This window comes from Erythranthe guttata, chromosome 2 (genome assembly GCF_056151865.1).
Source record: "Erythranthe guttata isolate IM_541 chromosome 2, IM_541, whole genome shotgun sequence".
In the NCBI taxonomy this organism is placed as follows: Eukaryota; Viridiplantae; Streptophyta; class Magnoliopsida; order Lamiales; family Phrymaceae; genus Erythranthe; species Erythranthe guttata.
In genome coordinates, this window is record NC_142534.1 from 17,262,758 (window position 1) to 17,792,039 (window position 529,282).

Here is a 529,282-nt window from a genome sequence, read left to right on the forward strand (position 1 = left end):
ACCGGGACCATCGATAAAGAATACACCATGCCCTCCAATATCAAGCTGGGCGATGATCTGGGAAAATGCGCTTTGCTGATCGGTATTCAGACATCCAATAGAGATCATATCCTCTGCGGAAACACCTATGGAGCATTCGTATTTATAGTCCATACTTAATCGATCGTCAGCAAGTGGACATTCACAAGAAAAACGGATTGGAAAATCAGTAATAGATCTATTCATAGAGTTCAACACGAAATCAATATCAGAGACAGTCTTCCTAATAACCTGAGCAGTTGTCAGTAGTCCACTATGAGCAAAATCTCCAGACAACGAAGAGAAATATTTATCCCATAAAATTTGAACATCACCGGTGACGCCATAAACAAGAAGTAACGCAAACAGTAAACGCAAAGAGGAAGAAGTCTGGAACAAACAGGCCTCGGCCAAGCAGGTATCTATATATTCATCGGATTGTAGAAGACCTCTTGCAGTAGCAGCCTCACGAAACGTAAAATATGTATGACCATTGAAAGTTAATAGGTCTTCAAAAGAAGTAGGGCATCGCACATTAAGCAGGAGCAAACGCTCAAAATATCGCTCACCTTCCAACGGGTTAACCGTACAAAGGCGACCAACCACATGTTGTTTTTGACGAATCTTCCATTTTCGCTTCCCTGCCTCCCACACAAAATATTCAGGAAACTCTTTGTAGAGAAGCCTGAGACGCATAGCCGATTCGTCACATCTGTTGGCGTTAAAAAATTCAGTAAGCATAGTTTTGCACGAGAAAGGATTACGCAAAACCTGTTGTAATGATTGATGCACGCCAAAACGCAAAGGCTGGTGATTTGGTAAATGCACAGGCATTACTACAACCGGGGGTGACATTTCACCCATCAAGAAACCGTATATCCTCCAATAGGCCTCAGGAGCACATATCCAACGGCCGTTCTGATACGCCTGTATTTCATCTCGAACATCGAACGATGCATCTGGGACAACATTATATGCAATTTTATCATGGCCTTTGTGAATATACTTATACAAGTATTTAACCAATTTGATGTCAGCACATATTTCCACATTAATATGGCAATCGAACTTTGCTAGAAGGTAGGGGCAGTAAGGCACCACATTTCTATTATCAAGAAGCACCTTTCTAACAAGAACTCTTTCGCCGTCATCTCTTCTCCTGTATAGAGCATAACCATTTGGACCGTTTATTGTTTCAGCAGAAAAATCTTTTGGATAATGATTTTTGCATTGACCATCGCGCATGCACACATTTTTAGGATTCGACTGACCACACGGTCCATGCATCATGTGCCTGATTACATACTCTCGCAAGAACGGATTTGAAGCATTCGGAAGTTCTGCGGAGATAATTTGATCATACATCTCTGGAGAAGTAATATGATGCCCGTCTTGTAAAATAATAACCCAATGACAATGTGGAAGACCACGTTTTTGCTGCTCAATAGCATACACATATGCTGCCACTGGACCAAATATTTTTTTTTTAACAATATCGTCCTTCAGCTCTTGTAGCTTTGCGTGAAAAACTCGAGCAACCAAGTCCGGCCGATCATCAGCTTTTTGGCCAGGCAATAATAAATCAGTAATTTCTTTCCACGCAGGATTGCACGTCATGGTTATAAACAAATCAGGTTTTCCGAATTTCTGGACAAGCGCCATAGCATTAACATATCGTTTTCGCATATCTCTTGGACCACCAATAAAAGAAGATGGAAGCACGAGCCTTTGGCCAATATCAGAGGGGCCTATGTCACCATCAATGTGGAGGCTGTCAACAATACCTTGAAATGATTCAGTCCGTAATTCCTTTTGAACTTGCTCCGATCTGTAGTAATCCAACCGTGAAGTTTCCACTTTAATATACATATCAATCACATATTGTTGGCCTAACCTACCAGCATGAAGTAAGCACGAGTAATCACCGTCACGCATTTGGGCTTTATAACAATAGTATTGTCTACACGAAACATTTGAACGGTTTCTTTTATTCTGCTGAAGCACTAGAAAACAGAAAGAAACAGTAAGAATAAGGTAAGTGTAAGACAAGGGCATATAACAATAAACCAACAACATCAGAGTAAAATAAGTAACAACTAACCTTCATCCTCAAGGAGTAGCAAATGGTCAGCAGAATTCACATCAGTCGCAGCAGCAACATTGAGTCCATCACATACAGGCCGACAGGCTCCTGCAGAATATTTGTGGGGCAAATGCAATTTTTCAATCCCTGCATGCCATCCAGGCTCCCCCTTAGTAAACAATAATGGGTATTGCAATGGATCATAGCAACCGTAATAGTAACTGATTTTACGACTCAAACCAGCCTGGGTAAAAACCCGTATATCACGTTCTAATCCACCACAACTCTCATCCCCATCTTTCCAAACAGCTGCGACCTGATCAGTAGTAGGAAGGTTATAATTTCTCTGATCTAGAACCGAGTTAGATCTAAGAACAATATAGGCATCAGAAAGATCTTCCCATGTACGCAAACGCTTGAAGAACGACGCATATGGATTTGTAGCTAAAACATCAATAATAAGTGTCATAATATCCCGGCGGAAATCCTTTTTCTGCAACGATGTCTCAGGCAAATTATCGGCCGTGTCGAGGAAAAAAAGTTGAAGCATTTTCGACAAGTCTGGAAAACCATCGACATGATTCATGGAATGGTGAACCTGCCCCACAACTTTGAGTGCATATATACCATCCCGCGCCCACCATGAATTCTCGTCGATCTTCATACCAATAGAAGTAAAAGCAAAGGCTCCATTGTATGATCTAACTCTGCGTCTAAACTCAATCGCTAGCTCCGATACTGCATCAGTGAACAAGAACCACATAATAGGACAAATCACCGTCTTGGGAAGGAACACCTGACCACTCCCACAACAGAAACCAGCAGACTCTCCGTAAAAACGATATGCACCGCAGTGGTTACAAGGTTCCTGTGCAGGTAAATACCATGGAGCTTGATAAATATGTTTGAGCCGGTCGAATTGGCCCAGGAAAGGAGACACCCCTAAAATGTTAAAAGAATAGAGCGTGAAAACTGCTGCACATAAAGAACGAGCCAATATTGCAAAAAAATAAATATTGTACTATGTAACCTTGTACTGGAAAAATTTTTTTGGCACGCGAGAGAGCGCTACGCTCACGATTTCGAGCTAGAAGCGCGCTCTTTTTTCCAGGATCCATTGAAGCATAGCGTGCACGAGCAGTGGCATTACGCGACGAATGGGCCCCATGGACACCTGGACAGAAAATAATGGAAAGCTTGAAGAATATGAAGGAAGAAAAAAACAAAAAAAAAATTGTCCTATTTGAATTTACCATCTAACTCTTTCTGAATTAGTAAATTTAATAATTTGGAGCACAAACATAGGTATTCCGCCCGACATACATAATAAAGAGGTGCGATGTACAGTGAATAGTGAGTAGCAACAAACCGCGGGAAAATACTGTAGAAGAAGTGTGAGCAATGGTCCGAGCAGTATCACATCGTAACGAAATAGGCAGCAACGACCGTAAACGTACAGCCGCATGCCTCATAATAAGAGCAGATCAAATAACCAGTACAATCCAGCGGCGTACACGAATGAGGCACGGTGTTGTAGAACACGGAAGAGCTAACACGAAGAATCCCCAAAGGAAACACCTAATAATCGTAAAAACAAATGAATAGGAAGAATCGTCTCTCCACAAATAAATTTAAAGAAACTCAAATACACTTTGCTAGGGGTGTAAAGAATTTTTACAGGAAGACGGGATAATGTTTCGTAAGCAAATTGTTGGGGACGTACAAACTGTAAAACCAAAAGAAAATTCATAAAAAAAAATGAAAGACAATTTGTAAAAAATCAGAAACATTATTGGATGAAACACTAAAAAACTTTTGAGGCCAAAACCCACAACACCTCATTTCGCCACCACCAATGTAATAAAAAAAATAAGAAGATGATACTAAAGCAAAAGGAAGCTCATAAGAAAGAGAAGACATACTGTACAAAGTATGAAAAAATATTAGAAAAAACATGAAAAACTCTCAAATATAAACAAAGGACAGTGGTAATGGCGGACGAGTCTGGGAAGAAATTAAATTAATACAAAGAACAGTGTAAGCGTTCCAACCGAGAGTTGTGGTTGGTTGAGCAAGCGTTGCTTGTAAAATAAAATCGATCGAATCAATACCAAAACATAAAAATTGGGAGAACTGGAGAAGAAGAAGATGATGAGAACGAATATATATATACGTAAAAACACGAAATGAATATTAATTTAATAGCACGTAATCATAAAATGCTTACGCTGATTTGTTCGTGGAGAAATTTGATGTATTCGATAGCATCGGAAAGCACAGAAGCCGTATCGGTCTGTGGAAAATAGTCGAAGAATTCAATCTTATAACATATGATATATCATCAAAATAGGTTGCTAATTAATTAATAATTAGCATACATATCGGAAAAATATAATCGTATATCATATATGTATATATAATTCGGCCACTTGTTGAATTGAATAAAATTAGAATTATACCTTTCCAAAAGGTGAGACTAATTGTTGAAGTGCAGTTATTCTGTCTCCCATCTTCTCTTTCCTCACCTAATAATAATCAAGAACAATAAACCCGATCGACATGCTCGTAATTATCGTCGTGTATCACACGAATAAAGTAAATTAAATTAAATAGGCTATTTAGGATAAGTACCATGACTGAGATTGAGTTGGAGGAAAGGGGTGGGCACCGACAATTCCTTAGGATGAGTACCATGAGTGAGATTGGGTTGGAGAAAAGGTGAGATTGGGTTGGGGAAAAGGGGTGGGCACCGACAATACCTGAGTAGGCGGATGTGATCGAGAAGGGGCAGTGGTCTGCAATTGGGCGAAAAACGCGGTGCGAAGTGATATTGACAGCTGGGGCGGCGGCCTCGAAGGAAGCGGCGGCGGCGGCGGCGAAGACCTGTTTGAGGGCGGCAGCGGAGGGCGGCGGCCGGAGTCAACAATTGTAGGCCCGTGCACAATCGTTCAACACCTGGACGCACGGCGTTCAACACCGGCAGAGAAAACTACAGAGAAGAAGTCGTCGATTGCGGCGGCGGCAGATTTTGGGGGAAAAAAAAAGAAAAAAAAAAAAAAAAAAAAAAGGAAAACACGAAGCACAGAGGTCGATCGTGCATCCGCGAGAAAAAAAGGGAAAAGAAAAGAATTGTGCAACGTGATTGGGCAGTAATAATAGAACGACGCCGTTTCAAAGCAGAATTTGGAAAAAAAAAAGTGAAAATAAATAGGGGGGCGAGAAAGGGGGTTATCAACATATATATATACTTAATATATATATATATATATATATATATATATATATATGAGGAAAACAAGAAAGGCTTTTGGTTGCATGAAGGGTTGCAGCTGACCATTACATGAATCTCTCAACTAACCTAGAGTCATTTGTTATTCAACCAAGACATTATTTAATACATACATAATGTGTTTCATTGTGTTCTAACTACTAGAAAATTGTGTACTAATAATATTTACTTGTCAAGAAAATAATTAATTGTTTAGTGTTTTAATAAATAATGAATATTAATAAATGACTTGTTTACGCAGTGCACTTATATGGTGGATGCGGATTTATTTATTAGAAAAACTAATTCATAGGAATATAAATTATATAACACTTTGCATACATAAAACAACAAATCAATATATATATGCATGTCCCAATCATTATAAAGAAATTAAAACACAAAAAAAAAAAAATGTGCAAAAGGGCTTTCCTTTATCAAAACAAGAGGTACTTTCTTCACACTACTACAGACTCCACACAAACTATGCATGATTATATGATTATAAGAATTACAACAAATAATTAATTATCACAGCATATAAACTCAAAAATCAAATCAAGGAAAAAAAAAAATCAAATAAACTCAGCAACTTCAATATGCAAATAAAATAAAAAAATAAAATAAACTATAGAAAAAAAAAAAGACCCGAAAAAAAAAAACGTTATTTATCGACAGTTATTTTATTCATCTTAAGACTGTTCTTGTGGCTTGTCGGAATCTTGATCAGAATCTGCCTTTGCCTCAGCTTCAGCCTCGGCCTCAGCCTTCCCCTCCGAGTGCTCGGATTTGTCGTCTGCAGGTTCACCGGACTCCGGTGCACCCTTCTTGTGATTGGCTGAATCAAGAACATGCTGATAGTTTCCCTTCTCCATGAAAAGCTGCTGAAAATGAACCTTGCAGTATAATATCCCATCAAGAGCAGCATAGGATGAGTGTGTGAGTGGGCAGCCCCCGTGCGCACATTTGAAGCATGATTTGTGGAATGATTCTCCCTCCATCGTCACCTTTTTTATTTCGATTTTCCAAAAAAAAATATTAATATTTTTATAATTAAAAAATATATATATTTATGAATTTGAAAAAATAATTTAATTATTACCTTCTCCAATGGATACACAGTTTTGTTGCAAGCAGGGCATTTGTCTTGAGTTCCACAGAACATGGCAGAGTGTTTGCTTGGTCCTCTTGCTTGCTTTTATATTATATTTTTTTAATTTGCATTAAAATTTAAATCATTTAGGAAAGTATTCAAAATCAAGCACCCCTTCATTGGTGATTTTAAAATAAAAATAAAAAAAAAATTGCAGTACAACAAGGCACATACCAGATTATTATTATGATCCCTCTCTTGCTTTGCTGCATGAAATTTCATCAGAATCAAGAAAAATAATAACCAATGTGGGAAGATGAGAAAAATATATGTAAAAAAAAAAAAAAAAATTAGAAATGTAATATTTTTATTTTTTGTCGGGGAATTCGATGTCTTACAAGCTTGAAAATTCTTGCTAAAATTTCCCGACTCTTTGAAAAGTTGTTCGAAATGCGGCTTGCAGTACAGAACTCCATCCATGGAAGAGTAGCTGCTCATCTGTTAGACAAACAACAACAACAACAACAACAACAACAACAACAACAATAATAATTACTATTAATTAAAAAAAAAATAATAATAATAACAATATAATCAAGAAATTTAAAATTAAAAAAGAAAAAAACCTAACCACAAGGGTTCCTTTGCAGTGGCTACATTTGAAGCATGATTTATGGAAAGTGGAACCATCAGCAGACAACAAATCGACGAAATAAACGGTTTTGTCGCAAGCTTTGCATTTGTCCAATGTTCCTGTGAATGATGCCATCTTCTTTTTCTTTTCTTTGTTTTTTTTTATGAAAAACACTTGTCCAAATTAAATCATACAAGTATAAGTTGAAAGAATCACAAAAAAAAAATCAAAGTTTATGAGGTTGTGTTGTTTTAATTTTATTGATGTCAGCTCAACAATAGGATTAATTTATCTGGGCTGTTGTTTTAATCCTATGGTTGAACCGACACGTGATTGGATATCCCATTGTTCTGAAGCAATGGAGGATTATTAATGCTGCTGAATTTTTTTTATGGAGTCCGTTTAAAATGGAGGGAAAATAGGGTGATGTTTCTTGACTCCTTCCTTTGCTAATTATTTGAGGAGCACAATTATTATTATTATTATTATTATTATTATTATTATTATTATTATTATTATTATAATATTTTATTTTTAACTGATTAATTTTTTCCATGCCTCTTTTTGCTGCATGAGAAATGGTCTTCCTTTGGAAAATTACACAATACAGGAAACTAAAGGGTGGAAAAATAGTCACTTAAACTTATTTATGGGCTTTGGAGTATGCTAATTAACGTCTCGTTTGGTTACTAAGATACTATTAGTTAGTCAAAATAAAATTAAATAATGTAACGAAAACCTAATTATTTTACGACCCGATACATCTAACTAAAAATCTCCCTAAATTTGACAAAATTGAGAAAAGTGCAATTAGTGCATCATTGTAATTTCAATTTGACAACTAATTTGTTTTTTTTTTCTTTTCTAAATGGGCAAATATTTTGGCGCGAGAGTAATTAGCTAGTTAAACTAGGAAGTAACTTCTACAAGTCTCGAGGTTATTGAGATGATATATACGATGAAATACACCGTGATGAGATAACTTCTCACTAAACAAATACACACATGTGTGTGTGTTTGTATGATTATGTACAGATCAAAGGTTAATAATCATCGGTGTGACATCGAATAAACCTAAGTCTCGGTCTTTGCATGATTTGACATATATTTTCCCTCATTTGTATTTTTTTGGTTAATAATAGAGTGTAAGATGAATCAAATAGAATTTTAGTGGTATAAATTAAGTTAAACATGGATGAAATTCAAATAACATACGCTTTTCGTGCAATAAAATTCTTGACGCATGCGGACAAAAAAAGAAAAAAAAAAAAAAAAAAACTCTATACATACACCTATTTAACCTAAAAGCTTACAAAATATATATTCTCTTTTCATAAAGCACAAAACAGTAATTCTTCTGCAACAGTCAAACAACATAAAAGCAATTCAATGATGAAGCCCAATTGCCTCTAATCTCAAGTGATTAACCAAATAATTACTTGCAAAACAGCGTCGTTTTCAACGTGCCTTCCCCTTCTTTACATGGTGACATTGTTATTAGTGCCGTCAATGGCAAACTGTTTTACATTTATTATATATATCTAAATAAATAAATATATATAAACAGTGTGTCCTAATGTAACACCATTTATTTATGGCTGCGGCTATATGCAAGACTAGTTCCACTTGTGCAAGACCAAATTAAAATGTTCAATGTATAAATACTATAATACCCTTATTTATTAAAAAAATAAAAAATTCCAAATATGTAAGACCAAAAATTGAAAAACACAAAAAATTCTATCACAAGACCACAAAACCACAAGACCAACTCTCATCTTCTCCATCTTCCAAAATCTACAAGACCTTTCTCCTTCCTCCTCCATTAACCCACAAAACCTAGAAATTCAAAATCATCAAAACTCAACAAATCTTACAAAAATGGCAAGTATGGAGTCAGAAGACATCACAATAGAAGATTCTACGATGGAAGAACCCAAGAATGTATGCATTTATGGGGTTTTTAGCTGGAATATTGATTTTCCAAAAAAAATCCAGCGCAAACGAATTCGACATGTACAGGTCGAATTTTACAGGTAAAAATCGACATTTAGATGTCGATTTTGAGGTATAAAATTCGACATGTAGATGTCGATTTTGAGGTATAAAATTCGACATTTGAATTTGTGCTATAAATTCGACATGTCAATGTCGATTTTTACCTATGAAATTCGACGCTTAAGTGTCGATTTGTAGCATAGCTTTTCGACACCTTGGTGTCGATTTTTGTTTTTTTCTCATTATTTGTATTTGGTCTTACATGAGAAAAAAAAGGCAATTTAATTTATGGGCATACTTGTCATTCCATCTTAATAAAATAGAATCTTTTGGAATCTTTCTTTAATTTGGTCTTGCATAAGTGTAATGAGTATTACATATAGCTGCAGCCTTTATTTATTTATTTAGGACAAAATGCACTTCATCATTTTGGCACTTTCCCCCTTAAAAATTCAGAAAGGAGATAACTCCCCCTAGAAATATAGATTTAGTTGCATTTTTGCCCCAAAAGCCAATTTTCGGTGGGTGTTGTGCAACAAATATAACATTTTAAAGAAGCAATGTGTAGAAAAATAGTATTTTTAAGAGAAAATGTGCAACAAAAATAGCATTATAAAGGAGCAACGTGCAAAAAAAAAAAAAAAAACACTCAATTCCAATTAAGAATCCATTGGAATTTCGCTATCGGGACAATGTGCAACAAGTATAACATTTTGAAGGGGTACATTCCTTTTTTAAAATTTGAGGGGTAAAGTAAGGATTAAAAATTTATAAGGGGTGACATGCAATTTTCCCATTTATTTATTTAAATTTCTCAATGAAAATATCCAAAAAGAAGACAACAAAATAACATCCTATGATGTTGTAAAAATAAATAAATAAAGGAGAACATTCAATCATGGCTCTGAAAAAAAATTAAAAAAAATTAAAAAAAAAAATTAAAAAGAAAAATACAATACCTAGAAAATGCAGCAGCGTAGAATTCCAGTATTTTTGCCTGTCATGCGCTGCCAAAGAGCAAAAGTATTCATAAATTCTGCTGTAAACTCTAGAAAAAAGACAGCACACGAGACAACAACTACAATAGTTTATACAATTATAGGATCTCAACAGAATATGATCTTTGTCAATAGTCCCTACCCCAAGAAGAAATACAGCACATGCACACATATTCACACACTGCCACAGTACCAAAACACCTATTATTATTATAAGTAGAGCTTTACTCAAACAAGAAGTTCTTAACAACAATGAGTAAAAACGAAAACATGGAGGAAGATGGGATACGAGCAAGAAGTTTCCGCGACGAAGATTACAATACAAGAAGAGTTTTCTTGAGGAGTTATCCACTTCACTGGGGAGCTGAAGCAGAATCTGAAGCCGAAGAAGAAATAACTCGAGTACCTGTTGAAACCACAAAGAGAACAAACGGAAAGAAGCCGATTAAGAAGGTGATTCTTGCGGTTGTCCGATGGGGAGAGGAGAGGGTCTTGGTTTTCAGAAGGTTCAAGCATACGATTACGGTTTTTATCGTTAATTGTGTGCCTGTTAGTTTCAAAGTTTCTACTGCCTTGATTTCAGTTAAGTGATGAATCTTTGTTGTACTCAAACAGCTCCCTGCTTTATATAAGATGATGAACCTCTTGTCTGAATGTGAGAATAGAGAACATGCAAACGACTTTGTGGAAACAAATTATTTACTCGTAAATGAGTGTTTTCCACCAGACTTAAGCCAGAAACACCACTTCCCTATCAGAGAATTTTTTTTTTTTTTTTTTTTTTTGTATATGATATTTATGATCGTTCTCGTCGTAAAAGGGAAACTCTCTTCTAGCAGGAATCCATAAATTTTCTTTTACGTCCAAAACAAATCTCACATGACCTAGGTTCGTATATTCAACTGGAGAACTTTTAGAAAATAAAATAGTACCTGACTGTTGGAAAAATTACGGTTTACAGGAGGCATTAAAAAAAGCTCCGAACAAGTATCAAACAGAAAAGAATTGTGAAGAACTCGTATCAGAAGTACAGAAGCCATCATCAAATGTAGCACGAGTGACTTTCAAATAAATCTTTAACTTTCAACTACATGATAAGAGTTCATGAATTACAAACCTAATATGGTCGTTGGAGCTCAGTTCTCACGTATGTATATTCCTATTCAGAAGAAGATTATTGAGACGCCCATTGCGAAGCACCCCAAAGCCACCCAAGGACTCAGTCTCTCTCCTGTTACAGGGAGCATTCAACGTTGTCATTAGGTCGTAGTTTGAAAGTTTGCAAGAAATTTTGAAAACAAGAAAAATAAAATATGAAGCATCACTAAATGTTCGTTTATAGCAGATAGCAAAATAAACCTAGTCAGAAAATCTTAGTCAGCGGATTAGAAACTTTGAGGAGCAAAGGATCAGAAAATCCTCATTGTTTTGCCACTTCGAACATTATCACATTATCCCCCCCCCCCCCCCCCCCCCCGAAGGAGAGATATTTAAGAGGCTGAGAAACATCAAATCCTGGTAAAGCTGTCGCGTCACTGAAAATTGCTTAACATGCATCAAAACCCAAAACCCAAGGCCCTTTTTACATGATCTCAGGTTCTAAAAAAATGAAGAGGAAGGCTTTTGTAATTAAGAAAGGTCTAGCAATTAACCAGCTCATAAGTCTACAGAACACGATACATTTCTATCTTAAAAAACTTGAGCGGATATATTTGCAAAAGTCATGCGGGATTCTATAAATAATGGATTATGTTGTGAACAACCAGTCCTGCAACTCGTCGTACATGTAAGCAATTTAGTATATTTTACCTATTCTAGCAGCCTTCCAGAAAACACCTCGAAACCTGCAATGACAGTACCATATCAGAATTTTAAAAGCAGGTTTACTGATAAAAAAGTCATAAACAATGACGAAAATAAATATTATAGATGCATATATTGTACATAAGATATCAAGTACACGGGAGCAGATTTAAAAGAGTACAATGGCAATTTTCTCTATCACCATTTGACTACATCAAAATTACAGAATTTTAACTGTAGAAGGTATAGAAAATTACAACCACAACTGATAACAAAAAAAAATATATATTTATACATGGGCCCAAGGAAGAAGGTATACAGAAATAACCAAATCAAGTTTCCATGTATTCAAGTCACTTATCTGCAAACGTTGATGAACCTAAACCAGCCTATTTGTTTGGCATAACTTTATTTAGATATCAGAACCACTAAACCCCTTCCAAAGTTTTATTTAAGAGAGTATCCTTGAAGGTGATATCCACAGTAACCAATATCCTACAAAATATTAAAGTCTAGTTCGAAAAACAGCTGAATTGGAACATTATTTAATGTATTATCAGCTCTTAAAGAATAAGAGAGCATGCTCTCGAGAACCATAAGAACAGGTTGAACAAGAGGCAATACTACTACTTATGTAAGAAAAACATGGTGCCGATGTGAGTCAAGTTTGCCTGATGGAAACTGATTCTTCAAAAAAACAGGACAGCATTTTGAAAAAAAGGTGCTATGTTAATCAGGGGATGACGGGCTGTCTTCACTTCAATTTGATCGAACGAGGAAGTGTAAACATCTCATCTACAAACAAAAGCGAAAAAAGATCTTGGAAGGAGAATTCAACACTCTTTTTTTAAGAAGCTTCTATAGTTTAATCATTCAGGATCAGTGAAGTTATCGTGCAGGCATGCACTAAGGTAAGGGAAGAGTTGATTGAATCTATGTCAGTTATAATAGGTGTAGCAAATTGTAGAAAAACAATTGGAAATTGTTAAGTGAAGTGGTACGATCAGCAATATCTCTGTTTGCAAATTACGCCATAGCCAAATATATTCACTTGGCTCCCCCAATCCTCTAGAGGAATTTTCTATTAAATAATGATATAAGCGATCCTATAGTCCAAGGATATTACAAGTCCGAGAACTAATTCACCGTTTTCTGATGAGATTGACGTTATAAAAATCTAAATAACTAATTAAGAGAAGACAATCATATTCACTGGTCAATACCTCATTCTACGATCAAGTGATCAACAAAACTTTGAATTCGAGAATTACCAATATATCTTACAAAAACACTCACCCAGTTCTTTGTTCGAGAAGTGCTGGAAAATGTATCTTCACATACGTACAAGCACAGATGCCCAACAACACCACTGTCAAGAATGAATGGAAATTGAAGAGTGCGGACTGAAAACCATTCGGAATAATATCAGTACCTACTATCCTTATGCAGCTCAAATAAAAATAATAATAAGTTAAATCATCTTACCATGTTTAAATTATCCTCGTTCAGTTATTTGACCGCCTCCCAGTACGTCTACAAAAGCATACGACACTCTCGTTTACTCATTCGCATCAATAAATAAAAGACGTCGGATCTCGATGCTAAAACACTATAGGTGCTCAAAATAAGTATCAATTTCAGAATTAAAAAATTGATAATCTATGCTAAAGTAACATGTATATAACCTAATTATGCTCGTGAAACCATTCTATTTCTTCCAGATTTTCTACAAAAAACAAACAGTTTTTTTCTTGATTGTTATTCACACACTGGAATTCTGCGTCCAAATTGGCAGTGATATCAATTGAAGGAACCTTCAATGAGTTTTGAATTTTACCAACAGCAAATTTGTAACGAAATTCAAAACAAAATTAATTAATTAAATTCTTCGAATGTAAATGATCGACATAAACCCAAACAAAACAATAATTATCTCAAAAATGCGATATGACACCATAAGAAGAAGAAGGAAAAAAAATTAAATCTAATAATAATAAGAAAAAATTAAGCAGGTTTCTGAAATCGAATCATGAAAAGTATCAGTTGAAATGAAGATCGATTACCTCCGGTGCCGATATTTCCAGTTACGAGTCCACGACGATGGATCGCAGCCCTCTCCAGTTCAGCATGGAAAAGGTTTTTTGTGCGTGTGTGTGTGTGTGTGAGAGAGATGCAACATTAGAGAGAGAAGGAAAGTTTGTCAGTTAGCAAATCATATTTTGCCACGTCATGAATGCATGCATTTCTATGTTATGCGAGAAGCACAGGATTTTTACCTCAACGCAAAATAAAACTTCTTGTTGGGCTTCGTGTATATTAATTTGGATGAATAAATGGGCTTAGACCCAATCTTCAAGCCGAGTTCAAAGATGACTTGCCCCAATTAGCATTTGACTATTTGTTAATTCCAATTTAATTAGGAAAATTACCCAAGAATTGCGGAAGATATAGAAGTTACGTAACATGAAAACTTCAACTTTTTAATGTTTTCATTTTTCATACACATTTTGTTTCCGACATTCGACAATATCTTTCGGACACATTACGGGCTATTTTTTTAATTTTTAAACAGTTAGAAACATGTTTGAATAACAAATTATACAAATGTTATTGTTGCTAACCTGATTATTTACATGATTTAATGATCAATTACAAATCGATAGTTGATAATAATATTTGTATCCAAATATATAAAATGAATTTACATATAAAAAAAACTCATATAACTATATATCATATTTATAAATATAACCATATGCTTTTAATTTTTACACATTTCCCCCAAATTTATGTACCTCATTTTTGGAACACGTCGTTTTCCCATGTCTGTTTCTCTATATTGCCGTTTCCATGGCCGTACTACATGATATAAAAATGTGATGCGTGCAAAATACCATCAAAATTATTTATAGTGTAAAGTGGCAAGATGCTAATTTTGATGGAGCAAGCTGGAATTAAGTGGTAAAAATTAAAATAGTCGAATTTGATCAAAAAAAAAATAGATGGTCGAATTTTATCACTTGAAATATCCAAATATAGTGTACTTTATATGTTCCGTATTATTTATCTTTTGAAGTTTTTGTTTCGAATTATTTCCCACTTTAGAATTTCAAGAAAACATTAATTGCATTTTTTTTTATTTTACCCTTTATTACTCCTAATTAGTTAGTCAAAAAACAACTAATGACAAGGGTTTTATAGTATTGAACATATTGTTTTATTAAAAATCCAGATAGATATGCAAGATCTTAGCTGCATCATCATCACTTGAGCACAGTCAGCTCACTAAACAAAAGTTTTATCTTTAAATTCCCTCTCCAAATTAGTGGGAGAAGAAACTAAAAGCCTCTAAATAATGGCCAAGTAGGAAAGAGGTATATATCTCATTAAATCTATATGTAATTGTATCTCATAAAAAAGACAAGGTACAACTCCTCAACTTTATCCAGAAACAAACACTCAATCATCACCAACATATATTTTACACACATTTTTTTTATTTTTCTTCTGCCCTTTTTGCAGTTCATCCCATCCTAACCGTTGGCTTCTTGGTTCTGAAACTACCCTCCACCCCCCACCCCTAGTTTTGCTTTGGATTTTGGTGGGAGAAAAAAAAAAAAAACAAGAACCCAAATCTTGCATTTCTTGATTCACTCAGGTAAATGTGCTTTACACTTCCTTCAAATTCTGTTATACTTGTTTGTTGGATTCTTGTTTTTCTTCTTTCTCCATGTTTATAAGGTTAATATTTCAAAATTCAAACATATGTGTCTATTTGCTGAGCTGGCAGTTTTGTTGAGTTTCTTGAATTATGTTTTGTGTAACATGAACTATGATGTCAAAATTCAGACAAAAGAAAACAATACTCTAAACTAGCAATCTGGTTCAGAGCTCAATGATAGATAAGTTTAATTAATATTTGTTCCCTTTTTAGAGAATCTGGGCTATATGAAAGTCAATAGTACTAAATTTATTTACTTTTTGTCGAAATTCCGACAAAAAAAAATAATAATAATAATCAAGAATTCAGAGCTGTATATTGTATAGTGTATATCTTTCTTGCATTATTATTGAATGAAATTATGGGGCCTAAATCAGTTTCATTAATAGCTTGTTCCCTTTTAGAGAATCTGGGCTATACGAAAGTCAATAGTACTAAATATTTCTTTTGTCGAAATTCCGACCAAAAATAAATAAAAAATCAAGAAATCAGAGCTGTTTGGTGTATATCTTTCTTGCATTATCAGTGAATGAAATTTTGGGGTCTAAATGACTGAACCAGTTTAAGCAAATAGTTGTTCCTTTTAGAAAAACGGGCTATACGGAAGTCGTTTGCTTTGTTCTCCGAACTAACAATACTAAATATTTCTTTTGTTATCTGCAGAAGATGTGAACTATATCATTTGAATGGTAATTATTAAAGGTTAATAAAAAATGACTACTCTATCTTTAGTATCCGGAAACTGTGGGAGAGGAAAGGGAGACGATTCGAATTTCGCAAACGAGTTTTTGGGCAGTGATTCTCACAGAAAGCTATCGCGGAATCTAACCACTATCCAGTTCAAGGATACGGAAGCTTCTAGAAGAAGTTTCCGCGTTTCCGCGGGAGTTAAAAAGGGGAAGAAGCACGATTATCCATGGCCGGATGATATTGATCCGAATAACAAGGCACCGTTAAATTATCTCTCCTACTTTAAGCCACTCGAAGACAAACCTAAACCTGTCACACTCGCTTTCGAGAAGCCGCTCGTTGATTTGGAGAAGAAAATCGTCGAGGTACTTGTTTATTTATTACTTACCTAGAAAATTAACCTTAAACTACTCTGTCTTAATCCGTAAATTTTTATATTATTTATTTATTTTATTATTATGTGTGCAGGTTCAGAATATGGCTGATGATACTGGATTGGATTTCACTGATCAAATTAATGCTTTGGAGCTCAAGTATCAACAGGTGAAATTCGATAAAAAAATTATCGAACGTGGACGTATGTACACTAACACTACACATTAAATCGAATAACTTGATTATTAAAAAAAAAACAATTTCAGGCTCTTAAGGATTTATACAAACATTTGACTCCAATCCAACGGTTAAACATCGCTCGACATCCAAACAGGCCTACTGTGCTTGATCATATATTAAACATCACTGACAAGGTACATCTTAGAATTTTCTAAAATTATGGGCTTTTAGGTATTATAGTGATTATTTTTATTTTATTTTAGTTTTAAATTTTTAAATTTTTTTTTTTTTTTGTAAGTGGGTAGAACTGCACGGAGATCGAGCGGGTTATGATGATCCAGCAATTGTAACGGGTATAGGGAGTATCGAGGGTCGAAGCTACATGTTCATAGGCCATCAAAAAGGAAGGAACACGAAAGAAAATATCATGCGCAATTTTGGAATGCCAACTCCGCATGGGTAACTAACTTTCTCGAAAAGTTATTATTATTTATTATTTTTTTTTTCGAGCTCGTGGTAAATTTTATTGAATTGAATTTTCGTATAATCGATATATTTTCCATTTGTTTTTGGTTTATTTGCAGCTATAGAAAGGCTTTGAGAATGATGAAATATGCGGACCATCACGGATTTCCAATCGTTACGTTTGTGGACACACCTGGCGCATTTGCTGATCTGAAATCCGAGGAATTGGGACAGGTGAATTAATTGATAAACGGGCTTAACTAGGATTTTTAAATTTTTGTGACAACATTTGACCGCAGTTTAAGAATTAATCATTGCAGGGTGAAGCAATAGCGTACAATTTGAGGACAATGTTTGGTCTAAAAGTTCCGATTATCACAATAGTAACCGGTGAAGGTGGCTCGGGTGGCGCTCTTGCAATCGCTTGTGCCAACAAACTGTTGATGCTCGAAAATGCTGCTTTCTACGTCGCAAGGTGAAATTTTTCTTACTAGTATATTTTATTTATTAATTTAGTAGAGCTATGAACTTAAGAATGGTAAATTATTCTCTCTCTCTCTCTCTCTCTCAGTCCAGAAGCTTGTGCTGCTATATTGTGGAAGTCATCGCAGGCGGCTCCGAAGGTATACATACGACTTGTGACGATATAAACGGCAATATATATATTTCTCGAAACGAAAAAATATTTAACAAAGTTTATATAAATGCCATTGATTAATTAGGCTGCCGAGAAACTGAGGATTACGGCTCAAGAGCATTACAAGCTGAAGATAGCAGATGGCATTATTCCTGTAAGAAAACTGATCCTATTATATATACTGATGTTAGTTGCATTGTAAAAAAATCGAGCCAATAGCAATTATAATTTATTTATTTATTTTCGTTTTTTCGTTTTTCAGGAACCACTTGGAGGTGCACATGCTGACCCTCTATGGAGTTCTCTCAGGATTAAAGATGCCATTATTACGCAAATGGAGGTAAATTCGAAATTACGAAGTTTACCTTAAATAATCGGAATTTATAGTTGCGTATATTGATCACATAAATTCTGTATATTAGTAAACATTAAATCTATTTTCGCCGAGTTTTCGCTTGATTTAGGAATTAGCAAGGATGAGTACAGAAGAGCTACTCGAACACAGAAGGCTCAAATTCCGGTCAATGGGATTAACCGGGGTCAAAGAAGGTGCTGAGGTGGCGCCCGAAAGAAAACGCAACATGAAACCGTCCGAGCTAAACGCACCAAAGTTTGCCGACTTAGAATCCGAAATCGAAGATCTCAAGAAAACGATACTCGAGGCAAAGGTGCCGTGGGACCCACTCACCAGCCAAAAGCTCGAGAAGCTCGAAGATGATCTCGAGCAAGAAATGACCAAAGCATTTATTTCAATGGGCTTAATCGAACAAATCGAATCTCTCAACTTAGAGCTCGCTAAATCAGCCAATCCCGATCAAGCCTTGAACGGAGGTCTGAAGGAAAAAGCTGATAAGTTGTTACACGAGTTCAAGAAAAAGCTGTCGAGACCAGGTGCTTATCTCGGATTAAAGCAGAAGCTTCAAAAGCTGGAAATAGTGAGCACGCTTATCGAGATGAAAGAGAAAAGTGAGAAGGTGAAGAGTGAACTTAATCAGAAGCTTTCTTCGGACGTAAAAGCTAAAATGGAGTTTCTAAATACGGCTAGAGAGAAATTGTCCGAAGGGAATGAAATTGACGAAAAGCTTGTTCTAGAAGTTGAAGTTGCTAAGGAAAAGCTGGAGGAAGTTCTGAAAGCAGCTAACTTGCAGCTTTTGGGTACGAAAAAACGGGAGAAATTAACTAACGTGGATAATGAATTTAGAGACGAAATCGCGAAGGTGAATAAAGAGATTAAGGAGGAAATCGAGAAGGTTATTGAAGAAAAGGGACTCGGTTGGAAAATCGAAGAGTTGAAAGAAGAAGCTATGAGAGATTCGACTTCTGAGAAAGTTAAAAAGCTGGAAGCTGAAGTTAAGGAAGTGATTTCCGACGCGCTTAAGGACAGTCCGCTTAAAGAGAGGCTCGAGAGTTTACGGGCGAAACGGAGCGAGGAAGTTTTGGAAGAAGGAAATGTTCCTGTCGATAACGGCAGATGGTGAAATATACGATGTGTACGTATACGTATAACTGTGTGTAACAACACTTGTGTTGTATTCATGTTGAGGTTTGGTTCGTGTATTTGTTGTCTGGTTTTTGAATGTTCTGTTTTTTTTTTGAAAATTCTGTTTCAATATTATATTAATGTATTTATTTTTCAAATGATTCCGAATTAATTATATTTCAAATCCATCATATTAACCATAAAAAAATATAGAAGAAAAAAAAGAAGCTATACATTAATTTAGAGAGAGAGAATTTAAATTTATTGTAAAATTGATTCATCCAAACAAATTTATTATAATGGTTTTGAAATATTTAAATCCAATTCAATACTTAAATACTATTCAAATATTGTTTAAATAAACAATAGATTTAATAGGCTAAAATTCTTTTTCAACTCCCTGGTTTTTTTAGGGAATTCAGTTAAATATTATTAAAAAAAATCTTTGAATAAACCATTAATTTAGTATGCTAATATTAATTTCCAGCTCAATTAATATTTTTCGATGTAGCACGGACATAGAAACAACGATACGATGAAACGAGGAAACGGACGGGGAAACGACATGTACAAAAATTGGGGACACGGGAACTTGGGGGAAAGTTGTAAATATTAAAAGTATAGGGCTATACTTATAAATATGCTACATAAACATATATAAGATTTTATTTATACATTTCTATACAAATATATTCAAAATATATATTATTTTCTTTTTCAAAAAAAAAATATATATATATATTATTTTCAACTATCAATTTGCAATTGATAAAATAATTGAGGATTTTTTTTTTTTGAAAATTCGTTTTTCAAACATCTTTTTGACTTTTCACAAATTGCAAAATGACCATAAGTTTGAGATATTTAGAAAGTTGAAGTTTATTTTTTAAGTGTATGTTGGAAATTTAATTTAGTAAATATAAAGAGTAAACTATAACCAACCCCTGAAATAAGGTCTATTGAAGAAAAAACCCCTCATTGACTTTTTAACTATTATTTTAATGATCATTAACAAAATTCACTCGATAGTTTTTTTTTTTTTCAATAAAACTCCATGGATTTTCCTAAAATTCTAAGAATTGTTTTTTCCCACTCTATTCGATTATGTGCCATAATATAACACAACATTCTTTACTATATTCACCGTGCAACGCACGAGTGTAGGGGTGGTTTCGGTACGGTTACCGAACATTTTGTTCAATACCGTGTACCTACCGTATCTTTCGGTATTGAAAAATTCTATACCGTTACCGTACCAACAATTGCGGTATACCGTTATTCGGTATACCGTTAGTTTCAGTACGGTATGATCGGTACGTGGTAATCTACCGTACGTCATTTTGTTGATGAACTCGGATGATACAATAATTAAGATGAATACTAATTAAATGCATAAATACAACAAATTAAGCAAATGAATATGGTAATCAAACAATTTACATGAATATACATTATACGACCGTAATAGCGTATGTTGCTTCAATTAACTAATGATTACTAAGATATGTATAGAAAAATTGTAGAAATTAATGAGCAAAAAGTTTCATGGTTTAAGTAAGATAATTAAAAAAAATATGTTGTAATAATGCAAATGAAACAAAAGGGTGAGAAATTAGGGGGGAAAGAAAGGGAGAAGAAAATTATGGCAAAAAATATTCCACCAATAAGAGATTAGTTGGACTTTGAAACTAAAGAAATACGTGAAATAAACAACTTTAACGAGAACCAAATTAAATATTGAGTTTGCATAAATATATGAAAATAATAAAAAAATAGAATTATGTATATATAATATATATAGGATGTATCATATCTTTATTCTTGTTTTTTATTTTTATTTTATAATATTTGTTGACTATATTTTTTATATTTACAATATAAAGGGTAAAATATATTAACTAATTTTTAAAATACAAAGTTACGGTACGGTACGGTATTACCATGGTATTGAAGATACAATACCGCTACCGTACCGTAAGATAATGGTACGGTACCGATACCGTACCAAATGTAGTGGTAACCGATAGTTCGGTATTTATTCGGTAATTGTTGGTAGGTATACCGTGGTAATCGGTATTTGGTAATTTTTGCCCAGCCCTACACGGGTGTATTACTAGTTTGTAATTTATTTAAGAAACTTACACACTGCAAGTGCAAGGGGTGGATGTAATTTCTCAAAAGTGATGGGTTTTTTCGTAAATAGAGTTACCTCAAGGAGGTAGTTGTAATTTACGGAGAAATAAAAGGGCTTTTGATTAATAATTGGAAGCCCCATTTAGCAAAATTGATAAATTCTCTATCTGACGCCCTAAAGATAGTCGGACCTTCGTAAGACTTGCCATCACTCTGTTCTAAACGTTTCACTTTTCCCTTTCTTCACAATTCACAATTTTTCTTCACAATTTTGCTTTTTATATCGTTTAGGAAATTTCTGTAGAAGAAATCAATCAGTAGCTTCAGTTTTCTGTAAAAAAACAATTGGTAAATAGGTACATATACACGTAAATAGTTGCGCGGTTTGTTGCTGTCTGGGTTAATTTTTTATCAAACAGTAACAATTCGAGGATGAATTCGAGAGCGAGATACCCGCCGCCGGGGATGGGCGCTGGCCGAGGCGGCGGCGGCGGAGGCGGAGGTGGAGGCGGCGGCGGAATGAACCCGCACGCCGGACCAAACCCTAATTTTCAACCAAGATACGCAAATCAACAATACGTACAGAGAAGTCCGGCGCGGAACAATCAGAATCAGGAATTATTACAAAACCCTCAACCGCAACAATGGCTGCGAAGAAATCAGCTTCCGCCGGTTGATTCCGCCGTCGATGAGGTCGAAAAGACTGTACAATCAGAAGCCGTCGATTCTAGGTCAATATACTAACTACTATTGCTCACTTTATTAGTACCATTTGATTTGATTTGTTTGTTCTTTGTCTATATTTATATTTAGATTTAATAAAATGGGATTCAATTTTTTTTGAGTAATTCTGCAAATTGGTCTCAGTACCTCGATTATACGCGTATCAGAACTTTCGAAAGAAGGAAATTGTAGACTAGGTATATGGGAAACTTTAGATTTTAAAGACGATTGAATGAGGAGTTCTGGGAGTGAGAGTTGAGAAGAGATTGTAGAGACTATTTAGCTGCAATTTTGCTTTTCCTAAAGGATGTGGTTGGTCTCAAATGTTTTTATTTTTTTTCGGTTTCATTCTCTTATTTAGATCTTCCGTGTTTGACGCTCGAGTGCTTTAGTTCTATAAGTTTGCCTTGGGTTTGTTTATGTTCGAATACACGTTGAAATAATATAAAATTGAGAATATTAAAATAAGTATCTTTAATAACAAAACATTGAAATCTTCAATAACAAGAGGGTATTAAAACATTGAAATCTTCAATAACAAGAGGGCAGATGAGTATAACGTCTTCAATAACATGAGGGCAGATTGTCACATGCAGAGGTTGTCAATGTTTGCAACGGAGGATGTGCGTGTTTGCAACGGAGAATGTGCATGTTTGCAACGGAGGATGTGACGCCAAACACGATTGAAGATGAAAACACTTCCTCCCGGCGAACACGATTGAAGATGAAAACACTTCCTCCCGGCAAACACTTGAAGATGAAAACACTCTCTCCACTCTAAGGGGTGTTGTGCTTAGAAATAGTGTATAAATTGAAAATTTTAAAAGTTGAGGCACAATTTATTTTATACAACTGGTTGAGACTCGTATAACTAATTTTTATGGTTCAGACTTGTGCTGATCTAATTATTATTTATTTACACATTTGTGATTCAAACTATTTATATTGGCTTTTCTTTTCAATTAGTTCGCAAGATTGGAAAGGAAGATTGAATTTGCCACCGGTAGACACCCGATACAGAACTGAGGTAATCTATTCCATGACTCCATTTTCAAAAATGTTATGTCAATATTCATTGTGTTTTGTTGTAATATGTTTGTGTAAGAATGAACTTGATTATTATTTGATGGTATATCAATGAAGTTCATACTCCTATTTATTGAACTTTAGACCTCAATGGGAATGTGGTTATGAACTTGATCCTACGGTTGGAAGTTGTTATACTCAAAAAAATTCCTACACAATATCTAAAAGGAGAAACTTCTAGTAAGTATCTAGTAGCTGCTAGTAAGTTTATATCATCCTCCAAAAGTTTCTACAAGTTTCCTTCTGTACAGATAGGTTTTCTCGGGCAATTTTCTTGGACTAAGTCATGACTTCTTGGATCGTACTAAATCTTTTGGCTCCAAAGAAAGAAAAATGGTTAAGTGTTAGCCTAAAAAATGATGGGATGTGACATTGTGATGTCATACACATTCTACTTCTAAATTGATTCTTTAATCCTTTTTTCCTTCCCTTTTTTTTTACCCCTGTGCACTCGTAAATTCTTGAATTGTTGTGGTTTCTATGTTCTCAATGCTCGACAAGTTAGAAATTTGAAAACTCGTGTTACCAGCAAAATGCTGCAGCTAATTATTTGTAGTTTGTGAATTACGACAGAACTGTTAGATTATAGATATAACTCGAGCTACTGTCTTCCTTATTTAACCAATACCATCAACTGATTGACTCCAGTTTTCTATTCAACGTATCTGAATTTTCGGTTGAAGATTCTCACCGGTAAATTTATTGACTGTAAAGTATTAACGGGCCTGCACTCCCCAACTTTATATTCTTGGGGTGTTTGTAGTGTGATAAAAAAAATTCAGTAAGTAGCAATTTGTACAAACTAGTGTATCTCTCTGTCTTTCAGGATGTTACAGCGACCAAAGGAAATGAGTTCGAAGACTACTTTTTGAAGCGCGAGCTTCTGATGGGAATATACGAGAAGGGCTTTGAGAGGCCGTCTCCAATCCAAGAAGAAAGCATTCCAATCGCTCTTACCGGAAGCGATATTTTGGCTAGAGCAAAAAATGGAACTGGGAAAACTGCTGCCTTTTGCATCCCCGCCTTAGAGAAAATTGATCAAGACAAAAACGTTATTCAAGGTGAAATTTCTAACCATCTGACTGTTCATTTAAGTTTAGAATCCGAGGCATGGCAAACATAACATTAGAGATGTACGAAACCAATGACTCTTTGGCAAGTAGCTCATTGATATGCATATGCAGTAGACTCTCGATAAATTAATACTCAATAATTTAATAAATAATTTCTCTCGGTCCTGACTCGGTGACAACGTACTAAATTGTTAATTCAATAATTTAATATTCCGCTAAATTGATTGAATTTTTGTTAGTCCTAACTGTATTAATTTTTAGAGGTTTGTATTTATTTATGACAATATCTATCTATTGCAAGCTTGCTTTTTTTATGCACAAATTCAGTCGTATTGCTCGCGTGTTTTGTAGCTACGGTTATTTGCGCAATATTCAATGCTTATTGAGTTCTCGTACATGTTTGCTTCTTTGCAGCTGTTATTCTTGTCCCGACAAGAGAGTTGGCTCTTCAAACATCGCAAGTTTGTAAAGAACTTGCTAAGCACTTACAAATTCAAGTCATGGTTACTACCGGTGGAACTAGCTTAAGGGATGACATAATGCGTCTCCATCAACCCGTTCATTTACTCGTCGGGACACCTGGCAGAATTCTGGATCTTGCTAGAAAGGGAATTTGCATCTTAAACGAGTGCAATATGCTTGTGATGGACGAGGTATGAATTTCTGGTTTTATTATATTGTTTTGCTTCGTTTCAACTTACGAAACATGTTGTTGAAATATTACACAGCGGATTATTATTCTTGACCTTGTTTGGCTAAATATTTTTTCAGGCTGATAAACTTTTGTCGCCAGAGTTTCAACCTTCGATCGAGCAATTAATTCGTTTTTTATCTGCAAACCGTCAGATACTTATGTTCTCTGCCACGTTCCCTGTTACTGTAAAAGATTTCAAAGATCGATACCTGCGAAAGCCCTATGTCATCAACCTTATGGACGAACTTACCCTCAAGGGTATAACCCAGTTTTACGCTTTTGTTGAAGAAAGACAAAAAGTTCATTGCCTAAACACGCTCTTTTCGAAGGTTCGTATAAATCCCGATCAACACTTTTTAGGCTGTTTCGTAGAATATGTTTTTTTTTACCATCTTGGATGTTTTAAAAAAAACTTGATATGTATATATTTTCTCTTTTCACTACAGCTTCAAATTAACCAATCAATTATTTTCTGCAATTCCGTGAATCGAGTTGAACTTCTTGCAAAGAAAATCACAGAGCTTGGCTATTCTTGCTTCTATATTCATGCTAAAATGCTCCAAGATCATCGTAACAGAGTGTTTCACGACTTCCGCAACGGTGCCTGCAGGAATCTTGTGTGCACTGGTATATTCTTTTCTCTTCTAATCATTGCTGAATTTTTGGATTTTTCATTTGCCCAAAAAAAAATTGTAATAAGGAAAAAAAAAAAAAAAGAAAACCGTCGTAGACATTCACAACTTTTTCTAATCTCATATCATCTCGGAAATTAATTCTTCTTGTTATGTTGTTTCTTGTGCTATAATGCAGACTTATTTACAAGGGGTATAGATATTCAATCTGTAAACGTTGTAATCAATTTTGACTTCCCCAAGAATGCAGAAACATATTTACACAGGGTACGGTCCTTATATACATATATATGTATATGTCAATTTACTGGTGATGTTTCCTCTGATTTTCTTGTAACTCTTCCTGCTAATACGCAGGTCGGTCGATCCGGGAGATTTGGACATCTTGGCTTAGCCGTGAATTTGATCACTTACGAGGACCGCTTCAATTTGTACGTGCATCATTTTTTAGGTTTTGTTGTATTAAATAATGTAGTTAATCGGGTCTTGTTTTTAGAGATGTTATTTACCTCCGTGTTACGTCGTATTTCAGGTATAGGATTGAACAAGAATTAGGGACAGAAATCAAGCAAATCCCTCCGCAGATAGATCAAGCTATTTACTGCCAATGATCTACGGTCGCTGCCATTGGGTTTATGGTTGGAGGTGGCGACACTGGTGAGTAATGAAATTTATGATATTTTTTTTAATGATATATTCTTTTAAATATATTTACGGGTTTTCTCTTAGTTTGTCTATGTATCGATTATTTGCTGCAAAGCCCTTAATTTATATCCTGTGTCGTATGTTGGATTACGTAATTACTTGATGATTTAATGCAGTGTTAAAAGTGTCGTTTGATAAATATTCCCCGTTCAATTTTGTTTCATCTAGTCGATTATGTCATTTCGAAAAGCAGTCAAGGCAAAACTGTATTCAATTTACGTACTACCGAATGATTGCTCCTTCGATTTTAATCACATGACTTGTTTTTCTGTGACAGAGAAATGGTTGACTGTTGGAAAGTGACATGATTGGTTGTCGGGGATATTGGTCGGTGAAAAAAAAGGTACTTGAATTTACTACACGAGGCATGTGATGCAAGAATTTCTCGGATAGTGGCATATGAAGGATTTGAAATTTATATCGACATTTAAGGTGTTGTTCATTAGCTAAGCGGCTGCCCGTCACACCTTTGAGCCGTGTTATTTTCTGTTTAATTAAGTTAGATCTATATAAGTCGATCGGTTTGATGCAAAAAAAGTTTTCTATTTGAGCAAAGTGAGATTTTGTACCTTTTCAAGAAGTTGGTCTTGGAAGTGTGAATTTTATTTTGTTTCGTTCGGGATTTTATTATTACGACGTTTGTTTGTCTACCAAATTCGCAAATAAGGTGAGATAAGTATTTGCATTTTGCTTGTCTAAACCATAGTCGGGACTAGCAAAATTTTGTTAATGTAACGAAATATTAAATTATCGAACTCACAGTTAATATGTTACTACGAGTCGGGGCCGGGAGAAATTATTATTCAAACAAAATTATTACTTGATCGAGGTTTAATTGTATCAACAGAATATATATAAAGTTAGTTATTCATGATCTTTTGAATTGTAAGTCTATAACAAGGGGTGGAAATCGGAACAAAATTTTCGGTGAATCTAATTCGAAAATTTTTGATTTTGGAATGACAAGACTATGACACATCATTTTGCAAGTGCATGAGGCAAATGTAAGCAATGCTTGTCTCAAAATACAAATTTCTCTTTCCAAAGGAGTCATCCTCTTTTTTTTTTCCAATGAAAATCGAAAATTTTCGGATCTGAATTGACTTCGCCAATCAGGAATTGCAGAATTCGGTGAAAAAAATATTGTCCCAAAATCGAAAATTTTCTATACAATGGAATTCGGAAATTCCGTTGCAATTTCCACCCGCAGATCGATCTCATGATCCTTATTTCATATTTCCCTCTCACTTTCTTCCCTTTATTATTTTCTATTTTTCCTATTTTTCTTCTTCACTCTCATCATTTACATAGAGAGAAGTGCATCCCCCACTTTCACTCCTCTCTCCCACCTTTTCTTTTCCGTTTTCCTTCACTCCTTAGATCCGGCCACCACGACCCGGATCCGGTAACCCACGACCCGGATCCGCCAAACTCCGGCCAATTCCAATGGCAAACGTCTGGAAAAGAAACCCGCCGCCGACGAAGATATTAAGCCCTAGAAGCCTCCTCCTCTTCGTCTTCACCTCCCTTCTGCTACTCACCTTCCTCTACCTCTCTACCCAAACCCCCAAAAATCCCCAATTCAACAACAACCCTTCGCTAACATCAACCACCACCGCCGCCAACAGACCAATCCACCCATTCGATTGCTACAATGCGCCGCAGGCGTACCCTATCTTCGCCAACACCGTCGAAGGCCTCAAATTCCCCTTCGTGTATTCGCTCTCCGACTTCGGTAATCTACCGGAGAAGCCGCACAAGAACATTGTACGGACGCTGAAGGGGAAGCCGTTCAGAAGGCCCGATATTTCCGCCACCGTGCAGGATTTGTTGGGGAAGATGAGATCGGAGAATCGAAATGGAATATTCGTCGATGTTGGTGCTAATGTCGGAATGGCGAGCTTTGCTGCTGCTGTGATGGGGTTCAAGGTTTTGGCCTTCGAGCCGGTTTTCGAGAATTTGCAGAGGATCTGCGATGGGATTCATTTCAATAAAGCTGCCGAGCTGGTCGAGGTTTTCGAAGCTGCCGCTTCCGATCGCGCCGGCAACATCACTTTCCACAAGGTATTTTGTCTCTGTGTGTGTGTGTGTGTGTGTGTGTGTGTGTGTGTTTTAATGTTTATGTTTTCATTGTTGTTGTGTTGTATGAAAATTAATTAGGCATTCCTGTGTATGTAATTTTGTAGGTATCTAACGAGCGTATTTGATTGGTTCGACTAATATGGTTTTCCAGCATTTTCGACTCGATCCTTTACTGCTAAGATTCATTAGTTATGTTATTTACAATTTATCGATGATCATAGACTTAGGTGTCGATTTATGTCTCTTTTTACTATTGCCCTATTTCCGACTTAAATATGTAATTTGTAGTTATCTAATGAGCATATTTGATTAGTTCGACTACTATGGTTTTCCAGCATCTTTGACTAGATTCTTTACTGCTAAGATTCATTAGTTATGTTATATATAATTTATCGATGATCATAGACTTAGGTGTCGATTTACTTCTCTTTTTACTATTCCCCTATTTCCGACTTAAATATGTAATTTCTAGTTATCTAACGAGCATATATGATTGGTTCGACTAATATGGTTTCCAGCATTTTCGACTCGATTCTTTACTGGTAATATTCATAAGTTATGTCTATTGATAATGTTATTTACAAATTATCGATGATCACAGAATTAGGTGTCGATTCACGTCTCTTTTTTACTATTGCCCTATTTCCGACTTAAATATGTAATTTGTAGTTATCTAACGAGCATATTTGATTGGTTCGACTAATATGTTTTTTCCGGCATTTTCGACTAGATTTTTTACTCCTAAGATTCATTAGTTATGTCTATTTGATAATGCTATTTACAATTTATCGATGATCATAGATAGACTTAGGTGTTGATTTACGTCTCTTTTTACTATCGCCCTATTTCCATCTTAAAAATAATGACAATCGATTGTTTTGCATGTGAAAACTTTAGTTGGTCGGTCGGCTTGACAACAGTGCGGTCTCGGCCAGTGGGGCGAAGTTGGCTTTCAAGTCGAACGAAGAGATTGCGATTCAAGTTAAGACGATTCCTTTGGATGATGTAATAGGAGAATCCGAGGCGGTGCTTCTACTTAAAATAGACGTACAGGGCTGGGAGTATCACGTCCTGAAAGGCGCAGAAAAACTGCTGTCTAGGAAAAAGAGCGAAGCGCCGTATTTGATATACGAAGAAGACGAGCGTTTGTTACAAGCGAGCAATAGCAGTGCCAAAGAGATACGAGAGTTTCTTCGGAGAATGGGTTACGGCCAATGCGAACAACATGGAACTGATGCCCATTGCACTAAAACAGATTGAAACTTGACTAACAAAATTCTCCCTAACGAATTTTCCGAGGTATATACGGCCATTGGTCTATGGTGGATGCTATTGAATTCATGGTTCGTGGTGGTAACACTGGTAAGTAATAACATCTATGCATTTCTTTTTTAATATATTTATGGGTTTTCTATTATTTTATTCGTATTTCCGCTATTTGATGAATTCGTCAGATTTCTTGCTGCAAGACTTGTTAGGTTTTTCGAACGTCTGTTAATTGGGAAATCTCCATAGTGATAGAAACTGGATAACTGTAGAAATGTGAATATTCCCTTTTTACATAGATCAAATGATTGTTCCTTCCGTTTTAATAGCAAGTCTTCTTTTCCATGGCAGAGAAACGGTAGACTGTTGGAGAAGTTGACATGACTTTGTCGGGGATTATTAGATATCTTGTTATTTGTTCGATGAAAAACCAAACTTGAGAATTGGCCTCGTGAGACACATTGCAAGAATTTCCCAGGCTGGCATATAAAAAGATTTCAAATTACGTTGGCATGTAATCTGTTTATTTGCTGAGCACACACATCTTTGAGCCCTTTGAGCCGTGGATCTTTGTTATTTTCCTTTAAAATTAAGTTAGAACTATAGGTCCATCGGTATGTTCAAGAAGTTGGTCGGTGTGAATTTGTTTGTTTCGTTCAGGATTATTAGCATGTTTTTCTACCGAATTCGCAAATAAGGTGAGATGAGTTTTTGCATTTTGCTCTTCGGCTTAGTCGTGATATGATTCTATGAAGTTTAAAATATCTTTCGATACGACCTATTTTTTGAAAATAAAAATTATATCATTTTTTGAATAGATTCATGCTCTTCTTCTATCACATTTTCAACAGTTCTGAAGCAGATATGCATGCATACATACAAATTACACATCAATATTGATGTTTGTATTTGTTCACTCATCACGCATTAATTATGAAAGCATATTTTTGTGAATGAATGAATGATTTTCATTTGTTTTATGGCATGGAATATACCCTACTTTACAGATCATGTACTATTTCATTCAATTTATATCTGATTTTGTTACGTAATTTAATGTATTACTTGTATTCATATGGCAAATCACGTCCACCCCTGTGTTCATGTTAAATTACGGAAAAACTCCTATGATTGGATAATTATAACTACTTCATCAATTATAAATCTTCTCACTCATCCACCACCGTGGTGTTAAATTTAGTGCAATTTTTTAGATTATGTGGAATATTTTTTAGTTTGTACCCGTTTTATTCTATTTGAGCTGTATATTTTGAATTAAAACGACCACAAGACATGTTTCTTTTCTTGTGGATATCTGATTGTGTTGATCAGGAATTGGAATTTTTCCGCAAAATAAGAACAAATAAGAGAACATTGTAATCTTGAAGATTCCAGCATAAATTAGATTATAAAAGGTAAAAGGTAAATTATACAAAAGTCAAAAAAGTCAAAACTAACATAGTACATTAAAAACATTAAATTACTACTTCTCTCACAGAGTCCAAGAAACAAGATTTTGAAAAATGTAATTTAGTAATTTCTTGTTTTCTTCACAACAATCTAAAAAAAAATTTGAAAAAAAAAGAAAAGAAAGAAAGAAAGAAGAACAGGGGAAGGAAGAAATGAGGTATTCATTGAAGCAGCAATTCAGTGGAAATGGGGAATAGTGTGTGTTGAACAAAGTTTGAAAGTTGAAAGCTGTGTGATTAGATTTAATATTTAAGACCAATCACAAGAAAAACTCTAAAAGGGATGTCCCATTATTGCATTTTTCTTTGCAGTCCATCGTCGTCCGTACTCTCTCTCTTGCTGCATCAATACCCTCCCATTAATTCTCTCTCTCTCTCTACATTCATTGTAGTGAGAGAAAGAGAAGGAGACTTGTCATTGAATGCAGCAGGGTATGTCCTTTCACCATTGAAGAAACCACATTTAATGCTTTCCTTCTTCAATGCCTCTCTCTCCTCTTCTTCTTGTTTGGTATCTCTCTCTCTCTCTCTCTCTCTCTCTCACACACACACACACACACACACGCATATATACCATTTGCACTATTTAGCATTTACTCCTCACATTCACACAGTCTACACACACACCACACAGTGAAAAACAGTACTCCGTGACTGTGTTGGCACGAATCTTGAAATTTTCATATCCTTATCAGCTTACTAAACCATTTGACCCCAAAAGTCTTGCTGCATTTCTTTTCCCTCTTTATGTCATATCATTTTTTTCATTTTTTTTATTTTATTTTTTGAATTATGAATTTGTTGTTTATTTATGAAAATGAAGTTAGCTGTACTTAACATTCTTGATTAAGTGAATATCAATCTTGAAATTTGGTTCAATTATCTTTCCTATGTGAAAAAACTTGAGCTCCAATTTGGGTGCACTATTTTAATCTTTACTCTTTAGTTACTGGAGGTTAAAACATGTCGTTTATTGCAGTCGACACCCTTATATGTTTCACTACAGGCCAAATTACAACCAACCCGAGATAAGACAAAATTATGAAAAAAAATAATTACGACCGGCCGCCGAACTATGCATTTTCTTACAAAAAAACCCTTCATTTAGTAGGTGAATTTGACACCGTAAGTGGAAGTGTTAGACAATACATAGTTAATGGTGTAGTTGTAATTACTCAAACATGATGGATGTTTTCGTAATCTGACATTACCTTAGGGGGTTTGGCCGTAATTTGCCCTTGTATAATTGATAAAAAAAAGAAAAAAAAAAAAAAAAGCTCCCCATACTATTTTGTTAGTAATAACTAATAATCCTCTTATAATTCAAATTGTTGCTAGCAAATTACCCCTGAAACTCACTCTTTAGAGGTTGTGTGCTAAAAAAAATGCCCTCGCTTTTTCGTTGCTAATACTTATAACACGAGGAGTTTTTCTTTTATAGTAATTCGGCATACCACATGAGTAACACATGTAAATAAACTCTTAAAAACATGTCTAATTCGATAAAAAAACAAAGTGTTGTTAAATAAAGCTAACAATAGTGTATATATATATATGTATACATACATGAAAATTATAATTTAATATCTGAGGTCAGGGGAACAACAGCAGAGGGGGCTGCAATAAATAAAAAGAATTATACTTATAAGTTCCATTGAATCAATCATTTAATATCCTAGTCCAATTACACTCAACATTATTCAACCATTTATAGATTAAAATTAAAATAGAGAGAGAGAGAGAGAGAGAGAGAGAGAAAAAATGTGGTAATTTAATACTTTAATAGCAGAAAATCTAGTATCTGCACATCTATATATCAGACTGAATGGTGGCAGCATTGAATACACACACACATATATAGCTACAAGTACTGTATCGAAATTTATCTTTGATCAAGAATTTCAAGATTTTGCATTTATCTTCTGCCCTTTTGGCCTTATTTTGTTTTACTTCTTCTTCCTTTGCTGCTGTGTGTGTGTGTGTGTGTGTGTTTTCTTGATGGGGAGAGCACCATGCTGTGATAAGAAGGGGTTGAAGAAGGGGCCTTGGACCCCGGAGGAAGACGACAAATTGGTGGAGTACATCAAGAACCATGGTCAAGGAAACTGGCGTAATCTACCCAAGCTTGCAGGTTATTTCTTAGCTCTCTGTGTGTGTGTGTGTGTGTGTTTTAGTGAGCATTGTGAAAAAAAAATTAAAAATTTAGAAGTTTTGATGAGTGCAAGGATTTGAGTTTGAAGCAGAGTTAGGTAAATGGTTAGATGTCTCTGTGATGTATTGTAAGAATACAGACATTACAGCTTAGGAATTATAAAGATTTTTCCCTTGTAATAGAACAAAAAGATATGAGAATTTAATATGCTCTGTTTATTTATTTATTTAATTTTTTTGCAATTTTTTATTTATTTTTTGTATGGTTTTTTAGTTCATTCAATTCCAAGTTTCATCAATACTGCCTATTTTGCATGTACATTAATCTTCATGGAGTTATGTTGAATTTATGCTTGCAAGTTGTTCTTAGAAGTTAGAACAGATCTTTTTGAAATAATAATAGAATGAGTTTAAACATTGTGGTTATTATTTTCGATTTTTTTTTTTGCAGGTCTTCTTCGTTGCGGAAAGAGTTGCCGACTGAGGTGGACGAACTATCTTCGGCCGGACATCAAACGGGGCCCGTTCACCCCCGAAGAAGAGAAGCTCGTCGTACAATTGCACGCCATTCTTGGAAACAGGTTCCCCTCCTTTTTTATATCTCATTTCTTAGATCACTAAATTGCGTTTTTTCGGATAATGAATTGTGTGAGAGTTTGTGTGTGTGTGTTTTAATGTGTGTGTGTTGTTAAATCACTAAATTGTGATTTTTTTTTTGGTTTGTTTTCTGCTAAATTATCCCATTTCACAATGTGTTTTATCAGTTAATGAAAAGTGAGGGAATTTGTATGTGTGCGCGCGCGCGCGTTTATGTGTGCGCGTGTGCGCGCGTGTTTTCCCCAGGTGATTTTAGATCACTAAATTGTGATTTTGTTTAATTTCTTCAGGTGGGCTGCAATATCATCGCAGCTACCGGGCAGAACCGACAACGAAATCAAGAACCTATGGAACACACATCTGAAGAAGCGTCTACTCCAAATGGGGTTCAACCCGCTAACCCACGAACCCGTTACTCTACAAAACGGGTCGCTGACTAGACCGCCCTCTTCCCCATCGACCCGCCACATGACCCAATGGGAGAGCGCCAGGCTGGAAGCCGAAGCCCGCCTCTCCAAAGAGTCTCTTCTCACTCTCCCACCATCAATTGCTAAATACTCATCAGAAAACGATTTCTTCCTGCGTTTGTGGAATTCCGAAGTCGGAGAAACCTTCCGGAACCTTCACAAAGAAAAAAACCCCGCTCCATTCTCGTCGTCTTCATCAGAAGCAACTATCGAAACGGGGTCCGCATCGGTTGCAGTAAAAGACGAGAAAGAGTGCAAGAGCAGCAAATCTTGCATGGATTATTACATTTGCTGTAATAGCTCAAATGAAGTTGAAGACGAATCCGAGTCAACTTTGGAGATGCTTTTCGATTTCCCGAGTAACGACAACGATATGAGCTTCTTAGAACATAGTACCGATTTCTTTACCTTGTACCCTTAACTAGGTAGTTAAATTATAAAAAAAAAAATCACTTGTTCTGATGTGGCATTAACATCTAATCTACTTCACATTTGTTAATGGAACATGTTTTTGAGTGATGTAATTTCTTCGAAACCGACGAATGGAGATTTCTTCTCATGTAATGTAATGTAATAGCAGATCTTTTCGTTGCTCGTCCGAAATGACGAAAGCATGGCCAAGGTTTTACGTTACATTATACAAAACATAAGTGTACATACTACTACACAGACGAAAACTCAATCACAATCACACAGAGGGACGCAGAATAACAAAACAAACGCGAAAATTTACGACGAAAAAATATACACGTTTTTTTTTTAACCGAGGCAACCGAAAGCCTTCTTAGGAACCTGGCCAGTAACGCGGTACTTTGCAGCTAATTCCTCGGCTTTGAGAAGATCTTCGCCTCGTTTGGCTTCAACCATTGCTCTCTTCTCTTCTGCCTGTTTGTGAATTAGTGCTATCTTGTTTTTCATTTTCTCTGCATATTCGGCTTTCTTCTTCTCCACTTGTTCCTGCAAGTGTATACAGATTAGTATTACGTCGATTACATAAAACATCGAGATTTTTTTTTTTTACGAATGTAACCTCGATTTTCTTTAGATCACTTTCGAGCGATGCCTTCTTGCTGTTTTCCCATGCGGAAACTTCCGAGAGCTTCTTTTGAGCTCTGTTATGTCATTAACAGAAAAAAATCGTAAAATAACTTATAAGCTTATTATCCGAACATTTGACAAATTAATTCTAAAAGTAAGACGTAACGGTTTATCCGTTCTTAAAACAACTTATCAGAAGAAGCTGTTTAAAACAAGCTTAGTCAAAAAACGGGGCTCAAAATCAAAACACGAAGAGAAAGAGATTAATTATAAGCCTTACTTGTTCTCGACTTTGGTTTTTTCGCTTTCTTCCCATGCTTTCACGAACGACAACCTCTTATCATCCTCAAGCTTCGCAAAAGCAACATCTGAAACGCGATATCCACATTACTGAATTAATTCACACAATGAATATATATACATACACACACACACACACACACACACACACATATAATACATATATATCTACAATAAGAGCAGTAATTAAGTTCAATTTATTCCAACTTCTAACATAGTTAACTTAAATTAATATACATATATAAATAAACAAGATACAAAATCAACTTAAAATGAATTCAATTAACTGCTAAGACAATCAGACTATATATATTTATAAACTGAAATTTAATTATAATAATAAAAAATATGTGGTTATATATCTAAATTATTACCTCTATCAAGAGACCCCTGCTTTGAGCTTTTCTTTGCAGCCTCTGCATCATATTAAAAACAACAGTAATTAAAGAATTTCATATTTACTTTTTCACCAAATTAAAAAATGTTTCTGATTAATTCATATCCATGCATATGTAGAGAGAGAGAGAGAGAGAGAGAGAGAGAGAGAGAGAGAGTTACTAGCGACGTCGTGAGGTGGAGGGACGACGACCGGCTTATTCTCCATCACCGCCGAGAGTGGTGGCTCCTCCTCCTCCGCCTCGGGTTTATGCGAAACGACAACTTCCTCCGCCGCTGCTGATGTTGCCATTTGTATAGATATATATATATGTATGTATATATAGAGAGAGGGCGGCTCAGCTTCCTCCTCTTCAATTCAACGGCGAAGATGAAACCACAAAAGAAAGAAAAAAAAAAATAGTAAGTAAAAGAGAAAAGGCAGAGAGGATTCCCCACTAAGAGAAAACAACAGAAAAACGAAGTTCCTAAGTATAGAAATGGCGAAATATTTACTATATTTGTCTCTGCGGCCCTTTCAAACTAACCAACAACGATGATTATTACTACATCACTGCGCGTATCAAGCGCGTGTGTCTGCAAGTCTCTGTAATCCTCTGCTTCGGCGGTGCATGGGAGTACACAGCACCGCCCATTTCTAACCGTCGGATTCACTGGAGCCTGGAGGTATCGTACTTGATAATAATAAATTAATAATAGTATAATACAATTAAAAAGTTGTAATATTTCATTGTTATTATTTATGCGGATACAGTAGAATCTCGATAAATTAATAATCTCGATTAAATAATAGTTTTTTCTAATTCCGACTCAGTAAAAATATATTAAATTATTAACTCGATAATTTAATAATTCACTAAATTAATAGAATTTTTTTGGTCCCAACTATATTAATTTAATTTATAGAAGTGTAACAGTAGAGTGCTCTGTAGTTTCATAAATCACTATTTTAAGAGACTACTTATGTGTGAAGTACGTAACTTAAAACAGTTCATGTATATTAAATTATCATGAATAATATAATTAATTAATTAGATTTAAGTTTATATTCTCAAATAACTAAGTGAAGAAGTATGAAGTTATAAGGGTGCAAGAAAATGTATGTGGGTGAGATGTAGAGTGGAGTTTCCTACTTGCCGACAGATTAAAACTTAAGTCGGTGGTTGTCCGGTGCAGCTTTGGTTTAATATTAGGGGCGGATTTACAATTATTGAATTTTATCTCATGGTTTTTAAGTTTTACGTTTTAACATATTTCCCCCTCACACTTTTTTTTTTTTTTTTCTCTTAATTTAATATCTTTTATTTAATATCATGATTTTTGCAATCACCCCGACAAATTTTTTGAAGCGTTACAATTTTAATCTTGAACGGCTCCACACGGCAACTTTGGCAATTTCAATTACCAAATTAATGATGGAGATTAATAGATGCTTTCAACTTGCCATTTTTTCTCGACCATGGAATCATATAATCTTTATTTTATTTTTTTGACTTAATAAAATCACATAATAAAAAAGAAATAGGGTTTTTTTGGCCCACATAATTATTTTTTCTTAAATTCTTTACTATTAATAACATAATTTTTTTTCTTTTCATTTTACACATAAGGACCCTTTGGTCTTTTCAAAACTCCACCCGAGCTTGTAACTTCTGAGCTCGAGCCCGACAAATTTGACTCGAATTTGAGAACGAGGACAATTTATCGAACTTGTTACACTCGGTTCGACAATTTTATCACCAATTATACGTACCAACGCTTTCATGATAAGAATAGGTTACACAATATACGGTAGAAACTCGATAAATTAATCTTCGATGAATCAATAACTTCGCTTAAATAATAGTTTATTCTGGTCCCGACTCGGTAAAAACCCACTAAGTTATTAGTTTGATAATTTAATATTTCACTAAATTAATACATTTTACTAATCTCAATTGTATTAATTTATAAAAGTTTAAGTGTATTAGAGCAACTCCAATGGGGAGATATCAAAATGAAGCATTAAATATTCATTTGATGCTTGATATAATACTTTGATACTTCTTGAAAAAAAATTCACTCCAACCACGAGTATCAAATAGATTATCAAATTTTAAATATATGAATAATTATTTTTTTAAATGCCACGTGTCAAATTGTGATAGGTTAATCGAGTGGTTATATTTTTGATACCTCATTTTCCAGGGAGTATTTTTGCACCTCGGGGTAGTTGAGTATCAAAATAATTCTCCATTTAATGCCCCGAGAAGGATTTTTTAATTTTAGAGCATCAAAATGGTAGTTTTTTAGTTTAATGCCTCATTTAATGCCTCCATTGGAGTTGCTCTTATGTACTTATAAATGAATAATAAATACATTGGATTCGCAAAAGAAAGAGAAGTAATTGATAGATGAGTGAACGTGACATAGTGGTGAGAACCGGTGTCCCATGACTAAGAGAAGTGCATGACATGATATTTAAGATATTTATGATTGACTTCAATTAAATATCTTTTTTCGTGACATTACATACATACATGTTTTATAATGGATATACTTTACTATATTTTATTTATTGAATTTATACTACTATATTATCAAGAAAATCATTCGTTATTTCAATTTTTATTTATTATTATTTCATTATTTTGTGTGTGTTTTAATGGCAAAATAGGGCTGTGAATGATTTGTCGGCTTTATTGGAAATGTGGTAGCATTTCTTGGTCGTATTCAATCAATGAGTAGGGGTGCAAGTTGGAACGGAAATTCCGATTTCCGCCGGTTTCGATCCGAAAAGTTCCGATTTTGGAACAACTTTTTTCATTCCGATTTCCGAAATTCCGATTTCCGATTTTTTCCGATTTTTTTGGATTGGAATTGGAATTATATAAAAAAAAATTGGAATTTCCGATTTCCGATCCGATTATTTCCGAAATTAATTCCGAAAAAATTCCGATTTTTTTCCGAAAAAAAACCGATTTTTTTTCCAAAAAATACATCTCTTATATATATATATATATATATATATATATATATATATATATATATATATATATATATATATATATATATATATACTTATTTTACATTATTTAGTTGTATTTATTCTTTATAGGTCATGTCACCTAAAAAAATCCTAATTTATTTTATGTAAAACTTTACGTTTATTATTTCTTGTGCAAAGCCAAAGAGTTTATTTAATTTTTGCTAGAACTTTTATTGGATATTATGATGTGGTTTATTTTTATTTATTTTTTGAATTGAAATTTAGTAGTTATTTTTATCGACGTGAATGTTTTTATTTTTAACAAATTATGAAATTTTCAGCGAAGTTTCGAAATTTTAATACTTATGTCATTTCCGAAAAATTTCCGAAATTCCGAAATTTCCGGGCCTTTTGGAATTGGAATGAATTTTTAGATTCCGAAATTTTTGGAATTGGAATTGGAATTGATTTTGTACTTCCGAATTTTTTTGGAAATATTCCGAAAAGGCTAATTCCGATCCGATCCTTCCGACTTTCAGCCCTATCAATGAGTGTAGCTTTGGGACCCCTCTTACTTCTATATCCATCTAAAATTTTATTATTTATTTATTTCTTTTATAATTATTGAATACGAATTATACCAACACTATTCGTCTCAAATCGATGTACACGGTTTGGTAGATGCTACATCAGTGAACCATGTTCAATTAAAATCGATCATATACGTGAATTTAATTGCCATAAGAATTAGTTGTAACTTTCAAAATAAACTATATGTTTGAGAACATCGAATAGATTCACACTCACATTATTCATATATATTTTTCTCAATAGAATATGATAAAGTCCCACTTAAATCTTTTATTCTTTATTCTTAATTTATTTTTTTAATAATTATTATGACTCCAACAATTACGCCAAAATTGAAGTGGGGGGGGGGGGGGGGGGGGGGGGGGGGGGGGGGGGGGGGGGACACAAATTATTAGACAGCTTGTAGTATCATTAATTATTATCTGGTACTCCCTCCTTCCCTCAATAGTTGTCACTTTGGTTAGTTGCACACATATTAAGAAATTCAATAAATATGTATAGATAGTAACAAAAAGTATAGTAAATTACTAAAATGCCCATGCCATTAATTAATTTTTAAATAATTACATTTCAATTAATTATGAGTGAGAAAGGGCAAAATTGAAAAATTGCAATTAATTATTCATTGGAATAGTAAAATGACAAATAATTTGAAATATGAAAAAATGGCAAAAGTGACAAGTATTAAGGGAAGGAGGGAGTAATATCTAACTTTTATGGTGGGGGGTGGGGGTCTATACCTAAGTCTTTGCATCAATTTATTGACCATTGCAAGATTATCTATCACTTATTCAGTTTTTGATGCTCATAATCCAAATTTTTCATTTTTCATTTTTCTTTTTAAGATTTGGATTCGAAATTCATATAATAAGGATATAATATATTCCATCTCATATTTTAATTGATAGAGTGAAATATTTTCTTATTTTAATTGAATATGAATTAATTTGAAATTTTCTCACATTTATGCCTTTCATATGGCCTATGTAGCACGGACACGGAAACGACGATACATGGAAACAACATGTCCGAAAAAATTGGAGTTACGGGAACTTGGGGGAAATATATAAATATTAAAAGTACAGGGGTATATTTATAAATATGATATATAGAAATATATAAGATTTTATTTCTATATAAGTTCTTTTTATACGTTTCCGTATAAATATATTTAAAATATAAATCATGTAAATAATTGGGGAAATAAAAATAGTAAATTAGATTAAAATGTATACCCCAGAAAAATATGGGCCGGGTTGTTATATTAATGGGCTTGAGTGGCCCGTTATGGGTGTAAATTCGAAACCAAGGCGATATTCGTATCAGGGCCCAATGAAAAAACCCCAATTCAAATGTTACCGTATCGATTTTGCTCCCGAAATGGATTCCCGCTCGGCCACTATTCCTCCGCCGGAGAGTACGTCGTGCTCGCCGGAGAATGTGGCGGAGCAGCCATGGGGGGAGAAGGTTTCAGCAGCGGTAGCGTCAATTTACAGTTCTCTCCCGAAGAAAGGAAAGCCACAAGGCCGAGAAGTCACTGTTTTAGCTGCGTTTCTCCTCTCCAATCATTCACAAGGTCGGTAACTTCAAATTAAAATACCCTAGATTCATAATTTCCCAATTAATTTGCTTGATTTTTCACTTTTGGTTTAAGCTTTTGTGATTCGTGTTGTGTGTTAGATTTGAAAGTGGTGGCTATGGGCACGGGGACGAAATGCATAGGGCATTCGAGGAGGAGTTGCAGAGGCGACGTTTTGAACGATTCGCATGCTGAAGTTATCGCCAGGAGATCTCTTCTTAGGTTTGGGATTTTTGTTTCTGGAATTATTCGTTTTGATTGAATTTCACATGTTGAAATCAAATTTCAGGCCAATTAATTAATAAGTCAGCTTCATATTTAATCTATCAGGTACTTTTATGCAGAGATTGACTGCATTACGAAAAAGTGTGTCGATCGTAGCCGTAGTAATGGAAGCTTGGCATTGCAGAGTGACGTCACGAATAACTCGATCTTCTGTTTGTGCTCGGATAAGCTTGGCCAAGGAAAATTCAAATTGAAACCTGGCTGGCAGTTGCATTTATACGTGTCGCAATTGCCATGTAGGTAGTAGCTTTTCACATGGACTTTGTCTTTACATGATTTCACTTTGTGCATTGACCATTTATGCTTCTCTCTGGTTTCGATAGGTGGAGACGCATCACTTAATTCGCAGCTGTTCACTTCTTTAAGCAGCAGTTCTTCTGAGAAATGGAGCACAGGATGTGTCTCTCCGGAAGATTCTGCATCTCAGAATGGTAATTCTGGGTATTTTATGTAACGTATGCTTGAACATGTTTTCCGGAATGTTTGCCACAAGTTTGCCCAAGTATACTGGCAGTTTGACTTCGTTATTGCAATTTAATTTTGAAGATTTGTCACTAGGTGCTTGTTTTCAAGTTACTGGTACAGTTCAAAAGAAGCCTGGTCGAGGAGATACAACTTTGTCTGTAAGCTGCTCTGACAAGATTGCTCGATGGAATGTCGTTGGAGTTCAAGGTTCACATTTTGTTTATTATAAATTATTCGATGTGTTTTTCATTGTTAAGCTAGGCCCCTTGCCAATGTGAGACACTTTTATATACCAGCTTTATATTGCCTCCTGGCAACTCAGCTCGAACCATAAAGATATTGAAGATCATATCATGTTACTTAAATCTTTATCTGGTTACTAAGAGCAGCAAATCAATGAATATAAACCTACATAACGTTTCTGTGGAACAATGAAGTCTGAAGCTGGCTAATTATTGTATATTCATGAGTATTATTCCCATTTGTACTAGTTCCGTTTGTCACAAAAGTTGCCGTAGTTGTTAACTATATACGCAAGATGCGGTCAGTAGAACCATTTGTTACTGTAAGTAATTTGATTGAATTCTTTCTTTTTGTACAGGAGCTCTACTTTCTTGCTTTCTGGAACCAGTTTCTATTTCCTCTATAACAGTGGGCGCGTCGCAGTTCGATTCTGGAAATTCGGTGTCCGATCACCTAAGAAGATCCTTACACGTGCGGATCACACCGGTGTCTGACAAACTGATGGAACCCTTTCAAGTGAATAAGGTCATAAAACGTGACTTATTCCCTCCTTTTTTGGCCCTTTGGCATTGTACTAAATGCTATATTCATCTTTGACAGCCGCTCTTTTGGGTAGCTCCAGTGCCACCTAAGGAATTTCAACATTCCGAGACTGCTCTTGAAACCTTAACTTGTGGGTACGCCTGTTCAACTGATATATTGATATGTGATTTTTCAATTCAGAAACCACTCGTTTGTTTTTTCTTTTTTGGCCATTTGTTTATGTTCTCCAAATCTCCTTGACTTGCAGGTATTCAATATGCTGGAATAATGCTGGTTTGCATGAAGTCATTCTTGGAACAACGGGTAGAAAGCAGGGAACGTCTGCAAAAGGTGCAATGTCTCCATCTACAGAGTCATCTTTATGCAAGTAAGAGTGTTAGAATCTTGAATTTACCAACAAAAAGCTAGTGCAATGTTTGCTTAATGTTAAAAACAGTAAGTATGAGTCTTTTACTATTTGCACGAAATGTTGGATTTGGCCTTCCTCGCTCCATGTTCTTCGCTTCATGAATTATTTCTCTCCCTCTCCAATATTGTTCTCCGGGTTTTTAGCAGAGCTAATTTAACTCCAGTCAATCTTTTGTGCTTAGGAAGCGCTTGTTAGAGTTATTTGTAGCACTCAAGCAAGATTATTCATCAGACTGCTCCATCTCTGAGATCACTTATCGAGAACTCAAGGTACATATAAGCACGTATGTTTCAGTGCTGTGCATAACTTCTGGTTGTATGAGTAACTGTAGATTTGTGCAGGTATTGAATAAATAATGATATCTTTGCATGATACTCGTATCATTTGAAATTGTTTCATCATAGGTGCTGTATGAAACAACTGAAACGAGAGCTATCGATTTGAAATTTCTTATTAAATGAATTACCCCGAACAAGCTTATCAGATTTGTTATTATGGATTTCAAATCACTCCCATCCAAATTCACCCTCAAACAATTTTGTTCGGTACGATTCTCAACTCACCATGCTATATAATTGACTTAAAAGTCGACGATTTCTCTATTGCAGGAAAAGGCTGAGGAATACAATGCAGCTTCAAAGGCCTTTAAAGCAAGCCCCCATTTCATAAACTGGCTTTTGAAACCCCAAAATTTCGAGTCCTTTTCAGGCTAGAGATGTTAAAGCTTGAGCGCACGAAGAATGGAAGATATTATACACCATGTAAAATGTGACTAGCCCTTCTATTCTTCCTTTAATTTAATATTATATACAAACATTTATGCATACGTATGCATTTAAAATTATATCGTAACCTCTCTCACGTTTTATTTTTGTTGATGGAACAGCGTGCACGAAGAATGGAAGATAAATGGTTATTATAACGTGTGGTGTCGCTTTTCCAGGTTATGCACCTATGGCTTATTTTATACAGCAGCACTTAGCATATGATTTTGATATGAAGCAACAACACACAGTCGACCCCAGGAATTGAGGTTAATTCACATGTTAAATCTCTGCCGTATCACACTTTTCATTTGCTTCACTTTTACTTGACTGCCTCCTTTATGTACTCATTTTTAAAATTTATATTTTTGTTAAAGTGAAAACTAATTCCAATTCCTTCAAAAGGGAAAAGGCAAAAAATCAGATTTAGGATGAATTATTTTTTTCTTCCAAAATTGGAAACTCGAATGGGAAGAAAATTTGAACTTCCATATTTGTTATTCATCTATACTATAAAATACATAATAATATTTATATATCAGTCTAGTTTTCGAAATAAATGTATTTTTTTCATAAATTAAATATGGATTTAGAAAGAAAATTATTGTTCGAAAATTATATGTTCAAATATGTATGTGTGTGTGTGTGTGTGTGTGTGTGTGTGTATATATATATATATATATATATATATATATATATATTCATCATAGCATGACTAAAATTCTTGAAATTTGAAGAACTACATAATAGAAAAAAACTACCTTATAGAGAGGTCAAAGGGAACTACTAACTCAACATATTAAGGAAATCGCAATAATAAAATAGAAAATTCTTTAGTAGAGTCAATTGTAAAGTCGTGCGTTATCAATCAGGAAACAACGTGAATAGCCCCTTTAGAGAGAAGACACGTTTTCTAAGAGGTGCAATTACGCCTTTAACCCCTCAGGTTAAGTATAATTGCAGTTAGACTCTTTTAAATTTGAATAATTATACAATTCTCTTTTTAATATTTGTTCAATTAACCCAAATATCCCCATTTGACTGTTCCATTTACTGAAAATTATACTTTTACCCAATACTAAATATTGAGCAAGTTATATTGTCTAAGTACACATAGCCCCCTTTTGTTTGAAAACATTCAAAAAAAATTCCTTAATAATAATTTTAAAAGGGGGAGGTTTATTTAATATTTCAAAATTGAGGAGGGTTTAACAGTAATTACGTATAATAAAGAGGGGAGTAGATGTAAATTCCCCTACATAATAATATAGTATTGAATTTTACACCATGAACATTTGGCACATAATCCTCCCTTATTTAAAATGACAGACAGCAAAGAGTGTTTCGTACTTATATGTTCCTATTCTTTGTCATTTCACAATTCTTCTTCAGACAAAACCTCTCTCTCTCCCCCCTAAAACTTCACCTCTCTCTCACACACACTAACACACACACACAAACACACAAAAACACACATCACAGAGAGAGAGAGAGAGAGAGAGAGAGAGAGAGAGAGAGTCATGAGAGATAAATGACAGTATTGAAGATCATAAAAAGTTGGTGAGTAGAAGAAGGTGAAGAAGAAAAAATGACGAAAGGGCACGAAGAGAAGTTGATGAACATATATTGGGTGAAAAAGCACAACTCTCTCATATCAAAGTGGTTCAGATCATTGAACAAGAGAGCTTCTCTTTTAACATATATTTTTCTTCTTCTTTTCTTCTTTTCTTTCCTCTTAATTTCCCTACTCTTCTTCGCCGGCTGGATTCCTCCCGTAAGTCTTCTTCGATCTTCTTAATTCCTTTTCGAACGATGTTTCATTCTCTGTGTTTTTTGTGTGTGTGTTTGTGTGTGTAATTATAACTCATGAGAAGACTTTGAAGATCTTCTCCACTATTTTTGTATAAAGAAGCCAAATTCATATAATTAATTAATGCACATATTTAATTTATTTTTTATTTTTTGGGATTACGATGCATTACCATTGACTTGCATTAATTAATGGAGGATTTTTTATTTATTTATTTTAAATCACAAAAATTTGGAGACTGTAATCTGATTTTTCTCATTTAATTTGTGCCTTTAACATTTTTTTGTTGTATATGCTCAAAATCCTAGTCTTGATTACGCAAAAGAATATCAAATTATAGGCAAATATAGTTAATAATCTCCACCTAATTATTGAAATATTATTTTTGCCTTGTTTGGAACAAGTCATTATATAGATGTTGACTAAAATCTTACAATACGTTATCATTTGTTGAATTATTAAAATATTAAGAAAATAATTAAATGCACGACTTTTCCATTTTCAATAATTTAACTAGGATGTAGAATATTGTAGATTAATCTCCCCTATTCATTTTTTTTTCCCCATCAAAGACGATAGTTATTGGTTTCCCAATCCTGGGTGAGTCGAACATGCTATTTTATTTTGTCGATTTTGCATAATTACTCACTCATTTGCGACAAAAAATCAACTAGTATTAAATAGTCTGATGAGTGAATTCTAGGAAAATCTCGTTATTATTTTGAATTACGAAAAGACTCTCATTATTATTAGTATTGGCAAAAAAAAATTAAAATATTTTTTAGAACAAGTATTAATTTGTTATAAAAAATGGATTATATAAAAAAAATTAGCACCTAGGTATACATTTTACCAATTATAATAAATCTTGATCCGATTATCAAACACAATGCTTAGAAAAAAAAACTATTTAAACTATTCCTTTAAGAATCTTGTGTTTGGAGCCGAAATTAAGAAGAAATTAGTCAACGAAAATTAATATAATCATGCTAATTTACTATCAACGAGCAATTAACTAATTTATTTATTTTTTAATCCTTTTTTCTTTTTCCAGGCTAAATATGTAGGGCACTCTTCTTCTTCTTCTTCTTCTTCCCAAAAGGCCCTCAAAGTTTTCACCAAAAAACCCGTAATTACCCCTGAGTACCCCCTCGACTGCAACGCATGGAATCTCACAAACACCTGCCCCAAAAACTACCCCAATTCAACCAAACCTTCTGCAAACACTTCGCCGGAATCAACCTGCCCGGAGTATTTCCGATGGATTCACGAGGACCTGAGGCACTGGAAGAAAACCGGAGTGACGAGAGAAATGGTGGAGAAAGCGCGCGCGACTGCGCATTTCAGGCTGACGATTGTAGACGGGAAGATGTACGTGGAGAAGTTCAAGGAGTCGATTCAGACGCGCGCTTTGTTCACGATGTGGGGGATCGCGCAGCTGATGAGGTGGTACCCTGGGAAATTGCCTGATTTGGAGCTGATGTTTGACGCCGACGATAGGCCTGTTGTACCGGCGAATGACTTCCGGCAGCCTGGATCTGATCCGCCGCCGCTGTTCCGGTACTGTTCGGATTGGAATAGCTTGGATATCGTCTTCCCCGATTGGTCGTTTTGGGGCTGGTAATTACTTGTTCTTAAAAAATATATATATGTATCGTTTTTTTTTTTTTTTTGTTTCAAATGTATATGTTTTATTCTGTGCTTCCGTGAAATTCACTGAGTAGAATCCAATTGTGTATTTGCATCTAATACACATTGTGTGTGTGTGTGTGAATCTACTGTATTATTCTAGCCACCACAGTTCATTTATTCTTTGCTTAGGTGAAATTCATCAAGTAAAATCCAATTGTGGATATGCATCTGATACACATTTTGTACGTGTGGAAGTACGTGTCGATTTTCGTTTATATTCTAGCCGATGCAGTTCATTTATTCTCTGCTTCGGTGAATTTCACCCAGTAAACTCCAATTACGTACGCATATCTGATACACATTTTGTATGTATGTGTTTTGTATGTGAATCTATGGTTATATTCTAGCCGATGTAGGTCATTTATTCTCTGCTTCGGTGAAATTCACCAAGTAAAATCCAATTATGTATGTATATCTGATACACATTTTGTATGTATGTGTCTGTGTGTGAATTTGCAGTAATATTCACATGGATACATACATGTGTGTTGTGTGTGTATGCATATATATTTGAATCAGAAAACACACATATCTTTAGTCTTTTTGTTGAATGTTGATTTTATTTGGTGTAGGGCAGAGACGAATATAAGGCCATGGAGATATGTGCTGAAGGATATAAAAGAAGGGAACAAGAGAACAAAATGGGAGGATAGAGTTCCATATGCTTACTGGAAGGGAAACCCACACGTTTGCCCTTGGAGAGCTGATCTTATGAAGTGCAATGCCACCGATCAAAATGACTGGAACACTCGCCTTTATGTTCAAGTAAGTCCCGAAAAAACGTTAATTTTCCGAAGAAAAATAAATAAATTCTATTTTCATGTCAAATAATTTTGTGCGACTTGGAACTTGTGTGCATTGACGAACTCCGAAAGTATTATTATTTTTTTATATTTTTTTATATTTTCGAGTTACTAAGATATTGTATCATGTCTTCTGTTCTTATGCATATTGCTGCCAGTGTACTCTTACGAATTCATATGAGCAAACACTTGAAAATGTATTTATATCCTCTATTTGCATATCAGGATTGGATCGCAGAGTCACAAAAAGGATACAAGCAATCAAATCTTGGAGATCAATGCACCCACAGGTGAGAAATTCGATATGAAATAGTTAGAAACCACTCATCAAGTATCTAGTTGTTTGCTTTTGTAGTCAGCTTATTCAAGATTTAAGTCGTTCGACGCTAAATGAATCAAATGTACTTGTTCATATATAATGTAATTCATTGTGCAATTTTTTTGGTTTTATTCGTTTTTAGGTACAAAATTTACATAGAAGGATGGGCGTGGTCAGTGAGCGAAAAGTATATCTTAGCCTGCAACTCTCCGACTTTGCTGATGACTCAGCGTTGGTACGATTTCTTCATAAGAGGAATGATCCCTCAGCAACATTATTGGCCAGTTAGGGACAGTGACAAATGCAGGTCTCTAAAATACGCCGTCGAATGGGGAAACAATCATACAGAAAAGGTGAAACTTTCTTTCATTTATTAAGACGACAATCTTGAATTCATAATGATTGAAAATGAGTAATAAACTGTCGGAACTGTATGGTTTTGGTAGGCAAAGGCAATTGGAGAAGCTGGAAGCCGTTTCATCCACGAGGATATGAAGATGGAGTACGTTTACGATTATATATTTCATCTGCTAAACGAATACGCAAAGCTCTTAAAGTATAAGCCCACAGTTCCTATAAACGCAATCGAGCTTTGTTCGGAATCGATGGCTTGCCCTGCAGACGGGATTTGGAGGAAATTCATGGAAGAATCACTGGAGAAAACTCCTAGCGTTTCACCTCCATGCAAAATGCCTCCGCCTTATCAGCCTCATGAACTTATGGCTTTTGTTGATGGAAGTGGGAAAGCAACTAGAGAAGTCGAATCATGGGAGAATGAATATTGGGACAAAGAAAATAACAAGAACTAATTTTTTAGCTGATGTGGAGATAAGATAATTACAGACGAAAGTTTAATTTATTTTTCGATACTTTATGTAGAACCCCGTATGGAAACTCGAATTGTTTTGAAGATTGAGAGGATAGCTTTGAGGAGATGTCTGAAGGGCAAACAAGACAAGAGAAAATATAGTTCATTGTGGTACAACTTTAGTCCTTTGATTACAATACATAACCTTTTATTTCATAAATATTAATTAGTATGAGTGAGCTAAATTATGTGTTCTATGAGCAAAACTTTAAATTGGTTACATCATTTCAAATATTTATTTGATACAAGTTTTTTTTTATCGGAAAATACTTTTTCGTAATGAAAATTATTAATCATTCGTTGCTGCTCGACTCCGACTTATCTCCACACTCCTTAGGTTGTAACTACATGCTATCAGGAGTTCAGAAAAAAAAAATTATAACTAAATTTGCTCTGTAAGTTGCAATTATTAATTAGAAAAATAGAACTGTGATTATATAGTTATATTTAGATATATGAACAAATAATTAAGAAACCAAAAAATATTTTTTTCGAAGAAATAAAGTCACTCAAAAAATAAATAAAAACATCAAAATAATGAATTAAATATATTATTGTGATCTTCTAATTATTACATCAAAGAAGAAAAAAAAAACTCCTGATCTATTACAGTTATACGTCAACTGTCAAGAAGAACGATGGAACGGCATCGGACAAAGGCCAAATCTCAATCGACCTTTGTCTTCTTTCTTGCCACCCTAATCACCATTGCCTTTTTCACTCAATGGCTCGACATCGTAAATATTTTTCGATCTTTCATATCATATTTTTGTCTGTAACAATCCCATTTTCTTAATTTTTCTTTTTTGTTTTTTTGCAGTCAATAATTACAGGATCGTTACAAAGGACGTTTTTATCCCAAACATACTCGGAAGAATTCGATTGCTCCATCAACTGTTCACAAACTTCACAACCGATCACGACAAACGCAGTAATCAATCCATCAAAACAAACGTGTCCGGAATATTTCCGATGGATTCACGAAGATTTACGTGCATGGAGAGATACGGGAATCACAAAGGAAATGGTCGAAAAAGCCAAAAACGTGGCGCATATCAGAATCATCATAGTGAATGGCAGACTGTACACGCAAAAGTACAAGGACGTTTATCAGACGAGAGACGTTGTCACGGTGTGGGGCCTACTGCAGCTTCTTAGGTTGTACCCTGGTCGTTTACCGGATTTAGATCTCATGCTCGAATGCGCCGACAAGCCCGTTATCAAGAAACGCAACTACGTGGGGCCCGATTCTTCGGTTCCTCCATTGTTTCATTACTGTGGAGACGATTCGAGTTACGATATCGTCTTTCCTGATTGGTCCTTTTGGGGTTGGTAAAATATTCTCTCTTTCTCATAATTTTTTTTTTCTTTAATTAGGAGACGATTTAATTTGTTTGATTCTTTTGAATGTGAAAGAGATTGATTTATCGAGTTTCTTTTATAGGCCGGAGGTAAATATAAAGCCGTGGGAAGAATTGAAAGAGGATATAAAAGAAGGTTCTAGAAGGATCGAGTGGAAGGATAAAGAGCCTTACGCTTATTGGAAAGGAAACGCTAAGCTCGGCGCTGCACGACGAGAGCTGCTAAAATGCAATATATCCGATCGAAAAGATACTAAAACTCGAATCTTTGCCATGGTAATGTATCAAAATTTACAATTTTCATTTTATTTATTTCAATCATGATTATATAAAAGTTTTATATATATACACATTTGTGTAGGAGTGGAAAGAAGAGAAAAAACAGAACTTCAGAAACACTGATTTAGCAAGTCAGTGTAATTATAGGTATATACATGCACTAATTTTCACATAATCATCATAATGCAATTTTTATTTATTAGTTATATTTAATTTATCACTCATTTTCTCATTATGTTTTCGGATTTTATATTAAGGCAGGTACAAGATTTACGTGGAAGGAGTTTCGTGGTCCGTTAGTCAAAAGTATATACTAGCTTGCGATTCGATGGCCTTGGTAATAAAACCTCGTTACTACGATTTCTTCACGAGAAGTTTACTGCCTTCGATTCACTACTGGCCAATCGACGAAAAAAACATGTGTAAATCCATCGAATATGCTGTCGAATGGGGTAACAAATACACGGACAAGGTACATTAATAACAAATATAGAACTTTTTTTAAATTTGTCCGAAAAGTATATATTGCGATTTTATTGTTTTTTTTTTCGGAACTTAGGCAGAGGAGATAGGAAAAGATGGGAGCAAATTTGTGCAAGAAAATCTTGCAATGGAATATATATATGACTATGCATTTCACCTATTGAATGAATATGCGAAGCTGCTGAAATATAAACCGAGGGTCCCACATGGGGCGGTCGAGACGTGCTCGGAGAATCTGATTTGCTCTGTCAAAGGGCAAAAAAGGAGATTTAGGAAACATTCTATGGTGAAAAATCCGTCGGATTCGCTTCCGTGTGATTTGCCTCCTGCATACGATTTTGCAGCTCTTCGTGCTTTGTTCGAGCGAAAAGAGAGCCTAGAAAACCGAGTTTTCCAACGGGATTTTTAGTCGATTTATTTTTTTGTTCATGTTGTAATAATGTTTTTAAGTTCATTTGTGTAGTAATACAATGATGACATCACTTTAAACTCTACTTTTTTTTTCATCAGAATCTTTTATATTTCGTGGAATGTTCTATAGTTTGTACTTGTTTTGTGCAAAAATGCAGTTTCTGACGTACCACAATTTGATATTTACAAGCGAAAAGACACAACTTATGATCAGCTTGTTTTAAAATGTACGTGGAACTCGAATGGGGGTAAAACGGGTACAAACTGGAGAGTATTCCACATAATCAAGAAGATTGTGTTGAATTTGACACCATAAATTTGGACGTATAAGAAGACTGGTTGATTGTAATTACCCAAACATGAGTTTTTTTTGTTTTTTTTTCATAATTTGACCTTACATTAGAGGTGTGGCCGTAATTTACCCTATATTTTATTTATTACCAGATAAACACAGATATTGCCACAGAAACAAAATGCAGCTAGTTTAATTCATTACACATTCTGTCAAAACACACCAAAAATATATAAATTAACAGGAACGAAACATAGTCGTTTATCGTTCTCAACACAAGCTACGTACGAATTCTCAACACTCCGACGAAACCGCAAAAAAAAAAAAAAAAAAAAAACAGAAACAGACCCCTCTTTCAATAATTCATTAGAAAGAGGATGCAAAAAGTACTAAAAACCAACAATCATAAAATCCCCAACAAAAAAAAATCAAATATGGAATATGAATTGATCAATAAGCTCTTGCTTTGAGTGTGTCCCAGCTCATCTCACTCGGATCGGTTGCTTGCAACTCGACTTGAATCCCGTCCAACTCTCTCTTGAACCTATCCTTCGAACTCGCATACAGCATCTTTGTTCTCACCTTTGCAATATCTGGTGACCTGCATTAATCAACACAATATCCAACATAATAATAATAATTATTAATAAATAAAAATATAGATCTTTTATTACGAATTTACGACGACGAAAGCATAATTAAAATGATCGTGTTTTCTATTAGTACATATATATACTTACCATGCAATGAAAAAGATCTTGCTCTTGCGGCAGTTTTCATCAGTGGTGAAGTCGTAATCGAACACAGCGTACCTACAGTCGTTATCGGGCAAGCTGTTTGCGAAATCCTCGTAGGTTTCGGCTTGTGTCCCGACTTTCTCGACCATCACCTGCTGCACGGTGTCGTCGATCTTGAAAACAATGTATCTGTGGTTTCTTTTCGCTTTCAGCTCCAAGAATTTCAGCTTGCACTCGTCACTCACCGCGATCCCGGATGCCGAATTAGCCTGTCAAAAAAATAAAAAATTACGTACACACAATCGGCAGAAACTCGAAAAAATCAAGAAAATCATCATGCAAAAGATGCAAACTTAATTCCATGCATGAGTGCATGTAATATATAACACATTATATTACCATGATTTCTAACTCCAATTAAAAAAATTGGCCTTGAAAAAAAAAAGCTGGTGAAAAATTGGAGAAAGTGATGATTAAAGGGAAAGAAGAAAGGAGAATAGAGAAAAATGCAAAGGGATCCTTGTTTTTTGGTGGAGTTTGAAGAAATTTTCAAGGGTTGAGAGATTTTTTAGGGTGTTTAATTTATAGGAAATAAAACTAATGGCACATATCTTTTTTTGCCTTTTCAGGGCTTATAATTAATCACATTTTTTAATTAATTAAAATGCACAACTATGGGAATTAAAAAGTATGATAAATTACGACCACCCCTAAGTTAAGATCAAATTACGAAAAAACCCCTTATGTTTGGGTAATTATAACGATTCCTTTAATTATGAATTTTCTTACACGTCCACTCTTACGGTATCGAATTTAGTGAAATCTTCTAGAGTATATATGTGGAATATTCTCCAATTTGTACCCGTTTTACCCCATTCGAGCTCCACATTTGGAAACAAGATTATCATAAGATGTGTTTATTGGCTTGCAAATATCAGATTGTGGTGCATCAAAGATTGCATTTTTGCACAAAACGAGTACAAACTAGACAACATCAACGAAATCTAGAAGATTATGTTGAATTTGACACCATAAGGGTGAACACGTGTAAGAAGATTCATAATTGATGGATGATTGTAATTATCTAAACATAAGGGGATTTTTTTGTAATTTGACCTTACTTCAGGGGTGGCCGTAATTTACCCTAAAAAATAAAATAAAAAAGTTAATTTTTCTGGAAATGTTAAATTGGTTAATGATTTTACCTCATGTGTTCATAGTTAATACACAATTTCTTTATTATGTGATTTTCTTTCTTTCAAATGATCAAGGAAATAATCCACATTAATTAAAGAATAATATCTCCTTTCCACACATACTATTTTTAAATTCAATAAATACTTTTAATTCACATTTTAAATGACTTTTAAGTTAACTCTTAGAATTCAATATTGCTTAAATCATATATCATAAAGTAAAGGATTATGATTCATGAAAAAAAGGAAAAAAAAATAAAATAAATAAATAAAGAGAGGTAATTTGACGTTACATATGCTAGGACTCTCTCTCGTCTTTCCCGTCCGGTTCTCTCCAGTTCGTACTATACTCGGACTTCAGAATTGTGAGGCGTTTCCTCTTCTTATTCGAATATATGTCGACAGCTGGATGCTACTCCCGCCCCGTCATAGCTTCTGAACTTCCAGTCGAAGGCAATGGCGAAGCGAAAGCACCATGAACTCGCGGCGGAAGAGGCCGACGACGTCGTTTCTGATATTTCCGGTGAGCATCAATTTTTTTTGTCCTACTTTTTGTTGCTTCTGTTGATGATTTAAAACATCAATTTTTTACTTCGTAACCCGAAGCTAATTCAATTCTGGGGTTTGGTTAGGGTTTTTGCTGATCGTAAATAAGTTTTGCCATATCGACTATATATATATAGATTAATTGAATAAATCATCGTTTTCATACATTTTTTTTCCTTGTGAATTCATGTTTTATGCTGTGTTTATGACCCGAAATTGTGTATGTATATGTACATATATACACTACAATATCTCGAGTGTATTGTATATTGTAGTACTTGTCTCTGTAGATTGTGCTCTGGATAATAATAGATTTATTCTTTGCCCTAGGGTTTGGGGGTTTTGAATTATTCAGGGATTGTTATCATGCACATCCAATTTGGAAGACGATCCAGTTAGCTGCAGCAAAAGGTTGTTCTAATCGAGCTTCGTTATTATCGCAGTTTCCTCAAGGCCATAGGTCAAAAGAGATTTCGAGGGATGGAAATATGGCAACACTGCAAAATGGTGGTATGTGACTCGATACTACTTTGTAGCTTCCATCTTACTTCAGTGATTATCCCGTATTTATTAACATCGTTGACATGAGGTAGTGAGTAAATCGGAGATTGTATTTGTATATTTACAGGAAGCTGCAGAGCAAGCACTGTGGAGGAGAACACAAGTCAATGCTTCTTTACTACATATCCACGCAAACCTAGGAATACGAGAAGCAAAAGAAAAGCAAAGCCAAGTGATTGTGAAGTTATTAGCGAACTTCCTCTCTGTTACGGTAAACAATCGAGGAGGCTGCGTTGTAGCACCACGGGTATTCAGAAATTGGGGAAGTTGGGCTCGGAAAAGTTCGAATCCTATATGGAGTAAGATAAATATACATTTATTTTGATATCTATGGATTACGAACCATATCTATATCTTGATATTCTATTATCTTGACCTTTCATTATGAATTAATGCAGGACTGTGTGGAGAAGATTTCCGGAAGAGAAAAGAAACGCGTTTACTTGTCTTGACTCATTGTGGTTTTCTTTGTACTCAAAAGAACCTCTTAAAGCAAAGGTGTTGAGTTGGATCAAGAAAAAAGACGTATTCTCGAAGAAATATGTTTTCGTTCCAATTGTTCAGTGGTATGTGTTGCTATTGTTGTGAAAATAACACCATTATCATTATTATAATCTCGTCAACATATATTTCTACTGTTTTGATCCATCTTCATATCGGGATTTAGTTACTGATTCAGCTTCCACTTTGCTAGGGGTCACTGGTTTCTTTTAATCTTTTGTCACTTTGGTGAAAGTCAACAACCGAAAACCAAAAGTCGTTGCATGTTGCTGTTAGATTCGCTGCGAAAAGCCAACTCTACGCAGCTAGAACCTGGAATTAGAAGGTCTTTTCAGAAATAACCACTTATTTTGTTCTTGTTTTAAGTTGAATTAATTCTTTATTACGGAGTATTTCATATAGTAACTTATATTTTATCTTTGTTTTCTCCCCGCAGATTTGTCCTTGACATATTTAAAACAGAAGAAAGGCCAGAAAAGAAAGGGCTAATCAATAAAATTCCTCTTCTAATCCCCAAGGTAACAACAAAAATAATAACCTACCGTAATTTCCATCAAATTTATTTGTAAGACTTACTTGGATAAACCTCCACGATTCCAGGTGCCACAACAGAGAAATGGCGAGGAATGCGGGTTTTACGTTCTACACTACATAAATAAATTCTTAGAGAGCAATCCTGATAATTTTACCTTCTCCAAAGGAAATCCGCACTTCGTAAGTTCTCTTTGTTCAATTGTCACTATTCCTGTACAACTGACACTTACTTTCGCGTTGTCATGCATGGCTAAGTTTTTTATGCTTCGAATGATGTAATACATTTTAGATGAAAGAAGATTGGTTCACTCCCGAAGATGTTGAATGCTTTGTTCAAAAACTGGATTCCATGAACACAACTTCCGAGTGCTCAGATTAAATCTTTTTCAACAGTTACTACATACGACATATAAGAAGTCAGTGAGTTTTAGCAGTAAAAAGGTAAATGTTTTTACAACGAATCAGTAATATTATCGGTAACATGTCTATCCTAGCAGTAAAAATAGGATGATAGTATCTTTCTTTCTTCCTACTTGCTTTAGTAATTAAGTAGATTGTATATAAGACTGACGCAAGAACTTCTTCAGTATCTGGGAAACTAGATGCAGCATCTATCATTTTATTTTATTTTATTATTTTATTTTATTTTTTTGGTAATGAGTCTTATATATTATAGTTATTACAAACCAGGTAACTAAAAGAATTCGAACCCTGGATCTCTCAAAAGCCCTTTGTATGACATTTTGTTTAATAATTGTTTAATTTTATTTGTCACGATTCATGTGTTGTCCTTGTCATAAGCTTAGCACAAACCAAAATAAATAAACATTTAAGTTAGAAAGGTGGAAAAAAGAATTTGTTTATTTTCTTATTTGTCATTGGAATCAAACCTCTCATCGTGGGACCCACTGAGGATTTCATTAGCAATTTGCAAAAATAGATGGTTTTTTATTTTTTATTTTTTTATATATATTATTTTAATTATTAGGTTGATAAGGCTTTCTTCATGAAAGTAGTGGTCCTCCATTACATTTCTGTATTGAAGAAAAAAACTTGGTAACAGTTTAATCCAACGGTTGGTAATTGATGTGGTGGAATGCACTTGCTTCACTGTAGAAAAACTCAAAAATATTTCCTTTACAGTTTTTTTCACTCGTCTATATTATTTCTTTATTGAACGAAAAAAAGGTGTGGTGAAGGGAAATTGATATTTGACAGATGAACCAATGCTTATGAACCACTTTATATCCTTACTGTTAGAGAATATTGAGAATATTATATTATAGAACTCTTGTAATATTAGGATTATAGTATGATTCGGTTACCTAGATTAGTTAGGATTTAGTTACCTAGTCAAACTCTATTACCTTGCAATATTTCTCTATATATATTCCATATAATCAACCCATAACACAATGGGGGTTTCTATTCTACGTATTATTATTTCTCTCTTTCTCCTATTCTATTCTTCCTATATGGTATCAGAGCTCCAGGTTTAGGTTTTTTAACCTAGCCGCCTTTCTTCTCCATGGCGGTGAAAACCTAGCCGCCTTTCTTCTCCATGGCGGTGACCACCCAATTTTCTCCCTCCCCCGGTGGTGGTACTCTAATATTTTTCTTTATTTTTTTTTCTTTTCTATCTATCTTTTTATGAACACCACCCGAATTTTCTCCCTCCCCCGGTGGTGCTTCTCTATCTTTTTCTATCTTATTCTTCTTCTTTTTCTATCTTCTTCTTCTTCTTCTTCTTCTCCATGGCCTAAAACCTAGCCGCCGCTTCTCTTCTTCTCAATGGTCGGCGACCACCAAACCGAATTTTCTCCCTCTCTCGGTGGTGTATCTTCTCTATCTTTTTCTTCTTCTTCTTCTCCATGGCCTAAAACCTAGCCGCTGCCTCTCTTCTTCTCCATGGCCGGCGACCCCTCTCTCATCTCTTCTCTCTATCTCGATTAAAAAAAAAAAAAAAAAAAAAAAAAAAAAAAAAAAGTTCTTATTTTTCTCTCTCCCGTTATTATTTTTATTATTATTTTTAAAATTTGGCAGATATTTCAACAGAGGAATTCTCTAGCGATGTGTTTCGCGGTTTCTCTCCAGTCTTCACGTTTGAAGTTTCCAGTCTTCACGTTTGAAGTTTATTCGTTTTGAAGTTTATTCGTTCCGACTGCGGGAGCGTGCTAGCAAGTGAATGTCCAGTCTTCACGTTCGTCACGTTTCGACTGCGGGGGCGTGTTAGAGAATATTGAGAATATTATATTATAGAACTCTTGTAATATTAGGATTCTAGTATGATTCGGTTACCTAGATTAGTTAGGATTTAGTTACCTAGTCAAACTCTATTACCTTGCAATATTTCTCTATATATATTCCATGTAATCAACGCATAACACAATGGGGGTTTCTATTCTACGTATTATTATTTCTCTCTTTCTCCTATTCTATTCTTCCTATACTTACGGATAAACAATCGTGGAGCCATCATAGAGTCAGAGGGGGTCGTGGCCTCCCGAATATTTCTCAAATTTCTATTATTTTATATAAAAATATAAAATAAATTGTGTACAAGTATTAGTAGCCCCTCTTCAAATATTTTTTTTATGCATTCGATTTCGGACTTAAAATCCTGGTTCAGCTAATGCCTAATATAGATACGATTGTTAACTCTCAGTTGGAGTAAAAAAGGAAAAAAAAAAAGAATAGAGTTGATTTGAAGAAAAAATGATTTTCCAAATTATTGTTATGAACTTTAAGAAGTTAGCAAGAAAATTCTCAATATTTGTTGCAACTGACAAAAGTCCGAACGTGTTGAACTTTATTCAAACCCAAAAAACACGTTTTTGTTGTGGAAAATCAGTCAACATGTTTAATGATTTAATGCTCTTAATTTATATATACTTTATTAATGCTCTTTTAATTTGGCTGGAAACCTTGAAACCACTGTATTCATACTAAGTTTATAGATTATGTTTCACATATGTAAGAGAATATAAGATATGTGTTGATTTGAAATATACTAGTTATCAATATGTCTGGTTTACAAGGTACGAGTTTATGGCTATAAAGAAAATAGTATTTTTAAAACATAAAAAAAAATAAAATATTAAAAAAGTTGAAAACTCATTTGAACCAATTTGACCCTGGAGAACCAAAACCGAAATGATCGTCTGATATCATTATGCGGTCCGGTTCTGACAATATTGATTTCAATATTAGACTAATACAATAAATCATACATTTTACTAGCTAAATAATTAGTTAATCAATAAAGAATTAGAGTTTCATATATGGAACTGAAATTCTTTTTTTAATTTTAAAAAGTATTGAGATAAAAAATTAATATAAAGGTAATTATTTTGTGGACATGGTTGAGTGTGTGTGCTGACCAAATTGAATTAGAATATGTGTGGTTGGTTTTGGACTTAATTGGACTTATTTTTTTTTTCCTTTAAATTAAATAAATAAGTAAAATAAATAAAAAAAGAAATCTTAAACAACACACGTAAACTCTCGAACCGACATCATACTTCTGTGTCTGTCCAAAGACATTTTCACCAGCTTTCTCTCTCTTCGTCCTCTTCTTCTTCCTCGACTTTTCCTCTCTCTATTAATTCTCAGCTGCTTATTTATTTCGTGCATTTATTGTGTTCTTCGTTACTATTATTGAACGCTTCCTTCTATTTATTTTAATTCCCCCACGTTTTTTGAAACTGTTCTTCTCCGCTTCTTTTTGTCTGTTTCAAATTCAAACTGGGGCTCAGATTTCAATTTAATTTTTTTTTTTTTATAAAAAATAAAAATAAAATTCAAGGGTTTGGGGAGCCAAGAGAAGACCAGAAACCAGGTACCCTTTTCATTTTCTCTTACACTGCTCATGTGATTTATGTCGTGTCTTGTTTTTTTTGTGATTTTTTTTCATGTTTGTGGTTGTCAATGGTGGGTTTTCTGCCCTTCTAAAGTTTTACAGTAAAAGGACTCTAGTTTTGAGGTGTGATTTTTTTTTTTAAATGTTATTTTCAAGAATATTCTATTCATCTGGGCTTTTTCATCAGTTTCTTGTTTAGGTCATCCTTCAGTCATATTACAAATAAACCTTATAAAGTTGGAATCTCTGTATGTGTAATAATAAATTGGTTGATTGAGAAAGGAAGGCATCAATCTTGATCACTTATTCCTGGGATAAAGTACGGAATAGAACCTTTTTTTTTTTTTTTTTTTTTTTTGTTAAATAAAATTGGATTTGGGGCTTCAATCTCCTAGTTGACTTTGTCAGATTATCATTGACTTTATGGTTTAAGTACTCTTAATGTTAATGAGAACAGAGGAAATGTGTGAGTAATTTCATGAAACAATAAAGCAATTGTGATGCCTCCAATTACTTCAATCAAGAATTCGATTTTGACTCAGAAACTGAAGATAATAACAAATGGGATACACAAGAGAAATAGAAGAAAAGATTCGATTTTGAAAGTCGAACAAGGTAGACGGTTAAAAAAATTTGCTGCCTCTGAGAAAGATTATTCTTGAATCCATTTGCATTCAGCATATCGCTAGATGATAATTAGGATATTTCGTTGTCTTCGTACGAGTATGAAGTTTATGATTTTTAACTAAAATTCCGATCAATGCTCAATTTTCATCTCTCTTTCTTACAAACAGGTAACTAACTTTCGTGGCGTTATAACTCAATGACCAATCTCAAGCTAGCAGTGGAAGTTGTGAGGGCCCACAACTTAATGCCCAGAGACGGGCAGGGCTCGTCCAACGCTTTCGTCGAGCTTCAATTTGACGGTCAGAAATTCCGCACCACCGTTAAAGAAAAAGACCTCGACCCGTTCTGGAACGAGAGTTTCTATTTCAACGTATCGAACCCGAACGAACTGCACAGTCTCACACTCGATGCTCATATCTACAACATCAATCAAGCCATCAATTCAAAAACTTCACTTGGAAAGGTTCGATTAACCGCCACGTCATTTGTTCCCCACTCAGATGCCGTTGTATTTAACTACCCTTTGGAAAAAGGGAGCATGTTTTCACGTGCAAGAGGCGAGCTTGGCTTGAAAGTATATGTAACAGATGACCCCTCTATCAAGTCTTCTATCCCTCTTCCAGATATTGCTTCTTCTTCTTCTTCGTCGCATTCCAGTTTGCAGTCAAACCAAGGTGAGTTGACTTCTAGAAAGATCGAAGAGTCAGCTTCGGCCATATCAACAAATGGAAAAAAGGGTATGATACGCTCGTTTTTCCATCTCCCTAGATCGAATAATCAGGTACAACCGCCTTCCCCTGCACCCTCGCAGCAGCCAATCGTGTACAGGGGTGATGAAACGAGGTCCGAAAATCATGCACCGCAAATTTTCAACATGTTTGCGAATTCGTACACGCAGTCGAGTAGTTTTGGACTTAGAGAGACGAACCCTATTCTCGGAGTGGGCCTTGTCGAGCAAATGCAGTTCCTCTTTGTTAGGGTTGTCAAAGCTAACGACCTTCCCTCAAAGGATCTCACAGGGAGTCTTGACCCTTACGTGGAAGTCAAACTCGGTAACTACAAAGGAGTCACGAAGCATCTCGAGAAGAATCAAAGCCCTGAGTGGAACACTGTTTTCACCTTTTCGAAAGATAGAATGCAGTCCTCTCTTTTGGAAGTTCTAGTGAAAGATAAGCATATCTTGAAAGATGAGTTTGTTGGTGTTGTTCGATTCGATCTCCACGAGATTCCGACGCGGGTCCCGCCTGACAGTCCATTAGCCCCGCAGTGGTACCGCCTTGAGAACAAGAAGGGCGAAAAGGGAAAAGGCGAATTGATGCTGGCTGTCTGGATAGGCACGCAAGCCGATGAAGCTTTCTCCGATGCCTGGCATTCGGACGAAGCTACCTCTGTCGATAGCTCCACACCTTCGAATCACATCCGTTCGAAAGTGTACCATTCTCCGAGGCTGTGGTACGTACGTGTGAACGTGATCGAGGCTCAAGACTTGGTTTTTTTGTCGGAAAAAAATCGTGGATTATCAAATGTGCATATTAAAGCTCAGATAGGTAACCAAGTGTTGAAAACGAAATCGATGCAGTCGCAGAATACGAATGTTTTGTGGAATGAAGATTTGATGTTCGTTGCTTCCGAGCCTTTTGATGACCATTTGATTCTCACGGTTGAGGATCGAGTGGGCCCGAATAAAGACGAGATTCTTGGTAGGACATTTATACCCTTAGCCACTGTCGAAAGGCGTGCGGATGATCGAATCGTTCACTCTCGATGGTTTAATTTGCAAACACCGAGCAGTTCCGATATTGAGGAGCCGAAGAAAGATAAATTCTCGAGTAGGATCCATCTTCGTGTTTGCCTTGATGGTGGTTACCATGTTCTTGATGAATCTACGCATTATAGTAGCGATCTTCGACCGACGGCTAAGCAGCTATGGAAGCCACCAATTGGAATTCTTGAACTGGGCATTTTAAATGCTGACGCTCTTACACCGATGAAGACGAGAAACAATCGCGGCACTTCGGATACTTACTGCGTTGCAAAGTACGGTCAGAAATGGGTTAGGACAAGAACAATCACAGACAGTTTAAACCCAAAGTACAACGAGCAGTACACTTGGGAAGTTTTCGATCCAGCCACTGTCCTAACTGTTGGTGTTTTCGATAACGGCCAAATTACCGATAAGGGTTCGAACGGAAATAGAGACACGAAAATCGGGAAAGTGAGGATTCGAATTTCGACACTCGAAACCGGAAGAGTCTACACTCATTCTTACCCGTTGCTAGTTCTCCATCCGTCTGGCGTAAAGACGATGGGTGAGCTGCATTTAGCAATTCGGTTTTCGTGCACTTCAATGCCGAACATGATGCTGCTGTACTCGAAACCCTTGTTGCCCAAAATGCACTATAAGATGCCTTTGACCATGGTGCAGTTAGACATGCTGCGTCACCAAGCTGTCGCTATAGTGGCGGCACGCCTGAGCAGGGCTGAGCCGCCCCTCGGAAAAGAAGTCGTCGAGTACATGACGGACGCTGACTCACACCTATGGAGCATGAGGAGAAGCAAGGCGAATTTTTTCAGGCTGATGTCAGTTTTTAACGGAGTATTTGCAGTTGGGAAATGGTTTAAAGAAGTTTGTGCGTGGACTAACCCTATAACTACAGTGCTAGTGCATGTCCTCTTCTTAATGCTGATTTTTTTCCCGGAGTTGATTCTTCCGACGCTTTTTATGTACAACTTTTTAATCGGGCTTTGGAACTATAGATACAGGCCGAAGTATCCTCCGCATATGAACCCACGGTTGTCCTGTGCGGACTCGGTTCATTCTGATGAGCTGGATGAGGAGTTCGATACTTTTCCTACTTCTAAAAGCTCGGATCTTGTAAGAATGAGGTACGATCGGTTGAGGAGTGTGGCGGGGAGAATTCAGACAGTGGTGGGGGATGTTGCTTCTCAGGGGGAGAGGATTCAGGCACTGCAGAGCTGGCGGGACCCGCGCGCAACTGTGATATTTATGTTGTTCTGTGTTGTGGCTTCGGCTGTGTTGTACGCTGTGCCTTTGCGGTTGTTGATTGTGACGGGTGGACTGTATGTTATGAGGCATCCTAAGTTTCGTCACAAGCTGCCGCCTGCGCCGCTCAACTTCTTCCGGCGTCTTCCGGCAAGGACCGATAGTATGTTGTGAGTTGTTAAATCTTTATTCTTGCAACTGTTTTTTTTTCCGAGATTTTTATGTAATTCTGGATTTTCGTAAAGCTCTTTGCATCAGTTGCCTTTGTCTTGTTTGTTCAATTTGGAGATGTGTATAGTGATGTTACTCAACTATTGCTCCTGTGCATGATTATGTATATTTTCTTCCTAGGCAAATTGTTCAATAGTTTTTGGGCCGGGCCGGGCCCGCAGTTGCGAAACCATAGTAATAATATTTTTCTTTGAACATGATAGAATATGTTACACAATATTTTTACATAATTTAAACAAGTACAACTCGAATAATTATAAACTTAAAATAAATACAAGAACTAAGAATCAGACCAAGAGATATCCAAGTCTCCCCAGTTATCTTCAGGTACACCCAAAGCTTTCCAGACAGCCTTCGAAGCATCGACGATGTTGTTAGGACAAGGTGGTTGATAATCGTGTTCGTTGTCGCACCCCATAGTAGAATCACATTCGTCGACCACCATAGCTATCACGGTCCTGCCATTAGCACTTATAGTCACGTTTTTTAGACATCTCGACCCTCCACTGTACCAGCCAGTCGATAGAGCGACAACTGGCGTTTCATCGGAGTGGTAATTACCGTCACACTCGGAGGGCCCACCTCCATCACCCCCCTTCTGGAAGCTGTTGAGCGTCAGAACTGCACCCGTGCTACCAGAAACGGGAGGTGAACATGTGTAAGTGGTGTAGTAATCCCCTGCTTTGCAGCAGTCGGAGTCGTTTTCTTGGTTGCATTGTCCCGGAGGGGGGTTTTCGCCCCTTATTCTGCCGCTGGGGTTGCAAGAAGATCGAAATCTTGCCCCGTACGAATAAGAAACAAGGATCAATAGGAAGACAAGAGTGGCTCCTTTTCTAAGGTGGTTCATCTTTTGCAATGTAAGTCTCTCTCTCTCTCTCTCAGAGTGAATTTTGGATGTGAAAATTAGGATGAGAGAATGTGTTTATATAAGCTTTTTTACATGGTAAAAAAGCCAAGAAAGTGCTCAAAGCATTATTATATATAATATTATTTAGGTATAATTATAATATTATTGATTTTCAGTCATATAAAAATTAATTATATCAACCATACACACATTCTTCAATATTTTGCTTAAATGTGCCGTAGCAGTTGATTCTTCATCACCATTGCCAAAAACTAATAATATATTGCCTTATCTACAAAATAGCAGTCAACCATTATTTTGATTATAGTTTATATTATACAAGTACATTTAAACACGATTTTTTTTAAAAATAATTTCTTGGGGTAAATTACGGCCACCCGTGGTAAGGTCAAATTACGAAAAAAATCCTAATATTTTTTGGTAATAACAACGAACCCCATTATTTATGAATCTTCTTACACGTCCACTCTTATGGTATCAAATTAAACAGAATCTTCTAAATTCTTAGGAATGTTCTCTAGTTTGTACTCGTTTTATGCATAAAGATAGTTTCTGATGCATCGCAATCTGATATTTACAAGTTACGACACAGATCTTACGATCATCTTGTTTTAAAATAGGGTGTTGGAATGGCGTAAAACGAGTACAAACCGGAGAATATTCCACATAATTTAAAAAATTATGTTAAGTTTGACACAAGCAGGGTGGACGTGTAAGAAGATTCAAACATAAGGGATTTTTTCGTAATTTAACATTACTTCAGAGGTGGCCATAATTTAAAACATATATATATATATATATATATATTATCTAAGTTTTAAGCAGTAAATATACAGTCCCACAGTAGCATACTAGCATCATTCTTGCAGTAAAGAGATCTATATAAAAAAATACTAGTATATATATATATATATATATATATATATATATATATATATATATATATATATATATATATATGAACAAGGAGATTAATTACATCATTAATATACATAATTCAAATACATTTACACAATTTAATTACAATACATAACACATTAGAAAACAAAGAAACATAAGAGAATTAAGTGCATTATGCATCAGACCAAGTAATATCCAAGTCTCCCCAGTTATCTTCAGGCACCCCCAAGGCCTTCCAGACAGCCTTCGAAGCATCGACAATGTTGTTCGGACAAGGCGGCTGATAATCATGGTCTTCGTCGCACCCCATTGTAGAATCACACTCGTCGACCACCGTAGCTGTCACGGTCCTGCCGTTAGCACTTATGACGACGTTGTTTAGGCACCTCGACCCTCCACTGTACCAGCCGGTCGATAGAGCGACAACTGGCGTTTCGTCGGAGTGGTACTTACCGTCACACTCGGAGGGGCCGCCCCCATCGCCCCCCTTCTGGAAGCTGTTGAGCGTCAGAACTGCTTTCGTGCTTCCAGAAACGGGAGGCGAACATGTGTAAGTGGTGTAGTAATCCCCTGCTTTGCAGCAGTCGGAGTCGTTTTCTTGGTTGCATTGCCCCGGTGGGGGGTTTTCGCCCCTTATTTTGCCGCTGGGGTTGCAAGATTGGAGTCTGGCTTGTGAAGAATAAGCAGCAAAAGTGAACAGAAGAAGTAGAAACGCTTCGACTGTGAAGGTCTTCATATTGTATATCGAATGTTGCTTTTTTCGGATTAGTTATGTTTGGATGGAAAAATACGATGCAAGAATATGCGTATATAAGCTTTTTACAGAGTGAAAAATGCCGAAAAAGTACTCAAACTTATTGCTACCTTACTTGCCGTGTTGGTTAAGCTACTCCACACTCTACAAAGGCCAAATCTAAGTTCTTTTGCATGGCATTTGCATGGAACTCGGGCCTCGAATTTTTTTCGTAATAATTCGAACTAGTCGATAGCTACAGCGCTTAGCTTTCGTTTAAGTTGAAACAAATTTACTATTAAACAATGCTTTTTTTTCGTTTTATTGTTGCCGGTTAAAGATACTTACGACAGCCGTTTAAACTTGTAATAGATTCTGTAAGATGCAAAAGACAAAACATCTCCATCATCATCATCTTTAACTCTTAAACACAGTTCTTCTCTTGGAGTGATCTAGTGATTGATAAAATTCCAACCGGTTTGTAACGACAGCGTTTTACTTCGTGTACATTTGAAACGAGAAATATTATTTCTTAGCCGATAAATCCCATTTGAAAATACGTAAGATGCAAAAAAATTAAACGCTTTCGACCCCGTTCAGATTTCGATCAACTCTGTATATGATGAATGATGATAAACTCTTTATGTAGTATTATTGCCCTTTTGCACTAATGATGGCTCAAGTTTAAGAAGTTCTTGTCTTTATTTATATATAACACGGTCGTAAATAACACTACGAACAGAATACGTAACGCAGAAATTCAACAAAAAAAGAAAAAAACCAAATATTATTGGAAGCATCACATGTCGTTTTCACTAGGCATCCGACCACGTAATATCGAGTTCACCCCAATCACTTACAGGCACCCCCAAACCTTTCCACACAGCCCTCGAGGCACCGACAACGTTGTTATCGCACGGGGGCATATAATCGTGGGCCTCATCGCACCCCACAGAAGAATCGCACTCGTCGATCACCATAGCTACCACGCGCCTCCCGTTATTACCACTTATCGTGATATTATTTAAGCACCGCTTTCCACCATTGTACCATCCAGTCGATAGAGCTACAAAGGGCGTATCGTCCGAATGGTACTTTTTATCGCATTTCGACGGTAGATTTCCGTCTCCGCCTGTATCGAAACCGTTTAGATTTAGAACTGCCTTTGTGGATTTAGAAACCGAGGGCGAACATTTGTATGTAGTGTAGTATTTCCCTTCTGTGCAGCAGAAAGAGTCGTCGTCTTCGTTACACTGGTCGGGAGGCGGTTTCTTGCCCTTTACTCGACCGCTTGGCTTGCAATTTTGACGTTCATTAGCTTCTAATAAATACGGAGAAAAGATTAATACGAGAAGAGATGATGCGAAGATCAGTTTAATTATATCCATCAGATAGTGAATTAAGCTTTCTTGATAATTGGTTTAAATATAGTTTATTTCAAGAAAAGGTCGAAACAACAAAACAAGTTACACCATTATTTTGATCGCCAAAACGGGGTTTTTCGAGTAGTGATTTTTTAGCCAATAAATAATTTTCGGAAGATACGACGAAAGCATCTCCAGCATGCACGTCGGCCGAATGTAATTATACAGCTGTTTTTTTAATTTTTTTTATTAGATGTTCAATTAAAGAAGTAAATACCAGTAAGATGGTTTAAGAGTTTAAGATGATGATGATGGAGATGTTTCGTCTTTTGCATCTTTCGTAAGTATCTTTAACCGGCAACAATAGATCAAAAAAAGCATTGTTTAATAGTAAATTTGTTTCAACTTAATCGAAGTGAATCGCTGTAGCTATCGATCGACTAGTTCGAATTATTACGAAAAGATTCGAGGCCCGAGTTCCATGCAAATGCCATGCAAAAGAACTTAGATTTGGCCTTTTGTAGAGTGTGGAGTAGCTTAACCAACACGGCAAGTAAGGTAGCAATAAGTTTGAGTACTTTTTCGGCATTTTTCACTGTGTAAAAAGCTTATATACGCATATTCTTGCATCGTATTTTTCCATCCAAACATAACTAATCCGAAAAAAGCAACATTCGATATACAATATGAAGACCTTCACAGTCGAAGCATTTCTACTTGTTATGTTCACTTTTGCTGCTTATTCCTCACAAGCCAGACTTCAATCTTGCAACCCCAGCGGCAAAATAAGGGGCGAAAACCCCCCTCCGGGGCAATGCAACCAAGAAAACGACTCCGACTGCTGCAAAGCAGGGGATTACTACACCACTTACACATGTTCGCCTCCCGTTTCCGGTACCACAAAAGCAGTTCTGACGCTCAACAGCTTCCAGAAGGGAGGCGATGGGGGCGGCCCCTCCGAGTGTGACGGTAAGTACCACTCTGACGAAACGCCAGTTGTCGCACTATCGACTGGCTGGTACAGCGGAGGATCAAGATGCCTTAACAACGTTGTCATAAGTGCTAATGGCAGAACCGTGACTGCTATGGTGGTCGACGAGTGTGATTCGACAATGGGGTGCGACGAAGACCACGATTATCAACCACCTTGTCCTAACAACATTGTTGATGCTTCGAAGGCTGTCTGGAAAGCTTTGGGCGTACCGGAAAATAACTGGGGAGACTTGGATATTACTTGGTCCGATGCTTAGTTGTCGTATCGGTTTATGTTTTTGATTAATGGTGTAAAAATATGTAACCTATGTTTATCATGTGAAACATATACTATGTTAAATCCTTGCATATTATATATAAAAGTTTTTAAAATGTTAGTTTTCTTATTAATGCTGAATTAGACAGTAAGAAACATTAAATAAGAACAAACCGATATTTGAATCGGTACTCAATTCGTTCGACATATATTCTTTATCTGCCGTCTGATGATAGCAAGGACATGCAATAATATCCGAAACAAAAAATAAACAAATCGAAATTTAAAAAAAAAATGATTTGAAATTCACAAGGATTCCTTGTCTATGTGAATTAACAATGCACCAAGTTAAATCAATAAAGAAAATTTACTATGCATGCATCACAAAACTGCTGCATATCCCATTTCTAACAAGTTGACAAAATGTATATTCTTTTTTTTAACTGTATGTATACCCAACACTATAAATATGTTTATAACCTGATGCAAGTTTACTCCACACAAGCCATCAAACTTCAAAAAATCAAGAAGAAGAAGAATAAAAAAAATGACGAATCGAAAAGCAATCTCATTCTTTCTATTTCTCCTCTTCTCCATTTTCGTCATCGCGAAAACCGAAGCACAATCCTGCCAGCCGAGCGGCAAGATCAAGGGCAAGAAACCACCCAAAGACCAATGCAACAAAAACAACGACTCGGAATGTTGCGAACAAGGCAAATACTACACCACCTACAAATGCTCCCCCACCGTCGGGGCCCACACTAAGGCCGTCCTAACATTGAACAGCTTCGAGAAAGGCAAAGACGGTGGGGGCCCGTCCGAGTGCGACAGCAAGTACCACTCTGACGATATTCCGATCGTGGCACTGTCTACAGGGTGGTTCAACAATATGAAGAGGTGCTTCAGGAATGTTACTATTTACGGAAATGGGAATAGTGTGAGCGCGATGGTGGTGGACGAGTGTGATTCGACTATGGGGTGTGATCTGGATCACGATTATCAGCCGCCGTGTAATAACAACATTGTGGATGCTTCTAGAGCTGTCTGGAAAGCTCTGGGTGTGCCTAAAAGTCAATGGGGTGAAATGGATATCACTTGGTCTGATGATAATGCTTGATTTTATTCAAGAAACATGGTCTTCATTAAGGTGCTTTTTTTTTCTTTTTTCAGGAATAAGAATCTGGTGGCAACTTCGATTGCCTTGATCGAGTCGAGTGTGCTTTCGTTTCAGAAAAATAAATTGAAGTGTTTGATATGTATGTAACTATGTATGATATGAAATAAAGGAAATCTATTTCATATAACTATTTACCATTATCTTTTTTTTTTTTCGGTTTTATTACGAAAAAAAATTATGAAAAAACCCCTCATATTTGAGTTATTACAACCACCCCTCAACTATGAATCTTCTTATACGCCTACTCTTACGGTGTCAGATTCAACATAATATTCTAGATTCCGTGGAATGTTCTCTACTTCGTAGTCGTTTTGTGCAGAAATGCAATTTCTGATGCACCACGATATGATATTTACTAGCCAAGAGACACATCTTATGATCATCTTGTTTAAAAAACACGGTACTCCAAGGGGGTAAAACATGTACAAAATTGGAGAATATTCCACATAATCTAGAAGATTCCACTAAATTTGACACCGCAAGGATGGACGTGTAAATATTGGGATATACCGAAACAGACATTCTTGATTTCTGCTGTCATTCACATATAGTGCAGAACTGAAATTGTTTTTGTCAATTAAGAGATGTACATTTGTTTTTGACAACCTAAGTAAGGTAAAAGAAAATGCAAATGTATGCAGTGAGCCAAAAGTGCTCTTTCTCCTTTAGCAATTATGGAACAAATAATTTCAATGTAGTTTCATCCAGCTAACCTATATACCTGGAATTTATAGTATAACTCAAGCATCGGTTAAAATGTACACATTCTCTTATCTCGAACTCGACCACATGCCCATCGGGTTGAGATTCTGCTGACTAGGCTGAATAATGTTAGCTTGAGCTACCGAGTTTCCAAGTGTACTTCTGTCAGGGTTTCCCGAAGCTTCCGGATCGTTCAACGCCTTGTTTTTCGACTTTGAAGCGAATGCCATCATGCTTCCAGCAATTACCTGAACCAATTCATCGTTAAAACGGAGCTTTATATATAATGAATATATATACGTTTCTCGATTATTAAAACACAAATATTAATCATAATATACACATTGATTAAAATTGAAATCCGATTTTTTTTTTAAGCATATAAGCAGTACCTGAACAGGGCTGGCAGCGATGAGAACTCCATCGACTGGGCCCCCTATTAGACGACCATCGGGCCCCGCAAAAGTAACAGTTAATGCACCAGTTGGACCATTATGCCCATCAACCTCGTTCATATAGGAACCCGATAAATTTACCATATCAAAATGACCCTAAATAAAATTCAAAAAAATTAAAATAAGAAATTATCATTTGTTATATTTGAAGTCATTGATGTATAATTTGTATCAATAAGAGGTGTAATAATAATAAGAAGAATATTTCCGAGGTTACACCTCGTACGTGACAGAGCCATTCGAGCTTGAGATTTTAATGTTTGCAGCTGAAATAGAACCAATGCCCGACAAAACAACTATGCCTCGTCTTCCATGTAAAAGCGACAGTATCTTTCTCTTGATGTCCTGCACGAAAAATATTATTACAAAACACCATTAAAATATTCCAATTAAATTAAAAGCCAACCAAAAGCTACTCAACGCTCAACTCGAGTTCAATATCCATCAATATTCTAGTCGATTATGTCTCGTTCAAAGTCAACCGATTTCATAATCGAATCAAACTCAAAGCACATTTTTTTCTTTTTTTCTAATTTTTTTTAGAATGTCCTGTTTCACATTTGGTAGCAAATCATTACCGATTTCAAACCCGAAAAAATGCTGAAACATACTGAATTCGAAAAATTTCACCAAACTTAAAGACAAGAAGCACAAAACGGGTTGAATTTAGTGTAATTATATCGATTTGTAAGAGATTTGTACATACTTCTCCAGCTGCAATGTTGATGACATGTGGAGTCATTGTCCCAGCTCCGCTAAAAACCGATCCACCTGACAATTTTAATTAGTTCTTCAAAAAATCAGTTTCACATAATTTGCAATCCAATTTCCAACAATATTTTACATGAGAGAGAGAGAGAGAGAGAGACCTGGAGAAGACATTAGTGGCTTACGACCACTACCCGAAGGCCTTCCTTTCCATTTTTGAGGCTGTCTTAATATCGATGCAGGATTAGACACAGAGGGTGTTAATGACAACGAAACCCCACCATCGTGTCCGTATTTACGAGGCCTACCCCTCTTTCTACGAACAACAGGTTCACCTTGCTGCATAGCAGGTGGGCCCCCGCCAACTCCATGAGCAGACATTGCAGACGAAGAATCCAAATGTACGTTTAAGCTGCCACCAATGTTGGATTGAAAGTGTAAGGCGGCGTTCGATAAAGGGCTCATGTTCGGTGAACTTTGCAGTCCTGTGACAGACTCGGCTGTGCCCGGATGCATGTAATACGAAGCCGAGCCTGTTAATGACATAGCCTCCCTTTGATCCATGCATTTACTTTTCACACCCCTAGATTTGGGGTCACTGCAAAAATTAATGAAAACGTAATTAATTTAAATCGAATCTAGTTTAGATCTTTGCAAAAGGTTTTTCGGCGCTTATAAGGACTCCAAAATTTACAGAGCTCGATTAATAGATGATTTGGTTTTTTTTTTTTTTTTTTATGGAATTACACTAGCTAGAGAGAATATCTGGATAGTAGGATAGAAAATTGAGAAAGTCCCCCACAACTCATTTAGTTATAGCATCTATAAAATCGGAAAAAAAAAATAATACACAGAAAGAAGCTAAAAATCTAGTTCATGAAAATCGAAGATTCTACAAAGCAAGGGTGAAAGATTTCAATCATAAAACCCACAAATTTTAAGCAAAAAAATCAATAGAATTTCAAGTTATAAATGAAGAACGACGACAAGAAACAGATTTGAATTACAGCAAAAAGAAAGCTAGAATTCAAGAGAATTTACAACTTCACCTAATCAAGAAAGAGACAGTAAGAAAAGGGCTTGATGATGAAGATACAAAACCACACACACAAAAAAAACACACACACACACAAACACACACTATACTAAGTAAGTACACGTTTTATTAATCCACTCCTAATCACACCCCAATCCTATAAAAACACTGAATTATCTGAGCCCTTCAAAAAAAAAAAAAAAAAAAAAAAAAAAAAACCCATCTCAGTTCTTATAAACAGAACGTCATTACCCAATAAAAAAGGCAACCATGCACAGAGGTATCAAGAAAACAAGAAAGCTCGAATCTTTATGAATGCAAACAAGCCCTACTCTGTGAAAAAATGAAAGGGGGTTGACAAATAGCAAAAAGGGGGCTGGCAAATAGCAGAAGTTAAAGAAGAGAATAAGATATCGAGTCACTCACCATAACTTTGAAAAGCTTTCTTATCTGAAAATGTATAGTGCTTCTTTTCTTGCACAGATATTTATTTCTTGTCCAGAGTTAGCAAATAGCAACAAACTAAAGGATTGGGAAAACACTTTGCTCATGCGGTGGTGGAAGCTAAGGGTTTTATTATCTGTCGATGATGTGAAAATTAAAGTCCTCCTCTATTTGTGGATGATCCTATGAAATCCATTACGCACGTATAGTTGTAATTAGTTTTTATTGTTTTAATTTAGTGATAATTAGATAATAGCCCCTCGTTAGATGGCTAATTAGAGGTTGGGACGAAGGCTATTTTTTTCGTTTCGATTGGATTTTTTTCTAAGTTTCGATTTAAGTCCCTCGTGTATTTTAAATTAAGAAGGGTCCGTTTGACTAAGCTTATTTTAAACAACGGATAAGCTCACTCTTACATCTGATAAACTGTTTTAAGAGGTAATAAATACGCTGTTACGTCTTGATAATGAGTTGATAAACCATTTTTACTAATTATAAGATTTTAGATAAAAAAAGTTGGATGAAAGTACTTCTTAATATTTTAGTTGGCTTAATAACATCATTATTCATATTTGAGTTTTCTGTAATTTCCCACATAATGAAATTATATTAAAAATAAATAAATAAATTAAACATAAAGAAAAAGGAAGAAGAATCATGAAAAGCCATGACGTCATAATAGCTTTTGTACGCGGCCATTAGATATATTGGCCAAAGGAAAGATGACAGCTGGCATAGACGAGGTGACCTCATTGGGGATCCGGGTTCGGGGCCCCACTGAACCGGATATGATAACTTCCGTGACCACACGCCCCCACAAAATTAAATTAAAAAAAATATATATAAAAACACCAAAAAAAAAAAAATAAATAAATAAATAAAAATAGAAGTATCCATGTGTGCAACTGAATACTCATCCTCTGTTATATGTACCAAGTGCATATCCCACCATTTTCTTTCTCTATTAAGCTTCGTCTGACTAATTCGAGACAGCGTTTATATATGTATAAATACATACAAGAGTTATAATATCTATCGCGCAAGTAACTATTGAGTCGAATGTTTCACCCGATGAATTCAGCTTCGGGCAAATCAAATGCAACAAACAATCTTCATAAGATACACAATTTCCCAGTAATAATCGATAAACGACCCCAGATATGTAAGGATTTCAACAGTAATAATACCAAGTCAGCAATTTAAAAGCACAAACTCCCTAACTTTGCAAAGGGAAAGATGAAACTACGGCTACTGTAAATGCTCGATAATTGAACCAAAACAACAAGGAAATCTCACAATATGCACCAAATAAGTTGATCTCAATGGCTAACGGAATGTTTCAGAGCATAAACATAGGAAAATGAAATCGATGGGAAAAAAACAGCAACCAAATACTTTTTATCCAAACGAAAAATGACTGGGACAGCATTCACGGGATATGAACAAGAATTACGAAATTGTTTATCTGGGAGAAAGATAACGGAACAAATTCTGCTTTGCACACGTTATGGTTAAGACAGAACAACATTACCTAATAACTAATGTAGACCTTACACCATTTGGTTTTTGAGGTCTCGAATTTAGGTGATGAACTTATATTTTGCTTACAAGAAGATGGCAACACGACAAATACAGGCAACACTAAAAGAAAGAACAAACTCAAGCTTGGGAGATATCTCGACCTTGATGAAATAACCGCTATACCCTTGTGCCTGTATATACAAATTTAATCATATTCAGGCTCTACTTTACGGAAACCAACGATCACCGCTTCAAATTTTGCCCAACACGGCCAAAACTGAACTTTAATTGAGTTAAAAATCAACGACAAGTACATATGTTTAAGCAGATTTAAAAACGGTAAATCATAAATGTCAATGTCGGGGGCGAATAAGCTACACTGACAACAAAAAAGTGACAATGAACATATTTTCGATTCTCGGTTACGTTTTTGTCAAAAAGTAACCTCATTTGTCGAGCTCCATTGCCTGGGCAGCTTTAGCTTTTGCTAGCGCCGTCATCTTCGTTTTCAACTTCTTTTTTCCTACTTGAAATCCACTACCACCCTTCTTCTTCTTACTGCTGCTTCCATCAACCTGATCATTACATATATATAAATTAAAGTATTTTCACCACATATCATATATAAAAAAAAGAACGATAATCCAGTTATAACAACCATGATTAGCAGAAGCACTAATACAGAACTTAAGCTAAACCTTATTATACCCCAAAACGCAATCGAAACGAAACAACATCGCTACTCGAAAATAATACAATTAATTCGAGCAAAAAAAATAAAAAAATTGAATTGAGAATGAATTACTTTCATCTTGTTCTTCTTCGCCTGGAGCTTCTTTTCCTTCTTTTCATTTGCTTCCTTTTCTCCTGTTTTTCGCATCAAATTAGAGGCGAATATTCGGCGCAAATTCAAAATTAAATGTATATAAACTGAGAAGAAAATTTGAAGTTACCATACTTCTTAAATCATAATCGTGTAGCCTTTTCCGGCGACCTAAATCGTTCTTCTTCGACATGTCTGCTCTTTTCGCTCAATTGAAGCCTGAACCGCGACCAACACTAAAAAACCCTAGCGGAGCTCTAATTTATGCGGTGACAGAAATCTTTTTGCCATGGAGGGCCCAATACTTGTAGTATTTGTATTTATCACCACAAATATCTAAAATTACTGATTATGCATCCTTTAATTTTGGGGGAAATACCAAAAATAACCAAAATGAATTTTTACATAAAATAATATTTTAACTAAATGTGGATTTTGAAGGAATATCGAAGTTTATGACCGTTATCGTGTATCAGTCGTAATTTTGGTATTATAGTGGTGATTTTCGATTGATATACTATTAAAGAGGTATTTATGCTTTTCTCCACCTCTCCCGAAAACAATTTGCAGTGAAGAAAGATGGTCAAGTATTCTAAATAATTTATCTCAAAAAATAAAAATAAAAATAAAAATAAATTTTAAATTTCAACACTTCATCTAAATGGCAAATTTGCAAATATATGAATATTAAAGGGGCACACTAGATATTTACTATGTGCTTATTTTCATACTATAATTCTATAAGGGGTTAAGTAAAAATAGATAAAACTACAAGGGGCTATGTTCTATTTATGAAAAAAAGGAAAGACGCAAAAATAATAGCGGCATAAATATATATATGAAAAAAATAGTTAAATAAAATAAATTAATCCCAAACCCCAACCCCAACCCAACCCCAACCCCAAATCGGCTGTAGTACCGAAAAGCTTCGTCGCAACCCTCACCGTATCTCCGCCGTGCCTCCGCCGTGAACCCTGTCTGCCAGTATACGGATGCCGGGGGCGACGATGGATTCCGAGATACCTGTAGAGCCACAGTCGCTGAAGAAGCTCAGCTTCAAATCAGTGAAGCGAGCCCTCGATCTGTTCTCTCCTACACACGGTCAATTTCCCCCACCCGACCCGGAAAGGTTTGGGAAACCCTCAATTTTAATTATTCTAATTACCATCATTTGTTGAGTTATAGTGTATTTGGATAATTCCTATTGAGTTCGTTATACGATTTAGTGATTATATGCATTGTATTTAGATATCAATTTTTATTAATTTATTTTGGTTTTTGTCTGTTTTGCAGCAAGAAGATTCGAGTAAATTATAAGGTTGGTGCTAAATAATGCCTAGCCGTGGAGAAGTATGTTAATTATTATTTTTATTGGATTATTATTGTGGCGTGTAATTATGCATGCCTTGAATTTAGAGTATTCCCTTTTGAATTATGTGTGTTTTTGGTTGATGTTTTAGCTTAATAACGAGTATGGAGGAGTGAAAAACGTGTCTACGGAACCTTCTACTCAAACAGGATCTGCAAAAAATCGATCGCAACTAACATCTACCCCCAACAATGTCCTTGCACTTCCAGGTATTTCAACTCTGGCCAAGTTCGAACCTTTAGAGATGTGAGTTTGCTGTATGCAAAGATTTTGTGGTCATTCATATTAAGTAAATCAAAAAATTCTTGGATGTTGAAACTTAACAAAGCCAGTTAACATTAGTAGATGTTTATTTGGGAGATATAAACCTTGATGTGAGGCGCATATGAACTTTTACCTGTACATAATATGTTACATTTAACTGAGTGCATATCAAGATTGCCGATCTGAATTTTTGTGTCAGTTGATAGTTGGAGTGTATTCTTCGTGCAGGCCCTGAACGATCAAATGATATGCAAAAGGGAGGGTCACAGATTAGTACAACAGGGCAACCTAGCGGCAGTAGCAATGTTGGTGTTCAAGGCAGGAGCACAACTATTATACCCGCATCTGGTTTACCTGAAAGGTCTTCTGTTCTTGACACTAGTGTTTCTTTCTGGAACTGTATATTATAATATCTATTGAAACACTCACTTGCCATGCGGGCTAGCTAACAGTTATTCTTGGAAATAGTATTACATTTTAAAAAATCTCAAGCTTCTGAATGACAAGTGAATATGATATTCTCTTCTAGTTGTGATTCTTTCATCAGTCTTTGTTGAACTAAATTAAAATGTATTATAGCACATCGGTGGTTGGAAACATGTTTTATTTGATAATTTTGAAAATTACACATGATTCCATTATCCTTTTGTTGCTTTCTGTCATTTTCCTTTCATTACATGATTATTTATACTATGGATGATGATAGACATTAACAGCATTGTGATTATTGTTCTTTTGTGATGCTCAGGAATCTTTCAACTTCTGCCATCATGGAAAGAATTCCAAGTAGATGGCCTCGTCCTATATGGCATGCCCCGTGGAAGAATTACAGGGTAAGAAACTTTTCTTAACTTGTTCAGGAAGTTTCCTGAACCGAAATGATAAATGTATAAGTATAAATGATCTTTGATGCGTCTGCTTGTTTAGGCCCTTAGGACTACTGCTTAACCTCAGTTTTCCAGTTCAGTCTGGCCTTCACTGTCTTTCTGATAGACTCTATGGGCTGTGAATCACAATTTCAAGGTTTTCTCTACAACATGCCATCGCCTATACTGGAGTTTATACCACCATATCTTTGTGATATGGTATACCGTAAAGATGCATCTATGAATTCCACATATAAGATTAGCAGAAGTATCTCAAATCTTTGTTAGCTCCTGTAAATTTGTATGTTACAAATGCTATCTAAAAGTATAGCTTGAAAAAAACTTTAGAATCCTTATATAGGTTTCACGACTTAATGGATCTTCTGCACCTATTCAAAAGTATAAAAAAGTTATTATAGACTGTATGCATTCTGAATTTGCTGGAGTCAGCCTAACCATTGAGGAGAGGTATTTGTCTGCATGCATTTTGTATGCAGGCCAGTTTCGAACTCCTAAAATCTCTTTATAGCATATGAAATTATTTGAAAATAAACATATATGCTATTGACTACACTACTTCATACGATTTTGTATCTTGTGTTTTCATGCACATCATCAGATTTTGGGATCTCTGGTGTCATTCCATGGAAACTTGTTATATCTGTAATCTGTTGAAAGAAATTACATCAATCTCACCCAATTGGTCATATAGCATGTAAGAAAGATTTTACTTGTACCTTATTGGCACCTATCCTTGTTTTGATAGAAAAGCTTCACACTACCACTTGCATGTGACGTTTGTTATCTTTTACATGAATGCTACTGATTTTCTTTGTTTGGTCCTACTGATGTATGTGGTATTGTCTTTTCTGCCCTTTTTATTGATTCTTACCTTGCAAGTTGATCCATGTAGGTCATTAGTGGCCATTTGGGATGGGTGCGGTCAGTTGCTCTTGACCCCAGTAATAATTGGTTTTGCACGGGATCTGCTGATCGAACAATCAAGGTTAGAAACTTACACTCCCCCCCCCCCCCAAAAAAAAAAAAAAAAGTGTATTATTTGGAAAGACTGGATTAGAAAGTGAATGTGGTGTAACTTTATCTGATTTGCTAGTTTATTTTTAGTGTATCTGGTACAAGCAATTAGTTTCGGAAGTTGTGGGTCTAGAAACGCTTCATCTGTTTCCGTCGAGTTGGATGAGTTAGTTGTAAATGGATTTATCTAGACTTTTCTCACTGTATTAGCTAATGTTCTTATGAAAAGCATTCACATTAAAAGTAGCTATGGATATGGAATTTAATAGGAGAACTATTTTATAACTGGTTGAATAAACAGAGATTAATCTCGATTTGTTAAAAATGATCAATGCCTTCAGTTCCAGCACTGAGATTATGTAATGAGTAGATATCTTTTACAGCTACTGATCTCTGTGATGAATCATTTAATCTTAAGCTTATGAATACCCTTTTAGTGTTGTAAACTTCACTAAATTATGTTGTTCCCTGTAGCATATAGTTTTCTTGTCAGTCAGGCGCTTAGTTTCCTTCAGTTGTGTTCTTTTTCTTATTCAATTTTCTTATTTATATGGTGGCCAGATATGGGACTTAGCAAGTGGCCGGCTGAAACTCACACTTACCGGTCACATTGACCAAGTACGAGGTAGTTCATTTCTTATTTCTGGATAACACTCATTTCCTGAAAATTCACAGGATTATATATTAAGAAATAATTAATTTTCTTGCAGGTCTGGCTGTTAGTAAGAAGCACACATACATGTTTTCTGCTGGGGATGACAAATTAGTTAAATGTTGGGACCTAGAGCAGAATAAGGTTGGTAGCCATTTTCAACAGTTGTTTCAGGCTTTCAGCTGAAGTAATATTTGGCGTTTAATAAATACACCCTTTCTGTTTTCAGGCCATTCGCTCTTATCATGGCCATCTTAGTGGTGTGTATTGCCTGGCACTTCATCCTACTATTGACATTTTGTGTACTGGAGGTCGGGATTCCGTGTGTCGGGTACGGATTATTGGTTATATTATATCTGATAAAATATGTATTTTCAATATCTGAGAAATCTATAAAGTACCAGTAGAGAATAGAGATTTGTACTAATTTAGGTTATAATATGATTTTAGGTCTGGGATATTCGTAGCAAGATGCAAATTTTTGCACTTACTGGACATGATAATACCGTTTGTTCAGTCTTCACACGACCTACGGTTAGTGCTCACCTTGTGGCTCCCAAGTACTTTTAGTATTTAATATATCTCTTTATGTGTACCTATCTGCCTCAAATTTATGAATGAAATTTAGGGATTTGGTTATTTTCTGTTTTGCTCTTTTAGTCTGACCTCATGGCATGACTTGAACATGCAGGATCCACAAATCATAACAGGTTCTCATGATTCAACTATAAAGTTCTGGGACCTCAGATATGGTAATAGTTATAACAAATTATCTTGTGGTTCTTAATTATATCTTGATCTCTCTTTATTGAAGTGCATGTGTTTGTGCCTGGCAGGTAAAGCAATGGCAACTCTCACACACCATAAAAAATCTGTGCGAGCTATGGCTCAGCATCCTAAGGAGTAAGCATTTTCATTATGTGTTGTACATCTTAATTTTTGGTTTGAATTTTACATGATCTCATTTTTCAGTATTTGCCTAATTTCATATTTCCAATTTTGCAGAGACGCTTTTGTGTCTGCATCAGCTGAGAATATTAAAAAGTTTCAACTTCCTAGAGGAGAATTTATGCACAACATGCTGTAAGTGTTAATGAATAGCCATACAACTTCCTCCATGTTTCTTTTTTGTTCCCTGAAAAAGTTGATTAGGCTTGCAGGCTCTTCTAATTTTGATCGGCATAAATGCAGGCACTCATTTTTCTTCTTACATTGGTGTATAATATTTAGCATTTACTGACTGAGATCGTGAGAACAGACTTTATCATTGCGTAATTGGTTTGCCTTGGCGGGGTCAGAGCAACCTGTCTTAGGATAGTTCCTCTTTCCCTAAAAATATAATGATGATATTAATAATGGAAAGAATAAGAATAAATGAATAACTGGATTACTGGAAGTTTCAGATCTTTGTACCTTTTCACGAATAAACTATTATTTAGGAGTGCTATTTATGTTTAATGTCTACTCGAATACAGTTTAGTGAACGCTATAAATTAATGAGCTGCAGACATTTTTATCCACTCCGTGGACTATATAATTTAATTGTTACCTATAAAGAATATTTTCTCTTCAATAGACAGTCTTCTTTGCCACTTAAATACTTTAGAATACTTCGTTTTCTATTTGCTTGATATAGCTACTCAGCCTACTGTACTGAGATTTGATTTTCAGTTCTTTGAATAATGTCAACCCGAACACCTGGCGACAAAGCTAATTTCATGTTTCTTTTTTCCAGCTCTCAGCAGAAGACTATAATTAATGCAGCTGCAGTCAACGAGGAGGGAGTAATGGCCACAGCAGGTGAGTTTCACCAAATATTTTTCTTGACAGAATTTCATCTTGTTTCCAAGAATATTATAGCTTTGTGTTTGTGTTGGAGGACATCATACATGGTTTTAATTTTAATATCATTTAATTTATCATAGGTGATAATGGAAGTTTATGGTTTTGGGACTGGAAAAGCGGCCACAATTTCCAGCAATCCCAAACAATTGTTCAACCCGGTATGTATATATCAAGCAACATAATTTTGTTTTCTTTTTGTTTCTACTTATAGCATCAACCTTTTGGACATTAAATTAATTTTGTAAATTAATTATGTCAGGTTCGCTGGATAGTGAAGCTGGTATATACGCTATCACGTATGATTTAACTGGTTCGAGGCTGATCACTTGTGAGGCGGACAAGACTATAAAGATGTGGAAAGAAGACGAAACGGCAACCCCAGAATCTCATCCCGTTCATTTCAAGCCACCCAAAGATATTCGCCGCTTCTAATATTTCTGCTTTAGACATTTGGATTTACTTTTTGCTCTTTCATTACGTGTTAAATTTAAAAAAAAAAAGCTCGAGAAAGAGTTATTGAAGTACGTAAAACTGTAAAATTGTAGTATTGCTGAGCTGATATGTTTATTGCGAGTCCTTTAAACGAGGATTGAAATATTCAGTTGTCGTGTTAGGTGTATTATTTATTATCCTGTTTATCAAGATTTATCGAAGCAAGCATCTATGTAATTTGAGATTGCAAGTTCGTGTATTAATATTTGCCTGAATTCATTTTCGACCCCAATTAATTCTAGGTTTTTCGTTATCGTGCCTGCCAGGCTCATATGGCCTACTGGGCCTATATTGAAATCCATATATTCCGTTATTTGGCCCACCATTAAATCAACAATTTCCGTTATTTGGCCTACCGTTAAATCCATATTTCCGTTATTTGGCCACCGTTAAATCCACATTTTCCGTTATTTGGCCACCGTTAAATCCACATTTTCCGTTATTGGGCCTACCGTTAAATCCACATTTTCCGTTATATGGCTCACCCTTAAATCCATATATTCCGTTATTGGGCCTCACTTAGCCTATATTTAAATTGATAAAATAAAAAACATATAAATTTGAAATCCTATATTTAAATTGATAAAATTAAAAACATATAAATTTGAAATTTAAATTGGCCTACCGTTAAATCCATATTTCCGTTATTTGGCCACCGTTAAATCCATATTTTCCGTTATTGGGCCTGACTCAGCCTATATCCTATTTAAATTGATAAAATTAAAAACATATAAATTTGAAATTTAAATTTAAAAAATAAACATAAAAAGTTTGAAGGGCCCAACCGGGTTCGAACCGGTGACCTATTGATCTGCAGTCAATTGCTCTACCACTGAGCTATGGACCCTTAGATGTTCGTTTAATGCACCAAAAGTTAAATACACCATACACTCGATGTGTGCAATGAATAATAAAGCAAAGTTTACAAATGAAAAGAGTATGTAAATCGCATTGGGCTACAAGAACCGAACCCAGATCATTAACCGAAATGCCCTCGTAATCCACCAACTAGGGCACTTTTGCAAGTTAATCCACCACAATTAATTTACTATTATGATGATAATTATTGTCATATCAAGAAAATATAAATACTCGACACTCACTATTCATAGGGTATGATTACTCTCAACCTGATCAAATAATCAACTCTCTCGTACTCTACCTAATCTACACCAACAAAGTGATTAATCATAGGGAGAATTACAACTGCAGCTAATCATAGGGTATAATTGGAATTAATGCCAAATCTAGAAATACAATGGTGCAACTTCAGTCCAAACTAAGAATATACTGATCTAGTAAGTCTCCTTTAACCTTGAGACGAGAAATTGAACAGTTTTTCAGAAGCTCGTTCACACCCACATTTTGTTTTCACTAAAATACACATAAAACGAAGAAAAAAAGAAAGAAAGAAGGAGAAAGAATCCTTCCCGAAAAATCCGAACCCATTATACACGATCATCTACTTCAATCTCGTCGCATGAACTCTGCGAAACAAGAATGGTGAGAGAGTGGAGTTGTAAATTTCCCCTAATTTGAATCGTCTTTGGCATTCTTGGCTCGAAAATCCTCTTTTGTTTGACCATAATAGTCAGCTTTGCTGCCATGGGAAGTGACGAAGTTCCAACCAAAAGCAGAACCCCCAACAATAAATGTGTCGGTGGCATGATCGCCCAAAGGTTCAGCAGAAGCTTCATCAACATCATGGAGAAGATTCTCTCCGGGTTTCAAATCTTCTTGTTGTTCATGATGCTTCACACGCTTTTGTCCATTTTCAATGTTACCGTTACTGCATTTCTCCAGCTTACCGGTTTCTGCTGTCATCTCTCGGTACAGCTCCATCACAAGCTTCATCCCTGCAGAGTTTTATTTTACACCGTTGTAAGTCTTATATTTTGTCTTTCTGAATTCATGAATATTTATATCAAGGATATTATAAATAATATGGAATTTTTCATGCATGACTGCGGTTCAGTTGGAAAAGGAAGTTAATTAGGAAAACAGCAATATATGAAAAAGAAAAACAAAATTGATGGTTTTCAAACTAAACAACCATTTGATATATATTCAAGAAGTGATAATAGAACCAATTAAGCTTTCATTCTTCAGATTAAATCATTCATCGGAGTATATAGACATGCCACATCAAAACTACCTTAAATCATAATGCTGCTTCACTCTAAACAGTTCTATTTCAATAAAGTTGATGGATTCTGAAACCGTACGTACAGAAACATAACATAACAAATGGAATATTTTCAAGTATTTCTTTAAAAAGAAGGATTAGAAAATGATGGAGACGTATGATCTTGGAAAAATAAGGATATACGAGTTCGGACTTAATTATATTAGTATTGACAATAATGTGGTCAGAATGCAGAACATGAAGGTTCCTAATAAGGGTCGAAAACTTGAAATTAGTAGTAAAGCTAATTACGTAGAGAAGGGAAAGTAGATTAATAAAGGTCCACCGACCAATTCAGAAGTCTAGTAAATCAAATTCCACTTCCAAACATACTCTCATTCTTTTCCGCCACTTCGCAATGGCCAAGCTGGATTTTCCAACAACATAATATTATCGGGATACACAAAACCCTAGAATTTTTATGTAAGAGGTAATCCAGATATTGAATGGAAACATAAAAATATGTCTGCCCGAGTTTAAACACGGAAGAAAGTACGAACACTAGTGGGAAATAGAAGTTACGTGTGAATGGCTATAAACAGTATAAACCACACCCTCACCTTCACGGATATCATCAGCTGCCTTGCAATTTCGAAAATCAGGGGTCTTGAGCACCTAAAAAAGATTACAAAAGAACATGTTAGGGTTAAATACTTTAATTTTATTAAGATAATTAGAAAGTATCATTAACCAAATCTTCTAGACTTGCTTCACTAACAAAAACGATTGATCGATGCTTGCCTGTGTTGTTTTACAGCAAAATTAAATATCACCACAGATGCCAAATTGTTTGTATCACTTTAATAATCATTACCATAACTTTTCGATCCCAAAGTACGCGAGTGAACGTGTTAGTATTTAAAGAGACAGATGCTGAACCCAATAGATAAATTAATCGAGCGAATTTCAGCAGTAGGAAATTGAATTACCAAAATTTCATACCCTAGATCAAAGTTTACTGATACAAAGGGCCACCACATTCATATCTATAGCCACATAAAACTGCATAAATTTTAATTAATTAATTAAAATCCCCAAATCCAATACTATCACTCATACATGCACAGATGTCAGTAGAAACTCATACAAATTTGATCATGAACAGAAAAAAAAAATGAGCGGAAACACACTTCCGGTTATTTTGGGAGTTCTTTCCAGACCTAAAAACGAGAAAATTTGAAAATTCTGATACTTCAAATTCGTTGGAGAAGACAACATAATTTCAAATCCTATCACATAATTCACGAAAAGAAAACGACTACTAGAAGAAAAAATCAGAGAAACACCGACGAAAATACCCACATAAAATCAATCAATTCGCATTCGTAAAAATTACAAGAGAAATCTCAAACCTCGATGAAATGTGGCCGAAGGTCTCTCAGAACGGCGCGTATTTTGTAGTAAGGAGTATTCTGAATGTCGACGGCGTCGTTTTCGAGAGGCCTCTTTCTGCTTTCCGGAAGGGTTTTTGTCTCTTCCATTTTTCCGCGCTCTCTTTCTCTCTCTTCCGCAGGAGAAGAATGGGGGGAGAAGAAGGAGAAGGGGGCTTAATTAGTAAAATTACATGTTAAAAAGGGGCACTTCTGCAAAATAACATATTTACACTTTACGCCTTACAAATTGTTCAATTGAAGTTTTAAGCCCTCAAGGCTTAAAAAGTAACCAAATGGTTTTTTTTTTTTGGGACCATCCTAAAAATTAATTGGATTAACCATGTACTAATAAAATTTAGTTGTTTAATTGAATGATTATAAGCTATAACTTATCTTAATAATTAAACATGGGCAATTGGCATAAGAATTAATATTCAATTGAGATTGTTGATTTTCTTGATAATACATGCTACTTATATATCTCATATCATTGGGACAATTACTTATAATTTTTGATCATTAGGGCGAGCATGTAACACGTAGTTAGCCTAATGTGATTTACGTCTCTCGTATAGTTTGCAAGTTATTATAGAGAGTATAGATTTACCCAGTACACCTGTATTGTTGGCTGCGTATTTCATTATTACCAAAAACATAAAAAATTATTCAATAAATTACACCTTTGTTCTTGTCTCTATTACATCCTCGTACAGTCATCTTCAACAACACAAAAAAAGAAAAAAAAAAAGAAAAAAAAAAGGACCTTCATTTGTTCTTCACCGATCTTCGTGCAATTTATTCGACACAAATTTAGTCAGAAATACCCCTCTAGTATAACACTCTTACCAGACGCAAACGATGTCATCTTTTTCACCTTCGCTTTTACATCCATACCCTTCAACACTCTCCTTTCACCACCACCACCGAAAAACGGCAAAACCTCCACCACAACCTTCTGGAACAAGTTCAACTCGAGACCCTCTTTAATTACGCCCTCAAAATCCACGTCATCACCCCTCAAATCCACTAAGACACTACACATTCCTCGATTCTTGCAGTGTTCGAGAATTTCAGACAAACTTGTTCCTTCTTGAACTATATCTCCCTCAGATATTATCGATAATTTCGAAGCAGAATCTTTCTTAAGTACGATCTTAAGAGGTTGGTTTGCCCCGGGTTCATTCGAAATAGGAAACGAAGACTTGTCGACCAATCCCGTAGAAGAAAGTACAATAGCATCGTATTCTTGCAAAAGTTTCGAATAATATCCACCACACTCCATAGCTTCTTCACTGAGCTCATTCAGTAGATAGCCATCAAGTGTAATCGAATACCTGATTAACCAAACGAATGTCAAATTACGAATAGATCCCCTAAGGTTTGGAAAATTACATATAACTCCCTTGAGGTTTGGTTGCAGTCAACAATTTAGCCCCATCTGGCCATTGGCTAACCGAAAAATGAAGATGTGCAAAACAAAAATTAATTGCAATTTTTTTTTACCCTTTAACCAAATATTTGTAAATTTTTATTGTCATTTTCACCCTTTCAAGTTTGATTTAGATGAAAAGTAAGGGTTTTGACGTACTTTTTGATCGAAAAATACAAACTCAAACCAACCGAAACTGAAATCAAATTATTCGTGCAAATAGAAAAAACCGAGTAGACAATGCAAGTACCTGAGAGTAAGGTACGGTGTTCGTGAGAGCATATAATGGATATAGGCTTCATTGAGCCTTTTGCACATATCTTCTTCGACTCCAATAGTAACTTTAATACCCGATTCTTGCAATTTTTTGACTCCAGTTGAAGCCACAATGGGGTTCGGATCGACCATACCAATCACTACATTCTTCACTTTGGCTTTGATTAGTGCTTCCGTGCAGGGCGGCGTTCTTCCGTAATGGTTGCACGGCTCTAAACTGACGTATGCTGTCCCGTTTTCGGCTAAATCACCAGCATCTCTTAGTGCAAAAACCTGTAGTTCTTTTCTTTTGAAAGGTCAAATTCTCTGTATATATGTATTAACATAATTCTCAGAAATTTCAGTTTAAAAGATCTTCAATTAGATTAGGCCTACTATGAACTACAGCAAAGAACTAACCTCACTCTCTCTCTCTCTCTCTAAAAGATCTTCATTCAGATTAGCCCTACTACTATGAACTACAGCAAAGAATTAACCTCTCTCTCTCTCTCACACACACAGAGACTCTCTCTCTCTCCCTCTCACACACACACACACACAGAGAAACACTCTCTCGCACACACACAGCAAAGATTTGTATTCAATCAAGACATAAAAATGCAGCAGAGGAAGAGGAAATTGTGAAATAACCTCAGCGTGAGGTTGCCCAGCTTTAGGGTGAAATCCTTGGCCGACAATTTTACCATCATTCACAATTACACAACCAACCATTGGATTAGGACTGGTGCAACCAATGGCCTTCTTCGCAAGCTCAACACACCTCCTCATGTAATACCCATCATCTACAACTTCTTGCTTATCCTGCGACCCACCACACACGATCATAGCCAAATGGGCACTTTTTCTCGAACTGATTCCTGATACAGAAACCCTTTTCGCTGAATTTGAAAACCCAAGTTGCGAATTCGGTGGAAACGCCGGAATCTGTCGCTTTGTTGGTGGATTGTGGATAATGTGCTTAGAAAATGGAAGCGTTTGAGCGTACATAATGGAAGCTGGAAGTATTTATTTCCTTGAGAAATTGAAACTTTATAACAATGGAGAAAGTAAAATTAACTGTAGAGAGAGAAAAAAAAATTGAGAATTAATTTCGAAGGGAGCTTTGGTGAAAAAGGTGGGGATGCAAACAACTGAGAGCAAAAATAAAAGAAAGTGTCTGAGCCCGGGTTCGAACCGGGGACCTCTAGTGTGTGAGACTAGCGTGATAACCGACTACACCACCCAGACTTTGATGTCAGTCTTTAACTTACACATTAATTAAACATATCAAAAGCCAATGTTTTTCAAAAAAAAATATGAACAGATGTCTTAATCAAATTGCTTATTATGATAATCATGTTATGTTTTTGTATATTTATGGAAAGCATAATATTTTTTAAATCTTATTACAAGATCAAACAGCTGCAGCATGTCCCTCTGCCCTTTTCTTGAAGGTTTTCTTGGATAATCTCCAGGTGCATTATAATTTCTTCGAATGTAGGCCTTCGATCGGGGATCTTATGCCAACAATCTTGTAGAAGCCTAAAATCAAGATCAGCAATTTTCAATTGGAGCAGTCTAAATTCAAATAGTTTGATGAATATTCCTTCTTTTTTTTTTATTCAACTCACTTTCTGATTGGTTCAGGGTACATCATTGAAGGGAGGTGGGGTCGTGAATCTTCGTACGCTCGTTTGTCTGCCAATTTTTCTGCGTCTTCTCCCCTATTTGACGGTCCTCCTTGAAACATCTAATTTCCAGATAACAAGAGTAAAAAATCAACAATTTCCCCAACTTTATTTAGCAAGAATTATGATAATACGAAGTGAGTTTAATATAATTACCTCATGGACAATCATCGCAAAAGAAAATACATCGACGCTTTTTCCGTAAGATTCTCGACGGTAGACTTCTGGAGCCATGTAGCGGTCTGGAAAAAAAATCAGAATATAATCTTGTAAAATTTTCTAAAATCATTTTATTTTTTATTTTTTCGTAATTAAGGGATAATAGTACATGATCCAGTTCCGCCAGTCATTTTATAGCCGACATCTCTCCCTTGCGAAATCTTGCTCAATCCAAAGTCGGTGACTTTTAGGCGCCCTGCGTCACTCTGCAAAACATTTCTGCAAGAAATGTTCAATCATGTAATGGCTCGCAAAAATATGTAATAACGCAAGTTGAAGAGGGGGCAAATCAATTAAAATTATTACTAGGTACCTCGGTGTTAAATCTCTATGGATAATGGCGTGAGGTTTATGTTGATGTAGATAATTCATACCTCTGCAAAAACACACCATAAAAATATTGATTTCAGTATATATAAATGGTTAAGCAATCAATACAAGACTCGGTTAATTATTTTTCCATTTTTTTCCTCTTATCTAATGTTATTAGCAAACTACCCCCTAAAAACTCACCATTTAGGGGGTTGTTTGCTCAAAAAAATGCATCACAGGGGGGATTTTGCTAATTTTAACAACACGGGGAGTTTCGTAACAATTCGATATAACACAGGGGTACTGGAGGCAAAAATTTCAGTTTTAATAGAACTCAATAAAGTCTCCATTCCAATCTGAACTAAGTTTGGTAATTTCAGTTTGAACATGTACCTTGCTATATCCAAAGCATATGCAACTGCAGTCAGTGAATCGAGCCGTCCTTTCTTTCTCAGTATATCATATAAACTTCCCTACCATTTTCATTAACCGAAACATTAAAAAATATATTCAAAATTCAAATACTATCCCAAATTACTAACACACTTACATTTCGTAGGTACTCAGTGAGGAAGATCAAACGGTCAGGGTGCTTTAGAACACCAAGAAATTGCACTATATTAGGGTGACGCAATTTTTGCCACAGGGCTAATTCCTTTAGAAAGTTTTCCCTGTAAAGTCAACAGCCAATAAGCCGCATATATTCATTACTGGTCAACATGTACGCAAATTTTCTCTTTGTTAGTCATATATAGTATCAGAAAAGAAGCTGCACCGCTTAATAAAAAGAACTCACTTTACTGTTTTATTTGAAGCAATGGAAGAACGAATTGTTTTTGCAGCAACTTCTGTACCACGCCACTTGACTGAGTAAACTTCCCCAAAAGAACCCTGCAATTATTGATTTATAATATGCATGGATCTTAGAATATTCAACGGAAATCGGATAATGAAGAAGGAGAAGAATCTTCAATTTGTTCGGCGTAAGGACAAAAAATTAAAAGATGTGCATGTGGAGAAATTACTTCACCGATGAGAGTTGCTTCGTTCATGTCCACCTCAATTGAATCAATTTCAAAACATGGAGTTTGAGAGTCAAGTCCCATCTGTAAAAATCAAAAATTGAAACGAGACTTCTCAATTACTCATAAAGCGAAATAGACTCCGACTATGCTTTTTCATGGTTTTAAGGAAAAATATCCGAATTTAGTGGAAAAACTACAACAGCACACTGCTGAAAAGTATATACCGGATCAGTTCCACCATGCGCCTCCAAAACTTTGCAAACTTCGTGATGGCGAAAGCTACGAGCATCAGAGAGTGGCTGCACAGTATTTCAGTAACATAACGTATTAAAAATATTCTTAGGGGAAATCTCCTAGCTTTATTAAGTGTGTGGAAAGACTACAGAATGATTATCATAGTAGGAAAAAACGTCGACACAATTATACACTAACATTGACAAATTAGATAAAAAATTCTGGCACACATCATATGTAAGAATTTTATGGATTGAACTACTTACAGTTCGACCCCAGCGATCCATGGAGTTAACATCGGCTCCTTTCTCGAGAAGTAGAACAACTATTTCCATGCACCCTTCACATGATGCTAAGTGAAGTGCGGTTCTCTTATCATAGTCAGCCAAATTGGGGCTTACGCCTTTTACGAGTTCCTGCATAACACCAGCTTTATCGCCCTTACTCGAACAAAAAAGAAGGCGGTATGGACCTTCTCCTTCCTGGTCAATTTCAGATGGCATCTGTTGCTGAAAAGACCGAAGATGGAAAATGATTGAGAAGGGTGGTAGAAAACAGCACGCACAATTATCTCCATTTTCAGTATAAACAGAGCTATTTCTAGATTAATAACAACTATAATTTCAAAACATAATCAGAAACATGCTCAACATAAAAAACAAGATTGGTATAATATGTTTTCCAGTTAAAGGATATATTGATTTTTCCAAAGCTGTGAATACCAGCTCGTACACGAAGAATAGAAGAAGAAGACTTACCTTTGTTGAAGTTGATTGATGCCTATGATCATCCATGAGAAAGAGAGGAATAAAAGTTCAGCAGTATCACAGAGACAATTCAACAAACACTTGGTGTGCTGGAGGAAAACACAACACAAAGATAACAACAAGGTATGTAATCACTATGGCTCAAGCCACCACGTAACAGTTACCGTTACGGATTATCGGAAACTCCAAAAGAGTCGTCGTCGAGGTCGGAGTATCCGAGGAAAAAAAGAAAAAGGAAAACGGAAATGGGTATTCTTTTTGCTTGTGTTTTGGGTTGAAATTCCAACTGCCAAAATTGAAAGCTTTGTACTCTTCGTCCATGCTAACTGGTCGGGAAATACGGGAAAAAGAGAAATGGGGTTTCTCACAGCGTAAAACGATGTCGTTTCTCCGCGGGTTTCTGGGACAATTTGGGATTTTAATTCTTGCAGCAAATATATGAAACAGGAAATTGTTTCCCATAACAGAAACATTTGAGTCAGTTCTTCGCGTAAAAGTGAGATTAATTTATTAAATTAAAAATTATATAATTTCTAAATGACAACATTAGCCCTCATTTTTTTATATAATCACAAAGTAGCCCCTTTTTTGTTTTATTTCAAATTTTCAAATATTCTCAAACCCCTAATTCCCTCATAAAATGTCCATTCAGCCCTGTAACAACGTTGCATTGAACCTCATAGAATCCACAGAAGAAGAGTTGCAACAAAGACCCGTTTTGCCGACCCGTTTACTCGAAGAAGGACCCGAATTCGAAACCAGTATGCTTCCCGGGTCGGATATCGAAGCTGGCATCATCAAAGGCCCGTACATTTCTGAGTTTTTTTCAATTTATACATATTGTTTCTGTTGAAATATGGGGGGTTTTACTTTTTAGCTTTTGGGACTGGGGAATAATCTCTTCTTTTTACGTGCTATAGAACCGAATATACCAAATTTTATGTGCTTGCATTTCTGATGTATCTGCATGAAATTTCAAACATGCGATTTCTTGATGTTAGATTGTCAGGCATCTTCGAACTATAGCGCTGAATCATTGATTCGACAAAGAATGTAGAGCTGGAGTCGATAATGGAAGCTGAGAAAATTCAACTTGTCAAACAGAAGGTTCCGAGTAAAGCTTCGATGATGTTTCTTGTCTTGAAGACGATGCAAGAATGTATGGCAATGATCGATAAATTAGAACAAATAAATAAATTTCTGAAAAAAATTAAAGATAAAAATAAAGCAATCTCAGAAATTCCAACATAGTATCAAGACAACAACATCAAATTGTGTTTTTTTTTTGGGATCAAATTACTAAGTATGTATATATATTTTACAAACCACAAAGGAAATTCACATTTAGTTACAAAAAAGAAGCTCAAATAGCAAGAGACTTACAGCTTATTACATCATCGTCAGAAGTCAATTTCGGAACAGAAGTCGTCACCAGAACACCATCCACACAGCCAGCGTTTTCAACGTCAAACATCACAGTGCTAAGTCCCTTCCCGATAACGAATATTCTCTTACCGATTCCCACAAGCCGACACGGTGGACTTATGAGGTGAGTCGAAAGTCTCCTTACAGCCACCCACTCTCTAACATCTTTCTTCCACATCATCAACCTCACGCCCGAAGTTTGGTCCAACACATACAAGACACCATCTATCACAACCGATGGGCCCCGCCACCCGCATGCCATGTCAGCATCCGCGTGCTGCCACATGCCACTTGACGGCTCGTACACAACGGCGTACACGTGAGGAGATACAGATGAATTACCGCACCGAATGTAAATTTTCCCATCAAATACCATTGAGTCTTCGATATCGGGAAGAATATTTGGGTCTGCATGAGAACTCCAACAATTTGTACGGCTTTCGTAAATGTCCCATAGATGTGGATTGCTTGAATTCCTTCCAAGCCCTCCAATAGCATAAAGTTTACCATCTAAAGCTTCGAACGCGAAGAAGCACCTAATAGAATCGATGACACAGAACAACATCAAATCAGCACAAATCTTTTGTAACAGTTTGACAAAAAAATGAAAATGTTTATCGCTGCATACATTCATATAAATGCGCATACATTCGAAAAGATCCTACGTCCGAGAAAAATACGAGAATAGGAGTTCTTTCAAGTTCAAAAAGTAAGAATGTGATAGGCTTCACAGGATTAGGTGTTCGACAAATATTGTCATTGTCAAACGAAAAATATTCACAGGTTCTTTAAGTAATGTGAAGTAAAAAGCAAAACATAATACTGAAATAAAAAATACATATATTTATTGATTAGTTTCTTCAAGCAACCATGGGCTATATTTACTCCCTCCGTTTCATATTATCTGTACTTCAAGGTTTCGGCACAAGTAATAAGAAAACTAATAAATATGCATGAATCCGAGCGAAATGGACTAAAACATTATGTCCCTCTAATAATTCTCTCTCCATGAATTAGCTCCATTAATTCGGAGCATGAGGGGAAATTTGAGAAAAAAAGGTAATAAATGCCCCATTCGAATTCTAAATCAAATACCTGGGAGTGGATAAAGAACCATCTCTAGTCCAAGTATTCACCGAAGCATCATAACGATAAACTTCATCAGTAGCATCTTCAATCCAACCACATCCTCCAAACAGGTAAATGTTCTTACCCAACACTTCAAATCCGACGCCTTTTCTCTTCAAACAATGTCCTGGAAGGCTATGAATCTGTTTCCAACCCCTTTTCAATTGGTCGGGATCCAACGCGTACATGCAAAGCTGCTCGGATTTATCTCTGCATAAAGCATAAATCCAAGTCTCATCCAGTTTATGCTTCACCCTATACGAAAGCCATTCTTGAGAGCCAATCAAATCTCTCCATCTCTTCGAAACACAGTTGAGAATCGGATGATACTTTCGGGGAACTCTCGCTAAGCAGCAAAGGGCTATATCATCTGGAATTCCAGGTATTAAGGATGGCTTCTCCGATTCAATTTCGGTACTGGAGGATCGACTTTCCCCGAATTCCATGCTTTCGGCTACCAATAACTGAAATTTTCAGCATAAAGGAAATAGCAAAAGTCAGAAGAAGAGTAACTTCTAACACATATCCCACAAGCATTTCATTTCATTTTCTGTAGCTGATGCAAAAAATTACCATTTTTTTTACTGAAAAATCAAATTAAATTTCTAGCAGAACGCAACCAATCACTCGAATTTGCGATTAAAGTAAAAAAAAAAAAAAAAAGCCAGTAATATTTGTATACAAATGTTATTAATTATTCAATTTTTAATCGGTTTCTCTGATCTATCAACCAATAAAAAAAACCTAGAAAAAATTGAGAATATATGGAATTGTGGAAAAAATCGTGTTCATTAGAACCAGAAAAGAAAAATGCCATAGACTCGTACAGAAATGTACAGATCACATTACGGAATAAGCAGTAAACTAAATTAATTAAGGAATTTACCTTTTGAGGAGTTGGATTCTGCGATGTAGCTGTGTCTTTCAGCAGAAGATTACAAAGCGCCGAAGAATTGGGAGAGAAGCCAAAGTTTGATGCTGAAACTACATTTTCACGTCTTTTGTGGTTACTTTTCTAATATATAAATTCCCCAAGGGGGTAAAAGTTAATAAGTAAATTTTAGTTGGGCCATCCGTACAAGAAGAAACTTGTAGGATTTATTTGGGCTTTAATTCTTGCCGAACTCTTTATACACAATTTTGAAATTTCTGAAAAGTTAGAAACCTGTTTGAAATGTGAATTTTCAAAAAGAATTTTTTATTTCCCTAATTATTTACATGATTTGATTATCAATTACAAAATACTAGTTTATAATAATATTTATTTTCAATATATTTTTATATGGAAACATATAAAAATAAAATCTAATATATGTTTATATAACATATTTATAAACATACCTCTATACTTTTAATATTTATATATTTCCCTCAAGTTCTCATATTCCTATTTTTGGGACATCCGTTTCCCTGTATCGTCGTTTTCGTGCTCGTGCTACACTGAGAGTGACTAACAAAATGACGTCATTAATAATAATAATAATAACAAAAAAAAAAACATCCTAATACAACATAGAACTATAACACAAGTCAAAATGTTAACATAAATTTAAAGGAAAATCTTTCAAGTCTTAAAAAATAAAACAAACAGTCATTTGTTTGCAAAAGGCCACTGACTGAAGACCATCAATCCAATCTCTCAATAAATTTAAAGGAAATTCATTGATGTCTAGCAATAATAATAATTATTAAAAAAAAAAAAAAAAAAAAAAAAAAAACTGTCGATTTTAATTGGAAAGCCGACTACTGAAGATCATCAATCCAATCTCCATATATCTTGCTAATTTTTTCGGGACCGCTCCATTTCCGAGAAGGTATCTCTCCAGTCTTGTGAATCAAGTTCGGCACCCTTCTTCTTGCAGAAGCCTTGGCAGCAAGTACAGGGGAATCATTAACTGCTCCGTACACTGGTCCTCCACCATAGCGTTGAAGCTCTGTTCACAAAGATTTCCAATTCAATAATGTAACTCACACATCAATCAGACATAAGAAGTAAGATAATATAAAATTTAATTTTTAAAAATTTAGTCGGAAATTTTCTTTTCAAGAAATATAAGTCTTTTGTTTTGCGAGGTGGGGTTCGGTTTCGATGATTATGAGGCGAAGTTTTCAGATGGAATAACTTCGATATATTGATGTATTGATCCTGATAAAGATCACTCAAAGGGAAAAGTATAGATACAAAACAATTTAATACGGTATTTGGTCATTGAAAGACAAAGAACCAGTCCAACAAACAACTTGTGTAAACAATTCGAGAAGCATACGCATAAGGAAAAAGTGCACCTAGAAACAGAATCCAAGAAAGTTATTCTTCGGCTGACTCTGAGTAAATGTTTTTTCCGGGTTGTCCCTTTCTAGTTTCACAAAGACCGATTTCTACAACCAATCAACACGAACATGCAATATACAACTTTAATTAAAACTTAATGTTGATCTTAAGAGATCACGATATATTTTTATCCATCCCCTTTAATTAGAACTTTTAACAATAAAATCTAAATAGAATGAGATGGTGATGCTAAGTTATTAGTCATATTGTGAACAAAGTGCAGTTATGCTGGAAGGTTATGTTTGAAGGTGGTATTAGCTTTACATGTAAATAAGGAAAATGACAACGGTATACAGAAAAGCCAACTATTATATTGAATACTCCATGGTAAGTTTACGAAGCTAGAGCAGATAAAGGTAACATTTCCTTAGACAACTGACAGATATATCTAGCTTATAGCATGAGTCACTGGCACATTAGGCGAACAAAATATCGAACAATAAATGCTGTCCAAACCACAAAACAGAACTGAAGCTGCATTAACTAGAACTAAAAACAAGTCCGGAAAAAACATCATGCAACGCTAATAAATGCAACTCAGACAAGTTCAAAAACAGACTCAGATATAATTTCATTCTTTTTTATTGAAAATGCTATATAAATTATACCTGCAGTTCCATGAGCAAAATGGCACTCGCTGCCGAAGGTACAGCACCCTGTCCGCTCCCACTTCGTGCAAAGCCTTGTTCTCCAATTAGCAAACCTCACAATTGGTTTACTCACATTGCCCTCCTCAGATACACAATCATTGCCAGGAAGCAAACATATCGCCACAGATTCTCGATCATGCTCTTCGTGAATGAAATTACAATTTTCACCATACAAACAACCATCTTCAGTATAGTAATTTTGGCAATACTGCCTCATAGAAATTCCCTGTGTCTCGCCACTTAACTCCACAACTGGTATCGGGAACACCTCCCTCGTCTCTGATAATTCGAGATCTTCCTCCTTTGGTGGTTCAGCAAAAATTTCCTGCCATTTAGGTGGTTCCCTAAGTTCCTCAGAACTGTGTGCGTAATTACAGTTCTTGGCTAAACAATTGCCATTTCGGAATTTGCAGAGTTTTGTCTTGTAGAGCATCTTTATAACCTTTGAGCGATCAGAAGCCATTAAATCCACCATGAGGGAACTTCTAGGCCTTTTATTCTGCGGCTCACTTCCCACTTCAAACTGGGATAGGGTTCCCTCCTGATTTGACATTGGATTAATGTCGACAGAGGTTTCTCTGTTCTGAATACCATCCTCAATGGCTGAGACTACTCGATCAATGGATCCGAGACAGGGGTTTTCATTGACATCATTTTCTAGGTTTCCAGATTCAAACTGAACCACATTTCCATCAGCAAAACCACTTCCTTGATTACAATCCATCATAACACAACCTCACCAATTCCAATTAATTTACAGTTTAAGTCGATTAAAAATACAAATTTACCCTAGATTTAAAGAATTTTCGTAACGGTTTTCTTGCCAAGGAAGAGATCAGAAAAACTCAAACCTCAAACTCACTCATCAAAGTATAATTGGCAATAAATTGGTTGGGTCGGCAACTTTTCCTTCTCAACAGACAGGAAAAGAAAGCAATTCAATGAGCAATCTATGTCTTAGATTTCATACCTAGTGCAACAGAGCCAAGCAGCCAGTCGTGATTCATAAAATAATGCAGGGTTGATTGTTTAGACTTAATAAAGAGATTGGTAAGATGTCTTACACCGGCTCGTGCTCTGGTTAAGGATCCAGGGGGGCTTGATTTTCCATCTTTCTCAGGCAGCCGCGAATCATTAATGGAATCAAAGCTAAACAGGAAAACCTAATCCCTCTATCAATGGCAAGAAACTTAGGATATTTATAGAGAGAGGGAGAGCGGGGAGGAGGGTTTAAGGAATGCGAAATTGAAACAAGAAGACGATATTGCCCTTACCAACTCACATAATTGCTCTCCGTGCCCTTCCTCCATATGGCTAACTCATTATACACATTTCACTTAGGGAAACTAAATTGCCTTTATTAAATTATTCTCTTCTCTTATTTTTTTTTGATCCCATTATGAAGAAACTTAAAATGGAAAAAGAAAAAAAAAGGCACAATCATAGTCCGTCGTTGTAAAAAGAGTATTTATTGCGCTAATAAATGTGGCATCGTGGAAAAACCATGCACTCTTCAGTCCCTCTAAACACGCATTGAGTATATGCAAAAGATAACTATTTGACACCAAAAAAAATAATTCCATTACCATGAAGTATAATAGATGATAATACAAAAAAGTCACAGAATTTGCTTCACACTAACCAACTTACCTTAACTGTTAGTTTCAAATTTACGGGCCCATGAAGGTTAAGTAATCATATTCAAAATGTACCAATGGAGTTGGCTGAAACGAGTAGTACAAAGAAGAACTGTGTGCATTATAAAGGGACAATACTTTATCTTTCTTCTGAAATCTCTTCAAAAATTTCCTGAATTCGTAAAGCTGATAATGCATATTACCTCATTTTAACACATCAGCTTGTTCCAGTGAGAACCTCAGTGCAACTCTTACGCGTTCAGTTAGCTAAACTAATTACAAGGTTCTTCACGAGCTGTGTACGTGCGGGATCTACTTATTGCCTTGTACTTATATCTGTACAAACCTAGAGGGGGGCAAGTGCCAAGTTGAACTAAATCAAAAAGGATGAAAGGAAAATTGGAATATGATTTGAGCAGACTTCGAAACTATCAGAAAAAGAAAATCATTCCCGTAACAACTAAGCCCGAACTGAAAGCAGCATGGCTCCCATATCAACATTAAATGAAGACTACTTCTCTTAACCACAATTAGACAACCTGAGCCAAGACTTTACCTATCACCAACTTCAACCCTTAAAATTGAACACATACTATGAACTTAATTTTCTCGTTAGGGAAAACACCATTCTTCATTACTCGTCACATGCTTTAGCTACCTACTTGTGAGGTGATTATACATTTTCGGGACCATGTGATGTTCTAAACTTCTAATATACTGAGTTTTAAAGAAGAAGAATATATTGAATACCAGAAATAACTTCTGAACAGAGAAAGATGCAGTCCCAATAATTCCCCCAGATGCTCCAATTCTTCAAGTAAATAGAAAGTCGCATTATATTTTCTTCAAAAATTGTAACAGCAATGTACTTACTTGGTAACGAAGAATCTCAACACCAATCATATAACCAGCACTTTAACATTGCTAAGTCTGTTCCACACACCATACTTATTTCCAATGTCCACAGAGAGGTACCAGCTTCTTTCTGCCAAATCATTAGCCTAACACCTAAAGTTCCGCGAGACGTAGAACACGTATTCCTTCAAAAAAGAAACACGAAACGAGAGGGACAATCAACACTATGCCAACTGACAAAAGGGCAACATAATTTATTTCTAGTTCAATTTCAAAATGACAAGCTCCTAGGTAAGGATAGGGCAATATCTAATCTCCAACAACAAAACCTAAAAAACACAATCGGCCTATCATTCTGTAAGGGCTAACACACAATATGATCACGGCAGAATATCATCGTCAACTAACGAAAATCTAAAATCACCGCCATAATCAAAAGTAGTTTCGCTTACCAATTTTGCCTGATCGAATTCAGTTCCACCGGAAGAAACTTCCGCTTCAACCGACTCCATACTTCTAACCTACATAATTCAGAAGTATAAAAATGCGGATGTGATCGAAAAGTCTGCAATTGGAGGAAAAATGCGGTGGGAAGTGACGTTGGCGGCTGGCGCGGCGGCGGCGGCGGAAGCGGACGGCGGCCACGAACGCCATTTTAAAGGCTGAGGCAGGGACTTACCATGGCGATGGCGGTTAATCCGAAAAAAATGCGCGACGGAGTGACGCCGTTACGAAAATTGCATAATTGCGCACTACGGCGTCACTAATGGAGCGTCCCGTCGGAGAATACCTCATTGTCGCCGTCGGTAGCTAGCTCCACAGCTCTACGTCTCTGTTCTTTTCTCCTTTCTTCAGTTCTCGCTCTCTCTTCTCTCTCTACTCGTATTACTTATAGTTAGCTCATTTTGTTGATATATATATGTGATCCGGCCCGGGCCGGGCCCTTTTCCAAGCAAATGGGCTTAGTACTTTTCTAAGCTTTATGGCCCAATACTCTCAATACGAATAAAATGGGGCTAGCAAATACTTTTTTCAGAATTTTTTTTTTAATATATATAATTAATTCAGAAATTTCTATTTTTTTAAATTACATTAACTATATCAATACTATTACTTATTTGTACCCATACAAATAAGTAATAATATTATTACTTATTTACTTATACCATAGGAGAATCAAAAATAAAATTGCAAAATTTCAAAATTCACTATAATATTCACTATGCACGTATATGTACATGTTAATAATGATTATATGTAAACTTACAATAATATAAATGATATTCGAAGTATTTGATTTTGGTGTAGTCTTTATAAAATCAATATTAGGCTTGTTGTGCTAAATTCTAGCAATTGTTAAATTTATAACATACGCAAATTTACGTAATTTACAACTTTACATGTATATGTCTGTGTAGGGTTGGGTACAGGTCGGTTTTATCGGAACCGACTCTCTTTCGGCCCACTTTTCTTGACCGATAATCAATAATTAACCAATCCATATAGCTGGATCGATAACTTTAATTAACCTATATATATGGGTCGGTCGGTGATTTTCAGTTTATTCAAAAGTCAGTTGATCGGATAATTTCGACAACCGAATCAACCAACTGACTAATTATATATCACCACGAAGCCAGCTCAACTATTACTCAAACCATAAATCACAATAATTGGATCGATAATGATTTTTCAATATTCAACAGAATTAATTAATCGCGTTAGATAGGTAACCGGCAGATAATTATCCGACCCGACAAATGCCGAGCCGCCTATGTCAAAACTTCTCGACATCACAATCATTGCGTTAAAAGACAATTGGGTGGGGCCTTAAACAATGCGACATACATAGGGCCAAAAATAACATAAATAAAGTAAAGGGCCATATTTGACCATACTTGGATAATTGATAATGTAATGAAGTGACAATTTAATAATTTTAATTTTAATTTTAATTTTTCATATAAATATGACCGACCACCCACTCTTAACTGCTCCCACCACTTAGGTCATATGGTGTATACTAAGTCCACACTAATCGTAATTCCTACATCTTTACAATGATTAAAATATTGTAACAATTATTTGTGACGTCATTTTATATTAAAAAAAAACCATATTTCGCACCAGCAGAACCTAGATTTTAAGTCTGAGGTCGCATGCATTAAAAAAATTCTAGGGACCGTAAATTTTATCATACACGAATTTTTTATATTTCTTTCTATATTAAATATATAAAATAATAGGGATTCAAGAAATGTTGGGGGCCATGGCCCCGACCCTATACTGGCTGCGCAAGTGATCTTTTGCATTATATATATAGTTTGTCTTTTAATGTTCTTTTAGCCATGTTTATGTTGTCATATTATATTTTATTATGTCTGCTATATAAAGTTTTAAGGTAGATTTGTTTATACTAATTTTATCTTCTATCATTAGTGAGTATTATATTTAGATTAAAAAAAAATATTATTAAGTAATTTTCTTAATCAATATAAGACTATTTTTGATCAATTCCCATTAAAAAAAATAAAAATTGGAACTAGTTAAATATAATTTTTTAATTTAAATAAACCCAATCGGAGATTAGAACTTGCAGCGAAAAAGCGCGTTTACAAAACACGATTTACTCATTTGATAAAATGAAGCAAGCAAGAAAAACGAGGGAATCTAAAAGGAATAAAATGGCAGTACATTCTGGAGCTTCATCTCAACTATGCCTTTGAGTTTGACTTAGCAATTCCCCATAGTTGCAGGTAGATTTTTTTACAATACGCCTTTGCACGATTTCTCATTTCGACTTTATTTATTTAATTTAATTTTTTTTTTATTTTTTTTGTGTGTGTGTGTGTGTTCACTACTTTTCACACACTTTTACTGAACTTACTTTCTCGGATCTTGTTTCCCATTTTCGAGCAAAGAATCATGCTTCCTGGGTTTCTAGTTACTAATTGATTATATCTAAATTCACTTTCTTTGGAATTTGATCTTTTGATTTTGTTGCAGCTACTTTTGATTTGGGTTTTCTTTTCCCCAATTAAAAAGGCTGAATTTGATGCTAATCAATCGATTGTTCTGATGCTTATGCTGCTGGCTGCCTGGTAATCAACTAACTTTATTTTCCAATTTCACCTGTCTTAATTTCTTGAAAAAAAAAAATATTTCAAGAAAATGGTAGATTAGATTAGATTAAAAAAAAATACCCTTTTGGGTTTTATTGAATTTGAGTTATATATTTACCACCCATCTTGATTTCTTGAAAAAAAAAAATGGAAAATTCAAGATTAGATTAAAAATAAAATCCATGTTGTTTCTTGATTAGTACAAAATTAACTTCTTACAGGCATCAATGTCTGTTGCCTGCTGCATTCCACTAGTCGAATGTGTGTCCTGCCTAGCGTGCGTCCGTTGGGTGTGGAAGAAATTCCTCTACACCGCGGGGCAAGAGAGCGAGAATTGGGGGGCAGCCACCCCCGAAGAGTTCGAACCGATCCCCCGCCTCTGCCGCTACATCCTCTCCGTTTACGAGGACGACCTCCGGAACCCCATGTGGGCCCCGCCCGAAGGCTACGGAATGAACCCCGATTGGGTCCTACTCAAAAAGGAATACACCGACACGCAGGGGAAAGTGTCCCCTTACATGATATATCTCGACCACGAGAATTCGGATATAGTTTTGGCGATAAGGGGCCTCGATATGGGGAAAGAGAGTGATATTCTGATGTTGCTCGATAATAAGTTAGGGCAGACGACTTACGACGGTGGTTATGTGCATAACGGGCTTTTGAAGGCGGCTCAGTATGTTTTGGAAGAAGAGTGCGGGGTTTTGAGGGGGCTCGTCGAGAAGTTTAGTGGGTATAGTTTGACTTTTGCGGGGCATTCGCTTGGTGCGGGGGTTGTGACTCTGTTGACTTTGTTGGCGGTCAATAACAGGGAGAAATTGGGAGGGATCGAGAGGAAGAGGATTAGGTGTTTTGCTATTGCTCCTGCGAGGTGTATATCGTTGAACTTGGCGGTTAGGTATGCGGACGTGATTAACTCGGTTGTACTGCAGGTATTGATTGTTGTACCTTCCGGTGATTCCGTCTCTTGATTTAGTAGCTTGAACTACGGATTAACTCGGGTTTTTTTTTTTGGTGTTGAATAGGATGATTTCTTACCACGGACGACAGTAGCACTCGAACACGCCTTCAAATCACTTTTATGGTAAAAAGATTGCAGGTCTTGCCACCTATTTAGTATTTATTTAATTTATTTTTTTCGCTTTTTCGTTTTCAGTGACGATTATTACTGACTACTATAGTGGCATTAATTATCAGTATACTTGTGATTCACTTGCTCGAACAAGTAATAACTTCTTAATCGATTAACAGCCTCACATTTGTAATTCTATGAAGCCTCGTTTCATTTGTGTAAGGCCTCGTTTGGTTGGTAAAGTTAGCAACGATTGATAAAAATTGTTGGCCAATCCGATTTTGGCAACCAAACGAGGCTTAAGAGTATATGATCATATATGTAAATATATATACGAGATTTTGCTTTTGATATGATGTGGCATGATAAATTAATCACTCGTTACACAAAAAATTGCAATCGACTTGATACTAACACTAGTACACATTCTTTGATAGTTTCCCTTGCTTGATGTGCATAATGTGCTTAAAAGATACTTGCACACTCGAAGAAAAGATGCTTCAAGATCCGAGGCGGTTGTACGCACCTGGTCGACTCTATCACATAATCGTCAGAAAACCTTTCAGGTAATATTTTATTTTTTTTTACAAATTTTGTACTATTTTTGGAAGACGACCCCAAAAATCGAGTTGAGTGTATTTGTAGGTTTAAAAAAATTACACCACTTGTAAGAACAGCGGTACCCGTGGATGGAAGATTCGAGCATATTGTACTATCTTGCAACATAATATCGGACCATGCTATTATTTGGATACTACAGGAATCTCAAAGAACACTTACCGTAAGTTTTCCTCATTTGTGATTGGTCGAAATAATTGCTATAGAAAAACACTAAAAAGAGCCCGTTTATCTATATTAAAGTGTCGTTACGATTTTTTTTTTCTTTCTAGTGTATGCTGGAAAAAGAGCCAATTATGAAAATTCCGGTTGCGCAAAGAATGGAAAGGCAAGCCTCGATTGCGAAAGAACACATGCAAGAGCATAGGGCCGCTATAAAGAGGGCGGTTGCATTGGATGTTCCGCATGCAAATTCACCACCTTCGTATGGAACTTTCCAAGAATCGGAATCGGAGGAAGGTGAAAATTCGAATGTGTAGACGGTTTTTTTCGTAAATTAAAAGGAATTTTTGGAGAATATGGGGTAGAGTTTAGAAAGAAGATATTGTATAAACCTATGAGTAGCAGAAATTGTGTTAGAGAAAATGATGATTCATTATTTGATTGGTATGCATTGAAATGTAACTAGACATTTACCACGGTGAAAATAAGATGATGTAGTTCGTTGTTTTATGCAATAACTAACATTTTTCCACGTGCGATGCACTTGATAACTTTTCAAAATAAAAATAATGATTTGTTTAATATATGATAATAATAATTATAATGAAATTTATTAGTGATACCGTTAACAATATCAGTATGTATACAAATTTAATAACACAATTCATTTATGAAAAAAAAAAACCTATATCAATTATATTTTCATAATATGAAATTGATCATCAAATAAATGAAACAAAGAAGAAATAGAGAAAATAAACTGCAAAAAAAAACTATATAAATTAAAATTTTCATAATATAAAATCGATCATCAAATAAATGAAGCAGAGAAGAAATAGAGAAAATTAACTGCAAAATAGAAGAATAAAAACATGTGAACAACAATAACAATTAATAAGATTTAGAGAAACTAAATAACAATAACAATTTCTCTCTCTCTCTCTCTTCCCTTTTTGTTACCCTTCCCCTTTTACGGACCTGTCTATATATATATCTATGTTTTTTAATTGATTTTATTTCTCTTTGTTTTTGAAATCTGTTGTTACATGTTCTGGTGCTTCAATTGATAATGAACGCAACAGCTTTGTTTCGCCGCCACAGGTTCCGTTTTTTGTGATGCTTCCGGTCAGTGTCTTCACCTTCATTAATTACCCACATGCCCACATGTATGTATATACATGTTAGTTACATACTAATTAATATATTTTTCTCTTCTGAAATAGCTTGGAACTAATATATTTTTTTCTTCTGAAGCAGCTTGGAACCATGACCCTTGATGTCAATGATGTGATACCTGGTGTGGTATCACCGAACCGAATACACCGTGGGAGCACAACCTGCAAGAATATGACAAGTTGTTTACAATCATCAGAAACATTGGATTGAAGATACAAATGAGTTAACAATATTTACAATTAATCATCATTTTTTAAACTCTTTACTTTCTTTTGAAAGAATTCGGAATTCGTTCTAATTAATTTTTTACCTATTTTTTTTACTTAATTATTATTTTTAATTAATATAGGCCGTGTTGTTTTTCATGAATGTGAAGGTAATGTGGGTGACGACATCAACATTCCATTACCTAGATGGGTAATGAATATTGGAAAAACGAATCCCGATATATTCTTCGCAAAGATGGATGAAAGAATGCCGAGTTTCTTTCGTTCGGAGTGGACGAGGAACAGGTTCTTCATGGCAGGACACTTATTCAGGTATATATATTTACACTATATTTGTTTTATTATTAAGTTAACTCTATATTCTTGAAAGATAATATAAATTATGAAGGAATAATCATATGCATAGATGAAAATATGATTAATTTCAAGTCTCCTTCATTTTCATAACAAAAATCGCAAATTCATCTAAATTGGCTTTTTCCATCAAAACGTATGTAAAAGTATTTAATTGCCGCCCATCCGGATGTTTGATGATTCCGGAGCGTTAAGCATTTTGAATTATCCTGTTGTACGAATCCCAGTCGTAACAGGGGAGCGCGTTTTCTCGAGCTACGTTCAATCCGGCCTCTCAACCGGTGTTTAACACCTACATTTGTATTTACATTTAAATAAATCAATCACTCAATTTTCACAAACACATAAACACTTCTTATATAAATAACTAACAAATAATATTACCTGGCTACCTGCCAGACAAGGGATTCCGGATCGGAGGCTGCTTCGCCATCTTTATCCACTGTCGCGAGTTCGACGCATGTAAAATTTAACAACGTTCGATTCTTCTTGAACACATCCACAATAGGGGCGTATCGTCTCCGCCCAAAAATGTTGTAGTAGCCCGCCGCGAGCTCCGCTGCGCGACTTGCATGGTTGTAATACCAATGAATACCAGCAACCTGCCCATTAATTCCACAAAAAGTTGCATTAAAAAGTAGTAATAGTATGTATATATAATAATAATATAAAAGTAATAACATGTTGATGTAAGTTTAGTGATTACCTTTGTCGTCGATATATGGTGTGCATAAAAAACGGAGTTGGCGCTCGCCAATATCATATATGCATGGTGAGTGTACCAGAATACCAGTCTAAGAAAAACCGTGCATAGTATCCGTCGTACCCCTTTTTGTCCCAGAAGAAAAGGCAGTCATTCGGAAATGAATTGTAGGTCCCGGCATCACTGGGACCCGTACCCTTAATGAGGTATTTATCATAGCACAAGCAAAAAACATAATTTAATTATAAGCAAATAATAAATTTGAAAATTAAATTCTCGTAATACAAACGAAACGTATGACATGAAATTAGAAATACTTATTTTTGTTTTACATGGAATTCGCCTACCCCTGGATATACCCAACCATTCCTAGCTGGATATGACGGGAATCGAAGTTCCCCACAGGGGCCGAGTCCTATTTGCAGTTCGCAAATAGTACCATCAAGTAGAAAACCAGCAAACTCAGTTTTAAACGCCCAACATGAACTGCTCGTATGCCTTCAATATATATTTATACTATATATATAAGTGTGAATGCTAGGTGGTTTTTTCCATTTTATGTATGGACAAAAATACCCCGTAAAATAATTAAAATTGTAATCACGAAAGCTTAAAAGGTCAATTAAGTAAAATAGATAATAATTAAATAGTTCATTAATGCATGTTAAATACAATAATTAATAATATCTGATTCATTGAAAAATTGTAATCACGAAAGCTTAAATCTGTCGGCAATCGTTGGTTGAACGAACACTCGATTTGTGAAATTGCATTTTAGAATCATAATCAAACTCTTAACTTGGGTTGGTTAATGGTCTAGGATTTTTTAATTTGAACCCCGGACGATTCTGACTCGTGAACCGTTGGTTCACGACAATAATCAAGTCTCCATTTAATTTTTCATTTATGTTTAATTTTTCATTAATATTCATTTGTCCTTTGTACTATATATAAAAAAAATTATAATCAAACTCTTAATCTTAACTATATATAAAAAAATTATAATCAAACTCTTAATCTTAATATTGGTTAATGGTCTTGTACTTTTGAATTGTAAACCCAGGTTGATTCTCACTCGTGAACCGTGGGTTCACGACAATGATCATGTCTCCATTCAATTTTTCATTTATGTTTAATTTCATTAATATTTATTTGTCATTTGTTCTAAAAGAAATAATAAACAATCAAGATTAAATGAGACAACTCGAAATGAAAGTAATCACATGATCGAAAATGTTCTAATTAAAAAGAAAAAAAAAATCACTACACATATGATATTCAAGAAGATGATAGTAATTACTGAAATAACCTAGGAAGAAATAGATATTGTAACATAAATACATAGTTTATATATACGCACATCACACCTTTCTAGTGTTAAATAAAAAGTAAAAGCATGAAAGAATATAGAATTTATTTAGTAAGAAAACAAATATAGTGTAAATATATATACCTGAACTGGTGTCCTGTTGTGAAGAACCTTCTCCTCGTCTACTCCGAACGAGAGATATTCCGCATTCTTTCTCCCATATCTGTCGGTGAAGAATATACCGGGATTTGTTTTCCCGATATCCATTACCCATTAGGTAATGGAATGTTGATGTCGTCACCGACATTACCGCACATTCGTGGAATGATAATACGGCCTATATATTGAAGTAAAAAAAAAAGTAAAATATTAATTATCACGAATTTTGAATTCTTCAAAAGAAAGTAAAAAACAAAAAATGAAATGATGAATTAATTAACTTACTTGAATCTTCAATCCCGTTCCTGTGGTGTATCTGGTTCGGTTATACCCCATCAGGTATTGACCATCACACCTTCTACACCAATCGCCTTCAGCTTCTGGAGGCTGTTGATAAGCTCCTCCGGATGGCTCACGTCATTGCCATCAAGGTTCATGGTTCCAAGCTGTTTCAGAAACGAAAAAGAAATAAATATATATTAATATATATATATAACTTATTATAGTACATACATATATGTGATTAATTAATGGGATTGGAGAATGATGGTGAACAAACTCACCGGGAGCATCACGAATACGGGAACCTTTGGCGGCGAAACGGAGCTGCTGCGTTTATGATCACTTGAAGCACCAGATGTAACAATAGACTTCTTCTAAAACAAACAGAAATTAGCCATTTCATATGCAGAAATTTCCGTAGCCAGAGAGAGAGACATCGGCTTCAACATGGGCTTCATCTTGTGGGTGAATGGTGGAGGGGGGAGAATGAGAGCAAAGACGACATAGCTTCTTTGAAGCTTTGGTTTCTCTCTCTATCACAGTCTTTCTCTCTCTTGTCTTTGTATAATTTCTTTTTTTTTTTGTTGTGTACCCCCTCTCTCTCTATCTCACTCACTCACTAACCGTATATATATGTGCACAGTTTGTTTTATCTGAAACACGCTAGCTGCATGTATGTGTAATGTGTGTGGGACTATGTTTCAGTACTTGCTGGCTAAATGGGTCAAGTAAGTAAACGGGTCATCTTTTGTTTGAGATAAATGAAGGTGATGGAAGCAGGTCGGTAAATGGGTCATAGTATCCATCAAAATCTTTCTATAAGGCGTGTATGTGTGTTTACCTTTGTACTGCAACACTCACTGCACAAAAGTTATTTCATATTCGAATGATTCCAAATCCGGATTTGAAATCCATTTAATTCAATTTGGAATCTCTTATTTCGATGCGGAATTTTTTTTTGAAATCCATTTATTCAAACACACAAGTTTTGGACAACACATATAGTAGAACAAGATTAACTCTAAATCCAATAGTTGCTACATACAATATAAATTAACCATCACAAAATGTGCAATTTAAATAAATTATTCTCCAAGTATAATTTACTGATTTTATTTTATTTTAAATGTAGGCGAAATCCATTCAATTTTGAAGAGGATTTGAAATCCCCCGGACTTACTTCTCAATCCAATACAGAGATTGGATTTGGCCGCCAATGGATATAAAATCCAATCCAAACGGGCCCTAACATTTATTTCGACATCAATCGACTACCATTGGTCCGTTGTAGATTGGGATCCAATGACATCATTAGCCGGCTTCTTTGGTCCGTAATCATGTTTATTCGTCGACAGTTCGAGCCTCCTCTTCTAGGCAATGCTCCAAGTCCGGTACTGAGTCCCCTGCAAATTCGATAAAATAATTGCATTAAGTAGTGGATAAATCAGTAAAATTCATCCCAGAAAAAGAAAAAGAAAAAAGAGGATTTTTTTTTACCATGCATGCGTTTTACAAATTGTTCAAACTCCACAAAATTGCGTTCCTCTATAAGGTCTGGGCTTAGCCTGAGATAGGTAAAAGCCGATAAATGTCTTCCATCGGGATCATTAAAGGGTTTGGCATTTTCGAGTATTTTATTATAACCTTCTCTATCATAGCATGGAAGAGCATTCTCACTTGCCACAGGTATTCCAACATCCCATGCAGCATTTAGCACCTAAAAATTTGTGCACAAGTAAGTTCAGTCCAAAATCTAGAAAAAAAAGAGAGAGAGAGAGAGAGAGAGAGAGAGAGAGAGAGAGAGAGAGAGAGAGAGGGAGGGAGGGAGGGAGGGAGGGAGGGAGGGAGGGAGGGAGGGAGGGAGGGAGGGAGGGAGGGAGGGAGGGAGGGAGGGAGGGAGGGAGGGAGGGAGGGAGGGAGGGAGGAGAGAGAGAGAGAGAGAGAGAGAGAGAGAGAGAGAGAGAGAGAGAGAGAGAGAGAGAGAGAGAGAGAGAGAGAGAGAGAGAGAGAGAGAGGGAGGGAGTAATGGTAACCTGCCAAACCAATCCTTCAGGATCAGCTAATGCTTCCGGAAAGTCCTCATGCTGATCCATCGTTCGCAACTCAACGCATGTGAAGTTGAGAGCAGTCTCGTGTTTTTTCAATACCGATGCTATTGGAGCATAACCATCCCGATTGGCTGGATTATAGAACCCCGCAGTTAACTCTGCAGCGTGGCTAGCTGTCTTGTACCACCAATGAATGCCCGACAGCTGGCTCATCCATCAAAACAAAATAGCGGAATGAAAATACATAGTGAAAAGAGAGGAAAATGGCATGTCGAAAATTTTGAAATTTTTAGTTCTTCAATACCTTAGCAGCAATGGGGGTACCTTCGAAGGCAAGATTTGCAAAGGTGAGTACACGGTCACCGTGGTCAATGAGGACTTGAGAGTACCAGTTCAAGAAGAATCGGCCGTAATAGCTATCGTAATCACCTCCATCGGAAAAGAACTTGGTTTCTTGTGGTTTGCAATTATAGGTTCCTGCATTTTCAGGCCCTTCACCCCAAAATGAGTGGCCCCTCACTTCTGATGCTTTCTTCAAACTTTTCATCAAGTATTTGTCATAACACTGCGAAAGAAAAAAGAAGGGTTTATTTTTCGTAAATGCATAAAAATCATTGTAAATATCACGGATTAAATAGACTGATTATAAATATTTACCTGAAATTCCCCGATACCAGGATATTTCCAGCCATGTTTGGCAGGATAAGATGGATAACGTAACTCCCCACATGGACCAAGTCCAATTTCAATCTCAGTGATGACTCCATCTTCAAAGAACTCATCAAACTCTACACGGAAGCTTCTCATATAATCAAAGTAAACCTACATCATGTTGTTGAATACTAAGAATTTGAACCAAGACAATATCAATAATATCAACAGGAGAAGCATTGCGACTTCGAGGCTGATATTCAATCCGAAATTTGCAGCGATAATTTAATGTAAATACAAGAGCCAAAAAGTGACACATGCAACTAAGCAAGAACACAGACAATTACTTGGTGAACTGATGGAGCATTTGCATATATGGAAACATAAAAACTTGAACAAACATACCTACCTTAGCAATATACTAAAACATGGTTATACCTCAAGAGCTGTTCGACCTCTCAAAACTCGTTCCTTGTCAATTCCCCAAGTGAGACATTCACGGTTTTGTCTTCTGTCTCTATCCATGAAAAAGATGTCGGGATTTTTGCTCCCAATTTCTATCACCCATTCTGGAAGGGGAATATGCACATCGTCACCGACATTGCCTCCACATTCATGAAAAGACATAACTACCTATTTCAAAAATTAAATTAAATGAAAAAACAAAGCAACACGAAGTTCAACAAAAACTAAAAGAAAATCTAACAAACGACATCCATCTACAATAATCTATGAATTGCTTAATATTTCAGGCAACTCACCTGCAGCTTGAGATTAAGGTCTCGCACAATTTGAAAAAGCTTTCTATAGCCACTCCAGTTATATTGTTGAGGAGCATTTGCTTCCACTATGCCCCACCAACAATCCACCATGACACCATCAACGTTAATTGACTTAAGTACCCTCAAATGATTTATCAATTCATCGGGATCAACCAACTGACAATCCATATTGATGATCCCCAACTGTTTCCGTCAGAAACTACGTTAGCTCAGATCTCTTAATGTGTAGATTACAAAATAGATGAAGTTATATCAAAAAGGGAATGTTGCAAACTCACCGGTAGCATCACATAAATCGGAACATAAGGAGTGCCCGTAAAATCTCGCTCCTGAACCTCCGGAATAATTTCGTCAACCTTAATTTAATAAACAACAGTTTATTAAACAGGAACTCGATTATCAAGGAAACGACATAATATAATTACGGCTAAAGTACTTTGAGCATGAAAGAAACTGCTATAACTCCATACACCATATATACCCTTCTTCGATCGAATCAAACAACGTAAATTCCGACACCTCGTGCATCAGAATTATATGTGTTTTTTTTCTAACAAAATTCTATTAATTCACTGGAGAGATTAATTTATTTGACAGTATTAAACGATTTTAATATAATTTTTTTCCCTCTTACTTGTGTAAAATCCTCGATCCTAAAGCCTAACAAAAATCATGGAGCAAATCAATGGAAGAATATCAAACAGGAAATCATCACATGCATATAAAATCACTGCAATATTCATAATTCAAAAAAAAAAATTGAAGAGAAACAGAATTTAAAAAAATCACCGGTTTATGTACGGAAGACGCCTCAGCTGAATCGTCGTCCCCTAGCAAAGAAGCGTCCTCTTCGTCGATTTTCAATTCGGTATCTCCAACAATGGCTCGAGATCGAACACCAGATTCCCTCAATTTACAGAGTTTGCGTATGCTCCGGCAATTGCGATTGACGGAGAGGAGCGGCGCGGCCACTGAAAAAGCGGGGGAAGCATAATTGCGAGTGCTGAGTGTCGTGAATCTGCGGAGCAACTCAGGCGATGAAACGTTAATCGCCATTTTTTGTGTTCTTCGCACATACGCAGAAACTGTCGCTGTGTGAGAGTGGAGAGAGAGAAGATGGCGGGTAAGAAATCCGTGAACGGTGGGTTCGGGTTGAGGGATCCGAGTAATTCTCAGGCTATTTTAAACAGCACTAATTTCGACTCCCAATCGGGTCGGGTCGGGTCGGATTATGCCCGCAGCATGGAATAAGGATCACGAGGAATTTCGACTTTGGAAAGATATTTTTCTTTTTATAACTTTAATAGTACAAAGATATTTTTCGACATAATAATAGTGATAATATGTAAATAATTTAGTATTTCACTAGGCTAGGGGTGGGAATCGGACGGAATGGATCGTAAATAGTTTTTTCGGAAGTAAAAAATGGGTTCCAATTTGTGTTCCAAAAAAATCGGAATGCAAAAATTCATTCCGATTTCGGAATGCCTCGGAATCGGCGGAATTTCGGAAATTTCGGAAATTACATTAATTTATAATTTATTGTTCCAAAATTCGGAAATTACATTAATTTTCACAATATTTTTCTATCTTTTTTGAAATTTTGCAAGAAAATGCAAGAAATCCAAAAGAGAATTCGACAAAACGCTATAAATAAAAATAAATGAAGGAACAACAAATTGAAAATTTGAAACATAGATTTTCTTATAAGTAAAAATGCAACACAAAGTTTCTAATAGCAATTAAGTTTTTAATATAATGTTTTAATTTACTTGATCCTTCGTTATTTATATTTTCCATATACAATATAACACAAGTTATCTATATAATATATTATATAAAAGTTGAATTACACCCTTAATTTCTTGACATTTGGCAATTTCAATTGATGACATGTATTCAATTTTATCTTATGTGGCAAATTGATTTGTGAAAATAAATCATCAAAAAACATGTCATCATTTCCAAAATCAAAGGTAATTAGATATATTTTATTATTTTATTAATATATTTATATCATACCATTTATAAAATCTCTAAATATATCAACTTTCTTGGAAACTATAAATGGATTTATTTATTAATATAATTTTAATAGTAATTAATTTAATTTAAATTTAGTTAAATTCAATTTAGAGTCTTCCCTTATTATAGTTGCATGATTGGTGATGTTACGGAAAAATTGTATCTTAATTAATAAATTTGGATTTATATTAAAAAAATACGCAGAATAAATTATTTGATATTAATATATTATAAATTTTACATGAACATAACCAGGGAATATGTTTTTTTTCGTACTAATTTAATATTATATATTAACATTATCTGTATAAAAGAAAGAAACATGTTTGAATTTACTATATTGCGGAAATTGACACTATTTTTTTTCCACCTATGTGTGCAGTAATATTATCCCAATTATTTACCATATTGAAAATTATACTATATGAATTTCATGTTATTGTTTTAACTTTTTTTTTTCTTCACCGAATCCAGTGATAATAAATTTTATGGTTGATTTAATTTTTTGTAATTATATACTAATTAAATTACAACTTTCTGATAATTATTCTAATAAATTGAAGAACATAGGTTTAAGCCTAATCAATTGATAACAAAATATTGATTTTATATATTTCCAAATATAACAATGTTATTCTAACTTTAGTTTTAAATTCGTCTATTCACTTTATTTAATACTAAAAATTAAGAATAACAATTGTCTTGTTTAAAATGTATAATGATCCTATATATTATATATTGTATTCACTAATAAGTATTTCGCTATAACTTTGATAAATATAATTAAGTATATATCTAGAGCAACTCCAACTCAAAAGTATCAAAATGGTTTTGCAAATATTTACGTGATATTTAATATGCTCCAACCGTAGGTATTAAATGGTTGTTAATTAAAAATCATTAAATTGATTTATATATCTAATTGCCATATGTCATTTTCTAAATGGACACTGAGATGGTTAAATTCATAACCCATGTTTGATATTTTATTCCGCATGAAGTATTTTTACATTTCGAAAGATGAAATATCAAAATACAACCCTTATTTCATAACTCTTTTGGAATTAAAATTACTATTTTTTAGTAAGAAAATGGAGGTTAAAGGTTTTGAAAGCGCATTTAATAACCCCACTCGAGGTGTTGTTACATTAAATAGTTTACTTTAACAAATACAATATCAATCGGCAAATCGGTAATTTCTACGATCCATTTTTAGTTACAAACTCAATAAGATATTTATATATTATATAAAAGACTACAATTATATAAGAAGTAATTGCATAATTATGTTTTTGTCTTTCCAAATTGAGAAAGTTTCATGCAATATTGTTGCTATGGAAAAAGTTATGAAATTTCAAGTATCATACTATATCAATAAAAATTTATCTAACAAATATCAAATTAGTGGTTATCCTTTGATTTGGTAAGAAAAACACCCTCACATATTCGTAATTACCAAAATTCTCCTGATGTTTGTTTCCGTCTTTGATACGCGTTTTCCTCACGTATAAATTATCGCAAGTATACAGTATCGCATTTTGCAGAACAGTGGTTCCGGATATCGATCCACAAGGAATTAAGTTCCTAAATCTACCAAGTACCGTAATTATACTATCCTATGTTGGGTTTCGGGCACGTGTACGCAGTGGAAAACAAAAATTTAATGCGATTTAAACGACTTTAAAGCACACAAGCACATGCCCGATTAATTTAAATCAATTAATTGCGTACCTTTGCGCTTCCAGCGAAATTAAAAACAACATACATGCTAAATAATTTAACCGAATTTAAATCAATTAACATGCTCGCGTTTAAACCAATAATCATGCTTGCAAAGATTAAAACGATTACACATAATCACATAAAATCATACAATAGCAAACATGAATTCACAGTTTAAACGTAGACGAATCGAAACTAGGGTTTCGTGTATTTATCTCTTGAAGCGTGAGGTAGAAGCGTTTAGCAAGTCGAGATTGCTACGGAAACCAATCCGTACAATCGGGGCAGCAGCGGTGCAGCAGCAGCAACGGCGAATCGGCCACGGCGGCGCGTGAGGTACACGCGCGGTCTTCCGGGGCGGCGCGTGGGGCAGCGTGCGGCTTCGGCTCGTGCGCTGCTCTTCGATTCCTCGATCTTCGATCTTCCTCCTCTCGGATTTCACCTCGTATACTTCGATCTACTAAACACGTGGCACTAGACACGTAATAGTTAGAAAAATGGAAGAAAAAAGAGAAGGAAAGAAGCTACCAAACCAATCGGCCGATGGACGGCCGATTCCGGCGAAACGGCGGGGAGGACGGCGGTGGTGGCCGCGGAAAGAGAGGCCGAGAGAGAGAGAGGTGGACGGCTGCTAGGGTTAGGGTTTCACTTGTTTTTGCAAGACCTATAAATCTTGTATTTATAGTGTCTTGCATAAAACCCTAGCGGGCTTAAGTTGGACCGGGCCCAACAGCTTAAGTTCGTTAGTTCCTTTAATTGCTCGTCTCTCTTAATTCAATGATCGGAAAATTGCAACAATTACATTTTCGGAATCATTATAATATCCTCGTCATTACGAGTGGCATCTTTCATTTTCCAACTTTCCAAAAGTGGAAACCCTAGTTCAGTGCACTTTCTAAATTTGGAAACTTCCCGATTTAGAAAGTTCACTAACACGTTCGCCTATTCTTTTCCTTTTCTCATTCTCATTCATAATTCCAAATTACGAATGTTGGATCCAATCATATTGACTTCTAATCATGCAAAGATAAATTATTTTATCTTTGACCGTTTATTCAAAGATCTCATGTGCACGAGCAGTGTGACCCTCGATGGTTCAGGTGTAAGCTAGCCGTGGGCCCACAACTCTTTGTGGTCAAAACTTGTCCCTTAGAGTTACGATTAAGAAGAAGCTCGTTTCACCTTAATCACCCAACGAATCAAGATTGGCGTCTAGCAACTACGCGTCATGATTCCCTAGATACAAATGAAGTGCCTGCAAGAACCTCAGATATAGTTAACGTACAGTACGGTCCATTCGATTTATATGTCCCGATCGCACTAGAGGCATTGGTTCATCGAGACCTCTTTATATGTTCGATGACGGTGCGATCGTTCCAAGTGTTGTAATCCTTACGTGCATGACTTAGAGAATCGAATTCTCTAATCATCACTTAGTCAGCTCTGGCCAGAGACTTAGAATGATTACAAACTTTCAGAACACACAGGACATCCAAGACTATTCTAGCGATCGAATCCCCGACTACAATGCACAGACCTCCCACTAGATTTCGGACTGCACGAACACTGGCCCTTGGGATGGTCCTCGGTGGAACTCAGGGACAGGTCACGATACAGCTGGTCCTCTAGTGAAGTCACGGTGATGTCTAGGTCATAAGGACTAATGGTGTACAACTATACCATAGATATCTCTACTCGATTATTGGGAACCACTTAGAGATTTCTAGGGTGAGGGAGTTCAGTGAACTCGTCAACTTACGAGCACCCACTTATGCATGCCGATATCACAATACCGTTTACTGATGAGATGCAGTACACATACACTAAGTGATAGTCTTAATGGGAAAGGCCGATATCCTCATTAGTGGCGTAACCCTTCGACTAGGAACACGTTTAACAGTTATAATACTTGAGTAAATATCTCACGATCCTAACGATCAATTACTAGTACTTGTAATAACTGTAAGGACTATATCTATGCTTGTGACAAAGGGACAAAGATATAGAATGCCAAGGTGTTTTATCATTAATACGAATAAAGGTTCGTTTATTACAATAATAAATACGAAAGACCACAGCCACATGTTGGCTTGTTGGTCACCTACTCTAACATCCTAAACTTTATATAAACGATCAAGAATAGAGGGGAGCAATAAACCAAAAAAGAAACAATAAACAATAAATAATAAAAACAACGGTCCGCCAGTATAAGCGAGGAATTCCGATGTGTGATGGCTTCTAGGGCAAAACCCACCAGTGTACTATCGATAAAGATCTACAAATCCGAATCTAATGTCATTTCAATATTTGCTAACCCAGACACTAAAATACCCTAACCCCCGTCTCCAGTGTAGTTAGAGTCTACCCACATGTCCGACGTCTCCGTTCATAACCTGATATTAAGAGAGCATTTAGGTCAAGTTCTTAAGGACTACCCGAGGTGCATCACGTCTCCGTTTCGACAACCCGAGCTATGTTTTTCTAAAATCAAACGAGAAATCCTCTCTCGAGTTTATTCCCATTTACAATCAATTCAATAGTTGGCCAAACAATCGAAAGCATTTAATACATGAAAACATAAACATAATCAAAGAACGACAAATAGATCACAGATCTGGAAATCAAAATCAATATATACAAGGTTTCATTTCCCCTAAAAGAAAATGTTCAATTCATTACAAACATAGCATCAAAATGAAGAACACGAGAAATCATAAACTAAACGTAAAGAAAAGCTAATGAAAAACTCGAGTCGAAACCCTCGTCGAAGCTTCCCGCGAAGAACTGGCGAGAACCGAAGAAAAAGTTGAGAGATGGTCGAGAGGTTGAAAAATGAAAAAGAGACCTTCTATTTATAGTGAGAAATCAAAGAAAAATATCTAGTCTCGATTTATGTACCCAGATCGCGATCTAGGCTTCTTGGATCGCGATCTGGCAGCCTCGAAAACTGTGCACCGCCTTCCGAGATTGCGATCTGCCCCAATTACTGGGATTTGCCACCAAATCGCGATCCGGTGATTCTCGATCGCGATCTGGCCTCTACATCAACTTCAAACACTTTTTTCACCCTTCTTCAGCCCGAATTTGACAATTATGCATTTCACGAAAGTTGTAGCCCTTAAAGTTGGCTTTCTAAATCCACTTGAATCAGCTCAATCATAGGTTGTATGCGAGAGTTATACTTCAAATACCAAACACTGCTATAATCCGCGAAAATGCATTTTTGCACGTGTTTGGTTTAATTCTCGGTTTCGCTTCCAAAATCGTCTCGAATCGGCAAAAATAGCTTCTCTTTACCTAAAATAGAAATAAAACAAAAACAACATAATATATACAAATAAAGCCGAAAACTCGGACGAACGAAGACCAAAACTCGAAGAATTGATAAGTGAAAATCATGCAAAATGAACACTTATCAGTCTTACAACGGCCCCCTTACAGTATGACTTTTCACGGATTTTTTTTATTACTTGGAATATTCCCTAAAAAATGCTGATTCTACCCTACACACGCGACATTTCGTTATGGTACTTTTTAAAGACAAAAATTACCCTCAGGGGAACTTTACACGAAATCTTAATTTATTCTTATTAAGTAACATCTTCACAACTTTTTAATATTACCTTTACCTCCCCTAATGAATTTTTTTTAATTTAAAAAGTATGACAAAAGAAATGACACGTCTGCAAGGGTAGAACCCATATTTTTTGGGATATTACATGGAATAAAAAATATTCCGTATAATATCACACCATAAGGGGGTCGTGTAAGACAGAAACAAACATCAAGTAGATTTTGGTAATCACCAATAACTGGGGGTGTTTTCTGTAATTTAGCCTAAGTTCAGTAGAATTTTCATAATTTATCTTTTTAACAACGATTATTGTTCTTTTTCGTCTTAACGTTTGCTTACACCCTTATAATATTTTAAATAATTTAATGTCAGTTTGATAATATAATTAAATATTAATTTCAAATATATTTAATATGCATTTTTTGATGCTTCAGCACATACGAAATTTGATATAAAGGTTCGAGATTGAATATAATTTTTTTTTCTATAAAGAATAATAGATCATTGCCAAAAAAATATTGATGCAAAATCAAAATTTGTAATTAATATTAGCATTAAAATTAGAATTATAATTAATATTTTTTGAATTAGTATTAGTATTAATACTAGAAATAAGATTCGGATTGTAATTAGGATTAACATAATATTATAATTAATATTGGATTATGACTAATATTAGTATTAGAATTATAACAAGATTATGATTATGCATAGTACGATAATTAGTGACATATATTAGTATTAGGATTATGGTTAACATTAGGATTGTGATTAGAATTATAATTAAAATTAGAATCAGAATTAGCATTAGCATTAGCATTTGCATTTGCATTATTAGTATTAAAATTATTAGGCTTATGATTAGTGTTGGGAATAGGATTATGATTATGATTGGGATTAGAATTATGATTAGTGTTATGAATAGTATTAAGAATAGGATAAGGATTTGAATAATATTAGAATTACAGTTATAATTAGCATTATCATAATAATTAGCATATCCAGATTAGAATTAGCATTAAACTTAGTATTAACATTAACATATTAGTATCAGTATTAGTATTAATAATAGTATTAGTATTAATATTAGTATTGATATTAGTATTAGTATTAGTATTAGTATTAGATATTAGTATTAGTATTAGATATTAGTATTAGTATTAGTATTAGTATTAGTATTAGTATTAGTATTAGTATTAGTATTAGTGTTAGTGTTAGTATTAATATTAGTATTAGTATTAGTATTACATTTAGTAATAGTATTAGTATTAATACAAATATTAGTATTTATATCAGTATAAGTATCCATATCAACATTAGTATCGGTATGAGTATCAGTACCAATATTAGTATCAATACCAGTATCAATATCAGTATCAGTATTAGTATCGGTATCAATATCAATATCAGTATATGTATCATTAGCATTAGTACATTAGCATTAGTACATTAGCATTAATATTAGTTTTAGCATTAATATTAGTATTATTAATAGTATTAGTATTGTTATTAGTATCAATATTACTATTAGTAATAATATTAGTATTAGTACTAATATTAGTATTAATATCAATATAAGTATACGTATCAGTATAAATATCGGTATCAGTACCAGTATCAATTTAAGTATCAATGTTGGTATCAGTTTGAGTATCAGTATTAGTATAAGTATCAATTTCAGTATCAATTTTAGTATAAGCTAAGTATCAGTATTAGTATCAATATCAGTATTAATATTAGTATCAGTATTATTAGTATTAGTATTAGTGTCAACATCAATATCAGTATCAATATCAATATTAGTATCAGTATCAATATGAGTATCAACATGATTGTGAGTATCAATATTAGTATGAGTATGAATATTAGTATTAGTATTTATATTAATATTACTATGAGTATCAATAAACATCAGTATCAGTATCAATATCAGTGTCAGTATCAGTATTAGTATCAGTATCAGTATCAATATCAGTATCAATATCAGTATCAGTAAGTATCAGTATTAGTATTAGTATTAGTATTAGTATTTGTATTAGTATTAGTATTAGTATTAGTATTAGTATTAGTATTAGTATTAGTATTAGTATTAGTATTAGTATTAGTATTAGTATTAGTATTAGTATTAGTATTAGTATTAGTATTAGTATTAGTATTAGTATTAGTATTAGTATTAGTATTAGTATTAGTATTAGTATTAGTATTAGTATTAGTATTAGTATTAGTATTAGTATTAGTATTAGTATTAGTATTAGTATTAGTATTAATATTAATATTGGTATTGGTATTGATATTGGTATTAGTATTAGTATTAGTATTAGTATTAGTATTAGTATTAGTATTAGTATTAGTATTAATATTAATATTAATATTAGTATCAGTATCAGTATTAGTATTAGAGTATCAATATTAGTATTAGTGTTGATATCAGTATTGGTTGTGGCGTATACATTGTATCTCTTTTGCAACATTTATAAGTTGTGTTGTTGTTTGAGTAATGTGCATCACTAATTGAATATTGTCAGTGATAAACTTCCAGGTTATTTGAATATCTATTGTGTTACTATGTTTGTTGTTAAATTAGTTATTTTGCATAAGATTCACATGGTGTAGTAATTGTATTCCATGAAATAGAATTATACCATATGTTTTAAATGATTTCACATAATCTTCATATCGTGTTTTGCGCGCTTCACATATTATTCTTTGTAATATATAAATGATTTCATATGTTACAACTCTGAATTAAGAGATAATTTTTTTTATTTACTTCAATTTTATTTTACTTGAATTGGTGTTGTTATAGAGAGCTAATCGTTTAAATATTTTTATTTTTCTCATTTTGAAACTGACATCCGTGCAACGCACGGGTGAAGTACTAGTATTATGGAATTATAAAATAAATTACATTATATGATTCGAAAAACCATAGAAATATTCGGAACTAAAATCGGATCGGAAATCGAAATTTCCGAAAATTTTAAGTACCATTCCAATTCCGTTCCAATTAAATTCGGAAAAATCGGAAATCAGAACTTCGGAAATCGGAATGAAAAATACGGTTCCAAATTCGGATATTTTCGGATCGGAATTGGCGGAATTCGGAAATTCCATTTCAATTTCCACCCCTACACTAGGCATAACCAAGACCGACAAAAGCAAAATAATCATTTTTCTTTTATTCATTTTTATCAAACTAGGAAAATAATGATTTAAACAAGGGACTATTGGTATAGTTGAAAAAAATGTTAAGAGAGCATCCATCCATAATATAAAGGGAACAAAATAAAATAAATTAATTATAAAGATGCAATTAAGGTTGCTCATCGTTTACGTAGAGAAAAATTCTAAAAAATAATTATAAATATGCCATTAACAAATATAACTAGGGGTGAACATAACCCGCCAAACCCGACCCGCCCGCCCGACCCGAGCCGACCCGCCCGTTACCCGCCAGTTTTGCATATTAAAATTTTGTTGGCAGTTTGGAATTATGGTAACCCGCATGGTATGGGTCGGGTTGCGGGTTTGACAATTAAAACCCGTGACCCGCCCGCATCTATCACATAAATTATCATATATTTATATTAAATAACATGGAAATCAAGGTTTTAGTGTTCAACTGCCCCTTCTTCCCCTATTCCTCATATGTTTTGAGCTAGACCAAAAATAAAACACAGAGAAACACCAAAGGCCTTTCATTCTCAATCACTCAAAATCAAATTCTTGAATTTTTCCTTTGAATTGGAGAAATGATACGCCTTTGAATTGGGTTTTTGAAATGTAGGATTTGTTCCCACCAAAACGAATTGACACACACTTATACACACACACACACACACACACACACACACACATATATATATATATATATATATATATATATATATATATATATATATATATATATATATATATATATATATATATATATATATATATATATCAATGCACAATGCAGTAGAATGCGGGAATTCATGGGATAAAATTCTTATCGATTTAAGTGAATATTATTTTCCTCTGTTAAAACATTGTAGGGAATGCTCTTATTTTTTTCTCGAAGAATTGCAGCCTGCAAGGGATGTTTTAATGAGATTTCCTTTAATTTTTTCAATGCTATTGTTGCTATTGAATATTTTTTTGACCCGCTAACCCGCCCGCCACCCGCCCGTAACCCGCTACACCCGAACCGTGCGGGTTGTGGCTTTAAATAAGCAGGTGCAGTTGGCAGAACTGGTAACCCGCCAGTGTCGGGTCGGGTTGACTTTTTACGAAAACCCGCCCAAACCCGCCCGCGTTCACCCCTAAATATAACTAGAATAACAAGTAAAGTGGTTTTTTTTTTTCGTTTTGCATTGAGGTAAGGAAGAAAATATTAATTAAAATATTAGTAAATAATTTATTTTTTAAGTTAGCCTAACATTAACTTCGTTTATATGGCTACTATATCGCTCAATGAAATTGTATTTGTTACACTTGTAACTAAGTTTTTTCTCCAATTATGAATATTCAAACATTCATAACATTCCAATTATAACTTATGAGTGTTTATTATCTACCAATTTTGCTGATTAATTGCATTTCTAAAACTAATCGGAAAGGATTAAGGATGGAAGCCCATTAGCGGCTAATGTTGTGCATTGGGCTCACAAAGATAAGCACTATCCCTTTTAATGTAATTTTATTTATTTATTTATACTAATGTTTTGCCTCGTGCGTTGCACGGACGGATATTGAAAACAAAATATAAGATAAACAAAATTAGAAATTAGTAAACATATACGACATGTACAACAACAAAACAATGGAACACCGAAAATGTAAAAAAATCACTAATTACAATCATAATCTATAAATCTATTTTAACAATAAAATTTAATACACACACGTGCTATAAAAAAGGAGAGAAAAGTTAGTGCTGGAAGAGGAAAAAAGAAGAAAAAAAAGAAAAAGAAATAATTACAAAGAAAAAACAAACGTGAATTTTTTTTCAAAGTTGACCGTGTTTAGTGGGAAGGGGGAAAAAGAAGAAAAAAGGGAAAACAAAAATAATTAAAAAAAACGTGTCCTATAAAAAAAGAGATAAAATTTAGTGCTTGAATAGAAAAAAAAAAAAGAAAAAAAAAATTGAAAAAAAAAAAAATTGACCGTGTTTAGTGGATAAGAGAAAAAAAAGGAAAAAGAAAAAAAAACAATTAAAAAAACCAAAACAAAAAAAGGAAGAAGAAACAAATGATTTTGAATGTGCGATAAATAAAGAGAAAATAATGGAAACAAATATCTGACAACAGTATTTTAAAAACAAATTATTTTTAGGGTATCGGATCAAACTTTTCTTTTATATATAAAGATGTGCGTATATATGTGAATCGAGCTTGAATATTTTCCCTATTGAATTTTTTATTTAATTATTCATGTGTGTGTATGTATGTAAAATCATAACCCTATTGAAGATTAATTTAATCTAAACATTAAAAGTGAACACCACAACGAAAGCAACTTGATGATGGTTGACTATGATGACAAATTGCGATGAAAATATGATTTTTTTAAGAAAATTGCACTATTCGTCCCTCAAGTTTATCTCAGCTTTACATTTGCTCCCCATGTTAACAAAATAATAAATTTAGTCCCTCATGTTTTAATAAATTAATATTTTTGGTCGTTATTGACGTCAATTTCTCGCTGGTACTAACGGAATCAAACATGTGCTGTCCATCACTCTCTTAACGGACGGACTAACAGTAAATTAACGAAAATTACCAAAAGTTTAAAATTGTTGAAACATGAGGAACCGAATGTATTTTTTTTGTAAATATGGAGGACCAAATGTGAAACTTATGCAAACTTGATGGACAAAAACTGTAATTTTTACGATATGAATATGTGCATTTTGCCCGCAACTACAAAACAATTGGCCAAATAAAGGTGTCCAAAAAACAAAAAATAAAAATAAAAAATGGTGATTTTTTTTTCTATATTTCTGGACCCATATTGATTGCATTATAGATCATGCACTAAATGAAAATCAAATCCCACAAACAAAATTGTCAATGGTGATTAAACAATCACTATCAAGGGGTACCAAAATACTTACACGCATTTGTCTCTATAATGCTTCTATAATTGAAAAAAATAAATAAACCCACAAGAACACACAAATTGCATTCACATTTAAAAAATAAAATTAAATAAAAAATAAATAACCATATACTACTAATTTCTCTTACACAAATCATTCTCAATCTCAACAAATTTGAACAATAACACACACAAATTAAATTAATACAATACATATAAAATACTTTCCACATACCAAATTCTTGGAAATAACTAAACTCCATTTTCCGACTTTACAACCCCTGCGAAATCTCTAACCGTAAAACCGACTTTCTCGAACCCCTCCTTCACAACATTCTCCCGGAACTTCACATAATCCGAACAAACAAACGCCTCGTAAATTCTCGTAACTTCCGGCGGCCCCACCACCTCATCGGGTGACAAGACAACCTTATCATCCTCAAAGCAATAAAAGAAAGCCATAGAGAATCGGTCCACGAGCTTCCTCAACACCACCCTGTGCTCGGACGATCTCAGCCGTTCGTTGCTCCACGCCTGCATCATGTCTCCGATATTCACGATTAGGGTTTCCTCACACGGGACGATGTTCATCCATTTCCCGTCCCTCGATTTCACTTGTAGCCCTCCTATTTCGTCTTGATACACGATCGTTATACAGCTCATATCCGTGTGCATTCCTAGCCCCTCGGTTTCTCCTTCTTCGAAGTTATTAGGAGGGGTGTAATTGTTTATCCTCAAGTAGCCGTGGCAGTTATTGAATTCCGAATCGTAAAATTTCGTATCGAATCCATCTCCGAGGGTTTTCAAGACAACCTTAACGATTGTCTTGGATAATTCCGTCATTTTACTCCCATATTCTTGCATCACTTCACTATATTACGGAAAAGAAGATCATTCAATCAGATTACGATGGAAACGAAAAAAAACGATAGAGGGTTTATTGCATTCGCCACCCCTGTATTTATTTCCTAATTGCTAAAAGACCCCTCATGTTATTTTATTGGCCAAAACCCCCCATGATTCAACTTTTTTTTTCGCAAAATACCCCATAATAAAGCTCACTATTTTTTGGCAATTCGATATAACAAAGGAGTACTAAATGCAGAGTAATACCTGAACCGAGAATCTCGTTCACCGAGGGCGTCGACGGAGCTCTGAGCAGAGGCGGCAAAAGCGGGGCCCGCAACTCTAATGCTCTCGAAGAACGGAGAGGCAATGAAACGAGGGGTGTAAGTTTTGATCGACGAAGAGGGGCCTAGTTTGAGTTTGGAATCGGAAGGGAGAGAGAAAATCTCGTTCGACAGAGAGTAGATTTTGGCGAAGAGATCTTTCGAGATGCCATGATTGACGATTTGGAAGAAACCCCATTCTTTGCAGGCTGCAGCTAGAGAAGACAGAGACGAAGAATCCAACGGCTGCGAAACATCTAGAACAGCGAGCTGTAACGGATTTTCAGATTGATTATAAATCATATTTTTTTTTCTTCGAAAGATAAAACAAAAGTAGGTACTCGATTTTTTCTTTCACTCAGCGATCAAATGCTAACACATGCAGCTCCCTGTATTTTTCTTACACATACATATATGCAAATAAAAACACACACAAACGCACTATTACTATTAGAAAATAGTTCTTATATATATACATATATAGATACATAAGAAAAGTATAGCATTTTAAGTAATTAATGTCAACATAAGAAAAGTTTGCCAACTTGGACTCTTCTGATAGTGACTTTCACTAGGCTACATTTTTTGTTAGGTAAATCTGAAGATCTTATTACATTCGAATTTTCGATGCCAACCGATGTTTTACCTGCATCGTTTGAAACACGATAAGCTATAGTAGCCAACGTCGTAACACTAGGTTGCTTTCGACTACACCGTCGAACAAAAGAAACGAATCCTAAATCAAAGAAGCCTCCTTCAAAACAGGATTTCGAACATCGGAGATTTTTCTCACCGTACACGATCTTTGCAACTGAGGCGGAATAAACAACCAATACCAAATAAATAATATGCAGTTAAAGTCGTTTTACGACACTTAAGCTACATGGTGAGTGTTAAGTGTATATTTTTACACTTTATCGTATCTTTTTATTTGAGCTTTTGGTGTGTTTTAACGATAATTGGTGCTTAAAAAGTTGATTTATTGTATTTTAGGTACAAATTGAAGAATTGGAAAAGTATGGGGTCAAAACTGCAATTTTGGAGAAAATATGGGCCAAAAGTGAAAAAAGCAGAATTCTGGAGAACAGACCGCGCGGCCGTGCGGATTTTAGGCATAAATCTCACACGGCCGTCCGGATGGGCGAGTTGGCGCAGTGAAGGAATCTTAATTGTACAAGGAAACTGCCTTCTTCCCCAAGTTTTTCACCCTATATAAGACCAAGCCAAGCACACAATTAGGGATCCATCTTTTGACGCAATTTCAAGAGCAACAAAGCAATAACGAAGAATTCGAAGACTCCAAGCAAAGATTTATCGTCTATGATTTATTTTATTTGCGTTTTTGATTTAATTATGAGTAGCTAAACTACTTATTTCTAGGATTTTATTTGGAACCCTATGTGGGATTTATGAACCCTTTTCTATGATTTTATGCAAGTTTTAATTCCGGATTATTTCTTCTACTTGTTTTATTAAGTTCATGAAACTGGCCACTTTATGCGCTTTTATGTTATTGTTAATCGCATGAATCGGAAGATCGGGTTAATAATTAGAACTGTGGTAGAAGAGCCTTTGTGGTATTAACATAGGAATATAGTTAATCTCTTAGGTAGCCATTATTGAGATTTGTGCTTCATGCTGTGTTCTAGAATTAATTGCATAGGAATATAGTAATTGAATCTAGAGTATTAGAATCGTAATACACGCGGAAGCGGGTTATGATTATTTTAGCATCTCAGGTTAATAATCCGGGTTAATTGCTTGCATAATTGAAGGAATTGGGGGAGTAATAATCACATAGGGGGAAGAATAAAATCCTAGGCTTGTCTACTTTGATTAATCTTCGTATTTTTAATTGCTTTCTTGTTTTTGTGTTTTTAATTGTTTTAGTTTAATTTAGTTTATTAATCCTTTTTCGACTGTGTAGGGTGGGCTTGATAACAATTGGTAGAATTTAGCGTCTAGGATTAGATAATTAAATATTCCCTGTGGGTTCGATATCCGGACTTAATAGTCCACTATATTACTTGTACGATACGTGCACTTGCGTGTAGGTTTTCGACCAACAAGTTTTTGGCGCCGTTGCCGGGGATTATTTTAATTATTTATTTTATTCTAGCTCTAGATTTGAACAATTTTCACGATTCACCCATTTAATTTTCGTTTTATTTTATTTTTGTTTTAGGTACGTTGTATGCGCAGGAGACTCGATCTTGCTAGAGAACCGTTTGATCCCGAAATCGAACGAACTTTTCGAGCCGCTAGGAGACTTCAACGCGAAAATAATAGAATGGAGGACGAAGAACGCATACGTGCAGAGGGTAATTTACTCAATGCCAACGGGAACCAAGTCCAAGACCCACCCCTTCAACTTCCATTACAGCCAGCAGCTAGGCCACGGGCACTTCAAGATTACATAATCCCGACTCATGACGGATTCCGGCCGAGCATCCAATATCCACCTATTGAGGCGCACAATTTTGAGATCAAGCAAGGCCTTTTGACGATGCTCCAAAATAACGGGCTATTTAGTGGGTTGGCAGGTGAAGATCCCCATCTTCACATTGTCAATTTTCTAGATACCTGTAATTCCCACCGTCAAAACGGCGTTTCCCAAGAGGCGCTTCAATTAATTCTTTTCAAGCACTCCCTACAAGGAAGAGCTCGCCAGTGGTTGATGTCCCAAGCCCCCCACTCTATCTCGTCGTGGCCTCAACTCCTCAACCTTTTCATGAAAGTCTATAGCTCACCCGAGAAGGACGAGAGAATCCGACGAGAAATTCACAATTTTGTCCAAGAGCAAGGCGAGCAATTATACGAGGCATGGGAGAGATTTAAAACTCTTTTGCGGCAGTGTCCAACACATGGAGTCGAACAATGGCGGCAAATCCACATCTTCTACCAAGGGATCAACGAGAATGCACGAACCGTTTTAGATGCCTCAACCGGAGGTAATTTTATGAGTCAATCGATACCGGATGCATTTATCATGTTGGATCAAATTGCACAAAATCGGTTTGCCAAGTCAAGCGAGAGGACGGTTAGTGGAGCCAAGAAAGTTCCCGGAGTGTTGGAGTTAGATGCAATTACGGCCCTTCAAGCCCAAGTGACCCAAATTGCTCAACAAAATCAACTCCTTCTACAGCACATCAAAGCAAGTCCACCACAACAAGTCCAAGCAATGGATTCTCCATGTTGTGAAATTTGCGGTGGAAATCACTACACGCTCCAATGCCAACAAGATGTGGAGTCGCTGAACTACGTCAACAACGCGCCTCGCCAATTTCAAAATCAAGGGTGGAGATCACAAGGGCAATATGGAGGAAATCAACAAGGCCAAGGATATCAAAGACCTCAAGGCCAATTCCAAAATCAAGCCCCTCCTCAACAAAGCTATCAAGGCAACAATCCACCGGCCCAAAAATCAAGCACGGATGAGATATTGGCCCAATTCATGACCGCTACCCAAGCCTCGCTGCGAAATTTGGAGAATCAACTCGCTCAATTAGCTTTGAATCAAGAGAACCGTCCGCAAGGAGCATTGCCATCGAATACGGAAGATCCTCGAAAGCAAAAGTTCGAGACGTGCCAAGCTATCGATTTCAAAATCGAGAAAAAGAAAGAAATTCAAGTCAAGCCGCAAGTCACTGTAGCCGAATGGGTTGAGCCAATCCCATATCCACAAAGATTGCTAACAAAAAAAATCGAGGTTGGGACGTGCCAAGCAGTCACCTTGAAGAACGGGAAGCAATTGGAGGAAGCCCCACGAAAAGAGAAGAGAAACACGGTAATCGAGAAGCCGAAAGTAAATGAGGAAAAAGAATCAACTCATGAAGAGCCACCATCAACGGTGCCTTCACAAGTCCCTCCAATTCCTTATCCTCAAAAGTTTATAATGAAGAAGCTCGATGCCGAATATCAAAGATTTTTGGACAAATTGAAGGAAATTCGCATAAATATTCCTTTCATTGAAGCACTACAAAAGATGCCAAAGTGGGTGAAGTTCCTCAAGGACCTCGTGAAGAAAAGTAAGAAATTGCAAGGGAACGAGATGATCCAACTCACGGAGCAAATTAGTGCAATTCTTACTCGGCCTCTTCCACAAAAACTCGGCGATCCAGGTAAGTTTACTATTCCTTGTACTATAGGAGGTAAAAATTTTAGATCGCTCATTGATTTAGGCGCTAGCATTAATCTTATGCCGTACTCTACTTTTAAAAATCTTGGGTTAGGAGAAATTGAACCGACGGCTATAACTCTTCAATTAGCCGATAGATCTTTAGTTTACCCAAAAGGTATTTTAGAGAATGTGCTAGTGAAAGTCAATAAATTTATCTTCCCTGTTGATTTCGTGATACTAGATATAGATGAGGATAGGGAGATACCTCTTATCGTAGGGAGACCGTTTTTAGCCACGTCGAAAACTCTCATTGATTGTGCTAGTGGTGATCTTACAATGACTGTGCATGATCAAACAATCAAATTCAATGTTTTTAGTGCTAATAAAAATCCATGTGATAATAATGATTGTTTTGCTATTGAGCTTATGGATTTTACAAATAATGAAAAATTTGATGTTTTGCACTTGGACAATGGGAAAGCATCTTTGAGTGCAGGAGATGATGGCGGAAACGGGAATCGGAAGGAGCAAGTTTACTTTATGGACTCAATTTTAAATCCTCCGAGAGAAAATCATACGAGTCGAGGTCTTAACGACGAGGAGAATGCAAGGAAGATGTTGCCACCCAAAGACTCGAGCAAGTCACGAGAGAAGGATGAGTTAAGCTATTTTGGTCGTAAGGAGAAATTCAAAAAGGAATTGCACAAAGGACAATTGGTGTTATTGTGCAAATCCCGTCTTTGGTTATTTCCAAGGAAGCACAAATCAAAGTGGTCTCGGCCGTGTATTATCCAAGAAATTCTTCCTCACGAGGTGGTTAAAATAAAGGAGCGCGATTCAAATCGTACGTTCAACGTGAAGCGGAGCCGGCTCAAACCGTATTGGGAAGCGAGTGAAGAATGCCAAGTGACCTCGGTCACTTTTGCTTGAAAATAAAGAAGCAATGTCCGGCTGAAGACTTTAAACTTAGCGCTTCTCGGGAGGCAACCCGAGCTTTATTGTCTTTCGTATTTTTTATTTAATTTTTCGTTTCGTTTTTAAAATCATAAGCATGCATTCTAATTTATTATTTAAATTTTATTTTTCAGGGTCGAAAAAAGTGATCGAGGGTCGAGTCGGCCGTCTGCGAGAAAAAAAAAAAAAAAAAGTTTCAGGGGCACTAATAAGAAGTTTTAATTTTGCAGGGACCCAATTGCAATTCTTCACACGGCCGTGCAAGAAAATGGCATGAATCTCACACGGCCGTGTGCGATTTTGGAGCAGCTACTGGACAAAATTGCAGTTTGGCGCGGCCGTGCGGAATGAGGGTTAAAATCTCGGACGGCCGTCCGAGTTTCGGAGCAGCTTCTGCCCAATTTCGGGAAACGGTGCGGCCGTCCGAGAAAGAGGGCAAAACGCGGGACGGCCGTCCGAGGCTATTACTGGTCGTTTTAAATTCTAAAAATTCGATTTTGTCCCCATTTCTTCCTAAACCCTTCTCTTTCATCCTCACAACCTCCCACACACAATTTTCGAATGGAGGCTAGAGCATCGAGCCAACTTCTTCAAAATCTCATCTTTCAAGGCACGCCCGAGTGCATCGAGCCGGCATCCGCCGGCACCCATTCTTGAGCCCGTGTCCGAGCCGCCGATGAAGATGAGCGTGAGAGAGCGAGGGAGGAGCACCCCGATCACATCGACCCCGACTAAATCAGGTGTTTTCTATCCTTAAACTTTGTGCTAATTTCGTTGAGGGCAACGAAAATTATAAGTTTGGGGGTGAAAAACATGTTATTTTTGTGCTTAATTGTTTTAGTTTGCATGCATTAGGTTTTATTCGTTTTTATTGTTTTTCTCGTTTTTCCGGAATATAAAAAAAAAAAAAAAAAAAAAAAATAATTTGCTTGAGTTGAATGCATCGATGATTTGTGATGATGAGAGATGATCAATGTTTGATGATGAAATTGCTTGTTTTGTGTGATAAGGATTTGATGTTTGTTTAGCTTTCGATTCAACGGGACTTAGAAGCAAATTATTGCTAGGAATCACATTTTGTGCATTGATTTGGTTGAATGTTTTGTATTTTAAATTTGGAATTAATTTGTGCTATATCATGCTATGTTCGGTTTTATAACTCACCCTAGGAAATTTATGATACGAAGTATTGAGTAGTGAGTGATTTGGGATATGATTTGGGCCTTCTTTGAACCGTTTGAGCCTTTCAAGCCGACCTTTTTATCGAAATTATCCTTAGAACCTTGATTTGAGCCTCGGAGAAAAGGTGTTCTTTCTTTTAGCCAATGTGTAAGGTAGAATAGGTGGAGATTCTTGAAAATTACCCCTTGGAAGTTCAGTCGAAATTTTTCTTAAGGTCCTTCTTCTTCTTCGAAAAAAAAAAAAAAAAAAAAAAAAATTAAATTAAAAAAAAAAAAGAAGACAAATATCTATGCTTCTATATATATATATATAAAAAATAAAAAAAAAAAAAAAAAAAAAAAAAAAAAAAAAAAAAAAGAAGAAGAAGAAGAAGAAGAGACTAGAAGGGAGAAATAAGGACTAGTTGTTGAATTATTTTTGAAAACTCGATCCATTGCCTCAAAAGCAAAAGTGGAGACTTTTGAACTTTTGAGAATCGAGTTTATTAAAGTCCGTATAGGTGAATTCATTGTTTCAAACGCCTGTCTTTCAAATTTTGGCGTAATCACCTAAATTCAAGAAGAATAGCCACACATACCCATATTTCCTACGTACCTCGAACCAAAGAGCCTAACAATTGAAAGCCACAAAGCCCCAATGATCCCAATAGCTTAATGTTCGATATTAGTAGAGTAGAATAATTTGGTGAGTATTTGGAGTCAAGCATATGCATGTAAGTATAAATTTTCTCTATTTTTAACTTGCAAATATGGGATACTTGAAGCAATTGTATGATTTGTGGTTTTTTGTAATGGTGAGTGACTAAGTGTTGTTGAATTTTGAGCTTGCGAATGTCTAAGGAATTGTCATTATAATTACAAGTTCTGAAAACGTGAAGTTGATCATTGATCTATGTGATGAGATGTTATCGTTGAGTATATTTGCTTATTGGTAGATTTTTGCTTGAGGACAAGCAAAAGTTCGAGTTTGGGGGTGTGTTAAGTGTATATTTTTACACTTTATCGTATCTTTTTATTTGAGCTTTTGGTGTGTTTTAACGATAATTGGTGCTTAAAAAGTTGATTTATTGTATTTTAGGTACAAATTGAAGAATTGGAAAAGTATGGGGTCAAAACTGCAATTTTGGAGAAAATATGGGCCAAAAGTGAAAAAAGCAGAATTCTGGAGAACAGACCGCGCGGCCGTGCGGATTTTAGGCATAAATCTCACACGGCCGTCCGGATGGGCGAGTTGGCGCAGTGAAGGAATCTTAATTGTACAAGGAAACTGCCTTCTTCCCCAAGTTTTTCACCCTATATAAGACCAAGCCAAGCACACAATTAGGGATCCATCTTTTGACGCAATTTCAAGAGCAACAAAGCAATAACGAAGAATTCGAAGACTCCAAGCAAAGATTTATCGTCTATGATTTATTTTATTTGCGTTTTTGATTTAATTATGAGTAGCTAAACTACTTATTTCTAGGATTTTATTTGGAACCCTATGTGGGATTTATGAACCCTTTTCTATGATTTTATGCAAGTTTTAATTCCGGATTATTTCTTCTACTTGTTTTATTAAGTTCATGAAACTGGCCACTTTATGCGCTTTTATGTTATTGTTAATCGCATGAATCGGAAGATCGGGTTAATAATTAGAACTGTGGTAGAAGAGCCTTTGTGGTATTAACATAGGAATATAGTTAATCTCTTAGGTAGCCATTATTGAGATTTGTGCTTCATGCTGTGTTCTAGAATTAATTGCATAGGAATATAGTAATTGAATCTAGAGTATTAGAATCGTAATACACGCGGAAGCGGGTTATGATTATTTTAGCATCTCAGGTTAATAATCCGGGTTAATTGCTTGCATAATTGAAGGAATTGGGGGAGTAATAATCACATAGGGGGAAGAATAAAATCCTAGGCTTGTCTACTTTGATTAATCTTCGTATTTTTAATTGCTTTCTTGTTTTTGTGTTTTTAATTGTTTTAGTTTAATTTAGTTTATTAATCCTTTTTCGACTGTGTAGGGTGGGCTTGATAACAATTGGTAGAATTTAGCGTCTAGGATTAGATAATTAAATATTCCCTGTGGGTTCGATATCCGGACTTAATAGTCCACTATATTACTTGTACGATACGTGCACTTGCGTGTAGGTTTTCGACCAACAGTGAGCATACGAGTTTTACGCAGGCAGCTACTGAATAAATCAATACAATATAGAATCGTAATTTATAGATACCGTAATTTCCTTAAAAAAATCGTTTTTTTTTTTTCTTTCCGAGAGCTACTACATCGGTTATGCAGACATCTTAGCCACATTCAACATTGCCACTTGGATAAAAATATATCCACATTACATTATCAAGTGGATTAAGCAAAATAATTTAAAAACAATCACATGAAATGCTAATGTAATTAACAAGTGACTGTATTAAATATTTAGGAATTTCAGGCAACTATATGAGATCAAATTAAAAACACGATTAGCTTAAACGAAAAACGAAAAACGAAAACTTGATTTGCATACGATAACCCTAACTATACAAAATGCAGAAAAGAATACGCCTAATTGAAACCTAAAACAGTTCAATATTTCAATTTTCAACCCAAACACCGAAAAATTCAATTTATTTCCACCAAATGCTGAAATAAATTCAAATTTCATGTTGCAATTTAATTAATTCTGCAACTGCCAACAACCAGTGAATGATTGTTAATAAATAAGGTAATAAATTCTAACACAGAATTCACAATAATATACAAACAAACATAAGGTTGACTCTTCTAACATTAGCTCGTGTAAGCAACTACATCACCAATCCAAAATAAAAAATTAATTAATAACAATAAAATAAGATTAATTTTCCAATCGCGAAGTGAGGAAATTAGACATAAATAAATACGGATAAATCCCGTTAATTGTTATTGAATATTGAACAGAAAAAAGAATCACGAAATTAGGGTAAAAATATAATGCAGTGTAAATTACAACCATCCTGAGGTACGGTCAAATTATAAAGATACTGTCAAATTATGAAGACAAAAGAAACCTTTTGTTTGGATAATTGCAGCCACCCTTCAACCATAAATAAATCTTTCTTATACGTCCACTTTTGCGATGTTAAATTTAGTAAAATCTTCTAGATTATATTAAATATTCTCAATTTTGTACAGGTCTCCGCATTTTGAAGCAAGATGATCATAAAATGTGTTTTTCGGCTTGTAAATATCAAATTGTAGTGCATTAGAAACTGTATTTTTGCACAAAACTAGTACAAACTAGAGAACATAACACAGAATCAGAAAAATTATGTTAAATTTAACACCATAAAGGTGGAAGTGTAAAAAACTTTATAATTGAAGAATGAATATAATTATCCAAATATAAAATCACTATATGAAAACAGAAGTTTCTTATAGAAAATAAAAGAAAAAGAAAAAATATCATTATTAATTACTCTTTTTTATTATTATTATTATTTTTTTTTTCTTTTTCTTTTTTATTATTAAATAATTACTTGACACTATAAGAATAAATTTTGGTTTATTAGTAATCGTCAATAAATTCAATTTTTTTTCTTGAACTCATTTCTTGTCCTCCCCATTTTAAATTTCACCCGCCGTAGGATTCTCCGAACTGGAGCACCGCCGCCAGTAGCAACGCCTCTCTTCTCTCTTCGGTGAACTGATTATCGCGGCTGGATTGCAAGAAACAAAGATTCGTAGTACGATTAACCAATCTCCATGACCAATGCGGTTCGCTCTGGAATCTCTGCCCACAAACTGTTCGATAAAATCACCAAGAGACACACAGCCTCACCAAACTGCAAACCCCTCATTGCTTCGCGTAGAAAGCGCCTGAATATGGTAGACCCTGTTGAATATTTTAAACAGAACGATATTCCAAGATCATGGTCGTTTAGAATATCCAGTTTGGTGACGGAAAACCGGTCCGAGGAGGCCATAGCCTTGTTCAAATCAATGCTCGTCTCGGGAGATAGGCCAAATTTTGTGACGGTATTAAGTGTGGTAAAGGCTGTCGGTTCACTAGGCTCGAAAGATTTGGCATGTGGGATTCATGGATATTCGATAAAGACGGGGTTAATTGATTCGCAGGTGGCAATAGTGACTGCACTTGTCGGTGTTTACTCTTGTTGGGATATGAGGAGTGTGTGGAAATTATTTAATCGGACACGCAATAAAGACGTGGTTATGTGCAGTGCAATGGTTTTTGCATGTGTGAGCAATGGCGAGTATTTGGAAGCCTTGAAATTATTTAAAAAAATGTTGCTTTGTGGCGTTCTGCCGAATCATGTGACACTTTCGAGTATACTTCCTGTTTGTGCTGGTCTTGTTAAACCGAATCTCGGGAGAGAAATTCATGGTTATTCTATCAAAAGGTCACTCTATTGTCACACGATTTTGTGGAATTCGATTCTCGATATGTACTCCAAATGCAGGGATTTAGAGGCAGCACTTCGGGTTTTCAAACATATGCAGAACAAAGATATGGTTTCGTGGAGGATCATGATACGTGGTTGTGTAGTAAATAATAAGCCGAAGAAAGCCTTGGAGATCTTTCGCGAGTTACGAGCTTACAGTGCGGAAAAATTAGATGAATATATCGTGCAAGAAGTAATCGGAGCGTATTCACAATTTGATGAGAATTATATCAGGCACGGATTTCACAGTCTTATACTTAAAATGGGATTCGCTGCATTTGTTCCTGTGATGACTGATCTTCTTCAACTATACGCGAAATTCGGTGATATCGAGTCCGCTAGGAATATGTTCGATGTTCTAAAACGGAAAGATCTTATTGCATGGAGTGTGATGATTGCAGTTTATGCTCAAAGCACGCAGCCAAATAACGCATTTGATATATTAAGACAGATGCAATTGGCTGACCAGAGACCTAATGAATTCACTTTCGTTAGTTTATTATTAGCTTGCACTTCACTCGATGCTATAGAATTAGGCGAAAGCGTACACTCTCAGATAACGAAAAATGGATATTCAACCAATACATTTTTGACATCTGCACTGATCGATATGTACTGCAAATTCGGAAGAACGAGGCAAGGGAAGTCCGTTTTCGATGAAAACACCACCAAAGATTTTGTATGTTGGAGCTCGATGATAAACGGCTACGCGATAAATGGCTGTGGAAACGAGGTTCTTGAGTGTTTCTCAGACATGCTGTCTCATGGGATAGAGCCGAACGATGTTATTTTTGTATCAGTTCTTTCTGCATGTAGCCACTGTGGGCTGGAGTACGAGGGTTGGAGGTGGTTTCTTGCGATGGAAGCGAAGTTTTGTATTAAGCCAAAGCTTGCACATTATGCATGCATGGTGGATATGCTTAGCAGACAAGGAAATGTCGAAGAAGCTCTTGAGTTTGTGAATAAAATGCCGATGGAACCTGATAAGAGGATATGGGGTGCGATTCTTGCTGGATGCAGAAGCAGTTATGGATGTAATGAACTTCTCGAATTTGTTGCGAAGAAACTGATTAGTTTGGTCCCGGAAAATGCGAACTACTATGTGGTTCTTTCTAATATGTATGCAGAACAGGGTCGATGGGAAGAAGCTGAGAAGCTGAGGAATATGATCGACACGAAATCGTTGAAGAAAGTTGTGGGCTACAGCTTGATTTGAGGTAAATTATAAATGGCATTCTTGTTGAAGTCATGTTTTTCGAGGTGTCTGGTTTTGTATACATCTTGATTTGGTGGTTAGAATAAGATTTACGAAGGATATCAGATTTAGTTAACGCAAAAAAAAAAAAATTGTTGGGGTTAACAAGGATTAGTTTGTACCATCTTTTTAATATATTTTTTTTAATGCAAATTTTCTGAAAATCTTGATATTTTTTTATTTATTTAATAATTTTCGCTTCATTTATAGCAGTTATAACTGACCATAAGTGTGTATTTATTAGAAGTCTACATGTAAATCTATTGCTTCATTAAAAGGGTTTGTAACTTCCCTAATTAACGGGCATTTAATTTGCAATTTAGATAAAACTACGGCTCTCTTTTTATTTACAAATGCAAAAGAAAATAAGAAAGACGAGATAAAATGAAAGGTGCAGTCCTCGAAGTAGTTCTCGTTAGTGCAAAAGGCATTCAACGCGCAAGTTTCGTTGGTAACACAATTTGCGGAATATATTTGAATTTTTCGTTTCATTTTTCTCTTACATGTCAAGTATTTTATTCTGCTGAAAAACTACTAACATTTTGTTGTAATAAAATGACAGGCGATTCGGGTTATCATGTTATTATTCAGTGCGGTAATCAAATCTGCAGAAGCAAGACTTCGTCAGGTGAATATTGAAAAAAAAATCTCGGTTTTATTGACATTTTTGTTAACAGTATTTCACTCGTGCAGGAAGTTTCGATAAAATATACTGGAACGAGAAATTTATATTCGAATTTCCAGTATCCGAGTTAGACTCTTTGAGCCACCTTAACCTCAAAATTGTGAAAGAGGGACATTTCAGTGATCGAAAATTTGTCGGTGAAACCATGTAATAGTTTCGCAAAGAACCTTTTACTATTTTTATGTTTTATAATTATGCGACGTTATATAATCTTTTTTTTTTCTTTTTTTTTTCTTTTTCGGGACAGAATATTCCTCCGAAGAATAATGGTGGAGGGAAATTACAAAGGGTTGATAGATATGAATCCATGTGCATTTAATGTGGTGCTCGAAGACGACACTTACAAAGGGCAGATAACGATTGGATTGAAATTCATTCCAAACGTAAGTTCGTTTGTTTTCAGTACTCTTTTTCACGTTTGATTTGAACACAATCACAAGCGTATTTTTTTTTATATATTTTTTATTTGCAGACTGTTTTACCGATGGAAATAAACGAATTCGTGCACGAGGAGAATGATATAGGTGAATCGATTTTCAAGATAATTACAAGTGTTTGGCAAATGCAGTGGTGGAGGCTTTTCTTTGCTTATAGGAATAAGAATTTTATCGATAAACATAAAGATAATTAGGAAGCTAATTAACGACGAAGCGAACAAATATTTTGGAATCGAAGATTGAAGTTATTTTGATCGGTATGAAATGATCATCGATGATATTATACCTCATTAATCGATGATCATCCAACGATTATTAATTAATTAAACAAATAAATATGTTGATAATATTTCATTCGTGTTCGAGATTTTGTCGCAATATTTGATGAGTGTTGACAATTAATTAATTAATTAAACAAATAAATATGTAAATAATATTTCATTCGTGTTCGAGATTTTGTCGCAATATTTGTTAAGTAGTTGACTAATTCACTTTTGAGATTGACTTTCATTTTTTAAATGTGGCTAAGGGAAAGTCAATTACCATAACTTTGATTCAAGTTACATTAATAAGTCTTAATCCCATTTTTTAATTTTCTCAATTTCCTCTTGTTTTTCATATTGTGGCTGACTAAAATAACTCTTTAATCATATCAAGAATCAAATTTGAATTATTCTTCAATTATTGAGTAAATAATGAAAAACACCTAAACTTAGGCTAAATTACGAAAGCACCCCCACCTATCCATAATTACCAAAACTCCCCTGGCGATTGTTTCCATTTTACACCGACTCTCATGTAGTATGATTTTTCACGGAATCTTTTTTATTCCAGGGAATACTTCACGAAAAATGTAGATTATATCCCTACAGGCGTGATTATCATTCACGGAAACTTTTAGTATTATCATTACCCAGTTGAGGGTAATTTTTTTCTTTAAAAAGTATCATAAAGAAATGTCACGTTTGCAGGGATAGAATTGACATTTTTCGAGAAATATTACGTATAATCAAAAAGACTCCGTGAACACTCACACCGTGTAAGAGGGTCGGTGCAAGATTACAACAAATGTCAGGGGAGTTTTTATAATTACAAATAGATGATGACATTTTTCATAATTTAATCTAAGTTCAGAGAAATTTTCGTAATTTAGCCTCGATTATTTTGTAACGCATTTTGTTTGACTCATGCCCCACTCAATTGCACGTTCACTAGCTATGTGTGAACCAAAAAATATGATGGTATGCACGTCTATAAGTTGGACCTAAAACATTTGGTGAAAAATCGTCCTTGTTTATTATCTTATATTATTTATGTTTTGCGTTAATAATTGAATTAATAAATTAAATTGTATGGCTTTGTAAATACATATTCTAACCACATACATAAACTTAAAAAAAAGATTAGTATTAATTAAATCACAATCACAAGATTTTTATTAATTAAATCACAACGCGTCGCAAAAATTAAGTGGGCTAATACGTTTTAAAGCAAGTAGAGACAATTGTTTTTACTTTAATCAAATCAAATATCAAATGGAAATAGATAATATACTAATTATTTTTTTTATGCGTGTGTTCTTCATTTATACGTGTGTGTTGTAGTGGTTAATGATAAGATTAACTTTTTTCTTTCCGTAAATAGCACTTAACCCCCTGTACTTCGAATTTTGTGCACATGACAACCTTGTACTTTCAAAATAAGCACATAACCTCCTTATTGGGAAGATTTTTTTTTGTAAGTATATGCTTATAATAAAATACAAGGGGGTAATGTGCTTATATTGAAAGTACAGGAAGTCATGTGCATAAAAGTTCAAACCATAGGGAGTAAAGTGTTATTTACCTTTTCCTTTTGAATTTTTTTCTTATATAATTTATTTTCTTAATTACAGACCGACCAAATAAAATAATTTCATTATAGGACTAAATGGAAATTAACAACTTTTTTTTTATAAATTATCTCATATTCTTCAACACATAGCAACTAGCATGAACCATGATTAGCTGCCGGTGGGTTCATGGAGAAATTAATTAATTAAAAAAAAACAACAATTAATTAGTATTAAAATAATATAATTATTACTTTAATCAAATTGTACTAACATAACCACCATATATATAATTATTTCTCAACTAACATACATTACAGCACGCCTTCATATTATTAGAGTACTTTTTCAGCCAAGCACCACTTCATATATTTGTCTTTCATCACAACTCAAAAAATATTCAAGAAAATTTCTGATAAACAACTTTTCTTGATTTAACGGCTTCTATTTCAAGATTCATAAAAAAAGGGTTTCTTGACGGAAAAAGAGATGTTTCTAACGGCAGCTTTCAATTCCCACTGTTCAAATTCAAAATTCTGTCACCATTAAAAGGTATCTAAAGCAGTATACCGTTGCTTTCCTTTCTAACGGCCGTTATGCCTTTTTTCTTTCCATTTTTTTTTTATTTTAATAATTCAGTTCACTATCTCTAGAAACTTTGCTGCACATGCATCAGAGAATTATTCATATAAAACAGTGACATTTGCTTCTTTTTCTTGAAAAAAGAAGAAAAAAAAAAGATCGAATATTTTCCGATTTGCCATTTCCCGGTAGTATTGCATTCAAACATTCAATTTAAAAGAAACCCTTTTCCTGTATTCAAATTTTGTTCAAGATTCTTGAATCTGTGTACTAATAAGTAAAAATTCTTCGGCAGGTCGATTATATTTCAAACTTACGAAAAAACTTCAAAATAGTGGAACAAATATTTAATTATCATCAGAGAAATGGACAGCAGCACATCAACTTCAGACGAGAAATACGAGATGGGATATCAGCCATCGCCTTCATCGGTTGACCAAACAGACAATTCAACGGCGGGGTATTCGGTTATGAGTGTCGAATCTTTTGCTTACTACAGGTCTAATTCCGGGGCTTCGGCTTTCTCGGAGCACACAGACGATAATAGCTGCTCCGAGATAGCATCTCCCATTAGCTGGCAAGGACTTAAATCTCCAACGCGTATCGCGCTTTCGAGATTAGGTATGAGGCAGCTTAATCACGGAATGGATGAAGAGGTTATGGATTTAGGTGAGACTTTTTTTTTTTTTTTTTTATTTGATCATCAAGATTCCATGTAACAAGATTCCTTTTTTTTATTTTTTTATTTTATTTTTATTTTTTAAATTATTACAGAGCTGGAGTTGATGAAGGAGAGGTTTTCGAAGCTGTTACTAGGGCAAGACATGTCTGGAGGTGGGAAAGGTGTCTCGTCTGCTGTCACAATCTCGAATGCCATAACAAATCTCTACGGTAAATTTCCAATACACACGTATACATGAGGATGTGTGTAAAATATGTATCGTAAACGATAATTTGTTACATTTTTCTATCTCTTTCTCGTCTGATTGATGTTTTACGACACGGCAGCTTCAATATTTGGTCAACACCAGAGATTAGAGCCTCTGCAATTTGACAAGAAAATGATGTGGAAGAGAGAAATGAACTGCCTTTTATCTGTATGCGATTACATCGTCGAATTCAGTCCATCGTTACAGCATCTAAAAGACGGGACTACTATAGAGGTAAAAAAAACTCTTCCCTTCAAATATATATATATATATATATATATATATATATATACATACACACACACACACACACACATATAACAGTGTAAGTAAAACATCCCCCCCACAATTGCAGGTTATGTCAAGTAGGCCAAGATCAGATATTTACATCAATCTGCCTGCCTTACGAAAACTCGACGCAATTCTCCTGGTAATTAAAAATAAAAAATAAAAAAATCTTTTTTTTTTGCGACAAAAAAGGAAGCTAATTAAATATGGTGTTTTGTAACTGCAACAGGATATATTGGAGAGCTTTCAAGAGACGGAGTTTTGGTACGCAGAACAAGGGAGCATATCAGCAAAATCGACTCGTTCGGGATCGTTCAGAAAGATTGTTCAGCCACAGCCTCAGCGCAAAGAGGAGAAATGGTGGTTGCCGGTTCCTTGTCTCTCTCCCGACGGACTGTCTGAAAAGTCGAAAAAACATTTAAGACAAAAACGAGACCGTGCGAACCAAATCCACAAGGCTGCAATGGCTATAAACAGTAGCATTCTCGCCGAAATGCAGATTCCAGAATCATACATGGCATCACTTCCTAAGGTACTTTTTCATAACAAACACGGAAAAATACACGACTCGAAACATAGGATAATTTTTAATTTTTTTTTTTTTAGAGTGGAAAAGCGAGTGTGGGAGACACAATCTACCGCCACATGTATAGTGCGGAAAAATTCTCACCTGATCATCTGCTCGACTCTCTCAACTTAAGCTCTGATCTTGAAGCGCTCGAGCTTGCGGATAAGGTTGAAGCCTCGATGTACACGTGGCGCCGTAAGATGGGGATGACGCATTCGAAATCCTCGTGGGACATGGTTAAGGATCTCATGTCTGATATCGACAGGACCGACAAGAATCATATACTTGCAGAAAGAGCAGAGACTCTCTTGTTCTGCTTGAAGCAAAGATATCCTGAACTTTCGCAAACTACATTGGATACAAGCAAAATCCACTACAACAAGGCAAGTTTCGTATCTAAATTACAAGCATAAAACAAAAAACAAAAAACAAAAAAAAATATAACATATTTATATAAACTGAACTTGTTCGTACAATGTTGTTTGCAGGATGTAGGACAGGCAGTGCTGGAGAGCTATTCCCGAGTATTGGAAGGTTTGGCATTTAACATCGTTGCTTGGATCGATGATGTACTCTTTGTAGATAAAACCCTGAAAAATCAAGAATAGGAAGTACGAGACGACAAAAAATTGACGTCGGCATTCGTAACTATTTATCGAATGGATGGCCAACTTTATCAATGTAATATCCCCACTTTTGCCTTTTTCAAAGACTCGTCCCTTTTTTTTTGTACAAGAGACAGTAATTATCTCGAACTGCATATACATTATCTGACATTTTTTTACTAAATCTATTCTTTGGAAATCATATATTCGGATTTCACTATATATAAATGCAGCTCAATCGTTTCTATATAAATGTTACTTCCTACGTCCATGTTAACGTTGCATGCATTTCTTTGGATCTTCAATAATGCTACGTCAGTCGTTATTACAAAAAACACTACCGATCCTTATATCAGCTCTAATGTAATGCTAATAGCGTCTTAAATATTACAAAAACGGCAGTGGCTTGACGGGAAACGGAAAACGGATGAAAAAACCATAAAACTCCAGTAATATTCCTTAATGGGTCAAATTCAAATCTATAGGAAATGCGGAATCGCCAAAATAACTGCTCTAGAAACTGAAGCGGTATCATTTTACATTTTACAAAGTGCATCATGAAATGTCGATTTTCGGATTTAATGAGGAAAAAAAATAACTGTCACTTCCAATTCTAGCATGCGTACCATCTCCAGCATGATGGTACGCATGCTAGCATGCTGTAACATCTCCAGCATTGTGTTTGGTTAGTAAAAAACTATGCCTTTTGACAATTAAAAAATGGTTCGCTTAAGCCAAAATAACTAGACGAGCATTAAGAGCTCAAATAGAAGAAAGATCGATATCGTAAAAATAGGATTGATCATAAATGCTAACAAGAAGAAGAACGAACTAAAGAATGCAAATCTTAAAAAGACGACTGCGGTCATAATAAACTCTAGGTTAATTTGAAAAGCGGATTAGAAAATTATGAATCAAAATGTTACGAGTACTCATGCAACAACCTTTTTATCGTCACCACATGAAACTAAGACCAACAGCATATCCTCAAAATATTTTACAGCAAGGTAGAAGTTTTCGGCTTTGTAGACTCCAAAAGTTCAAGAACTTTTCCTCCGTCACAAGTGAAATAGATAGATCAGGCCGGATTTCTTAGGCAAAACTTCCCAATGTTGGCTACGATCTAGATGAAGTAAAGAAAATAGAGTAATTGGATTCGAACTCCGCGTAGCCATTTGTTTGGTCAAAGATGTTATACAGGACATAGCTTATCGGCAATTTGCAAAAGTTGCTTTATTTAGCTACAAAGCAACTCTGACAATATCCGCTATGTAACATCTTTGGAGTCAAACACTTAACTAATGGTAATCCATTTACAACTATTGAATTCTATAATATACTTCATCTAAATTTTACCCAACATCGTAACTTTTGCCCAAGAAGTCCGTCCCGATCTAACGTATTATTCATTTATGAGCACAGATAAGTTCGTGAACATTTAGAGCATTATTAATGCTTGATGCAGCCAATAAAAAAGTTAAGTCAAATTTCGCTAGACACGTGTAGCAATCTTGACCAGAAAGGAAACCAGAGATACTACGTACATGCACATGAAAAAACGTGAAACCTTAGTGTGTCGTGATACCATGACACTCCGTATAGTTCAAAATTAACGGGTCATAATATATAATTCAATGCATGATAAGCAATGAAAATTCGATGTTGAAAAAAATTATAAGGTGGTTGAAAATGAAAAATGAAAATTCATTTGCACGTCGTAAAGTGGGAAACTTATGAATCCAAAACAAAAGAACCCTAGTTGGTGTAAAGACTAATCGAAGCATTGACTCTCCATCATTATTCACAAAGAACTCATCTTGAAAACCTGCATGATCAAAATAGCAGCTACGTTACGACAAAATGTTCCCCGTGGGGGGACAAGAACAAGATCGAGATCCTATAAGTTACACAGAATTACAACTCCGATCATCTCAGAGATGATCGGAATCCGATCCCATTTAAGAACATAGAAGATCAAATTCAATAATACATTTGAAAACAGAATAGATCTCTGCCTGTTTTCGATACAAATCATAGTGTATATCACTCCAACAATGAATCAATCCTAAACAAATTTTGCAAGAACAAAAGCAGCTGAAATCATAGGAAAAAATCTTAATTCAATCAATAAATCAGAACAATAACCCTAAAAAAATTGGGAAAAAACAGAAGAAAACTTAGTGTGTGTGTGTGTGTGTGTGGAGATGTACACAGAATTACGCGTCTATATATACACAGCAAACCCTAGTGGATTTACTGCCGCGGGTTACAGAGAATCCACAGCTAATGAATGGAAAATCATCGAAATTAGGGTTTTTCATAATCTGTCGAGATTTTATTGCAGCGCTTACTAATTAATGGAAAATGATCGAAATTAGGTTTTCATAATCTGTGATGGGTTTGTTACCTTCTATATGCTCTGGATAAGAACGACGTCGTAGCCGAATTCAATTCCAACGGATATCCAAGTGTTGTGATTTGCAATTTCACCCTCAGAGATTATATTAATTGAGTTTGCCCTCTTTTATTTTCTCTTTCGACTTTAAAATCTTCGTGGGCCTGGCCCAATAAATTGATTCGAATTTTATTTTAAAATGAATTGTATTTGGGTTTGAGTCCATCAAACATTACATTTATAAATTTTAATAAAAGAATTACTAAAATATTCTTGACATTAATTAATTTATAAATAATTAATTAGGAGTGATAAATAGTAAAATTAAAAATAATACGACTAATACTTCATTAAAAAATTAAAACTATTATTATTATTATTATTATTATTATTATTATTATTATTATTATTAGTAGAAGAAGAAGAAGATTTGTTGAAAGCTTGAAGAATAGATTTGCATGTAGCCATGGCCGAATTGTCTGTCACCTTTCTTTTCCTGCAAACACTTATTGCACCTTGAGTGTGTGTGATATATGTTTAATATTTATAGATGGAAAAAAGGAAAATAATGTGAGGGATATGGACTAGAGAAGACACAAAAGTGGCATGAATATATATTTGTTCATGGTCTTTTCACTTTTGTACTTGCTATAATTTTTACGGTAAATTACGATCACCTCCCTGAAGTAAATTGTAATTATAAAAAATCTATTCTTCTACAAAAATTATTTATGCCCCCTGCAATTTTTAAATTTCTTACATCCACACCCTATAAAAGGGTGTTAATGTAAGAAAGCTATAAATTTCAAGGGGTGGATGCAATTATGAGAAAATAAGGAGTTTTTTTCCTGAACAGTCCTTACCTTAAGGGTGAAATTAGGTGACCCTATCTCAATTGACTGAGATCTGAATTCAATTGCCAACAATTGTTGGTTCGGACATGTCATATATGGTTAGTCTAGTGTAATTTACGTCTATCGTATAGTTTACAAGCTATTATACGAGCGTGTATGTTTATCAATTAATTTATATAATTAGCTGTGAATTCCTTCATTGAAAAAACAAAAAAAAATCTTAAATGAAAATAAAATAACCGAGGAGGACTTAAGTTTGACCTTTATCCACAATTTCCATTTAACAAAAAGAAAACCCTCTCTTAAAATCAACTGCAATAATAATTAATTACTTTGTCTAAAAATTTCACATATAAAATATTATTTTTTAATATTTACATTTTCTATAATCCACGAATAAGAAAGAACACTCACCAATTTATTTATTTCTCCGCCCTTCCTTCCTATTATCTGCTGAATAAAGCTTCAACCTTTTACCATAATAATCAATTCACCAAATTTTTTTTGTTGGTCACTAAATTTGAAATTAATTACTATTTTCAAGCAAGTTTCTTGAAATTGGTAGTAGCGCCACCCACTTTGAGATCTGGAAACTACTCTCAGTTTGGTAAGAAATCTCAGTTTTCATCTTATTTTCTTGATTCTCAGTTTGTTAATTGCTATATTTCTTGATAAAGATTGGATTTTTATTTGCCCTTATTTATTCAGAGGGGTTTGCTGCCGTTGAGCCAGCTGCTTTAATCGGGTTAATGTATGGTAATTTGCAAAAGCAGTTTCTTGGGTTTTGTTTGGCTGTTGCCTAATTGAAATTTTCAGTTGAAAAAATTGTTTAAATCGGACTAAATTGTTTGCCCTAATTTGCTAAAGTTTGCCCCTTTTCCCCTATTTACCACAAGTTCTTGGGGGCTTTTACTTTAGTTAGCTAAATTCTCCTTTTTTCTTGATTGGATTAGGTTTTAAGGCTTCAATAATTCCCAATTGTAGTGTGTGTGTGTGTGTGTGTGTGTGTGTGTGTGTGTGTGTGTGTGTGTGTGTGTGTGTGTGTGTGTTTATTTTTTTAATTTTTTTTATTTTATAAACTTAAGAAAATTGGGGATTTTTTAACTTAGAATTTGGAAATGGATTATCCATGGGAAAACGGGTTCTCGAGTGGCAATGTAGTGCAAGTTCTTTCGGGCAACCCTACGAATACTGGAAACGAGAACATGGGTCCCACGTTCGAGGATCAAGCAATGTGGGCCACAGAGGATGACTACGGTTTGTGGAATGCAGAAGACGCGAGGCAATCTCAATCCCGTTTGGAAAGCGATCAGCCACCGAACAAAAGGTCTAGAACCTTCCAATCGGTGGATCTAGAATCTTCCAACCGGTCAAAGGCAATCGGGAAAATGTTCTACAAGACGAAACTATGCTGCAAATTCCGAATCGGGACTTGTCCTTACATCACCAACTGCAATTTCGCACACAACATGGAGGAGCTCCGAAAGCCGCCGCCCAACTGGCAAGAAATCGTTGCCGCCGCCGCCGCCCACGAGGAGGAGCAAGGAGGTGGAGGAGGTTTGACCTCCGGTCAAAGGGAGGAGTATCAGATACCGATTCTTGGGGTTGGTGACGAGGCGCAGAGGAATTACAAAGGGCGCCACTGTAAAAAGTTCTATACCGAAGAGGGGTGCCCGTACGGGGAGAGTTGCACTTTCCTGCACGATGAGCAGTCGAAAACAAGAGAGAGTGTGGCGATAAGTTTGGGCCCCGGTAGTGGTGGTGGTGGTGGATATAGCAATGGCGGCGGTGGATATAGCAGTGGCGGTGGTGGAGGATCGGTATTGAAGCCGTCGAATTGGAAAACGAGGATTTGTAACAAGTGGGAGCTCACGGGGTATTGTCCCTTTGGCGCCAAGTGTCATTTTGCTCATGGAGCTGCAGGTATATTATATATAACATCTATTTCTATTCCAATTGTGCTTGCAAATTCAAATACGGTTTTCGAAGTTTTTCTTGTGGCATTTATAAGTTTGCATGAGTTTTATGTGAAATATTAGATAGAATACAATTAATACTATTCTCGATACACTCGTATAGTGGTGGAAGTCGGACGGATCGGATCGGAATTAGCATTTCCGAAAAGAAAAAAAAATTGATTTTTTTGCAAGTGAAAAACTAATTCCGATTCCGTTCGGGAAAAAAAAATCGAAAAATGGAATGAAAATACTTTTTAATCAAAAAATTTCGTATCGGAAAATTCCAATTTTTAGTAACCTAAAATATAAAATGCATAAATTGTAATTCGGAATGAAAAATTCTGTTCGAAAATCATGCATGTCTTTTTTCCCTTATTAATTCCATTCGAAAATTACTTACTAATTTACGACAAGTTAAAAAAAAAATCTTCGTGAAAAAAATAAACAGAACTGAGCCGTTATGGTGGAGGACAAATGGAACCAGAAGTTCAAGATTCTTCGAATCTTGATGCCAAGCAAGGGACGGGGCCCACTGCAGCTTCGGTAGATACGGTTCTTCGTTCGGAGGGTTATCATATTGGAGTTCAATCGCAGAGATTAATGTCGAACGCGATACAGAAGATCGGGCAGAGATCATCCACACAGAAATGGAAGGGGCCAGACAAAATTAGCAAGATATATGGCGATTGGATCGATGATCTTTGACTACTTGACAAGTTAATTATTGCTAATCGGGTTTTTGTATTAGGATAAATGTGCTCGATTATTCGTTCGGTTTTTGTTGCTGTTGCTGTTGTTGTTGTTGTTGTTGTAATATAGTTTTATTATAAACCCTTCTGTATGGAATGATTGTTTTGTTGTTCAGTGTGTATTAAAACTCCTGGTAAATTACGAAACCCCCCTGAACTTCGGTCAAATTATGAAAAACATCCCACTTATCCGTAATTAAATACTAAAAGTCAATATATATTTACTTTTAAATATTTTTACATAAAATTTATGTAATTCGATTATTTACCAACCAAGTTGTATATTTAGTTCGGTAAACCGTATGAAATGTTGGCGTATCGAAATTTCGGTTCAATTTTTACCGAATTAACATCCCTATATTTTACCTTCGGAGGGGTCTTTTCGTAAAATAATACATAGTTGAGGAGGGTTTTTGTAGGTTGATCATAACTTAGGGGTTATTTGCATATATATATATATATATGTATATATATATATATATATATATATATATATATATATATATATATATATATATATATATATATGTATAAAATATTTTTTTAAACGGTCAAAAGTCAAAACACTCAAAATCCAGCCCTAATATTTCCCAACCCGGTCGCCACTTTTAATCTCCGCCGCTCGCCGCACGCCGCCGGCAACAGGGCCCAGTCTGCTCAAGTCCGCCGCCGTCAACACCAGCGCTCCATCGCCCCACCGCCGTCAGCTGACGACAGGTCAGTCTTTTGTATATCAATATGGAAATAATAATAAGGGTCTTTGCTAATATTCTGATTCTTCGATTTTGATTTTGCTATATTGAGATTTGATATACTTTTTTTTCCAAAGAAATCGATTCATGTGCAATGTGAAAGAAAAAATGTGGCTAAGTTAACATAAATTAGAATTCTCTGTCGGAAGTTGTATAGTGGGGATTATGGAATATTTACACAACTTGAAGAATGTTAAACATTCTCTCAAGCCAGACTACAACATTTATTTAGTAAAAAGAAGGAGTTTTTGTGTGTGTATGCGTGTGTGTTTGTTGGAGTGGGTGAAAAGTGTGTGTGTGTGTGTGTGTGTGTGTTGGAGTGAGTGTGTGAAAAGGGTGTGTTTGAGTGTGTGTGTGTGTGAAAAGGGTGTGTGTATTCGTGTGGTGTGGGTGTGAAAAGTGTGTGTGTGTGTGTGTGTGTGTGTGTGTGTGTGTGTTTGTGTGTGTGTGATTATAATGGTTCAATCGTTTCGAATTTTACTCATATGATGTATAATTTCTTGTATTCGAATGAATCGAAAGCGCAGAGTCGGGAACATATTAGCGTTCTTGAAGTCAATAGAATGAACAATTTGCGATCCCTTTTCCTTTTATCTTCGTCTTTTTCTCGTTGATATGTATGTTGAGTAAATTTTTGGTTATGATTTATCTAATACGATAATCAGGTGTTGCGAAATGGCAACTAATAAAGGAGACGAATCGAGGAACAAACCACAACCCCAATTAATAAAGTTGGACAGGAATTCCAAATTGGTAAACCGGGTTTTTTTAACTCCGTTTTATAGTTCCGAAACATGTTTTTTTTTTTTTTTTTTTTTTATTTATTTATTTATTTAATTATTTCTCGACAGGCTGAACAAGTGCTTAATAAAATGAGTAAACCTAAATCCTCAGCGAACGATAAACCACCGGTACAATTGGAAGCACGCTCTCCTTGGTCAGTTAGCTCCATCGACTTTGCATATAATGATGCAGAATTTTTATGTGTAGTTTTATTTAATTGAGTTTTTTTTTTTTTGATTATTTTTTCTTTCCCTAGGCTTGGTTTAGGTGCAACTCTTCCGACCGAGTCGAAATTTACTCATTCGGATAATCCCGTAGAAAGAAAATTGTTTTCCATGCTGAACGATGGCAAAAGAAAAGCCCGTTTAGTAGAGGAAGATTTGGCGACGTCGGCGAAGAAAGATGAAAAAGACGATGAAAAAAGTAGTGACGATGATGATGAGATGGAAAGTAGAACCCGAACATTTTCCAAGAGCAAACCTCGGATTTTTAATCCACTTCTACATGCGACAAAAACGAAGCATTGATAGTTTGCATACGTGATCTTTTTATTTGTTGTTGTAAATGGATTTCTTGTGTTTGGCAAATTAGGTACACTGTTACGTATATCCGACTCCGTTTGAATCATTTACTACTGTTTTGCTCTTCAAGAATCAACACATAATGAGGGTGTAAACGAATCGAGTCGAGCTGAATTCATGCTCGAAAGAAAAATTGAGCTGCATGGCATAGGATTACATGAATACTTCAGTAATAGTTGGGGGCGGAAAAAAACCCGATTTCTTTACAAACCAAACCGAGAAAATCGAAAAAAAAAATATAAATAAAGATAGTTTTATTTGCACAAACTTACGTCTTCCTCTAAATTACAAAGCTCTAAGTGAAAGCCACACCGATGCCGAATTTAAAAAAAAAAAAAAAAAAAAAAAAAAAAAAAAAAAAAACGATGCAAAGATTTCACTCATCTTCCGATTGGTCATAAACGAAAATACACGTTTTTTCGACCTAATTTATCAACTAGGAAACTCACGACACGATATTAGCTCGAAACAAGTCGGTTATTACACTCTACAAACTGATGTCCACCTCTGCAAAGTTCATTACAACATCCTCGATTATTTCATCGAAAATGGTCTCCCCCATTTCGAAAACAATAACCTCAATATCCGATAAAAGATTCATCCAATCTCCGGATTTTGTCAAGTCCCTTTTGACAAGCTTGTCCAAAGAATGAGGCTGAGGGTGTTGAAACAAACACCATTCAATTCTTTTCCATATCTCTTGAATAAGATCCATCCCTTTAGGAACCGGTCGAATATTTTGTGATTTACCAAAATACCCCTGGCACAGTTCCTTTAGAGCTACGTTAGCACAGTCGAAGAGCAGTTTCTGATCATGGCGGGGCCTGCTCGAGAATAATTCCACCTCGTCGAATAGCGAGTCTTCGAGGATTTCAGATGAAGAGTGCCACCTCAGCATAAATTCGTCCATGTTCAAACCCGAGCCTAACAATACTGCTTCGACGTATTCGAATGCTGACTCGACTTCTTCGAGAGAAATTCTTGTACAGATTAATCCTTGGTCGGCGGTTGAAGATTGTTCCTCGAAGTGGATTTGCCGAGGCTGAATTTCTTTTCCAACTGAATTTTGTCACAAAAGGAAGTTGTGTTATTTTTCAGTTTGAAAAAAAGATGGGTTTATTGCATTCAGCACCATTTGTTTACTCTAATTGTTAAAAAAGTCCCCGTGTTATTAATATTAGCAAAAAAACCCAATAATGCAATTTGTTTGGCAAAATACCCCTAAAAATGCATTACACGGGGACTTTTTTTAACAATTAGAGTAAACACAAGGTGCTAAAATGTAATAAACTCGAAGAATGAAAAAGGTAGATAGGAAACAAAAATACATATGTGAGAGTTTTGTTAGTTCTTTATTCAGAATTTTAACCTGGTTGAGATATGGTGCTTGCAGGACTGACATCATCATCCGTGAATAATGGATCGAGAACGGATACGGGGCTGGGTCGACCCGTTTTGTCGATTGCACAATCTGGATCTTCTATGTTGATGCTTACTGTATGGTGTGATGGAGAAGAAAAAAATTGATCTTCTCCAATTAAATGCTGGGAAAAAAAAAATGAACCAAGAATGAGAAAAATGAAATAAACCCGCAACACAACAAAATTCAATTCGAATTGGAATTTTTACCGATTTGAAGCCCGGAGAAACACTTTCTTCATCATCTCCTTTCTTGATATCTCCATCAATTGAATTACTAAATGACTCGGATGAAATATTAATCGTCTTTTGTTCCTCTTCTTCAAGCCTTGATTCAGCCATTTCTTCAATTTCCACAACTATCGAAGATGAACTTTGGTCTGTTGGATTAGAAGAAAAAGAAAAATCTCAGCTGTATTAAATAGTTAGACACCTTCACAATTATCTTTAAAGAAACGATGGAATTTATTTTACCTTCAGAAACTATAGCATCTTTGCTAAAGGATTGAACTTCTAAAGAACATTCCTCCAAAGACTCTACTTTATCCATATTCTCCGCTCGTGGGCTTAAAAGATCGGTTTTTTCTTGCGAAAGTCCACTCACATTCTTACCTACGCCACGTGGCGATAATCTCATCTGGGCTGTAATAAAAATCTCATCACTGTGTTTTCTCGGGCTCAAGCAAGGCGAAAAGCCACTATACTCGGGCAGAGAAAGAATCCTACCAAGTGACTTAGGCAACTTCCCACCCACCGACTCCGTATTTTCTTCTCCATTCTCCATCATCTCCAACAGATGTTTCTTAGCCTCAACATAAATATTCGATCCACCAACTTTCGGATATTGATAAGTCTTATTCACCACTGGCGAAAGTGGCGAACCATTTTCTTTTAATACTGCAAATTTTTCGGTATAGAAATGGTTCCTATTCGGAGAACTCCACCCGATATTTTCTCCGGTGGGGCCCACTTTATCGCCGTTGCTCCAATTCTGAGCCTTTGGAGGAATTTTGAGAACCAGTCTATCAAGAGATATACCCTGTCTCTCTTTTCCCATTGCATGCCTTAGCTTTCTTTTGATTTCGGTGAAAGAGAACTGAGATGCCTTATTATCCATGTTTTCGGTTTCTGGGCCAGGCTTTAAAATGACGATTTTATCCCGAGATTGAAAATCCTTGTCTTCTTCACCCAAGGGATTGCTATCCACTGATTTGCTCCTTCTTCGGAAGAAATTTCGCTGTTTTGGGGTGCTTATTACATCATCGGATTTCGAGTTTAGTGGCTTTTCTTCGGACAAATTAGCAGGCGAAGAATCAGGTGTTTGGTCTTTACTTAATCTGGCATCGATTATTGTCTGAATGCGCTTAACCAAATCGGAATCTTGATCCTGTAATAGTTTCAAGAACAAACCTTTATTTAAACTCAGTGCTTGCAGAGCATCGGTGAAATCGTCTTCCTCAAAACATTTACTGTTGTTGCTCAGTCTCTGTTCGATGAACAGTTTTAAGGCTTCGACTAACTTTTCTTCACCGGGTGGTATTTCAAGATTGATTTGTTTCTGATGAATGTGAGCCAACTCTTCCATTATAATTTCCAGATCAAGATTATCTGAAGGTTTCGTGTTGTTTCTCTTCTGATCCTTTTTCGTATGATTTAAATATTTCGAATCGTTTTTTTGTGAACCATTTTCGTAATCATTTAGCTGGTTTAATGTTGACCCTTGCTCGTTGAACATCTCTTCTTCCATGAGTTCCTTAACACTTGTCTTACCAACTTCAGACATAAGCATCTTACTTTCTTCAGCATCCTAATTTTACGAAATAAAATAAAAAATCGATATAATCAAGAAAATACACAGAAAAAATTAACAATTCGGGCAAAGATATTGTGCAGCATACATACCGCTAGAGTTTCGTGTTTTTCAGTCAAACCTAATAGAATTGTTTGGTTACTCGAATGTCCACCACCTGCTAAACACATAGTCGTAAATTCGAAATTTTGTTCTGAGCGAACATAACTAAAATTCTTGCAATAAGAAAATCTACTTAATAGATCATACCGACGATAGCTTCCTTGCTTAATCGTCTTCTATCTCCAAGCAATCTTTTGGTGGATCTACCATTACGGAAGTCAAATATGCTAATTAAACCCCACATACAACCTGCATTGTCTCTTTCATGCCGTGAAGGGCGTTTCTGTAATTTTTTCTTTGCCATAGCGAAGTGATCTTCCGGCCTTCAATTCTTCAATTTCGTTCAGTTAACTCTCCTGTCACTGCAATTAGCTACCACAAAAAGGTAAGTCGAAAACCAAAATGAAATTCACAAGTCAATTGCACATATAATCTTCGTGCTTTATGAATCACTCAATACACAGGTTAATGTAAGTAACTTGTAACGAAACCTAACTATCGACAAGAGGACTTATCACATGAAAATATTTTCCAAAAAAAAAAAACCCTGAAATTTATTTAGATATATATCCCAATTGAGAGAGGATTTATTACCTGAAACCTGATACAAACATGCAGTTCAATATGCTTCCTCAAATGTTGTCCGAGTAAAAAGGCTAAATGCCAAGTGAGTGTAGCCCTCTCTGTTTGGGCAAGGAATCAACCTTTTTCGACTTTTATCTTCGCTTACGAAACAAGCTTTGTAATAATTGTTTGTGCCAATGCTAATTTGATCTTCCCTTCAACCAAACAGTTATTAACACAAAGTCTCCTAAAAGATTTTTTTTTTACAAGTCTTTGATCCCCTTGAAAGATCAAAATTCTCTTACAGGGTAGGTAGGTAGGTTATAACTAATCTCACACAATCAATCTTCAATTCATCTTAACACAAATTTTCAACAGATTCTCGAAAGACCTTTCCAGATTAAAAAAAAAAAAGACCAATCAAAATCGGAAAAAAGAAGATCGAAGCAAAATCAGAAACTGAAAAAAAAAATCAAGACAATCCCACAAAAAAAAGAGAGGTTTTTTTTATTTTTTCTTCTTCAGAGAATCTCAGACAAAACCGACAGCTCAAAATTGGAAAAAAGAAACTAATAAAAAAATCCAATCTCTGACAGGTATTTCTACAAACACTTAGCGCGCACAAGCAAAAGGTGGAGAAGAATAAAAGAAATGAACAAGGAAGAAGAAAAGAGAAAGTTTAGAACTCCGGTGGAGGAGTATCTAATTCAAAACCGACCAAAAAGAGAGAGGCCCCGATGAGGAAATTACCAACCCACTGATTAAAATGGAGCCAAGAAATTGTGTGTGGGGGCAGCCATTAAAGACTGATGAAACACAACACGGATTATAAGAAAATAAAGTTTTGGAAAGTGCTGTGTGTGTTTGTGCGCTTTTTCATTTGAGAGAGAGACAATTTTTGTAATTAAAAAGAGGAAGAAGAAGAAGTAAGAAATAGTATTTACAGAAATACAGCATCATGTGTGCGCAAATGTGGGACCCATCAAATGCAGAAATATATGTATTTTTTTATTACAATTGTGTAATTACGAAAAAGCCCCTCATGTTCAGGTAATTACAACTACACCCCTCAACTATGAATCTTCTTACACGTCCATCATTGCAGTGTCAAAATTAGTGGAATTTTCTAAATTATGTGGAAATTACCCCATTCGAGCTCCATATTTTGAAACAAGATGGTTATAAGATGTGTTTCTTGACTTGTAAATATCAGATTGTGGTGCTTTAGAAACTGATTTTTTGCACAAAACGAATACAAACTAGAGAAGGTTCTGTTGAATTTGACACCATAAGGGTGTATGTGTAAGAAGATTCATAGTTGAAAGGGGTGATTGCAATTACCCAAATATGAGAGGTTTTTTTCGTAATTTTACCTTACCTCAGGGTGTGGCGTGGCCGTAGAATACCCTAAAATATTTGAATTTAATGGGATGATGATATATTCGGAGTGCAGTTAATTTTATGTTAAAAATGAAATATTGTTTTTCCATAAATGCAGTTAGACATTATTTTACCTCCTAATTTTGGTCTAGAACTAGATTTTGTGTATTTGTTTTCAAGATTTGTTTCTCACAAAATAACAAAAATAAATTAAAATAATAATAATAATATTAATAAATATATAACGAAAACATATCACTGTTGAGTGTTTTCTTGTTCTTTGCTTAAGATTTATACACTGACATGAAAAGAGATATATTATAAGACAAAATAAATTATAATATATGGTCTGTTTGTTGTCTACTTGCCTGTGCCTGTAGTAAAATAGATAATTGCTGTAAAAAAAATATAATCCACCTAATTATATAGTGAAAATATTGAAATTAAAAATTAAAAAAAAATACAATTAATATGGACTAAAAACTTGTCAAATTATTTATGATGGAAGCAAATTTATTGACAAAAGCTAATATTTATTTACTATGTTGGTCTAGATTTGTCGTCGAATTACGAATGGTCGACATAGTCGATTATTTACTTTCAGAAATTCCTTTTTTTTTCTTTTAAATAAATGCATAATGGTTAATGTTTGTCCTTATCATATAAATAATTTGAATTTTAATTTTGTTTGCCTCCATGAAAAACAATGTAACCACTCAAGAATATTTGAATTTGTCTTTTTATTTAATTATTGTTTAGCAATCATTAAGGATTTGGCCCTCTTCTTGATAATGATATTTGCTTTTTTAATACTAAGTCAATCTCTTACTTATAGAACAATTAATACATATTGTTTTATTGTGAATTTATCATCTAGCAAAAGTTGTACACAGTATTAAATGAATATATAATATTATTTGTTATAATAAGCAAAAATAAAATAAAAAATGAAAAATGAAAAATGTAGATACCCCTCGTGAAAGGCATCATAATTAAATAAAACAAAAAATAATAAAACTCTGAAAAGAGCATAAATTTTCTAGTTGTTTGGAGTTACCAATTAGGTGCCAGGTTGTGCAGGTCTGCTGCACTTTGGTCTGAATACTATGCAATTTATAACCTATAGTCAATAATATATATACATGCATTAATTTTATTTTATGGGTAAATTACAACCAACTCCCTGAGATATGGTCAAATTACGAAAAAATCCTTCATGTTTGGATAATTACAACTACCCCTCAACTATGAATCTTTTTACGCGTCCACCCTTATGGTGTCAAATTCAACATAATCTTTTAGATTCAGTGGAATGTTCTCTAGTTTGTACTCATTTTGTGCAAAAATGCAGTTTCTGATTCACCACAATCTGATATATACAATCCAAAAAACACATCTTATGATCATCTTGCTTCAAAATGTGGAGTTCGAATGGGATAAAACAGGTACAAAATTGAGAATATTCCAAAAAAATCTAGAAGGTTCCACTAAATTTGACACCGCAAGGGTTGACGTGTAAGAAGATTTATAGTTGAGGGGTGATTGTAATTACTCAAACATCATGGGATTTTTTTGTAATTTGACCGTACATCAGGGGGTTGGTTGTAATTTGCCCATAATTTATTTTGTTACTTCGTCTACCTCATATTAAATATTAATAAACAAATTGAGTTTGAGGGGCCATTGTTTCTCCAACTCCAACACTGATATTTTGTCCAATTAAATTGAAAGCTCCCCCTACAAGACATATGCCTAGCCCCCCACCCCCTTTATTTTTTTTTTTAAATTTTACCACACACATACAAATTAAATAGTTGGTTGAAAATGTTTAAAAAAAAAAAAAGATAGTCTTCGAAGTTAGAAAGTATTGGCAAGAAAAATCGAATTCAAATAGTTAGAAATATTGCAGTATATTTATTCCACCAACTAGTTCATATTATCGAGCAATTTAATTATGTGGTGGATGGGGACAAATTTATGTTGTTGTAACACCAAAATAAAATAAAAAATAAAAATAATAAATAAATAAAATAAAATAAAAAAGTTGGAAACAATTTTATGTTAAGATTGTGATGGGTTTCAAAGATGCCACGATTCATCTCACTTCACTGTCTTCGTGTGTTGTTTCACTGTCCAGCAAAATCAACTTGCAGGAGGAATTAATTATTTTTCTTTTTTTCTTTTTTGGATATTATTCAAGGTTGCTTTTTCTTATATCCAATATGCATAAATTGTTTGTTAAAGCATAAAATTTAGATGGTATTTAATGTGTATGTTATAATTCTTGTTGTATTTTGGTACGGACCTGTCGCTAGTTGAAACGATTATTCGACATACGGTACCATTATTTTCGCAATATTGCAGTAGAAAGCGAAATCTCTTGCCCCAAGGTTCCCATCCACTGACTAGACAATTTTTTTTTTGTGGAGGAACATAAATCATGGTGACTCAACAACTCGTTACTCGATCCTACGACTGAAATTTCCATTGGAGTAGATAATTTCCACACTATGGTCGTCGGTACTCGATTATAGGACCTTGCACCGACTTACCATCTCCGAAACAGTTGGGTTGTACCCATGCAGACTTAATTTTCGTAATCGACAAACACTCTAGCTTGATCTTATTGTAAAAAAATATATTTTTAAAAATAAAAATAGTTATCACTCTAATCTCTTTTCCTTCTAAACAAAACCTAACCTAACCCCACTTCCTCCTTTTTCCCTTTGCTTATCTCAAAAGAGAAGTGGGGAATTTAAAAAAAGTTAGGGGGAGATGGTGAAAAAATGATGCCCACAACCAACAAGCATTCATTCTATGTCTCAAAATTCAATCATGCCCACCACCAACTTTTTATCTCAACACACACACACACATGGTGCCCAATATTTGTTCACATTTACCAATTACTACTATTTACTCTTACAAATGAATAAGCTTAAATTCTATGTTAAGTTAATGGTAAATAATTATATGAACGAAAATTGAGAATTTTATCAAGGGAATATTCGTTTCACCAATAGAAAAAAAAAAAAAAAAGAAGTTACAGTCCTTTAAATAAAATAAATATTAATATTTATTTTGCACAAAAATAGCTGTTACCATGATTCAAAACAAAACAAAAAATGAGAACAATTTACTCTAAACAACAAAGAAATTATAATTTTTTATAAAGTTTGATTAAGATAATCAAAAGTATTTTGTGACGAAACCAACCCTTTTTTGGTACAACTCTCATTTCAACGATCTTACATAAGCATAGGATGCTGCCTTGTTTGGACAGTCTTGTCTTGAAAATGAAGTTCAAATTAAATAATGAAAGAAAAGCTATTAGTTTTTGAGTTAAATCACAATCGGCTATTATAATAACATAGTCTATGTAAATCAATCTTTATTTAAATAGTAAATGTATATAATTATGAGTTGGATTATTAGGTAAACAATAGAATGATGAGTCATGGACCATAGTAATTTAATTGATAACGATAATGAAAATCAACCTACCTTGGCCGACAGTTCAAAGTATCAATTGGGATATATCATATATCTCTACTCAAATGTTGAGGAGAAACAATAATTGAAATATGGTACAAATGACTTTATTTTCAAATGTTAATAATCACTTTGAGATTATTAGATTCCGAAATTGAGAAGTTGGGCGATTTGGATTAAAAAGGAGTAATATAACCAATTAGGGAAAATTGCATCCAGCCCGCAAAGATAAGGTTAAATTACAAAAAAACCCTAATGTTTGGGTAATTACAACAACTTCCGCAACTATGTATTTTCGTACAAACCCCACCCACATTTAGTAAGTAAATTTGAAAACGTAATGGTGGACGTGTAAGACAATACGTAGTCGAGAGGTTGTTGTAAATATCCAAATATGAGGAATTTTTTCGTAATTTAGTCTTACCTTAGGGGTGTGATTGTAATTTGCTCTAATTTAAAACAATATTTTCTTGGGCAGAAATATTGTAAAACATTATGTGCTATCCAATACTATTGAGGTCTAGATTACAACCGTGTGGTCCCTAAATATAATCGCAACCAAATCATTTGATCATTTCTAAGACAACTTTTTTTGTATTATCACAAGGAATAAAATCAGATTAAGGCATAAAAGAGACAAGGTTTTTTATTTATTTATATATTTTATAGTCATAATCATTGAACTCAAAAAGACTTCGTATATGTATTCATTCTCAAGTACGACAAATTCATGTTGTGATTCGAGAGGGAAAAAAAACAAGGCTTTGGTACAAACTAACCCGACAATTAATCATATGAACCATGCGTAATAACCATGGTTAAGTTAAAAAATTAATCCCTTAAGATTAGGCATTTTTTTCTTTAGATGCCTTGAAACAGATGAGAAGCATTAATGCTTTCCCACAAAAAGTGAAATCAATCATCTCACGGGTAATTGACAGACTGTTTCTAGAGGACAACCTTTAGCTTTTCATCCCAGCACTACTAATATAGTACTACATTAAGGCCTCGTTTGGTTGGGGAGATTAGCCATGATTAATCTATTGGATTATTGAAGGTCCAATAATATAATTGAGTTTCATTATATTATTTAATCTTATCCTGGCTAATCTTATCTTGGCAACCAAACGTGACCTAATAATACCCAATAGATGTCCAATATTCTGTAAGAACCTTTGGCCTCAATCATTTAGGAAAGATATTATTTTGAATCATTTTCATCTTCCTACATGTAATGTAACACCAAAGTATTTTTTATTACACGTATGTGGTGGAGATTTTGATTATAGTGGCAAATTACAAATATACAGAAACTTTTTTTTCCTAAGTTTCGAGATATAAAAATGAATTAATAAGAGTGACGCGTGGGGAAGGACTAGTTAGCAGGCGAAGAATTAGGTTTAGGAGTTTGTTTGATATATAATTCTAACAGATACGTTTATCTGATGTGATGAGATTTACCTTGTGACATGTGGCGACATATTTGAGCTCCGTTTATGTTCTTTCCTGAAGCAGTCACACTACCTAAAAACGAAGATGTAAATTTGGGTTATCGCTCCGTGTAAATTGCACGAGTAAACAAACACGAGATTGTGATGTTAATTGGCAGTTTTTAGGCAAATCAAAATGTGGCGAAGCATATTATAATTTTTAATGAAGTGTTATATCAATAGGCTACCTTCAGTTAATGATGATGGTATTGCAGAGTTTTCTCTTTCTCCTCCTTGCTTTCCTTAGGATACGAGCAGTTTCTTCCTCGGCTTGCTCTTTCGAATATTCATTTATTTCTAACAAAAATAACATCCATACTTAGAATTACAAATAAATCTCGACCCAGTGCAGGAAACAAGTCACGGGAATATTACCTGTTCCTTTTTCCTTCAACAAGCAGGAAAAACCTGCATCAGTTTCGTCATCTGATTCGATGAGAACTCTACAGTCCTGTGCCAATGTCAATGTACATATATTATTGACCATCTAGGAGTTTCTACTGCTACGAATTAGTACGTATTTTTGCAAATCAAACATAAATGTTCAAATATAAATGCTAATTATGAAAAAAAACATATGGAGATAACAGCCACTTATCTCGTCCCAATTAAAAACTCGCGTATATCAAGACATCATAACAAGTAACATGGAGAGTAAAAGAAGAAAGGGAAACAAGAGCAACCATTTGATTGGGTGATGGTTTTATCGGGTTGCTCCTCTTATCAAGATTTCCAACTTTAGACGTTGCTCGTTCTTGTTTTACTGATGTCCAGCCTCCCGTTTCAGCCTTCGGTAGTACACTTGTTTGCTGTGCTTTAAAACGTCTTGTTGCACTACATGCAAAAAAAATCTTAAATTCAATAGGGAAAGATGAGGGCAAGATTGGTAGAATAGAAAAGAAAACTCAAGCTGAAGATGAGATAACAAAAATTGTGAACAAAAATTATGCAGCCATTCTGTATAATGACTAATTTGTGAGGTCCTTGATGTAGTGGGGTGCATGCAAAGAGGGAAAGTGGCCTAAAATACCTCTATAAGATTGAAAAGACCTATGGAGAGGCAAAGAAGGAACAAGGCCCGCTTCTTCTACCTTAGAAATATATTATGGAGCATTTCTTCAAACTGTTTATATTGGAATCTAGGATTCAGTTGTGCGCTCATATTTACTACTTATTTGTTCCGATGACACTGCTTTCACACATAGAACACTGTTATATGGACGGAAAAACTAAATGAAATAGTTCAAAGCAACAATACAGCTACTTTCTTCCATCGGATCCCTATAACCTAATAATTCTTGAAGTCGGGGACTTGGGGGACAACACATAAAGTATTTAGGATATCATTTGATAGGGTAAAAAACTCGAGCCTGTTGTGGATCAAAATGTAAAAGTTGGAAACTGGTATGCAGGATATCCAATGATCGACCGACAAAGCCTTTTAAACTTGAGCTATCAATCAAAATAATGAATAGAATGAACTCCAAGAAGCTTGTGCATTTTCACAGAACAAACAACAGACATTCGAATTTGGCTTTCACCTCTATGAAACACTTAAATAAATTCCTTTTAGTTTACTATAGCCTTAATGCCATCCAGAGGAACTCAAACAACCACAACAACTTAAACCATATTTCATAAGTTACCCAAGATAACCCCATATACTAGAAAGAATACAGATCATCTTTGATTACGTGATAGGGTGTATGCAAGATTCATATACAATGCAAGTTATGGGAAAGCCTGGAGTACGTACTTGTTTGGAAACTGAACTTCCAGTGGAGGAGCATAGCAGCTAACAGCCTATAGAAAAGTAAACATGTATAAGTTCTCGAGAAGTTCTTCAAGATAACTAGTACAATTAATAATCAAGCTGTTTTCTATGTCTTATAGTTGCACAGAAGAGTACCTTAGGCCCGCGTATTGAAGGGCTTGTTTGCCGTTGTATGGATGTCTTCATGCTGGATGACATTGCCTACAAGTATTTGAATTTGAAGACAAACTGTGATCAAGTAATTCTACTGGAAATGCATACAACCCGTGACTCATTATCAACCTTAGTGATCCAATAATAAAGATGTTACACAAAACATACCTGTATTTCTTGGCAGAAATCCTTGTGGATGTCATTTTGTAATTTCACCATTTGCGAGTCAATTTTCTCTGTTAGAGCTGAAAGCATTGAGATTATCTCCCTCGGACTCTCTTGGTCGATCATCTGCTTGACTTGATCAGACAGAGATTTCAAGCCCATCTCCAAGCAAGTTCTGATGTCTTCTTGACCTTTTTTCTGGTCAATAACAACTTAACGGACTTTAATTTCAACAGCCAATTAGCTTCGGTGACACAAGCACGTCAAGAGAGTAAAGACATGAGAGAGCTGGGTAAGAAACTTTTACCATTGATTGCAGTGATTCATCATGAACAATCAATTTCTGCCACACGCCTTTAGCTGAAGAAAAATTAGAAAATTTGTCATGTACTATATAACGTGCTACTCGTTTGATGTCAATCTTTTTCATTATATCTCTTTGTGTTTAGCATAGCCCTGACAGTCAACTTAAAAACATAAATACTCGGGCATTTAAAAGACACGATTAACTGGATACTTCTCTATTAGGTAAGTGTCTTAGTAACTATAAGGTTAAATTCACATAATCACTAGGAGGCATTCCTGAATTTAGTGAAAAAGGCAGATAGAGGTGCAGTTTCTCTGGGAATGAAAATGTAAGTTACTTTAAATTCTCATTAAAAGATGAAGCTATGGTATACTCACTCTCTAATAATACTTCTTTTGTACCCTTGTTTACTTGCATGATGTCGCTCTGAACGGAGTCTAAAATCATTCCAAGCCTGCTTAATGAAGTTTCGATCATTCCCATTCTGTGCTCAAGTTCTTCACTAATCTGACCTGCTTGTGAAAATCCAAAAATAACAAGATGAGGACTGTTGTCAGTGTTGAGTTTATTGGTTCCAATCAAACACGTGATCACATTATTTTTCACATAGAAGTCTGATCTCATAATCAGAATCACAACACAAACTTCCAAATTTCTTAGAGTTTTTCTAATTTCCATGTTAAACTTCTTACTCCTGGGAAACTACTTAATATAAGAAAGACTAAGCCATTAAAGAATAATTATGGCTGTTAAACGCTTCCTAACTTCATGCTGCAATAAACAAGCAAACCAAGGCAGTTATAATGCGTAATCTGTAAAATGTGAATCTTACATTTGACTTCTTGACCAGGCCACTTGCGTACCAAATTGTTGGAATTTCTAGATACCATCATCTGACTCTCTTCTCGTGAGTAACTAACTGGAGGCAAGCAAGATGTCCTCCTTGCTGAGTTCTCTCTTTCTTGAGATCCTATTTTCTGCAAATAATTTTTGGAAATTAAACATGTTTTAAGCAAGTATGCTGTAAGCATTAAAACACGAAGAATATTAAATTCTATTGATTCTTTTATTTTCATCCTGTTGAGAACACTAAAAATCTGATAACATCACTTTCTATATCAGAAATCACTAGTTGATAACAATATTAAAATCACTAATCTACTTTTATTTCAACAATATTCGAGATCCAATAAATCCTCTAATTGAGTACACTGTAAATACATGTGTATGTTATATGTGTGTATACATGCAAATAAACACATAATATTATATACATACCCACCTCGTTAGTGAGGATATCATCTTGAGAATTCTGTGAAAACTGCGAGAAGAGACCGTGCTGTGATGAAACTCCCTGCGAAAGTGTCAACTGTGATTGTTGCGGCTGCTGTGGCCGAAGCTGTGATGCTGTTTGGCTTCTCCCAAATATCGAAGAAGAAGACTCTAATCCACTCGAAACCGCACTCGTCTTCCTAATTAAATGCGCAAAACACACAGATCTTCAATATCAGAGCCAAACTTGCTCACAAATGTTCAAATAATTACAAAAAAAAATGATTGAATCAGTTTTCTACACGTAAGTTGGTAATTTAAAATATATTACTGCATTTCTCTCATTACTCTTGTATCAATATACACATCGACCAAACTAATTAGGGCATCTCTGTAGATCTCAGATTATTCTCGTAAATTGAACATGTGTATATTTAAATCAGCAGAACGTTCAAAATCATTCGAACTAATCAGTGCATCTCTGTCAATCTCACATTATTCTACTAAATTAAACATACATATATTTAAACAGCAGAACGTTCAAAACCATTCGAATTAACCGGTGTATCTCTGTCAATCTCAGATTATTCTCGTAAATTACAGATATGTGCATTTGAATCAGTAGAAATTTAAAACCGTAGTTCTAGTGCATACGAACAGAAACAAAAAAAAAAACGAAAAATAGAAGAAATATAACCTAGATTGCGGAGGGAGAACAGAGATAGAGCTGAGATCGCAGGCTTTGTTGATCTTCAGCTTCATTTCTGATCGCAGATCCAACTTCGTGCGAGAAACTGTTACGCTTCGAGAAATAGCGTTTTCTGAGTGAATCGATCAATTCGAACTTTCAAATCTGTAACAGACGTTTGATTCTTCTGTTTCTCCGGTGCCTTTTCCTGCAGTGTTTGATGATTTTCCTCTGAGAGTAGTGTGTGGAAATGGAGCGAGAAATTGGTGTTTGAACTTTGTAGGGTATTTATGGAGGAAAGTTTGGACAAGGAAGTATACAGTAGCAGTCGGAAACGGGTCAGGGGAATATTCGGGTCAAATACTATTCAACCCGTGCTCGCCTAGTCCAGGCCCAGAACCGCTCCGCCTTTATAATAGGCCCACATTACCTTCTTTTTCCCTCTTGGGCGAACCGGCCCATTTCCCTCAGGGCCCGGTCCGGGAAACTTTAGGCCTCCGAGCAAAGCTTTACATAGGCCGCGGCTATTCGAAATGTTAATCTTATATATAAAAGAAAGAAACGCTGGCCAACCCTAAAAAACCCTAATGGTAATATTACTGTCTATTATTGTAATATTACTGTAAACACAATAATATTACTGTGATTGACGGTAATATTACTGTTTTTATAGTAATATTCCTGTCAACCACATCAATATTATTATTTTGTTTGGATTTTTTGTTTGTTTGAGTTATTCACGAAGTAACGTAATAATATTACTGTCTACTATTGTAATATTACTGTTGCTATAGTAATATTACTGTTGCTGTAGTAATATTATTGTCACTATATGAATAATACTGTATTATTATATTAGGCCCCGTTTGGTTGGCAAGATAAGATTAGCCAAGATAAGATTAAATAATCTAATGAGACCCAATTATTTTATTGTAGCTTGAAAGGTCCAAAAAAAAAAACTCATTAAAAGGCAAGATAAGCCAAGATAGGGCAAGATAAGCCATGATTATATAATTTTGGCGGGTCGACCCGGCAAGTTATTGAAGATACCAAACATCAAATTAAGTCCAACTATTTAGTTAATCATGGCTTATCTTAGCAACCAAACGGGGCCTTAGTGTACTATATTTTCTTATTATGTATTAAATTAATTATTATTTTTCAATATTTAAATAATATGCCGTGCATCGCACGGGGGAAAATGCTACTTCGACTAAAGGGAAAATAAAGAAATATTAAATAAACCCATTAATTATATGTCCCCTCTTTTGTTTTTGCAAGACAAAAAAAAAGGATTTTTATGCAAAAGTCCCCAACCAAGCATGTTTATTATTCTAGGTTTAGGGGACATATCTCTTTCACCAATAAGCTCATCCCTTTAATATTTATTATAACTAAAGGAAACATTCATGTATATCCCAATATTACCCTCAACCATTTATACCCAATTCTTAATTGTAACCCCAATTTATCAATTTTGTCCACAAAAGTCCAATTTTGACCACAAAAATTCAATTTTGACTTTTTTTTGAAGTATAATTTAATATGCTCCAATTTCATCTTTAACTTAATTTAATCTCAATTTGACCCCAAATTTCACAAATTATTAAATTTTGACCCAAAACTTTTTTTTTTTTTCAAAAAAAAAAAAAATTCAAAAACTTTTTTTGCCGCCGGATTCCGGCGTTGACTTTTCATTTTTTTTTCTTTCTTCCGGATTTTTTCGCCGGTTTCCAGCGTTGACTTTTTTTTTTTTGCTTTTTCCTTTTTTTTTTCTTTTCTTTTCTTCCGGATTTTTTCGTCGGTTTCCGGCGTTGACTTTTTTTAGTGTTTTTTTAAGTTTTTTTTTTTTTTTGGTTTGGTTTGTTTGGTTTTTCCACGTCCGCCGCTAAACGTTGACCGTAATTGTGCTGTCACTGACAGTAAATTAACGTAATTATACTGTCAATGATAGTTAATTAACGTAATTGTACTGCCGTTGACATTACATTTATGTAATTGTGCTGCCGTTGACAGAAAATTAATGCAATATTATTATTTTTTATTTATTATTATTTTTTTTTATTTTTTTTTATTTGTTGACAAGTCAACGTAATTATATTACTGTCGTTGACAGTAAAATAACTGTAAACACAATAATATTATTGTCAACAACATCAATATTATTATTTTTTTTTTGGGTTTTTGTTTTGTTTGAGTTATTCACGGAGTAACGTATTAATATTACTGTCTATTATTGTAATATTACTGTAAACACAATAATATTACTGTGGTTGACGGTAATATTACTGTTGTTATAGTAATATTCCTGTCAACCACATCAATATTATTATTTTGTTTGGATTTTTTGTTTGTTTGAGTTATTCACGGAGTAACGTAATAATATTACTGTCTACTATTGTAATATTACTGTTGCTATAGTAATATTACTGTTGCTATAGTAATATTATTGTCACTCACAGTAATATTAATTCTTTTGGTTTTTTTTATTATGTTTACATTTGTTGAACGGACAACATAGTAATATTACTTTATTATACAATAATAATGAGTTTTGTTGTGTTAATATTAATGTGCTAGAGATTAATATAGCAATATCACTGTGTTAAACTATAGATTAGTTAATTTTACTGTGTTTAACAGTAATATAGTTAATATTACTGTCATTCACAGCAATATTGCTGTTTAAACGGAAAAAAAAAGTTACAGAAAAAAAAAAAAAAAAAAAAAAAAAAAAAAAAAAAAAGTCGACCGCCGTTGACCGCCGGTCAACGCCGGAATCCGGAAAAAAAATCCGGAAGAAAGAAAAAAAAAAAAAATTTTGAAAAGTCAACGCCGGAATCCGGCGGGAAAAAAAAAGTTTTTGAAAAAAAAAATTTTGTGAAAAAAAAAAGTTTTGGGTCAAAATTGAATAATTTGTGAAATTTGGGGTCAAATTGAAATTAAATTAAGTTAAGGATGAAATTGGAGCATATTAAAGTAAGAGGGGTTATTTTAGTCATTTACAAAAATCTAGACCATGTGTGGACTTATTGGTAAAGGAGATTATTGTTTGGATCTCTTTATGAACAAGTACCCACTGATGGGCTTATTTGTAATATGACCAAAAAAAAATTAAAAAAATTCGAGCAATCTTTAGCAAACTATCCAACACCAACGCCCAAGCAAAACCTTCAACAATAATGTTCTAAGAAAATGGTACAAATCGAATGTGTTTTGTCAAAATCGATCGTATCCGATAATTTTTTTATTGTGAAAAAACTATTAAGAAGTCTCCATGAGCACATATTTGTGTTATTATGTTGAAAAATCGATGATTTATGGATACAATGGATGATTTTTTGTGATAATTTTGGAAAACCGAAAAATCGACCTGCAAATGTTGATAAGTCCGATTAATATACACTTTAAAATCTAAACTAGTGAAAACTTGTTTCCAAATCATCGTGGATATAGATCACTTTTGTGTCCAAATCATATTAATATTGTGTTATTCATTCTGCTTTTAGTAGTTGTAATTTGTGTTCATACAAGAATTATAATTACAACATACTAATGTCCTAACAAGTAAATTGTTACAACTAAATAAGATTGATTTTATAGTCATATAAATCATCAATATATATATATATATTCTATAAATATTTTGGTGGTTGAAAGTGTATATATCTAATTTCAAAGTAATTTGCATGATTATAAAAAAGAAAAAATATCATAGGGAAGTAATTGGCATTTGGCGCGCAGGAATTGAATACTTATGTCTAGTTGATTAAGGATAGTTTAGCGCGGAAGAAAGATAATTTTATTTCAAGTTGACAAATAATTAATTAAACAAATAATCGGTGACAAGGCAATGGCATAAGCTGACGACTTCATAGACGGAATATGCTATGGGCACCAGAATATACCTTCATTCACTGTGGAGTGTGGACTAACAAAATTGACACATTCATTCCTATAGTTTTGACTTTTATTGTGGATTTGAAGAAATCTCTTTTTTTTTTTTTTTTTTTTATTAAAATTATTTGTTGGTTTAAGTTTCTAAATGATGCATTAATTGTATTTTTCTCATTTTCAACAAGAATATTCGGATTAAAATTAAATAGGTAATGTTTGTTTCGATTTTAATCACATTTTTATTCTTTCCCGAAAACGAGTTTATGTTTAATAAGATTTTTCCTTTTTTTTAAAGAAATTCATAAACAATTTAAAAAATATCTCTCTCATCGGATACAATTTAACTGCTACATAAAAGATATATTCATCACCAAAATTATTTTAATTCTCAAAGTATTCCCTCAAACCAAATCCAAACATTGCCTAATATTCCGCTGTCTTGCTCCATCAACTACGTTACACGCTACGTTGTTGCGGAGCACAGCTCAAAAAATTAACTAACATAATTTAGATGTTCTCTTTCAATATTACAAAATTGCCATTGTTTAATTAACTATATATTCTTTAAGTTAGTTTGGATGATGACGTGGCTAATTATTGTAGGATGATTTGCTTCCATCTAGACTAATTTGGTCGGAATGTTAAAATTCTCCAAAGTTATTGGGCCATATTTGCATACTATCTAAATAAAATCCAATTCAATATATAAGTATTTTCACTTAAAATTCCCCAAAGTTATTGGGCCATGTTTGCCTATCATATTGTGTTTAAATCAAATCGGAATAACTATTCACTTATTTAATTTTTTATTTATTAAATTAAAAAAAAAAAAAAAAAAAACTATGTTTAAGAGTTGAAATCTGGTTTTTCCAACGATCATAAATTGATCTTCTTTTTAAATTTTTTTTAATCAAATTTCATTTTTTTTAAGAGCAATAAACAAATTTGCTCCCTAAATTATATATATAAATATATACATGTAATTTTATATTGATTGTTTATTAGTTTATTAATAAAGTCAACCGTAGAAGAAGCTACACTTGGTCTTTTGATATAGTGCTTGCTGCAAGCAAAGAGCCAAAACTAATTAGTTGACCTCTGAATCATCTCCACAACATTTTCCCAACAATTTCATCAAACTTTGTTTTCTTCCCCAATTTCATATACACTATATATATACATATATCTATATATATGTATATGTATATGTATATATATATCACAAACAAAAATGGCCAACAACAAGCAAAGCTCCAAGCCAGAAAAAAAAAAAAGTCTACTTCTGAAATATAATTTCTGAGCAGTTTTTTATTTATTTAATTTATTCAAGTTATTTGATGGCAATGGTGGAAATTCAGCAGCAGAATAACAGAATCAGGTATCCGGAAATTGATACGTCGAATTTGAATTTGAGCAGCAGCGGCAGCACGAGGAGCCAAATTATGGGGGAATTGGAGGTGCCGAAAACGACGCCGTATCTTGCTCTACAGGATGACGTAATGTTTGTTGCCTTGGGGAAGGATGTTAAGGAAGGTGCCACTGTTTTAATGTGGGCTCTGCATAACTCCAGAGGGAAGAAGATTTTCATACTACATGTTCATCAACCTGCTCAGAAAATGCCCATGAGTTAGTGCTTTTATTTTGTTATCAGTAATTTCTAGGGTTCTATTGTGTGTGTGTGTGTGTGTGTGTGTGTGTGTGTGTGTGTGTGTGTGTGTGTGTGTGTGTGTGTGTAATTTCAGAATTTCATTGCGGTTAGTTCGTTGGATTTTTGAATTGGCTTGATCATTGATTGATTGATTGATTGATCATATTAGTTTTGCTATTGTTCAGAATTGTTTATTCTTCTCTGTTCTTCTCCAGTAGTTCTTACTGATCGCAAAACCCTAATCATAGCCTTCTGAAATCATCTTTGGTATTGGATGATTACATGTTGTTTCGTATACGTTTTTTTGCTTCAATTTGCATTTGGATGACGATTTTCAAGAGAAAGTAAATGCAACCACAGCCCGAACTAGTCTAGGGATTTGTTGTTTGATTTTGTTTTGGGGCGAATCAATTTCGCGTATCTCCTTCTCTGCTATTACACTCGCTTCACTAGAATAAATTGCTGAATTATGTTTTGCTTCTGGATTTGCAGTGGGCGGTAAAGTTTCAATTAGCCTACTGGATGAAGATCAAGTTAAAGCATATCATGCGAAGGAGAGGTTGGAGATGCACAAGATTCTTGACAAGTATACTCGAACTTGTGACCGAGCAGGGGTATTGACCGTTTCTTGTTTTCTCAAAGATTTTAGTTACAGAACATACTTAAAAGTTTTAGTTATCAAGACTTAATAATGCAACTTTTTGCTTAGTGTTTCGATTGTATGTGCTCGCTATATAGGTACGAGCAGAGAAGCTATACATAGAAATGGACTCTATTGAGAAGGGCATAGTGCGGCTCATAACCGAGCAAGGTATTAAATGGCTTGTCATGGGAGCGGCAGCTAATAAGCATTATTCAAGGTATATTGCTAAAATATCCTGTTTCAGACAAACAAAAATCTTAACTCAAAATTTATTTGACTTCATTTATAACCCGTTCGAATGGCGAAGTTGGTCAGATTCTTAACTGATTACTAGCATTCTCTGTTTGTGATTGCTAAAATGGATTGGACCCCCAAAAATCTGATCACAGTTTCTCCTTACGTACTGTTTATTGAGTTAATAGAAGTTCCTTAAAGAAGAGGATTCTTCTTCAGTAGCTTTTTAACACTTCTTGATTTACCATTTTCTCCTCATATAAATAGCAGCTCTGTTTGTATAAGCTCGAAAGTACCGCTAGTTTTGATCATTATAACGTTTATTTTCTTTGGCTTCATGTTTCTTCACTTCCTGTCATAAAATATCGACTCCATTGTCTAAGTTTGTAGCTTACTATTGGTTTGCTCAAAATTGCAGAAAAATGAAGGATCCCAGGTCTAAGAAAGCAACTCATGTGTGTGCAGAAGCACCTAGTTCCTGTCACATTTGGTTTATATGCAAAGGGAGCCTTATACATACGAGGTATTCATATAGAGTGGCACTTAAATTACATTATCAGTCACTCAATTCCTAAACAATCATTCCTTGATATGTTAAGTCTAATGCTGTGGGTCAAATCTATGTAGGGAAAGTAAAGTACAAGAAAGTCCAAATACCAAAGAAGTTGCACATTCCTTGAGATCCCGATCAGGGGCAGAAGGGGAAAGCAATCAAATGGGGCTTCGAAGCACAGGATTTAATAACCGTATGTTCAGTTCTGAAGAACCGCCCAATGGCTTTGCATGGATGTCACCCGAGAGCAGTTTGAATCGAGAAGGGAACTCTGACTGGGACAGCCTATCGAGGGGAAGTCCTTCAGTAAATTCACGTATTTCAACATGTTCTTCAAGTGAAATAATCGAGAATTCGTCGGCCTTAATCACTGTTCCATGTACTCAGGAAAATGAAATCGGGTCTGGTTCACCTATAGCTTCCACTGCTATAGTAAGTACATCAATGTAACAAAAGTGAAATTTTCCTTTCTCTCTTTTTGTTTTTTTTTTGAGAAAAAAAGAAAGATCCTAAAAATGTATATTAAGCTATTAGCTTTATCGATCAAGGGGAATTACTGTAGTAGTTAGCAGAGAAAAAAATGATTAAATATATTACTGGTTGGTTGTTTCTGACTAGTTGATGAATTTGAGCAGGAAGGGAATACGAATGATGAACTTTATGATAGGATTGAACAATTTATGGTGGAAGCAGAAAAATCGCGGAAAGAAGCATATGAGGAATCAATTAGGCGTAAGAAAGCTGAGAAAGATGGCATTGATTTTATTCGCAGAGTAAAGTTTCTACTCTGTTTCCTATCTTTCTTCTTTTGTTTTAAAATAGAAGTATAGTGATATGATGCTCACACACGTACATATATGTATGTATATTGGTTATAGTTTAACATGGTTTCATCATATAGTTTCTTGAACTTTTTAGCTTTTGTTTGTACATGCATTTTTCATAGTTCTCTCTAGACGTTGTTTGAACTACAACAAAAATCTATCCTCGTCCTTTTGGGGTATTATAAATTTCTTAAGTTTCCTATCTGATTTCAGAATATTGTAACCTTTTAAGCTAATTCTTCATCGTCAATCACCCGGCAGATGACTCACATTCATTCCATTCACATTTTAGGCTAAAGCATCCGAAGTATTGTACGTGGAGGAGCTAAGACGCAGAAAGGAAAGCGAAGAAGCACTAGCAAGAGATAGAAAGGAAACCGAGAAGTTGCAATGGGAACTCAACGGAATAATGGAAGAACTCAGAGTTGCCCAAGACCAGAAGTACTCTCTCGAGTGTCAAATAGCAGATTCTGATAGGATGGTCGACGAATTGGAGCAGAAAATGTTTTCTGCTGTCGATCTATTGCAGAAGTACAAGCAAGAAAGAGATGAATTGCAGGTGGATCTTGATAATGCCCTCAAGGTAGCCGAGGAGCTGAGAAAAAAACAAGCTGAGGTGGCATCGAGTTCGTCTAAATCTCAATTCTTTTCAGAATTTTTTTACTGGGAAATTGAAGGGGCTACGAGCAACTTTAGCCAATCCTTGAAGATCGGTCAAGGGGTGTATGGAAGTATATACAGAGGGAATCTCCGGCACACACAAGTCGTTATAAAAATGCTACATTCAGATACCCTGCAAGGACCTTATGAATATCAACATGAGGTAACCTGATAGTCAAGGAACCTGATAATTGATGAATATATTTATTTATGTTTCTTTTGAGTTTTGCCTCTCAATCATAATATCTCCCATGTTTATACATCCATTTTGCCTCTCTATACCACGAAATTATACAGCTCTATTTCCAAAAGAGTTTCATCTGCCATCTAGTCTGTGCCTTTCAAATGTACCCTACTAATGCTATCACTTATTTTCACATTCTATTTGAGTGCTGACTATATACTGGTATTAACCCTGAGATCTTTTTTTCGCCTTTCATGTTTCAACAGCTGTTCACTATGTTAGATAAAAAGTAAATTATTGCCTATTACAATTTTATATCTTGTCTTCTTGTTTTAGGTAAGTATCTTGAGCAAGTTGAGGCACCCAAACATAGTTACCCTCATAGGAGCCTGCCCCGAAGCTTGGTCTCTTATTTACGAGTATCTTCCGAATGGAAACTTAGAAGATCGACTCAACTGTAAAAACAACACACCTCCATTGTCATGGAAAACTCGAATCCGTATAGCTGCAGAGCTATGCTCTGCTCTCATATTTCTCCATTCTTGTCGCCCAAACGGAATTGTCCACGGTGATCTCAATCCAGGAAGCATTCTCCTCGACGAAAACTTCGTGAGCAAGCTATCCCATTTCGGAGTTTCTCGAGAACTCAATAAAGACAAAACTTCAGACAACAATACAACACTATGTCACAGGGCTGACCCGAAAGGAACCTTTATATACATCGATCCAGAGTTTCTCCTAACAGGAGAGCTCACTCCGAAATCAGATGTGTACTCTTTTGGAGTTATATTACTAAGACTGTTAACTGGAAGACCTGCAATAGGGCTAACCAATGACGTTCAAGTTGCGTTGGATAAGGGGACTTTGAAAGAAGTGCTCGATGCGGCAGCTGGCGACTGGCCGTTTGTGCAGGCGAAACAGCTGGCTCATTTAGCACTCAGTTGCGCTGACATGAACAGTGGGTTCCGCCCTGATCTTGCTTCTGAGGTGTGGAGAGTGCTTGAGCCAATGAAAGTTTCGTGTGGTGTAACATCTCTGCGATTTGGTTCTGAAGAGAGCCACCATATTCCAGCCTATTTCGTTTGTCCCATTTTCCAGGTTAGTTGTACTTGAAGAAAACATCGTATATATGATGCGCATCGTATATATTTCAATAGAATTTCGTTACAAGTTATAACCTGGTAAATATTTATCCGTTGAATTTTGCAGGAAATCATGCAAGATCCTGTGCTTGCAGCTGATGGTTTTACGTACGAATCAGAAGCTCTCAAGGGATGGCTTGAGAGCGGCCATGATACTTCACCCATGACCAACCTTAAACTTCCAAACTGTAACTTGGTGCCTAACCATGCACTTCGATCCGCAATACAAGAATGGCTACAACAATCTTAAAGCCGTATTCATCTTCCACACGTTCTTTACCTTTTCTTTTTTCCCTCATTTATTTGTAAAGGTCGATTTTATAGGTGTATATGCACATTGCAAGCTGTATAGTACATTGAAATACGTAATAGCGTATATCTTTTGTTTTGGGTTATCGGTTCCCACTTTTCGGTTTTGTACTGCTCTACAGAGTGGCGATAGTTGCCTGTGGAAAGGCTATTGGTTTTTGTTTTGTTGTGTGAATTGGTGACTGTTATTGGAGTGTGATGTGCCTGAACAAGTTTCCAGGTGGTTGGAATTCTCCTTACACTGTATGTGATGCCAATAATGTAAGAGACTGTGCTTATGGATTCTGTGTTTCCATCCTAGTGTGTCTGCTGCATAAAGCCAAATATCCTTTGTGCAAACAATGTTGCTTCTCTTCGTGGAAATATCGATTTAAAAGTACAGCTTCATTAGTTTAATTCTTTTTATTGATTTTTATTTTGGAAGCATTAAGCGTGAATTTTATCGAGTTAAGTTTTATCGTAATAATGCGAGAAAATTTCGCCAATCGTTGCTACAATATTCGACCTCAAAGATGCCCAGAAAAAAATTGTGAAACTTGTTCATCTACGATTGATCTTGTTTGCCGGAAACTAAGCTCATTTTATGATGTAATAAAATACACGGGTGCAATACAACCGAGAGGGAAAAAGAAAAAAAGGAATAAAAGTTGGCTCATCGACACACAGATAATTATTAATTACTGACTAGTCAAGTTTTTCTCACTACTAACAACAAAATTGTTCGATTCCCATCTGTGATAATCTACACCAAAGACTTCTTTTTCATCTACTCCGCAAGAATGATTTAATGAGGTTTTGGCTTAAACCCATCGACAGCAAAGTTTCGTGTTGCAGCGGGGATTGCTAAGCGAAGTCCTTCAAGTTCAGATTTAGCAATTATTTGACAACCCAAACGGGACCTGCGGAAAATCATCATATATTTAAATAAATTTGCTACAGAGACCGGAAATGATTCATTGATGTCAAAGGCAAGAGACATACGTTTCTGTGAGGCCAAATGCAAGATCTAACATGTCATTTTCCTCATCGCTTGGATCAGGTAATTTGTTATATTGCTCCATATCCTGCCAAAAAGCATCGAAATAACATTTGAGGATGAATTATAATATTTCATTTTAAGCAGAATAAATGTATTTGCCCCAATAACTTACCATCACAATTACATGACAAGTGGAACAAGCGAGTGACCCTTCACATGCTCCTACAATAAAATCACAGGATTAAGCTAGCTTCGTAGACTTCGACTCGCACGAAACTACCGGGAATTACTGTAGTTGCGAAATCTCATGAAATCAAAATTTTAGCTAATCATTTATTATATCACAATATAGGGATTAAATAGTATTAATTAGTTTTAACTAATACAATGATTGACCATACATAGCATGGGGTATACAATAAACACAGCCACTATAGTAAGTTCACCTTCAAGATCTATGTCATTTTCATGTGCAGCCTCTAACATCGACATTCCAATTGGGACCTTAATAAGTGTCTCATCTCCCTCCTTGTCAACAAATGTCACATTTATTCTGAAAATTCCAAATGAGGATCATAGAGAATATGTAAGAACAAGAATATCAGATGCCCTTCAGATACCACGTTTTACAATTCCAACAGTTGAAAATATTTAGACAGCAATACTTAATGAAAAACTAATCAGGACCCGATTTTACCATTTGAAACAACTAAAAAGAGAACAATATTTTGTCCAAAAGACTTACTTCTCGTTTTCTTCATTTCCGTCTTCCGAGTCCTGTTTAGCGGTTGTACTGCTAAAAAATTCATGTTTCTGAATCCACAAAGATATACACAGGTTTTAAGTTTAATCACGTTGAGAACCCAAAGACAGAAAAGCAAAGGGAAATATATAATATCCTCACAATTGGGTGGTTGGTGCTCCAAAAGTTCTAATTCTTCTTAGTTTTTCAACTTATTTGTTTTTGGTTTTAATCAGATGACTTGATACTTTAATGTCAAATATTTCATTCTTACACTTTTTCCAGCATTTGTTTCCGTTTTGATAGCCTAAGCATAATATTTAGTGGAGACCCACTTTTGCAATCCACAACTCTTACTGTCATGAACTCAATTAAATCTATTGTCCAACATTAAAAGAAGCGTGACTGCGTGAGGCCTCATGCACCTAGAAATTCTTTTCAATTTATTTGATACAGGCAAAATTCGACACGACCCACAAGATTGCCGACTAAAAACAATGGGCCTCCTCAAATTTAATCATATTTACGATTATCAATAGCCTACGTTGCTCATCTCGAACATATTCACAGATTCGAATGGTGTCAATAGAGAATCTCAAATCCATACAAGGTCAAAGTTTACTAACCAGGGCTCCTATAGATTGATTATAAACCACAGGGGAGTAGAAAGTCCTTGGATTAAGAGCTGGAGCTGCAATGGATCAAAGCAAATTTATGAAAAAGAAGAGCATGAAAAGTACTGTCATTGGAGCAAAAATAACTCCAGGCAAGCAATGTCAGCAATAAGCTTTATTATACTCAATGTGTAAATTACACTAAAGAAAGGGGTAACAGGCAGACCTTTTACCAGATTCTTGATTGTATGAGCTCCTTGCCGATAAAACCTAGAAATGAACATAATCCTTCAACCTGTGAAACCTTCATACGGGAAAAAAAAAAAAGAAAAGAAAAAAAGAAAACAAGGTTCAATGAGCACGGTGATGAAGAATTCATACTGATTAGACACTTAGCTATCCAAATCAAACCGGCACATTATTAAGCCAGGTTCAAAAATCATCTTGCCGTTAACAATTACAAACCACAACCGAACATACCGTTGGTCCTTCACAAATTAACATGAACATGAAATGAAAGGAAAAACTGGATTCAAGTAATCTTAGTTTGGAAAGACAGCAAAAACACAAGCACATCGAATAAACCAGATCGAAACGAAATAATGCGATAACTTCCAGAAAACCCTCCCAAGTTCAAACTGGGAGCTGTTTGCAACTCATCAACAACAACACTCACTCGGAGTTTCAAATGGAAACATTTTATTCATAGATTTTCTACTATCTCAAACATTTCCAACACAAATCAAACTGTGAAATTCATATCACCTCATGGCAGTAAACTTAAATTCAATATTCGAAACTGAAACGTACTCAATCTCGTTTCGAATTCCTCGAGAAAATCAGAAATCCAACAAATGCTTACTGGAGTAATATATTAGGTCAAAAATGAAAAAATAAAAACAGTTAAGACAATTTCAGATACACAGACACAGTACACCTGGACTCACCGGAGCCGAAGTTCACGCCGACGCAAGATGGCGCCGTTTTCACGCACAATCGGAACTGCTACAGGTCGAGAAGAGGTGGAAAGAGGCTACACCAAAACGACGCCGTTTATAGTTACAATGAACGACAGAAAAAAAATAAGAATAAATGGGCTTACGGAAAATATCTAATAGGCCCATATTTATACGGCCTGATTAAGAAAAAGCCTTTTACATTGGGCCCAATTTGAATTTAAACCCTGGACCAATCAGATAGAAGACACGTGTTCGGTGTGGGTGGGAACGATCACACTGTAGCGTAGCTCCTAGCGGCCAGCCCGTACCTGAATCTGAGCACCGTTTAAATTTTTAATGCGCCGTCTTATCAGTACGGCCAAAATATACGGAAAAATAAAGTACCGGCCCGACCGGTGGCCGGTATTATTTAATCACTGTACGTGGGCCCCACTCGCTTTGGCCTTTTTCTGCTAGCTGAGAAGCGGCGCGTTTGGGAGCGGTTCGTAAATATTTATATTTGTAGTCTGAGAAATTGAAAACCGCGTCGTCCGTCGTGCTGGTAGATAAGTTCTACCGAACAGTATTTTATTATTATTGTTAGGGATAATTAGCAACCCTCTTCCAAAAAAAATTAGAGAAAACCTCCTAGCTAATATTCCACCCAAGTGATATTTTCATAATTTCAAAACTACCATTAATTGTTTACTATACTCTTTCAAACCCTAATCTTATTTTCTCTTCTCTCCCGTCTCTTCTTCTCCCGTTTATTCTCTCTTTTTTTTTCTCCATATTATACTTTTTTCTCTCAATTCTTTAGATTATTCTCTCTTGATCGGAAGATGAAGAACCAACCAGAACAACGATGCTAATTCCGTTGAAGCCATTGTCGTCGGTGCCGTCTCCGTCGCCGTCGAAGTCGGGGTCGGGGTCGTCGTCGGCAGATCTTAACAAAAGCCATAAATTGTCGATTTATCACCGAAATCGGATTTTGATGGGTGGTGGTTCTGCTTTGGTTGGTGGTGCGAGTTGTAATTTTATTTATTTATTTGTAATAAAAAAAACATCATAATATCAAAGTAAGGTGATGATGGTGTGTTGTGACGGCGGTGTGGTGACGATGGAGAGACAGATTTAGGGTTTTTTGGTGAATTGAACTGTTGAAGGCGCGTGTAGAAATCATATAGGATTATATCTTCTTACGTTCGATTTCTTTATATTCAAGTTAGGAGTTGCATAGCTTATCTCGTGCCTATAAAAAACCAAACAAAATCAGGTTATAACATTCTAAAAGACGTTTTTTAATATTTTAATAAGATCTTTTTAGTTACACAATAAATCTGAACTAATAAACTTTTACAATTAAATAAAATTGATTTTATAGGTATATAAACGATCGAGAATAATGAACAAAGTTCATTTGATAAATTGTGATAAGAGATGCAAGAAATTATGATAAGACTAGTGATAAATTGTAACAAAATAAGTTCCAATATCCACAATTATTATATTCACATGCTATAATTTTAAAAAACTATATTAATAATTAATAATAATAATAATAATAAATAAAGGGAGGTCAGAGGGGTTGACTGACCAAAAAATTCACTTAATTTAGCAAAGTAAATCAAATATAACTACATCGCGTTCGACGCACGCGCCACCGCCGAGACGGCCAAAAGATTCATACCCCGAAAAAGATAGAAAGCTAGTTCAACGGTTAAAACACGGCGTTGTTTTCTAAAGGTGAAAAAGGAAAATCAAAAAATCAAAAATAGAAAACAAAGCCAAACAGCCCCTTAAGAACTTTTCTCCATCTCCTTTCTTACATCCTTCCTTCGTACATATCTCAATTCCTCTGTCTTTTGTCTCACAGTTCCCACATCTCTTAACATATAATATATTCAATATACAATATATATATATACCTGCAGAAAAACAAAAAAAATCATTATTGACTTTCTCTCTCTCTCTCTCTCTCTCTCTCTCTCTCTCTCTCTCTCTCTCTCTCTCTCTCTCTCTCTCTGTTTTGTTGAGTTGATGGACAGAGTTGTCTACAGTTCTTTCTATGCGGTTACTCTGTTGTTTTGCTGCTCTATTGCGTTTGCAGATGATATAGTTCACCAAGATGATATTGCTCCAAAGAGGCCTGGTTGTGACAATGATTTTGTTCTGGTAAAAATCCAATCTTTTTTTTTTGTTTTGCCATTTTTTCATTTTAAATATTTTTTATTTTTATTTTTTTCCATTTTGAAGATAGTCATTTTATTTTATTTTTATTTGATTTTTTGATATAAAGTAATGTTTTTTATTATGTTTATGATGTTTCTTGTATTGTTCTAGGTTGTATCCGGTGAGGGTTTTTGTTATCTGGTCGGAATTTTTGTTCCCTTATGTTTTTTTCTGTATATCTGTATTTTGACTTTGCCCCTTTTAATCTAATGTGTTTATAAAGTACTAATCTTACACTAATTACTGTATTTTGACTTTTTTGATTGTGTAATCCTTTGAGTGATGCTAATACTTACGAGGTTCTTTTAAGCTCGATTTCGTTGTTTTTGTTTCTTCTTGGAAATTTCGATTGGATCTTTAATAGCATCGTGAATTCCACGTTTAGTCGGGATTTCGGAGTTCAATGACGAATGCATTTGGGTTTTAGTTAGTTTTGACCGATTAACGTTTCTTGATTTTACCGATTTTCTTGAAACTTTGTTCGATAATCATAAACTTACCAAGTAGATACAAGATGTGCTAGTATCGGGTTTTTTTGCTATCTTATGCTAATATCGAAGGTTCAAATGTTGATACACCTCCAATCGAAGTTGAAGTTTTTCTTACGTGTTTGTTATTAATTTGGTGCTTATTGAATAGGTTAAAGTACCGGTTTGGGTAAATGGTAAAGAAATAATGGAATTTGTGGGCGTCGGCGCAAGATTCGGCCCCAATTTGGTATCGAAAGAGAAACGTGCTAACCAGACAAAAGTTACTCTCGCAGACCCTCCCGATTGTTGTAGTAAACCAAAAAATAAGGTTTGCTTTCTACTATGGCGACGGCTTTTTTTTTTTTAAATAAAAATAAAAAACTAATGTTTGTTAAAAAGAAGTGGTTTTTATATTCGGGGCTCATCTTACAGCGTTTTGGTATTCTGTAGCTGGTGGGGGATGTTATATTGGTTCACCGAGGCAATTGCAGTTTCGTCACCAAAGGAAATATTGCGGAAGCTGCTGGCGCTTCTGCTTTACTCATCATAAACAGCGAAAAAGGTTTTTTTTTTTTTTTTTTAATACATATATTCTTTTTTGTTGCCCCGTTTCGGAATATATTTTAATGTCGAATATGTATTTTTCTTTTTTTTTAACAGAGCTCTTTAAGATGGTTTGTGAAGCGAACGAAACCGACGTAAGTATACGTATACCTGTTGTAATGCTCCCAAAAGATGCTGGTGTGAGTTTGAAACAAAACATGGCGAACACTTCGAACGGTAAGCTTTTTAACGCTCTGCGTTTAGGAAAACAAAAATTATATATGTATATATATAAACGCAATAAAATGAATTTGTATCTATCTATATACGTAGTTTTATTTTGCTTGAGTTGTTATTCATGGGATTGTCCTTATTTTCAGTTTCAATTCAGATTTACTCACCGCAGCGCCCCGAAGTTGATGTGGCAGAAGTGTTTTTATGGCTAATGGCAGTCGGTACGATTTTGTGCGCGTCTTATTGGTCGGCTTGGAGTGCCAGAGAGGCAGCTATAGAGCAAGACAAACTATTAAAGGTGAGAAAACTCGTACTTATATTCTCTAGTTGGGGTGGAAATCGGAACGGAAATTCCGAATGATGCTGATTCCAATCTGAAAACTTCCGCTTTTGGAACAATATTTTTCATTCCGAATTTTGAAATTACGATCTCCGATTTTTTTTCCCCTTTTTTCCGGTATTTGTTGGAATGGAATTGGAATATAATAGATTCCGATTTCCAATCCGATTTTAATTTTATTGAAAATTCGGATTTCCCCCGAAAAAATACACGTTATGATATCAGTATTATTATGTATTTATTTTGTATTACAAATTACCAAAAGTTTAGGAATTTTCAAATTCCGATCGAAAAGTGTCCGCTTTTCGAAAAAAATAAAATCATTCCAAATTTTCCAAAAAAAAAAATTCGGAACAGAATTTGAGTTAGTTTTCCACTTCCGAAAAAACTTGGAATTTTTACGATAATGCTAATTCCGATTTTTTCGATATATTCCATGCAAATATAGATTTTGCCTCCCATGCATATATTACATTTTAAAATTCTCGCAGGATGGTTGTGAAGAATACGTATGTGAAGAAAATTGTCACTCGAGCGGATTTGTGGACATCAATACAACCTCAGCTATCCTATTTGTTGTGGTCGCCTCATGTTTCTTGCTTATGTTATACAAGTTAATGTCTTATTGGTTCATCGAGATTCTCGTCGTTGTCTTTTGCATAGGTGGCGTAGAGGTACGACTTTAACCAATTTTATTCCATGTGGGATTTTAATTAAAACAAAAAAAATTCGGATTTTCGAGATTATTTTTTCTTCTAAGGTTTTTAATTTTATTATTTTGCAGGGTCTCCAAACTTGTGTAGTGGCTCTATTATCATGGTATGCATTTTTTTTCCCTCCAAAACCCGATTGTCTCATATTCGAAGGCCTCGTTTGGTTGGTCAGATTAGCCATGATTGATTAAATAATCCTTTTTTTTAATTTTCGTTAAAATGGCTATAATCTTGGCCAATTCGGAGATGATCAATTGGGTTTTTTCGTAAAATTATTTAATCTCGTCTTAATCTTATCTTAGGAACCAAACGAGGCGTTAGTGAAATATACTTACATCGTGTTGAATATAGTTTCAGATGGTTTGAGAATGCAGCAGAAACATTTGTTAAAGTACCTTGTGTGGGAGCTGTCTCGCATTTGACGCTCGCTGTTTCTCCTTTCTGCATATCGTTTGCCGTTTTATGGGCACTTTTTCGCCACGTGTCCTTTGCATGGATTGGTCAAGATATACTCGTAAGATTTCAACTTTAATAAAATCTCTATTTTTTTTTTTATTTTTTGCAATCTTTAATTCTTTAAAAAATATATATACTAATGGCGGCAAAAATAATTGGTTCGATTCGATTCGTTCCTTGTTAACAGGGCATTGCATTGATAATCACTGTTCTCCAGATAATACGAGTTCCTAATCTGAAGGTGATTTATTATCTCAATTAAATGATTTTTTTTTCTCGGAGACACTATAAATTAAATGATCCCGATTTTTTTTTAATCATTTGAATATGCTCAGGTGGGAGCAGTTCTGCTCGGTTGTGCGTTCTTGTACGATATATTTTGGGTATTTATCTCGAAATTGTGGTTCCACAAGAGTGTGATGATAGTGGTGAGTAATGTTTTTTTTTTAATTAAATTGAATCAAACGAATTAAATAAAAACGAACGGATTAATTGAAAACGTGTTAGTGATTTTTTTTGGCTATTGTCAGGTTGCTAGAGGTGACGGAAGCGGAGAAGATGGAATTCCGATGCTATTGAAAATCCCTCGAATGTTCGATCCTTGGGGTGGATATAGCATTATTGGATTTGGCGATATTATTTTACCGGGATTGCTCGTAGCATTTTCCCTCAGGTTCTTTTTTCTTAGTAAATCAATTATTTTCGAGCAATAAAAATGTCGAAAAAAATTATATTTATATATGTTTTTAAGTATTATGAAAAAATGAGCAGGTATGATTGGTTGTCCAATAAAAGCCTCAAAAATGGATATTTTCTCTGGGCAATGATTGCTTATGGTTTAGGTATGCTCCAAATCTTTATTTATTTATTTATATATTTATTTATTTATTATTATTATTATTACATGAAAATGTAACATTTGAAAAAAAATAAAAAAAAATTGGACACAGGTCTTCTGGTTACATATATTGCTCTAAACATGATGGATGGACACGGGCAACCGGCTTTGCTTTATATCGTTCCGTTCACGCTAGGTTGGTAAACGAAAATAATATGTGACGCTTTTATTTTGTTTTTTATTTATATAAGTTTTCATAATTGTTTATGGTAATTAAATTATTTAGGTACATTGATAACGTTAGCGAAGAAAAGAGGTGATTTGAAGCATTTGTGGACGCGGGGAGAGCCCGATAGACCTTGTCCGCATGTACAACTTCGTCAACACGAACAATGAAATAAATATAATTATCTATATATTACACGGTGGGTCCCACTTCGATTATCGATTAGAGTACAATTTCCTCGCAGAATATGTGACATTTAGATTAGAGTGTAAAAACCTGTTAATGTAAGCAGATCTGCAGAATTATATATATGTTCTTGTTTTACTCTTTTGAAATTGGTTAGTGATTTTTGAGATTTTAGTTCTAATTATTTAATTTTTTTTGTTTTTATTTTTCAGATTAGTGGTTTGAAATAAGAGATAAGCATTTGGAATAAATTGAAAATAAAAATAAAATAAAATCATCGACGACGTAATTTCAAATCCTTCGATCCAAATGAAGCGTAATAAAACAGAAATCGAAAGCATTAATCAATACAATTACATTTAACTTAATGATATTTACAATGATTTAATTCACTTGGCTTGTAATCAAAAAAAGTCAAGAGAATCAAAGCTATAAGTCTATGCCTACACATTCTAAATTTTAAAAGTCTCATCATTGACTAAATGAGGAAAATAGCAACAAAATATTAAAATACAAATATAAAAATAATAATAAATTAAAAAAACAAAAAAAAAGAAAGAGAGAGGCAAAATTGGTTGGTATTGGCTACTTATTTGTTTTCCTTTTCTTTTTTTTTTCTTTTTTCCTGTAATAAAGATACATTAGCTTAACTCAAGCATCAAAATTGAATCTCTGATAAATATCGAAAGAATTTGCCGATGAACTCGAATGTCAACCCATAACCAACCTCTCTGTTAAATACGTTGACCAAATTCTTTTTCTGGTCGTTCTCCATTTTTGAATCTGATAGGTTTGTTGAGCGGGTCATTTCTGGCGCTGATCTAAGCCTGTCGAAAAGCAGCAAGATTAACGAGTTCAGATAACGGAAAATGTTTTTTTTATAGTCACAATATTTGCCAGAAAAATAAGGTCTCGTTTGGTTCACGACATAAGATTATCCGATCATATGAAAATCCAATTGTAATAGGCCAAGATAAGAGTTCATGTTTCCATGATTACCCGAAAATTTATTGCAATAACTGAACATAAAATAAATATTAAGATTGCATGGCATCTTATCATACAAGATTTTGCGGAAAACGTAAAATAAGACAAAATTGTGTACGGAAGAGTTAACATACTTGTAAATCTCCTCAAAGAACCATTCCCGTTAATGGTCACCTGTAACGGTCTTCTCTGTTGACCAAGAGAGAGAATCTCTTGCATTCTTTCTGGCCAATCTGAATTTAACCTTCTCGCAAAGTCTTCCACTTCCCTGATGAATCATAAGAAGACGAAAATGTCGTAAAAAAAGATTATAATCCATAAAACAAAAGGTATGGCAAGGATAGTATTCCTAATTCATTTCGACTTTCTTCTCTTGCATGAACTCTCAACATAATCAAGATATTAAATGTACGTATGAACAGTACAGTGGCTTCGAAGCTAAATCTAGAGATAATCAAACTCAAATGGAAATCTACAAGCTAAACATGCATTTTCCCCAGTTGCATGAACACGAAAAGAATAGTACTTACATCCTTCTTTACATAAGAGTAAATGATTTTGCGCACACACACACACACAGAAGCAGAATTTTATTCCATTCCAACTATTACGACAATCGAACAAATATTATGTATACACATGACTCCTCCGGATCAAATAACTTGAGTGAACTTTTTCCACAAAGACCATTTAACCAACCAATGCTTAGTTACTAGTTACAAGATACAACAGTAAATCTTCTCCGTTCTTTTTCCTACGACAAATTACCTAAATGTTGAGGACTTATCCTACATTCTAGGTGAGGGTCAACTTTACACAACATAATTTTCACAATCAGGTCCAAAGGTCAGCCGGACAACTCTCCAAATCCATAAAAAAAATCAAAATAACCATTTCGAAAAGTACAGCTTGCTTTTAGGCTGGTACTCAAGAAAGTATATTTACATACACCGACGAAAACGATCAAGCAGTAGCGGAATAACTTAATAATACAACATGAACAGTGACATGGAAAGAACTCACTGAAGTAATTTAACAAGAAGGATCTCAGATAAGCGAACACACATTATTTCTTCCTTGATCCTTTGAGATTCAAACTCCAGAACGCACGCACAAATAGGCGGGGGCTAGGAAAATAAAAAAAAAAAAAGAAAAAAATCAAAATCACTGAAAAGCATTAAGCTCACCTATCAATTTGTTCTTTCAATGCAGGGTCAATATCATCATCTAAATCGCAATCATCAAACTCATCTTCAGCTGCTAATCCGTCATCTTCAATATCCAACAACTTTGTAGCGTTGCAGACGTCAGTCAGAAGCTTGCCATGTAACAAAGGATTACTGTACATAGAATGACGGGCATCCAGTTCCTGCAACAATGAGGACATCAATCAGAATAACACGAATGACTGAGGCATAAATCTCTGAGGCACTTAGTAAGTAGCAATGGCATCTCTGACCAAAGCCTGAGCACAAATATGAAGCCCAAAGAAGTACACAAAAAATGAAAATAATTCTCACCTTCTTATCCATATTTACAGAGTTGCTTGAACAAGAGGTGATGTTTGAAGTACTAGTGCAGTTTGGAGGAGCAGTCTTGTGATGATCTTTCCTCTTACGGTTCTTCTTTTTTGTTTTGGAAGTCCGAGTCCCCCGAGAATCTGCAATTTATACGTATGAGAAGTCCAGATTAAAATTATAAGATAGGGGAAGAGAGAAAACAATATGGAGGGTTCGTATATGTATGGCTTCAAGTACACTAAGGATGAAAGAGATGCAGGGGTGATAAAGATGCATGCATGGCTTGAAGTTCGGCTACAGTTGAACGAGATATGCAACGGGTATATAAGTAAACCAGAGCAACAGTATCACGCTAAGCATCATATCATAGTCTACGAAATTCAGTACCATAAATTTGACTGTTGGAATAAAACGAAGAAAACAAAGAAAACAGTTCAACAATAAAACAAAATAATTTTGTCCAAACTCTAAGACTTTAAAAGGCAGTTATTATTCCAATAGGAGAACAGAGACCACCATCGCCACATCCTCTCCAAAAGTTATACCATTCCAGAATAATATAAGTCCGTTTTTCATTCTGGACCAATAACTACCTTCATTGCTTCCATTAATAAACGATAAGAGGTCATCCACCGAACGCTCATCAGCATGCTCCTCTTCAGCCTCAGCAGTCTATAGAACACATCAAAGACACTGTCTCAGTCTTGGCAGCATACTCAAATATAATTATAGAGGTGAACAACCACTTTCATGCAGTTTATTGAATGTGAATATTACTGTTCACTGGGTACACAAACCTACAAATATAACTGCTGGATGACATCTCAATACAAAAACGATATCGTGATCACCTTTAATCTCTCTCTTTCTTTCAATTCTTTCCTCTTCCTAGCATATAACCTATTCAACAGCCGAATCCTTGGATCATCCATGGTGTTTTTGATAGGCTCCAACTTCTCTTCCTGTACCAATAAGATAACACAATATAAAAAATATATATTTATGCAGAACACTCCCCAAGGGACAAAAAGGACATTAAGCATGTACTCTGCTTGCAATGACAGAACACCTCTGTGAGATCATCAGGTAGATGAAATATCTCTCGTATCTCTTCTGGGGTCTTCCCTTCAATCACCCTTGCAAGAGCACGACTAGTAAGATCAACAAGCGGCTTCAGCTGCAGGCTGTCAGCAGCAGATGTCAGTTCACAAAGCCTTTTAGTATCCATTCGGACAAACTTCTCATCAAAGGACTTCCTCTCCTGCATCAAGGAATAATCAAAATGAAGACTTTATTTTCCTCTATCATACTATGTGAATGCCAAAAAAGATAAGATAATGGAAATTAATCACGTCAAGAGAAAAGACATGAAAGAGTTATTAACCTTGTTAGAACGGCCTGGTACTTGATGAAATCGGCAGTAGTCAAGAATCAGGCTCAGCATAGCAGGATTGACCCGTGGAGGAAGAGATATGGGATAATTCTTTGACGATCCCATTCCTGCTTGTATTTCTTGACATATAAATGGACAATACATAGCAAACTCTTGCTCTACTTGTTGTATTGAACCATCAGAAGTTTGAAGCCACACATAAGCCTTCAACATCTAGCAGTACACAGCACAACTATATCAAATCAGAAGCCATTGACAAACATAGGGATTACAATAATAAAAACTTCATAGCTCTCAATACCGTATGAAGTGAACAGGCACATAACAACCCTCAAACGAATGAGCTAACCATTCAAGGGAAGGTGTGTTGTATGTTACCAAAGAAAAGGAGGGGGCGGTAAATCATACCTCCGGTTTAATAATGTCACTGTCAGCTTCTGTCATTGGACAGCCAATTGAAAAGGGAGCGTGCAAAAAAGAAACTTCACAACTATTTACCTGCAGCAAAGAATCACATAAAAGTTATACCAAATGATCTCACTTCTAATCCAAGGACAGATCATTTATCATGCCTGCATTTATTCAGGAACCCTAATATTTAAGATACTGACAACAATACATCTCTTAAGCTCATAAGCAGTATTGTGATTGGTATTCATCAGCAGAAATTTCTTTCTTATAAACTAAATTATAATTTTAGCAAGTAAAAGAAGGAAATATCCACTCTTTGTGATGAATAACATAAGTAGACATCTCACGTAACAAGAGGGTGGGCTAAATTACAGATTTTAACGCATCAACTATTGGCATCCAATTCTTTTTCGAATTCCAAAAATGATTCTCTGCCTCTCCCCCATTCTACAATCCCAAATCCCCGGCGTGCTCCCATCAATGAAACATTTCAATTCATCTACCACTGGGACAAAAGTCCATAGAAAATGAATTACCAGAACAAAACAACATTACTACAGTCGACAGTGCACCACCTGATCCCAAACTGACCCCTAGTCTCCCTGGATCGGCAATATCATAAAGAGGGGAAAATGTTTAATCAAGGGCACATTTTTTGCTCCAAGTGAAAACCGACCTTTCATGGCTATACCTTACAAGCTGCAATAGATCCAACTTCTAAATTGATTATCCAAATAATTCCAAAAAAAAAAACAAAAGAAATGGAACTTCTAGGAAGGAATTATTATACAGTAAGGGAACTTCTGAGTCCATGCATTTATTCAATGCAGCCAGGCTTCCTTACATCAATCTGTTCTATTTGGAACGGGCCCATAACAATAATTCAACCATCTGAACTCAAATGTGGGGTGGATGGATATTAGATGAACCTTAACCATGAGGACTTTGTGCTTCATTCACAAGGCAATATGAACAGTAGATTTGAGCATGCAGATGAACTGCACTTCGTATATCTATTTCCCCAATCGGAATCAGTGTTTACTTAGTAAAAAATCGACATCATGCATCACTGTAACTGTTCAGTTCCCAACTACTACAAAATCATCATCCAGCATGAATATCAAATCTTGCAGTCATGTACCTCATTAATTGCAGAATACAAACCAAAAAAAAAAGTGAACTCTTACTGCTAATTAACGGCATCAATTCATTCCGAGCAACAAACCCAAACTTAACTCAACACGATAATTAGGAAATGCTATAACCAATCAAAAACCACAAAATGCTGGTCCAGAAAAACCCTAATCCCCAATATCAGCTCAAACACCGTCCCATTCCCATCCCTAATCCAGTAATTTCCCGATAAATTATAAAATTAGCAACAATAAAACAATTTACAGCAGCCAAAACAACGAATTGAACTACACAACAAACAAAAATACACACGCTCCTGCCTCTATCAAATTCAAACCTAAACAAAAAAAAATACAAACAAGTAAAAAAAAAAACCAAAACGGAAAGCTTGCAAATAAAAAAGGAAAAAAACATCACGCACCTGAAATTCAGAAGAACAAATGGGAGGAAAACGAACTGTATGCTAAACGAAGCATTGAATTAAGAAAATGGCGGTCGTCTTCGAAAGCAGAAGATGGATAAATATGAGAGCGCGAGCGGAATGAGAAAATAGGGATAACATGTTTTTTCTTCTTCGTTTAGGCAAAGATTTTTTATTTTTTTATTTTTTTAATTCGTTTCAGTGAAAAAAAATATATATAATTAATTAATTATATCTATGGCTGGTTTTGGAACTTAGATACACCAACTGCTGTATCTATCGCTGTGTGCAAATTAGATGTGTTTTGACGGTGAAATGTAGGTGAGGCTTACGTGAGAATACTGATATGTGACGTCATATTTCCAATTTCTGTACTTAAAAATCATTTTTAATTTGATTTTTTCGTATTTACTAATTATCTATGTAATTACTAATTAGGGACCGTTATTAGGTTTAATTATGTAATTAGGGATCGTTATTAAGGGATTTAAAATCAAATATGGGCCAAAATGAATTTGCTTAATGAGCCTAAGGGGACAACAAATTTGGGCCTTATATTTTTTTAACTAACTATGGCACATTTTATAGGTATCCAATTTGTCATATGTATTAATGGGTCAGTTCGGCATCGTTGGGCCGAACTTCCTACTGAGATAGTGGGCTAAAAGCCTAATATCCCGAAAAAAACCATATAAGGTGACGAAGGACAATTCGGCACCATTAGGCCGAACTCTCAGTAAATCCAACAAACTATAAAGAAATAAGGTAAACCAAGAGCTCGACACGCCTGGAGCTCACTTGATCAGAGTTCATTAATATCGGTCTTGTTGCAAGGAGCAAGGAGAGTAGGACATATGGCTCGCTATGTATTAGATAATGACAAATGAGGTCATGTAGGTAACGAGCTGATCTGAAGACCGTTACAAGACATGGATCGCGGATCTTCTCTATAAGTAGATAAACGAAAGTGTCAGATTTCACGCATCAATCATAATCAAATCCTGGTCGAATCAAGGGGTTCTAGAATTGGAAATGTTTCCTTAAAAATGTCGATATAAACAAATGTACGAAAAATCGATGAGGGTTACATTCATACATAATCAATAATACAAACTCACACTTTCTCTCGAAGTCTCGCTATCTCTTTATTCTTTTTCAGTCGTCTTGTTCGTTTTCCACTGGCCCTAATTTCTGCGATAGGTGAACTTTCTCGACAGTTGAGTGAGCACGGTTCGAAGAAAGTTCGACCAAAAGCCCTTTTGCATCTATCAGTTATATAAGCAAAATTACTAATCAATTCATAAATTACATGGGAATAAGATAAAAAGAAAAAAATAATTAATCACCATACATAATTTAATTTTAGTTTAATGTGTGTGTGTGTGTGTGTGTGTGTGTAATTCACGAGAGACAAAAGAGAATTGCTAATTGGCCCAAAACTAAAAGGTCCATTAACTTTTGGGCTGCCAATGCATTGTAGATACAGGCAACTAAACCAACAACTCTCATCTCATGGACTTTTAATGGGCTTCTAGGATTCTTTTATATCCAGCCCAAATTTAATTTATTTATTTTCAAAGATTATGTTTTAATAAATATTACTATAATAATAAAATTTAGGCAAATTACGCTCAACACCTAAGGTATGTTCAAATTACAAAAAAAAAAAACCGCTCATGTTTGAGTAATTACAACCAACTCTCAACTATGTATTGTCTGACACGTCGATTACTCAATTCTCATGGTGTCAAATTTACTTAGTAAATGAGGAGTTTTTCGGTAAGACAGTACATAGTTGAGGTACATAGCTGTAATTATCTAAACATGATGAAGATTTTCGTAATTTAGGCTTTCCTTGAGAGGGGTGGTCGTGATTTACCTTAAAATTTTTTAAAAAGAAAGAAAAAAGACATGATAAAATTTAAAGGAATTAAGCAACCACGTGGCCACCTATTAGTGGATTGGACGGCTATATGTTTTGCTAATCATTGATTGAATTTTGAAACAAAAAAAGAAAATAAAAATAAATGAAATGTTTTAATGGTGGTGGGAGTAGGTGTATGAGTGTGATGGACAATATTCCAATAATTGAAGGTTTGAAATATTTTATTCTTTACATAATTCACATGATTCATATTGGGTCCCAATGAAGCACGAGTAAATTAAATATTTCTATTTTATTTTTTATTTTTTATTTTTTTTTGTTGTGCAGGTTAAAGAATAGAGTCTTCTAGATTAATTAACTTTATCTTCGTAATATAAAACAAATCAGTGAATATCATTTAATATTATTAGATGGAATAATTAAAAAATGATTAAATTCTATAACAGTAATTTTAAGTATTTTAATTTATTTTAGCTCATTAATTTCTTAAAATATATTTTCATTTAATACTATACAATGTATTACTTCTCATTTTCTTTTCCAATAATTTTATCCTAGTTACTTTTCAATTTTATATGATCCAATAATTATTTATATTGTTATGTTATGTATTCTACCAAAGAAATGTACAATTTTAAATATTGAATTGAATTTCCAATTGATTTTAACTTTTATAAATTATTTGAATTATTTTTCCGTCCAACAATAGTGGAAAATTGGAAATATATTAACATGTTTTAAAATTTAAGATACAAAATAATTGATGTTGAGGGGATAATTGTTACAAAATTGTACATTGAGGGGTAATTGCTGCATATAATATATTTTAGGGGTGAAAAGTATATTTAATACATTATTTTACCCTATAAAGTAAATAGTGGGAAATTGAGTAGCACGTGTTTAGGTGGCTGTTTCCCTCTGGACTTTTATGTGCCAACGTCTCTATTTTTTTGATTCTTTTTAGGTGGTGGGGCCCACTTTACTTTAACGGTCCGAAAAGCCGTCAAGCCCACGATATCCACATCTTTATTTTCCCATTCATCCTTATCTCTTTAATTATTTATTTTCTGCCCTTTACATCCATCAATATTACATATATACCACATTATTTTATTTTATGTCATAAACTCAGGGACTGAAGTGAATTTTTATTTAATATTTAATTTGATAAATCTTAAAGGACATATAATAAAAAAATGCAAGTCCTATCCACACTGTTTTTTATTGTATTTTTGTTGTCATAAATCAGTGGCTAAAGTGATTTTTAAATTTAATATGTAATTAGATAAGACTAGAGGTGGGTTTGGTAGGGCAACCGTACCAAACCCGCCGAATCACTACCACTACCGAACTTTCGGTATTATAAAATCAATTACCATTGCCCTGCCAAAAAGTTCGGTATACCGAAATTCGGTATACCAAAAGTTCGGTACGGTAGGGTATGGTAATGATAATTACCAATTTATGTTATCTACTATTTAAGTCTAAATTGAATATCATTTTTTCAAAGCAATTCAAGGTATATACGTTTAAAATGTACAAAACTAGTTTTTTAAAATATAAGTATTATAAATATATGTTATTAATTTACTCAATATAAAATATTTATTAAATAAAATTATAACATAAATTTTTTTAACATCAATTATATCATTATTAATGAAAGCAACTTAAAATAGTTTTCACATATCTAAAGAGTATAATTAATTTTAACTAATAGTAGTTAATTAGGATACTATATTAACTTTTTATATATGATAAATGAATTATTAAAATAAAATTTTATTTATTAATAATATTTCGGTACGGTAGGGCAATATACCATTTTAATAATATTGAGTGCCGTTGCCCTACCAAAACATTTCGGTAGGGTACGGTAGGGTACGGTAATAATTTGGTAGTAATATTTCAGTAGAGAATCGGTAGGGCTCGGTAGAGCAATGGGTTGGTAGGGCAATTTGGTAAAAAAAAAACCACCCCTAGATAAGACAGCGAAGCAAGTCCCCACTGTTTGTCTTGCATACTTTTGAAAATTGAATATCGCCCCTTATTATAGAAGAATTTACATATTATCACATGTTCCGAAATTAGTTTAGCGACAAACCCTCATTAGAAAAATTGATATTTAATTATTTTTTTATTGTTTTTTTGATAATGAAGAAACTCGCACCAAACCATATACAATAGTTGCATTTGATAAATCTATATTACACTAGGTTAATCATGTGTGACAAGTTCCATCTAGCGACCGTTGGCAAGATGATTCGAACCTGAGTTAATTGACACACGCTACGCTCATTTGCTTCAATCGTTAGGTCATCCCATACGGGACAGTTGCTACGTAAACTCTACTATTATAGTAGAAGTTTATGTTTCAAATCACGTCCCTCCCCTATTTTCCCAATTCGAAACATGATTTGTGTTTAAAAAAAATTAGAACAATGATGTTTCAATTTTTTTTTTATTGAAATGAAATTTCATATTTTTAATAAGTAGTAAAAATATTCAACTACATAAATGATGAAAAAAAAAAAGTGAATTCATAACAAAAACTATCGTGGTAAAAATGCAAAAAAAGAATAAGAAGAAGGGCTTAATTAGAATACAGATAAATCTCAAGGGCATGAAATGATATTAATAAAGAGCCTGAAAAGAATGTTACATTACAGCTGTCACACTAATCTTCTTCTCTCTCTGCTCAGTAGCCAGTATTATAAATGACTCTCCCCCTCTGTTCTTCACTCTCCACCTTCGGATAAAGAAAACTAGAGAGAGAAAATCTAGAGAGAGAAACTAGAGAGAGAGAAAGTTTAAGAATGGAGGGGAAAGAGGAGGATGTGAGCTTAGGAGCAAACAAGTACTCAGAGAGGCAGCCATTAGGAACCTCCGCGCAAACCAAGGACTACAAGGAGCCGCCGCCGGCGCCGCTGTTCGAGCCCGGCGAGCTCAAGTCGTGGTCGTTCTGGAGAGCCGGCATTGCCGAGTTCGTCGCCACCTTTCTGTTTCTCTACATCACCGTCCTGACTGTCATGGGTGTTTCCAAGTCACCAAGCAAGTGCTCCACCGTCGGAATTCAGGGTATCGCTTGGGCTTTCGGCGGCATGATCTTCGCCCTCGTCTACTGCACCGCCGGAATCTCTGGTAAATTCTCACTCCTCCCAGTGCATGCCATATGTTTGTTTATTTGTCTCTGTGAGGAAATTTTCAATCTCAGTGTGTGTAATTCTGTCGCTCTGTTGAAGTTTCTAGGGTTTCCATATCCTGATCTGTTAATTGTGTGTGAAAAAAAAAATTCATTCCTCCCAGTGCCTATCATGTGTTTGTTTATTTGTCCCTGTGAGGAAATTTTCACTCTCAGTGTGTGTTTTGTGTGTTATTAGGGTTTTCATTTGCTGATCTGTTAATTGCGTGGGAATTTTTTTTTCAGGTGGGCACATAAATCCAGCAGTGACATTTGGTCTGTTCCTAGCAAGAAAGCTGTCTCTAACCAGAGCAGTTTTCTACATAGTGATGCAATGTCTTGGTGCAATCTGTGGTGCTGGTGTGGTTAAGGGTTTCCAGCCTAAGATCTACCAGGCAATGGGTGGTGGTGCTAATGTAGTTAACCATGGTTACACGAAGGGGAGTGGCCTTGGTGCTGAGATTATCGGCACTTTCGTCCTCGTTTACACCGTCTTTTCCGCTACCGATGCCAAGAGAAACGCTAGAGATTCACATGTCCCTGTAAGTGCTTAGCTATCTTTCACCATCTCGTTTACATTTAACCGAAAAATCGTCCGAATTCGTTTATTCTAGTGTTAAAGTCTATGTTTGCTAACTTGTAGAAGGATCTTGAATCTTTTCACAATTAATTAGACATATGTAGACTAAATCAAGAAAAGTTTTGTTCAATTTTACCTCGTTTGGTTTGGCAAGATAAGCCGTGATTAATTAAATAAGTACGTAGATCTTGGCTAGTCTTATATTGGAAACCAAACGAGGCCTTAAATTGAACCAAATCAATATTCTGTAATCTCTCATGCTATTATGCATTTATGCTCAACTCCTATAAATCTCTTGTGGGAATTTCTATATATACAGCTTTTGGCTCCACTCCCAATTGGATTTGCTGTATTTTTGGTTCACTTGGCAACAATCCCGATTACCGGAACGGGCATCAACCCGGCCCGAAGTCTTGGTGCAGCTATCATTTTCAACAACGATCATGCATGGGATGACCATGTAAGAGAATTATTTTTTTCTATTATTATTTTTTTAATTTTTTTTTTCAGAGGTGTAACATAATTGTTGGTTAATTACAACACTAATTGTGGCTTAATTAAATATTTTTTTACAGTGGGTTTTCTGGGTTGGACCTTTCGTTGGAGCTGCACTTGCTGCACTTTATCATGTGGTTGTTATTAGAGCCATCCCATTCAAGAGTGGTCACTGAACATAAACCAACCTCTCATTCTGCTTGTTGATTTTCTTGCTTATCTACTTTTAATCTAGAATCGTGTTTGTATGTTTGTTTGTTTGTTGTAATTGACGCTTTTAAGTCTCTTCTAATTATGTGTTTTTTTTTTTTTTTTGTAATTTGGTGTTTCTTGTGTAAAGATTCAAATTATGCTATTCGATTCGAGACTCTTCTTTAGAAGTTCGTTTTTAGCTTGTTTCTTTATATAACGAACAAAAACTTGCATATTGTAGATTCATGCTCGAATTGACTGACTAACACCCGTTTAAACTCAATTCGATTGCTTACCAAATCAAACCTTGAATACAATTTTGGAATAAGTTCGAATAAGTGTCCGTTGTTATTATTATTATTTTTATTTTATTTTTGTTTTAGAGGAATTATGCGTTTATTGTTGATCGTTGATCGATTTCGAATGAAACAATGTGGTGATTAAATATTAATGCACTGATTTGGTCGAGTCGACTCAATTTGTACTACTTTTCAAAATTTTCATTGAACTCACAGTTGAGCAATAGAAATTCGAGAGTTAGATTATAAATTTGATTAGATAATTATTTACTAAGCACATATCATATTAGGTATGTGTGTGATTATGTGTTGATGTAAGCACACATACATATTAGGTATGTGTGTGATTATGTATCGATGTACTCTTCAAATCGGCACAGTATAAATAATCAGGTATAATATCTAATTTCCCTAGAAATTGGGTGCTAAAAATCTCAAATTTTGAAATTTCAAAATTTAATTAAAATGATTTTCATTGTGACGTAGGAAAATAAAAATGTACCAAAATTCAAAACCCGAGCATTTAATTTCACCACCGCCAATTTGAAACCCAAAGTAGGAGGACATGTGTCATTTTACCCAACTACCCTCCAAATTCTCCCCAACTGTCATGTTTCTCTTCGGGGCAAGTCCGTCATTTCTTCTATCTCAACCTCCTCATTTAAACCCACACCTTCCCTCCTCCATGAAAGCACACTTAAAAGCACAGACTAAACAGATAACCACACACACACACACACACACACACATATATATATATATATATATACACACACACACACAAACACATGCATATATAGAATCCAACACACACACAAAAACATACAGAGTGAAAGATGGCGAAAGCCACCGCCTCCGGCACTGCTGCCGCCGCGCGTTTTCCGTCGATCGAGAAATGCGACACCTCCGGTGTAAACAGCCGCTCGATAGCGGCGGACCTTGACGGAACCCTACTAATCTCACGCTCCTCGTTCCCTTACTTCATGCTCGTGGCAATCGAAGCCGGGAGCCTCCTCCGCGGCCTGATCCTCCTCCTCTCGTTCCCCTTCATCGCCGCCGCGTACGTCTTCGTCTCCGAGTCGCTCGCCATCCAGATGCTGATCTACATTTCCTACTCAGGAATCAAAGCGCGTGACATCGAACTGGCCTCACGCGCCGTGCTGCCGAGGTTCTACGCGAACGACGTGCGAGCCGAGAGCTACGAGGTGTTCGAGAAGTGCAAACGGAAAGTGATTGTCACGGCGAATCCTACGATAATGGTGGAGCCGTTCGCGAGGGAGTATTTGGGGGCGGACAAGGTGATCGGGACTGAAATCGAGGTCGATCCGAAGACGAAGAAGGCAACCGGATATGTGAAGAAGCCTGGAGTGCTGGTCGGGAAATGGAAGAAGTTGGCCGTGCTGAAGGAATTTGCCGACGGCGAGACGCCGGATATCGGGATCGGAGATCGTGAATCCGATCACGATTTCATGTCTGTGTGCAAGGTTAGCTCTCTACACATTTTTTTACCCCCTTGCTATTCATTTAATTTCCAGTTAATTATATTTATTGCGTCATAAATCAGATTTGAATTTCACATCTATATTTTCCATTATTAGTCAATTTTTAAGGTATTTGTTTGTGTATATGATTTTTGCTTATGTGGTGTTTACTGATCAACCTAGCATAATTTGAGCTCTATCTTGTCGAATTCGATACCTGCGAACATGAATTTGTTTATACATCGCAATAGCTTGAAGGTTGGACCATAAATTTGATGTTTGATTATGTCAACTTAGGAGTAAAAGAATGTGTGATACAGTAGAAGCTCGATAAATTAATAGTTTCTTCCGGTTCTTGGCTAGGTAAAATCGTACTAAATTTTGCCATATTCGTATACACTTGTCACCGATAAAAATCATAAATGATAAAGTACGACAGCTAATAAGAAATTAATGTAGTGGTTGAGGCTTTAGTAATATACATACAATTTGCTGAAACAGGGCATGTGCCAAACTTTAATTCTTGCAATGAAAATAGAAAATGAGAGTTTTTTTTTTAATTAATCAGAAGTTGATGGCTAAGAGATTATTAGTCAATCACCACATTTGAAATTGCAGAAGCTTGGATTTATTTCAAATATAATGAAGTTATTTCAAATGTATGGCAATTTCACAGGAAGGATACATGGTGCACCCTAGCAAATCAGCAAAACCGATCCCACTTAACCGCCTAAAGAACCCACTAATCTTCCACGACGGCCGATTAGTGCAGCCGCCAACTCCGCTCAACGCGCTCATCACCTACATTTGGCTCCCGTTCGGGTTCCTACTCTCCATAATCCGCGTCTACTTCAACCTCCCTTTACCGGAGAAAATCGTACGCTACACCTACCCCATGCTAGGCATCAACCTAGTCATCAAGGGGCATCCGCCCCCACCCCCTTCTCGTGGGTCCCCCGGTAACCTCTACGTGTGTAATCACCGAACTGCACTCGACCCTATAGTAATCGCAATAGCACTAGGTCGAAAAGTCTCGTGTGTGACGTATAGTGTTAGTAAGCTCTCGAGATTTTTATCTCCAATCCCAGCCGTTGCCTTGACGCGCGATCGTGTGGCGGATGCTGCGATGATCAGGGCGTTGCTCGAGAAGGGCGATTTGGTCGTTTGTCCGGAGGGGACCACGTGCAGGGAGAAGTACTTGTTGAGGTTTAGTGCTTTGTTTGCGGAGTTGAGTGATCGGATTGTGCCGGTGGCTGTGAACGTCGCGCAGGGGATGTTTTACGGAACTAGTGTGAGGGGAGTGAAGTTTTGGGATGCCTATTACTACTTTATGAACCCTCGGCCGACGTACGAGGTGAAGTTTCTGGAGAGGCTGCCGGAGGGGATGACTTGCCGCCGCGGCGGGAAGTCGGCAGTCGAGGTGGCGAATCATGTGCAGAGGGTGTTGGGTGGCGCGTTGGGGTTTGAGTGTACTCAGTTGACTAGGAAGGATAAGTATATGCTGCTTGGTGGGAATGATGGCATGGTGGAGTCTATGTACTCCAAGAAATGAATTGAACTCTTTTGGAGGAGATTTTAGTAGTATATGAATATCTGTGAGGGTATTATTGGAATTTGAAGTGGAATATTGTTTTGGTAATAATTTCTGAATATTGGTGATGATTTTGTTGGTTTTTTTTATCTAACTCTTAGATATTAAAGACATTGCATGCAAACCGCTAAGGTTGATGACCCAATACAATAGTTGGTGAAAATAAATAAAAATTCAATCATGTAACTAAAATAAATCCCAATCAAACGAGATCTAAGTCTATTATATTCAAGTAACTTAATTATTTCTAAAATCAACAATTTGCTTGCCAAGATTATTATTCTAATTTCTAACCATATCTTTAGTAACAAATTTGTTGGATTCTCGGTCCAAACTGAACTAATCAAGAATTTAGTTGATTAACTGGATCTCCACTGGAGGCGGCTCAAAGCTCACGTAGTGACTCGAGAGCCTTTTTGATACTTTGATTTTGATCGTTGACTCTCAACTCTTTCATATAGACCACCCATTCGAGGTATTTCAACCTCGTCTCCTTCCCAGCCCTAAAATTTGATCTTCTCCCTCTCCTCTCGACGTACTACCGCATTGAATCATCTTTGGCATCTTCTGACGACGTGCCCCTTTGACTATGGCGATGGTTGTACTAATTTTGCTCTCTATTTTGGAAACAATCTTTTTTTTTTTTGAGAGAGAGAGGGGTAAGACACATACAAATTTGAATCTTCTTCGAGTTCTACTTCTCAGTCCTTCTATACAAGTGTGACATCAATTTTTGAGTGTGACAAACAAGAGAGTGAGTTCAAATCTGACGAATTGAGGTTGAAGTGAGCGAGTTGACATAATCTAAGTAATTATGATATGAGAAAAGGGTTCCGATAAAAGGTGGTTTATGTACTCAGTTGTTGGTACCCAAATAAAAATTAATCAACATTTTAATTAAATGGCCCAAAGCAATTCATCACTGAAAATTTTGGGTTGACAAAACTTGCAAACGCTTTTCCAAAGTGATTATAATTATTTTTTGGCTGCGGCTATATGCAATACTCATTCCACTTGTGAAAAACCAAATTAAAAAAAGATTCCAAAATATTCTATTTTATTAAGATGAAATGACAAATATACCCATAAATTAAATTTGTTTTTTTTTTTTCTCATGCAAGACCAAATACAAATAATAAGGAAAAAAAAAACATAGAAGGGTGAATTAAAAAAACAAACAACCCCCTCCTGAAAACCTACCTACACCCATCTTCTCCGTCGCCAAAGCTCCGTCGCCCAAGCTCCACCGCCGATCACCGCCGCTCACAATCATGAGTGACCTAAATCTGCCCAAAAAAAAGGAAAAACAAATTAAATTTGAAACTGGTCAAAATCGACACCAAGGTGTCGAAAAACTATGCTACAAATCGACACTTAAGAGTCGAATTTTATAGGTAAAAATCGACATTAACATGTGGAATTTATAGCACAAATTTGACATTGCCAAATGTCGAATTTTATACCTCAAAATCGACATCTAAATGTCGATTTTTACCTATAAAATTCGACTTGTACATGTCAAATTCGTTTGCGCGGGATTTTTTTTGGAAAAACGATATTCTAGCTAAAAAAAACTCATAAATGCATACCTTCTTGGGTTCTTCCACCGTAGAATCTTCTATTTTGATGTCTTCTGACACCATACTTGCCATATTTATAAGATTTGTTGAGTTTTGATGATTTTGAATGTTTAGCTTTTGTGGGTTTATGGAGGAGGATGGAGAAAGGTCTTGTGGGTTTTGGAAGATGGAGAAGATGATAGTTGGTCTTGTGGTCTTGTGATAGGTTTTTTTTGTGTTTTTTGAATTTTAGGTCTTGCACATTTGGAAATTTTTATTTTTTTAATAAGTAAGGGTATTATAGTATTTATACATTGAAAATTTTAATCTGATCTTGCATAAGTGGAATTAGTCTTGCATATAGCCGCAGCCTTATTTTTTTTTTCAAAATCACTTAAAAGTGCAGGTTGGTTTGATTCTTCCAAGTGGGGACAATATCGTAAATACTAAGATGATGCGATGCGGACGTGTCACTCTACCAGCCCCTCTTACAAATTCCCGCTATTTAAACAAAAATAAATAAATAATATAAAATTGCAGAAAATAAATCTGAGCTGAAAAACAAAAAAAAAAAAAAAATACAATTCGTATGAAGAAGAACAATAGCTCCCCAGATATTATCCACTCTAGAGTGAGAAAATTCTAGTGATTTGTGACTGTAATTTCTACCTACATATTTATATTCCTCGAGCTGAAGAGAGAGAGAGAGAGAGAGAGAGAGAGAGAGAGTATGAGAAGATAAATAAGTAAATTAAAACATCCAGTGAAGAAATTTTCCGGTGAGAATGGCAATCGGCGCCGTCCTTTCGCACCGGAATTTCGGCTCTTTCGTCGGTTCTGGTAACTCGTCGCCTAATTCTCGCACTGTTGGATTGAATTATTAGTTTTTTTCGAGTTTAATTTCCGGTGGTGGTTTAGCATTTGCTTTTGCAGTTTTTGGCGACTGTTGTTTGTTGTTTGTTTTTGTTCGAGGCTTGTTTAATTTGCTTGATTAGTAATTTCGAAGTTGTGATGACTGATGATATTTGTCCTGATTTTGTAATTTGAGGAATTAAAGTGCGTTAGTGAGAGATGTGAATTGAGAAAAAAATGGCTGCACTATCATCCTGAGTAATTTTCTTACATTTTATGCTTTAATTAGTTTATGAGATATCCACTGGTAACTCTGTGATGAGATTAAGTCAACAAATTGAGTTTATTGAATTTTGATATGAGTACATTTTTCGCTATCTGCCGATGTCGTTCTTTTGAGCATTGTGATGTGAGATACAAGTTCGTTTGATGTGAATCGAAGGCAACTAGATGACAGTAATTGTTCTCCGGAAACGTAGGATTTTAGCAATTTTATGAAGAATTAAGCCTCATTTGATATATGTTCTTATTTGTTCTTATCACCAGGACGTTCATGCCATGGAGAAGCAGCTAGAGCTCGTCAAAGAAGTGAGGACTTGAGTGTTGCTGCTGTACAGTGTGCGTATGAGAAAAGGATTGACAGCAAGCTATATCTTCACCATGGAAGGCATCAATCAAAAAGAGAATTTCACCTGTCAGATTCAGCATCTCGTGTTAAAGTAGATCCACCTCTCTCAATGTCCCACCGACTGAGAAAAAAAATTAAAGGCATCAATACGAGGAGAATGATTAGAGGATGCTGCCTTTCGTCGGCTTACTCTGAGGGAAATTGGGTTCAACCAGGGAAGTTGGATAATTATGGCTTTATTGATGGCCAAAAACTTGCGTCAAAGCATTCAACAGTGATGAGGACCAGGGCCGACTTCAAATCTCAAGAGAACGAGGGGACAAGTGAAGATGTTTTAATTGAAGGAGTCGAGCCAGCAAAACCGTGGTGGCAGAAGTTTCCAAAGCGCTGGCTGATGGTCCTCCTTTGTTTTGCTGCGTTTCTGTTGTGCAACATGGATCGTGTAAGGTCTTTTTACTGGTTATGTAGGCTTCCTGCTTAAATTTACGATATCCTGGCTGAAATAATATCTTACGTTAATTTCATGTGCATGCACTTTCCTGAACTGCCTTAATGGAACAGAATCGCTGCTACTTGTGCTAATAGTTTGATGCTTTCTGTATTTAGGTAAACATGAGCATAGCAATACTCCCGATGTCAAAGGAATTCAACTGGGACAGTGCGACAGTTGGTCTGATTCAGTCCTCTTTCTTCTGGGGTTATCTGCTTACACAGGTTTTTCTCATGATTGCATAACATCAGGGCACCATTTAAAGGCTTGAGTTTGTACCTGCTTCAGCACAAGTGTTTGAGCTAGTCTTTTGCAGTAATCCTTTACTGTTACAATTAATTTATTGAAAATGAGATCGATAATGTCAAAGAGGTAGTCCTTTTGTTTTTTTCTGTGAAATCTTCAATGGGTATTGTATGATTTACGTACCAAGGTCCAATAGTTACTGCCTCAATTGCTTCTTGTTCACTAAGCTTGGATGTTTACAATTGTCTAAAGCACGTTAGGTACAGTTTATGGTACTCCTACAAACTTCAAAATATTTTCAAATTTTCTATAGAACAAAGATGAAGAAAGGAGCACACCAGAGTAAACAAACATCTTAATCTCTGACGTAACTTATCCTATTGCTTTGCTTCATAGTGCCTCTTTAAGCAGTCTTTATCCAGAATAGTTGAATGCATGCTGACTTAAGGTCTCACTGGAGTCGCTTCAAGACGTTTATATTATTGCACTCTTGCTGAAGTTATTCTGCATTCTCTGTGGCATAGATTGTTGGCGGCATATGGGCTGATAAAGTAGGCGGGAAGCTAGTACTTGGTTTTGGAGTAGTTTGGTGGTCTATCGCAACAATTTTGACACCTATTGCTGCTAAACTTGGGCTTCCTTTCTTACTTGTTATGCGTGCCTTCATGGGAATTGGCGAGGTTAGCTGCTCATGTTCTTCTGCTTAGATTCGTTAGATGTTGCTTGTAAAATGTGAGCACAGACACCAGATATCAAACATGGTTTGCCTCTTCAAATGAGTCTTATTTTGTAAACCAGGGTGTTGCTATGCCTGCTATGAATAATCTGTTATCAAAATGGATTCCTGTCTCGGAGAGAAGCAGATCTCTTGCGCTAGTGTACAGCGGAATGTATCTTGGTTCAGTTACCGGTTTGGCTTTCTCACCGATATTGATTCACAAGTTCGGTTGGCCATCTGTCTTCTATTCTTTTGGATCCCTTGGAAGTATTTGGTTTGCAATTTGGTTGAGCAAAGTAAGTCCTAATCTCACTGAATGCTTTGGAATTCCGCATGTTTGTAGTTCGAATATAACTGCAGTTGACATTTAAATTCTTGACTTTTACTTATTCTAGGCACACAGCTCACCAAAAGACGACCCAAATTTGAATCTGGAGGAAAAGGAACTGATTTTGGGAGGAAGCGTATCGAAGGAACCTGTCACCGAGATTCCATGGAAGAAAATTCTGTCAAAGGCCCCCGTTTGGGCTCTAATCATTTCCCATTTCTGCCATAATTGGGGAACATTTATTCTTTTGACATGGATGCCTACTTACTATAACCAGGTATTATATTTATTAGCTAATTTTCTTTTTAACAATTATAAGCTTTTTTTTTTTTTTTCCGATTTTTGTTAATTGTTTATGTAGGTTTTGAAGTTCAATCTCACTGAATCTGGACTACTGTGTGTGCTTCCATGGCTGACTATGGCGGTGTTTGCCAATATAGGTGGTTGGATTGCTGATACACTCATCAGCAAAGGTCTTTCCATCACGACCGTTCGTAAGGCAAGCACTTTTTCTTTTCCCTTTAGTTCCGATGAATTTACGCAACAAATTTGCAATTAACTACGTATTTAATCTTCTTAAATTCCTTACTATTACAGATAATGCAGTCGATCGGATTTTTAGGCCCAGCTTTCTTCCTATCGCAACTGAGCAAAGTGAAAACCCCTGCTCTAGCTGTGCTATGCATGTCGTGCAGTCAGGTTCGAGATTCTCCCTTTCATGTCTATTTTTGCCTTTTAAATTTCATAACTTAGTACAACAAATGTGTGTATACAATACTTCCGCAGGGATTGGATGCATTTTCACAGTCTGGACTATACTCCAATCACCAAGATATCGGCCCACGTTACGCTGTGAGTTGGAAAAGAAAATATTTTAATATCGATTTTTTCCTAAACATTGATTTGTCAGTACGATAATTCGAATATTCGCTATATTTGCAGGGAGTTTTGTTAGGTCTATCTAATACTGCCGGTGTACTTGCTGGTGTCTTTGGAACTGCTGCTACTGGATACATACTCCAAAAGGGTACGAAAATCATTTCGTAATTGCATAAATTTCTATTTCGTAATCGAACTATTGAGTTTTAATTCTCGAATTAAATTGCTCAGGTTCGTGGGATGATGTATTCAAAGTGGCCGTTGTACTGTACATCATCGGAACCTTAGTGTGGAACCTATTTGCCACCGGGGAGAAAATTCTGGACTAAGTTATCGAGAATAAATCGAAAGATTTGCTCGATTACCATGAAAAGAATGGGGTCGAATCGCGGCCGGAGTGTAGGATCTACATTAAATGAAAGGGCCTCGGGTTTGATGTGGAATCTCTTTAGATGATTTTTGCCATTTTGTCTCATCTTTGTTGCAGTTTAGAAATTATTAATTATATTTTGTAAGAAGTTAAGTTTAATAACTCCCTTCACTTCGAGGTATCTATCTATGTTCAATATCTCTAATTTTTAAAATTGGAATAAAAAATATAGAAAAAAAATGTGTGATAATATTAATATCATTGAGTGTAATTTTCGAAAAATGAAGAACTGTATTATTTCTGTAAATTAAAATTATATCGAAAATTGTAAAGATTCGGAAATCAAAATGAAAAAACATCGTTTCATAAATTAGAATTTTCCGAATCGCAATCAATTCGACGAATTAAGAAATTCCGTTTGAATTGCCACTCCAAACAAACTATATACCATAGTAGCCAAATAAATTAAAATTGGAACAAGAAAATACAAAGAATCAATACAATAACAAAACCCAAACTATAGTCTTTTAACAAACACAAGAACCAAAAAAAAAAAAAAAAAAAAAAAAAAAAAAGAGAGAGAGAGAGAGAGAGATTGGCAATTTGGCATGTACTCTTTTCCTCATCAGCTATGATCTTCCTGCAACAAATGGTTGTACCTTCAGTAATGAAGAAAGTACACACACTCATCTCTACAAATGCGCATTCAAAGGCCACCATGTGAATTTCCACCCCACAAAATTTATGTGAGTAATAAACAGCAGCCACCCACTGAGTTGGCTTAAAAAACTCAGTATAGTTAAATGGGCCCCACCCTGTATTAATAATAATAATAATAATAAACCCATTTATACCCAAACCATCTTTAAACCACACTCCCAACCACCACTTTAAACCACTCCAACCACCACCTCCACCCCTACTCCACCGCCAACTCTGCCGCTAGTTTCACTAAACCCACCGCACTTACCATTACTCAACGTACCCAAACATCTCTCCTTAGCCACACTCGCCGCCACCAATCCAAGATCTCTCCGGTGAACATTGACTTTCAACCCGTACTTCATGAACAAAGTCAACGACATCTTCTGCTCCACCTTATGCCCCGGCACTACCGTTAACCGGTGCCGGAGCAAAACCGCCGCCGCCACCGACTTCATCTGCAGATACGCCAGATCCTTCCCTAAGCATATCCTAGGCCCCGCATTGAATGCCACAAACTTATACGAATCATGCATCGAAAACCGATCGCCGCCCTCCGACAACCACCTCTCCGGCCTAAACTCTAGAGCATCCTCCCCCCAAGTGGACTTCATCCTCCCAGCCGAATAAATCGAATACGTCACAGACGAACCCGCCGGAACAAAAGTTCCGTCCGGCAAAATGTCGTCGGCAATCACATGCTTCGAATCCTCCGGCACCGAAGGGTACAATCTCAAAGTCTCCGACAAAGCAGCTTTTAAATACACCAAGCGGTCGACTTCCTCGAACTCCAACGGCTCCTCAGTCCACGTGGCAGTATCTTCGCCACGTGTCTCGATCAAGACCTTCGATATCTCGTTCAGGATTTTATTCTCCACCCTCGGATTCTGCATCACCAGCCAGAAGAACCAGCTCAGCGCTACTGATGACGTGTCGCGTCCAGCTAGGATGAAGTTAAGCGCCACCTCCTGCAAGAATTTATCCGAGTAGGATTCTTTCTTCTTCATGAATCGTGACAGCAAATCGTCGTGTGGGTTTGCGTCTTTGTGCTGAGATGTCAACTCGAGCTTACGAGTATTGATCACACCGGATAAATACTCGTCCACCTGGACAAGGCTCCGGTTCAAGCCAGCCTCCATTCCGAGCCGGAGCCATTTCTTCAGCTTCCAAATCACCTCCGGAAATATAAACCTCTGTAACGAAGCTTCAGTGGCTCGGTCGAAAGCCGAGGCGAATCCATTCTCCGGCAGGCCGGGAGCTAGGGTTTGAGGGTCTTTTCCAAAAGCCAAGCCACATATGTTATCGAAAGTGAGCCGAAGCAGAAGGTCCTGCAGATCGACCGGCTCGGCTTTCACCCGAGCCGACTCGAGAATGGGGCAGAACCGGTTCTTGATGGCTCGATTGACCCACCGAGCCATGGCTTGGCGGAGGGTCCGGGTGGTGAACTCGAGTGCAGCAGTCTTCCTCTGGAAGAGCCAGGTGTCGCCGTCTGAGTTAAAGATACCCTGTCCGAGAAGGTCGTGGAAGACGGCTTGCCATGTGGGGCCCTTCGGGTAGTTGTCGAACCGGGTTTTGAGAATGTGCTCAAGGTTTTTGGGGTCGCACGTAACTGTCACGAGGCCTTGCTTTCTGGCCAAGAATGGGACTGCACAGATGCATGTCTGGTAAGTGCCGCCGCAGGCGCGGAGGTTGTCGGAGATCCACTCGTGGAGGCGGTCGGAGTTCTCGATAAGGCCGGGGAGGCTGCCCAATAAGGGCCATACACGTGGACCCCTGAGTGACTTGGAGATGAAGGTGAACCAGAGTAGATAACAGGTTACAGCGGTGAACAAGAGCAATGCCAGTGATACATCCATTGTGTTACCTAGTAAGATGCTGTAATGGAAACTTTTGTCTGGAAAAGAAAAGAGCCCTTTGTTACTGTTTTGCATCAAGAATATGAAGTTTGATTGAGAGAGGACTGAAAGAGGGAGAGAGAGAGATGAAGAAGTATAAGGAGAAAGATGGATTTATAGATGAGAGAGAGAAGATATAAATTGAAAAGGTTAATAATACACCTTCTCTACAGTTGTGCAAAACTTTAACAATCAGATGGCACCGCCATTAATGCATTTCCAGAGACAGTTGAAAATTTAAGGAGTCAAATTTTAGTTATTTTTTTAAATCAGCCCCGAAGAGGAAACCGCTCTGTTAATAAATTAAAAAAATTTAAAAACCAGCAAACGAGTGAGAAACAAAATTAAAAAAAAAAATAAAAAAAAAAACTATCTTTACAACTAATTGTGCAGCGGGAAGAGCTGTAGGGGTCTTTATGACAAGAATTGAATGAAGGAGGGGAAATTAGTTGAGAAACAATGGTGAATAACTATACACACAGAAAATACAATATAGTATATAGTGCATATATATCCCAACTTACTACTTATATGAAAGGGGATTATTAATAATAATAATAGTAATAATAATACAAGTACCAATTTATGAGCATCATAAATGGAACATGGGTGGGAGCTTGTGGCTAGTTAACAGTTCGCTCAACAACCCACCAACTATTTTATTTATAGCACCAAGCTTCCATTGCGTGACTCCTCAATTTTTATATACTTATATATATATACATATATATATATATATATATATATATATATATATAGAGAGAGAGAGAGAGAGAGAGTTTCTAACCTTTATCTATCTATATCCCCTTGGGAAAAAAACTCAAAACAAATGTTTTATCTCAGTTTCATAACAAAGGGTTTGACCATGTTTGAATTCAATGCAGAGGTTGCAGCAGGAACAAAAGTCAACCCCAATCTGCCATGGTTTTCCTGCCAATAAATTTTAATAAAAGAAAAGGTCAACTCCACTGTCACTTTTAATTTTTCGGTAAAACAAATCTTACCTGATTTTGGAATTTGAGCCCCTTTTTGTCAATGCCAATCCATGGGCGACCAAATTCAAGCTACTCACCAAAACTGTTGAGATTGTTAGCAGTAGAGTAAATATAATAAACTCAAATATTCAAGAAATTGTAGGCATAACTTCTTTACCCTTTCTTGTAGACTCCAATAAACAAACACTATTAACACTCATCAAACACTTTTAATAGGATAAGATCACAGGACTGCAGATTGATTGCTAATCCTACAATGTTTGATAAAACTAAATGAATATCAACTATCACAGGTTGGCTGCTTCCTGCATAACAGAGCATCGAGTATATGCGCTAGGCGCATCGTAAATAAGTTTGAATCAATGAAATATGTGTGTAATATAAAAAATATATTATTGCATAGAAAAGAGGATAAATGCTCATACCATAAGTATATATACAAAAATGTCATAATATAGAAACATACCAATTAAGAATTAATTCTCAAGTTACAATACATTAACTAGGATTCAAACTCATACAACAAAGAAACAACCCATATGAAGAAATGAGAAAAACAGGGGGCACAGGAAAACAGAGCATAACCGGATGGTGCTTGCAATGTTACATCTAGTGAAAGTCGACACGAAGTCTCCAGCTATTTCAACAATGTGTTTACTTTCTATACAAGTATTTCGATAACGGGAACTTCAGACTCCTTGCCACCTGTAAGCCACTTGAAAACATCATATGACTAAATCAATCGAAAGTAATTAATTCAGAAACTACTCTACATAAGCATGATTCCGTTCATTACCTTCAAAACCATATCTTCGGATACAGTTGATCGATACCGTGTTGAGCCTTCGAGCGGACAGCTTCCTCCTTTGGTAATAAAATTGGCACTGCAAAGACTGGATAATTGCAAGAGAATATCGGACATTAATCCACTGTCAGAACCCTCGGCTCCCACGCCAACATTTTCTTGGTCTTCGTCATCAGGTGAATAATCTGCCACAGTTGTGATGCATTGAAATATGGCTAACAACCTTTCGAGGGGGAAAGATCCAGGCCCTTTCATGAGTAATTCTTGTTCTTTACTGTCTTTCTGCTCCATCGATCTTTCAGAAACCCTGAATAAAGATAGAATTGAAAAGAATTTATAAAAACCATACAACAGATTCATTAACTCTAACAGTCGAAAAACAATCAGAATGAGACATAGCACATCTGGTCCTTCCACTATGAGCAAAAATAGCGTATAATTTTGAGCAAAGACTCTAGTAAAGATGCGACTGTACAAAGTAAAAGGGCTATGTCAGTCTGTTATTTTGAAGTAAGACATATTTTTAAGCAGGGGAAACAATATGAATATATGTTCATAACATTGAAGAGTTATACATATCGGATATCTGTGTGCCAATCCCTTACTTCCTTTTCTTTTTTCGATTGTCACATCCTCCTGTTGAATCAAAGAGCGAGGCATCGAGGGTTGCTGGATTTCTCGAAGCAAGAAATGCACAAATAAGCAGATACTTTGCAGAAGTAGACATATGAAAGTCGATCTCATCTAGCATTTCGCAACCTCCAAGCTTCTTTGCAATACTCTTCCTCGTGTTCCTTTCTTTGTTGGATGAGGCCTTGAGCAAAGATTGAGAAGGAACATTAAATGTCTCGTTCAGGGACTGCGTGATAAACGGTTTAAGATGACTAAATAATTTCCTCTTCATATCTTCACTAGGAACAGCTCCCAAATCAACAACAGGTTCGCAGTACTTCTTAAATAGAGGAGCAAATGCATTAGATAACTCATCGACTCGTCTTGTAATCCTACTGAACGGCCTCAACACCAAACTGTTCAACAGAAAAAAGCAAAGATGAAAATGAAGTTCATTCTTTTACGACCAATATGATAAAAGCAAACCACACTACAAGAACTGATAAATATAGTGTAATATTACGTACTCTAGAAAGGATGAATACAGCTTTGGATTTTCTTGTTTTTTCATGAATATTTGGCGCAAGTCGTCTTCCGTATAATCAGGAAAATAGACAGGGAAAGGCTCAGCATAACCTGTATCTGACTCAAACGTATCAAGAGAAGTTTTACTGACGAAAATCAAACCAACTTCCGTCATTTTCAGAATGTCGTACAAATTAAACAAAAGTGGTACGATACTAGAACTTTTGTCCCATTCTCTAACAAGCTCTATATTATCAAAAATCAAATAGACCATCCTCCCATTAACCTGCGTAGGAGACTTCTTAGCGCTCGATTTTCCCACATTATTCCCTTTCAAACTGTCTACAAGACTACTCAAAGCTTCACGCAAAAGATTGACAAAATCAGAGGGCTTTTCGCACCGCTTGGCACTCAAATAACCGCAGCTCTCGTTCCTCCTATGAAGCAAAAGCTGGTTCAAGATAGATTCAAACATTATCCTAGGACTATAACAACTGATGCAACTAGAATAAGCGAACGGGCGATTCAGGTGCTTGAATATCTGAAGTATAGTGCTCGTTTTTCCAGTCGAAGAACCTCCGTACACGAACAACGGCATCATCGGTGAATCCAAAGGGCCCACAAGCTTGATTAATTCGAGAATCTGTGACCGCCTTCCTGGGAACGAACCAATCAAATCATCGAGACTTAGGGTTTCAGTGGAGAACACGAGGTCGTTAACAGACAACGATTTCAGTTGGTTAGTGGCTTTGGAAGATTCCGGTGGAGCTTTTGAATTCGGAGTGGAGCTTTGTCTTGTGGATCTTCTGTTGCTTTTGGGGGTTTCGTCTTTACCCATCTCTGTGATAATGCGCAAAATCAATAATTTTTCGGATTTATAATTTAAAAACAGAAAACAAAAAAAAATTATAAAAAAAATGCGATACTTCATACCAGATTATAGGCTTCGTCGTCGCTGGAAAAAGTGTGTATCTGCAGTTTTCACCTTTAGTATTTTTTTACCAAATCGAGAGAAGGGGGACAGAACCGAAAGGGGGTTAGGGCTTTTTATTTTCCCGCCAATTTCTGTGTTATAACAAAATCGATAATATTTATTTATTAATTTTTAGGTAAAATACACTTTAGCCCCTTAAACTATGTCTTATGTCACACTTACCCCTCGTAGTATGAGAAATACACTTACAACCCCTCAATTTAATGGTCAACCTATTTGACTATTAACCGTAGTGAAATGGATTTTATATATTTTTTTAAACCATAAATTCATTGAAATACTATTATCAAAGTTATCACAAATTCTTTAAGCAATTTAAACTAGCAAAACAATGCCCCCCTTAGTTGGTGGTCTGACTATGGACTAAAATTGAAATGAAATTTTTGAATTATGTCGATTTTGATCAATATATTTTTTATTTTGAAGTAATAACTTTTCATTATGATTTTTGAGTTCCGATTTCTTAGCGAAAATGGAATACATATTAAATTCCGATTTTCGGTACAATCTAAATTTAGGAAAATATCATTTGTTTTCTCAAAGATTACACTTATAATATCAAAAAATTATTATGGAATTTATATTATATATGACTAAAGAGGAGATATTTGAAATTTGACCGACTCCTATTCGAATATTTACAATTTCTGAAAGGGGGCAACTATTTTGAATACTAATTTTTGCTTAGTTGAATACTACCTAGTTGAAAACCACAATTGAGTACATATTTTTAAGTTTTTTCTTACTTTAATACCAAAATAAAAATAAAAGTACAAAAATACCCTTTCATACAAAATACTAATTACATTAATTTTTCTTTGAAATTACCTATTTGAAAACCAAATAAAAAAAAAAGAAAAAAAAAATCAAACACAAAAACTCCCTCCGTCAACCTCACGCCGCCCGACGCCGCCGCCGCCGCCCAACCATCGCCGCCGCCGGACGCCGACGCCAAACACCGCCTAACGCCGCCCACGCCGCCCAACGTCGCCCAAAGCCGCCGCCGTCGTCTTCTTCGAATAGTAAGTTATAGTTGTTTCGATTTTTTTTTTCTTTAATATTTATTTAAGATTTGAATGTTTGATATGGGTAATTAGGATTTGGTTGTTTTAGGTTAGAATGATCGTTAATTAGTAATGGGTGCATCTGATTTCAGTCGATTTGAGCATTGATTTGAGATTCGTGGGTCGGTTCTTCGTTCTCCATTTTCGACCTGTACATGTCGAAATTTGGATGAATTTTCGACATGTTGTTGTCGAAAATTCATCCAAATTTCGACATGTAGATGTCGAAAATGGTGAAAGGGTTGCTTTTGATTTTGTTATTTTCGACAGTTTACTGTCGAAAATGGGTTTCATTTTCGACAGCAACCTGTCGAAAATTCAATCCATTTTCGACAGTAAACTGTCGAAAATTACCCCATATTTCGACAGGTTTCTGTCGAATTTAAACTGTGAAATTTTTTTTTTTTTTTTTTTTTTTTTTTTTTTTTTTTTTTCCTATTTTTATTTGCTTGTGTTTATATTATGTATATTAATTTTTATTTGTGTGTTATTTTGCAGTGGAAGAACCACGTCAACCTCGTATACCTCCGACTGTCTCGAACCGTAAAAAGAGGAAGGAATTATCCGATAAAGGCAAGGGCATACCTGTCACGACCAAGAAAAAGACCACGACCAAGAAGAAGTCTGGAGAGGGTTCTTCGTCAACGAATCCGGTGCCGGCTGTACATTCGACTGTACAAGTTGGTGATTCGAGCAATGAACCGGTCCTAGGTCCCGAGATACCGGAATTGTACACAAAATTTGATAAGCACATTGCTTATCATATTGTGAACGGAGGGCCAGATCGTTCGGAGCGCGGCTCAGAATTTCGAATACGAAATCACACAACAACTTTGAAAGGTTGGGAGCCGGCGCCGTTTATTAAAGATGTAGTACAAAGATGTGGTTTAATGTCAGTTGTACAGGCATCGTACAACACTGTGGACGGCCATCTACTTAGAGCCTTCGTAGAGAGATGGCAGCCAGCTACCAACACATTTCACTTACCTGTTGGAGAGATGACCATCACACTTGACGATGTGAGTTCGTTGGTCGGTTTGCCAGTTGTTGGGCGTACCGTATCTTGCGAGCGTTTGGTCCGTGATTCCAAAACCATTCCCAGTACTTTGATGTTCCAGTTGCTAGGTGAGTACCCGGACGATGTAAACAAGAAGAAAGCGGTCAAGTTGGAATGGTTGAAGGCTAAATTTAGCAAAGTGACCCTGAGAGATAGTGCAGAGAAGAGGACGTACGCCATTCGGGCGTATTTGTTATTTTTGCTCGGGTGTACTATACTGTGCGACAAGACAGGCAACATGGTAAGCGTTGAGTACCTAAATCTTGTAGCTGATTTGGATCGGATCGGCGAGTATGCTTGGGGCACTGCATGTCTTTGCCGGTTGTACGATGAGCTTTCCTCAGCCTCACAAAAATCAACGAACTCGATGGCTGGCTGGCTGACGCTCTTTCAGTCATGGATTTACGAGCACTTTCCTTATTTGGGGGGTGGCACATTGAAGACGGAATTCGAGGGGCCATTAGCGAGCCGATGGGAGCCTCAGTCAAAGACTACTTCAACGCCTGAACGAGCGTCGTACCTGCGATCTCGATTAGATGATTTGATCCCCGATCAGGTAACATACCACTTTAATAATCTGTTATTACTACTTAGGTTATATGTTTTACATCTAATTTTTTATTTAATATGTTTTACTTAGGTTATATGGTCACCGTATACGGCTATTCGTGATCGTTTCCCGATGCCAGATTCTGCTTGGTTTAGTGGGATGATATGTTGCATGGACCACTTCGAGGCATATCATCCGGACAGAGTCTTGAGGCAGTTCAACCGGGTGCAAATCATTCCAGGTCGTGCATACATGTCAAAAGATATGTACAAAGCTCTAGTTAGCAAAGGTCGACCGGTCCAGAACTCAATTTTCGTTGCGTACGGCGAACGATTCTCTGATCGGTGGGAGGAGTATTGTCTGGACGAGGAGTCGAGGTCCGTTGAAATTGAACTCGGGGAGGCGGACACTTCGCCGGACTACATGAATTGGTTCCGACCCAGATGCATGTTACAACTGAGTAGGCATGGAGCCCATCCTACTCGACCCCAGGCGGATCGACCTCGACCCCATGAAGCTCGTCCAGAGGGTGGTACCGATAAGGAGGTCCAACTTTCACAAATTTTGGAGTTGGTGAAGGGTACACTTAGCGAGGTACGGGGACTTGCGCCATCCGACGCTCATACGGTCATGTGGGGGACCCTAAATGATATTGTCAGATTGATCGAGCCGGATGCCCCACTTCCACCTCCTTCGAGGTCGTCGGATGCCCCACCACCACCACCTCCAGGTAGCTCGATAGGGCCACTTCCACCGCCATCGAGCTCGTCCGATGCCCCACAGGCGGTTCTGAAACGCGTGTTTAGTAGGAAGAAAAAAACACAGGATTAGTCTTGTATTTTTTTAGATGGATGTTGTTTTATGGATTTTATTTGTTTTACTTGCTTTTTAATTTAGTTTTATATGGATTTTGGTTGTTTGTAATGAAATTATTTTTGGTAATTTGAAATATATTTGGGATTAGTCTTGTATCAAATTATTTTTATCTTACATTGCAATATACTTGGGGTTAAATTCACAAAAAAAAAAAAAAAAAAAAATTTACAAATTTTTCAAAAAAATAAAAATTTGATACAGCTAAATTTCGACAGCTAGCTGTCGAATTACAGAGAGTAATTCGACAGCTAGCTGTCGAATTTGAGCTGTATCAAATTTTTTTTTTTTTGAAAATTTGTAATTTTTTTTTTTTTTTTTTCCAAAAACACTTACAATATGTTTTTTATCTTACATTGCAATATATTTGGGGTTAATTGCACAAAAAAAAAATAAAATTGCAATTTTTTCAAAAAAAAAAAAAAATGTAAACAGCTCAAATTCGACAGCTAGCTGTCGAATTATACACAATAATTCGACAGCTAGCTGTCGAATTGGAGCTGTTTGCAATTTTTTTTTTTGTTTTTTGAAAAAATTGCAATTTTATTTTTTTTTTGTCCAAAAACACTTAGATGTGTTTTTTATGTTACATTGCAATATATTCGGGGTTAATTTCACAAAAAAAAAATAAATTTGCAATTTTTTCCAAAAAAAAAAAATTTGTATACAGTCCCAATTCGACAGCTAGCTGTCGAATTACTGTGTGTAATTCGACAGCTAGCTGTCGAATTTGGTCTGTATACAAATTTTTTTTTTTGGGAAAAAATTGCAAATTTATTTTTTTTTTGTCCAAAAACTACGTACATGTGTTTTTTATCTTACATTGCAATATATTTGGGGTTTAAAAAAAAAACATAGTTTTTTCAAATAAAAACCCAACACTTAATAACATTGAAATGTAGCACCAGTAACTTTACATATTTATGTTGGGAGAACTATCACCATTGTCTGATATAGTAATAATCTCGAAACTCTCTCGCGTGGCAACATTTTGACCTATTAATTCTCGAAATGCTGTAATCCGACCATCCATTTCTGCAGGCTTCCAACCATCAGCTTTAGGATCATGACATCGGTACCAATAATCGGCGATAGGAGGTATTGGACAATTCTTGTTCAATACAACATGCACGAAGTGACAGTTGTCGACGAATGCCATACCGTGCTCTTGCCTCTCGCTGAAAAGCTTTGGATCGCTCGATAGGGGAAGGAACGTGAGACACTGATACTTGGATAAGTAGACAAGCACAATATTGTATGTTGAAGCAATTACATGACCCATATTTGGCAAAGACATCCAATGATCACGAGTTGCAGGAACATCCCAGTTACTCACAATAGCTTGCATGCTTCTAACGGTTTCTTCGCCACGGTGCATGGTCGTGTAAGTGGAAAAATTAGAAGTCAACTCCCGTAGCATGTCATCTCGCACTCGACCCCATTCATCTTCTCCAAATCCCATCATAGAGGCAACTGCCCGAAATCCACAGTGTCCATCTGAACCGACATTGATGATTTCTCGAACGTGCATACGAAATCGTGGATGGATCGTGTCAATGTACTTATTCTTGCCGATCAAACCTGGTGGCAATCCCACATCTGCATCTTCAAATAATGGTTTGACCGACTCTTGTGTCGGTATAGTGCTTTTTCCTGACTCTTGAGTTGGTATAGTGTTGAAAGAATCATTCGAATGCCCTCGTAATCTCATCAGTACAGGTATAAGCTGCAGTATATTACATTTCATTACTCAGCACAATTATAAAATACAATTTCAATGAAATGAGACGATAGTAGCGACATTTACCTTTGGAGAACAACTAGTTGTAGAGCGTATTTTGAGATACTTCCACGAAGCTCATTGTATATCAACGTTTTGAAAGTGTGCTCGTAAGTATTTTTACTTACTTCAAAGGAAGCCTTGATGTCATTGTGTTGTTCGACAATTTGATTGTGGACTTTCGTATACAAATCCACAAATGTGCCAGTTGAATTACGCACATCCCTTTTCATTCGTCCGTGTGCCCCCTCCACCCTATTAGAAGTGTACGTTCCAAAATGAGTATACTTATTTGTCCACACCGATACAAGTCTCTCCTTGTACGGATCCAACCATGAATTAGCTACATACTCTATAGCCGGGAGATAACCAATAAATGTTCTTTTCAAATCCTCCCAATCCTCATTGAACTCCTCTATGGTATTTCTTTCAATAAGAGCCGAAAAACTCGACTGAAATTGCTTCCATTTGGTGATGTCCTTTGGGAACAATTTCTTACAATTGGCCACTATATTCTTGTTCACATGCCACCGACACAGCAAGTGATGACTCGATGGATACACATTGGCCACTGCTTTCATTAAACCCAAATCTCGATCTGTTACAATGCAATTAGGCCGAGGACAACTGGTCATGGCCTCCTTCAAACAACGCAACGCCCATTCAAAATTTTCCGTCTTTTCGTGGTCCAAGTAAGCAAAGGCAATTGAGAACGTCTTGTTGGTACAAGTAAAACCCACAATCTCAAGAAATGGGAGTCCGTAACGATTGGTCTTGTACGTGCAATCGATGACGAATACGTACGGATACGACTGTGCCAACTTAATGCATTTCGGGTGGATCCAAAACAAGTCGGTAATCGCATTCAACTCGTTCGATCTATGGTACGAGAGGTATTCATCTTCTTTCAACTTGACAAACAATGATTGCAATTGAGATCTCCCATCCAATTCACTGAAATTTAACTTAGAGATAGTATTGTAAACTGTCTTCATACCAGTTACATTAGACGGGTCCTTTTGCTTCAATGCTCTTAGAATTTCCCTTGGTTTCACCATTGCTTTCTTCATAGTGTGAACAAAGGAAACATCCTCCTTTGATAATCTTCCGGCATAAGAGTGTCCGTGCAAGTTTTCGAATAAGTTGTGGTTGTGAATACCACAACTAACATCCAATTTCCACTCAGCCTTTTCATCATCCTTGTGTTCCCTTGTCCCCTTCAATTTAAACGGACAATTGCATTTCTTTGAACCGGTGCTCCTTTTTCCCGGTCTTTGATCATCTTCACCTGGTACCTTCTTGCCAACATAATGGCCCCCACGCTCACAACGAACAATCACATACGGTGTCCTACGTCCTCTATCCCCGTCACTCGAACCCCCAATCATTAACACCATTCCAATTCTTTTACATACTTCACGAACCCATGCCATTAAAGCTTCTTTTGTTGGGAATTTTTCGGACGTGGTAAATGAATGGGTGCAATCGATCTACACAAAAGAGTCGAAAATATAAGACAAGTAAATTTGCAACAGGAACAAATTCGACACTTAAGTTGTCGAATTATGATGCAATTTTCGACACTTAAGTGTCGAAAATTACCCTAGATTTCGACACTTAAGTGTCGAATTATGATGCAATTTTCGACACTTAAGTGTCGAAACTTTGGGTAATTTTCGACACTTAAGTGTCGAAAATTGCATCATAATTCGACACTTAAGTGTCGAAATCTAAGGGTATTTTCGACACATACATGTCGAAAAATAGGTGTATTTTCGACCTGTATGTGTCGAAAATACATGGCGAGCTTAAAAAAAAAAAAAATTTCAAAATCGATGTTTTAGCTCAAAAAATACATGAATACATACCTGAATGGGTTCTCCTTGCTCGTAAACTACCATTCTATTGTCATTTGAGGCCATTTTGCAAGTTGTGTAAGGTTTTGATTTCTTTTGTTTTGGGGTTTTTTAGGAGGGTTTTTGGGGAGGGAGAAGAAGGAGGTGGAGGAGGTGAGGGGTTTGGGAGTGAGGAGGGAAATGTTTTTTTAGGTTTTTGATTATTTGGTTTTTAAGAAAGAAAAATAGTATTTGTAATATTATTTGGTTTTAATTTTCATTAAGGGTATTAAAGTAATTTCCAATTAATTATTTAATTTCTATTTTTTTGGTATTCAACTAAGCAAAAGTTAGTATTCAAAATAGTTGCCCCCTTTCTGAAATGGTATTTATTTCCGAAATTCCAATTTTTTGTTTTCTTGAAAGTTGAAACCTCCAAAAAAAATAGAATTTTCCCAAAAATCATAATTCCGATTATATCCGTCCGATTTCCACCCTAGGTCTGACCAGTGTTTTTAGAATCGAACCGGACTAATTCATTAAAATAATACAATTAATAAAAAATTGCTACCTGCCTTACTCACTCATAATTATTTACAATGTAGAAATAAAATCACATATAGCAAGCCAAGCAAATCTTAATTTACAATAAAACAAAATATACATTCATATATACATATATATATATACAAACCAACATATAGCAAGCATAGCATATCTTACATTACAATAAATCATGTACTTATTTACACAAAAACAACCATATAAATATGTAGCATTACACATCGATTTGTAAAATCCCACAAGACAACAAATCTACAAGACAAACGCGGTTTTTTTCTTACACGAGCTAACTTTGAATGTCGTATTTCTTCCCTTCATCGTTCAAAGTTCTGTCGAGGAGCTCATTCTGCTGTACGAACTGTGTCGATGACCACCCGAAGAGACATACTTAAGTCTTGACAAAGGACCGATAACCCAACCAGACCCCTGTTTACATAGACAACAATAACATACGAACCAATTAACATCATTGCAACATAAGAACTAAAGTCTAAACAAAAATCAGAGGGATCAAGACTTTAATGCCGAAAACTAAACTGATGCACTAAGGCCTCGTTTGAACGTCGAGATTAGCCAAGATAAAATAATATTATCTTATCTTGGCTTATCCTATCTTGGCAACCAAACGAGGCCTCAGACAACAGCAGCAGCAACTGTGGTTTCACCGTTATAATTAGGAAGATGTCAAAAAAGAGAATAATTAATTAATTAACCTCATCGGCAATAACCAACAAAGGCTTGATCCGAAAAACCGGCGGCTTATCCCTCTGCCATCTACGACCGATAATCACAAACCCCACAACAACTGTGGCGGCAACAAAGTAAGGCCAAAACGGATTCACATTTTTCACATGGCCGTATAACGAAGCACCATGCTTTCTCCACCAAGGTAGATTAGGCGATTCGTTCGACTTATCTTCTTCAATACGTTTCTGCACATTCGATATGCCTGGATTCACAGACTGGTCCGGAGATTCAAACGGGTCATCAATCTCAGTGCCCTCATTAGCTTCATCGTCACAAGAAACAACCGTCCGAGTACTGTACATGCTCTGCTCTTTCTCTATCAAATTTGACGATGCAATATCCCCAAAGTCGGAACTAAAGAATGACATGGTGTTGCCCTTTTCATCAAATTGAGGAACTCCAGTAAATTCATCGGAAATCAGTCCTTTGATATGCAAATCTTCTTCGTGCTTTAAATCGGGATTACCACTTTGCTGCCCCATATTCTCCTCGTAGACGGGTTCCACTTGCAAGTTCTTATCTGTACTTGGTGAAAGTTTAAAGTGACCAGACATGAACATTGCAGGGGGAGCAGAGTCGGCATTATCTTCCCCGATTAAATTGCTTTGAATCGTATCTCGAACGTCCTGTTTCGGATTAGGAGCAGCAGCATAAGTAGATTCTGTGAGTACTACAACTTCCCATTCGTTTCCTTTTCGAACAATCTCCTCTCCTTCATTACTATCTGACATCTGTGGGTTAAGATCATATAAATTGTGAAAAGCTATTTTTTTATCGAAAGGAAAACATCAGAGATACACAAATACAAAAGATAAGCACATATACATATATTTATTCGTATAGAATTGTAAAAAAATATTCTTTAGAGAACTATCGAAATGAAAAATACGCAGGTAATTGAATTTTCGACGTCTTTACGGTAACTTTCATCACGTATCGTAGATTCTAACGAAGCATAAATTCCAACAAGAAGCCAACTCTCCAAACATCAAAAGCTTAACTACACAATTAACAGAATAACTTACTCAGATCACAATCATACCATCTTCAACGCCAGTAAAAAATAAACTTTCAATCAGTACTCGAAAAAACCCTAAAAATCGTAAACCTACTCGAGAACGCATTTTCGGCATCCAAATCGACATCAAAATATAAAACCAATCTCATACAGAAACACACGATCACAAGTGTTTGCAGTGAGAACAAAATTAAGTATGATCAGTCATGTATTGACTTCAATAATTCAGAAACCCTAATTCTACTGTAAAAATCGACAGACAAATTCGTCAAAGTCTAGCGAGATTAATCATACAACGAATTAACGAATAAGATTAATTAATTAATCGGTAAAAGAGTTGTAATTAGTATTACTTACATCCATAGCTCGGAAAAATTGCAGCAGAGAAAAAAGTGAAGAAGATGAAAGAGGATAAGAGATAAATTTGGGGGAGATGAAAACCGGGACAGCCGGTTATGCAACTGCTGTTACCGGCTGTGGCAGTTGACCCAATTTAGCATTTTGTTTTCTTGGCATGTTGGCAAAGAATCACTTGTATTTTAATTTATGTTAAATAAATATATATATTAATATTTTAAAATTCATCTTTTAAGATATTTTGAGAAAACTTTGTAGTGGAAATTTGAAATTTCATAATACTTGCAGAATGGGGGTGAAATTTAGAAGAAGAAAAATCTGAATTTCGTCGATTTCGATGATGCGGATGTTCCGATTTTTTCGTTTTCTTTTTGACAAAATTATAATACATATTAGATTTTGATTTTCCGTTTTATAATTTCCAAAACTATTTCCTAGGATCCTTAAATTTTTTTGAAAATTATTTTTCTGGCTATGCTGCACAAAAACTTCTATTCGTACGCGATTTCATGCTTCGAAAACGTTTTAGAAACCGAGAAGATGACACCTATTGAAAACATTTTGGGGGTGTTTTGTAAATAGAGAAACGTTTCTGATAATAATGGAAAATATAAACGCGTTTCCAACAAAAAAAAATCCAAAATATGTTTTACATAATGATTCGAAATTGCCTACTTTTTCTTTTTCACTTCCAGTGGTGTTTTAATATTTTAGATGCTAATTACATGCTAAATGAATATATATGCCCGGAATATAGATGCGAATATGTAATTGATGACAAACATACAAATTAAACGTTATAATAGGTTCTTAAAAATTATTAATGTACCCCTATATTTTTAATATATGCATGTTTCCCCACATTCTCGTATCAGTTTTCTCGTTTCGTCGTGTCCACGTTCCCGTGTCCGTGCTAATTGGATCTTACTAATTATGTCGACATCAATTTGAAAATTTACAATTTTAAAAAGTTTTTTCATTTCAAGTTCCGAAATTTTGATTTACGATTTATTTTATAATAACAAAATTGGAATTAAATGTTAAATTATTGGGCTGCTAAAAAATTACAGGAGAGTCAAACTTTACATAAGTGGATAAACAATCCAATTAAAAAAAAAAAAAAAAAAAAAAAAACCTCAAGTAATCCCAAATTTATTGTGGCGGGTAATAAACAGAAGCTTATCTGCAATTTGTCTTTTTCCTTTTCTTTGATATTATTTAATAATAATTAATCCCTCAAAAAAACGCAGTGTCAGCACACAGTGATGGGTGATCTCTATGCTCTCGATTTTGATGGAGTAGTGTGCGATAGTTGCGGAGAGAGCTCTCTTTCTGCTGTCAAGGTTCTATATTTTTTTTTGTTGTATATTTTGTTATAATTTCATGAAATGAAAAATGCTTACAATCTGTTTGTTGAAATGACTCACTGAGAAACTCATATTCATTATGTCTGTGGATTATTGATTTTTCTTTTTTGCTTCCTCTAATTAATTTGGTTTGTTTATGAACTGATATAGGCTGCTAAAGTAAGATGGCCAAGTTTGTTCGATGACGTGGATTCGTCGCTGGAGGATTGGATTGTCGATCAGATGCACATTGTAATAAGTCTTCCTATTTTTTTTGTTTTAACTGATTGCAATTGCATTGATTTATATCATTTTATTTTCAGAAATAATTCTTTCGTAGTTACTGTTTGATTATCAGAGGCATTGTTGATAGAAATCGTGACATTGTCGGATTATCAAAAATACGAAGGGGAAAAAAAAAACGAAGGATAATATTAAGTAATTAATTTGTTTCTTACAGCAACGTATTTATATGAATTGATGAAGCCCTTGTTGTTATCTTGCATGATTATCTCGAGTGTTGCATTTTTACGGCAATTCTTTAAATTAGCATACTATTATTTACGCGAGATACTCTGATTGATAAATCTGTTAAAGTGGTTTTCAGGTTCGACCGGTAGTAGAAACCGGATACGAAATTTTACTACTTGTGAGATTGCTATTGGAGACCAAAATTCCTTCTATTCGGAAGTCTTCAGTGAGTATTTAAAAACCGAAAATATTCCGAATACCTATAATACCCTTATATATTAAATGGTTTGAAAGTACAAGGTTGCTGAGGGACTCACGGTAGAGGAAGTACTGGAGAACTGGTTGACAATAAAACCTGTAATAATGTCCGAATGGGATGAAAATAGAGATGCCCTAATCGACCTTTTTGGAAAGGTCAGAGACGAATGGTTGGACAATGATTTGGCTACTTGGATAGGGGCAAATAGGTAATTATGTTGTAATTTGAAATACTCTTCTCTGTTGAGTTTATAGGTTTATAACATTATTCAAATGCATAAAAAAAATTGTTGATTTGAGATGGCTTGGATTTAATCCACATTGCAAATTTGCAATTGAGTCCTTGTGAATGTTGATATTTATGTTTTTATAACCTGCAGATTTTATCCCGGTGTTGCGGATGCCCTGAAGTTTGCCAGCTCGAAGCTCTACATCGTCACAACTAAACAGGTCCGTTGAAAAAACAAAACTGTATATAAGCTTAAAAAATAATTCAGACAAAATCGAATGTCTCATGATCTTATTACACAAGTGGTACGAGAATAATATATTGCCATGTGTATTATATATTCTTGACAGGGCCGTTTTGTTGAAGCTTTACTTCGAGAGCTCGGTGGAATCGATTTTCCGCCTGAAAGAATCTATGGCCTTGGAACTGGGTGAGTATGTAATATTCAAAATTTGAAAAAAAATTAAAACTAAAAAAAAATTAAAAAACAAGTTTGTTTTCTGTCGAAATTTTTGGCAGTCCTAAAGTAAAAGTGCTGAAGCAGCTTCAGGACATGCCAGAACACCAGGGTTTAACCCTTCAGTAAGATCCCTTTCGACGATTGATTAAATAATTAAATACTGTGCAGTATTCGATATTTACTCGAAACACAAATTCTAAAAAATGCATATTTAAATGGTGTACGTTGAAAAAAGCTTCGTTGAAGATCGACTTGCGACTCTAAAGAATGTGATTAACGAGCCGGAATTGAGCAAGTGGAACCTGTATTTAGGTAAAGCAAAACACGAAATATTGCTTATATATAATTTTTATTATTATTATTATTATATAGATTATTAAAACAATGTAACAATGGAAAAAAACAGGGGATTGGGGATATAACACACCAAAAGAGAGAGAGGAGGCCGCAAGAATTTCCAGGATTCGCCTTCTTCAGTTATCGGACTTCAGCGAAAAGCTCAAATGATCGCCACATCAGCGTACTGTTTCGATACTCGAGCAGCATTAGTTACATCATTCATTTAATAAACTTGAGATATCGAGCATTATTATCACAATACTGTTTTCATTGTTTGTGTATGTGTTGTAAAGGTCTTGAATCATCTATTAAATTTGATATATTATTATTTGTTAATTAAGGTCGATTTTTTCATTTTTGCAGCGTAGTTTGAAGTCCGACATGCGTAATGTTCCGATTACTTATACATTTTATTTATTTATTTTTAGTAATGAAAGAACCGACAACCAACCATATAAGTGCATTTGATAAACCTACACTGTCGTATAATAGCTTGCAAATCATACGAAAGACGTAAATCAAACTAGACCGACAATGTCTAACAAACTCGACATAGGAACCGTTTGGCAAGTTAATTCGAAATACATAGGATCTTGATTTATGATCCAAAATTTATTTTTTGTAAAAAAAAGTCGAATAATTCAAAATTTAATTTATATGTGAATAAACAATAAAAATTTCAAATTCCGTCGATTTCGATACAATTTTTTTCTAATTTCGAAATTAGTTTTTAAATTCTGATTTCTGATTATTCCAAAAAAAAAATACACGAACAAATTTGAAATCAGCCCAACTAAAGGCCCAAATTTATGTGTGGCCCACAATAAAATGTGTGGCCACGTGGCGGGAAATAAACAGAAGAGGTTATCTGCAATTTGTTCTTCTAGATAGTAATTATTAAATCCCAAAAAACAAAAAAAAAAAAAAAAAGAAAAAAAAAAGGAAAAACAGGAAGAGTCAGCACTCAGCACAGAACAGTGATGGCGGATCTCTATGCTCTGGATTTTGATGGAGTCCTTTGCGACAGCTGCGGCGAGAGCTCTCTTTCCGCTGTCAAGGTTTTTTTTTTTTTTTTTTTTTTTTTTTTTTTTTTTTTTAATTTTTTTCTTTCAAATTTGTAGAAATGCATCAGAAAATTGATTTTGACTCGCATTGACTTGTATTCAATTGTTCTTCCTCCCCCCTTTTTTTTGGGGTTGTAGTTAGTGAAATTTAGGGATTTTGTTGGATTAGACATATATTCATGTGACTGTGTTGGATTTAGGGTTTTTATTTTAATTTTTGATTAAATTGGTTTTTATAATGGACTGATGATATAGGCTGCTAAAGTAAGATGGCCAAGTCTATTCGATGGCGTCGAATCGTCGCTGGAGGATTGGATTGTTGATCAGATGCACATTGTAATGTTTCTTCCTATTTTTCTTTATATTCGGTTTAATCTTATTGCATCAAATCGGTACCTAGGTTGAGCTTGTCATGCATGGTTAGCCTAGTGTGGTTTGCGTCTCTCGTTTTGCGGGTTCCTTCGTTACCAAAGAAAAAAAAAAGAATTATTGCATCGATTTTTATTTTTACTTTCAGAAATGATTATTTCTTAGTTCTGAATAGCTCAAAATGTTACAGGATTTACGTTTGTTGTTTTTGTTTGATTATGGGAAGCATTGCTGCTGCGGCACAAGATATAGAAATTGTGACATTGTTTAGATTATTAAATAATAAATATATGGAAAAAACTAAGAATAATATTACTTAGCTGTTTGTTACAACAATGTATTTATTATAGGAATTGATGAAAAAGAATAGCGAGCTAGAACTATTGAGTATTGCATTTGCTGCATATCGAGATTCACTTGTTTGGATTCGATTTCGTAACTGTTAATTGCTTAATTTCAATGATTTCTCGTCTTCCCCTTTAAATTTAGAACAATGCCAATTACGAGAGATACTCTGATTAATGAATCTGTTTAACTCGTTTCAGGTTCGACCAGTAGTAGAAACTGGATATGAAAATTTACTACTTGTGAGGTTGCTTCTGGAGATCCAAATGCCTTCTATTCGGAAATCTTCGGTGGGTATCTAAACCAAAAATACTCAGAATATATCGAAAATTTAATACCTATAATACCCTTTTGTATTCATGCTCTGCATTCAAGATTGCAGAGGGACTCACAGTAGAGGAAATATTGGAGAACTGGTCGACAATAAAACCTGTAATAATGGCCGAATGGGACGAGGATAGAGATGTCCTAATTGATCTTTTCGGAAAGGTCAGAGATGAATGGATTGACAATGATTTGGCCACCTGGATAGGGGCAAACAGGTAATATTAACGTCTTTTTGAAATACTCTTCCTTTATTGAGTCTGTAGCTTTACATTTGCTAGAGATGGTTTTTCAAATTATTAAAATGTTCATCTTTACGGGTTTATTTAATAACGGTGCAGATTTTATCCTGGTGTTGCGGATGCCCTGAAGTTTGCTAGCTCAAAGCTCTACATTGTCACGACAAAACAGGTCCGTTTTACACACAGAAAAAAAGACCCGGCAGATTTATGTAATAGAACGTTGTACAAGAATAAAGAATCTCGAGATTTTGTGATCTTATTATACAAGTAGTTAAGAATAATATATTGACCCTGTATTATATATTCTTGACAGGGCCGTTTTGCGGAGGCTTTACTTCGAGAGATTGCTGGAGTCGTTATTCCGCCCGAAAGAATATATGGTCTTGGAACTGGGTGAGTATATTCTCAGATAAAATAGGAATAATATTTAACTTTGAACTTTTAGTCTTTATTTAAAAAAAGAAAGAAATAAAATTGAGCTTGTTGTGTGGGGAAAATTTGCCAGTCCTAAAGTGAAAGTGCTGAAGCAGCTCCAGGACATGCCAGAACACGAAGGTCTAACCCTTCAGTATGATCCTTTTCGATGATTGATTAAATAAATAATTAAATATTGTGTAGTATTCGGTATTTACTCGATACACAATTTCTAATAATGCATATTTAAATGTTGTATGTTGAGAAAAGCTTCGTTGAAGATCGACTTGCGACTCTAAAGAATGTGATTAAAGAGCCAGAATTGAGCAAGTGGAACCTATATTTAGGTAAGTGAAACACAAAATATTACTTATATATATTTGTCATGTTATGGTATTTGGATTATTAAGACAAAGTAACAATGAAAAACAGGGGATTGGGGTTATAACACACTAAATGAGAGAGATGAGGCTGCAACAATTTCCAGGATTCGCATTCTTCAGTTGTCGGATTTCAGCAAAAAGCTTAAATGATCGCCACGTCAGCCCACTATTTCGATATTCGAGAAACATTTATTAAACTTGATAAATCAAAGATTATACATGAGAGTAAAGATAGATCAAGCATAAGAAAATAGTAACAAGTGTAACCATCCACTATTCTTTTTCTTCTTGTTTCGTAAGTGTAATAAAAGTATTGGATCGTCTATAGAAAATTGTAATAAAGTGTATTCCAATTCGAACGTGCTAGCACCAGCGGAAGAACAATGCTGTTTTCTTGTTTTCTTGTATTTTCATGTGTAGTAGTTAAAGCTCATGGTGCCTTTCAGAGTTTCCATCGTAATCTTTCCTCTTTTCAGACTGGAGCTTATCGAAAACTTCTTCAAACGAAGGATCTCCTTCTCTTCTGTATAGTTGATCGCCTATCTTAACCTCGTAAGCTTCCGATTGACTCAATAAGTATTCTTTCAACTGTTAAATTGCAAAGTCAACAAGTCGAACGAGAACTCATAATATATACGAAAAAATAATAATAAAGTGTTCAACACATGATCAGAATTGGCTACAACATATCAAGCATGAAGTACCAAACCCTAAGGAAATAATTTACCTACACAATAAGAGAAGCATATTTATCCTTTTCGACAAATTCCCTAGTTCTTTTGTTTGTTAAATATTTATAAAGATCTTTTTTTTTTAGCCAAAAGGTGAAATAAACGAAACGAACCTCTAATGTGTCTCGACCTTTTTGCACGGTGAACATGAGTGTACTCACATCGACACCTGTGAACTTGACCTCGGTTGCTCCTGTTCTTGCAGCCTTGGTCCATTTCATTGCAATTTCTGATACTATCTCCTGTAACAATTTATCAACGAAGCTTTTCATTATCGTTTTTACGAAAAAACATTAACACAGTTCTTTATGTGGTGAATTCCAACAGGTAAGAAACTCGATAATTATGACAAGAGAACGAAATTGACCGTAATAATATGATGCGTATTGAATCAAACATGTTAAAAATTGCGATAATAAAGACAAGAGAATCAAACGGGACAAATCATCGATTCGATTGTTTCTATCTCAGACTATTTCTCTGGCAAAACCTCATCCAGGCTAAACTTGCATTCACATAAAGCTAATTTTGGCCTGAGTGAACATTTTGCCACACTAAATTAAATTCGTTAACGGCATAAGTGAGCTCGGAGACACTGTTCTAGCATACGATCGAAACTAAGTTGAATATAAACCCGGGTTTAAATTATACTCGGACTATAACGAAAAGTTCGTTCGTTCGAATCAATATTCGTCACCAGAAACAGGAACCTTATGGAAATTCATACCAGTAAAAAATCGAAACTTAGCACCTAAATTGCCAATACCATTTAATTTCATTTTTCAGTTTAGTGCCTCTAAATTAATTCATCCCATTTTCCTTAAACATTATTTCACATGAAGAAATTTCCATCGCTAAACAATATTATTATAAGCTCAATTCCTCACAAATTTCCTAAATAATAAAAAAAAAAAAAAAAAAATTCAAATCTAAACTCATTCCGGAAATCAGTTACCGGAGAGCGGGGAGTGCCGGGTCGGAGCTTAACGAAGCCAAAAACGGGTCCCTGTTGTCGCTTCATCATTTCATCCTGCATTTCCTCGAGGCTGAATTTGGTAAAATCCGTGGGCGGCGGGTCGAATTCGGGTTGCTTCTTCGGTTTGCCCCATTCTCTCCACTCATCGTCTTCCTCGTCGTCAACGACGTCGTCTAATTCGTCCGGAATGTGAACCCTCCGCTGCAACGCATCGGCAAATCTGTAAATTCTGCAATTTCCGGCGGCAATTAGGAGGAGCAGAAGGAGGAGTTGGTGGTGGTGGTGAATGCGGATCATTTTCAGCCGTGTGATTGGGGTTTTGGGTGGGAAACGTTAGATGTAAGGTTTGCTGCAGCCATGAGAGGTGCGCACGGAATTCTAACATGCGCCGGAGCCAAATGCCAAAAGGGCGTGTTCTGAAATTTAATAATTAATTTAATTAAATTAATTTGGGGATTAGATAAATTTATTTTTTATAATTGGGCCAATGGACTTATCTTGAATATATATATAATTATATATATGGCTGCATCAAATTGGGCGTCCACTTATACTAATTAATTATTTAATTAATGAAACGTTTGGTTCATTGAATTCGATCATGTATTAAACCGATTAGATTAATGTATTATATGTGATTTATCTATAAAAAGAATTATTTAATAAAATTAACTTTTAATTTGAAGGATGAAATAGTAATTTATTGTTTAGTACATTTAATAAAATAGTATCATTTAACGAGTTTTGATTTTAGTAACGATTCTGAAAAAGTGTTAATTTTTGGCAATCGAATATTATTTTCATTTTCAATCTCTTATAGAACACCACTGGAACCAATAAAAAAATGGGTGAATTACGGTCATGCTCTAAGGTAATGTCAAATTACAAAAAAACTCTTCATGTTTGAGTAATTATAATTACCGGTCAACTTTGAATCTTCTTACACGTCCATCTTTATGACGTCAAATTCAATATTATATTATAGATTTCGTGGAATGTTCTATAGTTTGTAAGCGTTTTGTGCAAAAATACAGTTTATGATGCACCATAATCTGATATATACAAGTCAAAACACACATCTTATGATCATCTTGTTTCAAAATGTGGAGCTCGAATGGCATAAAACAAGTACGAAGTGGAGAAGATTTCATAATTTAGAAGATTACACTAAACTTGAAACCGAAACCGAAACCGAACAAAACACCAATATAACCAATAAAAAAAGGGTAAATTACAACCAACCCCCTAAGGTGTGGTCAAATTACGAAAAATGCCATCCTGCTTGGGTCATTACAAACCCCATCAATTATAAATCTTCTTACACGTCCACCCTTGTGTTTTGAAATTTAGTGGAATCTTCTGAATTATATGGAATACTCTCAATTTTGGACCCATTTTATCCCATTCAAGCTCCATATTTTGAAGCTAGATGATCATAAGATGTGTTTTTTGGCTTGTATATATGTAGTGCATCAGAAACTGTATTTTTTCATCAAACGAGTACAAACTAGAGAACATTCCATGAAATCTAGATGATTATATTGATTTGACACTACACAGATCGAGATGTAAGAAGATTCATAGTTGAGGGGTAGATGTAATTATCCAAACATGAGGGTTTTTTTTTGTAATTTGATGGTAGCTCAGGGGTGGTTGTAAATTACTAATAAAAAAAATAAAACACCACTAAAACCAAACACTTTTACCCAATTCTATTGAATCAACTAGAATTCCTAGTTTGTCTAGACAACAATCTGCCGCCGCCGCCGCAGCCGGTGCATTGCCCCACCACCACCACCACCAATCATCGGTAAAAGGAAACAAATTTTCAATAATCCATAAAAAAAATTTACAAAAGCAGAAAAAAATAAATAAACTAACAAAAGTGCTGCCCCGCAGCCCACATGGCAATTGTTAGCCAAACCAAACCATTACCACACACAGATTTTCATCTTCTTTTTTTTTTTTTTTTTTTTTTTTGGATTTTCCTTTTTTCCGCATTATAAAAATGGCGAGCTATCTTTCATTCTTGAAAATTGAAGCAGAGAGTTTCCGCTGCTGCAAAAGAGCTTCACCCCAATTACTTCAATGGCAGCTCTAATGAAGAGAAGCTGCAAATTATCATCTGTTTACAAATGTAATTTCTTCTCTTCTACTACTGCTGGTACAATCCCTTTGGTTGATTCCCCTTCCTTTGCTCAGAGGCTAAGAGATCTCCCTAAAGATCTCCCCGGTACCAAAATCAAGAAAGAAGTTTCTCAGGTAGTTCAATTCATCCTCTCTCTCTCTCTCTCTCTCTCTCTCTCTCTCTCTCTCTCTCTCTCACACACACACACACACACACACACACACACACACACACACACACACACACACACACACACACACACGTGTGTGTGTGTGTTCTCGTTTCTTGTTTCAGTCATCTGGTCCAGCCCTTTGGAGTTCTTGCAAATCCCATTTCTAGCCTGTAAATTGTCACACACACACACACACGTGTGTGTGTGTGTGTGTGTGTGTTGTTTTAGTATGGTCCAGCTTTTGTGAGTTCTTGCAAGTTGCAACCTTAATCTTGATTGACTATGTTATTTCTGAGTTTCAAGATTAATTTTTTTATATTGTTTCTGAATTTCTTTATTTGAATTTGATTTGGTTAAATTTGATTTTATTTGATGACATTTTCGAATCGAAATTATCATGACATGCTTGGAAAAACCTAGTTGCACTCGAGTTTTCGATTATGCAACTCTATGGTATATGTTTAAAATATGATGGAGTGGCCTAAAGTTTAAGAAAATTTGAGCTCAAGGGTTTATTTTAACACAATGTTCATTATATATCGGTGCAGCTTATTGGTCGAACGCCCCTCGTTTATCTTAACAAAGTTACCGAGGGCTGCGGCGCTTATGTTGCTGTTAAACAAGAAATGATGCAGCCCACTGCCAGCATCAAAGACAGGTATATGTATTTTTTATTTCTTTACGATGCTAATTTTTTCGAGACATTTGTTTTACATTAGTTTCGTAAATCTCTGACAACTTTGTAATAAAATTACATGCTTTTTGTCTCGCCACCAGACCGGCGTTTGCCATGATCACGGATGCCGAAGAAAAGGGCCTCATCACTCCCGGAAAGGCAAGATCCTTTTTTTCTTTTTTTCTTTTTTTTTCTTTTTTTAATTATTGGATTTAATTGATGAATATTCGATTTTTCAGACAACGTTGATCGAGCCCACATCGGGAAATATGGGAATAAGCATGGCGTTTATGGCGGCAATGAAAGGCTACAAAATGGTACTAACAATGCCTTCGTACACGAGCTTAGAAAGAAGGGTTACTATGAGAGCTTTCGGAGCTGATTTAATCCTCACCGATCCTACTAAAGGAATGGGAGGCACCGTCAAGAAAGCTTATCAGCTTCTAGAAGCTACCCCCGATTCTTTCATGCTTCAACAGTTTTCGAATCCTGTAAATACTCAGGTATCTAAACATAACTTTTGTATTTTTCATCGCTTAAAAAAATAGTCTTTTTTCTTTACTATCACGCGTTTTTTGGTTAGGTAGATATGCGATGATTGATTAAATAATCAAGGGTTTACGAAAATCTTGATCTTGTCAAGTTCTTATCTTGGCTTATTGGTTGATCTGGTATTGGCACAACCAAACAAGGCCTTAGTCGTTTATCGCTTTTAAAAATGGGTATTTTTAAAATTAAATTATTTATTTTTAGTATCACGCCTTGTTTGGTTAGGTGGATATGCCATGATTGATTAAATAATCAAGGCCTTATGAAAATCTTGATCTTGTCAAGTTCTTATCTTGGCTTATTGGTTGATCTGATATTGGCACAGCCAAACAAGGCCTTAGTCGTTATCGCTTTAAAAAATCAGTATAAATTAATTTTATTTATTTTGCTATTGTGCGTTGTTTGGTTGTGTAGATATGCCATGATTGATTAAATAATCAAGGTTTTGTTCTTTGTCCGGAAAATCTTGATCTTATCAAGTTCTTATCTTGGCTTGTTTGAAGAACTATATGCATTGAGCTACAACCAAACGAGGCCTTAGTTTATTGCAGATTAATCGGCATATATTAATAGACTAACGAACATGAACGACAGGTACATTTTGAGACAACGGGTCCTGAAATATGGGAAGACACTAACGGAAAAGTCGACATTTTTATTATGGGGATCGGAAGCGGTGGCACTGTCTCCGGAGTCGGACAATACCTTAAATCGAAAAATCCGCAAGTCAAGGTAGTATTTTTAATTTTCTTTTATTTACGTAATAATATTCGTTTGAATTAATTTGAATTATCTTAATAATTGTTTTGGCCTTTCTTATGTAGATTTACGGGCTTGAGCCGGAAGAAAGCAATATTCTGAATGGCGGTAAACCAGGTATTTTACGTCGGTACATGATTATCGATATTTAATCGAACGAACGAAAAAAAAATTGTTTTTTTTTTTTAATTGAATATAGGCCCTCATCACATTACTGGCAACGGAGTTGGATTCAAACCCGATATCCTCGATATGGATGTAATGGAAGAAGTTCTTATGGTAATTAATCATCGTACGCTTGTCCTAATGAAATACATTAGAAAAAACGAATATCGAAAGTTTAACGAGAAATTTTCTGCGCAGGTTTCGAGTGAAGATGCTGTCACTATGGCCAGACAATTGGCACTAAAAGAAGGCCTAATGGTAAATATATATTTTATATTAGGCAAAAAATGGCAATAAAAAATTCAAAAAAAAAATTAAAAAAATCGGTATAATTATTCGTGTGCAGGTTGGGATTTCGTCGGGGGCTAATACAGTTGCGGCACTTAGGCTTGCAAGAAGGCCTGAAAACAAGGGCAAACTCATTGTGGTAAGAATTGGACAAGTTAATTATGGCATAATTAAGTTAATCTTGTATTAAATGTGATTAATCATAACTTAATTATAATCTGTTTTCAGACGATTCATCCGAGTTTCGGAGAGCGATACTTGTCGTCGATTTTGTTCGAGGAGCTGAGGAAAGAAGCTGAGAATATGCAGCCTGTTTCAGTTGATTAAGGATTTGTAACATATTTTATATAAAAATAAATTAAAAAAGCTTGTGAAGTATGTAATAGTTAAATGATTTAATGAATCAATTCCATTATTGATTTTATGATTGTGATGTTGCATTTTTATCTAATTTTTTTTTTATTGTATTTGAGTGATGACTTTTATTTATTAATTTCAGAATTTTAGTTATAATCTATACTATGAGTAACTAAATATACATTTTATGATTTTTTTTTTTTTTGTATTTTCTCACTACAAAATCCACTGTTTTTTTTTTAAATATGTTTTTATGACTTAGTTCTTTGTGTGTCTTTATCTTGTCACACAATTGTTTTTTTTCCCTCTAATATGCATTCGATTTATCCCTATTTAACAATATATTTTTCTTTTGTTATTCATAAAAGCTTCAAAGGAGGTTATAGTAGGTTGTAAATATATAAATATATTATCAAGCAATAATCAAATCCGACTTTAGCTCAGTTGGTAGAGCGGAGGACTGTAGTTGGTACTGAAATCCTTAGGTCGCTGGTTCGAATCCGGCAAGTCGGAATTTTATTTTTTATATTTTATCAATTTCCAACTTTATTTTCTAATTATATAAAATTTCTTTTTTTTAATGATAAAAATTATATAAAATGATAGAAATTATTTTATATAATTTGAAATATTTTAATTATTGATGTACCTATTTGGGCCGCTCCAATAGGCCCACCAATTATTCTCTATATTGGGTCACTAAAGAGCGTTCGAAACACAACCCATCTACAAATAATTAATTTAACGATACAAGCCCATTAAATTCTGTAGTCTAATCTCTGTTAGAATTCTACTTAACACTAATCATAATATTTTTTTATTTATTATAGTACATTTTCTTTCTATTCATAGGAAATTATTCCATTTTAAACAGCAAACATTAATTATAAAGATTAATTTTTTTTAATATTAACTATTGAGTAAGAGTAACGTGTGTAACGGTGTCGTTTCTACCAACAACTTTATTGCCAATTCCTACAAAATGCAAGTTTAACCAATTAAAAACAATTAAATCAAGGGATATGCAATTAATTACTTTGCAAAATATCCTGAAAAAATCATACCAAAAAGAAAGAATTCGGACCACATTGTAAATATCAGATATTCGAGGGGCAATTCGGTTAGGTTACAGTCACGTGTCCCACAAATCCGCAACGAGTCAATGACTTAACTACATCAAATCAAAGCCGATTTAACCATGGTTAGCCCCGACTTGTGAAATGACCAAAATACCCCTATCTATTAGCAATATTTTTTCACGCCCCCTTTATATAGGTTGCCCTTAGGGCTTTTCTGGCCCCCCATCCGAAAAATAAAATAGAAATTGCGTGAGGAAATTTCTTCTCTCACACACACAGAGGCACGCACTACTGAGTGAGAGGGAATTTGAGTGTGAAATTGAAAAAAAAATTCCGGCAAGTTCGGAAGCTAGCCGGCCATCAGATCGATTTGGGGGCTATCTAATTTCGCGCCAAAAAAAATCCCAATTTTCTCGCTTATTTCAGCAAATGGATTTGATGTGAATTTTTTTTTTTGCAGAGGTATATATGTATGCCCAAAACGTGGGACATGTGTCGGGGGAATTGATTTTGAATTTCGGGATCGGAATCTAGGACTGTGGTGTTTTGACTCTGCCACCAGCTTCAATTGTCGGAAGGGTTTCGACGGGGATTTTATTAATTTTGTGATTTTCCGGGTTTTGCTTTTTTTTTTTTGGGGGGAAGATCTATGGTGTTTTTTCTGAAATTTCGAACTAGGTGGACCTGTTGAGGTTTTTTCGAGGTTGAATTGAAACGACGGCGTTGTAATTTGTTTACTGGCTTCGATCGTGATGGTGTTGGTTTTTCAAGATTGAATTTTTTTTTTGGGCACGTGATCTGCTGCTTTGGAAGGACGGCGTTTGACTGTTTTAACAAGTTTTCAACTGTTGGGAGAGTTTGAACGGGATTCTGTCTAATTTGATTCTTCTGAGGGGTGTACTAGTGTTTGCTAAAAAGGCGTGGTTGGTGATTTTTTTCTGGGTGTTCTGTTTCAATTTCTTGCATGCAGTCCGGGGGTGGGCCCCAACAAGGTGGAGGAGGAGGAGGCGGTGGACATGGCCGGAGTACGGCGGCATCTGCTTCTGCCTCACCGTCCTCCTCTTCCTCTGCAGTGTCCGCTTTCGAACAGCAGCAACAACAGCAGCAGCAGCAGCAAAGGCAGCAGCAGCAGCAAAGGCAGCAGCAGCAGCAAAGACAGCAGCTGCAGCAACAACAACAGCAACAGCAACAGCAACAAAGACAGGTTGGGTTCTTTTTTGTCTTTATTATCTGTGGTTTTCTTTTATTGCATTGATAAATGTGCTACGGGAATTTCGAGCTTGTCTGCTTTGCATTGTACTGTCAGCTAGGGAATTCATGTTTTTGCAGAGGGTTGATAGACTTGTTTATTAACTTTTGATTTCATGTTTCGACGGATTTGGTGAACTCTGGAGTTCTTTAGTGCTTGTGGCTTTTTTTCTTTGACTTGCCAAGAGTTTCTAGAGATACATTCTTCACTATGTTAGAATGATTCATTTATTTAGTATTTGTTGCATATTTTTCTATGTGCAGTTTTTGACTGGGTAAAAGTTTTGTCTGCTCTTAACTTAGTTGTGCTTTTTTCGGAAACTTAATCAATCGTTTGTAGTTTCTTTAGTTCTTGACTCAACTACTATTCCACACTTGTTCAGTTTGCTTCTTTACGATAATATTTTCTGGCGATCCTCTTGAAACTGATGGTATTTAGAATTGGTAATGGAATATAGCAGCTCATGAACTCATTTCTGGATGTCATTTGTAGTCATTTCAACAACAATTTCTGAGGAGACCCGAAGGGAATGACGCCCTTTTGGCCTACCAGGCTGGCAATGTTCATGGAGTCCTTGGAGGAACCAATTTTGCAGCATCTGGCTCCATGCAGCTACCTCAACAGCCGAGGCAGTTCATCGATTTGGGCCAACAACAAGGTTCTCCCAGCATTCCAGAGCAGCAAAGTCACAATAGGAGTCAAGGTGACCAACAAGCATTAAATCCTATGCAGCAAGCTTACTTGCAATATGCATTCCAGGCTGCCCAACACAACAAATCAACGATGGGGATGCAATCTCAGCAGCAGCAGCAGATGATGAAACCAGGAATGTTTGGAGCTCTTGGAAAAGATCAAGAAATGCGGTTGGCAAATCTGAAGATGCAAGAGATGATTTCCGCTCAAGCAGCGAATCAGTCTCAGTCGACGTCGTCCAAGAAATCGTCCGATCAGGCTGTTCAGAGTGAGAAGCGTCCTGTGATCGAACACAGAACTGACCCTAAACTGAATCATCCCACAATACTTGGTCAAGCTGTACCATCTGGAGCAATCCTGGGCCCACAATCGCAGCAAAATATCACGAGCATGACAAACAGCCCAATTTCTGTGGCTGCACAGATGCAGGCAATGCAGGCTTTGGCACTTGAGCGTAATATCGACTTGTCACATCCTGCAAATGCACATATGATAGCACAGATTAATTCCCTCATGCAGTCCAGGATGGTTGCTCAGCAAAAGACAAATGAAAATAGTTCTGGTAAACAGTCTGTGGGAATTTCCACACAGCATGTTACCTCGCCACAAGTTGGAAATGAAAGTTCTCCACATGGTAACTCCTCAAGTGATGTCTCGGGGCAATCTGGATCTTCTAAGGCTAGGCAGGCAGTTTCGCCTAGTACGCTTGGTGTAACTTCAGGTGCAGCCGTAATTAGCAACAACCCAAGCAACATGCCTATGCAACAGTTCTCCATGCATGGTAGAGATAACCAGTTGCCCCCTAGACAACCTACCTTGTTTGGCCATGGAATGCCACCTATGCATCCTTCACAGTCATCTGGGAATTTGAACCAAGGAGTTGATACTTTACTTGCAAAACCTTCAGTCACTGTCCCAGAAGTTTCTCAGACGCAGAACACCAGACAACTTAATCGTTCTCCTTCACAATCTTCGGCTCCATCTAATGACAGGGACATTGGTAATCCGTCAACATCTCAGGGTGGACAGATTCCCCAGCCACGACAATCTCATGCTGGTTTTAGCAAGCAGCAGCTACATGTACTTAAAGCACAGATACTTGCATTTAGGCGCCTGAAGGTAAGGGCATTTTGCCTAAACATTTGTAATTTGGCACCAAGTTGGTTCCAATATTCGTTATTGTATTTCTTCTCATTTTGGTTGATCTTCTGATATATTTTTACATCATGTTCTGTCTCTTCTTTGTTTTTTCATGCAGAAAGGAGATGGGACTCTGCCACGTGAATTGCTCCAAGCTATTGTTCCTCCACCACTTGATGTGCAGACCCAACAGATACTTCCACCTACTGTAAGTGCTGGCAAGGATGGATCAGCTGGAGATAATGTAGATGAGCGTACAAAACATATGGAGTCAAGTGAGAAGGGACCTGGTGCTGTAAAATCAGTGACCAGAGTAAGTAATTTAAAGGAGGAAGGCTCAGGAGATGATAAGCCAGCTGCCTTAACAGTTACCGCACAAAGTTCCACAACTGCAGCTAAAGAGCCAGTTTTTGTGGTTCCTCCCGGGAAAGAAGAGCAGCAATGCATAGGTAATTCTGGTAAGTCTGACCAGGAATCTGAACCAGACAATCAGAAAGCTCCTATCAGGAGTGATGTTGCTGCAGATAGGGGTAAAGGAATTGCCACACAGTCGAGCATTTCAGATTCAATGCAAGTAAAGAAACCCATTCAAGTCAGTAATACAACCCAACCTAGGGATGCTGGTTCGACTAGAAAGTATCATGGGCCTTTATTCGATTTCCCTGTCTTCACCAGGAAACATGAGACTCTTGGATCTTCTATGATGAACAACCCTAGTAATTTGACTTTGTCATATAATATTAAAGATCTTTTTGCTGATGAAGGCGGAGAAGTCCGTAAAAGGAAAAGGGCAGAGAAAATAGAGAAGATTGATAAAATACTGGCTGTAAACTTGGAGAGGAAGAGAATTAGACCAGATCTTGTGACACGGCTACAAATTGAATCCAGAAAACTCCAGCTCGTGGAGTGTCAGGCACGGTTGAGGGATGAGATTGAGCAACAACAACAAGAAATTATGGCTATGCCTGATAGGCCGTACCGAAAATTTGTTCGACTGTGTGAGCGTCAACGCCAGGAGCTTAACAGGCAAGCGCAGGCCACCCAGAAGGCATCTAGGGAGAAGCAACTGAAATCCATATTTCAGTGGCGCAAGAAGCTTCTTGAGGCACATTGGGGCATACGTGATGCTCGAACTGCCCGCAATAGGGGAGTTCACAAGTACCATGAAAGAATGTTAAGGGAGTTCTCCAAGAGGAAGGATGATGGTGGCCGCAATAAAAGGATGGAGGCGTTGAAAAACAATGATGTAGAAAGATATAGGGAGATGTTGCTGGAGCAACAAACCAATGTACCTGGGGAGGCTGCAGAAAGATATGCTGTTTTGTCTTCGTTTTTAACGCAAACCGAGGAGTATCTTCAGAAACTGGGAAGTAAAATAACAGCTACTAAAAATCAGCAGGAGGTTGAGGAAGCAGCTAATGCTGCTGCTGCAGCTGCACGTGCACAGGTACTCTCTCTGTTTCTCTCCCCCACATACACACACACAATGGCACACTAAGTACAGAAAATATTAATGTTATCAAGGATTTCTTGTGAAGCGAAGAAAACGCGTTGTCAAAGTGGATCATGCATTTTACTGTTTTTGTGATTTGATAGTATTATGTGCCTGGAAGTAGTACAAAAATACCTTTTCGTTGGTCAATCTGGTGCAGTTACCGATTAGTGAAGTCAAAGCTCAAAGCGCTATGATATTATCCTTGACTTATTAAGAAATAATGTTATCTAAATTTCTCTATGTTATTTGCTAATATTTTGGTTTGAGGTCTCATTCATATCTTTCTTTTTCTGGAGCAAAGGGTCTCTCTGAAGAAGAAGTGAGAGCTGCCGCTACTTGTGCTAGAGAAGAAGTGTCAATTAGGAATCGGTTTTCTGAGATGAATGCACCAAGAGATAGTTCATCAGTTAACAAGTAAGCCTCTTTCCGTGTGATTTCTGACAATTGGCATTCAGATGTCGTTTAGGAGCAATTAACAGGCAACTGTAAATGTTTTGATGCTCTCAGTTTCCCTATTAAATGTGGCATCTGGTTTTTTCTCTTGCTAGATGATTTCTTAGTCTATTTTGGATATCCTCATATCCCACATCTGTTCTTCTAATACTCAGGAATTTAACCTTAAGCATCATTATGCCGTACATAATTAGCTTTTCCTATACTATCGCTTACACTTTATTTTTTGAGTTCTCCAGGTATTACAATCTTGCACATGCCGTGAATGAAAGGGTCATTAGGCAGCCCTCAACGTTACGAGCTGGAACACTCCGAGACTATCAGCTTGTCAGTGTTATTAAGTTTGCACCTTATTGACCAATTACATTTGGCGATGACTTGCATTGCCTAAAGGTATTGACATATGTTTACCCAAATATGCAGGTTGGTTTGCAGTGGATGTTATCTTTATATAACAATAAACTGAATGGAATCTTGGCTGATGAGATGGGTCTTGGGAAGACTGTGCAGGTGTGTCCTTGTGAATAGTATTGATGCCTGCTACTGTATATGCCTAAAAGGACAAATATCCTTGTTTATACATGATTTATTGCAATATTGTTGGAGCTCGTTAATTTCCTTTCTCATCCTTTTAACGCTGTCCATTCCTGTGTTTGTGGATGTCTGTAGATGCATAAGTTAGAGATCTAATGATTTGTTTGCTTATACAGGTCATGGCCTTGATTGCTTATTTAATGGAGTTCAAAGGAAATTACGGTCCACATCTTATTATTGTTCCTAATGCTGTTCTGGTGAACTGGAAGGTAGTGGTTCATTTTATTGGTAATTTAAGTTCTTACGAGTATTTTCTCCTATAACATTTGTGATTTACATTGTATTCCAGAGTGAATTGCATACTTGGCTTCCAAGTGTTTCCTGCATATACTACGTTGGTACGAAAGACCAAAGGTCGAAATTGTTTTTTCAAGTAAGACAATTAGAGTTTGTTGATGTAAATTCTATCTATACAGTTTCCTTCTGTTGTAATTGATATCTTTTTGTTTCATCCTCTGTGTAGGAAGTGCTAGCCATGAAGTTTAATGTCCTTGTGACAACTTATGAGTTCATTATGTATGACCGCTCAAAACTTTCAAAAATTGATTGGAAATATATTATAATTGATGAAGCACAACGGATGAAAGACAGAGAGTCGGTATTAGCTCGTGATCTTGATAGATATCGCTGCCAAAGGCGCTTGCTTCTCACAGGGACACCATTGCAGGTGTGATTTTGTTATGGAGTTTTCTTTGGTTGGCTAGACTGAAGCTTTTATATCAGTTTCTACTACGGATTTTTGTTTAATTTTTTTACAGTTAGTTTCTTGTTATTTTCCATCTGTCACAATGAGGACTGCCTTTTGAATTGGCTGGAGTTTTAGATGAGCTGGAAAAGTATAAATTTGAGTTGTTCTAGCAACATTGGCCTAAAAGTAGTTTACAGAAGCACTAGTGGAACATTAGTAGTCTCAAATCGTTACTTTGAGTGGAAGGCAATTCTGAAAAAATCGTATTAGGGTAAAGAGTTTATTTTATGTCCCTAAAAAGGAAAAATTACGTACTAAACAAGGATGGGAAAATATATTAGTAAATGCGCAAGGACGATGCTTAACATTTTCCCTTTTTCTTTGCCTTTGTCTTACATTTTTGATTGAGACCTTCATCCATCACTCCTCTTCTCTTTGTATGCAGAATGATCTTAAAGAACTTTGGTCTCTTTTGAACCTACTTCTCCCAGAAGTCTTTGATAATAAGAAAGCGTTTAATGATTGGTTCTCTCAACCTTTTCAAAAAGAAGGCCCCGCACATGAAGATGACTGGCTTGAGACTGAGAAGAAGGTGATAATTATCCATAGGCTTCATCAAATTTTAGAGCCTTTCATGCTCAGACGTCGAGTTGAAGATGTGGAAGGATCGCTTCCTCCAAAGGTATGTCTTTCTGTAATTATGGGTACCTTGTGGGATGGATTCCTTCTAACTAATTTTCGAATGCAGGTTTCAATTGTTATGAAATGCAGAATGTCTGCAATACAAGGTGCCATTTATGATTGGATTAAGTCCACTGGTACTCTTAGGGTTGATCCTGAAGACGAAGAGCGGAAGGCTCAAAAGAATCCAAATTATCAGGCTAAAATTTATAAAACTTTAAACAATAGATGCATGGAGCTCAGAAAAGCTTGCAATCATCCACTGCTCAACTACCCATATTTCAGCGATTTTTCAAAGGACTTCCTTGTGAGATCATGCGGAAAATTGTGGATTCTTGATAGGATTTTGATTAAGCTTCAGAGGACTGGGCATAGAGTACTGCTCTTTAGTACCATGACCAAACTTCTCGACATAATGGAAGAATATTTGCAGTGGCGAAGGCTTATATTTAGAAGAATTGACGGGATGACTAGTTTGGAAGACCGTGAAAGTGCTATTGTGGAATTTAACCGGCCCGACACTGATTGTTTTATTTTCTTGCTCAGCATTCGTGCAGCTGGACGGGGTCTGAATCTTCAGTCTGCTGACACAGTCATCATATATGATCCTGATCCAAATCCGAAAAACGAGGAACAAGCTGTTGCTCGAGCCCACCGTATAGGGCAGACTAGGGAGGTGAAAGTCATTTATATGGAAGCTGTGGTCGGCAAAATATCTAGTCATCAGAAAGAAGATGAGTTCAGTACTGGAGGAATAGTAGATTCAGACGACGACCTTGCTGGCAAGGATCGGTATATAGGTTCGATCGAGAGCTTGATTCGGAATAATATCCAACAGTATAAGATTGAAATGGCTGATGAGGTTATAAATGCTGGGCGATTTGACCAGAGGACTACGCATGAAGAGAGGCGGTTGACTTTAGAGACCCTGTTGCATGATGAAGAAAGATACCAAGAAACAGTTCATGATGTTCCTTCTCTGCATGAGGTGAACCGAATGATTGCTAGGAGTGAGGCAGAAGTGGAGATATTCGATCAAATGGATGAAGAATTTGACTGGGCGGAGGACATGACTCGGTATGATGAGGTTCCTGATTGGATTCGTGCTAGTACAAAGGAAGTGAATGCCACTGTTGCTAATTTATCAAAGTCAAAGAAGCAATCGCGAAATGCTGTTTACGGTGGAAATATTGTGCCGGATTCAACTGAAGTGGCTTCCGAGACTGAGAGGAGGAGGGGGCGACCTAAACGAAATATTCCTGTTTATACGGAATTGGATGAGGAAAATGGAGAATTTTCTGAAGCTAGTTCTGATAATAGGAACGAATACTCTGTTCAAGAGGAAGAAGGAGAAATCAGGGAGTTTGAAGATGATGAAGATACCGAGGCACCACCACCGCAGATTAATAAAGATCAATTGGAAGAGGATATTCCTGCATCAGCTGATGGATATGAATACCAAAGAAATTTGGATAATGTCAGACACAATAATATACTCGAAGAAGCAGGGTCGTCTGGATCCTCTTCACACAGTCGAAAATTAATGCAGGTGGTTTCACCTTCTGTTTCTTCTCAGAAGTTTGGGTCGCTTTCTGCTCTAGATAGCAGGTCCAACTCCCGTTCGAAGAAATTGGTACGTCATGATTTCTGTATTGGTCAACTCTTTGACTTTATTTATCTCACATACGTTTTTTCTTTTTCTTTTTTCTAATTTGCCAGGCGGACGATTTAGAGGAAGGAGAAATTGCGGCCTCTGGAGATTCTCCGATTGACCAACAGCAATCGGGTAGCTGGAACCAAGATCGTGACGAAGGTGAAGACGAGCAAGTGTTGCAGCCTAAGATAAAAAGGAAACGGAGTATTCGGCTTCGCCCACAGCATACTACTACTGAGAGGTCGGAAGAAAAGCGCAGTGACAAGTCGTTATCTCTTCGACGTGGTGAACCTTCTTCTCAGTTGCCTTTCCAGGTGGACCAGAAATTGAAGTCACAAGCGAGGGATGATCGTCTGCATAAAGTTATTGGAGATACTAGTTCGTTGAAATCTGAGAAACATGATTCGTCCATGAAAAACAAGCGTAATTTACCGTCGAGGAAAAATACAGCTAATGTGCAGGGTAATCTTAAACCTGGGAGATCGAATTACGGGTCAGCTCTTTCAGATGATGGTGCTGAAATTCGAGAAAATATGGACAATAAAGTCATGAAAGGGCTTAAAAGTAGTGGAACTAAGATGCCTGAAGTCATCCAGAGAAAGGTATGCATGCTGCTTTCAATTTCTTATTGTAACTGTATTTTGAATTTATTTTTAATATATTATTGTGTTGCAGTGTAAAACTGTCATAAGTAAGCTCCAGAGAAGAATAGACAACGAAGGTCATCAAATCATTCCACAGCTAACTGAACTGTGGAAAAGAATTGCACACTCCAGTGGGGCAGCGGATAATAACCTTTTGGATTTAAGAAAGATTCATCTCTGTGTTGACAAATCCGAGTACAGTGGGGTTATGGAGCTCGTTTCTGATGTGCAGCTTATGTTGAAATGTGGCTTGCAGTATTATGGCTTCACGTATGAGGTACGATAATTCTTTATTTTTTTAAAATGCATTAAAAAAGCTGTTACTAATTTGATACAAATTTTTACGATTACAAATTCAATAGGTGAGATCAGAGGCAAGGAAAGTCCACGATCTCTTCTTCGATATCTTGAACGTAGCATTCTCAGACATTGATTTTCGAGAAGCAAGAAACTCCATGTCTTTTGCTGGTCCAACCGCTACCACACCAGCCACCGGTTCGTCTTCAAGACCGACACCTGTCAATCAGGGCAAGCGCCAAAAACCAGTAATTGATTCCGAAATCGGAACTTTCCAGAAGCCACAAACCCGGATGCCCATACATACCACCGTTGAAGCAAGTAAGGTCAAAAGCTATGCCCCTCAAAAAGACGGTGCAAATAACCCTTTCACTCATCCCGGTGATCTTGTTATCTGCAAAAAGAAGAGAAAAGATAGGGAGAAATCTGCTGCTAATAAGGGTGGAAGTGGATCTTCTTCGGGCCCTCTTTCACCTACTGGGCTGGGCCGTGGTCTAAAAAGCCCGTTTCCAATTTCCGGGTCGAAGGATATAGGGTCGGGTCAACAAAGCTCCACGCAGCACGGGTGGGCGGGTACCGTTTCTCCGCCTCCTCCTCAGCAAGGGAACAACAGTGGAGCGTCCGTTGGATGGGCGAACCCTGTTAAGAGGATGAGAACCGATGCTGGAAGAAGGCGCCCTAGCCATTTATGACTTTTTTTCGTTGGAGAATTTGAATTATTATTGTATAATTTTCAAGAATTGCTGTGAATCATTATAATGTGTTGAACAAAAAGCAAAAGGGTGGTTGAATGAAAATCAAGAAAATGTACTCCTTTGTAATTGAGAGAATGTACTGAATTCTGGTTCGTGTGTGTGTGTGAGAAAGAGAGAGAGGGAGGGAGGCGATGAACTAATCGAATAACCAACGAGAATTAGCTTAGATCATTATGCATTGAAACATTCAATAACAATCTGCCAATAATTCCATATCCGGAAAATTCCTTCCAAACGACAGTGCAGAAATACTCTCGATGCCATTTTCGATATTTCCAAATATAAGAAACAATGATATTCATTTCATACTGAGTTTATCGGAAAAACTAAAATTGCTGACAGACAAAAGAAAAAAAGAGAGAACACAAAAGGTCTGATCAGCTTGTCAATTGCACTAACCTTGTCTCTATATATCTTCCTATGCATCACCATTAGAGACTTCAAAAATCGAGAAAAATAGAGAAACATATAATTTTTCTTTTCCCATTTACACCGTCTCGAAAAAATAAAACTATCTTCTATTCAATGAGATTTCTTCGGCGAACGAAAAATCGACCCTGGAGAATTTGCAGCACTCTGACCAAACCTATTACCAATCGGCCCAAATTCCGATTCCTCGTCATCACTATGAATTTCAGCAGTATTGCTCCTATTCTGAAAACCTCTTCTTCGCAGAAGAAAGACATTAAAATAGTAACTCACAAGAGCTTCTCTGCCTTTTCGATTAAAAAACTTGAAAAGCTCATCCCAAAAGCGCTTCTCCGAAGATAATCTGTTCGACTCAACTATATCCCTGAATTTTTTTTCCTCTTCTTTTGTCCACGAACTCGCCACGTCATCACCCATCTCGTTGAATTTCCACCTGTAAAAAGCGGACCCAAGCTCAAGCTTCAGTTTCATCCTTTTCTCATTAATATGGAACTTCACACATTCGAAAGAACCCGACAATTGGCAGCCACACGATTCTTGTTTTCCTTTTCCAATCGGATCTCTTTCGATTAAGGATTTTTTCGGTTCTGCCTTATCGAGTGGCCATGTTTTGGTACCAAGCCATTTGGAGTCACTTTGATAATCGTTTATTTCAGATAATTGTGGCAAATCTGCTTGAAAAATGGGGCCCACACGAACTGGTTTCTTGCTGCGGTGGTTGCTCAAGTATGTGGGAGAATCTGCTGTCGAATCGTTTTCCTCGTCGGTCAAAAAACCAGAGGAAGATGATTCAGAATTAAAGCGTTCGCGTGTTCTTCTAGAAGAATCTTTTGCGGAAATTAGCCTCTGACTGTATCTTAGCCTTTCGGAATTGGATTGATCGTTGTCTTCGTATATGCTTGGATGCATCTTTTGCTTCTTCTGCAAGGTATTGGAAACTGTTTTAAAATCGAGAGATTCTTGGATATGATTCCGTACAACTTATGCTAATTTTGCACTTCAAAATGTGGTTTTCGAGATGTAAGAAAAGACAATGAAGTGAATGTAGAAGAAACTAGCATGCAGAACTAACAGAATGAATATGAAATATCAGCAATGAAATTAATTTAGGCTAAACACTTGCAAATGAAGCACTGTTATTGTTAAACAATTGTGATGCAATTGCAAACAAATACAAAGATCAACAACGAACAACATTCTTGACCAATTATAAAACTAAATCTATTGAACGCTTTCATTCTGTTAAAATTACAGAAATGTTATGATAATTTGCCACTCGAGAATCAGTGGCTACCAACACATCACGATCTTGAATTTCATAGTCTTCCACATGATTTGTAATAATATATAAAGGGAGTCGTACAAACGATGAACATTCTATTTTGAATAGTTAGATTTACTTGAACAGGTTGTAGTTGTATCAAAAGAAGAAAACCCCACCACACTTAGAAACAAGAAAATCCGAGAGGATGCCACATTAGACCCACAATTCCTCGGACTACACATGCTGAAACTAAATAATTCTATCCCCTTAGCTTGATACTATAGCATCTCTGGTAATAAAAGCTTATGACAACGACAACTCTCTGTTAAAGAACCAAATTGAAGTGCATATTTAAATTTGGAACAAATGAACAAGTTCTTTAGCATTTATTTAAATTATTCTACAGCCAAATATAGTATCATATTCAATATTCAAGTGCGAGGGAAGTATTATATATATATACCTGCCAAACTGATTGTTGAGACTTTGCATCGACATTCTTGTTCGAAAGCATAGCCTCACGAACCAATAGTATCTGCTTCCACTGCAGCTCACTCCCATAATGTTTCCACTTTTGCCTCTCCGGCAACGAACCAATAGCAGCGCAGCAAGGATCTTTTGCGACATCACGAATCCAATTCAGCATCTCCACATAACATTCGCGCTTCCTTTTCCTACTCACAGAGTCCTCATCGCCAGTGTGTTCTTCACTAGCCTTCACATTACCTAATCTATTTTCACTGTTCAACTTCTCATCGATATCGATCTTCTTAGGATCAACAAACTCTTCCTCTTTCTTGATTTTTTTCGGAATACCTGATAAAAGTTCCTTCAAATCCGACTCCAACCCCATCACAAAATCACAATTAAACCAAGATTTGTTTCTTCGACCCCCAGTATTTTCGCCCGTTCTCTCTAATACTACGAACAATATTCAGATTAAGTAAATCAAATTCCTGCCCTTCATCAATCACCAGAGACGCCAGGTGTCCTAAAACAACAAATGCAGGAAAATTCTTTCAATAAACCCACACAAAAAAAAAACCAAAAAAAAAAAAATCATCGAACAAGGACTTCATCATCATCTTCAATCATCCTGCCATTTTTTTCTCACAATATCTATTCTTCCCCTAAAAGCAAACCACATTCAATTTCACCACTGATACTACAAAGAGAGAAAGAAAAAAAAAAAAAAAAAGCTTCAAACCCTTGGAGAAAACTAAAAAAAACACGCAGCGGCGGTGAGAGTGTGTGTAAAAAACTCCGAAGAACAAAATACGAGATTTAATCGGACCTCGGCGAAGCGATTAACGCAGAATATAGCATTTGAATTTTTTTCCGACGGAATTTTGGCGGGATGAAAAAAAGTTGATGCCGGCACACTATTTGGAAAAACTCGATAACCCCATTGGAGAGAGAGAGAGAGAGAGAGAAAGAAAACAATTTGGAAGTCCCGCTCTTTTCTCTCTCTATATATTTTCTCTCTCTAGAACAGTGAGAGAGAAAGGGGGAGAAATTGGGGGGTTTTGTAATTTCAATTAAATCGTTTTTTTGTACAGCAACAAAAAAAGAGTATTTCTGTCGAAAAAAACTAAAAACACCCCCAAAAATGAAATTCAGAAATTGTTTGAGGGTTCTTTGGCAAAAAAACAAAAAGAAAGAGAGAAGAAACGTACCAGTAATTGAATTTTCAGAGAGTGTAGGCCAAAGGTAGGGATGACTCTTTGTATTCTTCAATTTCTTGATTTTCTTTATTTATTTATTTATTTATTTATTATTTATGCAAATGGGGGGTGGGGGTGGGGGGTGGGAATATGAAAAGTTTGAGGGCAAAAAAGAAGAGGGTTTTGGTTTTTAGGGTTGAGTAGTTTTTGATTTCTTTTTAAATTTATCAAAGGTTGTAAAGAAGGTGAGTAGGGAATATTTAGGGTTGGAATTATGAGTTAACCATGGTTAATTAAATTTTGGGGGTGTTGAGTTGGTGGTGAGTTGGAATGAGGGTATTTGTGGAAAATTGAATACTTTTTTTGATTGGTCAAAATTCAAAGGGTAAATTACGAAACCCACCTGAACTTAGGCTAAATGACGAAAATATCCCCACCTACCCGTACGAACAAAAAAACCCCATCTGATTAATTGTTGATCGAATTTGTCAACAGAAGATGTGTACAGTCTATTATATCTTCGGTTAAATAAGTGAGAAATAAAAAAAAAATCTGAATTTGTGTAAAAAAAAAAAAGTCGTGAAAAAGTCACGTTGTAAGGGGTTGGTATACGACGGAAACAAACCTCAGGAGTTTTTTGGTAATTACGAATAGGCGGAGATGGTTTTTGTAATTTAATCTAAGTTTAGGGGGGTTTTTCATAATTTACCTAAATTCAAATAATGTTGACTCTAGGGTAAGGTAAAATATATTTATTAAATTTTAATTAATTTACATAATTAGATTTTATTTGATGTTTGAAAACATTAAATAAAATTTAAATTGTGTATTTGTTTAGTGGTTTGTTGTGTATTTGGTCTTGTATTGATTAATCTTATATAATCCTAGATTCGTATTCGATTCTGCTTAAAGATCGATTGAGCTCGAGTTTCATTATAGAACTTATTAAAATATACATAGAAATTAAATTACTCGAGCTCAATTCATGTTCGCCTAAGTTAGAAACCTGTTCGAGCTCGATTCAATTGTTTATCAAACATAGCTCGTAACTTTGGAGCTCGATAAAAATTCCAACAAATTTAAACAATGATACATTCGGTTTGACACAATCCGTTTACAACATATTCACAAAGAAGCACGAGTATTCGTAACAATTCCGTCTTGGATTGTTACTTCCCGTCGGAATCCAAATCTTGTCCACCCCATTTACGCATTCTTTCCGATGCTTGTTCTACCTGTAATTCAAATACAATTAAACCTCTATAAATTGATACAGTGAGACTGGTAAAATTCTATTAATTTAACGAGATATTAAATTAGTGAACTACTAATTTAAATACGTTTTCAACGAGTCGGGACCGGGATAACTCATTATTTAAGCCACGTAAAAATGAAGTTTTTTACATAAATTTAAAGGAAAGATTCAATTAAAAATAAATCCAAGTGCCCAAGTTTTTAATTTTGTATACCAAATATAAATATATAAAATATGGATTAAAATTACCTCTTCATTCCAGTTTGTTTTCCATACAATGATGAGAAGAATTACAGTTTGCAGAAAAGTACCAAATATCATCCCCATCCAAATTCCCTGCAATAAAAATAAATAAATAAATAAACAATAAACGTAGCAAAAATGAATTAAAAATAAAATAAAAATAAATGAATCACAAGGGATTTTTGCTAATAAAAATATTATTGAGATTTTTTTTTTTATTTAAAAACAATTAGAGTAAATATATATAAATTTGCTAAAAATATATTGAAAAATTATGTAAATTTAGAATTAAAATATTAATACCTGTACACCTAAATCTGTTTTGTAACCAAGAAAAAATCCAATTGGAAGACCAATTATATAATAACAAGTTAGATTAATATAAGCTACAAGCCCTTGCCACCCTCCTCCAACAGCAACTCCTGCAATAAATAATACAACAAATTAATTATTATTTTCTTGAATTTCAAGATTATTAAATAAATAAAAACCCTTTCTTTATTTATTAATTTTTATTTAAAAAAAAAAGAAAGAAGAACCTGAAATAACTGGCTGAATGCTATTGAGAACCATGGTAATAGCAAGAAGATAGGCCAAATCAGAGACTGCCTTTTGCATTCTTTCACTATCAGTGAAAAGTATTGCAAAATGGTCCTTTGTTGCTATAATAAGCACCATGCTCAATAACCCTATTAGTAGAGACTCGAATACCGTCACGAAAACCGAGTACTTTGCAGCCCTCGGGTGCCCCGATCCAAGCTCGTTCGATACACGGACACTGATCAAAGAATGAAAAATAAATTAGTTAATTTGAAATAAATTAGTAAAGACAAGCCATTTCTTTTTGTCGTCTTACGAACCTTATTGCTGCATTAACTCCAATGAATAGCATACCTTCCCATCCATTTAAATTCATGCTGTAAGAAAACGAAAAAAAAAATCAAGAAATTGAAATATAGATAATTATGCGACATTTATCGATTCTACATACGTAATGATCGTTTTGAGCTAAAAGATCATTTACATTATACGCCAGACATCTTCACTCCCTATAGTTACATTTATCGAGACGAGTTTTATGTATATAAAAAAAACCCTCGTTTTAAAATATAGTCTTTTCTCAATATTATGAGTGGAAATTGGAATGGAATTTTAGAATTCTGCCGATTCCAATTTTGGGACAACATTTTTTATTAAGAATTCCGAAAGTTCGGATCCCATTTTTCGATTTTTTTTTTTCGTCGGAACCAGAATATGTTTCCGAAAATTCCCAGTTATTTCTCCAAAAAATACACTAATAATATCAATACTCAAAGCATCCAATTCCGACCCAATCAATCCGATTTCGACCCCCACTCAACATAAACAAACACAGACAGAAAAAAAAAAGTGTTTTTTACCAGATAGAAAGCGATCCAACGGCCAAAACGGGCTCCTCAAGATGGCCAGTGAGAACAATAATACTCATAAAATACCAAATCTCCAAACAAAGCATAATAGCCGAAGCAATCGAGAGCCTAACGAAAGCCCACATCTCCTTAAAAGCAAGCCAAGACAAGCCGCACCAGCTATCTTGACACCACCCGACAATATAAACCACCTGAGCCAAAGCAATCCCCCAAGCCGATATATCGTAAGCCACGGCCGCGCCAGCTAAGCCCCACTTGAAAACCCGAACGAACAAGAACAGTATCGCCACGTGTAGAACGAGGAAGAAGAACCCTACCCATGCAAGAATACCGACTTTGCTCTGCGCCTGCAGGAACTTCTGCGTCGGGAAGTTTATGGCGAGAGAGAACATCTGAGGGATTATGTAGAGAGAGAATCTCCCGGCTATGTCGGCTAGGTCGTTGCGTTGACCTAGCAGCTTCAGGATTTGTGTCGAGAAAATGTAGAGCGGTAATAAGCAGACGCATGCCGACGTCAGAATTATCCAGGATCGTTGCATGTATACTCCCAGCATTTTTATTTCGCCTGCCCCGAATGCTTGCCCGCATAGCGTTTCGAGTGCACTCGCCATACCTAGCTGTTGAATTTCAAGAAAGAAAAAAAAAATTAAATATTTCTTGTGGGGCCCACAATGCTACATTTCTCGAAATATTTCGCTTTTACAATCCAGTAGTAGGTCTTCGAAGAACGGTTGGGGATACATAATTTTATTATTGCAGACATGAAATTCGAGAATATACAAGTCAAAAAAAAATGTGTACAAAATAGTAGGTTTTTGAGAAGTAGCGGGGGTCATGGCCCCCGTGGACTTATATATATTGGTTCCGGTACTGAGTATTAACAGAGGAGAGAGAAAAGAAGATACCATGAATCCGAACGAAAAGTTTGCGATGACGGATAAAGAAATAGCGACGGCGGAAAGCTCCAAATCTCCGATATGTCCGACGAAGATGCTGGTGAACGAATTAATGCCGTAGTTGCAAAGAATGTTGAAGGCAATGGGGGCTGCAATAGCCCACAGTTTCACCGATTCAATGTGGAACAAATTCTTGAAGTCGTCGAAGCTACGAATTGGGGGGTAATCGCCCCCCTCGCCCCCTGCGAGGAAAGTGGAAGGAGCCTCGTGGAGGGTTGCCTGATTGTCGGAGGACGATTTGAAATCGGAAAGCGGCTTTTCGATTTCGAGTACGACGAATTCTTGGCTCGACGAAGATGGGAGCGAAGAGGGTGAGGCATTGATTTCCAATGCTCCTCCTCTTCTGTCATTTTCTTTAGTTTCCTCAATATTTGATTAATGTTTTGGAGAATATTCTTTTCTTGATCATCAGATTTGATTAATTGTTTTTTTCTTTTTTCTTTTTTTTTTTTTTGTTCTTTGAGGAATTCAAGAAAGGGTTAATTGTGCATGCATGTGTTTCTTGATTACTATTTTTGTTTGTTTGTGTTTATATGGTTTCTGTTGGTTTACTGTTTATAGATAACATGGAATTCAGACACGTGGTGGGTAGTTTCTATTTATAGGATCAGTTATCAGTTATTTTTATAATAAAGAATTTTTAAATAATAATAATAATTAATAATAATAATCATAATAATTAATGCAACTTAGAGGTTATTCTTTAGCACTAGTACAAATTTTATGAAATTCACTCACCATTATGCCGATGATTCCGAGACCTCAGAATCCACGAAAATCGAGACACGGTCATCCCGGGGGCCCCGCCCATCGGATTCCACCCCCACCCCCCGAAACGACTCGCCGGAGACCAACGCCTGAAGCAGCTGCGGCGGCGGCGGCACCGCCACCTCCACAACCCCCTCCAACATCTTCACCACCATCCCCATACTCGGCCTCGCCGACTCCTCATCCTGTATACACCAAACCGCAACCAACCCAACCCGCCCCGCCTCCGCCACATCATAAACTCCGGCGAGCCGCCTGTCCACCACCGCCCCTATATCCCCATCTATTATCCTCCGCGCCGCCCATGGCGGAAAAAACCAACTCTCCCCCTCCCCACCTCCGCCGCCCCCTTCGGGGGGCGGCGGCCCCTCCACGTTCCGCCGCCCCCCAATCAACTCCAACAAAGTCATACCGTAGCTATAAACATCCGCCTTCGAAGTAATCGCCACGCCGGAAATCCACTCCGGCGCAACGTAACCCCAAGTCCCCCTCATCGTCACCAAAACCCTACTAAAATCCCGGCCGATCAACTTCGCAAGCCCAAAATCCGACACCTTAGCCGAAAAATCACCGTCCAATAAAATATTCTCCGGCTTGATATCGCAATGTATAATACAATTCCGACACTCTTCGTGCAAATACGCAATCCCTCTAGCTGTACCGAGGGCAATTTGGAATCTCACATCCCAACTAAGAACATTCTCGCACCCTTGTCTTAAATACGAACTTAAAGATCCGTTCGCCATGTAATCGTAGACCAAAAGACGGTGAGAATTTTCCGAGCAAAACCCTCTTAATCTCACAAGATTCACATGCTGAATATTTCCGATTGTACACACCTCCGCTCGAAACTCCTTTTCACCCCCACCTGGCCTCTCGAGCCTCTTAACTGCCACCGAACAAGAATCGGACAACACACCTTGGAAAACCGCCCCGAATCCGCCATGGCCGAGTTTTACAGAGAACCCCTTAGTTGCAGAATGGAGCTCTTTATAAGAGAACACTCGAAGATTCGTTACTTGAAACACAATATCTTCCTCTCCTCCGTTTTTTCTCCTATTTCTCCTCCTCCTCAAAAGCAAATACAAGTTCGTAGCTCCTACAATCACGATCACGAAAATGCCACCACAAATCATTCCGATCAACAATTTCGTCTTCTTGGTCTTCTTTCTGCTACTCGTTTGCACTCGAACATACAATTTGTCCTGGATAGTGGTATCCGAAGTAAGATTACGCAGGTTCAAAAGCGCACCGTACAAGTTCTTGCACACGTTCGTGTTTGGGTTATGAAACAAACCAATGCAAGAACAATTTTTTAAACACGAACTCTCGCACTCCCTTCTACTTCCACTAAACGACACAACCGTCGTCTTATCGAAACTCACCGCACCAACTTCCTCAAACGTGTCACCCCCACCGCAAATTTTGTCGCCTTCGCGCAAACAACCCTCCGAAAAATCTTGCTTCTCCCAAGAAACGGAGTTGTTAGGCCTAAACCCATTCAAACATTGACAAGGGCTCGACAATTTATTACCGTTACAAACACCTAAATCGCCACAGAGATTGTACACTCTACACACGTATTCGGGCTGCGACCAAAACATGTTCCACACTTCACTCTGTTGTGACCAAGTGAATTGCTTGAGCTGGCCCATGTGGTTGATCACAAACCTCGTAAACGGAGGCTTGAGCCCTCGTTCGAGCGGCACTTCGGTGTAACCGAAAGTTGCCATTGGCGTGAAAGGGTCGACGAATTCGAATCTGTAAATGTAAGGGATTGTCATCTGAGGCACCCCTGCAAATGCATTCCCATTCCAATTACCCGTAGTCCAATAATTCGACGAATTCGGCGACGTACTATCTTCTTCGCTGTAAAACAGCGCAATCTCACCGTAATCGGGTGGGTCCAACCGCAGGGAATACCTCCCCGGAGACGGGTCGACGGTGCTCTTCCACGACGTCAGCATTTTCCCCGCCGTCAAGTTCATGCCGGGAAGCCACGTGTCCGTCGGGAAATCGAAGCTCCGCCACACGATTGCGCCGCCGCTGCTCGACAGAATCAAATCCCCTTGTTCCAACAGCTCCAACTCGGCTCCCTTATCGGCATTGCTTGTTTCCCAGAGGATGGTTCTTGAATCTTGGTCCACCACAGCTAATTTCCCATCCTCGGTGATTTCTGCGGCGGCTGACGTCAGATTCGCGATGGGTTTCTCGCGGTTTCCGACCCAGACGTAAACGGGTACGGGTATGGAGGCGTAACAGATGCCCAAGTACCAACCCGATTCGTCGTTGGGGGAGAAGAACCCCAGCCTAAAAGTGTTGTTCTCGCTTGAAATTGTGGCGTTTCCTCGGATTATTACATGGGATCTCCGCAAAGATTCCAACTTTATGCTACCCTGAAGTATCTTCGTTCTGGGTTCTGTCAAATTCTGAAGAATCTTGGAAAAAATTGTCGAATTTGCAGTGTATGGGATTATGGGTTTTATCAGTGATGATTCTAGAGTGAGAAAGTAGAGAGAGGAGAAGCAAATTAGAATGAAAATGGGGTTTAATTGCATTGACATTTTGCCTCAGCTCTGAAACGAAACAGCATTTTTAGGTGAGCTGAAATTTTGGGTGTTGAAGAACAGTGGGATTTTTTATTTTAATTTTAATTTTATTGTTTACTTTTTTATTTTTTTATTTTCTTGGAAATCTGATTATCTGAAAGAAAGCAGTCACTGATGGACAAGAATGAGAACAGAGATTGAGTATGAAGTTACGAAAATAGCCCTGGATTTTGTGATGTGCTTGCCGGTAAGTTTCGGTTTGTTGTGGGGTTTCTTGAGGGTATTTTAGTAAAAAGGTACTGGATGGGGGATATTGTGGCAGACAGGTGATCTTGGAACCCCATCAACGTTTTTGACTTCTGTTCTTGACGGAAATTAATTAACTATTCAAAATTAAAATATCAATATCTATATATTAATATTATATTACAACTATTAAAAAAAGATGGAAGAATGTTTCACTATTTTTACGGCCACAAAGTAAGTCAAAATTACGAAAAAACCCCTCTCTTATGTGAGCAATTAGAAAAACACCATAAAATATGAATCTTCTTCCACGTTCACTCTTACGTTACTCCTAAGATAAGATTAAATTACAAAAATACCCTTCTTATTTGAGTAATTACAAACACATCCTCAATTATGAATCTTCTTCCACGTTTATTCTTACCATGTCAAATTCAACAGAATCTTCTACATTTCGTGGAATAATCTCTAGTTTATACTCGTTTTGTACAAAAATACAGTTTTTGATGCACCACTATCTGATATTTACAAGCCAAGAAACATATCTTATGATCATCTTGCTTCAAAATGTGGAGCTCGAATGTTATAAAACGGGAGAATATTCCACATAATTTCGAAGATTCCTCTAAATTTGACACCGCAAGGATGGGCTTGTAAGAAGATCGATAGTTGAGGAGTTGTTATAATTACCCAAATATGAGGGGTATTTTTGTAATTTGACCTTACCTTAGGGGGTTGATCGTAATTTACCGTAAATTTAAATTTAAAAAATCACATTAATGATAACTTGTATAATTCATCATTAAATTTAAATGTATAGTGTATGCAGTAATCTGTACATATAATCTATACATGTTACATTACTTGAATATATACAAACTCATGCAATGCAGCATTGCACATAATCACTCATCAGCTCGTTGTTCGTCGATAACTTGCGAAAGGGTTCATTCGAATCCCGAACGAGAGAATACTTTCAGCAATATAATGGCCTCCAAAAATAAATGAGCAAGAATCAAATTCATTCACAGCGAAATCGGAGGGCTTCATATATCATTTCCTGTTAATTAAGAGCATCGAGAAAAAAGCGTTCTTGTTATGATATTACATACAAAAAACGAGTCGATTCAAAAAGAAAAACCGTAATTTTGTAGCTAATGAAGCAAAACCTGATTGCAGATGGGACAGGTGTCGCTTCGTTCCATCCATTCAAGTATGCAAGAAAGGTGAAAGTGATGGTTACATTTCGTCGTGATTTTCGGATTCTCCTCGTCGTACTCTTCGAGACAAGTAGGGCAAGCATCTTCTTCTCCGTCTTCTTCTTCTATAGGCGAAACACTAAACAGCTTCGATTCTAGAAGCTCGAGTTCTATCTTGAACCCTAGATGATTTCTTCGATCTTTTACATCCACGCAGCTCGATTTTCCCAAAATACCCCCGGTAATAGTCGATTCAACGCAATCGACGACGCCTGGCCCCAAAACCACGTCGTATGGGATCGGTGCAGGAGGGGATTGATAAGTATCGGGTACCGACATATTCAGACCTAAATCGAAGAACATTCTAGAAGGTCGGTCGTGCGATGTTAAAGACTCGTGTTCTTCCGAACCTGGGGAGTACTGCAGAGAAAAAAAACAAAAACAAAAAAGCGTGATCTTTATTAGATGAATTGTATAACTTGTATAGTGATAATCGAAAGAGCGACGAAGTTAAATGAGATATAATACTAACATAATAATACATTGGTGTCCCTTGAAATTGTGGCTTTCTTGAAGAACAACAGCAACCTCCCATTTTTTTCCGAGATTATTTAATGCTGCAACGAGAAGCACAAAGTGTTGGTATATTAAACGAAAACAAGAACCAAAATGAGAAATTTTGAAGTAGAAAACGAAAATCAAGATTGAAGAAGCTTTCGAGTTTTTTTTTTTACATGAAAAGATATGAGCACAAAATCACTCGGGTATGTGGAAAGATCTAGATAACAATGACACTAGCGAAATGCGCATGTTTTATTAGTTGGCTCTAAATCAATTTACTCACATTTTCACTCATGTAAGTGCAAAGATCGAAAAACTCATACTAGCGAAAATTATGCATCGACAAAACGTATTCGTGACAACTTCTTATGCAAGTTAAGAGAATGATTTCAATTTTCAACTAGTTCGAAATTAGCCTATTACACACATAGCAAGCTAATCTAAATACGGAATTTCAATAATTCACTAAATGCAAAACGACGAGTATGCTCGATTTCGTAAAAAAAGACGATAACCCTCCATTTTCTATGTACCATAAGTTAGAAAAGTTGCAACATTCCATCAAAACACACTGTAAAAATCGAATCTTTACAAGAAATACAACTACTTCAGCTCCGACAGTAAAAGTTAAGAACCCTAATTTGCCCCCAAAATCAAACAGAGCACCAAATATCATCCAAGTTTCATGCTCTGTATTACAAAAGCAATCAATTACTTAATTTTTCTGTTTAATAAAGGAACAAGCTTTTAAATTTAACTATAGCTTTATACTTTGCATATAAACACAACATTAGTTGATCAACAGCAACTAAATAAACCTTAAACACAACCTTCTGACAGAGCCCACAAACAGTAAACTCAGTTTCACAGCAAACAACAAAAGAAAAACATTAAAAAAATTACCTGAAAATTATGCTTCGTTTATGGGCATTGCAATATCAATATGAGAGAGAGAGAGAGAGAGAGAGAGAGAGAGAGAGAGAGGTTGGAGGCTGCTGTCTGTGAGTGTGGGAAACAAGGGTTTGTTTGTATGATTTCATGGAAGTGTGTGGGCCTTTGGTTTTCACCTTTTTTAAAAGATGGGTGAATCTTTGCAAATAGTGGAAACTTTGGGGTGGTCTGGAGTAAAGAAAAGAAAAGTAGAGGGATGTTTGGAGAAATAAAAAACTTACAAAAATGGGAGGTTGTGAGAAGGCTTTGGTGTTGGGTGTAGATAGATGCACGTAAACCATTTTTGAGTGGTGGTTAACAACTTTTAACCATTATCTAATTATTTTATGGGAGGTGATATTCGCGGTAGCAAAATTACGAATGCGGGTTTAAAAAAATCCACTCTCTACTTTCTTTCTCTCTCTACAATTTTAGCTTTTATATTAGAAATCATTCCAAAACACATGTTATTGTAGCCATTTGAAAAAAAAAAAGAGTGCATCGAATGAGGATCGAGATACGGAATCCAACGAGGTAAAATTTGTTCGTTTTTGTTCTTTAAATCGCGAAAACAAGACCCACGACCAAACTGGGAGCTAAAAAGTCCGATTCACGCCCGGTTTGGGCGCGTAAAAGTGTTATCCGCGCCCGATTTGGGCGCCCAACACAGCTTTCGGCGCCCGGTTTGGGCGCGCTCTGTGACTGAGATTTAATAAAAAAAATTACATATTTATGTTGGCACAAGGATTCGAACACGGGACATTATTTTAAAAACACAGGCTTACCTAACCAACAAGGCTAGAGCCATTTTGACAATAAATTATTATTGAATTGTATTTATAGACTTCGTTATACTTCGCAAAAAAGTAATAAATATACGCTGCAGGAAAGACTCGATCACGGGTCTATTGCGAAAAAACGAGATGCCTGACCAACTAGGCCAGAGCAAGTTCATTAACTGATAATTATTTAAATATATTATATCATGTCATTTATACAGGGATAAAAAAAAAAATTGAACCGGACGACCGGTCCAGAACCGGCGTCCGGACCGAACGCCCAAACCAATTTTCCGCGCCCAAAACAGGCGTGTGAAAGCAGTTTCCACGCCTGTTTTAGGCGTGAAAACTGCTTTCACACTCCCATTTTGGGCGTGGAAGATGCGCAGTTTTTATTCAAAATTGACCCCCAAATCGCGATTTTTCTTCGATTTTCATATAATTAACAACAAATTCAATATATATAACTAGTTTAGATGAGTAATTACCTTTCAAATTGAGGAGATTTTCGGATTTGGAAGGATTGTGAGAAGGATTTAGGATTTTTGTGAAATTTGGGGTTTTTTTGTGGTTTTGGGGTTTGAGTGAATTGGGGAGTTTTTAGAGAGAGAAAGGAAATGTATTGTGAACGACATTCGTAATTTTACTGCCGCGTAAATCATTTCAGTTATTTTATTTATTTATTTTTTTTTTCTTTTTTTTATTTTACCATTCAAGGTTCAAATTCTATGTAATAGTGCCCAAAATCCCCACTCCTCTCAGAGCAACTCCAATGGAAATACATCAAAATGGAGCATTAAATATTCATTTGATACTTGATATAATACTTTGATACTTTAAGGAAAAAATTCACTGCAACCACAAGTATCAAATATATTATCAAATTTTAAATATATGAATAATTATATTATTAAATATCACGTGTCAAATAGTGATAGGTCAATGGAGTGGTTACATTTTTTATACTTCTTTTTCCAGGGAGTATTTTTGGCTTTTTGCACCTAGGGATGGTTGAATATTAAAATAGTTCTCACTTTAATTTCTCCATTGGAGGAGGATTTTTTAATTTTGAAGCATCAAAGTGGTAATTTTTTAGTTTGATTGATACCTACCGACGTACCAATTAGTTAATAATTTGCAATGGTAAAAGATTATTTAGTAATAATTATTAATTATTGATTTTGGCATCCATATGATTTATTGCAAGTTTATCACAGTAATGGGATGAACATGAATTAGAGTTATATAATTAAAGTGAAATAAAACAAATATTAATTAATAATTAGTCCATCTCTCTCTCCACTTTCTCTCTCTATCTCAAAAAATGCTATTGGGCCTCAGAGATGGGTTAATGGGCTGTATATAAAATCCATTGGGCCCAATATCCAACACAATATACCACCGTCAGTCAACAGGCCGCCGCCGCCGGACCGTCAGTCAACAGGCCGCTGATGGATTCCGATTCACATTCGGACATCTTTCCGACCCCGGTGTCGAACGAAAAAGCGAACTCACCACCGGTACTTTCTATTCATATATATCACCACCGTCTGTTTTTTTTTTTTTTTTTTTTTTCCTGTTTTAATTATTATACAGATGGCTGGCTGCTCATCACTATTTTCTTCAGTTTTTGTTTTCTGTTTTTTTTTTTAATTTTTACTGTATTAATTATGCAGATGGCGGCGGCTGGGGTGAAATCAAAAGATACACTCCGCCGCCGTAGCCGCCCTTATTATTTTAGGGTTTGCAAAAGGAACAAAAATTCACAAATTATGGATTCCCTTCCGGATGAACTGTTGTTCCACATTCTTCTACAACTCCCGGCGGAAGATATTCCCAACGCCGCCGTGGTTTGCCGCAAGTGGTACCGCACAACTCGTGCTCGCGACTTTGTACACGCGCATCGTTCCCACCATTCAGTTTCCGGACTCGTAATCCACGAGTTAACCACCGATCGCTTGAACTGCCACCCTCCGGTTTTCGTGTCAATGAGAAACGGCCGATTTGATGTATCCAACTTCGTTCACCAAATCAGAGGATTCGTTTGGTGTAGTTGTAACGGTTTGATACTCGAGTATGATTTTGTATCTCCCGAACACGATCTTCTAATCACAAACCCTATTACAAATCAACGGCTTGTCGTCCCACCATTCCCTCCCCGAATATCAAACCACAATATGTCCGGTATAGCGTATTCGCCAGCTTCCATGGAGTATAAAGTGGTCCACACTTACTACGACGAGAAAGACGTTTTCCAGTGCGCCGTTTTAACCGTTGGTGGTGTCGACGACAAGTCATCCTGGAGGCGTATATGTACTAGACACTTATCTCCTAGTTCAAAGACGCTCCTCCTGAACGACCCGATTATAACCCTAGGGTTTATACATTGGGCTCAATAGGACACTCACACCCATGTTCTCACTTTGAATGTAGACACCGAAACTATGACGAAATATACCCTTCCTCAATCACCACAAGGTGGTTACGAACGCAGACCGAAGTTTTATTTCTCAGCGGGAAAATCTCTGTCTTTGTTCGTTCTCGCGAGTGATTTGTATTTGGAAGGTTGGGACATGAAGTCGGAATCCGGAGAGTGGACTAAACTTTACAACATTGACTTTACCCCTCGAAAGTGTGAATTTGAACGATTTCACTCCGACAAGTATTCCCATGTGCCCTTTGCCCTCTTGCCGTTTGGTTGGATTAAATTTCGAGAGGTGTTGGCATTTCACTTTTCATATCCATCAAGCGTTTGCACCGCCTACAATCTTGTTACACAAGAATTTCATTTCTTTGAGTTGGGTTCCGATGCTCGTTATCATGAATTTGTACCCCATACCATAAACTACTTAGAATGGTTGTCGACTTGACATGAGTTTTGTTTCGATTTCAATAAATACGCCTCCTGTAGTTCAAATGAAATCTCACTCAGACCGTTCCGATCGGGTGGACTGGGGATTTAGATGTGAAATTTTACGTCTCTCGTCGACTCGATTTCGTAAAAAGACGATCGATAACCTTCCGTTTTCTATGTACCATAAGTTGGAAAAGTTGCAAAATTCCATCTAAACAAACTGTAAAAAACGAATCTTTACAAGAAATCCAACTAATTCAGCTCCGAAAATAAAAGTCAAGAACCCTAATTTGCCCCCTAAATCAAACAGAGCACCAAATATCATCCAAGTTTCATGATCTGTATTACAAAAACAATCAATTAATTTTTCTGTTTAATAAAAGAACAAGCTTTTAAATTTAACTATAGCTTTATAGTTGCATTCAAACACACATGAATTGATCAATAGCAGCTAAATAAACCTTAAACACAACTTTCTGACAGAGCCCACAAACAGTAAACTCAGTTTCACAGCAAACAACAAAAGAAAAACATTAAAAAAAATTACCTGAAAATTATGCTTCGTTTATAATGGGCATTGCAACATGAGAGAGAGAGAGAGAGAGAGAGAGAGAGAGAGATTGGAGGCTACTGTTTGTGAGTGTGGGAAAACAAGGGTTTGTTTGTTTGTTTGTTTGTTTGTTTGTATGATTTCATGGAAGTGTGTGGGGCTTTGGTTTTCAACTTTTTGAAAAGATGGGGGAATCTTGGCAAATTGTGGAAAGTTTGGGGGGTTCTGGAGTAAAGAAAAGAAAAGTAGAGGGGTGTTTGGAGAAATAAAAAAACTTACAAAAATGGCTTGTGAGACCATTTTTGAGTGGTGGTTAACTACTTTTAAATTTAAGCCATTATCTATTTATTTATTTTTTAATTTTATTTTTTGTTATTATTGAAGGTTCAAAATGTGCTATGATACCTGTCTACGTACTACTAGTAATAATTTGTAATGATAAAGATTGTTTAGTAATAATTATTGATTTTGGCATGTGATTATTGCAAGGCAAATGTCCATTAATTATAGTTATTATTACTTCATGAGACAAGCCAACAAGGGTAAGAAGTATGTTTAAGTTATTTGTTGACTTTCTTTTTATCGGCAATTAATAATCGTATTTACATTTTTTCTCTGACCTTTTTACCCCTCTGTTGGCTATGTATATACTATATACTATCTAGTGCAATGGCTGAAAACTTAAATGTGCTTCATTTTTTATCTTTATTTTTTCATTTAAAATTAGTTCGTTTTGCTCATTTCTTCTTCTTAATTTCACCGTAATGAAAAAAAAAAAGAACTAATTTTTGCTCAATTTTAAATCAAACTGCATCAATAACAAAGATACTTAATTTCTTTAATTAAACCAAATATATCAGGATATTAAAGATGGGGTAAGGTTGTAATTACACAACAAAATATCACAAAAATAATGTCTTTACATTAACAAAATAAATTAAAAGTCTAAGTCGCCGTGGTTGACAATTTGATATTTGTTTAACAACTTGCAACTTGATATTGGATAAATTATAATCATCTCCCTGAAATAAAGTGTAATTACAAAAAAACCCTTTTCTTCTTTGATAAATTACATCCAACCACCTAAAATGTGTAACTTTCCTACATTTCACCCCCTACAAAAGGGGGGATAACTACACTTTTGGTCCCTCATGTTTGGTCCGATTTCACTTTTAGTCCCCATTGTTTCAAAGTGAACAAAGTTCACCTCCAAGTTTCAATTTTGAACACTTTTGGTCCCCGCCGTTACATTTCCGTTAGCAAGTAACGGAAAACACTATTTTGGGGCGAAAGTTAAATTTTTAAATTTTTTTAGGGCTGAAAATGATTAGATATTTAAAATAAACTACTTATAATTAAACTTTTAATAATATTAAGTATAATGAGATTTTTTTGGTTAATTTCTTTTTTTATTATTAAATTAATAATATAAGTAGTACAATTGTAATAATATTAAGTATATTAAAAAAATAATTTGTTTCGTTGATTTTTTTTTTGATTATTATTAAAAATTATAAGTAGTCTATTTTAAATTTATAATTATTTTCAGCCCCAAAAGATTTTAGAATTTCAATTTTCACCTCAAGATAGTGTTTTCCGTTACTTGCTAACGGAAATGTAACGGCGGGGACCAAGAGTGTTTAAAATTGAAACTTGGAGGTCAACTTTGTTCACTTTGGAACAAGGGGGACCAAAAGTGAAATCGGGCCAAACATGAGGAGCCTAAAGTGTAATTATCCCACAAAAGGGTGTTAAAGTATGACAATTACAAATTTCAAGGAGATGGATGTAGTTATTGGAAAATAAGGGGTTCTTTTGTAAATAAACCTTACATTAGGAGGCGGTTGTAATTTACCCATTTATTTATTTATTGCACACCTACCCGCCATTTCTCTCTCCTCTCTCTCTCTCTCTCATCCCTCATCAGCAAAAAATTAACAATGAACAGCCCAGGTTTCGGTGGCCGGAGCCGGAGCTCCGACGCCACCCTACCGGAAAACACGTCTAATTCACGGGGCTCCTCCACTTACTCCTCCTACGCCCCCGCCTCTTCTCATCACAAGTCCGCTACCACCGCCGCCGCCGCCACCGCCGCCAAAAACCCCGCCAAGAGCGTAGGGCGCTCCATCATTGATGCTCTGATGTCTTGCTTCTCTCCTCCCGAACCGCCGGAGAAAACCTCGACCAACGTATACAGTAATGATTCTTTTGGTAAGAAGATCTTCACTCAATTGACCCATTCTTTTTTTTTTTTTTTTTTTAACACTTTCTTCATTTTTTATTACATTGATCTTGACTTTGATTCTTAGGATCTTTAGCTAGGGTTTTTTTTTTCTTTATATTTTTATTTATTTGTTTATTTTTTTATTTTTTTATTTAAGAAATCAAATTTAGGGTGTTCTTGTACCATCAATTTTAATTTTTAATTTGCTCTATGGTTAATAAGACACTGAAATATCCGAAAATCGAAAATTAATTTCCTCGAGATTATTTGATTTGTTGGGATTTTTGCAGTTAATCTAAATGGAAAACAAGCAAATGTTGAAAATCGAATAATAGGTATTAGTAGGCATAATGTGGGCATGTGTGATTAATGTTTAGATAATCCGATCGATTTTCTTTTTATTTATTTATTTATTTTATTTTTAGAAGCTTCAAGTTCTGGTAGTGAGAAAAGACGAAGTGCTAATCGGGGAATCTACACTAGTTCAAACAATTCAACTCACTCGAGCGAGCGAGTGACTGTTAAATTCACCATGGAAGAAATTAACAACGCAACTAAAAACTTCTCGCCTAGCTTTAAAATCGGTCAAGGTGGATTCGGAACGGTCTACAAGGGTCAACTACAAGATGGAACCCTCGTTGCGGTCAAACGTGCTAAAAAGGTTTCTAAAAAAAAACAAGTGATACATAATAATTAAAATGCTTTTCAAATTAAGTTCGGTAATTCGATTCTCCCTCTTTTTTGCAGATTTTGTATGATCAACACTTGGGAGTCGAGTTTCAGACTGAAGTAAAAACTCTGGCACAAGTGGAGCATCGAAACCTAGTGAAATTTTACGGGTTTTTGGAATATGGAGAAGAAAAGATTCTCGTTGTTGAGTATGTTCCTAATGGCACCCTTAGAGACCACTTGGATTGTGAGTTTTTTTTCGTTTATATTTATTTAGGGGCATTTTAGTCATTTTCAAAATTTCTGACTTGCATTGCATTGCAGGTTTTAATGGTAATATTCTCGATTTTGCGTCAAGGCTCGACATTGCAATTGATGTGGCTCATGCAGTCACTTATCTTCATATGTACACAGGTTTAGTGTGTGTGTGTGTGTGTTTCTATTTTTTTTTTTTTTTTTTTTTTTTTTTTATAATCTTTATGAAATTTCGTGTTTCTCTCGCTGAAAGAATGATTTTTTTTTTTTGGAAATGAAGACCATCCGATAATCCACAGAGACATCAAATCTTCGAACATTCTTCTTACAGACAACCTAAGAGCGAAAGTAGCTGACTTTGGGTTTGCCAGGCTGGCGGCCGATCGTGAATCGGGCGCCACACATGTTTCTACGCAAGTGAAAGGGACAGCTGGCTATTTAGACCCGGAGTACTTAAAAACTTATCAACTTACCGAAAAGAGCGATGTTTACTCGTTCGGTGTTTTACTTGTGGAGCTTGTAACCGGCCGAAGGCCTATAGAGCCGAAACGGGAGCTCAAGGAGCGAATTACCACTAAATGGGTATTTACGTCTTTTCACCCCTTGCCCTCTTTTTTCCCCTATTCATTTGTGTTCGTAATATGTTTCGAATTGTCGGCCCCCCCAAACTTTTAGGCCTCGTTTGGCTCCTAAGATAAAGATTAAATAATGTTATGAAAATATAAATTTGTTTCACTACCGCGGCCCGGCCCGGCCCGAAAAGCTATTGAACCAACCAAACATCCAATTTGGTAAATTATTTACTTAATTATGGCTAGTTAAACTTACCGATTCAACGAGGCCTTAGTGTTTATTTAACGCACAAAGTAGCGTTCAAGCACGGTTTGATTTATTGTTCGTGTTCGGAATTATATTTCAATCTGATTCGATTATTAGTCGAGAGACTAATCGAACTAAATATCAATTGAGTTTAAGTAACTTTTTTTTTTCCTTGACTAAATATGCAGGCGATGAAGAAATTCTCGAGCGGTGAAGCAGTTTTAGCGCTGGATCCGAAGCTGACTCGATCGCCAGCAAACAACTTCGTTATGGAAAAGATTTTCGAACTGTCGTGGCAGTGTTTGGCCCCACACAGAAATAACAGACCACCTATGAGGAAATGTGCTGAGATTCTTTGGAGCATCAGAAAAGATTACACTGAATTATTATTAACTTGAAAATTCTGAATTTAAGGTTGTCTTAATTTTTTATTTTTTATATGTATTTAATTATTTATAGGAAATTAATTATATTGAGATCAAAGTTGAGTTATACTGCAAAAAGATTTGAATCTGTATAGTGATAGTTTGGTTTGTGATTTCTTTACTCTGTTATTCATTTTGTGGGAAGTTTTGTACAAGTCCCTTGTAATACAAATATATTGCAATTTGCAACATTTTTATATATTTCGTGGTTTGGTATTTTTCGGGAAAAATACAGTTTTTGTCCCTCAAGTTTGCACCGATTTTCACACTTGGTCCCGTGTTCACAAAAAACACATTTTGGTCCCTCATATTTAAAAAATTCAACACTTCTAGTCCTTTTTGTTAATTTTCCGTTAAAACTAACGGAAACAAGCGTTTGCTCGTCACTGTCTTAACTGACGGGCTAACGGTAAATTGACGGAAATGACCAAAAAATGTTAAATTATTGAGACATGGGGGCCAAATGTGATTTTTGTGAATATGAGGATCAAATGTGAAGCCGGTGCAAACTTAAGGGGTGAAACTGTAATTTTCCTGATATTTTTCCATGTTATGCCAAGGTATTTTATTTTGCATTTTTTTGCAAAATGAACTAAATTTCATCAAGAACAGAAGATCTAAAATTGAAAAGTTCGATCAAAAAATTCCATATTTTCTATAAAATTAGCATCCCATGAAGTAATTTATTTACACAAATGATAACGAAAATGTAGAAAAATGTAAAATAAGCTACTTCTACGTATATTGACTATATATCTCGATTAATAGTTATAAAGGAAAAAAAAAAGTAAAAAAAAAATGCATCTATGCTTGGGGTCTTTGTTGACCACTGGTGAACGAATTTTGCCGAGTCAACTCATAGCTCCCATCCGAAGATTCAAAAGTTGCAACTTTTGCTTTCGAGCAGAGGAAAAGGAACGACGACGTATATATAGATATATGCCACAAACTGCAACAAAGAGAGAGAAAATCGATTATTAAGTAGTACATTTTAATGATTTATCGAGTATTTGCGAGATTAATTAAAATTATAAGTTTGAATAATCGTATACCTGTGCCAAATCCAGTAGTTTTCCGTGCTCTCCATTATCCAGCTAATCGCAGCCATAGCCAATGCGATAAAACCTGCTAAAATAAATCCCCACCGGAAGCGTTTTACGAGAGTCTTGATAATATTACGAACCCACCCTTTCGTACTTTCCCATCTGAGTTCATCAAGAAATTAATTCCATATATTAAAAAAAAAAAAATTAATAAACATGCATATTGTCAGGAAAAATCGGGTTGAAAATTGAATCAACCTATTCGATATTCTATTATTTGATAAGCTCGATTAAAATGAAAATTGATAAATAAATTACCTGTCAAGAAGATTCATGTGAAACTCTCTTGAAATGGAAAACGACTGACGATTACGAGTAGAGAACTCGATAAGCCACCCAACGAGAAGGCCTACAGCTCCTAATCCCATTACATAACCGATATTTTTCGACCTATAAAAACATTTTTTTATTAATTATTATGTTTAAAAATTCCCACTAAATCAAAAGAATATATAGTGTAATAGTAGTACCTGGTGGGCCCCGTTTCGGCCAAGAGAGCCGTTACAATTGCAAGAACAGTGTGGATTGTTCTCTTCGAGACTTCACTAATAGTCGATAAGTACACAAAAGTACTTACAACCGCCATGAAAGAAAGCCAGAAGTCCAAAAACTGAGATCACACACAAAAAAAAAAATCGAGAATTAGCAATAAAATAAAAAAACCCGGAAAATCTAACGAAAGTCGAGACTTTTAACGTGTATAATGTACCTGTAATACACGAAACGACAAGACGCACCACGTGCCTACGTCACATGAATGATACAGTGCACTTGAGATGCCGCTAGATGTGAAAAGAACCCATTCTGCAAATGCCTAGAGAAGAAATTAAATTAGATGAGTATATCGATTATTTTATATTCTTTATATATATTTTTTTTATGGAAAAAAAATTAATTTAAATAATAATAATACGGAATACCTTCTCCCGTAGGGACCAATAGGCAGGGAGGATAGCTGCAGCATTGGATGCTATGAGGAAAATCGACTGTCGAATGTGACCTGCACGAGATTTCACCGTTTTTTCCTTTAACAAAGCATAATATTGCAATGTATATACATAAAATAAAAGATTCGGAGGGAGAAAGCAATAAAGATCCAATTTTTTTTATAATTACAATCCCTCACAAAATCCTTATTTCAGTTCGGTCAAATTACGACCACGCCCGAGGAAAGCTCAAATTACGAAGAAACCCCTCATGTTTGGATAATTACAACCACCCCCCTCAACTATGTATTGTCTTACAAAAAAACCCCTCCAGTAGATAAATTTGACATTGTACGGGTGGACACGTAAGACAATACATAGTAGAGGGGTGGTTGTAATTACCCAAACATGAGGGGTTTTTTCGTAATTTGAGCATACCTCGGAGGATGGCCGTAATTTGCCCTTTTCAGTTGTGCAAGCACTATAGATATTATTATTCGGTGCATGCAGATTTCATTGCCAAAAACTCGAGAATTTTTTTTTTAATAAAAAAAAAACAATTCAGTACGTTGAAGAAAATAATTACCTCGATGTGATACAAGTTCGATACTACAGTCGAAACCTCCATGGTTCCTATCGCATGCACAGTAACTGACAGCAAAACAAAAAAAAAAAAAAAAAAAAAAAACAATTCGAGATGATTCAAGTTAAATTTTACGTCGTAAATTAATTTTTTTTACGAGCATGATGAAAAAAAATACCTGTATAAAGCGAGTCCACTAGTATCCAAAACCGATTGACAAGTCCCGTGAGAAGAGCATTTCTGCGGACACCTCTCGAGCGACAACGAGATATCAGTTTCACCGGTCGAACCAGCGCGGCCCACTTGTCTCAAACCGAAGCTCCAAGTTCCTCCTCTAACATATAATATATAAAAACTAATCATCTTCTCACTGTAATCATACAGCTTGAAAAACATCGAACCGGTGCTGCTGCTTGTGCCGTTTGCGTAGAAGTAATCCCATGTTGTAAGAGAAGGCAATCCCCCGAATCTTGCGTAGAGTTCGTAACTAATCTTAGTATCAGAAGTGAGGGCGATATGGACATTTCCTCCGGTTGCACCGTTGGGAATATCTAGCACGAAATATGTCCAAGAATCGGTGGTGTTTCCTCCAGTCGAGAAGTTACTCACAAGGGGTTGTAGAGGAAATTTAGGTGACGGTGATGACAATTTTTCGGTTATCGGTATGTAGTTTGATTCGAATGGGAGAGATGGGTTTTTCCTTAACAATGTCTGGAAAAAAAATAAAAAAAAATAAAAAAAATCAAGAAATTAGAAGATTGATTAAGGGCATGATATAATCAATTAAGGCCTCGTTTTGTTCGTAAGATAAGATTAGCCAAAATAGGATTAAATAATCTTATAAAAACTCAATTGCGGGCCGACCCAAAAAATTATTGGACTAACAAACATACAATTATTTAATTAATCATGGCCAATCTTACCAACCAAACGAGGCCTAAAGATATAACCTCGTAAGCATAAAAAAAAATTATTACCTGAAGATTGTATCTTTCAAATGTGCAGTTCGATCCAGCTTTACCCATAGGGCACTGAAGCACTTGCAATCCCAAGAAATAGCACAATCTCGAACTATTTATTTGCGCCACCTCACTTTTATTCGAGATATCAATGGGTAGAATAGTAATATACCACCTCCCGATTTTCGGAAAATTTATAACCAAAGGGGATTTACTCAATTCACCGGAAAAATCATAAACGGATTTGCTTGGCATCGCCCCGTGTCTAGCATAACACATCAAACCCGTGATATTTGAATATTGCGTATTGTTGAATGTCAAATTGGCTGTCGAAATAAATATCTCTTCCGAAATTGCCATCACATCGAACGAGTACATATTCGGTTTGTCGTTTTCGTGACAAACAAGTCCGTTTGAATTTTGGCAGGAAATGATATTTTTCCCGTTTCCAGTTAAATTAAAGCTGTCGTTACACGAGAGTGCAGTGACTGTTTGGTTGCAAAATTGGCCCAACATTGTCGAGGTCGAACATCCCTCGACAGTGACATTTCCGCTAAAGGAATACGCAGAGCCTCGATTAATCTGGCAATAGAAAATAAACTCCTTTTTATAATTACGAAAAAGTATTTGTGATTAAAAAAAATCTTAAAAATCGAATCTTGTGAAGAATAATCGATAATATACCATTTTGGACTGTGTTCTTATCGATCCAATGCCGTTAAATAGCCCAAGGTACCATGTGCCTGGAGAAATCTGTACAGAAACATAGTTCGTCTCGGGCGATTTTTTAAGAAAAATAAAATTAAATAAATAAATAAAGCTCGTTTGTTACTAGACGTCCAAAACAAACCTGCTCGTTTGTCAATCGTAATGATATATTACTCTGCATCGGGTAACACTTGTCGACATTTTGAAGACTTTGTGTCCCAATAAAGGAACCATTCGAAACGCGATCTATCACTGCGAAAAATAAATTTCTCGACAGTTATATATCAAGTATAAATAAAAATAAAAAAAAAATTTAAAAATAAATAAAACGAAACTTGTGTTTAAGAAATTAATTTTTTTTACCTAGGCCCGTTAGAGATGTGTTATATACATCAGGGAGAGGAGGGCTTCCTTCTCGAAAGCATATCATCGGCAGAGAGCTTGCAGATGCGTTGTTTATTTTATTTAAATCCTGTAAAAAAATAAAAAAAAAATTATATCGTAAAACGTAAGCCAAGAGTAATAATACGTCACGCTTTCGAACGAACGAGGATTGGTAGATACTTACGAGGTCGACATCTGATTCCAATGCTAAAGACAACGAAGAGAACCATGGTGGCAATTCAACTGCAATGCGACGAAGCAAGATATTTCGAAAACGAATTAATCCGGTTATCGATAAGTTCGTGCGAATTAGATCAAGAATAAAAAGAATTTGAAAAAGCGGATTGAAATCGAATGCAGTATGTAGAACGAGTATATCCTTTTTGACATACGTTGCTGCTACCGTGAAACTTGTGGCACTATTTATTGGTTAAACACGAAAAGAACTAACTTTTTTCCGCCTCGTAAAACCGAGGCGGAAAAACTCGCAATTGCTACAATCACACCAGAACGGAGATATACAAGAGCAAAATTGAATCTTGTCGAACATTAGTAAAGCTCGTCGAACAAATTATTAAAAAAAAAAAAAAAAAACCCGAACAATGTGATCACAAAAGGACACGATTCCCGGTAATTGATCCAAAAGTATAATGCTATATACAATCACATTCACATAATCAGTAATGTTGGCCTCAGCCATTCAAGCATAACAAGTGCTAAAATCGAAACCGAAAACCACGAAAACAAATACATCAAACAAAAATTTCCGATTATTACAAGACATCAATACGAAACACACCGAAAACATAAATAGAAATTCGAAAAAAAGTCGAAAATTTGAACACAGCCCTCCAAACATTGCAATCAAGAACACTAAAAAAAAAAAAAAAAAAAACCTCAAACCACAACAAATATATATAAAAATAAATTTAATTAATGGGTGAATTTTTGTTTACCTTTGATATAATGCCAGTCGTACGGTTTGACCAGAGTTCTGCCATAGGAGAAGCTGGAGATGGTGTAAGTATTGAACGGCGGCGATTGTTGCGAGTCGCTTGAATAAACATGTAATGTAAAGATTACACATAATAATAATAAACCCACAATCAAATTATTTCCCATCTTTTTTTCTTCTTTAAAAAAAAAAATTTAATTATTTTTCTCAAACTCGGTAGAATCAAAGATTCATGGGGCGGCGTGAGGATTGAATATTCCAATGGAGAATCAGTGTCTCTGCGCCCTGTAATATATAGTATGAATGTCTAATTGGACTCGGATTAAATTAATTGTTTGTGTGGTGACAACTGAATTATTTACTGGTTAGTGTTTTTTATTTACAAGAACTCTATTTGGATTTGGGTTGCTTTTTTTAATGTAATTAGGATGCTGTGAGTATTTTACAGTATTCATGGATTTGCGGTGGCGCGTGGAGAGGACGCGCTCTTGACTGTTGGAGACTCGTGACGTCATCAGTTCTTTTTCGTTTTCTTTTTCGATTTTTAAATTAACTTATTGTTCTATTTTTTTTTTACAACCACCTCCTTGAGGTATGGTCACATTACGAAAATCCCCCTCCTGTTTGGGTAATTACAACCACCCTTAATAAAATTTAGTGGAATCTTCTAAATTATATGGAATATTATCACTTTTGTACCCGTTTTATCCCATTCGAACTCCACATTTTGAAGCAAGATGATCATAATATGTGTTATTTGGCTTGTATATATCAGATTGTGATGTATCAGAAACTGTATTTTTACACAAAACGAGTACAAACTAGAGCACAATCCACGAAATACAGATGATTATGTTGAATTTGACACCATAATGATGGAGGTTAAAGAAAAAAATCATAGTTAAGAGGGGTTGATGTAATTATCCAAACAAGAGGGGTCTTTTCGTAAATTAACTGTACCTCAGGGGGTTGGTTGTAATTACCCTTTTTTAAATTATTTTTTGTTTGGGAATAAATTTAGGAACGTGGTTTGCCTGAGCTTAGGGGTGTGAACGAGCCGAGCTCGCCTCTTTTGGCTGGCTCGAGCTCGAGCTCGAGCTCGTCGAGTTCTTCTTTTTCTGGCTCGAGCTCGAGCTCGTGTTAATTTTGTCGAGCTCGAGCTCGAGCTCGAGCCCAATCCCTTTTTTTTTTTTTTTTTTTCTTTTTTTAAATATTATTTTATTATTATTTTATTATTAAAAAATATTTTAAAAAATTACAAAATAAACACAAAATTGTGATTATATATTTTTTTAATATTTGTATTTATTTCTATAATATTTTATATTATTATACATTTTTAAATAAAAATAACATATAAAAAATAAAAAAAATAAAAAAAATAAAAAAAATAAAAAAATATTAATAAATCCGGCTCGCGAGCCGGCTCGCGAGCTGATGAACAACTAAAATCGGGCTCGAGCTCGGCTCGTCAGAAAGCTCGAGCTCGCGAGCTCGAGCTCGAGCTCGAAAACCTCGAGTCCGAGTTCGAGCTTTTTACGAGCCGGTTCGTCGAGCTCACGAGCCGGCTCGGCTCGTTTACCACCCCTACCTGAGCTTATTCTAAATTCTAAACAACTGATAAGTTGTTTTAAGAGTTGAAAAGTTGTTTCGTCACACTTTTAGAATTGATTTTTAAAGTGTTTGGCTAATGATCTTATGAATAATTTTTCTCGTTATAAAATCTTATTTTACGATTTTTTTAAGATTTTCTTTTGAAAAAAAATACCAAATAGCTTATAAGTTTTTTTTAACAGCTTATAAACTTAATCAAACGCCATCTTAAGTGCGTAACAAACTCGTGAAATTAGAACTTTCAAGATTTGAATGAATTAGCATTAAATTGTGAAAGCACAACTCTTGAATGAAATTCTTAATCTAGAAAAAAGAGAGGTTGAAAAGTAATGAAGACTTTTAATTTCTTTTTCTTTTTTACCAAAATTGATATAAATACCAGATTTTATTTCCCTTGCAAATTTGCAGTAGACTGACTATAAGAAGTCATTGCAAGTAGACTCGTAAAGCTACGAACCGATCCAAACGCATTTTTGTCCAAGTTTGTTCGAATTTTTTTATCGAAGAAGCAATCAAGTCAAACCTCGAGCAAGCTTCAGTCAATTTTAAGAATGAATCGAACTCGAGTTCGAGCCGAATCTCATAACATATAAAACAAAAGTACGTTTTCAGGCCTGCTACATTCTATTAACGAACCGGACACGAATGAGCTTTTCACTATCAATTTGGTATTACGTGTCGAATACCAATTAATTTAAAGGATATTTTTATTTTTTTCACCTATTTTAGCTTAATTAATTGCTTACATTAAACTAATTTATAATTTTTTTAATTTATTTATATTCTTCTATTGTTATTTTTATTTTTTGGATGATTTTTTTTTTTTTTTTTTTTGTAATTAAAGAGTTGGGCTTAATAGGGAGCTTTATTAAGAACTAGTCCAGTGTGTAGGCCTAATAGCCCAACTAATAATGTTGCACCAGTCCACCAAAGAAATTTGAGGGGCTAAATATCATATATACGGTAATTACAGGGTGTAAATGTACAATTAAATTATTTCGACCTTTTTTTTTCTTTTTCTTTTTTTGGAAGAGAAATTAATTCGAGACTTGGTTCTGTGAAAATCTCAGATCTTCTTCTCTGCTGAAAAAAAAAAATGGTTGCATCACTCACCTTCTCGAACAAAAATCTCATGATCCAGTTCCAATTTCTGAAACCCTAGGTTTCTCTCTACTCTTCAACACAGATTCCATGAATTTCTCTCTCTGAAAACCTCTCTCTCGCTCTCTCACACACACACACGAATATTCGAATATGTATATGGCATACGGATGGCCGCAGGTCATCCCGCTAGAGTTGGCAAATTGCGCATCCACGCAGCAGATCGTGTATCTCAAAGTTGTGAATCGCTTGCTCCTGGTTGTCTGCCCCACTCACCTCGAGCTCTGGTCTTCTTCTCAAGTATGTAATGTCACACGCATTGTCGTTTCTGTATTTTGTTGGTTGAGTTTTTTGAATTTAGTGTTTCCTTTATTTTTTGAATTTGGGAATTTTGAGCTCGGGTTGTTGTAATCGCAGCATAGAGTGAGATTGGGGAAGTACAAGAGAGACGCGGAATCGATTCGCAGAGAAGGGGAGAATTTGCAGGCAATTTGGAGCCCGGACACGAAGCTTATTGCTATCCTTGTAAGTATTTTGAATTAGTTGGATATAATGTAGGCATCTCAATAGGAGGTGCTGATCCCGAAGTAAAATGTGTGATTTGTGCTGTGCTTCTGTTGCATAAATAAATTAGAGCAGCACATTGTTAAGGTTTTGTAATTTTTTAAGATCATCTGTAAGCTAGCACCCCATGATTTAATACGCACCGTGTACTGTCACTTGTTAGAAATAATTGAACTGTATTAAATGCATCCGTGTTAGTGCTTAGCAGACTTATGTTGTTTGGAGACAATGCGAGAAAATGAATTATATAGACGGCCAGTTAACACATATGTTTTATACGAGGGATCGCTATTTCTTTGTATAGTGTTTTTTATATTTGCTGTTTTGTAGTGTGACACTGTAGTTGGTAATATCTTGTCAGATAACTGACAATGATGTCGTGGTGTGATTATTTTGGCTACATTAGTTACTACTCTCATTTGGTGATAGTCCTTCTCCAAAAATGGTGGTTTATAAATGATTTCTTCTTTATATCATTTGATAATGCTTTTCTTGGATAGTCAAACTGTGAATGAGGTGGCACCAATTTTTTTTGGATTGCATACTCATCTAGGAGCATATATTTAACTGACATCTCCATTTTTTTATCAATAAGTTCACAACTTGTACGTATAGGATGAATGTAATTTAACTAGCGACTCAATCTTGTTTTCTGAATTTTGGTTATTTAATATTGCTCCCTTTTTGCAGACATCGTCCTTTTATCTGCATATTTATAAGGTTCAATTCACGGAAAAGAAAATACTTATTGGCGGGAAGCAACCAACTGGTTTATTTCTTGCGAATGTATCTTTACTCCTTGGAGAGCAAGTACCCTTTGCAAATAATAATTTGACCGTGTAAGCATCTATATCATGTAATAAACTTCATTTCCTGCATAACATATATCCTTTGTCTGGCTTCAAAAATCTATTACCTACTAGATATATATGTATAGGGCAGCAGCTATCTCTCATTTCTCTGCCACTGTGTCACTGCGTTCTTATTCTAATACTGTTTCATAAGCCCCACCCATGGATAAAATAGGATAATAAAGTAAATGAGAAATGAGATGTTGCTTCAGTATTTGCTTCTGTAAGGCTATTATGTACTATAAAATAATTTCATTGTTCCTGCATATATTACTTTTAGGAGGCTTTTCCATTTGCTGGCACACATTGATAAAAGTTATAATGCAATGCTACGGTAAATAATTTTTATCATGGTGTTCCTCTGGGAGCAGATATTGCGCTCAATCCTATATGATTTTTTTGTCATCTCATGTAGACAGTTTCTTTCTTCTTCTTCTTCTTTTAAAAAAATAAAGTAAAAATTAATCGCTAGAAGTTTTATTGACAAACTTTTGTTTAATAAAGCAAATCTGTTAATCTAAAGTTCGTCAGAAACCTGATATCTGAGTGGAATTTTTTCCTGTTTGAATTACTTTGTCGTGGTTCAGCAGGAAAGCACACTTAAGGAATGATGTTCTAAAACATTGATAAGAGGATGATTTTTTTCTGTAACTCCTATCAAGATAATAGCATCCATAAGTATATACTTATGTCAAATATTGCGAAGTAGTCGCAATTTTTAACATTCTCTTTTATGAGTGTCTTTTGATCAGTTTTGTTATAGAAGAGGAAACTAATTCGACTTCCATAAGCTTCATTCTGTATTTTTCAAGAGCTTCTTGATGATTCTTTGCATTAATGACCTCTGCCCTCACTCCGTTTTCTTCCAGTTATCATCTGATCCGAGTTTGATGGACTTGGAGATGGGGGGAGAGTTGGTGAGATGATTAGGTTGATCATCCACTGTTAACTTGATTGTTCATTGTGCATCTCACTTGATTTTGTGTTTTCCTCATGTATGGTAGAAGCACCTAGCATGCTTGACTTTTGAGCTGAATATGAACCTTCGATTTCCTTGATTTTGGATCTCAGTATAATATCATTATTCATGTTCGGATGACAGGAGCAACTTTATTTGTGATAGCAAACACATGCTTATTGGACTCTCTGATGGATCACTGTATAACATCTCTTGGAAGGGCGAGGTATGTGCTTTTGGAATAAGAATGTCTTTACTTTCTCAAATGTATACCAACAGATACATAGCTGGAATGTTGAAATATTTTTCGTATGAGTGATGGTTATTTTCCTTGTTTGTTTTATGCTTGAAAAAGTTTACTATTTACTCTAACGAGAATTGATCCACTGGTGAGGTGAATAACATTCCTGATCATTACACAGTTTTGCGGGGCATTTTCCCCTGCTGTATTGCCGAATAGCTCCATTATTGCTAATAAGCTCTCCCATCACTTGGGCAATGGTCTGCCATCTGTTGGCGTTCAAGCTGTAGATGGGTCCAATCATGTGAACCATGTTGTATCTCAGAGTCGTGCAGCTGTCCATCTTGAGTTTTCCATTACATTACGGCTATTATTTGTGCTGTTTTCTGATGGGGAACTCATTCAGTGTTCTGTGAGCAAGAGAGGTCTAAAGCATGCCGAATCCATTTTAGTTGAAAGGAGTTTAGGCTCTGGGGAGGCTGTATGTGCATCGGTGGCTCCAGAGCAACAGATTCTTGCCGTTGGAACCCGGAAAGGCACTGTTGAGCTATATGACCTTGCAGATTCTGCATCCTTTATGCGCTCTGTATCTTTGCATGATTGGGGGTAAGTCTTTTTTATTCAATGAAGATTGTTGAATGAAAATAATAGTGCATGTTGATGGCAATGGCATATTATTACTGTTCCTTTCGTGGATGCTTAGTGACTATGTTTTTCACTTTCTCCATGTCCATGTAGATAGCTGCTATGGGTATGTTGTATGGTGTAAAGAGTGAATGGGGAATTCATATTCTGCTGTATTGAGAATAAAGGAATACATCGATAACTTTAAGCTAAACTATGAAACTATATCAATCAATATCGCTAAATATAAGCTAATCCATCCTAGCTATGTATGTAATATATTACAATCTATAACATGTAGCAAGTAGCAATTTCCTGGATATTGTTCTCAGTATAGCTAGCTTTGGTGAAAACTAGTTGACTAATCTAAAATAGGACTACTTGACAGTGAGAAAGGACTTAGAGACTGGTATGGTTTCTTTCATTTTGAAGATCTTGGAGAGATATATACACCTCCCGTACTTACAGTACAAATATTTTTGGGATATGGCCATCATTTTTTATTAATTAATTGCTTGGAGTTAGTGTGAACCCGACATGTGTATATAATTATTATATATAGCTACGATTTCTTCAAGATTCGTTTCAATATTTCAGTGTGTATACTTCAATTGGTTTAGAAATTTGTCCCTTTCTAGTTATAACTAATAAGACTTAATGCCTTCTCTATTTCTTTTTTGCAGATATTGTGCGGAAGATACTGGTCCTGTCAAATGTATTGCTTGGACACCTGATAACTCTTCTTTTGCAGTTGGGTGGAAGTTAAGAGGGCTTACTGTTTGGTCTATATCTGGTTGTCGCTTGATGTCTACAATCCGCCAGATAGGTTTGAGCTCTGTTTCTTCTCCTGTGGTTAAGCCGAACCAGGATCTCAAGTATGAGCCTATGATGGGTGGCACCTCGCTTATGCACTGGGATGAACATGGATATAGGCTTTACGCTATTGAAGAAAGATCTTCAGAGAGAATTATTGCCTTTTCTTTTGGCAAATGCTGCCTCAATAGAGGTGTTTCTGGTACAACCTATGCACGCCAAGTTATCTATGGTGAAGACCGTTTGCTTATTGTTCAGTCAGAAGATACTGATGAACTTAAGATCTTGCATCTTAATCTTCCAGTTATGTATCAAACACAATTCTGATTACTGGCTGCCCTTTCCGTTTCTCTTCCCTTCATTATAAGATGTTGCTTCTGATTGACTCTGTAATGTACCAGGTCTCCTATATTTCTCAAAACTGGCCTGTTCTACATGTTGCTGCCAGTAGGGACGGAATGTATCTGGCAGTTGCCGGGCGCCATGGTTTAATCTTGTACGACATACGTCTAAAGCGATGGAGAGTGTTTGGAGATGTTACTCAGGAGCAACAAATTCAGTGCCAGGGTTTGTTATGGCTGGGTAAAATTGTTGTTGTTTGCAACTATGTGGACTCTTCCAACACGTAAGGAAATCAACCGCCATATTTTTTAGATGTAGCTAAATGTTAGCAATCAAATTTCCTAGTTTGTTTCAAATGCTAGTCTGTTGACTGCTATGAATTTAGGTGTTTATAAAATGTCTTTGGATCTGATCTATCACTCGTGCTTCTTGCTTAACGTTTTGGCTGATGCCCTGTCATCATGTTGTGTTCTTGGTACACTTTGTTGTGATATATTCCCCACTGGGCTTGTTCTTTTTACTAGGTTCATTGTTTTTCAATGAAAATGGTTATATGTTGATTGATGCATGTCACAAGGATACAAGAATGAACAATGAATAGAGTAAGATATTTATTGTGAATTTCTTTCTGTGTGTATTTTTTTGCCTACCTATTGCTGCAGTTAGTTTCATGTAAATTACTACAAATCACTGATTTACTATCCCGAGTCCCGACACCTGGTTTGTGTATTGGTTTTTGCAGATATGAATTGCTTTTCTACCCAAGATATCACCTTGATCAAAGTTCACTACTTTGTCGGAAGCAATTGCTCACAAAGCCAATGGTCATGGATGTTTATCAGGACTATTTGCTTGTTACTTATCGCCCATTTGATGTTCATATATACCATGTGAAATTAGCTGGCGAACTTTCACCATCTAGTACTCCAGATTTACAGGTAATGAAAAGCTTTGATGCGGTGTTGCTTGAACAGTTTTTGAATTCAGTTGGATGATACAACATAGTTCTAGACTTTAGTTCTAGCCATGTCAACTGAATTAAATATTCTTGTGATATGAAATTATAGCAGTAAAGTTAACTATTCTCCATGCCTTTTTTAAGTGATAAAATGACAAACAGCTTTCTACAGTACGAGAGCTTTCAATCATGACCGCAAAGAGCCATCCAGCTGCAATGCATTTTATTCCTGACCAGCTTCCACGGGAATATACATTAAGAAGTGATATCTCGTCGTCTTCTGATTTATTAACGCGAGAACCTGCTAGGTACGTGCTAAGTTATAGATTCTTAATTTATAGTTTAGGAACTTCTGGTTTGGCTGGTGATTAGCTGTATGTGATTTTAGATGTTTAATATTGCGGATGAATGGGGAACTGTCGCTGCTTGATTTGGATGATGGACGGGAAATAGAGCTCACTCACTCTGTAGAGTTATTCTGGGTTACTTGCGGTCAATCAGAAGAGAAAACAAACTTGATTGAGGAAGTTTCCTGGCTAGACTATGGCCACAGAGGGATGCAGGTAACAGTTTCCATAGCCATTACCTCTCTTAATGGAAGATTGTCCATTCTACTCGACATGTCTGATATAAATACTGGTTGAAGCTCTTCTACAGGTTTGGTATCCATCTCCAGGTGTTGATCCTTTTAAGCAGGAAGACTTCTTGCAGGTATTGTATAAAACTGTGAACTCGACTCTCTTTGCATCAAATGTTTTAGAGATACGTGGATCTCTGTGTTAGACAACAAGTACTAAGCTGGTAGTGTAGTTGTGTAGTCTGACACAGAGCATGCAAAATAAATGTTTGAGAATCTACGACTGTACATATCACTTAAGTTTACGTTGAGTGCATTCATTTTGTTTCTTTATGTTGTCATTTGATGTTCATTGTTCAACTATATTTTATTGAGTAATCAAAGACATGGAGTAGCAGACTAGCAGGCATAGTTCATGGCTTAATGCTGCTGTTAAGGTCAACACTTTATCATCTCATTTCGTTTATGTAATGTTGTTTATGTGATAGTTGGATCCGGAGCTGGAATTTGATCGTGAGGTATACCCACTCGGTCTACTTCCAAATGCTGGTGTAGTAGTTGGTGTTTCCCAGAGAATGTCATTTTCAGCATGTACCGAGTTCCCATGTTTTGAGCCATCTCCTCAAGCACAGACCATATTACATTGTCTACTTCGTCATCTTCTTCAGGTACATAACCGTGCATTTTTGGATGTTTCTAAAATTAGTCTTGTTATCCTGTGACAGCACTTTGTTGTGAAACTGAAAATAGTGGATAATTCCTCTCCGAAACTAGCTCTCCCCACTTCTCCGTGTTGCCTCACATAATGTCATAATCTATAATAGCCGATCGACATATGATAGGGAAGAGTGGGGGGTCGTGAAGTTGGAGAAAAGGGGTGTTGCAGGAGCTGGATATTGAATGTTTCACCATCGATAATTTTTCTTTGGCTGTTTAACTTGTGTTTTCTATTATTGGTTAGGGAATATAGAAAAATATTTTACATGAAAAAAACTGAAGTAATTCCTGCGTTTCATGCAGCGGGACAAGAGGGAAGAAGCTCTACGCCTAGCACAATTATCATCGGAGAAACCACATTTTTCTCATTGTCTGGAATGGCTTCTTTTTACAGTTTTTGATGCTGAAATTTCCAGGTAATTGTGTTTACTGTTTAGGAATATTTTGTTAATTCATCTACTATTGCACATTGGCACTCCATTCTGAACTCAATGGTACTTCTTTTGCCACAGCAGAATTGAGAATCTCATTTGACTTTCAAGGTCAACTGAACGATTATTTCAAGAAATGTTTATTTATGATTTTATTTTGGTCGTTTTACTTTCCTGGTACATAACCTGGATGTTGTAAGAGTTCTCTGAGGGCCAGCAATTTACAAATGAATTTCATTGTCTTGGGACTCTGGATCCACCAACCACTTAAGCATCATCTGTAATTAATTTCATGGTTGTCTGAGCATTTTGTAAAAAAATAATGCACTCAAATTATACACCAAACAACCCTTTCGACCACTGAAGTTGAGTCAAGTTATTGAGTATGGATGAACGTTGCTACTGAATATAACATATGCCGTTTTGGGTATTAGGAGCAAAGACAATGGTCATAATTTATCTTCATATCACAGTTCTGCATTTTTGAGAAGTCTATGACGGTATGACCTAGTTTTTCATGGGTTTGAATCATCAGGAGGGGAATTGGGGAACCAATAACTATTCTCCTTGAAAAAATAAACACTATTCAATATTGTGCCATATATGCTGTTCCTCTAATATAAGGGTGCTGGAGGGGATGTTTGTTATTAATTTTGGTCAAATTCACTTTGCTCTAGGGTTGATGTATGACTATTATAAAATGCTCTTAACTTCTAGTTTATGTGCTTAATATGTCCAACAATTTTTTACAGCCAAAATTCAAGCAAAAACCAGGCAGCAGGAGCCAATCATACTACATCCCTTTTGGAGAAGACATGTGATCTGATCAGATACTTTCCTGAATATTACGATGTCGTTGTTAGTGTAGCGAGGAAAACCGATGGTCGACATTGGGCAGATTTATTTTCTGCTGCTGGGAGATCAACTGAGTACGGGATTTCATCTTCTTACTTTTGTTCTACAAATACTGGAAACTAGGCCTATGAGTAATTTTAATTTTGATTACCCAATAATATACTACCATATTTCGTATCAAATTTCAGATGGAGGAATTTCAAAAGATGTTTAAACCACGAATCTGTAAACCATTCTCTCTTAGATATTAACAACATGACTTCCTATGTCCATGTATTTTGAACCCATCATTTGTCTTCAAATAACCAACAACTTCAATTAACATCGTCACTCGAAAGAATGAGTACATGTATTCTGAATTTAAGAGTTATTAGTTCTTTTCTACCTTATCACCTATATATTACTTTGTTCTATCATAAAAATCTAACTTAGAAAATGAATCATGTCTTCTCTATTTTTTTATCCTTTGCAAAGTGACCTTTCCTGCTTTACTTTGTAATTAAGGAATCAAATATTTGATGCTTAGGTTGTTTGAAGAATGCTTTCAACGAAGATGGTACCGCACTGCAGCCTGCTATATACTTGTAAGTGCCATTTTCATTACCATGTACATATTCTAAGCATTATCATCTACTATTTACTTTGATTACCTTGTCTTATTATTGTTTTCTTTTGTTGGTTGTATAGGAGGGGATTTCATGCTTTTAAATCTCTTATTATTAAGTAGACCTGTAATCTCAAATATAATTAACAGTATAATAGACCTACTTCTTGCTGTTCATACATGATGGTTGTCATCAAATGAACGGTTACAAAAAAATGATTAGTTTCTTCTTAGTTTACGTAGTAGCCTTCACATAGCATGTATCTTGTTCTTTATTACTTGATCATTCCTGTGCTCAGAAACATATTCGTATTATTTTGCATATTGCTTGGTTGTTATGTGCATGTATTATACACATATGTGTTTGGCTTGTAGTTGATCTTCTGTTGTGGTATTGTGTCATAGAATGATTATCTATATATGTTGATTATGTTCATATTTCTGTATGAGTGGGGAAAGTGAGGATAGTTCCGTGCAACATTTTTCATGTGAAAATTATCCTTCTATGCTGATTACGAGCCTGTTTATTTGTGTTGCCACAGGTCATTGCGAAGCTTGAGGGTCCTGCTGTGAGCCAATATTTTGCCTTGCGTTTATTGCAGGTGATTACATGCTTCTTTCTCTTCCTTCACGAATAGACACGTGCAGATGTAGTCATATTTGTGGTCCAATAAAGATACGTAAGAAACTTGAAAGGGTTTTATTCTTTGTAACGAGAATGTTACTATAGAACCCTAACTCAACACTTTGTTTGTTGTAATTGCACACACTACCTATAATATCTGGTTCAAATGGCCGATATTTCAAGTATTATTCATTATAATACCCGAGTGTTCGATCTTTTCTCAAGTACATCTACATTTAATGCTTTATATTCTGACAAGGACTTCTCAATTTTTAGGCTACGCTTGATGAATCTTTATACGAACTGGCTGGAGAGCTGGTATGTGTCCACATTACTTGTGTAACTTTCTGGAGGATGTTTGACGTTCTCCTTTTTATGTTTTAATCTTTTAATCTTTTCTTCTTGAATTCTTTTTCTTAGGTGAGGTTTCTACTAAGATCAGGCAGAGAATATGAACCCACAAATACTGATTCTGACAGAGATTCTCCAAGATTTTTGGGATATTTTCTTTTCCCTTCCAGTTTTAGGAAGCAACCACAGGATGCAAAAAGGTAAGCACAGGCCTTGAGTTATTTTTTTATAGGCCTTAATTGACTTCTTCGCAAGTTGCAATCATTCAACTTCTCTGTCTTGATAGCTTATACACTTTTTGATTTTCTTGGAATGTATAGCAGCACCTCATTCAAAGAGCAGAGTGCACATGTTGCTTCTGTTAAAAGTATTTTACAAAGCCATGCCAGCTATTTGATGTCCGGAAAAGAGCTTTCAAAGCTTGTTGCATTTGTCAAAGGCACACAATTTGATCTAGTGGTATAATTCACTCTCTTTTAGTTATTCAGAAAAGTTTTTTCTTGTCCATCTTCTATCTTTAGAAGCGTATCAGAACTTGTCACATGAGTATCTTCTTTTCTTTTTGTTTTGTTACAGGAGTATCTTCAACAAGAAAGATATGGAAGTGCTCGTTTGGATAATTTTGCTTCAGGGCTTGAAATGATTGCACAGAAGGTAATCTATCTAGAGTTGTTCACATTTGGGCTTGATGTTTAGTTTTAGGTGCTGCTTCATTTGATTGTACTCTTGAAGTTAAGCTGAGTTGGTTGAACAAGCCGCTTAAATCTAATTGGATATAATATGTAACGATTTTTGAATATTCATCGATTTGTTGCTTGTCGATGTAGCTTCATATGGGAACTTTGCAAAGTCGTTTGGACGCAGAATTCCTCCTGGCACATATGTGCTCAGTCAAGTTTAAAGAATGGATAGTAGTCTTGGCCACATTATTGAGGCGTTCTGAGGTATAGTTGACATTCTTGTTAAAACTTCTGCTCTGCATTGTTTTCTCGAGTTGGTTAACTAATGATTATCCGTTTACCTCGTCTTTTCAGGTTCTTTTCGATTTGTTTAGGCACGATTTACGACTGTGGAAAGCCTACAACATAACCATGCAGGTATTTATTTTTTTCTCGTAAAAATCATTTTTGTTGGATCACATTTTATATCTAGCTCATTGCATTTTTGCGATGTATATACAATCTAAAGGCACATCCAGCTTTTGCTGAATACCATGACATGATTGAGGAGTTGGACGAGAAGCTCTCGTCTGCTGTTGATGCGGAAGAATCATGAACTAGAGGTAACTGGTTTATTTGAAACCCCATTTGATCGGTTTAATTGAGAATTTTTAACACGAAAAGTCTCTCAATTATTCATTACCAAGCTGGAAAACCTTTTGAGCTTACAGATGAATATTCTCCAGAAACTGAAATTGCAGCAAGAGTCTTTATGAAGGTAGCATGTAAAACCCTTAGGAAATATAGCCTTGCAGAAGTAATAGTGAACCATGTGTTTGTGCATAAAATAAACGTTCTAGTTTTTTTTCTCGTTTTTTTCCTTTTGTTTTCGGGAGTAAGTATTATCTTCTTTTCCATTTCCGGAGAGTCCGGGATAGATAGATAGATAAATAGAGGAAGAGGGGTGGATGGCTATTCGTATGAAGGTCCATATTTAATATCGATGACTTTATGATACACTAAGTTATATGTAGCCCGATACCGGAGCACATAATTTACTTCAAAATTGTTTCTTTTTAATAAATTGTAAGAAACTTTAAGAATTATTCACAGAAAGATGATTGATATGGTTGAGAACATTGCTGGGTTTTACCCTCTAGGAGACTAGGAAATTAAATGTCGTTTCAGTTTTAATAATACCGTTTCTATTTTAAACGTGATTTTGATCATAAATAACAAATACAAGAGAAAAGAAAAAAAACTTCAATCAGTAATTTTACTACATATCTCTTGAAAGTAGAAACAAAACTAACATTACTTTATAGCATCATCTTAATCTATTTTACACAAATATCCATTAATTTCAAATACACAACAGGTTCAAATACATTACATATCATTATTATAATAATAATATTTATAATAATAATAATAATAGCTTCAGACCATGCATAATTTAAACAACATTCACCAAGTGAAGCTGATGGATTCAAAATGGAGATTTTCTGCGTGTACAGATGAGCATATCTCTGCAACATCTTCCCTCATCTTCTTGGGCCCACTAGCAAGCACTCCAACATTTGACTCTTTCACTTCCAACAATATCCCTACATTATTTGAATTTCCACATCACTTTCTTCATAAATAAAAATAATATATATATCTATATATATATTTATGGTGAATTTTGTACTTACTCTTGAGGTCAGGCCTTTGAGCATAATGCACATTGATGGATTTGCCGGTCGACTGTAATGAAACGCTCTCCATTTCGATATCTTCTTGACCGTACGACGAATCTGACGACGACCTACTCGTCGCCGATTCCTCTGTGTCTTGAATTCTTTTCGCCTCCTTTGCATTCTGTTTCTTGTTCCATATGAACGCCCCACTAGCCGTCACCACTATCGAGAAGCACACGAGTAGCATGTTCATCGATCCTTTCTTGGTGAACGAGTACAACTTATTCGTGTTTCGATCAATAGGGTAAACCACATACTGATTGAAAATCCCGAGCAAAATTAGGAAAATGACGAAAGACGATGAGATTATCGCAGCAAGCCATAACCAACTATTCGGGCCTAGCGTGGGTGAAACGGGCTTGTCGGATGAATCGGGCTTGAACCATACGGTTCGTGGGGTTTGCGGGTTGTCTTCCGGGTGCCCTTTTTCTCGAGTGATATAGGCCTCAATTTGTAGGTCTAGGTTGTGAAAGTTAATTGAAGGGGTGGTGGAGTTTGGGAGGATTAGGTCTAATATGGAGAGATTTGATGAGTTCTTGAAAATTGGTATGATCAAGATTTTGGGAGTCTTGCATTTGAGGGTGGATTTGATGAAGATAAGCTCTCTTATTATGGAAATGAATGGTGTTATCCCACTCCCTCCACTAATCAACACCAACATGTCATTCCTGCAAAAAATCGGATTAAAAACACGTTAATCGAGACACGAAAAGTGGCGAAATTTAAATTTTACTCGTAATTTAGTATAGGGGCTAACTGCTTTCAGCATCGTTGTGTTTACTCTAATTGTTGAAAAATATTAGCAAGATCATCCATATGATTCAATTTTATTAGCAAATCGCCCCTAAAAAGGTATCATTTAGGGGGATTTGTGCTAAAAAAATGCTTCATGTGGGTTTTTTTGCTAATATTATTTATAACACAACGAGTTTTTTTTAACAATTCGATATATCACACACACACACACACATACAGACGTATATCGTTATTGTTGTGCGTTGCGGTTTATTTTCTTAACCTGAGAAAATGAGTTGTTGACGGCCCGTACGGTCCTTCGACGGAGACTTGGAGACGATCGGCAGGGGAAGGGGATGAAACTACGTCGTATAGCTTCTTAGTCCAATTGCCATCACATTTGATGACGACACTTAGCACTTGCGGTTCCAAGTTACTACTCGACGTGACGGTGAAAGGGTGCCACTGCATCTTTGAAATGGTGGGCACATTTACGAAAATCGTACTCGTCGGATTGTAACTCAAACCTATCAAAAATAAATAAATTTACAAGATTTCAAACATCGAAATCGTACGTATTATTAATCATGCAATAATAATTATAAATACCTGGAGTTTTGGAGAAGTTGAGCTCAACGGTACGACACGGTAGGACACGGGCGGAAACCAAGCGAACATTGTCCCTCGATTGTAGGAACCTCAAGTACCGATCGATGAGAAAGAGAAAAAAACCGGGGAGCATAATCGTGGCGAAGCCGATGCCGATGTGCAATACGAAGAAGATGATGAAAGGAATGTAGAGATAGTGTGTGTAGAGAAATAACTCAAACATTTTTCTTCTTAATTTAGTGTAACTTGTAATCCATAAGCACAATCCACATACCAAACTTATTTCTCCTGCTATGTTTGATACATAGTGGTCTCCCCATTGTAGCATCTACATTAATTCAAAAAAAAACAGAATATAATTATGAAATAATGACGTCACTATGACATCATCAATAACACTTTTTTTAATTATTATAAAAGGGGTTATGTAGTAAGTGTAAAGATAATCGAAATAATGACGTCACTGTGACGTCAATATTGTTCAACAAACATCATCATGCTTCATAGTAGTGTAATTAGAATATTTAAAAAAGAATATATTAAAATGTTTCAAGGGCACAATTTCTTGTCCCAATTTCGTGGAAGCCATGATAATAAAAAATGACTAATATCATTTTTTTTTTTAAATTTACACACACACTAGAGTAGTGGAGTTTTATCATGATTTTATTTGTTTTCATTTTTATTAATAGTAGTGTGCATATGTCTTGTCATAAATTTTAGGGTAAATTACAATCATCCCTAATGTAAGGTCTATTTACAAAATAAAAACCCTATCATTTTTTAATAATTACAACCACCCCTATAATTTGTAGATTTTTTTACATTAACACTCTTATGTAAGGGGTAGATGTAAGAAATATACAAACTGTACGAGTCTTGATGTAATTTTTCAAAAAGAAGGTTTTTTTTTTTGTATTTATACTTTATGGAGGTAGGTGGTTGTAATTTTTCCTAAATTATACAGTAAGGTATGGTTAAAAGTAAATTTCACAAGGGTAATATAACAAGAAAGAATGATGCAACTTGTATTGCAATTAAAGTTAAGAATTGTTAGGTGGTAACATGTAATTTGGAATAAAAGTTAAATTAAAGTATCCATAATTACCAAAAAAAGTTAAAGGGTTAATTTAGTAAATAATGACCACTTAACCTAACTAGTTATAAGTGTCACCTCAAGTGATATTGCTTAATAATCAAGTTTTTCCTAATTTCATCATTAACACCCACCCCCACCTCCACTACACCCACCCCACAATTGACTAAATATTATTAGTGATAATAATTAAATTCAAGACCCACCCCGATTTTTATTAGCCAAAATTCGAACCCGTTTCGTCGCAAACCCGAACTTAACGGGTCGAACCTAGTAGACCCGTTAACACCAAACAAAATTACGCAACATCAAAACACAAATTCATTATTTTGAAAAATTTGTACATATTATACAAAATATAGTAATAGCACAAAAACATATAAAAAAAATAAAATAAAAATAAAAATCATGTATATAATTATGATAATAATATATTGAAAAAAAAAAGAAGAATTACCTGGGATAATTGATCAGTGAGAATCCAGTAAAGAATGTAAAGAAAACCATGAGCAGTGAAGAGTAACATTGCTAAATTCCCAATCCAAACATGGTATTTAATACTCGATTCGTATGTTAACCCTAACATACGCAAAATCGAAGAACTTCGTGTCACCGGATAAAACACGAATGTTAAGCACAAATTTCCCGTTACACCCGTCACTATTCCTACTCTATCCAGCTTCGTTTGCCACCTAATTTTTTTTACAAAAAATAAAAAAAAAATATATTACATGACAAAATTATCGAAATATGTTTTTTTTTTTTTTTTTTTTTTTTTGCATGGTACGGTAATAATTTCTTACAGTTTTTCGTCTTTGTCGATTGAGCGTTGAAGGGCTTGTTTGAACCAATGGCGGATATAATCCGCAAAGTACCAAACGCAAAGAGCGATGAACAAAGTGAACAGAGCTAGCTCTGTTAGAGTAACGATTCCGAGCCCTTTAACTATCATCGGTTTCGTCGCAAACCTCAATTTCTTGTCCCTTTATCCAAATTAATAAATAAAAATATCATTAGTATATAAAAAATAAAATTAAATAATTATGGATGTTATATACCTTGGTGTGAAATTTGGTTGTAATTTATTTCCCAAATGCAAATACAGACATCCAAGAATAGCAATGAACAGAATTGGGAATGTGAAATCCAGCATTATTGGACCTATATATATATAATAAGATCATGGTAATATTTTTTAATTAAGGATTATAATTAAAACAATTTAGAAAAAAAATAAAAAAATTACTAGAACCTTGTATTCCGAAGAAAGTCGAATTTGTGGCAGCGAGAATATGAAGCAACCAGTCTTTGTAATATGTATCGGTTGGCATAATAATCCACATCATAATATTACCAAGGAAGATCACAACTGCCAACAGCAGAATTGCACCTCTCACTGCAGGGATTGCTACTGTAGAGGATGAACCCATTGCAGTTTTGTTCTTCATTGAATAATGGTACTTGTTTTCAACCAAGAAACTAATATATATACATATATGCAAAAGGGTTGTGTGTGTGTGTGTGTATATATATATATATATATATGTATGTATGTATGAAAAGGATATTGCAACAATTTAATAGACTAGTGATCTCATACAATCAATTTAAGGTGTGTGGTAAGTCATTAATTTTCTATATTAAGGGGAGTTTTGGTTTAATTTAGAACACGACTTATCGATAAATATATAAGTACCGACTAAAATTGAGTATCGTTCGCCGAGTAAATCGAAATGCGTTCAAAGGAATATTTCTATATATTACATGGTTGATGTGTACTTAATTACTTCTAAAAAATCACATTTATGTAAGAAAGAAGGAACAGAGTATAAGTATAACTGAATATGATGACTATCTATATATATCATAGCAAATAATTATATATTTGTTTGCAAGTTAAACTCTGCAAACCATCACTTTTAATACTCTTTTCTTTCATGATTAAATTCGCTTTTTTTTTTTAATTTTTAATTTTTAATTTTTAAAGAATTTCGTATTTAAAGAATTTTGTCCCGATTTCAACAAGAAAAAGGTTTGGTATATCATTTTCACAAGAAAGAGAAGCATTTATCTTCTAATATACAATTTAAATTTACATATATAGCTCAATCAACCAAAAGGAAGAGCAAATTTAAACAAGTAAAAAAAAAAGAAAAAAAAAGAAGAAGAAGCAATCTTTATAGTAAAAAATCACCAACCGAAGCTAATGGACTCGAAATGCAGATTAGCAGCCAAACCAGACGAGCATATATTCGCCACCTCATGTCTCATTTTCTTCGGGCCACAAACGAGTACCCCAACGCTCAATTCTTTTCGCTCGAACAAAATTTCTACAAAAAAAAAAAATTCATGAGAAACAAATATTTTTTCAAAAAAAGTGCATGCATGCAAATTATATTCCATGATCTTTAGTAACTTACTCTTAAGATCCGGCCTTTCACCATAATGCAAATTAATCAACTGCGATATCGACTGTTGAGGCAAGCTCTCCAATTCTCTATCCGCGTTATAATAAAACGACGAATTCGGCGAGGCTTGGGGAGTGGCCCCCTCCATGTGTTGTATCTGTGAAGTTATCTCCCTTGCATTTCTACTCTTGTTCGTCAAAAAAGCCGAAGTTGCAGCGATAAATATGCCGATGCATAGGAATAGCATGTGGAGCAAGGCTCTTGAAGAAGTCGAGTATATCTTGTTCGTGTTACGATCAACGGGGTATATAGTATATCTCGTCAAAATACCGATGAAAATAAGGTAAATGATAAAGGAAGATGAGATTATAGCACCGAGCCATAAATAGCTATTTGGGCCTAAAATCGGAGATATTGGTGCATCGGATGGGTTGGGCTTGAGCCACACGGTTCGGATTTTCGTATTTTCTTGTTCTTTAGGTGGGGCCGCTTTCTCTCTTGTTACGTACGCCTCGATTTTTAAGTCCAAATTTGGAAACTCTGATGGAGCACCGCAGAGAGGGAGGATTAAATCGAGCATGGTTAAGTCGTTTGAGTTCTTGAATGAGGTGATTAGTAGAATTTCGGGCGTTTTGCATTTCATATTCTTGCTTGTGTAGATTAGCTCGCGGATGATCGATATAAACGGGGTTACGCCGCTTCCTCCACTCACCATCACCAAAAGCTCGTGCCTTATCGACCCAAAAAAAAAACGAGAAATTAAAATGGGGTTCTATATAATATATTTTTCAAGATTGATCATTTCATCTAAAAATATCGAATACTACCTTAGGAAGTCGGTTGAAGCGGGCCCGTAAGGCCCTTCGATTGAAACATTGAGACGATCGATCGAAGAAGAGAGCAATTGGTAGAGCTTATTAGACCATTTTCCTTCTCCTTTGATTATGACACTTAGCGTATCAGACTCGAGACTGCTGCTCGAGCTAACGGTGAATGGATGCCACTGCATCTTCGAAATTGTCGGGACATTCAAGAATATAATGCTCGTCGGACCGTAACTCAAACCTAGGCAAAAGAAAATATAACAAACATCAAGAAATCATTACAATAAGTACAAAACATTACATATAAACTAAACACTAAGATAGCTTTGTCTGGTCCAACTTTTCTCGCCTTTTGCAATGTAACAACCGATAGTCAAGAAAAAAAAAAAGTCAACGCCGATCAGTAGACGTTGAGAAGTAGTTGAGCTCGACAGCTTGGTGGTCAACTGCCTTTTACATATGATATATATATACCTGTGGTCTTCGAGAAGTTGAGCTCGACAGCTTGACAAGGAAGAACCCTAGCGGACAAGAGACGAGCGTTTGACCTAGATTGCAAGAATCTGAGGTAACGGTCGATAACAAAGAGGAAGAAACCGGGAATCATCATGGACGCGTAGTTGATTCCCACGTGGAATATGAAGAAGACGACGAACGGAATGTACATGTGGTGCGTGTAGAAGAACACCTCGAACATTTTTCTCCTTATCCTCGGGAATGTGGTGGCCCACAGTATTAACCCCGCCACTAGGGATAACTCGCCGGCGATGGCCGAAAAGCCGGTTTTCTTCCATTCGAGCAATTTATGCAATTTACGGACACTAGCCCAATAGATTACGTAACCGAAGCTATGCGCGGTGAAAAGTGTCATGACGATATGGCCCAACCATATGTGGTATTTAACGCTACCCTCCGACGTCAGCCCAAATAGCGGCAGCACCGACGAGCCACGTGTCACCGGGAAGAAGAGAAACACAAAGGCTATGTTTCCGACTATTGCTAGCCAGTCCGAGGTTCTGTCTAGCTTCACTTCCCACCTGCACGCATGCGCCATATACACACATACATTAATTAGATAGCAGAACCTCGATAAATTAATAATTTCTCGCTTAAATAATAATTTCTTCCGGGCCCGTCTCGATAAATTCTATGAATTCGCTAAATTAATAGAATTTCTCTTGTCCCGGCTGTATTAATTTATAAAGGTTTATCTGTATATAATGAGAAAAGAGAATGAAATTCTTACACAAGTTGTCCCTTATTTGCAGCTGTGTTTGGTGTAATGGTTGCAAAGTTGATGCGCATGTATGTACCAAAACTCCAAATAAGAAGAGCAATAAACATTATAAATAATGCAATTTCAATCCGAGACACTATCCCCAATCCTTTTATAATCATAGGCCTTTTCCATATTGCCAACCTATGATTATTATTATTATTTCCATTGATCTCTCTGTTTCTCACAAAAAAAAAAATAAAAAAATAAAAAAAAATAAAAAAAAAAAAAAAAAAAAAAAAAAAATAAAAAAATAAAAAAATAGTACCCTTTGGTATGATTGTCAATCGATTTCTTTCCTAGATGAACATACACACACCCTAACACCGCAATGAGTAGAACCGGAAACGCGAACATCAAGTAAGTCGCACCTGCAAAACATCAACGTACGAAACACGATTTTGTTACACCAAAATATATCTTATGTATATATTTTTCATTTTTGTGCGCATGCATGAACGCTAGATCGATGTTTATATAACTACTTAGCGAATTTCATCCGATATCGACTATCGAATAAATTAATTTAATATCATATAAAGTTGAACTATATATATATATATACCCTGGATGGTTCCGAAGTAAGTAGAACTGGTTTGTTTTCGAATCTCCGGCAGCCAATTGAGGCGGTAAGGGTTAGTTGGTATCATAACCCACAAGAAGAGGTAACCGGAAAAGACGATCATCACCACCACCATTATCGCCGCCCTTATCGTGTTGTTGCCGCCACCAAAAGGTGGTACTACTGATGATCTTTGTGGGTCCATATATATATATTTTTTTTTTTCTTCTTATACACGAGGAATGAACTTGTAACGATGTTGTGTTGTACAATGCAGAATGTTTAGAGAACGATGGCCTTTATATAATATTATTCGTAGGAATTCAATACGTATAGAGAAAACTCTAAAAATTTTATTAAAATTCGAAATTCTTTTCAAAATAAAGTCCTAAGGCAGCTATTTATACTAAAAAACTGAAAATCCTAATTAAACTAAGAAAATACTAAAAATTACCAAAAACGGCAAACAAACGAGTTAGCGTCTGATTCTAGTAGATCTCGTAATTTTGGGAACAATCCAATTTACGGAATCCTAATCCAATTTTTCTATGATTTGATATTAATTTTCTAAAACTTTCCTAAAATAATAAAAACAAACTTTTGGAAGTGTAAACGACGTCGGATTGCTGAAATTTGACGTTCCTTATCATATATATATATTTGCAACTGGACTGAAAAAATGCCAGCACGAAAAACACACACAAAAGATGAAATGAAGTGAGATTTTATTTGAATTATTATTAGTTCATTAGGGTGTAAATTTAGACTGGATGATCTGTTTTAATAAAAAAATTGGATGCCATAGAATGATTAACGCGTGGATATTTTAAATAAAAATATAATTAAAATTCTAATAATTGAAAAAGAAAAAGAAAAAAAAAACTCCATCATAACCGGTAACTTCTCTAACCTCTAATTATAATTAATCCGTGATTTATTAAAAGTTAAGACTTAAGAGTGTCACATATTAAAAAATTAGTGAAATCCAATTTATATTAAACAATCGGCACATAATTTAATCTCAAATTAATGATTAATTAAGGGTGAGAATTTCAGACAAGTTGACTAATTTTGACGGAGTCAAACCCACAAACCAAACAGTTTTTTCATCACTCGCTGGTAGATTGCGTTGCATGGTTCATGCAGCCAACTTAATTAATTCTGTACGTAGGTCTCTTCTGGGGGATTTCTATTTCAATAAATATATAAATTAATTAATCCGCGCGTGTGCCACAATCAATTGAGTACACGTGTACACTGTTACGTGCAAATCAATTGAGAAAAGTGCGTGCGGGCTTTTGAGATCCTACACCGGGTGAAATACACCGGGTAGATCTTTACCATTCATATACACACAAACACACACACACCCACATTGGTATGTGTAGATCAACGGTAAAAAATCACCCGGTGTAACCTCCACCGGGTGTAGGATAGATAAAACCGTGCGGGAGCCTTGTGTTTCTGTGCGTGCAAGAATAATTGTCCACGTGCTTAATGTGTGTCTGCAGGTGTTTTAGCCTTTCAACTTAATTAATTAGCCACGTGTTCTTCCGTTAGAGAAGAAGAGACTGTGTGTCGGTATTTCTTTTTTTTCTTCCGTTAGAGAAGAAGAGACTGTGTGTCGGTATTTCTTTTTGGAAAATATTAGTTAAAATTAATAATATTATTATTTACATACAAGAGTAAAATTATTTTTCCGATATTATTAATTCTCCTATATCTTTTCAAAAAATAACATTTAATGATATTAAATACAATTTTTAGTTAATAATTAGTCTTTAAAAGAGGGTCTTTGTAATATTTTAAGATACGTACGGTCTATATATATAATTAGACCAAACCACAGGAGATAAATAATGTAATTTACGTAATATTTGGTTTACGGGTAAAACTGAAATTAAAAAAAATGAAAGGAGATTGCGTAATTTTTCTAACTAAGTGGGGTCCAGTTATACGATTTTTCAGAACCTACACTTGCTGAATTACATCATTTTATTTATAACCTTAGATCTACACATAATAATACACACCCATGTGTATGTGTGCTTAGTATGTAGTTATTTATATTTAACCTAAATTCAAAGGAGGTTGATGTAATTTACCATATTAATTATTTAATTAAGTAGTGTGTCAAGTGAATTGAAAAATATATTTTAGGCCTTAAAGATTAATATTATGTCCAATTATTAATCATGTAAATTAATGATTACTAGTCATGAACCATGCATATCATTATATAATTCAAATTTGAAGGTAGAAATTAAAAAAAAAAAAAGTGACTCATTTATATATTAAATTGGAGAGAAAGGGCAACAAAGAGAGATGGGTCGGATCAAAAGGGCATATTCGGGTCGGGTTACACATTTACAATAAGGGAGGGACAAGTGCATGTATGTATGCCAAATAATTTATGTATCATAAGGAAATTTAAAGGATATATATATATATATATATATATATATATATATATATATATATATATATATATATATATATATATATATTAATGTCAAATCACGAGCACCCGCCACTCGAACGCGTCGCGTCGCGTCGAAATTAATTTTTATCAAACCCTTTTTACGCGACTTTCGTATGTGCTCGTGACTCAGGGCCGGTCCGGCGTATTCGGGGGCCCTGGGCGAGAATAAAATTTGTATAACTAATAATACGGGAATTTAAGAGAAACGCCCCGATTTTTTTTTTAAACAAATGTTAGAGAAATATGTAATAAATTTTTGTTAGACTAAATAAAATATTAAAATTTTATGTCTACTTTAATACTAAATTTAAAAATAATAATAGAAGATCTTTTTTTAAATAAAAGATTATGATTTTTTTAATAATAAAACAATAAATTTTTATATATAAAAAAATATATAATATATAAAAAATGAAAAATTGGGCCCCTCTAGCCAATTGGGCCCTGGGCGTGGGCCCTGCTCGCCCCACCCCAGGGCCGGCCCTGTCGTGACTCAGTACACCTTGTTACGTAGTTACGATAGCTTCCGAGTAACTACAATTGCCAACAAAAAATTGTTCTCCGATTGTAGCAGACTCGTACGATTCCATCCATTGCCACATTGAAGAGCACGATCCGACGATTTGAAAATTAAATGGAAAGCCGATCAAGTCAAAAATAATTCATTCAGTCCGATCGTAAGTTTTGCTAATATATCAAGTTTTAACTAATGTACGTTTCAAGGCCAATCTTAAACTTAATTAACCCAAACAAATTCCATTATACATTGTGTATGGTTCTTGCTAATTTTCGTCATACGAGGACTTTTCGGTCATTCAAAATTACACAGGGGTTCTGCGCAATTAACTCAGTAATATATATTTGTTAATAATTGTAGAAGACTCAATATTTGTTATTATAGGATTTCTTCAGTTGATCAACTGAAGAAGACATCAATTTGTGGCAACAAATTAAAGCCCGGCCCGGTTTCAATAATTATTCAAAATTAATTAAATCTTTACTTTTCAATAGTGTGTATTTATGTTACAAGAAAGAGTTAATTCATTGGACAACAAATAAAAAAAAAAAAAAGAGTGACAATTTTATTCATGTTTCGTTTTTACACAAAAGAAGCACTTATCTTCCTATTTACATTGTTACATTTCAATAAAATCAATCAACCAAATGCAATGAAAAAAAGAAAAAAGAAACATATATAAAAAAAAAAAAATCAACAATCACAACATTTTCTCTTCTAGTAAAAATAAATAATGCGTTCAAAGGAATATTTCTATATATTACATGGTTGATGTGTATTTAATTAATTCTAAAAAATCATATTTATGTAAGAAAGAAGGAACAGAGTATAAGTGAATATGATGACTATCTATATATATCATAGCAAATAATTATATATTTGTTTGCAAGTTAAACTCTGCAAACCATCAGTATTAATACTCTTTCTTTTATGATTAAATTCTCATATTTTTTTTTTTAATTTTTAATTTTTAAAGGAATTCTTGACTTCAACTGAAGAATAAATGTATTTTTGGCAGCAAATTAAGCCCTGTTTCAAATAGCCAAATCTCCTGTTTCGATTCGGAGTGGAAATCGATCGGAATTTGTATTTAAAGAATTTCGTCCCGATTTCAACAAGAAAAAGGTTGATATATCATTTTCACAAGAAAGAGAAGCATTTATCTTTCTATTTACAATTTAAATTTACATATATAGCTCAATCAACCAAAAGGAAGAGCAAATTTAAACAATTAAAAAAAAAAAAAAAAGAAGAAGAAGAAGCAATCCCCGAACTCGATCGCGATCGCAATCACAATTTTTATAATAAAAAATGATGAAAAAAAAATCACCAACCGAAGCTAATGGACTCGTAATGCAGATTAGCAGCCAAACCGGACGAGCATATATTCGCCACCTCATGTCTCATTTTCTTCGGGCCACAAACGAGTACTCCAACGCTCGATTCTTTTCGCTCGAACAAAACTCCTACAAAAACAAAAATATCATGAGAAACAAATATTTTTTTTCAAAAAAAGTACATGCATGATCTTAATTAGTTACTCACTCTTAAGATCCGGCCTTTCACCATAATGCAAATTAATCAACTGCGATATCGACTGTTGAGGCAAGCTCTCCAATTCTCTATCCGCGTTATAAAACGACGAATTCGGCGAGGCTTGGGGGGTGGCCCCCTCCATGTGCTGTATTTGTGTAGTTTTGATCTCCCTTGCATTTTTACTCTTGTTCATTGAAAAAGCCGAAGTTGCAGCGATAAATATGCCGATGCATAGGAATAGCATGTGGATCAAAGCTCTTGAAGAAGTTGCGTATATCTTGTTTGTGTTACGATCAATGGGGTAAATTGTATATCTCGTCAAAATACCGATGAAAATAAGGTAAATGATAAAGGAAGATGAGATTATAGCACCGAGCCATAAATAGCTATTCGGTCCTAAAATCGGAGATATTGGTGCATCGGATGGGTTGGGCTTGAGCCACACGGTTCGAATTTTCGTATTTTCTTGTTCTTTAGGTGGGGCCGCTCTCTCTCTTGTTACGTACGCCTCGATTTTTAAGTCCAAATTTGGAAACTCTGGTGGAGCACCGCAGAGAGGGAGGATTAAATCGAGCAAGGTTAAGTCGTTTGAGTTCTTGAACGAGGTGATTAGTAGAATTTCGGGCGTTTTGCATTTCAAATTCTCGCTTGTGTAGATTAGCTCGCGGATGATCGATATAAACGGGGTTACGCCACTTCCTCCGCTCACCATCACCAAAAGCTCGTGCCTTATCGACCCAAAAGAAGAAAAAAATCCGAGAAATTAAAATGGGGTTCTATATATAATATTTTTCAAGATTGATCAATTAATCTAAAACTTTAAGCTGATCCGATTAAAATTAATATCGAATACTACCTTAGGAAGTCGGTTGAAGCGGGCCCGTAAGGCCCTTCGGTTGAAACATCGAGACGATCGATCGAAGAAGAGAGCATTTGGTAGAGCTTATTAGACCATTTTCCTTCTCCTTTGATTATGACACTTAGCTTATCAGACTCGAGACTGCTGCTCGAGCTAACGGTGAACGGATGCCACTGCATCTTCGAAATTGTCGGGACATTCAAGAATATAATGCTCGTCGGACTGTAACGCAAACCTAGGCAAAAACAAATATAACAAACATCAATAAATTATTACAACAAGTACAAAACATTCTGTGGTCCAACTTTGCTCGCCTTTTGCGACAACCGATAGTAAAAAATAAAAAGTCAACGCCGATCAGTAGACGTTGAGAAGTTGAGCTCGACAACTTGGTGGTCAACTGCCTTTTACATATGAGATAGATATATATACCTGTGGTCTTCGAGAAGTTGAGTTCGACAGCTTGACAAGGAAGAACCCTAGCGGACAAGAGACGAACGTTTGACCTAGATTGCAAGAATCTGAGGTAACGGTCGATAAGGAAGAGGAAGAAACCGGGAAGCATCGTGGTTGTGTAATTGATTCCGACGTGGAGGATGAAGAAGACGACGAACGGAATGTACATGTGGTGCGTGTAGAAGAACACCTCGAACATTTTTCTCCTTATCCTCGGGAACGTGGTGGCCCACAGTACTAATCCTGCGACGAGGGATAACTCGCCGGCGATGGCCGAGAAGCCGGTTTTCTTCCATTCTAGCAATTTATGCAATTTACGGACGCTAGCCCAATAGACGACGTAACCGAAGCTATGGGCGGTGAAAAGTGTCATGACGATATGGCCCAACCATATGTGATATTTCACGCTACCCTCCGACGTCAGTCCAAATAGCGGCAGCACCGACGAGCCACGTGTCACCGGGAAGAAGAGAAACACAAAGGCTATGTTTCCGACTATTGCTAGCCAGTCCGAGGTTCTGTCTAGCTTCACTTCCCACCTGCATGCATGCGCCATATGCACACATACATATATATATATATATATATATACATTAATTAAACAGTAGAACCTCGATAAATTAATAACTTCGCTTAAATAATAATTTTTTTGGGGCCCGTCTCGATAAATTCTATGAATTCGCTAAATTAATAGAATTTCTCTTGTCCCGGGTACGGTGTATTAATTTATAAAGATTTAACTGTATATAGTGAGAAAAAGAGAATGAAAATTCTTACACAAGTTGTCCCTTTTTTGCAGCTGTGTTTGGTGTAATGGTTGCAAAGTTGATGCGCATATATGTAGCAAAGCTCCAAACAAGAAGAGCAATAAACATTATAAAAAATGCAACCTCAATCCGAGTTACTACACCTAATCCTTTTATAATCATAGGCCTTTTCCACATTGCCAACCTATGATTATTATTATTTCCATTGATCTCTCTGTTTGTTAAAAAAAAAAAAAAAAAAAAAAAAAGTATTAAATTTTTTTCTTGTATAAAATGTGTAATAATAAATAGAATAAATATTATGTACCCTTTGGTATGATTGTCAATCGATTTCTTTCCTAGATAAACATACACACACCCTAACACCGCAATGAATAGAATCGGAAATGCGAACACCAAGTAAGTCGCACCTGCAAAACATCAACGTACGAAAAACGATTTTGTTATACCAAAATATATCTTATGTATATATTTTTCATTTTCGTGTGCATGCATGAACGATAGATCGATGTTATATAATTACTTAGCGAATTTCATCCGATATCGACTATCGAATAAATTAATTTAATATCATATAAAGTTGAACTATATATATATATATACCCTGGATGGTTCCGAAGTAAGTAGAAGTGGTTTGTTCTCGAATCTCCGGCAGCCAATTGAGGCGGTAAGGATTAGTTGGTATCATAACCCACAAGAAGAGGTAACCGGAAAAGACGATCATCACCACCACCATTATCGCCGCCCTTATCGTGTTGTTGCCGCCACCGAAAGGTGGTACTACTGATGATCTTTGTGGGTCCATTTATATTTTTTTTTTCTTCTTATACACGAGGAATGAACTTGTAACGATATATGTTGTGTTGTACAATGCAGAATGTTTAGAGAACGATGGCCTTTATATAATATTATTCTTAGGAATTCTATACGTGTGTATATATATATATATATATATATATATATATATATATATATATATATATATATATATATATATATATATATATATATATATTTGCAACTGGACTGAAAAAATGGCAGCATGAAAAACACACACAAAAGATGAAATGAAGTGAGATTTTATTTGAATTATTACTAGTCACATATAAATGATTAGAGTGCAAATTTAGACCGAATGACCTGTTTTAATAGAAAAATCGAATGTCATAGAATAATTGACACGTGGATAATTTAAATAAAAAGATAATTAAAATTCTAATAATTGGAAAAAGAAAAAGAAAAAAAAGAAAACTCCAGCATATTTCATAGCCTTTCTAACCCAATAATCAGCGTAATTTATTAAGAGTTAAGAGTACTTAAGAGTGTCACATATCAAAAATTTAATAGAATTCAATTTATATTAAATGTCCGCTGAGAATTTAATCTCAAATGATTAATTAGGGGTGAGAATTTCAGACAAGTTGACTATTTTTGACGAAGTCAAACCCACAAACCAAACAGTTTTTCCATCTCTCACTCGTAGATTGCGTTGCATGGTTCATGCAGCCAACTTAATTCTGTACGTAGGTCTCTTCTGGGGGATTTTTATTTCAATAAATAAATTAATTAATTAATCCGCGCGTGTGCCACAATCAATTCGGTACACGTGTACACTGTTACGAATGCAAGTCAATTGAGAAAAGTGCGGGAGCCTTGTGTTTCTGTGCGTGTAAGAATAATTGTCCACGTGCTTAATGTGTGTCTGCAGGTGTTTTAGCCTTTCAACTTAATTAGCCACGTGTTTTTCCCCCCTTGAAGAAGAAGAGATTGTGTGTCGGTATTTCTTTTTGGAAAATATTAGTTAAAATTCATAATTTTATTATTTACATACAAGAGTAAAATTATTTTCCGATAATTATTAATTCTTCTATATATTTTCAAAAAATAACATTTAATCATTTTAAATACAATTTTTAGTTAATAATTAGTCTTTAAAAGAGGGTATTTGTAATATTTTAAGATACATACGGTCTATATTACGTAAACTATATAATATAGTTTACGTAATATTTGGTTTAAAGGTAAAATTGAAATTAAAAAAAATGAAGGGAGATTTGCGTCATTTTTCTAACTAGATGAGGTCTAGTTATACAGTTTTGTAGAACCTACACTTACTGAATTACATAATGTAGTTTATAATTGTAGATCTACATATAATAACACACATGTGTATATGTGATAGTAGGTAGTTATTTATATTTAACCTGACCTGAAAGGAGGTTGATGTAATTTACCATATTAATTATTTAATCAAGTAGTGTGTCAAGTGAATTGAAAAATATATTTAAGGCCTTAAAAATTAATATTGTATCCAATTATTAATCATGTAAGTTGATGATTACTAGTCATGAACCATGCATATCATTATATAATTCAAATTTGAAGGTTGAAATTAAAAATAATAAATAATAAATAAAAATAAATAAATAAATGACTCATTTATTTATTAAATTGGAGAGAAAGGGCAACAAAGAGAGATGGGTCGGGCATATTCGGGTCGGTGTACACATTGATCAATGAGGTAGGACAAGTGCATGTATGTATGCCAAATAATTTATGTATTATAAGGAAATTTAAATGCATATATATATATATATATATTAATGTCAAATCACCCATATAAAAATGGTTTTTTACTACGACAATTAACCGTAGCAAAAGGTATCAAATTCGTAGTAAAAAGACTTTTGCTACGCATTTGCTACGAATTTGCCCCGTAGCATATACGGGCGTGACAAAAACTTTGCTACAGTAAATAGCCGTACCAAATATTTTTTTACTACGGTAAATCCTAGTATTTACTACGACTTCGAAATTGTTCCGTAGTAAAAAAATACCTTTTACTACGGCTTTTTACCGTAGCAAACAATTTCGTAGTAAAAAACAAATTTTCTACTAGTGAATAATCACGATAGAGCACCTGCCCCGCCACTCGAACGCGTCGAAATTAATTTTTATCAAACCCTTATTAGGCGACTTCTGTATATATATGCTCGTGACTCCTTCGTTCGGCTGTGGAAAAACGTAACCGACCTTAGCTGCTCGATATATATATGAGTCCCACAATATCATGCATCAACCTTCGTAGCCTCTTCTCGATGCAACGTACATCTTGTTATGTAGTTCCCGTAGCAGAGAAGTCATACGATTCCACCCATTGCCATGCACATTGAAGATCGAGCCCGATCCCACGATTATTTGAAAATTAAATGGAAGCAGATCGATCGAGTCAAAAATAATTCATTCAGTCCGATTGTAAGCTTTGCTAATATATCTAGTTTAACCCAAACAAGTTCCATTATACGTTGTGTATGGTTCGTTCTTGCTAATTTTTGTAATATGAGGACTTTCCGGTCATTCGAAATTGCACAGTGGGTTCTGTGCAATTAACTCAGTAATACATATTTGTTAATTATTGTAGAATACTCAATATTTGTTCTTTTATAGGATTTCTTCGATCAGTTGATCAACTGAAGAAGACATCAATTTGTGGCAACAAATTAAAGCCCGGCCCGGTTTCGATAATTGTTCAAAATTAAATCTTTTACTTTCAAATATATATTGTGTATTATTTATGTTACAAGAAATTAAGAGTTCAATATTGGACAACAAATAAAAAAAGAGTGACGATTATATTTTACTGATGTTTCATTTTTATACAAAGGAAGCACTTATCTTCCTATTTACATTGTTACATTTCAATAAAATCAATCAACCAAATGCAATTAAAAAAACAAACAAGAAACATAAAAATTAAACAACCACAAAAAAAAATAAAAAAAAATTCAACAATCACAATATTCTCACTTCTAGTAAAATAAAATAAATAATGAAAAATCACCAACTGAAGCTGATGGATTCAAAATGCAGATTAGCAGCCAAACCAGACGAGCATATATTTGCCACCTCGTGTCTCATCTTCTTCGGACCACAAACGAGTACTCCGACGCTCGATTCTTTTCGCTCAAACAAAAATTCTACGTACAAAAACAAAATATTATCGTTAGAAAAAAAAAATTAATTAAAAGAATGTACATGCATGCAATAATATTTCATGACCATGCATCTCCAAATTACTTACTTTTAAGATCCGGTCTTTCGCCGTAATGCAAATTAACCGACTGCGAAATCGATTGTTGAGGCAAGCTCTCCAACTCTCTATCGGCGTTATGAAATAAAGAATTCGGCGAAGCCTGAGGTGTGGGACCCTCCATATTCTGTATCTGTATATTTTTTTCCTTTGCATTTTTGCTCTTGTTCATCAAAAAAGCCGAAGTTGCAGCGATAAATATTCCGATACATAGGAATAGCATGTGGAGCAAAGCTCTTGAGGTAGATGAGTATTTCTTATTCGTGTTACGATCAATGGGGAAGATATAATATCTCGTCAAAATACCGATGAATAAAAGGTAAATGATGAAGGAAGACGATATTATAGCACCGAGCCATAAATAGTTGTTTTGACCTAAAATAGGAGATATTGGTGCATCGGATGGGTTGGGCTTGAGCCACACGGTTCGAGTTTTCGTCTTTTCTTGTTCTTCTTCGTGTGGCGCCCCTTTCTCTCTTGTTACGTATGCCTCGATTTTTAAATCCAAATTTGGAAACTCTGATGGAGCACCGCAGAGAGGGAGGATTAAATCGAGCATGGTTAAGTCGTTTGAGTTCTTGAACGAACTAACTAGTATAATTTCGGGTGTTTTGCATTTCAACACCTCGCTTGTATAAATGAGCTCGCGGATGATTGATATAAACGGGGTTACGCCACTTCCTCCACTCACCATCACCAAAAGCTCGTGCCTAAAAAAAAACGAGGGTTTAATTTATTTTTCACGATGCACTACCAAAAAAAAAAAAAAAAAAATCTTTTGAGCGACATCACCTATTTTTCAAAAAATATTGTATGTCATATATATACCTGAGAAAATCGGTTGAAGTGGGCCCGTAAGGACCTTCGATAGAAACATCGATGCGGTCGATCGAAGAAGGGGAAGAAGAGAGCAATTGATGGAGCTTATTCGACCATTTTCCTTCTCCTTTGATAATGACACTTAAGTTATCGGACTGGAGATTGCTGCTTGAGCTAATTGTGAATGGATGCCACTGCATTTTTGAAATAATCGGGATATTCAAGAAAATCGTGCTTGTCGGAGTGTAACTCAAACCTTTGGTCTTGGAAAAGTTGAGCTCGACCGCTTGACAAGGAAGAACCCTAGCGGACAAGAGACGAACGTTTGACCTAGATTGCAAGAATCTTAGGTAACGGTCGATAACGAAGAGGAAGAAACCGGGAAGCATCATGGACGCGTAGTTGATTCCCACGTGGAATATGAAGAAGACGACGAACGGAATGTACATGTGGTGCGTGTAGAAGAACACCTCGAACATTTTTCTCCTTATCCGCGGGAATGTGGTGGCCCACATGATTAATCCTGCCACCAAGGATATCTCTCCGGCCACGTTGGATACGCCGGTTTTCGGCCAGTCCAACATCTGATATTTATTCATTTTCAACCAAAAACTAAATTAATGAAACTGAATCTATTGATTTCGATCTGATTAATCCGATTTCTACTCCGAATCATATAAGTCAAATTAAACGATAAGATTATATTACCTCGGATAATTCATGCACGCTCGCCCAATAGACGACGTAACCGATGCCATGGGCGGTGAAAAGGGTCATGATAATGTGGCCCAACCATATGTGGTATTTAACACTACCCTCCGACGTCAGCCCGAATAGCGGTAGTACCGACGAGCCACGTGTCACCGGAAAGAAAAGAAACGCAAAGGCTATGTTTCCGATGAACGCTAACCGGTGCGACGCCGAGTCTAGCTTCACTTCCCATCTGCCATGCATGCCCATATATATATTAATACAAACGAATTATCTTTTTACTATATATTGTGGATTATATATATATATATATATATATATATATATATATATATATATATATATATATATATATATATATATATATATATATATATATTGTGTGTGTGTGTAAAACTCACACTTTTTCTCCTTTTTTAGCAGCTGATTTTGGTGTAATGGTTGCAAAGCTATTATGTAAGTAAGTAGCAAAACTCCAAATAAGAAGAGCAATAAACATTATAAAAAATGCAATTTCAATCCGAGACACTATCCCCAATCCTTTTATAATCATAGGCCTTTTCCATATTGCCAACCTATGATTATTATTTCCATTTTTCCTGTTTAATTTATCAAGAAAACAATTTAATTAGTTAATTATTCACATAAAAAAATTCCATATATAATATGTATAATAATAATAAATAAATTAAATATATAGTTATACCCTTCGGTGTGGTCGTCGTCGCTCGATTTCTTTCCTAGATGAACATACGCACACCCTAAGACTGCGATCAATAGAACCGGAAACGTGAACACCAAGTAAGTCGCGCCTGCAAAACATCAACGTATGAAACACGTACGATTTTGTTAGTAAAGGTTAATTATAGTACCAACATATTTTCGATTTAATTTTAATTTCACGCGAGCGCGCGCGCGCACACACACATATGTATGTATATATACCGTGGGTGGTTCCGAAATAAGTGGAAGCGGTTTGTGTACGAAGCTTAGGCTGCCACTTGAGGCGGTAGGGATTAGTGGGCAACATGACCCACAAGAAGAGGTAACCGGTGAAGACAATCATCACCACCGCCATTATCGCCGCCCTAATCGTGTTGTAATTGCCGCCGCCGCCGCCTCCGCGAGAAGGTGGTGGTGGTGTTCTTTGTGGCTCCATTTCTTTTTCTTTCTTACTTTCTTGAATATGAAGAATGAAGAGAAAATTAATGATATGGAATGTTGAGAGAATGATGGCCTTTATATAATACTATTATTGATAGGAAAAATCTAGTAGAAGCAGCATGAAACACACACACACACTGTGGACTTTAATTAATCACATATGATTGGGCAAGTTGACAATATTTCTCAAAGTCAAACATCATATATATATATATATATATATATATATATATATATATATATATATATATATATATATATATATATATATTTTATGGAATGTTGTTCGCTCCTCTATGATTGTGTTGCATGGTTCATGCAACCCAGTGTTTCTGTAACTTGTATCTGTATGTGTGTGTGTGTATATATATATATGCGTGTGCCTGAGCGTGTTCGCGCGTGTCAGGAGAAATCACACACGTGTGTGCTGCCAGGAGAATGTTTTCAGAAAACTGTTTCTTTGCGTCCAATAAGAATCATACACGTGCTTATTGTGTGCCAATTTCTTATTCTTAAATCCGGGCTTGGGCCCTTCTTTTTTCTTAACGAACAAGAGTAATTTGGGCCGTTCTGTGTTCATGAATTTTGTGCAGTAAGGCCCGATTAATTATCATGTAAAATTAATTATAAATTAAATTAAGGGTAAGTGACCATCACCCCGAAGTAAGCTCAAATTACGAAAATATCTCTCATGTTACGATAATTACAACCAACCCCTCAATTATGTATTTTCTTATGAAAAACCCTCCTTCAATTGGTAAATTTGACACTGTAGGGTTGCATTAATTATTTTTAGTCATGAACCATATTATTATATAATTCAAGTTTTATCCTTTATTCAAATTGAAGAGCAAATGGAGATGATAAGTGAGATTATTTTGGCCACTCCAACAGTCAATTTCAAATTGGTGGATCTTTTATTCACTTAAAATTCATCTTCGTTTCTCAAAACCAGTTGAAATCTCAAGTAAAAATCAGTCTTCAAACCAACGTCCGGATAAGAAAACGAACCGGGAAAAATACTAAAAACATAATCGGGAGAACAAAAGCCGAACCAATCATATCAGCCATTGTTCGATTTTAGCATAAAATTGAGCCGAATCGAACCGCTCGTGCTCGCTTCTACTTCACGAGGCCAAGAACAATCTAAATCTATCGAAGCTCAAGTGCATTTCCGAAAATCGTACCAAACATCTCGACAAAAAGAAACAAAAAACATAAATTGGTACCAAAATGGTAGTCACAAACTTGCATTCAATCAACACTTGATCAGCTAACAAGAACATACATTGTTTGTTCCGAATATTACACTTACAAGACAGACAGAGAAGAAACGATGTGTCACAGTGTAATAATAATTATAAAGCGGCAAAATGTTCGAAAACGTAAATCCTTCCCACGTGTATTTTTACTTATAAGTACTTACACAAATTCTTGCAAAAGCCATCATCAACCTTTCATAGACGACATTTGATTGCCACGCTTCAAATTCGCTTCGGAAACATCCACAGGCAACCTCGACCACGCCACCGCACCACCACTCCTCCTCCTCTGGAAAAACACTGACAACGAAACCAACAAGAATATTACAGCAACGAGAGGCACCAAAACACCCGTATGCCCTCTTCTCCAATTTCTCCACACATAACCAGCACAAACATTTCCATCGAAGCTACCCATCGAGTTATTCAACTTCCATATCTCAATCCCATTGACGATCGCATCGACTGCTCGTGGCAAGCTCATATTCGAGGGGCCCACGCTCACAACCAGACTTCCGGAACTTTCCTCGTCCACGACAAAATCAGCGTAGAACGGCGAGGCCAAAAGACTATTCGTGACATCCGATAAATCCAAATTCTCGTACGCTAAGTTCCCGTTCAAGTAGACGTTGAAGTAAAGCATATTCGAAGCTACGCTTGCTATATCGCAGAAATGCATACGGACCATGTATCTATAACCCTTGTCCACTTGGAAGGACCATGTCATGTTCACATTGGGGATCGAATTATCGGAGCTCTTTATCAGTCTGGCTGTGCTGTATACGTTATCGGGCCCCACTTCTCGGCTTGCCCCGCCCATCTGGTAGCTGATTCGACCTCCGAAATGCGTTTTTTGGGAGCCGTCGTTCGATACCAAGTAGTCATCATCTGTGAGCCAAGTCCTCCACAAGGAATCGTTAAACGGCGTCACTTTGAACCCCCCTACGTTCAGTCTGTGCACGGTTTCGAAACCATTTCTCAGTAACCCTAGAATTCTCTCATTTTTATCGAAATCAATAAACTGTGCTACATCGGCAATTAAATCATTCGGAGCGGAAATTACTTCAATCGCGTTCACGAAGCCGAAATTCGATTTCTCCGAGGGTATAAACGTAATTTGCAGCTCGTCGGAAGCAGCCGGGATCACGAACTCCTTAACGATGGGGAAATTGTCGGTTTCCTGGATGCGGTAGTTGCGGAGCAGCAGAAATCCATTGGCGACGACGTGAAATTCAGCTGCGAATAAATTGTTGTAATTATTCTGGAGCGGGTAAAAATGGAGGCGCACCAGGTGGTGGGTCCCGCGATCTCTGACCGGGAACGCGTAGTGCGCGGGGTGCTCGAAGACCCTAGCGGTGTGGTAGAGCGGGGAGGAGGAGAGCGGCGGCGGCGATTCGGTGGTCTCGAGCTGTACGGTGCGGGTTGAGGTGAGGAATCGGGAGTCGTCGCCGGCGAAGACTCGGTGGTCGGGATCCGATGTTTCGGCGGCGCGTGAGCCGCAGTTGATGAGGTAGTGATCGACTGGAGAGAAGGCGGACGCGATGGAGAGGAGAGAGACGAGGGAGATGTAGAGAGAGAAAGTGGAGGAGGAGATTGTTTTCGTCTTCGTCGCCATTGAAGGGAGCTTTGATTGAGAAATTATGACTGTTTCTCTTCGTCGAAATTGGAGAAGTGGGTTTGCGGAAACGCGTGGGCCCACGCGTTGATCCCCGCGTTTAGAAGGACGCTTTTTAACTAATGTGGCCAGACTAGTAGCACTTGCTCATAAGTCGTGTTGACAAGTTCAATGGGTCGATTTTCGATTTCCGAAAATACAGTTTTCCACCCGTTAAGTTTGAATCAATTTCACATTTGGTCCCCTATTTTTACAAAATATATATATTTGGTCCCTCGTGTTTCAAAAATTCAACAATTTTACTCATTTTAGCCAATTTTATCATGTTAAAAATAACGGAATCAAATAAGTGCCCATCAGTACCGTAACTGACGGACTATAGATAAATTGACAGAAATGACAAAAAATGCCAAGTATTGAAACATGGCCAAATGTGATTTTTGTGAATATGAGAAAACAAATGTGAAATCTTTGCAAACTCGAGGCAGGAAAACTACAAATGTCCCCTTTTTCTTTTCAATCTTGATTTCTAAATTTGTGATTTTTTTATTTTTACGAATCTTTTAATTAAAATATATATAATTTTTGACTCATTTTTTTTCCGAAAATAATCTATCCTTTTTTAAATGAAAATAAAATAAGTAAAAGATACCCTTAAAATACATTAATATTCCAATATAATTTTAAAATGGCACATCATATTAATAAATAAAAAAACGGAGGAAATAATTAAAATAAAACTTAATCCACATCCCCTTTCTAAATGTAAATATCAAAACAACTAGTGAGATATTGTGAAGATAATATATAAAAAGTAACTAAAAGGAAGGCTGGCGAGTCGCTTCTTAAGTTCACGAACTACTAAAAAAACCTCGAGTTCGAGCTTTTTTCGAGTCGGATCAGCTCGTTCACTATACCTAAAAAAGATATTGGTTAATAATATTCTTGAAATTTAAATAAATTATGAACCGTCCCTAGTATGTCAATTGCTTATCCTAGGAATGAAAATTAATTACTTTTAATTAATATAATAAATAGTAATCCTTAATTAATTTCTTCGGCCTCGACCTCGTTTGGGTCTGCCCGACAAATTATTGGGATATCTAACATCAAATAATCTCCAATTATTTAGTTAGTCATGTATAATTTCCCCAACGAAAACAAAGCCCAAATATTTCTTATTCCATAATGTTGGCCCAAACACATCAGTCCAAACAAGAGCCATAATAAGTAGGGCCCACCTAATAGTGACCTGGTCCAAGTGGACTCAATCCATAGATGTATATGAGCATAACACGTGTCATTCGGATCCATGTTTCAGTACCCGACCGTTGAGACTTGAGAGGAGCGGGTCCGAAAAGGTTAAAATTGTAATTGCCAAGGATATTACATTTTTTAAGAGGAAATTAAAGAATTCAAAAAACAAAAAGGCAAATTAAATTACGGCCACTGAGGTAAGTTTGAATTACGAAAACCCCCCTATTGTTTACATAATTACACTCACCCCTCAACTATGTATTATTACGAAAAAATCCCTTCAGTTGATTTATTTAAGGGCGTCCAGTCGGTAAAAATTGTACCAAAGTTTCGGTAGGCCAAAATTTCACAATGTTTGGCGTTCGATTCAATAAATAACTGAATTACCAAAATTTTATTAAAAAATACTGAAAAATCTGATTTTTAATTTTTTTTAGTTCATGTAATAATAAAAAAGGGAATATCGCAACGAATTACCGGTTTGGTAATCAGTATGTACCGATTTTTTATTCCATTTAATTCAGTACATAGTTGAGGGATGACCGTAATTATGCAAACAAGAGGGGTATTTTCGTAATTTGTCATTAAAAAAAGATAAAGGGGAAAAGCAAGAACGATGAGAGAGAAGTGGAACTCTTCTTTTTGGACAGCGAAAAACACACTCACACACACACACTGTAGTGGAGTATAAACTTTCTCTGGCGCACTCGCCGGAATATCCATTCACCGGCGAACTCACAAAACGCATCTCGATCTATCAATTCACCGTCTCTGTAAGAACAAAACACCAACCCCACCGCAATTCGAAACACTCACCAGTAATTTTTTTCTACATATGCACACTGATTAAATTAATTAATTAATTAATCAAATCAATTACCCCAAAATTCTAGATTCAAATACCGATTGAGCTGTATTTCATCCTTGCATGGCTGGTTTACACCTTCCGCACACAGAAAAACACACACACTTAATCACCGACGACAATTAATTGCAGCGAAGATGGCGGTGTTAGATACGGGGTTTGTGGACACCGAGCTCTCGAAGAAGACCTCGATATTCGGGTTGCACCTATGGGTGGTGATTGGAGTAGTCGTCGGAGTTGTGATTGTGCTCATCCTCTTCCTATTGTCTCTCTGCATCACCGCCTGTCGCCGCCGCAGCAGCGGCGGTGACAATACTAAAAATCGCCGTCCGGCGAGAGAGACTACTCCCCTCCCCTCCAAGGACATCTCGGAAATCATCCGCCACTCCGCCGCCGCCGATCAACGCCCCATTGTACCTACGGTATATTTTCAAATTTCTAGATCCTTACTTTTTGCACTTCATTTTTTTTTTCAATTTCTGGAGCTGATTATTATAGTTCACACAGTTGGGAGATAGATATAAGCGGAGTTTGGAATTCTAATTATATTTTACAAGTGGATTTAATTGATTCGTAATTTGCTCATACATCTTGTTTTGGTAATTATCCAATAATAATTTCTTCAGTTTTGTTCTTATTAAGAAAACTATTTGGTTCTAATAAGATATAGTATTTGAGTAATTTCAGGCAGTGCCTGAGATACAGATAGATATGGGGAAGGTGGAGCACAGAGTGGTGTTTTCCGATAAGGGAACATCGAGCGGTGAGAGCCGGGCCACTAGTGGTGCCGACACTGGTTCATTTGGCGGCAACATTTCTTTGCCCGAGGTTTCTCATTTGGGATGGGGAAGATGGTATACTCTGAGAGAGCTCGAGGCAGCCTCTAATGGCTTATCCCACGAGAATGTGATCGGTGAAGGTGGTTATGGTATTGTTTATTACGGTGTGTTGGCTGATAACACCAAAATCGCCATCAAGAATTTGTTGAATAATCGGTACGAAAAAAAAGTTCATTCAATTTGCTTTGAAGTTTCAAAACTATTAGTAAGTTTTGTTAGAATGCAGATTAGGCGAGGTAAACCCAATGATTTCCCGGGTCGACCTGGAAACATTATTTCATCGTGGCATATCTTGCCTCTTAGGGTTTTTCATTAGAATATTTAAATCTTATCTTGGCTAATCTTATCTTAGTAACCAAACGAGGCCTTACTGCATTTGGATCCTTATATTTCGGATATTTTGAACTCATTATTTCGATACATTTACAGCGGGCAGGCGGAAAAGGAGTTTAAGGTGGAGGTGGATGCAATTGGGCGTGTTAGACACAAGAATCTTGTTAGATTGTTGGGGTACTGTGTTGAAGGAGCTTATAGGTATTTTTTATTTATTTTTAATTTTCTGCGTTACGTTTTTATATGTATTAAGCATAAACAATTTATCTTCGTTTTTTTAGGATGCTTGTGTATGAATATGTGGATAACGGAAATTTGGAGCAGTGGCTACATGGAGATGTAGGGGAAGTTAGCCCTTTGACATGGGAGATTCGTATGAATATAATTATAGGAACTGCAAAAGGGTATGATAACTCGAAATACTCTGTACATTATATTAGAAATAACATTGATTTTTATTTTTATTTTTTTTAATTACATTTGAAACTCTTCTTTATATTTTTATTTTTGCAGCTTGGCTTATCTACACGAGGGTCTCGAACCAAAGGTAGTTCATCGAGACATCAAATCAAGTAACATACTCCTCGATCGTCAGTGGCATACTAAGTTGTCTGATTTCGGACTTGCTAAACTTTTAAACTCGGAGATTTCTTATGTCACCACACGAGTAATGGGAACATTCGGGTTCGTTTATTATTATTATTATTATTATTATTTATTTATTTATTTGTCCAAAAAAGACCTTTTTGATGTGCTTCTTCGTGAAATATAGTAAATTTGATTTATTTATTTTTTGCTAGTTATGTTGCTCCGGAATATGCTTGCACTGGCCAGCTAAACGAGAAGAGTGATGTTTATAGCTTCGGAATATTAATTATGGAGATAATTACAGGAAGATCCCCTGTCGATTATGCTCGGCCAAAGGGAGAGGTTAGTTTTTTTATATTTATAGAATAAAAAAGGGCCGAATAACTATAACTATTGCTAATGGAAAAACAACATTAATTGCAGGTTAATCTTGTTGAATGGCTGAAAATGATGGTGGGAAATAGGAAATCAGAAGAAATAATCGATCCTAAATTATCTGAAAAGCCCGCCTCGAAAGCAATGAAACGAGTGATTTTGGTTGCTCTTCGATGCGTCGACCCTGAGGCACAAAAAAGGCCTAAAATGGGAAATGTCGTACACATGCTGGAATCGGAGGATTTAGGCTCTCGTAATGTATGAGTGTGAAATTAAATTAAATAGTATGATCATCTTTCTTGAAAAAAAATCCATAATTTTTTTGTGTTACTAAACGGTTGCTCGTAACTGCAGGAACGACAAATAGGTCCGGGATCTTCCAGGGATGATCGTCAAACAAAGGCGTGAAGGTATCTCTAACACTACCCTATTTATTCCATTTCTTTGTCAATTTCACTTTTATTGATCAACTGGCCATCGTTTCCAAGTAATTGTTTGTACTGTGTATCTGTATCAATAGTCTCTGTAAATTGAACGATTCATTCTTTTAAATATAGAAACCACATCGAATTTATTTCCTCTTCATCCATCTTTCCATCTCCAATTTGGTATCTCATCGTGTATTGTAATAATTTCATTTCGATATACGATATACATATCATCGTGAAATGCAACAGTAGATGATGACATACCGAATTTGTATACAATGATTTGAAGTGATCCGAAATTCGTTTTAGCCAGCTAATTTGATTCGATTCTTTTTCTTTTTTCGTTTTTTTAATTGGAATAATTGTGCTGTAAATTGAGATATATATGGTAGTGGTGTTGCTAATAATGGCAATATATTATGTAATATGTATGTATAATGGGGACAAGTTGGTGAAAGTGTGCTGGCAAAATGGATGTATTATTAGGCAGAGAGTCTTTGTTTTCTTGGGCTGGCATTAATGGATGTGTGGGGCAACTTCTTTTGTTATCTTTGCCTAATAGTTCAACACTCCCATGTTACTATGTTTTGTTGTGGAGGAAAAAAGCAAAAGAAAAAGCTTTTGGAAAGTGATTCTAAACTTATCAGTTGTTTAAAATAAACTTAGCGGAACAGGTCCTAACTAATATCTATTATTGGATTTTTAGTGTATTTTCTTGGGAAATGAAAAAAAAATCAAATAAAATTCAATTGAAGTTGGTGTTTGCAAAAGCTTTTGAAAAGTGATTATGAGTTTTTTTGGGCTTATAATCACTTTTAAAGGGTTTGCAATATCAGCTTTTGCTTCTATTTTCTTTTAAAATAAGTTGCTATAAGCTATATATATATATATATATATATATATATATATATATATATATATATATATATATATATATATATATATATATATATATATATATATATATATATATGAAATCAAATTAAATTGGTTATTTCATGAACCATAACTAGACTTAAATTTGCGTAATCAGCCCAAGACTAAGAATTTATCGACCCTCACCTTGGCCCAAAGAATAAGGGCTTGTATCAACTATAACATTCGGTTAAGGCCTCGTTTGGCTATTTAAAACAAATTATAAGCTTTTGTATCTGATAAGATGTTTTAAGATCTAACAAATTTTTAGTTCCTATTTTAAAGATTAAATTTTAATGTGTTTTGATATAAATCTTATATACGTTAGTAGAGTATAATATTATATTTTAAATATTTTAGTAAATGAATAAATAAGATCTTAGTTAAAAAATGTGGGCCGAAGGTACTTATTTAAAAGGGGCAATATGCCAAACACCCTTCATTGGGAATTGAATTCTTGATAATCCTTTTTTGATAAATGATATTTGAGATAAATCCAATGGGTCTGAAAAACCATATATGCCCCCACTAACTATTAATTAGTATAATTATTTAATTTAAAAAAAAATACACCCATAATCTACACCCAAATCTTCTCCTAAAATTATTCCCCCCATCACGTTAATTCAGTTTTTTTTTTTTCCTTTTCTTTTTTATTTTGTTTAATGGTTTTCTTTATTTCCATTTAAAATAAAATTTTGTAATTATATTTTTTTTTTTTTTTCGGTTGTTTATGTTAAATTATTTTTTTTCTTATTTATATTTTTCATGTTTTTTATTTTAATTTTAAAAATGGTTTTATTTTTATTTTCGTTTTTTCATGGTTTTTTTTTTTAATTTCAAAGTTTTTTAAAAATGGGTATTTTTATTTTATTTCCAGTTTTTTTAAATAAAAACTACTCTATATAAACATGAAAACCACTCTATAAACATGAAAACCACTATAACAACTATATAACATGAAAAATACTCTGTATAACAACTATGTAAACTTGAAAACCACTCTTTATAATAACTATGTCAACTTAAAAATCACTATGTATATACAGTTAAATAAAAATTTGTACAAAAATTATTGAAAACCACTATATAAAATTGTTGAAAACCACTATAAATTTATCAAAGACAAAGTCTGACATTGTGAAAACCACTCCGTATAAACAACTATATAACATGAAAACCACTCTGTATACACAACTATATAAACATCGAAAACCACTATGAATTCTAACAATAAAACATCAAATTTCAACGAAAAAAAAGCTATAAAACCACTATAAAGGACACCATCTTCTCTCCAATGAACCTTCGAGCATAATCCGTGTAATCATCTTCTTCTCGTTATTCCATTGCGTCTTGAAAATTTGAGCCATAAACTAATATTGATATCCTCGTATAAATTACCAAAATATTGAAAACTGGATTCTTAAATGCATAAAATAATATAAAATTCAAATATCATACTAATATCCCTCATACAAAATTACAATATATCTAGGAAAATAGAATTCCCAACGTGTGGCAATGAATATCCATTACCAAAAATTATGAGCAGATTTCGCCTAATTTATCCTATATATCCTAATAATGACTTGAATTAGCAAGGAAGTAACGCAAAAAAGATTTAGAAAAAAATATGAAATACTAGAACAAAAAAATCTCAAATTATTCAGTAATTTAATCTAGACCTTCGGAAATCTATGGAATAGTATACGAACAATTATCTGATAAAGCAGAAAAACAGAAATAGTAAAGGATTAGGGCTCTGTTGTGCTTCACTAGAAGGTTAAGTTGAAACTTAATCAAAATGAACATGTATAACCTTGTAGAAAAGATCTTCCACTTCTCGCTCCCGAATGTCACCGGGGAGGTTACCGACATAGAGAGTTTTGCTAGAGCGACTCATCCTTGCTACAGAAAATCAAGCAAAAAAATAATAAATAATAATAAATAAGAAAAATAAAGTAAGAGTACATAATCTACATGATTACAATTGCAGAAAACAAAATCAATGAATATGGCGATAAAGATTGTCTCCGGGAGGCTGGAATTGGAGTTTACCTTGAAGAACAGACGACGGAGAAAATTAACCCAGCTTAGAAACGGACCGGATGGTGTCGAATCAGAATATTCTAGGGTTTTGAATTGATGTAAACATAATTTCGAACACAAAAAAAAAAAAAAACATGACTATTAAGAATTTACAGAGTTTGCGTAATAGCACGAGAACCACTCTGTGTGTTGTTAATATGAAACGTTCTGGTCCTACAATCGGATCGGTAGAAGAAGTGTGGAAAAAATACAGAGATATCTATGAAACGGTTTCTCTGTAATTAAGGGCCGCAATCGTGGGATTATATGAGGATGTGTTGTTACGATAAAATAGGAAAAGATATTACAAATCTTTTTTAATTTTTTTTATTTCCAATCATAAAATATACGTTACTTTTAAGTTGGGGGTATAATAGTGATAATTTATTATTTTTTATTATTTAATAATTAAATGGATTTATCTCAAAAAGTTCTAAAAAAATTGTACCTACTGTAATTAGACTTGTGTAATGGGGGACTTTTGACAAATAATCCCTATTTAAAAATAAATTAAAAACTCTTTAACAACTTCTTTTTTTAAGTAAGATATTTCGAATAAAAATTACCAAACATCGTTTGCTAACTTATAAGCTCTTAAATCTTTTATAAGATGTTTTTTTTAAGAGCTCATAAGCTTAGTCAAACATGCTCTATATTTTTTTCAATTTTTTTTAATATTTGGTTAGGCAAATAAAAATTCAGATCGATCGACGATTTTTGAATAAAGTAAAACTTTATTTTGCTTTTTTATATTAAAAATAAATAAATATTTAACCTTCTCTAATTTATTTAATTACCAGATTATTGTTGGGTCAAAAAAGACTGCAATTAGGAGTGTGGAATAATTAAGAGAAAAATAAAAAGAAAAATATCCCCATTCCGTACTAAAAAAGTATATACTTGCAAAAAAAACAACCCTAAAAGCAAACAAAGTCTTAAATTTCCCAACAAACACGCCTTAATCTGACCTCACCGTATTCAACGGTCAGATTTTCGCATTTCGCCAATTGTAATCCCCTACACCGCACCCGCATCACAACGAAGCCACACCCTCAGCAAACACATCCTCCAATCGCACCCAGACACGTGTCCATTTCCGATAAACATTCAACGGTCACTCATTCGATCATGTTTCCTTCATTTCTATTATTAACCCTACATTTTGCGGAGACTTTTTCTGAATCTTCACCTCTCCTCTACGCATCCCAGTACTGTTTCAGGTTCTCTCTCTCTCCTCTCTCTCTCTCTCTATAATACATACGAATTTTTATGTATGTATATACGTGTTTCCTCCTAGTGATTTCATAGTTTTTGCTGTGAAATAGTTAGGATTGGAATTAAAATTGCTACAATCGGCGGTGGTTTTGGCCGTTGACTTGTTTATCTGGTAAAGATCTGATGAGATTTGGCTTCTATTTTTAGGGTTTGTGTAGTTTTCTGTTTATTTTATCTGATTTGCTTGATTGTTTTCCCTGATTTTGTTTTTATTCGATGCAATTAGAGTTAGAATTTGGGGGGATTTGTTTGTTATATATTAAATCTGTTTCATAAAATTGAGAGAAATTTGTGAGTTGACTGTTTTAATCGGCGAAAATCTGACTGTTCTGGTAACTTTCTCGAAGACTTGGTTACTGGTGTGATATCTTTTAAACTTTCCGATTGAATTGAATATTTGGTTTATTGAAGTTTTAATTCAGTTAATACTTTATTTTATTTAGTGATGTTTTGAACTTTGAGGTGATTTATATTTCGTAGTTTCTTGGTTATGCGCTCTTGTTTATCCCTCGTCCTTTCATGCAATCGACGACCTGTGATTTTTTGCTGCGAATTGTGGTGTTAGTTATTTTTTCGAAGGGGGGATGCTGGAAATTTGTTCCGGTTTGACTGAAAGGGATTTAATAAAAATGGATATTTTGTTTAAGTTATGCGAAAGGGTGATTTATATGTTGGGGATTTTAGTGCTCTATGGAAATTGGTTGGAAATTCATAATAAGAAAATCAATTTTGTTTTGCGCGTAATTTATTATGACAATAAATGTATTGACTTTCTCATCCGCTTGGCTTCTTTTTCTCAATTTGATTTTTGTTTCGCCTTTCTTCCGTAACTTGCAGTTTTGTGCATTAAAAATGAGTCGTCCACAAGAACCACATAGGCCCTTTCTCCCATTCGGTAACCCTTTCCGAATGATTTCACCAAAGGGTTCATATCTATCTCCAAAACTTCTTTCTTTATTGAATACTTTCGAAGAAACATTGGCATCACGAATAAAAAAACTCAGGCCAGCAGGCAAAGAAGACATCCTCCGTTTATCATGGATGAGATCTGCAGTGAATTCCCTCTGTGAAATCCATACCGACATCAAAACCCTAATCACCGCCCTCGAACTACCCGTTTGTGACTGGGACGATAAATGGATCGATGTCTACATGGACAATAGTGTGAATCTGCTAGATATCTCCATTGCTTTCACATCCGAGATTTCTCGTCTGAAACAGGGCAATCTCTTTCTCCAATGCGCCCTGCATAACTTGGGCGGTGCCTCGAAGCAGCTTGTGCGTGCTTCTTCATCACTAGATGGATGGAGGCAGCATATCAACGGAAAAAACCCAAGACTCGACAACTGCTTTTGCGTAATGGACAGTTTTGCTCAAAAGCTAGACCTACCGAAAATCAAGAACTCGGCCAAGGGAAAGGTACTAATGCGAGCTATGTGCGGAGTTAAGGTTGTGACTCTTTGGGTTTGCAGCATATTTGCCGCAACTTTCTCTGGTTCGGCAAAGAAGCTGATGGACCTACAAGCTCCCGAGGCATGCTTGTGGGCAAACGATTTTGCCGATCTTCAAAGTTTTGTAAATACTGAAATTAGAACCCTTTACTCGAGTGGAAAGTTTATGGTACTTAAAGAGCTAGAAGCTGTTGATGCAGGTGTTAAGAAGTTGTACCCCGTTGTGCGAGATGGGGTGGGCCCCGTTGAAGGCGACGAACCGTTGAAACTCTCGGTTTTAGAGTTGGGAAAATCGGCGGGAAAGCTTTCTGAAGGGCTGGATTTGCTCGGGAATGATGTAGATAAGTTCTTCGGAATTGTTTTAACCGGGCGCGATGCTTTGCTATGTAATCTTAGGGTTGGTGGTAATCTTTCTGACCCGGTAAGAGCTAACAAAAACGTGGTGGTTAGTTGAATGGTTAGTGTAGACCCGATGCTGCTATATACACAAGTGTCGTGTGGCTTGGGTGTGTTGTGTTTTCGATTCGAATGTATACTAAAGAAATGCGTTTGTTCTACTTGTTGTGGTGGTAGATGTTGTGAGTTGTGGTATGTTAGTGTTGTTGTAATTGATAAATGTTTGAACTCCTATTTGGTAGTGGTAATGAAATATCAATGTTGCTTATGTCTTTGCTGCATCATTTTTTTTACACCCTTCTGGTTTTTCTTATTTTGTTTTTTCTGATTATTATTATTATTATTATTATTATTATTATTATTATTATTATTATTATTTTAGGAAAACATGAATTAGTCTGGTATAAAAGGGCACACCTGTAATTAAATATGAATCATTGGGTGAAACTTGGGGTAGTGTGTTGGAAATTGAAGGCAGCCAGCTCTGGTTGACTAATATGTGTTGAAAAAATGGGTTTTTTCTCATTGAGGAAATTTCAGTGAAGAATTAAAAGGCCATTCTTCAGCTACCCATTGATATTATTATTATATTATGTTCGGGTGCAAGTCGGATAGATCTTTGGAAAAATTGGAAATCGAAATTTCGGGGATGGGAATGAAAAAGATTATTCTAAAATCGAAAAACTTCAGATAAATTCGGTGGAATTCGGAAATTTTCAAATTTTGGTGATTAAATATAAAGTACATAATAGTATTGGTATTTTAGGTGTAATATTCGAAGAAAAAAAAATTGGTATTTTCAAAACTTGTCGGAAGTCAGAATCTCATATATAAATTCCAATTTCAATCCAAATAATTTTGAAGAAACCCCAAATCGAAATTTTGGAATTCGGATTGAAAAAAAAAATTGTTTCAAATTCGAAAATCGGAATCGGGGAAAACTGAGATTTCAACCCCTGGGTGTAGCCTTTGTTTGACCCATCGTTGACCATTTTTTTACAATAGAACCGAATCGAACGTTTCAAAGAAGAAGAAAGAAAAAAAATAAAAAAAAGAAAACCAGAGAATTATAATTAGGGCAAAAAAAAAATTGTAAAAGTGGTACACAGTCAAACCTGTGCGTGGTTGAAGATTCATACACCAAAAGTCAAATTTCTTCACGGGTAATCTCAACTCCAACTCCACTTCAAAAGATCACACGTAAACTCCACTTTCTCTCTCTAAATTCATTTCCCCTTTTTTAAATAAAGTCATTTATTCACCACCCCCATTAAATTTCCCCAACTAATTCAATCTTTTTTTTCTGAACTGGGTTCTTCAAAAAAAATTTTCCTATTTCTTGGCTTATAAAAGAATCAATTTTTATTTAAAAAAAAAAGATATAATTTTTGTTGGGTATGTCTTTGGAATCGAGCTCTGGTTCAGGCGATCATGGCGGAAATAGTATCAAAGGGGTTCCCACTCATGGCGGGAGATACGTTCAGTACAATGTGTACGGAAATCTTTTCGAAGTTTCGAAAAAGTATATTCCCCTTAGGCCCGTTGGTCGTGGAGCTTACGGCATTGTTTGGTAATAATTAATTAATTTATTTATTTATTAATCAAGATTTTGTTTTCTGTACATTCTTGATTTCAATTCTGATAGTTGCTTGTTTTATTTGAAGTTGTTTACTGTTTATTTGACCTTGTGTTGACTGCGTAAAAAAAAATCGAAACTTGTGGGATCGAATGAAGAGAGGGTTTAGAATCTGGATTTTTTTGAATTTGGTGGTTATGTTATATTTGAAGTTGTTTTACAGTTAGTTAACCTTGCGTTGACTGCGTAAACAAATCGAAATTTATGTGATCGAGGGTTTCGAATCTGGATTATGTTTGGTGTTTATGTTATATTTGAAGTTGTTTTACAGTTAGTTGACCTTGCGTTGACTGCGTAAAAACATCGAAATTTATGTGATCGAGGGTTTAGAATCTGGATTATGTTTGGTGTTTATGTTATATTTGAAGTTGTTTGCAGTTAGTTGACGTTGTGTTGACTGCGTTAAAAAAATCGAAACTTGTGGGATCGAATGAATTAAGAGGGTTTAGCATCTGAATTTTTTGAATTTGGTGGTTATGTTATATTTGAAGTTGTTTATAGTTAGTTGACCTTGTGTTGACTGCGTTAAAAAAAATCGAAACTTGTGGGATCAAATGAAGAGGAGGTTTAGAATCTGGATTTTTTGAATTTGGTGGTTATGTTATATTTGAAGTTGTTTACGGTGTAGTTGACCTTGTGTTGACTGCGTAAAAAAAAATTCGAAACTTGTGGGATCGAGTGAAGAGGGTTGTTTACAGTTAGTTGACCTTGTGTTGACTGCGTAAAAAAAAATCGAAACTTAGTGGGATCGAACGAATTGGGGGTTTAGAATATGAATTTGTTTTTGGTGGTTATGTTATATTTATGTTGGACAAGATGATCGATATTGTTTAATTTCCTCTTTTACCCTTGCTCTCCGATATTTTTTTATGTTGGTCGTCCAGTGCTGCTGTGAACTCGGTGACACGTGAAGAAGTTGCGATTAAGAAGATCGGAAATGCATTCGACAACAAAATCGACGCAAAGAGGACCCTAAGGGAAATCAAACTTCTCTGTCACATGGAACACGATAACGTAAGAATTACTTTCCATTTTACGACACGATTCGATTCTGTTGAGTAAATCTTGTTTCTCGAATGTGATAAGATTCGATTCACTAATAGTATTTATCGGAAGTTTTTTCCTTAACCATTTTTCTACATTAACAGGTAATTGCGATAAAAGACATCGTAAGGCCTCCGCAAAAGGAGAACTTCAACGACGTGTACATTGTGTACGAACTTATGGACACCGATCTTCATCAGATTATTCAGTCCAACCAATCGTTGACCGATGACCATTGTCGGGTTTGACCTTCGTTTCTAATCCTCTTATTTGTCGTAAAAAGACGGTTTTACCCTTGCTCTTATTTGTGTTTTGAAAATTATTTTATTTTTTTGCAGTACTTTCTTTACCAAATTCTCCGAGGACTAAAATACGTGCATTCAGCAAATGTGTTGCACCGTGATCTAAAACCGAGCAATTTGCTCCTAAATGCCAATTGTGATTTAAAAATCGGAGATTTCGGTTTGGCTAGGACGACATCCGAGACCGATTTCATGACCGAGTATGTCGTTACTCGTTGGTATCGAGCCCCCGAACTGCTCCTTAATTGCTCGGAATACACGGCCGCGATAGATATATGGTCCGTCGGTTGTATACTCGGTGAAATCATGACAAGAAAACCGTTATTTCCTGGCAAAGATTACGTTCATCAGTTGAGACTAATCACCGAGGTATTTTCTCTTTAATCATATAATTTTGTATTTATCAACTCAGAACAATCATATAGGGGTCTTTTTGCTAATTCAATATAACACAGGGCTTCAATTGCAATAAATTCCGAATATTATTGATTTTGCGATGTTGCATAATTATGCTAATTTTCTTGCATTACTTTAATTTATGCGTGGTCCGTTATAGCGAATTCCCGTTTGTCTGTCTTGATAACTGATGTTCTGTTCCCGTTTTTTTTTGTTCTATATAAAGCTGATTGGCTCTCCAGATGATGCGAGTCTCGGATTTCTTAGGAGCGACAATGCACGAAGATACGTTAGGCAGCTCCCACAATACCCGAGGCAGCAATTTGCTGCAAGATTTCCTAATAAATCTGCTGGAGCCCTCGATTTATTAGAGAAAATGCTCGTTTTTGACCCGACCAGGCGTATTACTGGTATGCGATCCATCCGCCTTTCCACTTTAATTTTTATTTTCTTGAATTTTATTTATTGGCAATTAAATGTGGTTTATTAATGGTGATTTGCTGCAGTTAACGAGGCGCTGGATCATCCATATTTGGCGCCACTACACGATATAAACGAGGAGCCAGTTTGCCCTAAGCCTTTCGTTTTCGATTTTGAGCAGCCATCTTTTACTGAAGAAAATATCAAGGAGCTTATCTGGAGAGAATCCGTAAAATTCAACCCCGACCCACCGACTCACTAAGGAATCTTTGTAATAAAACCTCTAATTAGTAACGAGAAATAATTGTAGCGGATATATATATATATATATGTTTTTATTCGACTCTATATACACACTATATATTGTTGTACGAAACGAGCTGGATCGAATTCGGAGTAGCCTTTATATTCTGTTAGAAGCTGTTTCTCTTGTCTGAATGTATGAACATGCATGATGATTGATGCACCATGTTTTACTTAAATGTGTTGAACTTTAAAAAAAAATATTGTTATAGAAATTTAATTTACTTTTTTTTCGAATTTAAACTAATATCCCATTTACAAAATTCAATTGGTTTGTCTTATCTGCATATCTTCAAGTATGCATTTTAAATTGAATTTCTTGCGACAATTAAGAAAATTTCACATGGTGATAATCATAATATAATGTATAGAAATATTAAATTAAAACCCAATTCAAAATTCAACGCGCCGCCCTCACATGTTAGCGTCATCGGTATTTGGTAGCATCCAATTAATAATTCTTACAATAATTATTTACTACTTCAGCCAAATTATGGAACAAGTACTCTTATTTGGGTAACACAACCACCTCTCTCTTTTTAAATATTTTTATATTAAATTTATGTAATTTGATTATTTAACGAACCAAAATTGTATATTCAGTTCGGTACACGGCATGAAATGTTGGCGTACCGACATTTCGTTTCAATTCTACCGATTTAATATCCCTAAATTTACCTTGGAGGGATTCTTTTTGTAAGATGATTCATATTTAAGGGGTGACTGTAATTATCCAAACATAAGGAGAGTTTTCGTAATTTAACCATAACTTAGAGGATTGACAGTAACTTGCCACTACTATTATTAGTAAATATTATTATTGTTATTGTCATCAAGCACTAAGTTCATAAAAATAATGGCACCTACCAAGCTACAACCTAATTGTCAAATAAGACGTCCTATTATGCAATACTATATTTATTCTTGCGTGAATTGTGTGTCTCTTTCTTCTATATATTTCACACTCACACACACACAAATGTAGAGAGAGAGAGAGAGAGAGAGAGAGAGAGAGAGAGAGATGAGTAAGAAAGAAGAGGAGGTTCATGTAGTGATGGTACCATGGTTAGCATTTGGACACATGATTCCATTTTTGGAACTCTCAATTGCCTTAGCCAAATCCAACATCCATGTTTCCTTTCTCTCAACCCCAAGAAACATTCAAAGACTTCCCAAAATCCCACCTCATCTATCACCACTCATACATTTCATACCCCTCCCACTAGAATATTCCGATCACCTCCCCGAAAATGCCGAAGCCACCATCGACATCCCCGCCGACAAAATGGACGACCTCAAAATCGCATGCGATCTCCTCCAACGACCGATCAAAGATTTCATCGCGAAAAAGTCGCCAAATTGGATCATAGTCGATTTCTTCCCCCATTGGGCAATCGACATCGGCCAAGATTTGAATATCCCGGTCATCATAAACTATGTCTTCACCGCCAGCGCCGCCACCTTCTTCTGGATACCGGAGTTTCTCACCGGCGACCAGCGGAGGCAGGCCAGACAGTTGCCGGAGGATTTAATGGTCCCGCCGGATTGGATCGATTTCCCATCGGAGGTAGCTTACACGAGAAAAAACGAAGCTATCGCTATGCACAACGTTTTCTACAAGGTAAACGCCTCCGGAATCGCAGACGGCGATCGACTGATCAGACTTCTCCAGGCGAGCCGCGCAGTCTGCATCCGCACGTGCGCGGAGTTCGAATCCGAATACGTCGAACTGTTTGCGAAGCTCGCTGGAAAGCCGGTTTTTCCGGTGGGTCTTCTCCCACCGGAAAAACCGGATCACACTGTAAACCGGTTGGACACACCGATTTTTAACTGGCTCGACCGACAGAAGCCTAGGTCAGTGGTATTTGTAGGGTTTGGGAGTGAGACTAAACTCAACAAAGAACAAATCCACGAGATTGCTCACGGGGTCGAACTCTCCGATGTACCGTTTATATGGGCATTGAGAAAACCCGACGAAAACTGCGACGATGATGAATTGTTGCCGCTTGGTTTCCGCCAACGTACGGCGGAGCAAGGGGTAGTGCACTTAGGGTGGGCCCCACAGAGGGAGATCCTCGGGCATCCTTCGATCGGTGGGTCCCTATTTCATGCGGGGTGGGGTTCGATTATCGAAACTATGCAATATGGGCATGTTCTTGTTCTTTTGCCGTTTGTTTTCGACCAATCGTTGAATGCGAAGCTGATTGTGGAGAAGGGTTTAGGGGTTGAAGTTGAGAGAGATGAAGAAGATGGGTCGTATAATCGAAACGGCGTTGCTAATGCTTTGAAGAAAGCTATGGTTTCCAATGAGTTACGACAACGGTCCGAAATAGCTGGCCGTGAGATCTTCGGTGATCGTAAGCTTCATCGGACTTACATTGAGAAATTTGCCAAGTATTTGAAAGGTGAAAGTCATGTAGATAATTGAATATTGTTTTAGCCATGTAGCTTATAATAATTATTAAAATGAGCTTATAATAATAAGATATAAAATGAGCTTATAATAATTTACAATTTGCAGATTTCTTACATTAACACCCTTTTGTAGGGGGTGGATGTAAAAAATTTACAAACTATATGGGGTGGATGTAAAAAATTTACAAACTATATGGGGTGGATGTAATTTCTCAAATAGAAGGCTAACACACACGCACACAAATACACATACCATACACATAGTCATTCGATATCCTCGAAAAGAATCCAAAAAAGACGGTCGAAATGTGAGTAAAAACGAGGTACATGTTCACATTGTGATAGTGTCACGTGACTCGATTCAGACAAGAAAAATCGATAATTTCTTCATTGCTTGATGATCCGACCGACTTCTAGAAAAATATTATGCACTGCATCCTTGTCCTGCATCCATTGAGAGCAAGAAGAATAAGCAGTTGTAGTTACACGTAGAAATTAATGTCATATATTTGTGTGAAGACGTGTTCAAATTATTAACGTCCCAGTATGCAATACGAGACGCAGGTTGTAACGAAAAAACAAATTAACTCCAAAGAGTATAGTCAGAGTTAAAAGTTTCTCCGTCCTAAATTGTATAGCTAAAAAAAGCGAAAACATAAGGAACTTTTTTACGAGTAACTGTGAAATTAAATATACTGAACGAAGAATTTTGAGAAAAAGCAGAAGTCGTACCATTTTTTTAAGATTCCATCCAACAGTCAGTTCTGAATGTGATCCCTCCTCAATATACGACAATATACAGTAAGGGGCCTCCTTTTCCAAGAACACGTTTGGATTAGATCTGAGCGCGGACTTTATATTCTCGGATATTTGAGAAATCTTGTCCATGTCATCAGTTTGCAGACGGATTTTTCTGACTATGGAACAACAATCGGCCGGCGTCTTATTTACAAGGAGCTAACATTGGCAGAAGATACATTTTAATTATTGCTCTTTCTTCCTTTACCCTCATACAATTTAACTTCGAATTTATAAATTAAAAAAAAAAAAAGAAAAAAAAAACGAAGGGACTTGGAAAATAAAGATATTATGCAAACCTGGGTTGAAAACATAGAATTTGGGATAGTAACAGCAAAACCTTCTGAAGTAACCAATGATGTAGTTCTGAGATCCATTTTCACCACTTCACCTACTTCATTTCCAACCTGCAGAAAGAAGGAATAGCAAGAAGAGAAAAAGTAACGAAAAAGATAAGAGGGAAAAAAGGTCAAAACGTGAGACAAACATTTTGAAACATCACAAGAAAAATCAAAAATATATTGAAACTAACATATTAAATTCACTCGGTGAGTATATAAAAAAAAACTATACAACATTTGAAATCCCTCGTAACAAATCCATTGACTTTGTTTAGATGAATTCTTCTACGAGGGATTTCGAATCTTTAGCTCTGAACTTGAACTAGTTTTTGAGTTGGAATCCGCTTTATAATAGAGGTCGTTTGAAATCCTCTAGTCAAATTCAAATCCTTCAATCCAAATGCAAGGAATTCTAAAAAAACTTTACCAGTAAAAAAATGTGAAACATTAAACATAAACAACTCTAGGAGAACGTACTTTAATTGTGTCGCCCATCGAAAACCGTTTAGAATTTTGTACGTCGAGACCACTAAGAACACTCCCAAGTATGTCTTTACATGCAAAAGCAGTAGCCACTCCTGTATGATGGATGGAAAATAAGTAGTCATATTTAATATGTAGCAAACTAAGAAACATCACGAATTTCGACTCTGCACTTATCAAACTACTTAATAATTGGCAAACGCTATTAATTTCAAACCAAAAGCCTGTAACTAAAAACATTTCCCAATGTGGAATGAACCAATGAAGTTACTCTGTGGTGCAATTACTATATAAACCATGGCAGTTAGAAAAGTGTCAACAATACCCCCAAATCTGCATGATAATATTTCATAGTGCATAAAAGATTGTTCGTCAACGCATGACTTACTGTTATTCGACTTATTAGCAGTTAAAGCATATGCTACGATAAACCTATTTTTTTTTTCTGGTTGACATAAATAATCGAAAAAAATAGGTTTAAATTCAGAGAATTTGTCACCTCCTACTCCTCCAACTGTCAGAATAGATTGCACTGCCACTCCACACGCTTCGGCTAAAACCATCAACCCCACAGCAAAGATTCCAACAGTTGAGGCGTTTTCCAAAGCTAACAAATGATTTCTTTCTATGGTCCTAGCAGCCAGAGCTCGGTTAATCACATTTGTTTTCCACCGGTACAAGAACCAGAAAAGTGAAATGACAAGAGTGCCCTTCCAAGCCTGTGCAACATACTGCGAAGCAATAACACTTGGTGCAACCATTGTAGCTCTGCACAAGATAACATAACAAAATCAAAAGTTCGTAAAAAACTCAAAAGAAGAAAAAAAAAAGTAGGAGATAAAAATGGAGTAACTAACATTTCCAAGAATGCAATGGAAGTTATACAATATCGAACCGGAACCTCCATTGCACCCCAACAACTTTCCTCGTAAGGAACGGGGCCCCACCAAGACCTCCCCCATGAGCTCTCTGCTAACAAAGCACTTTGGCCTCGCACCAAGTATTTATGGAATTGCTTAAAAAGCCTTGGCAACAAAAACCAGACCAACAAAGTCCCTGCCAAAGTACCACCCACAGGTACAATTAATTCTCCGCGATGAAGCTGAGTATCTAACCATCGTTGAACATGTGGAGCTGCTTCGTTAGACGCCTCTTTTGCCTTTTCGATTGAAGATTGCATAACTTCCTTAAATTTCTCAATCCAATCATCTCCACCAGAACCACCACTACTCCCATTTAAACCTGAATCGGTGCTTCGAGGAATGCTACCTTTAGCTTCACCAGCAGATGATGAAAATAAACGATGCGTAATCGAAGGGTTGATCCCGGCAAAAGAAACACTGCCTTGAAAGCCCGGATTCTGTAACAGCCTGTGAAAACGATTCTGGTCAAATCTCTGCGAATTCGTCGACTCTCTAGTGTGATAGCATTTGCTCGTGTACGCAACAGACGGTCTTATATCAAATCGAGCGGCGGAGTTGACAGAAGAGAAGAAAATTTTCAGTCCTGAAATTCTCTTTGAGGCCATTTCGCAAACACCTTGTGATCACAGCAGAAAAACTTTGTCAAACCTCCTAAAATTTTCAGAGAAAAACTACACCCTACCCACAATCTGCAAATAAACAAATGGAGCAATAATTCGATGCCAAAGCGATAGTATATTTTATTAATAAGAGGAACAATTGAATACTTCAAAAACAAAAGAATGAGAATAACGTTTCCACTACATACGCATTCGAAAACCATGAAAATGTATGAAAAGGGAAATTTACCGTTTAATGGATTCTTCTGCATATACAGCAGAGCTAGGTCCTTTGCTTTTTGGGTTTAGAGGTTGGAACTGGAGAGTAGCATTTTCTTGCGTAGAAAGAAAAATGAAAATGAAAAGAAATGGAGAAGAAGAATAAAGAAATAAAGGAAATAATAAACAATCGAGAAAGCACAAATTTATTTATGGCTGCGGCTATATGCAATACTCATTCCACTTGTGCAAGACCAAATTAAAGAAAGATTCCAAAAGATTCTATTTTATTAAGATGGAATGACAAGTATGCCCATAAATTAAATTGGCTTTTTTTTCTCATGTAGACCAAATACAAATAATGAGAAAAAAATAAAAATCGACACCAAGGTGTCGAAAAACTATGCTACAAATCGACACTTAAGCGTCGATTTTCATAGGTAAAAATCGACATTGACATGTCGAATTTGTAGCACATTCAAATGTCGAATTTTATACCTAAAAATCGACATCTAAATGTCGAATTTTATACCTCAAATTCGACATCTAAATGTCGATTTTTACCTGTAAAATTCGACCTGTACATGTCGAATTCGTTTGCACGGGATTTTTTTTGGAAAATCGATATTCTAGCTAAAAAAAACCCATAAATGCATACATTCTTGGATTCTTCCATCGTAGAATCTTCTATTTTGATGTCTTCTGACTCCATACTTGCCATCTTTGTAAGATTTGTTGAGTTTTGATGATTTTGAATTTCTAGGTTTTGTGGGTTAATGGAGGAGGAAGGAGAAAGGTCTTGTGAGTTTTGGAAGATGGAGAAGATGATAGTTGGTCTTGTGGTTTTGTGGTCTTGTGATAGTGTTTTTTGTGTTTTTGAATTTTTGGTCTTGCATATTTGGAATTTTTTATTTTTTTAATAAATAAGGGTATTATAGTATTTATACATTGAAAATTTTAATTTGGTCTTGCACAAGTGGAATTAGTCTTGCATATAGCCGCAGCCTTTATTTATTTGTATCATTGTGCAATATATTTATTTGTACATATACGGATATACCCATTATGTAACATATTAATTATTAAAGGGCCAATTACAGTCACCTCTCTGGTTATGGTCAAATTACGAACACCCTTTATGTTTGGGTAATTACAATCACCCCTCAATTATGTATTATCTTATAAAAATATCCCTTCAAAGATAAATTTAGGAATGTTAAATCGGTTAATCGAACCGAAATTTCGATACGCCAACATTTCATACCGTTTACCGAACAGAATATACGATTTGGTTCGATTAATAACCGAATTACATGAATTTTATGTAAAAATATATAAAAGGAGGGTGGTTGTAATTACCCAAACAATAAGGGTTTTTTTGTAATTTGGCAATACTTCAAGAGAGTGGCCGTAATAGATGATTATTTATTATTTTAGATTCGAAAGTTTAGCATTTTATTTTACTATATAAAATTATCAACCTTTAGTCAACTGAAAATTTTCGTGGTATCTTCCACAGTTTGCAATGTACGATGGTGGTGTTTGCAAAAGGTTTTACAAATAGATTCTAAGTTTTTATATGGCTCATAACCTATTTTTAATGATTTTTTGATTATTACTTGTCTTGAAATAAGCAGTTATAAGCTATAATTTGTAAAGTATCCCAGACCTGCTTTTTTTTATTTAATTTGACTTTTCAATAAATTTGCAAACGGCATCAACTTCTAGAAATAAACATTTAAAACCAACTTAATTCATAATTCATAATTCTCGAGAATTAACTAACATATTAAGGTGGTGTTTGCAAATGATTATTTAAAAGTAGAAGTTATTGATTGTAAGTTAAGTCAGTTTTAAATGTTTATTTCTAAAAGTTAGGGGTGTTTGCAAATATTCCGAAAAATGAACTTAAATAGAAAAAACAGGATTATGGGTGCTTTTAAAAAAATAGGTTAAAGTAGATTATTTTAAGAAAAGCAAAAACAAAAGTTGATTTTGTTTTCACATGAAAACAGATTATGAGCAAAAAAAAAAAAAACTCATAATCACTTTTAAAAAACATTTTATAAAAAATGAGTTATCAAATACTCATTTGATATAGAGTTAATATTTTAATATTCATTTAAAAATCATCTATTCTAACCATGATTATCAAATTAGTTATTAATTGAAAATTTATGAGTGATTTTATTTGCAATATACGATATAGACTATCAAAAAGATATAATCTGGCGGATTATAATATATGAATTAACAGACCAAATTCTTGAGAAATAACTTAACATATAAAATTTGCTAACGAGAAAAGTAAGTTACACTAACACCTAAATTCATCTTTCTGGGTTGCAAGGAAAGAGCGACTCTTTCTTCAGCATGTCAGAAACACGCCTTTATTGATAGAAAGAACAACTCTTTCTTCAGCTTATCCATTCTCAAACTGCTATTGTATTTTTCAAGGAAGAGAGATTGCTTGCTACTTGCTAGCATATCATTTCAATAGCACCGGGCAAAATACTGAATTTTCTTGGAAGAAAACCTAAATATTCACCATCCGATTGGACGAAAATACTGTCACTGCGGACAATCTCCTCGATTTCAATTGAAGATGCACTGGTAAAGGAGGATACATTGAACGTTAGTACAAGGTCGCGCGTGTGTGTGTGTATATATATATATATATATATATATATATATATATATATATATATAGAAAGACGATCGAAGCTACAAGAAATACTACATCTCAATTCATTCGTGCAAGTAGAGAACCTTAAATCCGGCACTTGAGAACACATAAACAATTACCTTCAATCAGATTACAGACATGGAACGTTGTGGATTTTGTTTTGTTATAATACTATATGCTTGAATTTATTCTATTCATTTCTGTAATTCAAGATTCATTACGATATTAATTGAAAATGAACTGGAAGCTAGGTCAATAATATGCTAGAAAGTTGGTAGATATGAGAGGATCCAGATTTAGAAGCCTGATTTATGAATTTATTAAAACAAACCAATGCAGCTCTCTAAAACCCGCGGTTGTAGCTAATCAATGAAATAATACACAAGCAAATAACTGGTATTGAAGTGTACCTTCTTGAAGATACATTTTTCACCGACAAGTGTGTACCATTGTATAGCTTATGCATTTTGAGGACAAAGTCGTACCATTTGAAGTCCTGAAGAACAACCATCTGAACAGAAAGCACATTGCAGTAAGTAATTGCTCCAATTTATTTCTTCTTTTTTTTGGGGGGGAGGGGGTGTGGGGGGGTGGGGGTAAAGTGACAAGATTCTCTGTACACCTCAAAGTTCGTGCTAGAAGGGTGGGCATTTGGTGTAATCTTCATTCCACCGCCAAAATATTTGGCATTCCCAATACAAAGAGCTGTTACTTGAGAGTAAACCTCCCAGTCACCATTGTCAACCTAGGTAAGAAAAACAAACAGAGCAAGATCTTATTACGCAAAAGAATTAACAAGCACATGGAAAGACTTTGTTAAAAAAAAAAATAATTGAGAGCAGCACCTTTATTCTGAGGTCCTGGTTCTGATGACGAAAGAAGGCCTGCAAAGCTCCTATCACATAACAGAGATTTCCGAACTTCTTGTATCTTGATGCATAATAACCGGCTTTTGCACTCCTGCAAGGTTAGAAGAATCAAAGACAAATAACTAAAAATATTTTCCAGTTAAATGCACAGTTTCATACGTCGTGTACTTTTATGCTTACAAATGAACATCAGCAACATTTATGAAATAATGCGGTTCTCCACCTTCCCCATTAATAACTCCAACATCAATGCGAGACCTCATCCCTGAAAATAATTCAGAGAGTATCGAAAAAAAGATCACCAAATTAAGTAGGGTTGTATTCCACTATGAAATTTACAAGGTAAAAAAGCTCTACCCAAAGAATCCGCAAAAAGAGTAGCTCAAGTAGGCCTACCTTTAGAAATGCGTTCAATAGCATCATGAGGGTCATTTTTCCTGAAAACACCAAAGCAAACACAGAATTTGATAATCATGCAAGCGCAACAAGGCATTAAAGGTAATGAAAACTCGACAGAGTAAAAACAAAACCAAGAAATTGCACTGACCAGCCAAATGTTCTGGCAAAGTCTGAACCAGTTCCCAAGGGAATAAGCTGTAGAGAGGACAAAAGAATCAAACATTCTCGCAAAAAAAAATAAAAGGCAGTGAGGCACCATCATTTTCGACTTCTCTGGTTAATAAAACTATACGTTACATATACAAGACAGTGACTATCACTTACACCAAGAGCGGTGGTATGGGTATCCTGATCATGACTTGAAACAGGCTTCCCACCCCAAAAAAAGCCATTCACAACCTGCAATTATCAGATAAATTAGGTAATGTGTTTAAAAAAATTAAGAACATGGCCACATTTGGCAAGAAGAATATTTCTTACTTGGAAAAATGAAATTAGATTTCATGCTAAAAAAAAGTCAATAAAAGTACACCTCATGAAGAGTTCCATCACCTCCAACCGCAACCACTGCATCAGCACCATCGCGTATAGCCTGGCCATAGAATATCATTCAGTTTCTATATTGACCTAACTTGCATTTATAAAATGAAATAGGCACTTTTTTCTCACCTCCCTCGTAATATCTATGGCATGGCAAGGACCGGAAGTCAAAGACTCACATATCTGACCACAAAATCGAAAACAAAAATGGTATCTTAGTATATGTGTGTGTATGAAGAACAATATGAGCAGAACTCTCTACTAGACAATGGAAAATAGCAACAAAATATTGGCCAAATAATGCCGTAGTTTCAGTTGACTTACGACAGCAGAAAGAGAGATCTTAAGCATGCTAGTTGATGCTTCCTAGTAATCGGATAAAGTGACTATCAAGATTATGTTCTAATGATGCGGAACTGCTCACTCGAGACTTCACAGAATCCCAAGATGTAGGGTTATTTTATATCGTAAATAACTACGAATCCAATGATATAAAAGTTTCTGAAGGGGAAAATCAATTTGAATTGTAACAGTAAATTAAGCTGACAACAAACATGAGAAAACCAACAATCCAATACCAGAAATATCTAAGTATATATGTGAAGAAACTTAAAAGCTGAGAGATAAGATCTTCTTCTATGAGAAACACAAAACAACCACTAATTGAACATGTATCAGCTCAAAACACAAGATTAAATCTCCGAATTAAGTTCACCAAAAACAGTAACAAAAAAAATCAATATCGAAAAAAAAAAATGTTTGCTCACATTACAATCAGAACCTAGGCGAGACCTCAAGAAAGGCAACAGTTTCTTCCACTCCTTGCCGGTCCTTCCGTTAGCTCCTGCACCGATTTCAACAATCATGAAAATTGAAAATGCAAATGAAACAGCGTATATAATTTTTTTTTTTTTTTTGTTTCCGTCGAACATGTAATCGCGACTAAGAAGAAAATTGAGAGAGACCTCGGGGATTGACGACGAAGACGATGTCGCGGCGGCGAGAGGTGGCGCCGCCGTTGATTGTACGGTCGGAGGCGAGATCTGGAGCCAGCGGTTGCTCAGCTCTGATAAACGAGGGTTTAGCCATCGGCACGATTGCCACTGCAAATGAAATCATATCCTCTAATCTATATATAGCTCTCTATATATACATATATCTATATATATCACACAAATTACACACAGTCAGTGTGTAACGGATTTGTTTGATTACTCACTCTAAAAGCGTATTAATTACGTTAACAGAAACAGGATTAATTAAGCAAGAGATTCACTGATTTGGTTGACGGAATCAAACGGCAGCCGCAAAGATAATTAATCTTAAGAATCATCGTTCTTTGTTGTCGTTAATGAACCAGAAAGCAGTCTCTCTGGGCAAATTATGCTTACTAAACTGTTTGCAAAGAAAATCAACCCATTATTTTATTGGTTATTATTTATGAAGACGATTTTATAGATGGTGGAAAGATATTTGATAAATAGTTATATAAGATATTTTATAGATGGTCATAAAAGGATTAAAAATTGAAAATAGACAATAGAAACCTAATAATATTCGCTTAAATACTAGTTTTTTCTGATTCCGAGTCGATCAAAATCTACTAAATTGTTAGTTCGATAATATAATATTTCACTAAATACCATCAGATGGCAATCAGCTTTCACACAAACATCATTAGCTAATTCCAAAAGAATCATAACATACAACAGTTCACAATTCTACCATAGACTACAAAATCAAGAAAATAAGCTTGTAATCGAAGGTTCGACAGTAAATGCCCAAATTACATTACCTCGGAAAAGGGTGGAATGAGAAATTTCGAGAATCGGCTAACGGGAGAAAGAAAAAAAAAACAAAGTCAATAGCCACATTAGACTGTTCTATCATAAAACCTCGACAACCTTCAATTTATAATAAATACAAAAGGAGACACACCAAAAAAAAAAAGTCGTTGATCGAAGACGAGTTTTACTTCTTCCTGGTCTTCGATTTCGCCTTGGTGTCGAAATGATGAGACTTGAGCTTCTTCTTTCGCTCCACGTCTGTGGTTGTGGGACCCCCACCTTCTCTGAATGGCATTCCCATTAGAGCCAGTAGCCTATACGCTTCTTTATCTGTATTAGCAGTTGTGGCTATGCAAACATCCATACCCCTCGGCTTACCGAGCACATCATAACTAATCTCTGGGAAAACACTCTGTTCGCGCAAGCCGACGCTGTAGTTGCCGTTCCCATCGAAGCTGTTGGAGTTCACCCCTTGAAAATCCCTCGTCCTGGGAAAACCTAGATTAATGAGCCGGTCAAGAAACGAGTACATCACCTGTCGTAAAACAACAAAACGAAGTTAAGTACAGATCATATCATTTTATTTGATATAAATTCTTTCAGTTGATATTTTTCATCTTTTCACAGGAGGAGAGGTAATGTTGGAAGAACTCACGTATCCTCTTAGGGTGACAGCAATTCCTAGCGGCTGGTCTTCTCTAATTTTAAATGTGGCAATGGCCTTCTTCGCCCTCGTCTTAATCGGCCTTTGCCCAGTAATAAGTGCTAATTCGTTCATAGCTGCTTCCAATCCCTTCGAATTCTGGGCAGCATCTCCAATTCCACAGTTCACTACAATTTTGTCTACTTTCGGAACCTACACATATTTGCACAGTAAGATCAATCCACCTTAACCCTTAAAAATCAGCCAACTCCGCCGTAAGCAGATTACAAAGGTACGTTGATAAACAAAACTACTAATACAAGTAAGAAGATAAAGAAGAAATAACAACCAACATTTTTAGCTTGTTTATCGATATCCCAAAAGCATCATCTACAAAATTAGGTCATCTAAACTTCTAAAACCTATTTAGTGTAGCATTAGTGTATTATCGACCCCTACGAAAATTATTGCGTATATTTGGACTCACGGATACAAAATTCTGGCTCCGTAACTGGATAATTTCAAAATTATACACATACAAAACGGAATGAAGAAACAGTACAAATTTACATATAATACTTGCCCAATAGTTTCCAAATAATCCATATCATGAGTTCATCTCATTCTCACAAAATCATAAATTACTCATAACTGGAAATATCATATAACAATTCTAAATAATATTAAGAGAGAGCGAATTTTCCAAATATTTTCAATTTTCAGATACAGATAACTAGAATTTCTGGGGTAAAACGAGAATTGCACACTGCACCTGGTGAATGTTGGTGTAATTGAACTCTTCCTTGAGTATCGGGACGATTTTCTCGAGGTAAGCGGTCTTGAGCCGGTCGACTTTCTCGGATTCGGTTTTCTCCACCAGGACAACCGGCGCCTTGGCGTTGACGGAGAGGCCACCGGACCTAACGGAGACGAAGTTAACGGACGGCAATCGAACGGAGAGCTGGCCGCCGCGGAATGTGGAGGCGGTGGAGTGTAACAGCGCGGGAGATGACGCCATTGTTGCAGGTGAAGCGAGCTGCTGATTGGAGTTGCTTTATCCTTTTTATTTTTTATTTCTTCTTTTCTCCCTTCTGCGTGGGTTTTATTTCGGATGAGGATAAGAGAAGCTCTCAGAATGGGGCTCGAATTACCGTTCTGCCCCTTTCCAGTAAATTGTTTTGCAGACTTACCCACGGTGAGATTATAATTTTGCAGACATACCCTCGGAAAAAGTTAGAATAATTATCTTATTCAGTGGTGTGGATCTGGAAAAATTACAGTTTTCACCACTCAAGTTTACATTGATTTCATATTTGGTCCCTCATGTTCACAAAAAATACATTTGGTCCCTTCGTGTTTGAATAATTTAACACTTTTGGCCATTTCCGTCAATTTACCGTTAGTCCGTTAGTTAAATCAGTGACTGGCACACACATAATTCCGTTAGTACTAACGGAAAATTGACGAAAAAGATTAAAAGTGTTCAATTTTGGAAACATCAGGGACTAAATATACATTTTTTGTGAACATAAGGGATTAAATGTAAAATTGATGCAAACTCGATGGACGAAAATTGTAATCATCCCGTGTGGACCTTGTAGATGTAAGTATTGTTTGATGTAATCCAATAATCTTTTTATTGGATATACAATAGCATATGATTAATTGCGTTCAGGGTTCGCCGGAACGGCCGTCCCGGAACGGGAACGGTGCCCGTCGTTCCGGAATCCCTAACAAAACTGTTCTGCCCTCCCCGACGCAGCGGACCACCGTTACGGCCGAGACTTAGCCGGGAAACGGCACCGGAACGGTTCCGGAACGGCGGGAACGGCTCTGGAACGGAAAAATAATAATAAAAAAAAAAATTTGGGAAGAACGAGACCCTTGACGGAAGAAAAACTGAAAAAAAAAAGAAGAAAAAAGAAAATTGGGAACGGATAATTGGTAAAAGAAGAGTGTAAATTATTTTTTAAATTAAAAAAAGAATTTAAATTAATATAAGAGACCCCACTAATCCCTATAATCCCTCTAATTTTCTATTAATAGGAGAAAGTAACCATAACTAAAACATATTTGAAATAAATATATTTGAAATGTTGGTATTATTGTATTGTAATGTTGGTATTAAAAATATATTTGAAATAAATATTTTTTAGAATTTTAATTAAAAAAAATTTGTTCCGGCCGCGACGGAGCCGCGACGGAACCGCGACGTGGCAATGGAACTGGAACGGCAGTGTCCGCGACAGCCGACTGTTCTGTGCCGGCAAACCATGATTGCGTTACTATATCATACAAAAATCTAATTAAGTCTCTCTCTCTCTCTCTCTCTCTCTCTCTCTATATATATATATATATATATATATATATATATATATATATATATATATATATATATATTCGATTTGGGTCAAAAGAAATATATAAAGGTCAGAGGGGGATTTGAAATGTTTTAATAGTTTGAGGGGGTGTTTGAGTGGAAAGGATAGTTTAATGGTTATTTGGTAATTTCAATAGTGTCAAGGGCTTTCAATGCGAATAAACGTAATTCATGGGTGCAAAATGTAGTTAAAACCCAAATGTTCATAATTATAAACGACTCCCTAGATTATTTCTGTTTAAGCGGTCAGGCACCCCTGCTTCCCCACGCGCAGCAACAACGGTGAATCATACGAGTTAATCGATAAAGCGAGGCGAAGAACACCACAAATTCACTTCTTTGCTTAATTGTATCATCACTTTCATAATATAGAGCGTGAACAAATTCCAATCGTTATTTCTCCATCGTGTTTCTTGAAATTCATTCGTAATCGCCCATTGTCCCTTCGTTCATTTTCCACAACAAATCGAAATATATAAACATATATATGTATGTATAGGTATATACACAAATAGACATACATATTGCATATGTATATATATGTGGCTTTATATGCATACAATATGTATATGCGAGATATCTCTCTTCCAACGCATGATTGATCGGAGAATAGGAAACGGAAATTGCGAGAATTTCAAACCCTAATTTTTGTTTTTTTTGGTTTGCCTTTGGCGTCTGTCTATTTCGATCCATGTATGAGCGGAAACCGCAGTTTTTGACTTTGGTTTTGATTTGATTGTAAAGAAAGCGAAAGGTCTGATATCTGCTGAGGAATTTGGGGGGTTTAGCATTTCAGGATTAGGGCAGAAAAAGGAGGTTATTCCAACTGCTGTATTTCGAATTTCGGGTGGGATTAGGGCACGTGTTTCGATTGAGCCGGATCAACTTGTGAAATTTTAGCTTAGTACTAGCATTGACATGAGCATGTATTGGATCAGCTGAATAGATTGAGGGATTTACACTTTGTTAAGACGGGAAATTCGAGGTTTTAAATTTCAGTTCGGGCAATTATTTGTTCTGTTTACGATAAGCACGGTTGACTCAGGTTTGGCTGGGTTAGGAAGATTTGTTTGATTTAGAGTACATTTGTTTGCTCTCGGCGAAGTTGTTGTTGTTTTATCGGGAACTGCAGAATGAGCTTGCAAAAGGAAGATGGAAGGTCCCTGGATAAGGGTTCTGAAAATTCTGATGTTGTTTCTAGGTAATTACTGAGGTTTTTGTTCTAATGAGTTCGTTTATATTCAGTCATGATTATTGTTTTTAATGTTTATTGACGAAATGGTTGTTTTGATGATACAGGAAACCCGAAATATCCTATTCAAGAAAGTTCCTATTATCTTTGAGTAATTTGGATGTCTGCAAGAAGCTGCCAAGTGGGTTTGATGAATCTGTGATAAGGTAAAGTCAAGGTTCTCTTACTGTAAAAATCATTTCATTTCTGTTATCGGCCTTGTGTTGAATTTCATCGACTTACTTCATATTTAGAAGACTTCTGCATCTTTACGCACGCTTATCTGTTCAATTTGAGACAGTGAATTTGAGGAATTGCTGAGAACAACAAATCAACCCAGAATTCATGGGAGCTCACCAATGCTGGGTTTCAAACGAAATGAGTATGGCTCATCATCTCCACCTACTCGGGGGGACTCTGGTAATTACTCTAAAGGCATTTATGGGAAGTGGGAAGGCCGTTCGTCGGGGCGTAACGATCGAGATAGTGATTCTCAATCTGAGAGGGATTCAGGTTTTGTTTAACATTCTTTTGTAGGCTTAAAAGTCATGTATTTCTATTTCTTTTGGTTACTACAGTTCAGAACAGGCTTTTGTAACTGTGAAGTGTACTCGAGAGGTCTAGTCGGCATAGAGGGTTAAGACTTTTGAGCCACAATTTTGAGAGCTGATCAGCTTAGAATTTTGATGTCTGGCTTGAGAACAGCTGTTTGTGAAGCACATTTGATATACTTGATTGGGATGTCTGTTATAGTTCCATCCTTTTACGAGTTTCTTAGGAAAACAAAGGGCAAAATATGTTTTGTTTGGCTTATTTGAAGTTATTCGTGTCAATAGGTTTTCTCTATCTGCACCTAGTGCCAGTCTTGCCATTGAATGAAAGAATGCATACTTTTTTCTTGAATATCAACATTAGCTCATTGATATAACATGATTCAAGAACATAAAGGAAAGAGTAATTACCGGTATGAGGTATAGATTAACATTAACTTGTAAGACACCCATTACAATTTGTTAATTTAATTAAGTTTTTTCCTGCACTTGAATGATGTCTGCAGTGTTTGTTTATGTGCCGTAGACTCGTATACACATTTTAGAACTTCCTTCCTCCATCATGCTTCCTAATTCCTTACACTACCTTACGGCTTTCAGTCATTAGATTTATGGATTTGTTTTCTTTTTCTGTGATTGATGGCTTAACTATTCTCTTACAGATTCTGGAAGGCGTTATGGCCCTCAATCTCGACGATCTTGGCAGAGTCCTGAGCATGATGGGCTTCTTGGGAGTGGTTCATTTCCAAGATCATCTGGTTATGCATCGGGGTCCTCTGGCTCTGCTCAAAAAGTGCGAGCAAATGAACAAAGTCAACCTACAAAAAGCACCGAGCCATATCAGCCTCCACGGCCTTACAAGGTAAAGTAGTCGTATAGATACAAAATTTTAATATTTTATTTCCTATACGTAGTTCTCTTTTTTTCTACCCATTTTCTAAATTGTTTTTGCTGATTTATTTTTAATTTTGAAATTGTTTTGGCTTATAAAAATTTACTAAAAATATGCCAAGAAAGGAGATCTGTTCAGTTCACCTGACATTATCTCATGTAACTAATGATTTTTCAGGCGGTACCTCATTTAAGAAGAGAAACTGACTTGCACAACGATGAAACTTTTGGTTCAATGGAGCATACCAGTGAGGATAGAGCAGAGGAGGAGAGGAAGAGAAGAGGTATCAACTTATACTTAATTGATCTCACTTATAGTTCCTGTATTCGTTATAGTAGACTTTTCATTCGTCGTTTTTTTGTTATATCCCTATTGTAAATGTAAATATTTGCAGCTGCTTTTGAGACGATGAGAAAGGAACAGCAAAAGACTCTGCAGGAGAAGCAAAAGACTAATCTGGGGAAGCCCAGATCTGATGGTTTCTCAGACCTTTGTGAAGGTTTGATGGATAGCAAAGAGGAAAGTGGACTTGTCAGGAATAATGAACTGGAGGTTTCTGCTGGAATTCCCATCTTGAGCAATGATTTAGAAAAAGCACCTTTTACATCACACTCTCCTGCATCTAGACCGCTTGTTCCACCTGGTTTTAAACACAATACCCTGGAGAAGACTTCTGGCTTTAAGTCTCTGATTCATCCTACTTTGTCAGAGGTATGATGCTTCCAAGTTTTTTGTTTTTGGGCAACTTTAGTTGGTTGCTGTTGCAGTATGCCTATGAAATATCTGTCAAAATGAAATGCTCATAATCATCTAGTAATGTAGTCTGATATCTTCATTTGCTGAATTTTTATCTCGTACCACCTTACCTGTTGAGGAACTGTTCTAATGGGAATGTCAGAGACTCAGAGAGAGGATCTTGTTGTCAATGAAAGTAAAATTTGTTCACTCTAATCTCTTAGAAATTTGGTGAGGACTTGTTTCCTTTGGGGGAGGATCTTGGTACTTCTATATTTTACTCGTATTCTGCTCTGTTACTGATGAATTTGAACCATTTTTAATCTTAATCTTAAAATTGTTTGATAATTGCTTCTTCAGGATTCCTTTGTGAAGATACTGTATATATGCCCATAATGTTTATATATCTTGTGCTTTGCAGGTGGGGAAACCTGTAACAGGGGAAAGCCTCGTTGACGCTGAAGCCAACCTTGTTCGAAATACTAATGATCGTTTAGAGAGACATCTGCCTCAAGAGGTCGGCGTGGTTGATGGGCAGCCGGCGAAGAAGATACATCATGCACTCCTTTTGAACAAAGGGGAAAATCGGAATGGTTTAGATATGCTTATTAAGAAACCTGGCGTGGAAGACCAATTACTCCAAGTTTCCAATCATTTAGATTCTCATGGAACCCTGGATGACCCTAAAATTGCTAAACTCAATGCAGAGATATTAGAGGGCAAAACTATTGGTGATTCCACAAGAAGCAATTCAACGTCTATTTTGGAAAAGATTTTTGGTAGCACATTATCTGTGAATGATGGCCATTCCAGTTCAGCTGTGGTAAGTTTTAACCGCATTCATGTAAGTTATTGCAAAACCATTAGTATAAGCGACATTGTAAACTAGAATGACGTGGGTAATTTTTCGTTTAACACAAACGGGTCTATATATGAAATTGGAGAGTGGCATGTCAACAGCTAATTCTAAGATTCAGCTGCAAAGTGAGATGTGAAATGATAAGAATGAGCATTAATATTACATTCAATGAAATGCTGGGTTATTTCTGCTTTCCTTATTTGTGTTGGTTGCTCCTAATTTCATTGGATGTGTAATCTTATATAGCATCACGATGGTAAACCTGATGATACATGGAGCCCCAGTTCTGCGCAGTCTTCTAAGTTTGCTCTGTGGTTTTCTGAGGAAGGTATATTCATGTGGTTTACATTTAACATTGGCAAAAGTCCTTCAAGTTCTATAATTGCATCTTTCTGATTTTTCTACCATCAAATAATTTGCAGAATCAAAGGCTGCTGCTGATGTCTCTTCTGCAGGGCCAAACAATTTACTCTCGATGATAGTTGGTGACAAAGGCAAGTATCAAGTTTCTAATGTTACACATGATTTTCTCCTTTAACACCTTTCAAGAATGTAATAAGACTTACTAAGCTTGATATGTCATCTGCAGCTAATGGGGTATCTGAACAAGTATGCATTAACAGCAAAGAGGAACCTACTCCGGCTGTACTTACCTGCGAAGACCTTGAACAATCAATACTATCAGAGTACAGTGCAAAGACTACGAATTTGCAGCCAGTCTTAAACAGCTGGAGCGCTACTGTTTCAAATACTGAACAACAAAGTGCTCATTCTGGGGATCATGCATCTCTAAACCTGCTTTCTCTGCTGCACAAGAGTGCAGACCAAAATAATACGAGTGTAAACTCTATTGGTCATAACAATTTGGTTGATCAACGGCTAGTTTCTCGAGAGCATGAATTGACAACAGTGTTCAACGATCCTAAAGGGAAAGAGAGTGATAAGGTTTTACCTGATTCAGGGAGTACTCTCACACTTGAAACACTCTTCGGAACTGCTTTTATGAAGGAGCTAAAATCAGTTGAAGCACCTGTTTCTGTCCAAAGGGGTTCAATTGGGTCTGCTCGATTTGATGCCCCAGAGCCTCATGGACTACCTTTACCAGTCACAGATAATGACATTTCTTCCACAACAACTGATAAAGGTGGGCTTCAAAGACCAGGTCACGACTATAAGGGCTCTTCAAACCAAAGGCAGAATACAACAATGAGGGACGCTGAGAACTGGCTTGTCTTTGATGATTCCTCAATTAAAAGAACTTCATCAAACCCCAAACACACTGGGTATGAATTCCAATTGCCAGCAGAGGAGAACTTAATTTCTGCCGGTGAGACTCAGGATCATCAGTTGCTGAGGTTTATGTCAACTGGTAAATCGATTAACAACACAAACCTCTCATCGGGTGCACCCATTATTAACATAATGGAAAAACTGGCAGCATTTGGTCCTGCAGCAGCTTTTAAAGATGAAGGTTCAGAAAGACTGCCCTTTCAACGAGATTCTTATGAACAAATAGAGCCTGATGTTTCGTACCGCAATCATCAAATGCAGCAATCATCGCCCCTTTTTCAACCTCCACAAATGTCTCAAGTGAGGCCGTTGTATCATCACTTGGAATCTCATCCTGCTCAAATGAGTCCCCCCATTTTCAATCATGATTCTCCAGCCAATAACCAGTTTGCTTCAAATATGGCTCGGCCTTCTTTTCATCGCCCTAATGTTAGGGTTGCTGGATTTGATGTTCCTTCGCAACATTCGATGCTGCATCAGATGCAAATGCCAGTCAACCATTCTCCACAATTTCCAAGGGGCGGTCCAGTTTCTCGTAATGGCATGCAACCAACTAATTTCATCCACGAGAGGAACCAAATGCCAGGTTTCCCTTTTGGCCCGCGCCAGCCAAACGTTGACAACACTGGGGTTCCAATGCCAGGTAAAATCTTTATATCCCGTTTCACTGTATAATGCTGTATAATGAGAAAATGGGAGATGATCTTCTCTTTTGAAAATACTTCGAATAATTAGAGTTAGGGATAGTTTTCCAGAAGAAAAACGAGACCTTAGTTTGTCTGGTATATGTGATTTTGTTTTAAATTATGTTCAAGCTCGCTAGCTTGGAGAGTAACGATCTTTGTTTCGAGTTTATTAAAATCTCTGTTTAGTTCGTACGATGTAACCAGCTGTAAATACCGACTCTGCAGGCAACACCCCGGAAGCTATACAAAGGCTAATTGAAATGGAGCTGCGGGCAAAGTCAAAGCAAATCAACCCTTTTGCTGCACCAGGTCACACCAGCCAAGGGATGTATGGTCATGAGGTAGACATGGGTTTCCGACATAGATAAGTTGATTTCGATTACACGTGGCAGGCAGTGCAAAAGCTTATTCTGAATGCGGAAAATGCCATCTCTGCAAAAACGATTAGCACATCGGTGGCTAATTTTATGGAATGAAATTCATTTCTTGTGTAATTTGGTATAATTTTTCTTTACGAGACTCTGCGGGAGAAAAAATATAAGAGCGATATGTGTGTTTGTTACAGTTCAACAGTTGTGCCTCTCCCTTTGCTTTTTTCACTTCCCCTTTTTATGATGTTTCTCTTTTTTGACTCGTCTGCATCTGATTTTTCTCATTCTAACTTAGCATTTGTGGTAGCTCTCTAGGATTTTTGTGTCATAAATATATTTATACGCACACACACACACAAACATTTCCCCTATTCTTACAACGGTTATTGAGATGCTACACCGGGTGATTATTTGATGTGATGAAATAACGTCCCACTAAGCACATGTACACATGGATGTGCGTGTGATTATGTGTCGACAGTTAATAATCAACTGTATTTCACCGGGTGTATCAACAAATAAACCTTCTTACAACACTAACAGGACGAGAAAAGTTTAAGGTGGTTTTCGTTTTCAGTACTTCTTGATATCGGAAAAGGAGCAAAATAAATTCAGAAAAACACACGCACAAACTTCATGATTCGAAAACACATTTATCCCACACAAGACTGCAAAAGAAGATAGATTGATCATTGAAGGAAATTAAAGCAACCCACTTATAATAGTACGAAAAAAGAAGAAAATGAACCGGGATTACAAATTTACGTCCAACCTCAAATCTTGAATTCATAGTCTCGACTGGATAACAGGAAATAGTTTACAACAGGAAAAAGTTCATGAAGACCTCTTGATCTGGAGAAATACACAAACATATATGTGCATTTTTCCTCTATTTGGGGCACCTGAAGATCTTATTTTAGCAGAAATTTAGTCCCACCAAAAGTTACGATGCAGGTAAATATTATATGCAGGTAATATCAGAGTTCCCCATGATCAAAAGGATCAACATATGCTTTTTCATTCGTTGGTCGAGTCTTCTGGTTCAGCAGTATTTCCATCTACACAGAAATAGAAAGTACAGTTAATTGCTCTTTAGATGCACGATGGCCCTAGCCTGCTGATTTCACAAGAGATAATTTCTTTTAAATATTTTAAATGAAATGTAAAACCGAATAAGAAACTGATGCTATTCTAGACAATAAATTTAGAAACTATAAATTATCATTTCATGAAATTTGAGAGCAAATCATGCTTACCTTCACCTTCCGATGGAGCATATTGAGATTTGCGATAACGTGTTTGCTGCTGAGTTGGCTAAAAACATCACAAAATACAAAACAAGACAAAGAACGCGTTATCAGAGAATATGCACCCACCACGAACCTCCAGACTGTTCAAAATTCTTTACCGTAATGACACATTTAAAGAAAATATTATAATTGAAGACAACTGGACGAAAGCAAAAAAAGCTTTTACCAGTAAATAAATTTCACACCAAAAACAATATCGATAAATGAATTCCTTTTGCCATTAGAATTATGTCACAAACTTAATAATAGCTACCTGTAGTTTTGGCCGGAGAGCCTCCAGTGGTCCTTTGGGTTTCGCTACACCTTGCTGTAGCCATAAAGCATAAATGAATATTAATTACTGTTTACAAATATGGGCACTATTACAATCTTAAAGTTTACAAAAAATAGTGCAGACCGAAAAAAAATTAGTACCTTTCCCAGAGCCCAATCAGCAGAGTCAAAGTAGGCACGTTCATGGTCCTGCTATTAAACTAAAACTCTCAGAAAAGAATCGTCAACATTCTTTTTTTACACAAGGATGCAAGAAGCTTAAAATACTACCTTGGAAATGAGCGGTGGTTTCTTAGGCACGATTCCACCGTATTTCTTCTTTACAGCTTGCTCCTGCAAACAAAACATAACGAGTTTGATGAAAACTAAGACACAAACACAGTTAAGAAAATACGGCGTAAAGAATATGATCTGAACACAACTTCCTGTTGTGCCGATGGCATTGACTTTTCAGCATCCTCCATAACAACTTCTGTCTGTTCTTTGACTTCCTCGGTGTTTGACATATTCCCCCCTTACGAGTCCCAGAAAAAAAAACCTGCAAAAGTCAACGGTCTCAAAAAAAAAAAATATATATATTCGGAATATCATCCACTTGTTAATTGAAGAATAGTGAGTATGCAAAGTGTATAGGCTAGGCACTCCATAAAATACTTTCTTTAAGGTATAAATTCCTCCCACTATGGTGAAAACGGTTTCAGGAGATTAACGTTCAGGATACAAAACATGCCAACTAAAAATCGATAGTTACACTCTTTCAAATTTTGTTAGAGAAGAAATCAAAGAAAGGCCGATTGAACAAGTCAAGTTAAACACTCTGAACCTATATTCAAGTTCGATATTCTTCAAAATGTATGGCAACTATCCTGGACAACTGCACAAATAAGTGATAGTTTTACAAATTGTCATAAAATAAAAAAATCCTAATAACTCTTACCAAAACACCACATTATTTCGACATTCTTCACAAATTAGCACACACTCTCTTAATTCCCATAGCATTAGCATTCCGAATACTTCAACATAATTTCGATTCTTTCATCGGTTAATTTTCTAATCAACCGCACTCGAGATTTAATTTTTTTTAATTAACTCAGCTTTATAATTACCCCAGAAGAAAATTTAACAAGTATAATTAAATACAGATGAACATGAAATCAAAACAAATTCAAAAGCAAATCCGCATTACATTTCACACAATCACGGAAAATCAAATGCGGATAAACATGCAATTCAAGATACTCACAAATCACAATTACATTTCCATTAATTTCATTAAATCTCCGATAACCTAGATCAAGACAGATCTCAACACAATCTGTTCGCGCGCAGCATGAAAGAATTACAGATAATAACGAAAATAACAAACACAGTCAATCAAAATCGATGCAGAAGATAAAACTAGTAATTCGAACAGCTAAACAACAGCAAATTAATCTGCAATAAAAAAAAAGGAAAAAATTACCTGGGGGAATTGATTGAAGTAAGGTTCTACTGCAGATCGATTGCGTATGTATCTGTGTTGGGTGTGTGAAGAGAGAACCGTTTCAGGACGGTAAAATAGATCATTATTATTTATTAATACTGCAATTAAAGAAATTGGGAGGACTGTGAGAAATTCCAATTATGCCCTTGAATTATTCAATACTTATTTTTGTTCATTCCTTATCTTTTTCGACTTACACTTGAACTTCTATAAATTAATACAGGCAAAATTCTATTAATTTAGCGAAATATTAAATTATTAAACTAGTAATTTAATAGGTTTTTATCGAGTCAAGACCAGAACAAACCTTTAAACGAGATTATTAATTTATCGGAATTCTACTGTATTATTATCAATTCTATAAATTCTGTATTTATATATATATAAAAAAGATATTACATTAAGCTCTAGTAAAGTATAAATATCACAAATGAAGGTACATATTAGTAAGTAAATAAGAATTGTTATTAATTTCAACTTTGTTAAACCGGTTTGAACTGTTGAACCGCTTACAATAGCTAAACCGGTTTGGTCTTTTTCGACCAACTATGCCCCATAAAAAAGAGATTGTTTATTTGAATATATAAAATAAAACCTTCATACAGCAAATTCCAATTTCCAGCCAAGGCCAATCTAAACAAAACTGCAGGAGAAAAAAGAAAGAAAAAAAAAACAAAAAACAATTGCCATGAATATACAGTAACCTTACAGAGCAGCAAACTCTTGTAACTAACCATGGCTGCTTATTTGGGCTTTAAAACAAAATTGACCAAATAAGCGTAAAAAGGAAAAAAACGAACAAAAAAAAAATCAAGAGCAAGATCTGAACTCGAGACTTTCGACTAAAAAACAGTACATGTAAAAAATGGGACACACTAAACATAGAGGTCATATCAACAGACCTTCTCCCAAAATCTCCTACGAACAATGCTTCCTCGGTAGCAAGCATAATAAGACGGAAGATAACTTCTAGAACCTTCCAAGAATCCGATGTGCTCTATCACTTTCTCGGCAACATGACGGAATATTCTAGTTTAGTTATCCGGAAAGGAAGCATACTTGCATATTAATCGTTATAGTAAGTATGAATGGCGTAAAATTAGAAAAATCTCCGCCTGAAATTCCTAGTGGTAGCTTGATAAGATCGAAAGAGAAGACCAACACCAAGGCACATACCCAGCCCTATTCCTACTCCAACTCGAACACCTGCGTTGAACCACGAAAGTTCGCCATCTTCAACAGAATACATGTCTTCTAAGTAATAGTTTGGTTTAACCTTCCCATCCGAGTCGTAATCGTCCGTGTCTGCTTTCATCAACTGGATAAAAAGCCCAAATTCAAGTGTATATGTCAATATATTATCATCTTAGCAAAATATATCCATTATTTTTACGACAAGATCACAGCTATCAATAGAGTTACCATCCCCATGGCACAATAACTAAACTGAAGTTCAAGTGCTTCCGAATTTTAGTAGAAGTGTTGAAATCACGCGCTAGTTTTACCCATGTCCCATGATTATCTACACATAACATTAACTATAACTTAAGAAAATCCAATCTTATGTGGGAAAGTGAACACTATTAGGCAAATTCAGTGGTGTGCAAACGTGTTCCCTTAGTTGGGAAGCCTCAATTGATTCTGCTTCATTAAATATAAGTTTGACGGAATGGAAAATGTCAAAGATCAATCAATGGTCTCAATAAATAACATAGTTAGCATTACACGTGTTATTAGCAACCTGATCACTCGACATTTACTGTGTTTGCAAGCAATAAGCTTTGTGGGCTTTGTGGTTGTCCTTGACTCGATTAATCTCGTCTCTAGACAAATATTTAATTCTCAGCAAGAATAGCATCGTCATGCGATCAAGGTTGCCTATTTCCCTCCCCCAGGTACTGAAAATCATCAAACTAATAGATGAATTTTTTTCTTCTAAACAATATTTAAGTTCGCAAATATATCACTCGTCGTGATTCCAAACTCTCAAACATTTTCATCGAACAATTTTCCTCAAAGATTATTTTCATTGATGCTCCTTTACAATAATGTGCTCTTAACTTTTGCACCCTACCTCAACGTATACTTAGATATCCCCCATTAATATGCAAAAATTGGAATCTAAATATAAAAATAATAAATCAAAAATCAAAGCTGAAATATCATAAAGACAATCGGCTAACCTGTGAACTTCTTTGCCGAACCAACTCGTTGCTAAAACTCGTGTTATCCTTCCCTATCTCCTCATCCTCAGGTATCGCATCGAGCATCCCTTGCCTCAACACCTTCTTTCTTGGACTGACTAAAGTCATCTTCGTCAAAATAACCGGCATTCCTGAGCAGCACCCCGCAACATAAACCTCGATCGTGGGCGACGAAACACCAATCTTCGGCTGAAAAAACGTCGACCTCCCACTCATTGCAGTGACATTCGCCACATAGCAATCCATATTCCAACCATTTTTAGAATCGCTCACTGATTCACCACCATTACTACACCACGCCGCCGGAGCAGCATCATATTCATCCCTCTGCACCGAGCCGCAGAGGATCAAATCCAATTCATTTCCATCTTCATGGCACACCTCGAATTCCAAGGGGCCGGAGATTTTGACGCTGTCGGTGTTGACGTACGTGACGTCGGAGGTGTCCTTGCTGCAACGATCGCGGCGGAGCGTGACCGAAACGGCGTCGGATGGGGGGACGCGAACGCCGTTGATTTCCAGGAAAACGCCGGCCTCGCGGCGGAGATGGCGGAGGATGAGGTGGTCCGGGAGGCATTCCACCGCGCAGGGGGCGACGCGGACGTAGAAGAGCCGGATTTCCATGCAGCCGCCGGTGAAAGTCAGGGGTTTGTAGATGGATAATTGCAATTCATCTTCGTTATTGTACATCTCCAAAACCCTAAGCTTCGGGAAAAAGTTTATGGAACGTTTTCCGAATTTGGGATCATACAGGAGAAATTTTCAAATGATCAGAAGTGCCGAATCATGGGATTAGGGTTTCCCATTTGGAGAACGAATGTGAAAAAAGGGGGAAAATGAAGTAAATGATAAAGTGGAGCGTGTCGTTCACACGCATTAGGCGCGTCTGAGACCATTGGGAATGACAAAATTTGATATAGTACATTATCTGTTCATTAAAAAAATAAAAAATAAAAATAAAAAATAAAAACAATAACATGAGATTTAGAAGGGTGTTATTTTATATATGTTTTATTATAAGATATTTTTTACCTTTATAATATGCTATACTTTACTATAAAAATAAGCTCTCAAACAATTTGGACAATTAGCATAGTAAAATGTATTGCCTCCTTGTAATTATATTTGTCTCTTTAAAGCAACTCCAACCGTACGATCGAAACCTATAATTTATATCTTCTGCACAATTTCAATTCAAAATCGTATTTTCAACTGGAAAAGAAACTTCTAATCGAAAGAAGACATGAACCAACGTACACGACATTTGAACCTTGAATGGAAAATAGTAAAACTATTTCTTTACCATCACTCCTCTATTGGAAACAATAAGTTCACAGTCAATCTCCAAATAAATAGAATGCATAACATATCTATTATATAATTTTTTAAACTAATAATTGCAAGAGAGGGAGGAGATAATCTTGTAATTCTTTTTCCTATCTTCAAATATTAAAAAAGAGTTTATAAATAAATAATATTCATGAAAAGGAGGAAATGAATGGATAAAATACACAAATGGGCCACACCAAAAAAAACCCATTGAATATAAATACAAATTGGAACATTTTTTCTAGATCCACTTGAGCAAAATAGTGTGACCAAATAATAATATACTTGTCAAGTATGGTGGCCCGTATATATTGATTGCAGATATATATATATATATACATATAGGCCGGCTATTTTTCTCCGCCTACATATCTTCAATTTGACATAAAGTGAAATTTCATAATAATTCAATGCAAGAATAATCTAGTTGTAATAAATTTTATTTAGTTTTTATATATATACTACAATGTAGCATCTAAAAAAATAAAAAAGATTATGGTAAAAAAAAAAAAAAAAAAAAAAAAAAGCCATAATGCATGCAATGCAATAGCAATACTCAGGCTTTGTCATTGAGCACGGCTGACACGGTGACGTTTTGAGCTTCACTCTCTGGAAAAGTTCCCTGTGGGTCCCGCAAAAGAAGGAGCAATTATAAAATAATAATTTAATAATATTTTTTATTTGGTTTTGCAGTAAAATAACATTTTATGTAAAGTAAGCTCCCCGCTGGCGTCGTGTGGTTTTTCACTGACGTCACATTCGCTGAATAGATACGTGCACTGTTTCTCATTCTCTCTCTCTCTCTTCTTTCTCTCTCTAAATCTAGAGAGAGAGATAGAAGTGGGCAATACTGCTCTTTCTTTCTCTTTCATATTCAGCTATTCAATTTGTTTTGTTTTTGTTACCAGAATTTCTTTATTCCTTATAATAATTAATTAACAAATAATAACCCCTTACCCCATCATTCTTGTCATTTGTCTTTTCCTCTCTCTCTCTCTCTCTCTCTCTCTATATTTCTTTCTGTTTTTCAATCTCTTCATCTTCTTCTTCTCTTCATTTCTCTCTCTCTTAATCTCTCTCACTTTTCTTTTCAAGTGTAGAAAAACACTTGATTCTCTGCTTCTTTGATCAAACCCTAAAAATGGAAGTAAAGGTCTGATCTTTGATTCTTTCTTTCTATATATTTCTCATCAGTTTATTTAATTTTATATTGTGAATATTATTTGCTTTTGTAGAATCTTTTTGGGGATCTTTCAGATGTTTGCTTTTACACCCCAAGATCCTGTCTTTCTTTTGTTATATCTTTATTATTCCTAGTACATAATTTATTTATTTTTAAATTAAATTTTAATTTTCCAACAATTGATGATTTATGGGTTAATTTTTTTTTTTTTGCAGAAATTTGTATTGAAGCTGGATTTGCAAGATGACAAAGACCAGCAGAGAAGGGCTTTGAAGACTGTGTCTGCCCTTTCAGGTATATATTATGAATGCTTATTCTTAATAAATAAATTCATTATCTTTGTTAAAAAAAAAAAAAAACTAATCTTGAATTTAGTATTATTAATTTTTTTTTCAGAGGCAAACTTATACAATGGTATGGGTTGTTGGAGGTGATTTAATGTATTGGTTTATTGCTGTTGTAATATAATAATTTAAACATATGGCAACAGGGGGGCCATTGCCCCCACCGTTTTCTGAAAAATCTAGTGATGAAATAATTTTAAAAATGATTTTTTTAGGAAATTAAAAATAATTAAAAAAACCTATGGTTTTACTTGTCTACTTTGTTATGTGTCTAGAAACTGGATTGTGTTTGTCTTATTTATTGCAAATGCATACTATTAATTAACTACTTATAGATCTAATATATTAGCATAAAAGACACATTTTTTAATTTCCTTTTTTCTTTTTTTTTTGCAGGAATCAATGAAATTTCGGTTGATCTCAAAGGAAAGAAGCTAACGGTAATCGGAACAGTCGATCCAGTCACCGTGGTGAGTAAATTGAGAAAAAAGAATTGGCCATCGAATATAATCTCAGTGGGCCCCGCCAAAGAGCCGGAGAAGAAAGAGGAGCCGAAAAAAGAAGAGCCCAAGAAAGAAGAAGCCAAGAAAGAGGAACCGAAAAAGGAGGAAGAAGCAAAAAAAGAAGAACCGAAAAAAGACGAGGCGAAGAAAGAAGAACCGAAAAAGGAAGAGGAGAAAAAAGCCGAACCAGAACTTGTGGTCGCCGCCAACACGGCAATGCCTTATCGGCCGTATTATAGACCGTATAATTACCCACCTCCAAACACATACTACTATGTGCACCATAGCATGGAAGAGAATCCAAATGCTTGTGTTATATGCTAATTTTAATTGTCTTGATCAAAATTTCAAAATTGAAGTATATGGTAATTAATTTGTGTTATTTTTCTAATTACTATTGTTCTTGGTTTTTAAGTATAGAAACAAGAAAAATGATGCAAATGTATCTTGGTGTTGTGTGTATATAAGTTGAATAAAAGTTTTTGATAATCATTTTATTTTATTTTTTATTTTTTGTTTACTAGTCAAGAGTTGTTTTGTGCTTCATTATTCTTTTATTTATGCCCATATTGTTAGATGAAAGATCACTTGGTTTTTCATTTTCATCACAAGACAAAAAGTTTTTGAAGGGGCAACAAATAAAGTGATGATGATTGATATTTGACATGACAAAATTGCTTTGCTATTACACATTGGAAGCTCTATGTTATTCATTTTATTTTGTATTTATTGAGTTTGTTTCTTTCCTTGTTAGAGAAATTCCTAATTATTGTATGATTTTTGTTTTGAAGAAATGTGTGTGTTTGTTTAATATGTTCGATTGATTGGATTAAAAAAAAAGTGGTATGTGATTAATTTTGTAGTAGTAGTGCATTTTCATAGCTATTAATTTTGCAGGTAGTTATTAAAAAAAAGTCCAAAATATTATTGAATAGTTGCTAAATTAGGAGCATTGAAGAAATCACATTTAGTAATAAATTTAATAATAGATCCAAGATAACTTCACTATTTCACTGACTAAATAATATTGGGTGCCATTTTGCGATAAATATTTACCAACAAAAATACAAAGGAAAAAATGAGACCATAAAAGATAAGAGATACAAACAGAAGTAACTCCAACAGATGGAGCTGTAATTTATTTTTCGATGGTTTATCCTCTCACACAGTCAATTTATTTGTTCAGAATATCCAAATGGAAACAACACCGCCATATTTTAGTAACAAAACATTCAACTTTAAGAGAGAGAAGATGGCGGAAGAAATGAGAGAGAAATTAGGATACGAAAACCATTTGAATGACCGGTTATACGGTCAAGACCAGTCAAACAAGAATGGATGGTCAAGATCACTTGAGATGGACTTTTAATCTAAGTCCCGACATAATCCAATGTTTAAGTTAAAAATTGAATCGGGCCCAGTCAAAAATAATTCATGTCTAGGCCCGAAAAAATTCATTCCATATGCGACCATTGTCATTTGATGTAAATTTTGACTAAAAAATTCCCAAGAAAATTTAAATTCAACTACTTAAATAGTCACATAACACAATCCACGCCGTACCGGCGGCTTTGTGGAATAATAGCCGCCCGTTTTCGACCATTTACTTTCTATATCACTATGATTTTGACTATAACAGCACGTTTTTTATATATATTTGGGTAAATTACAACCACTCTCTGAGGTATGGTCAAATTACGAAAACCCCCTTCTTATTTGGATAATTACAATCACCCCCTCAATTCCTCAAATTTAGTGGAATCTTCGAGATTATATGGAATATTATCACTTTCGTACCCGTTTTATCCCATTCGAACTCCACATTTTGAAGCAAGATGATCATAATATGTGTTTTTTGGCTTGTATATATCAAATTGTGGTGCATCGGAAACTGTATTTTTACAGAAAAAGAGTACAAACTAGATGAAAACGATTTTTGGGCAGCTATTCGTAATTGAATCAAGTGGAATATAGAAAACTTTTACATGTTGGTTCAATTCAAGCCAAAATAAGAGAGAAACTGATCAAAAGATTCACTTCCCACCTTTACTTGTGTGCGCCACCTCAGATTGATAGATACATTTAGCAATCACAAATAATTCTACATAATTAAATAATTTTGTACATATTACTACTATTATACAGGTTTAAACTTTAAATGTCGAATATAATATATAACCATGGTAAATAAATAGAAAAATGTTATTAATTTAGGATTACAATTTACTAGTTAGTGCGAATTTATAAATCGTAGTGCCATAATTAATTAATCCATTAAAATAAAATTTAATTAATGAACTAACTAACTATAAGATTTGACTATCAAGAGAATAATGGGCTAGACTTACCAATTCAACAAGACAATAAAAGCCCAAAATAATTATCGGTTTGGAAATAAAATTATAATTTCTTATTGGGCTTAATTCCCATCATATCACATTCTACTATTAAATGTCAAAGACTCAAAAAACACTCAAAATAAAAATAAAAATAGTTTGTGACATCATATGTTACACAAATTACATCAAATTATGAAACATTATTTGGACACACACAATATTCATTAAATTTTTGCAAGAAATTATTCTATCATGTCTTGGCACTAACAAGAGGTGACTGCGGAATCGGCGAGTGAGGCGATGGTGTCATTGTTTGGTCGTCGTATAATATCAGTGACGAAAAGTTAAGTTTTAGATTCCTTTCTCGCCAAGACTTCTTCTTTGCCTGCTCCTCCACTTGTTTATGTTTACCAACAAACATCCGGATTCTTCTAAGAGCAATTTCTAAAGTCTCATCATCCATATTCGCAAAGCAAACCCTAAACCAACCTGGTTCGTGGCAATGGAAAGAAGACCCCGGTGAAACATTAAGCTTCACGTCACTAATTATCATCCTCCACAAGCCCATTTCACCCTCAAATGTGGGCTCTTTCAATAAAGGCCTCAAATCCATCCAGCAAAATAAGCCCGCATTGCTTTTCAAACACTGTATATCCATTTTGTCCAACCCTTTTATAAATGAGTCATGCCTGCTCGCTAGCCTCCTAGAGTTTTCCAACAAGAATTTGTCGGTAAATTCGTCGTCAGATAGCATTGACGCCAGCAAATACTGTGTTTGTGACGAGACTAAACCAAAGCTGGACATCTTCCGGCCACTACTGACCACTGCATCATTGTACGAGTACACAATCCCGACCCTGAGGCCCGGTAGGCCCATGTCTTTGGACAAACTATAAACAATGTGTATCAAACTACGGTCACATTCCATCTCTTCGATTATTTCGGAGATACTTACGAAAACTGGGGCTCGGAAAACTGTGGCGGCGTATATTTCGTCACACACGAGGTGGATTTGCTTGTCATTTGTGAAGGTGACTAGCTTTTTCAATGTGGTCTTGTCCAATGTGGTGCCTAATGGGTTTGAAGGGTTTGCTAGGATTAGGCCTTTTATGTTGATGTTGGCCTTTTTGGCATTTTGGTATGCTTCTTCAAGGGCATTTTCGGTAATTTGAAAATTGTTGGAGCTTTGGCACATAATAGGTACTAATTGTACCCCGGTTCTCCATCTCAAGTCTCTATTAAATCTGTCAAAAATAATAAATAATTTTTAGTTGATTTAAGACAAATAAAAAATCAAATATTATTTTTTTTTGGTAAGATAAAGTATGACATGTAATTGACTAATAATTATCTTTATTTTTTACTAGATAATTATTGGTGGGTTGGACAAAGAAAAATCTCTTCTTTCTCAATATACAGCTGTGGATGTTGTTGGTGGTTGACTATTTTTTTTAAATTTAATATGGTGGTTGACTTTGTGATAAGTACTAATCTTGATTTCATAAATCAAATAGTGGGGTACCACATGCAGAAAAACTAGTACCTTTTTTTTCCTCGGGAAAATTGACATTTGTATACTTCAAAAATTGAAAGGACTCTTTTGCCAATTAAATTCATATGGAATATTCTATTAACTCCAATATAACTAATTATATAAATTAAAAAAAATGCCTAATTTATTGTCACAGTCACACCAACCTCAACGACATTAATTAATGTGTGGAAATAAAAATTCAACGCGTGACCAACACGTGGCTTCTGACAGTAGAATACGTACTAGGATTTGTTGTAATACTAGAATGTTTTCACTCATGTTCATTAATTTAACACGTAACTCTAACAGTACAATTGCATGAAAAATGCAAATTAACGTACGTACATAATTAAGGAAATAATTAAAGATTAATTAATTATGTACTTACGCAGGATAATAAGGTGAGGGGATTAAAAAACCATCTCCAGGATCAGCCAAACAGAACATTAAAAGCTCGTTAGCTCCGGTTGCTCCGCCGGCCATTACTATGCGGTTCGGGTCGAAACTTACCCTTCCGCCTCTCGCCTTCGTCATAAACTTCGCCACACCCTAAAACATTCGAAAAAATATATATTATAAAAAATTAAAAAAGAAATTTTATAATATATTAATTAATTAATTAATTAAATAACAACTTCATCTAAGATATATATATATAGTGAGGTTAACATACATTTCTAAATTCAGGCAAACCATGGTAATCTTGAAATAGTGCAATATTCTTGAATGCATGAATTCCTTCACTAGTGCAGATTGATGCACTTGGATTCTTCTTTATCCATTCTTCGATCAAGTCGAGAGAGAGCTGCAAAATGGCCGGTTGATATCGAAAAATTAAATAAATTGCTCAATACATAGAATTTGTTTATATATAAAAATGAAAGAAAATGGGGAACCTGATTTTCGGCGAGGCCCATTTGTATAACACCATTAGGGTTTAGGGTGGGGTGGAAAGGGTCATTGTCGTACGCTTTCCACCCGTCGAAGTACGGAGAGTTTTCGCCGTGCTCGTCATTTGTCGCTATCTTTGACAAACGAAATTTGTTGTTTCCACTCTTCATCACTTCCATTTTTTTCTTACAACACTAGTATATTCAAATAATTTTCTTGATGAAGACGAGTTCTTAATTAGCTTGTATGTAGTGTGTGTTGTGTGTGTAAAAGATGAATTCTTGTCTTAGTGTGTTTTGTGTGTGTACAAATGAGCTCTTATAAGATATGAAATCTTGTTATAGTGTGTGTTGTGTGTGTGTGTGTGAAGATATGAGGTTCTTGTTTAGTGCGTGTGTGTTGTGTGTGAAGATTTGGAGGAGAATATTTTTAATTTGTTGGTGATGAATGATGAGGTGGCATATATATGTGGGGGTGTATATTATTATATATATATAGGCAAGTGAGAGTGAAGGGGGAAATGGGGCTAACACGGAGGAAAAGGCTAAAAGAGGGAAAGTCGGTTTCAACGTTCAAATCTTTGGAGAATAAACTACCATAACTAGAAAGAATTTATTTTCTTATTTGTTGGTCAAAGGCTATTTTCGTAATTTTGCTCATGATGCAATCGTATGTGCTTACTACTGCCTAGTACGTAGTAGTAAGTAGCCCAGTGTGAATTGAAACCATGTGAGTGAGCATGCATTAACTTTAGAAGGTTAGCTTTTCCATGATCTTGTTCCAAAACTAGTCTACGCAGTGGCGGAGGTAGGAGTGTCAACGAGTCGAGCTTGCCTGTTAGGCTCGAAATCGATTTCATGTTGTCGAGCTCAAGCCCAAGCTCATTTTAGGGTTTTTTTATTTTTTTATTATTAAATATTATTTAGACTATAATAAAGATTACAAAATAAACTATATATATATATATATATATATATATATATATATATATATATATATATATATTAAAATTTATATGTTCTTTTTATATTATTTCCATAATATTTTATATTATTATACATTATTTAAACAAAAAATAATATTAAAAAAAAAAGATTTACAAAATAAGGCTCGCGAGCCGGCTCGTGAGCTCACGAACAACTAGAAAAAAGTTCGAGCTTGACTCATCAGAAAGCTCAAGTTCGAGCTTTTTACGAGCCGGCTCATCGATCTCACAAGTCGGCTCAACTCATTTACCACCCGTAGGCGGAGCCACCATAAGGCTGGCGGCCCATGCCCCCCAACATTTCTAAAATCTCTATTATTTTATATATAAATATAAGAAAATTTGTGACGGTCCCCCTAGAATTTTTAATGCATTCGCGCTCCTTGGAATTAAAATTCGTGTATAATACCAATTTAATTAAACATCTTCCATGTTGTTTGCGTAACATTCTATAACGATCAAGTTTACTCAATGCACTTCGAATGACTACATGTTCTCTTGTTAATAAAAAAAATATATATATATATATATATATATACCAATTTAATTAAAAACACTAATACACGCGTCTAACAAACAACATCAAGAAATTAGTTAAAAGTCGCAAACGACTTTGTAAGTAATCATTGAAGCATAAATCATTCCATCCAATAATGGATTATAAATGTGGGAAAATTGAAAGTAGTTGCACTTAGGACGGAAGCAAATTTTTTTCCATTTTAAGAAACTTAAAAACTCGCCATTGACGACTCTTGGAATGTTGGAAAAGATGAGAGCTGGATATATTATGTATAAATTAATTGTTCGAAAAATTCTTGAAGAACGACGTAAACGAGTTATAGTCCACAAAAAGTTAGGCTTGAAGGCAAGCATTCATATCTAAATAAAGGCAAACATGTTGGAAGAATATCCAATAATATTTGAATAGTTTCCAAAAATGTTGGATTGAATTAATAATATTTAGGTATGTATGGATGAAGATTTGATAGATGAACGGTGAAAAAAAAAATCATATGGGACGGCGGCAAATGACAGAGGGAAGATCGTGTAAGGTATATAAGATAGTGTTCTAAAATGCAATATTATTATTACACACAATTCCACCGGCCTTAGGTTTACATATGGGGTTTGAACGAGCCGATCTCGCCTCTTTTCGCAGGCTTGAGTCTATTTTGTCTAGCTCGAGTTCGTTCTTTTTTTGCTCGAGCTCATTTTTGTTTTGTTTTTTTTTTTTTTATTTTTTTTTGTTCGAGCTCGGCCGGTTAGAAAGCTCGAGCTCGAAAAACTTCAGTCCGAGTTCGATCTTTTTTCGAGCCGGCTCATCGAGCTCACGAGTCGGCTCGGCTCGTTTACCACCCCTGGTTTACATAGCAGTGGTAAATGAGATGAGTCGGCTCGATAAAATCTCGAACTCGAACTCGAGCCCAAGTTCGATTATAATTGTTCGACAGCTCTCGAGCTTCTTATTTATTTATTTTTTTTATTTAAATGATATTAAATAAATACATATAAAACAAAAATTACAGTTTATTTTTAGTTTTATAGTCATAAAATAAAGTAATATTAATATTAAAATTAGAAAAAAACCTAAAAATTAACAAATGAATTGACCTCAAGCTCGATAAATCTGATTGAGCTTGCTTGAGCTTAAAAAATAAAAGCTCGATGAGCTCGAGCTCGCAAAATTGGATACGAGCTTGAGCTTGAGCTTCAGCTTAGAAATTTTGGCGAGCTCAACTCGTTCACACCCCTAGGTTTACATCAATAATATTGTTATTTTTTTTTTAGATGAATAATATTGTTATCAATATTATATAATTGATGGCTATTTATTGATGATGCTAATTGATGGCCATTTATTTGTCTAATTGATATAATAATTACAATTAGTGACAAAAAGTATAACAATTTGAATGCAGTGGGAGTGATTATTAACAATTATTATTGGGTTTTAAGCTGCAAAATAGCCTTTGAAAGATTGTATCTTTGTATTTCTGGCAATGTGGAATTATGAAGCTTGAAAAACTCATCTCCCAGCTCCGGAGTGCTCGTTCTTTCGAGGTTTCCAGGTGTCAGTCTCCAAATAATCTAATTGCATTTGTACCCCTGGAATTGTCGTTAAAATCGGAACGGTCCGACCAGATAATTTCCGATCGAGTTTTTCATTCCGAATTTCAAAAATTTTGTTTTGTCAAAAACTGGAATTCGAAATTGTAACACATACGAAATTTCGATATCCACTAATCTAATTTGATCATTGACCTGTCCTACGAAAGAAATGCTCGATCTGCAAGTGTCCTTTAGGCTTCAATTTGTTTGGCTTGGCACCAAGTTTGCACTTTTTTACCCAAGATGAAGTATCTTTCGAATCCTGCACAAAAATAAAATCGAAACACGTCAAAAGAATACTCGATTACTACGTTAACTAAGTATAGTAATACTATCAAGAATTCGACTTTCAAATTGACAAAATTAGAAAACGAAACCCAACAAAAACGCACCGATGATGTTTCATCGAGAGATCTCATAACTTTGATTCGGCCGCCTCTTCCGTCAGCTCCAACGGCAATCAAGTCACCTGTTATTGCATTTGGTTTGATGTTCTGAGCTTTCTTGCACCATTTCCCCAAGTGCCAGTTTGTTCCATCGGGGCCCAATAACCCACCCGAAAAACAATGGTCGCCTGGAAATTTTGCAAGATTTCGATCAAAAAAAAATTATTTTTAATAAATAATGCTAAATCGATATTAGGCTTAATCAGTCATCAACAGCAATACCACAAAAAAAGAACGTGTCTTCAGAATTCAATGTGAAAAGATTTACCAGGTTGAGGAACTGAGGTCGAAAATCTAATCTCGTTTCTAACATGAAGTGAGGCTTGAATTGGATTTCTTTCGCCATAGCATATCAAGTCGTCGTCTATATTAGCAGGCAGGTTATTCGTCTGATCCCTATTTTCACCTTTTTTCATAGACCAAGAGCAAGACACTCCATCTTTGTTGCCGTGTCTTACTGTTTCTACTTCGTTTTGTGAATCAAAATCTACATGGCATCTCTCCATATAGACATTCTTGTCTGTAACTGGCGTCGATTTTTTGTCTGAGAATCCTTGCACAAAAGTTGAGCACACAGTGTCCTTGTCCTTGTCATTATTACATCCAGGTAAACTATCGTCTACTGGGTTTTTCCGAGCTACTTTCCTCGAACGAAATGTGGTGTCTGGCAAATCGATAGTTTCGTCTAAATCAAATTGATTTGCAGATCTCTTCAGTGTACTGTCAGGTGATGGGGTCTTGAATTTGGTATCCTGATTTTTTAGCAATCTCAACGCTTCGTTGTCTTTGATTTCAACAGCGGTCTCGAGTTCTTGGACTCTCGACTGAAAAAATAGTGGATGTTGAGTTATTCTTTTATACGAAAACTGAAAAAATTCAACTCACTTCTGAGCTTTGTATTTAACTAACCTTGAGCTTCTTTATCTTTTCATTAGCTTTCTCGAGTTTACTTAGGCACCGAGCCTCTCCCCTCCCTAAAACGCTGCACTTGGCCATTAGTTCCTTGTAACACCTACATGGCAATGCAACACTAATCATATACTGATTACCTAAATATCACGATCGCATGGTTTCTCGAACAATATGATATTTTTAGCTTAAATTTATTATTCAAAATTTTAACCATACAGATAAGCCACTCCATTATACATCAATAGGAAATTACAAAAAAAAAAAAAGAAAAAAAAAAAAACAAACAAACAAACACACACTCACACACACACACAATAAAACTCTTACTTATTCCGAATCACCAACGACTTTTTCAGGACATCAACTGTTTCTCTGCTGCCAGCATCGTTTCCTAACGAAGCAAGCTTCGCGACTTCGTCTTCTTCCAAGTCCAAATCAGAGGCTCTGCAATAAAACGAAAATAATGCATTTTTTTAGCAACAAAAAGTTGTATTCTAGTAAAGCTTGTTAAATATTGAATCGACAACACAATCTCCACATACAGTTTAAGTGCTGCGAGTTCCTTGGCCAAAGTAATATTTCTCTCTTGCAGTCTCATTTGTTCCGATATTGATCTATCCAACTCCTGCAACACGATTCACCGAATTCATAAAAATGCTTTTAATCATCAAGAATTCTTAAAAAAAATGTTGAACCGAGTAATTTCTGGTCCATGAATGTACATTTCATACATGCATACACGCTGTATCTATTTTGGAAGGAAAAGTACCTCAGATTTCACCCGAAGCAACTGCTGACTGGTTGCTTTCTGAGACAGAGCTTCAGTTTTTAGTGCAACTTCTGCTTTCAGTTTTTCCTTACACGAGAGGAGCTACAATATAAGATCGTTATTACATGAGAAACAGTTTTATTGCATATCTGTAACCAGGGAATAACCGAGAAACCTGTTTCACGAATACTAACAACAGCTGGATTTTGATTTTGACACACTCAAAACATACGGCAGAAAGTGAAATTACGTGAAACTTTCAAATCCTATGTTCAAGATTTGCTTAGAGTTTGTACGGATGTGAAAGGGCTTCAACTCATACACTTAAATAAAATTACATATTTTAATTTTGCAAATCAATTAGGTATTCCAGAAAAAAACAATTAGATCAATAGAATAATGTAGAATGAATTTCATATTCGACATAACGAAAGGATTCTCGTGTGGTTAAAAAAAAGGCTCGATAGTATTACCTGATCCTTAACTTCCTTCAACTCTTTCTGCTGCTGCTCGAAAGTCGAAGCCATGGCCACAACCTTCCCCTCCAACCTGTTGACCTCATTTCGCAATTCATCGGGATTTTCCCCGTAATTCGATGGCTTTTGAGATAAACTAGAATCATTTGAATCGCCAATAGATTGAAAATAGAGGCGGCCCACATTCGAATTGGTACAACTTTGTTTGCATATAGGACAACTCCTCTTCTTCACATTTGGGCAGTACTCAAACCATTGCTGAAGGCTACAGTTCACCATTAACACAATTAATTACAGTTTCCCTAAGAAATTATTAATGACTAATAAAACACCATAAATTGCAAAATCAATCGGAAAAAAAAAGGGGGGGAATTAGGGATCTACAAAAAACTTCAAACACAATTTTTTTCAAACAAAAATCTTTTCGTTTTCGCACGAAGAATAGAACGATGAAGCAAAACGAGCGAGTCGAGTCCGATTCAACTCACCAGAGCTCGTGAAAAACGTGGCCGCAGATGGAGATGGATTGTAGGTCTTCGATTGAGGGTTTGAGATCTTCGTAGCAGATCGAGCAAATTGTCTTTGAGAATGAATTGCTATTGGCATCGCCATTGTTCTTACATCCAACCATATCTGCATTTTGCAGAGAATTGCTTCAATTTTCTTCATTTTATTGGTTTAGGAGAATAATTTTTTGAGAGAGCGGGTTTTGGCAAATTTTTTGAATTTTTTTCTGTAAACATTTCGCGCGGGAAAGAGGGCGCCGAAATTCACTTTCCATTAATTCACTTTAAAATTGGGCTAAATAATTCTGGCCCAACCAATACCACTAACTAATTGTTAATTTTCCATTTTTTTATTTGTTTGTAAAATGATATTGATTATGATTTATACTTGATCTACTAATTTTTTTAATGTATTAATTTTTTTAGGTAAATTATTATAAAAAAATATTGACGATAAAATTTAGTTATAAAATAATTCCTTTAGTTTTGTAATTTACGCGCTATCGTAATTTTGAAAGAAATGAGATGTGTAATTAACACTGGGCTTTTACGATGTGTAATAAGTCCGACTTAAAAAATTATCGACAAAAATAATTAAACTCGAACTGTTAAACATCGTTCTCTCTTAATCTACCGATTAAGCGATCACGTGATAAATTCTTTCTTAATGTTGAACAAACTATACTATAGTTTGACACGATAGCAAAATGCTATTATTATTTATCACAATAATTGGCAAAATCAATGACTTTTTTTAAAGGGTGAAAACATCATGTGACCAAATATTGTAGAATTCTTATAATACATATTTAGTATTTTAACCCCGTTACATATTAATTGTTAAACAATAATGGATAGAAAAGAAAATGATAATGATATATTGGATGGGTTGATTTGATTTGATTGAGTAATGCAAGAATGCCTCTAATAGTGCTAATTAAATGGTGGAAGTTATCCATCTTAAAAAAAAGCAAAAGCCCTCGCCCTTGGGCCCTCGTTTCCTGGTCCGGCTGATTAAAGAATGTAATCACGATAATTTAAAGGTTAGTTAGTATAGTAGACTTGAACCTGTAGTCCATAAAGAATAAACCCTTATAATAGATGAAATTCTCATTTTACGTTTGTGAGAACTCGATCTCAGTACATTGCACCAATTTACCATCCTCGAAATCAGTCGAGTTATACCCATGCGGCAGCCAATAAAAAAAAGAAGTATTATTATCTAGTGGTAGTTGTCTATCTATCATTTTCTTAAATTTTATATTTTAGTAATTTTCTTGTCGTATTGGTCTTTTCTTTTTTTGTCAAAGCTCCCCAAACCCACTTAATTCTAATTATATATATGGGAGTTTATATATATGAAAATTTGGGACTTCGTTATTTACTTATTTATCTTGATAAGTTTGTCAAAAAATAAATAAACTTGGTTAATAAAAAAAATAAAATATTCAGACATGTATGTATTTAAAAGAAATAATAATAATAAACAAAAAAATTGTTTATTTAATTTACAATTTAAAACCATCCCTATTTTCGAATTCCATTTAAAAAAAAAATCGCACAGAAAAATTGAAAACAAAAGGCTGGTGACCGCACGATCACTGATCAATCGCCAATCAAACAAAATCCTGGCCGTTGATATACAGACATAGGATACGCTGCAATAAGACACAGGCTTTTAGTTTAGCATTTAAGGGCACGGCGCACGCTTGCGACCATTTCCTGCATGGGGCCCACTAGTACACCTGCAAGTTGTCATGCCACCTCACTCTTATCTCATGGATCCTCGCCTCGTAGCCGTTCGATGAACCTTGTACCCGTTGAAAGAGTCAACCTCGTTGACAAGGTACCCACAGCCGCGGAATATGCGCGTGAGTTTTATACACTGAGTTGACTCCAATTAACATGGTTAAGACCAATTAACATGGTTAAGACCGTATATACTATATATTATATATAGTATAATATTGTCGTTTTGGGTTGTTTTGCACATATTAAGAAAATCAATAAATGTGCATAGATTATAGTAAAAAAACAGATACAATTACTAAAATATCATCAACATTAATTGATTCTTAACTAATTAATTAGGAGTGATTAAGGGTAAAATTGAAAATGATGCAATTAATGCTTCATTGAAAATCTAAAATGACAAATAATTTGGGACAAAAAAAACTCTCTAAAAAGACATATAATATGGGACAGAGGGAGTACTTCCATTCGTTCATAAACAATTGTCACTTTTCACAAAGATTAAAAAACTCAATAAATATCAATAAATATATCTTGATTTTAGAAAAATCATATAAAAATGACTAAAACAACCTTTAATATTTAATGATTTATAAGAGAAAATTAATGAATAGAGTTTCATTAATAAGGTTAAAACAGAAAAAATGCATTTAATGCAGTATTGGAAATCTAAAGTGACAGATAATATGGAACAAAAATATTTTTAAAAAGAGACAGTTATTGTGGAACAGATGGAGTATTATATAGTACGCGTTTAAACAAGCAGAGCTCTTGTCGAGCCTGACAAAGTTGGTGAGCTTGAGCTCGAGTTTGTAAATTTAATATATTTTTATAAATAAAAATGCTTAAGTTCAAAAAATATTAGCTCGAGCTTATGAGCTTGAGTTTTATGATCAGCCGAGCTTAGAATATCATCTTTTATCGCCGGCTCGTGAGCTTCTGTTTATATATTTTTACAATATATATATATATCAATATTATTAATAATACTTAAAAAAAATTACACTTGTTTAGATATTAAAAAAAGAGTTCAACACTTATTATTTTTTGTTATAAATATATAATAAAATAAAAAAATACTTAAAATTCGAAATCAAACTTGCTTAAGTGAATGAGAGCTCGTGAGCCTTACCAATGAGCTTGAGATTGAAAAAAAAAAACCAGGTTCCAGGGAACTTGGCAAAAACTCATATAATTTTACATGAGGTCGAGCGAGTTCGAAGTCGACTCGTTTACTGACCCAAAATTTTATGGTTCCCCCATTGCTTTATTACGTTTATTGTTAAGTATTAATATTTCATTTTTCCTATTTGTTTCCTATGATTAAAATAGACATTTTAAACTATACACATTAGTCCCCTTTTATAGCGTTCATTAAAATAACACCATATGTTTATTAAAGAAATTGAGGTACGCCACGCGCAGGAGTCTCGAGTCAACAACACGTCCTTCAAATTTCTTGAATGGGGGTCTCTCCCACGTGTCTTGCCTCTCTTTCTATTTGTCGGCAAGTGCCCTCCACAAACACTCTCACGAGATCTAATAATACACCACCGCGTAGACCTTTTCTTTTCTCTCTCTCTCTCTCACACACACACACACCTTTGACATTTTTCCATAGTCAACCCACTAACCATTAAAAAATTAATTTCTTTTTTTTTTTGGTTGGGACTTAATTTTATGAACACAAACTAAAGAAAAAGAAAGATAACAAGATAAGCCAAATGCCAAAAACCCCCCATTTGATAATTGATAATTCCACCACTGCCCTCCAAAACACCCCCCCTCCCTCTCTCTCTCTAGACTTTCTAGTGAGAGAAAACAAAACCATCTCTCTTTCTCTCTCTATAAATAAAATTGTTACCTCCATAACTTTTTCCCCCCACCTTCTCTCTCTACCAAATTTCCAAAAGTCAGCGCCTTCTTTTGTCTCTTCATAACTTCAGCCATACAGAAAGAAAAAAAATGGAGGACGATTGGGATCTGCACGCGGTGGTCAGAGGCTGCGCCGCCATATGCACCACCACCACATCCACATCCGCCGCCGCCGGAGAGTTCACAAGCACAACCTCACACGGCCGAGTTTTCAGTACTTTGAAGCAAAACTGCACTAGCTTTAAAGATCTGTTTGAGCCGAGAAGAGAGAGCTTCGTACAAGAACTGCATGAGCTTTACCGACCGTTTTTCCCCTTGTCGGAAGAATCTTCGTCGCTAAAAGTAATTCCGTCGCAAAATTTACCTATTTCACCACTCTCTGTTCTTGGAGGACTCCAAGATCTACCATCTGAACACCAACTAAAACAACAACAACAACAACAACAACAACAACAACAACATCTGCAAATAATGAAACAATTACCTCCGCCGACACATCTCCGGCAAAAGCAACAAGCTTTTTCCGTCGCTAATTGCTCACCAAAAGCTAGTGTTATTTCACACCCACCTCCTCCGAGGTCCAAAAGAAGGTATTTTTTTCTTTCTTTTTTATTCATTTTAAGCTGCAAAAAAAATAAAAAAAATTGATGGATCTGGAATTTGTTTTTGATTCGGATTTTTTTGGGGTGAAATTTTATTACAGGAAGAACAATTTGAAGAGGGTTTGCCACGTGGCAGCAGAGAATTTATCTTCTGATATGTGGTCTTGGAGAAAATATGGACAAAAACCCATTAAAGGCTCACCCTACCCAAGGTTTTAATTTTAATTCACAAACATTTATATCTACATACATATATGTGTGTATATATATTTTCTTGAAGTTGTTGCTAATTATTTTGTTGTGTGCACGAGCAGGGGTTATTACAGATGCAGCACATCAAAAGGGTGTATGGCGAGAAAGCAAGTGGAGCGGAATAGATCCGACCCGGGTATGTTCATAGTTACCTACACGGCGGAGCACAACCACCCCATCCCAGCTCACCGGAACTCTCTCGCCGGCAGCACTCGCAACAAGCAGCCGGAGACGCCCATCTCCGACGACCCCAACAAACAACAGACTTCGTCTTCGCCGGAAAAGATGGAGAGCAGCCGGGACGACGACTTAGCTGAGGCGGCCGCCGACGAAGACGACGACGATTTTAGCATCTCGGAGATGGCACTGGACGAAGATTTCTTCGCCGGATTGGAGGATATAACCGCCACAGATTCCGGCGAATGTTCCGGCCAGTTTTCGGTGCAGTTGCCTTGGCTTCCGACCATCACCGGCGGTGGTTGACTTTAATTGTGGGTGTGCTTTTCTTCATTTTGTAGGCATAACTTTTTGTCCGGTCCAGAGCTGTAAAGAATCTTGAAAATCACAAATCTTTTTTTTTTTTTTTTTTTTTTTTTATTTACTTTTTATTTTGGGTATAAATTAAATATGTCAAATCATAAAGACAGCCTTGTAGAGGAAAAAGGAGCTTATTCCATTTTATCTTAGATAGTGCTAATATTATTGCACATGTATTGTAGATTATGAGTTATGACTTATGATTTATAAATAGAATAAATTACGAGCACCCGTGTAAAATCCAATTACGAAAAAATTCCTCATGTTTGTATAATCACAACCACTCCTCAACTGTTAATCTTCTTGCACGTCAATCAGTGACAAATTTAGTAGAATATTCTAGATTATGTGGAATATTCTTCAATTTGCACCCGTTTACCCCATTCTAGCTCCACATTTTGAAACGAGATGACCATAAGATGTGTCTCTTCACTTGTAAATATCAGATTGAGGTACATTACATACTGCATTTATGCACAAAACAAGTACATACTAGAGAATATTCTACAAAATATAGAATTTGACACCATAAAAATGAACGTGTAAGCAGATGCATAGTTGAGGGGAAGAGGGTGATTGTAATTACCCAAACACAAGGAGTTTTTCCGTAATTTGATATTACCTCAGAGGTGGCCGTAAATTACCCTTATAAATATACATTTTCAAATTCCTTTTTTTTTGGGGGGTGGGGTTTGGGGTTTGATAATTATTCATTTGTTGGTACTGATTGTGTTTAATAAAATTATTTCCCAATCCCAAGTAGAATCTATGGTACAACAGTAATGCATGACAGCTCCAATATCAATATCTAATGTGTTTAAATACAAGTCATATTCTTCATGGGGATGCTCTGATAGAGACAAATACAAACTGTGATAAAAAAGCAGTTCCCATCAGATTTATTGTATACACTACACAAAGTAAAATAGTTACTTTGAAGTTTCAACACTAAAAATTGAAATACTACCGAGTATTTCGATTTCAAAGAAAATAACGAGACACGAGTTCCGTAATACCAAGGTTATGTAGAAATTAAATCACTAACCCTTCTCGATTTCCTGTTCTTCGAAAGATGTCCGAGAGCTGCACTTAAAAACTGAATCATGTGCTACATTGGACAAAAAATTACGAGTCTTTGTGAACGACAAATAAAATAAATCTTTAATTGGAGCAATATTCCGTAAAAACGTCATCGGACTAGGGGAAATAATAGACAATACAGAAGGGGCATCTCATTCTTTCTCCACTTCCACCGAAAAAAATAAAGAAAACATGTAGACAAATTAAGTAACCTCGTCAATTGTGGAAACAAATCGATTTCTTGAGAATTGGGCAAATCCCAAGCTGAACAAGCATGATTTCTCGATTATCTCAACAAAGTTCCCCCCCCCCCCCCCCCCCCCTACTGTACAATGTAGACGGTTATTTCCATTAACCGGATATTATAACTTCGATATTCAACTTGCATATCTTTTTCTTGAGGCAACAGAAAGGTCCTTTCTGTAATTTCCTTCTCAGACCATATTTTCTTTATATGGTTGAAGCAGAAACCTGGTACCCTTGCACAAACTTACGCAATTTTTCTATCTCACCGACCTCAGAAAGCCACTCAGTGAGGATCTCCATCGTAACATAGTCAGGATTACACGCTTGTTCGGTCATTTGATCCATGAATTCCAGTGCCTTCTCAAGCATTTTCCTCTGCCGAAGCCCTTTAAACAGAGCATTATATGTGTTGCTATTTTGCCTCACCCCCTTTTCCTTCATATCATCCATCAACGTAAGAGCAACTTCCAAACCATCATTCTTGCAAAGGGAGTCAATCAACATGTTATATATTACAGTATTTGGAGGTACCTTTGACGAAGAACTCATGTCTGTGTATATTTTCATAGCCGCGTCTATATTGTTACTCGTGCAATACGCTTGAATCATTGCCCCGTAAGTAACAACGTTAGGTGTCAAACCATCCCCGATCATCTTTTTCATCACTTTGTGGGCATGTTTGAAATCTCCGTTGGAGCAGAAAAACGAGAGCAGAGTGTTGTACGTAACACGGTCGGGCTTCACTCCAGCTGTTTCCATATCTTTAAGCATCTCGGCTGCTTTGTCCAATTTATTTTTCCTGCAAAACCCACCGATCAGAATATTGTAACTCACAACATCTAAGCAGAAACCAGCTTCCTTCATCCTCGACACAACAAAGGTGGCATCATCCATTCTTCCAGCCTGGCAAAGACCTGAGATCAAGCTGTAGTAAACAACGGCATCTGAAGAGCAACCGTTTTCTTGCATTTCGTCGAACAGCTTCATCGCCCTGTCGATATTGTTAACATTGCAGAAAGCTGTTATGAGGACTGTGTAAGTAACCGCATTCCCTTTCACGCCTTTCTCTCGAATGTTATTAAAAAGCTCCATTGCACTGCTAACCCTTCCGTGCTTACACATCCCGTCTACCAAAGTATTGAGCGTAACGACATTAATCTCCACACCTTCTTTGCTCATCTGTTCGAAAAGCTCGTTGCCCTTGTCAATCTCACCAGCTTTACAAAATCCATCGATTAAGCAATTATAAGTAATCGTATTTGGTCGGCACTTTTTCTCCGGTCTCATCTTCTCGACTAACTTCAAACCCTCATCTTGCCTCCCCACTTTACACAATCCATTGATTAATGTATTGTATATAACAACATCAGGTTCTACGCCAACTTCTCCACCCCTCATTTGCTCAAGCACCTCCAATGCCTCATCCAACCTTCGCAATTTACTCAATTGATTGATTGTAATTCCGTAAGTCACAATATTTGGTTTGATCCCACTCTCCTTCATCTCCTTCATAAGCAAATTCATTCTTGCAAAATCATGATTATTCGCTAACCCTGTTAATAGTGCATTGCAAGATGCGATCTCCACATCGGACCCTGATTTTATTCCCTCGTGCAAAACAACCCAAGCCTTGTCGAACTCTTTGTTCCTACAAAACCTCTTGATGATTTGTGTAAACCAAAAACCAAAACTTTTCGGAGAAACACCGTGTTCACTAAAACTGGTAACGAGGTTGCAGATTTCCTCGTCCGTCACTCTCCTGCCACTCCAATTTTTCTTCAATATGGAGGAGAAAACAATGCCCGCGGTATTCGTGTTCGGAGGATAACAAGAATCCGGCTCAAGCATTTCGTCAAGCAGCTTCAAGGCATCGTTAAAACGTCCCCATTTCAAAAACCCAACAATAACTAAATTCAACACGTCCGTGTTTTTCATTTCCTCGTCCATTGAATCAAATACGGACATCATTTCATCCAGCTTCTTGCCCCGACCAAAATACTTGATCAGGAGAGTCGCCGCGTTGACAGAAAGTGGAATATTCTGCTCTTTCGACAGCACAAAAAGCTCGCACAGCGTTCCTGGGTTTTCGCGCATGGCGACCTCGAGAACAGCTTGGAATGCGAGGGGGATGGAATCGGACAGCTCGGCGGCGGTCTTCAGGTGGTTGAAGAAATGGAGGGCATTTTGGTAATTCGGCAGCTGGCGGGTGACTCTGAGGACGGCCGGTGGGGAGAGGGAGGAAAGGAGGGTTTGGAGGTTGGAGTTGGTAGGCCAGGAGCTGGGATCGGTGGTTTGGAGGAGAGAGAGTGTCTGAGAGATTGGGGAAGAGAGATCCGGCGACGGCGTCGACGGAGGTACGGGGTGGACATCGGCGGAGAAGCGACGGAGATTATTGGCGGCGGCGGCGGCGGGTGGGGTTTTGAAAGGTTTTAGTGTGATTCTCCTCATGCTCGATTCTCAGAAGCAAAATTAGGAAGAAGATTAAAGCGTGGGACTCTATAATAAGGGTTTATGGGAAATAGGTTATTTGTTCGAGTAATGAAATTAAGCAATCGAGTCGAGCTAAAACGGATTTAAATCAAATCGAACACGAATCGAGCTCGAGCACCTTAATTTTCACACATATTTTAACGGTTTGTTTTCTTCAAATCCGACAATCCAAACTCCATAATTTGCCGAAATGTTTTCGAATTTGATTCTTCATGCTATTGAACCGAGCTCGAACAAGCTTTTTAACAAACGATCAGCAATCGAGTAGTTTGGTTTGATTATAAATTCTTATCTACTTTCGTGTTTCGAACTAATACAAAGAATGTTGCATGAAAAACACAACGACCAATCTTGGTAAGTGAAACTAAATACACCGGGTAGATCTTTACCATTCATACACACACACACACACCAACATTGGTGTGTGTAGATCAACGGTAAAAAATCACCCGGTACAGTCTTCACCGCGTGTAGCATAGAAATAACCCATTACAAATATGGATTATGAATACTCTCCTTTATTTAGCTCATTCAAGAAAGCATCTCATCGTTTTCGAGATAGAAAAAAAAAACATTTTGTTATTTAGTGGGGTCGATCTTTTGAGAGGCATCGGCAGCTGCAGATGCAGCGTCGCCCAATCCCATCTTCTGCAAGGCATGCATGAAACCGTCGATATCAGAAGCGCTGATTTTATAAGGGCTGTGAGCAGAGCCTGGAAAACTGCCGTTTTTAACTTCGTCCGAATATTCCATAAGAGCCTTGTTTATTACATCTCCCACGTGTGCATACTGTTTACAGAACTTTGGAGTCACCTGCAGAATCCCGATTTTCTTACTTCTTAGTAAACATTAAAAAAAAATTAAAAAATCGATATCGTTAAAATTAATAAATAAACTTCGAATAAACCTTGGCATGGTGTGGGTGTTGTAGCATCCCGAGTAGATCATGGTACACTAATACCTGCGCGAGAAAATTAGATAATATAAGAATAGTTCAAAATACGATATTGCTAAATCGTGAGGGAATATAGAATAAACTTTATGCCGTAAAATAAAATAAAAATACGAACTTGACCGCTACAAAAAGGACCAGCACCAATTCCGATAGTCGGGATTTGAAGAGCTGACGTGGCTGCAGCAGCCACAGGCGGAGGAACGCATTCCAACACAACGGCAAAACACCCTGCTTCTTGCAAAGCCATTGATGTTTCCACAACCTTCACAAAACGAAAATTCCATATTCGTAAATTCATTTTTTTACGTTTTTCGAAATTTTAAGAGAAAAAAAAAACAATACAAGCCTTAGGCAATGTTTGGCCCGAATTTTCAAATTCTCCCCAAAAAATGAAATTATGCTTGTTTTTAAGATTTTAAATGTACTAAGAAACCTCTTTGAGGAATAAAATCAAACACCTTGACTGCGCTATCGACGTTTCTGCCTTGCGGCCTGAATCCTCCAAGAACACTAATGGCTTGAGGGGTGAGACCGACGTGGCCCATTACGGCAATACCAGCTTCGACAATCGCTTTAGCTGCTGTGATTCTTGAAGGGGCCCCACCTTCCAATTTGATTGCATCCATTCCTCCTTCTTTCAAAACCCTTACAGCTGTATCAACTGCCTGCTCATAATTCAAACTGCAAATCACCAACCATACATACATTCACAAACCCGAAATTACGAAAACAAAAAAAAAAGATTGAAAAAAAGGGTCTCCGATTGTAAATAGCACGCATTTTGATTCATTACTAGTCACAAGAGAAATTGAGCCTGATAAATTACAGTTGTAAAACCTATAAAATTTCTACATTCTCGTTGGTTGCTTCAAACAATGTCGAGTAAAAACCGCGGCTTTAATCAAAGAAGTACGAAAAAAATCAAAACTTGGTACCAAATCAAAAGCATAAATTTATATATCTGAGATAATACAATATGCTATAATGCTACAATGCTAATAGATAAATAGATATATTAAATTACTTAAAAGGCAGCATGATTAACAATAAAATACAGCGATAAACTTGATATATATATATATATATATATATATATATATATATATATATATATATATATATATATATATATATATATATATTTGATTAGAAAAAATGTGGGTTAATTCTGGATTAAAATAATATTGTCATAGCATAATTAAGCAAAATTGTCACCTGATGAGTGCTGGACTCGTAGCTACCAAAAGGCAAGTCCCCAACGAGCAGAGGGCGAGTGGCGCCACGCGCCACCGCGCGGCAGTGGACGAGCATCTCATCAACCGTGATGGGGAGAGTGGTGTCGTGGCCGTGGACCACCATCGCGGCGGAATCGCCGACCAAGCAGATATCGATCCCGGCGGTGTCCAAATGCACCGCCGACGGGTAATCGTAGGCCGTGACCATGGTTATGGGCTCGCCCTTCCTGTGCTTCTGGCGGAGGTGAGTGAGGGTCACGCGCTGGGTGTGGTTCTGGGGCTTGGGGCCGCCGTAGACGGTGTTTTCCGGGACATTGCTCATGCGCCGCAGAAGGGATAGCGCGGAATTGGAGTGCGTTCTAATGGAACAAGTGCGGAGGTTTTTGCATAGTGATGATAGAATTCCCATTTTGAGCCGGCGGAGGAGAAGTGGGTGGGTGGGTGGGTGGGTGGTGGTTTTGGTGGGGAAAAAGGAAATGTAATTTTCGTATCTCAATTCCAATTTATCCAAAAATAGGTAAGAATGTTTATTTCATGGGAACAGTGGAAATATGAGTGTGTGAGATTAAAATAATCTTATACTAATTAACGGATTAATAATTATTCGAGAGATTTAATAATAAATTATTTTAGTCCATTATAATATATATATTTTAAAATTTAGGGAAAATTTCATTTTGCCCCCTAAAAAATGCATCTTAGCACTTCCCCCTTAAAATACAAAAACGAGACTGTCCCCCTTCGAAATATACAACTTGGTGCACTTTGCCTCAAGTGTGTATTTCCCCGGTCTAATTCCCGCCGGATTAAGGGTGTATAATCATTTTACATCGTGCACTTCAAATTCTCACTTCTAGAGACACTTAAGGGCATGTTTGTTTCTATTTCCAAAACAATTTCTAGTTTTATACTATACATAAAACTGAGATTATGATTGTTTGAGGATTTTCACTTGGAAATTCCTATTTTTTTAACATTTTTTCCAATAGAAATACACTATTCATACTTTTCAAACCTATAATAATACCTACTAACCTATTTCTCTATCCTCCATTTTTTTTCTCCGATCTCAATAATAATAATAATAATAATAATAATAATAATAATAATAATCATCCTCAATCATTATATTCTACTTTTGCACGTACTTTCGTAGAGAAAATTCACCACAACCAAACATATTCCTATTTCTACACCTACATAAAACTAGAAATACCACTTCATCCAAACATATTCCCATTTTCTACACAAAAACCAATACATCTACTTTTTCCATCAGAAATTTTAAGAACTAGAAATTCCCATTGAAAACATAATCAAACATACCCTAAGGTTCCCAAATTAACAGAATTATCTTCCCAAATTGTTCGCTTCCAAATTAAACGAAGTTATCTTCCACATTGGACAAAAAATAGTTTCCGTTCTTCATAATCATTGTAATATAGGGTGGAAAATGTCAAATGACATTTAAAGCCTTAAAGGACGAAATTACCCTTCCAATTCAGTTAAATCCGACAAGAACCAGATCGAAAATACACATTTGGGAGCATAGTCCACCGAGTTGTATATTTCGATGGAGGATAGTCTCGTTTTTGTATTTTGAGCAGAAGTGCAAAAAATGTATTTTTTTATGGGGCGAAGTGCACTATTCCCTAAACTTTATGCATTATGTATTACTAGTTTTTTTAATAAATTTGGTGACGTTTGAAACGGCACCGAATCGGCAAGAGAAATGGGTGCACTAAGGGCACCCCTATTATTGCTAAAGCCACTCCACCACCTCCGTCTTTTCGCTTCTCCGTACTCACACTCACTCTCTCCATCTCCATCTCCGCCTCTCATCAAACCCTTGCACTTCCATTTTTCAATTAGGTCAATCACCAAAATTACGGCAATGGCCGATAACTCCGCCTCCGCCGGCAAACACATCTCGAGTGATTGGTTCTCAGTGCCGGAGCTCCGGCTCCGGGACCATAGGTTCACAGTACCTCTCGATTACTCTATCGGTGATATTGCTTCCCCCAGGATTACCGTCTTTGCTCGTGAAGTGGTCACTGGTAATGAAATAATTTAAATTTGAGAAATTCGAATTTTCGCTGTGCTGTGTGTGTATTCTTCGTTTTACTTGATTTAGGTTTATGTTTAAATTTTATCGATTTGATCTGTTTGTTTAGTTCTTTTGATTTTTTGATCAAGTGTATGCGATTTTTTCGAACATATATGATGTTGGCTTAGATTATAACGCTTTATTTCACCTTCACTGTTGCTGAAAACGTACGAAGAAGCTCTCCACAAGGGATTAGGAATTTAGCCATAAATTAAAGTTAGGTATAAATTTACTTATAAATCGGTTCTTTTCGTTTTCTATTGATAATCGACTCGTTTGCAAGATTTGATGATTGATTTATCTAAAATGAAACTGCAATGGGGTTCAATTGTCGATCGTTTTTCTTTTCTCCATTATTATCTGCAAAGGCTTTCCGGTTCAATGTATAAACAAGCAAATTGAATTTTTACGCATTTGCTGGACTGTAGTTTAACTGGTGCATTTGCTTAAATTCTATACTAGTTGCTCATTTACAATCTCGCTGAAGTGCATGAACAAGAAAGCAGATGTAGAATCGTTTAATTCTTCTGATTGGTATTTTTTTAATTCTAACCTCTATTATTTGTACTGATGAAGACCATACTTTGCAGCTGGGAAGGAAGAACTGCACCTACCTTTTTTACTCTACTTGCAGGGTGGACCTGGTTTTGAGTGCATGCGACCATCTGAATCTGCTGGATGGATAAGTAAAGCTTGTGAAGAATTTCGTGTTATTCTAATGGATCAGGTACGTATGTTAATTTAGCAACTTTAAGGTTTTGTGCGTTTATATACTCGCTATATTCTATTTTTTCCTCTTTCTGCTGAAATATTTACGGCACAGCGTGGAACAGGCTTATCAACCCCTTTAACACCATCTTCGATGACTCAATTTAAATCCGCTGAGGATTTGGCCAAATACTTGACACACTTCCGAGCTGACAACATTGTTAATGATGCTGAATTCATTCGCAAAAGGCTCGTTCCAGATTCTGGTCCATGGACAGTGTTGGGACAGGTATATATATATATATATATATATATATATATATATATATATATATATATATATATATATATATATATATATATATATATATATATATATATATATATATATATATATGGATACAAAGCACGTGTGCATGGTTTATGACATGCTTGTATTTTACTAGCTATTTTTTCTACATGAATGTGGTGCAGCCCGTATTAACCCTCTCACAATGTGCGATGACAATGAGTTCAAACTAGTGAAATTAAAAAGAACTACACACAGAAATACTTGATTCGAAGATATTCTTCAGTGATATGAACTCTGTGTTTTTGTTTGTTCACTTTATTCATTATTATTTTCCTGCAGAGTTTTGGAGGCTTTTGTGCAACGACTTACCTGAGTTTTGCTCCACAAGGACTGAAACAAGTCCTTATGACTGGTGGTATCCCTCCAATTGGAAGTGGATGCACTGCAGATACTGTTTACAGAGCTTGCTTCGAGCAGGTCAAGCATCAGAACGAAAAGTATTACAAGAGGTTCCCTCAGGATATTCAAATAATTCAAGAAGTGGTAAAATATTTAGCAGAGTCTGAAGGAGGCGGGGTGAGGAAACTTTATTAATTATTAACCTTTTTTCTTTTCTCGAAATAATCATTTTAGTGATATATATAACTCAGATTTTCCATCTTCCATTGTGCTCATTTATGAACAAAGGTAACACTCCCATCTGGTGGCATCTTAACACCACGTGGACTGCAGCTTCTAGGTTTGGCAGGTTTAGGGTCTAGTACTGGTTTTGAACGTTTACACTACTTGTAAGTAATTGCCTCCAAAATCTTCATAACTGTGATATATTTTGATGTGCTCTTCGCATCGGTTAATTATTTGTTTTTACTGTTTTCCATAGGTTTGAGAGAGTCTGGGACCCTATATTAGTTCCCGGAGCACCAAAGAGAATTAGCTACTCCTTTCTGAATGCAGTAAGTATTGGGAAAAAAAAATCTGAAAAAAGTTGTACTCGTATGTAAGCTCATGGTGACAAAATGATTTCTGAAATATTTTAGTCAGTTGGCAGCAATTTTGTAACATATTTGTACTTCATGCAGTACGAGAGGTGGTTGGATTTCGACACTAATCCTCTGTTTGCTATCATGCACGAGACAATATACTGTCAGGTAAATTTTTTGTCTGTTTAAAGTCACATGCTTGTTATGTTTTTCCAAACGTAAAATATATTCTTACATTAAGTGTGCTCATTCGCATTCTTCATGTTCATCTGTTATTTTTCTCGTTTCGTTATCTGATATGATTGTAAGTGGATTTAAGGGTGCTTCTTCAAGTTGGTCTGCTCACCGAATAAAGGCTGAAACCGACAGTCAGTTTGATGCAGTAAAGGCCGCCAAAGAAGGACGCCCAGTGCTCTTTACTGGAGAGGTATTAAAGAGAACCAGTTACTTTAACTAAGCACTAGTCGAAAAGTTTAAACATAGTAAAGCCATCCACATACTATAAAGCCTTTTTGTCGATAATTTAAAAAAATAATGGGTTAAAAACAAAAATCTAGCCATTATTCAAGCTGTGACCTGTTATTTAATTTTCGTAACTCGTACCAATTTCCATCAAATCGTTACTTTACATATTTGCTACTATTAATATGCATGCATTTGGCTTCGCAGATGGTATTTCCATGGTTTTTTGATGAAATTCACGCTTTGAGGCCTTTCAAAGAAGCAGCTCATTTATTAGCAGAGAAGAAGGATTGGCCTCCGCTATACGATATTGCCTCGTTAAATAACAACAAGGTATATTCTCAATGGACTAAAACTGCTATTCTTGATGATTTTTATTCTTCTTTTTTCGATAATGAAAGCAAATCTAGCAACTTTTTTTGGTCACTAATAAAATCATAATACAGGTTCCCGTTGCGGCTGCTGTATATTACGAAGACATGTATGTTAACTTAAAGATAGCGATGGAGACAGCTTCGGAAATAGCGGGAATACGAACATGGGTTACGAATGAATACATGCATTCCGGTTTGAGGGACTCCGGTGGTCAGGTTATTGATCGTTTGCTTGGAATGCTTAACGGAAAGAAGCCTCTCTTTTGATTTTTCGACACATTGAAATCAAACCATTGTCTCACTTGTTGGCCTGTTTGGGTGGTATTATGGCAGCTTGAAGGAGAGAAGCATTTATTTTGTAACAAATGAGATGATATTAATGATAATTATTTTGAGTAAATAATATTTATTTTTCCAATTTATTTACTTTAGTAAAAAAATAATATTTTTAGTTATTACACTGGTTAATGAGTTATTTAATTTAACAAAACAATACTAAAAATATGTAAAAGAAGAATATAAAATTAGAAATGGGTAAAATAGTCTTTTATAAAAAACACCTTCGCCTGCTTATCACAATTCACCACCACTCTCCTTTAGAGGCAGTGCTCCACACGGACTCGTTGTAATTAGGTTTACACTACGGTGAGAATTTCAATCTCCAGTCAGTCATTCTCGCCGGTTTGGAATAACTCCATTTTCAGTCTTCAGTAATCACTTGCTCTCCTTCTTCTTCGGTCTCGCACCGATTAGGGTTTTTTAGATCCGGCGTTTCAGGTACGTCACCTCAATACCTGTGATTCACTGCTCACTTCTCCGATTCCTAGTTCTCATTGACCTGGTTTTTCTGTTGCAGACTGCGATTATGCAGAGAACGGCGGCGTATTCGAGGTTAGGGCGGTCCTTGCTGAACGGAAAACGAGGTTTTTCCACATCAACGTCGAAGAACGCCGGCGATGAGAAGATTTTAGCCTCCGTTCTCTTTGAGCGGCTCCCGGTTGTAGTTCCGAAGATCGATCCTGTTGTTTACGCTTTCCAAGAGTTCTCGTAAGCAAATTTTCTCCGTTTCATTTTTCCTTCAATTTATTGTTTGGAGTCGTTCACTCTGCGTTTCTATTTTAATGTCATTTTGTGTTTCGTTTGTTGTCTCTGCTAAATTGTAATTGAGTTTCTATGAGGAATGTTTATGAACTTAGGTTACTTCAACTCATAAAGAATAAATGAAATTTGGTAATTGTTTGGTTTGTTGGAGCCGGAAACATTGAGTTTGGAGCCGTCATTGTTAGATCAAGTAATTGGTTAAACATATCTACTGAGATAATGAGTGGTAGGATAGGATGAACATAAGATTTTGATATCATCTGCGGATGTGTTTATTAGTGGTAATTGACGCCGCCGTTGGAATTGTTGAATTAATTGATTGATGGTTTCTGAGGTGTGGTATTGTTTTAGGTTCCGATGGGGACAACAGTACCGGCGGGAATACCCAGAGTCTTTATTGAAGAAAGCTGATGCCAGGTACTTCTAGTTTCATTTGTTTTGTTTTCATATTTCTATGCGATTCTTCAATAATTCTGTAAGTTTGGATTCCGTCTTCATCAATATATGCATGGTAGAAATTATAAGGCTCTCCCTGTTTGCGTTATTGTTAACGATCAACCTTTCTTTTCAATAATTTTTCTTTGGTTGATTTAATAACATCTTTAAATCTCACGTGTGTTGTCATATTATATATTAACCTGATAAATGCACTTATGGTTAGATGTACTTTTGTTGCCCGTGTAATAAACCGGAATGCCGTCTCATTTGTGTTAACTATGTCTATTCAGGGGGAAAGGAGATTATCAAATTGACTACACACCAGCTCCACGGGTAACAGAAGCAGATAAAACTAACGATAAAAGGTATTGCTGCAGTATTACTTGACTTTCAAGATCCCATGTTGGCTTGTTAGAAAGTGATTGCTTTATAAACCTCGCTGCTTACCATTGAAATGAGTAGGGCCTTTTTTGGTTTTTGAGGACATGGTCAATTTCTTTTTCTTTGTTTTGTTCTTACATCGGACCTTCTTTTGCTAATATGGCAAATCTCTTGATATTTGTCAACTCCCTTCATGCATTCTAGGCAGGTCATTTTGACTCGTAGTAGTAGGTCATTTTAGCATGTGTTTTCAGTCATAGGACAGCGAAATGGGCACATAGTTTGGGATAATCTGCATTTGTACACGAGTATACTAACAAGTACCGACGTGTTATTCTTGTAGGTCATTGCAGAGAGCACTTGACAAGAGACTCTATCTTCTCATTTATGGCACTGCACACGGTTCTAATGATGAGAAACCTGTCTGGCACTTCCCCGAGAAGGTTTATGAGTCTGAACCAACATTGCGCAAGGTAATCACACTTCCAACCTTTCTTCTTTGGCTTGTAGGCCACCCCCACCCCCTGAAATTTCTCAACTAGACCATTGGGTGAAAGACATATTTGCAGTGTGCAGAGTCGGCCTTGCAATCAGTGATTGGAGATCTTTCCCATACTTATTTTGTTGGTAACGCTCCAATGGGCCATATCATTCTACAGCCTTCAGAGGATAACCAGGTCAATACATCTCTTAAGGTAAACTTCACCCCGTTTCTTTGTGTTCGTAATTTTTCATAGTTCAGTAATGAGGTTTATAGTCCTACACATTTATATATACAAAAAAATGGCGAAGTAGGTTTCATCGACAATCGTTAAAACTCTTAACACTATCCCCAATTCTCGTGTTCAATGTCTTATTATTATTATTATTATTATTTCTTTTTGTCAGCGATTCTTCTTCAAGTCTCAAGTTATTGCCACCAACAAGTTTGATATTGGTAGGTGCGAAGATTATGTTTGGGTGACGAAGGATGAATTGTTGGAATATTTTCCCGAGCAAGCTGAATACCTAAACAAGATGATTATCAACTGATATTCTTTGCTCTTCACTTTTTGGAGTTCTTTTACCAATGTTGGACCATGTCTTCAGATTGAAACTGACTAGGTTTTAATGGCCTGGAATGCAGATTGTTAAAACTGACTAGGTTTCATTAGTCCTCGAGAGTTGTTGCCAGGTTCAAGATTTTGTAGTTTGATGATTGAATGTAATAATTATCATGGCGTAGAAAAATGGGAGAAACCCTGTTCTCTCCATTTCTCTGGGCGGTTTCGCGTTTACACTTGTTTTACGGAGACCCTTGAGCAAACGGAAATGATGTATATGGTCAGGTAAGCTACTCAATTTATAGTGGCTCGATCAAAGTTTTTTCGAGATCGACTCGATTACTTATCAAAAGTTCAAAACGGAACAAACACACATTTGACAAAAAGTAGGTAAGATGAAACCTGATTCTCCAAAAGCCCAACCCAACTATCCCATATCATTTAATATTATAAATTGGTAAATTACACTTACACCCCTGAGGTATGCTAAAATAAATTTAATATCCTTGTAGTATCGGTAGTTACAATAAGTCATGAAACACTGTTAAAAATCCTAATGGAATAATATATTGGATAAATTATTTTGTTACGATTCTAATGGACTATTAGTTTCAGGCAATAGTGATTTTCGTCTATGGTAGCAATAACAAAATATAGTGCATATCGGCTCCCAAGACATGAAATATTGGTTCCGATAATTATTTCAGGAGTGTGGTGTAATTACAAATATCACAAGACCCTAAAATTGTTTTTAACATACCTCAGGGGTTTAAGTGTAATTTACACTTATAAATTTGAGATAAAATTGGAGGTATGTATGTATATAGTCGGCGTTGATTAACACGCATGTACGCCCTCTGCCCCGCACGTGGACACTGATATACAAACACTCGTCAACTCCAACCGCGTTTTCCAACCTATATAAATACTTGAAAATCATTTCTTAATTCTCATCACTCTAAATAAAATAAAATACAAAAATGGATTTCATGGACAAGGCGAAGGACTTCGTGACGGATACGGTGGCCAACATAAAGAAGCCTGAGGCCTCCATAACGGACGTCGATCTCAAAGACGTCGGCCGTGACGGAATATCCTATCTGGCAGTACTCTCCGTCTTCAATCCCTACGGCGTTTCAATCCCCGTCGGCGAGATCAAATACACCCTCAAAAGCGCCAACAGGTTCTCAATTCAATTTTCCGGCGAGATCTGTCATCTCATCATCTGCGTGTGTGTGTGTGTTTGTTTATAACGGAGCTGATTTTATTGTTATTTTTTATTTTTTAATGTTTGGGGGAATTATATTAGGGTAATCGGATCGGGTACGATTCCGGATCCGGGTTCGTTGAAGGGGAACGAGAAGACGGTGCTGGAAGTGGGGATCAAGGTAGCGCACAGTGTGTTGATGAGTTTGATGAAGGATATCGGTGCAGATTGGGACATTGATTATTGCCTGGAAATAGGTATCGTCGTTGATCTTCCTGTTGTCGGAAATTTCACCATTCCCCTTTCTCACAATGGTGAGATGAAGCTCCCTAATCTCAAAGAAATGCTTTGCTGAAACCATTGTTGTAAACCTAGCTTTGTGTTGATGAACTGCTTGGTACGTACAGTAATATGTGTTTTTGTACTTCTCTATAACTTCACATGTAATAAAATGGCTGTGTTTTGGATAATTAATTGCTTATATGTACATATATATTTGAAGATTTTTGGTGCATGCTTAAATTTAGCCTAGATTTTTAAAGAATATTCTTGAATCAGATTTATATATGTGACATCTAGTGTACACTACCTAAATTTATATAAATAATTGAGCAACTCCAAGCTAAGGTGGTGTTTGCAAATGATTATTTAAAAGCAGAAGTTAGTGATTGTGATTTAAATTAGTTTTAAGTGCTTATTTCTAAAAGTTGGGGGTGTTTGCAAATATTTCGGAAAATGAACTAAAATTGAAAAAGCAGGGTTAGGGGTGCTTTTAAAAAAATAGCTTAAAGCAGATTATTTTAAGAGAAGCAAAAGCAAAAGTTGATTTTGCAAACACCTAAAAATAGATTATGAGAAAAAAAAACCGCATAATCACTTTCAAAAAGCATTTGCAAACACCACCTAAATATCAAAATTGGATTATCAACTCATTTGATATTTAAGATAATATTTTGAAATACATTTAAAACTCATCTACTATGGTTATTAAATTTTATTATCCGTTGAAAGTTTTTTGATAATTTTATATGTAATTGCCACATGTCAATTTGTAAATGGTTGGTTAGGTGATTATTTTTTGATAACACAATCTACGGGCTCGTTTGGAGAACAAAATTTTTAAATTTTAGGAACTCGTTTAATAATTCCATTGGAGAACAATTTTTTTAAATTTTAGGAATCAAATAAAAGATTTGATAACTCATTTAATAACTTCATTTAATAACTCCATTGGAGTTGCTCGAGTTGCTCTTAAGTAAGTATAACATCTACGTATCAAATCAAATCATAAGTGGCCAATTTTATCGACTATGCCTCAATTCCTGGCGCTAATTTTGGATTTTGAGCTGTAACGGTATAAATCAGACTAATAATTATATTTTAGTATCTAATAGAAATCAAATCACAACATAAAATTTGTAGAAGTTCAAATTGTGGTATAATACCAATTAAAAAACATTTGAAGGAGTTGGTCTAGATTAATAAATAAGATATGCTATTGTTTGGCAATTTATGTAGAGGTTGTTTTTTAAATTAAAAATAATGCAACTCATGGATATATTTTTTGCTCTTTCTTTATGTAATGATATCATTGTCTAAATCAAGTTTTATTTGACCCGTAACGCTCCTACCATTTATGCCTAAACATTATTTGAATTTCGAAAAAGTTTATCAAATTCAAATTTGAAAAGGTCTCTCCATTATTTGAAGAAATAAATTTGTGTATTCAATTCCATGTTCGAGTTGTTATGTTCTCGGTTTATCGATCGAGCTCTTTCGAAACTCGACGAAGTCTCTCAAACTCTCACGTTTACTAAATATCGACTGAAAATTTGTCACGAGTTCGTCCCATTTGATTTACCAATAAAACAATTTAAAACAAATAATTAGAATATTTCATAATTAGATAAATATAATTTAAAAAGAAATAAAACTCAAATTAATTTTCATATTTTCAAAGTAACCATCATAATTCATATCCATCTTCCCCAAGTTGGCCAACCATTAAATGAGTTTGCTCTGAGTATTAAATGCTGCAGCTAAGCAAACCCACCCACTTTTCTTCCCCTCAAATTCTCTCTCCTCTCTCCTCTCTCATTTTCCCCTTCATTCAAATGGCCATTTCCACCACCACCGCCTCCCTCCTCCTCTTCTCCCAATGTCCACCGCCCCACCACCGCCGCCGTTAGCCTCCGCCAAATCCTCATCGTTCTCGCAGAACCTCAATTCGATCGGCCTCGGCTACGCCATCGCGATCGCCCTAGGGTTCCTCGTCCTCTTCTCCACGATCCTCCTCGCCTCCTACATCTGCTGCCGCTCCGTCGCCTCCCGCCGCCGCCGCCGCGACAATCGGGACCGAAACCCTAACCACTCGAACGAAAACAGCATCTACCTTCCCCGGATAATTTTCGTCGCCGAGGACGACGATAACGATTCACAAAACGCCGTCGTCGGGCTCGACGATGCGGCCATCAATTCGTACCCGAAGTTCGTCTTCGGTAAGAGGAACGGAATCTCTGGCGGCGGCGGCGACGCCGTCTGCTCGATATGCCTGTGCGAGTACAGGGAATCGGAGATGCTGAGGATGCTTCCCGATTGTCGGCACTACTTTCACGTGATGTGCGTCGACGCGTGGCTGAAGCTCAACGCGTCGTGCCCGGTTTGCCGGAACTCGCCGCTCCCTACGCCGCTGTCGACGCCGCTGCAGGAGGTGGTGCCGCTCTCGCAGTACACAGATGGGCGGAGAAGACAGTGAGTAAGTAAAGGGGTTGATTTGGCCATTAGGGAGTTGTTTAGGGGTCGGAGTGCAATTCTCAGTAAAGGTAAGGGTGTAATTGTAAATTAATTTTAGGTTATTATTATTAGGGATTATTAGTGAGAACCCCCCACTACATTAGGATATATTATGATGGATCCACTCCCTTTTTCAATAATAGTGAAACCCCCCTTAATTGTTTAATTAAATTAATATTTATATAATTATTAGGTGTTATACCTATAGTGTCCCTAATTAACACATAAAACCCTAGCCACATCTTTTTTATCCAACAGCCGTTGTATCGTCAAATATTATCTCCATCTCTTCTTCTCTTTTTCTCTACCTAGAAATCTGCAGCGTCGGAGTCGGGGGCAAGGAGATGAAGAAGGCGGCACCACATCTCGACAACGATGAGGGAACCCCACAACCGCACCGCCGCCGCCACTCCTCCATTACACCTCCGCCTGACTTCCACTCCTCCAATTCAGTTATGCACCACCGCCGTCATCTCATATCATCCATGCCCGCGATTTTTAGGGTTTCGTTTGGTTGAAGATTGGATTAACAGGTTGTGGCAATCTATATTTTGTTTTTTATTCGTTCTAGGATTTCTCTCCATTGTCGAGTTGCAGGGATGATGTGAGGAGGGCCATTCTAATTGACTTTGCGGCAATGATTTGTCTTCCTCTAATGCTTGGATCTTGTTAATTGAGAAGCAATTTTCTGAATTTTTTATTTGACGATTTTTTATGATGGGTATGTTACACAACAATATAGTTGTTTTCGTTATTCTTCTATTTTGTTTATAGTTGTTTTTCGAGAGTTTTTAGTTGTTTTCGACATTTTTAGTAGATTTTTGATTTTTTTGGTAGTTGATTTTAATTTTTTTTTATAGTTTTTTCCAATAATATGATCTACTGGAATAAAAAAAATCGAAAAAAATTGAATTAAAAAAATGAAAAAGAAATTGTACTTTATTTATTTTTAGTTGTTTTCGACGTTTTTTAGTTGATTTCTATTTTTTATAGTTGTTTCCAATAATATGTAGTAATTTGTCGATTTGGTAAATCGACTGGAAAAAAAAAACGAAAAATGAATTAGAAAAATTGAATAAATAATAGTTGATTTTGCAAATAATGTAGTTGTTTATGGAAATATTATATTTGATTAGGGAAATAAACGAACAAAAAAAGTAATTTTTTCAGTAATTTATAGTTGATTATGGAAATAGTTGATTTCGAAAATAGTTGATTTCAGAAATAGTCGATTTTTAAAAAAATATAATTATTTTCAGAAATTTTTATAATCGATTTCAAATAAAAAACCGAAAAAAAGTTCAAAATTAAAATCAAAAATAAAATCGAAAATAAAATTCAAATAAATATTTTTAAATAAATAAACGAATATTATAATTAAAAAAATTAAACAGGCATTAAAGTAGTTGAGAGTGAATAATAAGAAATGAAGGGTAAATTTGACAATAAAAAAATTTGGATCTATCACTAATAAAAGAAAAGGGGCTGGACCTACCTTTATTAAAAAAATGATAGAGGGGGTTCTCACTAATAGTCCCTAATTATTATTATTGTTTATTAAAATTTTGATGTGATTGCCAAGCTTCAGGAAATTAGCTTATAAGTTATATTGTTTATGCATTTTTCAAATATTTAAAATTCATGAATGTTGATTGCTTAGAATTGATTGTGATATGGTTTTCAAAAGTTCATATGATTTGATGTTTGAACTGTGTATGTGATTCTCATCAAAAAAAAGAACTGTGTATGTGATGAAAATCATTGTTGATTTGGATTCAAGTCTACCAACTTTTTACTTTGACCAACTTTGTTGTCTATACATTAGCTTAATTTTAGGATAAATTACAAAAAACACCCCACCTGTATGTAATTACCAAAATCCCTCGATCTTTGTTTCTGTTTTACGCCAATCCTCTTATGGTGTAATTTTACACCTAATCTTTTTTATGCCACTTGATATTTCTCTAGAAATGTCAATTTTACCTCTTCAAACGTGACATTTTCTTATGCTACTTTTGAAAGATAAAAATACTCTCAAATGGATAATCGTGCACTAAAATGTTTTAGTGTTATTTAAGAATAAGTGAAGATATCTGTGCTGGAAGGTAATTTTTTGCTTTAAAAAGTAATATAAAGAAATGCCATGTTTGTAGAGGTAGAAATCAACATTTTTTCGGAAAATATTACTAGGAATAAAAAAAATTCCGTAAAAAATCACACAGTAAGTTGGTCGGTGTAGGATGGAAACAACGTTGGAGCCTTGGAGGGATTTTTGTTAATTACGGATAGGTGAGGGTATTTTAGTCTAAGTTTAGGGGGGGGGGGGGGGGGGTGTTTGTAATTATACCCTTAATATTAAAATAGGCGTCACTGACATTTTGCAGATTGTACTGAAGTTTACTAGTGTATATCCTCCTAATATAAAAAAAATAAAAAATACATACACTTATAAATATGCATGCATACATACATGCATGTGTGTAATATACCCAATTGAAGGCTTCATGTTCATGTATATAGTTTAAATTCCACCAACCTAGTGTGCTTATTAATAAATTTCTCATTTAAATATATCTTGTTGGTTGTTGACAAGAGTGGCAAGTTGATCAACCGGATCGAATTTGTACTTGATTGTGGTTCCAAAATTAGATCGAATTCGGATCCAATTGAATACGAACTGAATCGACGTGATCGGACTGGATCCGAACATGACGGAAAAAAACCCATTTCCATTATCCAACAATATGTTTTTTTTGGTCTTTTTTTATGAGTGTAAATGAATCGAGTCGAGTTGAACGCATGTTTGTACGATTTTTTATCAAGTTTCAAAGTTGTATTTAAGCTTGTTTTGGTACAGCAATATGTTTGAGCTCCAACGAGTTCCAATTGATCTAAACACGAATCGAGCTACACTAGCTAGCTTGATTAATAATAATAATAAAAGAAAGTATATTTTATCATTTTTTTTTTCTAATCAACCGGGTCGAGCTTCATAATACGTTATCGATTGATATGTTCAAGCTTGGTTAATTCTCTATGTTAACCGAGCCTGAATCGAGTTAAGTAGTTTTGTTTGATTTTCGGCCCTAATCACGAAAAAGTGGATCGATATCTTCAATTTGAAGTCACTTCATACAAAAGCAACTTAATTATTTTGACCATATTCGCATCTTGTATTCTAACTAGCAACAACATGTGATCTTCACTTAGGGATTACAACTTCACATTTGTTTCCACAACCATTAACCAAATTTCCCAATTAAATAAATAAAATAAATAAACCTAGTAAGCTTGCTTACTAAATCACCTAATCTTCCTAAACATATGAATCTTCGCTTTTGTTGACCTGCAGTTTCTTTGTTAATCTTTCAGTTTCAAATCTCCCCTGCTCTTTTTTTTGTGTTTTTTTTTTGCTTTTTGTTTCGGGTTTCGGATTTCGGATTTCGGGTCTATTTCAGAGATGGCAAAGGTGAATATCTTGAAAAAGTTAGGATCACTGGTTATGTTTGCTAGTACTGTGGCTATTCTTGTTTGCACTGCAGCCACCTTGTCCAAATCCTATTCTTTCCGACCCTTCCTACTTTCCGACACCTCATCGTGCAACTACGAAACCCTCTCGCCGAATCATCGTCATCGTACAAACCAAACACAGATCAAGAACACTGTCCAAATAATCATCCACAAGATCCAACGACACCTTGATCACATGAAGGAAAATTCCCGGGACGAAGAATCCGAACACGCTTCTTTCCTCGCCGATATTTTAGGCCTCATCGGATCAGTCAACATCTCTCTCTCAGTCAACTCAGAACAAAACCTCCAAGGAACTCCCTCGAACCTTCTACAACCTTCCGAGTACTTCCTAACCGAAGAAATCCGAAAGTACATCAAAACCAAACCCAACCGCCTCCAAAAACCGAATTTCATGGGCACAAACGGAACCTCCACAAGCATCGGACAAGCGTGCTTCTCCATGAGGAAGCTTCTGGAAGATTACATGGACTACGACGTGGGCGACATATGCGAAGATGATTGGAAGTTGGCACAACAATTAATGGTCAACGGGTGCGACCCTCTCCCTAGAAGGAGATGCTTCGCGCGGGCCCCACAATTCTACACCAAACCCCTCCCGGTAAACGAGTCCATGTGGGGCCCACTAAACGACAAAAACGTCCGTTGGAGCCAATACCGATGCAAGAACTTCACTTGCCTAGTCAGCAATGCCACCACTTCCAAAAAGGGCTTCTCCAAATGCACCGATTGCTTCGATCTCGCGGGCCACGAATACCCGAGATGGGTCGAACCCGTTTACCAAGATCCGAATTCGAACACCACTTCGGACTTTACGATAACCGAAGTTCTTGATTTGAAGCCAGGCGAGATTAGAATTGGATTGGACTTCAGTGTGGGGACGGGCACATTTGCCGCTAGAATGAAGGAGAAAAACGTGACTATAGTCTCGGTCGCGATAAATCTCGGCGCGCCTTTTAGTGAAGTGATCGCGCTTCGCGGGTTAATCCCGATTTATTTGACGATCAATCAGAGGCTTCCGTTTTTCGATAACACGTTGGATTTGATCCACACGACAAGGTTTCTCGACGGGTGGATCGACTTCGTGACGTTGGATTTCGTTTTGTACGATTGGGACAGGGTTTTGAGGCCGGGTGGGATATTGTGGGTGGACAGTTTCTTTTGTCTGAAAGAGGATTTGAGTGATTATTTGGACGTGTTTAAGATGTTGAGGTATAGGAAACATATGTGGGTTGTTGTACCTAAGTCGGACAAGAGTGACGATAGAGAGGTGTTCTTTTCTGCCGTGTTAGAGAAGCCTGCAAGGCCATTTTAATGATAAGGAAATTATTCATGAGTTTTGATTTGTATTGTGTTCTTTTTCTAATGTGTCTTTGTAGATTTTTCATATTTTTGTACTAGGATTTTGTTATGTGTACTTAGTTAATAATCATGCCTTGATGTGATGTGATTAGCATATGTTAGGTTACATACTCATATGGTAGTTAGATGTTTCACCTGATTATTTACATTGAGTAGATTTCATCCGTAGATCTATACATAAGTACACACATGTATTTATATGTACGTGTAACGTGTGTTTAATGATGGTTACTTAATCGAATTTACGATTGAAATCCAGCAAATGTAACCAACCAGATGTAACATCTATCTTTCCAAAATCAAGATTGATTCGACTACTAGAAAGTGTCTTGATAATGGATACTTTTGAGTAGCAAAGTGAAGATCCCTTGCCTTTTCCCAACCATATGCTATTATGCTCACAACTCATAAAGAAAAGTGAAAAAGTATGTGGGAGTATGGAAAAAGATATGGTTAGTTGAATGATTAGTTTAACGAAGAAATCGATCTATTTATGCTTAATACCCTTGGAATTGTTTACCCCTATTTAGGTTGTATTTGCAAATGTTTTTTGAAAGTGATTATACGGTTTTTTTGCTCATAATCTGTTTTTAGGTGTTTGCAAAATCAACTTTTGCTTTTGCTTCTCTTAAAATAATCTGCTTTAAGCTATTTAAAAGCACCCCTAACCCTGTTTTTTTAATTTTAGTTCATTTTCCGAAATATTTGCAAACACCCCCAACTTTTAGAAATAAGCACTTAAAACTAACTTAAATCACAATCACTAACTTCTGCTTTTCAATAATCATTTGCAAACACCACCTTAGTATAATATCTTGCAAATTATATGAGAGACGTAAAAATCATACTAGACTAACTATGTGTGTTGTGTGACAAGCTCGATCTAGAGACCGTTGGCAAACGGATTCGAACTTGGGTCAATTGACACAGACTCACATAAGCTATTGTATATATTTCCGGTGATTACAGTTAAAATATTATCAAAAGAATCCACAAAATTTTGGGTATTTTTTTAATTTATTTTCGTAATCCAACCACTTTAGGCTAATCAAGTATAATACAAGTTCATTTGTTCCGATCGCTCGATAAATAATTTTCGGGTAGTTTGAATGTGAGCATAAATTTTATGAGTAAACTGCAAAATGTACCCCTGTGTAATTTCTAAATAGCAAAAAACCCCCTGTGATAAATAAACTAGCAAAAACCCCCCTGTGAAATTTAGTCAAAGGCAAAAACCCCCCTAGTTGACTTGTGTGTGGCTCACTCGCGGGTTGCGCGACTGGGAGTTGGTTTTTGGACATGAAATGACGAAATTGACCCTTAAAATGTATTTATATGTATATATATTCTCTTTTTAATTTGGTTGTTTAAAAATTAAAATATTGTTAAAAAATAGTAAATAATTAAATTGAAAAATTATTAAAAATTTGTTAACCAAATTAAGTATGTATTTTTTTAAATACATAATAATGAAATTTAAGTTTTCTTTTGATGTAGGGATAATTTAAAATATATACCAAAATTATGTGATAATAAAAATAAAAATAAATTAAAGACCCCATTGTACCTTTATAATTAAGATATAACAAAAATAAAATAATTAAAATATTTAAAAAATATAAGAATTTATTAATTGCAAAATTCCGGGGGTATTTAGGTCTTTTTATATGAATTCAACCCTCAAATGAGTAATGGGCCGAGTGTGCTATTTAAATAATTTCATAGGGGGGGTTTTGCTAGTTTATTTATCATATGGGGGTTTTCGCTATTTAGAGATTACACAGGGGTACTTTTTGCAGTTTACTCTAAATTTTATAGATGATGCTCCACACGTGGTGGAACGAATATTTTTATTTTTTGAATTAATAAATAATTAAATTTGAAGATCACTTTGTGATGCAGCCCAAATTAGAGTAATTGTGGCCCAAAAGGTTTGTGGGCCCCACAAATATTCAATAAATATCCAATCCCAAAGCCCAGGAAAGCGACCGCCGTAAACCCCACCGTCACCGTTAGTTACGTTATTTAACTGACACGTGTACCGCAGTCGACAAAAGCGCTCTCCTAAAGCCGACACGGAGTCCTCAACCCTCCGTCAGTTTCTGCCGTCTCCGTCCAGTCGTAGCGGTTTCCATTTGACAAATTTAAATACACAAAAAAAATGAAATTCAAAATCCGCCGAGCCAAACTCCGAACCTGAGGTTTGGATATTTGATTCCTCTTCGCACATAAAACCCACACTCGCCCCTCACACTTCACCCCACGCATTACTGCCTGTAGACTTACTCTCTCTCTCTTCTCTCTCTCTCTCTCTCTTTCCTTAACCGAGAAGCTTTCGTGTTTTTCAATTCGTTGTTAATTTTTTTTCTGCGCTTCAATTTCGAATTTGAATCGGCTGTGGGGATAAGCGATGGCGGAGCAAGAGGAGATTACGGATCCAGGACAGGAGTCGTTTGTTGATAGAATCACCGATAAGCTTCACGGCAGCAACGACGATTCGTCGTCGTCGTCGTCGTCTTCGGACTCGGACCCCGACGCTAAGAAGACGACGGCGGCGGCGCCGCCGTCCCCTGTCAAGGAGGAGATTAGCCGTGAAAAGCCCGTTCACAAGGTTTTTGGCGGAGGCAAACGTAAGTATCACTTGCGCTCATACTTTGTAATTATTAGAGTAATTTGTTTTATATATCTGGCAGTGCTTTCAATCTCAAATATGCACTGTTTGCGAGATGCACAAATTTGTTGCTATAAATTAGTTCAATCAGAAATGAAGAACGCCGGATTACTAGAGTTTAATGTAATTTTGAGTTAATTATTTTAGTTTCTTCAGATGTGATGTATAGTTTTAGGGTTTGGAATTTCAGATTTTAGAAGTTATTGCGTAAGAGGCATAAACAATTTAGATTTGTGAAGTGCGAGACTGGATATTTTGTTGTGACTAACGTTTGATAGTAATTTTTGGACCTTCACTTTGACTTACTTGACTTGGAGTTTGGAATCTCAGATTTAAGAAGTTATCGCTCAGAAGGCATAAACAATTCAAATTTGTGAAGTGCGAGATTCGATAATTTTTTGTGATTTATATGTGATAGTAATTTTTGGACCTTCACTTTGACTGACTTGACTTGGGAGTATTTTTTCTGTATCTGGTAGTCCTTTTAATTTGAATATGTCGTGTTGGCGAGCTGTGTACTGCCGATTTTTTTACTGCAAAATAGTGGAAACAGAAATGGGGAACGAAGAATTATTTAATACAATTTTATGTAATTTGAGTTGAACTTTGCAGATGAAGTTGTTTTTTAAATGGCATAAACATTCCAGATTTGTGTTGTACGGTAATCGACAATTTATGGTGATTAATATTTTATAGTAATATTTGGAGCCTCAGTTTGGCTCACTGGATTTGGATTAATTTTTCTACATCTGCTAGTGTTTCCAATTTTAATATGTCCTTTTGGAGAGCTGTGTACTGCTATTTTTATTGCAAAATAGTGAAACAGAAATTAGAACACATAATCCTAAAAGAATTTGAATGTAATTAGTCATTTGGTTAGGCATAAACAATTTAGATTTGTATTTATATATTTTATCAAGAAATTTGAGAATTTATGGTGATAAATATTTACAGCTGCTGATATATTCTTATGGAGGGACAAGAAAATATCTGGTGGAGTGCTTGGTGGAGTAACTGCCGTCTGGGTTCTTTTTGAACTGCTTGAGTATCATTTGCTTACTCTCGTTTGCCACATTGTGATCTTCACCCTTTCGATGTTGTTCTTGTGGTCCAATGTAACAATCTTTATCAACAAGTAAGTTAATATTATTTTTTTCTTGTTAACCCGTTTCTGGAAGATTGCCATCGAGTTACATGAACCTCATCTCTTGTCTGATTGCAGGAGACCTCCACCAATTCCAGTAGTTAACCTTTCTGAAGAGCCATTTGTGGGCGTTGCGGTGGCCCTTCGTAATGAGATCAATCGTACTTGTGCTGTGTTGAGGGAAATTGCTTCTGGCAGGGATCTTAAGAAGTTCCTGGTGGTAAGATTTATCAGGCGTTGAAACTCTATTCTTTGCATATCTTCAACTTTTGAAATGATCTCGTTTTACTGTCTCATGTTTTACCTACCCTTTTAAAGTTTGTGAATAGCATACCTTGGAGTATTGGCTAACCCCCATTAAGTTTGGTATTTATAAACTAAAATATTGAGCAATTACTTAGCTTGTGATTCATATTGGTCTGTGAAATAGATCATTTGTTATTCACTATAGATGAGTAGCATTAGTGGAATATTAAATGATCTGGTTTTATAGTCTTAAGAAATAAGTAGATCATGTGTTATTCACTATGGGCTAGTGATATTAGTGAATTTGAATCTCCGTTTGTCACCTTATTGATTTAAATTAAATGTAGCGGAACATGTCATGCTAAAGCCTTATCTAGCCTTGGACGTCTCTCCGCGATAGCTGCATATTGTTCCTTCCTAGTTTTTTGCCTGTGATATTCATGTTTAGTACGAATTTCTATTGCCTAATTTCTTGTACTTTCCTGTTTAGATATTCCTAGATTTCATTGATGCATCTGACTGGTTGCTGTTTGTTACTTAGATGTTTAATATTCGACATTGTAAGTTCCTATGTCATTTATCAGGTTGTCGCTGTCCTTTGGTTTTTCTCGATTGTGGGAAGCTGCTGCAACTTCTTGACATTGTTTTACCTAGGTAATAACAAATTAAATTCTTGGCCTATGTACTCCGGAACAATTAAGTATTATTTACGAGTATTTTGTTCTATTATCAGTGTTTGTTTTGCTGCTCACGGTACCTGTCTTGTATGAGAAGTACAACGAGAAGATAGATGCATTTACTGAGAAAGCAACGGTTGAGATCAAGAAGCAGTATGCAGTGTTTGATGCAAAATTCCTGTGCAAGATCCCAAAGGGGCCATTTGACAAGAAGCGGGCTTAGATATATATGCCAAGCAAGCAACTTGGTGGCAACTGGCTTTGTTTTCCGTATGTTCGTTCGATGCTTTCTTACTTCCTATGTGTAGTTTCTCGATAAAAGATTATGGTTTTGGTTTTATTGTAGATCATATATGTGTTTTATACCTTGTCAACTCCATGATTTTGCTTTTTAGATAGTGATGTAAATGGACTGTGGGTTTGCAAATCTTTCTGTTTAACTTGTTGCGGTTTATTCTGCGGTTATCTTGCTAGCTTTGTTATTTGCGTGACTCTAATGTTTAGGCAAAAAATATGCTTGCATGCCAATACTTAGGCTGTAACGATACCTGGAAAGTTGGTCCAGATGAAAAATTGCGAGTATTGGCCCCATAAAATGCAATTCGTTGCAGCTTTTGCATTATGAAAATTAGCTTGATGGTGATTTTATGCATAAAAACTACCTGTGGAAACAAAGTACAATGCCATGCAAACATAGGAGGAAAAGAGAGAGCAGGGGTCATTGGAAAAAAACCCAAAACCCGTATAAAACTTGGAATGTCCACATATACATTTCAAGCATATGTAATACTTTAACAACCTATCATCGATCATCTAACTTCAAATAGTTTGAACTAAAACGCTGGGGTTGATTGGGGAAGTTGCTATATAGATCCCACTGTTTGCTATATTCTTAATTCCTTTAAAATCAACAAATGGGAAAAAGAATTGAAAGAACACAAGGCATGCCGGAAAATTATGTACCAATAATTTTTTTGTATTTACAGTCAAAGTTGGACAAACGATCAATATCTTGGAAGCAGCCGTGAGATTTGGGAATTGCTTTCTGAAGATGTGAGAGGAACAGTTGAAAATTCGGATTCAGAATGTTCGCGTTGAAAGAAGTTGCCACGAGAGTATGAGGGTGCTTGGTTCTGGTTGGAGTAGGGGCTTGGTCTTGAGCTATCTGACGGAGCAGCTGAGGTGGGCCCTCTATAATCCGATGAAGGGGGACTCGGCACTGAAGCGCTTTCAGGGTTGGGAGCATCTGCCGACTCCCTCTTTTCTCTTTCGGTCTCCTTGAGAAGAAAGTCCACCCATAGATCTGTAAACGACTGCAAAACAAAAATCATCCAACAATAGTTTAGGGAACCATCAATTAGTCACATGAAAAAGATCTGAAATGCGTCTACAATTTTTCTGTGATTTCAGCAACGTGTGCGATTTTTTGTGATTTCGCTTACATGTTAAAAAATTAGTGAAACAATTTTTCGATGAACTATTTCTTGACTACTTATGAATAAAAATCTTCTATGTTATATATTTGAGTATTAAAAATATTAAGAAAATATTTGCAAATTTCGGTGATATTTACCGAAAAACGTGTGCTATGGCATAGGATTTTTTGTGATTTTGCTTAAATGTTCAAAATTAGTGAAACAATTTTTAGATGAACTATTTCTTGAAAACTTATGAATCAAAATCTTCTGTGCTATATATTTGAGTGTTACAAAATATTTGAAAATTTCAGCAATATTTACCAAAAAACGTGTGCTATGGCATAGGATTTTTGTGATTTTCCTTAAATTTTCAAAATTGGTGAATCAAATTTTAGATGAACTATTTCTTGAAAACTTATGAATAAAAATCTTTTGTGCTATATATTTGAGAGTTAAAAAATATTAAAAGAATATTTGAAAATTTAGCGATATTTACCAAAAAACGTGTGCTATATAGCATAGGATTTTTTGTGATTTTGCTTAAATGTTCAGAATTAGTGAAACAATACTTAGATGAACTATTTCTTGAAAACTTATGAATAAAAATCTTATGTGCTATATATTTGAGAATTCAAAAATATAATTAAAAATATTTGAAAATTTCAGCAATATTTACTAAAAAAACGTGTGCTATTATAGGATTTTTTGTGATTTTGCTTAAATTTTCAGAATTAGTGAAACAATACTTAGATGAACTATTTCTTGAAAACTGACGAATAAAAATCTTATGTGCTATATATTTGAGTGTTGAAAAATATTAAAAAAATATTTGAAAATTTCAGCGATATTTACCAAAAAAACGTGTGCTCTATAGCATAGGATTTTTTGTGATTTTGCTTAAATTTTCAAAATTAGCGAAACAATTTTTAGATGAACTATTTCTTGAAAACTTATGAATAAAAATCTTCTGTGTCATATATTTGAGTGTTGAAAAATATTAAAAAATTATTTGAAATTTTGAGTCTTAAAAAATATTTAAAAAGTATTTGAAAATTTAGCGATATTTACCAAAAAACGTGTGCTATATAGCATAGGATTTTTTTTTGTGATTTTGCTTAAATGTTCAAAATTAGTGAAACAATTTTTAGATGAACTATTTCTTGAAAACTTATGAATAAAAATCTCCTGTGCTGCTATATATTTGAGTGTTAAAAAATATTAAAAAAATATTTGAAAATTTAGCGATATTTACCAAAAAACGTGTGCTATATAGCATAGGATTTTTTTGTGATTTTGCTTAAATGTTCAAAATTAGGAAACAATTTTTAGATGAACTATTTCTTGAAAACTTATGAATAAAAATCTCCTGTGCTATATATATTTGAGTGCTAAAAAAATATTTGAAAATTGCAGCAATATTTACCAAAAAAACGTGTGCCTATATAGCATAGGATTTTTTGTGATTTTGCTTAAATGTTCAAAATTAGTGAAACAATTTTTAGATGAACTATTTCTTGAAAACTTATGAATACAAATCTTCTGTGCTATATATTTGAGAGTTCAAAAATATTTGAAAATTTCAGCGATATTTACCAAAAAAATGTGTGCTAGCTATGCATACGATTTTCCGTGATTTTGCTTAGATGTTAAAAAATTAGTGAAAAAATTTTAGATGAACTATTTTTGACTGCTTGTGGATAAAAATCTTCAATGCTATATATTTGAGTGTTAAAAAATATTTAAAAAAATATTTGAAATTTCAGCAATATTTACCAAAAAAACGTGTGCAATGTTAAAAAAATAATGAAACACTTTTTAGATGAACTATTTCTTGAAGACTACTTGTGAATAAAAAACTTCTATGCTATATATTTGGGTATTAAAAAATTATTTGAAAATCAGCGATTTTAAGCAAAAAAACATGTGTGTTATATAGCATACAGTTTTTTGTAATTTTGCTTAAATATTCAAAACTTAGTGAAACAATTTTTAGATGAACTATTTCTTGACTACTTATGAATAAAAATCTTCTAGATTATATATTTGATTGTTAAAAGTAGTAATTTTTTTGTGCGGAACATTTCAGCTATTTTTAGCAAAAAAGTGTGCTAGTATATGATTTTCTATTATTTTGTGTTAAAAAATTAGTGAAACAATTTTTAAATGAATTATCTACTAACTACTTATGAATAACATCTTAATCTCGGTTTGGGTGATTGTGTATTCGACCTACCCGAGTCCAATTATAAAATTGGGTTGTCATAAGATTGCCTAATCTTAATTGTGGCGACTCATATTTGCTAAACCTTATGTTGGGAACCAAACAAGGCCTAAGTAAATAAAAGAAAATTACTGAAATATGCATCAATAGGAGAGAGAATACCTGGTCATCAGATGCCATAGTCGTCGTATGAGCTTCAGCTGAACCGCTGCCCAAGAAACCCCCAACTAGTCGACCTGGAAAACCCAAAACACCTCTAACTACACCTTTTCCGCCTCCTTGCTGAGCAATGCCTATTCTTTGTTTGTCTTCGTCGGTAAATCCCAGCATGCGAGCCATTAGATCGAGAACCTGAAATATTTAATTACTCGTTATGTAAGGTTGTAAATAGGGACAAATATTGTAGACAGTCATAAGTTATAATATTCCCTTTTAATCAATAAAGCTCAGGCTTCTATGAAGGTGAGATTCTATGGAGCGCATGTACCTCTTTGCTGTGGTTTCTCTGGAAATATGTCGCCAGTAATTTGATCACAATACGCCTGCAAATGAACAATTCATCATATTCACACACACACACACACACACACACACACACACACACACACACACACACACACACACACACACACACACACACACACACACACACACACATATATATATATATATATATATATATATATAGACAAATAAATAAATATTGCCTACAATACTAGAGTGAATGGTCTAGGGTCCCTCCCCTACTTTTCTATTTGTTGAATTATTCGGGGGAAAAAGAGAAGGAAAAAGAAAGGTTGGCAGTAGTCTAACCTGTCAACAAGAAAGTCAGAGTCCACTGACATACGATTTAACCTTGTCATGCTTTGCTCAAGAGCTCGTCGCAGTTTTTCATTGTCTTCCTCGAGCTTCTTAACTCTATTTTTTCCATCAACAAGCATTCTTTCAGCTTGTGATAGCTTTGCTAGAATTTCATCCTTTTCCTTCTTTGTTGATTCTGCTTGTTCATGTGCTTCCTGGATACATATACAGCAGAGCATAACGAATTTTAGAGAAATGAGGATGCAAACTGTAAATCCTAAAGAACTGTCTCCTAATCGCCATGGACCATTCAACAGTTTGGTGATAATCGAAGTTAAACCCTACCAAGATGGTCAAGCTAAGACATTATACCTTCAACTGCTTAGTAAGTCTAGCCGATTCTTCTTTTGCGACCGACAACTCCTCACCAAGTCGTTCCTGAAATGAAATATTCAAATAAGCTAAACCAAATATACTTCCTCTTTCCCATCTCATATTTTTTCGACCATTACAAAAGATTTTACCTTAGCTTCAATTTCGGCATAATACTGGCCAAGCGCAGTTTGCAGATTTCGAATTTCCATGTTCTTGGCGTCTATTGTGCTCGCATAGCTACTCAATTTTCTATTGAGCTCATCTGTAATTTCTTTAGCCTTATTGAGTTCATTATTGTTGGACATTTTTATTTCTTCTTGACTTCCAACTGCCTGTTTAAGAGTTTTCTCTAAGCGTGATATTTGAACTCGTTGGTGTTCATTGATTTCTCGTAATTCCTCAATGATCTTGCTGTCCTCGTCCATTTTCTCCGATTCTTCGGATTCCTGTGAATAAGGCAGGTAGGACATTCTGATTTAGCAGACTAGATTTTGGAAATGAAGATATGTTGACACCATAATAACCAAAAATAAATAAAAAATCACCGTTGGAGTCTGATGATATCATAAAGAAGAAAGTGAAGGCACATGTAGAGACCTTTTGCAACAAATGCTGCTTGAGACGATTCAATTGCTGCAATGCTTTATCCCTTTCTTGGCATGCTTCCTTCAAATCTTTCTCCAGCTTAAGCAAAGCCTGATGCGTTTCCTCCTTTTCTGGCAGTGCCTGCAGAGACTCTACCTTTTAGATTAAAAGTGCATAAATATAAGAGTCTAATAAGCAGACGACCAATGCAACAAACGAGGAAAATAGCTTCAATTTTTTTTTCTGTGAATGCAAAAGAAAACGATGAAAAGAACACGCAATGGGCTAAAGGAATAAAGCAGATCTTCGTCAAACATTGAATAACTCAGAACCTACCTCATTCATGGTACTTGAATGCTTAATTGAAGGATCTACATCACCAGGTATGTCTTTGCGAACTGGATAAGAATGAATTGCTTTTAAGGCAGCCTCAAATTCATCTTTTTCTTTCTACCATGAAAAAATGGTAAGGTGTCTGTATGAATGTATAATGAATGTGTACATATACACAGATAAAAAAATAAATAAAGATCCGAGCAAAGGAGTGCTGGAGTAACACAGACATGAACATGCTCCTTTCAAAATCTAGACAAACTATGGTAAGACACTGACCTTGATATTTCTATTTTCATCCTCCAAGTTGGCAATTACTCTTTGCAATTTATCCACACTGTCATCTGCTTCTTGTATATCTCTATTCTGCAACTCCAGCTGTAATCTTCCTATTTCTGATATCTTCTGATTTAGCTGGTCACGTATTTGGTGCATCTCTCTCAAAATCTGGAAATCAGAAAATTCAAAATAGTGAAAGTGAATCCATTTAGTATGATGTATGCCACAAAAGGCATAGATAAAGCCAAAACAGTTCCAGACGGTATTTTTCAAATCGAGGCAAATATGCTATGTTGTCATCGAACACGAACAAAAACAACCAAAAGGATTCACCTTATTGTTGTCATCTTTTAATGAGCTCAAATCCTGTTGAAGCGATCCATTCAACTTCTGTTCCTCTAAAAATAGAATAAATATCAACCTTATTACCCAGAGGAGCATAGCACTGAATCATCTTCAAAGAATAGATGTATACCTTGGAATCTCATCTGCATGCTTGTTAATTTGCTGCGTTCTTTATCAAGTTCAACCATCACCTGTTTCATTTGAGCTTCATGAGTTTCTCGCAACAACGCGAGGGACCTATTTTTGTCCTCCATTGGATCTGAGAGTTCCTATAAGACATTAAAAAAACTGTCATCAAGTTCAGTCATTGTGGAAGACAAAATGAAGAGCTACTACGGAGTTTATAATGTGATAGATGTTGAGACAAGAGAAGAATAATTTCACATAAAAAATCAATATGCATACATAAATTGAGAATACAACTCCTTAAACTGGTAAAGAACAGTTTCCTTACCTTTGCATTGGTTGAAGTGACTCCGTTGCTTAATCCATCATGCTTGGGTGAAATACCATTGGTTAGTGGGCTTCCAGCACTACGAATTTTTGTTGCAGCTTTACTGTAGCGGTTAGGGGAAATATCGCCGCTCCCCTGATAAAACCACAAGTATCTTAGTAAAATGTACGAATCTCATCTGTCAACACCAGTCTCTCTATTTCTAAAAAAAACACCAATCTCTCTAATCATGAAGATCTACCTTAGGAACCGTTTTAGATGCACTAAGAGCAGCATTTGTAGTAAGAAGATTCTGTTTCAGTGATCCATTTTCCTCATTCAACCTCAAAATTTGATCCTGTGACAAAATCATAAAATAAAAAACTGCTTAAGGGGGCCAGTCAGTGACATACCATGAGTTGGTTTTCAAGTAAAAGAGACCAAATCATTTATTGTATCGCCACAATCACAGAAGGGACATCATGATATGAGTAGTAAGAAGAATCCAATTGACACCCCTTGCTCGTGAAGGGCAAAAAGATCGGTTCTCAACAAGAGGAACAACTATGTTAGGTAAGGCAATGGGCTTAAGAAACTTCTCCCAGGACACATAACTAGCAAATAAAATCATCCTTTTAGTGGAGAATATGATATTTGGTTACACACTATAACAGCACATCACCCTTAAACAACTTAACTCACTGCATTACTCAGCTAGACTTGAGAGAGACGGTTGAGAGTATTAGTCACATCTAAAGACTAAAAGTATATTGTTACATAAATGCAACAATAATATTGCAGTTCTTTCGTGCTGCTTCTGAACATCAACTTCTAAGAGTATCTGAACATAATTTCGCCTCAATCTTACCAAGACAATTTGTTGCATCTAGATTTTTTTCCTTGTTTCTTTCTTCTTTCCCTTTAAATAAATAAAGGAAAAAACTACACGTCAAGATTAACAGGATTCAGACGCTACATGGAAAGATGGTGGCATCTACTAACGAAAAAAAGTAAAAATAATAACAATGCAGCTTCATGTCGTAGCATAAGCAGTTATCCAGCATCTACAGCTTGGTACAACTAACTACTTTTGACCATGTATAACCAACAAACACTTGACAGCAATGATAACATGTCAAAACAGAATGCGACATCGAGAATCAACTTTTTTTATTGTTTTACTTGTTTAGGGAAACAAATAGATCGGGTGATGGAAATACGGATCAGGAAAATGATGTACCTCTTTTTCCTTCAATAAAGCTGCATAATTAACTGATAGTGCTTTTATTTCCGCCTCAGATTCCTGAAGTCTCTTAATCTCTGTTTCGTATTGTTCCATCTGCAAAACAAAAGAAATATTATGACGCACAGTTGTAAACTAAGTAAAACTAGAAGAGGTAGTAAACAATAATCTACCGTACATCATTTGATTCAAGATGTTCAACATTTTCCTTGCAATTTATTTATAACCATCCATCCGAAACACACTATTCAGAATAAACTAACACACTTTTTTTCCCCAAATAACCGACAGTTAATCAAGTTAGCCATCTTCAGACACAAATACATGAATGGTTTATCACAAGACACACTGTTAAGCCAGAATATTCATCTGCCTTTCCGGCAAATTCTCGAACATCGCACAAACCACCGCCAATAACCTAAATCCATAAATGCAACTTGCCAACCCCCATCAAAAAAAATCCTGTCAATTCGCACCTCAATAAAACCTAGTCAATTCGCAATTAAATCCTGTCGATTTCCGATTGACGAAGTTATCAATGAATTAAGATGTTAAAACATCATGCAAGTTCATCTCCTCTCAATTAAACACAAAAGCTATAACCAGACAGGGAAAACGAAAAATTAAAGAAATAAACAGTAAGATCAAATCAATAAAACAAAAATAAGTCATAATATACCTCATGATTAGAAGGGGAATCAAAGCCATTGACGACTGGCGAATGCGTCGGCGTATTCGTACGACTAAAACTTCGAGAAATTCTCCGCTCAGAAACTGAATTCCCGTTGTTCAATCGATCGCGCGGCGGAGGAGTATACATTGACAGCTCTTCATCGTCGTCGTCATCATCGTAGACATCGAGTGCGATTTTACTCAGACTCTCCTTCAAATTAGCTACCGAATTCCACATCGGCATAGCGATTTACGCGCCAAAAAATATATATTCTCTTCTAATTTCCTTTTCCTCGAAGAAAGAAATTGAAACGTGAATTGTTGTAGAGAGGAGGTATTGAAGAGAATGAAATTGAATAGTGAATTTCGTTTTGGGGGTTTAATGCTTTGGTAGATCTGAGAGAGAAGAGGGGAATAAAAACATGATTTTATTACCTGGAAATCACGAAATTTGTCGGATGATTTAATTTTATTGTGTAATAAATAAGTAGTTAGAGAAGTGGGCTACCAGTTGTATATAAGGCCTAGTAATTAATGGGCCGATGTCTACCTTATTTTTAGTCCATCTATCCATCTAGTTTCTCATATATCTTTATTCTATATTTTTTAAATATTTTAATTCCCTTATTAATGTTAGAATAAAACGCAATTAAGTTCAATTTCATAAGGCCAAAATTTTAAAGCGATTCGAATTACGAAAAAAAAAATTCATAGTTTGGTTATTATAGCTACTCTTTAACTATGAATATTCTTACACGTCTTTAATGGAGTCTTATAGAGTATGTGGAATATTCTCCAATTGTACTCGTTTTACCTCATTGCAGCTCCACATTTTGAAACAAGATTATTATAAAATGTGTCTCTTGGCTTGTAAATATGAAATTATGGTGCAACTGAAAACGCACAAAACGAGTACAAACTAGAGAATATTCTACGGAATCTAGAAGATTTTGTTGAATTTGACACCGCAAGGGTTAACGTGTAAAAAGATTCATTGTTAATAGGATGGTTGTAATTACCCATACATGTCGTAATTTGAACATACCTTAGGGGTGGCCGTAATTTACCCTAATTTAAGAACTATAACGAGATAAAAAAATCTTACGGTCATTAATTGCGTTAATATATTTCTTAAACGGGTCAGTAGCAATAGAACCTTCAAACTGCTAAAAAATAGAATTAAGTGCACTCCTTAAAATTCGACACAAAATTTCACTGAACTTAATTTAACCTAACCTTATTCTATATTCACAATCAAGAAGACATACTGGAGAGTCTCTTATAAGTTTATACAGCAAGTCTAGTGATACGAAAAACAACTTATATACGACGACAAATATTTGCAAATGATCAAATATTACATTGTTCTTTTTGCAGATTTAATGCCATTCCGTATCCCGTTTTGACGTGAAAATTCCACTTCTGGTATTTGCTGGGTTTTTTCTATTTCAATAAATCTTGCCGTTTCCCATTTTCTCCACTCCACGTCATTTCTTCGGGCGAAATTAACCAAAACCAATAAATAAAAATCCAATGTTTGCACTTGTGAGTATTGCAATGCAACTCATTTAGGTTTCACCAAATAGGATGCCCATATTTCATCTGCAGGAGGTGGCGGTTGCACCCAGTGCCCTGGTATACGGCTGCATCCAAGTTCCGTCAATTAAAAAAAATGAGACGAAGATTAATTTTTAAATAGGACCATATATAAATAATAAACATTAGAAAATTTGTGAACTGGTTAATTTCATCAGGATTTCTTCAGAAACTAAATATGTTAGATTGGTCTCACAAACCTTCCTCCAGGTCTTAGATATGCGTCCCACGTTCTTCTTACCTGCAATAAAGGTCAAAGTTACACGAGCGATTATAAGTAAGGCAAAGCAAAACAAAAAATACGTCGAATTAAATATGCTTAAATACCTCAATGAGTGTGCCCATATCAGTATTACTGCCATGATAATAATGGTAAAATTCCATGGGTAAATTAGAGACAGAATCGTAAGAACTGCCAGTTGTGTCAATTTTTCTTGATTCTTTAGTGGCAGCCAATTTCGAATCTTTTTCATTTGCAGTCTCGTTCTGGTCTTGATTTTTAATATGATCGAAATTACTCAGGCCCAGTTGTTCTGAGTCTGGGCCATGGCTATCGACGTGTTTTCTTGATTCCTCGGCATTAGCAATAGCATCTTTAGCGGCATCTGTATCAGCTGCAGCCATTGATTGACGCTCCTCTTCTTCAACTGCAGCTCTAACTCGTTCGAGAAACTTGTCATCCTCTTCTGGAAAGAAATGACCTGAATATTGTAATATCAATAAGTTAGATAAGTTGTTTTCTCCTTTCTCTTATAATACTGAGTAATGGCTCAGTTCCTTTTCTAATTATATACTAAAAGGTGGATTAAATCTATGGCATGGATATCGATTTCTGAACCTTGTTTTTTCAATTTCTCTATTCTGATGGAGCGTAATTCCTGCAGCTTTTCGACGATTAAAACCAGCTCGAGCTGAAAAAGCGAGATTTTTACGGTTATGATTTAGAAGCTTCAGACAGAAAATAAAAGAAGGAAGAAAAGAAAAGAAATTATAAACAAAGAGTCGTGATTCGGATAAGCTCTCACCTCAGATTCCAGTCGTTTCTTTTCTTCTTTTGCCTTAACCTTGGCTATTTCCTTCATCTTTTCTACCTGCAAAATCATAATGCCTCTTTATTATGCGAAATTAAAAAGCAGATTAAGACAGTAAAAAAGAAGCACCTACTTGCCTCGACAATTTCATTATGTCAACAATTGCTCATGGAATATGCCCGTATATGCAGAAGATTGTATACATGCATAAACGAAGAGATTTGAAAAATACAAATATAAAGTACTCCGCCCACTATAGAGCAAATGAAACGCAAACTAGAATGAAACAAAATTAACTTTCTTGAAATCCATAAAAAACAAGTGGATGATACTTATGCAAAATCACCTATAGTTATCTCTATAGGAATCATCTCATTTGACTCCATAGTTTCTCTCTGATACAGATTAAAGTCATGTAACGAGAAATCTTATGCTCACTCATACCACGTTTTCACTGTTCTCATGAAATCAAGAGTGTAAAGCTGGGCTATAAAAAGTTATTAGGATATAGTATGCTTTTTAAAGCCGATGAATAGCTCCAAATTTACCAACATTTCTTAATAGCACCGACGCTCTTCAGACAAGCCACACGGCATGCCCACAGTTCATTCTAGAAGCTCCTTCCACAGAACATAAATCACATAGTAAAGACAGAACATAGCTTGCAACGTTTGTACCTTGCGCTCTGCAGCGTCTTTGGCCATCTCCCTAGCCCTCCACTCATCGGCTTCTTTATCCAATCGATCAAACTGCTCGCGCTCCTGAAAATAATAAAAATAAATAGCAAATCACAAATCTAAATATACAGACGAAAGATTCAACGTAGGCAAAAAAAACTTGAAAACGTTCTAAATACGTCGTGATTGCTACCTTTGCTAAATTCTGAGCTATTCGCCTTCTCTTCCTTCTTCGCCAAAGCTTATTTCGTTTATACTTTTCCATTTTATCAGCTAACCGTTTTACAGCAGATTTTTCCTCCCATGGGCTATTCTCATCCGTGACAACCCTGTACGGCTCCAGCTGATATCTTAGTTTCGACATTACGGCATTTGCAGCATTCAGCGATAGAGATTCTTGAAAGTCGAGTTCGATTTTATTTTCCTTCATAAACTTAGAGAACCTATCAATTGATATGTCGGCATGCCCAATAGGACCTTTGATAGTTCTTTCGCTTTCTTTCATCCGAGTTAACATCTCCAGTTCTTTTTGCCTGTTCAGTTCGACTTGATTAAAACCAATAAACAAAGCAACTCAGAATATATATAAAAAATAAATAAAACATAAAATTGAGCAAATTTGTGTATCATATTGAGCTTAATTCAAGTATCTAAGAATTAATCGGATAAAACATAAAGCTAATTGAATTCCAGTTCTATTAGGAACAGAAAATTCGCCTTTGTGTTCCGAAAATCAAATTAAATTGAAATTAAATTCCAAACATAGAAACCAAATCAAATAACCAGTTTCTTCTATCCTACCAAAATTCAAAAAAAAAAACAGGATATCAAATTTAAATTACACGTTCAAGGTAACTGCTTCGAATTCACGCGTCGAGTTAAAAGTATGTAAAATGCCCTTACATTGCTTTGGCGAGTTTTATAGTATCGTGAAGTTCTTTGAGGTGGCTGCTCACATTTGATCCAGTCCAGAAGGAGGAATGTGGAGGTGGCAACGGCGGCGGTGCCCAGTGCCTAGGACCCGGATTAAACGGAGCCCGACCCATTTGATTCATATGGTTCATTTGATTAACCGGAAAATGAAAAATAATCGACTCCGGAAACTGGTAAACAGAAGCAACAGTTAAAAATAATCATGGTGGTCAGAACCGGACCGGACCTGGCGGTCCGACCGGTTCGACCTCGAACCGGCAGCTCATCGAAACGGTTCGATACCAAAACCCGGGGAAATCAAAAACCGGGGCCAATATGCGCAACCCCGGTTCAACCGGCCAAAATCCGGAAACCGGAACCCGGACGAAGAACCCGGTTTTTGTTTGGAAGGTCCTGTGGTGGACAGATCTCAGTGGTGAACTCCGTTTAATGGGCAGATCTGGACAGATTTGGGCGGCGTTTGACTGGATTTGGGGGTGGGAGGCCGGAAAGGAAAAAGAAAAATAAAAGAAAAGAGAGGGAGAGAGAGGAGAGAGAGAGAGAGAGAGAGAGAGAGGGGAGAGGGAGGTGGGCTTACTGCGTGAAAGATGAGGGTGGAGACTTTGGAGAGAGAGAAACTGAAAAGGTAAGAGAGAAAATAAATGTGGGAGAAAAATAAATAAGAAAAAATGAGTAATTAGTAAAAAATAAATAAGAAAAAATTAGTAAAGTAAAAAGATGAGTTTAGTATATAAAAATATAGAAAAATAATATTTTTAAGTATAAAAATTAATAAAATAATTAAAAATAAAATATGAAAAAACCCGGGTTGGACCCGGTTGAACCGGTCCAACCGTGACCCAAATACCTAGCCGGTTTTGTGTCCGGTCCGGTTCTGAAAACATTGAAAATAATCCCAAATATCACAAACGATTTCATCCCTCGATGTTTATGCATGAAGGGTAAGAATGACAAATCATCGGACAATTTTTAAGGGTAAATTACAACTACCACTGAGGTATGGTCAAATTACGAAAACCCTCATCTTGTTTGGATAATTACAACCACCCCCTCAACTCCTCAAATTTAGTGGAATCTTCGAGATTATATAGAATATTATCACTTTTGTACACGTTTTATCCCATTCGAACTCTACATTTTGAAGTTAGATGATCATAATATGTGTTTTTTTGCTTGTATATATCAGATTGTGGTGCATCAGAAACTATATTTTTACACAAAACGAGTACAAACTAGAGCACATTTCACGAAATCTAGATGATTATGTTGAATTTGACACCATAAGGGTGGAGGTGTAAGAAAAAAACATAGTTGAGGGGTAAATGTAATTATCCAAACAAGAGGGTTTTTTTGTAAATTGACCATACCTTAGGGGGTGTTTTTAGTTTACCCTTTTTAATAAATGCTGCAAATTTCCTACAATGTTACGGGACTCTCGTATAGGATTGTAAATGAGTCGAGCCGGTTAGTGAACTTGTTGAGCCAGCTAGACAAGAGCTCGAGATCAAACTCAAATTGTTTGAACCGACGAACTCGAGTTCGAGTTCATCCTTAGTTGTTCATAAGTTCGCGTCGGCTCACGAGTTGTTTTCTATTATTTATTTATTTTTTATAATATAAATATAACTATAATATAATAATAAAATATATATAATAGTAATTTAACAATGCATACATACAAAAATTAAAAAAAATATCAAATTAAGTTTTTATTTTTTATTCTATAACTTATTTTATTAAGTAATTTATAATACAAAATAATTTTTATTACTATGTAAAAATAAAAATCAAAATTAGAAAAATCAGTTACGTTCCATTTAAGTGAAATTCTTGGATCGGGCCACTTAGGTTGAAGCTAAACTTTGGGTCCATCCATTAAATCTAAATACGTTGTTAATAGATTTGTTGAGCCACTTAAATTAGTTGATTTAGTTTGGACCCATCAAATATATGTGTGTATATTTAAAATTGTGTAAATTTGAATTTTTATTTTTAAAAGACGAAAGATCTGAAACTACTGAAGCTTAAGTCTAATTTATGTCACTTCAAAAGAAATTATAAATAATAAGTGATAATACAAAGTTTTAATGGTTCCACAATTAAACAAACAAGTTAGGATGGCCGAGTGGTCTAAGGCGCCAGACTCAAGTTCTGGTCTTCGAGAGAGGGCGTGGGTTCAAATCCCACTTCTGACATTATTTTTTAATATTTCCCTTTTCTTTTTTTTTGTTTTTTTAATATTTTCCTTTTTTCTTATTTTATATTTTTTAATATTTTCCTTTTTCATTTTTTATTTTATAGTTTTTAATATTTTCCTTTTTTCATTTTTTTTTGTTTTCTAATATTTTCCTTTTTTTTTTGTTTAATATTTTCCTTTTTTCATTTTTTTATTATTTAATTTTTAATATTTTCCTTTTTTCATTTTAGGCATTACACTAACAGTTAAAATTTTGGACAACTGCACCCAAGTTTCAATACTGTAAGAACATTTTGGCCTTACCCCTTCTTGTTTCCACATGAAGTACAAAACTCCAAACAGCACATAAAGATCGAAAAAATGGTCCCGAAACGAGTGGACATGTAAAACTCTTAGAACACAAAAATCGTAGCCTCTTCGCATACATACGATACTTCCAATTACAACGTACCGAAACTCGAACACCTACACGTGGCTATACAAACAGCTAAAAACATATGTACATACAAGAAGTTGATCTCTTCGGGTATTGTCCTTACATCAAATGCAAAACCAAAACCCAAAAGTCGAACATTTCCGACACACTTGCTGCTATATGTACCAATGTCTCTGGTCCCCGAGCCCCGGGGACGAAGCTTTCGATTCCCAAATTCTTACATGTGCACGCATCTTATCTTCTTTTTTTTTCGGAAAATTAAAATATATTGTTTTCGCCGGGGGGTAATTTGGCTGGAAAAAATATGTGGTGTTTGGTTTAGAAAACTATTGACGAACATTTAGCGAGGACAAGTAGGTTGTCTTGTGGAGTTGGTCCCCCTCAATTTTGGCTAAATGTGAACTTATTAATTTTAGATAGTAACGAATACAACAAATAACGCGTACGTGTACACAACAACAGACAATAACAAACGAGAAAATTACAAAGAAAAATGATGTTGTTTTTTTTCGTTAACGAAATTTACGTTTCTATTGCTCGCGGAATCGGGAATCCTCGATCCGTGGTCCATGTTATATGTACATTATTTTGATGTAGTTAATGATGTAATAATGCAGTGTATCAATAGGCCTCTGCTAGTTTTATATACTATGGAGTTAGTCCCATCATGAATTAGTATATAGTATTCATGTTTGCCAAAGTGAATTTGAAAAGTTTGTAAGTATATATGTTAAAGCATTATTAATTAATAATTATTTTCATTCTTTTAATGATATGATGAAATACATATTAGGGTCTGCTGGTACAAGAGTGGTGGACCACGAATCAATACTTTTGAATTAGCTTCACAAGATTGAATAACAATTTCAATAAAGGAACAAAATTAAAATAGGAACATGTGAGGGCCCTTTTAAGCCTCATCATCATCATTAATTTTATATATACATATATTAAAAAAAAATTCACAAGATCAATACTAATTATTGAATTTATGTGGAGTGAGAAATAAAAGATATTGATCACTAAACTGTTTCTACAATTTTTATTTCTCCCTGCAGAGATACATACATTTACAATACTCGAGAAATTCGAATTTTCTGGTTAAAAAATAAAAAGATTGATAAATCGAAACCATGCGTTTCTTGAATCTCTTCGTTTCTCCTCTGTGCAAACATTCCAGATCCCTCTCATTTTTCTGAAAATAAATAAATAAATTGAATCAAATATTAAACACTAATCATCATGTATAATTTCTTTAAATAAAAAAATGTATGAAAATAAAAAAATCGAAAACATGTATTATGCAAACATACCTATTGATCTTTTGCAGTGCATAATTGCTTCATGAATCGAGCTCTCGACGTCACACGAAACGTTACTCGTACGAGAGGGGCTTACGCGCGGCGAACTACCACTCCAACTCTTCGCATTTTTCATCCCATAATTAAAATCAATTTTCCCACCTATTTTCTTCTCATTAATATTAATACTATTAATATTATTATTATTATTATTATTAATAATAGACCAATCAAAAGCTGATGAACTTAATCTTGTAGGTGAAGCCTCAACAGAATTACTCCAGCTTCTAACTTCCCAAACCTTCCTCTCAAGATCATCCACTCGATTACTCTTCCTCGATTTACACACCGGCTTCACGAACGCAAAGCATCTCAAAAAGATTCTCTTCGTCGATTTCCGCCACTTCTCGAACAAAAAACACTCCGTAATTCTCTTCGCGAGGAGCGGCGTTTTCGATAACGAATCGCACGAGTAATAAATAGGCGAGACCGCGGGAGGCGGAGAAAGCACGGCTTCCGAAGTAGTGGTTCGTCTTAACGCCGCCTCCGGTTTCGATGGCCTGTCGATGTAGAGCGGCATGATGTGCCCGTTGGAGAAGATTTCGTCGGCGTGAACGGTGGAGGAATATTCCGTTAAAGGGACGTCAAATTTGAAATTCTGATCTTTTTGATCGATTGAATTTTCGGACAGGATTGAATAAAGCTGTCTGTCTGTTAACCAGCTGTAGGAGAAGCTCTCTGTGGCTAGCTGTTGAGAATTTTCCATTGTAATTTTTGAAAGAAGTGATTTTTGAATAATGGGATTTTTGGAAAAGTGTTATATATAACATATATATATATATATGTATGTATATATATGTTTATATAATAAGGTCTCACGTGAGAATGTTTTATGTGGTTCTTTTTTATGTGTGTGTGAATAATAACATTTTAGTGCGTGAAAATTGAAAAAAAAAAATCAGGTGCAACACATGGTGTGTTACATATTAGTCTAACACTAATTAGGAAAAAATGTGTTTCAAATTAGCTAAGATGTTTTTATACTTTATTATTTTCAGTTGCGCTTTACCCCAAATTATTATTTTCGATGAATTTTTTTGTTGTCGGAATTGTCATGAATTTGTCCATTTGGATGGGATTCGCGTTGTTTTGGGGATGGATCACTGTAATAACTGCTAATTGAAGATTCTCGTAAGTTTAAATTGGCACAATCCGTTTTGATAGAGAAAAAGCACTCATGTTTTATTTTTTTTTCTGAAATTAGTTAAATCGGTTGTGTATTTCGTATGTTAGAAAAGATGAAAATATTAGGATTTGTATGAAATGACAATCCTGATAAAAATACGCCGACAATTCTATTTTAGGGCAAAGTGCAACTGAAACAAAACTCTGAAGAGGAAACATTCTGATTTTTTAAGTTTATAGGGGGGGAAAGTGCGAAGATTGAAAATTCCTAGGGGGCGATGTGCAACTTGAGATCCTTCGTTAAAAGTTCGTTTGAGTTATATTTAGAGTCCTTATTACTATTCACATTTGCAAAAATCTTGGTAAGACATCAATTGTCACAAGGGAGGCAACCTTGGTGAGTGGACCTAAGAAAAAAGATAAAAGGGAAAATATGTAGTTGAAAAAGTAATTATTAAACAAAATGATGTTGCAATATAAAAAAGTGTTATAAGTTGTCGAATTCAATTTGGCATATTTTAAAATTTAAACAATTAATTCTAACCATTATTTGTGCTTGTGATCGAAGACCAATAATAAACAAGAATTGGTCATGGAGGAGATAATTTAGTATATATACACAATAAATAAATAATTTGTCACTATATAATAGTGAAAGGCCAGATTCAATTATTAATTAGAATTCATTATTCAGGAGGTTTATGGGAATAATTCAAGCAAAAAAATTAAATAACAGAATAATAGCATGGACCGTGCTGCAGATAGTGACATCCCAAACCTTTGAATTTTAATAAAACATTTAATATATATTAAAGAAATTGCAGCCGTGGAAAATATCTTTGGCTTGGATTTTATATTAAATTTGATAGATAATATAATCAATTTTTGTTCAAATTGATATATTCCGATTTTATGTTTCAATTATTCATATAACCTATTCCGACATTTTTTTTATTCCAATTTTCAATTTTTCCGATTCTTTGAATGAAATTGGAATCAGTTTTTCACTTTTTTTTTCTTCTAGAAGTGTCAATTCTAAATCTGATTCGTTCGATTTTCATCCCTATATGTTTTTTTCCTACATTATCGCTTCGTTGGGTAACGAAATTCGACAATTTTTTTGCATCCACTAATGAATGGTAGTGACAAGTAATTTGTCTGAACACGTACGCACTTCCAACAAAAAATAGCAAAGGTCTAGTTGTTTTCAATTCAAATTTCCAAAGAAAATTTAAAAGACACTAATAAAACAAAGAAAAAAAAATATATATATATAAATATATAAATAAATAAATAAATAACAAATTAAAGTAATAGCAGACAAGGGTCCCTAAATGTAGGGTCAAAAAACACAAATGAACAAAATAAAGGTCCCCAACATTGATTTTCCACCAACATATAACTAAAGGGTTGTCTCTTCATTCCTGCTTTTTGTGTTGTCGACTTTTAAAAAATTCAAAAAAAATTTAAAAGTAAATAAAATAAAGAAATAAAAATTAGTTAAATACTATTCATTAAAAAGAACAATAGTTATGAATATGAGTACTTTATCAAAAGAAGAAAATTGATACAAAGAAAGAAAAAATAAAATAGTGTTGTTACACTATTTATTTCCGAATGGGGTAATTAGATACATAAGTGAAATAACATGCCATGTTATTTGGGGAATTGGCAACTATTCCGTCCCATCTTTTGAAGTTGGCATTTGGCAACATATTCCAAAGTAACACGTTTCGTTCGCGCCAATCTTTTCGAGATTTTATTCGAAATAAATCATATCCCGATAAGTAGAATTTTCATTGTGCTTTATTTGTTTCGTTTCTTTAATAGATTGTAGATGTTGTTTGGTTGTCAAAATATGATTACTCTAGATTATATTTTATGTTTTTTTTAAACAATCTCTAGCCAGCTTCATCTATTAATGAATGCGTTCAAGTTTGTGTTTACGATGCTAATGAATTAAGATATATGTATGGAACATTTCGGTTGTGTTTGCAATAGTTTGAATATTCTCAAGTTTGTACCCGCTTTGTCACATTCGAACTCCACATTTTGAAGCAAGATGATATAAGATGTGTTTTTTGACTTGTAAGTATCATATTGTGGTGCATCAGAAACGGTATTTTTGCACAAAACGTGTACAAATTAGACAACATTCCACGGAACCTAGAAGACTATGTTGAATGTGACACCATAATGGTGGATGTGTAAGAAGATTCATAGTTGAGGGATAATTGTAATTATCCAAACATGAGAAGTTTCTTAGGTGGTGTTTGCAAATGCTTTTTGAAAGTGATTATGCAGTTTTTTTTGCTCATAATCTGTTTTTACGTGTTTGCAAAATCAACTTTTGCTTTTGTTTCTCTTAAAATAATCTGCTTTAAGCTATTTTTTTAAAAGCACCCCTAACCCTGCTTTTTTAATTTTAGTTCATTTTCCGAAATATTTGCAAACACCCCCAACTTTTAGAAATAAGCACTTAAAACTAACTTAAATCACAATCACTAACTTCTGCTTTTAAATAATCATTTGCAAACACCACCTTAGTAATTTGACCATACATCGGGGGTGGTTGTAATTTACCCTTATTCATTAATGATTTTAAAAATATATTATGACCTTTTTTTACTCATAATGTGTTTTTAGGCGTTTGTTAAATCTGATTTTTGCTCTTGTTTCTCTTAAAATAAGTTATTTTAAGCTATTCTTTTAAAATCACCATTAGATCTATTTTTTCTATTTAAAATTGATTTTCCATCGTATTTTCAAACACCTCCAACTTTTATAAATTAGCACTTAAAAATATAACCAACTTATCTCACAATTAGTGACTTGTGTTTATAAATAAACTTTTGCAAACACCAACTTAATAAAATTAAGTAGTTTAATTTTGATTTGCAACTCTATAGTATGAGTTTGAGTTCATGGTGGGCTCATGCCCTATGAAAACTAGGCATAAACATGATTGATTTTGGGTCCAAATAAAATTAAATCCAATCTTTGAAAAAAACAATTGGGCCCGGCTTTAATTAATTCACATATTCTGAATAGGACCGGCAATTGAGCCGGGCCTACCCGAAGCCCGATAGCTCGGCCCGATTTTATTTGAGCCGAGCCCATTAATTATGAGCCGGGCTGAGTTTGAGCCGTTTTATTAAACCCGATTAAACTATGAGCCGAGTCTGAGCTTACCATGGCTCGACCCGAATAAAGCCCGACTATATATATATATATATATATATATATATATATATATATATATATATATATATATATATATATATATTTGTTGTCCTTTTTTTTTTATTTTAGGTCTCAAGATTTTCGAAAAGAGTTAAGGACATTTAGAATTGCTTCTAGTTATTTTATTTTATGATTTTTTTTTTCATTTTGGCCTCGGATGCATTTTTTAGTATAATTAATTAAGGATTAAATATTTGCAATATTAAGTTTTATTTGTTTTAATGAACAGACTATGATTTTTTATTCTTTTATTTATTTTTTAAGCTTATTTTGATTTTCAATGAATAGTCTAGATTTTTCGCCTAGACTGCGAAGTTTTTTTTTTTGTTTTTCTTTAATATGTCGACTGCAAAGTTGTAAAATATGTAATTTGTTTATTGCTCGATATAAGCCCGATATAAACCCGAAGCCCGAAAAATGCGTGAGCCGAGTTTGAGCCTATAGGCATGAGGCCCGATGGTATTTGAGCTTGAGCCTATAATAATTAGGCCCGATGGTATACGAGCTTGAGCCGACCCAGGCTCGGCTCACACGGCCCGATTGCCAGCCCTAATTCTGAATATACCAAAAATTAAAAGATAGGCTTTTGGACTACGATTCTGTTGGTTTGATAATAATTATATAAGCCCAATAGTATTTATGGTTTTTTGATAAATCTTACAATTTTTTTTAAATAATAATAATAATGAATAAATAATAATCATAATAAGAAGAATAATTGGGATCGAATCTGAAAATATCCAATTGCATGATGAATTGTCGCTCTCGTCCTTATAAATATTTGATTGAACGGTGTATAATATATATTATTTTCAATTTTCAATTTTCAATTTTTACCCCCAAAATTGAATTATTTGTCCTTTAAAATTAGTCATTTTTTATTTATTTAAATTAACGTGTGGAATAAATGGGTGAGATTTGGGAGGCGGTCGTCCATTCGATTATTTAGGTGTATTGTGGTGGCTCAAAAAAAAAAAAAAAAGTCATCAACTAGTTGTGGAGGAACATGCCTCCTTATTTTCACCTTAATCCTTACTTTAATTATATTTAAATAAATAAAAAGTCTTTCATTATAATGCATCATCAAAAAATTTAATAAATAATTACATATAAATGGAGTACTGAATTTTATAAATTTAGCGAGTTCTTCTAGATAGTTCCATGAAATAGTACTTTACATTTTTTATTTATTTTAAAGGAACTTTTTTTTTTTGGTACTTAAAGTATCCCACTTTTTATTTTTTTCATTTGTAACAGAATTTAAATTCTTTTTAAGAAAAAAAAAAAAATAGCATGTTACAAATAATTTGGGCATGCAGAGGTGTCATGTATTAGAGGATAACATAATCAACTGCCATTGGAGGAAAAGAACAACGTAATAAAAAATTAATTAAATATGATTTAATTAATTAAAGAAAAAGAAAGAGCGTTGCATATCTTATATATAAAACGAAGATATTTTGAACTAAAACCTAGACCTAAACCTAGGGTTAGTTTTGTAAATTAATAAATGTCTAATTTAACCATTAATTAATTTATAACTTAAACACTAACTCATATATTTAAACATTCCGTAGGTATGTTTCTAATTATTTATATTTATATTTTTTTTTTCTTCTCCACTCTAACCACCCACTAAACTCCCCACTAATTCATCATGGTAGAAGTTATCATACCATGATCTCAACCCCTACCAATTTCATTCTTCTATTTAAACTCATGAGAACTCCACCAAAAATCACATTTTTTTTTTTTGCCAAGCTTCTTCTTCTTTCTCATTTAACATTTTGTTCGTCTTCTTCTTCGTTTATTTAATAACTGTGTTATGCCGTTTATTTATTTAAGTTTGCATTTTTGTTTGATATATTGTAAATTTCTTTTGCAGCAAGCATGTTCGTATCAACAATAATTCGTGGTTGAAGCGGCTACTCACGTTAGTCGGTAGAAGGAAACAAATTTATGTTAGACAATATTTATTATATGCTTATGTTAGTTCAAAGTTTTTTTTGCTATAATTTATTTATAATATTGAAGTTTTATAACTTACAACACTTTATTGCTATATTTTAATTCCTTCGAGATGTTGCATCACTATTTTAAGATTGATGCATTTTTTTTTTGTTTTCTCTAGACCGTTATTTGAAGCTACTCAGCAATTCCAAGACATTAAAGGAAAACAATTCAATAAAGAAGAGAAGAAACCATCATCATCTCACATCATACACCAAATGCTTGGCATCATGTTGTACATCTACAAACATTCATGCTAGGCTCATGTAATAGAATTATGCGAACTTATTATTTATATTATTAAGTTTTAAGTTTGTGAGTATATTGATAGCTCCAAGGCCATTATTGTTTCTTGAATAGGCAACACAAATCTGCGATTGTTTTTTTTCTTTTTACGTTCGTTGATCTACCATATTTTGACAGAGTTGGCATAGATTTTGATGTGAGAACTTATGCAGTGAATTTTTGTTTGCTCAACTAATGTGAATGTTCTCATTATTTTTAATCTAGAAAATTTTGTATATAAATTTGAATTGTCATCGTTGTAAATTCAATCAAAAATTTTAGAGTAAAAAAAATGCATAAGGGGAAAAAACATAAAACGCAAGAGTAAATATTGGAAAAACTATCCAAGATTTTATTTGATAAATAAACATGAAAGATTCGTGCATATCATGACAAAAGTTATTTGCCTCCCATAAAAGATGAATAAAAAATAAAAATAAAAACTACCATATAACCGTGTATTAAGAGTAGCAGATAAATTTTGTGGTTGATTAAACAATTACTTTTCTATTAAATGTGAATCGTGTATGCAAGTTTTTCCCAAAACCTAGCTACCGTCTTCATATGATTTTCGTTAAACTTTAACGAACATTTTGCTCTCTCTTTTCCCATGTCTCACCGACGGTTCCTTTCATGCATGTGGCAAAGTTTTGTTGCACATAGTCGTTTATTTCAGTTGTAGTGTGAAGTGATCACGAAACTGATTTTGCTGCATTGAGATAGAAGATTTTTTGTTAAGCATTTTGCGTAGTTATCATGTTGCATATCAAATTTGTAGAAATGTTAATGCTATTACTGAAATTTAAATTTGTTTTTATTACAATTATTATCGTCACTACCTATTTAGGTAATATTTATTATCTATAATTTTCCTAATAACACACATTTACAACAACTTCCCACTTCCAGTAACTCCCCGTTAATTAATAACTTCCCACATTCACTATATAATAAATTCATATGTATTTCAAGAAAATCGTTCGTATTTGAATTTTCTTTTGTGTTTTAATCAAAATTAGGGTTGTGAATGATTCATCTTCGTTGGAGGTGGAAACCAACAACAATTCTTGGGTGTATCTCGACACCCTCTTATTTCTATCTCCATCTACTACTTTATTACTTATTTATTTTTATATTTTTTTTCTATGATTTTTATCAAAGCTAAGTGTCTTTCCATACACTTTGTCACGGATTCCCCAAGTATGAATCTTGAGGATGTTGAGAAATAACGAAGTAAGAGATGTCAAACGATGATATGCTAGACTTCGACAACATATGAAGCCTTGGGTTAGATTGTTGAACGTCTCATGAATGCACGTTATTTTTAACCGCCCACTCATCACATCTCATGAATGCACATTTGTACCGGTAGATTTTTTTTTTTTGAATATTTTTTTCGCTTTTTAGATTTTTGTATATAAACAAATAAATGATAAATAAATAAAAGGAAAAAAAAAATACTACCCACCATATAAAACAAATTATTTGCAGTTATTTCCATATACCCTCCAACTACTGTCACAATACTGTTCGTATACCCTCCCACCTCCAATTATTTGCAGTTATTCCCGTATATCCTTCATTAAGTAAATAATTGTTCGTATGGCCAAATCGGAAAATGCTCACATCACAAAACTAATTTACTGATAATATCCTTTTTAGCAGATGGGATTGGACGTATAACTTTTCTTCCGTCATGAGATTACTTATGTTTCCAATTTTTATCATTAATTTGCTTTATGCCCTTTTATTGAGTGGTTATTGTTAATGACATAATGTTACTATTTTTTGTTTGGTTATATTAATTTTTCACTCTATACTGGGGTTTTGTTAGACAATTTTTTTATTTTGTATTATGGTGTATTTGTGCTATTTTATCGAGAGATTATATACCTCGCAATTAGTTGGTTGTTTACATTTTCGTTGATCTGTGTATGGGTTTGTATATGCCATATACGTTTATCAATTTTGTCTTTATTAGAATTTCTTCATTATCATGTATTTTAATAATTCATCATGCCCTTTCTCTTTAAGTTTTTTAATAGTTAGTATTGTTTTTACTCTTATTTCTTCGTAGCAACTCTAATGGAGTAATCTTGGAGAATTAAATGGTATAACTTCTATTATAATGCTACAAAACTTCAATTTTCATCTTAAGTGGAAGAATTATATTGGTAGCTATTTTAATATTCAACTTCCAAAGATGTAAAAGTGCATCTTGGAAAAAAAGTATCAAAACATTAACTACCCAAACAAACCTATCATGAATTTACATGGGTCAATTTTAATATATTTATACTTATATTTAAAATTTGATGATCCATTTAATGCTTGCAGTTGGAGTATATGAGTATCAAAATATAAAACAAGAATCAATTAAATATTTAACGATCCATTTCAATGTTGTACCATTGGAGTTGCTCTCATATTTATTTAGAAGAATAAGGAGGAGGAGGAGGAGGAAGAAGAAGAAGAAGCATGAGGAGAATGAGAAAAAGGAAGAAGGAGAAAGAAGGAGAATGAGAAGAATGCGAATAAAGAGAAAGAAGAAAAAGAGGAAGAAGAAGAAGAAAAAGAAGAAGTAGGAAGAAGCAGGAAGAAGGAAGAAGAGGAAGAAGAGGAAGAAAAGGAAGAAGAGAAGACGAAGAGGAGGAAGAAGAAGAAGAAGAAATAAATGTTGGGTGGGGTAGGTGAGTGAAGATGCAAGGACGTAAGAAGAAAAATGAGAGGGAGAAAAAATGGTATATTAAAATTGTATTATAAATATTGGAATAAAAATGTTAAATAACAAAGTAATACATAAAAAAAAAAAAAAAAAAAAAGAGAACAATATTTTTATATTTATAAAAATAATAAAATAATTAAAAAGAAATTGAAAAATGAAAAAACTCATGTTGATCACGATGGAACATGTCCAATCGTGATCCGAATGCCTATCCGATTTTGTGTCCGGTCCGGATATGATAACATTGAAATGAGGTGATAACAGTGTAATTGGAATTTCACATATAATTTTTTTTATATAATTTGTACTATCAGTTATTTCGAACAATTATTTTTTTCCTTTGTTGAATGCGACCCCGTGCAACGCACGGGCACGATTACTAGTTTATGAATAATGAAGACTTAGTGCAATAAACTTAGTGGAAAAGAGGACAACACATCGAATGAAAGACAGCTGCTACTACGTAATAAAATACTACTATTTGAGTGTCTGAAAATGACAGCAAACTTAACGTAGTTGTGTTATTAGATTTCATTTTGTTTTTTCTTATGATTAATGACATTAATTAATGGGTAAATTACGAAAACACCCCTTAATTTAGTCTAAATTATGAAAAATACCCCCAACTATCCCTAATTATCAAAATTCCCTTTAGGGTGCAATTTTCATAGAATCTTTTTTAGTCAATGGAATATTGCCCAAAAATGACGATTTTACCCCTGCACACGTGACATTTTTTAATGCTACTTTTCTAAAGACAAAAGTTTTTGTTTGAGGGTTCTTTACACGGAATTTTTATTCTTTTTAAATAACACTCTCAATTTTTTTTAGTATTACTATTACCATACCCCTTGAGGGCAATTTTGTCTTTAAAAAATAGCATAAAGAAATGTAGATCGACGGGGTAGATTTGACATTTTTTGCGAAATATTCCTTGGAATAGAAAAGATCCCGTGAAAATCGATGTACGATAGAAACAAACGTTAGGAGATTTTAATGATTACAAATATGTGGGGGTGTATTTCATAATTTAGCCTAAGTTCGAAGGAGTTTTCGTAATTTAAACATTAATTACTAGGCAACAAGAACGTCCAAAAATGAAATATATATATTCGGTTTGCTCATGCTGACTCGACACTAAATCACGACAAAGTCAATGGTTTGTTTGAAATTTTATTTAAATGGGACTCGATAACTTTGGAGATATTTTGAAATGATTTGAAAGGCCAAGTTTAATTAAATATATTAATATATTCTAAACTTATGCTAATTAACCAAAAAAGGAAAAGACTTTTATCAGTCAATTAATCCCATTATTAGTAAACACCGTTTGTTTATTTTCTGACCTTAACGCCGTAATTAAAAACTAACACCGTCACATGCTCAATTATTTTTCCGTTGACCTCAACACACGTTAAATGAATTAAACTTTGACGGAGTTCAAAGGGCAAACAATTCAAATTTGGGGGTGAAATTGAAATGATTAAATAATATATAGTACGAATATAGAATATAATAGAATATAGATGGAGGGTACACTTGTTCAGCCCACCACCACAACAAAGACTTAGTGAGAAAGATAAATTGCAGGCCAAGTCCTAAGAACCTTCTTTTAAACAACTCCATCCTACATTAAATTCCTCACACCAATTCAAATTTCCATAGAGCTAAATATTAAAATTAATTATAAAATAAATCCAATTCAAACAATTTCATTAAATTTGTTACTAAATAAATACTAAACCCATTCCATTAAAATTGCAAGAGAATCAAGGGATTGTATTCTTATTTATCCAAAACTAAATGTATTTGCCCACAATGGTTGGTTGATGTTTATCCAATAATAAATAGATTTTTCCCAATAATGTTAACGACTTATGAGATACTTTCTCCGTCCCAATTTAAATGTCGTTTTGGGTTGTTTTGCACATACTAAAAAAACCAATAAATGTGCATAGATTATAGTAAAAAACAGGTAAAATTATTAAAATATCCCCGACATTAATTGATTATCAACTAATTAATTAGGAGTGATTAAGGGTAAAATTGAAAATAATGCAATTAATGTTTCATTGAAAATGTAAAATGACAAATAATTTGGGAGGAAAAAGACATATAATATGGGACAGAGGGAGTAATATATATGGTGAAGATTTTTTTTAGTAATTTTGAATAATATATCTATATAAATAATTATCCACTGAATGTGTGCGTTATTACGTGTACATCAACAGTGTAGGATATCCCAGTGTGTTTTATGTAGCATGGTAAATAAAATACTACATCTAATTATTTACATACGTGTAATGAAATCATAGATCTACACATAATCACACATATATGTGCTTAGTGAGTAGTTATTTAATCAAATATACGATTCAAATTCACTTGATGTGAATAACGAGGTGCAACATCTAACTCATCAGTATAGAATCAATAAAACCAATGGTAACCGATGGTTATTTCTATGATAAATCCGATAAAGACTACATTAGATTATTTTTTACCATTTATCTACCTGAAATGATTTGTGCAGGCACAAATTAAACATTCAGACACATTTTTTACCATTTCTCAAAAAACAAAAGGTAAAAAACTCAAAAACTCTCTCTACCCTTTCGATTTTCTTTCGCAAAGCCCGTGCAAATCGTCAACAGATCGGAGGTAATTTTTACGTTATTACGATCCTCTTGTTATGTAGATTACGAATCCGAAAAAAAAAAACGAAAAAAATCGGACTTTGGCCTGCTCGTGTGAATTTACGCGAGCACTTGGCAAGTGCTCGCGTAAATTCACGCGAGCATGCCTTGTTAAATTTTTTTTTTTTTAATTGCTCGTGTGATTTCACACGAACAGAGACGTTCTGCTCGTGTGATTTCACACAAGCATATCTTCTCTGTTCGTGTGAAATCACACGAGTGGGTTAAAAAAAAAAATTGTTAATGTGCTCACGTGAATTTACGCGAGCACTTGCCAAGTGCTCGCGTAAATTCACACGAGCACTTGCCAAGTGCTCGCGTAAATTCACACGAGCACATGAATAAAAAAAGTCCGATTTTGTGCATATGAATAGTACAAAAGGTAAATAGTTATGGTAAAAAGGTAAAAAATCATGGTAAAAAAGTGCATGAATGTTTAATTTGGCCTGCGTATATCATTACCCTTTATCTACACACACCAATGCAGATGTGTGTACGAATCGTAAAGATCTACCAAATGTATTTTATCTGATGTAGTATATAATAGACGGGTAACTAACTGAGTTGGTGGAGCGTGAGTAACGGAATTAATTCATTTGCCAACAATTTTTATCTACAAATAACAATAATAATAATTAGTACTAATAATAATAATTAGTACTAATAATAATAATTAGTAATAAATGTATATACTAAAAAAAGAGAGTCAAAAGGAGGTGTAAATTCACGTCCACCCTTAAGACGCGTGGGGTCAAGTATTTGTGAACAACCAGTTCTCCGCTTTTGTCGGTATAAACACAAATCCTTCATTAAGAACAACACCACCCTCCCCACACCCACAAAAACTCTCTCATAAAGATGCCATCTTTCTTTTCTTCTACAACTTCAAATTAGGGATATTTGCAGAGAATAATTCAGGCAAAATCGTACAATTGAAGCTCTACCCACATTCGTCGGGGGGCAATTTCAATTCAATTCAGCCACCTCCCTCCCCTTTCATCTTAAAGGGGGGGTGTTGGAACTTCGAATTGAAATATTTAGGTTTTCTAATTGGCGCATTGTTCGATTTGATTCTGTTTTTTTTTTGTTGTTGTTTTTAGCTGTCGATAATGGCGGATACGTTGAAGAAATACATCACATCTGATGAATTGAAGAAGCATACCGACCCGGACGATTTGTGGATTTCGATCCAGGGCAAGGTTTACGATGTGACGGAGTGGAAGAAAATCCATCCCGGCGGCGATATCCTTCTCCTGAATCTCGCTGGACAAGACGTCACCGATGCGTTCATCGCCTTCCACCCAGGTACAGCCTGGAAATATCTCGACAATTACTTCACCGGCTACTACCTCGAGGATTTCCAGGTTTCCGAGGTTTCCAAGGATTACCGGAAACTCGCGACTCAGTTCGCCAAATCCGGGTTGTTCGAGAAGAAAGGGCACGGAACCGTGATCTCACTCTGCTGCTGTTTCCTTATGCTGATGGCGTGTTTCTACGGCGTGTTGTGCACCGACAGTTTCCTGATCCACATCATCTCCGGCGGTTTGCTCGGGTTCACCTGGATCCAAGTCGCCTACCTGGGTCACGATTCGGGTCATTACCAGATTATGAAGACCCGGGGGTTCAACAAACTGACCCAGATTCTAACCGGCAACTGCCTCACCGGCATCAGCATTGCGTGGTGGAAGTGGACACACAACGCCCACCACATCGCCTGCAACTCCCTCGATTACGACCCGGATCTCCAGCACCTGCCCGTTTTCGCCGTCTCGACGACCCTGTTCGATTCCATCAGATCCCATTTCTACGGTAGAGAGCTCACGTTCGATTACCTCTCTCGGTTCTTCGTCTGCTACCAGCACCTCACTTATTACCCGGTCATGTGCGTCGCAAGATTCAATCTTTATCTTCAGACATTCTTGCTCCTCTTCTCCAAGCGAAAAATCCCAGACAGAGCTTTGAACATACTCGGAATCCTCGTATTCTGGACATGGTTCCCTCTCCTCGTCATGTGCCTCCCGAACTGGACCGAAAGGGTGCTCTTTGTACTAGCCAGCTTCTGCGTCTGCGCAATCCAGCACGTCCAATTCACACTCAACCATTTCGCAGCCAACGTGTACGTCGGATCGCCAAAGGGAAACGATTGGTTCGAGAAACAGACGAGTGGGACAATCGACATCTCTTGCTCGCCTTCGATGGATTGGTTCTTCGGTGGGCTGCAGTTTCAGCTCGAGCATCACTTGTTTCCTAGGTTGCCTAGGTGTCAATTGAGGAACATTTCTCCAATGGTACAAGAACTGTGCAAGAAGCACAATCTCCCTTACAGGAGCTTGTCCTTCTTCGAGGCGAATAAGGTTACGTTACAGACGCTAAGGAGTGCTGCAATGGAGGCTCGGGATTTGGCGAACCCTGTTCCCAAGAATTTGCTGTGGGAAGCTGTCAACACTCATGGATGAGGTTTTCTTTTTTCTAGCAGAGTTACTGTATGGCGAAGAGTCTTTTATCGACTTTCAAATGCTCAAATGCTCCCTTTTTTTTTGTTTTTGTTAAGGTTTTTTTTCTTCTTAATGTAATTTTGTCCCACTGGGATTTGAACAGTTCTATTTAATTTTTCCGGAATGATGTTTTCTAAATTTTCGTTTTCAGCGCATTAAGTTTTGAAATAATAACACATTCATTCCGATTACCAAATGTTTTAGTTAACGAGGGAGCTCGATAATTCTTTCACATAGCGCACATGAATGCTTTCTGTAATGTGTTTTGCTTCAACTTCACATGATTTTGTCTGTGATTAATTATATGGCCAGCTAGGTTTCGATCATTGCTTTCCAGATTTTGGTCGAACGTTGCAAGGAATATGCTATGGTCACAGCCTTTCCTTCTGTCACAGCTAATAGAGCCCACCTCAAAAGAATTGGCATCAATAGTGGAAGATAGCTGTGTCAAAATTAATGTTTATGGGGCCCTGAAGAAAAAGGTAAACACAGCTTTGATGATTGCTTGCTTTAGTGTTTATGTCTTCACATGATGGTATGTGAATGTTCTAGATGAAATGGTACCATGTTTTCGAGCTTCTTACAGACTAGATACAGTTATGATTGTCGCGACACTCGTTCTGCTGAAATTGTAGAGTTGTTTTGTTTGCGAACTTTCAGACATCAGTTTGTCTAGTACATTCTTGAAACAGTCCTTCGGCGGAGTTTAGTATACTTTGAACAACAACAATGTCTTGATTCACAAGATAATAGTACATTACAATACACACAAACAGAAACTATACACATCTCTTCTTACACACAAACACACACACACGTAATGAGATTGAACATAAACGCAGCAAATCCAGCAGACTACACATGGCTCTTGATGGAAGAGCTATAACCAGTCTCATCATCGTAGTATTTTGACCAAAGCATAACACCCCCATACTTGTCCGACCCCTTAATCGCCGGCAGCACCTTCGAAACCAAATCACTCGCCGGAATATACCCACTTCCGGCGGCACTAGGCGCCGCAGGCAATCCCAAGAATATCTTTGTCGCAGGAACAGACGAAGTCCAAATCTTCCATGAATTTTCAAGATCAGAGACATCTCCACTTGTATACTGACAAGGCGGGTTGTTATAAAACTGCACCCACACGTAGTCAAAGAGCCCCGTTTTCAACGCACCTCCAATCCAAGCATCTGGATAAGGGCACTGAGGAGCGGCCGATAAGTACACCTTCTTATCACCCCTCTTGCTGTAGGACGACAGATACGACGCCAGCTCGCCGTAATGCTGGCCTGTCCCTCCCTCGATATCGAAGTCGATCCCGTCTAGTATGGCTTCGCCTAAAGGGCGGTTTGGGGATTTTCCGGCGAGGAAGTTGTTCCAAAGGTAGGTGGCGAGCTGCCTCGCCTCCTCGGAGGAGGCAAGGGAGTAGCCGCCAGCTCCTCCTCCGATCGAGAGGAGGATTTTGATTCCTTTTTCCTGGCACGATTTTATGTCGGAGCTCAAAATGGTGCAGCCGTTGCTGTAGGGATCGCAGTGGCCAGCTAGGTTTAGCATCGGTTTTTGGCCGTTTCCGAAAGATGAGAGGAATGCTAAAACAACATATTGGTAGTTTCCGGTGGAACAAGTTTCGGCTAGTGAGCCCTCATTCCCGTTTTGCCCCCAGTAGATTGAGATTCCTCCACCGGCTTCTGACACTGCAACTAGTGTTACTAATGTTGCTACTACAAGGAACGGTGATGGATTTGATTTCTTGAAATCCATTTTTCGATATCGTCGGTGATTAGTTACTTCGATTCTTCAAAGTATTATGGATCAGCTGAAGATTGTGTTTTGTGATGAACTACAATTGCACGGGTTTGTACCTTTTTATAGGCTGAGGGTTCATTCTCTGTGCCAATATATGTTGGCTTCTATTTTGTCAGTTATATTTGTCTCTATATAGGTAAACGTGGCTGAACAGTTATTTAGTCTGAATATTGTTTTAGCATAAACTCAATTGGTAATACGACACGGTTTTAATCGGTCCACCTCGGCAATTTTCGAACATATATGTATTATTTATTGAAGCCCAGATATTATATACTAGCTTTACAACACAGTGGTAGCCACAAGATTCACCCAACTGGTATGCTTTTTACAGAGAATGCAGAATATACACACTACACTGAAATGCCTTAACACACACAATACAACATATTCCACAAATTTCAAAATTCGCGAGGCGTAAAGCTTCTAGAAGTAGTACCTGAAAAGAAACATGTGATGGTATATCATTATGATTCGGTTTCGGATCTCTGATGTCTGATTAGAACAGAAGGTAAGTTCCATTTCAGAGCAGCGAATTTCTTTAACGGCAAAATATTCATAGTCGAAGAAGATGAGAACTCGAAATAAGTTGGCTTTGGTGTCGAGGGGCAGCTTATCGACTGAATCAAATGCTCCACGGTTAGTATTTGAAATTTTTGGGGTCCGTTCATCGCGATATTATGAACTTTGTGCTCGTATATTTTGCCATCCTTGTCGAGCTTGTACTCTGAGGTACCGTCAAATCTGCTACGGCTCTCCCACGGGATTCTTGGAATGCCGTGAACAGTCCAACGTACCATTATGATGCTCTCCACAGGCTGCCACACGCTTACTATGTCAACTGATAGGGCTTTGAAAAAGATCTTACCGTGAAATCTTAATGCCCAGAAGATCGATTTATAGTTCTCTATACCAGAAAAAGTGTTGAGTGGATCTCTGAAGACGATATCATCCCTGTAAATGAATAATGAAGAGTTACAAAAACTGTCATCTGGAGAAATACTTATTGTTCACAGGAGGCAAAAACCGAAGATTACAAAACGTCTTCTTTGTATACTCGACAAGAACCAATTTACAATAAAGATAATCTTCCAAAAAATCGACGCAAGCTGATATTGTGCAGAACCAAAGATTACAAAATGTCAATAAAATTTGACAAAATACTTATTCTTCACAGGAGGCAAAACTGAAGAGTACGAAACACCTACTTTATATATACCGAGCAAAAACCAATTTACAAAAGGTGGGCTTCCAAACAATCGACTTGAATAAATTTGAAATTTCGAGTTGCAAGACGATGTTGTGCAAACAAGTTTTCATGTGCATTAAAAGTTAAAACTCACAAATTGGGGTTCGCCAAACTGCTTAAAATTCTATTCGGATACTGCAGATGGCCAAATCAACCAACTCCAGCCATCTTACAACGATCGTACCACGTCTCCCATATAGTTCACGCATAAATACAATTCATACTGAAGTATCGATTATACATGCCTTATTTCTATGATTAATTGCATTCAGAGTATCGGTTTTCCAGCAAGAGCAAGATTATACTTGCACTATAAACTATGTGGTTCTAAGCTCTGACAATTGATCAAATCTCAAATCCAATGAATTAATCAATAATTCCTAACAACTGAAGCTACATCACAATCTATTCAAGCACACATTAAGAAACCCAACACTAACTTTGTTTTTTTTTTTTTTTTCATATGAAATATTGAATAATTAATACCTGTAGATATCAAAGCTGAGCTCTCTGAAGAAAAGCTCCGGGAACTCCTCCCGGAGGGTCCGGATCGCGTAGCCCGTATTGACATAGTAGTCCTGCTTCTTCCCTTCTTCATCCTTAGTCTTCTTAGCCGGAAACGGCACCGTATCGATCTGCTTCACCTGTCCGTACAACCACCTCACAGTATCCTCGTAACTATCGCCCCCGCCCCTCAATTTCGAAACCCCCTTTTTCAAATCCCTAACCCCCGAACAAACATCGAACCTAACATTCCTTCTTCTCGATTTCTGAACAATCACCCACGGCGATTCCCTGCCGGCGAGCGATGCAATTCCCGACGACGGAATTAAGAGCGCCATTCAAATTTTCTGAATTGATTTGAATTCAAGTTTCTGTGTGTATCAAATTGACATTTTTGTTCGATTTTTGTGGGATGCGAATATTCGAGAGAGAGGGTTTTGTTTGGTTGCAAAGGGGAAGTGGGGAATCATCGTTGAGGAAGGAGGATAAGTCTTGGATAATTTGGAATTATGGAGTTTAATTTAATTTAATTAGTTATTTTGATTAATTAAATCCAATTTTGACCAAAATAAAATCTTCTCGGGGTGGCCACATACACAATCTATAAATGCATACGTGGCTGACTATGATTCGAGAGAAAAAATCATAAAAATATTAACCTAGGCCCATACATCATGTATACGTACGTCATATTTTAATTTTAAGATTTGTCGGAGAGCCCAATCCCAAATTTTAGTTGGACCACTAAACTTGGTCTAAAAAAATTGTAAGAATTGTCTTACAAAAGTTTTGCGTTAATTGGCCCAAGTTTTAAATATCTTTGTCAATGATCGATAGGTCGAACTTTCACACATGATTAGCATAGCGTGGTTTACGTCTCTCGTATAATTTGCAAGCTATTATACGAATCAGAATAGAACAATTAGCGTGAAATTTAATTTTTTTTACTAAATCCCACACATAAATAAAAAAAAAAATCTCTCTCTACTCAAATTTTCTATAACTTCACTCTAAAATGATTTGATCCAAGTCACTCAAAATTCATTAATTTTTTACGTGAATAATCATAAAAAATGAGTTCCGTTTTATTTAATATTTATTCAATTTCATTAAGCATTTTTAATTATTCAAATTCATATGAATTTGAATTTTTTCCTCAAATTTTAAGTTTGTTGTAGTTTGAACATGTGAAGTTTTTTGTTAAATTTGAACTTAGAATGCTAAGTATATTTTTAGTTTGTGATTTTGTGAAAAAGTTAGGGAAAAAGAAGAAGAGTGGGGAATAAGAATAGAAGATGTTAGAGAAAAAATTATTTTTAGTTATGTGCACAATAAAATAGTGTGGAATTTAGCATATCAGATTTGAAAATCAGAATTCCAAAATTTGCATTCGAATGATGTAGTTTAAACAAAATGAGCCTATTGTTCATTTTGATTGCACGCAATAGTGAAGCCACTATAGAGTCAGTCATAAGGGATCATATGCGTTCCTCCCAATCACCGACTTAAAATCCCGACTCTACTACCGCTCCACGAACATGTCATCATTCATAAGTAAAGTATAAATATAAGTATAAAAGTTATCACGAGTTCAAACTCACTTAATGAAATAGATGTGATTATTTCGGCTATGTAAAATTTAACTTTATAAATATAAAAAGAAAATAAAATTTTGACATATCTTTCTATATTATATTTTAGTATATCAATACATTAATTGTGATAATGAACAAGTCTATTTTTGTATGAAAATGAAATACTTATCCATTATCACCTAACAAAATGCTATATATATATAAGAGATAAGCATTACTATTATAACAAGAACAAAAGGAAAAACAATTTATTCATAAAAAGAAAAGGAAAAAGAAAAATAAAAAATCAGAAAATATAGGCAGTGGTCTGTAAAGGCAAAGTACCCACAAAGCTGGCCCACCACCGACCAACTACCATTCTATACGACGTCGTTTTTCTTTCTTTCCTTCTTCCCGGGGTTGTTCTTCCTCACGCTTTCGCTCTGTCACTCACACACTTCACCTGATCCCCGCCGCATTATATATATACATACATTCTATATTATATATATATATATATATATATATATATATATATATATACCTTGCTTAACTCCAACTCTACCTTAATCAAATTCTTTATTCCTCCAATTATTAATTCATAATTCTATTCCATTTTTCAAATTTTGCGGTAACGCTAATTTTTTGAGGATTTATGATTTGATCTTCGAGCGGAAAAAAATAAAAAAATGACGCCTGATGAGGTTTCGATTGATAAGAGTAAGAGCTTCGTTACGGCGTTACAGGTAAATCTGCATTTGCCGTTAAACCAGATGAATTAATTTTGTTTTATTTTATCCAATTATTTTTCTGGCAATGCAGTATTAATTATTATTATTATTATTATTATTCCCAAAAATAATGTTTAAAAAAAAAATTATGTCTGAATAGGAACTCAAGAATCTCAGACCACAGCTTTATTCTGCAGCAGAGTATTGTGAGAAATCATACCTCTACAGTGACAAGAATCAGATGTAAGATTTCTGCCAACTTATAATCTATCTAAAAAGTTTGTCTTTACTGTGTTTCTGTTAGCTATGGGCGGGCCCACAATCGAATGTCGTGACCAATTGATTTTTAGAACAACCGGTAGTGTCTGAGATCCTACGCATATATGCTCGTATGATCGATCTCGGTTGTGTAATGAATTAGTATTAATAAATGTGTAGTTGCTTTCTTTTTTTTTTCTTCCACTTTAATTTTTCGAAATCCATTGACGAAATTTTATTTTTATATGTATATATGATATTCGTCGTTTTCGTGGACAAGGTTTATGGACAATTTGAAGGATTACGCTGTACGAGCTCTGGTCAACGCCATTGACCATCTCGGCACCGTTGCTTACAAGTTGAGCGATGTTCTCGAGCAACAGACGCTGGAGATCTCGTCCGTTGATTCAAAAGTTACGTGTCTAAATCAGGTGATCATTTTTAACTCCGTTGATTTTGTAGAGAAACACATCGTTGAAGGCTGAAATAATTTATTTTTATTTTTATTTTTCGTATGTGTAAGAAACTTCTTACGTGTCGAACGTATACGGATAAAGAAGGTCTTAGGCAGCAGCAATTACTAGCTATTATCCCGAGGCATCACAAGCATTACATTTTGCCAAGTAAGATATAAATAAATAGTTCTTGGATTAAAACAAAATTGATCGAGCCCCTTTTTTCGAGTGTCTCGTTTATTCTGCTTCGTTTCATCACAAGCTAGATTCCGTCAAGAAGGTGGACTTCAGTACTCATATACAGACAGATTCTAGACAAACCGCACAAGTGAAAGGTCGTCTTTACCCTTCAGGTAACTGGTTTTTCCTTAGCATCGAATGTCTGTTGATTATATCGACGCGCTTAATGATTATTAACACGTTTTTTCGTTTAGCTGCAAAAACACTTTCTTGGCATTTGGCATCAGAAACGAAGTCGATAATGAAAGGCTCCCCACGCGGTATAATGAGGTTAATTAGTCCCGGAGTTTATCTTCGTTCAGTTTCGGTTTCGGTTTCGGTGATATTTGCGTAAATTTTTAAGTGATATTTGCTTTCGCCGTTTTACAGCACCGAGGACTCGAAATTGAGCAAGAAATCATCCTCTAGTGCCTTCAACTCGTTAGGTATGTACGAAAAGACGACAGAAAACCTTGTACTCGTTGTTATAAACATACTCATCATCGTACAACGCTGTCTGTTGACTAGATGGTCAAGGGAAGAGGAAGATGAAATCCACCCCAGCAACGAGAGTAGCTATGCAAACCCTGGGTGTCACTCGACGGGTAATTTCTTCAGTTTTATTTCGCATATTTTACGTTTGGGCCGGTTTTTATAAGAAATTGATTTTGCAGAAGGATTCTTTGGAGGGCTTAAAACCTGTAATCCCGAATAAACCGTTCGATAATGTATCTCGGAAGGAGATTATTCCGCCACCTGATCGTAGCAAGAGCACCGTGGTTTCAGCTTTCTTTGTCAAGCAAAAGGGAACGAAAACTCGAGAAACAAGTGCGTGAATGTTCGGACAAACATGCAAGAACATAGTTCAAATTCATCAGACAATCGATTTTTTTTAAAGAAACTGTCCGTATATATAGTTATCGACTATTGTGCTATGGTTTCTACCTTTGATCGGTTATAGAGATTAATAAACAAGAAAACAAATTAATCGAGAGAGAAATAGTAAGAACGACATTTTAATTGCTTTATATATTTTTCTAAGATTTTGTATATTTTTTTTTTGTGCTCAACTTTCGACACTGCACTTGTTAGAATCCTTTGGATTCTGACTTTGCAAGGAAACGTGTAAAGGGATTGTAGCACAAGTCTAGATATGCCGTGATATAAGAAAGGGAGTTTCCTTGTGTTTTAATTCCTTTTAATTTGTCATTAATTGATTTATATTAGGAATTATCTTTATACAAAGAGTTTTCTTATTTTACAACTTATTCTCCTACGTGAATAAGAATCCCTAACCTAATGGATTGTATTTCCTTGTGTTTTAATAGTTAAGGGAACTAGTTTTTAGATAAGGAATGAATAGTTGTATTTTCCTATACAACTCTTTTTAACGTGAATAAGAGATCTAATTAGATTTGTATTTTCTTGTGCAGGAAGAATTATGAACGTATAAAGAGGGCTTCAAGCATCGTTATCTGCAGGCGTTTGATTGGAGAGAAAAAATATATTTTTCTGCTCTTAATTTCGCTGCTCCCGGAACGTCTTTGATCGAGAGAAATTTTTCACAGAAAATATTTTTCCTCTCGTTTTTATTGTTCCATCGTGATACGTGATTTTCATAGAAAATATACCGGCTTCAAGGCTTTGTGGTGAAGACACCAAGATTCAAGGAGTATCACAAGTTTGCTTCTTCTATACAAAAAGAAGATCGGTTCTTCGGGAGAGGGGCTTAAACAGATCTCGGGAGGAGATCGATCCGCCGACTGAGGGATTCAGCGTTGAAGGGAGTTCAACCGTGCGGAGCAAGGGACGTGCTGCAAATTGAAGATTTATAATTCAGCGTAGTATACGAGAACGGCGTCAACAAAGAGGGAGTCTTTGTATTTTGATTAAGTCCTATTATTGTATTCGTAAAACTAAAAATTAGTAAATTTTATTTGCAGGTCCCCGTGGATGTAGGGTACAATTGTATCCGAAGCACATTAAAATTTGTGTCTCGTTTATTTCTGTTTTTACGAACTGCTTCACGAACTGTTGCAACACTTCACGCAACAGTAACGAAAAACTGAATCTGACACAAATAATTTATATCTGCACGAAATAAATTCTAACAATTGGCATCAAGAGCCTGTCACTAGATACACTTAGTGAGATTTTGGGATTTAATTTTTTTTATTTTATTGTGCAGATATGAATAATCATCGTGAAGGCGCATTCCTACCACCTCTCTTGGGTGAATTGAACTACTCTGATTGGAAAATAAGGATGAAGATGTTCATCAAATCTATCGATGAATGGGCCTGGCGCGCGATTCTAATTGGTTGGACACCTCCTACCTCAATGAATGAGTCACACGAGATCATTCAAACCCCAAAAGAGAAGTGGAGTGATGAAGAAGTACGAATCGCAGATTATAATTCCAAGGCAACCAATGCTATCTTGAGTTGTATCGATGAAGACCAATTCAAATTGATATCAATGTGCAAATCAGCAAAGGAGGCATGGGATGTTCTACAAGAGGCCTACGAAGGAACTACTCAGATAAACGAGTGCAAACAGACTGTCGCTGAAACTGTTGCAACAGTTGAACAGACTGTTAAGACAGAACTTAGGTATGATAAGTTACATTCAATATCCGATAAAATATTAACTCCGTTAAATCTTGCAGGTGATGATTGGGATTCAGAAAACAACAGCGATGATGACGTGTCATCCTTGGAAGAATTAAAGGAGTGCTATGAAAGGATGTACGAAAAATTTCTTCAGGTATGCGAGTCGAATAAATTCTTAGAAAAAGAGAAGCTTGTCCTAATTGAGGAAAACAAAGTATTGAAGGTAAGAATTTCTACTCTTGAACAAAATGTTATTTCTGCTAGTAGAGAAACAGATAGTTTGAAGGCCAAATTTGCTAAAACCCAAGATTCTATTTCAAAATTAAATACAGGTAGGGTAAATTTGAATGAAATTTTGAGAACAAATCAGCCGAACTATGGTCATCTAGGTGTAAGGGGTAATAAACTATCTGATGATGCTTTGAAACAGAAAGAAGATCCAATAGGAAAAATCAATTTTGTTAAACAATGCACTGTTTCACAGACTAGTGCGACAGTTGCGCCAAAACAGTCATTTCAAAGAAAACGTTTTGTGCCTATTTGTCATTTTTGTCATGTTGCTGGTCATATACGACCCAGGTGTTTTAAGTACTTGAAAATGGTTAAAAGAATAATGGCCCGCTCACCACTTTCCGCCAAAATTGATCACACTTTTGTGTCGTCTCAAAAACCCAAGATAAAGGTTGATTTAGTGAATAAAACTCAACAAAAAATCTGGGTAAAGAAGTCTGATCTTAATTGTTTATCTGCCATTACTTCTTTAAACTCATGTGATGATAGTACTAACTGTTCCAACAGTTCTGGTGACAAAACTAGTTTGGGGAATAAAAAACTTGGTAATCTGAATTGTGATAATTTGTATGTGAAAAATAAGTTTATGAATCCAATTCAGCATTCGAGAACTAAGCTTACTGATATTTGTCATCTTTTCATAAGGGGCTTGGTCGAAAAGGGGGTTGTCTCAATTGATTATGCTGCAACGGAGAATGAATTAACTGATGCTTTTGCAAAAACCCTTGATGCACATAAATTTGATTCCTTGCGAAAATCGCTGGGAATTTATGTTGTTTAATCTGATGCAGTTGCATGAACTGTTGCAACTGTCTGTGTGTCCAGACTTGCAACTTTTAGAGGTAGGACACTTCATATGTTTTTGCATCTCATATAGGACCTGCATTAAGCATACTGCATATGATTGAGACATATGTGAATTTGATACTTCGTGTATTTCTAAATTTTGTGGGGTAGAACTTCACCAATTCCCAAAATGATTACTTAAAAGGCTCCAACTTATTTATTTCTCTGAATAGTCTTGTCATGGTTGGATGTTTTTATAGGGAAAAACTGCATCTTTTAATGAGTGAAAGCTACTCTTGAACTACTGTTACTAATATATATATCTACAACCATTTGGTCAGTGAATAGTTCGAAGCCTTTTTGAGTCGAGCCAGTAAATCACGTGGCCGAAAGCTCGCTACAAGGCTCAATTAGAAAGCCCAGGGGACTACACATTGCACGGCCAATATAAATTATATATATGGTCAGTGAATAGTTCGAAGCCTAGTTGAGTCGAGCCAGTAAACCACTTGACCGAACACTTACTACAAAGCTCAATTAGAAAGCCCAGGGGACTACACATTGCACGACCACCATAATCTCGTTCCTTTTAATTGCTCTGTTTTTCATGGGAAAAAGCTACCATTAGACGTGTGTGTACGCTACCTAATAAGAGCATCTTTGTGTTTGACTTGGGATTATTAAGTTTGTTGGTTGCATTGGCAGTCGGATTTTTGGGGATTGCGCTTATCGTGAATGTGAAGATAAATCCCATATGTTTTGTTTGTCCATGCAGTATCATATTCACATATGTCTCTTCACTCATGTCTATTTCTCATGTTTACTTTTTGTACTGCATTAGGCATTATTTAAAAAAAAAAAAAAAAAAAAAAAAAAAAAGAGAGAGAGAGACGGGATTTTTGTTTATGTGCCGGTTAAATTTTACTTTTTTGTTGCAACCGGATCGATTGGGCTTACTCCTCACATTTCCACGTTTCTTATGAAGTTTGGCAAAGTCTGTAGTCTTTGCTATTTAATGTTGGATTTGATATTACTATCCTTTGATTTTCGCATTGCAATTATCGTGTGGTATTGAGTTTGTGAGTTTGTGATTTTCTGTGCACGTTATGTATAGTGATTCTTCTCACTTAGTTCCAAGATTCTCTCTTCGTTTTGATCTTTTTGTTAAGTGTTTGAACAGCTTGCTTGAATCATCAAGATCGTTAGTCCATGTTGAGTTATCTTTGCATGGTGATTGCCCAGAAAGGGGGAGAAAAGAACAGTAACGATGGCATGAACACAGGGGGAGTTCCGACAACTGTTGCGACAGTGCATCAGACAGTTGCTGGAACAGTGCAGGAATGCAGGGGGAGTTCAGACAACTGTTGAAACAGTGCGTGAGACAGTTGCTGGGCAGAAATATAGGACAAATAATAAGCATTGTGAAGAGAAGTTGTTTCTGCTACTGCATATCCTTTTATCTCGTGCTTATCTGAACGAATTATCTGTTTTTATTTTGGAACTATGGTTTATTTACGGTTTACACTATCTGGTGAACTGTTTGATAAACTGTTGCAACAGTTTATATGTGCAGATGTTATTCTGAATTTGCTAACCCTTGTTCATGCATATATCATATATTTAGGGGGAGTAAATGTTCTGACCAATCAATGCCAAAGGGGGAGAGTGTTAGAATCTCGGTGGGATTCTAAGTCCACAATACCAAGTGGAATTCTATGGAGATGTGTATTAATATGAGGAACATATTTTTCTTAGTTATCTCATTAGATAATTTGAGAAGAAATAAATTATCTCTCCATATTAATCACCTGAACGTGTCTATCCAAAATAGAAGGAATTTCATCTTTTTATTATTATTGTGGTAATTGTCATTAATTGGTTTCCTTGTTTGATTTCTCCAGAGCTTCACAAGAATATAAAAGAAGGAGCTAATGCCGATGTCATTTGCTGAATCTCTTATCACGTGGATAATTTACCACGTTGTCATCCACCGCCTTCCAAGTCTATCAAGCCGAGTAAGCAAAGGGGAAGAATGAACGCATTTACAAGAAGAGCTGCCTAAGGATCATTCACAGAGGGCGATACACATGCAGGGGGAGCTGACTCCGTTGTGAACCACCTGCCGGAGCCACTACTGTGGGAACAGTTGCTGAAACTGTGGCACTTACTATTGCAGCAGTTGATGCTACTCTTGTTGTTGAAAAGAGTTGATGATGATCTTCGTTTTATTGCTTCCGTCTATCATCTGATTGTTTTATTTTCAGGTTATTTTACTCAGGGGGAGAAAATGATTATAATCAATAAACGACAAAGGGGGAGATTGTTAGAATCCTTTGGATTCTGACTTTGCAAGGAAACGTGTAAAGGGATTGTAGCACAAGTCTAGATATGCCGTGATATAAGAAAGGGAGTTTCCTTGTGTTTTAATTCCTTTTAATTTGTCATTAATTGATTTATATTAGGAATTATCTTTATACAAAGAGTTTTCTTATTTTACAACTTATTCTCCTACGTGAATAAGAATCCCTAACCTAATGGATTGTATTTCCTTGTGTTTTAATAGTTAAGGGAATTAGTTTTTAGATAAGGAATGAATAGTTGTATTTTCCTATACAACTCTTTTTAACGTGAATAAGAGATCTAATTAGATTTGTATTTTCTTGTGCAGGAAGAATTATGAACGTATAAAGAGGGCTTCAAGCATCGTTATCTGCAGGCGTTTGATTGGAGAGAAAAAATATATTTTTCTGCTCTTAATTTCGCTGCTCCCGGAACGTCTTTGATCGAGAGAAATTTTTCACAGAAAATATTTTTCCTCTCGTTTTTATTGTTCCATCGTGATACGTGATTTTCATAGAAAATATACCGGCTTCAAGGCTTTGTGGTGAAGCGTTCTTTTAAATTCCGCACTTCAACTAAGGGTAGTTGACTATCACCAGATACGTCCCTTTTTTTGAGATATTGGGCAGAGAGCTAAAATTGTAAGCAATATAGATGGGGGGAGTTACGATGGCGCGAAAAATGGGCAGATGTTGAGCAACTTTTTTTTTTCGATTTTTTATCGTAATTTTTAGAAGATCCGAACATGTTCGGAAACTATTATTATATATTGAGAGGAGGGATAATGTGTGTTTGGTTACATCTATAGATAAAATAAAGAAGCAAAATGAAATTTTTAAAGGAAAATGCACTATCGAAAATATAGTATCGGTTAGTATATGAAACTAGTCAAACGAATTTACGAGCTAAAATCCTCAAAAAAAAGTTCTCAACTTTTACCTACAACCGCCTAAATATATAGACAGTTAAACATCTATAAATTAATACAGTCAGAACCAGGAAAATTCTATTAGTTTAGCGAATTATTAAATTATCGAGTTAATAATTTAACACGTTTTCACCGAGTCGGGACCGGAGGTTATTAATTTATCGAGGTTCTGTTGTATATATTTATATACTATTAAAAAAAGAAAAAAAAAAAAAAGGAATTTCTGCCAAACAATCCCCAACATTCCTGCAACCAACAAAAATCTCAAATAGTCTGGCTTATTAGGGTTTACGATTAGGGATTTGGGTTTTATTCTTCATAATCGACAGCAAGTTTCAGGTTCACAGCCTCTGCAATTTGAAATTTAAAGATGGGAAAAGCGAATAGAACCGCCAAATTTGCTGTAATGAAGAAATTAGTCAGTCACAAAGCGATTAAACAGTAAGAACTCATTATCCTCTTCCTAATTACAGTTATATTTCTGTGAATTCAATGCCGTTTTTGGTTTTCAATTTCTCTGTTTTTTTGTTCAAGTTACAAAGAGGAGGTATTAAACCCTAACAAGAAAGACTTGACCAAGGATAATCTCCCCAGAAATGTGTAATTCTCTTCTCTTCCTTGTACTAATTTAAAAGATTTGATTTTTAATTGATTTTTTGTAGTGCTAATTTCTCTCTCTCTCTCTCTTTTTTTTTTTTTGCATTAATGGAGCTGAATTTGATAATGTGTTCGATAATGCAGACCGCAAGTTTCGTCTGCGCTTTTCTTCAAACACAACACTGCTCTGGGTCCGCCGTATCGAGTTTTGGTGGATACTAACTTCATTAATTTCTCCATCCAAAATAAAGTGAGTGCTGCCTGCTTCTCTATTTTCGTGTTTGGTATTATTTACGTTTATCGTTTGATTTTGTTGAGATCTGCTGTATTATTAATTTCTCTCGCGGATTTATTTTTTAAACGCTGTGCAGTTGGATTTGGAGAAAGGAATGATGGACTGCTTGTATGCTAAATGTAAGTTACGATTAGATGTTTTGAGTGAGTTTATACGAGCTTTTATTAGATCATAGTTAATGTTTCGTTCGTGGATTTGTTCAAGATTAAGACAGTGATTCAACATCTTATTACAAATGCTTGATTAATAGAATTGAAGTTCCAAATGTTTTTTTTGCTGTCTTTTCTATTTGGCCTGTTAGTTGTTAGCGTAACTATTTAAGTTAGTTAATTACTTCGCCCGTTTGTTTTTGTATAGGCACTCCGTGTATTACTGACTGTGTAATGGCCGAACTCGAGAAGCTAGGCCAGAGATATCGTGTTGCTCTCAGGCATGTTCTTTTTTTATATTACTATTTTAATGTAGCAACTAGAATTTATTCGTTTCCTCCATTTCCAATTTTTTTTTTTTTTAATTTATTATTTTTGATAAACAGAATTGCGAAGGATCCTCGATTTGAAAGGCTGCCCTGTACGCACAAGGGAACTTACGCTGATGACTGCCTTGTTGATAGGGTTACTCAGGTACAACTTGAAAAAATAAATTAAAAAAAATTCAATCCCGTTTTTCCGTTCCTGCATCTAGAAGAATTGAAATTGTACGTTTGTCAATTTTGATTTCATGTGATTGCATGCATGGAGAATTTTAAGACAAATAAACTATATAATATTGCCACAATGATCAATGAAACAGCACAAATGCTACATCGTTGCCACCTGTGATCGGGACTTGAAGCGAAGAATTCGTAAGGTATGATCAATTAAAATAACAAAAGAAAACTAGAATTTCATTTTATTCTAATTAAAAAAATAAAAATCCAAAATGCCATTAATTTCCTCATGCAATTAACAACGAGATTGATGTTCGATTGCCAGATCCCTGGAGTACCAATCATGTATATTGCTCAACACAGATATTCCATCGAACGACTGCCAGAGGCCACCATTGGCGGAGGTGCACGATAAAAAAAATCTCTTATTATGGACCTCCATCCTCCTTTGATGCCAATAGAATATTCTCTTTTACTTACGTTACTGTATTGTGTCTCGTGCAGCTCCAAGAATGTGATACTCTGGGGAGGGACGTACGAGGTTAATTTTCGTTACTATATTAGTTAAATAGCTTTTGCTTCGAGTCTGTCCTGAAAGAAAATTATTACAATTCACAATATACGTTTTACGTACGATGAAATCCATAGCTTTTGTACTAGACGATGGTGTAACCCTAATTTTTAATTTAGGTTCGTTTAAGGGTGTCGCCGTTACACAAGTAGTTTTCGACGTGGCACCAAAATGAATAAATAATTCTTTATATATCTGCAAATTTTTTGAATTTAGTTGAAAATAGTTTTCGAACTTTTACAAGTAAAAAACGAATAAAGAATCGAATAAACCCTCGAGAGATCGAAGAAGGATGCAATCTATACATGTATCCTCTCAATCAAAATATACACAATCCTATGCAGCAGAATAAAAAAATAAAAAAAATGGAAGTAACGAATAATATCGACCAATGAGATCTCTCAAACTTGCTGAGCTGTCGAATTAGACTCGATCTCTTCCACGGGCTTCACGTACTTCCCCAAGGCCTTTTGTCGGGCCCGTTTCTTCATTCGTTGAATCTTTTCTCTACTCTGTTGCTTCTTCTTTTCCTTTTCTTTAAATCTCATATTCCTCTCCTTTTCATATATACCTTGCCAAAACACTTCACCCGTTAATGGCCAAATCCACCGTTTTGTGGGGCCCTCATAATCGAACTCCTCCGCCAAATCCTCGTCCATGCTTTTGAGTGTGCTGAGCTGGAACCACTGGACCCACATTCGCCCCCTCCGCTGACTCAGCTTGTGCTGCTCTTGCATCGCCCCCGTTGTGGGGTCCACGTATACCATCCTTCTCGCACTATGGTACGCCCAAACGTTCACTAGCAATTCGAGCAAACCAGAATAGCAATTCTTGTTCTGATCAATCAATCCAATTTTTTTCAAAATAAATCGGTTATCAAAATATTTAACAAAGGATTATCCGACACATCACATAAGATGGGATTTTTAATTTTATTTTTCGTTTACCTTGGATTGACTTGGATCACATCGTCCGGTTTTGTGATGCTCGTCGTAGAATTGCGAATCAAGTGCATCCACAAACATTCTACAAAAAAAAATATATATCCTTGTTAATATAACAAATATTTTAAAAAGTATTAAAATAGGAGGATATGTATATAAATTCTAACCTCGAAAACATAACAAATTCCATAAACGACCTCGTCGGTAAAACCCAGCAGTGCATTACAGACCAAGTGCCTTCATTTGAAGGCATTTGGGGAAGAACACTCGTGTTATGTTTTAAGCCGTACATCTTCTTTAGAGCCTCGGTGAATGCAAACCTATAGCCACAATCATACGAAAATAAATGACGAAAATTCAAGAATCTTTTTTAGAAATATATAAATTAATTTAAAATAAGGAAAACCCACAAATTTCAAGAATCTTAAATCTTACTGGCAATTCCCAGCATTTATATGATCGCAGAACGACCAGAAATCTTGACCCGACCCGTATCTCGGGTCCGTATCCAAATGGGTCCAGAAGTAAAGAGCTTCCCCGTGCTTTCTTGATTCGATAGCATCCAACAATGATTTTTCACCACTCTTAGACAACGATTTCTGTTAAGTAAAAAATCGTACACATGCTCATTAAATTTTAAAAATAAAACATAAAAATAAATAAATAATAAACGCAACCACGTACCATACTCGCTGTAGCTCTCCAAGACTGAAACCCTATCCATGCATTTTTATGTACACGGTCGATCCGATTAGCAATGGCGAAAAAAGCTCCGTATTCTCCCAAAACATCTCTATAATAACCATTATTCAATAATGGAAGACGAGAAGGTGCGTCCACGTCATCATCTCCCTTTCTTCGACTTTTCGTAGACTAGAAATAAACATAGTTAAGTGTAAATATCATCAGAATAAATTAAAATTTGACTTTTTATCATAAATTACACACACAAGAATATTATTATACTTACGAGCGCAATTCCTCTATATAGTGAAGTACGGTGCAAAAACGGCCATGTTCCTTCTCCAAAGTAAGGCTCGTAAATACAGAGGGGTTGACCGGTCCTTTCTAATTCTCCTTCGTCTCTTTCGTGCAATGACCGATCTACCCTTCTCGCATTTCTATAGACTTCATCCCATATTTTTCGATTTTGATCACTTCTATCCTTCAACTACAACAATTTCCCCAAAAATAATACTAAAATTACAATAAAAATATCTCCAAAAAAAAAAAACACGAAGGAACTTGAGAAAATCACTAACCTCGTCGTCCTCTCTTCTTTTTCTAACATTATCAAAATCAACATGTTTTTGCTCTTCCCAAATTGTATATAAAGACGTATTGTTTCTTGCAATAAAAAAATCCACCGAATTCTCCTTATGTGTACGATTGAACTGCCTTTCGACCTTGTCTAAAAGTTTATTAATTCTATTTGGAGAAGCGGCATTTGTAATAGCTTCGAAATAACGCCACTTCCATTCGAATTTCCACTCGACAGGAATCTTCTCCGATGGAATCAAAAGAATATTCTCCAAAAGTGAAGCATATCCATCCACACTTTCTGATACCATTAAATTTTTAGCCACAATTTTTCCGATCGACGCGGCATTTCGAGCCAAGTCGGCAAATTCTCCTTTCGAGAAAAGTCGAAACATGATCTGTGTAAGAACCGTGATATTCTTCTTCGGGAAAAGATATCCGTTCACTTCATCCCTAACCTAAGTAAATAAATAATTAAATTAAAACCTTTTTGAGATAGAATATACTTAAAAGTACACATAAATTATAATAAGTACGTACATATTTCTGTATAATCGGTAAATCGGGTGCGATTATAGGTTTCCCTAAACACATGGCTTTCGATAAAATTTCGGGAAAAATATTTTCTTCGAGAAATGATCCGTATATCACAATATCAGCACCACGCACAACATTGTCTGCATTTTTATCTAGGGCAATATGCTCGACTATTCCATTCGGATAATTCAAATTTCGAGCAATAGTCTGTGGAAAAAATAAATTTTATTTGATACCACAATAAAAGACTAAAAAATTAAAAAATTAAAATGGAGGGGAAGAAATTACGGAATTACGGTACCTCGACAGCAATACTGAATTTGCTAGGGGAATCTCCGATCAAGATTACGATTTTAAGCCCACCAAATTCTCCTAGCAAAGGATGTAAAGCCTTTAAAACTAAGGCATTTTCTAGCAATAAACCTTTATATAATAACTGACTTCCAACAATTACTACGACAAAATCATTTTTATGATTTCGATTATTTTCGTAAGCAGTGTTATTACATGCTTCTGCAGGTGGGCCCGGTATGACAAAGTAGTTTCCGGAATCACATGCTGAATAGGCCATCTGAAGTTTACACACAAAATTTAGAGAGAGAGATTAAAAAAAAAAGAAAAAAAATGGATTGGCAATTGAATAAAAACCCGAAACCCGAAGTACCGGCAAAATATAATTTGGGAAGACAGTAACGGTTGCTCGGCTGAAAAGTTTTCTCCAGTTATCAACGAGCGCAGTTTGTGCAGTTGAAGCATATTGCCTCAAACGCAACGCGAGTTCTTGTTCGTCGATAGTCCATATAAGGGGTATTCGATTAAAAGGTTCCTGCATAAGACTGAAATTTCGGATGTTTTGCTTTGTGTCTATGTTTCGATGCTAATATACGTGTATATATATAATGCCATTTACCTAGATAAGACACCAGCAGCTTTGAGAGAATTCACTAATATGCCATCGTAGCTGCAAACATTTTGCAGAGCCCGTAAAAAAAAATTATCATTCGGTATAATATTTAACATGCAATAAGTCTAAGAATGAAACAGAATATTGCAATAGAATGTACTTACTTTAGCCAATCTATACCGAAGTTCGTGTTCTCGTCTGCATCGATCACACGCACACGAAACCCTACCTCTCTCCAAATAGCACACACGGGACCGTCTTTAAGCGTAAATATCTGCAAATACAAAAAATCAAGACGATTAATTAATCTCGTGTAATATCTTCGTCTCTTCGTCTCAATTCCCAAAATAAACGCTTAATTTTACCTCGAATTCGTAGCCGGTTTCACGCAATGCAGTAGCAATAGTAACCATTAGTATCTGATGTGAATCAACCCACATATCTGCAAAAACCTACAAACCAAATTCAAACTAACACTAATCAAGAAAACCACAAACCGAATTAATCGAACAAAATACGAAGAAAAATCTATACAATGCTTATTAGTTATTACCAATGCAAGCTTAGGCTTCAAAATAACCCCTCTTGAAGCAAAACTTCCATTGAAATATTTTGCACCGTTTCGAAACTTGTCCAATAGTTTCAGAGGTTCAAATTTTAAATCTTCGCCAAAACCCAATTCTTTCAAGAATGATAAATCGCTATTATTCGTAAATAAATAGTGGGATTTATCGTAATTCATTTCTTCTTCATTGGCTGCAGAGCCAGGCAAGAAGAATATCTGGAATAGAAAAACAAAGAAGAAGGAAACAGAGACTGCGCAAATCAACTGTAGATAGTCAATTTTATTAAAGAGCAACAATCTCGCAAATCTTGATCTAACATAAGAAGAAAAAGAAGAAGAAGAAGAAGAAGAAGGGTGAAAAAGGTGGTCCCTCTTCAATGGCGGCCTATTTTCAAGCGAACCCATTTAAACTTCAAATCAAGAACAACATTAAAAATCCAATCTTTATCAACACGTATCGAAATGCAGCTGTGTTGGTGTATTTAATTAAAAGGGAAATTTCTTTTAGGGCTATTTTGATTTTATTTATAAAAAACAATTAGTGAGAGATGATGATATCACAAAGTGGAACTGGTTTGAGTGTTTCTGGTTTTTTCTTTTCTGCAATAAAGAATTCTAGAGAGAGAGAGAGAGGAGAGAGAAACATATGCAGGTAGCTGCTATATTGGGGAGAAGGAGCTGAAAAGATTGAGGGCATGCGGGTAGACGTGGCAATGGTCGTCATTAAATCGTCAAAGGTATATCTGTATCCGTGTATCTGTGTGTGTGTGTGTGTGTGTGTGTGTGTGTGAGAGAGAGAGAGAGAGGGAGAGAGGGGGGTTTATGTTTTTCCTTTTCCTTTTTGACTTATTTTTGTCCTAAAAGCGAAATTTGTTTATTGCTTTTCTTGATTTTCCCTTTGACACATTGGTCAACTATAGGTCAAGATCTTGTCCAAAATGAATATGAGATTCGAGTACATAATCTATTGTCTGATTATTATTATTATTTTTAAATAAAAGTGTGTACATTTTTTTTTTGAGTAAAAAAGTGTGTACACTAATTGAGTTAAATTATGATAATAAGATTTTCATTACATATAATAATAAGATTATCATTTGTAATCGAGTTAGTCACACATCGCCAGTCTAGTGTAGTTTGCATTTCTTGTAATTGTTTATATTTCATAATTTCTATTCATTTATTATTATTTATAATTTTAAAATTGATTAATTAATTATTTTCATGGATAGCAATTCATAAAATTAACCACTTGGGGTGGAACTAGGCCTTGATTTTTTTTTTCCCCCAGTTTGATTATTGTGATTACCCAATAATGAATGGCATTCAATTAAACTACATGGACCTGGCCCAATATGCTGCATCAACAATGTAGACTAGCCATCAATTTTAACGAACCAATAAGTAATTGAGGGTTAAAAAAAAACTGTGGCTTATCTATTTTCAGTACATAAAAAATAAAAAATTTGGCCTCTTTCAAAGGTTCTTTTATGATTTGATATTTAATAATATATGATGCAGCATCCTTTCATCTGAGCGTTTGTAGTCCAACGGTTAGGATAATTGCCTTCCAAGCAATAGACCCGGGTTCGACTCCCGGCAGACGCATATTTTTTTTTTGTTTTTGTTGGAAATTTTTTTATTGGGCCTTTCTTGGGCTCGGAAATGGACCAATCAAATACAAAACACAAAACTATCATGCCAAATAAGTTATAGATCAACGGTCCAGGTTTATTTCCAAACGAAATAGACAAATCTGATTTTGAGATCCGACCGGTCATTTTAATGTTAGGGTAAATTATAACCAACTCCCTGAGGTAAACTTTAGTTACAAAAACAACCCCTTATGTTTGAAAAACTACATCCAACCCTCTGCAGTTTGTAGTTTTCTTACACACACCCCCCTTATAAAAGGGTGTTAATGTAAGAAATCTACAAATTGTATGGGTGAATGCAATTACGAAAAAATGAGGGGGGTTTTGTAAATAGACTTTATCTCAGGGGACGGGTTGTAATTAGCCCTTAATGTGAATATATATTTTTCTGATGATTATTAATGTTAATGCTACATATATAAAATAAATAAAAAATAAATAAAAGGTGTGCAAATAATTAGTTAATACTACATATATATATATTTTTTATTCAAAATTTACACTATGAGTGGTCAGAAAGTGTGTATTACATTGTTTTCTTGATGAGAGGTAGTGTAGTAATTGCTGGTTATTTTCATGCATCTTTTTTTTCACTTTCTGCAGACTTCTGTAAAATGGGAAAACCCTAATCTTTAAAGCGTTGATTATTGTCTAATCTGATTTGACTCCTCATTTTGTTCATCTTTAAATATATATGATAAATTTTATACATACCGACACCGTGTAATAAAATTAATAATGTAATTAACTAGTGAATTCAGTTCACAAAGTATATAACATATGACAAACGTGAGTGATAAAACCTGGATAATTATTACACTAGGAATTAATTGTACGAATGAACTATCAAATCAGCTAATGCAAAGTTATATATGTATGAGTGGTGTCTTCCACCATCTACTCTACATATTTCATTTAATTTTATAATGAAAAAAATAATTGTCATTTCCAAGGGCTATTTTGGTAATTTCACGCCAAGCATCAAGAGCATTTGTAAGAAAATGAAATCACGATTGGTCAATTTCAGAATGATGAATTGGATCTGATATGAACACTCCTCAAATCCCAACCACCAAATATATGTTGGAAATATATAACATATACACTATAAAAAAAAAAAAATATATATATATATATATATATATATATATATATATATATATATATATATATATATATATAACATATACACTATATACACATATATATGAACATGACATTAATTATATTTTGTGTTATTTAAATAAAAGTAATTAGTGAAAAAATATTAAATGAAAAGGGTGTATCAAGGCTCTCATGCATGAGTACTTTTTGCTTATAAAGGAAAGAAAGATGTATGTTGCATGCATGTAAGAAGTGGCCAAACAATAAAAGACAAATCATTATTAATTAATTTATTTATTAATAATGAGCTAAACAATTTGACCTTAGAGATCCTTCAAGTGTTATAAGCATATTCTTACAACTTAAATGATTAATTAAGTTATTAATTAGTGTCTTTGTGGGTGTCTATTGCAAGTTCTTGATGAATGTGGTTGGCTTTTGAGAGAAAATACTTTGTATTCATAAAAAGACAAAATATTAATATACACACACAGATATATATATTTTGAAAGTGAGACATGAGTCATGTGTGTGTATATATATATATATATATATAATGTGCATGATGGCTTGGGTGGAAAGGGGTATACTAGTGCCTAGTGGCCATACCACTACATATAATAGTCTTTTTTGTTTTATAAAACATGCAAGAGAAAATATTAGATCTTAAATATCTTAATTAAAGTCAACATGTAGAAACACATATTTTTAATATAATATTATATATATATAAGTTTAATTAAAATATAATTACATCCAGGGCCCTGCACTTCGTAAATTTCTTTTACATCCATCCCCTACAGAGGATGTTGATGTAAGAAATTTACAAATTATAGAGAACAAATGTAATTATAGGAAAACAAATATTTTTTTTCCTAAAAAGATCTTACCTAATTTATCCTATATTGAGTGAACAAAATGTGTTGCCATTATTACGCTATAATGAAAAGTGAAAATTACAAAATAATTAAATATTTAATGCTCTTAAAATATGTTGGGATTTGTTTTGAAATGGCATATTCCATGACCTACTATTCTTTTCATTTGTCTTTATACATACGGACGTTTCGCCCCATATATGTTAGTAAAATTGAATTATTTTTTTAAGGAATAAAGCATATAATATAATTATATTTGATTAAATATTATTATGTGTCATATTATTATTATTATAATGATGGATGACTAATTGTTATTTAAGTATTTGAATGGGGATTATATGCATTATGTGACCATTAGTGAGAATTACCCTTTCATGATCAATTAAGCCGATATACCCTGAGATTTAATTTGTGTCGTCGAAATCATATTGTTTTTTTTAAATATCTTCAAATTAAATAATAATTATAATTATATTTTATCGTCACATTACATTCTCAACAATAAACAATATTAATTAATTAACTCTACAATTGTTTTTTTATTTATTCTTACAGTAAATGATTTCAGTTTCAAAATGTGCAGTTTATTACTATTCATTAATTCAATATTTTTCATTCAGACAGAAGCCTACATAGGGTTGCAGATGATACATTTATTCTTAATTTATTTTAATTATTAAATTTTCAATTTTTAAATATATCATATATATATATATATATATATATATATATATATATATATATTGAGATCAACCACTCTGATGTAGAAAGAAAATAAAAATAAAGACAGAAGTCTCCGACCACCAAAAGTATGAATGAAGTGGACAGAGGTTAGGTAAAGCATTTTTATTGGATGTAATCTCTTTAATTTAATTTAAATTTGTAATGGAGTCCAGAAATTCTTTAAATAAAAAAGATAAAAAAAACATATATACAGATTTGCTTGGTGGGCCATAAAGCCCAACTTTGTTCTTGGTTGGGAAATTAAATTCCCTAATTTTTTTTCTTAGTTCATTTCTCATGTATATTTCAAGGTGTCTTGTATTTCGAATTTTTATCGAACCAAAACTCGAATATCTAAATTAAATTAAGAAAATAAATATAAATTGATAATTTAGATTATAAGATGAGGAATTATTTTGAGACAGTTGAGAACAAGGTTTTGTAAATGCTGCGTTTTGTCTAATTGTTTTATAATAGATCTAAAAAAATGACATACACGTGCAAACTGTATGTAAATGTATACTAAATGAGTAGTTATCTATATATCTATCGTGAGTAAATAGATCTTTAAGAAATACCATATCGTGAGTATGAAAAATAAATAAATTAAATTTCAGTTTTGTAATCCCATACCTCAAGACAAATAAATAGTAACAAAAAAAATATATTGAAAGGAAAAAAATATATATAAATAGACAAAGTTGGTGGTGGAGGAAGGGGTAGAAATGTAAATAAATAAAAATAGTGAGGGCAAAAAGGGGAAAGAAAGAAAAGAAAAGGTCAAGCAAGAAAATAGGAAATATGTGGGCGTTGATGAGTAAGAAGCCATTTACTTTCCCTTGTTGTTAGCCCTTTTTTTTTCTTTTTTTGTGGCCAAAACATTTGATCACATATTCAATTCTTTTTTCTTTTTTTAATTTTTTTTTTCTTTTTTTCTTTTTGTGGCACCATTAAAAGGCCTCATAAAATTCCTTGAAAAACACATCAAACTCTCACTCAAGCTCACTTTTTTGTCTATGTCAACATAAACCCAACGCACCTCAGAAACCAAACCGCCCTTCTCTTTCATCTCTCTCTCTCTCCTGTCGTTTTGGCTACATCAATTCAATGTAAAACACCCCTCTTTCTCTCTCTACTATGTAGCATTGTAAGAGGCAATTTTATTTAATTATTTATAATTATTACATATATTTTTAATGTATATGCAATGTTTGTCAGCCAAAGTTCAAACAAAATACCTTTGATTTTGAGGCCCATTTCTAATCTCTATGTTTCTTGAATGTTATTTTGCTCCCTGAATCAAAAAAAAAAAAAAAAAAAAAAAGATTGCATTTTTATTTATGTTCTAGCGAATCTTGACGATTTTGAGCTGTCTGAGAAGAACCCATTTGGAATTTGCATCAAAGGTACAATCTTGATTTCATTTTTGTCCGAAGAAATTCCTGAGATCTGTTTGTGTTGTAGCCCCTTTTAATTTTCCTCTTAATTTTTGTAATGGTGTAATCTCATTGATGTGTGTGTGTGTGTGTGTGTGCTGAAATGTTTTTAATTATAGGTCAATGGGCAAAAGGCTATAATATCCACTTTGAATGCTCTTAAACTTTTCTTGAAAAAATAATCATGTGGCTGATTTTTTTTTGCTTCTCTGTATATAATATATATAATGGGATCTATTGCTTATAGGCTGTGGCGGAGCCATCATAGTGTCACGGGGGTCATTGCCCCCCACCGTTTCTAGAAAATCTACTATGATATGTTAGGTTTTCGGTTTTCGGGTTTTCGGGTTCATATGTTATATGGCTTTTCATCTATGATATATATTGTTCTCATTCTCAATACAAATTTTCACTTTCCTTACAAAGATTCAATCTTTACCCCTTGTTTTGGAAATTTAGCTCTTCCGCTTCGGTTTATATTTCGCCATGATATTCTTTTTCTTCAGTTTCATTCGATTAACGGAAGAAACTCGATTATTACTATAATGTTTTTGCGAAGAGTTAGCACGAATGGATATTTTGCTCCATACTCGACAGTTTGTAAATATTCGCATTAAAATGACACTTTTTTACTTATTTGATCATGCAATGTTGTTTGTTTTAGTTACCATTTACGTTACATTCGATCATGATTCGTGCATATAAGCCAAGTGTCGTTTTTTAATTGGATAAATTCCTTTTGTAGCCTCTATATCATGGAAGGGGAAACATCATGGGTGAGTCATTGCGTCGAAAACTTCCCGAACCCAACCACAGGGTTCAACTCATTCTCCGAACTCACCGAAGAATCCAACAAAGAAGAATCTTCCGGAATTTCCATGGATCTAATCTTACCCAACGACCTTTTGGAAAAAATACTAGCCAATCTCCCAATTGCAAGCATTTTCCGAGCAAGCTCTGTCTGTAAACGATGGAACGAGATAGTAACATCAAAAAGATTCGCTTTTTACAGTTCTAACGCATCGCCACATAAGCCATGGTACTTCATGTTCACAAGCTCGGACGAACCAGTTGGCTACGCATACGATCCAATCTTGAGAAAATGGTACAATATAGACCTCCCATGCATCGAGACATCTAATTGGTTCATCGCATCATCGTACGGTCTCGTTTGCTTCATGGACAGAGACACCACGAGCCGCCAGCTGTACATCTGCAACCCGATTACCAGATTATGCAAACGGGTCGACAACCTGCCCGGCCCGAGTTCATCCGACTACACTGCATTGGCTGTGTACGTGGACCGCGGGACCCGCGAGTACAATATCTCAATCGTGAAATCGAGGCAGGTTCCGGATAATTTCGTCCAATGGGATCTCACCCTTCATTTGTACAATTCGAAATCGACGGCGTGGACCACTCTTCTGACGGAGAATCTGACAGGGTGGCGAGGTGGCGACGAGAGCGTGATTTGCGATGGGGTTTTGTACTTCTTGATCTACCCGACAGGTGGCGGTGGACCCCACAACCAGCACGGTGTTATTACGTACGACCTTAAAAAGCGGGACCCGCATGGGTTATTAATGAGGAGCTTTGTACCGGTGCCTTGTTCGCTCACGTGCGGGCGATTGATGAGTATGAGAGAGAATCTTGTGATGGTGGGTGGAATAGGGAAGAGGGATAGGCCGGATATTATTAAGGGGATTGGTGTGTGGACGCTCGAGGGTAGAGAGTGGAGGGAAATATCGAGAATGCCACACAAGTTCTTCCAAGGGTTTGGTGAGCTGGACGATGTTTTCGCGAGTAGTGGGAGCGATGAGGTGGTGTACATACAGAGTTACGGTGCACCCGCGCTTCTTGTTTTCGATGTGCGTCACAAGGTGTGGAAGTGGTCAGGGAAGTGTCCGGTGACTAAGAGGTTTCCGCTGCAGCTTTTTACGGGCTTTTGCTTCGAGCCGAGGCTGGATATTGCTCCATAAATTCGAAGCTCTTTTTTTTTTTTTTTTTTTTTTAATTTTAATCTATTGATGTTTTTTGGTTTTAATAAGTATTTTTGATATCGAAAATTCAATTGGGTTGGATATGAATGGGTTGATCCTTCTTTGTTCTTTGACATTGCATTTCTTTAATTTGCTTTGACCCTTCGCTCGTACTAATTACTATTCGATCGAATAGATTATCGACAAAAAAGGTTTGTCCTAGTCATCAAGTTTTTTTTTGTGTGTGCGCAAGCCTGCGATTCACTTTCAATGCGTGAGTTTAGGGAATATGTTCATTCATAGGGTCGAAATCGACATCTATGAATTGAAAGCTCCGAATGATCACATTCCCCTAGTGCCGGAGCTCGTATAGGGCTATGGTCTGAAAAACGTCATGTGTTTACATAAATATTTGTTATTTTTCACTTCGTGTCGAATTGTCGGGACTCTAAAGAAGTTGTTCTTTTGTATATATTTAATCCCGTGAATATAAAATTCTGACTCCGCTAGTTGTAACGGGTTTCAATGCTAGTAGTATTCTATCACCCTATTTTTGCCTATAATTGGGGAATTACATATTTTTTGTTTGGATATGAAATTTTGGACCATACTCTGTGTGTGTGTGTGTGTGTGTGTGTGTGTGTGTTTATTGTGCACAAGTTGAGTCTGACTTCATGCACATAGCACATGGGGGTGTAATGTGGGATGTACCACATTTATAAGGGACCATATCTGCAAATTCTACATTAATTGTCTAATATTTCTCTTTATATGTGGGGGGTGGGGACCGTTTGATTTTCTTCACTTGAAAATTTATGAGTGGTCCTGGCCCACTAACTAAACCCAAGCTATATTACCCAAGTGAAAAATCAAAATCGCAATTTAATTTGCTGGGATTCGATTAATGTCGTTTCAGTTTTAATAATATTGTTTCACTTCAACCGTGATTTTGACGGTTGTTTGTGCTGAATTTGGCAAAACTCAACACCAAATTATGTAATTGTTTGAGTTTAACTTTTTAATCCAACTAGAATCGACATAGTTTTATCTAAATAATATTCTTGCTACTGTATTTGTCATTATGTATTTCTATCTCTTTTTCATGAAAATAATATATATTATTAGGACAGTGACATGCCATGTCTGGAGAATTGAAAAATGGAAGAAAATGGGCCCATAAAGAAAATGATATGAAAGTCAATTAATGTATAAAGGCTTTATGTCGTATTCAATTTGGACCAGTTTCCAATCAAGATTCACTATTGGGCTGATTCACATCATTTTTGTCTTATCTTGTGGGCCCAGCCCAGCTCATCACAACCGTGATTCACATTTTTTTTTTCTTTTTCAAACATCCTATAATATTACCCGACTACGCGTTAAACTAAAATGCCAAATCCCGCACTAGATCTACTGATTCCTGCACATAATTAAAAAACAAAAAAATGATTTTTGAAACTTACATGGTCGTTGATGGAGTGAACGGCGGAGAGTATGAACGGGCGTCCCCAAAAATCGATTTTGAAACATTTCAATTTAAAAAAGTCAGACATTTCGATTTAGTGTTCTTTTATATGAATTAGTTTTTAACGTCTAATTTATTTCGGAAAGAACTAATTTCGATTCAATTTATCCTATAAATTAAATTGGAAATACATAAATATAGAGGATATAAATTGGGGTTGGGCTTCCAATAAATGAAGGAAGTTGAGGGGGGTGGTGCATCAATGATGTTGATCATACTATACCTACATGTTCTAGCTCATGGACCACTATTATATATATAATGTATGATGCAATTTTTGGGTTTCAACAAAAATCTACTATGTTTATTGAAAAAGTTACTAGGTTTGACAAGGTCACTTTTTAATGTACACGTTTTGTTAGTTAATAATACATTTATTTAAACCTAAGTTGTCGGTAGGTTGTTTTCTACTTTCGGTGAAATACATCGAATGATCCTGAATCATCGATTTATATATATATACGTGCACGTAGTGGATAATTATTTATATATGCTATGATTTATATATATATATATATATATATACATACACACGTGTACGTAGTGAATAATTATTTATATATGCTTTTCAACAGATGTAACATTTTGTAACCATATTACAACAATATACTACTCCCTCCCTCTGTTCCACAATATCTGTCACTATTAAGAATTTTTTTTTCCATAATATTTGTCACTTTAGATTTTCAATACTGCATTAATTGCGTAATTATCAATTTTACCCTTATTAACTATATCCAACACTCTCTCACATTAATTATTGGCAAGGGCATTTTAGTATAAAAACATATATTTTCCTAAAATTAAGCAATATTTATTGAGATCTTTAATACTTGTGCATAAGCTAAAAACGACAATTATAAAGGTACAAATGGAGTATGAATTAACCAAACCGAGTTGCAACTTGCAAATATACCTTCTTTTTTTTTAATTTTTTTTTTATATATATTACTAAATTTGTTTGAAAGATACATGGGTAAATAGGGGTAAAAATGCATGAATAAAATAGAAATCATAATTAATAATTAATATCAAACATCACAATCTAGAAAATAAAAGACAAAATTGGGCCAGACAATCTGTACCAGGTGGGAAGAGCTCAAAGGGTGGTGTTGTTTCCATCGCGACACGTGTCACCCAGCAAGTAATTAGCAGCATGCAACGAAAAAGTGTAACGGAAGGAAGGAACACATGTAGTGTGTGCTTTTGTGTGTGAGAGAGAAGATACAAAGTAGTTCGAGTAGTTAAGAACACATAAAGAGGAAAGAGAGGATTTTTTTTGTGTGTGTGTCAGAGTGTGTGATTTCAAAATTCAATTATCTCTCACCTGTGCGTGAGTATTATTTGTTGTCAGCACTGAAACTCTGTAACAACTCTGAGTGAGCAGATACTCTCGCTCTAGAATTATTTCATTTCTAGAGAGAGAGAGAGAGAGGGGAAATAATAATGAACAGTGGTGAGGAGGAAAAAGTAAATGAGAAAAGAGGAGAATTATTGTTGATGGGGGAAAAATTGAAACGTGTAGGGGGTAAAAGAGAGGGAAACTCTACGCCTTCACCTACACGGAAATTGGGGCTAATTCAATTTGATGGCGAAACCCTAATTCAGGATCTCAATTTCTCCACCAAATCGAACAATAATCTCTCTGCCAGGAAATTGGGCGCCAATCTGTGGGAAATGCAGCCCCTCCGCCGCTCTAACATGGCCGACAATTTCCCTAGCTTCAGCCATCATCACCACAAAGACGATGAGGAAGACGAAGAAGAATACAGTCCCTTAAACCAGGTGAATACCTGGAAAATACTACTCTTTTATTTATTATATATATATATTTTTTTATTTTTTTTGCAAATTTCCTCTTAATGTGTGTACGTGGGAAAATTACAGTTTTCACCCGTCAAGTTTACACCGATTCCACTTTTGGTCTACAAAAGACACATTTGGTCCCTCAAGTTTCAATAATCTAACGTTTTTTGTATTTTTCGTCAATTTACCATTAGTCTGTCAGTTAAGGCGGTGTCAGTTAAGGCGGTGATGTACCAAGTTAAGGCGGTGATGGGTACAGGCTTGATTCCGGTGGTACTAACGGAAAATTGATGAAAATGACTAAAAATGTTGAATTTTCGAAACACTAGGGACCAAATGTGTTTTTTATGAACATGGGGACTAAATATGACATCAGTTCAAATTTGAGGGATGAAAAATGTAATTTTCCGTATGTATATACAGTATAGCTGTGATTATAGTTGTAAGTTGTGAAATGGATTTTCTGATTTAGTGATATTTGATGAGTAATTGCTAGAAAGCAACATACAATTGCATACTCGTTGTTTGTTTTTTGCAATTCTGTTACTGATTTTTGCTCTCCATATATATTACAGCTGAAAAATGGCGTAAATTCGAGAAAGCAAAATTCACCGTCACTTACACGACACAATCGAAGAGTCGAAAAAGTTGCGCAAGCTCAACAGCCACTGTCTACTGCTAGCTATTGTAGTTCAATGGAGGTATATTCTTCATTGCTTTAGCTATTGTGATTCTTGATTTCGAGATCGGATGCACCGATTAAGGTCTCGTTTGGTTGGTGAGATTAATCACGATTAATTAACTGTAGTCCTGCCTAATTGGGAAATTATTAACTAGACGTCTAATGGTCCAACAGTTATAATTGGGTTTTCGTAATATTATTTAATCGTATCTTAGGAACCAAACGAGGCCTTAGAATACATAATGTAAGCCGTGTATTTTGTTGTTGGATAATGTAAGCCGTGTATTAATCCTTTTTTGTTTTCCATTTTGGGAAAGCCAGGTGGCTCCGCATAGACCTGCAATCAGCCCAAACAGTTCTTTACCCTCCACCAGCAAATTCGGGGAGTCGAGTCACAGCCTCAAAACATCGACCGAGTTGCTCAAAGTGCTCAACAGGATTTGGAGCCTCGAAGAAAAACACGCACTAGACATGTCGTTAGTGAAAACGTTGAGGAATGAACTGGACCAATCACATGCAAGAATTCAAGAACTGCTGCAAGATAAGGAAACCGAACTAAACAAAATCGATACTTTAACCAAGCAAGTATCGGAGTACAAAAGCGAACTCAAATTAAAAAGAAATTCAGAAAAGCGTCACAAAAAGCTAACGACAGAGCTTTTAGAGATCAAGTCTTTGTTCTCTAACGCCTTGACAGAACTCGAACAAGAGAGGAAAGCTCGTACATTGATAGAGGACCTATGCGACGAGTTTGCCAAAGGCATAAGAGAATACGAACAAGAACTACGGTTAACGAAGCACAAATTTAGTAAGGACAAGATTCCAAGAAAAGGAAATGACCGTTTAGTCCTTCACATTTCCGAAGCCTGGTTAGACGAACGAGCACAAATGAAGCTAGCGGGTACTCAAAATGTTCTGGAAAAGCAATCATCTTTTGATAAGTTAATAGTCGAAATCGAAGCATTTCTTCGAGTAAAGCAATCTTCGAAAAGTGATATACTTTCGCGCTCTTTGGAATCCATCCACTTGAACGAGCCCGCAAGTGCTCCTTGGAAGGGGAACGAAGATGATGATTCTGCAAGTATTAGTCATCATCGTGCGCAGTTTCGTCACGCGAATGAAACAGGGCTGTCTGAGAACGAGGAATCGCCAGCAACGAAAAAGTCAAGAATGGAGAATTCATACGGGGCGAAAAGTCTGCAAAGATTCTATCGGAATAGAATAAGTGATGCTGACGTGGAGTTGAAGGACGCGAGAGTTAGGAACCGTGCTTTGGAATCGGAGGATAAGAGGGTTCGAATATGGGAGAGTAATTGCCCAGAAGGTTCGTTCGATGCGGGTGTGTTTGCGGGCCCACCGAGTCCTGTTAGAAAATGGACTGATCATGAGATATGTGTGTCTTCTTCTCCAGGCTGGCAGAAGAGTATGAAAGCTGATACTTTGAAGGCAAAGTTGATGGAAGCAAGGCAGCAATCACGTGCCAGAATTTCCAAAGGCTAGAGACTTTAGATAAAGGAATTATGTGTAGGTTAATTAATTTATATGAGGAATATTCCTTTTTTTTCTTTTTTTTTTTTTGTAACAATTTTGATATCAACTTATGCAATTTCTTTATTTTATGATTTTTTAAATGAATCATAGTGGAGAAAATAGACTTCAATTTTATTTATCTATGTGGATTTAGGATCTTAGGTCCATGAGTTCATTGGTCATTTGATGTAAATGATCTATTAGTAATTACCAAATGGCCCCGGATGTTTTCTTAATTAAAATTCAAGATAAACTAAAATGAAAAATAAGCACTGTCCCACAAAAACCACATGGACTAGGCCCGGTTTTTGAGTTTTACATTTAATTAAGGGTAAATTACACCTACACCCATGAAGTATGCTAAAATAACTTTAAGGTCCATGTAGTATCGGTAATTATAATTATTCACTGAAACATTGTTAGAACCCCTAGCGGGATAACGCATTGAAAATTTTATTCCGTTAGGGTTCTAACGGTCTATTAGTTTCAAGCAGTGTGGAGGCAACACAGAGCTACGGGTGACATGACACTCATAGCATTTCTTAAATTCTTATTATTTTATATAAAGTTTAGTCTATGGTAGCATTAATTGACCTGGGAAAAAACAAATATAGTGCCTATCAGTACCCAGAACATGAAACCTTGGCTCCGGTAATCGTTTCAGGTGTATGGATGTAATCACCAATACCATAGGGACCTTATAGTTATTTTAGCATGTGTTAGGGGTGTTGGTGTAATTTACACTTTAGTTAAATTGCAGAGTAAAAAGCAGTTTACCCCCTAAACAAATGCCTATTTTGCACTTTGCCTCCCAAACAAAAAAAATTTGCACGTTCTTACCTAAACTCCGGTTTTTGTTGCACGGTGCCTCAAAATTGGAATTTTCAGGCCATTTTGACCGGAGTCTTACACACGTGCTTTTCACGTGAGTTTTAAAGGGGCAAAAGAGTTTTTTCACTTACATTCTTCATAAATACAAAAAAAAAAAAACAGAACACAAAAAACAGAAAGAAAAAACCAAAAAAAGAAAACAGAAGAAAGAAAAAGAAGGGTTGCTGATCCGCCATTTCTACCCTCAAATCGACCATTTCGGAACCGACTTCTTCTTCATCTAGATAAACAACGGCGGCACCGACGAGATCCCCTCTACCCTCATAATCGATTTCGTGGTGAATTTGAATATAACAACAACATAACCTACAGTACGGGCTAATTAAACTTCGTTATGAATTTGTCTTTTTTTGCAATTATTGTAAGGATTTTTTTCTGCTGATTAAAACTTTGTTATGAATTTGTTCTGAAATGTGTGAAAAAGTGGGTTAACGCAAACTGTTAATACTAATTAGGGGTTTATTACTATAGAATTAAATATTAGGAGTTTTAATTGAATTGTAACTAGACATATATCCATTACGTTTTCAACTTCCATAAGATTGAATCACAAATCAACAAACTTCTATCCATATTAAATACATAATATAAATGAATTAGACTATGCATTTGAATCTCTCAATGGTGAAAATATTTAATTTGTACTACTCCAAATACATTATATACAAAATAAAACTTTAATTTTTCCATGAATTAACTTGGCCCGGCCCAAATAATCATATAATTTGGCGGCCCAAATAATCATATAACAAAACATCAACAAACTGAGATCTTCAGAAAAAAAATAAGAGCTTGCTATCTTGAAGAGTAACAAAAAAAATCCCAAATTTCCATTCTGCAAATTCGTTCGTTAGCAATGGCCACCTTCCTCAGTCAAGTAAGTTCATTCTCGTGATTTTTCTGCTTCAATTGTTGTTTCTGGATTGTTGATCTCATTTTCCCGATTCACAAGATCTGATATTTTCTCGCTCGTAGCTGATTTTAGATCTGAAATGTCAGCATTCCCTGTTGATCTCCCTTTGATTCGTATAATTTGTGTGTTTTATCTCCAATCTCCTTCAGAAATAATCGTTGATTTGTAAAATCCTATGAAGAATCAAGCATTTTGATCGCTGCCCAGTGTGTGTGTGTGTGGAGATTTTTGCTAAGTACAGATCACGCAAGAATGGGAAATGAAGGAGGGATGGGTGGGAAGTAGCCAAACTTGGGGTGGTGGAACCGTGGAAGTACTTTTGCGGGATTTTCGGGAAAGGTGGAAGTCGTGGGCAAGGTTTCTTATAGATCGGTGGTAGTGGATACAGAGGAATTGGTGGTGGAAGTGGCTTCACATAAACCGGTGGCTTGTAGATCGGGATTGGTGGTGGAACTTGCTTCACCTAAACCGGCGGCTTCGGCTTGTAAACCGGTGGCTTCGGCTTAGGTTTGTGCGCGCCTGGCTTGTATACTGGCGGCTCGGGTTTAGGCGGCTTGTAAACTGGCCGCTCGATTTTAGGCGCCTGAGTGGTGAAGAATTTGGGATTGAAATTGTTGGGTTTTTTGTTGGTGGTGGTGGCGGCGGTGGTGGTGGTTTCTTGTTCTTGATTTTGGTGGTGTTCCTCCGGGAAGAAAACTAAGAGAAACCCATTCCCATTCCCAGCTAATTACAGATTTTCCCAGCTTCTTCTTCCTTTTTTTTTTATTTTTATTTTTTATAATTTATGAAGAAGGTAAGTGAATAGACTATTTTGCCCCTTTATTTCACGACGTGTGTAAGAATCCGGTCAAAATGGCCTGAAAATTCCAATTTTGAGGCACCGTGCAACAAAAATCGGAGTTTAGGTAAGAACGTGCAAATTTTTTTTGTTTGGGGGGCAAGTGCAAAACGGGCATTTGTTTAGGGGTAAACTGCTTTTTACTCTAAATTGCAAATTATAATTTAGGCGTCGTCTTAAACACAATACACTACGGCGTCGTATTACGTTCTCTCTCTCTCTCTCCCTACATCGGTAATGGCAGCAGCGACGTTCAGATACTTGGTACAGCTACACAAGGACGTTCCGAAAGCGGCGAGATTCTACTCAGAGGGATTGGGCTTCACCATTGACGTCTGCACTCTCCGATGGGCCGAGCTCCATTCGGGCCCTCTCAAGCTCTCCCTCCTGCATTCCCCCAGGTCAATTTCCCTCTTTCTCAATTTTTCAATTTTTTCTTTTTAGTTTTGGTATTATATTTACTGAAGAAAGATTCGCATGATAAGATTCAGATGAAATTCGAGCGTGGTGAATCCGTAGATAATTCTGATTTCAATGATTCTGGTGTAGAAAACTATACAGAAGTTGTTAAAAAATTATTGCTCACTGGTTGATGCCCTAGTTGTACTATGTTTTTGAATCATGAACACTGTTCTTCCAATCTTTGGATTTCCCCGTGGCGTATTACAACGGATTAGCTCGTAATCCGGTGTTGACATTGCTAAGGTGCTCGCGAGAATTTGTTCGAAATCATTTTCGTCCGTAAAAAAAGTGATTAATAAAAAGTTACTTGGAAAAAAGTGTCAGAATTGATTCATCACTTCTTCCTCCGAAGTCTGACTGTATAATTAAATTATCGGCTTTCTCTTATTGTTCAGTGACAATGCTGAGAGCAAGGGCTACTCGTCACTACTATCGTTTACAGTAACCGACATCAATAGCACTGTAACGAAACTGATGTCTTTAGGCGCCGAATTGGACGGTCCGATTAAATACGAAGTCCACGGAAAGGTAATCCCCCTAAACCCTTATTGTAATTCGATTGCAATTTTCTTTTAGCATTACTACTTTTATTTTGATATTTTCCGGTGGTATATCGGATTCAACAGGTGGCAGCAATCCGGTGTGCTGATGGTCACGTCTTAGGTCTTTACGAGCCTTCTTAGAAATTCCCGTTCGAGAGTATGTATACTGCAGAGCATCATATATTTTGTGTAGAAGCTCCCGGTATGTATTGCAATCCCCAAATCGAATCCATTCCATTAATTCTTGACATTTGGGACCGATTTTTTTTCCTTCTTTCTTTCGTTTCTGTTGTTGTATGTAGAAGTGCCTTTGACATGTATAAATATTAAATAGTGGTTATTTTTGCTTCTTCATTTTTATCTTCATCCTATTTATGCCGTCAGGTTATGTAAATATTACACCCGGTGAAATACGATTCCGTATTAATGAACTACATATAATAACACACACATCTCATAGTGTAAAATCACGCTTTTCACCAGATCTAGCATGTCATAGACAAATTTTAATCGTCAATTTTACATTAAATCTCATAAATGACTTCAAACTCTTAAAAAATGAAAAATTGGCCTAAAACAATTTAATTTGAAAGATAGCTGGTGAGAATGAATTTTACATAGAAGGGGGCAATATGACAATTATTGACTGGATTTATTTTGTAATACAATTTAAAAATAGTTATATTTTACAAACTTAATCAATTTTACTTACAAGCAAATTAAATTATTATGATAATTTTAGATTTAAAAATTAAAACTTTAAAATTTATTGGCGAATAGAGAAATTCTACGTCAATGATTATTTTATTCATTATCTATAGTGAAGAAAGATATTTGTTCATTAAATTTGTAATATAATAATAAATAAATTATTAACCCACATACATATCTTGTCGAACTCTCTCTCTCTAGCATTCGTTTGGTCTTCAGTAGATAGCTAAGAAATTATGAGAGATTTTGGGCTGGATCTATTTGACCCGAGAACCGCCGTAATGGACTCCGACTCCAACTCGTCTCCGACCGGCGGCCGTGACCCGGACTTCGGTTTCGCCTTCAACGACAGCAATTTTTCGGACCGGGTTCTCAGAATCGAGATTGTCGCGGATCCACCCGACGCGCCACTGGAGACGGAGGGTTTCCGTACCCTAGCTGATTGGGCCGTCCGCCGGAGCAAACGACGCCGTGGTGATGCTGTGAAAAAGAAGAATGGTGAGATGGTCAAACTTTTAGTCAACTTTCCTGATTTTGCGTGGTTGTTGATTTCTTAATTTTAGGTTTCCTATTGAACTTGTTTATCGGTATGATTGTCTTTATAAATGAATAATTCATTCACAACAACGTACCCTTCATGTTTTTTTCTTATGGAATTCGAAATTATGATGATTGAACTTGGTTCAAATGCTTTACGAAGCCAAATATTGAAGATCAATTTAGCTTTTTTGTTAGATGGGCTTGAGTTATTTGATGATTATTGATGTAATTCTAACATATAGGCTGTTTAATTGCTATGCTTGATCTCTATATTTAATTATTAATCATACAGAAAGTGGTGCCATCGGCAGGGTGAAAGCTTATATTTGATGTTCCTTTTTTCTGTGTATAAGTGTCGTGAGCCATCTTTTTTGAAATTTCGTTGTATCTATGACGCAATGGTTAAAATATAGAATTCTCGACTTTTGAACTCGATATTTTTTGTTTGATATTTGACAATGTCTTTATGTGATGTAATTTTTAGGATGCAACGTTAATAATTACTAATTGAATTATTATCAGCATCATATCTAGATTCTATTCATCGGCCTCCACTAAATGCACGATGTATTCAGATTGAACGGTTCTTGTGTGTAACTGAGTATTCCGTGTTTGTCATCACATTTCTCTAAATATGGCGTTAAACTATTTTCTTTATCATACTAATATTTATATGGCATGAATGAATTTTTGATATCATTTTGCTCATTTTTTTTACTTTTACTCCTTATGCTGGTACGGGTTGTGCTCATAATCAGACATGTACCACTCAATTGCAGCTTTGGATATTACCAGTTCCTCGAGAGAGCAGGTCTTATGTTGTCAGCAGCCAGCTGTTGAAGAAGGCATAGGCGATGAGAATTATGATGAAGAAGAAAGTCTGAAGATGGAAGACTCGCCTTCAGGTATTAATTAACAAAATATAAATTCTGAATGGAATTTTCGTTGATGATGATGATTTTTAAACAATCTATTATATTATCAAATCGTTCATCTTTTTTGACAAAAATCATTTCACGAATTAAATAATTCAAGTTACGTAGAGACTGTAGAAGTGTACACTCAGAATGGGTTTGTCCAAGACTTGATATTAAGTGACATCAGCTAGGCTTCCCGATATGATCTATGGTTGAGTAAAACCTATGAAGTTGCTCAATATTATAAGTAGAAATTGTCTGCAGCATCTATATGTTTTGTATTTTGTGTTTCCGATTTAAATTAGAACCCGTGTCTTGTATGTCATTCAGGTGATGAAGCTGAAAACAGTGATGACTCAAATTGGTCTGAAGACGATTCAAGAATTTTAAGAGTCGAAACGTTACATATAAGCTCTCCCATCTTAGCAGCAAAGAGCCCATTTTTCTATAAGGTACTCTTGCAGTTCTAGTTTTCTGGTTGCTAGTGTTTTTCCTTTTGTAAGAATTGACTTATGAATATTTCGTTCGTTTCATTTTCTTGAAGTTATTCTCAAATGGAATGATGGAATCGGAACAGAGACACGTAACCCTGAGAATTAGTGTTTCTGGTATGTAATAATTAGTTCCATTTTTGTTTCCGAGCATCTTTCTAATTCAAATATCTGCATTATCTCGTATATGTTAACTTAACTCCCTCTATGGAACAGAGGAAGCTGCGCTAATGGAGCTCCTGAATTTTATGTACACCAGTACATTAAATACCACTACTGCACCTGCTTTGCTAGACGTGCTTATGGCTGCTGATAAGTTCGAGGTAGCTTCGTGCATGAGATATTGCAGTCGTCAATTAAGAAACTTGCCCATGACTCCAGAATCTGCATTACTTTATCTGGATCTTCCTTCTAGCATCCTAATTGCTGATGCAGTTCAACCGTTGACCGATGCAGCAAAACAGTTCTTAGCTGCTCGTTATAAAGATATATCAAAGTAAGTTCCACAACTATTATATTAAGAAACCTGATAAATAGCCACCTTTTTAACGAAAAAAACCCAAACTTTGCCTTACGAAACTATTACATGAGCTTCTAATTTCTAAATTAATGAGGTTGAATAATCAATGTTAAAGGGCATAATTGATAAAAACAAACGTAATTTTGCCTTGAATGTGTTCGACTTTTACCGACATTGTGACAGGTACCAAGAAGAGGTGATGAAATTGCCTCTATCTGGAATCGAGGCAATCTTCTCCAGCGACGACCTTCAAGTGGCTTCAGAAGACGCTGTGTACGACTTCATGCTGAGGTGGACTCGAACTCATTTCCAAAACCCAGACGAGCGTCGAGACATCCTCTGTTCTCGTTTGTCTCCCCACATCCGTTTCCCTTACATGACCTGCAGGAAGCTGAAGAAGGTTCTGACTTGCAACGACTTCGATGGCAGTTTCGCAAATAAAAATGTGCTCGAAGCCCTCTTCTTCAAAGCAGAGTCGCCGCACCGCCAGCGGACCTACGCCACAGAGGATTCCACCTCCACGAGCCGCCGTTTCGTCGAACGGGCCTACAAGTATAGGCCCGTTCGAGTGGTGGAATTCGAACAGCCACGCAAACAGTGCGTGGTGTATTTAGATCTTAAACGGGACGAATGCGCGAATTTATTCCCGTCCGGACGGGTATATTCCCAAGCCTTCCACTTAGGCGGACAAGGTTTTTTCTTGTCCGCACACTGCAACATGGATCAACAGAGCTCGTTTCATTGCTTTGGTCTGTTTCTCGGAATGCAAGAAAAGGGTTCCGTTTCGTTCGTTGTCGACTACGAATTTGCAGCTAGGTCGAAACCTACGGAGGATTACATTAGCAAGTATAAAGGTAACTACACTTTTACAGGGGGGAAAGCAGTCGGTTATCGGAATTTGTTTAGCCTTCAGTGGACTAATTTCATGGCTGAGGACAGTCTTTATTTCATCAACGGTGTACTCCATCTTAGGGCTGAGCTTACCATCAAACAGTGAAATCGTGATTCCGAACCTCGATTTCGTTCCGGAGTGTCTGTTGTACTGCTAATTTATTCAACATATATCATTGGATTATTAACATGATAAAACAGAGATTGCAGATGTATGTATAAGTTACGTGACAGCTATTTTGCTGTAAATAGAATATAGTTTTTTGCAGATATTATTACTATTAAAAAAATAAAAAAGAATATTAATAGGTTATTTAAATATAAAAATGGCAGTTTTGTATGTAGGAAATTAGTAGTAGTAATTAGTAATTAGTAGTCCATAAGGAATAGTAGAGAGGCCCAAATAAGCCCAGTAAATAACAAATTCCAAACTTGTGCCTCAAGGAAAAGAACTCTACATAAACAATAACTTTCTCTCTCCTCTCTCTTATAAATTACAATTGAAAATCCGAAACCACGACTATAAATTAAGAGAGAGTATTGGATAAGAGAAAAAAACCAAAAAAAAAATCAGCTACACGACAGATCTAGGGTTTTAGCTCCGCCGCGATGCCGAAGAACAAGGGTAAAGGAGGGAAGAATCGGAAGAGGGGGAAGAACGAAGCCGACGACGACAAGAGAGAGCTGGTGTTCAAGGAAGATGGCCAGGAGTACGCGCAGGTGCTGCGTATGCTTGGTAATGGCAGATGCGAAACCATGTGCATCGACGGCGTTAAACGCCTCGGCCATATCCGCGGCAAGATGCACAAGAAGGTTTGGATCGCTTCCGGTGATATTGTCCTCGTCGGCCTCCGCGATTATCAGGTATTCTTCACTTCCTGAATTGTTGTATGATTGTATCTGTTATTTGATGAATTCCATTTTTTTTATGCACAAAAGTTGATTTTTGTATCTGTTCGGTTTTTTCCTTCCAATTCGATCAAGTTTTTTATTGGTTTTGTTGTGTTGTTGAATAATTCTGTGTTTTGTGTGCGTACTGTTGGCTATTTGGTGCATTTAATTCAGTTTTTGTATTGTTGAATTGTGGTTTGGGCGTTTTCAGATGAAGCTTTGTTTGTGTGTGTTTGTGATTGATGCCGTCAATTTGAATTGATTAACTGAAGTGTTAAATGTTGTTTCAATTTTTACAAATACCGTTTTGGTTTTGTTCGCTTTGGCAAAAGTCAGAATAAGAAAAAAAGTAGTTCTGTAGCTTTCTATTTCAACTTCAATCTGCTTTCTATTCCAACTTGAATCGACTAGATTAGATATGGATGACAAAGTTATTTACGAATGAGTGACATTGTGAATTTTAGATAACATCATAATATCAAAATTATGGACATTGTGCACTCGTTCATGAATAACTTTCTCACTCGACATCCGGTCTTGGTGATTCAAGTTGAATTACAAAGCTAATTAAAAAAAACCCACAACTTCTGTGTTTCGAGTTTTACCAAATTCGAACTAAAAGTTTTTCAAAATCACATTTAAAGTTGAAACTATATTTTTAAAATTGAAAGTTACTTATCACACCCCTTTGATTAATAAATTGTTTGTGAGATTTATCTTGGAGCGGATTAAGGCCTCGTTTGGTTGTTAACATGTTGAATACTGGTTTTGTTTAATGCTATATATGTACATAGTTTGGCATTTTGAAATGCTCATCTAATATTATTGGATGGTGTAACTAGGATGACAAGGCGGACGTAATATTGAAATACATGGCGGACGAAGCAAGGTTGTTGAAAGCTTACGGTGAGCTTCCAGACAATACTAGGATCAACGAGAATATCGAACACGACGAAGATGATGGTGCTGGTGGTGACGATTACGTCGAATTCGAAGATGAAGATATTGACAAACTCTAAATGTCATTTATACAAATTCGTATGCATCGGAAAAAAAAAAATAGACTCTTAATTTTATCCTACATTTTGTGCACTGAAATTATCCTGGGATTTTAATTTTCATTATTATTGTTTTATAGGATATTCTCATGATTTTTAGTTTTTGTTATAAAAAAATCAATTTCCCAATCCTGATTGGCCCAGCCCTAATGCTGAAATAAATAGAGGCCCAGTGTTTAAGCCCAGAGCTAATAATAAAAGAAAGAATAAATAAATAAATAAATAAATCTTTAACAAGTTAGAGCTAAATAGAGGGTGTGGGATAGATAACATGAAAAATACAAATCGGAAGGGAAAATTTAATTAATCAGAGAAAAAAAGAGAGCCGTCCGATTTAGGGTTTGTGCTCCGCCGCGATGCCGAAGAATAAGGGTAAGGGAGGTAAGAATCGGAAGAGGGGAAAGAACGAAGCCGATGATGAGAAGAGAGAGCTGGTGTTTAAGGAAGATGGGCAAGAGTACGCGCAGGTGCTGCGTATGCTTGGTAATGGCAGATGCGAGACCATGTGCATCGACGGCGTTAAACGCCTCGGCCATATCCGCGGCAAGATGCACAAGAAGGTCTGGATCGCCTCCGGCGATATCGTCCTCGTCGGCCTCCGCGATTATCAGGTACTTTTCACTTTTTTTTTTTCTCCCCAAATTGTAGATCTGGATTTTTTTTTTCTGTCTCCTTATTTAATGAGTTCGATTTTAATTTTTGATTTTGTGTTCTCTAGTATTTTTCCCATTCAATTTGTGTTCTTTATTGATGTTTTTTTTTTTTTTTTTTTTTATCTTGATTTTGTTCATTTCCAATCAGTTGTAATTGCATAACATATCATGAATCAGTGTATTTTTGAGGCTTCAGTTGAATTAGAATTGCTGTTTTTCATCAACAGGCTCTTCAAGTAAAAATGCCCAAACTGTAGTTCTGATAAACCAAGATATTTGTTTTTGTTCACCTATTATTACTTATTGACAGAGATCAAAGTTTAATATTGAATTGAGCATGTAATTATATTTGAATTTTGATTGGATAGGATGACAAAGCGGATGTGATATTGAAATACATGCCGGATGAAGCTAGGTTACTGAAGGCTTATGGTGAGCTGCCAGAGAGTACAAGGCTTAATGAGGGTATCGCTGGTGGGCTTGACGAAGAGGATGATGGTCCAGGCGACGATTACATTGAATTTGAGGACGATGATATCGACAAACTCTAAACTCTGCTCTTTTGACATGGATCGAGTCTTCTATGTGAAGATCTTTTCTTGCCTTTCAAAAGTTATATTTGTTGCCTCTTGGATTGTTTTTGTGCACAAAATAGAGGGGTGATTTTGTGTGAAATGATGTTCAATCGATGTGGTGAAGCTATATTTGTCGGTTTTTTTTAAATATAATTATTGTACGGCCCTTTTCATTGATGCGATAACGGTGAGCTGCGTTTAAACTGTTTTTGGTAATTTGAATTATCATCATCTGAAATATTGTTGCAATAAAGGCTGACTTGGTTTATTGCTCGAGTATTTGAGCCTAAATTCTACTGCACTTGAGTAAACATTCCAAGTAATCAACACCTTTCGTCTGGGAATGTTCGTCTGAAATAACATGATAGTTACGTGTTTCACTAAAATTTGAGCTTGTGTTTATCATGGTCCCGAAACCAAGAACCCCAAACATTGACCGAACTTGATTATATCGTCTATGAAATCAAATCCAATCCAATCGTAAGTCAAAAAACAATGGCTAAGAGGTGGATACATATCGTATTATTGGCAACCTAATCCGAAAGCATACATCAAAATGTAATCTAAACTGAAGAGATTAGCTTTCCTAACAGTTGCAAACTTGTTCGGCAGCTTCAATTGGAGTCCATTGACAGGAATACTTTCTTCAGAACCACAAACAGCAACAACAACCTCTCTGCCAAAGTGAGATCTCCGTAAGCATTCACAAACATTAGGCGTCGTTAATAATTGAAAACAGTCGGCAAAAGAAACAGGTGAACAACTCTCAAACATAAACTATGAAATAAAAATAGAAGTAATATGTGACATCAAAAACTTTATTTATCCTTTGGGCTTCACATTAATATTTGACAAGCCTAAATTATCAATAGACTGCTCAATATTGTATTGTCCTGCATATTTCATTTTGAGCAGTCAGTTCGAATTCTCGTTATTTGAAATAATATTGACAGTTTATTTAATAATTTCATCAGATATAAGCTAAGAAAATATAATACGCACTAAAAAACGCAACAAGGACTGTGTTTTAAACACTAATATGAATCTTATATAACTGATTGCTCGGAATACTAACATTACTCGGAACGTCTACTCAGATGCCATATTTATAGACCAAATAAGCGAGTTTTACACCAATTCCTATCTGCTTAAAAAACAAAGGACTTGAGTTTACAAACTGAAGTTTCATAACCAAGCAAACATATTCGACAACTTAAAGATTCCATCCGTTATATTTTTCCATCAGATTCAACGGTCGGACAGATTTAGTAGTTATCGTTTATTCTACGAATGATTTTCTCATTTAACAGCTTCTTGGATGATTATATAGAACTCAAGAAATAGTATTAAGCATGATGAAACGGCTCAAAAGTATATAACCATGTTGGAGTAGTCAAGTCTCGAATCAATCAACAATTAGTTCCAAACACAATCCACATAAAATATGGTAAACGCCGTCAAAATCATACGAGAATCAAAAAAGTTCAAAACAGAAACAAATAATATCAGAAATCTAACCTAAATACGAATCATCTGAGCTTCCCCTTGATAGCACTCCTTCTTGCCGCCTCGTTAACCTTCTCGATATAGCCTTCGATCGGCGGTGTAAGGGTCGCCATAAACCTATTAATAGGAAAAGGGGTTAAATCCGGGACCAAAGCAGCTTCCTTCAATTCCTCAGGCAATGCATCAATGGCTTCCTTCTTGCACTTCAACAGCATCGATTCTGAAGCCTGCCTTGCCCTATGCTTCCTCATCAAAACCCTACTGTACTCCTTCGCGAGCATTCGCCCATCCTCGACGTTCAGCTCGTATTTCGGAATCTTATCGGCATCTACCAGACCCAATGTGATCAAATCCATACCGGGGGTTCCCATTACGAAAGGCGAATCGAAATCTTTCCCCTGTTTCTTCAGCTTCTGCTTCGCCTGTTCGTTGCCTTTGCTTGTGAGCCCCATTTTCTCTCTCATGGCTTCGCGGGCCTTTTCCTTGGGTTTCAAGAATCTCAACGGTGGAGTGGCGGTCAAACACTTGTCAACCATTTCTTCGAATTCGCTCTTCTTCCGAGGCCCTTCTTTAGCGGGAGCAGCTGGTGCTCCACCTTTTTTTACGGTGACCTTTGACCGTTTCAATGTTTGCCCGGCTTTGATTTTGCCCTTACCCTTTGCTGTACCGCTGACCGAACATCTCTGCAGAAATCGCGAGCTTAAAGAATCCAATGACGAATGCAGGGGCTTCAGTTTCTTCACCACAGTTGAGCTCATCATTTTTGCACTATCCCACAGAAACCCTAATTTCTTCCCCCGAAATTCGTCGCAAATGATGCAAGATCTAAATCCAAATTGAGTGCACAAACAATCCAAACATCAGATATTTATCAATATTCATCACTCAAACAAAAGAAAACAACTCTAATTCACTCATAACTAACAATCAATCCTGTTAGTAACACAAATAAGCAAGCATCGCTATCATTTTCATCCACGAATCTGAAATTAAAATTAAGATTGAAGTATGACATAAACAGTAAAATTAACATCATTAATTGAAAAGATAAAATAAAAAAATCATGTATTTTTAAAACAAGGACAATGGGTCTTCAATGATTTTCCGCAGAAATGATTATCAGCATAAGAAAAACGTAAATAAGATCCGAATAAATAAAATGAAGAAATTTATGGGGGTGGGGGAGGAGGAGATTAAGCGTACCGATGGTGGCGATGGGTGGCGAATCTGAGGTGTGGTGTGGTAGTGCTGAACGAAACCCCTACCTAAAACCTCTTCTGCTATTTTGTAACAATTGTGGGTATAAAAGAGAGTTTCAATATCTTGGGGCCCTTCCTTGTGAAATATTATAAGTTTACAATTCTTTTCAGTTTTGGCCCGTAAAAATTGGTGAGAGTGCGATGTGACCCCCAACAAGTATTTTATTCTCATTTTGATCTTTGACAAGTATTTTAGTCTCATTAACATTCCTAACTTAGCAATAATTATATTCTATTTTGTATCATTTTAAAGATAATTGTTAAATTAGTTTAAATCGGTAACCGCCTTACCAGATCGCGATTAGAGCTGTGTGGATCGCGATCTAGATAGTAGCTATGTATGTCTATGTTTTGAATTGCGATCCGGAGTGCTGATCGTGATCTGTGTCCTGGTATTTTTCTTGTACTCTCAGTTTTGAACCCCCAGATCATGATGATCAGAAATGGTGATCGCGATCTGACATGTACGTCAACTTCAAACAATGTTTTGACCCTTTCTGCAACCCTAATTCAACAAAACTGCATCTCGACACAATTATAGCCCTGGCAGTTGACTTTCTAACGCTACTTGAATCAGCTCAACTGAAAGTCGTATGGAAAAGTTATGCTTGAAATACCAAACACTGCAACAATCCGTCATAATGCACTTTTGTACGTGTTTGTTTTGATTCTTAGCTTCGCTTCCAAAATCATTTCGAAACTGGAATAAAACAAGAAATGCATAATATATACAAATAACGCCGAAAACTCAGACGAACGAAGACCAAAACTCGAAAATTAAACAAGTAAAAAACGTACAAAACGAACATTTATCATAGCTCAACTTGCAAATATTGAGTTGAGCCATTTTTTTTTTATCATTCAACTTTCAGATAGAATCTTTGTATATAAGGATGAATAGAAGGAACAACGGTGTATTTCTCTAGATGGAAACCAGACAAAAAGGTTTACATAGCAAATGGCTTATAAACAAGATGAAGTTTCACAAAACAGAACCAACTCGAAAGTCTGTTTAGAATAAATTACGGCACGTATTATTATTCGAAAACATGACGATGAACGGAAAAAAAAAATACACACATATACGGCCTACTCTACATAAGCATACAGATCGCCTCTTATATATATATATATATACAAAATATATATGTATATATATAAGTCAGATTGATCCGAAGTCGAGATAAATGCACAAGTATTTCTGGCATGTCGGATGAATGCGCTTATTCAACCGTTCCAGCAATCTTTTTCTTTAACGCTTCTATGTCCGTGGCCAATTCTTTTCTACTCGACTGCAATAAAAAAATATATAAATTATTAGCATTAAACATCTACAAATAAATAATTGCGATTTCTCAAATGTCGGGATTAAAAAAATTAAATAATGTATCGACGTACCTTGAAAAGAAGGTATCGGTATACAAACCAACCAGTGTATCCAAGCCCAACCAACTCCATGATTTTTGGAAGCTGAAAAACGAGTTTTTACGGAAACAAAGCCAAGTTAATGACACATAATTAAAGAAACACGATTTTTTAATTTTTATTTTATTTTTTATATAAATAAAATGCAAGAACCTACCACAGGGACAGAGTTGATTGCACCGACAACAATGGAAGCTAACCACACTGAAACAACTGCACCACCTCCGTAAAGAAGTACAGTAGACTTGTTTTCAACGGCATCCCACTAAAAAAAACATGAAAACAAGAAATAAAATCAGCAAAAATTACGAGCAATAATATTGGAAAATGCAACACGGTGAAAAACATTAATTACCTTTTCCTTTAGGTCTGTGAACAATTCATTTGCATCAAGAGGGCTCTCGTCTGACGAAGAGGCCTTGACAAGAATCTTCGAAGACCTCCTCGACTCTGTTTCGAAACATCACATTATATTGTTCAAAGCAAATTAATCATTGAACAACTATGCTGAGATAAGAGAGGTTAATGGAACAACGCAAAGTTCAATAATTATTCCGATTTGCATTTCGGAGTATTAATCGGACGTTTTATATCTTTATGAGAAACGAGCATGGGGAACTAGTTGTACGGATGTAAGTGATGATGGTCACATAAGCTTCCCAAGTGACTGAAACTATAACAATTAAATGTGTCGAAGAACTATAAAATATCGACAACTATATTATATAACTTCTTAATATGTAATGAGCTCCCCACATTCGAATCCTTGCTCGTCGAAACCCTCTTTACAACACTACTAATAAAAGTGCCTTTTTCAAGAACCTATTTACTACACTATTTACTCAAAACCCTATTTACTACACTACTAAAATTGATAGCACAAGACAGAAATCAAAGATCAAAACCAGGAATTCCCAAAATAATTCAACCAACCAAGAAACTAACGAATTACAAAAATTAGGTCAAATTTCTCAGATACTAAAAACCAGTAAAAAAATAAAATTGACAGAATTCAGTGAAATCCCACCATTTTACAGGTCCGAAAACTTCAATTGCACAAGGGGAAGTCAACGAAAGATCAAAATTGAAAGGGGTAAAAAAGTCAAAAGATTGCACCTTTGAGCAGCTTGAACGGAGCGGCGGAGAGTGAAGGACGTTGGGGAAGAGGGCAGAAGACGGCGGTTGTTTTTGCGGCCGGGAGGCGGTGCATCAAGACGGCGGTGGCCGCCATTGAAGTGGAAGCTGCCGCTGCCATTTTTGGCACAGGAAAAAAGAACCTACTGGAATTTGAAAAAAAGAATTGATTTTTTGCAATTGAGGCCTCACTTTCTTGTATGTATCTCTTCTATTTGCAGAGGGGGTTTTCGAAACAAAAATTTCTTGCTATCCACAATATTTTTTCAGGTCAATGCTCAAATGAAACAGGTGGTTGACACGTGGACGAACCGAGCTTCCTGATTGGTTGCTTCTCTATCTTGAAAATCTGTAGTTTGGTTTCAAACTCTTCAAATTTTACATGTTAATTCAGCATACAAAAGAAAAGAAACAAATTCATTTTATTAGGATCTCCACCAATTTAGATATAACTTACAACATGTCTCTTTCCTTGCAAATATCAGAATTATAATCGAATATTCCTTCTTTTATTTTATACCTTTTTCTCATAAAGAAAACTAGAAATTCATTATTCCAAAATAATATATATGTATATATTAATAATAATATTTTTTTTTTCGAAATTATACTCATTGTACAAGAAAAAACACTTAAAGTGCGAATTTCCGAATAGTTTTTCACTTTTGATCGAATATAATCACGCACATATACGTGTAATTGTATATAAAATATGTATAACAGTAAAATATACACGTGTGTGGTATAATATTAAGACGAAATCCAACGCTCCATTAATTTCTCATATAGTCGGTGCAACCTCTTTTTTTTCTCAATTATTATTTATGATGAAAATTGTAAGAACCATAATTGTTGCTGACGTCATCATGGGCCTGAATCCAATTTTTTTTAGTAACCAATTCGGCTCTTACCGGGCCGTACGGAGCCCAAAATGATTGGTGTTAAATAATACAAAAAATAAAATATTAATTAATTAATATTTTCCACAAATGAAATATGACCTGCCGTCATATACAATATACAATACTTGCCGAACCCGATTAATACCCACTACCTAAATTAATTATTTCTTTCTATACCCTACTTCAATTAATTACTTTATTAATATCAATAAACACATTTCAATATATAAGCCCATTTGATTAATAACTTATACAAAAATTCAGGAAAATCGAAATTTCAGAAATTGGAAATATTATTCCGTAATAAAAAAAAATTATAAATTGTAATTGACGGAATTCGAAAATTTCGCTCTGTAATAGCTACAAACAAATGCCTAGAAAATGAAGAAGAAAAATGCATAATTAATATATATATAATAAAATAAAATAAAGAAAAGAAATACATAAGTAGTGGTGTATAGTCCATAGTCCAACAAATCCAACTCACACAAAAAGAATAAACAAAGTTAGCCAACACCTAAGCACAACTCAAAAGAGTCCCTCTTCCCTCTTTGTTTAAGGCGCCACCCTCCCACTCCTAATTAATTAATTAATTAACTAATTTATTTATTTTTTAATTTAGAATTTTTAATTTCTTACATTTATATATGTAAGAAGAATATACTATGCAACAACCATATTAAAATAATAAATTAAAAACTCCCCTCCTTATGAACAAAACATATTTTCCTTCACTACCATTTTTTATTTTTCATCCATTTTTGCACAACATACATTTCACATTTCTTGATCTAAGCATATCAAGAAAATCGATAAGGGGTCGAAAAAAAATAAAATAATCGAAGAAAGGCGAGTTTTCGAGAAGCAAGATCACATCGAAGTTTCTAGAAGGTTAATAAGGCATGAAGAGGAAGCTTTCTTTGTAGTTTTATTGATGGAAGGTTCTATAAGGAATTGGCTCATGATCATTATTATCATGCTTTGTGGAATGTTGTTACATCCAATATTTGTTCAAGCCACCGATCAAGATTCGCTAAACTCCGTTCTTTACGATTATGCATCCAAGAACATTCCGAAGCCTCGTACCGGCAAAATGTACGAGGTTTCTGATCTCCCGTCAAACTTATCCGGTATAGAAGCTTCCATCATCCGTTTGAGAACTAACCGGCTGTGGAAAAATGGCGTAAATTTCACCTCCTTCGAAATCCCACCGAAAATACTGCCACAGCCTTATACGAGGAGAGTCGATATAGTGTATCGAAACCTAGGAAACCGGTCGAGGAATTATTACGGTGTGCCTAACCACACGTTAGTTGCTCCCGTGATAGGCTTTCTTGCCTACGACTCCGACGCGGGCCCCACCAACCACGGCCGGCTCGTCCAGCTCAGCGTCCGTGGGGACCGCGTCGATGATCTCATTATCGTTCGGTTTCGGAATATTGTTTCGATTGTGGGGATGAAGTGTGTGAGGTTCGATAGTAATGGCACGTTCGGATTGAGCGAGTTGACGGTGGAAAGTTCGTGTTTGGCGAGCGGTGAAGGGCATTTTTCGGTTGTGGTTCCTAATCACGATCGGCCGGATAAAAACGAGGAAAAAAGAGTGATAGTTAATCGGTGGATTATTGGTTTAGTTTTATCCGGGGTGGTGGGATTAGTGTTGATTATTGGGATTATGGTGTACAGATTGGTGAAGTGGAAAAAAATTAAAGAAATGGAGAAAATGTCTGAAAGAAGTGAAGCACTGGATACAATTTGGATTGGCAATAGCAAAATGTTTTCAGCTTCAGGTATTCGAACGCCACCTGTCATCGAGAATACTTACGTTCCTTGATCGGTTTTCGTTTTTCGAGTTTCTTGTTACATTTTTTCATTTTTTTTTTAAATTTATAAATATATATATTTTTTCTTCGTTTTTCTCTGTTTTGAAATAAAGAAAGATACAATCATTACATTGAAAGGCTGTTAATAAAAAAAAAAATAGTCGGCTGTTTTTCGATAATCGGCACTAATGGTGTTGTATAATGGAGTGGTGGACCGTAAATCGCATCCCTGGAAATTTCGTTTAATTATATATAAATACATAATCTTGATTGATTTAGAGCACTCAACCACTGAAGATTCTTTGTCTTATAGTTTTTATAGCGAAAACGATGTTTCGATTCCCTCTAACTATGAATTGACAAAGACTCGTTTTAAATATCGAATTACACGAACAAAAAAAAAGATCGTTCGTCGTTCGCTTTATTTCCCCCTACATTTAAGAAGTGGTAACGGAGGATCGAAACAAGAACCGTTAATAATAGCATTAGCCACAATCTCGTTTGCTGCTTCTGTTGCATGAATTCCATCCCAGCTGACGTAATTATACGGATCGTTACACGCAGTTGCGGTCAAATTTTGACCGTTGACCAACTTCGTGTTTCCGCAGTAAACTTTCTGGTCGAAATTGTGGGGCCCGCCCCCGTATCCGCAGCAAGCTTTTGTCCCGTATTTCATCCCTGTCCGATAAATCGAAACATAATTTAGTAAACTATGCAATTTTTTATTTTATTTTTTTCGTAGAGTTTATTTTTAGTGTTATGTACCATAAGACGAAGGGTGTCGAAAGAGGTCTAGCATGACAGAGTGAATATCTGCGTATATAATATTTGCATCGATAATATCTTTTCTTGTTTTAATTAATTCTTCGTCGAGCATTGAGTTGTAATCTGCTACGGCATTGTTGTAAGAAACCATGCAACCGAACGAGTCGATATCCGAGGTGTCGTGTGGAAGTTCGACCAAGAATGCAGGGTAGCACCCTATTGGTGCTAGATTTAGTACCAAAAATGTCCTCCCTCCTAATTCATAAATTTCCTTAAAAAATCAGACAACAAAACATTTAATTAGTACTATTAAGTATTAATCATAACAATTAAAAAAAAAATACATATATTTTTTTTAAACCTTAATAGTGGTAGCAATTTGTGAAACCACTTGAGGTAAATACTGCTTCACACCACTTATGCCAAGAGAAGCTAAGTTCCCTGTGAAGTCGTTTTGGCCGATGTAAAACGTGTAAAGCGATTTTCCGAACATATCCGGTGGAGGAATATTCTTTTCGGCTTGTCCTGCACAAGATTTTATTTTCATATTAAAATTAAGATTAAAAAAAAAGTAATGCAAGTGCAGAATAGTACTAATGAATGTATGTATATATATGTACCTAGAGAGTGAAGTTCATCAACTTTGGATTTAAATTGCTTCATTTGATTGAGCTGAATTGCAAGAGAAAAAGGGCTAACTCCCGTTACAAATAACGAAGTTTGTGGCAGACGAACGGTTGATGCTAATGTAGCGAAGTTTGCACCGTGTCTGAAATCGGAGCCTATTGATTGCAGATACGGGCTAACAAATGGCAGCCCTAGAGCTTGTGCTGCACAAATCGACAAATTTAGTACTAAGTTCACTTCATCAATTTACTTAACAACAGACACTAATAACTGATTTCACACATATCATTAAAACATATATACTTGATGATAATTGTTATTTTTCTTACATATCAAGAAAATAGTAAATATCAAAAAAAAAAAAAAAAAAAACCTAAAAAATCGAGGATGACTCTGCCGTCGGTTGCTCGTCCGACCGGTTTTTTGAAGTAAGTCATTCCATAGGGAAGATTTTCCGATGGAAAAGCAGCGTAAAATCCTCCGGTATCGGAATTCGAGTCTCCGAAGTTGAAAATGGCCTCAAAATCACATTCTGCATCACTTTTTCGAGCTGATAAAATTGCTATAACAACTGCGAAAATCACTTTTCTTGCTTCAAGATTCATTCTTGATTTATTTATTTATTTATGGATAGAGATAAATAGTTTGTGGTAATTAAATGTGATAATGTTGATAGTTATATATATATATATATATATATATATATATATATACAGCAGTACTAGGAAACAAATAAGACTGTTAGCTCTGTAACAGATCACATGGCCAATTGCAAGCTCTTGTGACCACTGCAAAAACCTTTTTCAGTTTTGAGGCTCTGATTTCAAAGAAAAATTAATTATTATTATTATTATTTATTTAATTTTCAAATATTATTAATCAAGATCAATATTTCATTTACTATTACCACAAAGACTCCTAATTTATCGGTGGGCCCAAAAACGCACACGAGCTAGGAAATACAAACTAGATTGGACAAACCATGTGCGACGAGTTTGATGCCTCAAACTTGTTCGAGTGATCGACAATTCAGTTCAATTCCAAACTCTACTATGACATAATCAATCAACAATATCAAATTTATAACTATAAATTAATCAAACAGAAACTGAGAATTTAACATTCACAATTTTTATTCACAATCCAAAGGATTAAACTATCCACATTTCATTCCACTCCTTATCACTTATCAGTCATCACAGCTATTATTTATTCATGACTGATAAAACACAACTCTCTCATAACACACACTTCAACCAATCGGCTGAATATCGCAGTACTGATTAAGAGCGAAAGAAGGATCGAAGTTCGAGCCACTAAGTAACGAATAAGCTACAATCTTATTAGCAGCTTCGGTCAAATGAATCCCATCCCAGCTCACGTAATTCTGCGGATCACTACAAGCCGAAGCCGTCACTGTCTGACCGTCGACAACCTTTGTAGCTCCACAAAACACTTGTTGGTTATAATTGTACGAACCGCCACCGTATCCGCAGCATGCAGTTGTCGCATGTTGCATCCCTATTTTAATTTCCCAGAAAACATATGAATAAACATTAATGAAAAGAAATTTTTGATTTTTGGATATAGGGTTATTCGAGAAAATATATGTACCGTGTGAAGTGGGATTTCGGAAAAGGTCTAGAATAACGGAGTTTGTGTCCACGTAGATCACGTTTGCGTCGTGGAGTTCTTGCCTAACTTGGGAGAGAGCTTGTTTGAGATTCTCGTTGTAGTCGTTTACTGCGTTGTTGTACGACATCATGCATCCGGAAGAATCTATATCCGAGCCACCCTGTGATTGTTGCACCAAGAATGTAGGGTAACAACCCACCGGAGCTAGGTTTAGGACCATAAATGTTCGCCCTCCTAGCCAATAGATTTCCTGCATGCATGCATGCAGTAGTTTAATTTGATCAATCCAATATATGTTTGTTGCTTGTAGCGTGAAATATTTATGTAACAGATATGATCAGTAGCGAAACCAGAATTTCATCTACATGCAGATTATTCAGTAAGTGAAAATTTGAAAGATACTATAAGCGGTGGGGGCATGGCCCCCCATGTTAGTATAGTGGGCCCCACCTTGATGGCGCTAACGGTTTGGGAAATGATTTGTGGCTGAATTTGCTTGACACCGCCGGGACCCGCCGAGGATGCATAGCCAGTGAAGTCGTTTTGGCCGATGTAAAATGTGTAGAGCGATTTTCCGAAAACATCCGGTTGAGGAAGATTGGTTTGTCCTACAAAGATTGAACTTTTCAGAGGTTGTTTTTTTTATTTTAAAGGTTGTTACATGTAAGAAGCAAAAAACTAAAAAAACATTTTTTGTACCTTGGGATTTGAATTCTTCAACTCTTGCCTTGAAATTCTTCAGTTGGTTGATCTGGACAGCCAGATAAAAGGGGCTAACACCGGTGACATATAACGAAGTGTTTGGCTGAAGAACCGTCGAAGCTGACGTGGCAAAGTTGGCCCCGTGTCTGAAATCGGATCCAATCGACTGCAGGTATGGGCTCAGAAATGGCAATCCCAAACCTTGTGCTGCATTAGTTCAACAAAATAAATATTAAAAACAAAACATTAATTTCATCAAAAAAAAAAAGTAATATAAACATATATAATACCTAGGAAATCGATAAAGAGACGGCCATTGCTAGGTCGGCCAGTCGGGCGGTTAAAGTAGGTCATGCCATTGGGAGAAGACTGAGATGGAAAAGCGGCAAAAAAGCCACCGGTGTCGGAGTTCGAGTCACCGAAGTTGAAGATCGCCTCAAACGCGCATTTTGCATCACCCCTTAAAACCATCGCCGCCATGACAACCACCACCACCAAAGAAACCCTAAAAATTGCACCTTTTTCATGAGAAAAATGAGCCATTCTTGAAGACTTGGTGTATATTATATTGCTATAGAGAAAAGTGTGAGATGGAGAAAAATTGATTGAAGTTGGCTAGGTTTATATAGAGGTGGGATTTGTGTGAAGAAGCAAATTGCTGCAAGAAAGCTCGAAATTTTCGTGATGAAGATCAGCTCAAGAAATGGTGACAAAGAATTAAATGGATGTTTATACAGATGTCCGATGAAGCAAACGTTTGGTAAATAAGGGCTAGGGTTTAATGCATGGCTACGTACGTAATTGAATCTGCAACCACTATGACATAATATATGGACAAACAATACCGATGAAGAGATCAAATTAAGATCAAGAGGAAGAAGCATTTAATTTATATTATATGGTAGAAAATAAGATGACAAAAATTGCCACCAACTTGTTAGCTAGGCCATTAATATATATATATATATATATATATATATATATATATATATATATATATATATATATATATATATATATATCCATGCATTTTTTTTATTATTTTTTTGTGATTTATAAGCAAATATATCTAATATTCATGCACTTCTTTAATTTGCAATGTAGCAAAATGTGTAGAAATACTTAGAATTTTGTATATTTTCGATTTTCCACCTAAAAATCGTAATATGTCGACCATCAATAAAATAAATTATAACTAGTTTGTATCGAATCCATTTATAAACGTTTTCTAGATCGAGTTTGTGACATATGGTCTGCGTCTGGTGTGACTTATGTATCTCGTGCAATTTGCAATTTACTGCACAAGAGTGGAAATTTACTCAATACAGCTATATATTTATTTTGTAGCTTTAATTTTTTAATAAATTATTATAAAAATTAGGGGTTATTTTACATACCCCTAGCCACCAAATAAACTAGTGATAAATCCAAACCCAAATCATCCTTTGATATACCCCCTGGAGAAGCGAAAGTACTATACTACCCTTATATGCAATTTTCGGCCAAACTGCATTCAGCATTTATGGTCCTGCATTTATCATTTTCGCTGATTTATTTATTATTATTTTCCTTTTTTTTTTTTTAATAAACCTGTTTGTTAAATATATATATATATATATATATATATATATATATATATTTAATTTTTTTAATTTTTTTTTTGAAAAAAAAATTAATTTTTTTTTAACTCTTTTTTAATTTTCAAAACAATATGTTTACGGTACTGAAAATAACTACATGTAACTATAGTACCTATAGTACTTTATAGTTATGTTCGTTTTTTTTCCCCATATTTTTAGTCGATCAATTGTATACACACACGAATACTGACTTATACAAAATAAATTCATAAAACCCCAACAAAAATTTACAAATTTCAATATTTTTATTATAAATTACATCAGAACCAATAAAATACAAATCGAAAATACACAAATATACTCATATGTAACTACATGTTTCTATAGTAATGTATAGTAATGTACAATAATGTATACAATCTATTGAACAAATCAGATGTAACTTCAAAAAAAAAAATTGACACCTTCAAGGAAAGGATCAATGGCCTTCATTAAGCTGCAATAGCAAAATCAAAAACAAAAAGAAATTATTTTAGTGCAAATCAACAAAATTTGAAGAAAAACATCAAAACACTCAAAAATCAACAAACACTAAGAGATCGGGAGATAGAGAGAGAGGTTATTGCTGGGAAATGCTACAGATTTTAAATCAAACATACAGTGACTCCTCACCCCCCTCGCCTCCTACCAAAACCGTAGACGCCGCTAATAACCACTCACGGTTCCGCGCGCCCACAAATGCAAAAAAATATAGAAATAAATCTGAAAAGATAAAAATAAACGAAATTACCATCAAAATATAGATCCCGACGAGAGGAATCCAACGGTGGGTGACCCGTCAAATTTCGACGGGTGGAACACAGAATAAAGCTCCGACAAGACCACCGTCCTCGAATGAAAAAAAATTGCAGAAACATATCCGCGCTCGAAACTGAATGAAATAACCACCAAAAGAAAGAGCTCGACGAGAGGAATCCAACGGTAGTTAAACCATCGAATTCCGACCACCGGAGAGAGAGTTATGGCTCCGGGAAGCAATTTCGCCGGTGAGAGGTTTGTAGAGGCGGGATTTTGAATCTGGGAGAAGAAGAGAGGGACTGTGAGTGGCTAGGGTTAAAACTGATTTTAGAAGGTTTTATAGGAACTTCAGGGTAACCCAGGGGGTATGTGGAAATGAGGGAGGTTTACCCTAGAGTATAATCCACTTGGTAGTTATTTCTATATAATTTGGAAATGAGGGGTGTACAAAATAATCCCTAAAAATTATTAGTGCAATGTTTGGGCCTTGTTCTAGTGAACATTTTTTTATTTCAGTGGGCTTGACTCTTGAGCCCAAGATTAAAACCCATATATATACATTTTCTATTTTTATTTTTTCCTTTTTCTTTTATAAGAAAAGGAATTTAAAATTTTAAAAATAAAAAATAAAAGAAAAGGAAAAAGTAGTTTCCACAAAGTCCACGTCAAAGCATGGGGCGCGTCGACATTTTCACATGGGCGTGGTAGACTAATAGTAACCCCCGATGCGTGACACGTCACCCCATCACCACTGATTATCCTCCCGCCACGTCCTCTCTTTGTCCACCGCAAATCACGCATCTCCGTCCATTCCAAAAGCAAATCCAACGGCGTCCAGAATCCTGACGTGGCAAATGCCCCCTCTCACTGACGTCACCCCCCACCCACCTATCTTGCGTGGGAAATTCCCTCTCAATTTCCTGGCCTTCATTTGCAATTTCCCCTTTTTTATTTATAAATATTTTTTTATTTGAAATAGTGGAAAAATGCAGCTTGTACAAAACGACAAGGGCAATAAAGGTCAATCACGTGCTATCCGCCCACGTGGATGATACGTGGGTCAAAGCCAGGGCATCCATCTAGAAGGACGTGATGTATGAGCTGGCACGGGCTCTTATGTGGGGCCCACACCCCCACCAAATGCTGAGAGCCGTTGTGGGATGGACACCTCAGCTTGTGGACCGGCGTTGTTTATTGTGGGCCTCTTGCCTTCACGGTGAAATACTTCGGACGATTTTTTATTGATGTTGTTTATTGTGTGCTTACTGGATATTATATATGTTCCACAATAACTGTGTCTTTTTTAAAATAGTTTTGTTCCATATTATTTGTCACCTTAGATTTCCAAAACTGCATTAAATGCATTTTTTCCTGTTTTAACCTTATTAATTCAACTATAAGTATTAACTCTCTTATCACATCATTAAATAATAAAGGTTATTTTAGTCTTTCTAAAATATTTTACCTAAAATCAAGACACATTTATTAAGCTTCTTAATTTTTGTGCAAAGTCAGAAACGACACTTAATAGGAAACGGAGGGAGTATTTATTTGCGTAGATCCATGGTGCAAAATTCGGCCCGTGTAGTTTAGTAAGTGTAGCATCCCATAGACTCTTTCTAGATAAGTTATGATACTCTCGATTTTATTTTTCATTATTTATTTGTTTATGTTTCATCATTTTTATTTTTATTTTTTGCGGATTATTACTTTGAATATTTGATCAATTTTCTCTCTAGGCATATCCCTTTGTAAAATGATTTGTTATACTCTATTTACAAATCTCACTATCTAATTTTGAAGTCAAAAGAATATAGAACAAATTAGTTAAGCCTTAACTTCTTATATCTAATTGGATCAGTTCAATGAGTCTATAATTTTTTAACTTATTGAGCCACGAGCCCAATATCGAAGACCACTTCAACCGAGGCCGAATCACTTTTAAGTAAGGTTTGGATTCGACAATTACAATTAATTAATCTCAGCCCAACAAACTTAGTATAAGTAAATATTATAACTCATTAGTTAAGATACGTTCTATAGTCTAGCAATACGACTCTTTGAATTTTCTCTACAACCCTTGCAATATACATGTCTGATTTGAGCGTTGGAAGAGTTATCGTCGGATTACTCTCGGCTTAGTTTACGAGTACTCTGTAGGTGTTTCTGGACCATCCAACTCATGCGTGAATGGTTCACTTTGCTCTTCCAACTACGTCATGTGGTCTATCTCTAATATTATCATTTGTAAATAATTTCATTAACATTCTTTTATAGGGAGAATGAAAGAAATTTACAAATCGAAAGGGATCGTAGAAAAGATTATTTTAGTGAAGGACGTGATTGTAATTTATTCATAAAATATGACGTAGAATCAAAGATTTGGCCACATACTCTACTAGTTGAATAAAACTCTCCCAATCGTCACACGTCACATAAGTGGGGAACCAAAGATTTGATTTAATTGGGAAGGATTTGGCCTAAGTCTAGTGATGAGGCCTCCGGGGAGGACACGTGGCTCTTTCATGATGAAAATGGCGTTTGGAAAACAAATTTTGAATTATATTTTAAAAAAAATAATAAAGTGAAAAATGTGGAAATCCGATGAACCGGAGAGGGCAGTGGTGCGTCAAACACGGAGTGCTTTTCCGCGTCGGAGAGTGTGTCTCTTCTCTCACGCATGAGCTCTTTCTTTTATAATACTAATAAAGGTTAATTATTATTAACCATTTTGTTTTAATAAATTTTAAAAGTTTATAAAAAAAAATTGCTGATTTGCATATAAGATCCTTTTAAAAAATGCACTCATCATTTTTATTTAAGATCTTATTATGAGCAAAAATAATTTATAAGTTGTTTAACCAAACACTTTAAAACTGTTAATCTTAAAAATAAGATATACAAACTTATCGACTCTCAAAGCGACTTATGAGATGTAAGAGCTTATCAGATTTTCAAAAGAATTTTAGGCTCTAAATTATGAGGATCAACTAACTCATCCTATATATAATGGCTAACATAATTCTAAATTAATTAGAATCAATTTATATATATAATTTAAAACCATACTCAAGCCTTAATTAAACTAATCTATGGGCTCGTCTGGTTAGAGAGATTAACCATTTTTAACTAAATAGTTGGATTTTGTCTGACGTTTGGTATCTCCAATAATTTGATGGATCGATCTACAAATATTATATTACCATGGGTTATCTTGCCTTATATAAATATTTTTTATGGGGCCTTTCAAGGTCCAGCTATACAACAATTCGATTTTTTAATCTTATTTTGACAACCAAACGGGGCCTAAAGAAATATCAACAACCCCACCTACACCAAGCCCACCAATTGTCACAATACAAACATGATTAAGCCGGACAACACGCGCCTCCGTATGGTCCATATAAAAGCAAGGGCAATAGAGTAAATAAACAAAAAGAAATGGGAAAATTGTTTCTACCAAACAGGCCTTACATGGTAATAGCTTCCGGGCCCATTTCCGGAACTCAAACGATCCATAAAATCCAGTTAATTCCCGGATTTTATTTTAAATTAATTCGCTTGAGAGAATAATAAGAACCAACACGTCACCCACATGCCTGTTGGTAGTATTAGTTGGCTAACAACACCCCGCGTAGATCGGGTCGGCAGCAAACACGTGTACGGTTACAGATGACGTTGGAATAAATATTATTCAGCCAGCGCAAAATTTTAGTGCCAGCTCATCACCCCCCACCCCCCACCCCCACCCCCGGGCTTTTGACAACTTTTTTCAGGACTTTTTCTTTTTCTTTATTAATTAATTAATTAAATAAATAAATGCTTGGCCAGCACATAAGTTGAAGTGTTGAACTCATTTTATTTTCTCCTCCAACTTGTTATTTTCTTTTATTTTATCAAATAAATGATTTTATATAATCGAACAAATAATACAATAGTAGCTATAAATTCTTTTAGCATAAAATAATTATGTACATGTATTTTTTTGTTTTCTGAAATGTTAAAAGTCGTTTCAATTTTACTAATGTCATTTTGACTTCGGACCTGATTTTGACATATTTCTATTTTGATTTTGGCAAAATTCGAAACACGAAAATTGTAGTCATTTTGGTTAGCTTTCTAATCCAACTTAAATCTGCTAGATTGGATGCCGTGTGACAAAGTTATGCACAAATGAGTCACATTTTGAATTTTAGATACCTCAATACATCAAAGTTGGGCAGTATCCATTGATTCATGTGTATCTTTCTTGTCCGACATCCAATTTTGGTGATTCAAGTTGGATTAGAAAACTAACTCAGAATACTACAAATTCTATTTTTCGGATTTTGCAAAATTTGGAATTAAAAAAGGATAAAAATCACGTTTGAAGTCGAAACGGTATTATTAAAGTCCGAACGACATTTATCACATCCCGTTTTTTTTTCTCTTAAATAAAATATTTATTTCAATATCATTTAATTAAATTTCACAAAATTAAATGACTTTTCATTTGATTTGCCACATATATATGACTTGGAAAACAGAAAAAAAGGATATGCACAAATTAAATTATCCGAAGGTCATTCATAAATTGGAAAATGAAAAAAAAAAAAGGAAATAATAATTAATTGAAACAGTATCTAAATAATCTAAGCGAAAATATATTAAATAAATTTTGCATATCTTTTCACATTACATAGGAAATATACGAATACGACCAATATCGACACAGGGACACGTGTTGCGTGACGTGGATTGTTGCCTTGGCGTCCGTCCGCCCTCTCTTCTTCATTTCATTCTCCTCTCTCTCTAAAACTTCACAGTGCCAAAAGGACACCTCTAGAGAGAGAAAATAATGCGAGCAGTTTAGAAGCATAAACATGTTCTGAAACTCTTAATTCCGTTCCCTAATCTCCATTTTACGAGGTATGATTAACTTAATTTCTGTGTCAATTCCTTTTTTTTTTATGGAGTGTTGTGCAATTATTATTTGCTGATCACCTTGAATTATCTGCCAATTTTTTTTTTTTTAGGTTTAAATGTTGATTTTGACATTTCAATTTTTTAATTCGTTCGTTATTATTCCGAGAGAAAATTTATATATTTTAAAAACTATTCTGCGGGGTTCCTTTTGCAAATTCTGATAAAAAAGACGAAGAATTTTAATTTTAGGTTTTGTAATGATTGAATTGCGGAAGCTCTGATTTTTTATTTAATTTCTCAGATTCACAACAAATTTGAGCAATTCGATTGATAGTTTTCACAGTTTTAGGTGGCTGAATCGCTTAATTCCCTGTTTTCGAGTTTTCGAATTCTACACGAGGATAAATTTGTCATTTACTGAGTAGTTTTTGTTTAGAGTTTTAGACCCCCAAAGCAGTAGATTGTCGTTGTACTGTGTGTTACAGTACCGGCCATCGGGGTTGGGTGTGAGAGTGAAAAGACGAGAAAGCCCTTTGCTCCTCTTCCTCTTTGGGTGGGTGGGTTGGTACTTTACAACCCTGACCCGGTTATGTATGGACTTCGGACTTTGGAGTTTTGGGGTTTTCTTTTCTATGTGGACCTTAATTAGATTTTCTCCATTATTCAGTTTTGAATTTTAGTGAAGGAAAAGTACCAAGGAAATAGTCTCTTAATTCTTTTTTTTAATAGTATTTAAACATAATAAAAAAAAAAATTCGTTTTTGTGTTTTTTGTATTTCCGTGTAATTTAACATGATCAAAGGGATTTTCAGATTGATGTTTATGCTGTTCTGGGGCGATTCGTTGATGTTATTAATATTAAAAAAAAAAAAAATTGCTTTCTATGACATTGTCTCTTACATGCATTTTCACCTGGCAGAACATTGATACTTGCCATCTTATTACCTGTCGTTTTGCGGAAGACTAAAACGCCCTCCTGAACGTATCATGGGAAGCAATGAAGAAGCGAAGCCTTCGAAGGCTGAAAAACCATCTTCACCTGTAACGGTGAGAATACAAGAATTTACATTGTAATTTAAGAATCTTGTTTCCTTAAATGGCTTAGCAGTTAAGGTGGGACTTTTTTTTTTGCCCGATCGGGCCTCCAAATTTCTGTCTTTATCACACTTGATATATACAACTGTGCGTTGGATATACATATTTCGTTTTTCGTAAGAGATCATTGAAAATGTTCATTTTCTGAGGGAGTTTTCAATGTCTTCCACATTAGCAGGACCAGAATAACAGCGTTCATGTGTATCCTGATTGGGCAGCAATGCAGGTGATTAATTCCGTCTTTAATAAAACTTCTCTCGTGCAAAAAAGTTTTCGTTATGATATTTGAGGGTTTGTTAATGACTTTTAATGGTCATTACCGATAATTATTCTTCAGGCTTTCTACGGTCCGCGATTTGCTGTGCCACCGTATATGAATTCAGGTGTTGCTTCTCCACACGCACCTGTCCCTTACATGTGGGGTCCGCCACAGGTATTGGAGCAAATTTCTTGTCTATTTGATTTATAATGTGCTTAAATTAACTTTCGATTCAGAATAATATCTTGAGATGAAGTGTTGATTTTTTATTGATTTTTCTTCAGTCCATGATGCCTCCTTACGGGCCTCCATATGCTGCATTCTATGCTCATGGAGGAGTTTACGCACACCCTGGAGTACCTGTAGTAAGTCTTTTTTCACATGCATTCGAACGTGATTTCTGGATAAAAATATTAAGAAATATCAATAAAGATTTCAATGAAAATATTTGATAATTGCCTATACGATTATGTAGGCTAGTACTGCCCTGAGCATGGAAACACCAGTGAAGTCACCGGGGAATACAGATGGAGGCTTTGTGAAGAAGCTGAAAGAATTTGATGGGCTTGCCATGTCAATTGGCAATGGAAACGGTGACAGTACTGAACATGACACTGACCGTAGACTTTCAGACAGGTACTTTTTGATAATCATTGGAAATTCGAACAATCTGTCTTAGTACCAAAGTTGAAGTTAATGACATGTGAAGTATCATTTTTTGTTACTAAATCTCCGACTTTTGTTTTTCATTAATAGTGAGGAGACGGATGGTTCCAGTGACGGAAGTAATGGAGTTACACCCAGGGTTAGGATTTTTAATTTTGCAGAAGTTTCCTGTTTCTTGGTTACTATAATAATTTCCTTATTTAACAGTATCGTTTCCCTTGTTTGTATGTTTATGTTCGATTAGGCTGGTCAAAATGGCAAGAAAAGAAGTAGACAAGGATCTCCTAGCAGTGGTAAGCTGTTACATTATTTGTTTCGTCTTTCCCTTAGTAGTTGGTTTCTATTTTTGTTCGATTTGTCTGATAATTTAAACTCGTGGTAATAGGTGATGGCAAAGCTAACAAGAAAAGCAATTTAGTTACTGCTGTGGAAGTCGGTGAAAAGACGACAGATGTGATTCCTTCTGCAGTGAAAACAATGGAGAATACGAATACTGCATTAGAACTGAATGATCCTTCCCAAAATGTCAAGTCGAGCCCGACTAATGCTCCACAGCCACTAATGCAAAATGTAAGCTGGCCACAGGTGTGTTCTAGATCAAATATTTTTTGTTTTTATTGTTCTTCCTTTGCATATTTTTTCATAAACCGAGTTCAATTAAGCGAAATATTCTCGAGAGTACACTACCGTTTTCTAAACATTGAAAAGAACTCAACTTTTGACTGGAAGATCACATGTTAACATATGATGGATCAAAGCTCGAATGAGATATCTGCATTGTATAAATTTGTAATTCTTTCGGGTGCCTATTAACTAATGAGTTGAACACGTATTTAAAAAAAAAATCTATCTTTCTGCTCACAGAACGACCGAGAGCTGAAAAGAGAGAGGAGGAAGCAGTCCAATCGAGAATCTGCAAGAAGATCAAGACTGAGGAAACAGGTACGTATAATATACACCACATCAAAAAATACAGCCTTTGCGTAACTTTTCTAATCTCCTTAAGACATTTTTTAAAATTTATTTTTCGTTACTGAAGGCTGAGACTGAGGAACTAGCTGTCAAAGTTCAAGCACTAACAACAGAGAACATGACCCTCAAAGCCGAGATAAATAAATTAATGGAAAGCTCCGAGCATCTGAAGCTCGAAAACACTGCACTCGCAGTATGTTTCCATATTCTTCTATTTTATATTTTCTTGATTTATAGCCCACCACAAAAATCATAAATAAATAAATGGGTGCAATATTTGTAGGAGAAATTACGAGGCGCCCAAGTGGAGCAAACAGAGGAAGCAAATCTTCACAAGATTGACGAACTGAGAATGAAGCCAGTCGGCACCGTGAACCTACTTGCAAGGGTTAATAACAACTCCGACGGTGAACCGAAGCTTCATCAGCTTCTCGATAGTAACCCTAGAACCGATGCCGTTGCTGCCGGCTGACTTTGACCGTTATTTTGCATCGAGGTCCCGTAACTTTGGCATAATTAATTACAAGTTTCAAAGTTACTTCTAACAAAAAAAAGTAATAGAGAGTGTGTGATTTGGTCTCGGCGAAACCTGGAATGTATTTTAAATGTTCGGATTGCTGGGAAATGATAAAAAGAAACAGATTAGCGTCGTCGTCCGTAATTTAGATAAATTGTATACTTAAGAAAGTGTCTAATTTTATGTGGTTTTTTGTGCAAGAACAACTTTTGATTTGATCTTGTGTTACTTGGTTATTATATAGGGATGATGTTTGTGTTAGTACGAGGAAATGTATTATGTTGTACTGATATGTAAACTTCTGTGTTGGCTTAGAAGGAACAGTGCTATTATATATATTTGGAGTTGGCTTCAATTTAATTTGTGTTGGCATAAAGTCAACGATTTGAGGTTGACTTTTTCTTGGAGTACGTGGTGGAAGAGCCAGCTGGGCACGCTGCTGTCGCACGTGATTAGCATCAACTTGCCCAGCTTTGGTGGCCACTCCTCCTCACGTGATCTTTATTTCCTATTTTTAACTATATATATATATATATATATATATAATATATATATATATATATATATATATATCTTTTTTTTTTTTGCTTCAATCAAGAAATTATGCTTAATAAATCACAAACTGTCGAATTTCCAAAATGAATTAAGTGTAAATTTTTTTTAATAATATTTGTGCTTGAATTACGTCCCGACTAAAATTCCGGATGAACGACGATTCGCAATCTAGTGCAACCTGAGAAAATTTACATGCTTTTTTTGTTATATAATTTGAAGAAAAATATTACCTCAATTTGACAAAAAAGTAAAAAAAAAAAAAACAAGATATCAAAATAATTAAATTGTAAAGATATTTTATTTTTCCAAGACAGAAATGGGGATTACTGCAATATGTCCACCAATCAAAAATCAAATCTTGCCCTCTTTCAATAATAATAATAATAATATAGTAGCACTTCATTTTTTTTGACCCACCCGAATTCTTGTCGACCCGTTTACTCTTTCAGTTCTTTTCCCATGTGCATCAACAGTTTTTGTATGTATAGCAGTGTGAGTAATTTACTAATCACATGAGGGGTAGAAAAGTAATTTACTGAAAGATAAAAAGCATGCCATGCACGTGACCTTTTTCCCGGCTATTCATGTTTCAATTTTATTATCATCCCCAATTGGGAAGCGGTGGCTGAGTTGCTACAAAAGCTTCGGTTTGCTCATTTTTGGGAAGTTGTACATTTCGCCCTATTTTTTTAAATTGTTGTACATCAAATCCGGCGCATTTTAGCGTACCACGTACACCTGTGTTGTACAACTACCTGTACGTACACGTATCCCTCCTCCTTCCTTTGTACATCAAAGGTAATAAAAAAACTCCCTTTTTAATTTTTTTTTTAATTAAATAATTCAGATGAATGTTTAATTATTTAATTCAGCCCATGTTTCCACATTCCTGCTTGTTCCGTTACTAATTTAAATTATTGATTTAAGTAAGTCAAATTTTAATGCTTAATTAAATTTTCAAGATTGCATCACACTTTCATTTATGCGCACTGCACTGTACACTGTGTGTATGAAAAGTTCAGATTTTTCATGATTATTTCTTTATATAGTTTTGATTGATTGCTGCATTTCTGTTTTCTTGAAGTGGGCTTTCTTGAATCTGAATGCTTTATCATAAAGATTCTAGCTTTATTGCTTAGTTACTTCAGTTGGGCTTTATTTCAAATTTGAGCAACTGTATGAAATTTCTTGAATTAGGCTGATTTTATAGTGTTGTGGGATTTTGATTCTAATTGGGAATTGGGTATTTAATTTTAAAAAAATTGTATTTTTTTTTAAGGAGTGGGGAGAGGAGGGTATTTCTTTGTCAGATTTTCCGATTTTCTTGAATTTATGTAAACTTTCGGATATTTATTCATCTGTAACGTATTTTCGGAAGTTTTCGAGTCAAGTGATTTCCTGAATCTGAGGGTCTAAAAGTGAGGGACACATTTGAAAAATTTGCAAAATTTGGTTATAAATTTGCTTAGCTGGCTAGCGATTTTCGTCACAAGAAAAGCCGTATCAGATAGTTCGATAATTAGCTGTCATTTCGACATATGTATTTTACGGCAACGGAATTTATCACATCCAAGAATTGGGCTTATTTTGCAACTTGAGAGGAAAAACAAACAATCGTTTTTTTCCTTTGCTTTTATCCTTTGAAGAATGGGGCATTCTGCAGCCGTTTGTGACCACAGAGCTTCGTTTGAATTGACGAAAGATTGGAATGGGATCGAACAAGTTGAACTTAGGAACCCTCAAGGAGCATCGACTCGAGTAAGATCCAACCCTGATTACCGTTTCTGATTTCAAATACGATTTTTGTGGATATGGGATTTATTGTTTTATTTGTGCTTTTGTTTGGTTATAAGAAATTTCATCTGATTAGATCTGTTTTATTTTAGAGAGAGTTGGTTTTCTTGAAGTTATATTCGTTGTGAATTTGTGAAAAATTCAGGTCAGTTTGTACGGTGGACAAGTTCTCTCGTGGAGGAATGAAAGAGGCGAAGAACTTCTGTTTACCAGTAGTAAGGTGTCGATTATATTCGAATATTCTTTTTTCCATTTTTTTTCTTTCTTTCACAAGAACCTACATTTTATTTTATTGTTATAATTATAAATAATTAGATATGGGATTAGTGGAATTTTAGTCACAAATGTTGTTACCTGATTTGAATTATTGCTGCTGATCGACGAAATCCCGTGTTTCTGTTTTTGAGTAATTAAATGTTGTGTATATTGGCTTTGCAAAACATTGCAGTCCATCTTTAAGTCTCCGAAAGCAATGCGAGGAGGAATCTCTATTTGCTTTCCCCAGGTACCACCATTCGTTTATTTTTCGTATTCATCTTTTTTTTCTTTCTTTTTTTTCTTTTTTTTTTTTTTGAATCCTGCTGATTTATAATTATATATATATATATTTCTTGAAAAATGGTTCAGTTTGGAAACTGTGGTTCACCTGATCAAAATGGATTTGCTCGGAACAAAATTTGGACAATCGAGAATAATCCTCCTCCATTGCATCCAAATGATTCCGTCGGTAAATCCTTTGTCGACTTGTTACTAAAACCAGCCGAAGAAGATCTCAAGTGCTGGCCTCATAGGTATGAACACATTGAATTTTATTTCCAATCATTAAGTATTTCCAATTTAATTTTATATTTTCTACGTTTTGTCAGCTTTGAGCTCCGCCTTAGAGTTGCGCTGGCTTCTGACGGAAACTTGATATTGATATCTCGCGTAAGGAACATAAACGGGAAGCCTTTCAGCTTCTCGTTTTCTTACCACACACACTTCTCTGTTTCTGATATAAGGTAAACAAAAAAAAAATCGAATATTCAGTTTTTGCAATTCTTGATATGGATTTTAAAGTTGATTTTTACATCAAAATTTAATGTACTATAAAACAGTGAAGTGAGAGTAGAAGGTTTAGAGACACTGGATTACCTCGACAATCTCTGCCAAAAGGAACGGTTTACGGAGCAAGGTGATGCCATAACATTCGAATCTGAGGTAACGAAAAAAAGAAAAAAGAAATGCGCTCTTTTAATCTTTACTTGGACTTGAAAAACAAATTGATTTTGTATATTATTTATTGTTTAAAGGTGGACCGTGTTTATCTAAGCTCTCCACAGTGTGTTGCTGTTTTGGATCACGAGAAAAAACGGACATATGTTATCAGAAAGGAAGGCCTACCCGATATTGGTAATTATTATAAAATGTTTGATATATATATTTTTTTCAATTCAAGATTCTTGTTTCTTGAACACTAAAAATTGGATTTTTTTTTGTTAAAGTTGTGTGGAATCCATGGGAGAAAAAGTCGAAAGCAATGGCGGATTTTGGAGACGAAGAATACAAACAGATGGTATGTGTAGCTGGAGCAGCTATTGAAAATAAAATCACATTAAAACCGAGAGAAGAATGGACTGGCAGGATCGAGCTTGCAGCTGTACCGTCTAGCTTTTGCACCGATTTTCTCGACCCTCATCTCAACTTCTTCTGACGCTCTCGATTTCAGTTACTCTGGTTAAAGATCTTGTCTTAATGCAGCAGTATATTAGTGAAACCTCAACTATTGTTTTTTTTAATATGCAAATTGAGGGATTTAGTCTTTAGAGATGTCTTGTTTTGCTGGCTGTATGGATTTATTGTATCCAACCTTACTATTTTCTACAACTTATATGCTCAAATTTTCTTGATCTCTGTTGATTTCTTCATTTTTTAATTTTTTTTTATATATTTTTTTTAACCTTTAATTCAAATGTTATGGCATCAATTTTTGCTGTAATATGTAACATGTAATTGCTTGGATTTCATTGTACAACAATGTAAGTGAGAGTAATAACTAAATTCCTTGTAATAACTAAATTTCAAAGCTCAATTTTCTGACATACATACAACAAATCACAATTTAAAATTTTAAGTCGAAACCAAAATTGGCACAAATAGTGTATCAATCATGGAAAGAAAGGATGATCATATCGTTTTTCAAGAGCTGTATTCGAACTTGTATTTTAAAAAAAGAACTCCTCTACCAAGATAGCAAATCATATACCCCTGCGAGACTCCAACTGCTTCGTGTTCTCCAATAGTATCTGTCACACGAAAGAACACCAAATTCCAATAAAAATTTGTCCCCCGATAAATAAAAATTCGTCCGGATCATATGATTAAGAACACGGTAATTTCCGTAGTGATGAATTTTAACAACGCTTACCTCTCGAATGTAACTTGCCACTGCTTTGCAGCCTTCAATTGCTAGCTGCATGACGTTTTCAAAAGTATCCATTTGTAATTTAGCGTCCATCTAACACCGACACAACATTACTGATTAGGTCAAACGTAAGCAAAATGCTACGAAAATCACACAGTTGACACATCAAGAATCTAAAAGCAAACAGCAAAAACATGGCAGAATTTTCAAAAATCAAAATTTAAAATATGAACTATGCTGAAGAAATAGAAATTACCTGAAGGAGGGTAACTTTATCCAGCTTCGGCAGAATTCCAACAGTAACATCCGCTCCACCAGCACTATCTTCCAAATAATTCAAGTCTGTTTGATTTAAAAAACTAAAGGTTTATCTTCATGTTTTACATGATAATATAAAGCATTCAAATCATCAATTTATGCACAACATCGAAAAAAATATCGACTCAAGTGAACTGTATAATTTACCAAGCAGAGGGGTCCCATTAAGAAATCCAGAACTGCATGAGGTTACAAGATCACGCATTGGAATACCAGCATCGGCAAGAGCCAACGTTGCTGCATTTATGCATGCCGATCTTGTTCCTGAATAATATGCATGTCAGTCAATTCTACACTTAATAGAAATAAAAGGATCATTAGTGCAATTACGAACTCATCTTACCTCCATCTGCTTGGAGTACTTGGACAAAAATGTCAATCTACAAAATAAAAAAGAACAAAGATCACATTTTTGAAGTAAAAGAAACAAGAAATTAACTACACCCGTTTGGTTGGAGAAGAACCTGAGAACGAGGCATTAGGTGTGTCAATATGCATGCTTCCATTGTCTGACGAATGACTAACGATATCTCTGTGGATCTCCTGTACATCGCATGAAAAATTACTCGAGATGAAAGTAATTGCAAAAAATTACTCGAGATGAAAGTAATTGCAAAAAAGAGAAAGCACAACGAACATTTGGCCACACATGCATGTAAATGATGTGTCAATTACATATCACAAGTTTAAGTTCTAACAAGTTTTAATTACCTGTCCCCCTTCGGTTTCCTCATGCGATCTCCGGTACTGAAATTTGCCATGCTATACTCACAGCGCACCTGGCAGATACGTCGTGCATAAAAGATAAAAATTGCTGGATAGAATAATCACGAAAAATCTAAACACACAATCGGGTAATGGCATAAGTAATTACCAATGCCTGATCGTTAAGTTGTTGACTCCTATTTTGGACCTGAAAGATTTCCGATCGGCAAAATTCAAACTTTCAATCAGTACAGTTCACAAAGAAATCTCTCAAGTTTTGGAACAAGCTTAAAGAAAGCTTAAGGAAGTAAGTAAAACATCCATAGACAGGCAGAGGTTGTTTATATCTCGTAAGACGATAAATTTGAGTTCGTCAACGAAACGCATAACAGATTTTTATGCTAAAAACTATTAACAAAAGGAACCTCTCTGGGACCATAAACGGCGGCAATGACTTTAGTGTTCCCCATTTCAAAAACAGCCGAGCTGCAAACAACAAGATCAAATTAATCCACACACACTTCAATTGAGTTCATAAATACTCGACTAGTCATTTTTACAAACAGTTTGTGGGCACTTTTTTCGCAGTGCATGAAACAGTGATTGCAAATCACTTACCCATCAGCTTTTGAAATTACGCCTATTTCTGCACGAAGCTGCCTCATCTGAACTCGCAAATAAGAGAAAAGATAAAATAAAAACCAACAGTAATTGACGTTTAAAACTAATTTAAAAAAAAAAAAAGTAATGAAGAAAGAGAAAATCAACCTCCATGGGGCGGCGACCATCTAACCGGAGACCTTCAGGGTTGACGTACTCCATATCCGCTTCAAACAAAAAGCCGCCGTACGCCGCCGCAAAGGATGGTGGCGATTCTAGCGTTTAATTTGGGTGGGGGGAAGAAGACGAATAATAATATAAATGGGCCGGAAAGTAAAATTGTTTCTTTTGTGGGCTTCCTTTTGTAAATTTAATTAAGGCCCAAACCTATAACTATTTAATTATAATAAATTCGTCTATAACAATTTTATTATTTAATTATAATATAATATAAAAAAAAACTGGAAAAATAAAAATAAATAAAAAATAAAAAAAAGAAATAAAAAGTCATAGTATATTCAGCACTCAGTCTTTCACTCATTTGATAGCGTCAAAAAACAGCAGCGGCAGCTGAACAAGGAAGAGGAAAAGGTCAGAAACTAATGCAATTAATTAATTCTTCTCCTCTACTTTATTTTTTCTTCATATACAGATTAATTTTTTATTTTACTCCTGATTAATTTTTAATTTTGGGCTTCGTTTTTTTTTTTTTTTTTTAATTTTGTAATAGATCTGGTTGTTTTTCGATGGCTTCAAAACGGATCTTGAAGGAGCTGAAGGATCTACAGAAAGATCCTCCTACTTCCTGCAGCGCAGGTTTTTTTATTTATTATTTATTTTTTTATTTTATTTTTTTATGTATTTATGATTTAATATGCTGTTTGAGTTTTTTTACGAGGTTTAATCTGTGTGCATAGCTGGTATATGAACTGAATTTCATCTGGGCTTGCTATTTTTTTTATGTTGTGATTATTTTTTTTGCCAGTGATTAAAATTAAAAGAATAAATAAGACAGGAAAAGAAATTAATTAATTAGTGGGTGTTTATAATTTTTGATTTTTCACTAATTAATTAATTAATTAATTAATTCGTGGTTTGTTTGGAATTCGGATGATTAGGGTTTAGGATGTCATGCGATTCGATTATGCTAAGAATTTCCGGAATCGGAAGTTGATTCATGTATTACTGACATATTTCCCCAAACATCTTAGGCCTCGTTTGGTTGGGGAGATTAGCCGTTATTAACTAAATAATTGGACTTTGTTTGATGTTTGGTATCCCTAATAACTTGCTGGGTTGACCCACAAATAGTATATAATCACGTTTTATCTTGCCTTTTAGGGAGTTTTTTGGTTGGATGTCTTGGGGTCCGATAAAATATTTGGGTTGTCATTGGATTATTTAATTTTATCTTGACTAATCTTATCTCAGCAACCAAACAAGTCCTTAAGAGATAAAGTACTATATATTTTCAAATATGCGACGTGTCGATATCATTCACACGTGTCTCTACCGCAAACCGACTGTATGCTACAGAATAAAAGCAAACTTCCTATTAAAATAAAACTACATTATTATTTAGAAAATGATTTTGTTTTAGCCCCTCGTTTAACGTATTGCACTTTTCTACATGTTTTCTTGTCGTTGTTTGTAATAAATTGTCGTCTCCCGACTAGTTTTCCTTCTTGGTAAAATGTAATCGGGTTCTGAAGTTGATTCGTAAATGTAAATGCAATAACATCTGTAATGTATCTTGTGGCGAAAATTATTCAATCTTTAGTATGATTTTGTTCTCAATTCCTTTTCACTTTCAACGTTCAATACGGTTAAGAAATGTTACTCAATCAAAGATTCCTTCATTTTTTTTTATTTTTTTATTTTTTTTTTTGCAAAATGTAGTAATCGATGTTCTTTTCGTGTATGGTAACAGGGCCTGTAGGCGAGGACATGTTTCATTGGCAAGCAACGATAATGGGCCCACAAGATAGTCCTTACGCTGGCGGAGTTTTTCTAGTCACCATTCATTTTCCCCCGGATTACCCATTCAAACCCCCGAAGGTAACCAACAATTTACGATTTTCGTATTATTGCCTGCCGATAGCAATTTTTCCAAAAGTCCCTAAAAACAACATGAACATTTCGTGCGTCTCGTAATTTGGCTATGTAATTTGATATTGAAAAAAAAATTCACCTTCACTGTTTTCCGATTCTTGATTATTTATTAGAACTCGAAAACATTCTAGAAGGATGTAACAATATTTCTCGATGTTTTTCTCTATATGTACATTTGTTGGAATTACAATAAGCACCTCTCGGTTACGTATTTTTCATTGGTTGACTTTGCACAGGTGGCATTTCGGACGAAAGTTTTCCACCCGAATATTAACAGCAACGGTAGCATTTGCCTCGACATCTTGAAGGAGCAGTGGAGCCCTGCCTTGACAATTTCCAAGGTTAATCTCGTAATTACTTGTAATATACTCGATTCCAACTTCATAATTACCCCACAAAATGAAATAAATATATAAAATTTCAGGTGTTGCTCTCGATTTGTTCGCTTTTGACTGATCCAAATCCGGACGACCCGTTGGTGCCGGAAATAGCACACATGTACAAAACGGACAGATCAAAGTACGAGCAAACCGCTCGAAGCTGGACCCAAAAGTACGCAATGGGTTAGTGCCACGTGGCGAAAGATTGCATGCAGTGTAAAAAAATTCATGTGGTGCTGTCTGTTATTTGTGTTCTTGTGTAAGAAGAGGAGCTTTTTAAAACTGATGTTGGCAATTATGGGTTCTATTATAATTTTATGCTTGTGACTTAATATTTATATTTATATTTGGTTTCTAATAATAATTATTATTTAATTTCTGCTTTTCTTGAATTTCTTTTTGTGGGTTTAATGTCTATTATTTGTTTACGGGTATGGGCCCAATTCTTTTTATCTTTAATTTTTTGTTGTCAAATTTGGGAGCAAGAAATTGGGTTGTAGTGATTTAAGTACTAGGTATTGCAATTTGTCTCTATTCAAATTTTAGAAATTTTGGTCATATTTTATTAATTACAAATTTATTTCATATGGGCCATGTTGAAAAATACTTGTTTTATTATCCGGAAAAGAAAATGGAAAAAGGAAAAAAAATATATAATTAAAAGTGAAGCCAAAATAAATAATAATACCCTATCACAAGGGGTAATCTTGTAACTAAGGATTCGTGTTGAAACTAATTTATTAATTTATTTTAATTGATTGAAATTCGAGTGATGGGATAAAGACAAATAAAGAAAATGTTTATTGATTTTCCAATTATATATATGTTTTCTTTTGCGTGAAGCTCAAGTTTTGGACTGTGCATATTCATTATCATTTCACAGTGAGAGAGAGTACAACCACTGAATCACGCCCTTTGTCATGTTTTGGTACAACATTTCTCTGACATTAATTAAATACACGTTGGAAATATTAAAATATATTTGCATAATATTATATTTTAGAAAATAAATAAATTAAAATATTAACACCTCAAAAACATTCTTGGAGAAATTATTTATTTAATTTTAAATAGATATAGCCGTATCTCAAGTACTTGGAGTGCAAGTAACACGAAATATATGGCAATTTCTCTTCAATTAAGTAGAACACAAATTTTTTTTTATTTGTATTCATATAAAAAAAATAAAATGAAATATAATTTATAAATATAAATAAGTGTAGTGTAGTATGAAATATGAATAATTCAAATAAAAACTTATTCTTTTTCAACCAAAAAAATAGGTCAAACTTAAATAATTGACTCCAAATAGTTAGGGAATCTCATTTATCTCATGGGCCCTGGACCGACTCTCTCTCTCTCTCACTCTCTCTCTTTCTCTCTCTACTCTTTCTCTCTCTACCTATATATAATTTTGAGATCTTTAATTTTTTTATTCAGAATCATTTGATTTTTATAAATTCTTATATTCCTGAGTTACAGTTACAGTCTAAAACCTTTTTCTCTTCAATCCTGTTTTTACTCCACTCATTTAACACTATTAAATTATTCCCACCTATTATTTTTTTTTTTTTTTCTGTCGAGAGAAATGAATCCGCCGAATATGCAGGAGAAGCCCTTCAAGTACTCCGTGAGCACGACGGTCACAACGAAGCTGGTTCCGTCGCCGCCGTCTCGCGGCGGCGGCGCGTTGGGCACCAGAAGCCCACGCGTGGTGAGGATTTCCGTTACGGACGGCGACGCCACGGACTCCTCCGGCGATGAGTGTGGTGACATGAGGTTTCGCCACGTGAGGAAGCACGTGCAGGAGATCAGAGTGGAGGCGGAGAGTGTTTACTACTCGAATAATGGGATGCAGAAGAAGAAGAGGGCGGCGCCGCCGCGGGGTCCGCCGCCGGATGAGAAGGGGAAGGCGAAGAAGTTCCGGGGCGTGAGACAGCGGCCGTGGGGGAGATGGGCCGCCGAGATACGCGACCCAAATCGACGGGGGAGGGTTTGGCTCGGGACTTACGACACGGCGGAGGAGGCGGCTATGGTGTACGACAAGGCGGCGATTGGTATACGCGGCCCCGATGCTATGACAAATTTTATACAGCCACCGAGAATCGCCACGGCGGCGGTTACGTCGGTTTCCGGCGATGATTCGGCGGCGAAGGAGGAAGCATGTGAGAACCCCTCCTCCTCGCCAACGTCTGTTTTGAGGTTTACTACTAATGGCGGTGCGAATATGTCGGAATCTGAATTTAAAAATAATAATAATGACGTGGAAAATCGAACGGCGAGAAATGAGTTTCTGATAGGCGACTGTCTACCGTTGGATGAATCTTTCTTAAACAGTCTCTCGGATTTCCAGCCACACGCGCCGTTGATTTTCGATGATAGTATTTTTCCGGAGCAAGTTTTAGGGGATGGATCCAATTTTCATTTGAGTGAAGATATTGATTCATTAAAATCTGATTTTAATGATTTCTTTGATTTTAATGATTTCGATGACCAATTTTTGTTTGCTTGAAGATTTTCTAAAAATCTTGTATATATATATATTTCTATAATATATATATCTATATATTTGGTATTCTACTAGTTTTTTTTTTTTTTATATATAATTTATATCAAGAAAGATGTCTAGTAGTATTGATTTTGTATTTTTTTTAATTTTGATGATTTGTAGTGATTTGTTATTGACATTTTCTATGTTATTATTATTATTATTATTATTACTACTTTATATAAATTGAGAGAAATTTAGCATGCAATATTTGTATTGAACAACACAATGTTGATGCTAAAATCTTTAATTGATATTTAATTGTATAATATGTATGAATGATGTGACAAGTTGAAGATTTTAAACATGTGAAATATATATATTTTTTTGTATAAATACATTACACATATAAGTGTTTAAATGCACGTGAAGCTTAGTGGATATGACATTCCAATTCAAGAAGAAAATAAATTAAATAATATATTACTATGTTTGTAGAAAAGAGCAAATTATTTTCATTTCTGTGATATGCCATCTTGATTTACACATATATATAATTGTTTTTATTGCAGTAATTAAATGCTCTCTACAAACAACCTTATTTATTGCACTAAAAATAATTAGTCATTTTTAAGTTAATTTAATTTTTTTTTGGGCCTTTGGATTGTAGGGGAATATTTATTTTACCAATAAAAATAACACAAAAAAAATTAAATTAAATTAATTACAGAAAAAGGTATGAAAATGCATAAGATCCAGAGAATCAACGGTCAGAAATCATTCGTGACCAATTTCATGATCGACCTTCCGCGAATACCAAAAATGATTTTTTAAAGTGACGTGTCTGAGAAATTGGGCCCCACTGAAGTTTTGACTATACTCTTCATCCGCCAATCACAGTTCGTAAAAACTAATAAAATAATAAGAAAAAATATTGTTATTATTTATTTATTAATGCAATCTGTGTCTCGTCAAAGGATCCTACACCAAAATGTAATAATTACTAGCAACTAGAAAATGTCACATCTACATACTATGTTAGTGTTTTTTTTTTTAACTCAAAACAAAAAAAAAAATCTTAAAATGCCACGTGGCTATGAATTAATTTCATGTTACAATGACATTCAAAAATAAAAAATAGTGACCTAATTCACAGTATTAGATTTCCTATAATTGGTTGTAGAGTTCACATATAATAATTGATGTCGGATTTTATTATTAGAATGAATAAAAGAAATACTCACTATAAGTAGCCCATTTAAAAAAATAAATTGTGTAAAACATAATTGTTGAGGGAGTAATGTGCAAAACGCAGGATAGTTTGGGGGGCAAAGTGCTAATATTATCTAGGTAAAAGACAAGACAAACAGCTAAGTTTTGTACCACTGTATCACTTAATTCCAAACAATTTTGAAGAAAAATAAATAAATAAAATAAAATAAAAAAATGTAGACCATAAAAGAAGAAGCATGGCTGCAAATGCAAAAAGGGTTATCAACAAAATCCCTGATAAAGAAGTCAATGGTTCATGATAATATGTAGTGTGTAGAGAGAGAGAGAGAGAGAGAGAGAGAGAGAGAGAGAGAGAGAGAGAGAGAGAGAGAGACAAAATCAAAATTGATTCTTGAAAGAAGAGAAGAGAGATGATGGAAAACGACAAGCTGCGAATTCTTACAGAGAAAACATGGGATTTGCATTGCAAAATCAACGACAGAATAACCAATAATCAAACCCGGTTCAGTACTAGTTTGTGCAGCCACTGCTCGAATCATGGCAGATACTGCGTGGTGATGACGTCAGCAGATGAGGAGATGAAGAAGAAGATGGTTGTCTTGAGGGATTCTGTCAAAGATGTTCACACCATTCTTTTATTCTTACAGGTAATTAATTAGTTTACTATATATACTTTGTTAATCCATGTTAATTAATTAATTATTATATTTTTGTTAAAAATGATTATATATATATATATATTAATTAATTTAATTTTCAGAGGGTAAAATCAGGTGAGAAGAAGAAAATGGAAGAAGCTTTAGGGCGATTGGAGGAGAGCAGAAATATAGTTAGAGAGATAATAAATGAGTACAAGGGGAGACTGAATAATAATAATAATAATAATAATAATAATAATAATAATAATATTCTTGATGAGATTATTTCATTTCTGGGAGATGATCAGAATTTCAAATTTAATAATATATTGGATAAGAAGATTATTAGTGAACAGCAGCAGAAGAAGAAGGAGAAGAAGAATTTGAATGGGATTATTAGTGATTTAATAATAAATAGTGTGAGATTTGGTGTGGAATTTGGTGTGATGTTTGTAAGTATTTATGCAGGTGTTAAATTGTATGAAAATAGGAAGCATAATCATATGTTAGAGAGACAAGTGGTTGCATCACACAACATTCAGTTAGATGTTTTATGTGGGAGGGGCTGATTTTTTTTTTTCTCTACAAATTATTTGTTCAAGATTTTTAATTAATTCATTGTATATTTCCGATCCATAAGTCGAGAAAAATCATTTTTTTTCTTTTTGCAATGGAAGGCGACTTGATGCTTCGATTCGATAGACAAGGAACAATGATATTCTATTGTAGTATGCAAAAAAAAAAAAAGAGAAACGATATTCGATTGTGGCTCGTGCATGCATGCTTAACTATCCGCCATGTGAACTTTTATTGCCTAATTAATCGAATATGCTGATTTATTTATTTAAAATTTGAAATTGTCTTTCTAAAATACCCACAAATAATGAATTGACAAAGAATGTAAAATAGAAAATAGTTAAATCTATACAAAGTTTGAGGGGAAAATGCAGCCAAACAATGCCCTAAACTTTTGCTGCAAGTATTGGTAATGTCGACGTGGGAATTGTTGTAACGCAACGTAGTGAGTGACGGTATGGCTGAGCTCTGTTTGGCAACACGCCATATTTTAAAAAGCTAATATTATCTATTTATTTGTTTCTATTAATTTCATAAATAATAAATATGATCCAGCTAATCAAATATTCAATTTTCTTAACTACAGCTGTAACTAAAAAACAAAATCATATATTTATACAGCTTAATATATTTTGATTTATTTACAACATAAAAAAATTAAAAGAAAAAAGTTGGAGAATTAGCCAAACACAGCCTTAAGAATAAAAATATTGAAACACAATAAAGAACAAATGACAAGTGTGGACCTCTCGCCAATCTTCCCCATTGTTTGGCGCCTTCGAATCAAAGCCACGAATCACCCAAACACACAATTTTCATTTCTTAAATCACAACAGAATCATCATAAAAGAAACCCACAATCGAAAAAGGAAAAAACAATCAAAAATCCAAATTTATCTCGCGATTTCCTAAAAAATAAAAATTCAATCTTTCCGAAAATCCTGGAATTTTTTTGTGTGTGAAATTGGATGGTGGGTTCGTCAAGACAAGGTTTTCCTTCATGGATGGGAGTAGCTACAGCTACAAGAAAAGTGGAGCTCGAAAAAAACATGGTGAAAGACGATGCTTCCTTCAACAAAGAGCCCTCCAAATCCCAAATTTCTGATGTCGACTTGACTTTTTTGGAGAGGGCTTTTTCTGCCGGCGGCGCCGCCTTCCTCTCCGCCGTCATCGTCAACCCTCTCGATGTTGCCAAGGTAGTTAATTGCTTCTCCAATTTAATTAGTTAGTTATCTGCCCTAATTGGTTGTTTGATTTAATTAATAATTTCCCCTCTGTTTTAGTAGCTGTGTTTTTACTGTTCACATTTTTATACAGACTAGGTTACAAGCTCAGGCTGCTGGAGTACCCTATGATGGATTTTGTCGAACCGGAACCGGATGCATCGAAACGAACACGGTAAATAACAATCAAGCCGATTTCTAGCAAATGCCATTTTTTTTTTGTTTTTAATAGCTTAATTAATGCAGTAGTTTATTGCCCGAAATCGGTACTCAGATTTTGCAGGATCTAAAGTATATGCCGTCCGCTGTTCGTACGTCTATCGGTTCTCAACCGACGTGCTCTCCCGATTGTTCCCGTTACAGAGGAACGTTAGACGTATTCTACAAAGTCACGCAGCAGGTTAGTACTCGTATCTATCTGTAAGCGAAAGGCATTCTTGATATTCGAATTCATTACACGGGCTAAAAGTTCTTACTAATTAGACGAATGTTGATAATATTGCGTGTGTATTTTAACTCGTTTATTTCCCTCCAATCCCGTGTTATTAGAGAATGCACATTTGATATTATATGACTTTGTTTGCCGTTAATTCTTTGTTCTAGGAAGGATTATCGAGATTGTGGAGAGGAACGAATGCTAGTTTAGCATTGGCAATCCCTTCCGTAAGTTTTCTGGAAACAGTAGAGAATCTTTTCAAAGATTCTATGTTGTAATTAACAAGAATTATTATTATTCGCAGGTTGGAATATATATGCCACTGTACGATATTTTTCGAAACTACTTGGAAAACATCGCGTTACAGAATGCTCCAAGTGTTGCACCGTACGTCCCGGTAGTTGCTGGATCGTTAGCTCGTTCGATAGCTTGTGTTACTTGTTATCCCGTTGAGCTTGCAAGAACACGAATGCAGGTATAAATTATCACAATTGCCTATCGATAATGTATATTATTGCGCCGTATTATTAAATGGTAATTAAGGTAATTTTTTCGGTTATAGGCGTTTAAACACAGCCAAGGTGGGGTGAGGCCGCCAGGCGTATTGAAAACTTTGGTCGGTGTCGTTTCTTCCCTCAAGACAACTAATAATCCTCAAGCTTGTATGTTTGCTTTATGAACCCTTTTTACCTTGCGTCTCGAGTTATTTAAATAGGAGTCGTTGAGTTGGAATACTTGTTTCTTTTGATTCGTATATTTTACGAGAATGAAAAATAGTAACTGTTTGGTGACTAAAATTGCACCAGTTCAAAGTTACCGCATCTTATGGACCGGCCTCGGAGCGCAACTCGCACGGGATGTTCCTTATTCTGCAGTTTGTTGGTCAACTCTAGAGCCAGTAAGGACTTCTATATATGTATAATATTTGCTCGATTTATTTGGATTTTTTTTATATTTTATTTATTACTCGTTAATTCGGTGCCAGCTTAGAAGAAGAATTTTAGCACGGATAGGCGATGAAGCCAGCGCGTCCAGCATTCTTGGAGCAAATTTTTGTGCCGGTTTTGTTGCTGGAAGCCTTGCTGCTGCTACCACCTGTCCTCTAGATGTTGCAAGAACTCGTCGTCAGATCGAGGTTCTTTTTTTTTCCTCTCGTTTTCATTATATTTTATATTTGATTCTCATCATATAAAGAAAATTCTATGTAAATAAAAGAAAACACCTTCTTGTTCTCGCCTGTTTATTGTTTTGGTGAAGATGTCGAATTTTGAATTTTTTCAGAAAGACTCGACACGAGCGTTGACCATGACCACGAGACAAACGTTGATTGAGATTTGGAGGTACACACACACACACACACATACACATATATATATATATATATAGCTATAACTCACATGTTTTGGTATTGTGAAACAGAGATGGAGGTATTAGGGGATTATTTGCAGGGGCGGGCCCGCGAGTTGCTCGGGCGGGCCCATCAGTCGGGATTGTGGTTTCGTTTTATGAAGTGGTTAAATATGCAATGCAATATAGACAATCAAAGGAGCGATTATATGGAAGATGACAAGTGTGAAGGCCGAAAAACGAGGCAATCTAAGCCGTCCATCAAGATATTTTTGAGATCACTGATTAGTCAACTACCAACGTAGATTATAAATTTGTGAGATTATTCACGGTACAATTGGAATATTTGGTGCAATGACCTGTTTCATCTCTTGTCGAAGATGGAACTTGTTTGACAAGTCTCATTGCACGATTCTTGAAATAAAATTTACGACTTTTCGTTATCTTTTTTGTTGCTCTCAAACTTGATTTTGTTTGACAATTCTTCGAATAAGCACACGACATGACAAGGCTCGTGGGGAGGATGAATGACGTCCAATCACCGAAATTTGGGAACTTTCAACAAGATGTCAATATGCTTGAAATTGAATAAACACACACACACACACACACACATATTAACTAGACACTAGACATCAAAAACGACATTCCAATAATAATAATAATAATAATAATATATTTCAATAAGACCACAAGAAAGCTCCCATTGCAAATTTCTTCTTGTGATGAACATCGCCAATGACGGGCAGCCCGTATTCAGCTAATAGGCAGTCGAGTTTCCACTCGGGCATCTCTTCATATTCTGCGCGGCTGTACCTCGGGTAGTGCAACGGCATTTGAAACCCGCACCTCTCGCTTCCCACCTGCAGCCCATTTGCGGTGGCGCCACCACCGCCAAGATTTGTAGGTGGAGGCCTCGCAATGGATCCCATTTCAATATTTGTAGGTGAATAGTTGTATTATAAGATTGTTAATTAGAAATCATGAAGTTTTGGAAGTATTTATAGTCAAATTTTGGAGGGGGGTAGAGCATTTATTTACGAGGTGGGTGAAATAATATAAATGCTGGAAATATTAAATATTATTAATAAATATTTTCGATATATGAATTATGGTGTTGGTGATTTTAATGTAGGCGGGGGCTCTTTGTTGCCTCGTGCATGTACGCGGCATTTGCATACTAATAAAGTATACGTAATTAATGTCATATATATTATAAAAGAAATAATTAATTAGAGATAATTCTGATACTTCATCCTATTATATCCTACCATACACGCGTCTAGATTCATACATATTTCAAACACACAAACGGATACACGTCTAGATTCGCCTTGTCTACCAAGTCTACTAGTACACTGCATTCGTTACTTATCTCTTGATTTATTTGTCGTTTTTTTTTAAAGGGACAAATAAGACGGAACCATAAAATCAAGAAACAAAAATTGAAATACCAAGAAGCTACCTACATTAAATGCAATAAATGAACAAGTGTGTTCTATTTGCAATCTTGTCCACAAATGCATGTCGTTTCTACTACGGCAGACCAACTTCAAGGTATGCAAATTATTTTCTCACTTCCCTCAAATGTGCGACACACACAAACGCGCACACACACGCTTATAACCACACAGATTATGTATAGGCCATCAATAATGGAGCAATGTGCAATGGGGAATTGTACCTGGTACAAGTTTTCAGACCACATACGGCGGTACAGCTCTCTCATTGTCGGTGGTTATGGTTGCACCACCAATGGCTGCACTTGCCAATATTTCTTTAATTGATGGAATTAGTTCGGTACATAAGAATCATACAACACAAGATTTCAATGAACTCTAATAAAAATCTGACTTAACAGAACAAGAATTTTCACCGCCCCCTCAATTCGATCGGATATTATACAACTAGAATCTACTCTCATGTAAGAAACTTGTGGGGGGGGGGGGGGGGGGGGGAGGGTGGGGGTGGGGGGGGGGGTGTCTCTCTTCTGTTTTAGTTACCTGTTGCTACACCTCGTGATTGTACATCTCACACGCCCCGATGATTGGAAAAGATTCCCATTTGATACCCTCGAGAAATACTGATATAAAATCGAAAATAATGGATGCTCTTATGAAGCTGCTTTTCGATCAACAGAAACTTCGACTGCACTTTCAGGTGCGGCTTTTGAAGTCAAAGGCAAATCCACAAGCATACTTGGAGGGGCAAAATACATGTGCAGTGACATCATGCACACAAAAATACCCAAAAAGAGCTGTGTGTGCACAAGTACAGAACATAACAAGTAAAAGTTAACGATGTGCAAAATGTACTGATGTTGTAAAATTATATGGGAGGGGAAAATCGAACATTCTTTTATGATTGAACAAGAAAGATAACACCGACGAGAAATAAGATGTAGGAGAATTACCTGTACAGTTGGTTTGAAGTTGAAAAGGAACACAGATATTACCATTGTCAGTAGCATCGCCATGGACGTGGAATACACCTGTTGAAGAGAAAAAGTCGATCACCTTTACTTGTTATCATACTTGAAAGAAAAATCAAAGCATAACTGGCAATCTTAATATTTGAGTAAGAATACGAGGCTCTTTTCTTGGAAAGGCAAGATGGTCAAAGGCAAAAGAAAAAAAACAGGAAGTCTGGAAACTCATTGAATTACGAGTAAAGATTTAGTAAGGATTTCAATCATAATCACTATATTTAGTTCGTTTTCTGAAAACAAGAAACGACAGAAGGAAGAATGAACTGATGATGGAAGTAATAGATACCTTAACAATGTTGTCTGCATATTTCATTAACCACGACACCAGCAGCCCAGTTGACCCAAGATTTAAGACTACCATCCAAGTTGTGATTGTATATCCATTTAATAGACGTTGCCACCATGGTCCATTCTCGAACCCAGTTCTAAAATCATCCACGACTAGTTTTGCCATGTTGAATATTGCACCAAATCTGAGAGGAAGAATGTGCTAAATTGCTTCAAATTACGAAAATCCTTTACAGGCTTCTATCTTAAGTTAATCATGATAGTCACAGCTAATGATAAATTCAATAACAAACAAATATGAATCCCCTCACTTTTCCCCTTCCTCTCGTTTTCTCAAAAAACAACTAAGATATCAGGCGATATAAACATGTCATTCAAGGCGGTGCCCACTGTGCAATTATATTCATCTGATCGTTCTTTATTAAGGGAGACTCACGTATAAAGTTGAATATTCTGCCAGTATAAGCTGTCATTATTCTTTTTCATCAAGAACTCCGTGTAAACACCAGCCAATGCAGACAGACATGCGGATAATACACCCAGCATGTATCCTTGAATTGGTGATGAGAAGAGTGAGTCACAAGAAGCTTCTCCACAACCTTTTACCTATGTCGACATAAGATAAAGGCTTAGATTACCAAAAATCACAGCTACATATTTACATAGATTAGTTATATTTACACGAACACCTATAACGAGTAAGAAACAGTCAACATATTACTGCCAAATGACAAAACATGAGCCCCGAGGTACTATAACCATGTAACATCTTTGTCTATTTTAATAATCATTAAAATCAATCACTTCTCCAATATTAATATGATTTGACCAACATGCGTAACAAACGCGTAAGTAGAAAGATCCCAGCAGCACCTGGCTAGTGGTCGTTCCAATAGCTAATAGAATAATTGCCATCCACTGCAAATTAGAAAGCTTCCTCTTCAGAAACAGCCTAACAATGGAAATAAAAATATGAAACCTCTGCTAATTGTAGAACGTCAACATTTAAACTACAGAGAGTAATAACTCTTCATGAAGTACCTGAATAGTATTCCAGTTGTAACAATCTTTAAGTTGCCCATTATTTGATAAGTGGAGGTATCGACGTACGTCAAAGTAGCAAACTGCACATTGTTGTGGACGAGGTAAATGATCGACGGGATTGGATATAGTCGAACACTTCTCCATTCAGTTGTCATTTTCGGAGAAGGTGACCTCTGGAGCTCTCTCCACAGTAACACAACGGATACAATAAGCTGCACTAGAAAAAAAAAACCCGTCAATAGCAAAAGAAGTCGAAGTAATTTAAGCATTCCAGCGCTCTAATTTAGTCGAAACTGTTTGCTTATAACCCCCACTCCCCACCCCCTCCCAGTCTAAATTCGGCAACCGAAAAATGGGGAATATGCCTGAATTCAGCAAAAAGTGAGTTTAATTCTTATCTCATAATCCTAATCTCAATTACAAAAATCTCCAATCAAGACTGAATTCAAAATGTTCTACGTTTCCCTAATCCAAAACCCACTGTAATTTGATTGCGCCAATTTGTTCCAAAATCAACAAAGTACCTTGAAAACTTCGGCAAGAAAAGGCACGGTAGCGTAGTCATATTTGTATCCCCCATTACTCTGCGATAATGTTGTCAATATACCCTGCCAAAAACGACGAAAACAGAAAGCCCTAACTCCATTAATGATTTTTTTTGGAGCAATTACAAAAGAATATATTCTATATACACAAATCGGAATCCGTACAGATCAACATTCAAATTGCGAACCTGAGAGCTTGTGAGAATGGTGAGTACTGAAGCGACGATATACCACTGCATCTCTCCTCTTCTTCCCTCTCTGTAAACTGTAAAATTGCTCACTGGTACATCAGATGGAGAGTGGTTTCGATCTCCGCAGAGAATTATGATACTACCCCCTTATTTTGGACAATTACAAAAGGAACCCTATATTTTTGTATAATTAGCATTTGTACCACAATAGTTTGAATATGTACTTTTTTAGGAGTTTATGGGAAAAATACAGTTTTTGCCCTTAAGTTTTCACTAATTCCATATTTGGTCCCCCATGTTCACAAAAAAACACATTTGGTCTCTTATGTTGCAAAAATTCAACATTTGTAGACATTCCCGTCAATTTTTCGTCAAAACTAACGGAATAAAGTGTATGCTCATCACTGTTTTAACTAATTATGGTTACACTTACAACTTACAAGTACTTAAGTTTTGTCTTTTAAATATTTAATTAAGGCTCGTTTGGTTAAACTTATTTTAAATAATTGATAATTAAGGAGTAATACGTTACAAAGTATATAATTATTTTATACTATAATAATATATTTTATGAGTAAAGGCTATTAATTAAAAAAATATCCTATTGACTTAAATCATTGGAAAAAATGGAAGTTTGTACGATATAATTAGAATAATATAATTTTTATTCAAATAGGAGCAAAATTTGGAAATAAATCGCATTTATTAAAAAAAATTAAAATATTTTGGTTTAGGAATATAATATATATTTAATAAACTTATATATTTAGCTTGCGAGAAAAAATGAGGTATTCAACCACATGCAAAAAAAACCTATAAGAACAAATAAGCTGCCAGGTGTTGTTACAGACAGATTTTCTCTGCAATAATTCAGATTCATCCAAGAGGAACCATTTTCTCTCTCCTCTTGGATCTTCAAAAATCATATTTTTATTAATCACATTTTTAATCCAGATTCTGATTCTTTTTTTTATCTCTTTAATCAACACACAATTTGTTTGTGTTGTGTTCTTGCATGCATGCTTCTGTCTGAAAATCAAATGCCACAACCGAAAATTCTTCGGTTTCTTGATCATCGTATATATATCGTCTCCGGATCCATCTCGAAGATATTAAATCCCCGTTCGTGATTCTTATTCGCAGATCCGTCTCGAAATTTAAAAAAAAATGGAGCAATTCAGGCAAATGGGAGAAGTTTTGGGAAGTTTAAAGGCACTAATGGTGTTCGAAAACCACGTATTCAACCCCCGACAATGCTGTCTGTTGGTAGACATGCTCACTTCCGGCTACGAAACGATCGCGCATCATATGAAACAGAATCTCCGATTCGAGGAGAAGAACACGAAATGGAAAATCATCGAGCATCCGTTGAAGGAGCTTCTCCGAGTATTCAAAGAAGGAGAATCGTACGTCAAGCAGTGCCTCGAGACGAAAGACTATTGGGCGAAAGCAATTGTCCTCTACCAAAACTCCGATTGCGTCGAGTTCCACATACACAACTTGCTCAGCACAATCCCGATAGTGATCGAAGCCATCGAAATGGCCGGACAAATATCGGGATCCGATCAAGACGAAATCCAACGCAAGAAATTCGTTTACTCGCTCAAATACCAGAAAGATTGGAGGGATCCAAGAATCTTCCAATGGATATTAGGCGACCACTACCTCGTTTCCCAAGACTTCTGCAATCGAATAGAGTCCGTTTGGGACGAAGACAGATGGTTCCTTATCAAGAAAATCAAAGACAAGATGCTAAACAACACCGGGAGTTCACACTCGAAACGTGACAGACGAATGGCCGACCTTCTTCTAAACTACTTAAATTCCTCCTCCTCCTCCTCCTCAACATCATCGTCGCTATTACTACCGAGTTCGACTTTGGTGAACTCGAAGGATTATCAAGTGAGGAGAAGGCTCGGAAACGGGAGCCAGTTGAAGGAGATTCAATGGCTCGGCGAGAGCTTCGCCATACGCCATTTCTTCGGAGATGTGGAGCAATTAGTACCGGAGATTTCCGCAGACTTCACTCTTTCGCATCCGAATGTAATGCATTTTCTGTGCGGTTTCGCGGACGAGGAGAAGAAGGAGTGCTACTTAGTGATGGAGCTGATGAACAGAGATTTATCGAGTTACATTAAAGAGACGTGCGGGCCGAGGAAACGGATCCCGTTTCCGCTACCGGTTGCGGTTGATCTAATGCTGCAGATAGCCAGGGGAATGGAGTATCTGCATTCGAAGAAAATCTATCACGGTGAATTGAATCCTTCGAATATTTTAATCAAGAGCAGGAGCATTGCAGGTACAGAGGGTTACTTACATGCTAGGGTTTCGGGGTTCGGGTTATCTTCGTCGATTAGTAGCCTCACGGAGAAGACTCCGGTGAGCAGGCCGTTTATTTGGTACTCGCCGGAGGTGCTGGCGGAGCAGGACGAGTGGTTTGGCGGAGACGATAGAATCAGCTTGAAATACACAGAGAAATCAGATGTGTACAGTTTTGGGATGATTTGCTTCGAGGTTTTGACGGGGAAAGTTCCGTTTGAAGATACACATCTGCAGGGGGAGAAGATGAGCCGGAATATCAGGGCAGGGGAGCGGCCGCTTTTTCCGTTCCATTCGCCCAAGTATATCACGAATCTGACGAAGAAATGCTGGGCGACGGATCCGAATCAACGGCCGGGGTTTTCGTCGATCTGCCGGATTCTTCGGTACGCGAAGAGGTTTTTGGCGATGAATCCAGAGCACAGCCAGATCGACGCGCCGATGCCGCCGATTGATTTTGGGGAGATTGAATTGGGGATTGTGAGGGGGTTTCCGTTGATCGGGAACTCGAATTTGGTGTCGATTTGGCAGATTCCGTTTCAGATGTTTGCGTATAGGGTTACGGAGAGGGAGAGGGCTAACGTGACGAGCCAGAGGGAGAATTCTGAATCGGGAAGCGATGGGGCTTCTTCGACTTGCGACGAGAGCGTCGTTCCGGTGGATGATCCGTTCACTTCGCCGCCGGAGAGGAAATCGTCGCTGCCGTCGCCGGAGATGATGATCAGGAAACTCTCTATGTCGAAGAAATCGATGGAAGTCAGAACCCCCAAACAGCCAGGTAATTATTTTTCCTTCTCGTGTGTGTGAGAGAGAGAGTAGAGAGAGAAACTAGAGAGAGAGATTACTAAAATGAGAAAAATGTTTGACGGCAGGTACGCCGAAGGGAAGATCGAGACCGCCGCATACTCCGACGGGAAGAGCGATGAGGATGAATTCAGAGAGTCAGCTAACGATGATGACAATGAGTCCACGAACACGGAGAAGATCCGGCCACGCCTCCGATTCTGAACTGCCCTAGTATATATACATATATATGTATATATATACATACAGAAGCTGGAAAAAGATGATGATTGTAGAACACTTCCATTTTGATTACAGTCTCAATTTTGCAGTGTTGAGTTTTTTTTTAGTTGTTTGTTTTTTAATTTGTGATGAACTAAGAGTTATATTCAATTTTTTTTCTAATCATTCGTTTCAATCTGAATCGACTGTTACTGAAGTTATCTGAAACATAATTTTGCAATAATTAACTACTAACTTGAGAATTAATTAATAATTAGTCCACTTTAAACTGAATATATATTGTCATATAAATTAAAAATGATATCAAGAAATAAAAAAAACCAATTAGGAATAATTAATTCATCCATAATCCGCTTCTGCCATTCCCACGAGATTTAAAAAAAAAACAATAAAATAGATAAACAGTTAATTTGAAGAAAAAGAAAATAATTGAATCAAAGTATTAATGAAAACCAAGAAAAATAAAATAAATGTGGCCATAGATATAGTTATATACTAGCAACCATTGGAGTAATCTAGGGCAGGGATTCATTCAGTTGTTTGATACCTTTGACATTTCAATTCAGTCCCCCCATGCATGCATGCATGCACGTAACGAAATGCATGCACCAATAAATTATTTAACTGACGTGTATAAACCGTCTGATTGCAACAACAATTAAGATCACCAATATATTATATTATAAAAATATATTTATATATATAGTGACTTTTTTGACCATATATATATATATAGTGACTTGGTTCGTTGAATATTGATAATATTATCTTGTACCTGTTCCTTCTTGTTTTTTATGGTTCTTGTCAACCAAGAAATATTAATCAATGAATGAAGATCATGCGCGTATATATATATATATATATATATATATATATATATATATATATATATATATATATATATATATATATATATATATATATATATTACTAATTGTTATTTTCCATATTTGATTTGGGCAGGTTCCTGAGGAAAGGAAAAATGGCAGAGCCTGTGGTAAACACCGACGGAGAAGAAAACGAGCTTGTTGACAACGTTCAAGAAGAAGGAAACGACGACGAAAGCGATGCGAATTTGGAGACGAACGAATCCCTTCTTTCTGGGCTTAACCTTGTTATAATCTTATCGTTTTTGTCATTATCAGCTGAAGAACGTTCTAATATCGACGAGGCCACACCGGAGATCGAAACTCACGACCACGGTAAGAATGGTGTTACCTCGAAATCTGATATACAGACAAGAAGGCGACAACTTAACCAA

The 529,282-nt window shown here is 35.6% G+C and overlaps 117 protein-coding genes, 2 long non-coding RNA genes, 6 other non-coding genes and 1 pseudogene across 200 annotated transcripts in view; 64 read left to right on the forward strand and 62 right to left on the reverse strand.

The window, feature by feature from the left end:
* Positions 1–5,298, reverse strand: part of LOC105963513 (uncharacterized) — a 7,638-nt gene extending 2,340 nt beyond the window's left edge. For 2 of the 9 annotated variants that reach the window (XM_088814261.1, XM_088814271.1), the window contains exons 1-7: positions 4,733–4,872; positions 4,561–4,626; positions 4,329–4,394; positions 3,425–3,679; positions 3,132–3,275; positions 2,120–3,043; positions 1–2,021 (exon numbers count right to left, since the gene is read on the reverse strand). The exon at positions 1–2,021 is cut by the window's left edge and continues 1,590 nt beyond it. In XM_088814261.1, the coding sequence (XP_088670387.1) occupies positions 1–2,021; positions 2,120–3,043; positions 3,132–3,275; positions 3,425–3,566 (3,231 nt within the window). In that variant the 5' untranslated portion in view covers positions 3,567–3,679; positions 4,329–4,394; positions 4,561–4,626; positions 4,733–4,872. Of the gene's footprint in view, positions 2,022–2,119; positions 3,044–3,131; positions 3,276–3,354; positions 3,680–4,328; positions 4,395–4,560; positions 4,627–4,732 lie in introns of all 9 variants that reach the window. The other 7 variants (XM_088814293.1, XM_088814279.1, XM_088814290.1 and 4 more) reach the window with 7 other exon arrangements.
* A 486-nt stretch (positions 5,299–5,784) lies between these two features.
* LOC105964037 (LIM domain-containing protein PLIM2b) lies at positions 5,785–7,516 on the reverse strand. Its single transcript, XM_012988535.2, has 5 exons — positions 7,094–7,516; positions 6,861–6,960; positions 6,697–6,728; positions 6,472–6,564; positions 5,785–6,376 (listed from the first exon to the last, which is right to left on the reverse strand). Exons 1-5 carry the CDS (start codon positions 7,229–7,231, stop codon positions 6,062–6,064), a joined length of 678 nt encoding a protein of 225 aa, XP_012843989.1. The 5' UTR covers positions 7,232–7,516; the 3' UTR covers positions 5,785–6,061.
* A 2,356-nt stretch (positions 7,517–9,872) lies between these two features.
* On the reverse strand, positions 9,873–14,114 carry LOC105963785 (uncharacterized). Of its 3 annotated transcripts, none has more exons than XM_012988245.2 (6): positions 13,959–14,114; positions 13,381–13,428; positions 13,192–13,298; positions 11,902–11,936; positions 11,210–11,323; positions 9,873–10,101 (listed from the first exon to the last, which is right to left on the reverse strand). In XM_012988245.2, exons 2-5 carry the CDS (start codon positions 13,381–13,383, stop codon positions 11,256–11,258), a joined length of 213 nt encoding a protein of 70 aa, XP_012843699.1. In that variant the 5' UTR covers positions 13,384–13,428; positions 13,959–14,114; the 3' UTR covers positions 9,873–10,101; positions 11,210–11,255. The 3 variants fall into 3 exon arrangements, with proteins under 3 accessions (XP_012843699.1, XP_088670428.1, XP_088670431.1); XM_088814302.1 differs by lacking the exon at positions 9,873–10,101 and adding an exon at positions 10,119–10,498; XM_088814305.1 differs by lacking the exons at positions 9,873–10,101; positions 13,959–14,114 and adding exons at positions 10,119–10,498; positions 13,581–13,707.
* Positions 14,115–15,145: 1,031 nt separating this feature from the next.
* On the forward strand, positions 15,146–19,601 carry LOC105970745 (acetyl-coenzyme A carboxylase carboxyl transferase subunit alpha, chloroplastic). Of its 2 annotated transcripts, none has more exons than XM_088814315.1 (11): positions 15,146–15,553; positions 16,283–16,671; positions 16,775–16,849; positions 16,948–17,055; positions 17,160–17,320; positions 17,446–17,560; positions 17,647–17,801; positions 17,898–17,949; positions 18,049–18,117; positions 18,226–18,303; positions 18,428–19,601. In XM_088814315.1, exons 2-11 carry the CDS (start codon positions 16,330–16,332, stop codon positions 19,439–19,441), a joined length of 2,169 nt encoding a protein of 722 aa, XP_088670441.1. In that variant the 5' UTR covers positions 15,146–15,553; positions 16,283–16,329; the 3' UTR covers positions 19,442–19,601. The 2 variants fall into 2 exon arrangements, with proteins under 2 accessions (XP_088670441.1, XP_088670443.1); XM_088814317.1 differs by having other exon boundaries at positions 15,305–15,553; positions 16,280–16,671.
* Positions 19,602–21,605: 2,004 nt separating this feature from the next.
* RH8 (RNAhelicase-like 8) lies at positions 21,606–27,139 on the forward strand. Its single transcript, XM_012988225.2, has 10 exons — positions 21,606–22,307; positions 23,266–23,326; positions 24,212–24,446; positions 24,873–25,111; positions 25,230–25,481; positions 25,599–25,779; positions 25,963–26,051; positions 26,142–26,215; positions 26,317–26,441; positions 26,767–27,139. The coding sequence occupies exons 1-9, from the start codon at positions 22,009–22,011 to the stop codon at positions 26,393–26,395; spliced, it is 1,509 nt and encodes a 502-aa protein (XP_012843679.2). The 5' UTR covers positions 21,606–22,008; the 3' UTR covers positions 26,396–26,441; positions 26,767–27,139.
* Positions 27,140–27,417: 278 nt separating this feature from the next.
* Positions 27,418–30,654, forward strand: LOC105963773 (FkbM family methyltransferase). 2 transcript variants are annotated; one of them, XM_012988227.2, is made up of 3 exons: positions 27,418–28,553; positions 29,469–29,933; positions 30,189–30,654. In XM_012988227.2, the coding sequence occupies exons 1-2, from the start codon at positions 27,936–27,938 to the stop codon at positions 29,829–29,831; spliced, it is 981 nt and encodes a 326-aa protein (XP_012843681.2). In that variant the 5' UTR covers positions 27,418–27,935; the 3' UTR covers positions 29,832–29,933; positions 30,189–30,654. The 2 variants fall into 2 exon arrangements, with proteins under 2 accessions (XP_012843681.2, XP_088670528.1); XM_088814402.1 differs by having other exon boundaries at positions 27,591–28,553; positions 30,026–30,269.
* A 1,320-nt stretch (positions 30,655–31,974) lies between these two features.
* On the forward strand, positions 31,975–35,108 carry LOC105963777 (transcription factor MYB17-like). Its single transcript, XM_012988233.2, has 3 exons — positions 31,975–33,437; positions 33,909–34,038; positions 34,345–35,108. Exons 1-3 carry the CDS (start codon positions 33,305–33,307, stop codon positions 34,940–34,942), a joined length of 861 nt encoding a protein of 286 aa, XP_012843687.1. The 5' UTR covers positions 31,975–33,304; the 3' UTR covers positions 34,943–35,108.
* Positions 35,071–36,861, reverse strand: LOC105963780 (remorin 1.4). Its single transcript, XM_088814411.1, has 5 exons — positions 36,418–36,861; positions 36,234–36,275; positions 35,840–35,927; positions 35,552–35,633; positions 35,071–35,478 (listed from the first exon to the last, which is right to left on the reverse strand). Exons 1-5 carry the CDS (start codon positions 36,545–36,547, stop codon positions 35,281–35,283), a joined length of 540 nt encoding a protein of 179 aa, XP_088670537.1. The 5' UTR covers positions 36,548–36,861; the 3' UTR covers positions 35,071–35,280.
* Positions 36,862–41,139: 4,278 nt separating this feature from the next.
* LOC105963787 (denosine deaminases acting on tRNA) lies at positions 41,140–44,593 on the forward strand. 11 transcript variants are annotated; one of them, XR_016029885.1, is made up of 11 exons: positions 41,143–41,390; positions 41,495–41,615; positions 41,724–41,914; positions 42,002–42,109; positions 42,225–42,350; positions 42,745–42,911; positions 42,987–43,063; positions 43,177–43,296; positions 43,520–43,607; positions 43,947–44,106; positions 44,225–44,593. XR_016029885.1 is itself a non-coding variant. In XM_088814334.1 (11 exons), the coding sequence occupies exons 1-10, from the start codon at positions 41,147–41,149 to the stop codon at positions 44,049–44,051; spliced, it is 1,347 nt and encodes a 448-aa protein (XP_088670460.1). In that variant the 5' UTR covers positions 41,143–41,146; the 3' UTR covers positions 44,052–44,099; positions 44,225–44,593. The 11 variants fall into 11 exon arrangements, 7 of the variants coding, with proteins under 7 accessions (XP_088670497.1, XP_088670460.1, XP_088670470.1 ...); XR_016029892.1 differs by having other exon boundaries at positions 42,237–42,350; XR_016029887.1 differs by having other exon boundaries at positions 44,282–44,485.
* Positions 44,594–44,835: 242 nt separating this feature from the next.
* LOC105963788 (uncharacterized) lies at positions 44,836–49,779 on the forward strand. Its single transcript, XM_088814320.1, has 6 exons — positions 44,836–45,876; positions 46,967–47,532; positions 48,177–48,369; positions 48,633–48,697; positions 48,869–49,079; positions 49,173–49,779. The coding sequence occupies exons 1-6, from the start codon at positions 45,691–45,693 to the stop codon at positions 49,533–49,535; spliced, it is 1,584 nt and encodes a 527-aa protein (XP_088670446.1). The 5' UTR covers positions 44,836–45,690; the 3' UTR covers positions 49,536–49,779.
* Positions 49,780–50,140: 361 nt separating this feature from the next.
* On the forward strand, positions 50,141–52,241 carry LOC105963992 (uncharacterized). The gene is made up of 6 exons (XM_088814330.1): positions 50,141–50,331; positions 50,415–50,926; positions 51,039–51,231; positions 51,317–51,381; positions 51,496–51,706; positions 51,794–52,241. The coding sequence occupies exons 1-6, from the start codon at positions 50,233–50,235 to the stop codon at positions 52,124–52,126; spliced, it is 1,413 nt and encodes a 470-aa protein (XP_088670456.1). The 5' UTR covers positions 50,141–50,232; the 3' UTR covers positions 52,127–52,241.
* Positions 52,242–52,585: 344 nt separating this feature from the next.
* On the reverse strand, positions 52,586–53,694 carry LOC105963790 (actin-depolymerizing factor 10). Its single transcript, XM_012988254.2, has 3 exons — positions 53,557–53,694; positions 53,161–53,426; positions 52,586–53,021 (listed from the first exon to the last, which is right to left on the reverse strand). The coding sequence occupies exons 1-3, from the start codon at positions 53,557–53,559 to the stop codon at positions 52,871–52,873; spliced, it is 420 nt and encodes a 139-aa protein (XP_012843708.1). The 5' UTR covers positions 53,560–53,694; the 3' UTR covers positions 52,586–52,870.
* A 986-nt stretch (positions 53,695–54,680) lies between these two features.
* LOC105963789 (ubiquitin-like-specific protease 1D) lies at positions 54,681–57,152 on the forward strand. 2 transcript variants are annotated; one of them, XM_088814384.1, is made up of 8 exons: positions 54,681–54,876; positions 55,230–55,409; positions 55,528–55,759; positions 55,859–56,026; positions 56,155–56,286; positions 56,398–56,479; positions 56,562–56,675; positions 56,785–57,152. In XM_088814384.1, exons 1-8 carry the CDS (start codon positions 54,810–54,812, stop codon positions 56,872–56,874), a joined length of 1,065 nt encoding a protein of 354 aa, XP_088670510.1. In that variant the 5' UTR covers positions 54,681–54,809; the 3' UTR covers positions 56,875–57,152. The 2 variants fall into 2 exon arrangements, with proteins under 2 accessions (XP_088670510.1, XP_088670513.1); XM_088814387.1 differs by having other exon boundaries at positions 54,716–54,876; positions 55,343–55,409.
* Positions 57,153–59,974: 2,822 nt separating this feature from the next.
* LOC105963791 (FT-interacting protein 3) lies at positions 59,975–64,341 on the forward strand. 2 transcript variants are annotated; one of them, XM_012988255.2, is made up of 2 exons: positions 59,975–60,333; positions 61,149–64,341. In XM_012988255.2, the coding sequence occupies exon 2, from the start codon at positions 61,178–61,180 to the stop codon at positions 64,157–64,159; it is 2,982 nt and encodes a 993-aa protein (XP_012843709.2). In that variant the 5' UTR covers positions 59,975–60,333; positions 61,149–61,177; the 3' UTR covers positions 64,160–64,341. The 2 variants fall into 2 exon arrangements, with proteins under 2 accessions (XP_012843709.2, XP_088670549.1); XM_088814423.1 differs by lacking the exon at positions 59,975–60,333 and adding an exon at positions 60,902–60,969.
* Positions 64,342–64,397: 56 nt separating this feature from the next.
* LOC105963793 (putative ripening-related protein 1) lies at positions 64,398–65,111 on the reverse strand. The gene has a single exon (XM_012988258.2). The coding sequence runs from the start codon at positions 65,061–65,063 to the stop codon at positions 64,497–64,499; it is 567 nt and encodes a 188-aa protein (XP_012843712.1). The 5' UTR covers positions 65,064–65,111; the 3' UTR covers positions 64,398–64,496.
* A 1,045-nt stretch (positions 65,112–66,156) lies between these two features.
* Positions 66,157–66,720, reverse strand: LOC105963794 (kiwellin-1). The gene has a single exon (XM_012988259.2). The coding sequence runs from the start codon at positions 66,718–66,720 to the stop codon at positions 66,157–66,159; it is 564 nt and encodes a 187-aa protein (XP_012843713.1).
* An 812-nt stretch (positions 66,721–67,532) lies between these two features.
* LOC105963795 (putative ripening-related protein 1) lies at positions 67,533–68,105 on the reverse strand. The gene has a single exon (XM_088815062.1). It carries the CDS (start codon positions 68,103–68,105, stop codon positions 67,533–67,535), a length of 573 nt encoding a protein of 190 aa, XP_088671188.1.
* Positions 68,106–68,767: 662 nt separating this feature from the next.
* On the forward strand, positions 68,768–69,340 carry LOC105964038 (kiwellin-1). The gene has a single exon (XM_012988536.2). It carries the CDS (start codon positions 68,768–68,770, stop codon positions 69,329–69,331), a length of 564 nt encoding a protein of 187 aa, XP_012843990.2. The 3' UTR covers positions 69,332–69,340.
* Positions 69,341–69,800: 460 nt separating this feature from the next.
* LOC148772489 (kiwellin-1 pseudogene) lies at positions 69,801–70,474 on the forward strand (annotated as a pseudogene).
* Positions 70,475–71,014: 540 nt separating this feature from the next.
* Positions 71,015–74,161, reverse strand: LOC105963796 (AT-hook motif nuclear-localized protein 9). 5 transcript variants are annotated; one of them, XM_012988261.2, is made up of 6 exons: positions 73,835–74,161; positions 72,534–72,970; positions 72,371–72,435; positions 71,884–72,009; positions 71,602–71,760; positions 71,015–71,457 (listed from the first exon to the last, which is right to left on the reverse strand). In XM_012988261.2, exons 2-6 carry the CDS (start codon positions 72,934–72,936, stop codon positions 71,278–71,280), a joined length of 933 nt encoding a protein of 310 aa, XP_012843715.2. In that variant the 5' UTR covers positions 72,937–72,970; positions 73,835–74,161; the 3' UTR covers positions 71,015–71,277. The 5 variants fall into 5 exon arrangements, with proteins under 5 accessions (XP_012843715.2, XP_012843714.2, XP_088670589.1 ...); XM_012988260.2 differs by having other exon boundaries at positions 73,661–73,837; XM_088814463.1 differs by lacking the exon at positions 73,835–74,161 and adding an exon at positions 73,741–73,830.
* Positions 74,162–75,629: 1,468 nt separating this feature from the next.
* LOC105964039 (uncharacterized) lies at positions 75,630–76,490 on the reverse strand. The gene is made up of 3 exons (XM_012988537.2): positions 76,332–76,490; positions 76,179–76,240; positions 75,630–75,948 (listed from the first exon to the last, which is right to left on the reverse strand). Exons 1-3 carry the CDS (start codon positions 76,387–76,389, stop codon positions 75,820–75,822), a joined length of 249 nt encoding a protein of 82 aa, XP_012843991.1. The 5' UTR covers positions 76,390–76,490; the 3' UTR covers positions 75,630–75,819.
* A 529-nt stretch (positions 76,491–77,019) lies between these two features.
* PRL1 (pleiotropic regulatory locus 1) lies at positions 77,020–82,922 on the forward strand. Of its 2 annotated transcripts, none has more exons than XM_012988262.2 (16): positions 77,020–77,325; positions 77,490–77,514; positions 77,657–77,774; positions 78,058–78,190; positions 78,578–78,662; positions 79,609–79,701; positions 80,292–80,355; positions 80,441–80,526; positions 80,612–80,713; positions 80,833–80,916; positions 81,074–81,134; positions 81,219–81,285; positions 81,388–81,465; positions 82,118–82,182; positions 82,308–82,385; positions 82,487–82,922. In XM_012988262.2, the coding sequence occupies exons 1-16, from the start codon at positions 77,189–77,191 to the stop codon at positions 82,657–82,659; spliced, it is 1,449 nt and encodes a 482-aa protein (XP_012843716.2). In that variant the 5' UTR covers positions 77,020–77,188; the 3' UTR covers positions 82,660–82,922. The 2 variants fall into 2 exon arrangements, with proteins under 2 accessions (XP_012843716.2, XP_012843717.2); XM_012988263.2 differs by having other exon boundaries at positions 77,050–77,325; positions 77,490–77,546.
* Positions 82,923–83,494: 572 nt separating this feature from the next.
* On the reverse strand, positions 83,495–83,566 carry TRNAC-GCA (transfer RNA cysteine (anticodon GCA)). Its single transcript has one exon. It is a non-coding gene; the product is annotated as a tRNA-Cys (tRNA).
* A 360-nt stretch (positions 83,567–83,926) lies between these two features.
* On the reverse strand, positions 83,927–86,457 carry LOC105963799 (hypothetical protein). Its single transcript, XM_012988264.2, has 3 exons — positions 86,257–86,457; positions 85,465–85,519; positions 83,927–84,575 (listed from the first exon to the last, which is right to left on the reverse strand). Exons 1-3 carry the CDS (start codon positions 86,383–86,385, stop codon positions 84,250–84,252), a joined length of 510 nt encoding a protein of 169 aa, XP_012843718.2. The 5' UTR covers positions 86,386–86,457; the 3' UTR covers positions 83,927–84,249.
* A 441-nt stretch (positions 86,458–86,898) lies between these two features.
* On the reverse strand, positions 86,899–89,086 carry LOC105963802 (Cytidine/deoxycytidylate deaminase family protein). Its single transcript, XM_012988266.2, has 3 exons — positions 88,613–89,086; positions 87,957–88,255; positions 86,899–87,611 (listed from the first exon to the last, which is right to left on the reverse strand). The coding sequence occupies exons 1-3, from the start codon at positions 88,967–88,969 to the stop codon at positions 87,092–87,094; spliced, it is 1,176 nt and encodes a 391-aa protein (XP_012843720.1). The 5' UTR covers positions 88,970–89,086; the 3' UTR covers positions 86,899–87,091.
* A 49-nt stretch (positions 89,087–89,135) lies between these two features.
* On the reverse strand, positions 89,136–89,209 carry TRNAV-CAC (transfer RNA valine (anticodon CAC)). Its single transcript has one exon. It is a non-coding gene; the product is annotated as a tRNA-Val (tRNA).
* A 77-nt stretch (positions 89,210–89,286) lies between these two features.
* On the reverse strand, positions 89,287–92,642 carry LOC105963801 (serine/threonine-protein kinase VIK). Its single transcript, XM_012988265.2, has 12 exons — positions 92,198–92,642; positions 91,706–91,948; positions 91,430–91,504; positions 91,206–91,286; positions 90,977–91,071; positions 90,731–90,851; positions 90,574–90,653; positions 90,182–90,244; positions 89,978–90,087; positions 89,806–89,891; positions 89,593–89,711; positions 89,287–89,503 (listed from the first exon to the last, which is right to left on the reverse strand). Exons 1-12 carry the CDS (start codon positions 92,231–92,233, stop codon positions 89,368–89,370), a joined length of 1,245 nt encoding a protein of 414 aa, XP_012843719.2. The 5' UTR covers positions 92,234–92,642; the 3' UTR covers positions 89,287–89,367.
* A 777-nt stretch (positions 92,643–93,419) lies between these two features.
* Positions 93,420–95,784, reverse strand: SKIP4 (SKP1 interacting partner 4). Its single transcript, XM_012988267.2, has 3 exons — positions 95,646–95,784; positions 94,727–95,223; positions 93,420–94,167 (listed from the first exon to the last, which is right to left on the reverse strand). Exons 2-3 carry the CDS (start codon positions 95,203–95,205, stop codon positions 93,570–93,572), a joined length of 1,077 nt encoding a protein of 358 aa, XP_012843721.2. The 5' UTR covers positions 95,206–95,223; positions 95,646–95,784; the 3' UTR covers positions 93,420–93,569.
* Positions 95,785–96,280: 496 nt separating this feature from the next.
* On the reverse strand, positions 96,281–101,110 carry LOC105963804 (zinc finger CCCH domain-containing protein 56). Of its 2 annotated transcripts, none has more exons than XM_088814509.1 (4): positions 100,873–101,110; positions 100,252–100,749; positions 97,700–99,714; positions 96,281–96,693 (listed from the first exon to the last, which is right to left on the reverse strand). In XM_088814509.1, exons 3-4 carry the CDS (start codon positions 98,466–98,468, stop codon positions 96,503–96,505), a joined length of 960 nt encoding a protein of 319 aa, XP_088670635.1. In that variant the 5' UTR covers positions 98,469–99,714; positions 100,252–100,749; positions 100,873–101,110; the 3' UTR covers positions 96,281–96,502. The 2 variants fall into 2 exon arrangements, with proteins under 2 accessions (XP_088670635.1, XP_088670638.1); XM_088814512.1 differs by having other exon boundaries at positions 100,252–100,754; positions 100,870–101,097.
* Positions 101,111–102,847: 1,737 nt separating this feature from the next.
* Positions 102,848–105,725, forward strand: LOC105963805 (hypothetical protein). 2 transcript variants are annotated; one of them, XM_012988272.2, is made up of 7 exons: positions 102,848–102,989; positions 103,240–103,334; positions 103,577–104,287; positions 104,381–104,439; positions 104,865–104,993; positions 105,073–105,208; positions 105,318–105,725. In XM_012988272.2, the coding sequence occupies exons 3-7, from the start codon at positions 103,583–103,585 to the stop codon at positions 105,522–105,524; spliced, it is 1,236 nt and encodes a 411-aa protein (XP_012843726.2). In that variant the 5' UTR covers positions 102,848–102,989; positions 103,240–103,334; positions 103,577–103,582; the 3' UTR covers positions 105,525–105,725. The 2 variants fall into 2 exon arrangements, with proteins under 2 accessions (XP_012843726.2, XP_088670644.1); XM_088814518.1 differs by lacking the exon at positions 103,240–103,334 and having other exon boundaries at positions 102,883–102,989.
* A 761-nt stretch (positions 105,726–106,486) lies between these two features.
* Positions 106,487–109,243, reverse strand: LOC105963995 (beta-amylase 2, chloroplastic-like). Its single transcript, XM_088815063.1, has 3 exons — positions 109,121–109,243; positions 107,349–107,566; positions 106,487–106,544 (listed from the first exon to the last, which is right to left on the reverse strand). The coding sequence occupies exons 1-3, from the start codon at positions 109,241–109,243 to the stop codon at positions 106,487–106,489; spliced, it is 399 nt and encodes a 132-aa protein (XP_088671189.1).
* A 1,176-nt stretch (positions 109,244–110,419) lies between these two features.
* Positions 110,420–114,187, reverse strand: LOC105963806 (beta-amylase 2, chloroplastic). The gene is made up of 9 exons (XM_012988273.2): positions 113,688–114,187; positions 113,177–113,254; positions 112,878–113,081; positions 112,555–112,749; positions 112,123–112,287; positions 111,770–112,030; positions 111,451–111,669; positions 110,915–111,134; positions 110,420–110,820 (listed from the first exon to the last, which is right to left on the reverse strand). Exons 1-9 carry the CDS (start codon positions 113,952–113,954, stop codon positions 110,759–110,761), a joined length of 1,671 nt encoding a protein of 556 aa, XP_012843727.2. The 5' UTR covers positions 113,955–114,187; the 3' UTR covers positions 110,420–110,758.
* Positions 114,188–126,386: 12,199 nt separating this feature from the next.
* Positions 126,387–128,354, reverse strand: LOC105963807 (2-oxoglutarate (2OG) and Fe(II)-dependent oxygenase superfamily protein). Of its 2 annotated transcripts, XM_012988275.2 has the most exons (3): positions 128,116–128,354; positions 127,414–127,739; positions 126,387–127,171 (listed from the first exon to the last, which is right to left on the reverse strand). In XM_012988275.2, the coding sequence occupies exons 1-3, from the start codon at positions 128,119–128,121 to the stop codon at positions 126,553–126,555; spliced, it is 951 nt and encodes a 316-aa protein (XP_012843729.2). In that variant the 5' UTR covers positions 128,122–128,354; the 3' UTR covers positions 126,387–126,552. The 2 variants fall into 2 exon arrangements, with proteins under 2 accessions (XP_012843729.2, XP_012843728.2); XM_012988274.2 differs by lacking the exon at positions 128,116–128,354 and having other exon boundaries at positions 127,414–127,947.
* Positions 128,355–137,275: 8,921 nt separating this feature from the next.
* Positions 137,276–140,174, forward strand: LOC105963808 (pentatricopeptide repeat-containing protein DOT4, chloroplastic). 2 transcript variants are annotated; one of them, XM_012988276.2, is made up of 3 exons: positions 137,276–139,369; positions 139,970–140,035; positions 140,101–140,174. In XM_012988276.2, exon 1 carries the CDS (start codon positions 137,455–137,457, stop codon positions 139,366–139,368), a length of 1,914 nt encoding a protein of 637 aa, XP_012843730.2. In that variant the 5' UTR covers positions 137,276–137,454; the 3' UTR covers position 139,369; positions 139,970–140,035; positions 140,101–140,174. The 2 variants fall into 2 exon arrangements, with proteins under 2 accessions (XP_012843730.2, XP_088670661.1); XM_088814535.1 differs by lacking the exon at positions 140,101–140,174 and adding an exon at positions 139,731–139,858 and having other exon boundaries at positions 139,970–139,979.
* LOC105963810 (Calcium-dependent lipid-binding (CaLB domain) family protein) lies at positions 139,792–140,723 on the forward strand. The gene is made up of 5 exons (XM_088815064.1): positions 139,792–139,858; positions 139,970–140,035; positions 140,101–140,239; positions 140,340–140,475; positions 140,565–140,723. The coding sequence occupies exons 1-5, from the start codon at positions 139,792–139,794 to the stop codon at positions 140,721–140,723; spliced, it is 567 nt and encodes a 188-aa protein (XP_088671190.1).
* Positions 140,724–142,676: 1,953 nt separating this feature from the next.
* LOC105963811 (rop guanine nucleotide exchange factor 2) lies at positions 142,677–145,579 on the forward strand. Of its 2 annotated transcripts, none has more exons than XM_088814538.1 (8): positions 142,677–142,912; positions 143,238–143,611; positions 143,717–143,833; positions 143,951–144,105; positions 144,227–144,301; positions 144,389–144,691; positions 144,766–145,110; positions 145,216–145,579. In XM_088814538.1, exons 2-8 carry the CDS (start codon positions 143,308–143,310, stop codon positions 145,333–145,335), a joined length of 1,419 nt encoding a protein of 472 aa, XP_088670664.1. In that variant the 5' UTR covers positions 142,677–142,912; positions 143,238–143,307; the 3' UTR covers positions 145,336–145,579. The 2 variants fall into 2 exon arrangements, with proteins under 2 accessions (XP_088670664.1, XP_088670672.1); XM_088814546.1 differs by lacking the exon at positions 142,677–142,912 and adding an exon at positions 143,012–143,130.
* On the reverse strand, positions 144,421–147,812 carry LOC148772492 (uncharacterized). Its single transcript, XR_016029927.1, has 4 exons — positions 147,740–147,812; positions 145,202–147,157; positions 144,830–145,100; positions 144,421–144,557 (listed from the first exon to the last, which is right to left on the reverse strand). It is a non-coding gene; the product is annotated as an uncharacterized LOC148772492 (long non-coding RNA).
* A 1,203-nt stretch (positions 147,813–149,015) lies between these two features.
* On the forward strand, positions 149,016–151,435 carry LOC105963812 (zinc finger CCCH domain-containing protein 12). 3 transcript variants are annotated; one of them, XM_088814603.1, is made up of 4 exons: positions 149,016–149,188; positions 149,290–149,337; positions 149,691–150,504; positions 150,988–151,435. In XM_088814603.1, exons 2-4 carry the CDS (start codon positions 149,335–149,337, stop codon positions 151,242–151,244), a joined length of 1,074 nt encoding a protein of 357 aa, XP_088670729.1. In that variant the 5' UTR covers positions 149,016–149,188; positions 149,290–149,334; the 3' UTR covers positions 151,245–151,435. The 3 variants fall into 3 exon arrangements, with proteins under 3 accessions (XP_088670729.1, XP_088670732.1, XP_012843736.2); XM_088814606.1 differs by lacking the exon at positions 149,290–149,337 and having other exon boundaries at positions 149,034–149,188; XM_012988282.2 differs by lacking the exons at positions 149,016–149,188; positions 149,290–149,337 and having other exon boundaries at positions 149,611–150,504.
* A 416-nt stretch (positions 151,436–151,851) lies between these two features.
* On the forward strand, positions 151,852–153,450 carry LOC105963814 (pre-mRNA-splicing factor CWC22-like protein (DUF3245)). The gene is made up of 4 exons (XM_088814562.1): positions 151,852–152,005; positions 152,706–152,793; positions 152,892–152,977; positions 153,080–153,450. The coding sequence occupies exons 2-4, from the start codon at positions 152,716–152,718 to the stop codon at positions 153,348–153,350; spliced, it is 435 nt and encodes a 144-aa protein (XP_088670688.1). The 5' UTR covers positions 151,852–152,005; positions 152,706–152,715; the 3' UTR covers positions 153,351–153,450.
* A 318-nt stretch (positions 153,451–153,768) lies between these two features.
* Positions 153,769–158,220, reverse strand: TRM15 (GPI-anchored adhesin-like protein, putative (DUF3741)). 3 transcript variants are annotated; one of them, XM_012988284.2, is made up of 7 exons: positions 157,330–158,220; positions 156,883–157,097; positions 156,726–156,790; positions 155,298–156,630; positions 155,034–155,203; positions 154,774–154,948; positions 153,769–154,463 (listed from the first exon to the last, which is right to left on the reverse strand). In XM_012988284.2, the coding sequence occupies exons 2-7, from the start codon at positions 157,037–157,039 to the stop codon at positions 153,892–153,894; spliced, it is 2,472 nt and encodes an 823-aa protein (XP_012843738.2). In that variant the 5' UTR covers positions 157,040–157,097; positions 157,330–158,220; the 3' UTR covers positions 153,769–153,891. The 3 variants fall into 3 exon arrangements, with proteins under 3 accessions (XP_012843738.2, XP_012843737.2, XP_088670681.1); XM_012988283.2 differs by having other exon boundaries at positions 156,726–156,793; positions 157,330–158,214; XM_088814555.1 differs by having other exon boundaries at positions 156,726–156,793; positions 156,883–157,107; positions 157,330–157,468.
* Positions 158,221–163,408: 5,188 nt separating this feature from the next.
* On the reverse strand, positions 163,409–168,306 carry PRD3 (putative recombination initiation defects 3). Of its 2 annotated transcripts, none has more exons than XM_012988286.2 (12): positions 168,030–168,306; positions 167,343–167,532; positions 166,893–167,037; positions 166,438–166,572; positions 166,061–166,113; positions 165,757–165,951; positions 165,571–165,636; positions 165,418–165,464; positions 164,345–164,495; positions 164,037–164,112; positions 163,850–163,958; positions 163,409–163,695 (listed from the first exon to the last, which is right to left on the reverse strand). In XM_012988286.2, the coding sequence occupies exons 1-11, from the start codon at positions 168,092–168,094 to the stop codon at positions 163,852–163,854; spliced, it is 1,230 nt and encodes a 409-aa protein (XP_012843740.1). In that variant the 5' UTR covers positions 168,095–168,306; the 3' UTR covers positions 163,409–163,695; positions 163,850–163,851. The 2 variants fall into 2 exon arrangements, with proteins under 2 accessions (XP_012843740.1, XP_088670699.1); XM_088814573.1 differs by having other exon boundaries at positions 163,618–163,677; positions 168,030–168,277.
* Positions 168,307–172,970: 4,664 nt separating this feature from the next.
* On the forward strand, positions 172,971–178,495 carry LOC105963816 (U-box domain-containing protein 33). Its single transcript, XM_012988287.2, has 9 exons — positions 172,971–173,543; positions 174,058–174,179; positions 174,304–174,425; positions 174,861–174,965; positions 175,070–175,427; positions 175,631–175,768; positions 176,112–176,642; positions 177,000–177,761; positions 177,873–178,495. Exons 1-9 carry the CDS (start codon positions 173,255–173,257, stop codon positions 178,053–178,055), a joined length of 2,610 nt encoding a protein of 869 aa, XP_012843741.2. The 5' UTR covers positions 172,971–173,254; the 3' UTR covers positions 178,056–178,495.
* Positions 178,496–178,670: 175 nt separating this feature from the next.
* Positions 178,671–181,549, reverse strand: LOC105963817 (uncharacterized). Of its 4 annotated transcripts, none has more exons than XM_012988289.2 (8): positions 181,397–181,549; positions 180,676–180,753; positions 180,462–180,526; positions 179,839–179,906; positions 179,540–179,646; positions 179,266–179,315; positions 179,096–179,178; positions 178,671–179,013 (listed from the first exon to the last, which is right to left on the reverse strand). In XM_012988289.2, exons 2-8 carry the CDS (start codon positions 180,731–180,733, stop codon positions 178,899–178,901), a joined length of 546 nt encoding a protein of 181 aa, XP_012843743.2. In that variant the 5' UTR covers positions 180,734–180,753; positions 181,397–181,549; the 3' UTR covers positions 178,671–178,898. The 4 variants fall into 4 exon arrangements, with proteins under 4 accessions (XP_012843743.2, XP_012843742.2, XP_088670715.1 ...); XM_012988288.2 differs by having other exon boundaries at positions 181,387–181,525; XM_088814589.1 differs by having other exon boundaries at positions 180,676–180,737; positions 181,387–181,489.
* A 1,580-nt stretch (positions 181,550–183,129) lies between these two features.
* On the forward strand, positions 183,130–187,774 carry SPPL4 (SIGNAL PEPTIDE PEPTIDASE-LIKE 4). The gene is made up of 14 exons (XM_012988292.2): positions 183,130–183,562; positions 184,259–184,417; positions 184,540–184,651; positions 184,750–184,869; positions 185,013–185,164; positions 185,698–185,880; positions 185,991–186,025; positions 186,271–186,433; positions 186,563–186,616; positions 186,711–186,803; positions 186,906–187,048; positions 187,147–187,217; positions 187,326–187,409; positions 187,500–187,774. Exons 1-14 carry the CDS (start codon positions 183,428–183,430, stop codon positions 187,607–187,609), a joined length of 1,614 nt encoding a protein of 537 aa, XP_012843746.2. The 5' UTR covers positions 183,130–183,427; the 3' UTR covers positions 187,610–187,774.
* Positions 187,775–188,351: 577 nt separating this feature from the next.
* LOC105963820 (SKP1-like protein 21) lies at positions 188,352–193,777 on the reverse strand. The gene is made up of 10 exons (XM_012988294.2): positions 193,492–193,777; positions 191,934–192,023; positions 191,517–191,738; positions 191,202–191,393; positions 190,984–191,094; positions 190,726–190,804; positions 190,133–190,272; positions 189,800–189,981; positions 188,747–188,880; positions 188,352–188,452 (listed from the first exon to the last, which is right to left on the reverse strand). The coding sequence occupies exons 2-10, from the start codon at positions 191,967–191,969 to the stop codon at positions 188,430–188,432; spliced, it is 1,119 nt and encodes a 372-aa protein (XP_012843748.1). The 5' UTR covers positions 191,970–192,023; positions 193,492–193,777; the 3' UTR covers positions 188,352–188,429.
* A 4,238-nt stretch (positions 193,778–198,015) lies between these two features.
* Positions 198,016–200,012, forward strand: LOC105963821 (aquaporin PIP1-2). Its single transcript, XM_012988295.2, has 4 exons — positions 198,016–198,517; positions 198,804–199,099; positions 199,457–199,597; positions 199,713–200,012. Exons 1-4 carry the CDS (start codon positions 198,193–198,195, stop codon positions 199,806–199,808), a joined length of 858 nt encoding a protein of 285 aa, XP_012843749.1. The 5' UTR covers positions 198,016–198,192; the 3' UTR covers positions 199,809–200,012.
* Positions 200,013–200,816: 804 nt separating this feature from the next.
* On the forward strand, positions 200,817–203,284 carry LOC105963822 (putative glycerol-3-phosphate acyltransferase 8). The gene is made up of 2 exons (XM_012988296.2): positions 200,817–201,607; positions 202,281–203,284. The coding sequence occupies exons 1-2, from the start codon at positions 200,960–200,962 to the stop codon at positions 203,154–203,156; spliced, it is 1,524 nt and encodes a 507-aa protein (XP_012843750.2). The 5' UTR covers positions 200,817–200,959; the 3' UTR covers positions 203,157–203,284.
* Positions 203,285–205,261: 1,977 nt separating this feature from the next.
* On the forward strand, positions 205,262–209,446 carry LOC105963823 (ascorbate transporter, chloroplastic). The gene is made up of 11 exons (XM_012988297.2): positions 205,262–205,594; positions 206,153–206,676; positions 206,841–206,948; positions 207,495–207,650; positions 207,769–207,984; positions 208,084–208,293; positions 208,378–208,515; positions 208,614–208,715; positions 208,803–208,868; positions 208,959–209,043; positions 209,127–209,446. Exons 1-11 carry the CDS (start codon positions 205,540–205,542, stop codon positions 209,222–209,224), a joined length of 1,758 nt encoding a protein of 585 aa, XP_012843751.2. The 5' UTR covers positions 205,262–205,539; the 3' UTR covers positions 209,225–209,446.
* Positions 209,447–209,669: 223 nt separating this feature from the next.
* Positions 209,670–212,225, reverse strand: LOC105963824 (cytochrome P450 86A8). Its single transcript, XM_012988298.2, has one exon. It carries the CDS (start codon positions 211,896–211,898, stop codon positions 210,156–210,158), a length of 1,743 nt encoding a protein of 580 aa, XP_012843752.1. The 5' UTR covers positions 211,899–212,225; the 3' UTR covers positions 209,670–210,155.
* Positions 212,226–213,292: 1,067 nt separating this feature from the next.
* On the reverse strand, positions 213,293–215,866 carry ORC5 (origin recognition complex protein 5). Of its 2 annotated transcripts, none has more exons than XM_012988492.2 (5): positions 215,733–215,866; positions 214,802–215,639; positions 214,268–214,690; positions 213,654–213,969; positions 213,293–213,562 (listed from the first exon to the last, which is right to left on the reverse strand). In XM_012988492.2, the coding sequence occupies exons 2-5, from the start codon at positions 215,635–215,637 to the stop codon at positions 213,512–213,514; spliced, it is 1,626 nt and encodes a 541-aa protein (XP_012843946.2). In that variant the 5' UTR covers positions 215,638–215,639; positions 215,733–215,866; the 3' UTR covers positions 213,293–213,511. The 2 variants fall into 2 exon arrangements, with proteins under 2 accessions (XP_012843946.2, XP_088670740.1); XM_088814614.1 differs by having other exon boundaries at positions 213,293–213,572; positions 215,733–215,859.
* A 4,384-nt stretch (positions 215,867–220,250) lies between these two features.
* On the reverse strand, positions 220,251–223,321 carry LOC105959163 (protein FAR1-RELATED SEQUENCE 5-like). Its single transcript, XM_088815066.1, has 3 exons — positions 222,986–223,321; positions 221,159–222,607; positions 220,251–221,063 (listed from the first exon to the last, which is right to left on the reverse strand). The coding sequence occupies exons 1-3, from the start codon at positions 223,037–223,039 to the stop codon at positions 220,251–220,253; spliced, it is 2,316 nt and encodes a 771-aa protein (XP_088671192.1). The 5' UTR covers positions 223,040–223,321.
* Positions 223,322–223,653: 332 nt separating this feature from the next.
* On the reverse strand, positions 223,654–225,815 carry LOC105963825 (ATG8-interacting protein 2). Its single transcript, XM_012988299.2, has 3 exons — positions 225,639–225,815; positions 224,230–224,994; positions 223,654–223,942 (listed from the first exon to the last, which is right to left on the reverse strand). The coding sequence occupies exons 1-3, from the start codon at positions 225,642–225,644 to the stop codon at positions 223,838–223,840; spliced, it is 876 nt and encodes a 291-aa protein (XP_012843753.2). The 5' UTR covers positions 225,645–225,815; the 3' UTR covers positions 223,654–223,837.
* A 997-nt stretch (positions 225,816–226,812) lies between these two features.
* On the forward strand, positions 226,813–229,095 carry LOC105963826 (uncharacterized). Of its 2 annotated transcripts, none has more exons than XM_012988301.2 (9): positions 226,813–226,981; positions 227,156–227,236; positions 227,592–227,681; positions 227,756–227,922; positions 228,094–228,163; positions 228,293–228,372; positions 228,462–228,524; positions 228,638–228,714; positions 228,809–229,095. In XM_012988301.2, exons 1-9 carry the CDS (start codon positions 226,904–226,906, stop codon positions 228,907–228,909), a joined length of 807 nt encoding a protein of 268 aa, XP_012843755.1. In that variant the 5' UTR covers positions 226,813–226,903; the 3' UTR covers positions 228,910–229,095. The 2 variants fall into 2 exon arrangements, with proteins under 2 accessions (XP_012843755.1, XP_088670799.1); XM_088814673.1 differs by having other exon boundaries at positions 226,820–226,981; positions 227,582–227,681.
* A 498-nt stretch (positions 229,096–229,593) lies between these two features.
* LOC105963828 (uncharacterized) lies at positions 229,594–265,261 on the forward strand. 2 transcript variants are annotated; one of them, XR_016029953.1, is made up of 10 exons: positions 229,633–229,799; positions 230,061–230,141; positions 230,720–230,809; positions 230,895–231,061; positions 231,185–231,254; positions 231,399–231,478; positions 231,591–231,653; positions 231,770–231,846; positions 231,932–232,216; positions 265,223–265,261. XR_016029953.1 is itself a non-coding variant. In XM_012988302.2 (9 exons), the coding sequence occupies exons 1-9, from the start codon at positions 229,722–229,724 to the stop codon at positions 232,030–232,032; spliced, it is 807 nt and encodes a 268-aa protein (XP_012843756.1). In that variant the 5' UTR covers positions 229,594–229,721; the 3' UTR covers positions 232,033–232,357. The 2 variants fall into 2 exon arrangements, 1 of the variants encoding a protein (XP_012843756.1); XM_012988302.2 differs by lacking the exon at positions 265,223–265,261 and having other exon boundaries at positions 229,594–229,799; positions 231,932–232,357.
* On the reverse strand, positions 231,930–234,111 carry LOC105963829 (LDL receptor wingless signaling/trafficking chaperone). The gene is made up of 3 exons (XM_012988303.2): positions 233,569–234,111; positions 232,727–232,855; positions 231,930–232,470 (listed from the first exon to the last, which is right to left on the reverse strand). Exons 1-3 carry the CDS (start codon positions 233,884–233,886, stop codon positions 232,306–232,308), a joined length of 612 nt encoding a protein of 203 aa, XP_012843757.2. The 5' UTR covers positions 233,887–234,111; the 3' UTR covers positions 231,930–232,305.
* Positions 235,307–238,843, forward strand: CYSC1 (cysteine synthase C1). Its single transcript, XM_012988304.2, has 10 exons — positions 235,307–235,851; positions 236,438–236,547; positions 236,667–236,724; positions 236,805–237,068; positions 237,709–237,846; positions 237,939–237,990; positions 238,073–238,152; positions 238,237–238,296; positions 238,385–238,465; positions 238,555–238,843. Exons 1-10 carry the CDS (start codon positions 235,678–235,680, stop codon positions 238,651–238,653), a joined length of 1,116 nt encoding a protein of 371 aa, XP_012843758.1. The 5' UTR covers positions 235,307–235,677; the 3' UTR covers positions 238,654–238,843.
* Positions 239,113–239,196, forward strand: TRNAY-GUA (transfer RNA tyrosine (anticodon GUA)). The gene is given in 2 exon segments: positions 239,113–239,149; positions 239,161–239,196. It is a non-coding gene; the product is annotated as a tRNA-Tyr (tRNA).
* Positions 239,982–250,171, forward strand: BRM (transcription regulatory protein SNF2). Its single transcript, XM_088814648.1, has 14 exons — positions 239,982–240,966; positions 241,504–242,823; positions 242,963–244,291; positions 244,641–244,753; positions 245,032–245,119; positions 245,216–245,302; positions 245,503–245,595; positions 245,676–245,759; positions 245,850–246,053; positions 246,520–246,756; positions 246,823–248,388; positions 248,475–249,011; positions 249,085–249,330; positions 249,416–250,171. Exons 1-14 carry the CDS (start codon positions 240,727–240,729, stop codon positions 250,040–250,042), a joined length of 6,771 nt encoding a protein of 2,256 aa, XP_088670774.1. The 5' UTR covers positions 239,982–240,726; the 3' UTR covers positions 250,043–250,171.
* LOC105963831 (ARID/BRIGHT AND ELM2 DNA-binding domain-containing protein) lies at positions 250,330–253,598 on the reverse strand. 3 transcript variants are annotated; one of them, XM_088814665.1, is made up of 3 exons: positions 253,475–253,598; positions 252,262–252,789; positions 250,330–251,455 (listed from the first exon to the last, which is right to left on the reverse strand). In XM_088814665.1, the coding sequence occupies exons 2-3, from the start codon at positions 252,649–252,651 to the stop codon at positions 250,628–250,630; spliced, it is 1,218 nt and encodes a 405-aa protein (XP_088670791.1). In that variant the 5' UTR covers positions 252,652–252,789; positions 253,475–253,598; the 3' UTR covers positions 250,330–250,627. The 3 variants fall into 3 exon arrangements, with proteins under 3 accessions (XP_088670791.1, XP_088670789.1, XP_088670793.1); XM_088814663.1 differs by lacking the exon at positions 253,475–253,598 and adding an exon at positions 253,093–253,423; XM_088814667.1 differs by lacking the exon at positions 253,475–253,598 and adding an exon at positions 253,093–253,294 and having other exon boundaries at positions 252,262–252,963.
* LOC105963833 (MATE efflux family protein) lies at positions 254,363–257,858 on the reverse strand. Its single transcript, XM_012988308.2, has 7 exons — positions 257,275–257,858; positions 256,361–256,986; positions 255,821–255,877; positions 255,500–255,738; positions 255,264–255,382; positions 254,967–255,053; positions 254,363–254,697 (listed from the first exon to the last, which is right to left on the reverse strand). Exons 1-7 carry the CDS (start codon positions 257,275–257,277, stop codon positions 254,632–254,634), a joined length of 1,197 nt encoding a protein of 398 aa, XP_012843762.2. The 5' UTR covers positions 257,278–257,858; the 3' UTR covers positions 254,363–254,631.
* Positions 254,363–260,794, reverse strand: RLK4 (receptor-like protein kinase 4). Its single transcript, XM_088814656.1, has 7 exons — positions 258,064–260,794; positions 256,361–256,986; positions 255,821–255,877; positions 255,500–255,738; positions 255,264–255,382; positions 254,967–255,053; positions 254,363–254,697 (listed from the first exon to the last, which is right to left on the reverse strand). The coding sequence occupies exon 1, from the start codon at positions 260,655–260,657 to the stop codon at positions 258,066–258,068; it is 2,592 nt and encodes an 863-aa protein (XP_088670782.1). The 5' UTR covers positions 260,658–260,794; the 3' UTR covers positions 254,363–254,697; positions 254,967–255,053; positions 255,264–255,382; positions 255,500–255,738; positions 255,821–255,877; positions 256,361–256,986; positions 258,064–258,065.
* LOC105964041 (putative E3 ubiquitin-protein ligase RHB1A) lies at positions 261,651–267,928 on the reverse strand. Of its 3 annotated transcripts, XM_088814698.1 has the most exons (6): positions 267,880–267,928; positions 263,651–263,668; positions 263,552–263,572; positions 262,620–262,704; positions 262,058–262,507; positions 261,651–261,948 (listed from the first exon to the last, which is right to left on the reverse strand). In XM_088814698.1, the coding sequence occupies exons 4-6, from the start codon at positions 262,680–262,682 to the stop codon at positions 261,910–261,912; spliced, it is 552 nt and encodes a 183-aa protein (XP_088670824.1). In that variant the 5' UTR covers positions 262,683–262,704; positions 263,552–263,572; positions 263,651–263,668; positions 267,880–267,928; the 3' UTR covers positions 261,651–261,909. The 3 variants fall into 3 exon arrangements, with proteins under 3 accessions (XP_088670824.1, XP_088670818.1, XP_088670813.1); XM_088814692.1 differs by lacking the exon at positions 267,880–267,928 and having other exon boundaries at positions 263,651–263,689; XM_088814687.1 differs by lacking the exon at positions 267,880–267,928 and having other exon boundaries at positions 263,552–263,694.
* Positions 265,672–267,416, forward strand: LOC105964042 (uncharacterized). Its single transcript, XR_016029955.1, has 2 exons — positions 265,672–265,877; positions 266,034–267,416. It is a non-coding gene; the product is annotated as an uncharacterized LOC105964042 (transcript).
* Positions 267,929–269,645: 1,717 nt separating the features above from the next.
* CRCK2 (calmodulin-binding receptor-like cytoplasmic kinase 2) lies at positions 269,646–272,383 on the forward strand. 2 transcript variants are annotated; one of them, XM_012988541.2, is made up of 6 exons: positions 269,646–269,972; positions 270,414–270,646; positions 270,733–270,901; positions 270,979–271,068; positions 271,190–271,491; positions 271,917–272,383. In XM_012988541.2, exons 1-6 carry the CDS (start codon positions 269,702–269,704, stop codon positions 272,124–272,126), a joined length of 1,275 nt encoding a protein of 424 aa, XP_012843995.2. In that variant the 5' UTR covers positions 269,646–269,701; the 3' UTR covers positions 272,127–272,383. The 2 variants fall into 2 exon arrangements, with proteins under 2 accessions (XP_012843995.2, XP_012843994.2); XM_012988540.2 differs by having other exon boundaries at positions 269,650–269,972; positions 270,411–270,646.
* Positions 272,384–272,787: 404 nt separating this feature from the next.
* Positions 272,788–278,298, reverse strand: LOC105963998 (transmembrane protein-like protein). The gene is made up of 14 exons (XM_012988495.2): positions 277,773–278,298; positions 277,001–277,059; positions 276,796–276,904; positions 276,575–276,684; positions 276,409–276,477; positions 275,743–276,306; positions 274,944–275,476; positions 274,769–274,833; positions 274,177–274,256; positions 273,966–274,070; positions 273,727–273,866; positions 273,515–273,646; positions 273,206–273,358; positions 272,788–273,102 (listed from the first exon to the last, which is right to left on the reverse strand). Exons 1-14 carry the CDS (start codon positions 277,936–277,938, stop codon positions 272,958–272,960), a joined length of 2,430 nt encoding a protein of 809 aa, XP_012843949.2. The 5' UTR covers positions 277,939–278,298; the 3' UTR covers positions 272,788–272,957.
* A 2,069-nt stretch (positions 278,299–280,367) lies between these two features.
* Positions 280,368–291,795, forward strand: LOC105963834 (RIC1-like guanyl-nucleotide exchange factor). 4 transcript variants are annotated; one of them, XM_088814740.1, is made up of 24 exons: positions 280,411–280,786; positions 280,904–281,011; positions 281,741–281,889; positions 283,004–283,085; positions 283,282–283,706; positions 284,408–284,840; positions 284,939–285,162; positions 285,622–285,817; positions 286,000–286,145; positions 286,226–286,400; positions 286,495–286,548; positions 286,903–287,082; positions 287,435–287,547; positions 288,315–288,491; positions 288,944–289,001; positions 289,564–289,623; positions 289,923–289,964; positions 290,067–290,197; positions 290,318–290,456; positions 290,574–290,651; positions 290,825–290,941; positions 291,032–291,094; positions 291,186–291,279; positions 291,403–291,795. In XM_088814740.1, the coding sequence occupies exons 1-23, from the start codon at positions 280,640–280,642 to the stop codon at positions 291,270–291,272; spliced, it is 3,384 nt and encodes a 1,127-aa protein (XP_088670866.1). In that variant the 5' UTR covers positions 280,411–280,639; the 3' UTR covers positions 291,273–291,279; positions 291,403–291,795. The 4 variants fall into 4 exon arrangements, with proteins under 4 accessions (XP_012843764.1, XP_012843763.1, XP_088670866.1 ...); XM_088814745.1 differs by having other exon boundaries at positions 280,413–280,786; positions 290,321–290,456; XM_012988310.2 differs by having other exon boundaries at positions 280,368–280,786; positions 290,321–290,456; positions 291,186–291,795.
* A 151-nt stretch (positions 291,796–291,946) lies between these two features.
* On the reverse strand, positions 291,947–296,357 carry LOC105963835 (ferric reduction oxidase 2). The gene is made up of 8 exons (XM_012988311.2): positions 296,091–296,357; positions 295,897–295,999; positions 295,642–295,821; positions 295,296–295,530; positions 293,743–294,070; positions 293,417–293,660; positions 292,354–293,066; positions 291,947–292,263 (listed from the first exon to the last, which is right to left on the reverse strand). The coding sequence occupies exons 1-8, from the start codon at positions 296,284–296,286 to the stop codon at positions 292,124–292,126; spliced, it is 2,139 nt and encodes a 712-aa protein (XP_012843765.2). The 5' UTR covers positions 296,287–296,357; the 3' UTR covers positions 291,947–292,123.
* A 627-nt stretch (positions 296,358–296,984) lies between these two features.
* On the reverse strand, positions 296,985–300,215 carry LOC105963838 (ferric reduction oxidase 2-like). Its single transcript, XM_088815086.1, has 7 exons — positions 299,912–300,215; positions 299,615–299,717; positions 299,317–299,523; positions 298,545–299,107; positions 298,074–298,311; positions 297,259–297,977; positions 296,985–297,168 (listed from the first exon to the last, which is right to left on the reverse strand). Exons 1-7 carry the CDS (start codon positions 300,111–300,113, stop codon positions 297,029–297,031), a joined length of 2,172 nt encoding a protein of 723 aa, XP_088671212.1. The 5' UTR covers positions 300,114–300,215; the 3' UTR covers positions 296,985–297,028.
* A 3,801-nt stretch (positions 300,216–304,016) lies between these two features.
* On the reverse strand, positions 304,017–307,473 carry LOC105963836 (ferric reduction oxidase 2). The gene is made up of 7 exons (XM_088814760.1): positions 307,129–307,473; positions 306,833–306,935; positions 306,536–306,739; positions 305,735–306,297; positions 305,300–305,537; positions 304,453–305,171; positions 304,017–304,373 (listed from the first exon to the last, which is right to left on the reverse strand). Exons 1-7 carry the CDS (start codon positions 307,328–307,330, stop codon positions 304,234–304,236), a joined length of 2,169 nt encoding a protein of 722 aa, XP_088670886.1. The 5' UTR covers positions 307,331–307,473; the 3' UTR covers positions 304,017–304,233.
* A 2,665-nt stretch (positions 307,474–310,138) lies between these two features.
* On the reverse strand, positions 310,139–313,647 carry LOC105964000 (ferric reduction oxidase 2-like). Its single transcript, XM_012988497.2, has 7 exons — positions 313,091–313,647; positions 312,852–312,957; positions 312,547–312,744; positions 312,143–312,377; positions 311,444–312,018; positions 310,607–311,325; positions 310,139–310,502 (listed from the first exon to the last, which is right to left on the reverse strand). Exons 1-7 carry the CDS (start codon positions 313,302–313,304, stop codon positions 310,363–310,365), a joined length of 2,187 nt encoding a protein of 728 aa, XP_012843951.2. The 5' UTR covers positions 313,305–313,647; the 3' UTR covers positions 310,139–310,362.
* Positions 313,648–314,531: 884 nt separating this feature from the next.
* Positions 314,532–316,321, reverse strand: LOC105964001 (receptor-like kinase). The gene has a single exon (XM_012988498.2). The coding sequence runs from the start codon at positions 316,184–316,186 to the stop codon at positions 314,759–314,761; it is 1,428 nt and encodes a 475-aa protein (XP_012843952.2). The 5' UTR covers positions 316,187–316,321; the 3' UTR covers positions 314,532–314,758.
* Positions 316,322–318,030: 1,709 nt separating this feature from the next.
* On the forward strand, positions 318,031–321,016 carry LOC105963839 (Protein kinase superfamily protein). Its single transcript, XM_012988315.2, has 8 exons — positions 318,031–318,730; positions 318,996–319,303; positions 319,577–319,681; positions 319,762–319,884; positions 319,994–320,164; positions 320,281–320,410; positions 320,492–320,701; positions 320,798–321,016. Exons 1-8 carry the CDS (start codon positions 318,446–318,448, stop codon positions 320,849–320,851), a joined length of 1,386 nt encoding a protein of 461 aa, XP_012843769.2. The 5' UTR covers positions 318,031–318,445; the 3' UTR covers positions 320,852–321,016.
* Positions 321,017–324,802: 3,786 nt separating this feature from the next.
* Positions 324,803–327,267, forward strand: LOC105964045 (protein BPS1, chloroplastic-like). 3 transcript variants are annotated; one of them, XM_088814775.1, is made up of 3 exons: positions 324,970–325,097; positions 325,203–325,264; positions 325,990–327,267. In XM_088814775.1, the coding sequence occupies exon 3, from the start codon at positions 326,005–326,007 to the stop codon at positions 327,055–327,057; it is 1,053 nt and encodes a 350-aa protein (XP_088670901.1). In that variant the 5' UTR covers positions 324,970–325,097; positions 325,203–325,264; positions 325,990–326,004; the 3' UTR covers positions 327,058–327,267. The 3 variants fall into 3 exon arrangements, with proteins under 3 accessions (XP_088670899.1, XP_088670901.1, XP_088670900.1); XM_088814773.1 differs by lacking the exon at positions 325,203–325,264 and having other exon boundaries at positions 324,803–325,097; XM_088814774.1 differs by lacking the exon at positions 324,970–325,097 and having other exon boundaries at positions 325,122–325,264.
* An 855-nt stretch (positions 327,268–328,122) lies between these two features.
* On the forward strand, positions 328,123–331,227 carry LOC105963840 (mitogen-activated protein kinase homolog MMK2-like). Its single transcript, XM_088814772.1, has 6 exons — positions 328,123–328,569; positions 329,520–329,649; positions 329,784–329,921; positions 330,018–330,350; positions 330,604–330,787; positions 330,884–331,227. Exons 1-6 carry the CDS (start codon positions 328,397–328,399, stop codon positions 331,057–331,059), a joined length of 1,134 nt encoding a protein of 377 aa, XP_088670898.1. The 5' UTR covers positions 328,123–328,396; the 3' UTR covers positions 331,060–331,227.
* An 847-nt stretch (positions 331,228–332,074) lies between these two features.
* On the forward strand, positions 332,075–333,598 carry LOC105964002 (putative UDP-rhamnose:rhamnosyltransferase 1). The gene has a single exon (XM_088814771.1). It carries the CDS (start codon positions 332,122–332,124, stop codon positions 333,526–333,528), a length of 1,407 nt encoding a protein of 468 aa, XP_088670897.1. The 5' UTR covers positions 332,075–332,121; the 3' UTR covers positions 333,529–333,598.
* Positions 333,599–333,771: 173 nt separating this feature from the next.
* On the reverse strand, positions 333,772–337,923 carry LOC105963841 (Mechanosensitive ion channel protein). 2 transcript variants are annotated; one of them, XM_088814768.1, is made up of 8 exons: positions 337,884–337,923; positions 336,910–337,094; positions 335,995–336,676; positions 335,637–335,905; positions 335,132–335,232; positions 334,613–334,720; positions 334,248–334,472; positions 333,772–333,959 (listed from the first exon to the last, which is right to left on the reverse strand). In XM_088814768.1, the coding sequence occupies exons 2-8, from the start codon at positions 336,929–336,931 to the stop codon at positions 333,903–333,905; spliced, it is 1,464 nt and encodes a 487-aa protein (XP_088670894.1). In that variant the 5' UTR covers positions 336,932–337,094; positions 337,884–337,923; the 3' UTR covers positions 333,772–333,902. The 2 variants fall into 2 exon arrangements, with proteins under 2 accessions (XP_088670894.1, XP_088670896.1); XM_088814770.1 differs by having other exon boundaries at positions 335,995–336,749; positions 337,884–337,920.
* A 1,163-nt stretch (positions 337,924–339,086) lies between these two features.
* LCBK2 (Diacylglycerol kinase family protein) lies at positions 339,087–342,940 on the reverse strand. Of its 2 annotated transcripts, XR_016030027.1 has the most exons (13): positions 342,338–342,814; positions 342,140–342,216; positions 341,502–341,555; positions 341,365–341,424; positions 341,157–341,231; positions 340,981–341,027; positions 340,830–340,870; positions 340,614–340,698; positions 340,410–340,524; positions 340,187–340,309; positions 339,975–340,075; positions 339,287–339,488; positions 339,087–339,237 (listed from the first exon to the last, which is right to left on the reverse strand). XR_016030027.1 is itself a non-coding variant. In XM_012988320.2 (12 exons), the coding sequence occupies exons 1-12, from the start codon at positions 342,489–342,491 to the stop codon at positions 339,359–339,361; spliced, it is 1,062 nt and encodes a 353-aa protein (XP_012843774.2). In that variant the 5' UTR covers positions 342,492–342,940; the 3' UTR covers positions 339,087–339,358. The 2 variants fall into 2 exon arrangements, 1 of the variants encoding a protein (XP_012843774.2); XM_012988320.2 differs by having other exon boundaries at positions 339,087–339,488; positions 342,338–342,940.
* A 171-nt stretch (positions 342,941–343,111) lies between these two features.
* Positions 343,112–344,995, reverse strand: LOC105963843 (Ribosomal L5P family protein). The gene is made up of 3 exons (XM_012988321.2): positions 344,575–344,995; positions 343,815–344,015; positions 343,112–343,694 (listed from the first exon to the last, which is right to left on the reverse strand). Exons 1-3 carry the CDS (start codon positions 344,818–344,820, stop codon positions 343,344–343,346), a joined length of 798 nt encoding a protein of 265 aa, XP_012843775.1. The 5' UTR covers positions 344,821–344,995; the 3' UTR covers positions 343,112–343,343.
* A 1,423-nt stretch (positions 344,996–346,418) lies between these two features.
* On the forward strand, positions 346,419–353,087 carry LOC105963844 (chorismate synthase). The gene is made up of 11 exons (XM_012988322.2): positions 346,419–347,383; positions 347,482–347,580; positions 347,715–347,926; positions 348,627–348,826; positions 349,034–349,139; positions 349,251–349,567; positions 350,013–350,414; positions 350,697–350,778; positions 350,873–350,944; positions 351,040–352,383; positions 352,652–353,087. The coding sequence occupies exons 1-11, from the start codon at positions 347,316–347,318 to the stop codon at positions 352,792–352,794; spliced, it is 3,045 nt and encodes a 1,014-aa protein (XP_012843776.2). The 5' UTR covers positions 346,419–347,315; the 3' UTR covers positions 352,795–353,087.
* A 362-nt stretch (positions 353,088–353,449) lies between these two features.
* LOC105963845 (uncharacterized) lies at positions 353,450–355,982 on the reverse strand. 2 transcript variants are annotated; one of them, XM_012988325.2, is made up of 7 exons: positions 355,846–355,982; positions 354,803–354,918; positions 354,651–354,713; positions 354,522–354,569; positions 354,361–354,414; positions 354,054–354,111; positions 353,450–353,855 (listed from the first exon to the last, which is right to left on the reverse strand). In XM_012988325.2, the coding sequence occupies exons 2-7, from the start codon at positions 354,884–354,886 to the stop codon at positions 353,815–353,817; spliced, it is 348 nt and encodes a 115-aa protein (XP_012843779.1). In that variant the 5' UTR covers positions 354,887–354,918; positions 355,846–355,982; the 3' UTR covers positions 353,450–353,814. The 2 variants fall into 2 exon arrangements, with proteins under 2 accessions (XP_012843779.1, XP_012843777.1); XM_012988323.2 differs by having other exon boundaries at positions 354,522–354,572.
* Positions 355,983–356,422: 440 nt separating this feature from the next.
* Positions 356,423–358,958, reverse strand: LOC105963847 (uncharacterized protein At1g01500). The gene is made up of 2 exons (XM_012988326.2): positions 358,050–358,958; positions 356,423–357,184 (listed from the first exon to the last, which is right to left on the reverse strand). The coding sequence occupies exons 1-2, from the start codon at positions 358,758–358,760 to the stop codon at positions 356,966–356,968; spliced, it is 930 nt and encodes a 309-aa protein (XP_012843780.2). The 5' UTR covers positions 358,761–358,958; the 3' UTR covers positions 356,423–356,965.
* Positions 358,959–360,133: 1,175 nt separating this feature from the next.
* Positions 360,134–361,921, forward strand: LOC105964046 (heavy metal-associated isoprenylated plant protein 39-like). The gene is made up of 3 exons (XM_012988543.2): positions 360,134–360,552; positions 360,798–360,876; positions 361,323–361,921. Exons 1-3 carry the CDS (start codon positions 360,541–360,543, stop codon positions 361,751–361,753), a joined length of 522 nt encoding a protein of 173 aa, XP_012843997.1. The 5' UTR covers positions 360,134–360,540; the 3' UTR covers positions 361,754–361,921.
* Positions 361,922–363,968: 2,047 nt separating this feature from the next.
* Positions 363,969–366,372, reverse strand: LOC105964048 (1-aminocyclopropane-1-carboxylate synthase). Its single transcript, XM_088814776.1, has 4 exons — positions 366,199–366,372; positions 365,976–366,107; positions 365,691–365,851; positions 363,969–365,012 (listed from the first exon to the last, which is right to left on the reverse strand). Exons 1-4 carry the CDS (start codon positions 366,370–366,372, stop codon positions 364,019–364,021), a joined length of 1,461 nt encoding a protein of 486 aa, XP_088670902.1. The 3' UTR covers positions 363,969–364,018.
* A 2,710-nt stretch (positions 366,373–369,082) lies between these two features.
* On the reverse strand, positions 369,083–372,579 carry LOC105963848 (RING/U-box superfamily protein). Its single transcript, XM_012988327.2, has 9 exons — positions 372,379–372,579; positions 371,888–372,155; positions 371,415–371,516; positions 371,188–371,270; positions 370,973–371,089; positions 370,643–370,745; positions 370,002–370,557; positions 369,680–369,861; positions 369,083–369,549 (listed from the first exon to the last, which is right to left on the reverse strand). Exons 1-9 carry the CDS (start codon positions 372,519–372,521, stop codon positions 369,433–369,435), a joined length of 1,671 nt encoding a protein of 556 aa, XP_012843781.2. The 5' UTR covers positions 372,522–372,579; the 3' UTR covers positions 369,083–369,432.
* Positions 372,580–375,802: 3,223 nt separating this feature from the next.
* Positions 375,803–377,607, forward strand: LOC105963849 (WRKY transcription factor 22). The gene is made up of 3 exons (XM_012988329.2): positions 375,803–376,613; positions 376,727–376,837; positions 376,940–377,607. Exons 1-3 carry the CDS (start codon positions 376,114–376,116, stop codon positions 377,358–377,360), a joined length of 1,032 nt encoding a protein of 343 aa, XP_012843783.2. The 5' UTR covers positions 375,803–376,113; the 3' UTR covers positions 377,361–377,607.
* LOC105963850 (Pentatricopeptide repeat (PPR) superfamily protein) lies at positions 376,668–381,479 on the reverse strand. 2 transcript variants are annotated; one of them, XM_088814777.1, is made up of 3 exons: positions 378,707–381,479; positions 378,460–378,522; positions 376,668–377,420 (listed from the first exon to the last, which is right to left on the reverse strand). In XM_088814777.1, exon 1 carries the CDS (start codon positions 381,186–381,188, stop codon positions 378,945–378,947), a length of 2,244 nt encoding a protein of 747 aa, XP_088670903.1. In that variant the 5' UTR covers positions 381,189–381,479; the 3' UTR covers positions 376,668–377,420; positions 378,460–378,522; positions 378,707–378,944. The 2 variants fall into 2 exon arrangements, with proteins under 2 accessions (XP_088670903.1, XP_088670904.1); XM_088814778.1 differs by having other exon boundaries at positions 377,030–377,420; positions 378,460–378,497.
* Positions 381,480–381,560: 81 nt separating this feature from the next.
* On the reverse strand, positions 381,561–383,962 carry LOC105963851 (3-methyl-2-oxobutanoate hydroxymethyltransferase 1, mitochondrial). Its single transcript, XM_012988331.2, has 5 exons — positions 383,401–383,962; positions 382,644–382,850; positions 382,301–382,447; positions 382,138–382,191; positions 381,561–382,043 (listed from the first exon to the last, which is right to left on the reverse strand). The coding sequence occupies exons 1-5, from the start codon at positions 383,827–383,829 to the stop codon at positions 381,810–381,812; spliced, it is 1,071 nt and encodes a 356-aa protein (XP_012843785.2). The 5' UTR covers positions 383,830–383,962; the 3' UTR covers positions 381,561–381,809.
* Positions 383,963–385,081: 1,119 nt separating this feature from the next.
* Positions 385,082–388,743, forward strand: LOC105964003 (alpha/beta-Hydrolases superfamily protein). The gene is made up of 10 exons (XM_088814779.1): positions 385,082–385,477; positions 386,118–386,254; positions 386,351–386,524; positions 386,867–387,103; positions 387,215–387,315; positions 387,408–387,480; positions 387,607–387,675; positions 387,827–387,934; positions 388,177–388,302; positions 388,416–388,743. Exons 1-10 carry the CDS (start codon positions 385,153–385,155, stop codon positions 388,608–388,610), a joined length of 1,545 nt encoding a protein of 514 aa, XP_088670905.1. The 5' UTR covers positions 385,082–385,152; the 3' UTR covers positions 388,611–388,743.
* A 158-nt stretch (positions 388,744–388,901) lies between these two features.
* Positions 388,902–391,540, forward strand: DECOY (decoy). The gene is made up of 7 exons (XM_012988332.2): positions 388,902–389,120; positions 389,200–389,390; positions 389,796–389,861; positions 390,173–390,247; positions 390,607–390,736; positions 390,833–390,958; positions 391,152–391,540. Exons 2-7 carry the CDS (start codon positions 389,209–389,211, stop codon positions 391,293–391,295), a joined length of 723 nt encoding a protein of 240 aa, XP_012843786.2. The 5' UTR covers positions 388,902–389,120; positions 389,200–389,208; the 3' UTR covers positions 391,296–391,540.
* A 702-nt stretch (positions 391,541–392,242) lies between these two features.
* LOC105964049 (desiccation-related protein PCC27-45) lies at positions 392,243–392,967 on the forward strand. The gene is made up of 2 exons (XM_012988545.2): positions 392,243–392,489; positions 392,616–392,967. Exons 1-2 carry the CDS (start codon positions 392,287–392,289, stop codon positions 392,866–392,868), a joined length of 456 nt encoding a protein of 151 aa, XP_012843999.2. The 5' UTR covers positions 392,243–392,286; the 3' UTR covers positions 392,869–392,967.
* Positions 392,968–394,479: 1,512 nt separating this feature from the next.
* On the forward strand, positions 394,480–395,385 carry LOC105963853 (RING-H2 finger protein ATL67). The gene has a single exon (XM_088814782.1). The coding sequence runs from the start codon at positions 394,672–394,674 to the stop codon at positions 395,266–395,268; it is 597 nt and encodes a 198-aa protein (XP_088670908.1). The 5' UTR covers positions 394,480–394,671; the 3' UTR covers positions 395,269–395,385.
* Positions 395,386–398,304: 2,919 nt separating this feature from the next.
* On the forward strand, positions 398,305–400,514 carry LOC148772494 (S-adenosyl-L-methionine-dependent methyltransferases superfamily protein). Its single transcript, XM_088814781.1, has one exon. It carries the CDS (start codon positions 398,767–398,769, stop codon positions 400,150–400,152), a length of 1,386 nt encoding a protein of 461 aa, XP_088670907.1. The 5' UTR covers positions 398,305–398,766; the 3' UTR covers positions 400,153–400,514.
* Positions 400,515–402,265: 1,751 nt separating this feature from the next.
* On the forward strand, positions 402,266–405,402 carry LOC105963854 (reticulon-like protein B1). Its single transcript, XM_012988334.2, has 5 exons — positions 402,266–402,829; positions 403,825–404,005; positions 404,093–404,234; positions 404,845–404,914; positions 404,994–405,402. The coding sequence occupies exons 1-5, from the start codon at positions 402,610–402,612 to the stop codon at positions 405,158–405,160; spliced, it is 780 nt and encodes a 259-aa protein (XP_012843788.2). The 5' UTR covers positions 402,266–402,609; the 3' UTR covers positions 405,161–405,402.
* A 277-nt stretch (positions 405,403–405,679) lies between these two features.
* Positions 405,680–414,147, reverse strand: LOC105963855 (golgin candidate 4). Of its 3 annotated transcripts, none has more exons than XM_012988335.2 (15): positions 413,650–414,147; positions 412,968–413,066; positions 411,990–412,085; positions 411,749–411,883; positions 411,425–411,563; positions 411,283–411,347; positions 410,950–411,117; positions 410,674–410,787; positions 410,350–410,478; positions 409,902–410,198; positions 409,750–409,815; positions 409,390–409,592; positions 409,064–409,118; positions 408,739–408,927; positions 405,680–406,250 (listed from the first exon to the last, which is right to left on the reverse strand). In XM_012988335.2, exons 1-15 carry the CDS (start codon positions 413,884–413,886, stop codon positions 405,942–405,944), a joined length of 2,301 nt encoding a protein of 766 aa, XP_012843789.2. In that variant the 5' UTR covers positions 413,887–414,147; the 3' UTR covers positions 405,680–405,941. The 3 variants fall into 3 exon arrangements, with proteins under 3 accessions (XP_012843789.2, XP_088670909.1, XP_088670910.1); XM_088814783.1 differs by having other exon boundaries at positions 409,432–409,592; positions 413,650–414,143; XM_088814784.1 differs by lacking the exon at positions 410,674–410,787 and having other exon boundaries at positions 413,650–414,143.
* Positions 414,148–414,843: 696 nt separating this feature from the next.
* On the reverse strand, positions 414,844–418,034 carry LOC105963856 (U11/U12 small nuclear ribonucleoprotein). 2 transcript variants are annotated; one of them, XM_088814785.1, is made up of 8 exons: positions 417,850–418,034; positions 417,140–417,479; positions 416,947–417,030; positions 416,264–416,329; positions 416,077–416,149; positions 415,566–415,939; positions 415,439–415,479; positions 414,844–415,285 (listed from the first exon to the last, which is right to left on the reverse strand). In XM_088814785.1, exons 1-8 carry the CDS (start codon positions 418,008–418,010, stop codon positions 415,207–415,209), a joined length of 1,218 nt encoding a protein of 405 aa, XP_088670911.1. In that variant the 5' UTR covers positions 418,011–418,034; the 3' UTR covers positions 414,844–415,206. The 2 variants fall into 2 exon arrangements, with proteins under 2 accessions (XP_088670911.1, XP_088670912.1); XM_088814786.1 differs by having other exon boundaries at positions 417,140–417,492; positions 417,850–417,948.
* Positions 418,035–419,990: 1,956 nt separating this feature from the next.
* TRNAL-CAA (transfer RNA leucine (anticodon CAA)) lies at positions 419,991–420,074 on the forward strand. The gene has a single exon. It is a non-coding gene; the product is annotated as a tRNA-Leu (tRNA).
* A 1,453-nt stretch (positions 420,075–421,527) lies between these two features.
* LOC148772496 (uncharacterized) lies at positions 421,528–422,631 on the reverse strand. The gene is made up of 2 exons (XM_088814787.1): positions 421,826–422,631; positions 421,528–421,707 (listed from the first exon to the last, which is right to left on the reverse strand). Exons 1-2 carry the CDS (start codon positions 422,577–422,579, stop codon positions 421,700–421,702), a joined length of 762 nt encoding a protein of 253 aa, XP_088670913.1. The 5' UTR covers positions 422,580–422,631; the 3' UTR covers positions 421,528–421,699.
* A 12,438-nt stretch (positions 422,632–435,069) lies between these two features.
* LOC105963860 (delta(8)-fatty-acid desaturase) lies at positions 435,070–436,646 on the forward strand. Its single transcript, XM_012988340.2, has one exon. The coding sequence runs from the start codon at positions 435,070–435,072 to the stop codon at positions 436,414–436,416; it is 1,347 nt and encodes a 448-aa protein (XP_012843794.2). The 3' UTR covers positions 436,417–436,646.
* On the reverse strand, positions 435,708–438,216 carry LOC105963861 (hevamine-A). Its single transcript, XM_012988341.2, has one exon. It carries the CDS (start codon positions 438,214–438,216, stop codon positions 437,311–437,313), a length of 906 nt encoding a protein of 301 aa, XP_012843795.2. The 3' UTR covers positions 435,708–437,310.
* Positions 438,217–438,491: 275 nt separating this feature from the next.
* Positions 438,492–440,550, reverse strand: LOC105963863 (DUF2358 family protein (DUF2358)). Its single transcript, XM_012988345.2, has 2 exons — positions 439,997–440,550; positions 438,492–439,215 (listed from the first exon to the last, which is right to left on the reverse strand). The coding sequence occupies exons 1-2, from the start codon at positions 440,350–440,352 to the stop codon at positions 438,729–438,731; spliced, it is 843 nt and encodes a 280-aa protein (XP_012843799.2). The 5' UTR covers positions 440,353–440,550; the 3' UTR covers positions 438,492–438,728.
* Positions 440,551–442,028: 1,478 nt separating this feature from the next.
* On the forward strand, positions 442,029–444,289 carry LOC105963862 (protein ABIL1). Its single transcript, XM_012988344.2, has 9 exons — positions 442,029–442,334; positions 442,480–442,562; positions 442,858–443,008; positions 443,101–443,200; positions 443,299–443,385; positions 443,467–443,542; positions 443,642–443,697; positions 443,780–443,856; positions 443,926–444,289. Exons 1-9 carry the CDS (start codon positions 442,278–442,280, stop codon positions 444,085–444,087), a joined length of 849 nt encoding a protein of 282 aa, XP_012843798.2. The 5' UTR covers positions 442,029–442,277; the 3' UTR covers positions 444,088–444,289.
* Positions 444,290–450,422: 6,133 nt separating this feature from the next.
* On the forward strand, positions 450,423–452,514 carry LOC105963864 (uncharacterized). Its single transcript, XM_012988346.2, has 9 exons — positions 450,423–450,649; positions 450,743–450,808; positions 450,950–451,055; positions 451,177–451,219; positions 451,458–451,530; positions 451,636–451,723; positions 451,893–451,949; positions 452,075–452,153; positions 452,254–452,514. Exons 1-9 carry the CDS (start codon positions 450,579–450,581, stop codon positions 452,265–452,267), a joined length of 597 nt encoding a protein of 198 aa, XP_012843800.1. The 5' UTR covers positions 450,423–450,578; the 3' UTR covers positions 452,268–452,514.
* Positions 452,493–457,378, reverse strand: LOC105963858 (uncharacterized). The gene is made up of 14 exons (XM_012988338.2): positions 456,519–457,378; positions 456,331–456,417; positions 456,130–456,239; positions 455,972–456,022; positions 455,726–455,897; positions 455,363–455,632; positions 455,065–455,268; positions 454,527–454,982; positions 454,235–454,435; positions 453,949–454,137; positions 453,700–453,863; positions 453,432–453,584; positions 453,268–453,346; positions 452,493–453,156 (listed from the first exon to the last, which is right to left on the reverse strand). The coding sequence occupies exons 1-14, from the start codon at positions 456,933–456,935 to the stop codon at positions 452,722–452,724; spliced, it is 2,988 nt and encodes a 995-aa protein (XP_012843792.2). The 5' UTR covers positions 456,936–457,378; the 3' UTR covers positions 452,493–452,721.
* A 688-nt stretch (positions 457,379–458,066) lies between these two features.
* TRNAG-UCC (transfer RNA glycine (anticodon UCC)) lies at positions 458,067–458,138 on the forward strand. Its single transcript has one exon. It is a non-coding gene; the product is annotated as a tRNA-Gly (tRNA).
* A 3,691-nt stretch (positions 458,139–461,829) lies between these two features.
* On the forward strand, positions 461,830–464,442 carry LOC105963865 (F-box/kelch-repeat protein At3g61590). Of its 4 annotated transcripts, none has more exons than XM_088814789.1 (3): positions 461,831–462,040; positions 462,243–462,299; positions 463,075–464,442. In XM_088814789.1, exon 3 carries the CDS (start codon positions 463,085–463,087, stop codon positions 464,306–464,308), a length of 1,224 nt encoding a protein of 407 aa, XP_088670915.1. In that variant the 5' UTR covers positions 461,831–462,040; positions 462,243–462,299; positions 463,075–463,084; the 3' UTR covers positions 464,309–464,442. The 4 variants fall into 4 exon arrangements, with proteins under 4 accessions (XP_088670916.1, XP_088670915.1, XP_088670914.1 ...); XM_088814788.1 differs by having other exon boundaries at positions 461,831–462,002; XM_088814790.1 differs by lacking the exon at positions 462,243–462,299 and having other exon boundaries at positions 461,830–462,002.
* Positions 464,443–466,916: 2,474 nt separating this feature from the next.
* Positions 466,917–469,990, forward strand: LOC105963866 (uncharacterized protein At5g41620). Its single transcript, XM_012988348.2, has 3 exons — positions 466,917–467,618; positions 468,215–468,340; positions 468,643–469,990. The coding sequence occupies exons 1-3, from the start codon at positions 467,280–467,282 to the stop codon at positions 469,819–469,821; spliced, it is 1,644 nt and encodes a 547-aa protein (XP_012843802.2). The 5' UTR covers positions 466,917–467,279; the 3' UTR covers positions 469,822–469,990.
* A 1,507-nt stretch (positions 469,991–471,497) lies between these two features.
* On the forward strand, positions 471,498–473,851 carry LOC105963867 (uncharacterized). Of its 3 annotated transcripts, none has more exons than XM_088814795.1 (4): positions 471,498–471,619; positions 471,805–472,894; positions 473,351–473,483; positions 473,582–473,851. In XM_088814795.1, the coding sequence occupies exons 2-4, from the start codon at positions 472,731–472,733 to the stop codon at positions 473,636–473,638; spliced, it is 354 nt and encodes a 117-aa protein (XP_088670921.1). In that variant the 5' UTR covers positions 471,498–471,619; positions 471,805–472,730; the 3' UTR covers positions 473,639–473,851. The 3 variants fall into 3 exon arrangements, with proteins under 3 accessions (XP_088670921.1, XP_088670920.1, XP_012843803.1); XM_012988349.2 differs by having other exon boundaries at positions 471,501–471,619; positions 472,662–472,894; XM_088814794.1 differs by having other exon boundaries at positions 471,498–472,894.
* A 489-nt stretch (positions 473,852–474,340) lies between these two features.
* Positions 474,341–477,837, forward strand: LOC105963870 (BTB/POZ domain-containing protein POB1). Of its 2 annotated transcripts, none has more exons than XM_012988350.2 (6): positions 474,341–474,706; positions 475,528–475,653; positions 475,996–476,117; positions 476,210–476,273; positions 476,373–476,652; positions 476,860–477,837. In XM_012988350.2, exons 1-6 carry the CDS (start codon positions 474,445–474,447, stop codon positions 477,671–477,673), a joined length of 1,668 nt encoding a protein of 555 aa, XP_012843804.1. In that variant the 5' UTR covers positions 474,341–474,444; the 3' UTR covers positions 477,674–477,837. The 2 variants fall into 2 exon arrangements, with proteins under 2 accessions (XP_012843804.1, XP_088670917.1); XM_088814791.1 differs by having other exon boundaries at positions 474,373–474,706; positions 475,507–475,653.
* Positions 477,838–478,112: 275 nt separating this feature from the next.
* On the forward strand, positions 478,113–479,645 carry LOC105963874 (eukaryotic translation initiation factor 1A). 2 transcript variants are annotated; one of them, XM_088814792.1, is made up of 3 exons: positions 478,113–478,431; positions 479,301–479,475; positions 479,512–479,645. In XM_088814792.1, coding segments are annotated over exons 1-3 (432 nt in total). In that variant the 5' UTR covers positions 478,113–478,176; the 3' UTR covers positions 479,514–479,645. The 2 variants fall into 2 exon arrangements, with proteins under 2 accessions (XP_088670918.1, XP_012843810.1); XM_012988356.2 differs by having other exon boundaries at positions 479,301–479,645.
* On the forward strand, positions 479,635–481,012 carry LOC105963873 (eukaryotic translation initiation factor 1A). The gene is made up of 2 exons (XM_012988355.2): positions 479,635–480,127; positions 480,538–481,012. The coding sequence occupies exons 1-2, from the start codon at positions 479,873–479,875 to the stop codon at positions 480,718–480,720; spliced, it is 438 nt and encodes a 145-aa protein (XP_012843809.1). The 5' UTR covers positions 479,635–479,872; the 3' UTR covers positions 480,721–481,012.
* Positions 481,013–481,176: 164 nt separating this feature from the next.
* LOC105963871 (uncharacterized) lies at positions 481,177–483,570 on the reverse strand. Of its 2 annotated transcripts, none has more exons than XM_012988352.2 (3): positions 483,454–483,570; positions 482,263–483,075; positions 481,177–481,435 (listed from the first exon to the last, which is right to left on the reverse strand). In XM_012988352.2, the coding sequence occupies exon 2, from the start codon at positions 483,009–483,011 to the stop codon at positions 482,274–482,276; it is 738 nt and encodes a 245-aa protein (XP_012843806.1). In that variant the 5' UTR covers positions 483,012–483,075; positions 483,454–483,570; the 3' UTR covers positions 481,177–481,435; positions 482,263–482,273. The 2 variants fall into 2 exon arrangements, with proteins under 2 accessions (XP_012843806.1, XP_012843805.1); XM_012988351.2 differs by having other exon boundaries at positions 481,177–481,420; positions 483,454–483,559.
* Positions 483,571–484,455: 885 nt separating this feature from the next.
* Positions 484,456–486,487, reverse strand: LOC105963872 (protein CURVATURE THYLAKOID 1A, chloroplastic). The gene is made up of 5 exons (XM_012988354.2): positions 486,051–486,487; positions 485,290–485,384; positions 485,092–485,199; positions 484,908–484,979; positions 484,456–484,801 (listed from the first exon to the last, which is right to left on the reverse strand). The coding sequence occupies exons 1-5, from the start codon at positions 486,187–486,189 to the stop codon at positions 484,733–484,735; spliced, it is 483 nt and encodes a 160-aa protein (XP_012843808.1). The 5' UTR covers positions 486,190–486,487; the 3' UTR covers positions 484,456–484,732.
* A 1,417-nt stretch (positions 486,488–487,904) lies between these two features.
* LOC105964004 (uncharacterized) lies at positions 487,905–488,801 on the forward strand. Its single transcript, XM_012988502.2, has one exon. It carries the CDS (start codon positions 487,905–487,907, stop codon positions 488,799–488,801), a length of 897 nt encoding a protein of 298 aa, XP_012843956.2.
* A 210-nt stretch (positions 488,802–489,011) lies between these two features.
* Positions 489,012–490,864, reverse strand: LOC105964050 (GDSL esterase/lipase At4g01130). The gene is made up of 5 exons (XM_012988546.2): positions 490,556–490,864; positions 490,176–490,385; positions 489,917–490,080; positions 489,556–489,826; positions 489,012–489,468 (listed from the first exon to the last, which is right to left on the reverse strand). Exons 1-5 carry the CDS (start codon positions 490,785–490,787, stop codon positions 489,212–489,214), a joined length of 1,134 nt encoding a protein of 377 aa, XP_012844000.2. The 5' UTR covers positions 490,788–490,864; the 3' UTR covers positions 489,012–489,211.
* Positions 490,865–491,275: 411 nt separating this feature from the next.
* On the reverse strand, positions 491,276–493,377 carry LOC105964051 (GDSL esterase/lipase At4g01130). Its single transcript, XM_012988548.2, has 5 exons — positions 492,810–493,377; positions 492,517–492,726; positions 492,268–492,425; positions 491,797–492,067; positions 491,276–491,703 (listed from the first exon to the last, which is right to left on the reverse strand). The coding sequence occupies exons 1-5, from the start codon at positions 493,060–493,062 to the stop codon at positions 491,435–491,437; spliced, it is 1,161 nt and encodes a 386-aa protein (XP_012844002.2). The 5' UTR covers positions 493,063–493,377; the 3' UTR covers positions 491,276–491,434.
* A 987-nt stretch (positions 493,378–494,364) lies between these two features.
* On the reverse strand, positions 494,365–495,192 carry LOC148772498 (uncharacterized). The gene is made up of 2 exons (XR_016030116.1): positions 494,890–495,192; positions 494,365–494,595 (listed from the first exon to the last, which is right to left on the reverse strand). It is a non-coding gene; the product is annotated as an uncharacterized LOC148772498 (long non-coding RNA).
* Positions 495,193–499,414: 4,222 nt separating this feature from the next.
* On the forward strand, positions 499,415–503,666 carry LOC105963875 (common plant regulatory factor 1). 4 transcript variants are annotated; one of them, XM_012988358.2, is made up of 12 exons: positions 499,415–499,805; positions 500,722–500,849; positions 501,076–501,123; positions 501,235–501,330; positions 501,441–501,521; positions 501,632–501,792; positions 501,913–501,961; positions 502,067–502,115; positions 502,208–502,407; positions 502,687–502,764; positions 502,862–502,987; positions 503,078–503,666. In XM_012988358.2, the coding sequence occupies exons 2-12, from the start codon at positions 500,790–500,792 to the stop codon at positions 503,264–503,266; spliced, it is 1,137 nt and encodes a 378-aa protein (XP_012843812.1). In that variant the 5' UTR covers positions 499,415–499,805; positions 500,722–500,789; the 3' UTR covers positions 503,267–503,666. The 4 variants fall into 4 exon arrangements, with proteins under 4 accessions (XP_012843812.1, XP_012843811.1, XP_012843813.1 ...); XM_012988357.2 differs by having other exon boundaries at positions 499,435–499,805; positions 501,073–501,123; XM_012988359.2 differs by having other exon boundaries at positions 499,569–499,805; positions 501,073–501,123; positions 502,208–502,392.
* A 727-nt stretch (positions 503,667–504,393) lies between these two features.
* LOC105963876 (Galactose mutarotase-like superfamily protein) lies at positions 504,394–507,549 on the forward strand. Of its 2 annotated transcripts, none has more exons than XM_012988360.2 (9): positions 504,394–504,664; positions 505,513–505,624; positions 505,806–505,880; positions 506,109–506,165; positions 506,288–506,451; positions 506,527–506,661; positions 506,758–506,860; positions 506,953–507,052; positions 507,145–507,549. In XM_012988360.2, exons 2-9 carry the CDS (start codon positions 505,514–505,516, stop codon positions 507,351–507,353), a joined length of 954 nt encoding a protein of 317 aa, XP_012843814.1. In that variant the 5' UTR covers positions 504,394–504,664; position 505,513; the 3' UTR covers positions 507,354–507,549. The 2 variants fall into 2 exon arrangements, with proteins under 2 accessions (XP_012843814.1, XP_088670923.1); XM_088814797.1 differs by having other exon boundaries at positions 504,656–504,792.
* A 134-nt stretch (positions 507,550–507,683) lies between these two features.
* On the reverse strand, positions 507,684–510,105 carry RRP41 (3'-5'-exoribonuclease family protein). Its single transcript, XM_012988549.2, has 11 exons — positions 509,856–510,105; positions 509,706–509,752; positions 509,513–509,573; positions 509,257–509,295; positions 509,094–509,161; positions 508,847–508,925; positions 508,726–508,762; positions 508,530–508,646; positions 508,321–508,406; positions 508,068–508,157; positions 507,684–507,945 (listed from the first exon to the last, which is right to left on the reverse strand). The coding sequence occupies exons 1-11, from the start codon at positions 509,907–509,909 to the stop codon at positions 507,898–507,900; spliced, it is 726 nt and encodes a 241-aa protein (XP_012844003.1). The 5' UTR covers positions 509,910–510,105; the 3' UTR covers positions 507,684–507,897.
* Positions 510,106–510,141: 36 nt separating this feature from the next.
* On the forward strand, positions 510,142–512,554 carry LOC105964005 (ubiquitin-conjugating enzyme E2 28). Its single transcript, XM_012988503.2, has 5 exons — positions 510,142–510,278; positions 510,418–510,503; positions 511,618–511,745; positions 512,036–512,140; positions 512,224–512,554. Exons 2-5 carry the CDS (start codon positions 510,434–510,436, stop codon positions 512,365–512,367), a joined length of 447 nt encoding a protein of 148 aa, XP_012843957.2. The 5' UTR covers positions 510,142–510,278; positions 510,418–510,433; the 3' UTR covers positions 512,368–512,554.
* A 1,087-nt stretch (positions 512,555–513,641) lies between these two features.
* Positions 513,642–514,878, forward strand: LOC105964053 (ethylene-responsive transcription factor CRF5). Its single transcript, XM_012988550.2, has one exon. The coding sequence runs from the start codon at positions 513,768–513,770 to the stop codon at positions 514,689–514,691; it is 924 nt and encodes a 307-aa protein (XP_012844004.2). The 5' UTR covers positions 513,642–513,767; the 3' UTR covers positions 514,692–514,878.
* A 1,306-nt stretch (positions 514,879–516,184) lies between these two features.
* Positions 516,185–517,967, forward strand: LOC105964054 (uncharacterized). Its single transcript, XM_012988551.2, has 2 exons — positions 516,185–516,547; positions 516,661–517,967. The coding sequence occupies exons 1-2, from the start codon at positions 516,311–516,313 to the stop codon at positions 517,105–517,107; spliced, it is 684 nt and encodes a 227-aa protein (XP_012844005.2). The 5' UTR covers positions 516,185–516,310; the 3' UTR covers positions 517,108–517,967.
* LOC105963877 (mitochondrial carrier protein MTM1) lies at positions 517,955–520,567 on the forward strand. Its single transcript, XM_012988361.2, has 10 exons — positions 517,955–518,310; positions 518,432–518,512; positions 518,612–518,737; positions 518,941–519,000; positions 519,078–519,248; positions 519,336–519,435; positions 519,580–519,671; positions 519,759–519,908; positions 520,055–520,113; positions 520,193–520,567. The coding sequence occupies exons 1-10, from the start codon at positions 518,083–518,085 to the stop codon at positions 520,338–520,340; spliced, it is 1,215 nt and encodes a 404-aa protein (XP_012843815.2). The 5' UTR covers positions 517,955–518,082; the 3' UTR covers positions 520,341–520,567.
* A 1,035-nt stretch (positions 520,568–521,602) lies between these two features.
* On the reverse strand, positions 521,603–524,830 carry LOC105963879 (Nucleotide-sugar transporter family protein). 2 transcript variants are annotated; one of them, XM_012988362.2, is made up of 8 exons: positions 524,674–524,830; positions 524,465–524,548; positions 523,938–524,152; positions 523,770–523,848; positions 523,333–523,502; positions 522,895–523,081; positions 522,534–522,611; positions 521,603–522,377 (listed from the first exon to the last, which is right to left on the reverse strand). In XM_012988362.2, exons 1-8 carry the CDS (start codon positions 524,722–524,724, stop codon positions 522,234–522,236), a joined length of 1,008 nt encoding a protein of 335 aa, XP_012843816.2. In that variant the 5' UTR covers positions 524,725–524,830; the 3' UTR covers positions 521,603–522,233. The 2 variants fall into 2 exon arrangements, with proteins under 2 accessions (XP_012843816.2, XP_012843817.2); XM_012988363.2 differs by lacking the exon at positions 524,674–524,830 and having other exon boundaries at positions 521,846–522,377; positions 523,938–524,157.
* Positions 524,831–525,441: 611 nt separating this feature from the next.
* Positions 525,442–528,179, forward strand: LOC105963880 (uncharacterized). Its single transcript, XM_012988364.2, has 2 exons — positions 525,442–527,773; positions 527,868–528,179. Exons 1-2 carry the CDS (start codon positions 525,844–525,846, stop codon positions 528,011–528,013), a joined length of 2,076 nt encoding a protein of 691 aa, XP_012843818.2. The 5' UTR covers positions 525,442–525,843; the 3' UTR covers positions 528,014–528,179.
* Positions 528,180–528,952: 773 nt separating this feature from the next.
* LOC105963882 (uncharacterized) overlaps positions 528,953–529,282 on the forward strand; it is a 688-nt gene continuing 358 nt past the window's right edge. The window contains exon 1 of the mRNA XM_012988366.2: positions 528,953–529,282. This exon is cut by the window's right edge and continues 59 nt beyond it. Within this exon, the coding sequence (XP_012843820.2) occupies positions 529,004–529,282 (279 nt within the window). The 5' untranslated portion in view covers positions 528,953–529,003.

Excerpts from the sequence above, each read along its gene's own strand:
- LOC105963844 (XM_012988322.2), top strand. The coding sequence starts at position 347,316 with ATGAGCTTGCAAAAGGAAGATGGAAGGTCCCTGGATAAGGGTTCTGAA. Across the intron at positions 347,384-347,481 it reads AATTCTGATGTTGTTTCTAG|GAAACCCGAAATATCCTATT; the intron begins GTAATTACTGAG and ends TTGATGATACAG. Across the intron at positions 352,384-352,651 it reads CACTGGGGTTCCAATGCCAG|GCAACACCCCGGAAGCTATA; the intron begins GTAAAATCTTTA and ends CCGACTCTGCAG.
- LOC105964039 (XM_012988537.2), bottom strand. The coding sequence starts at position 76,389 with ATGTCGAAGAAGAACGATTTAGGTCGCCGGAAAAGGCTACACGATTAT. Across the intron at positions 76,241-76,331 it reads ACACGATTATGATTTAAGAA|GAGAAAAGGAAGCAAATGAA; the intron begins GTATGGTAACTT and ends TGCGAAAAACAG. Across the intron at positions 75,949-76,178 it reads CGAAGAAGAACAAGATGAAA|GTTGATGGAAGCAGCAGTAA; the intron begins GTAATTCATTCT and ends TGTAATGATCAG.
- LOC105963802 (XM_012988266.2), bottom strand. The coding sequence starts at position 88,969 with ATGTACGCTCAAACGCTTCCATTTTCTAAGCACATTATCCACAATCCA. Across the intron at positions 88,256-88,612 it reads CTGGGCAACCTCACGCTGAG|GTTTTTGCACTAAGAGATGC; the intron begins GTTATTTCACAA and ends AAAGAACTACAG. Across the intron at positions 87,612-87,956 it reads ACACCGTACCTTACTCTCAG|GTATTCGATTACACTTGATG; the intron begins GTACTTGCATTG and ends TTGGTTAATCAG.
- LOC105963875 (XM_012988357.2), top strand. The coding sequence starts at position 500,790 with ATGGGAAGCAATGAAGAAGCGAAGCCTTCGAAGGCTGAAAAACCATCT. Across the intron at positions 500,850-501,072 it reads AACCATCTTCACCTGTAACG|CAGGACCAGAATAACAGCGT; the intron begins GTGAGAATACAA and ends CTTCCACATTAG. Across the intron at positions 502,765-502,861 it reads GATCAAGACTGAGGAAACAG|GCTGAGACTGAGGAACTAGC; the intron begins GTACGTATAATA and ends TCGTTACTGAAG.
- TRM15 (XM_012988283.2), bottom strand. The coding sequence starts at position 157,039 with ATGGCAAAGAAAAAATTACAGAAACGCCCTTCACGGCATGAAAGAGAC. Across the intron at positions 156,631-156,725 it reads AAAAACACGAAACTCTAGCG|GATGCTGAAGAAAGTAAGAT; the intron begins GTATGTATGCTG and ends TCGTAAAATTAG. Across the intron at positions 154,464-154,773 it reads AAGCACCATATCTCAACCAG|TTGGAAAAGAAATTCAGCCT; the intron begins GTTAAAATTCTG and ends GACAAAATTCAG.
- RLK4 (XM_088814656.1), bottom strand. The coding sequence starts at position 260,657 with ATGTCAATGCAATTAAACCCCATTTTCATTCTAATTTGCTTCTCCTCT.
- LOC105963811 (XM_088814538.1), top strand. The coding sequence starts at position 143,308 with ATGGACAGCAGCACATCAACTTCAGACGAGAAATACGAGATGGGATAT. Across the intron at positions 144,106-144,226 it reads AAGACGGGACTACTATAGAG|GTTATGTCAAGTAGGCCAAG; the intron begins GTAAAAAAAACT and ends CCACAATTGCAG. Across the intron at positions 144,302-144,388 it reads AACTCGACGCAATTCTCCTG|GATATATTGGAGAGCTTTCA; the intron begins GTAATTAAAAAT and ends TAACTGCAACAG.
- LOC105963785 (XM_012988245.2), bottom strand. Across the intron at positions 11,937-13,191 it reads CTTCTCGAACAAAGAACTGG|GTTTCGAGGTGTTTTCTGGA; the intron begins GTGAGTGTTTTT and ends CTGTCATTGCAG. Across the intron at positions 11,324-11,901 it reads CTGGAAGGCTGCTAGAATAG|GAGAGAGACTGAGTCCTTGG; the intron begins GTAAAATATACT and ends TCCCTGTAACAG.
- LOC105963833 (XM_012988308.2), bottom strand. Across the intron at positions 255,054-255,263 it reads AAACAGATTTAGGTGTACAG|GGAATTTGGATGGGGATGAT; the intron begins GTATTAATATTT and ends TTTTTATTGCAG. Across the intron at positions 254,698-254,966 it reads AAACAAACTGGAATGAAGAG|GTAGAACAAGCATCGGAAAG; the intron begins GTAATTTTAATC and ends TTTGAATTACAG.
- LOC105963789 (XM_088814384.1), top strand. The coding sequence starts at position 54,810 with ATGGCGAAGCGAAAGCACCATGAACTCGCGGCGGAAGAGGCCGACGAC. Across the intron at positions 55,410-55,527 it reads GGCAACACTGCAAAATGGTG|GAAGCTGCAGAGCAAGCACT; the intron begins GTATGTGACTCG and ends GTATATTTACAG. Across the intron at positions 55,760-55,858 it reads AAGTTCGAATCCTATATGGA|GACTGTGTGGAGAAGATTTC; the intron begins GTAAGATAAATA and ends GAATTAATGCAG.
- LOC105963870 (XM_088814791.1), top strand. The coding sequence starts at position 474,445 with ATGAGAGATTTTGGGCTGGATCTATTTGACCCGAGAACCGCCGTAATG. Across the intron at positions 474,707-475,506 it reads TGCTGTGAAAAAGAAGAATG|ACATGTACCACTCAATTGCA; the intron begins GTGAGATGGTCA and ends GCTCATAATCAG. Across the intron at positions 476,274-476,372 it reads CCTGAGAATTAGTGTTTCTG|AGGAAGCTGCGCTAATGGAG; the intron begins GTATGTAATAAT and ends TCTATGGAACAG.
- LOC105959163 (XM_088815066.1), bottom strand. The coding sequence starts at position 223,039 with ATGGCCTCAAATGACAATAGAATGGTAGTTTACGAGCAAGGAGAACCC. Across the intron at positions 222,608-222,985 it reads AGCAAGGAGAACCCATTCAG|ATCGATTGCACCCATTCATT; the intron begins GTATGTATTCAT and ends TCTTTTGTGTAG. Across the intron at positions 221,064-221,158 it reads CAAAATACGCTCTACAACTA|CTTATACCTGTACTGATGAG; the intron begins GTTGTTCTCCAA and ends AATATACTGCAG.
- LOC105963874 (XM_012988356.2), top strand. The coding sequence starts at position 478,177 with ATGCCGAAGAACAAGGGTAAAGGAGGGAAGAATCGGAAGAGGGGGAAG. Across the intron at positions 478,432-479,300 it reads TCGGCCTCCGCGATTATCAG|GATGACAAGGCGGACGTAAT; the intron begins GTATTCTTCACT and ends TGGTGTAACTAG.
- LOC105964005 (XM_012988503.2), top strand. The coding sequence starts at position 510,434 with ATGGCTTCAAAACGGATCTTGAAGGAGCTGAAGGATCTACAGAAAGAT. Across the intron at positions 511,746-512,035 it reads ACCCATTCAAACCCCCGAAG|GTGGCATTTCGGACGAAAGT; the intron begins GTAACCAACAAT and ends GACTTTGCACAG. Across the intron at positions 512,141-512,223 it reads CTGCCTTGACAATTTCCAAG|GTGTTGCTCTCGATTTGTTC; the intron begins GTTAATCTCGTA and ends ATAAAATTTCAG.
- LOC105963822 (XM_012988296.2), top strand. The coding sequence starts at position 200,960 with ATGGCGAAAGCCACCGCCTCCGGCACTGCTGCCGCCGCGCGTTTTCCG. Across the intron at positions 201,608-202,280 it reads ATTTCATGTCTGTGTGCAAG|GAAGGATACATGGTGCACCC; the intron begins GTTAGCTCTCTA and ends GCAATTTCACAG.
- RRP41 (XM_012988549.2), bottom strand. The coding sequence starts at position 509,909 with ATGGAGTACGTCAACCCTGAAGGTCTCCGGTTAGATGGTCGCCGCCCC. Across the intron at positions 509,574-509,705 it reads GTAATTTCAAAAGCTGATGG|CTCGGCTGTTTTTGAAATGG; the intron begins GTAAGTGATTTG and ends TGTTGTTTGCAG. Across the intron at positions 508,763-508,846 it reads ACCTAATGCCTCGTTCTCAG|ATTGACATTTTTGTCCAAGT; the intron begins GTTCTTCTCCAA and ends TTTATTTTGTAG.
- LOC105963880 (XM_012988364.2), top strand. The coding sequence starts at position 525,844 with ATGGAGCAATTCAGGCAAATGGGAGAAGTTTTGGGAAGTTTAAAGGCA. Across the intron at positions 527,774-527,867 it reads CAGAACCCCCAAACAGCCAG|GTACGCCGAAGGGAAGATCG; the intron begins GTAATTATTTTT and ends GTTTGACGGCAG.
- LOC105963992 (XM_088814330.1), top strand. The coding sequence starts at position 50,233 with ATGGAACGGCATCGGACAAAGGCCAAATCTCAATCGACCTTTGTCTTC. Across the intron at positions 50,332-50,414 it reads TCACTCAATGGCTCGACATC|TCAATAATTACAGGATCGTT; the intron begins GTAAATATTTTT and ends GTTTTTTTGCAG. Across the intron at positions 50,927-51,038 it reads GATTGGTCCTTTTGGGGTTG|GCCGGAGGTAAATATAAAGC; the intron begins GTAAAATATTCT and ends TTTCTTTTATAG.
- BRM (XM_088814648.1), top strand. The coding sequence starts at position 240,727 with ATGCAGTCCGGGGGTGGGCCCCAACAAGGTGGAGGAGGAGGAGGCGGT. Across the intron at positions 242,824-242,962 it reads TTGCATTTAGGCGCCTGAAG|AAAGGAGATGGGACTCTGCC; the intron begins GTAAGGGCATTT and ends TTTTTCATGCAG. Across the intron at positions 245,303-245,502 it reads GTCTTGGGAAGACTGTGCAG|GTCATGGCCTTGATTGCTTA; the intron begins GTGTGTCCTTGT and ends TTGCTTATACAG.
- RH8 (XM_012988225.2), top strand. The coding sequence starts at position 22,009 with ATGAATTCGAGAGCGAGATACCCGCCGCCGGGGATGGGCGCTGGCCGA. Across the intron at positions 23,327-24,211 it reads ACACCCGATACAGAACTGAG|GATGTTACAGCGACCAAAGG; the intron begins GTAATCTATTCC and ends TCTGTCTTTCAG. Across the intron at positions 25,780-25,962 it reads CAGGAATCTTGTGTGCACTG|ACTTATTTACAAGGGGTATA; the intron begins GTATATTCTTTT and ends GCTATAATGCAG.
- PRD3 (XM_012988286.2), bottom strand. The coding sequence starts at position 168,094 with ATGAAGCTGAAGATCAACAAAGCCTGCGATCTCAGCTCTATCTCTGTT. Across the intron at positions 166,573-166,892 it reads GCCTGGTCAAGAAGTCAAAT|GTCAGATTAGTGAAGAACTT; the intron begins GTAAGATTCACA and ends TTTCACAAGCAG. Across the intron at positions 165,465-165,570 it reads CTTCAATACGCGGGCCTAAG|GCTGTTAGCTGCTATGCTCC; the intron begins GTACTCTTCTGT and ends ACTTTTCTATAG.
- LOC105963821 (XM_012988295.2), top strand. The coding sequence starts at position 198,193 with ATGGAGGGGAAAGAGGAGGATGTGAGCTTAGGAGCAAACAAGTACTCA. Across the intron at positions 199,100-199,456 it reads CTAGAGATTCACATGTCCCT|CTTTTGGCTCCACTCCCAAT; the intron begins GTAAGTGCTTAG and ends CTATATATACAG. Across the intron at positions 199,598-199,712 it reads ATCATGCATGGGATGACCAT|TGGGTTTTCTGGGTTGGACC; the intron begins GTAAGAGAATTA and ends ATTTTTTTACAG.
- LOC105963854 (XM_012988334.2), top strand. The coding sequence starts at position 402,610 with ATGGCGGAGCAAGAGGAGATTACGGATCCAGGACAGGAGTCGTTTGTT. Across the intron at positions 404,006-404,092 it reads GTAACAATCTTTATCAACAA|GAGACCTCCACCAATTCCAG; the intron begins GTAAGTTAATAT and ends GTCTGATTGCAG. Across the intron at positions 404,915-404,993 it reads CTTGACATTGTTTTACCTAG|TGTTTGTTTTGCTGCTCACG; the intron begins GTAATAACAAAT and ends TTCTATTATCAG.
- LOC105963801 (XM_012988265.2), bottom strand. The coding sequence starts at position 92,233 with ATGGATGATCATAGGCATCAATCAACTTCAACAAAG. Across the intron at positions 91,505-91,705 it reads TGGATCGCTGGGGTCGAACT|CCACTCTCTGATGCTCGTAG; the intron begins GTAAGTAGTTCA and ends AATACTGTGCAG. Across the intron at positions 89,892-89,977 it reads GACTGGCGGAACTGGATCAT|ACCGCTACATGGCTCCAGAA; the intron begins GTACTATTATCC and ends TTTTTTTTCCAG.
- LOC105963826 (XM_012988301.2), top strand. The coding sequence starts at position 226,904 with ATGGGTGATCTCTATGCTCTCGATTTTGATGGAGTAGTGTGCGATAGT. Across the intron at positions 227,237-227,591 it reads TTGTCGATCAGATGCACATT|GTTCGACCGGTAGTAGAAAC; the intron begins GTAATAAGTCTT and ends AGTGGTTTTCAG. Across the intron at positions 228,525-228,637 it reads CACCAGGGTTTAACCCTTCA|CTTCGTTGAAGATCGACTTG; the intron begins GTAAGATCCCTT and ends CGTTGAAAAAAG.
- PRL1 (XM_012988262.2), top strand. The coding sequence starts at position 77,189 with ATGCCGGGGGCGACGATGGATTCCGAGATACCTGTAGAGCCACAGTCG. Across the intron at positions 78,663-79,608 it reads CCCCGTGGAAGAATTACAGG|GTCATTAGTGGCCATTTGGG; the intron begins GTAAGAAACTTT and ends TGATCCATGTAG. Across the intron at positions 80,356-80,440 it reads TCACATTGACCAAGTACGAG|GTCTGGCTGTTAGTAAGAAG; the intron begins GTAGTTCATTTC and ends ATTTTCTTGCAG.
- LOC105964001 (XM_012988498.2), bottom strand. The coding sequence starts at position 316,186 with ATGGCGACGAAGACGAAAACAATCTCCTCCTCCACTTTCTCTCTCTAC.
- LOC105963795 (XM_088815062.1), bottom strand. The coding sequence starts at position 68,105 with ATGGATATAATTAAACTGATCTTCGCATCATCTCTTCTCGTATTAATC.
- LOC105963777 (XM_012988233.2), top strand. The coding sequence starts at position 33,305 with ATGGGGAGAGCACCATGCTGTGATAAGAAGGGGTTGAAGAAGGGGCCT. Across the intron at positions 33,438-33,908 it reads TAATCTACCCAAGCTTGCAG|GTCTTCTTCGTTGCGGAAAG; the intron begins GTTATTTCTTAG and ends TTTTTTTTGCAG. Across the intron at positions 34,039-34,344 it reads CACGCCATTCTTGGAAACAG|GTGGGCTGCAATATCATCGC; the intron begins GTTCCCCTCCTT and ends TAATTTCTTCAG.
- LOC105963793 (XM_012988258.2), bottom strand. The coding sequence starts at position 65,063 with ATGAACCACCTTAGAAAAGGAGCCACTCTTGTCTTCCTATTGATCCTT.
- LOC105963824 (XM_012988298.2), bottom strand. The coding sequence starts at position 211,898 with ATGCAAAACAGTAACAAAGGGCTCTTTTCTTTTCCAGACAAAAGTTTC.
- LOC105963851 (XM_012988331.2), bottom strand. The coding sequence starts at position 383,829 with ATGGGAATTCTATCATCACTATGCAAAAACCTCCGCACTTGTTCCATT. Across the intron at positions 382,851-383,400 it reads ACGAGTCCAGCACTCATCAG|GCAGTTGATACAGCTGTAAG; the intron begins GTGACAATTTTG and ends AATTATGAGCAG. Across the intron at positions 382,192-382,300 it reads GTCCTTTTTGTAGCGGTCAA|GTATTAGTGTACCATGATCT; the intron begins GTTCGTATTTTT and ends TTTCTCGCGCAG.
- LOC105964051 (XM_012988548.2), bottom strand. The coding sequence starts at position 493,062 with ATGGCTCATTTTTCTCATGAAAAAGGTGCAATTTTTAGGGTTTCTTTG. Across the intron at positions 492,426-492,516 it reads TGAAGAATTCAAATCCCAAG|GACAAACCAATCTTCCTCAA; the intron begins GTACAAAAAATG and ends CAATCTTTGTAG. Across the intron at positions 492,068-492,267 it reads AAACCGTTAGCGCCATCAAG|GAAATCTATTGGCTAGGAGG; the intron begins GTGGGGCCCACT and ends GCATGCATGCAG.
- LOC105963831 (XM_088814665.1), bottom strand. The coding sequence starts at position 252,651 with ATGGGGTTGGAGTCGGATTTGAAGGAACTTTTATCAGGTATTCCGAAA. Across the intron at positions 251,456-252,261 it reads CTCAACAATCAGTTTGGCAG|AAGAAGCAAAAGATGCATCC; the intron begins GTATATATATAT and ends AATACCTTGCAG.
- LOC105963863 (XM_012988345.2), bottom strand. The coding sequence starts at position 440,352 with ATGGCGCTCTTAATTCCGTCGTCGGGAATTGCATCGCTCGCCGGCAGG. Across the intron at positions 439,216-439,996 it reads CTCAGCTTTGATATCTACAG|GGATGATATCGTCTTCAGAG; the intron begins GTATTAATTATT and ends ATTCATTTACAG.
- LOC105963866 (XM_012988348.2), top strand. The coding sequence starts at position 467,280 with ATGAACAGTGGTGAGGAGGAAAAAGTAAATGAGAAAAGAGGAGAATTA. Across the intron at positions 467,619-468,214 it reads AATACAGTCCCTTAAACCAG|CTGAAAAATGGCGTAAATTC; the intron begins GTGAATACCTGG and ends TATATATTACAG. Across the intron at positions 468,341-468,642 it reads GCTATTGTAGTTCAATGGAG|GTGGCTCCGCATAGACCTGC; the intron begins GTATATTCTTCA and ends TGGGAAAGCCAG.
- LOC105963876 (XM_012988360.2), top strand. The coding sequence starts at position 505,514 with ATGGGGCATTCTGCAGCCGTTTGTGACCACAGAGCTTCGTTTGAATTG. Across the intron at positions 506,452-506,526 it reads CTCAAGTGCTGGCCTCATAG|CTTTGAGCTCCGCCTTAGAG; the intron begins GTATGAACACAT and ends ACGTTTTGTCAG. Across the intron at positions 506,662-506,757 it reads TTCTCTGTTTCTGATATAAG|TGAAGTGAGAGTAGAAGGTT; the intron begins GTAAACAAAAAA and ends ACTATAAAACAG.
- LOC105963829 (XM_012988303.2), bottom strand. The coding sequence starts at position 233,886 with ATGATCCGCATTCACCACCACCACCAACTCCTCCTTCTGCTCCTCCTA. Across the intron at positions 232,856-233,568 it reads CCGGCACTCCCCGCTCTCCG|GAGATAGTATCAGAAATTGC; the intron begins GTAACTGATTTC and ends AAATTGTTACAG. Across the intron at positions 232,471-232,726 it reads AAGGTCGAGACACATTAGAG|TTGAAAGAATACTTATTGAG; the intron begins GTTCGTTTCGTT and ends GCAATTTAACAG.
- LOC105964003 (XM_088814779.1), top strand. The coding sequence starts at position 385,153 with ATGGGTGCACTAAGGGCACCCCTATTATTGCTAAAGCCACTCCACCAC. Across the intron at positions 387,316-387,407 it reads TTTGAACGTTTACACTACTT|GTTTGAGAGAGTCTGGGACC; the intron begins GTAAGTAATTGC and ends TGTTTTCCATAG. Across the intron at positions 388,303-388,415 it reads CCTCGTTAAATAACAACAAG|GTTCCCGTTGCGGCTGCTGT; the intron begins GTATATTCTCAA and ends ATCATAATACAG.
- LOC105963823 (XM_012988297.2), top strand. The coding sequence starts at position 205,540 with ATGGCAATCGGCGCCGTCCTTTCGCACCGGAATTTCGGCTCTTTCGTC. Across the intron at positions 206,949-207,494 it reads GGGGTTATCTGCTTACACAG|ATTGTTGGCGGCATATGGGC; the intron begins GTTTTTCTCATG and ends TCTGTGGCATAG. Across the intron at positions 207,651-207,768 it reads CCTTCATGGGAATTGGCGAG|GGTGTTGCTATGCCTGCTAT; the intron begins GTTAGCTGCTCA and ends TTTGTAAACCAG.
- LOC105964038 (XM_012988536.2), top strand. The coding sequence starts at position 68,768 with ATGAAGACCTTCACAGTCGAAGCATTTCTACTTGTTATGTTCACTTTT.
- LOC105963872 (XM_012988354.2), bottom strand. The coding sequence starts at position 486,189 with ATGGCAGCGGCAGCTTCCACTTCAATGGCGGCCACCGCCGTCTTGATG. Across the intron at positions 485,200-485,289 it reads TCACAGACCTAAAGGAAAAG|TGGGATGCCGTTGAAAACAA; the intron begins GTAATTAATGTT and ends TGTTTTTTTTAG. Across the intron at positions 484,802-484,907 it reads ACCGATACCTTCTTTTCAAG|TCGAGTAGAAAAGAATTGGC; the intron begins GTACGTCGATAC and ends TTTTTATTGCAG.
- LOC105963805 (XM_012988272.2), top strand. The coding sequence starts at position 103,583 with ATGTCTGTTGCCTGCTGCATTCCACTAGTCGAATGTGTGTCCTGCCTA. Across the intron at positions 104,994-105,072 it reads ATCGTCAGAAAACCTTTCAG|GTTTAAAAAAATTACACCAC; the intron begins GTAATATTTTAT and ends GTGTATTTGTAG. Across the intron at positions 105,209-105,317 it reads AATCTCAAAGAACACTTACC|TGTATGCTGGAAAAAGAGCC; the intron begins GTAAGTTTTCCT and ends TTTTCTTTCTAG.
- LOC105970745 (XM_088814315.1), top strand. The coding sequence starts at position 16,330 with ATGACTACTCTATCTTTAGTATCCGGAAACTGTGGGAGAGGAAAGGGA. Across the intron at positions 17,561-17,646 it reads AATCCGAGGAATTGGGACAG|GGTGAAGCAATAGCGTACAA; the intron begins GTGAATTAATTG and ends TAATCATTGCAG. Across the intron at positions 18,118-18,225 it reads TAGCAGATGGCATTATTCCT|GAACCACTTGGAGGTGCACA; the intron begins GTAAGAAAACTG and ends TTCGTTTTTCAG.
- LOC105963848 (XM_012988327.2), bottom strand. The coding sequence starts at position 372,521 with ATGGTTGGATGTAAGAACAATGGCGATGCCAATAGCAATTCATTCTCA. Across the intron at positions 372,156-372,378 it reads CACGTTTTTCACGAGCTCTG|CCTTCAGCAATGGTTTGAGT; the intron begins GTGAGTTGAATC and ends GGTGAACTGTAG. Across the intron at positions 370,558-370,642 it reads AAAAGATAAAGAAGCTCAAG|TCGAGAGTCCAAGAACTCGA; the intron begins GTTAGTTAAATA and ends CTATTTTTTCAG.
- LOC105963820 (XM_012988294.2), bottom strand. The coding sequence starts at position 191,969 with ATGACAGAAGCTGACAGTGACATTATTAAACCGGAG. Across the intron at positions 189,982-190,132 it reads CTGTAAATATGGATAAGAAG|GAACTGGATGCCCGTCATTC; the intron begins GTGAGAATTATT and ends TCATTGTTGCAG. Across the intron at positions 188,881-189,799 it reads TTGAAAGAACAAATTGATAG|GGAAGTGGAAGACTTTGCGA; the intron begins GTGAGCTTAATG and ends ATGATTCATCAG.
- LOC105963794 (XM_012988259.2), bottom strand. The coding sequence starts at position 66,720 with ATGAAGACCTTCACAGTCGAAGCGTTTCTACTTCTTCTGTTCACTTTT.
- CYSC1 (XM_012988304.2), top strand. The coding sequence starts at position 235,678 with ATGGCAGCTCTAATGAAGAGAAGCTGCAAATTATCATCTGTTTACAAA. Across the intron at positions 235,852-236,437 it reads TCAAGAAAGAAGTTTCTCAG|CTTATTGGTCGAACGCCCCT; the intron begins GTAGTTCAATTC and ends ATATCGGTGCAG. Across the intron at positions 237,847-237,938 it reads CGAAAAATCCGCAAGTCAAG|ATTTACGGGCTTGAGCCGGA; the intron begins GTAGTATTTTTA and ends TTTCTTATGTAG.
- LOC105963856 (XM_088814785.1), bottom strand. The coding sequence starts at position 418,010 with ATGAACCATATGAATCAAATGGGTCGGGCTCCGTTTAATCCGGGTCCT. Across the intron at positions 417,480-417,849 it reads ATAAAACTCGCCAAAGCAAT|GCAAAAAGAACTGGAGATGT; the intron begins GTAAGGGCATTT and ends CGAACTGAACAG. Across the intron at positions 417,031-417,139 it reads TAGCTCAGAATTTAGCAAAG|GAGCGCGAGCAGTTTGATCG; the intron begins GTAGCAATCACG and ends TATTATTTTCAG.
- LOC105963791 (XM_012988255.2), top strand. The coding sequence starts at position 61,178 with ATGACCAATCTCAAGCTAGCAGTGGAAGTTGTGAGGGCCCACAACTTA.
- LOC105963790 (XM_012988254.2), bottom strand. Across the intron at positions 53,022-53,160 it reads AAGATCTTTTTCATTGCATG|GTCACCAGATATTGCAAAGG; the intron begins GTAAGTATATAT and ends TGATTAATGCAG.
- LOC105963806 (XM_012988273.2), bottom strand. The coding sequence starts at position 113,954 with ATGGCGATTAACGTTTCATCGCCTGAGTTGCTCCGCAGATTCACGACA. Across the intron at positions 111,670-111,769 it reads GTACCCCCATTGCTGCTAAG|CTGTCGGGCATTCATTGGTG; the intron begins GTATTGAAGAAC and ends TGGATGAGCCAG. Across the intron at positions 110,821-110,914 it reads ATTTGTAAAACGCATGCATG|GGGACTCAGTACCGGACTTG; the intron begins GTAAAAAAAAAT and ends TCGAATTTGCAG.
- LOC105963995 (XM_088815063.1), bottom strand. The coding sequence starts at position 109,243 with ATGGATATCGGGAAAACAAATCCCGGTATATTCTTCACCGACAGATAT. Across the intron at positions 107,567-109,120 it reads ACAACAGGACACCAGTTCAG|GTTGCTGGTATTCATTGGTA; the intron begins GTATATATATTT and ends ATTAATGGGCAG. Across the intron at positions 106,545-107,348 it reads CTTGTCTGGCAGGTAGCCAG|GTTGTGCTCCCACGGTGTAT; the intron begins GTAATATTATTT and ends ATATTCTTGCAG.
- LOC105963858 (XM_012988338.2), bottom strand. The coding sequence starts at position 456,935 with ATGGGTTCGCTTGAAAATAGGCCGCCATTGAAGAGGGACCACCTTTTT. Across the intron at positions 455,633-455,725 it reads TCCCAAATTATATTTTGCCG|ATGGCCTATTCAGCATGTGA; the intron begins GTACTTCGGGTT and ends TGTAAACTTCAG. Across the intron at positions 453,864-453,948 it reads GGAGAGCTACAGCGAGTATG|AAATCGTTGTCTAAGAGTGG; the intron begins GTACGTGGTTGC and ends TTTACTTAACAG.
- LOC105963817 (XM_012988289.2), bottom strand. The coding sequence starts at position 180,733 with ATGTTCATTTCTAGGTTTTATCGGCAAGGAGCTCATACAATCAAGAAT. Across the intron at positions 180,527-180,675 it reads AATCAAGAATCTGGTAAAAG|CTCCAGCTCTTAATCCAAGG; the intron begins GTCTGCCTGTTA and ends GATCCATTGCAG. Across the intron at positions 179,316-179,539 it reads AAATGACATAGATCTTGAAG|GAGCATGTGAAGGGTCACTC; the intron begins GTGAACTTACTA and ends ATTTTATTGTAG.
- ORC5 (XM_088814614.1), bottom strand. The coding sequence starts at position 215,637 with ATGGGTAAAGACGAAACCCCCAAAAGCAACAGAAGATCCACAAGACAA. Across the intron at positions 214,691-214,801 it reads CTGTATTCATCCTTTCTAGA|TTTGGTGTTGAGGCCGTTCA; the intron begins GTACGTAATATT and ends TCTGTTGAACAG. Across the intron at positions 213,970-214,267 it reads AATCGAAAAAAGAAAAGGAA|GGTTTCTGAAAGATCGATGG; the intron begins GTAAGGGATTGG and ends ATCTTTATTCAG.
- LOC105963787 (XM_088814334.1), top strand. The coding sequence starts at position 41,147 with ATGAAAAAACCCCAATTCAAATGTTACCGTATCGATTTTGCTCCCGAA. Across the intron at positions 41,616-41,723 it reads GCCAGGAGATCTCTTCTTAG|GTACTTTTATGCAGAGATTG; the intron begins GTTTGGGATTTT and ends TTAATCTATCAG. Across the intron at positions 43,608-43,946 it reads TCACTTATCGAGAACTCAAG|GAAAAGGCTGAGGAATACAA; the intron begins GTACATATAAGC and ends TCTCTATTGCAG.
- LCBK2 (XM_012988320.2), bottom strand. The coding sequence starts at position 342,491 with ATGATTTCATTTGCAGTGGCAATCGTGCCGATGGCTAAACCCTCGTTT. Across the intron at positions 340,525-340,613 it reads AATGTTGCTGATGTTCATTT|GAGTGCAAAAGCCGGTTATT; the intron begins GTAAGCATAAAA and ends CTAACCTTGCAG. Across the intron at positions 340,076-340,186 it reads CTTCTAGCACGAACTTTGAG|ATGGTTGTTCTTCAGGACTT; the intron begins GTGTACAGAGAA and ends CTTTCTGTTCAG.
- LOC105964049 (XM_012988545.2), top strand. The coding sequence starts at position 392,287 with ATGGATTTCATGGACAAGGCGAAGGACTTCGTGACGGATACGGTGGCC. Across the intron at positions 392,490-392,615 it reads ACCCTCAAAAGCGCCAACAG|GGTAATCGGATCGGGTACGA; the intron begins GTTCTCAATTCA and ends GAATTATATTAG.
- LOC105963849 (XM_012988329.2), top strand. The coding sequence starts at position 376,114 with ATGGAGGACGATTGGGATCTGCACGCGGTGGTCAGAGGCTGCGCCGCC. Across the intron at positions 376,614-376,726 it reads CCTCCGAGGTCCAAAAGAAG|GAAGAACAATTTGAAGAGGG; the intron begins GTATTTTTTTCT and ends ATTTTATTACAG. Across the intron at positions 376,838-376,939 it reads AAAGGCTCACCCTACCCAAG|GGGTTATTACAGATGCAGCA; the intron begins GTTTTAATTTTA and ends GTGCACGAGCAG.
- LOC105963860 (XM_012988340.2), top strand. The coding sequence starts at position 435,070 with ATGGCGGATACGTTGAAGAAATACATCACATCTGATGAATTGAAGAAG.
- LOC105963840 (XM_088814772.1), top strand. The coding sequence starts at position 328,397 with ATGTCTTTGGAATCGAGCTCTGGTTCAGGCGATCATGGCGGAAATAGT. Across the intron at positions 329,650-329,783 it reads GTCACATGGAACACGATAAC|GTAATTGCGATAAAAGACAT; the intron begins GTAAGAATTACT and ends CTACATTAACAG. Across the intron at positions 330,351-330,603 it reads AGTTGAGACTAATCACCGAG|CTGATTGGCTCTCCAGATGA; the intron begins GTATTTTCTCTT and ends TTCTATATAAAG.
- CRCK2 (XM_012988540.2), top strand. The coding sequence starts at position 269,702 with ATGAACAGCCCAGGTTTCGGTGGCCGGAGCCGGAGCTCCGACGCCACC. Across the intron at positions 270,647-270,732 it reads CGGTCAAACGTGCTAAAAAG|ATTTTGTATGATCAACACTT; the intron begins GTTTCTAAAAAA and ends TCTTTTTTGCAG. Across the intron at positions 271,492-271,916 it reads AGCGAATTACCACTAAATGG|GCGATGAAGAAATTCTCGAG; the intron begins GTATTTACGTCT and ends CTAAATATGCAG.
- LOC105963810 (XM_088815064.1), top strand. The coding sequence starts at position 139,792 with ATGAAAGGTGCAGTCCTCGAAGTAGTTCTCGTTAGTGCAAAAGGCATT. Across the intron at positions 140,240-140,339 it reads AAATTTGTCGGTGAAACCAT|AATATTCCTCCGAAGAATAA; the intron begins GTAATAGTTTCG and ends TTTTCGGGACAG. Across the intron at positions 140,476-140,564 it reads GATTGAAATTCATTCCAAAC|ACTGTTTTACCGATGGAAAT; the intron begins GTAAGTTCGTTT and ends TTTTATTTGCAG.
- LOC105964054 (XM_012988551.2), top strand. The coding sequence starts at position 516,311 with ATGATGGAAAACGACAAGCTGCGAATTCTTACAGAGAAAACATGGGAT. Across the intron at positions 516,548-516,660 it reads CCATTCTTTTATTCTTACAG|AGGGTAAAATCAGGTGAGAA; the intron begins GTAATTAATTAG and ends TTTAATTTTCAG.
- LOC105963834 (XM_012988309.2), top strand. The coding sequence starts at position 280,640 with ATGTATATGGCATACGGATGGCCGCAGGTCATCCCGCTAGAGTTGGCA. Across the intron at positions 280,787-280,903 it reads AGCTCTGGTCTTCTTCTCAA|CATAGAGTGAGATTGGGGAA; the intron begins GTATGTAATGTC and ends TTGTAATCGCAG. Across the intron at positions 289,002-289,563 it reads CTGCAGCCTGCTATATACTT|GTCATTGCGAAGCTTGAGGG; the intron begins GTAAGTGCCATT and ends GTGTTGCCACAG.
- LOC105964048 (XM_088814776.1), bottom strand. The coding sequence starts at position 366,372 with ATGGAAGTGATGAAGAGTGGAAACAACAAATTTCGTTTGTCAAAGATA. Across the intron at positions 366,108-366,198 it reads TGGGCCTCGCCGAAAATCAG|CTCTCTCTCGACTTGATCGA; the intron begins GTTCCCCATTTT and ends GCCATTTTGCAG. Across the intron at positions 365,852-365,975 it reads GTTTGCCTGAATTTAGAAAT|GGTGTGGCGAAGTTTATGAC; the intron begins GTATGTTAACCT and ends CGAATGTTTTAG.
- LOC105963807 (XM_012988274.2), bottom strand. The coding sequence starts at position 127,772 with ATGATTTATAATCAATCTGAAAATCCGTTACAGCTCGCTGTTCTAGAT. Across the intron at positions 127,172-127,413 it reads GAACGAGATTCTCGGTTCAG|TGAAGTGATGCAAGAATATG; the intron begins GTATTACTCTGC and ends TCCGTAATATAG.
- SPPL4 (XM_012988292.2), top strand. The coding sequence starts at position 183,428 with ATGGACAGAGTTGTCTACAGTTCTTTCTATGCGGTTACTCTGTTGTTT. Across the intron at positions 184,418-184,539 it reads GTAGTAAACCAAAAAATAAG|CTGGTGGGGGATGTTATATT; the intron begins GTTTGCTTTCTA and ends GGTATTCTGTAG. Across the intron at positions 187,049-187,146 it reads CTCGTAGCATTTTCCCTCAG|GTATGATTGGTTGTCCAATA; the intron begins GTTCTTTTTTCT and ends AAAAATGAGCAG.
- LOC105963828 (XM_012988302.2), top strand. The coding sequence starts at position 229,722 with ATGGCGGATCTCTATGCTCTGGATTTTGATGGAGTCCTTTGCGACAGC. Across the intron at positions 229,800-230,060 it reads GCTCTCTTTCCGCTGTCAAG|GCTGCTAAAGTAAGATGGCC; the intron begins GTTTTTTTTTTT and ends CTGATGATATAG. Across the intron at positions 230,810-230,894 it reads CTTCTATTCGGAAATCTTCG|ATTGCAGAGGGACTCACAGT; the intron begins GTGGGTATCTAA and ends TCTGCATTCAAG.
- LOC105964046 (XM_012988543.2), top strand. Across the intron at positions 360,877-361,322 it reads GACTGTGTCTGCCCTTTCAG|GAATCAATGAAATTTCGGTT; the intron begins GTATATATTATG and ends TTTTTTTTGCAG.
- LOC105963865 (XM_088814790.1), top strand. The coding sequence starts at position 463,085 with ATGGAAGGGGAAACATCATGGGTGAGTCATTGCGTCGAAAACTTCCCG.
- LOC105963788 (XM_088814320.1), top strand. The coding sequence starts at position 45,691 with ATGACGAAAGGGCACGAAGAGAAGTTGATGAACATATATTGGGTGAAA. Across the intron at positions 47,533-48,176 it reads GATTGGTCGTTTTGGGGCTG|GGCAGAGACGAATATAAGGC; the intron begins GTAATTACTTGT and ends TATTTGGTGTAG. Across the intron at positions 48,698-48,868 it reads GGAGATCAATGCACCCACAG|GTACAAAATTTACATAGAAG; the intron begins GTGAGAAATTCG and ends ATTCGTTTTTAG.
- LOC105963838 (XM_088815086.1), bottom strand. The coding sequence starts at position 300,113 with ATGGACCCACAAAGATCATCAGTAGTACCACCTTTTGGTGGCGGCAAC. Across the intron at positions 299,718-299,911 it reads TTACTTCGGAACCATCCAGG|GTGCGACTTACTTGATGTTC; the intron begins GTATATATATAT and ends GATGTTTTGCAG. Across the intron at positions 299,524-299,614 it reads ATTGACAATCATACCAAAGG|AGAGATCAATGGAAATAATA; the intron begins GTACTATTTTTT and ends TGTGAGAAACAG.
- LOC105963825 (XM_012988299.2), bottom strand. Across the intron at positions 223,943-224,229 it reads TGTTGGTTATTGCCGATGAG|GGGTCTGGTTGGGTTATCGG; the intron begins GTTAATTAATTA and ends CTATGTAAACAG.
- LOC105963835 (XM_012988311.2), bottom strand. The coding sequence starts at position 296,286 with ATGAAGAACAAAACTGCAATGGGTTCATCCTCTACAGTAGCAATCCCT. Across the intron at positions 294,071-295,295 it reads TCACTGATCAATTATCCCAG|ATGCTACAATGGGGAGACCA; the intron begins GTAATTCTTCTT and ends GAATTAATGTAG. Across the intron at positions 293,661-293,742 it reads CAACTTCTCCAAAACTCCAG|GTTTGAGTTACAATCCGACG; the intron begins GTATTTATAATT and ends TATTTTTGATAG.
- LOC105963862 (XM_012988344.2), top strand. The coding sequence starts at position 442,278 with ATGACGCCTGATGAGGTTTCGATTGATAAGAGTAAGAGCTTCGTTACG. Across the intron at positions 443,201-443,298 it reads CAAGCATTACATTTTGCCAA|ATTCCGTCAAGAAGGTGGAC; the intron begins GTAAGATATAAA and ends ATCACAAGCTAG. Across the intron at positions 443,698-443,779 it reads TAGTGCCTTCAACTCGTTAG|ATGGTCAAGGGAAGAGGAAG; the intron begins GTATGTACGAAA and ends TCTGTTGACTAG.
- LOC105963841 (XM_088814768.1), bottom strand. The coding sequence starts at position 336,931 with ATGCAGAAGAATCCATTAAACG. Across the intron at positions 335,233-335,636 it reads GACAGTTGGAGGAGTAGGAG|GAGTGGCTACTGCTTTTGCA; the intron begins GTGACAAATTCT and ends TCCATCATACAG. Across the intron at positions 333,960-334,247 it reads GATGGAATCTTAAAAAAATG|GACAAGGATGCAGTGCATAA; the intron begins GTACGACTTCTG and ends CAATGGATGCAG.
- DECOY (XM_012988332.2), top strand. The coding sequence starts at position 389,209 with ATGCAGAGAACGGCGGCGTATTCGAGGTTAGGGCGGTCCTTGCTGAAC. Across the intron at positions 390,737-390,832 it reads CTGAACCAACATTGCGCAAG|TGTGCAGAGTCGGCCTTGCA; the intron begins GTAATCACACTT and ends ACATATTTGCAG. Across the intron at positions 390,959-391,151 it reads AGGTCAATACATCTCTTAAG|CGATTCTTCTTCAAGTCTCA; the intron begins GTAAACTTCACC and ends TCTTTTTGTCAG.
- LOC105964004 (XM_012988502.2), top strand. The coding sequence starts at position 487,905 with ATGGAAGGTTCTATAAGGAATTGGCTCATGATCATTATTATCATGCTT.
- LOC105963836 (XM_088814760.1), bottom strand. The coding sequence starts at position 307,330 with ATGGACCCACAAAGATCATCAGTAGTACCACCTTTCGGTGGCGGCAAC. Across the intron at positions 306,740-306,832 it reads ATTGACAATCATACCAAAGG|AGAGATCAATGGAAATAATA; the intron begins GTACATAATATT and ends TTTAACAAACAG. Across the intron at positions 306,298-306,535 it reads GCAAAAAAGGGACAACTTGT|GTGGGAAGTGAAGCTAGACA; the intron begins GTAAGAATTTTC and ends GCATGCATGCAG.
- LOC105963873 (XM_012988355.2), top strand. The coding sequence starts at position 479,873 with ATGCCGAAGAATAAGGGTAAGGGAGGTAAGAATCGGAAGAGGGGAAAG. Across the intron at positions 480,128-480,537 it reads TCGGCCTCCGCGATTATCAG|GATGACAAAGCGGATGTGAT; the intron begins GTACTTTTCACT and ends TTGATTGGATAG.
- LOC105963864 (XM_012988346.2), top strand. The coding sequence starts at position 450,579 with ATGGGAAAAGCGAATAGAACCGCCAAATTTGCTGTAATGAAGAAATTA. Across the intron at positions 451,056-451,176 it reads ATTTCTCCATCCAAAATAAA|TTGGATTTGGAGAAAGGAAT; the intron begins GTGAGTGCTGCC and ends AACGCTGTGCAG. Across the intron at positions 451,220-451,457 it reads GGACTGCTTGTATGCTAAAT|GCACTCCGTGTATTACTGAC; the intron begins GTAAGTTACGAT and ends GTTTTTGTATAG.
- LOC105963845 (XM_012988323.2), bottom strand. The coding sequence starts at position 354,886 with ATGTCAAACACCGAGGAAGTCAAAGAACAGACAGAAGTTGTTATGGAG. Across the intron at positions 354,573-354,650 it reads AACCACCGCTCATTTCCAAG|CAGGACCATGAACGTGCCTA; the intron begins GTAGTATTTTAA and ends TTAGTTTAATAG. Across the intron at positions 353,856-354,053 it reads TGCTCCATCGGAAGGTGAAG|ATGGAAATACTGCTGAACCA; the intron begins GTAAGCATGATT and ends ATTTCTGTGTAG.
- LOC105963812 (XM_088814603.1), top strand. Across the intron at positions 150,505-150,987 it reads TTTTGCTCATGGAGCTGCAG|AACTGAGCCGTTATGGTGGA; the intron begins GTATATTATATA and ends AAAAATAAACAG.
- LOC105963871 (XM_012988352.2), bottom strand. The coding sequence starts at position 483,011 with ATGATGAGCTCAACTGTGGTGAAGAAACTGAAGCCCCTGCATTCGTCA.
- LOC105964002 (XM_088814771.1), top strand. The coding sequence starts at position 332,122 with ATGAGTAAGAAAGAAGAGGAGGTTCATGTAGTGATGGTACCATGGTTA.
- LOC105963998 (XM_012988495.2), bottom strand. The coding sequence starts at position 277,938 with ATGGGAAATAATTTGATTGTGGGTTTATTATTATTATGTGTAATCTTT. Across the intron at positions 277,060-277,772 it reads CGACTGGCATTATATCAAAG|TTGAATTGCCACCATGGTTC; the intron begins GTAAACAAAAAT and ends GTCGCATTGCAG. Across the intron at positions 274,071-274,176 it reads ATTGGTCCCTACGGGAGAAG|GCATTTGCAGAATGGGTTCT; the intron begins GTATTCCGTATT and ends TTTCTTCTCTAG.
- LOC105963850 (XM_088814777.1), bottom strand. The coding sequence starts at position 381,188 with ATGAGGAGAATCACACTAAAACCTTTCAAAACCCCACCCGCCGCCGCC.
- LOC105963861 (XM_012988341.2), bottom strand. The coding sequence starts at position 438,216 with ATGGATTTCAAGAAATCAAATCCATCACCGTTCCTTGTAGTAGCAACA.
- LOC105963847 (XM_012988326.2), bottom strand. The coding sequence starts at position 358,760 with ATGTACAATAACGAAGATGAATTGCAATTATCCATCTACAAACCCCTG. Across the intron at positions 357,185-358,049 it reads TTCGGCAAAGAAGTTCACAG|TTGATGAAAGCAGACACGGA; the intron begins GTTAGCCGATTG and ends CTTTTTATCCAG.
- LOC105964000 (XM_012988497.2), bottom strand. The coding sequence starts at position 313,304 with ATGGAGCCACAAAGAACACCACCACCACCTTCTCGCGGAGGCGGCGGC. Across the intron at positions 312,019-312,142 it reads GCGTGCATGAATTATCCGAG|ATGTTGGACTGGCCGAAAAC; the intron begins GTAATATAATCT and ends AATAAATATCAG. Across the intron at positions 310,503-310,606 it reads CGAAAGACCGGATCTTAAAA|AATTTTTGTTTGAGCGAAAA; the intron begins GTAAGTAATTTG and ends TTTTGTACGTAG.
- LOC105963843 (XM_012988321.2), bottom strand. The coding sequence starts at position 344,820 with ATGGCGTCATCTCCCGCGCTGTTACACTCCACCGCCTCCACATTCCGC. Across the intron at positions 344,016-344,574 it reads ATTACACCAACATTCACCAG|GTTCCGAAAGTAGACAAAAT; the intron begins GTGCAGTGTGCA and ends AAATATGTGTAG. Across the intron at positions 343,695-343,814 it reads CTGTCACCCTAAGAGGATAC|GTGATGTACTCGTTTCTTGA; the intron begins GTGAGTTCTTCC and ends GTTTTACGACAG.
- LOC105964037 (XM_012988535.2), bottom strand. The coding sequence starts at position 7,231 with ATGGCATCATTCACAGGAACATTGGACAAATGCAAAGCTTGCGACAAA. Across the intron at positions 6,961-7,093 it reads ACTGCAAAGGAACCCTTGTG|ATGAGCAGCTACTCTTCCAT; the intron begins GTTAGGTTTTTT and ends TTTGTCTAACAG. Across the intron at positions 6,565-6,696 it reads GGGATCATAATAATAATCTG|CAAGCAAGAGGACCAAGCAA; the intron begins GTATGTGCCTTG and ends ATAATATAAAAG.
- LOC105963808 (XM_012988276.2), top strand. The coding sequence starts at position 137,455 with ATGACCAATGCGGTTCGCTCTGGAATCTCTGCCCACAAACTGTTCGAT.
- LOC105963839 (XM_012988315.2), top strand. The coding sequence starts at position 318,446 with ATGGCGGTGTTAGATACGGGGTTTGTGGACACCGAGCTCTCGAAGAAG. Across the intron at positions 320,411-320,491 it reads ATGCTCGGCCAAAGGGAGAG|GTTAATCTTGTTGAATGGCT; the intron begins GTTAGTTTTTTT and ends CATTAATTGCAG. Across the intron at positions 320,702-320,797 it reads AGGATTTAGGCTCTCGTAAT|GAACGACAAATAGGTCCGGG; the intron begins GTATGAGTGTGA and ends TCGTAACTGCAG.
- LOC105963867 (XM_088814794.1), top strand. The coding sequence starts at position 472,731 with ATGGCAGCAGCGACGTTCAGATACTTGGTACAGCTACACAAGGACGTT. Across the intron at positions 472,895-473,350 it reads TCCCTCCTGCATTCCCCCAG|TGACAATGCTGAGAGCAAGG; the intron begins GTCAATTTCCCT and ends CTTATTGTTCAG. Across the intron at positions 473,484-473,581 it reads AATACGAAGTCCACGGAAAG|GTGGCAGCAATCCGGTGTGC; the intron begins GTAATCCCCCTA and ends CGGATTCAACAG.
- LOC105963799 (XM_012988264.2), bottom strand. The coding sequence starts at position 86,385 with ATGGAAGAGACAAAAACCCTTCCGGAAAGCAGAAAGAGGCCTCTCGAA. Across the intron at positions 85,520-86,256 it reads TTCGGCCACATTTCATCGAG|GTGCTCAAGACCCCTGATTT; the intron begins GTTTGAGATTTC and ends AATCTTTTTTAG. Across the intron at positions 84,576-85,464 it reads AGCTGATGATATCCGTGAAG|GGATGAAGCTTGTGATGGAG; the intron begins GTGAGGGTGTGG and ends AAAACTCTGCAG.
- SKIP4 (XM_012988267.2), bottom strand. The coding sequence starts at position 95,205 with ATGGAATTCGGGGAAAGTCGATCCTCCAGTACCGAAATTGAATCGGAG. Across the intron at positions 94,168-94,726 it reads GGTTCTTTATCCACTCCCAG|GTGCTTCTTCGCGTTCGAAG; the intron begins GTATTTGATTTA and ends CGATTCTATTAG.
- LOC105963780 (XM_088814411.1), bottom strand. The coding sequence starts at position 36,547 with ATGGCAACATCAGCAGCGGCGGAGGAAGTTGTCGTTTCGCATAAACCC. Across the intron at positions 36,276-36,417 it reads TCCACCTCACGACGTCGCTA|AGGCTGCAAAGAAAAGCTCA; the intron begins GTAACTCTCTCT and ends AATATGATGCAG. Across the intron at positions 35,479-35,551 it reads GTGATCTAAAGAAAATCGAG|GAACAAGTGGAGAAGAAGAA; the intron begins GTTACATTCGTA and ends ATACACTTGCAG.
- LOC105964053 (XM_012988550.2), top strand. The coding sequence starts at position 513,768 with ATGAATCCGCCGAATATGCAGGAGAAGCCCTTCAAGTACTCCGTGAGC.
- LOC105963877 (XM_012988361.2), top strand. The coding sequence starts at position 518,083 with ATGGTGGGTTCGTCAAGACAAGGTTTTCCTTCATGGATGGGAGTAGCT. Across the intron at positions 518,513-518,611 it reads GATGCATCGAAACGAACACG|ATTTTGCAGGATCTAAAGTA; the intron begins GTAAATAACAAT and ends ATCGGTACTCAG. Across the intron at positions 519,249-519,335 it reads TTGCAAGAACACGAATGCAG|GCGTTTAAACACAGCCAAGG; the intron begins GTATAAATTATC and ends TTTCGGTTATAG.
- LOC105963855 (XM_012988335.2), bottom strand. The coding sequence starts at position 413,886 with ATGCCGATGTGGAATTCGGTAGCTAATTTGAAGGAGAGTCTGAGTAAA. Across the intron at positions 409,119-409,389 it reads TCTGACTTTCTTGTTGACAG|GCGTATTGTGATCAAATTAC; the intron begins GTTAGACTACTG and ends GTTCATTTGCAG. Across the intron at positions 406,251-408,738 it reads CTATGGCATCTGATGACCAG|TCGTTTACAGATCTATGGGT; the intron begins GTATTCTCTCTC and ends TTTGTTTTGCAG.
- LOC105963814 (XM_088814562.1), top strand. The coding sequence starts at position 152,716 with ATGGCAACTAATAAAGGAGACGAATCGAGGAACAAACCACAACCCCAA. Across the intron at positions 152,794-152,891 it reads TGGACAGGAATTCCAAATTG|GCTGAACAAGTGCTTAATAA; the intron begins GTAAACCGGGTT and ends ATTTCTCGACAG. Across the intron at positions 152,978-153,079 it reads TTGGAAGCACGCTCTCCTTG|GCTTGGTTTAGGTGCAACTC; the intron begins GTCAGTTAGCTC and ends TTCTTTCCCTAG.
- LOC105963853 (XM_088814782.1), top strand. The coding sequence starts at position 394,672 with ATGTCCACCGCCCCACCACCGCCGCCGTTAGCCTCCGCCAAATCCTCA.
- LOC105963804 (XM_088814509.1), bottom strand. The coding sequence starts at position 98,468 with ATGATGGATTGTAATCAAGGAAGTGGTTTTGCTGATGGAAATGTGGTT. Across the intron at positions 96,694-97,699 it reads TTTTGCTCATGGAACTGCAG|AGCTTCAACGCTATGGTGGA; the intron begins GTATAATTTATA and ends CTTTGTGAACAG.
- LOC148772494 (XM_088814781.1), top strand. The coding sequence starts at position 398,767 with ATGGCAAAGGTGAATATCTTGAAAAAGTTAGGATCACTGGTTATGTTT.
- LOC105964045 (XM_088814773.1), top strand. The coding sequence starts at position 326,005 with ATGAGTCGTCCACAAGAACCACATAGGCCCTTTCTCCCATTCGGTAAC.
- LOC105963879 (XM_012988362.2), bottom strand. The coding sequence starts at position 524,724 with ATGCAGTGGTATATCGTCGCTTCAGTACTCACCATTCTCACAAGCTCT. Across the intron at positions 524,549-524,673 it reads CCATTCTCACAAGCTCTCAG|GGTATATTGACAACATTATC; the intron begins GTTCGCAATTTG and ends CGTTTTTGGCAG. Across the intron at positions 523,503-523,769 it reads TTGGAACGACCACTAGCCAG|GTAAAAGGTTGTGGAGAAGC; the intron begins GTGCTGCTGGGA and ends ATGTCGACATAG.
- LOC148772496 (XM_088814787.1), bottom strand. The coding sequence starts at position 422,579 with ATGGAAAATTCTCAACAGCTAGCCACAGAGAGCTTCTCCTACAGCTGG.
- LOC105963796 (XM_012988260.2), bottom strand. The coding sequence starts at position 73,680 with ATGGTTGCCTTTTTTATTGG. Across the intron at positions 72,010-72,370 it reads TCAACATTGCAGCTGGAGAA|GACATCAAGAGAAAGATACT; the intron begins GTATGTACAAAT and ends TTTTTCGTGCAG. Across the intron at positions 71,761-71,883 it reads ATGGCTCTGTCACGTACGAG|GGTCATTTTGATATGGTAAA; the intron begins GTGTAACCTCGG and ends AATTTTATTTAG.
- LOC105964050 (XM_012988546.2), bottom strand. The coding sequence starts at position 490,787 with ATGAATCTTGAAGCAAGAAAAGTGATTTTCGCAGTTGTTATAGCAATT. Across the intron at positions 490,386-490,555 it reads AGTCATCCTCGATTTTTTAG|CACAAGCTCTAGGGCTGCCA; the intron begins GTTTTTTTTTTT and ends CGATTTGTGCAG. Across the intron at positions 490,081-490,175 it reads TGATGAACTTCACTCTCTAG|GACAAGCCGAAAAGAATATT; the intron begins GTACATATATAT and ends AATCTTGTGCAG.
- LOC105963773 (XM_012988227.2), top strand. The coding sequence starts at position 27,936 with ATGGCAAACGTCTGGAAAAGAAACCCGCCGCCGACGAAGATATTAAGC. Across the intron at positions 28,554-29,468 it reads GCAACATCACTTTCCACAAG|TTGGTCGGTCGGCTTGACAA; the intron begins GTATTTTGTCTC and ends TGAAAACTTTAG.
- LOC105964041 (XM_088814698.1), bottom strand. The coding sequence starts at position 262,682 with ATGGGAGGTTGCTGTTGTTCTTCAAGAAAGCCACAATTTCAAGGGACA. Across the intron at positions 262,508-262,619 it reads GGACACCAATGTATTATTAT|TACTCCCCAGGTTCGGAAGA; the intron begins GTTAGTATTATA and ends TTTTCTCTGCAG. Across the intron at positions 261,949-262,057 it reads CCTGTCCCATCTGCAATCAG|GAAATGATATATGAAGCCCT; the intron begins GTTTTGCTTCAT and ends CTTAATTAACAG.
- LOC105963816 (XM_012988287.2), top strand. The coding sequence starts at position 173,255 with ATGGCAATGGTGGAAATTCAGCAGCAGAATAACAGAATCAGGTATCCG. Across the intron at positions 174,966-175,069 it reads GGGAGCCTTATACATACGAG|GGAAAGTAAAGTACAAGAAA; the intron begins GTATTCATATAG and ends AAATCTATGTAG. Across the intron at positions 175,769-176,111 it reads GCATTGATTTTATTCGCAGA|GCTAAAGCATCCGAAGTATT; the intron begins GTAAAGTTTCTA and ends TTCACATTTTAG.